At 36.3% G+C, this 576,716-nt stretch overlaps 2 protein-coding genes across 5 annotated transcripts in view; one reads left to right on the top strand and one right to left on the bottom strand.

Annotated features, from left to right (window-relative positions):
• Positions 1-250,727: 250,727 nt before the first annotated feature.
• Stpg2 (sperm tail PG-rich repeat containing 2) lies at positions 250,728-492,870 on the bottom strand. The gene is made up of 16 exons (XM_042701598.1): positions 492,382-492,870; positions 489,245-489,379; positions 487,930-488,080; positions 486,449-486,618; positions 478,331-478,446; positions 477,414-477,525; positions 473,761-473,763; positions 470,117-470,128; positions 449,817-449,924; positions 444,204-444,360; positions 443,691-443,842; positions 438,928-439,041; positions 413,496-413,655; positions 370,761-370,876; positions 250,960-251,116; positions 250,728-250,861 (listed from the first exon to the last, which is right to left on the bottom strand). Exons 1-16 carry the CDS (start codon positions 492,868-492,870, stop codon positions 250,728-250,730), a joined length of 2,286 nt encoding a protein of 761 aa, XP_042557532.1.
• Positions 492,871-562,870: 70,000 nt separating this feature from the next.
• Rap1gds1 (Rap1 GTPase-GDP dissociation stimulator 1) overlaps positions 562,871-576,716 on the top strand; it is a 96,740-nt gene continuing 82,894 nt past the window's right edge. For 2 of the 4 annotated variants that reach the window (XM_042701584.1, XM_042701582.1), the window contains exon 1: positions 562,871-563,091. In XM_042701584.1, coding sequence (XP_042557518.1) covers positions 563,088-563,091 — 4 coding nt within the window. In that variant the 5' untranslated portion in view covers positions 562,871-563,087. The remainder of the gene's footprint in view (positions 563,092-576,716) is intronic. The other 2 variants (XM_042701583.1, XM_042701581.1) reach the window with 1 other exon arrangement.

Here is a 576,716-nt window from a genome sequence, read left to right as displayed (position 1 = left end):
TAAAAGTTGTTAGAACACTCAGCGGCTATTGGGTCAAAACTCTCTTACTGCTGACATAAGACAATGCATTCTAATAGATCATTGGACAGTTTTTTTACTGCATGAAAGTAATGTTACATATACGTTGTTATTCTTATGAAATTCTGCAAAGTCATATGGTTTATGATTTTTCTTGTTTTATGAAAGAACACCGGAGAGTCAGAGACTTTACATATTGTGTCCCTTTAAACTGTGTTACTGAACAGTTTTTATAGATCCAAATGGATCTATAAACAACATTCACGATGTTGTTTATAATGGGGCTTTGTAATAGGAACCTGACAGTACACAATCTGTGTTAGTTTGAGTTCTCAGTTGAAACAAAAACAAACAAGAGATACATATGTCTTCTATATGGAGATTCATTATGAGGAATTGGCTCACACATACATAGAAGTTGAGAAAGTCCTACAATCTTCCAACTGCTAATTGGAGTCTTGGGAACCCCAGGGGATAATTCAGTCCAAATCCAAAGGCCTGAGAACCGGGAGAGCTGATAATATGAACTACAGCCCAAAGTCGGCTTAAGATGACAAGAGATATCCCTGCCCACATTCAGTGAGGGGGAAAGACAAGCAGAGGTGGCAATACTCCCTTTTCCCAATTGTTCTGTTTGAGCTATCAATGCACTGGGCTCTGCCCTTCCACATTGTGGAGCAAGCAAAATCTCCTGAACTCTGAGCCTGGACATCATCCCTGAGCTCTTCAGCTCAAGGCTAGTGCTTTACCACTTTGAGCCACAGTGCCACTTGTGGTTTTCTGGTGATTAATTGGAGTTAAGAGTCTCAAGGACTTTCCTGCCTAGGCTGGCTTTGAACTGCAGTCCTCAAAGCTCAGCCTCCAGAGTAGCTAGAATTACAGGCGTGAGCCACCTGTTCCCAGCTACAGATAATTTCTAATCTCAGCACTCCATAGGCCACGCAGCTTGGCATGTCAGAATTAACCATCATAAACTATAAAGGGATTGTATTAATCCAGTATGTGGCATGACCAGAGATTGGACAGATTTGGTTTAGTTGAGAGTTAAATGTTTTCTATATCATAGATCAACTTTGATTTTTTCTCTGCTCCTGCCTCAGTATGAGGGCTATCAATCTATGTCTCATGTTTTGGGTATACCATTGGGAGGTAAAATCAAACCTCCCAACTAGAAAATAAACATTCTCAATTCCATTCTGGTTGGGTCAACTTAGTCCACAGATTTTGAACAGTCATGGATAGGTGGGTACAGTTAGCAGACAATAACATCTTGAGTGTCTTCCTGGGGGTACCAAGTGGGATCATCATCTCACAACACAATGACTGCTTCCTACTGGCCCTGGAGGGGAATGAATGTTTTACTGGAGAGAAGACGAACTAAGAATCTCTACTCTTAATTTCTGTAATTTTGGACTTCATATATTAATAACATTAATTTAAAAAAATTTTCTCTCTGGATAAAACTTTTTGTTGCAGCTTAATCCATGATAGTTTTAATTTGTTGTCATATTCCTATCATCCTTCAAGGAGTCAGGTACTACCCAATAAATAAATTAATCTAACATTCACATAATGGCAAAAGTTAAAAGATTCTAGCTTAATTTGTATAAAATTAGTGGGAAAGAGGCATTCTAAGTGAATGGAAGGAGAATATGAAAGGCTTAAACATTATAGAAATAGGAAATGTTTGGATGATGCAAGCCTGGAGAGGCAGTTTAAAGCTTAATTGGTGTGCTAAAAATAAATGAATGTTGTTCACACAATGAGCAGAATGAGTTTTGTGGTTAATTGCCTGGTTATAATCTTGTGTGGGGACAACCAGTAATAGAATCATTACTGATGATGTTAACCAGGACAGAGCAGCGTAAAGCAGGCAGCAGTGATACACAAGCAGCCTAGCAATATTTGAAGGTAAAAAGAGAAAGAAAAAATGCTAATATTATGGATTCTATCTCCATTCACAAAATAAAGATGACATGACTTGGAAAGTTCAGAAGAAGCAAGGCATGTTTCTCCCAGGAGCACCAAATGGAACAGTGCAATAAAGAGGTGTTATTGAAGACAAGGATAGAGTTGGCTGAAATAAACTACTTGCCTTGGCCCAATGCTACCTGACAGGACAGAAACACATGCTCCTTGAAGAGCCATTTCTTCTGTGTCCTATAAAGCCCAACTAGACCTTAATATAGTTCCAAGCAGACAGCCAGAGCTCAATAAATATTTGTGAGACTCATAAAGAATGCTGTGATAAACACCACTGAGAGTGTTAAAAATACTCACTGTTCTCAGGCCTTCCTTAGTAACTGGAGTCTTTATTGGTAATCACGTGCTTGCTGTGTCCAAAATATCTGGTATTCTAATTCTGCTGCTCTCTCCCCTCATGCTCCCTATTTACCTGAGAATCTTGATAGTAAGTTACATTAGTTAGTTTGGGGTCATTATTTAAAAAGTGCCTCAGATAGTCAAGTTATAGATTATTTCTTTGTTGCTTTGTATGTCCCTCCCCCACGATATAACCCCCGTTTTCACTGTATTTGATGTTGGTATAATTTGTGGAGGAGAAGGAAAAAAACAAATTGTTTAAATAAGGATACAGGTGGGCCCATTGCAACAACGAGATGTACAAGACGTCATATCGAAAACGAACTTTACAATTTTGGGAGGGGAGAGGTGGAGATAGGATGGCAGGGATGGTAGGGGAAACAAAGGAGGAGGCAACAATGTTTGATAAAAATGTACTCATTAACTTACTCATGTAATTGTAACCCCTCTGTACAGTATTTTCACAATAAAAAACATTAATTAAAAAAGAGGAAGGTCTTATTTTAGCTCACTCTAGTATCAGGTTTAGTTAATGATATTTGGCTTCTCCATTTGGAGGTTGTGGTGATGGTCCAAGTCATGGAAAACGTTCTTGTGGAATCAAAACTACTCATGAGAGAGAAGGAGGAGGGAGGGAAGGAAGGAGGGAGGGACTAAGGGAGGGAAGGAGGGAAAGAAAGAGGGAGAAAGAAGGAGGGAAAGAGTAAGAAGGAAAAAGAAAGAATAAGAGACTCAGACTCAGGTGCTACAATTCCTTCAAAGTTACTCCCCACTAGGTCCAACCTCTTAATGTTTCCAACACCTCTAATGAGCACCATACTGGGACAACCCTTGAATGCATAGACCTTTGAAAGACAGGTAAGAATTCAACTACAGCACCACACAAGCCTACTTTTAGCTTTGGTGCTCAGCAAAACTATCCTGCCCCTCAACATCCTGAATCTCCATCAACTTTTCTCAAATACATTTTGTGGATGTAAATTTTTTCTTGACAGCTACTTCTTTTTTCTTTTTTTTAAACCTTCTTTTCTTTTGCTTTTCTTTTCTTCTTTCTTTCCTTTTGTCAGTCCTAAGGTTGGAAATCTCAGGACTTGATGCTGGCTAGGCAGAAGCTGTATCATCTGGGCTGTATCTACAGCTCTTTCACTTGAGGTAGGGTTCGAATTGGGTCTTCTATTTATCCCCAGGCCAGGACTAGATCTCCATTCTTTTCTCATATGTATACTTTCCTGATGGTTGGGATCGGGTGCATGCCACATTTTCCCTGGGCCAGATGTAAACCACAATTCTCCTGATCTCTACCTCTCACATAGCTACTACACTCAGCTGCTTTCATTAGTTCTTTAAATATGAATATTGTTCAAGTTCTTCTCTTGTAATGCCATTTTCTTTCAATGTTATTTTATACTTCACTGATACTTTCCTTTAGTTAAATTATAAGTATTTACCATATTTTCCTAGAAAATGCTCATTCAAATCCATCCTCCTTATGTGGCTCGCCAGCCTCCTCTCTACGCTTTGCATTGTTGTTTGGTTACATGACAAAATTAGAATCAACATTTATTTCTATTTTCTTTCTACTACAAAGAGCATTGGTGTTTCTACAAAGTCATACATCCCCTAAAGTGGACACAAAATAATGTATTGTTTCTGCAAGAAGGAATGTGAAAAACATGCCCACAGCATGAAGCTATGCTGAGAAAATGTTAAAATATGTGATAATTCCTCTAGCAAAGTATATAGTTGAAACAGTGATACTCTTAATACATTCTTATTTGTACATGTCCTTCAAGCTCTGATTGCAGATATATGTTGCAAAAAAAAGTACAGCATTTAAATTGCAATCTGCTGTGTACTTTCTGTTACACTCTTCTGAATAAATATCTGAAATGCCTTGAGTGTTGAACGCCAAAGCTGACTGAAATCCCTCTGTTCCATAAATCTAAAATGTATTCACTGGGATGATGATTTCTGCATTATATAAAAGATATAGCTAGATATACTCTATCCTGAAAGAAAAGCAGAATATTATAAAAAAAATTCTTTTTTGTCAGTTGTAGGGCTTAAACTCTGGGCTTGGGCGCTGTCCTTGAGCTCTTCAGCTCAAGGTGAGCACTCTACCACTTGAACCACAGCGCCACTTCCGGTTTTCCAGTGGTTTATTGGAAATAAAAGTCTCACAGACTTTCCTGCCTGGGTTGGCTTTGAACCATGATCCTCAGATCTCAGCCTCCTGAGTAGCTAGGATTACAGGTGTAAGCCACCGGTGCCGGGCTATTATAAAATTCTAAATACCCAATTTTTACTTCGAAAAGTAAACATTAATTGTATTATCTGACTTGAAAGTAGAAAACAAAAATATAAAATGATAGAAATCAACATCTATTTTGTATTCTCATATTCAAATATTCACCAAATTAAATACAGAATAACAGCTCAGCTTGTATTATTAATTATTCAGGCAGCTCAATTTTTGTCACTATTGTAGAATGAAGTCTAGCACCTTGTTAAATAAATCAGCATTTTCATGCAGTCTGTTCTGGGAGGCACTAGGTCCTTCAGAAATTTGAGAGGCCCAGAGATTCTGACCCTCTCCTACCTCTGTCAATTTGACCAGAGTCATTTGTCAAAGGAATTTCATAACAAGGTTAGTTAGACAGATGAGTAGAAATCACATTTCTGCTGAAGACCTGTAGTTTCAGGAGGACTGAATAAGCTAACAATTTTCAACACTTTTCCTAAGCAAATTCAACAAAATAAAGATTTTTCAAAGTGATACTCACTCTATAATCCTTTTAGGAGGAAAAAAGTCATGTTTATATAAGAATAATCTGTGTATTCTTCAAATTGCAACTTACTAGACAGCAAATTATTAAGATTTGGTTTGCCCAATTATAATTGTCATCACTTATAGGCAGAATCCTAAAAAGAAGACTAAATCATGTTGTCTGAAAAGAAATTAAATCATTTCCAAGTTCTCTTCCCAGTCAATGTTTGGTGTAATCTCAACTAGAAATCAATGGATTTTCGAAGGATGGAGAGTTGGGTTTGTAGGTTATACATTGTCAGTGTGGGAGCATAGAGTGAGCCAACTGAAAAGTCATTCTTTAACTTCATAGTTCTGCTTGCAGTCAGATCACTCACTGAGTAAAAGTACATGTATTTTTATAAGGATCAGAAAAAAAATCTATTTAAAACCATGCATTTCTGTCAGTCAAAGATGGAAAGATGAATGACATGTTTGTTCCCTTACCACATGGTTGGGATTTTGATTTTGTGAGTGTATAAGCTGTTCAGCTTCGGAATCTACATACTGTTTTTTGAAGGTGACTGAAAAATCTCTGCACCTGCCAAATCTCATATTTAACATTCAACAGTTGGTGGTGCTGCAGAGATGAAATTTGTATTGCTTATGGCATTTCAGGTGGGTAATTATCAACTAGCAAGTAAACAAATGACAACTTAGAGCCATTTGAACTTAAATTCAACGTTCTAACTTTGGCCTTCAAGTCCATAAGACCTTTGCCTAATAATTGTTCCAAATGTAATCAACTTCACAAAAGCATCATGGTAACATGAGTGAATAAACCAAAAAAAAAAAAAAAAAAAAACATTTAAAACATGTCTGGCACTTGCTATATTTTAATTAGCATAATGATGCACAAACACAGAACTACTCTCCCTGATAATCTGGGAATGTCATTATTCCCCAAGTTAAATTTTCTAGTACATTGTAATACAATTTTCTAAGTTTTCACTATCTTAGGTAGAAAATCATTGGATGAAATTTTTTTTAATTGTGAAAATACCATATAGCGGGGTTACAATTACATGGGCAAGATAATGAGTACATTTCTTATCAAGCATTGTTGCCTCCTCCTTTGTTTCCCCTTCCCATACCTTTCCCTTTTTGAGCTTTCCCTTTGTTTTAGGGATTTTAGACTCCATTTTTGAGGGGTGGTGACTAAAAACCTTTAAACAATGTTCAAACTAGAAAAACAACCTTAATCACAGGGCCACATCTCCACTCGGACAGGTCTAGTTCCTGGAATGAAAAAAAATGCATCCGGTCCCCCTCCCCTTAACAACCTAACCCACCCTTGATTGTTCAGTTAAAGACTGACCAATAAAATAGATAGGTTGTAATCTTGCTCAACTAGCAATACCACCAGCTTACTGTAAACCCCACCTTTTTTTTTTTTTTAGAAGTCACTGAATAAATTTTTTTTATTGTGAAAATACTGTACAGAGGGGTTACAATTACATGGGTAAGATAATGAGTACATTTCTTATCAAGCATTGTAGCCTCCTCCTTTGTTTCACCTTCCCATCCCTTCCCATCTCCCCCCCAACCTCCACCAAAGTTGTAAAGATCGTTTTTCTACATAACAACTTGTACATCTCATTATTGCAATGGGTCCACCTGTATCCCTATTTAAACAAGTTGCTTTTTTTCTCCTTCCCTTCCACAAATTATACCAACATCAAATACAGTGAAAGCAGGGGTTATACCGTGGGGGAGGGACATACACAGCAACAAAGAAATCACCTTATAAATATGTTAGAAACAATCACATGGAAGAAAAAATATTTGAATACTTATCTTGGGGTTCATTTCCCCTAACATCAACTTATCTGACCTTTTCTGCTTGTCTCAGACATATACTAGTTATTGCAAATAAGGGAAACCATGGGACCTATGGGACCTATGTTTCTTTGGGCCTGGCTTACTTCACTTAATATAATTTTTCCAAGTCTTTCCATTTCCTAACAAATGGGGAAATGTCACTTTGGAAAGTAGTATGGAGGTCCCTCAAAAGACTCCACATAAAGCGCTCCTATGGCCCAGCAATCCCACTTTGGGGCATTTACCCAAATGACCACAAACAAGACCATACTAAAGCTACCAGCACAACTATTTTTATTGCAGCATTATTTACCATAGCTAAGATATGGAACCAATCCAGATGCCCCTCAGTAGATAAATGGATCAAGAAAATGTGGTATATATACACAATGGAATTCTATGCCTCCATCAGAAAGAATGACATTGCCCTATTTGTTAGGAAATGGATGACATTTATTTTGGAAGAAAATTTTGGAGATACTTATATATTAAATAAAAGTATACTAGTATATCATATGTGGCAAATCAAGGTAATCAATTAAACTGTGAGTGGCTCTTATTTAATGAAAAAACTGGAAAGTCAATCAAAGGAATTATGTGTTTTTACAGAACTGTATCTCATTGCTTTTAATATATAATATTAATATAAAGTGCCATCCATTGATGCTTATCATAAATTTTGATATATACAAGATAATTTTTTACTCTATCTTAATTTTAGATGTAGTTCACTTATGTATCTACTTCTGTGTATGACTTGAAATCAATTTATTGTGTGAGAAACATTTCTAAGTTTAATGCTCAAGGTTAAATGATGAACAGAGACATGATGGATTTCATAATTGCTCTGAGTATTTAAAGGCACACACTATACTTTTTTTCCTTTTGGGCTTGAACTATGATGGCCATATTCAAAGGGACATTTTTATCAGTGAGTTCAAGTAGATCCCAAACTGTCTTATGATGGGATTTTCTTTCACCATCTTTTCCTAGCATCCATTTTTGGATAGAAACATGATAGCGCTTGTTACTCCAGTTCTTCTAAGACTTCACCTTCTTCAACAGAAATACTGGTCAGCTTTCAGCTCACATAAAAACTCAGTGTATGCATCTGTTCTTCATCAATAACTCAAAGTAGTTGCTCCACAAGTATTTGTTGGGGAGCCTAACTACAAATTTACTGCTGTTCGGTACCCATCCAAACTTAACAGAAATAATATCTGTGAAAAATTTCCTGATATGTAATTCACTCGACACAGAGGAACCATTAAAATGGACCCATCGACTAAGGTTGATGAACAGGAAAATACACATGTAGACTACAAAACATTATCCCCACAGAAACACTGCTAATAAATTGTGCTTTCACCTTGGCCTGGTGCCTTAGGCACTGAAGGGTTCTGTATCAAGCTGACTATAAAACTCATTGATGTAATAACAACAACGATTTCTTTTCTGGAAGATTCTTTTTTCCATGCTGTGGTGTCCCTTTTATGAGGACTCAAAGGAGATATTTTTCTTTAGATTCAGTGCCAAGAATAATTGTGCTCCTTCTAAAGCAACAGGTGATCTCCTATTTTATGGACACTATGTACAGCGTTTAATGTTCTCTGCTTCTCTTTGCTTTGAAACTCAAGAGCAAAACACAGGGCCTGCCTCAAGCAAATTCAAAGGAGTTTATGGCACTCTAGAATTCATCTCTCAATCCGTTCATTTGCATTGTTGTCCTCCCCTATCTGTACCTATCAACTTGCTTTTCACTTTAAGATATCTACAAGTATAAAATCTGCCATCATAAATACTTTTCTGAAGTAGAATGTGCTAAATAAAGATTAACAAGATGAAATAATAAACAGCACATGTTTTCTATTTTCCCTTGTGAGCTCCTCTTTACTCCTGAGAGACAACAAGCCAGTAATTGCCACAGGAAAAAAAAAAACAGTCATCAACAGTGCTGAAGAAAGAAAAAATATCAGCCAAACAGAAATAAATCTTAGCATCTAGTTGTAAAAGGATTCATTTGAAATTAAGGAGAAAGGAAGAGAACAAGAAAGGGGAAGCGGGGGAAAGGATGGGAGGGGGTAGACGTAGGACAATCACAGTTCCAGGCAAACTGGACAAAGATTCCTTCTCAAAAGAAAAACGAGTGGATATGGTGGTATGTTTGTCAGTCCAGTTCTAGGACATGAAGTGTAAATTGAAGGACGGCCTTCCAGGCCAGCCCAGGCAACAGAGTACCTACTCATCAAGTACAAAGCCCTCAGTCCAAACCATAGTAATGCCACTCCCCCAAACAAGCACAAAGAAGAAAGGGAAAGGAAGGGGAATGGGGAGAGAGTGGAGGGAAGGGAAGGGAGGGCAGGGGAAGGGAAGGTGAGAGAAAGAGAAAAGGAGAGAAGAAGGAAAAGGAAGTGGGGAAGAAGGGAAGGAGAGGAGAAAGGGGGAGAGGAGAGAAAGAGAAAAGGAGAGGAGAAGAAGGAAGAGGGGCAGGGAAGAGGGGAAGGAGAAGGGGGAAAGGAGGAGGAAAAGGTGGAGAGGGAAGGGGAGGAGAGGAAAGAAAGGGAGGGGGAAAAGGACCTTGGTGAGGAGGAAGAGGAGGAGGAAGAGGAAGAGGAATAGGGGAGGAGGAGGAAGAAGAAGACACAAAGGAAAAGAGAAAGGTAAAAGGAAAGGGAAATAGAGGAAAAGGGGAAGGTTTATCTAGCAAGACAAAGGCTATAAAGATGTCAACACAAAGAAACATCCTGGGGCAGGCTACGTCAGAAGGCAAAAGGAAATAGTCTTCACCATGAATAAAGTAGGTCCCTGCCCCTCCATCCACCCCACCCCCCACCAGCTACATCCCTGGCAGCAAGCAGGTCCCCTAGGATTTAGAGACAGAAGCAAAGCAAAAGGCAATGAGGCTAAGTATGAAAATTGAATATGAATGAAAATGGTTTTGCGGTGACTTAGAAAAGTCCATAAAGTATTCAAGGTAATTTATCTTTATCAGGCACGCTCATTATTTAGTGCAAAGAAATGATGCAGAGTTATATTTTATGTTTTTGCCAATCATGACCAAAAATATGTCTGTTAATAAGTAATATTCATACACAAGTGTCTAACAACCTTAATCTAGATTCTCTCCCTACATCTTTATCAGAAGCTGTTCACTTTGAAAGTGACAGAAAATTACTGATGTATCTAAATCTTTATTCCTGTCTTTTCTTAGACCTTTAAGAACAGTTTCTGAATGTCAAATTTCTTTCTGTTTCTATGGCTTGGCTTCTTGTGGTTTTCCTTGTTCAAATTTGGGTATTCTGGCATAAATTCTAGTATCATTTGAATAGGAATGTACACTTTTTCTGGCCATTTGCTCATTCCTTTTATTCTCTCTTACAATGGAGATTTCATTCTATTTCTCTGTAAAAATGAGATACAAATCTCTCTATACCCAACTGTATCTCTCTGAAATACTTCTATCGATACTCTGACTACTATACTTCATGGATATTTCTAGTTTTGTGTCCCATGATAGCCTCAAACTCAACATATGAAAACTGGGAAACTTTTCCAATTTTTCTGCCCTACTTCTCATTGGTGTCAAATTATTATCATACTCTCAAACTCCTGAACAAAAGTCCTTATATTAGCCATTGTTATCTTCTTTATATAAGGTTTTTTAATTTTTTATTGTGAACATACTGTACAGAGGGGTTACAATTACATGGGCAATAGCTACAGCAATAAGACAAGATGCAGACATAAAGGGGATCCAAATAGGGAAAGAAGAAATAAAACATGATTTTGTATTTAAAGAATCCCATAGACTCAACTCCCAAATTACTCAAGCTGATTCAAAACTTTGGCAAAGTAGCAGGGTATAAAATTAACCCCCCAAAATCAATGGCTTTTCTGTATGCCAACAATGAGAAAAGTATGGCTGAAATTAGGAAAGCAACTCCATTTGTAATAGCCCCACAAAAAATAAAATACCTAGGAATTAACTTAACCAAAGAAGTGAAGGACCTCTATGATGAAAACTTTAAAAACTTGAAAAAGGAAATCAAAACAGAACTTAGAAAATGGCAAAACCTCCCATGCTCCTGGATTGGAAAGATTAACATCGTGAAAATGGCAATACTTCCCAAGGCTATCTACAAATTCAATGTGATACCTATCAAAATTCCAATCTCATTCTTCAAGAAAATAGAAGAGGCAATCCAAAAATTCATATGGAACAATAAAAGACCCCGAATAGCTAAAACACTCCTCAATGGAAAGAACATTGCTGGAGAAATATCAATACCAAATTTCAAACTCTACTATAAAGCCATAGTAATCAAAACAGCTTGGTACTGGCACAAGAACAGACCTCAGGACCAATGGAATAGAATTGAAAACCCAGAAATGAACCTAATGACTTATAGCCATCTAATCTTCGATAAGGGAGCTAAAACAATAGAATGGAAGAAAGAGAGCCTCTTCAGTAAATGGTGCTGGCAAAACTGGTTAAACCCTTGTAGAAAACTAAAACTAGATCCTTATATATCACCTTGCACCAGAATCAACTCCAAATGGATCAAAGACCTCGAAGTCAAAGCAGACACTCTGAAAACATTACAGGATGGAATAGGAGAAACCCTAGGTCTTCTTGGCTCAGGCCAAAATTTTCTTAATAGAGATCCGGAAACACAACAAATCAAAGAAAGGTTGGACAAATGGGATTGCATGAAGTTGCAGAACTTCTGCATGGCAAAGGACATAGCTAGCAAGATCAATAGAAAGCCCACAGATTGGGAGAAGATCTTCACTAGCCATACAACAGACAAGGGTCTCATATCTAAAATATACTTGGAACTCAAAAAATTAAATCCTCCAACAACAAATCCTCAAAGAAACAACTGCCCAATAAATAAGTGGGCTAAAGACTTAAAGAGAAACTTCTCTGAAGAAGAAAGAAGGATGGCCAATAGACACATGAAGAAATGTTCACCCTCCCTAGCCATAAAAAAAATGCAAATCAAAACAACATTGAGATACCACCTCACCCCAGTTAGAATGGCAAAAATCAAGAACTCTAATAACAACAGATGCTGGAGGGGATGTGGACAGAAGGGAACCTTACTCCATTGTTGGTGGGAGTATAAACTTGTTCAACCACTTTGGAAAGCAGTATGGAGGTTCCTCAAAAGACTTCACTTATGACCCAGCAATCCCACTTTTGGGCATTTACCCAAATGTTTACAAACAAGACCACACTAAAGCTACCAGCACAACTATGTTTATTGCAGCATTATTTACCATAGCTAAGATATGGAACCAACCCAGATGCCCCTCAGTAGAGGAATGGATCAAGAAAATGTGGTATATATACACAATGGAATTCTATGCCTCCATCAGAACGAATGACATTGCCCCATTTGTTAGGAAATGGAAAGGCTTGGAAAAAATTATATTAAGTGAAGTAAGCCAGGCCCAAAGAAACATAGGTCCCATGGTTTCCCTTATTTGCAATATCTAGTATATGTATGAGTCAAGCAGAAAAGGTCAGATAATGTGATGTTAGGAAAATGAACCCTTAGATATGTATTTAAATTTTTTTTCTTTCATGCATTTGCTTCTAATGCATTTATAAGATTATTTCTTTGTTGCTTTGTATGTTATTATCTTTTATACAAATTGAGCCAGACAGTTTTTTCCCTCAGTTTCCTGTTTATAGTTTCATTTTCAACACCCACCTTAACTTCCTGTTTCTTCTTCTCCATGCAAGTGCAGATTTGGGTGTTTAAATGAAGCCACAGACACATGTGCAACCCCCTCAACTTATTCACCACTTACATCTTCCCAGTCTGTACAATGGAGATCAAGATAGCTGACTGATAGATTCAATGTAAAGATAACCTGAAATGATTTATTTGAAAACCAAGCACACATTTTTGATTATGTTCAGATACAATCTCCACTGACTCATTAACTCTTCAATCTTAGACTACTTTTGCAACCACGGTACTTGAATTTTCTCTCTGCTGGGTAGAATGTACTTTTTGCCATCTTCACATAGTCTAGGATTGCTTGTACCCATGGATTGGTTAAGATTTCACTTCACCCCATTTTGAATGGCCATTATAAAAAAAAAATAACAATGGACACAGATGCGGGTGAAGATGCAGCCAAAAGGGAACTCTAATACACTGTTGGAAATGTAAACTTGTTCACTGGAAAGCAGTGTGGAGATTCCTCAAAAAATTACAATGCTTAATAAGAAATGTACTCATTACTTTGCTTATGTAATTGTAACCCCTCTGTACAATATTTTCACAATAAAAAACTTATTTAAAAAGAAAAAAGAAGAAAAAAGACAATATAGAGGAAGAAATTTACAAAGCAAATGATGATTTCTAGAACAGAAAAGGTCCTTCTCTAATGGAAAGGAAGTGGAAAGCCAAGCACAATAACAAACAAAAAGATCCACAAGCCATAACCATGCCAAAATACCAAAGGAGGAAGAATTTTCAAAATCTTAGAATTACAAATACCAAAATCACACTCAAAGGCACAGTGCTAAAAACTAGAAAACCACAAGTTACCCTATGGATCCGGGTTGGAGGTTGGGACACTGAGAGCAAGGGAAGGGGTGACATTGCCCCCAAGAAATGCACTCATTGACTTTTGGAATTGCAGCCCCTCTGCACAGCACCTTTATAATAATCATAAAAATAAATATTTTAAACAGTCAAAAAATAAACATGGAAACACCCTATGATACAGCAATTCCACTCCTGGGTATTTACTCAAAAGATTAGAAATGGGCGGAGCACAGGTGGCTCACGCCTATAATCCTAGCTACTCAGGCGGCTGAGATCTGAGGATCACAGTTGAAAGCCAGCCTGGACAGGAAAGTCCATGAGACTGTTATCTCCAATAAACCCCTCAGAAAATAGGAAGTGGCGCTGTGGCTCAAGGGGTAGAGCTCTATCCTTGAGCTGAAGAGCTAAGGGACAGTGCCCAGACACACAGGTCATCACCAACAAATATATGTATATATATGAAAGAGGACACAGTAAAGCTACAGTACATCCATGTCTATTGCAGCATTATTCACCGTATCACAGGTATGGAATCAGCCAAGTATCTTCTCAAGAAAATCAGGTATATATACACAATTGAATTTTACTCAACCATTAGATAATGATATTGTACCATTAAAAAATAAATGGAAAGACCAGGCCCCAAAAGACAAAGGATACATGTTTTCCCTTATATGTAGTTGTATGGTATGCAAGTATATACAAAAGTATTGATTGAAAAATTGTAGTCTCAAGGGATATCTCAAATAATGTCATTCTTTAGAAAGCCAAAATCAAAGTTCAGCAAAATAAAACACCATATATAATTTTATGTAATTATAAATGTAATTTACGCTCACCCAGTAACTTGATTTACAAGTTTAACTTATTTTTCCATGAACGCTGGGAGTACTAAGTTAAAAAAGTCAAAGCTAGATTATTAAGTTAATATTGATAAAAAATACATAGATTCCGAAGATATCTTCAATGAAAGTTCCATTCATTATTATTAAAGAGGGTTTTTTTTGTATCATCAGCATTTTGTAAGTAAACATTGAAGGGCATGCTTCTTCACCTGTCGCTGTATAAGCTTATATTTGCAAGACATTTCAGCTACAAAATTTCTAAATCTTCAATTCAGATTCAGAGGAGGTGAGATTATTTGTCTTAAGCAGTCTTTTGTATTTTAAGTGCCTTTATTTAAGTGATAATGATACCTGAGAGAACAATTTGAAAGGAAGACTCACTTTGGCTCACAGTTTCAGAGGCTTTGGTTCACAAGTTTTGGTTCCATGGACTCTGGGATCCTGGTAAGACAAAACTCACTGGTAGGAGGGGAGCATTGGGTCAGGGAGCTTTTTACTTCACAGAAGAGAGGGAGAAAGAGAGTAGGAGCCAGCTATTACCATCAAAGGCATACCCCCAAATGATTTATAACTTCTAAGCTTTACTTGCTGAAGTGGCCCGAACTTCACAAAATTGTACCACAAAGCAGGGAGCTGTGGGAGATATTGTAAGTGTAAAACCTGGCATAGGCTCAAGAACTTCCTAGTGATGATAATGAAAGCTAATATTTAGGGATTGTTTTTGCACTGTTAACTAAGCTAGTGTTTTATAGAGATGAGCACATTTAATCCTTTCAAACGATGGGAGGTAAGTCCTATCATTGCTCTTTTCTAAAGGAATAAACTCGACTTTCAAAGGATCTATAGCACATAATTATGATGATACACATATAGTCACAGTGGAATTTAAACCTGTGTTCGTCCTATACTATAAGCCTTACATTGCACAAAAGGAAAATCCAGTTTTCTTAGTCCATTTTCATGTGACACTATGCACTTTTCATGTATTTCCTTTAAATTTCTTTTTTTTTTTTTTGGGGGGGGGGGGGGGTCTGGTCATGGGGCCTGAACTCTGGGCCTGGGCGCTGTCCCTCAGCTCTTCAGCTCAAGGCTAACGCTCTACCACTTGAGCCACAGAGCCATTTCCAGCTTTTTTCTTTTTTCTTATGTGGTGCTGAGGAGTCGAACCCAGAGCTTCATGCATGCAAGGCAAGCACTCTAACACTGAGCCACCTTCCCAGCCCCCTTTAAATTTCTGAGAAACTAACTCATCTGCTCCGTAGTGGTGTCTGAAACTACCCCCTCAAGATATAATTTATTCATAAATGACAATGTATTCAAATATATTTAATTTGATTTATAAATATTTTTAGACTTAAGTCCAAAAACATTATGTTCCTTAGTAATATATATCTTCCTGTCTTGCTATGGCCCAACATTTGAATGCCAACAGTTGAAAATATGAATCATCTAAGGTCTTCGTCCTGTGTGTATGTCAGAGCACTGTTGAAATAAAGGAAGAATTTCATAGCTGGGAAAGCTGAGTGTCAAGCTGGTCATTTTTTCAGCTTCCATGCTGATTAGTAACAACAGTTCAACTAGAAAGTCAGGGCCCAGGGCACTGTTCATAGTAGTAGACTCTACCATAGAAACTGGAGAAGGGTTGTTAAAGCAAGTGAGAGATGGGTTTCCTTTTGGGGAGGAGCACATAATAAAACACCAAGGCCTTTGAGTCTCTCAGCATCAATGGGAAGGCCTCCCCAGGAGTCATTTCCGATTGTAACTGAAGAGAGTACCTTACTTGGACATCCGCATCTATTTCGTGTTCCCTTCTGAGGAAGTAATGTGATTTAGCACTGGTGTCTGCAGGATAAAAAGAGTCTGATTAATGCGTGGCACTCCACGTGATAGCATAGGCACCCGCGTAAGTGATGGAAGACCCTCTCATAATTGGATCTGAAATTGAATAAAATGATAAAAAATTTAGCATAGCCTTTGTCTTTATGTGCTATCGTGGGACAGTGGAGAGGTCAGGCTACTTGGAAACGAAGAGGTCCATTTTACAGTCTCTGCTGGTAAAAATTTGTTTAACACCTTCTCATGATTAAAAGGAATGTGTATCCTGCTGTGGCACCAAGGTACAAGAGAGGGAATAATAAATTGGTGCCATTGACAAGATGTCATTTGTTATCTGCTTTAAAATGTCAGGTCGTGTCATGGTGGTGAAATATTTTCTCTCTTGATGTATGTCCTACAATGCAGGTTCAGTGTTTGGCACTATTCTATTTCAATAAAAGAAAACAGCTTTTAATCTGGAAGGCGCTGTCACCAGCAGGAAAATAAGGTCATCTGTGACTCTTATTTGGCCATTTCTCCACAACCTTCCATTAGCAGTATATTTCATTTGCCCAGTTGGTCCAAATTCTTTCTTTAATTTATCTTTTGAGGAGTGTAATTATCCATCTGTTCTCTTGGCCAAAGGCAGGAAAGGAAAAAAAAAAGGCTGTTAGAGGTTTTGAATCTACAAAAAGGCTGAAACCTGGTAACTGCACACATGCTAGTAACTGTTAAGTGCTGTGCTTCTGTGTTTCTTAGCATATTCTCATCTCTCTGAAAATCACAGAACACAAATATAAAAGCAAAGCTTACATAGGTAATCAATTACAAATAAAAAAGATCTAAGAGAAAAGTAGATTAAAACATGTAGTTTTATATATTTCAGAGCTATGGTGCCATTATACCAGTATGGGATTTAAATTACTATGAAACATAAATGAACAAACACAAGATAGTAAAAGTTTCAAATAGTTGGTTTCCAATTCTCATGTGATTATACTTTAAGTGTAAAGTCATGGCAATGACCTTGGACAGCATCTATTTGTCTTTTACACATTGAAGCATCTATGCATCTTGAATGATGGAGTCTGTAATAATCAAGTTGGAAGAACAAAATCTGTTGCAGATGATAGGAAAAAAATGACTTAATATAAGAATATATAGGATGGCATTTTCTTTTTCATTACATATGAGGTAGCTCAATGTTTTACACAAAATTAAAATTGTATATCTAGGCACAGGGGCTCACACCTGTAATCTTAACTATTCAAGAAATGAGGAGGATGGTGATTCGAGGCTAGACTAGGTCAAAAAAGTTCATAAAAAGCTGGGCATCGTAGAATGTATCTGTAATTTTATTATGTATGAAATATACATAAGAGAATCATAATCTCAAGTTACCAGGACAAAAATTAAATAAATAAGTGGGACTCCACTTAAAAACTAGCAGAAGTGTTGTAGGTATGACTCATAATAGGTTACTTGTCTGAAAATTACAAGTCCCTGAGTTCAAACCTGATTACTACCTTTAAATTCGAAGTATGTAAATGATAAAGCCAAACAGAGGGAGAGACCAAGACAGGGAGACAGAGAGACACATTGAGAGAGACAGATAGAGCAAAAATATCTCTGACGTACTACCATGGAATAGAAGAAAGTCACTATAGATATGTCAACACCTCTGGGACACTAGGAGAATTTTTTCACATAACACTGCATGAATCTTTTCTTTAAAGATCCTTACTTTTCCAATCAACCTGTGAAATACTTTTGCCTGACTATCTCCCTATAAGAAGATTTTCACATTACATTCACCCTGCTGAATCCAATATCTCCACGTCTGTTCAGACAAGCAACTGTGTTGATTAAAGTATTTCTTAATGTATACGTACTGAACACATGCAGATCTTTGATTCTTAGCATTATTCCCTGAACAAGGCCTTGGATCAACTATTTCCATAATGTTCACATAGTATTTCATGCAGTGGAGATGACTAAAACTCTTCAGGAACACTTGTGCTGGCTACATACATATATTAGGCTATTTTATGTGATGGATTTGTACATGTATAGACTTTGGTATCTATGGAAGGGTCCAGGGATTCTGAGAGAGGATTCTATACTCTTGACACACAAAGAAGATAGATATCAACTTGATCCCTAGTGTTGATCGGCAACTTTTTGTTGTTTTCTTTTACTAAAGAGGCATTATTTGACTTCTAAAGGTAATTTAGAAATAAGATGCCCCCTCCCTCCTACCCCCTCCCCCCTCCCTTAGCGAGGCCAATAACATTCTGACCAGACAGGATGGAAGTTTTCTGTGTGGATAGACCTGCAATTCACTCCTGTCATGACCAAAACTGTATTTATCATGACACTGTTCCAAATCTTATTTTCCTGGGGTAGCTTAAAATTTCAGATGTTCTAATGCAGTATCTTGTCATTTTAATCCTGACAAATGACTCGATAATAATTACATTAAATAATCTTGTAAACCAAACCAAGTATGTCTGGGAATCATATGTGATTACCCTCTAATTGTGGTGAATTGTTCATTATTTTTGAATTACTAGTAATATGTTTGGAAAAACTTTTTTCTATAGCAAATACATTATATGGACTTGGTTTGCATGATACTATAAACAGGAAGAAATTGAGCAAGATGAACAGAAATACTTGGGAATTTATATAACTTGTTTTGTTTGGAATTCAAAGAGGAAAAAAACTGAATTATTTACATCAGGCACATCACATTTTACAAGCCTACCCAGAGGTGGGAAAGGCAGCATAAGCAAATAAACAAAAAATAATATTAAGTGACATAGGCCAAACCCAAAGAAATATAGGTCCCATGGTTTCCCTTATTTGCAATAACTAGTATATGTCTAGTACAAGCAGAAGAGGTCACAAGATATGTACATAGGACCATATAACTTTATGCTAAGCTGAATGAACCCCAAATAGGGACACATGATATTTTATCTTTCTTGTTGTTCTTTTTTAATGTATTTATAATGCATTATGTGATTTTTTTTTCTTTGTATGTTCTTCCCCCATAGTACAACCCCTGTTGTCACTGTATTTGATTCCGCTGTCCTGCATCTTGTATATACATTTTTTTCTAATTTGGGGAGGGGAAGGGAAATAACAAAATGTTGAAATAAGGATACAGGAGGATGACCCATTGTAACAGTGAGATGTACCAGACACTATGTTGAAAAAGAACTTTACAACTTTGGGGGGGGGGGTTGGAGAAGCTAGGGAGGTGGGGCGGGAAGTGATGGTAGGAGAAAATCAAAGGAGGAGGTAAGAATGCTTGATAGGAAATGGACTCATTACCTTGCTCATGTAACTGTAACCCTCTGTACAGTATCTTTACAATAAAAAAAATTTAAAGAATGTTCATGAGACATGACTGATTTTTAGACCTCTCTACAGCAAGAAAAATCTGTGTGGTAACGAGGATATTTCTAACTTTTACAGAACTTCATTTAAATGAATTCCCTCAGGTGCTGGTAGCTACTCTTTCCATTTCCATAGTTAAAAATGTAAATTCCTTTAGTGCAAAATGTTTACACAATTACCTACTTCAAGCAGAGATAAAATTTGTGCTGAGTCTATGCATTAATTCTTTAAATACATTAATATTTTCTGTGATGGGACCTATGCTTATGTAATTTTAAAAGAAAAAAATGGGGTGATTCCACACAATAAAAGTTGTTACTAAGGAAATTAAACCTTAAAGTATTTGGACTTTAAATATAAAAGGTTGAAGTGGTTGCATGATCTTTAATGTAGTGTAATAAAAATAATAAGCTGTCCTTAAATTCTCCACACAAAGAAAGGTCAACAATGTAAATTGTGCAGAGAACTCACGAAATTAGTACAGTCTGATTAATTCGGTAGGATAATTTGTTAAGATAGTAGGCTGGATTTTGCTTGGGTTGCTATAAATATTTTCCCTTCTGATTCAAAGAAGATGGTCAGCACTATATTTTCTTCACTAAAAAACTGCAGAGTAGCTAGATGAAGCAGATAAGTTGTCTCCTAGGTTTAATACCTAAGCACTTTGGCATTTTATGAAATTGTCTCAGAAAGAAGAGAACAGATAAGGCAAAAAATGTAATAAATAGGAATGGTTGGGAGATCTTACCTTCTAACTATGAAAGAAACAAAGATTATCGGAGTCCTATCATGTGCTAGGAATGACAAGCTTGCAGTATGGCTTGCTGATGGGAAACTCTGAAAGTGACTGGCAAGTGGAAATTAAACATCTCTGCACAACAAATCCTAAGAGTCTGCATTTAGTTATTGCATTCCTAAGACAGGTAATTTGGAGACAAGAGTAGTTTGACCAATGTAGACTGAACACCGGATAGCTCACTTCCACATATTCTGCAACCCAGAGGGACTCAAGCTGTATACTCATTTATTAACAGTATGTTCTTCCCTCCTAAACCATCTTTAGTATCCTACAGGTCAGCTTCTGACTTTGACCTCTCATTACACCTTCACCTAAATGGCTTCAAGCTCCTCATTACTGACACAAAAGGAAATTGAACAGTCAGGGACCTGAAGACAGTTCACAGCTCATTTTCGCTTGCTGTATACTCTACATTTGTGTGAGTGTACAGGTATATCACCTGTACTTTTTCTTTTATCTTTGAGAAAGTCATTTTTCTTTCTTCACTCTTTATCAATTGTCTCAAAGTGATTTTTTCCTTCCTTTTGGTAATTCTCCTTCATGCCGTTACCTCTGATTCCCTGAAAGATAATATGTGTTCAGCAAGCATGTTTTGTAGTATCATCTCGTTTGAAATACTGTTTTCTCCAGAAAATTCATCTTGACTCTGTAAGACTGGGTGTCTTTTCGTGCACTACGATCTGCCCCTATCTACTATTCCTATTTTTCCTTCTCCTGACCATGAGCATATACATGTAAACAAAACTAATCTTCTTCACAATTTCTTGATGAAAGAGTCACACCATGCCAACTATGCAATGGGCATTCAAAATATTTCTTAATTCAAAGAATATGACTGAATAAAACTGGCTAAATCCTCCATAACTCGCTGTATTTCCATGGATCGGAGAGTTAATTTGATCTATTACAATGAAAAATCCCCTCAGATCCAAGCAGATCCAAGGCCCTTCCCTCACTAATCTCCCTATAGTCAAAGCCATTCCAGTCACTTTTCCAATGACAAAGGTCAAGTCTCAGCCTAAGCCAGTTAACAATTGGCAATTGCACAGAGGCATGGGAGCAAGGACAAAATGATGTAAATTGTACTAACCTGACTCTCTGGGTTGGCATCAAATCAGTCTTACAACAGTACTGACTCGTCCTTCTGCTTCAACTTTTAAAAACTTGGCTCCCGCCTATCCCATTCCTAAGGCTGTGTCTTAGCAATGACCTACTGGCCCAATCTCTACAGAATTATTCCTGTCGTTATTCTTGACAGCCTCTTTTCTACAGATTGGAGGCTGCTTAAATATCACATCCTCCGGGAATCTTTCCATAATTCTGTTGACTAGGTTATATTTCCTTGCCATATGGTCTCATGGAAGAATATGGCACTTATTCAAAAATACTCTCACACCGATTAGTTATATAATTATCTATGTAAATCTTTATTTGTTTATCTCTATCACTAACCCACTGGCTCTGAGGAAGGAGCTATCACATCTACCTTGTTCATAGCTCTGTTTTGAATGTACCTACCTCAGCATCTGTCACACTGCACAAACACAGTAGTGGATCAGGGAATAGTGGATCAGGGAGTTCAGTCTGTTGGCTGAGGCCCACTGCCTAAAAGATAGCTTTCTCCTCCTCCTCGTCCTCTTTCTCCTCTATGTCCTCAGTGGTCTCTATCTTTGTTTCTCCCACTCAACTCCTGCTATTTTGGACTAATCCAGAGCACGGACTATATACTCACTGCCTGTCTGGATCACAGTGTTTTAGGGCCACCACTCTGAAGATGGCCGGTCTCTTGTGCCTAACATGAAGTATTTCTCTGCACACACACAATAATCACCTTACTCCCTCAAGTTGCCTGATTTCCATCAGCTATCGAAGTCTCATAGAGTTACAATCTAAGTTAAGACACGCTGATTTTATGAGATATTAGGTACAGTCTGAACAACACGGCTGCTAACCCTTGAGGTCGTATTTTATATTTCTGAACATCAAGAAATATCTGGATGGGAGATAACGGGCAACTCTATTGAAACAAGATTGTTTGTCTTAATTTACTTGATGGTTATTATAGAGGTGGTGTGCAGAGGGATTACAATGACATGAGTCAGGTAATGAGTATATTTCCTTTCAAACAGTGTCTTCTGTTCCTTCATTCTCTCGCAGCCCCTCCCTCCCATCTCCACCCACAAGTGCCATAGTTCACTTTCATCAGTGTCCAGTGCATTCCACTGCTGCATCTTTTCACCTCTTCCCTCGAGTTCTGTACCCTCCCGCAACCCTTCTGAAAAGTTCACTTGAATACATCAAGTAAAAAAGACAAAATCACCAAAAACTAAAAAAAAAAAAGAAGGGGAAAAAAAGAAGTCTCTGGTTTCCATCTCTTTATGTTCATTTCAGTATGTTTCGTTTATTCATAAATATGAAGAGCATTTAGGCATTGCACCTTTGTATGAAATAAGATTCCTAAATAGAAATGGCACCCAATGACAAAACAAAGTCATAATCAACATGCTAATTTCTGCAAAGAGAATTAACTCACTAAGATAATCTGACTATAAGGATTCCCAAAACAGTTCTGTATTAGTTACATATAAATTTAGCTTTTAGAAGTCCATTATCCAAAGGCCAATATTTATGCTGGGCCAAAACCTACATAAGGAAAGTTGGGGAGTGAGAAAAGATATAGTCAATAAGACTGTATCGCGTGTGTAGGCTTGCAAGCTTGTCTGAGAATTAAGACTGGCATTAACTAGAGCCTATCACATTGCATAATAAAATGGTAAACCTAATATCACTTCTATTATTTGTATTTTAGTCACATCTATGCTCTGTCTGATCTGCAGAAAAATAATACCTATGGATGATAAAAACCTATGCCATTCTCAAAGTCTAGTTCATGTCTCTGAATTTAGGATTGCAAAAAAGGATATGCTTTGATTTTATAAACTTAATAAAATTTAATAAAATTTTAATTTAATAAAATTTAATAAATTTAATAAAAAACATTAGCTATTCTAGAATTTAAATTATCACTCTCTATGCTTAGTAGTATAAAGATATATTACTGAATACTTTCTTGACAAAATGAAAGATTTTTATTCATTTAAAAAAAAGAGAATTGCTTCTGGAGCTGTTTGAAAATAATAACTTCAAAGATATATTTGACCTTTAAATTTAAATAAAAACAAATAAAGTAATCATATGTATTTCCTTGTTTCAGAAAGATTTGCCACATCTGCTTCTCTCTGGAACACCTAAGAGTGCATTATTTAATTTATCTCCTCAGCGGTTGGGTGATATTTGCAATCCTAAAGTTTCCAAAGCTGCCTGCACACAGAGGCATTTATAGACAGAAGTATCCTTCCATTAACGTATCATTACATCACTGGAACTTACCTCAATAAGCTTATTTTATCTGTCTCCTTTTTAATGTATACATGTTATATATAACATTATGTATACATTAACATATAGACACAAGTTATCTGATAAAATTGAATATGATTTATAAATAATATTTACCTGCTGCTTGAGGGGATTTTGTAATGAATCTATTTGTTCTTATAAAGATGGATATGTAGTAACTTTGGCCATACATATATATTATTATTTGTAATTTTTCCATAAGAGGACACAACTCTTAAAAGATAGATCCAATATAAATGAATAAGAAATGGCATCGAGGGCATCTTGCTCGGTGAAAGAAACAATGCAGAAAGACTCCACATGTTATGGTTCAAAGTGTATGACCATCAACAAAAGTCAAAATGGTGAAGACAGCAAAAGAATGGTCAGTTATTTCCAAATATTTAGAGGGAAGAGGACAGATGAGCAGGCAAGCAATAGGGAATGTCTGTGACAGCGAAATTACACCTGAACATGCAGTACTATGTGATAGGGAAAACTTACGGCATGTGCAACACAACATGCAAAAACTAATGTGAGCTGTAGACTCCAGTTAATAATGACAAGCTTATCTTTTAGAGCGAATATACTATAGCGAATTTAATATCCCACCCTACATATGATAGTAATATTCAGGAAAATTAGGAAAGAAAAATCATGATGTGAAATTTACACTTTATATTGAGTGCTATAAGGACAGCGCTAAATATTCTACAATGTATAGGGCAGCCTCCCTCATGGGAATTATCTGATCTAAAATGTCACAACTGCTAAGGTGATAAAACTCATTTGATATGAGTAAAACACTTTGGTATGTGTGTGTCCCCACACTGGGTTTGAACTCAGGGCCTCACACTGTTGTTTGGCTTTTTGCACATAGCTGATACTCTACCACTTGAGCTACAGCTTCACTTTGGTCTTTCACTGATTAAATGAAGATAAGAGAGTCACATAAGACTTTTCTGCCTGAGGTATCTTTGAACTTAGATTCTCAGATCTCAGTCTCCTCAGTAGAATTACAAGTGTGAGCCACCCACACCTGTCTATGATCAATGAAAATCACTTTTCAATTATCTACCCAATCAGAAGAAGTAAAAAAGTTTGTTAATATCATTTAGTGTGGCCAATTTAAATAGTAAAGATAATTTTTATACTAGTAAGCCTTTTTAGCCAGCATTTTAATGGCAAAAGTATATATATATGCATATATATAAAGTATATATATGCATATATATGTATACATACTATATATGACCATATATATATCCTTGTTATATATATGTTATATATTAACATATATACTATATATATATTAATGTATATATATGTGTTATCCTTTTTCTACTACTCTCTATTCTGAAGTAGAAGCATTTATTGCAGTGTTTGTGAGAAAACAAATGATCACTCTCAAGTTAATATAACAACACCACTTAAACAGAGTTTTTACAAACTTTTGTTATTAGAAAAATCAACAGCCCTAGCAAGGAATGGCAGAAGCTCAAGGAAATCAGGCATCTCTAATGACTCTATTCCCTCTTAGCTCAGGCCTCGAGTAATTTCTTTGCAAGGGTTTTAGAGCTCAGGCTTTTGGTCTTGATGGGGAAATCTACGAAGGGCACAAATGTAGTCTATTTGCAACACGCTAACAAATGTACCATTCCCAATTGGACCAGACATCTCCCAGCAGGAGGGCTTATTTCAAGCAGAAAAGTTTCAGTTCAAAATAGCTAGGGTGGGCTCCCTTGTTTTCTTTGGGAGGTCTCTTGAGGGCTTAAGACAATTAAAGTGCTAATTGCCTATCCTTTGCCTTTAGGGTGTTGAAGTTAAGACTGCATAGTAGAGTCTGTGTGTTAGCCATGTTTTCTCTTTCAGCGATTAGAGGCATCCCTAAGCTAGAACAAAATTGAAGTCATAACTTTGAAGAGCATTATACATTATTTGACTGGAATTTCTAAAATTTGATTGGAAAGGGGCTAGAGTAGATACACCAGGTGCACTGCTTCTCAGTCAGGGAAAGTTTCTCAGGGGACATTTGTCAATACCCAAGAACACTTTTAATTGTCACATTTTGGTTGAAAAGGAAGCTGATAACATTAACCTGGGAGAAGCAAGATGTACCACAACTCAAATATCTTACAGTGCACAAAGCTGATTCCTCAAAGAATTAGCTGGCCTAAAATGTCAGTATTGATAAGGATGCAAAACTCTTCCCTATGAGTTCATTTATCTTCATAAGCTTTGGGTAGATGGCTTCCAATGTATTCATCTTATACGATCTGTAGACCATCTTTTGGTTGAGTGCTCTTTAGAGCTGGTCTTTCCAAGCATGCATTTGTTATGCAATACCTGCCAAGCCATAAAAGCTTGGGAAAGATTTACTGCCTTAATTGTCTCAACAGGATGAGAAGAAACCTTTTACAGTTTGGTTGGACTCTCCAAGGCAAAGAGTCATCGTACATTTAAGTCTTTCATCTCATAGCTTTAGTTGACAAGTATTTAAAAATAAATGGGTAATTAGATAGAGGTGCTCAGCAAGAGGTACTTGCCTTTTACATGAGTTCAATCCCCAGCACACACATACATGTACACTCACCCATAATGGTTGTTATGATACAAATGCTGGAAATTGTGTATTGGATAAGCAGGGATGGGAGAGAGGAGGGTAATGAAATGGATGACACTGATGGAGAGGAATGGCACCCACAAGCTGCGATGTTGAATTGAAGCTCTTTCGTACAACTAGTGCAAGGTAATACAAATAAAGAAAAGGTCAACTAAAAAATAACAATATAGTTTGTCTATACATCTTATCCTAAAACATATTATTGCATCCTATTGGCTCTTAAGAAAGGTGTACGTAAATCATTGAATTTGATACTGTTATAACTCATGCTAAACTCAAATACTCATGTACAGGCCACAGTGGCCTTTTTTTTTTCAAAGGATTTTATCAAGTGTTTACAAGATGTACACACAAATACTGGTAAGCCCAAATACTCAGGTCAGCGCCATTGGTTTAATTGAGGGATCTCTTTACTGTCTGGCAATTTGCACCCATTTAAGTATAGGTCTTCTTACTGACAGAGTATGTGTCTAAATGGGAAACTGATATTTAACCAACTTACTTTAAGGATCGCATGAGTATTTAAGTATAGGCTACCAATTTCTTCCACTGTAATTAAGTTGTACAGTGAGATTAAACATGAATATTATCTGTAACCAATATGGAAATGTCGATAAAGCAAGGTTCTTCTGCTTCAAGCCCACAAACAAGAAATCAATATTAATGTCTAGTCAAGCTTGAAAAAAATGGAGATGTGAATAATTGTGCAGTTAATTTAATAAATGTAGACGGCCAACTTAGATAAATCAGGTTGTAAAAAAATCTTTTACCTCATTAGCATTTTTGGCCTGAATTATCCAGACAATTGTTCCAATTTTCCACATCATGTTGTTCATATTGACAGAGTGCCTTTCAGTTCTTCATGTATATGTATTTCTTCTGTCCTTTTCTAAGCTCAGCAAGGTGTGCATCCATTGTGATGCTAATCTAGCATTTCTTTGTTTTGTTCCTAAGCTTCTGTTTGTATAACCTTTCACTCAGGATACATAATGTGACTCTGGTGGTTGGCAGAGCTATTTAAGCATTGTTCAATCCCAAATGGAAAACATCTCTTCACTATCCTGCCCCATTTTTCTTCACTTACATATAGTTTATTTGAATTTTCACACAACATGTCTATTCTTTTCCTTCTTTCTTAGGATATTTCTATTCAGACAGTAAAACCAGTTCTCTTGTTCTCCTGCTTTATATAACAGTGTTGTCTTCAGGCATTTCAAGCTTTTCTTTCACAACAAATAAATTAATATGATTCATTCTGTCTATCCCTAATCAAAAGTACTTAGCCAGAATGAATCTGGGATTCCAGAACATATTGTAGCAACCAGAGCCTACCCCTTATTTTCCTATTACTTGAAGACCAGTTGGGGCATGAAGTAAGTGCAGGAAAGTTTTAGGGGGTAGAAAGGGTATAAGGAGGGCTGGGAAGGTGGCTCAGTGGTAGAGCGCTTGCCTTGCATGCCTGAGGCCCTGGGTTCGATTCCTCAGTACCACATAAGCAAAAAGAAAAAAGCCGGAAGTGGCGCTGTGGCTCAAGTGGTAGAGCGCTAGCCTTGAGCTGAAGAGCTGAGGGAGAGTGCCCAGACCTAGAGTTCAGGCCCCACGACTGGACCTAAAAAAAAAAAAAAAAAAGAAAGAAAAAGAAAAAGAAAGGGTATAAGGGTAACATTGATTAATTATTTTATTAAAACATAGCATATATTGCATTTTAATTATAAAATCAAAGAAGATATGCACTATATCTCCTCTCACAGCCTTACAAAAACAAGTTACAAAAGAAGCAGGAAGGCAAATTTTCCCTTGAATTTTTAACTGTCACTACAAGAGAAATAAGGGAGTGTGTGTGTGTATGTGTGTATATGTATGTGTATGCACACACATGTATATGTGTGCATGTGTAGATCTAATACTTTCATCATAAATGCACAGAAATATTGGAATGACGGTTGACACTCCCCTAGAGAACAAAAAGAATCCATGCCTATGTGTTTATCTCCTTCCATATATTATGGGTATCTCAGTAGTGAGGAACTTGTTTTGATTATTTCCCTAAGTGACAAATCTGCTAGGTACTTGTTTTCTTTTTGTTGGTCATGGGACTTGAATTCTGGGCCTGGGCACTGTCCTTCAGCTCTTCAGCTCATGGCAAGCACTCTACCATTTGAGCCACAGCTCCACTTCCAGTTTTCTGGTGGTTTATTGGAGATAAGAGTTTCATGGGCTTTCCTGCCCAGGCTGGCTTTGAACCACAATCCTCAGATATCAACCTCCTGAGTAGCTAGGATTACAGGCGTGAGCCACCAACGCCAGGCCTAAGTACTTTTTTCTTAATCCCCAAATCACTAAAGTTTGCTTTGCTTAAAACTTGAGACAGTATTAGAAATGTGCATCAGAGGAAAATTTGAAAAATAAAGTTCTTATCCCAATGATTCTTTGACACTTTTCAGCTAAATTTAATATTCATGAAGACAAAAAAAAAAAAAAGAGTTCTTCTAAAGACTATCATGTTATGATATTAAGGTCTTGGTATAAAATTCCAGAATAGTTAAATTAATTCTTGCAGCTTGTAAGACACTATCTTACTGGTTTTGAAGACATTTCCAATGACATTTCAAACACACCAGACTACACCATTTAGGATTCAAAGCAATAAGAAAAATTAGATGAATAAGAACCTAAATTTCTCAAAAGTATTTCTCAAAAATTATTTTTCTTGGCAAAATTGTAAATATTTTATCCCTTATATATAAGCACCCTAGTTTAAAACTTGAACTCTGCTTACTGTCACAGCACACATAGTAATGGTAGACACCTCGAGGTAAAGGGAGAAATGTTTACAGAAAACTATAATCAAGTTGAGTGATCCATCCACTCACAGCCCTGCAGCCAACACTGAGAATCTAAATATCTGTATACACGTATTCAGGCTCAGACCTTCTCTCCTAGACTATTATGTCTTTTAGAAAGTGTAAAGAGCCAGGCGCAGGTGGCTCACACCTATAATCCTAGCTATTCAGGAGGCTAAGATCTGAGGATTGTGGTTCAAAGCCAGCCTGGGCAGGAAAGTCCGTGAAACTCTTATCTCCAATAAACCACCAGAAAACTGGAAGTGGTGCTGTGGCTCAAGTGGTACAGCTCTTGCCTTGAGCTGAAGAGTGCAGGGACGGTGCCCAGACCCAGAGTTCAAGCCTGATGACTGACAAAAAAAAAAAAAAGTATAAAGATTCACTGGGCACTGTAATCCTAGCAACTCAGGAGGTTAAATCTAAAGATCTCAGTTCAAGGACAGCCTGGGCAGGAAATTCCATAAGACTTTTTTCCAATTATAACCAGCAAGAAGCTGAAAGTGGAGCTATGGATCAAATGGTAGAGTTTTAGCCTTTAGCAAAAAAGCTCACAGACAGAGGCAGGTTCTGAGTTTAAGACCTAGGATGGACGGACACACAAACAAAAAGCATAAAGACAGAATTCAATCCCCAATACTACCACTATACACACACATACACACACACACACACACACACACACACACACACACGGAGAGAAAGATTAACTTTCCATTTTTATACTAAGACAACAATTGAACAATATATATTGATTCCCCTTTGTCTATGAATCAAAATATGAATCACTGAGTACACAACACTACAAATGTAGTTTTTCCTATTGAATGTATTAAGTTGAGCTTCAGAAAAAGGTGACTTTGTGGCTCTGAATCTGCAGGTGAATTTCAGGCAGTTATCACCAATTTTCACCCTAAGTCAGAGTTACTTTGTGTTTTTATAAACAAATCAGAAAATTTCTCTATAGGATGTCTATAATTCTTAGTTCTTATTACTATCTCTCCATAGGTGAAATACAATTTAAAATGATTGCTTTGAGGCTCAAAAGAAACAATTACTGTGTTTTAAAAAAATGGCACAGTGAAGTGAATCATCTTTGTACAACTATTTAAAGATAATCAAAAACTAAAAAATAGATTTTAAGAAAATATTCTAACCTCTCAAGATTTGCTCATAAATTCTTAGTCTATAATAAGCCCAAATGTCTCATGCTTCATTTTTCTATTTTATTTAGAGCTATACAATAAAGTGAGTGACCTATTTTTTTTCATGCTAATGCAACTTTAAACATGCAGAAAAAGTTGAAAGGACATGATTCTCTTAACGTATTTATAAGGTGATTGTTTTGTTGCTTTGTATGTCCCTCCCCCACAGTATAATATAACCCCTGTTTTCACTGTATTTGATGTTCATATAATTTAGGGAGGGAAAAGGGAAAAAAACACAAACTGTTTATATAGGGAGACTGGTGGACCCATTGCAACGAGATGTACAGCGATGGCAAGGGAAAAACAAAGGAGGAGGCAACAATGCTTGATAAGAAATGTACTTATTACCTTGCTCTTGTAATTGTAACCCCTCTGGATGGTATTTTCACAATAAATAAAATGTATTATGAAAAAAGAGTTAAAATGGATTGTAAAGAAACATAGGATAACTAGCTTCCACTAAAAAATCCTATACTACAACATGAAAGAATGTGACCTGTGTCTATTCTAAGTAGTTGACATAAAGACACCAATGAAATGCAATGAAATGTTTTGAATGTTAAAGTACATAAGCACCCATAATGTAGTTTGTGCAAAATGCAAATCTTCAACTGTCATCCCACAAATTTTGTCATTAGATACCAGTAAAACCCCCAAACTAAGAAGTTTATAATTCCTTTCAATGATTATCATGGAGGGAATTCTGGAGTCTAAGTTCACAGAACATGGTATGAAAAAGAGAAAATGCTTCAAAGTACCTTGAAAATTAGTTTGAATTCTGCCTCTAAAATAACACATGTAAGAGGCTTGCATTGTTATATAAAACAAATAAACTACACCTTGCCAGTTTAAAAATGCATAGATGCTATCCATTTGTGTACAAGACTAGAAGCAAAGGTCAAATTAACCAACATGTATGTGATTCTCATCTGGAGGTTCTTCTGTAGGAAAAAAAAAATCTAGTTTCAAGGATTCTAAGTTCCTTCAAAGAAATCATTGATTTTTGGCTGTCAAATGCAGAGCAACAAGCGTTTGCTGACTGTTCAAGATGACTCTAGTGCTTGCCCATAGTTACTGGAATCACACCCAGACCTCTGTTACATGGGTATTGGATGTAGTAACTCAGTAAGATGGCCCATGACAGATACCATTAACGAGACATTTGCATGATAGTCCTTAAGGGCAGAAATGATTTCTCATTACCATACATATTGTATTCTACTGTGACAGACTGAATCGAACTCTGATCACACAGCCTGTGATACTGGAGCCAATGATCATAGAAATCCATCCCAGCATCGGTTTGCCACTGTACGATCATAGATAGATTGTTAAAACATATATTCATTTCTTTAGCAATGGAATGAATAATAAATACCCTCAAGATATCAAATACATAAAAATCCTGTATTTCTCAGCTAGTTTGTAAGTTCCATTAACCAATACAAACACCTCCGTGGAAAACAAAATGAGACTTCTGATGAGATTGAACACTATATCTATCGGCCAGGTGTTGGTAACTCACACTTATAATCCTAGATATTCATGTGGCTAATATTTAAGGACCATGGTTCAAAGCAATCCCAGATAAGAAAGCCCATGAGACTTTGATCTCCAATGAACCATCAAAAAAGCTGAAAGTTGAGCTGTGGCTCAGGTAATAGCAAAACAGCTCAGGGACAAGACCCAGGTCCTGAGTTCAAGCCCCAAGACTGGCAGTAAAAGAAAGGAATATCTCTACCATATTTTGTGGAACAATGCCCCAAAATTATGTTCACTTTTTTATTGACTCCAACGCCTATATAGCTCCAGAACCTAATAAAGTGTCTACTTCATGGTTTTCATGCAATACATGGTAGCTGAAGCAACAGTACTTTCGTTAAAGAGCTATTTCTTTTATTTTTAAAAATCTATTTTAGGGAGCTGGGAAGGTGGCTCAGTGGTAGAGCGCTTGCCTTGCATGCTTGAAGCCCTGGGTTCGATTCTTCAGCACCACATAAGCAAAAAGAAAAAAGCCAGAAGTGGTGCTGTGGCTCAAGTGGTAGAGCGCTAGCCTTGAGCTGAAGAGCTGAGGGACAGCGCCCAAGCCCAGAATTCAGGCCCCATGACCGGACCCAAAAAAAATCTATTTTAGGATGTTCAAAAACAGTTAAAAATATGAGTTTTCTTATCCATGTTCTATTGAGGAGCAATTTCTATTTGCAATGACAACTGTTGTGTGTATCCAGTGACAACAGAAACAAACACCCCAAAAGTCCATCTAGGAGTGTCCCATAGGGAAAGAACATACCATGTGCACTGTGTTGACCAAAGCAGCAGTCATTTTATAGCTTAGGGCTTAAGTTTTCTGTCTTGAGAACCTGCTACTGAAATCTGCAAACAATTTTGCCACGAGTATTTCCCTTTCTATGCATAGTTAAAGACCTACCATTTTCCCCAGAAGCTATTTTTCTCAATGCATTAATTTCACTTCTATAATATAGTAAAAATAGCATGTAAATATTTGAACAAATATTTGAACGCTTATCTCATAACTGAACAAAAGGCAGCAAAGCAAAAGGTTAAAATAATCCTTTTATATTTATTAAATATACATTCTTTCTATTATTCTTCTTTAAGAGAAACACTTGGTAGGCAACGATACAAGAATCCAAATGTTCAATGTAGTAAATGCTACAGATAAAAATAAACTATTCTATTCTTCTTATCCTGTTAATGGATGGATGACACAATACAGTAAGTTCAGAGCCAAAGAAAGAGCAACAGATTTACTTTTCAAGGAGATAAAGCCTGGGCTCTAAAAGAAATCTTTTTTTTTTCTTAATGTGCCATCATTTAAATTAATCTCTCTGTCCTTTCTATGTTTACATTGTAAATCCTTTCTCTTGGATCCATGATAAAGTCATTAAATTTATGAAGTTTTTCAATGTAGTTATTCCAACTTGTTATGTTAAACAATTGTCTCAATCTGGTGCATTTTGTCATCATGCAATATATTACAGTTCAGAACTATTTGTGTCAACAGTCCAGTCATTTTTAACCATAAATTTCCAAATTACTCAGCACAGTGGGAGATATCAGAAATTTTACTGTTTTGAATTAGCCTTTCTTGAAGATGCAATATACAAAGAAGACAGGTGAGAAGACAGAAACAGATCAGACAGTGTGAGAAAGCTGCCAAGCTTAATCAGAAAGTATTACATCCAAACAGAATATAAAAGATCACTGGCTCAGACTCTAAGATATTAAATGCGTATATAAAAGTACCAAGCTGACTTGTGTAAAAGTTGGCAGAGGGACATCTCATCCTGAGGTCTCCTGATCTTAACGATTCTTCTACTAAGCCAGGCTGCCTCCATAATGGTCTGAAAAATGGGGCTCAGAGAAGTGGGTAATAAAAAATCATAGCTATTTCCCATATCATGCATGCTCTCCATTTTTATGCTTAGCAAACAGGATTTGTCACGCTTTATAAATGTTCTTATAAACGCTTCAGAATAGTCAGAGCAGCTATCAAAGCATGGGTTGTACAAAGAAAAACACCCATTGCATCCAAACTGCTCAGACTTGCGGGGAAAACAACACGAGGGAAGGGGTTACCTGAAAATATATATAATACCCTCAGGAGTTAACTCAAGTAATTACCTGAACTGATGAATGAAGTTACTCTTACACCATTATTTATACTTAACTTTATAATTCCCTTTGTCATACAAACAACTGTCTAGATATAATAGAGTTGTCTAAATGTAGAAAACAATGTGAAGATTTTGACTTTCTAATTTCTTGATTTAGAGGAAAGGATGTTCTTGGCAGTCAATACTTGCATGAATTTGTGTGTTCCACATGAACTTTCTACAGTATTCCAGTAAAATGTCTCCTTGGAGCAATTTGATTTCTCCTAATGAAAATGTACCACTTTATACTCGGGGGCAGGGGGGAATACAAATAGAGGTGCTTTTGGAACTGCAGTTACATTAGCTTCAACCTCAGAGTAAACCATGAAGGCCTCTGGGCCAGATCAGGGCCCAGTCACAGAACAACAGCACATTCAGTTTCAAAGTCCTCGTTTCCAGAGATCATTAGGAGACTTTTCACTGTTTCTGGTACACAAACCCTCAACATTAATTACAGGCATGAATAAGGCAGCAATAGTTCAAACTCCATAGTACTTACATAGCTAGCCAACCCTGTGTTCATTTATTTTCATTTTTCATTTTCAGGATTACAGGAGTGTAGTTAGTTACGCATCTGATATATGACTTCTAATATAATACCAGCTGGTTTAGGCTTTATTGGTTTCATCTGCAGCCAAGTCTGTCATATACTAAAATGGATACACGGTGAGCCTAGCTTTAGGAAATTTTAAGCTTCAGCTCTTTAGGAAAATGTTATCCATGAAGAGCCAATTGCATCAGGGATTTGATGAGTGCTGGTATCTGTTGGTGGAGATGATGCTCTCTGAATCCTATCATCTGCTGTCCTGCAGACCTCTGGGCTACAACGTAATGGGTGACCTACATTCTTTGGCAAGCCCCAAAACCGGAAGCTCATCTCCAGTTGCCCCACTTTAGGTTGTAAAGGAAATGATGATTTGCAAGGTAATACCTTTCTTGCTTTAATTCCAAAGAGTGTAACTCTAAAATATTGTAGCCTACAGGATTCATGTCAATGAGACTAAGCGAGTGCAAGTGGAGCACATTAGTCTTTAATTTGATATACTAAGCATTGATAAGATGTATCTTTTATATGCGAAAAGCCTCCTGAAAGCAGACTATGCATTATATGTTAAATCAAAACTAAAAAAAAAGAAGAAAAAATAACCCTGAATGTTATTTTTCTCAGCTTGTTTTCACCAGAACAATGCCGTTCAATTATTTCTAATCTTCACTACTTCTAAACAAATGTACATAAGTGGCACAAAGAAATGCTTTCAATACCATCATCAGTTCTAGAAGTACTTGTCTGCTCACCAGGAATTTCAAAGATGGAAATGAAACTGGAAATGACACACACTTCAGTGAATTTCTAAGCACCTCCATTTGTGTTAAGAAAACATGTATTTGAAGTAATAACAATTACTTCTCATACACTCCTTCCTAGCAAGAAAAATATTTGACAGGCAAAGGTAAAATAAATTAACTTAGCAATATAACACAAATTGCTTTGCAGTATTGCTCTTTCTCTAGAAATCCACAGTACAGTATCTATAATGTAGCACACAGCGCTTTGTGATGGATGTAATCAATGTTCAAAGAAGATAACAGAACAAAGCTTTGGATAAGACAGTAATGAGTATAAATCTTTTATATCTGATCCTTGAGCAAACTCTTAACCACCCAACAAATTCTTGGTGTCCACTGCAAATAAAAAATGATAATTTTACTTAAACTGTGGGGGTGATTAAGAGGAGCGCAAAAGAAGTGCTAATATCCATGCCAGGATGTAGTAAGGCAACAGGAAATGGTTACATTATTCTATTAGCATTGGTAATGTTTGTAACATTAGTACTATTGATAGTAAGCAGGAACTAATTAATAGTCTTAAGAAAAAAATAAAGAAAAGCGGAAGAAAGTTTCCAGGAAGAACAAAAGTTGGATTTTTCAGAAGCAGAAGTTTGCTAGGTTAGAACATAGAGTGACAATATCATGGGAGGGTGAGAGAAAGAAAGAAAGAGAGAGAGAAAGTTGAAGAAATATGTCTAATATTAGAGATTTGCATATTTATATAAAAGAGAGAAGTTCAGTACGGGTGGCAAATGAGATGCCAAATCATAGGACTCAGAGAAGAGAACTTGGAACATCTTTCTTGTAAGCCAAGATATAAAATATTATTCTGTAAACAGGACTAATACAATTTTTTAAACAAGATTATAATGCAATTTTATTTACCTACCTATCATTGTTTTCTCAGAAAGCAGAGATGGAATACTTTTCCCTCGATCTTTTCTATAATCCTTGAGGAAAATTCAGTTTAGTTGACATTTTTAGAGGACAAAGAGGTTCTAGATTCTTTTCTAGAATGTTGAGAGTGGTAGGGCAAAAAATATTTTCTGCTAGCTGATATAAATTGTGTTTTGGAAATGAAAAGTTAGGTTCTCTATGGAGTTGTGAAGAGTGTTAGGAGAACATTTGGAATGAAGGGTAAAATTCTTCTTTTTTTATTATAGTGCATGCTAAAAATAAAAAAACATAAGGAATCAGTAGGCACATGGCTTCCACAAATGAATTTGGGAAAGGGAGGAACACAATTCAACAACATTGTTCTACAGTCCTAATCACAGTTATGTCATTATACTTGATATTTATATACTTGTTTAGGATTTTAACTATAAGGACAGAGGTACCTTTTTAATAATCTTGCTTCTGCTACAATGCTTACCATGTTTCTTGCATATAATAGATATTTATCACATATATAATTAAATTATCATCATATTGACATTCACTGATTCCAGTGTCTCTATCTAATTTTCTTAAAAGGTAATTATCCACCTAATATTAAGGGCTAATCATCTTTGTACATTTCCATGCATCACTATTTCCATTTAATATCATTCTTCCTCTCTTCATTATAGTGTATAGAGGTTAGTGGATAATGCCATAGATCTTTTCTAAGTCGAATGGATATATATTTATATTTCAATAAGAAAACATATTGATAAGCAAATTCAAATCCATATAATTCCCTATAAGCGTATCATTTAATACATTTAAATTTATTCACATAGTCCTATATAGCCAATGGCATTCAAACAATAAATTTAGCTATGAATGAGATTCAATATCATAATGTTACCAGTCAAGGAGAATATTATATTCTATTTTTCAATTCTTATTAGTGAAAGTGACTGATACATTTTCTATGCATAGTATAGTTGCCTTTACTCATTCACTCATCAAATATACAGGATAGATAAGTGATAGACAAATACATAAGCAGAAATGACAGATTTATTATGTGATGCTGCCATGAACCAGATAGACTCACATTTTAAATATGGAAGTGGTAAAGAAGAACTTTAACAAAATATTTGCATAAATTGTTTGGTTGTTATTACAGAAAGGACCATATGGTGTAGTATGAACTATTATGACATTTCACCTAAGTGGAAATTTTATGGAAATATTTAGCTCAGATGTATGAATTTCCAAGGTGATCATAAGTAATAGTAGGATTCAATAAAGAGAAGGAAGATTGCTTCAGAAATAGATTGTATGTGCAAGGGCCCTGCAGCAAGACAGAACATGGATATTACTGGAGACTATACGAAGTTTAGAAGGAGAAACAGAGGGTTTTTTATTTAACGGTGAAGAATAGGCTGAAGACAGCACATTAAACACATTTGTATACGCCCAACAATAAAATGGACAGTGACAGTTGGGTTGTAAGTAGACAACTGCCATCATTGGAGTAGAGTTTAGTTAACAGTGTGATGCTTGAGCATTGCAAAAGAGTAGAATGGATACAAAAGACCATTTGCAAGACAGGTGTAGTGATCTGTAAGAGAGAAAAGAGCAATGTGAATTAGGAAAGTCCAGCAATGTGGAAGGACTGACACACATTTTCAGAGAGATCAAACGTGGTACTGATGTCACCTGTAAAGGTCATTATTTTATAGATATACTTGAGCAGAGATGTATGCTTATTTCTCAAGTGAAATAGAGGAAGGTAAATATGCACACTTTGCACAGTAGGAGGCCAAAAGAGGGGAAGAAAAGTCAGCGTAGTGTCAGAACAGTGTTGTCACTGTTATTATTGGACTGTTTCAATATTTCATGTAAGTTTTGAAGTGTGGCTTGAAATATTTGCACTTGTTTTAATTGAAATTATTTTATATTCCTTCCCCAAATATTTCAGTAAAATCCTGGCTTCTGGAAGATACATGTCTTATCCTGTGAATTCCTGCCTCTATACAACCACTTTTTCCTTCCTGAGATTCGACACAGTTTTAAGAAATCCAAGTCTCAAAACAGCCATCCATCAAAAGTCATGATTTTAGAGAAGAGAAAATTAAGTCTCAAAGTGACCATGAGACCGTAATTGCTACACTGTCAGAAATAGAACTAGCATTTGGTAACCATTGTAAAACAAATAAAGTGTTTGTTAGATATTAATAGCAAGGCTGAAACACAAACACCAGAGGTTAGTTTATTTATATCATCACAATATTGGGAAAATTAAAATGCAGTAAAACTCAATTGACTTCCAGTGGTAAGTCCATATAGACTCTAAAATATAAATAGGCATTGCCAAGAGAAAGCTGGTATGGTCTATTTCAAAATGTAGCTATTACAAAGAATCAATTGCAATTTTAATAGAAATAATACTTTATCACAGGCAACGTAAGAACTACCTGCATCCAAGTCAAGGTAATGTGGAAATAATAGCATAATAACCACTAAAATAAATGGGTACATCCTTAGGAGTTATCAGAGACCTTGGTAATTCTTCATGCAATATTTTCTGTTTCATTCATTTCAGAAAACTCCAATTAGTATAAATGGTAAGAGAACCATGGCAACTTGATACAGTAATTAGAAATTTTAAAAAATACAATTTTGCAGAAAGAACTGTAGGGGAAAAGGAATGTCTGGCAAAAAAAAAACATTTAAAAGTATTTGTTTGACTTTAAAGAAAAATCAATAGCTGTGATGGTTTGGGTTGCAATGGCTTATTCACATAAAAATAACTGGCATTTTCAGAGCTGTAGATGACTTTGCATAGAATGCAGTTGCCAGTGCTACATAGGGGTTAATAGCTGATGCTAGACATTGAAAAGAAACTACTTCTTTCTTCAAATCCAACCTTTGTGTATAGCCCATTGGCAAGTTCTTCACCCAGCCAGAATAAAGGAACGTAAAATTCAAGTTTTACTAACTCTAAAACCCTTCATAAATGGAGGTAAAAGCCACTTTTTAGAGAGTGGATATATTTTATTCAATTATATGCCTGTAACAAGGAATTAAATAGAAACTACATGAAACTTGGATAAAAATAAAACAGAAAAGAAATAATATGGACAAAATGACACATTTAGTGTGGTCTAGCTTGTGATCATTTGGATAAATGCCCAGGAACGGGATTGCTGGTTCATAGGGGAGCTCTATGTTTAGTCTTCTGAGGAACCTCCATATTCGCCTTCCAGAGTAGTTGAACCGGCTTACATTCCCACCAACAGTGTAGCAATGTTCTCTTTTGGCAACATTCCTGCCAGTATTTGTTGTTATTAGATTTCTTGATTATAGTCATTCTAACGTGGGTGAGGTGGAAGATCAATGTGGTTTTGATTTGCATTTCTTTTATGGCCAGCGATGTTGAACATTTAATCATGTGTCCATTGGCCTTTCTTATTTCCTCTCCAGAGAAGTCTCTTTTTAATTCTTTAGACCATTTATTAATGCTGTTGCTGTTTCTTCAGGGATTTGTTATTGGGGGATAAATTTTTTGAGCTCAAGCTATGTTTATTGCAGCAATATTTATCATAGCTAAGATATGGAACCAACCCAGATGCCCCTCAATAGATTAATTGATCAAGAAAACTTGGTATATATACACAATGGAATTTTATGCTTCTATCAGAAAGAACGACATGGCACCTTTCATAAGAAAATGGAAAGACAAGCCGAGCACCGGTGGCTCACGCCTATAATCCAAGCTACTCAGGAGGCTGAGATCTGAGGATCGCAGTTCAAAGCCAGCCCGGGCGGGAAAGTTCGTGAGACTCTTATCTCCAATAAACTGCTAGAAAACCGGAAGTGGTGCTGTGGCTCAAGCAGTAGAGTGCTCACCTTGAGCTGAAGAGCGCAGGGACAGCACCCAGGCCCAGAGTTCAAGCCCCACCACTGACAAAAAAAAGAAAAGAAAAGAAAATGGAAAGACTTGGAAAAAATCATATTAAGTGAAATAAGCCGGACCCAAAGAAACATAGGCACTAGGTTTCCCTCATTAGTAATAATTAGTAAATGCCTAGGATAGTCCTGGAAGAGAGTCATAATAGCTCAATAGCTATGTACATATGACTATGCAGAATGATGCTAATTGAATGAACTCCAAGACATGGAAACAATTCATTATTTTTGGTGGTTGACCTTGTTGTCACCAATGTATTGTATCTAGTTCTTTCTTCTTATTTTATTTCATTTTTCTTTTTCCATTGGTTTATCCCTGGCAATCACTGTCTTTGATTCTGGTACCCTCCAGCTTGCATATACATTTGTCTGATTTGGGGAAGGGAAAGGGAATAACAAAATGCTGAAACAAGGACACAGGATGGCCCATTGCAACAACAATACTCACAAGACACTATGTTGGAAATGAACTTTACAATTTCAGGGGGTGGGAAGGAGGATTCGGGGAGGGAAGAATTAGTGGGAGGACAACAAAGGGGTGGGTAACAATGTTTGACAAAAACGTACTTATTTCCTTCTTCATGCCACTCTAATCTCTCTCTACAGCACCTCTGCAAGAAAATAAGTTTTTTGAAAAAAAATCCAGTTATACCTATACCCTTAGCTACTCGGGAGGCTGCACTCTGGAAGATCATGATACAAAGCCAGTTTGGTCAGAAAAGTCCCTGAGACTCTATCTCCAATAACAATAACCAGCAAAATGTGCAACTGGAGTCATGAATCAATGAGGAACACCAGCCAGGGGCATAGAAGATGAGTGTGAGGCCCTGAGTTGAAGCCCCAGTACCAGCACGCATGCATGTACACACACACACACACACACACACACACACACAGAACAGGAAAAGAGATAGTCACTACTACATTAAAATAAAATCACTGTATTGCTCTGCAGAACAATTTCTGAAGTGTAATATCCAAATATTCTGGGAACTAGGTTAGCAGAATTCCAATTTAGAGTATATCCCAAAGGAAGAGAACGCATGAGCAGGGAAAATGAACAACCTTACGAAAGCTAAGGCACCTTGCATGCTGATGGAGTTTATAGAGCATCCATCATTTTTGCCATTTTAGTAGAAAAATGGTGACTCTATGTCCCTGCTTGAAAGTTTTCCTACATTTTAAAGCACTGAAGCAGCAGGTAACTACCAGAAATGGAAACTCAGACACTAGGAAAGACTGTAATTTTTTATCTGAAAATTCTCTCAGCATCATTTGAAATAAATATCAGAGACAGATTGTCCTGAGCAAAATCCCGAAGACAGGATGGTTGACTGTGAACTTCAGGGCTGGACTGGCTAGACTCAAATCTCAGCTTTATCTTTTTAATAGCTGTAAAATCTGGAGAAAAAACAATTTTTCAATGACTGGATTTTATTTTTGTCTCTGTGATGTAAAGACAATCATAGTTTCTACCTTCTTTGAATTTTGGACGGAGTAAGTGAGTAAAATACAACTTTAAAAAGGACTTGTTATTATGATATAATAAACAAAAAATTAATTATGAACAAGCAGATCCCTGAGTAAACTGTGTTGTGTCGGGTACTTTGAACTGGAACTCCTTCATCTTACACTGTGAAAATACAGTAACATACATGCACAAGCTCCTCTCACTCCTGGTGGTATGATCATTTGAAATGTCAGAACAGAAAGCAAAAGTAGTGTTAATTCAAGTGTGATATTTTTTAAGCCCATGTACCTAAGAGCACTACTCTGGGTGGACAGCAAGGTAAGACTGAATCTGGCAAGTTTACAGACTAACCTCACTATTATTCATCTTTCACTTATTTTGGGGTGGCCTCATAGTTTCTTTTCTGGCTAATGATGCAGCAGTACACTAACGGATGTTTATTTGTGTGAGCACAAATAGACATCTACTCTATAAATATATATGCTGCCATCTCTCTTACCGTGAATATAAAGTTAACATGAGTTTTAATTTCCTCCTTCACCTAATTAAAACTCCATATTCCAAAAAATTTTAGTGGAACAACTTGTAAATGATCCTTAAGTTATTGCAGTATTCCTCTTTTTTCTTTAAGTGAAATGTGTGAATAAACCTTTTGCTTCTCTGACATTATAACTGTGAGCAAAAGTTGTCACGTGTCACATCCGGTGAGTGAGAGGTCCAAACACAAGCATACTCAAGCCTTGATATAGCTTGACTGCAGAAGCCACAGCAAAGCTGAAGCCTGCAATGCCCAGTGAGAAGAGTGAGCAGAAATTCCTCCCACCGATGGGACAGGAGGCCTGGAATGGAAATAAATGTATCTACTAAGCCACAAAGACGTGGAGATTATATAACACTGAAACATAACTTAATCAAAGGGAATATTTCATAGAAGCCTCTCGAACTAGATCATCGAGGAGAATGAAATGAAGGAAGTACTTTGAAATTCCTGGGCATCAGAGCTGAGAGAGAGGGACGAGAATGATGCTGATATTCTACCACTGAAGAGATCTTCCAGTCATTAGCCCTGAATGGACATGAAGAAGAAGAGTTTATTACCAGACCCCAGATGCATAGTTATGTGAAGAGGGTCTGATAGAAGATACAGTCTTCGGAAGTGTCCAGCCAACCTGTAGTGATCTTTGGATACAAGGAACCTGAACCATAATTGTCTTTCATCCTCTAGTCTTCATTTTGCAATTTTTTTAAATTGATGAACTCTTGGAAGGTAGGAAACAACAATATCTACCAATGCAGATGCTAATATTGAGACCTTCTACTCTGACCTTTGCATAACAAGTTATCAATGGAAGAGCAAAGTGTAGCAACAGAAAGGCAATAAACCTATCCTTACTGATACAGAGAATTGATATGAGATAATGCTATACCATAAATCTGGTATCTTGGCTAGTTCGCAAGTAGGATGAAAGCTGGGAAAGAACAGGATCATTGACAGGTTAGTTGGTGTTATTCAGAATCAAACCTTCGGTAATACAGCCATGTTCTCTGAAGCCAGTTCATGGTAAACGTTGATGGTGATTATTATTAACCACATTCAACAAGTATCAGAGGACCTGGAAAAGCAATGTTTACCATCAATTGGAAGAATCCATAAACTCCAGGAATTGTTGAGTTGGAAACAAAACTGCTTCTGAATTCCAAACAGTGAAAAACAAAATGCTCTTCTGTAAGATAGGCCAATTAAAACTCAGGCACTTGGCAAGCGGCGAACCAAGAAAATGGCCATTGGGTTCATTATGAAATGTTCCCAACAGTTGTGACTGCACATGCAAAATATCCTTTCCATAAGTCAACATCTCTGCAGGAAAATACGTTAAATGTTTAGATTTCCTACTAAAACCCAAGAGAATCACGACACCTGCAGTTAAGTCAAGATATGGATTCATGAGGTTTTAGTCAATAAAATGTAAGCAACATTCATTAATTCTGGGAAGAGTGCAAGGAGCTATTGCACAAGCTGCCAGGTTGTTTTCGCTCAGTCAGGGCAATCTGGAAAACAGGTCCCAGGAAAACACATTGCAGGCCTCAGTGGTTGGGATCTGTATCAAACATGGTAGAATACATAATGCAAAGGGTAGAGACTGCATTAAATAGCCATAGAGTTTTGTGGTCATTTTCATCTAGCCTCTGAAATAAGACAAGTTCATAATCAAGTTGTAGAGCTGAAGGCATGATATAGCAGTAACTATGGAAACACAAACTGAATAAGTAAAATCCGGTGGAAAATAATACACAGTGAGGAGAGGCAAAAACAACCGGAGCCTGGGTATGGAGATGGGCCGTTCTTCTAGTCTTTTATAGCCTTTCAGAATAGACTGTGTAGAACAAGGGAGACATGGTAGAAATCATGAAGAAGTTTACATTTCCATTTTGCAATACGGACATGCATTTTTTTTAATCTAACATTAGTAAGCAGCTTAAGCAGTATTAACTAATTTTCAGAGGCACTCTTTTGGTCTCTCCAGAAAAATAAGGAAGATTCAAGAATAAGTAAGTTTTGTTGAGGGAGCTACAAAGGTGAAGCCTGGCCTATACAACAGGAAATCCTATGATATCATAAGAAATATACCTGTTCTCTGTTCTAGGTCTCTAGGACAGATCTTGTAAATCCTTTGGAATTTTCTGAGTAGCACGGGCATCCAAAGGAGACCCTGTAGACCATGCCTCAGTTTATGATAAATTAATGACTCCTGGGAGGAGCCAATAGAGTTCCAGAGTAGGGACTGATAATTAGAAAAATCAAATTTGAAACTCTCAGCCTGCCACTTATGCTTCAAGAAAACAGAAGTAGAAACAGATCCTTACATATCTTCCACATGGCTTCTCATGAGTTATACCCTTTGCAATAGCATGTAATCAAAAGTAAATCCACCAGGCACTGGCGGCTCTTGCCTGTAATCCTAGCAACTCAGGAGGCTGAGATCTGAAGATCACAGTTCAAAGCCAGCCCAAACAGCAAAGTCTGTTTCTCTTCAATCAACTATTTAGAAAAAGCCAGAAGTGGTGCCATGGCTCAAGTGTTAATGAACTAGCCTTGAGCTTAGAGAGGCTAGGGGACAGAGCCCAGGCCCCGAGTTCAAGCCAGAGGATAAAATTGTAAAATAAATAAATAAAATGGTAAAATAAATAAATAAAATAGTAAAGCCATCTCCTGAGTTCTTGAATCTGAGGAGGAGGGTTCTGATGACAACCTCCAAAATACAGTCCACCAAGAAGTACTGACAGCCTGTGGACTCCATTGGAGGCAGTCATTTAGAGTGAGGACAATAATTTAACCCCCAAACCCCTTCACCCACAGAGTACTGTACTAACTTCAGGTAGTTAGGGTAAAATTGAATTATTGAACATCCCAGCTGGTGTTGGAAAGTCACTAGATATGGTGAAAGAAAAGTTCATGCTGAGTTTTCTCAGGAATGAAGTGCACTAGAGAGTCCCTACAGTTTGGAACTCCAAATGGGACACAGCAGCGTTCAGGAAGTACAGCATGTGTTTCATGGGAGGGCATGAAACCTGGAGCAGATTGGGATGGCGGAAAGCATCCTTTGTCAGAGGCAAGAAGTCCATTTGAGGTGGATAGAATGATCACAGGTAAGATATGGCAGACGAGGAGTAACAGAAGTAGGCAACAGTGTGTTTGCTTTCTGTTTTATTCCTTAACTTGTCAGAGATTCTAGACTAAATCTGCTTGGATGTTTTTAATTTTTATAGGTGTACCCTTGACTTTGGTCATAATTTTCCCCTTGTGTTTTGTAACACTTCCTTTTGTAACTCTGATTTGTTCCAAATCATTTAACCCTGGTTGCTTGGGAGGAAGGGATGGCACTAGAGTTTGAACCCATGGCTTAGTGCTTCTTATACAGGCACTAGAAAGACATTGAGACATACTCAGTTCTCCTGCTTACATTTGTTCATGGTTCATGGCACAAATTCCCTTGCCCACAGCTTGCGCTTAGTCCTGACATTTTTTTTTCCATTTGAATATCTGCTTGCTTCTTTACTCATGTAATTCAGGCACAGACATACCTAACAGTTCTACAAGAAAGCTTTTACTTTTGGAATAATTTAAAAAAAAACATGTTCCAAGGAACAATAGTATCAGGATGATGCAAGGTCAGGAAAGCTTGGGATAATCAGAAATATCAGAAAGTGGAGTCAGTCAAGCACACAACATGGTGAGAGAATCAAAGATGTGCTATGTATTCAGAAAGAAAGTGTTTATCTATAGATATTCCCCAAACCTCCACTTCCATCTCCAGGAATTAAGGGATTATAATCTTTCTTTTTGGCCCAATGTAGCTTAGTTAATCAAGATAGTGTTGCTGGGGCCACAGATGGAGAGCCTGGGTCAGGTGTATCTCATCTATAATGTTAGAAACAATATGACTGGGTAGGCATAATGCACTGAACAGAGAGAACTAAACAGAATTCTCATTCCTTGCTACCGATTTCCCGTCCCTTATACTTCTCAGGACAGTGCCTTGCAGAATATACCACTATTGAGCTAAAATAAAGATCAGTTGCCTAAATGTGTCTGTGACCCAGGGATAAGTTCTTGAACTAGTCATAGAGAACATTCTTCCCTCTCCATCTTACAGTTTGATTCTTCTCCTTACCTGAGTGGGATTAGGCCAACTTGGTTACAATGTTGGGGAAAGAAAAAGTAACTACCTTAATGAATTTAGTAAGATTTTTTTCGTCAGTTTTGGGGCTTGAATTCAGGGCCTGGGTGCTGTCTTTGAATCTCTTTGTGCCAATGTTCTACCACTTGAGCCACATACCACTTCCAGTTTTTGAGTGGTTGAGATAAGAGTGTCATGGAGACATTTCTGCCTGGGATGGTTTCAAACATAATCCTCAGATCTCAGCCTCCTTTGTAGCTAGGATTACAGGCATGAGCCACTGGCACCCAGCCTAGTAAGATAATTTTCCATTGAATTTTACTAAATATGTCTCTATACAAATGTAGCATTTCTACTTTTAGTAAATGAATTTTATAAATGGAATGGAAATGAATTTATTATGTAAGTTATTTTGATCATACAATCTGTTTGGGGAATTTCAAAATGTTGACACCTGTATATTTGGTTTATTCTTTTTATGTATATACTTGTAGCAATACTTGTAATCTATCCCTATCATTTCTATAACTATACATTAGTTTTGTATGTTTTATAACTAATTTCTACATATTTAGTGGCTTAAAATTACACAAATCCATCACTTTACATTTCTGTCATTCAGACATTTAAACTAGATCTTCTTGACCTGAAATCGCCATCTAAGCAATTTCCTCAAACCAAATCTTCTTATAACCAGTATATATACATTAATTACAAATAACATTGTGTGACAAACTATTTTTTTCTCTGATTCCCTTCTATCTAGCTATTTATATACTATGTATCTTAATTTCAAAAAGAGAAAGTAGTAGTTAAATTAATGTAAATTGAACCTACTCATTTAAGTGAAGGAGTATGTTCTTTTTAAAAACCTATTGTCTTTGAAAGGTAAAAATAAGATAAATTTCATTTTTATGATCTTTACTAGACATTTCTCCTCCTAAAGCTAGATAGAAACTATGGAAATGTCTTTAAATTGTCACATAATAAAATTCCCCACTATAAGAGGCAAGTGCAGGAAATAAGTACAGACAAGCTTTCAGGATTTGTCATTATTCTCGGAAGATAACTTTGATGTCATTAGTAAGTGTTAGTTGCCTGGAATCATTAGGGTATGATGGTAAGACAATAGGAATTAACTTGAATTTCTATGTATAAAGCAGAATATTACGTTTTATTAGCAGGTAAAACCTGGTAATGTAATCCATTCAGTTCTCTAAACATGCCAAGATACTTCCTTGCATTTACAAGATTGCAATGAGATTTAATGAGGACGTTTGTCTTTTTTTCATTTGCATTTTTAGCTTCTTCATGTCTAGTTTTCCAGGACAGATGTTATTCTGCCTAACTCTTCTATTTCACCATAAACCACATACATCATGCATAAATATGTATACAAAAACAAGAATAGTTTCTTTTCTCTCTGAACCATTTGACTTCTGTGACAGGCAGCAGACCAGAGCAAAGGAAGGTTAAGAGGCATGAGGAATTCATCACACACAAAGCCACACATTAAGTCTGGGTATTATAAACAAGAATCATATTAACTCTTTGGTCATAAAGCCTGCTTAATTAAATTTAATTGTGTTTTCTCCCACATCATATCAATTGTACACTAACCACACTGCTTTTCCTGTTACAAGAAGGAAAGCCTTATTCAACAACTTAGACTTTCAAAGACAAATGTATCTTTCAGATGAATTGGGTCATTTGAAGCAAATGCAAGAAAATGAGTGTGTTATTTAGACTAACAGTTGATACGTAAGACTGCTATGCTTCTGTAAGCCACTAATTAATCAGTGAATTGTTATGTAAGTGCTTCCTATGATGTTTTTTTGGACAAAGAAAATGATACCCTCAAGGAATGGTTAAGTCAAGCCAGTCAAACAAAAGTATAGATTTAATGGATGGATAACAGAGATGCATGTTTGAGAATGTACTTAACTGCTTGGCATTTCATTAGGGCCTAGTAGACACTATGCACTGAAGAAATAAATGTTAAGACAAATCTGTCCGTGCAGTACGATAGCAAATGCAGACAAACAACTATCATTGTAACATTTTCGTTTGGGGGATGTTGGTAGCATTACTGATGGAAACTCTTGAAATGGCTACACATTTTGTTGAAGAAGAAAAGATGACTTCAGATCTAGGGAACCCCAGGAGCTGTGACAATGGACAGAGAAAGAAGAGTCAGATTCACTTAGACTGAAGTCAAGGTTGTATGATAGGAAATGTTAAGAAAAATAAATTGAGGGCTGGGAAGGTGGCTCAGTGGTAGAGCACTTGCCTTGCATGTATGAGGCCCTGGGTTCTATTCCTCAGCACCACATAAGAAAAAAGGAAAAAGCAAGAAGTGGCGCTGTGGCTCAAGTGGTAGAGCGCTAACCTTGAGCTGAAGAGCTGAGGGACAGCGCCCAGGCCCAGAGTTCAGGCCCCACAACTGGACCCAAACAAAAGAAAAAAGAAAAAGAAACTGAATAACTGATTGGAGTAAAACTATCAAATGACAGGACAATATTAATATTTGATAGTAAATGAAAGAGATTACATTAAGCTGATATTTTTTAACTTTGCTCGTTGTCTAACTTTTTTTCAGGTCTATGTTGATCAGTCATAATTACTTCGATTGTCTTCAAAGCTGAGTCATTGTGGAGATTCAATCTCTTGACCCTTTCTAGTCTGGATATTAAATTTACTACGGAGATGCCATGTGGAGGTTGACAGAATCTTGCAACTACATTCTCAGTTAACATTTCGTGGTGATGTGGGCAAAAGTGAATGTGGGCAGGTGCAGTCAGCAAGGGCTTCCTTGGTAACTTCATGAAGGTAAGGAATGAGCATGCTGTTGAGCCTAGGTGCTTATAGAAACCCTCAGGTGATGACAGCCCTGGCCTTTAATTTGAAGAGCCATCAGCCCTTCACTCCAATGGAGTATTTGTCATCACTCCTGTTTCCTTAAGAAAAGTGCAACTGGTAATTGTATTATTGCTCCTAAGGAGACAGAAGACACAAACATAGCTGTATTTGTGTCCTCACCATTCGGGTTGATGTGCTAGAAACACATCTATTGGTGAGTGATACAATTTGTGGTGCTTCCTTGACGGGACAGGACATAAATGAAACATACCAGCTCTTCACCATGTGCACTGGTTACTGAGAGTTTCATTCGTGGAAAAATGGTACACCTCTCTCTGAGACAACATTGTAGATGTATTCATGAAGCACTTCCCTTTGAGTCTGAGAAGTTATAGACACACCCAACAGATTTTAGGAACTCCCTTGCTCTTGTGTCAGCCAAGATGGAACTTGGCATAATGACTTAGCCTGAGGGGAAGCAGAGCTTGCCAAATATAGAGGAAGGAAAATCTGTCTGCTCAGGTGTTAGGGTAGATGGATATGTAAAACTTTTTTGCCACACATAGGTGTTTTGTTGTCGGCTTCCATTTCACCCCTACTTTTGAAAATACACAAACCTCATGGAGATATGTTTTATTCTTTCAGTTCTGATATAGTTCAAATGAAAATATTACTATGATTCTCTTCAAATAATGAATGAAATACCACTAATTCTACCACAGGAGTCTTAGTAATGTACTTAAGTCAGTGGACCCTAGAAATAATATGCAGAATAATAGTTATACAAATGGTCAGATGTCTTCTGCAAATTGTAGTACATGCCAACCCTTTAGTTATTACTAGTTATGTAATATAGATACTATTAAGACAAGACATATACAGGCTCAATGGCACTGCCTATAAATCCAGCTAGGTAGAGATCAGGACAAGATATATGGATAATTCTGCTGTGTTTTTGAATCAGAAATTTAGCTAGATATTTTTATGTCACTGTTTAGGAAAAAAAGAAAGTCCATCAAACTGTTGGCTAGAGTTGGGGTTTCATCTGCAGTTTGATCGAGAGAAGGATCTACTTCTAAGATCATAAGTGTATTGGCAGCCTTCAGTTCTTAGATCCACTGGACATCAGATCCCTGTTGGCTGGCATCCAGTCCATGGAGGGTGGATGATCAACCCTCCATCAATGTTTTCATCCAATTGTGCTAAGTGAGAATGCAAACCTGAGAGTCTACCAGCAAGGAAGAAGGCACAAGCCTCTGTAATCCAATCGAAGTGCTTCACATCATCACTGTAACATTCTATTAGTATGACACATTACTCCAACAGAGAAGATTATCTAAGGCCACAAACATGAGAAGGTAAGATGGAGTTGGTATGGTCTTAGAGTCTACCTTCCGCAATCAAGATGTCACACCCTGATCACTGACAGATTCCCTGAGTGTTCTGTAATCTTCTGCCTTTTGAAACATTCATAACTCTAGTCTCTACTAACCCCATGCTAAATCAACAGTAATGTATATTCTGTGCAATTAGGATGCCAAGACATCACAAATAACTAACCACTAAGTAAAAGGAGTTGCCAATCAGTAAAATACATCGAAATGATTGTGAGTGGAGGTTGGCCTTCAGGGTGATGAAAAAGGCAGTAGTTGAGACAGGCTTAGCTTCTTTCATCTAGAGTAAAAATGATCATGGAAGAATACAGCTAAGGCAAAAGTGAAGGGTTTTACACGAAATTATCACTTTAAGTCTTTGAGTCCACTCTTTTCTTCAACTAAGGGGAAAAAAAACTTAGCCAGAGTTGCTTAACTTGTATGAATCACAAGTAAGTTTACGTCTCATTCTCTGTGTTTTTCAAGTGTAAGCTTTGTAAAATCACAGTTTATAATAAGAAGCACCCCTCATATCATGGCCCAAAACACACACACACACACATGCATACACACATGCATGCACACATGCATGCATAAATGCATGCATACATATTCACAAGTACAATTTAAGCAAACATCTCACAGTATTTTCCCCATCTAATCTTTTCTGTTTCTATCCTAGTATAGTCTAGCCTTCTATCTGATTCTGTCGTATTCTATTCCCAATTTCATTTTCAAAGATGATGATCAAGTGCTATTCAATCATTACATGCATTCTATTTCCCACTAATTAGTATGGACTGTCTGTCTGGAGATCATTCACTCATTCTGTTCATTGTTTAACTTCTCTCACATAAATAATATCTACCATACTGAGTCAGAGTCTAGAAACAGAGAAGCAATCTCCATTACATGCTTCCTTTATGCAGCTCTGAGCAGGCTTGTTTCATATGCTCAAGTGAGATGAAGCCTTTTGCTTCTAACAAATTACCCTCATTTGTTACATACCATAAGTTAGCCATATGAATGATATGCCTCCCATAGCTAGGATGTCTTTCTTTCACTTTTCAACTTCCGAAGATGCAACAGCATTGCTGTCCTAAATTCTGTTTGCTAATGATCCATACATTTTATAATACCATACACCTCAATATAAAATCCAGCCAGTCCTTCTCTTTTGCCTTTTTTAACAGAATTTTCTGCCGAGACTAGAACCTGACAGCTTTGATGTTTACATAAGAAATCTATGCAATAAGAAAAAAAATGACTGAATCCAATCCATGTTAGTTCAAAATAACAAAACACAGAGAAGATAAATGAGTCCACTGGTTTAAGGGCATCGACATCTTTGTGAGAGAGATCTTTTAAAAAGAGTTTTCCCAAGAGATGCCTAGAATTATTTATTTCTCATTAAATTTTCACACACTACAAGAAGGTGTTCTTCCTGAACATTTAAGTGTTTACGATTTGCAAGCCCAAAAGTCTAAGCCAATACTTCTTGTGAATTTTGTACCAGCCCTTCAACCACCCATGTATTTCAGGTGAACCACAGCCCTACCTAACATGACTCATCACTAAGTTTAGGAAAGTCATTTGTGGGCCAGGAAAGTAGTAATGCTCACTGATCCGTTAAAGGTGTGCACACAAGAACAAGACCTTATGAGCTCCTTGAACACCCTAGTAACCTGTGCAAAGAAAGTGAAGCAGTTAAGCATTTATTTCGTCTCTGGGATTATGTCAAAAGTTAGAACGATTTCTTGATGTTAAGAATTTCTATATAATTGCTTAAGTATAAAAGCATAATTATATAACTACAGCACAATGTCAGACCCAAGAAATTACAAAATACAAGTGTATAGTTCCATGCCATATTATCACGTTATGTAATGTCAATGCCAAAAACAACTGTCTTATAGACATACACACAAATACACACACAAACATATACAACATCTACATATAGACATCTATGCATACATAAAACCTTGCCATCCTTTACTTACTCATGTACAGCTTAAAATATTTAAAATATTTTCTCCATGGTACTTAAATTCAAAGCTTTGATCTCTTACTTAACTTTCCTGCTCACAGCTGGCACTCTACAACTTGAATCATACCTCCATTCAAACCTTTTGCTGGTTGAAGATGAAATCTCTGGGACTTTTCTTCCAGGACTGGCTTAATACTATAATCCCTGAGGTTTCAACTTCTTGAATAGCTAGGATTACAAACGTGCATTACTGGCACCTAGCACGATTTAATGTGGTTTTCTTTGGGTCTGTTGTTCAATGGTTCATTCTACTTCTTCACTCTGTAGGTGTATGTCTTTTGCCAAATATGTGCAATATTTGATCATTTCTTTGTATAACTTTTCAGCCACATTCTTTTCCTTTTCTCTTCTGGAAATCCAGTGGCACAAACACCTTTTGTTTTAAGTAGTCCTGTAGATCAATGACTTTATTTTCATCTTATTTTTTTCTCTCTTCTTTACATAATTTTTGTAGTAATTGTTTCCAGTCCTTTACATTATCCTGTTGAGCTTACTTATTGTTGTATTTTGATGCTTGTAAGTTTTACTCTGAAAGTCCCATTTATTTTTGCTGTATACTTTTTGGTTGACAGAAATTGTCCTATATTTATATTTATATTTTCTATAGTTAGTGTGTTTAAAGTTCATATTACTCTTTAAGTCTTTTCATAATAGTTGCTTTAAAATATTTGGCAGTGGGACTGGGAAAGTGGCTTAGTGGTAGAATATTTGCCTTACATGCATGAAGCCTTCGGTTCAATTCCTCAATACCACAAACAGAAAAAAGCCAGAAGTGGTGCTGTGGCTCAAGTGGTAAAGCACTAGCCTTGAGCCAAAGCAGCTCAGGGACAGCAGCCAGGCCCAGAGTTCAAGCCCTAGAATTGGCAAATATATGTATATGTATATATATTATATTTGTTATTGTCTACATTATTTTGAAGCTGCCATCTTTTATTCTTGACTCCTGGTATGACAAGATCTTGATCATATCCTGACTCTCTGGGGTATTACGATGTTCAACTCTAGATATTTTTTAGACTGTTTTAGCAGGCCTCCCTGTACCCCTAGGAGATGGAAACAATTGTTTCCCACAGGAAGATGAGTCCGTGTTCCATAGTAACCTTACTAACAGCATGGGGCCAGAGTCTTTCCTACTAAGGTAGAATGAAAGTTCTGGCTTCTGTCACCATCTCTGATGGTGGTAAGAGTAGAGCAATAATTACAGACAATCATGCTGCAAGTCTGCACCCTATATTCTCCTTTTGATGAAAGAGGTGGCCATTGGGGTTTTTAGTTATGGTGTTTGGCTTGAATTAGAACAGTTATTAAACATGTTTCCTTTCTTGAAACTTAATCCTTTTGTAATCTGACTTTCACGATGATCAGACTTTCTATTATTAATTTATTGTTATTGTAAAGATGATGTACAGAGGAGTTACAGTTACAAAAGTCAGGTAATGAGTTCATATTTTTTAACACTGTCACCTCTTCCCTAGTTTTCTTCCCTCCCGATCTCCTCCCCCACAAGGTGTAGAGTTCATTTTCAATATAGTGTCTAGTATCACTGCTGCATTTGTTTACCCTTTGTTCTACCACTTCTTTGCTCTCCCCTTACCCTCCTCCAAAATAAACTGATATACAAGGCAAAAAGTATGGAAATCAAAAACAGTACAAAGGATAAAAAAATAAGTGTGGTTGTCTCTCTCCCAGTTGCTGGCTTCTTCTATTCCTCATTCTGGATATATGATGTCAAAAATAAAAATCCTGGAACTTTAAGTCCCAAGGTCTATAGCTGGTCCTTTCTTTACAAAGCTTTTCTACCTTTCAGAATTCTGTTTTATTTGTATAATGACTTCAGGGGTATCAAATATGCTGGTATGGAGCAAGAGGACAAATGAATCTATTGCCAATTTGTTCAGAGTCCGAAGTCCCTGGCTGACTTTAAAAACACGATGCTTTGCTAATAAACACTATTTCATCAACATTTTCCAGTGATGTTTCAATGTAAAATGGTCAGTAGTGGTTAACATAGAGATAATTAAAGTTGTGTAGTTGTGGTGCAAGTACAGACTAATGTCAGCATCCCTTCCAGCATTTAAGGATTGTAGCTAGTGCTCAATACCAAGGGTTTTACTTCTATCATAGTCACCATATCAGAACCTGAGGCTTCTGACACCTTCTTATCATGCTTATCTCTGTTATCAACCATAGGCTGTTTTTCAGTAGTGGATGGCTATCAGCCATTCCTATGATGAAATAGCATCCAGGGATTTCTTCTCATGGCCCTAGGTAAAAATGTTCTAGACTGCTTATACATTATGGCTGATAAGAAATGCACAAATACAAGGTTGTTCAAATGACACAAAAATGAGGGAGAAAAAACCCTCTATAATGAACCTATACTTATAAATGCTCAACTATACACAGAGTATAACTTACATATACATACACACAAACACACACACATACATACATTGGAGTGTACCATACACAAAGGCACACACACAAGCACACGAATTTGCAAGGATAGTTTTTTAACTAATCTTGTTCTGATTACTATATCTTTGCTCCATAAATTTTTAAAATTATTCCTCATACTCATGATTCATAGGACAAGTCTTCATCATGTATGTGCTATAATATGCTCTATAGTATGAAATATACAGAACCCATAGAAGAAAGTACTCTTATATCCATAGTCAATTATTATTATTTCTTTCTAAGTAACAAATATATATTTATATATATATGAGACATCAGAGATATAGGAAATATGAAGCTATTTGAAAAGACAAAGAAACTATTTGTGAAAGCATGTCAAAACATATCCCCAGGAAAATAAGTTACCAACACAGCAATCTATAATTTCCCTCTGACATTTCCTCAAGCCTTTTTCTAGAATCATTCATTCCTTTACTACCCCAGCGCATTCTCTTTCTCAGACACCACTTCATATGCCAAATGTCAAGTCTAAAGGTAACTTTTCTTTCACAGTAGATAAAGTCTTAGAGAGACTTTTACCCACAGAACTTCAATGATCAGAATAATCCAGTTAAAACTATCTTTGAAAAGATACTTGACTTTTCTAGGAAGGAATTCATTACTCAGAGTCATTGAGGATTTTGGGCTTCATCTATATTATGTTACCATATTAAATACTGTAATACCCTGATCATCTTTGTCTAACATATACAGTGGGAGAAATCATGGTAGTTGTTGGCAATGGCTTTGGTAATCCTACCAGAGGGTTGTGTGTGTGTGTGTGTGTGTGTGTGTGTGTGTGTGTGTGTGTGTATTATACATGTATTATATATGTAATATATATATATATATACATCATCACTAGGCATTCATACTGCCACTACATGACACTATGGGATACAGAAATATTTGGCATCAGAAATATGTCCCCAGCACCTGATTCATCATGTTATATTTGTGTGGCTTTGAATTTAACTTTCCTAAGCATCTGCTTTCATTTTTATAATGAGAGTGCAGTGAATGTTAGATTCAGTGAAATATGTAATATTTATCATTATATTGCCACTCTGGTCCCTGCTAGAGGTAACAGACAGGATATTTCCAGGAATGATCCCAGACAAGACTGCAGACAGAGGACTGTCTCACCTCAGACCACAAATGATGATAAAGACAGCAGAGAGAAGAGCATAGTATTTTAGTCATCCTTGTCGTCATGTGATCCAGTACTGAGTACATAAATAAATGTTGGCTGTGGGTTAAGTTTAGACAATAAGCCAGCCTCTTGATTGGAGTCTAATGAGAGAATTGAAAGCACAGCTTTAAAACAAAGCAACTTAAAGAGAACTAGACAGACGACAATTTGGCCCTGAAATATTATTACTCTAAAGCTTATATCAACTATCACCTGTCCCTCTACTGCACCCAGGCCACAGAAGGGACCCATACTTGCATACGTTTTGTTCTCCGTACAAAACCGTGTTTGTGATGCCGAGAAAATTCCAATACTCAGGAAGTCTTTATCAATAACAATTGTGCTTTAAAACAGCCTCTGTTATTTTCCGATAGAAATTCAATTTAACCTAGCTTATTGGATTAGAATAAATGTCTGACTAAACACTAATGACACATCATAGTTTTTTTTTACTATATTCTTAAGGCTATTTAGTGATATAATTTATTTCACAGAGGTATTCTAGACTCAATTGAGAGTTTTAAAAATTCTAAAACCTGGTAATATGTTAAGGAATTCCATGTCTTACCAGTGAATACACAGACATAGAAAAGAAGAACAGTTCACCAATTCAGTCTTACAATTTCCTCATTTCTGGCATTTTTAGGATGAATGTAGGTCAAAATTAGCTCTAGATGTGGCATCACTTTCTAACCCACAGCAGAGATCTCTTTAGATTTGGACAGTTTATGTGTGCTAGTGAACTCTGAAGAACAAAGGCAAATCTAAAGTTCAGAAATGTTTACAATCTACGCATCTCTAAATGATGAAACAAAAGGAGTGGCAGGTTGAGAGTTGCTGACATCATTATGTCATCACCAAATGTCTGCAAGATCATGGAAATAAGTAATCACATTGTTCTCAAGTAGTTTGGGCAAGATTTAAAGGGTACTCAAAAGACAAGCTTACCACTCATTTAAAATCACTCCTAGACACAACCCTCAACCACCTTCATTGTGTTCTTTCTCAACAGTTGTCATGGGAGGTTCTTTATCAAGATCCCTATTCACGTTTCCAAGCTTAACGGGTCATCTGATGTCTTTCACTCAACTAGAGAAGGCTGAATTAAACCCATTCCATATTTAAATCGACAAAATTATAAACATGGTTTATTTCATAATCCTGCCATTTTTAACCAAACTCAGGAAGCTGAGGATAGACAATGGCATCATGTTGAAGAGCAGTTAGCAAATAAGATCATTTTAACTGGAAGAAAATCACAGTTAGAGTACCCTAGTTCTCCCAAAGAGATTCTCCATTAAAGGGTTCACAAGGGCTAGTAATCATCATGGGAAAAAAAACCCTCAATATATTGAAAACAGAAAGGATATTGACAAAAAGAAAATAACATGACTAAGAATTCTACCATTGCAGTTAGCAGTAAAAAACTGTTGTCATCTGAACAGTAAATCAAACTTACTGTAATGATGAAATGCACAAGTACATCCTACCTTCTTTCATTCCCATAACTGATCATTGAGACTAAACAAGCCAACATTTCAGGCATTGATTGAAAAGGCTTGTTTTCAAGTTATTTGTATTATACCTATCAAGAATTATCACATAATTTAGAAACTGGCTACTTAGAACTTAATGAAGCTCATTATTTCTTCCAAACACAGTAATGACTAGCGAAGGCAATAGTAAAAGTTCCATTTCTAAGCCACTCATTAAGCTATTGTAGAGAATGTTTTCTTATGAATTGATTCAGAGCAATCCCTGTAGGTTCTCACTAAGTAGGTATAGTAAAAAGTAATGCCACCCTATGAGTCATTTTGTCTTACTCTAGTTAAATATATACCAGGGGATGGGGAGGGATATCATACAGCATCTAAGAATTTGGGCTTGAAATCAATTTGTGTTGGGAACAAAAATGTCTCCTTTATAAATATTTATAAGAAAGGATTTCAGATGATATCTTCAGCACAGAATGGTGCATATTATTCTTATTAATGTTTCATAAACATTTGTACAAAAGACAATATGTTTTACTTTGCTCCTAAGTATTAAGTAGAATTATTGCAGCATCTGCTTCCAATGGTTGAGTGCACAAGCTATTCATGCCGTGTCGTAAATTCCATGATGCATTAAGATGTCATTAAATGTACCTTCTGCGGTTGTCTCCTAATTTACATACCTTGTAAATCATCAGGTAAAAATCATGTGAACTAGGAGATAATCTCCCATGCTCTCCTTTCTGCCACAAACTAAGTACCATTTATATTCTTCACTCTAAGCTCCAACTATCTCAAATGCCTCTTTTCTGAAACTATAACGACAAACATTTGAAAACGTTGTCACAATGTTTTTCCAAACATTTCCTTTGATAGTATAAAAACAAACTTAGAAAATAGACTAGCACACTATAGATGAGGTTAAAAAAAAAAAGACAACAAAACTTTTTAAATGTACTATCCATTTTTTAAATCAACTTGGTCTGGCCTTTCTAAGACCCAGTAAGTATAGAGAAATTGGAAGAAAATTGGGCTATTAACAGTATCTTTTTTCTCTCAGTCCTATTTGCAATGCCCTCACCATATGGTTCCTAGAACCACAGAATTCCGGCATTAGACAGGGCTTACAGCTCACCTGGTGCAATTTCCAGCCAGTGGCTGATTCCTGTAGATTAGTGTCCATCTGCTGTCTAAGCATTTCCAGGAATGAGGAGCCCACACATTTGTAGGTCTGTCCATCCAATTTGTCATTCTGATTAACTCACCTTACAGTTCTGGAAGGAAAAGCCTCATTTAACTTATAACCCTTTGTCTCCTCTTGTTTCACAATCAACAATGGTATTTTTTTCTTCTTTTACTGTGCTGGATGCCACTTTTTAAAAAGGAATATATCTTTCCTCTGGCTTTCTAGTACCTAAGATACTTAGCTCAGAACCTACTGTGAAAACCGACATAGCTGCCTGGCAAAGACACAACTCCATGGATGTTATTATTCCAAAGCCAACTGAGAAGAGCACATTTCCATTTTTAGTAAACCACACTTAGAACAGTTTTTTTTCTATTGAAGAAAAGGATAGGAATGTTAATATTGACCATTGCATTTTCCATGAAGCTGGATGAGATTAATATCCTCTGGAAACACAATGCTCTAAGAATTTTTAGAGCAATGTCAATGAAAATGGACAGATACATATGGATTTTATATCCAAGACTGAGGAAAGAGAATGATGAGGAATAAGAAAGCAAGCATAAAGTCATTACTGAGGAATACATGAATCCAAAATGAACCGTAATTTTACCAGATTAAATCAATTTGTTTCATTTTGAATTTATGTCTTCCAAATGGAAGGTATCTAATAAATAGAATAACCTTTTCTTTCTGGGCCAGATTTGTTTCTTAATGTCATGTGACTTACAGATTGTAACAATTCTAACCATTAAAACCATACAGATCATTTGTCATAGGGTTTTCCTACAAAATGAACCTCCAGAGTTTTGCCTTAGAGAAAGACATGGTCATCAAATAAATGGGCAATTTTTTAAAATTCTGTGACATGGAAGAGAGCTTTTTCTTTCTCCTCTCTATTTTTGCTCAAAATACACACATCGGTCTTTACAACACTGAATCCTTGAACTTCTATTGAAGGAGACAGTGAGAAATGGGAATTCTCTGCTACATCTAAGTCTCGTTAAAAGCATCAATGCCCCAAGTTTTCTTTTGCTTCTGTCCCTCAGGAAAGCAAGATTCTGTCCTGATGAATTGAGGAGAGGGAAAGATAAGAGAAGGAGAGAAGAGGAAGTTGGATTTTAATTATATTAGCACATTGCAAAATGCTTTAATATGTCATTGTGCAATGCGTTTTCTTGTTGAAGTGAAGCAGGTACCAGGAGGAAAGTGTAAGCATCAGAACTAAATCCAAGTGCATGTGATTCTCTGACATTTTTCTCCCCTTCCATCTGTGAGGTGTCTGTGAGCACAACGGGTCGAGGAAAACCAATTTTAAATGTCACTGTCATCAGAGCACAATCATAGTTTCTATCAAATGTAAAGGCAAACTCAGCCTCAATAATAATACATAAAAAAGATTAAACCTGGGGTTAAGTCAGCTTATCAGATGGAATTAAGATCCTGTTAATGTCAGAGAAAACAAGCCCTATACTTCCCACATGTATGATTTACAAACTGAATTTCTCTTGTTTCCGGATGAGTGAGTGTTATTTGGAAGTTTCTGAAATACATCTACACATGCATTACAAGGCTGGAAATGTGATATGAAAAACAGTTTACATAGAGAAAATTATTCACCACCCCTCTTTATGTCAGAATCATACAATTAAAAACAAGAAGCATTTCTCAAGAAAAAAAAAAAGATTAAGCTAGCTCCACCTAAAACCATAACTTTGAACCAATCCTAGGTTTGTTTAGCTTTCAAGACAGACATCTTGGGGAAACCCCCATCTTCTTTGTACACATCAGAAAAGAAAATTCAGGTTGCCAAGAGCAACTGGCCACTTACTAGTAAAAATGAGGCCACACCTAGGGTGGAGTAATCAGCTGAGACCACTAGATTTCTGACTTATAAAACTAAGAAACAGTAAATGTGTATTCATTTTTAAAAGTTTTGGCTCCCAAATTCCACTGAGTATCTTTTTCATTTTCAGAATATACTGGAAAACACAGCAGCGTTGAAGGTTTTTATTTGTAACTTTAGCCATATGACTCCTGAGTGCCACAAATTACAATGCTTCGAAGTCCTGATGTATCTATCATGTTTTGTTTTCTGTGTGTCCCACTTAAATAATTTGTTATCCATTTATTTAAATTTGCTCAAGAAATGTAATTGAAGAATTGTTTATGCTTGTGTTAAGTGCCATGGTTGAAGCCACTTTAAACAATTAACATGTCCTTTAATAAAAATGAGTGTTAGGAAGGTGAGTCATATTCTATCTGACGTGTGTGCACTAATGGATGGAGAAAGAGAATACAAATGATTGATTAAAAAAAGTAAAAGATAAATATAAAAAATTCCAGTGAGTAAACCCAAGTTTAAAATTGTTTGAAAGTAGACACCTCATTTAGAAAAATGACTCATGAATCTCAAGTATCTAAAATTTCTGAGAACATTGGACAGTTTAATTTCAGGAAAGAGGCATTAGAATATTTTAAGTTCCTAGTTCCATTACTGTACCCCTCCATTTAAATTCTCATTCATATTAAATCTATTTTACATCATGCTATCTATCTTTGTGGACAGGTCATTGGTTTCTTTTCTTTTAGGACTTTGACTAGGACAGTTTGGTCTTCCACCTTTTCAAATACACAAAAAAATCAAATTCCTGAAAAACTTGTTTTTTGTTTCTTTTCTCCCTTCTTACTTTTTTAGTGAGTAGAAAGAAATAAAATTTTCCTCCCTTTTAAATGAGCTTTTGCTGAAATTTCACAAAATTCAAGTAATATCTATTCTAAACAAATCCTTGTGTGATCTGTGTGTGTGCATTTGCATCATCTACAAAACACAACAATCAGTTCCTTGCAGTAGGTTATTGTGTTTCATGCTTTCTCTATATACTCAAGAGTCCAGATACAGGGCATGATGAAAAACAATATTCTAAATGATTTTCTTGAATTTTTGTTTAATCTATTTGCCTCACTTCTTCCTTCAATGCTTACCCATGGCTAATCGTTTTCTGTTTTTGAAGAAATTCAACAGTTTGGGACAAATTCCTTCTCTTTTCAATTGAACATACTCAGTTGGGAAATGGTTTTATAACCAATGTCAGCTGATATTGAAAGTCATTCTCCTTGGGCCAGAGGCATGGCTCCAATGGTAGAGCTCCAGCTGTGAATGAAAAAGTCCCATGAGAATCCATAGCCCTGAGAATGAACATACACACAATGAAAAGGAGACAATAAGCTAGTGGTCTAATTCCACTCCTTTATTCTAATAGTTTTAAACTTGAGGAAATTATTGGATACTATTTTGAGAAATAACCATTCTGGCTTTTCAATGGTAGATCCATAATTTTATGGAATCCAAGGAATCCAAGTCCAAAGTCCTTCCTTGACATATCTTACTTGACAGAAATATTCAAAAACCTGACTATGGATGCATCTCTAGAAACCTATCCCTATTGCAAGTATTTTTATTTTGGTCCCATGACAGATGTGTTACTTGAGAAAAAAATGGCTCATAAATTATATATTTAACATATGCACATATTTACATATATTTATGATAATTACCATATTAGATTACAAAATGATTATTTATACACAAACTCCCCCAATTTAGACATCACTACAACATAGCATCATGAGAAAAATATATCAAACCATTTAAATCTCACCACAAATCCAACAGTTGCATCCACCATTACACTCCTTTAGTATTCTATCAGCCAGAGAGGTACACTAGGTTTTTCATAAGCAAGATCACATCAGCAAAAATAGATGAGTATTCATCACCACATCGCAGACCAAAACTCGCATAAGTATTATGGGGCTGACAGGGCAACTTCGTGTTATCAAGCACTCAGTTCCTTCCATTTTTTTAATGTCTATCCACAAAAGGAGAAGACAAATCCAGAGTTCCAGATATCCACATGCATGTTGGAGCAGGAAGAACCAAGAAGGAAAGCTAAGGTACACAAGCATGACTCCCAGCTAACTTAGCTCCATTCAAGGCTAATTCAAAAGTTTTGTGTGTAAATCTCACTAGTCAGAATTTACTCACATGCCAACAATTAATGGATGAATGAGCTACACATTTAATCTTTTAACTGTTGCACAGGGCCAATTCAATAAAGTTCGGGGGGATACAGTTTTCTCCAAGAAAGAATAAGAGAAAGATATTAAGTAGTAACTAATAAGATTTGCTAAAGTGGCTTATAATTTCCCAGGCATCTATGTAATTATTATTTTATGGTTTCATGTTTTGATGGAATGTAGTACCTGAATTATTCTGCCTAACTATGCAGTCTCATGGATAACATAGTTTGTAGAATGCCAAATATAGGCTCAGTGATGTGCAGAAAGTGAAACTAGATTTTTTAAATGAACAAAGTAAACTTTAATTAATTCATTTGACAACATTCTACCAAAATAATTGAATTTAGAAAAGGAATCATATGAATTCTGGAAACTTCTTTTAGCCAAGTGATAGAGGCAAAAGTTTAACCCTAGAGGAAGTACTAGTGGCTGTGATTATAAAGAGATTAATACCATACCATTAAAGAACTAAAAATCCTATCATGAATCACAGAGAAAATAATTAGGTTTCTATTTGCTTTCTGTGATGACTAACAGGGAAATTAGAGCATTGTGTACCTACATTCATTGCATAAGGAGAAATGACATATTTAATCTCATTTCAATTCAACAACTATAACATATTTTGTGAGTGCTGATATCTCAAATGCCAACCACAAAGCTATAAGCTTTGGCAAAATCTGAGATCATGTGAAAATTAAGAAATATCTATACATTAACCTACAATAATCACAAGGCCCATCTATTGAAGTAACTGTGTATCTTATGAAATAGATTTCTACTTTAGTGGATTAACTACTAATGAAAAAAAGTGTGTTGGTGTTTGTACATTTAATAATTTTTCTTCTTAGCTATTAAGATATAAATGAAGCACAGATTCAGAGGAGAAAGATTGTGCTTCTCCACTGATTTTTTAGAACAGCCTTTAATTTCTTTTTCTTGGTTTATTTGTAAACATTTTGTCAAAGATCATGGTCACAAATCATTTCATAATTAAAAGAGCAAGCATATCTCAAATGTTCACAAAAGTTTTATCATTATGGTACATTTTCCACAACTCTGGAAGTGATATGTACTATTAAAACTAAAACTATATGCATACTTCTATGTAATAGGATATACAATATTTTAAGATGTAGAATAAAACCCAACGATATATATATATAAATAACATATCAAATTCTATTTTATCTCATAAGAGGAGAGTGTGCTTCTATCTAATATTTGTGTGCAAATCATATTCCCTTTTTAACAGGGCATAATCCCAAGAGCAATCAAGTGAATTTTAGATCCCAGCATTGAAGATTCAACTCACTGTTCACTAACTTCGCCTAGGAATGACATGAATCCTCTCAAATCGTGATGATTAACACATTTACACTAGGTTAATATCACTGAAAACAGGTTTCAACTATCTTGAAGCTAAATTAGACAGGGGTTGCCATGAAAACTTAGAACTTCAAGTAAAATTATTTATCCCAAATTTTACCCAATAAATTACCTCTATCATTTCCAATAGATCATCATACAATTTGTGGAAGCCTCCAAAATTCAAAAACATTTTTCCACAATCTTCTTAAAGTATGACCTGCATCAAACATTTGGATCAATAGTTGACCAAATTCCTAACACAAAATATTTTCAACCTCTCATGCTTGAAATATGACATATCCACTTAATGCAGGGTAAAATAATTCATCTGTTTTTACCATAGCTTACTTCTGTCTTACTAAGAGTGTACACTCCATTTAAATCATTTAGTGACTCGTAGTTAATACAGAAGGCATTTCATTTCAAAAGACAACATAGAATAATACCAGAAAGAAAATATATTTTTCCTCACCTTTTAAAAGTTCATAGCTGGCACCTCTCTAAGAAAAGACAGATTAATAAAAGTAACATATACAAATGTATTTAAGTATTATGTGCATTGTATTCTTCAGAAATGAAGATTAAAATGATAGCTGATAGGCAGCTACCTTTAGGGTATTGCTGCATCTGTAGGTGAAGGTGGATATGAGACACCTTAAAAAAATATCTGTTGTTGTTCCTCCAAATTCATTCCTTTGCTTCAGATAAGACTCTCCAGAGAATCTTATAAGAAACTATGCCAATTCATTGAGATATTCTAACCTGTTCTTAGGTAACTTGGAGAAAATGCTGCTTGTTTAAATAAACAATTCAAATTAGTTTGAACTCAATTCCCAGGTCAAGATGTTCTCCTCCAGAGTTGTTTTACATCTTTGTAACATGACCTCAAGTAGTATATTCAAGAAAGTGATGGGGATGTTTCCTGAATAACTATATACAAAAGTCCCCACTAAAGACCCTTTGCTTTCATTGCTGAGAGAGACAATGCTTTAGGACACCTCTCTATGCTCTCTTTCCTTGCTTTAACTAACAAAACTTTCTTCATTCTTATCTCCTGGTTGTACTTTTTGACTGACTCTCCATCCATCAGGGGTAAACTCACTGCATTCTTATTTTACAGAATCTCTTGGAAAATAATGTATTTTTAGATAGAAGAATCATTAAAGAACAGAAAGGTTGATCAGAGAGTAATGAACTAAAGAGACTTAGGATGGCCTTATTATTTGGATTATTCTGGTGTTTGTGTGACATTTGTCCTGAGTATAGGGAAGAATACTTGTCACATGAGACTCTTCACGGGAGAAAGCTTAGAGAATGTCAAAAAGTGACTTTATGTGGACTTATGGCTCATTCAGACAGAGAAATAGTATGCAAAGATCAAGACTTCTCTGCCTCAGGAGTATTCTCAAATTCTTCCAGCATAAGGCCCTCTGTATGTCAATGTGCCCCAATGGGAGAATTGAATCCAGGAGTCCTAACAAAAATAGAGATAGCCATTATTTACTTATTGTTGGTATGAGCTGGCCATTATTGTGAAGTCTACTTCATTGAATTCGAACATCCCATTAAACAGGAAATACAATTGTATTCTATTTAAACTGGAACTAAAACTCGAAGAAGTTAAGCATTTGCATTGAGTCAACACAGCTAGGGATGAAAAAAGATTGTCTTGAACTATTGGTATATACCCAGCCCTTCCAAATGGCTCGCCATATTGCTTGTACATAATGACATACAAGGCTCTGTCATGAAGTCTTTGGGGGGTTATTTATTAAATACAACCAACACTGCTGTTTATTTTTCTTTTTTTGAGACTTTTCTTTTTCTTTCTTTCTTTTTTTTGGGGGGTCCAGTCGTGGGGCCTGAACTCTGGGCCTGGGCGCTATCCCTCAGCTCTTCAGCTCAAGGCTAGCGCTCTACCACTTGAGCCACAGTGCCACTTCTGGCTTTTTTTTTCTGCTTATGTGGTGCTGAGGAATCAAACCCAGGGCCTTGTGCATGCAAGGCAAGCACTCTACCACTAAACCACCTTCCCAGCCCCTGCTGTTTATTTTTCTATTCACTATTTAGGAATAACCTGAGTTTTCACTTCTTTCAGAAGGCAAAGTCCATGTCTTTCAGGAAGGGAATATACTTTTATACACTGAGAATCACCTTAAGGAGTATATTTAATAAAAACAATTCACCAATACCTTTCCACATGTCTCAACTACAAGTTCTAAAAAAGTACTGAGTTTGACTAAGATAAAATGATGTGGTAGCAATAAATAACCATAATCACCATGGGTTGTATATCTTCTTTAGTTTCAGGCATTTGTGTATTCCAGAGAAAATTATAGGCCAGAGAGAGATATCACTTTCATACCAGTTGCCTTTTAGATTTATAAAAATATTTTTCACATCCTCACATGCCTTGTTTGGAGACCCAGGTGTAAAAAAGCATTCTTACTTACTTGAAATTGTCTTAGCATTCAAATTTAATATGGATTAATCTTCAAATATAAACCTGAATCACTGCTAATTTTATGAAGATGCTTCCCATAGGGAAAAGTGACTATTACAGGTGTTCGTCTTCAGAACCAAATACAAATTACAGCTCTAATGTCTTTGAAGATTCATTTTTCATATACCTGAAATGCTTAATTATGCAACATTATTTGTCATAAACATCTCGTTGTTTTGCCTTGCCACCAGATGTGAGGAAGATGTCTCTTTTGCTGAAGGTAAATTACATGAGAAGAGAAGAAAGAATCATTTTATCTTGTGTTTCATATCATGTAAACTACACATCGGCACCTGTAAAATAGATGAAGGTGACTTGAGACTCTTTAAGACAAGTGTATTTGCCTGGAATAACATTGTTTATTTTAAGAGAGATAGAGAGAGAAATTCATTCTTGCTTAGAATGTAATAAGATTCTGGAAATGCACACGGCTAATTATAAGCACACTAGACAGGGTTCTACTGGCCTGAAGGAAGTATTTTGTTTACTTTATAAAGGTTCATTAAACCCATGCTTGCCATGTAAAGCACAAACATTTTGTCAAATAATGTAACAGTTTAATATGATGGGATAGGGGAGTTAGATAACTACATGTAACTAGTAATTGCTGTAAGGGAACAGTTTTCAATGCTGTGGTTTCTCTGTTTGCTTTAAAGATACAATGAGATGGAAACAACTGCTTTTATTTCCCAGTTGTTTTGGTAGAAGTGCTAGGAGCTGAAATTGAGGTCTGGTGCCTGCAGCTTTATTGGGCAAAGGAGACTTACAAACGTCTCAGCCAGAGGCAGGGAATTTGGCAAGACCATAGGTTCTGGACACTGTTTCTATTTGGATCATCAAATCCTTCACTTTAAGGAGCTAAGTGATGCTTATAACAATCATTCCATTAAACAAAAGCTTAGGAGAATGACACAAAGATACATTAAGTTTTGGTAGATGAGCTATAGTAGTGTAAGGGATCAAAATATTACCCCAAATACACTACCCGTGCATAAGATTTTTTTGAGACAGGAAACTGAAGCAACTGGGGGGGGGGGGAAGCGTTGTGCCTTCCTGTACTTGTCTAAAAACAAAACATATTTATGATATTGTACTATTTATTAAGAAATGGAAAGACCTGGAAAAATTATTTCAGTGAGGTAATTGGGGCCCAGAGATGAATTACGTATGCCTTCTCTTACATATGGAAGCTCTATTTAGCTTATAAGCTTATAAGAAAATATGTTGGGTGATATGCAAGTGTATACAAATGTGTTCACTGAAATAAGGTAGATTCAAGGGAGAGTAATTCTCTGGAAAGGCAAAGTCAATGTTCAGTAACATAAAATACCAGAAGGCAGGTACTTGAAAGGGGTAGGGTAGGACCAAAGGGAAAAGGGGGGAGAAATGAAGAGGAAAAGAGGGGAAGAATGCAGTCAAGAATCCAATTTATATTCTACAAAATTAAGGAGAGTGCAGGTAGGGGTAGGTGGGGGAGGGCGAGGTGAGAATGTTGAAAGGTTGACATTGGTAAAGATGCACTTGATTCATAAACTGCTTCATAAACGGAAACTGCTTTACACAACTATCTAATAAAAGAATAACTATTAAGGGGAAAAAAAAGCTCCCCAACCAGTAAGGACAAATGACATCATTATCAGCCTACACATGTAGCTCTTCTCAGGGTGTTTTTTTTTCTCTCAAGATATAATCCTAAGATTTGTCCATTTGTCTTGTTGCTTCTCTAAAAATTTACTACTGAGTTGAAGCTATTCTATAATCCAGATCTTCAAGACATCGTCTTGACAATTACTCACATGCATATGAAATATTTGTGCTTAAAAAAAACCCCACATCTTTGTAATTTGTCATTTGTAACAGAGCTGTTGTCTCAGTGGAGCACAGGGAAAGACACAAAGGAAAACAAAATATATGTCTGAGAATAAATAAAGGTTATTCCAAACTTCTAAATAATGTCTGCAGCAAATTATAGCACCTTTTTGGTTTTTTTGTCAGTCATGACACTTGAACTCTGGGCCTGGACACTGTCCCTGAGCTCTTCAGCTCACGGCTAGCACTCTACCATTTAGGCCACAGTACCACTTCTATTTTGCTGGTGGTTTATTGGAGATAAGAATCTCAAGGCCTTTCCTACTGGGGCTGGCTTTGAACTGCGATCCTCAGATCTCAGCCTCCTGAGTAGCTAGGATTACAGGCATGAGCCACTGGCACCTGGCTTATACCACTTTCTATTGGGGATACTCCGAACTTTACAACTTTGACCAGGGTTGGGTTAGTGGGGGTGAGAGGTGTCTGGGAGATGGGAAGAGATGTGAAGGGGAAACAAAGGAGGAGGCAACAATGATAAGAAATGTACTCATTACCTTGCCCATGTAATTGTAACCCCTCCGTATGGTATTTTCACAATTAAAAAAAAAAAAAAGAATTCTTCACTCTAGCCAAGTGCACCTTGCATGTGTACCATGCAGAGCCAGTAATGAGCAATTTCTTGCAGGTAGCAGAACCAGAAACTATTAGGGCAACAATATTCCTTTAATTACTCATTTAGTTGGAACATTGAAAGTCTTAGATTTCACGTCTCTGAATCCTTTATTCAAATCTTTTTTCATCTAAAATCCTACCACCCTATTCTCGGACCAGGGTGGGGGACACAGATAGCAGCAGATTAAATATACATGAATCCTAACTTAGTTGTAATGACTGACAGCACGGCAATATGAATCTAGGTAGTACTTTCACATCCAAGTTCTTAAAGCTTGAAGCCTCTTCCCAGAAAGGTGTTATGTTTCAAATATTTAAATATTCTCAAACATTCTCCTGAAGGGTAGGTGAATTCACCTACACAAAGTAAGTGAATGTTGAGTGTATTTGGGGTTTCCGTGTATGCTAAACATAGTTGAAGCTATGAAAGGATTCTATTATTTTTTTTATAAAAGTTTATTATAAAAGTGACAAACAGAGGAGTTACAGTTACATAAGTAAGCTAATGAGTACATTTCTTTTTGAAGAGTGTTACCCTCTCCCTCATTTTCTCCCTTCTCCCTCATTTTCTCCCCTCCCCTTATCCCCCACCCCCGAAGTTGTAAAGTTCATTTCCAACATAGTGCCTAGTGAGCATCACTATTGCATTGGAGCCATTGTTTTAAATTAACTGGTCATACTTGGTCCTATCAGACATAATCACAATGGATTGTTCATTCTGGCAAGTACAGTGTAAGCAGACCGAATACCAAACAGACCAGTATTTTTTAATGAAAACAGAAGATTTACAACAGCCAATCAGAAAGACAGCTGAGTAATAAGGAAATGCCCTCTGCTTCACCACTGAAGAGCAAAGTCACCTATAGAAATGTGATGTCATGTGAGTCAATTGTGATAGTATGTGAGTGAATTATTTACTTTCCTATTTTCACCTTGAAAAGACCAATCATTCCTCCCAGCGGAGTACTCATCCTACTTTATTAAATGATGTGTCGGCAAATATTAGAATCACAAATAAAGCCAATTATATCTTCACATTAAATGTGAATGTATTCATTTTGTGTCCTGGCATTTTTTAAATGAGAGAGATAGTTATATGTACTCATCTTTATAAAGACTGTGTGTATAGTGAGGAACTTTATCATACCACAATTAAATTAATCATTTGGTCACACACTTGTGTGATCTTTATGAAAAGAAAAACATTCATTATACAAGAAAATCATTTTCATTATACAACTAGAATTCTTATTTAAGTGTGATTATTATGTGTTGACATGCATTCCAAATGATAGCAGCTGAAGTTCATTAATATCTACATATATGGAATCTAGATTTAGCATAATTAAATAAATCATACAATATAGTATAAATAACTCTGAAAACATTTTTGTATTTATATTGTTTGGAAATCTATATGCATAAATTGACACCTGAACTGAGACCCCTTTGTGCACTTAAAGACAGAATAAAAAATTATATAAAATGAAAACTTTCTTCATTGTGTAAGAAATATATTTTGTTTCACTATAGAATATGAAATTAGCAAGACAAAGTAAAATAAAAATTACCTCATAGATCTGGAGACTAGAATTCATGGCAGCCTTACATACGTGCGTATAAGGCTGTCCATTTATTCCTCAACACTTCAGTAAATAAATAAAATGGAGGCCAAGTGCTGGTGTCTCACACCTGTAGTCTTAGCTACTCAGGAAGCTGAGATAGAGGATCATAGTTCAAATGCAATCCAGGCAGAAAAGTCAGGGAGACTCTTATCTCCAATTACCAACCAAAAGGCCAGAAGTGGAGCTGTAACTCAAGTTGTAGAGTGCTATCCTTGAGTGGATAAAACCTCAAGGACATTGCTTAGGTCCTAAGTTCAAGCTCCAGGACCTACATCAGAAAGTGAGAGAGAGAGACAGAGATGGGGACAGAGACAGAAACAGAGACACAGACAGACAGAGACAAAAACAGAGACAGAAACAGAGAATGGAAAAATTACTATGATTCTAAAACCTAAAAATATCCATAATTTATTATATCTGGTCTCAAAATATATAGTTATTTATATGTTGTATTAATATAAGCCAACATCTTCAAACTTAGTTTAATGGATCCATATTCTAGAAATACAATTTTTGTTAATATAAGGGAAAATGTAATAGATAACGAAGATGAACATTCAATATGCATTCACCCTAATTTCCATCCTGTAAGGTCAGTTAGCCCTGACTGAAGGATTCCAGAACCTAGGGGATGAGTTCTTTAGCTATAATCTCCAGGAAACTTCACTTATTACACAATTTGTTCTAATGTATTTAGGAGAGCTTACATCCATTTGAACTAAATACAGTGAAAGAATTTTTTGTTTACTTGAGATTTCAAGTCCTTTCTTTAAATGATAAATAGTTTTCATAGGATAATATGTTTCACATAAGGTTACCTTCTTCAGCTAACGCTATTTTATTCTAATTTGATCTTAAGTGCATATCCTTATCATATATGTACATGGGGAACCATTTTTAATTCCCTTAGAATGTCTGGATTATTACATGTAAGTAATTATAGAATCAAAGTACAATATTACAGAACTCATATCCACAAGATTTTACAATGAAAATGAGTACTCGAATATTTCAAACTTATCTTCTAGTCATTGAGCAAAAGCATCAAATGGCTGGCAATCACTATAAATCAGAGTTCGTATTTATGAGCAGCTTCTTCCTAAGTTATCCTGGACCTTGTTTGAGTTATTCTAACATGCAACAAAATTCATTTGCTCTTTTAACAAAACCTGGAGTTTGGTGCTGTCATTATCCTCATCATAAAGCAATAAAATTAGTTTCTTTCAGCAGATACAGAATTCACAGTCACCATTCTCTCCAGAGTTCTTTTAACCAATTACTTGTGACTCTGCTTTGAGGCTTTATCTAAAGGGCTTGAGACAACTTGTCAGGTGCATCCACAAGGTGGAACTGCAAAGCCTAGCTAAAGGAATGATGGGAAAATGTGAACTCACCTCACTGTCAAGTCAGATTCAAAATGTTTCCTTGTTCACCCCAGTGACCACTCATTTTCTTGGGAGAGGTCTGCCCTACCATCTACATTGACAGGTTAATACCATTAGGTTGCTACAACCTAATATTTTATTAATAGTTATCATTAGGTTGTTAACTAGCAAAAGAAATAAATAAAATAAAATGCACTAAGAATTACACTCAGAGTTGCTTGACTTAGCAAATTTTACACTACACAATGGCTATTGAGCCCTTTTTTGTTTTACCAGATGTTGTCCATCAGTAGTTAAACATCTGTAATATCCCTGTGATTTAGGAACTGTGATTACCAGTATTACTCTAATTCCCCCATAAGTAAATAGGGGTTCAGAGATACTTAATGACTTTGCTCAATTTCCACATCATAAAACGACATAGCAAAATATGAAGCACAGATTTTCTCATTCGAATTCCAGATGCTCTTATTTCTATAGAAACCTGCATCCTCCAATTACTGCATTGTCTCCAATAATTACCATGTATATACATCATTACTCATTACAAACCAATGCCTTTGTATCTGGTAGAGTGACAACTGAACAACTCAATCCCTCATTTCACTCAAAATTTTGTTTTGATTTCATCTGTTCCAAAACATCTTTTTCTGACCACAGATACCACAGTATACACAGTGTCTAGTAATTTAAACTTATAAAAAGTAACTAAATAATTAAGCTTGCAATCAGATCTCTTCTTCAGTATGGAACTGAGTGTAACGTTTAGATCACATTTATTTTTCTCATATAGGTCACTGGTGTCATGAGAAAATGTCATTATTATATACTAAGCTTGAAAAATCAAGCGGTCATTATTGCATTACATGAGTGTTGGTTGGTATTTTCCATTTCATTTGACTCCATTTGCATTATCTCCCTGTGACAATTACTGATAATTCTGATTGGAGGGTTATAACATTTCTAAAATTTCAAAATGTTTATATGAATTCTATCAACATTTATTATATAATATACATGTAAAATATCAAGAGAAAGCCTTCATTGCAGCGTTCACATACCATCTTAGCATTCTGAAATACACTCCTTTTCGAAAAATATCTTTGTATTATCCCTAGAAAATTTCTCCTTTCTCTTCCTGAGACTGTAAGAAATTTAGGTCAGCTGAGTTGATCTTAGACTCTCACATGTGGCAAGAGGAGAATTTAGGCAAAACTCAAATATAGTAAAAAGGTGATACAAAGATTATTAGAAAAGAAAATATGGGCCAGGCACTGGTTGTCTATGCCTGTCCTAGCTATTCAGGAGGCTGAGATCTGAAGATCATGGTTCAAAGTTTGTGAGACTCATCTCCAATTAAGTACCAGAAAACTGGAAGACCTGATGTGGCTCAAAGTGGTAGTAGATCACTAGCCTTGAGCACAAAAGCTCAGGCACAGAGCCTAGGCCCTGAGTTCAAGCCCAAAGACTGACACAGCCCCCCCCCCCCAAAATGGCAGAGAAAGAGCACATGGCACAGATAAACTACAAGACAACAACACATTTCAACCCATCTCCTCCATCTTGTGCCATCTTTGGGGTTACAAAGATTGACCTTGGGTTGAAAGGGTAATAATGGGGCTCTTGAAGATAGCTCTCTAACTGGTAATTCTACTTTGTGCTCCCTATGAAGTCATGGTACCAAAGATTTAATGCTCACCACTTATTTCTTCATTCTTTTGAACTTCTTATGTCCTCATTCTTTTGTAGATCCTGCCCCTGTTCCTTGTCTGGCAGGATATGACTTACCAGCTTCTCTTAATATTGACAAGTTGTATAGGCCTCAATTCTTTGATTCCCTGTTTTTCTACTAAGTCCTATCAAAACTAAAATAAATGATAATAATAAATGTCTGATATGGAGTGAACTGTGCTAAAGGATGAGCAGCATGCACTACATGAAAGCACTCAAAAAATAAGTAGTATTTTCACTGCTACCCTAAAGTAGAGAAGCACACACCCAACTTTTAAAATTTTTTTATTTTTATTTTTTAATTTTTTTGTTTATTTTATTGTGAAAATACTGTACAGAGGGGTTACAGTTACATCACCAAGGTAATGAGAACATTTCTTATCAAGCATTGTTGCCTCCTCCTTTGTTTTCCCCCTACCATCCCTTCCCCCCACCTCCACAACTACAACCCCCCCCAATGAAGTTCATTTTCAATATAGAGTTTTGTACATCTCATTGTTACAATGGGTCAACTTGTATCCTTACTTAAGCATTTTGTTTTTTTTTTCCTCTCCCCTCCCAGAATTAGGGAAGTGTATATACAAGATTCAGGGTATTGACATCAAATACAGTGAAAACAGCGGTTATACCATAGGGAAGGAACATACAAAGCAACAAAAAAATCTCACAGTACATTATAAATACATTAGAAACAATAGCAAGAAAGCAAAACCCACTTGTATCCCTATCTTGGGGTCATTTTACTTAACATCATCTTATCTGGTCCGATGTACATAGCTTTTGACCTTTTCTGCTTGTCCCAGACATATACTAGTTATTGCACATAAAGGAAACCATGTTTCTTTGGGCCTGGCTTACTTCACTTACCATAATTTTCTCCAAGTCTTTTCATTTTCTAACAAATGTGGCAATGTCATTCTTTATGATGGAGGCATAGAATTCCATTGTCTGTGTATGTGTGTGTGTATATACATATATATATTTATACCACATTTTCTTGATCCATTCATCTACTGAGGGGCATCTGGGTTGGTTCCATATCCTAGATATGGTGAATAATGCTGCAATAAACATAGTTGTGCTCATAGCCTTAGAATGGCCTTGTTTGTGATCATTTGGGTAAATGCCCAAAAGTGAGATTGCTGGGTCATAGGGGAGCTCTATGTGGAGTCTTTTGAGGAACCTCCATACTGCTTTCCAAAGAGGTTATATAAGTTTACCCTCCCAGCAACAATGCACTAGGGTTCCCTTTTGGCCACATCTCCTCCAGCATCTGTTGTTATTAGAGTTCTTGATTATAGCCATTCTAACTGGGGTGAGGTAGAATGTCAATGTTGTTTTGATTTGCATTTCTTTTATGGCTAGACAGGTTGAGCATTTCTTCATGTGTCTATTGGCCATTCTTATTTCCTCTTCAGAGAAGTGTCTCTTTAAGTCTTTAGCCCACTTATTTATTGGGCAGTTGTTCCTTTGAGGATTTGTTGTTGGGGGATTTAATTTTTGAGTTCCAAGTATATTTAGATGTGAGACCCTATCCATTGTATGACTAGTGAAGACCTTCTTCCAACCTGTGGGCTTTCTAATCTTGCTAGCTATGTCCTTTGCCATGCAGAAGCTCTGCAGCTTTAAAGTACACACTTTCTTTATCATATATCTCCCTCAGTGTCTTTGCCATGGGCATCAACACATTGAAGCACTAAGCTATTTGACTCCTTTTAGTGAAAAGATTCAGGCTGACCTAAGTCATTGCAGGTAAAAAGTGCACATGATTTAGAGTCTCTAATGCAATAGTTAATAGCTCTGCTAGAGTAGCACATTTTATGTCCCTAGAGGATGCTTCCTGTTTCACTCACTTTAATTACCCAACATTTTAGGTATAGTTCCTTCCATCCAACTTCTCTGTTGTTTTAAAGTTAATTACTGTTCATAATCATAGTACTGGATCATTGAGAAAGCATAAAGGAACTAGTCTCTCAATTCATGTATTTTCCCTGCGGATAGCAGGATTATTCTCCAAAGGATCTTTCTAACACTTTGCCCATTTCAGTTACAATTGTCCCCAGAGATGTCATTTCCATAATTTTCCCTGAAACATCATTTGACCCATTATTAATTTAATGGATTTTATGATTTTTTCCTTTTATACACAAAACATACATACCATTTCCTTAATTTGATCTCGTTTTTACTCAATACAAGACCTCATAATGGCTTAAGTAATTTCTCTCCATCTTCTAACAACTACATTCTCTACCTAAGAGCATGACATAAAATGATCATGGCATAATTTTATCCATACTATAGAATATTAAATTGGTATTTTTGCTACCAATTTTATTGTGCAAATGGAACTATATCTTAGGTGTTTAATCTTTTAATAAAAGTACTACATAACTCATTTCACAAGTTAAACACCTGAAGGAAAATTAACCAATGTTTTTGTATAATTATGGTCTTATAAAATTTCATATTGAGAAGTTTCTAATATTTGGCATAAAGTTGGAGGTATGATAAGTAATAAAAAGAAAAGTCTTCATGCTCTTAAACCCCAAGAAATCATTGCTCCAATTGATTTCTATACCATTCTTTTAAATGTAAATATATGTCCAAATATATACCTTGAAAACCTAGAAACTAAAAAACACATACAGCATGATAAATTAACTTGCAAGATGACAATTGACAATATATTACTGACATTTTCATATTACTGGTAATAGAACTGCCTCAATATTTTGAAAGCTAACATCAAAACAATAGCTTCAAAAGTGGTTAAAACAGTCTGATTTTTAATGGAGATATAAAAGACAGGATAATCTGGGTGCCAAACATCAGTTCAACTATTCTAGTCCAAAAACCTAAATGGATGCTTTATCCTCCTAAATGGAGAAGATTTTAAATAAAATGGAGTTTGGGAAGATAATCAAGAGCTTACAACATTTATATATGTAAGAACTTAACATCTAATTCTATTTTACTAAGAGTTTCTGCCTAATGAATGTCAAGTTATATCAAATATTGGCCTGAAATCTGTAAAGAGATGTTATATGAGTTTGGTTATTTTAAACACTTTAACAAAATAAAATCTAACAATCAGCTCCAATACCTTCATTATCTAGAAACTAAGTTAGATTGTTTTACTCAGGATTGAGGAATCAATTCCTAGTGAACGGTATGAAAGTGATCTACTACTGAGCTATACTGTCAGCCCTCTAATTAATATATATACTGGAAATCTTGCCTACAAAGGTCCCTTTAAGAAAGAAATCTATGTATTTTATAATTTTCTAACTGTCAGCTAAGACAGTCATATTTGATAACATCATGGTCAACTCCTACATAGTTCCTCATCCAACAAAATATTCAAGAAAGTGAAGTGTCAATATAAAGAATAGGCTACTATACATGAGTTTTGCTCTTTCTAAGAATAGCAAAGAACAGTTACAACTTAAGCAGACAGCCTTGTGCTGACTAGGAACAATTGACAAAATAAATGGGTTCTAGCCTTTTTACTCCAAGCATGGCCTTCTGATTAAGAATGAAAAATGCAAAAGGGGAATACATTATGCTTAAAGGATATCCTCTTCCCTAGACTCTGACTTTTATAAATCACAGTCTTTTGCTGCTGCCAGCATTTTAGCTAGAAGCACAGATAAATATTCTTGCTCAGATAGTGGACTCCAGACCTCTTTATCTTTCAAGACTCAAGGATTCCTCTGAAACTTCAATTCTTTATGGAGCTGAAATTTCCCACCATCTTTTGTGCCCAATTTGGATAAGGAGCTCATCAGTGTCTCTCCTCAGCATTGTACACTTATCTTGGTCATGTCACCCTCTTTGACATTCTCTTCTTCCCTTCTAAATCTTGCCCTATTACACTCTGTATTTCTCAATGTTGAAATCTGGACCCAGCCCTGGAGAGGCTTTCTGTATATGAGTTGCATGAATGACCACAAATATGAATTGTCATTGGCCTGGACACATCTCCCACCCTGTTGGTTAGTTTCTCAACATGATGAGATCCATATCTTCCTTCCTTCCCTCCTTCCTTCCTTGCTTCCTTCCTTCCTTCTGCTGCATTTTTAAAAGAAAAGCTCAGAAGACAAAGGGAAGCATTAGGAAGAAATATTCTTTTCTCACCTATTACTAGTTTCAGGATCTAGAAATTATAACAAAGCACAGACTAACAAGAGAAAATACAAGTATGTATTTAATAAATGTAGAGGGCATAGGAGCATCAGAAATGATGACCCAGGGGAAAAAATGTTCATTTTTATGGTAATTTATGAAGATGTGGCTCAATATGAGGAGTATGATTGGAAAATGAGTTACAGTGGAATTGCAATAAACTGGAAGAAAGACACAGAGCAAGAGCTACTGGTTCAATTTCTTCTGCTACGTCTTTAGGGATTATGTCGTTCTCTTAGTATAGCATAGGGTGGACATCTTTCACATTTGCCACAGACCTGGCAAATGAATGGGGAGAGGAGGGAGAGAGGGAGAGGAAGGCAGGGAAGGCGGGGAAGGTGGGGAAGGAGGGGAGGGAGGGGAGGGGTTACGAGAGGGATCAGGAGGACAGAGCAAATTGACTAGATTTCTCTTCCTCAGTTTCAAGTGGAAGTCCAGGATTCTGAAAGATCTGCTGACCATGCAAAGTAGAACAAATATACCAGACTACCAGTCTAGCTAACCTAACAGAGTATTTCTTCTGCGATGGTCACCAATGATAAACGAACTATGCTTCCCAGGATGAGCTTTAAATCCTCTAAGTTTGCCCTTTTGATTGGCTTGCATATTGTCCTATCTAAGAAAGCTAAAAAAATAAACTAGGCAATTTTTCTGCCCTGGAAAAGAACTCGGTAAACACATTCCACTAAATACCATTTTTCTTAGGATAGTTATATTAAAAAATTTCATTGCATAACATAATGCTGGAGGAAGAATTAGAAGACTTGAGAAGCAAACTTATAATTGCATTTATTAATCTTATTTTCAACATTTGAAAATCAATTGCAAAAAGCTGGCCTGACTTTATAAATGCTTTATTTCCCTAAAGATTATTTAAATTCCAGACAACCATAATCATTTTCCTCCCTAACAAAGTTTCAAATACCCTGCAAGTTCTCTTTCTTCCTAAATCAGATTTCTATTACAAAAGAGAGCGTGGTTGGTGTAGTTATAATTGGACACTGTAGACATTCACCAGGATATTTTTTTTGGTGTTCACCAGAAAGAGGTCCCCAGGAAACATGTGAGGGGAAGGAGACACAGGGCCCCTTCCATGAAACCCAGGGCAAGTGACCACCAGAATGAGGCTTGCTCCAACATTCCAAGATTCCGAACACAGGGTTGCTTCATAAGCTTAGTGATCTCCAAGAGATATTTGTGAGAAAGAGAACCTTACAGGATCCTGACTTCAAAGTGATTCAGAGCTTTTTTACTACTAAGTACCTTTCAGTTAGAACGCTGGAAATAAGACAGCGGGAAGGTGTGAGGTTGGGGGCAGGTGGGCCAGGGAAAGCTCCTCCTACTCCCTGGGACTATTCCTTTCACGTTTAATTCAGCTCCTTGAAGAACCCTGAGGTGCAGCAACTACTGGTTCACTGAATTTCTCCTTTTTTATTTTTTTGCGGTGGGGGGTGGTGGAGAGCACAAAGGATTTGAATGCCTTTCTATAGTCTGTCATTTCTTCAGTCCACTGGCAAACAGGTATTGCTTTTAAAAAGCTTTCCTTTCCAGGAGGTAGCCTTTTACCTCTCCCACAACAAGCAAATAAAATTACTAAACACTACAAGCATGGGCCTGTTTCTAATCATGAAGAGATTAAATGAGTGGATCATTGACAGTCGCAGTACGGTGGAAACATCTACTAATGACCTCTATTACTAACGACCTAAGCCCCTAGGCGACCAACCTAGACAACACTGATTGAGAAGCCTGCTGGGTTTTTTACAGCTACATAAACTAGAAGGAATCTTTATGTTCATGGAGAAATGGTAGAGCTGAGAAAGAAATGTAAGAATGAATGAGCTATAAACAGAAAAGCTCCTCCCTTTTTGTGTGCTGCACGTTGGAAAACTAATTAGCAAATACGACTTACCATTGTGAAAGGGATGTGTGGGACTGTCTTTGGAAAGAACAAATCTTTAAAACAAATATTGACCAAATTGTAATGTTGGCCTCCACACTTCCTCGAAGTAGTTAATCTAACACCATGACATAGTGACTCGCTCACAACTTCCAACCTGATTTCCCAGGAGATTGTAGCCAAACATTATTGTGACAGGGGTCCCCAGGGGTCTCTTCTGTTAAGTGCAAGTGTGCTGTCTCTTCTCCTGAAGTATCACTAAGGCAACTGCTCTATTGCTTCTCTTGGTAGTGAAGTTTTCTTCACAGACACCACCATTGCTTGAAACCCTTCCTGTCCAGGTGTTATTGAACCAATGGTGGTCTACCTGTCCCTGCCAAAGAAGCTTATTCGTTCTCCTTATTTGTTCCCAACCCCTTCTTATTTTAAAAAGATTTCTGCATTTAAATCTGCATTGTTCTCAGCTACTCATTGATTTCATCTATGGGTTGTTTACCCACAATTTTTTTTAGGTGCTTTAAAATAGTCTCCTATTAAAAAGTATTTAAGGGGCCCGGCACCAGTGGCTCATGCCTGTAATCTGAGCTACTCAGGAAGCTGAGAGAATCATGGTTTGAAGCCAGCCCAGGCAGAAAAGTCCCCATGAGACTCTTATCTCCAATTAGCCACTAAAAAACTGGAAGTGATGCTGTGGCTCAAGTGGCAGAGTGCTAGCCTTGAGCACAAAGAGGCTCTGGGATAGTTTCGAGACCCTGAGTTCAAGCCCCACAACCAACAACAATAACAACAAAACATTTGAGGCTAGATGAGAGTTGGCTCATGTCTGTAATTCTAGCTAGTAAGGAAGCGAAATAAGGAGGCTCGAAGGTCAAGGCTAGCTCAGGCAAAAAGTATAGACCCTATCTCACACACTAGTTAGGTATTGTAGTGTTTGCCTATCATACCTGCTATGTGAGAGGCTTAGGTCAGAACAATTTCAGTTCTAGGCCAGCCAGAGCACAAAAGTTCTTGATACTCCATCCTGGTGGGAAACGCTCAACATGGTGACAAGCACCTGTCAATATTGGAAGCAGAATGATTGCGGTACAAGGTTCGCCAAGACAAAAATCACTATTCTGTCTCAAAAATAACCTAGGAATTAGGTTGGAGGTTTGGATCAAAAGGTGGAGCACTTGCCTACAAAATGCAAAGCCCTAAATTCAAACTGTTCTTCCAAAAGTATTACAAGTAAAAAGATTGTGGAGGGGAAAAAAAACATAAAAACATATTGAGTAAAACAGAAGTTACTCCAAATCTAAACCTTCCCTAGATATATTTAAGAGTTGATAATATGACTAAAAATTATTCTAAAATATTGAGTATACTCAGTGTATTGAATTTTTGTATTACTCTGTTTATTTAAGAATATATCGTGAAAACTCCTAAGATGATTTTTTTTCCATTGGCAATACACAGTTAGACATATAAGATGTGATAGCCCAATAAATACTCCAGATGTAAATAAGCACATCAAACATCTAGTTATTTTAGAACCACTCAGCGTATGTTTAATGTTTAATAGCTAATTGTTAATATCAGCCTCCTGTTTAATATGTGAGCTGTTGTGTGAATTGATAAATCATCTCTTAGCACTTGAAGAATATTATTAATTTAACTAATTTAACTAGCTTATCATTTATTAAAATCCTTCTTGCATGAAGAATAAGATACAGCATTAACTTGTTACTAGAGGCAAAAAATGAGCGCTACCTTTATGAGACCATTTGTTAAGAACTGAATTGTGTTTGCAAATCTGCAGAGTTCAAAATGTCTAAAATAGTTTTTCTCCCCCTTTGTAATGAGCTAGTTTGAGTTCGTTCATGCGTTGGTTCATTCAACAAATATTTATAACCAGACACTACTAGGTGTTACCAACACTACTGCAAACAACAGAAAGAAATGTGGCAGTCATGTAGACTACATTCTAATGAACAGAGACAATAATGGAATTAGGAAAGGAAGAGCCATGTGCTAGATAGCTCTCCTGGGAGGTGAAAGTTCATTCTTCCCTCAGCCATCTCCCCCAGGAGGAGGTAACACTGAACCTAAGAGAATATGAGAGTAGTAAGAATGGAGGAACGGAGGTATTTTGGTTGCAAGAAAGAACAGCAGACTCTAGGAAGATCAGAGCTTCTATGAGGAATAAGAAGGTTAATTTCTGGGGAGAACAAACTAAATAGTGTTAGAATGATGCTAGAATGGCCAGAGCCCGCTGGATGCAGTGCCTGCTGGTCATGCCAAATACTGAGGTAATGAGTGAAGGCAACAGGTGATGTTGCTTGCGTGAATGCAGCTTCTCAGAAGGGAAACACCCTGAGCCTGTAATCCTGGCCACTCAGCATGCCGAGATCTGAGACTCACAGTTCAAAGCCAGCCTAGGCAGAAAAGTCTGGGAAACTCCCAAAAGCTGGACCAGAGGCTTGCCTCAAGTAATACAGTTCCATCTATGAACTGAAAGGCTGAATAAGAGGAGAACAAGAGGCACAGAGTTCAAGCCCTGGGAAGAAGGAAGGAGGAAGAAGAAGAGAGAAGAAGGAAGAAGGGAAAAGGAAGAAGGAAAAAGGGAAAAGGTAGAAGGAAGAGAAGGGAAGAAGAGGAAGAGGAGGAGGAGGAGGAGGAGGAGGAGGAGGAAGAGGAGGAGGAGGAAGGGAGAGAGAAAAAAGGAAAGAAAAAGGAAGGAAGGAAGGAAGGAAGGAAGGAAGGAAGGAAGGAAGGAGGGAAGGAAGACAGAACAGCAATGATAGCATTGAGGATCTAGTTAACCTCTCTTGACCTGAATTACAGATTTTTTTGCAAAAGAGGGAAACCATGGGACCTACGTTTCTTTGGGTCTGGCTTACTTCAGTTAATATATTTTTTCAAGTCTTTCCATTTCCTTACAAATGGGGTGATGTCATTCTTTCTGATGGAAGCATAGAATTCCAGTGTGTGTGTGTGTGTGTGTGTGTGTGTGTGTGTGTGTGTGTGTGTGTGTGTGTGTGTGTGTGTGTGTGTGTGTGTGTGTGTGTGTGTGTGTGTGTGTGTGTGTGTGTGTGTGTGTGTGTGTGTGTGTGTGTGTGTCACATTTTCTTGATCCATTTGTAATAATTAGTGTATGTCTAGAATAGTCATAGCAGAAGATCACAATAGCTCAGTAGCTATGCACATATGATCATATAAAATGATGCTAACCAAAATGAACTCCAAGATATGGAAACAAGAGTTTTTTATGTACTGTGTGAAATTATTTATTTTATCTTTCTATTTTCCCTTTAGGTTTAATCCCCTGTTGTCACTGTTTTTTATTTTGGTACCCTGTGTCTTGTATATATGGTCATCTGATTTGGGGAAGGGAGGGAGAGCAACAAAATGTGAAAACAAAGGTTGAACTAATGGAACAGCAATACTCACAAGGTACAACATGGGGGGATGGGAGTCGGGGACAGGGAAATTAGAGAAAACAAGAAATGTGCGCATTACTTTATTTATGTAACTGTAATCCCTCTATCACCCTTATGATAAAAAATTTTTTTAATGAAAAAATATTTTTTTTGCACAACTTCGAACTACCTCAGGAAAAAGAGAGGTCAGTTATACCTTGAATACAATTCTGTGTTTGTCGTTCTAGTAGAAGGTAAATTGAGTTACAGGAAAATCAACGAACTGCTTGTTGAACAAAGATTCCTTCCTGTTACATGAAGCTAGAGACGGAGCATTCTAAGCCAACTGACTGACCTGTTTATAGCAGACACCTCTCCGGCCACTGAAATAATAATCCTCTCCACTGAATTCGAGGCAGCCACTCACACGACCATGACGGACAGGTTTGCAATCAGGTAACTTTTGCCAATTAAATATAAACCTATAAGCTTCACTCCTGGAGACTGTGATGCTTACTGGTTTCAACTTCAATTAATTCTTGGCTTTATTTCAAAGGAGTTTGATGTGTGATTTTTACAAACAAAAATCTACCACCTCCTGTAGCCCATTGGAGAATGACTGATTTCCATTTTTCTCAATATGTAGCTTACTGCTTACTACTTTATATTATAGAGGGTGCGATGATTTTCAGGCCCTGGTCAGAAAACTCAGAGTATCTGTTTATTTTTATATGTTAAACATTTTTCTATTGCCCATAGGGTATAATGAATTTGTCCAGAGCCTAGAGATGATCAGGAAGTATTAATTAAACAAACAAAAAGGATAAGTCAAATTAGGTATATCCTTATTATAGGAATTCAAAATTGCAAATGCCTATTAGAACCAAAATACTTAGAAAGGACTAGTGCCTAGAGCCAAGGAAGATGCTAATATAAAAATAATTTTCTCCCAATTATTTCAAGTCTAAATATATTTATTAATGAAATGGAAGTGAGCCTACATCATGAGTATTTTAAGGTATTTCTATAGCCTTGTTGAAGTTCTATATCACTTTGGCAAATGCTTCAGTTAGATCATTCATGCAGTGAGCTGGAAGTTCTCCCTGAGGGACAATGTTTTCTTGCTGGGTACAGGAGAGAGTCTGAGAAGGTTTTTCTGGAATATTGTCTTATGCCATAAGGTGAAGTCCTGCATTGGGTACCAGCTGCAAACTCCACATGGTTTTCTGCTCTAGCTTCAGAAAAAGCACATTGCACTAGACACATCTCCACATGATAAATGCAGGGATCACCATGGCAGAGGCCGGTGCTCCGTAGGCTAGGATGCAGGCAGGCAGGCAGATGGAGAGTTGAAAAGGGCATCCTGACTGCCTGGGAAATCTGAAAACCATCAAAAATGATAAATCTAGCGATCTCCTCAGGTCATCTTCCAAGTTCCCCGTTTGAGTACACCGAAGTTTAATTTGTGATCCTATTTCTCTCCCACATACAAACCAAGTATGGTTTCCTTCTGGATAGAATCACCTTTGTTAACTGATGATCCATTCACTCAGTCATACAAAACCTTGAACTCTGGCAAAGTTTTATTATTCCTCACTGCCCCCCCCCAAACTGTATTGATGTAGTGTGTAAGCTAAATGTCCAAATATTATGTTCTTATAATTGTGTCTGATTTATCAAATATGTACATGCTCTCTGCCATAGTTGTATATTAATAGTATCTTGTTTGCACAATATCTTCCAGATGTTCCAACTTAATTGATTGCATATGTCCAAATAAAGAATAGGCTTTGTTTTATATCGTGAATAAACTAGCAATAGATTGTTATCAATACCCCTTTAATTTCTTGACATTTTTCATCTATTTTCTGTGCCTACCCTGTCTTGCACTGTGCTAGACATTGAAATTACATCTGATTGACATGCAATGACATGTCCAAATGGTCAAGGACCCACTAATGTCATGTAATGTGAGAAGATTCATAATGGCGAGGAAGGTCTTCTGCATTAAGGAATGAAAGTTCATGGTGCTTGATTGACCCCTGCACACAATCCCAATGACATGCTACACAGATCAAAGTCTCCAATGGATAAAGCACTGAAAAACTCAACTTCTTACAAAGCCTAGCAATTACCAAGAAAATGCTCATGAGCCAAAGTTCTTATCATGCCTTGGAGCATGATAGCAGGGACACACAGAAAAGCATCACGTTAATTCAGTTCTTCCATCATTCCCCCTGGCTCTGGTCCACACCCCCTTCAGATATTTTGGTGACAAAGGGAAATGAGTTACTTTCTTATATACTAGAACTCATATCCAATATTAGCATCCAACGCTGTTTGAATGCTTCTCCTATCTCTTTTGGTACAATAACTCTCTCCTACTTCAATTTCCAGAAACATGTTGTATTTGAAGGAAAAAGATGTAAGTCATGCTTTTTTGTCTGGCAATCGCTGGAAGGGAATGAACCTTGCTGAGAAATAGGAACAATACAATCTGTACACTGTAGTTTGCCACTAGTCATCCTGGGATGAGAAGCATTATGGAGTCTTGCAGTTTATTTAAGACTGGGTAATTTCTGATTCATAATTAGCAGGATCCATTGCTGCTGCTTCTTTGTACAAAACCATGAACACTGAAACAAGTAAAATAACAAAGCAAAATCTTGAGGATTGTAGTGCAGCATATGAATAGCTGCTGTCTGTTACCCCGTGTTTTTCAAATTCTCTGAAAGAAAATTTCCAGTCTTGAAAAAGAAGAATGTTCTTCAAAATAATGCTGAGAACCAATTTAAACTAGGTCAGTCTTGTGTTTTCAACAGGCAGTAGGAGAGCTCCAATCTTGCTCTATTGCATTTGATTCAAAAGTGATGGCAAATTCTGTGCTCTCCACAAGAATTGACATAGGAGTCAACAGATTGTGTGACCTTGCTCAGACATAGCCCAGAGTAGCTGGTATAACAAGACACTGGAAATGTCTGTCTCAGAAAAATAACTTAAAATGAAGCAGAATTAAAATAACTTATAGGACATATAAATCCTTATCTATGACAACCCAGAACAACAGATAGTAAGATAATTTTTGATGATGATTTTGTGGGTATGTATTTAATTTCAAGTTAACTCAGGTTTACATGAACAAAGCAAAATAATTTCAAGATCAAAATGAGTTATTGCTCAAGTTATACAAAGACAGTAGCAGAGAAGAAAAAGATAAAAATATTAAGTAAGAACTTTAACCTAGCTGGGCCCTAGTGGCTCACACCTGTAATCCTAGCTACTCAGGAGTCTGAGATTTTAGGATTTTTTGCATGAAGCCAGCCAAGGAAGGAAAGTCTGTGAGAATCTTACTTCCAATTAACCATTCAAAAACCAAAAGTGGCACTGTGGCTCAGGCCCTAAGTTCAAGCCCCATAACCACCACCAACAAAACATTAAGATATGTATATAGATGGTTAGTAAGAAGAAAACATCATTCTATGTAAGTTTCAAAAGTGTCTATAGCATATTGATTTGGGTAACATTATAAACTGAATAGAAGCCAGATGTGGTGGCATAATCCTGAAATCTCTGTTACTCTTGAGGCTGATCAAGATGCATTGTGCTTAGGTATTGATATATTGCATTGAAATTACTCTGTACAACTACTTAGGGATAAAAAAATAAATGATAATAGTAATACTAGAAGTAATAACAAGATGAATAAGGAGTTTTTACCTTCCAAAGTTTTTTTCTTTGTTAAATGACTTCGCATGGAAGTTCTCAGGTAATTCACAAATTACCCTACCTGTTCATCACTTGCCTCAGTGTATCCTTTTCTTCCTAGGGTTGTAAACTGTCTCATTCACTATGAATCCAGAAGTACTTGATTTTTATAAACTGAAAAAGAGCTTAGGGTTTGCAAATATAGTGAAGCCAGGCTTTGGTATAGAGGAAAAAAACAGCAAACTTAAACTCTGTTTATGCTCAGAATCTGTCAATGAATTATATATCTTTCCCTAGGACCAAATAAGACAGATAGAATCAAAGACATTATTAATTTCCTTGTGGAACCTGGAGTGGGTTCTAAGTATGGTATTTGATATTTCAGAGATTTTTAACTTTGCAAAAACCCTATTTTTTTTTCAAGTCTTACTGACACCTGGTGGCTAAATCTCAACAGACTGCAATAAACAAAGATGTGGGTTTTTCTTTTTCTTTTTTCTTTATTTCCTAAAATATATGCAGGATTTACAACATCCTTGATGCTAGGTGACACTGAACTGTTCACTTCACTCTATGAACTGAAGCAAAACTTTGAATTTTTTCATGTTCAAGAATACTCATGTGTAATTTCCCTCCTAAAAACTTGAAATTGGTGTTTGAAAGAAGTCAGTTCACATTCTATGAGTTACAATGTGGAGAAAATTGAAAGGTAGGAAAGTGACTAGAAGTTTTAGATGATCATGAATAGATCATTGTCCAGCTTAGTCTACATGCAAATGGTTTCTGTCAGGATTATGTAATGGATGTCCACTTTATTATAGTATTTTTGTCTCCAGAATACAAACAATATTCGTATTCTCAGCTAGGTGGGAAGTTGATGTAGGAAGTTCTGTCTGAGGCTGGTACCAGGTTAAAAGTTCAAGCCCTAAAATGTAATTAATGCAAAAGGGACGAGGGACATGGCTCAAGTGGCAGAGTGCTTGCCTTGAAATTATGAAGCCCTGAGTTCAAATCCCCTTATTGTAATACTACCAGATACTTAGACAGAGAGACAGATAAATTCACAGCTCAGAGAATCTATACACATTGAGTTGATGACAACTTCACAGCTTTCCATGGATATAATTCCAGGAATTATATCCATTGGTTATACAAATTCAGGTTTCTAATAAATATTATATTTGATTTTTAAAATGCTTTTTTGAATATACACTCTTCCAGGGCAGATTCAGATCTTATATTGAGATATGAAGCATATTTTTATCCTGTACTTGAACTAGTATTTAGAAATTCCATCTCCTCTCCTTGAGTTTCTTCAGACCCTTAGATTCTGAGAGTACCCTGATTGCCTCTGTCATTTCCTACATCTTTACTAGTCATCCACCATTTGTCTATTTCTGTATTTCCCAATTAAGATCATGTCAATTTGAAAAGTCGGATCTCATGTCTACCTGAAGATCAAACACGTGAGCCATGCCTGAACAACAAGACGCTCTCCTTTTCCTGCTGGAGTGGTTAGTTCAAGGAAGTATAATTTATTTGGGAACATCGGAATCCTTCTCATTGTGAGAATTCTTGAAGAAGCAACATTGTCCTCTTTGGAATCACTTACCTGGAAGGCAGCAAACTTGAAGAACAATATTATCTGTCTCACTCTATGATATACAAGAGTCCCTGAAACATAATGTGGAGAAATTCAAACTTAATTTCGGAAGATATGAGTATTCTGTTGAACTGACAATAGAAAGAGGGACAGGAGAAAGGGAACAAAAAGATTTACTGGCATGTATAGGAGAACCACACAAAGTATGAAACAAACAAACAAAATAAGAGACAAGTGTTTTAGGTTAAAGACTGCCTTCACAGGTGACAGAGTAGTGAATCTGTGGCCTTTTTAGTGAGGAAGTAAATGATTTTTACGGGAGATGAATGGACCCCCCAAAAAACAGACAATAGACCAGGATGAAATTCTCCATGAGCTCTAAGTGTGGTGTTTGATTTTTCAGTCTCTTGTTCTGTGATAAGAGTTCAATCTCTCTTGGTTAATGAAATTTCAGTAAGGAAATTGAAGGCAATTGTATTCCTCTTTGGCAGATCCCGGCTTTGCTAAGATAAGGGAACTTCAGAGAAAGACTTTCCCCAGGTGTTCTCAGTTTGAAGGCCAGAACTGTGCCTTTGGGGTCTCATTTTCTGAGCACCAACAAAGGCTTTCTGCTGCCATTGTCTGAGCATATGTATCCAGCTGTGTCTGGGGCCACAATTGCCATGGAATTTTCTGTTACATGTATTGGAGGAGTACACAACCACAGATTCCCTTCTCTCTATCCAGTGCATGGTGTACATGGTCTTTCTTTCTTGGACTTAGGGGCAAGAGGTAAAATCGACAATCCTGGTTCTAATTGATGATTGAGTTATTTGAGCTTGCAAAAGGAACTAAAAGGAAAAAGTCGGCTGTGTGTATTGTACTACCATAGCCTTAATGTTCTCATTACACTCAGATTATCAGTCTGTTGTTTAATGGAGTAATTGTTCAACCTTTTATCCAAACTGATGGTTTTACATTCTCAGAACACAAGCACTAGCTTCACGGGAGATGATGATGATGATGATGGAAATAGGTACTAAAATTTCTAAAATGATATTAAATATAATAATAAATTTAATGGTATTATATTGTCCTATCGTTATTTTTAATCTATTTAATATCATAAATTATAATATTAGCTTTCCCAACATCAGTTAATTTTTAATATCACAGACTATTTTGTGGGCTATTTTCCTTGTTTTTTGTTTGTTTTCTTTGTTAGATAGGTTCTCACTTCTGCAGCATGGCCTCAAACTCACAATCCTTACTGAGCCTCTTCACTACTGCAATTACAGACATGTGCCACCACAATCAACATCATTTTCTTTTACTATTGTGTTAGTTAGGCACAACTTCCTAATACTTTCATTTGAATCTCCTCTCTACGTTCATATGTGGAATTCTCTGCATTTTTAAAATTTTGCATCATTTTTGTTATTTCTGGTATCAGGTTTTTCTCAGACCAATATTGATAGCTTTAAGATATGCAACCTTTATGGATTATTTTTGTTTCTGTTTCCACTAAATTGTCATATTCTTGCTGCATGCAAAATAGTTCCCCTGTATATTTCCGACAAAAGAGCCTTGTTTCAAGTCAAACAGCATGTCAGCTTATTATACCGAAGTCGATCTATCTGTGTTAGCTCTAGTTTAATCATCACAGCAAAGAAACATCAGTAACTTGGCCAAAATAATGAGGACTAGTCGAACACAGTAGTATTTCGTGCCAAAAAATTTAACAAAGAGAGGTTAAAATGTGCCACCTAAACAACAGCTTTAATGTTCAAGTTCTGGGTGCATCCCTCTTCAATGTGACATTCATTCCATTTTCACAAGTCTCAAATATCACAAGACACAGCCATACATTAAACATTAAAATGTTAATTTTGTCTTTTAAGAAATGACAGGCTTCCCCAAGAAACATGAAGATGGCAAAGATAGACAAAGGTGTGAAATATTTTCAAAGTTCTACAGTCTCTACCTGTGCTCTGTTCTGAGCTTTTATAAATAAAGGGACTGACAAACAGTTAGACTGTAATGAATGCACATATATTGGGACTCATGTTTTGGAGATGAAGTCTTCATGTTTCTCTTGTCTATTATTAGCAATTGAAATATTTAGCATACTCTTGAAAACAAAAATATGAGACAAGTACTTAATATTCAAAACATCTTCCTACCATATGCCACTATGCATTTTTCTTTTCTATTAAGTGCTATTATGGTTTAAATATGAGCTATAACCCCACAGGCTCAATACTGCTGATTCTGTTTGGGAAGCATCTGGAAACTTCATGAGGTGTGGCCTAGTTACAGGAAGTAGGCCACTAGTTATAGGAACTTAAGGGTGCTCTGGTTCTCTCTCTCTCTCTCTCTCTCTCTCTCTCTCTCTCTCTCTCTCTCTCTCTCTCTCTCTCTCTCTCCCTCTCTCTCTCTCCCTCTCCCTCTCTCCCTCTCCCTCTCTCTCCCTCTCTCTTCCTCTCCCTCTTTTCCCCTCTCCCTCTCTCCCTCTCTCCTCTCTCTTCTCTCTCCCCCCTACCAAACAACAGTGACTTGACAGAATTAAGAACTCCCTCCACCATACCCTAGATGTTCTGCCCAAATGTATGGGGTCATACCCTATAAAGCTAAATAAACCTTTCTACCTGTAAGCTGCTCCCTTGGGCTTTTGCTGACAAAAGTACTTTTCTGTTCACAAAAAGTACCTTTTGCTGCACAAAGGTAATTTAATTCAAATATACTTAGCTCATTTCTCCTTACAGAGCGCCTCATTGTTGTTCATATTCTTTAATAAACTTAACACCATGTTATTAATAAATAATAATTTATAGAAATATAGTTGACTTTTCTTTTTAGAATTATCAGACATATGCCATTGTAAAAATGATATTAACAAACCAAGTTAAATGGAAAGGCTAACAGGTGTCAAACAATTGTACAAAGTTTAAATAACATATTATTCCCTATATATCAATGTTTATTATTGGCTTTGCCAAGGAAGACCAAATATCTCATTTATCATTGTTGTATATATTTCCGCTAAATACTTCAATGTTTCTACATTTTTTTTTTTTTTGGTCAGTCGTGGGGCCTGAACTCTGGGCCTGGGCGCTGTCCCTCAGCTCTTCAGCTCAAGGCTAGTGGTCTACCACTTAAGCATCAGCCCCACTTCTGGCTTTTTCTGCTTATGTGGTGCTGAGGAATTGAACCCAGGGCCTCATGTATGCAAGGCAAGCACTCTACCACTGAGCCACCTTCCCAGCCCCTACATTTTTTTCTTTGAGTTTTTGTTAGCCTTCATTATGGATTAAAAGTTTTGACAATTGTAATTACCAATTAGACAAATAGAAAGAGTTCAAGCTTAGTTTTCATAGTTTTCCTAAATGTCAGGAATTTTTAAGGTATGCTAAGATTTAAAAAGCACGGAGCTTCGGTATTTTATTTTTGTAAATTTCTTGTCAAGGTGATGTACAGAGGGGTACAGTTACATAGGTAAGGTAGTGAGTACATTTCTTTTCAAACATGGACATTTTAAATTATATTAACATGACAGAATTGAGGCAAATGGACATAGAAGACGTTTTTCAGAGCTTTATCAACAGTTCCCTCAATGTTTTTCTTTTGTAATGAGATTTATTTAGTAGACATTGAAATATCTGGAATTGTTCACATATGTACATAATAATTTTGAGGCACTGGACTAACTAGTTTTATTACTGTATTTTCCCACATTTTATATTTTTGCTTTTTATTGTGAAAATGCTCTACAGAGGGGTTACAGTTACATGAGCATTCTTATCAAGCATTGTTGCCTCCTCCTTTGTTTTTCCCCTACCATCCCTTCCCTCCCACCTCCTCAACTACACAACTCCACTTCATCCCGCCTAAATTGTAAAGTTCGTTTTTCAACATAGTGTCTTGTACATTGCATTCTTACAATGGGTCTACCTGTATCCCTATTTAAACATTTTGTTTTTTTCCCTTCCCCTCCTCAAATTCTATCGACATCAAATACAGTGAAAACAGGGGTTACCGTGGGGGAGGAACATACAAAGCAACAAAAAAAAGTCACATGGTACCTTATTAATATGTTAGAAACAATAGCAAGCAAACATTTGGGTCCTCATCTTGGGGTTCATTTCGCCTAACATCATCTTATCTGACCTTTTCTGCTTGCCCCAGACATATACTAGTTATTGCAAATAAGGGAAACCATTTGATATAATTTTTTCCAAGTCTTTCCATTTCCTAACAAATGGGGCAATGCCATTCTTTATGATGGAGGCATAGAATTCCATTTTATATATATATATATATATATATATATATATATATATATACACACACACACACACACACACACACACACACACCACATTTTCTTGATCCATTCATCTACTGAGGGGCATCTGGGTTGGTTCCATATCTTAGCTATGGTAAATAATGCTACAATAAACATAGTTGTGCTGGTAGCTTTAGTATGGTCTTGTTTGTGATCATTTGGGTAAATGCCCAAAAGTGGGATTGCTGGGTCTTTTGAGGAACCTCCATACTGCTTTCCAAAATGACTGAACAAGTTTTCACTCCCATCAACAATGCAGTAGGGTTCCCTTCTGGCCAAATCCCCTCCAGCATCTGTTGTTATTAGAGTTCTTGATTATAGCCATTCTAACTGGGGTGAGGTGGTATCTCAATGTTGTTTTGATTTGCATTTCTTTTATGTCTAGGAAGGTTGAGCATTTCTTCATGTGTCTATTGGCCATTCTTCAGAGAAGTTAAGTTTTTAGCCCACTTATTTATTGGGTAGTTGTTTCTTTGAGGATTTGTTATTGGGGGATTTAATTTTTTGAGTTCCAGGTATATTTTAGATATGAGACCCTTGTCCATTGTATGGCTAGTGAAGATCTTCTCCCAATCCATGGGCTTTCTATTGATCTTGCTAGCTATGTCCTTTGCCATGCAGAAGCTCTGCAGCTTCATGCAATCCCATTTGTCCAACCTTTCTCTGTTTTGTTGTGTTTCTGGGTCTCTATTAAGAAAATTTTGGCCTGTGCCAAGGAGACCTAGGGTTTCTCCTATTCCACCCTGTATTGTTTTCAGGGTGTCTTCTTTGACTCCAAGGTCTTTTTTTTTTACTTTTTTTTATTGTAAAAATGTTGTACAGAGGGGTTACAGTTACATGAGTAGCATAATGAGTATATTTTACAGCAAACATTGTTACCTCCTCCTTTATTTTCCCCCTACCATAACTTCTCTCCCCACTTCCCCAACTCATCCTGCCCCCTGACCCCAAAATTATAAAGTTCATTTTCAGTATAGAGACTTGTATATCTCGTCGTCACAATCAGTCAGCCTGCATCCTCATTTCAGCATTCTGCACTATCCCTTACCCTCCCCCATTAGAAAAATACGTATAAAAGGTGCAGAGCACCTGCATCAAATCCAGTGAAAACAGAGGTTATACCAGGGAGGGAGAACATACAATAGAAACAAAAGAATCACATAGTGCATTGTAAGCACACTAAAAACACTGGCAAGAAAGAGGAGGGGAAAAAAGCAAACTCTTGTGTCCCTGTCTTGGAGTATATTTTGCTTAACATTATCTCACGTGGTCATATGTACATAGCCTTTGACCTACTGTGCTTGTCCTAGACATGTTCTAGTCACTACAAACAAGGGAAACCATGGGAACTATGTTTCTTTGGGCCTGGCTTACTTCACTTAATAGAATTTTTTTCCAAGTCTTTCCTTTCCTAACAAAAGAGGCAATGTCATTTTTTCTGATGGCGGCATAGAATTCCATTGTATATTCCGTTTTCCTGATCCATTCATCTACTGAGGGGCATCTGGGTTGGTTCCATATCTTAGCTATGGTAAATAATGCTGCAATAAACATAGTTGTGCTGGTAGCTTTAGAATGGTCTTGCTTGTGATCATTTGGGTAAATGCCCAAAAGTGGGATTCCTGGGTCATAAAGGAGCTCTCTGTAGAGTCTTTTGAGGAACCTCCATACTGCTTTCCAGAGTGGTTGAACAAGTTTACACTCCCGCTAACAATGCAGTAGGGTTTTCTTTTGTCTAGCATCTGTTGTTACTGGATTTCTTGATTATAGCCATTCTAGCAGGGGTGAGGTGGAATCTCAGCATTGTCTTGATTTGCATTTCTTTTATGGCTAGGGAGGCTGAGCATTTCTTCATGTATTTATTGGCCATTCTTATTTTCTCTTCAGAGAAGTCTCTCTTTAAGTTTTTAGCCCATTTGTTAATTGGGCAGTTGTTTGATTGAGGGTTTGTTGTTGGGGATTTAACTTTTTGAGTTCCTGGTATATTTTAGACATGAGACCCTCGTTGTATGGCTAGTGAAGATCTTCTTCCAGTCCGTGGGCTTTCTGTTGATCTTGCTAGCTATGTTGTTTGCCTTGCGGAAGCTCCCAATTGTCTAACCTTTCTTTTATTTGTTGTGCTTCTGAGTCTCTATTAAGAAAATTTTGGCCTGTGCCAAGAAGCCCAAGAGTTTCTCCTATTCCTTCCTGGACTGTTTTCTTGGAGTCAGCACCATTTACTGAAGAGGCTTTCTTTAATTCTATTTTTTTAGCTCCCTTATCAAAGATTAGGTGGCTATAGGTCTATGGGTTCATTTCTGGTTTTTCAATTCTATTCCATTGGTCCTGAGGTCTGTTCTTGTGCCAGTACCAAGCTGTTTTGGTTACTATGGCTTTGTAGTAGAGATTCAAATTCGGTATGGATATTCCTCCAGCACTGTTCTGTTAAGAATCGTTTTTGCTATTTGGGGTCTTTTATTGTTCCATATGAATTTTTGGATTGCCTCTTCTATTTCCTTGAAGAATGAGATTAATATTGATAGGTATCGCACTGAATTTGTAGAGAGGCTTGTTTCCCACATTTCAAAATGTTAAATCTCTATAGTAAAATGCTACCCAGGAGTGTTGTCTTATGTAACTGACTGTTGTGGCTGAGTTATGATTAAGGATTTTTCTCTTGGAAGCTCATGATAAGCTAAGTACCTATTTATTTTTTTAATTCATTGTTCAACCAGGTAAGCTTTGAATGTGACAACTCTTCTTATTTGAAATCTCCTTTGTTGAACCCCAAAAAGTGTTTATCATTTTAGAATGTTTCTACCTGAGAACATAAGTATGAATAACAAATATCTTTCCTTCCCTCATCAAAAAGCCCTTAACAACACACCATAGATTAATAAGAGAAAAGCATACAGATGTGTTTGACATAATTTTATAGGGCATACAAACTTTCAGAAATAAACAATCAAAGAAACAGAGGGGGCTATATGATTAGGGATAGTTACAAAGAAGTAAGTTTGGGAACAAAAGGATGAGATTTATTAAACTGGGTTTATTAAACATGGCAAACTCAATTTAGCATCTTCTCGTGTTGAGGGCCTCTGATAGACTGAAATTCTCCTATCTTACTCTAGAAAAAGATCAGAGAATTCTTTATGGCTTGTTCTGAGGGAAAACTGGGAGACAGGTCAGAAAGAGCTTCTTGTTTCTGCTGTTTTTTCAAGAAAAAAAAATGGGGAGGTGGGGTAACACTCTCTAAACCCCACTAAGAGGAAATAACTGTTACAAGAAAATAAAATTATTCAAATAGAAGCACATGCCAAATAAAATGAATATTTCTGTATATGAATTTGTTTCCAGCTATGCAGATTGCTTACTGGGGAAGGAGGTAATTTCAGTTGATTTCTTGAATGACCACTGAATTTCAGGACAGGCACTGATGATTAAAAAAATCATGGGTTAAGCAATAATTGATTGCTTGCTGAAAGAAATGAAAGAAAAATGTTTTACTAAGGGAGGTAGAGAAAAGAAGAAGAGATGCAGAGATCCAAAATGGACATTCCTATTCGGTTGATCATTTACTCTCTCCCTCAAACAGAAATACACTATGTGAGATTGGAAAATCAAGAGAACCAAAGTATCCATTCTTACAATTACATTTATTACCCACAGGATATGCTTCTGCCAGGAAGGAAGGATTGAGTTAGTTTGTTTGTAAGTTATTCAATGCTCGAAGAGGGAAAATCCACTAAGTAGCAGAAAGGAATAGGACCAGCTTTCAGAAGTTAAAATGCTGGCTCAAGTATTTAAAATTTTATTCCTCTGTGGATTTGGAAAATGGCATTCTGTAGAAAATACTCTCGTTCACCAAAGCCAAACACTGAGAACTCAACTTATGAATACGTGTTTGTTTTCTGAGTTCCTGGATAAATATAATGAAAGAGAAACAGAAATTGCTATGTTTATTTCTTCCTCTAAGCCACAATATCCAGATTCAGTAGAGGCTCAATAAATGCTTGTTGAATTAATGAATAGGTGCATTAAACCCCAGTCTATGTATGAGCTGTATCATTTCCTTGCTTCCATTAAGAAAAGAAAGAGGAAAAGTACTAAGAAAAAAAAAGTTGATGTAAATTGAAAATGAATTTTTAAAAACTCCTTCTTAGCTAGCAAGCTGAATTTCCAGATGGACAAAACTATGTAGTAAAATCAACTGGTGGAAATAGGTTTAGTAATGCAACTGTAGATAGCATAATTGCGTGAATAGCGCCATTATGATCCATTTCCTTCTTTCCTTACTCACATTTAGGCAAACATCAAATAGCATTCTAGCATGCACAAGATAATGGAAGAATGGGGTGGCCAAAGAATATGGCATTCATTACTGAATTTGAACAGTATGCTAAAACCTCATATGCCTTAATAAGTCCCAGAGCTGAGCATGTCTTAATAGTGGACATGAAATAGTAGTTGTATGGTCAGAGACAAGATTTTATGCATCTTTAAATAATGGATATATAAAGAAATAACAGGGTATTGTAGGGAGATGCTTGATTCAGTTATGTATTCTTCATACTAATGACTTACTTTTTGAGAGAGCCACAATACATTTGGAAGATGAAGTGAAATTCATTAGCTCAGTGTCACAGTATGCAGAGATTCTAAAACACTGTAAGTCCAATGTTACCTGAGCAGGGGCCAGGAAATCTGTTTTCTAGACACAGACCTAGATGATAACTGTAATTCATGTCATTTTATGACATTTCATGGAACATTTGGTCATTATGACGTTTATGGCGCAATGAAATAGCCCATAAAATGCTGTGAATTGTTGGGAACAAAAGACATTCATATTTGTGATGGGCATTTTCATTTCAATCAAGATGGTAGCAGGTTAAATCAAAACTTGAAGTTGCATGGGAAAGTTTTTTAAGTTTCTTCTCACTCTGTCATTTGGTCTTTCAATTAAATCAGCTGGAGGGATAAAGATAAAAAATTTTCCTGTTTTATATTTCAGTATTTCTAGAGAATTAAAATTGATGACTAAATGACAGCTGTACATTCAGAAATTGCAAAATCCATGATTTCCAGATCATTTCCATAACCTGTATCTGGGTAAAATGGGAGACAAGAAATATTTCCAATGTAAGAGATGTTCATTGTCTTTTTATATAAGTTTATCTGATTTGAGGAGGGGAAGGGGAAGTACAGAAACAGTGGGAGAAAGGGTGAACCAATTCAGCAGTGAAACCCACTAGACACGATGTTAGAAATGAATTATACAACTTGGAGGGAAGTCTGGAGGGGAGAAACGGAGAGAATGAGGGAGGAAATGTTCCAAAGGAAATGTACTCATTACCTAAATTATGTACCTGTATTCCCTCCGTACCTAACCTTGACAATATTTTATAAAATTTATTTTATAAAAATTATTGATGCTCATTTATCCTAGCTGATAATATAATTTCTGAAAACATTTTTGCAGCTGCTTTCAGATTTTTGAATGTCAGAATTGACCTTGTTAAATTATGAATGTGAATTAACACTAAAGTATTTTTCCAGAAAGTGGATTTCAAAAGCATAGTCATTCATTTAAGAAGAGAAAGACAAATACACTCCAGCGAGCATTTTACTAACAAAATGTATCTATCATTTTTGATACATTGGATATATTTAGATACCTTTCAGTATTTTACTATCAATCTGTTCTAAAAATAGAAACAGTACAGTGCTGAGACGAATGGTAAAAAGCTTCAGTTTCAATAACAATAAGTAAATAAGAATATTGCTATTATTACCAAGAAGATAAATTTACTGTGAGTTTGGAATGTTATCAGTAGGAAGTTCCCTCTAACAACCTGCCAATCACAGCAAAAGTATGTATCACCACTTAGGTGAAAGATTAAATATAGTTATTTTGAAGTATTTTTTTAAGTATAGAAATATCCTTTTTAAATGTTTCTCAAAATTTTTTAGAAAACATATTACTGTATAAATAATTTTAGGAACATGATGACAATATCAGTTGAAAGTTCCAACAAGTTTCTTTCTTCTGAATCTCCATATTACTATTTTTATTAAAATGTGATTTGGTTATGATTTTCTTTCCTTTGTAATTATCCATAAAGTTTAATGACACTGGTAGGTTTATAGTCCTTGCAGTGATGGCTATAGCTAGGAAATACATTAATGTCTACATTCCTAGCACAAGAACTCTGTAAACATTTATTTTATTGTTGGTGGTTCAGCCAAATGGCCCAACGTTCTTAGGGAATTAAGCTCAAGTCATCATCGGGCCAAAAGCTCAAATGAAAGACCATCAGAATTCATATGGCATTTTGTCATGGTGACACACTTCTCTGAGGACCCAAGTATTGCACTCTAAATTATAACCCCTAAATCTGCCAGGGTTAAGGGAGGTAGCTGGAGGGCAGGGAACTGATTTCCAAAGCCTAGCCTCTGGTCATCCCCATAGCCATGATTTTAAAAATATCATCAGTTTGTCATTGCCCAACGAAGGCAATCAATTCAAAGCTCCATTATTCCCTGTGCTTTCTGCCCATGTAGCTCAGCCAGGATTTCCAAGAGGATTGAAAGAGGGCAGAAAAGAATGATACAAGGAGGATGACCCTGAGAATAAGGTGATTTTAAATATTTTTGGTATACACAAGTCAACCAACTGTCAGACTGAAAATAAGAGAAGCATTATCTGGGTCAAGCTTCATTAATTAAATTAAGAGGTACAACTTCATTAGTTATTTTAGACTACGGCATCCTAATAGATTCAATAGGCATTCTTAGCATTTTTATACCTAATTTCTGTTCTTGATAATCTCTGGGTAATTTCCTCCAGATCCTATTATATAGCATAATTTCTATTTTTATTCCAGGCAAATGCTGTGTTAAACAGTGACTTTCAAATCACTAATATGAGACTATCATTCTGGGTACTGATGGCTTACATCTGTTATCCTAGCTATTCAGGAAGCTGAGATCTGAGATCGCAGTTCAAAGCCAGCCCCAGCAGTAAAGTCCATGAGATGCTTATCTCCAATTAACCTCCAGAAAACTGGAAATGGAGTCTTGCTGACCAATCATCTTTGCCTATTCAGATTTATTTGTCTTATTGCTATTACTATATTACTGTAATAAGTTGCCCCTTTCCCTATCATTATTGGTAGCATTTTATACATTGTTAGAGAATATCATCAACTGACTCTCCCTTGAATGATTTTCAGAGTGACCATTGCCTTAACAGATAAATTTTTAATTTTTTAAAAAGATAGCCCTCAAATTTTCTCATAGATTTATCCATAGGATTGTTGTTGGGTTGTTGTTTTTTAATTGGATTCACATATGATATCAGGAAAGCAGGAAGTGTTAGATTTAAACACAATTTTTTTGAAGATGATATCTAGATTTTTTGACTATTCAAGTATATCCCCATCATCTCCAAAATTTAAGATCCAGATGTGATTCTTCAATTCTTGTCAACTTGATTCATAAAATTACTCAGAGTATTTCTCATATTGTTTCACATTTCACAAATGGCTTCCTCTTCTTTAATGTTGTTGCTGGCATACAAAGAAATAAATCCATAAGGATACACAATGACCCACTGTAACAATGAGATGTACAAGACACTATGTTGAAAACGAACTTTACAGCTTGGGGGTGGAGGAGGGAAGAGTTGGGGACCTGGGGAGGAAAGGGATGGTCGGGGAAAAACAAAGGAGGAGGCAACAATGCTCAAAAGGAAATGGACTCATTAACTTGCTCATGTAACTGTAACCCCTCTGTATACTATCTTTATGATACAAATATATAAAAATACAATACAATCCATAAAATACTTAACAACTATACAATCATAAGCCCACAATGCATGTATCATTTCAACTCTTGCCTCTACCCTAACAAATTTAATGACTCAGTCATTATTCTATTTCACATATTCTTTGTGATATGCTTTTCCTAATATATTTCCAAAAGCTGCCCTAATTCCTAGCATGTGTGCCTTCCTGTGCTTCACACTCCCTTTCAGGGTGAACTGAACCTAGGTATTTGCTTCTAGTGAGTACAATACAGACAAAATAATGGAGTGTCATGTCCACCATTAATTATAAAGAGTTGTGCCCACCATCTTTCCAATCCTTTTTGCTTTTATTCACTCATTCTGATGAGGAAAGTTTGTCAATGTTTGGAAATGCTCAGTGGAGAGGTTCAGGAGATGGCCAACCAATTCCACAAATCCAACAACTCAGGACATACTGTACCTTGTCAACAACTATGTGAGAAACCTTTGAGACAAGTACAATTACAGCTGACCCTTGACTGTAGCTGAGTTAGATGGTGCAGAAAAGATGTTTCCACAATCCTGACACATAAGAACTTGAAATAATCATGTTGTAGTTATAAGCACACTAAGTTTCAAGACAATAAGTTGTTTATCTATATATATTATATCTATAATATATGACATACATTATATATACACATACATTATATATATGTGTGTATATACATATATTTAGATATACATGTTTATATACACACATAAAATATTTACTTGTCAAGCGGAATGTGTATGAGAAAGAATGAGAATTGGAACCAAACTAAATTGAGTTAAATTCTATTCCTGTCACATTGTTCACAATGGATTTAGGCAAATTACATTATCAATATCCTTACTGATTAAATGTGATGCCCATTTGCATGACTGTTGTAAGAATCAAACCTCACAAATAATGGATGTTTGATATTGCTGTTTGTGTATTATTTACTAACTGCAGTGGCTTGTCTCATTGAGTATTGATCTTAAAAAGAAAAACTGTCTTATATATCTCTCTGTCTCTGACATGTGATATGTGTTAATAAATGTTGAGTTTAAGTAATGGAAAGTAATTACAATGATTCGTTTTATAAACAAATACTTAAATATATTCAGTGCTTGGAATTCTTGGTTTTTAGTAGGCTTGAGAGAAACAGATTACAGACTATTTCTCTTTAGAAATGTGAAACGTTTTTCTTTTGCAATACAACTATTAATTTTTAAACAAAATGGGTTATATGTTGTCTTTAATGTCAAATATGTGGGTTATATCTTACTCCATGTAATTCCAGGAAGCAGACAACACAAACCCCTCAAAGTCTTCCTAAGCAAGCAAGGAAAGAGAGCAAAGGCAAAGTATTACATATCATTGTTGAAATGAAACCCTGATTGTCTTCTTAATCCCTTCTTCCCTTAGAGTTCATGGTGTTTTCAAATAGATTTTAACACACACTATAACTGTCGAAGAATAAAAAAAAAATCATTGTTTCCCAGCTGAAGACATTTTTCACATAAAAGCTTCAAATTTTTGAGCACTTACCTCCTTTCCATCTCTGACCTCTTCACAATTTTAAAGGGAGAAGCTCAAATTCTTATCCCTTCCTTGCATTTATTTGTACATACCAAAGTGTCCCCCTGTTGATTTGCTTTGTCACAATTAACCCCCTAGGCTTTATATGTTCTGCACGTAAGTGAGCTAATCATGTTCACTGATATCTTCTGCAGACTGAGTAGCAAATCACTCCAGCAGCTGTCCTCCATGGATAGTTATTCTCTCCATAGTAGAACAGGATTAGCATTATATTCCTCCCTTCCTGAAACGAAGTCTCTCATGTTCCCTATGCTGTCCCCTTTAACTATTGTTCTGTTTGAATCTTCCCCTTTACAGTAATACATTTCAAAACAATTTTCCTAAGTTTCCTCCAACCAGTCTCTTTTCTCTAATTCTTTCCTGTAAACATTTCAATTAGGATTTTACTCTATAGTTCCAAAGGAACTACATATTCACCAATACCAATAATCTCCAATGCTGTTCATCCCATACCGCTACACTACAATTCATTTAATTTGAGACATCACAATCAATTAAAGACTTGACATGGCAGGTTCTTCCTGTTGAGGTAATTTACTCATTTGGCTTTATGGATGTAACTGTCTCCTATATTTTCCCACATCACCAGCTGAACCATTTAATTCATTTTTTGCTACCCTCTCTTCTTAACATCTTATTACCTTAACTTCTTAACCCTCTCTTCTTAACTTCTTAAGACCTTAAACTAGAAAAAAAAAGATCTTAAACTAGAAACTTCCCAGGATTGAATGCTTAGATTTCATTATATATTTTTCTTCTCTGAACAATAGGAATATAAGGTAGTACAAAGAATTTTAGTAGCTACATTAAGAAATAAAAATCATCAGGGCTGGGAAGGTGGCTCAGTGGTGGAGCGCTTGCCTTGCATGCATAAGGCCTTGGGTTCGATTCCTCAGCACTACATAAGCAAAAAGAAAAAAGCCAGAAGTGGCACTGTGGCTCAAATGTCAGAGTGCTAGCCTTGAGCTGAAGAGCTGAGGGACAGCGCCCAGGCCTAGAGTTTAGGCCCCACGACCGGACCCAAAAAAAGAGGAAAAAAAGGAATAAAAATCATTAAAAGACCCATTGCAACAATGAGATGTACAAGATGTTATGTCGAAAATGAACTGTACAACTTTGGCACAGGGGTGGGGCGGGAAGGGAGATGGGAAGGGATGTGAAGGGTAAACAAAGGAGGAGGCAACAATGCTTGATAAGAAATGCACTCATTATCTTGCCCGTGTAATTGTAACCTCTATGATATTTTCAACACACACAAAAAAGTAATTGGAGTAACTTATTCCATTCTATCTGTTAGTATCTATGTATCTATTTATCATTTCAACATTTAACAACAGGCACATTTAGTAATATACTAAAATGTTATGGTATATAATCTGGTATGTATTTCATATGTAACAGCACATCTCAATTAGAAGAATCTTTTTTAAGTGCGCGATAGAAACTTGAGGTTTAGGTTACCATATCGGACACTATAGTTTTATATCGTGACTCCCTTAAGGCTCTCTTCCTGTTTTATGCTGTTAAATCTATATGATAATGACTTCCAAACTTATGAAGTCAGGTTTTTCACAGAGGTTTATACTTTCAGACACAGCGAACTACCTGATATTTGCATTCCAGTGCCTACCTCTTCCACACTACCTCCTCATGTTCTCCACTCATAGGTTAAAAAAAACACCCAAACCAACTCTGTGGAACCTATCTTCAAGTTTTCTCCATCTCAGCTTATAGCAAATGTCAAGATTCTAATTATTCAGAACCTATTGCTATTACATCATACATGCATATAATTGACATTTATAATTGTGAAGGGGTAATAATTTTATTCTAAAGATAAAAGACCTCACCTAACCACTCCTTCTACTCAGTGTATAAAGTCTTAAGACAAATATAACAAACATACCCTTCAACTGGTATCCAGATTTCTATATAAAGTACCTTCTCCCATAAAAGCTAGTTGTGCATAATACCTCATGCTACATTTCTTGATGCCTGAAGTATAAATGAATTTGAATTTTATCCAGAGATATGTCTCTTTTTCTGTTTACCTTGCTTACCTTGTCACAGGTGCTTTATTTGTTGTCCTAATAACAGGTCCTAAACAAAATTCCTTTATACTCAAATTATACTGAGACACTATGAAAATGTTTGGAGCTAATATAATCATACAGGAAAAGGACAACATATCATCTTAAGGAGAAAAAGTGGTATTATCAGTACCCTGTGGTTTTCTGTTCTCCCTTTGGGTCCCTAAAATGTCTAAATAAACAAAGATGTTGTGGATGTTCTACAAGATATATAAGATTGAGAAATGTAGTTAAGTGGCAAGAGCACAGACCCTAATCATTACATATCTGAATTCAAATTATGATTCTGGTCCTCACAAAATATGTGACTCCAGACAAGTTTCTTAAGCTCCCAGTGTCTTCTACATGGCATTGCTGTGAAAATTAATATAACCAAAGCATTTGGAACCATGCCTAGAATAAGTGTACAGTAATACATGTTCAGTTGATTATCATCGTTATTACTATTACATAATTTTATCTTATTTTTAATCTATGGTTTAGTATAACTTTTTCCATTTGATAATTTTCCCACAAACTTTGAATTATATACATACAATGTGTTGGAAATTATAGAGGATTTTCTGGGGAACTAGTTAGTAAGTCAATATAATGTAGGATATAAAAGGAAACTTTTATACAAATATTGTCAAGCTTGTCTCTTATCAAGAAAGTCTTTTAGTGGATCCCTGACTGAACATTTTCATGTACTGGAGCATGAAAAATAAATTTGAATTTTCTGTTGCACATCTTAAAATGTCTTTCATTTATTCATCATTGCAATGTTTTTCTTTAAAGAGTGTTTCTTGGGAGTTTTCAATGCTGCATTATAAAGAAGATGACCATTAAAATGACTTCTTCCTTCAAAGAATAAGCAGTCCATGAAGACAAAGCCAAATAAACAAATAATCCTAAGGAAAAAGTAGGAAAGACTGTGTTTGAAACAAGGAGAGGATGCTAAGAAAATCTATACAGATTCAGGCATTGTAGCTAGTATCCATCATGAAGGTTTTAGGAGAGGCTACTGGAGATATAGAGAGTAGACTGATCCTTCAAGGGTGAATAATGAGTAGCCATAAATGAGAAGATAGAAAGAGGAAGTAGAGTTTTGTATTAGAAATCCAGAATTGTACTTGAGATGGTGGAAGTCAATATGAAATATATGACTTGCTGAAAAGCAACTTTTCAGACAGGTGCTGCTTAGCAGTTTCAAATGAGTAACAAATTGTTAAAGTATAAGTCCTATATAGTACCATGAACAGACTTGGATTTTTATGGGCAGTTATTCAAATATTTTCCCTTATTGTTCTCTTAATACAAATCCATCAGAAAAAAAAGCAAGAGGGAGCAAGTTCTTATTAACTGGAATTGCCCGTACAAATCCTAACGTCAAAAAAGAACACATGAGCCTCAAATAGTTAATTCAAACATTAGTACAAGGGACAAAGGTAGAAAGAGACAAGAAACAAGTTTGGGAAAGTTCAAAAAGATCAACTTAAAGGATTTTTCTGGAACTATCAGGAAGAATTTGGACTCCATTCTAAACATAAAGACATAGAAATAAGCCAGGTGCTGGTGGCTTATGCCTGTAATCCTAGCTATGCAGGAGGGTGAGATCTGAGGATCACAATTCAAAGCCAGCCCGGGCAGGAAAGTCTGTGAGACTCTTTATTATTATTAATAAGTTTTTTTATTGTGAAAATACCGTACAGAGGGGTTACAATTACATGGGCAAGGTAATGAGTACATTTCTTATCAAGCATTGTTGCCTCCTTTGTTTCCCCTTCCCATCCCTTCCCATCTGTCCCCTGCCCACCTTCCCCCCCCCTCCCCCCCCCCCCCCCCCCGCCAACTCCCCCGCCCCCCGCCTCCCTCGCCAAAGTTGTAAAGTTCATTTTTCGACATAACGTCTTGTACATCTCATTGTTGCAATGGATCCACCTTATCCCTATTTAAATGATTTGTTTTTTCCCTTCCCCTCCACAAATTATACCAACATCAAATACAGTGAAAACAGGGGTTATACCGTGGGAGAGGGACATACAAAGCAACAAAGAAATCATCTTATAAATATGTTAGAAACAATTGCAAGAAGGCAAAATAAATTGAGTCCTTCTCTTGGGGTTCATCTCTAATAAACCACCAGAAAACTGGAAGTGGTGCTGTGGCTCAAATGGGAGAGAGCTAGCCTTGAGCTGAAGAGCTGAGGGCTAGCGCGCAGGCCCAGAGTTCAAGCCCCAGGACTCCCCCCCCTCCCAAAAAAAAGATAGATATAAATTATACTTCTGGTTCAAAAAGGATATATTTGACCAACATGTGACAGCAAACCTATCAAGGAAGAGTGGGAAAACATAGGAGACCAGCAGCCGCTTGGTAGAGAAATCTGAGAGCTAGTGAAGAAGCTCTGAGCACTGAATAACCCATGCTGACTTCCGCCCAATTATGCAAACTCAAAAGCTTAAATTCATTCTGACACCTTTTCTCATACCTCCCACACCAAATGTAAATCTTTATCAAATCTTGTCACTTTTACTTCCTAAGTCTTCATTAATTCTGTCTGTTTTGCTTCAATCCTCAGTGATATCACTCTTCTCCAAGTTACCATTATTTCTTCTATGGACAACTGGCACAGATGTTTAAGTGGCCTCTGTTGGCCCCATTCTCACCAACTTTTCTCACTACATACAGATTAGTCATTGTGAGAAATAAATGTAATTTTGTCGCATCCATGCTTAAAATGTGTCAACAGCTCTCCATCGCAAAGAATGAAAATACAATTTATGGAACAATATCCATGAGGTCCTGTTCAATCTGACACCATTATATCTCCAAGCCTATCTCATACCACACTATGGGCTTTTAGACCCTGTCCCAATAACATTTCTTCTTGTCGCCACCCTATGCAAAAACTTCCCCTTCTTTCCTTTTTACCTGGGAAGCCCTTATTTCACCTCTCATTTAACTGTCACTTTATTTAAATTAAAGTATATTATTTTAGTGGCAAATTTCTCTCATTCATAACATCACACTTACAAAACATGTAAAGTTATAGGATTAATGCTTATAAGTTTTGTCCAACACCAGAATGGGAGCTCCATTAACTGGAATCATACTTCTTCTTGCGCCTATAGTTGACCAGCATCAACCACAGTGTCTGAGATACGGTAGGTGTTCTGTAAGTATTTTTCAAATAATAAGTAACAAAGGCTGGTGTTTGAAAAAGGAAAGAAGGATAAACATAGTCTTTGTAGCACATGAGAATAGACATTAATGAACTTTGGCTGTGAAGAGATAGTTTGTTTATAGAGACAAGGAAATAATCTGCCAATATCTTGTTTGTGATATACCTTTAAGAAAATGTATCTCTGAAATTTTTTTATTGTGAAAATACTATACAGAGCGGTTACAATTACATGGGCAAAATAATGAGTACATTTCTTATCAAGCATTGTTGCCTCTTCCTCTGTTTCCCCTTACCATCCCTTCCCATCTCCCACCCCTCCACCCCCCACCCCCCAGGCCAAAGTTGTAAAGTTCATTTTTCAACATAAGACTTATACATCTCATTGTTGCAATGGGTCCACCTGTATACCTATTTAAACAATTTGTTTTTTCCCTTCCCCTCCACACATTATACCAACATCAAATACAGTGAAAGCAGGGGTTATACTGTTGGAGAGGGACGTACAAAGCAACAAAGAAACCATCTTGTGAATATGTTAGAAACAATTCCAAGGGAGGGAAAAACATTTGAGTCCTTATCTTGGGGTTCATCTGCCTAACATCAACTTATCTGACCATTTCTGCTTTTCTCAGACACATACTAGTTATTGCAAATAAGGGAAACCATAGGACCTCTGTTTCTTTGGGCCTGGCTTACTTCACTTAATATAATTTTTTCCAAGTCTTTCTATTTCCTAACAAATGGGGCAATGCCATTCTCTCTGATAGAGGCATAGAATTCCACCACATTTTCTTGATCCATTCATCTACCGAGGGGCATCTGGGTTGGTTCCCTATCTTAGCTATGGTAAATAATTTGGGGGGGGGCAGGTCAGTCATATGGGGGCTTGATCTAAGGACCTGGGCACTGTCCCTGTCTCTTTTTGCTTAAAGCTAGCAGTCTACCATTTTGAACCACAGCTCCACTTCCAGGTTTCTTGTGGTGAATTGGAAATAAGAATCTTGCATATTTTTCCCTGCCTGGGCTGGCTTCAAATTGCAATATTCATATCTCAGCCTCCTGAGGAGCTAGGATTATTGGCATGGGCCAGCAGCAGCCAGTGCTTAGATTGTTGATAGGTACCCTTCATATATCCATACATAGTTGGAGGTGAAAAATTCAACACAGAAATTATATTTGAGACTACAGAAGTGAGTACTGTAATAACATCTTGATAGTATGCATGTAGAAAACAAACAGATCTGAATAGATTTAGTAAGAATCTTGAGATTTACCAAATATATAAACCTTACACAGTAACAGCTGAATGGTCCTCAAAAAGAAGCTGAGAAAGAGTGGACACGTTAGATAGAATAACTTCAGCCAAGAGAAAGGGAATTTCTAAAGTGTTGCTAGAGGAACATGTCACCTACTGACTAAAATCCTCATAGAAGATCTGAAACTTACAGGTGAAGAAATTGAGAAAAGTACCAAAATAAATGTCAAGAATACTTGCTTTGGAATACTGAAATTTCAATCAATATCATATGCCAAACTCTTAATAGTATCAATAAAACTGATTCTGTGATAAGGATTGAAAATCCTTGGTCTAGACACCAAAGTAAATAGGTTAAGTCCATCCAAATGTGTGTCAAATGGACAGAAGGCAAAGGAAGGTGGAGATAGGTCATAGAATCTAGAATGGATAGAAGACCAGAAAATGACCTAATGATATATATCGTAGGGATTATATGAACTGGAAACTTAAGAGCATTTGAGATGGGAAAGAAATTATAGAAAGTAGAAGGAAAAAATGCCAAAGTCAGAATATAATGTTTGATTATTTTTTGAAGCTAGTTAGATATTTCTTTTGGTCAGCTTATTTTGTTATAAACTATAAATCTAACGCTGATGTTGGCATGATTGCAATGTTTGTTTTTCATGGCTGAGGTTACTTACAGGCAATTTGGGGATAAAATTATCCCATTTGATCTCATCTAGAAGAGTATCTTTACAGTAAGAAGATAGTTCGTATAGAGGGGTTTTATGATGTGTGTGTGTATGTGTACAGGTTTCTGTGGTTGACACTTTTTGGTACTTGTACATTGACAATAATGATAACAAAAATAGTTTTTACATGGAAAACATACACACTATGAGTTGAGTGTTTTCTAAGTGAGAGAGCTTCAGGCTGTGACAGGGCATAAAGGAAACAGAGTTTGGCTGAGGCTGTACCACACTCTGAACATGACACACAACTCTGACCAACCGAAACATACATGGGAATTCTATATGTTTATTCTGAGCTTTCCACAGAGAGGATTTATTCTTTTCCATTTGGAAGCTCTGCACCATCTCTGGTGCTTAGTATCACTCTCATCTTTCTTTCACTGGTTAGATCTTAACGCTGAGTTACAAATCCTTTCGCTATAAATTGGTGTGCTTTCTAAATTCCTTTTTACATTCAGCCACAGACCAACCAGTCTCCTGAGTTCCTCACCTTCTTGTACCTTGCTAAAGGCAGCCAATAATAGGCAACACACACACACACACACACACACACACACACACACACACACACACACACACACACACACACACACATTCTCATGCTAGCCTTCTGCTTTCTCTATAAAAATACCAGATCTGTAAGAAACATTGTCTGCTTTCCAAGTTATGGCAGAAAGCATGCTAACAGATACATCGATACTGAAATTTCACCACTGCTACTTCCCAGCCTCTGATTTGTTCCTGGCTGCCACTTAACCCAGCACCTGATGCAGAAAAGGTGCCACAATGAATGCATTTGGGGTAAATTTCAGGGTCTATTAAAACAAGACTATGTTTGCAGTGGATGGACACACATTTTTTGCAGCTTAAATTCTTTGTTAATGTTTTTTTTATTGTAAAGATACTGTACAAAGGGGTTACAGTAACATGAGTAAGGTAATGAGCATTGTTACCCCCTCCTTTGTTTTCTCCCTACCATTCCTTCCCTCCCTCAGCTTAAATTCTTTTATGGACCGCTGTCCATAAAAGTAAATCAGTATGAAGATAACTATGAACTCAGAGCTCCACCTTCTTCAGTATCTTCAAGTCATTTACTGCATTACATTTCAACTAGTAGATAGGAAACAGAGAGTATAAACTGCATCTTGTGTGATATATTTTCGTCATCAGGATTTGAAATGGTTTGCATCACTTCCAATTACATATCTTTGGCCAAATCATAATCATTTGAACATCTACCAGCAAGGCTTAACAATTAACAAAAAATTCTAATTAGTTATGTGTCCATAAAGTAAAAAATAGCAGAATTTATAGAGCATATAGCAAGTTTTCCCCAAGTGTTATATCTTGGTACTTATTACCAGTGTGAGTTAGAAATATACTAGATTTTTCTCACTTTCACCATTTTATGAAAGTATTCATATTTCTCACAATCTTGATATGATTTATTTATTTGTTAGCTGGCATTCCTGAGTATAAAATATGCCATATTAGAACTTTCAATATGCAATTAATTTCATTTCTTTTTTGTCAATTATTAAAGAATATTTCCAAAAATTATATTAAGAGAATTAAGCCAGACCCAAAGAAACACAGGCCCCATGATATTCCTCACTGTAATAATTAGTATATGTCTAGGATAGTCCTAGCAGAGGGTCACAATAGCTCAATATCTATGTATACATGACCATATAAAATGATGCTAATCGAAATGATCTCCACGATACAAAAACAGGAGGTTTGCTTTTGCTTTTGTTTTTTTAATATACTGTGTGAAGTTATTTTTTCTTTCATTTTTTTCCTTTGGTTTATGTTTATGCCCTATGGTCACTTTTTTTAAATTTGGGTACCATGTACCTTATATATATGTTTATCTGATTTGAGTAAACGAAGGAAAATAAGAAAATGGTGAAACAAAAGACAAAGTGTAAACCAATTCAACAGTGATACTCACAAGACCTTTGTTGGAGATGGACTTTACAACTTGGGGGGCCTGGGGGGGAAAGTGGGAGAAAATGAGGGAGAGGGTAACAATGTTCGACAAGAAATGTACTACCTTACATATGGAACTGTAACCCCTCTGGACATCACCTTCACAATACAACTAAAAAAAGAAAATCATGTCAAACTGTACATTAAAAATATTTCTATAATTTTATTAGAATACGTTAATCATAGGAGAGGGGTTTCACCATGGCATTTCCATCTATGCACGCAATATATGTCAATCAATCTCACTCTGTTACCTCTCTCCTTTACCTCTTCCCCTCATGAAGACACCTTCAACAAGTTTCATTGCTCCATTTTTATACATGCAGGTAAAAGTATTTGGACCATATTCATTTTCATTATTCCTCTCCATTAGCCTTCTCCCTGCTATTAGTGCCCACTCATCTATAAGAGCATATTCTATTTTCTTATAACCCCAAGGGTCTGGGGGTTCACCATAGTATCTCAGATGCAGGTATATTACATATTGATCAAAATTTTAATATGCGTTTGATTTTATGAGTTTGAAATCTCTAACATTTATTGGTCATCTATATTTGTGATTTTCACTGCTTATTTATGCATTCAGTGTTAAGCAATTTAGCATTTTTAAATTAGTTTAACAAACTCAAAAAGGCACTCTATTGTATATATGCATATATGCATATGGAAATATATGTATATGATAAGACATATATGAATGGGTATATAATACATACATGTATTATGATACATATGACATTATGCAGCAACTGTTGATGCTAGGAAGTTTTCTTTCAGTTCAATATGGCATGTTCAGCCTTTGCCTTACTTCCTATGCAGAGGAATTTTCCATCATCAAGAATGTGTCTCTTAAGAGCCATTTGCTGCAGCTATGACTCAATAGCAGCGAACGTAAAGGTAACTTTATAAAAAAGGATATGGTTATAATTAAAATAGCTTGGCTCTTTTCTCACCAAAATAGCTCTATTCATAAAGTGACAGATCAAATAAATCAGTGCCTAATGGGATGTTACCCTAACTCAACCTAATGGGATTTTCCCTAATGCAGTGGGTTCAACAAATGTTGAAACTCAAACCACCTCAAATATTATTATTCATTGAACCATCTTCTCGTGCAGCTAGAAAAATGTGTGGATTGGATTAATCCACAAAATCCTACATGAATATCTGTATTTCTAGAGGATCTATTAAATGGAATTCAGAGAAAAACAGAGAAAGAGGTTAAAACAGAATGTGCATATACTTTGGGGATGAAAAGAAGGCTGAGAGAGCAATGTTTTAAATTTAATGAGTAAACATAGAAAGCCATCTATAACCAGTAGATTTTAATTGGCGGAGCAAGCTAATGCCAGATGAAGACAATAATCTCAAAAGAGATTTATAACCCAACAAAATAATTGCTTTGAATTGAATAGAAATTAAAGGATCCATTTATTTTAATAAACAGATTATAGGTGAGATTAGATAGCAACTACATAAAGGGAACTGGCAAAATTATAAAAATCTTTTGAAGTGAAAATAATCAACTGTAAAGGTATTTAGAAAATAGGAAAAGTATTTTCACATCTAAAAAAGAAAAATTAGAAATGTTGAAGTAGAAGCAAATGAAGTATATCTAGTGAAAAGACATGGGAAACCAGTTTTATTTAATGTATGTTTTAGGGAAAAGATTCAGTACAATAAAGAATCAGAAACTTTATGACCTATACGACAGTAGCTAATTTTGTTATGGTATGTGACTAGGAAAAGTTCTCAACTTTGTACATAGGCTTTTTGTCTTAACACTGGCACATGGGAAACATTGAATGTGAGGACCTGCAATACTGTGGTGACATTTCACTTATTCAAATCATTCAATTCTCTGGAATATAGCCAAAAACCTAGAAGGAGGCAGCCAAAATAGACAAATGTAAATCTATTGAAGAGTACACTCAGGCATTCAATCAGAGCCAATTCACTGTTATTTCAAATAGCATTCTTTCAAGCTAGATTAGTGCTCTCCAACCACAGTGGAGGTACACTTTTCACCAGGATGAGAGATCACAGAGGGAGAAAAGATTTACCGAATGCTTCCTATGGGTCAGCAATCCTGTTACACAATTGATAGATACTGTTGCTTAATCTGCATGAAAGACATGGAAATGTCTGGATTTATGAGTAAAGATAGTGAACCTCATTTAATCTGAGCAAGTTGGTAACTGGAAGGGATCTTGGTAGCAGGTCAGGTCTGTCCTGCTTGTGGCTTCATTCTGTTTTCACTGTAAATGTACCGTTCCCTTTCCCCTGGGAAGAAAAGAAGTGACTAGTATGGCAGGTGTAATGACCAGAGGATAGTTCCTGACAGCTTGCCACCAAGAGAGAAGCATGCACTGCAGGATAAAACAGAGAAAGCTATGAGAAAATGAGACTATTTTTAATGTGAAACTAACCAAACACAGATCAATGCCTCAACACCACAAAGTAACCAATCAGTTTCCAAAAGAGTATTTGATAAGAATTCAGAAAGATTCTGCTTTGTAGAATATATGTATGCATACATACATGCATGCATGCATATTTGATGTGTCTAGAGCATAAATATGAATTATTTGGAAAATAAGTAATTCAGAAATCAGGTGACCTGGTTGTAGGGCCAGAAAGCCTTTTCTGTTTATCATTGGCCAAGTGTCATCCTCATCCTTCTTTTCTGATGAGCAAGATTTGTTAGTTTTAAAATGCTGAAGTTATTCAGTGTTAGTTTTATCTTAAAACCAGCATCTCATGGGTTAAAGCAACTCTCTGGGGGAGGAAGAGATGGCATTGGTTATGGAGTTTGAACTCAGGGCCTGGGCTCTGTCCTTGAGCTCTTTCACTCATGACTAGTACTCTACCAATTTGAGCACAATGCTACTTTCATTTTTGACTGGTTAATTGGAGATAAGACTTTACTGTCCAGGCTGGCTTCCAACAGTGATCCTCTGATCTCAGCCCCCTGAGTAGCTAGGATTATAGGTGTGAGCTACCAATGCCCAGCTAAAGTAACTTCTATTTATAAGACTATCATTACATTCATTATCCTTAGCAGAAAAACAAAATAAAAGCAAGCTTGGAGTCTCAACTCCAAGGAAACTCCATAGGCAATGTCAGAAAAATATTTCCTCATTGTATACACACACACACAGAGAGAGAGAGAGAGAGAGAGAGAGAGAGAGAGAGAGAGAGAGAGAGAGAGAGAGATGATGCTAGTTAAAATCTTGTTATTTTCAGCAATAAAAGCACTATTAGCAAGCTAGTAAAAGTCATATTTCTGTTATTTTATATATTATTTATACAAATTAAGTCATCCCTAAGGCTTTTTTTCAGTGATAAACCTTCCTACACTTTTCCCAATTGACCCATTTTTGACAAGATATTCACATAAAGACACTTTAAAAGGTGTGATGTTTTATTGACATGAGTAAATAGTTGTTATAGTCTGCAGCTAGAAACCTTCATCATGAATTTCCTATTGGTACTGCTTCCTTCCTAGAAGATTTAATCATATTGAAATCTCTTATTGCCATTTCTATTTCATTTGTGATAATTAGTATACATCTAGGATAATCTTAGCAGATGAGCAAAATAGTTCAATAGCTATGCACATATGAACATATACAATGATACTAAGCAAAATGAACTGCAAGACATGGAAACAAGAGGTTTTTCTTTGTTGTTGTTTTTTATGTGATTTCTTTCTTCTTTTGTGTTTTTCCCCCTGTGGTTTATTCCCTGTTGTTACTGTATTTGATTTTGGTACCCTGTGTCTTGTATATACATTTATCTGAATTAGGGAAAGGAAGGGGAACAACAAAATGGTGAGACAAATGACAAAAGATGAACCAATACAACAGAGATACTCACAAGACAATATGTTAGAAATGAACTGTACAACTTAGGGGAAGTCGGGGGGGAGGGAAAGTGGGAGAAAAATGAGGCAGGGATAACAAGTTAGACAAGAAATGTACTCACTACCTTACATATATAACTGTACATCACCTTGACAACAAAAATGTTTTTAAAGATTTAATCAGAGTAGGCATATGGGGCACATGACTGACTAGACATTAATGATTTGTTCATTAACTTTTTCTAAATGTTAACATCTTGTCCTGTGTTAGATAAACTCCATTCATATGGGTCTGTACATCACATGGTCCTCAGGAGTATGCAAGAACTTTGTGCTTGAAGTCACTGGAAACCATTTTACCAGACTTCACTTTCATTAATATTAGTTGGATCTTGACTGAGGCTGGATTTTCAACTTGAGAGTCGGGAATGTGACAGACAGGAAATTACATCGTAGCTGTAATATCTTGATAGTTCAGCATGCAGGCAATTTGGGTGGCTGGCACTGATAATGGGAGCATGTTTTGTATGTATGTTTCAAAACCAGATTCCAGGTACATGTCCTGAAGAAAGCTTCAGATCTTCCCACACTCTCATTATGATTGTCCCTTTCCCTTTGTATTACACATTCTCTTTTCTATCAGAAGCTGACTTGTAGCAATATTGTTTTACCTGTTGATGTATCACTAGATCATACACATAGTATATCGAAATAGATTTGTCTAATATCCCTGTACCTCTTGCATTCATGAATAGAACAGAAACTCAACAAATGTTGGATGTTCACTGAAATAGCAAAGCAGATGTATGAAGGTAGCCCAACTGTAAAGCTTGAAGTATAATTTGATCCTGTCCATAACATCAAAAGCGCTTCCATGGAAACTCTGATCTCTGCCTTAAGACAGGGATTTCTAAAATTGTTATTGAGATGTGGGGGGGGGGGGGGTTGTTCAGGCGCACATGCAGGTGTGTATATGCTTAAATGTGCCTTGTGCCTTGCTTGAAAATCATATTACTATAATGCAATTTTAAGGATTAAATAAGTTGTCTGTAAAGAGTTGCAGGTATGTTTTTCAGTAAACATCACAGGATGCATCAGGGAAATGTGTGTTTAACTTCAAAGAGTATCCTAGGAGGGAGAAAATTTACTCCATTTTACTGTCTTTGCTCAGAGCATTTTGGAATAAAACTCCTCATGAGAATTTTCCCCTTATAATTCTTGGGGAAAATTGCCAATCTCATTTCTTTATAGTCCCAAGATATACTCTCATCTTGAAACTTTGCTGTCTTATCTTCCTGTAGGCTATCTGTTGATGTTAAATTTGATCATTCCCCCATTATTCTCAATTGATGTTGGGGTGGGGGGGGAAGCTAGCCACCTAGAGGAAAGGCAGTGTGTTTAGGAAAACTTTCCCAACATATGCATAGCGTAGATTAGCAATCAGAAGCGTTAACATCTGTGAGTCATTTATGATGCACCAATCATTTTTGCAGGTGCTTTACATTAATTAATTCAATATTGCCTTCTCCAAAGCATGAATGCCACCATTAATTGCAATAAATGGGAAAAGTTGCTTACCTAAATTCATGGAGCTAAGGAGATGGTAAAACAAAGATGCAAACCTTTCTGGTGATCTCAATCCTGGACTCTCAGTTACTTCTTTAATGAGTTTCAGTGGTTTCAAGATAGAAAGATAAGTTGTCGCTTCTGTCCCTCATCACTGTACAAGCAACACTATTCCAATACTCCAGATGGAAGGCCTTATATGTTTTATTTTGATTATGTTATGCATAGTTGTCTATATTTTGAGCTTTTCTCTTAGTTTACATGTTATATAGATCTATACTATAAGAGGCCATTTGACTTCCAGGTAATTAACTCTGCTGGACACCCAAATTTGCCACCTTACTATATTATCTTGAGCTGAAAGCACTTAAAAAAAAAACAGCAATTGCAGGAGGCAGGGAGACTTTTCCGAAGTCTCTTTAAGAATATACACAGAGAAGTTTCATAGAAGCTTTGCCAATCAGGGAACATTGACTCATCACAGAAGTGGCCATTGGATTCCTCAAAAGACTACATATAGAGCTCCCCTATAACCCAGAAATCCCACTTTTGGGCATTTATCCAAACGATCACAAACAAGGCCATAATGAAGCTACCAGCACAACTATGTCTATCGCAGCATTATTCACCTTAGCTAAGATATGGAACCAACCTAGATGCCTCTCAGTATGAATGATCAAGAAAATGTGAGATATATATATATATATATATATATATATATATAAAACACTATATAATACATATAATATAATATTATATATTATATATAGTATTATGTAATACATAATGGAATTATAGGCCTCCATCAGAAAGAATGAAACCACCTCATTTGTGCAGAAATGGAAAGACTTGGTTAAAATTACATTAAGTGAACTAAGCCAGGCCTAAAGAAACATAGGTCCCATGGTTTCACTTATTTGCAAAAACTAGTATATGTCTAGGACAAGCAGAAAAGGTCAAAAGCTATATACATATGACCATATAAGATGATGCTAAGCGAAATGAACCCCAAGATAGGGACACAAGAGATTTTATCACTGTTGCTGTTGTTTTTAATGTATTTATAATGTACTGTGTGATTTTCTTTTTGTTTCTTTTGTATGTTCTTCCCCCATGGTACAACCCCTGTTTTCACTGTATTTGATTCCGGTTTCCTGCATCTTGTATCTATATTTTTCTAATTTGGGGAGGGGAAGGGAAATAACAAAATGCTTAAATGAGGATAAAGGTTGACCCATTGTAACAATGAGATGTACAAGACACTATGTTGAAAACAAACTTTACAACTTCAGGGGGTGAGGAGGAGTTTAGAAGGTAGGGAGGGAAGAGATGGTAGGGAAAAAACAAAGGAGGGGTAACAATGATCGACAGGAAATGTCCTCATTACCTTACTCATGTAATTGTAACTCCTCTTTACCGTATCTTTACAATAGAAAATATGTATTAAAAAAAGAAGTGGTCACTGGAAGTAACCAGACACACTATGTTAGAAGTTCTCATGTTTAATTTTTTTCCAAAAATGTCCTATGTTCCCTTACTCTGATCTCAGTAAAATGACCTGTGAGCGCTCAACAACATATTTCTCAGATTTACTTTCTTCTTTGTAATGCCCCATAAATGCAATGTTAAAAATAAATGTGTTTGTATACATTCTTATATATTCTTTATCCATTTATTATATTCTTCTTATTCACTTATTTCATAGTCTCAGCAATGCTGAAATAGAGAATAGAGAAAACATCTTTCTTTCTGGAGAATATGGATTAGGAGTTTGAACTATGGACCAAAAGCTACATTATATCCTAAGTTCCTTGGCATCTATACAATGTGCTAAATGATAATCACCCATTTAAAAACAAACAGACACACAAAGGTAATGGCCCCAGGGAAGCCTCTCTTGAAAGTTTTTCCCCATCTCTCAGAAACAGTACAATGATTATGATGGCAAGTTAAGAGGGTTTTGAAATACAGAACTATGTTATTAAGATTTCACGAATTAGAAACCTTCTGCTCTACAAATCCTAGAATGCCACTGAGAGATTTCAAACATGAGAATTTCAGTACACTGAGCAATTTGTTACCTTGATGGGGAAAATAAAGTCTTCAACAGAATTAATTTTTAAATGTAGTAAGTATACACAGTATTGGTGCATAGACATCTGTTAGAATTAGCTTCTATGAAAGCTGTAACTAACCAGCCTCCCTTCCATCGCTCCTCACTGCACTCTCAGTAGAGAATTCAGTTTCCACCCTAGAGTTTCCATCTGACAGCTCAGAAGATAACTTAAGCTCCAGCCTTCACATTCACATGCCAACAAATAGATCCAACATGACAGAGAATGTATCCTGTCTTCTTACAAACATAGTAAATGGAATTTAAGGTGACAAATGCACCTGTTTCTTAAAGGCCAAATATATTATATGGTCACAAATTGTGAATTTAAGTGGATAGGAAAATAACTTTTCCCCCCTCTCCTGGGGCTTGAATTCAGGGCCTGGGCACTGTCCTGAGCTGCTTTTTCTCAAGGTGAGTGTGCAACTAATTAAGGCATAGCACCACTTCCAGCTTTTTCAGAGTAGTTTTTTTAGAGATAAAGAGTCTCAAGACCTTTCCTGCTTGGGTTGGCTTCAAACTCTGATCCTTAAGTCTCAGCCTTCTGAATAGCTAGGATTACAGGCATGAGCCACTGGCACCTGGAGAAAATAACATTTTTGTTCAAGAGTTTTATCTATACAATGTAAAGCCCTGAGGGAAGAAGAAGCAGATATTTCAGAACAGCTAGTATGTTCTGATACAAAGCTACTTAAATATTTATATGTATGTATGTATGTATGTATAGACATATAAAGTACATAGCTTGGTGATGAATAAAGAACATGGAAAGGAGCAGATAATTAGTATTTGGTGCCACAAAACTATGTGAGGTGTGTGTGTGTGTGTGTGTGTGTGTGTGTGTAGTGTGTGTGTGTCTGCACGTATGCACATTTATGTGTGCGCATATATACAATAATTGATTCATTCCTATTTCTGGAAATATTTATATTTTATTTAAACTGAAGGCTTGAAAAATCAAGAACTCATTGAAAATATTGCACGTTGGCTTTGATTTGCTTTAATATTTTTGCTTTTGATTATGATGAATATGTAAATGAATAGATGTAATTTGAATAGACCTCACAGAAGATGATAGATTCTTGTACTTGTTTTTAAACAATGCGCTTAGAAATCATTTTTATTTCCTAGGATGCTGTAACAAAGTGCCATACACGGGGTGGCTCAGCATGATAAGCATGTATTTTCTCATAGTTCTAGAAACTAGAGATTCCAATTTTAGTTGCTTGATAACATTGATTCTTCCTCAGCAACTCTAAGGAAGATTTTTACATATCTGTTTTCTATCTTGGTCTTTCCTTGGCTAGTAGATATGTCACTACATTCTCTACAGTATGATCACGTTTTCTTCCCCATCTAGCTGTGTATCATATTTGTCTGTCATCTTATAAAAATAGCTGTTTGGGCAGGCTTCAGCAGACCAAAAGCCAATGGAATCTCACCTAAACGTGTTTACAACCTTAAACACTCAAATTACAAATGCCCTACATTCTTAAGTGGTGAGAAATTCAGTGAATCTTTCATTGGACACAGTTTAACTGAAATGGAAGTCTTTTTTATGTGGTTAGGAAAATTTTTAGAAAAGAAAATAAAGACATTATTTCCCACTGATGATTTCATCTCTATTTACTGAATTTCTTTCTGGTAGTTACACCACAAGAGAATCTATCAGGTCCTATTTAATAGAAAAATATGAACTCATGTAGATGTAATTACATATCAAGAGCTCCTCTATTACAGATTTTAAGGTACTGGTACTCAATCCTATCTAATAATATAGAATCACCATGAAGAAAAGAAGAAATCAACATTTTGATAATTACAGAGGAAAATATCCTTCTGTCTCTATGTATCTATCAGTACACTACCTCTAATTTGGTTCCTCCCAATATAATCTAAAATATACCTAATAGCATATACAATGTTAGAATTAGATGAATAAATTGTTAGCACTAAATCCAACGTTAGACTGAAGTTGTGAAAACAGTCAAGGCAACTACTATGTCTATCAAGAAAAGCTTATCTTTTAAAAATCTCATCAATATCTAGCCATGAAATTATATTGCTAGTCTTTGAAGCTAACTTTAATCACCAAGTCCAAATAAGCCAGAGTAGATAGCAAAATCCCAATATGTGTTCCTGACATAAATTAACCTAACGATATATATGAGAAGTCAGATAAAATATATGACTGTTGCCTTGGTGTATTCTTAATTTCTTAATGGGATAGCCACCGGCTGTGAGGTGCAAATATGTTATTCAATAATGTTTTGTTGTTGTTCTTAATGATTTAATTAAGGGGCATCTATAGAAGAGATACGATAGAGGAGATTGGAGCTAGAATCCTGCATTGTTTTCTGATTTATGACTTCTTAGGTAATGCACTTACAGGGTAGGATGCTGGCATCGAAAACAAAGCTTGAGTAAGACATACCTTGATCTAGGTGCCAGTGGCAAAGGCCTAGAATCCCAGCCATTTAGAAGGCTAAGATCTAAGGATGGTGATTCAAACCCAGCCTGTGCAGGAAAATGGGTTAAAACTCTTATCTCCAATTAACCACCAAAAACCAGGAAGTAGAACTAAAGCTAAATCACAGAGCATTAGCCATGAGCAAAAAGATTACGTTCAAAACACTGAGTTCAAGTCCAAGTACCAGCACAAAATAGAGAGATGCCTTGAGAGAAAATTTGACAGAATCTGTGACTGAATGAAATCTGAAGAGGGAGGGATGGGAGGAGTGAATTGTCATCTCAAATTTGGAAGAGGAATGACTCATAGTTTGCGGGATTTCTCCATTGAAACTTGAAATAAGTAGGGTAATATCAACTCTGCTTTTCTCCTGTGTGGAGAATGAAGGGACCACAAGAAAAGAGCAAACTATCATGATACTTTCCATCACAAATCCCACTATATTTTCAAATCATGCTTTCTAACAAACGAACTTTAAAGATACTAAAATATCGGTGAAGAAAGATGTGTCAGAGTAATTATGCAATGGTCAGAGATTATCAAACATCAATATAATACATAAGCATAGAAAAGCACACAAATCTACTTTGTTCCCCGGAGCCGAAATGAAACTTCAGAAATTTCACAGATAAAATTTTTCTGTTCATGTTCTCATAATAGGTGAGTGGGACTTAAAACTTTCAGTTATCATCTTTAAAATAGTCCTGTATCTTTATTTTAATTTTATTGTCAAGTTGATGTACAGAGAGGTTACAGTTACATAAGTATTGTAGAGAGTACATTTCTTATCTAACTTGTTAACACCTCAAGAGAATTTATATTTGTTATTTTTCTGACTAGACTTATCTTCAAGCAACATTAACAATTACTAGAGGAAATTTGATTAGTGAACCCCCATATTTATAATAAAATTCAATTTCTAATAAGACATACCAGATGTATCTTACATCTCGCAACATAGTGAGGAGCACCTTAGTAATAGATAATAATTTTATGTTTTTTTCTCTTTATTTGGAAAAAGTATGTAGCTCGCTAGCTAATACATAACCTACTATATTTTAATATTTCTAACCTAAATGGACTGAGGAATTTAGTACTCATTAATCTGAAGTACAAACATATTGTCTTAGTCAATGAACATTTGCTGGGAGCAAAAATCAAGGGATGCTAATGTGTCTGATTGATTATTTGGCCTAGATCCATAGTGTTTTGAAAAACAACTTGATCCCTTTGACTCGTAGCATGGATTATGTACATCACACAATTAGTCATCGGATAGTATTTCACAGAAAATGAAAAAAAAAAGAACAGGAAACCATTTTCTTTGTCAGTAAGCTTATTGGCCCAAATACAATGAATGTTACCCACAATATAAGTATTCTTAGTTGCCTAGATAGTCTTACTATTCAGAGTGTAGGTGACAACCTCAGGATATAAAGCTACAGAGATAGAGACAGACCAGTGATATCTATCTATTTGTCTAGCTAAAAAGCTGGAAGTGTGCAACCTTACTTGAAGAATGACTTTGGGTATATTCTGAATTTCTAATGATAAAGAACAGATGGGATTGATTGCTAACTCAGTGTGAAGCACAAGAAAAAAACTGCCTGCAGTGCAGATATTCAAGCCTGGTAGGAATCAGCCATTCCAACCCCAATAGCTGAAGCTTATCAGGGTGAAAGATCCAAACAGAAAAACAAGGCAAAGTTTGTACAAAAGAAGTTAAATCAGCCTAGTAATTACTTGATTAGTGAAAGGGAAATATCACTTGTGGCACTTATGTAGGGAGGAAGGAGGTTTTCAATGAACCAAAAAAGAGAGATGATACTGGTGTCAGTCGGCTTCAATTAGAAAGTTGTTCGATCTGTTTTACTGGCACTAGGAGATGCCCAGTAGTAATTTATGTCCTGGGATGCCTTTCTACACAAAATGAGCTCATCTTTTAGTTCACAACCCTATCCCAAGCCTGTTAGTAAAATATATATATATATATATATATATATATATATATATATATATATACATACCAGCCAAATAACAAGTCAGAATCATTCAGAAAATCCACAGTGGAAAAATTATGTAAATACCTCGGATGATAATAAAGAGGCTGCTTAGAAATCTCATTTTGGCATACTTAACATCTAAAGAAAATAGATGTAAATTATGATCATGAAATAATGAAGGACAGAAAGATCTTAATTGTCGTCTGAATGGACTGTGGCTTCATTGTGGTGCTCATTTTTACAACACTTCAGGTGCTTAGGAATGCATGGTGTGTGTGAGCCATTATTCAGCTAATGAGATGCTAAACTACAATTTGTGTTGAAATTGTCCAGTGTTGCTTTTCATTAAAAAGATAATGACTCGAAAGATATTTTAGGTGTTGCTACAAGCTGCTGTTTTCATTCCATTTTTATTTGGCAAATTGGGTCACATTGTATTACAAGAGGATAATCTTTCCTCTAATGTGTCCCTGTTACTTGATGTTGCAACACACAAAGGATGAAACTGGATCTGCTCTTCGCACCTGGCACGCCACCTCAGCATAATGCCAGGCTGCAACAAGTCAGCAGACTTTTATACAATAACCCAAATCTCACTTTAAGATGCTTGTGTGTGTATTAAACTGTTAAGATGGCAAAACATCTGCAAGAGTTCAACATGCAAAAACAGATAATGTAACACAGTCTATGTTAGCGCTCTTAGATGGTAGTTCTCCTAGTTTGTTGGCATGGCAAACTGGCTAAGAGTGTGATCTCCACACAACTCATTAGCTAGAGGAAGGAAACACCTGGCAGTAATTGATTGCTGATCATGACTCCAAAAGCAGTACTTTATTTGAAAGTAGCTAACCAAGAGCCAGAGCAGTTTTCTAAGTTTCCAGGCCCCATTACACAGAAAACTCTTCTAAATCTCAGGGCCAAACTTGAGAGAAAACAGAGTAAATTCAGGAAATGTTTTTGCACCATCATAGTTCTCATCACTGATGGCAGTATGAAGAAATTGGTCAATGCTTACTTTCTTGTTGGAATGAAAACCTCATTCCAGAAAGAAGTTAAATCATATCTGCCTATAAAGGAGTTAGCACATTTTTCTAGGAATGACCAGCGAGCAAATATTTTCAGCTTTGCAGGATGAACTGTTAACTCTTCTGTTTGATCAACCATATACATGTCCCCACTGGATGAGTCTGGCTGTTAGTTAATAAAACTTTATTTAAAAGACAGACTGGGCTGGGAATGTGGCTTAGTGGTAGAGTGCTTGCCTAGCATGCATGAATCCCTGGGTTCGATTCCTCAATACCACATAAGCAGAAAAAGCCAGCAGTGGTGCTGTGACTCAAGTGGTAGAGTTCAAGCCCTGAGTTCAAGTCCCAGGAATGGCCAAAAAAACAAAACAAAACAAAAAAACAGGCAGACTTACGGATTATTTGTTGACTCACTTTTACAAAGCCATGTAAAAGAATAAAGTGCTGGTTCACTAAAGCCATTGTTAGGTTGTGTCTTAAGACAGTTATATAAATAATTTTTAGAAGTATTTGTACCCAGTGTACATTGCATAATTACTCATTATGGGATGAGGGAAAATATAATTGTATTTAAAATGTAATTTCCTTAATGTTCAACAACAAAGAAGAAATCAAGCATATTAACTAGAAATAATGCTACACACCTGTCTCCCAAATTAGAAAAATTATAATAATGGTGAAAAATTCTACCTAGACAATTGTGCATATATAAAAACATACATCAGAAGGAGCACACAGAAAAAAATTCAATTTAGAGTAGATGTTTATATTTTCATAATTTGTACATTTAAGACCAATGGGAATTACAAAGTCAAATCCATACATGAATCCAGTATCTCTTATGTGAAATTCCTGTACTAGACCTTAGGGGTCACACAAATAAGTAGCAACCTTTCCCTTGAAAGAATCCTACTGACAGTCAAATATAGTAGCCACCCATTTTCCAGTGCCCAATCAAAGAGACTGTTCCTAGAGAACCAAAAGATGATCGTGTTACTTTAACTTGGCTTGAGCTGTTTAGTTCATACTTGGGATAAATGAGTACAAAAAGGCCAGATCTTGGAGAGTTGGATTTGATATGCTAAGGGATTTATGATCATGGTGGTTAAAAAGATTGATTTTTTTGACAATTGGATCAGGTATGTATTGTCATCTCTTCCCTACTTGGGTGATAAAGACATTTCTGAAGTAAAGGAGACAAAAGAGGGTTCACCAAGTTGGCTTGTTATTACATATTCTCTGCATAAAAATGATGGTATGGTAGTGAAGCTCTAGTTTTAGTCTAAGAAGGAAGGAATGAAAGATTGTTTATGTGTGTATAAAAACAAAAAGGTTAGAAGTGTTCATAAATATGCTTAAGAATAATGGAAGAATATGAAGTACAGACAAATTAAGGAATCCCCAGAAAGGTGAAGGAAAAAAAAGTATAAAAATAACCTCTGGAAGGTACATATATATTATATATAATATATAATCTGATTTATTATACCTAATTATATTGTAAAAATACTATATCAATAATTAATAGTATAAAATATATTAATATATGATTGTTATCATATATTAAAGAATGTGCAACATATTAGATATATATTATATCATATTTTTATATATTATATAGGCACATATGTTATATGTTATGTAGTATATAACATTTAACATGTATTATATATCATACACACATAAATAATCTCTGGAAAATATATATAATATAATCTGGGAGATTATATTCTTTATATAGTTTGGATCACAGGAAAAAGAACTAATCTTAGAGTTATATATTTAATAATTTCATTATGTTGGAAACTTATTGAAATGTTTGAAATAATTGGAATCTGATCTATGACTGATGTGAAAATGTGATTTCATTAGAGTGTGTTGACATGGAATGTACTGCACTACACTGGGCCTATAGTTAGTTGTAGAGAAAATGGATATGAAGTAGAAAGAGGAGAAACATATAGGCATTGTATTGGCATTAGAAAATTACATAAATGTATGCTCTATGAAAAGAGAACTTTAAAAATGTGACCTGGTAATGTTTGTGCATGTCCTTGGACAGGATTTTCTAATTTATTTACTTGTATGAAATCCATTTGGGCCCGAAAGATAGAACAATCATTGATATAACACTCTTCTTTCTTCTGAAGAAGTCAAAGGCTAGGGAACATCAAAGAAATAATTTTCTCTTAACAGATCCAATTTGACCCTAATTTATTTGATGACATGATTGATTGGCAGTTCTAGTTTCCTCATAGATTTCAACTGTGTTTCCTATTCTAGATCTCAGGGTGGAGATGGCATGTGGGCACACTTACACCCCTCTTCCTTTGGAGATCCTTGTCCTCTCAGCTCTAGAATGACCAATGTGTTCATGCTTTCATTTGATGAATAATGTTCTCATACAAGACTTGTTAACTTTATGGTCCTGACTATGATATCATAGCAGGTCAAAGTGGCTTCTAAATCTGTAAACAAATTATGCCTGTTGTTTTATTTCCATCAAGAACTCATTGGCCCTGTTGCCTGATGTTAACTGGTTTGTTAATCCTGACACCCATCAGTCTATTCAATACATGCTACACTTTCCATACCATTCTTTTCTTGCTTGAATGCCCTCATTTGCTTTTCATAATCATGTAATTTAAATCTAATACATTTTTCCTACTAGAGTTATAGTTTCCTCTCATGGGCTTATTATCAACTGAATGTCTGCCTATAAGAATATACTTAGCTGAATTTTGTTCAACTTAATATTAAAATTGTATCACAGCAAATGATTTGACTCCATATTTTTAAAAGTGATGTAATATTGTCTGGCAATACTTGTTAATAATTCTTAATAAATAATTGCTTATTTCCAAGAGCAAAAAAGTCAAAAGAGACTAGGGAAAATACAATTAGATACTTATAAATCTATTTGCAATGGAAGAAAATCAGGAAGTTTCTAGAAAATCCAGTGCAACTTACAGCTGCCTGTAAGCCCTGTAATATACTATTAAATCATGGCTTTGATGGTGACATCATTTATAATCATCCCACAGAATCACTGTCCTTACAATGATCTATTAGGGGACATTGTGCCTTCCAGATATATATATATTATATTAGTTATTTTAAATACAAAAATTACACTTTTTAAGCTCCTATCACTTTTATTAGAATCACATTTTATCTTAGTGAGATAGGATAGAATACATCATTAATCCCCAAACATGACATTATGAAGTGATCAAATGTTGAGAAACTATATTAAGCTTTCTATCTAGTGTGAATTATATCTGTAAAATGATATTGTGGTCATTTAAAACCAGCACACAGACCTAAATCACATAGCATACATAATAAATTATGGCTAAGATGGGAAATTCTTCACAATGGAGTAAAAATGGAACAATAAAATATAAATTTAATTTTAGATTGATAAAAAAATCAATGAAGAATAGACTTGGCCATTTGGCAACATAATGAAGAACTATAAGTTTTGATGGAAAAAATATAATGTTAATTTTATTCACTTTATAAATTTTTAGTTATTTAATCAAATTGATTCAACATCCATTTCCCACAAAATACTGTGCTAGTTATTGAGTTGGAGAAGAAATATTTCCCTACCAATAAAGAGAGCCGTGAATGTGTGTTCAAACAGTAAGAAGTACTGATAAAGGGAAGAAAACAAAAGAACCAAATATCCTTTGAAAGTAGATCCTGAAAATGAATGTGATCAGCTCCACAATTCAAAAACAAGAGCACAAACATTGTGGTATGAAGGGATTGCTTTTAGATCATAATGTCTTAAGAGGCTTTCTAGTATACTGTGTATTCCCAGATCTAGGACCAGAACAGAGCTTTTACTAGTGACCGGATTGTATATTATTTGTAGGACACCAGATTCTGTTATATCTAATTGAAAATTTCAAGACACAAAAAGGCCTGGCGCTGGTGGCTAATTCTTGTAATCCTAGCTACTCAGGAGGCTGAGATCCAAGGACTGCAATTCAAAACCAGCCTGGGCAGGAAAGTCTGTGAGACTCTTTTCTCCAATAAACCACCAGAAAACCAGAAGTGGTGCTGTGGCTCAAGTGGTAGAGCACTAGCCTTGAGCTGAAGAGCTGAGGGACAGTGCCCAGGCCCAGAGTTCAAGCCCCATGATCAACAACAACGACAAAAAAGACACAAAAAGGATACACACATAACACAGCCTTTGTTAATATTCCCTTATTTACAGGAATGTCAGACACACACAGAAATGAAAAGTGATAACCAGCATACATAACTATTTTATAGTGTTTTGTGCATCTTCATAAATTCTATTGACACAAATCAGTCAGGTTAAGGACAGTATTTATATCTTTAAATTCAACCATTATCATTTTTAATAAACCTTTGGAGAATTTGGTTGGGATATTTTATGATTCTTTACCATAGACTAAACTAACAAAGGCTGACTTTTGTATGCTTCTTGTGAAAGAATTTTTCTGGGTGGTGGAGATGCTTACACTGTTAATAATTTAATGGGGGTCATAACAGAGGTATAAACAAATGACAGAATTTGAACTTGAATGGTGGATTGACATAAAGAACGAATGCTGAGTTAACTACATAGGAAAATAGTACCATAAAGGAATTTTTTTTAATACAGAAAAGCAAACATTTGACTAAATCAATTCTAGATGTGTAGAGAGGCTCTAGTGTCAACGGAAGTCATTATCATCTAAATATAGGGAATTGCTAATTTTATTGCTTTCACCCTGACTACAGACCAGTGGAAGAGCATTGTGTTTATTCTATGCTTTGCCATTTAGTAAGGTGTACCTAAGAACAGTTACTCAGGTCAAAACAGAAAAGTGGGTCACCTACTCCATCCATCAGAGTTAATTCTGTTGGTGTTTCCCTTATGTCCTTCTTCAACCAGAAAATGCATCTAATAGGAGAGGGATGGTTGCATAGACTTGAAAATGTCTTTCAGGTCAGATATATGCTCAGATCCCTAACACAGCCCCTCAGGATCAATGCACACACCACACACCCACGCAAGCGCGCATGGGCGCGCGCACACACACACACACACACACACACACACACACACACACACACACACACTGCAACATTGTTCCACTACTGCTTCTTGAGTAGCAGAAAGATGAAAAGCATAAAGAAAAGCAGCCTGGAACATTCCAGTCTCCCAGTATATTGGGATGAGGATCAAGTTGGGGCTTTTCCAAGCCGTAATAAATTAGCATTGCTAGAAAAGATGCCTCATTGTTATATGGAGTTAATTGGGCTGGGCTGACCAGAATCAACAAGGTGATCAGCACATCTTCAGCACTTAAATTCTCAACCCATTTGAATTTACATAGTAATGTAAAACCATAAGCACTTCTTTCAATAGTTCAACATGTGAGTCAATGGCTGTAATATAGCACACAAACAGAATAAAAAAGTGACATAATTCTCTCAGTTGAAGCAGAAAAATTGTAAGATTACACAATAATTATGTAATATACAACAAAATGTATTTATTAGATAGTAAAATAAATTGTTTAATGACAAAATAATATAAGTATAATTATATACTAATATTTTATTTGGTACAAAATTAGAAACGCTTTTATTAAAAGCTCTAAATAACGTAGAATAGAGAGAATAGACCTCAATATAATATAAGCCATAGATGACAAACCTATGCTCAATATAATATTAAACGGGCAAAATGAAAGCATTTCCTGTAAAGCAAGAAATGACAGAAAGGTGTCCGTTTTCTTCACTCTTAGTCAATATAATTCAAAAAATCCTAGCAGAGCAAAAATGTATGGGGGGGGGGAAATAAAAGGAATTCAAATAGCAATGCTTACTCCAATCTCTATTTGAATTCAAATCATACTTCCTTACAGATGATATAATCTTAATTTTTGAAAGATCCTAATATTCCACCATGCAATGTTTCTAGATCTGATAAAAACTTTTAGCAATGTAACAGGTTATAAAATTAGCATATGTGCATATGTGAAATATGGTGACAAACATCGTTGTACAATATAAATTGAAAATGATTTTGAAAATGCATGATAGGAAAGCAAAACAGGCTCTGGTGAGGGGCAGGCATCACTGAGAGGAAGGCAGACAGTACTGCACTTCCATACATCCATTATAAGCATGTACATAGAACAATGTAACCTGCTGAAATCGCCTTAAGAGGTAAAGGGGAATGAGGGAGTGTGAAAGACAGATGAATTTAATGGGGGTATTTTGTATTATATATACAAATATCATAGTGAAACCCCTTTGTACAACGAATAGATACCAATTAAAATTAAAAAATAACAAGAAAGCCAGGCACTGCCTGGTGGCTCACACCTGTAATCTCAGATACTCAGGAGGCTGAGATCTGCAGATCGTAATTCAAAGCCAATCTCAGGCAGGAAAGTCTAGGTGAGGCTCTTATCTCCAATTAACCACCAAAAAACTGGAAGTGGAGCTGTGGCTCACAGTGGTAGAGGGCTGTCCCTGAACAAAAAAGCTCAGAGGCAGTGCCCCGGCCCTTTTAAGTCCTGTGATTGGCAAAAAAAAAAAAAAAAGAAGAAGAAGAAAATGTGTTTCAACTTCTTTAACCTGTCTTTTGAATTCTATCTTCAACTTCTGCCAGGGTGTTCTGATATGTCAAGATGATCTTCTTTTCTCTTTTTCTCTGTCTCTGTTTCTGTCTCTTTATCTCTCTCTCTGTTGTACAGTAACAATTCATATGTCTCAAAGGGCTCTAGATACTTCTCTGTAAATTATGCTTGCAAATTGCAACCTTGTAAATCCTTACAATATAGTACAGAGATTGACTACCACAGAGTGCCTTCTCTTTTGCTTACACACTATCATCTGATGATAATTCTAGTACATTTTGGTTTTATTCCTGTGTTTCTAAAGTTGAAAGCTGAGAAAACTCATGTTATTTTACCGCAAACTATTCTGTCATTGTCACACTTTTCTGGTGTGTCTTTCAAGGAATCATGAAAAGCCTTTTATCTGTTTATCTCTAAACAAGACTGACTAATTTATGCCAGACCAAATGTCAGTATATTCTAAAAATACCTCAAGCAAATTACTCCATCCCAGCCAACTAAACATTATATACTAGAAATGAATAAATATTGGATGATGAAGAGAGCTCACTCATAACCAACAAACTTTGACATCAGGAAATGTTTCCTCTTTGTGACTTTAGTTCCTCCTTATTTTATTTCTTTTCATTATGATCTCAGTGAATGTAGAGAGTACCTAGCCATCAATCTTTGTGTCGTATCTGTTCCTTACACAAAGACTGCTATTACATTTCCTCCATGATCCTCAAAACCACTTAGCCTTTTCTGCAGGCTAAATAATTCATCTCCCTTTCTTACTCCAGTCTTGTCTGAGTTTCTTGCATTAGCCATGAGGAGAAATACTGAAGTCACAGGGGATTTTAACCCAACATTCCTTAAGTACCATAAGAGTAATGAGAAGACAGCACTGGTGTGTGGAGATAGCATTACCAGTGCAGGGTAACTAATGGAAATTGTCTTAAGATGGTCTGACATCTGAATAATTTCACAATTTGATTTCCCTGTAAGACACAGAAAAACATGAAGCTCAGTGAAGGAGAATGAAAGGTTTTTGTGCTTAGTGCATAACATATATATATATATATATATATATATATATATATATATATATATGTCTCATTCCCCAGTTCCTAAAACTTTCCTGTTTAATATTGACTAACTAGATTCACTCTATAAAATGACAAATGTCTGGAGTCTTCTGTACATGTAGATTCTTCTCCGAAGACCAGAGAAAAGAAAAATAGTTCATAAATTCCTAATGACATCAGAGGTGGAAAAAAAATGCCTTGAATTCCACTCAGCAAGTTAAATATAAAGAATGCAAGCTATTTATCAGGCTGACACTCTCGTTCAAAGGAGTAAAACACACAAAGTTTTAAGTTATAAAAAAAAAAAAGGTTTGCTTCCAAAATTTCCCCCATATTTAAGTCCCACGCAATTGAAGAGGGGCCCCTGAGTTGCAGAACCAGGGGAAGTGACATGTCCCTTCTTCCAGGTAACAGAAGGAATGGCAGACACTGCTGAATTGATTCTAAAGTGGGCACAGAAGTCTGGACAGCAGCAAGTTGACATTCCTTGTTTTGTGAACTATTGGCATATTTTTGTGGAAGAGTTCTCACAATAGAACTTCACTAGACGATCCTTCATCTTCTATGTCTTTGACCTAGAATTGTCTCAAGAATTACTTCCATTCTAAGGAGTTTATTTCAATCTTGTGTTGTAGGCATAGCAACCCATCTTTTCCACAAACAAGTTTCTTTTCCTTAAAACTTAGGATAACCCAGAAGGGCTGACATCTCCCTGTGAAATGCATATAAAGGTCTGTCACTTGAAACCTAATTTCTATATAGTGGTCTATTGACCCAACTGTACAGAGGCATCTCAATGTTAATTTTATGTCTTCATTTATACCACTAAGGAATTGAGAGAGTGGATGGCTTCGGGGGTAGAGGGATAGCTCAAGTTCCGCAATACTGTTGTGAGTGAGGCAGAATGGATAACTGGATTTCTGCAGAGCAGGTTTTCCCTGGGGAAAGTACACGCTCTGGTTAATCAACTGGCAAACAAGACACCTAGGGTTATCTCTTTACCACACTATTGCCCCATCAATAATGTACAGGCTGTCATTACGAAGTCATTTCTCCCTTCTGGGCTGAATTTTGAGAGGTGCATCATGTGGGAAAACTAGGAGTTATGGTGGGGAGAGGATGGGTCACACAGTAATCTCAGAAACATGCTGTGCTATCCCACAGACAGTCCATCAAGATATGTTCCAAGCCATGCACCGATGCATCTAAAAATATATAGGCTGAGACCACCAAGCTCATTTCATTAGGACCTTTCAAGGTTAACATTATAACCATGCTTCGGGGCATAAACTGATAGCCAGCTGAGCTCAGGAAGACATTTTGCTGCTGTACAAGGACTGTTCCCAGTGGCTCAGGTACATTGTAGGTGCACCTTGCTGTTCACAAATATGTCTTCACTATATTAATGGTCTCCCTTGTTCTTTTATTCGTCTTGGAAATTACTGATTCTTACTTAATTTCAATTGACCAACATCTCTCTTTTTTTTTAAACAGTGACTTCTCAAATATCCTCTTTTTCATCTTATTTTTCTATTTATATGATTCAGATTCACTATTACTATTGAACAATGGAATATTTGTATAAGACACTCAAACTACTGTCAGTTGCAGTATTGGAATTCGTTTGTTATTGGGTTTTTTTAACCTCAATTGCTAGATCCTGTATTTTGGGGGCGAATTGTTTTCAGATGGTTCTGGTTATTCACCTCTTCAAGAGCATAGAAAAAAAAAACAGGAAAAAATATCTCCCTCACTAGCCTCACCAGTACGCAGTACCTGGATCAGCAAAGAAATCCTCAAAATAGCCTCCTTGTGCCATTGAAACCCACATATTACAACAGTACTAAAACGGAGAGGTGAGAAAATGGAGAAAACATGCAGGAAAGAGAAGACGAAATACAAACGGTAGTCCTGTGTTTTACTATGAGTCTGCTAACGAGATTCGTTTCAAATTTTTTGCTCACTCTTGTTTCTTTTAGATAGTCTCCTTCTCAGATTAAGATTTAGGACTCAGATATACTCAGAGAAAGTAGGAACTCTTCTTAAGCAACAATTTACGATCCTTGTGTAATACGGTCACTGAGAACATATGGCCCTTAAATTTTTATTTCAACCAGTCAGAAGATATCAGCTAATCCTCATCACCTGCCCTTGGGTCTTGACCAGATTGCAAAAATCTCCTAGAGTTGAATTAATGGCAGAGACAATCTTCTGTGCAATAAAGCATTGACCCAGGCTGCCTGGGTTCAAAACCCACCACTACCATGTAATTGGGCAGTTATTTTAACTTCTCCTTGCTTCAGTTCCCGGCTCCATGTCCAGCTGTAAGTCAGGGATGACCCGGATGACCCACAAGGTCAGTGTGAGGATTACAAGTTGATGTACAACAGTGCTTAGCATGTAATGGACAGTCAAGAAGAGCTTATCAAATAAGCAAATTATATACATATATATATATACATATATATGTATATATGTGGTACCAAGACTGGGTTCTGTGGTCTGAAATCCTATTTAAGAGAGTGAGACTTGAGGATTATGGTTCAGAGTCTATGAGACTCCATATCCCAAAGAATCAGCAAAAAGCCAGACTGAAGGCCTGGTTCAAGTGGTAGAATACAACCATAAGCAAGCAAGCTAAGTCAGAGTTCAAGGAACTGAAGTTGTGCCCTGAACTAGCAAAAAGAAAGGTAAAAGAATAGACATATATTCCTGGTCCACAACAGGTGCTTATTTATTTTGTATTGCTGATTTTATCATTACTTTAGATACCTTATAATATCTTATTATATTATATATTATATTATATGTATATACTATCTTCACTGGAAGATAGGACTAAGCAACAGATGTCCCTTCTTTTGGCAAACTCTGTCTTAGGGTCACTACTTTCAAAGTCACTACTTTGTTGTACACATCATGAATCCTAGAATTTCAGAATGGAAAAGCACCTTTAGAGAAAAAGGGTCAAATTGCCTAAAGCTCATTTGCTTAAAAATCAATTGGTATAATTATCAATTTCCTAATGACACACAGTAATCTAAAATGTTCCCATTTATCAAATGTTCTTTTCATCTGTGCTAAAATAATAGTAGCTCAGTGGCATTTTTGTGAACTTTCAGAGTGATCATTTTGCCTATACTTTAGGGTTTTCCAAGGCTTCTCACCAAGTAAGATTAAACATTTAAAGTGTTCTAAAATGTATTTTTAAAAGCAAAAAAAAAAGATCTCTAAAATGCTTAGAGTGGCATCTTATTACATATGAATTGATATATCGATAATGGATTTTAATTAGGGGTATGACTGTTAGGATAATGGGTATTTCAGGGGATTGGACATTAGGAGAATTGGTGTTAGGTAAACTGACCTCAAATCGCTTAACAAATTGGGTGGGAAGCAGCGTGGTCAGTTTGTACTGACGACATTTTGCCGATTTCTCTGTTGCTCCATACAGCTCTGTCACAGCCTGCTGTCACATCTCCTGTGCTGGCATTCACCTTTAGCTCCAGGAAAAAGTCCCCCTGCTCACACACCTTAGTTGGCCTTGACCCAAGGACAGACAGCAAAGAGTCTTGGTTCTGAAAATGCTTGCCAAAGCCCCAGAAATCTATGTTCCCTGTCTATGAGCTTACAATGTTGCACATTATTTATTATATTGACTTCTTGCTAGTTCTTCTCTCCTCTGATGAGAAGTATTTTTTCTCACAAGTTACCCAGAATACAGGAAAGAAGATGAAGAATCAGAGTTTGCCTAAAAAAATACAAAATTCAAGAGGCATCCCCAAAGGGATGACCACATACAATTGCTACAGGAAATAATCCTCCAATATATAAGTAAGTATTTACAGTAGCCAACACACGAAAACTTCCTTTACAACCACTGTTAGCCTCCTTAATTCCCAGCTTTTCTATGGAAGAGCCCATTCCTTCCCATTGCTATTTTATAAAATCCTTCTCCACTTGCACAAGAACAGGAAGTTAAAACATTATTTTTCTTTAAATTTTCTTTGTTATTATAAAGGTGATATCGAAAGAGATTATAATTACATGCGTCAGGGAATGCGTACATTTCCTTCAGCTGCTTCCCTTCCCCACCCACGAGTTATATAGTTCCCGTTCATCATGTCCAGTGAACTCCACGACTGCACTTAACTCTTCCCTCTAGCTCTGGGCCCTCCCCCCAACCTTTCTGAAGGTGTACATTCAAATACACCGTACATAAAGACTGGATCTATCAAAAAATTGAAATTAAAACAGGAGAGATCTTTTGTTTTATATCTTGGCTATGTACGGTATATAAAATATAACATATAATATATAATTCTATATAAATATAAGGAGACACATAGATGGCACCTTTGTGTCTCTCTCCTAAGAGTATCATCTTTCGGTGTTCACTCTATGTGAGTGAAGACTCTGTTGTTTAAATGGGAGTGTCCACCCACCTTTTGCTACCCTCAGAAGAAGGTATAGAACCTGGAGGTGCCTGGAGTTTGTTTAAAGTTCTGCCTGCCTGTGTAATGATCTCAGTGTGTGTGTGTGTGTGTGTGTGTGTGTGTGTGTGTGTGTGTGTGTGTTCCATCCTGGTGTAACCACTAGTGTGGAAATTGACATCTGCCAACCAGTAATGGTGGTCATAGCTCACTGCCACTCCAACTGCTCACAGTCCGGTTCAGCCTGCCACCCCGAGCTCCCGCCAGCTGTCAGGACTGTCACAGCTGCCATCTTATTTACTGCCATAAGCTTTCTTGGCATTGCGGACTCAGATACTGCTGAGATGGCGCCTGTCATTGGCTGTAAAAGGCACAGGGATGGAAGACTCTGAGGAACCCCAGGAAGGTGAAACATGTTCAAACCACCTGACAGTGGAAGCAGACGGTGTTTGAGTCTCAGAGGTTGTTCTTTGTTGACTGATAAGATTGGACAAGGCACAGTAGGCCCTCCAGAACTCCTATTCAGAACTGTATTAATTGAATGTGTCACTGACGAGGGACAATCACTTGGGCTGTGGCATCTATTCCAAACGAAACAATGGTTTTAAAGTAATTGGTCTGACAAGAAGGCTGGCCAGTCACTGAGGATAAGATGCACAGGTTTCTACAAGAAGCGACAGGAAACATGGCTCCTGTAATAGTTCCAGCTAAGATTTTAAATCTTCCCCTTTATTCATCATGAAACAAGCCCTTTAAAATTCTTTGACTTTAATAAACAGTTAACAATTCTAGACATGCTCCTTTGCTTTTGATGTTTTTTTTTTATGAACATAAGAGGCTTTTTTTTTTCTCTCTGCTGGTTTAAATGATCTAGTCACAAAAAATTGCAATGAATTCAACAGGGGAAAGAATAGTGAAAAGGGTTAGTTTGTCTTTGAACTTCTTTGTGGATCTCACTGTTAGCAAATCTTGATAGACGGACTGCAATTATGCAGTGTAGACTGAAGGTCAATTACATCACCTAGTTAGCACATACTGAGCCAAATTCCCACAGCCTGTAAGTGGTTTCTCAGGAGAATGGCTAAATCTGCAAGAGCCAAAAGCATCTAAGCAAATAGTGTTTAGCTAGCCAACACACCTATCCAATAACCTATGTAATGCAGAGGAAAAAAGAAAATAAATGACCTGCTCTAACCCACAATTTGTAGCTAGACAAGATTGTGCCCCTTTGTAATGAAAAAGAAGTACCATTATATGTTACAAGAATATTCTTACAAGTTGTTTTGCAAGTATTATCATTTGATCTCATAATATTTTAATGTAAGAACTGTCCTCATCCATTTTAGTTATAGAAGGAATGAAGTCCAGTTCTATGATGATGGGTTCTAGATTAACAAGAAAGCAACAATTTTATTCAAAAGTCATTTTCCCACATATCACAATGACTAATTCTATCTTCAACTCTCTTGAAGTTTTTCCATTCCCATAAAAATCACATCTAGTGTTGAAGTTGTAACTAAAGAAGGTTACAATAAGTTTCAGAAAATAATCTGACACTAAAATAGGTAAAGAGGAGGAGGAAGGACTTATAGTCCTTTCCCTAATACCTTCTCTTATACACTGGAGTTGTCACTGTGCATTACCAGGTGCACAAAGTCTTAAAATGTGTGTTCTACAGTGATCTGGCCAGATTGGAATGCCAGCTCTCCACATCTACTCTCACTGCATAATCTTAGGACCTTTACATAGTGAATCACGCATCTCCCAATCCACGCTCCATCCCCTGAATAGGTGGTTGAGAGGTACGAGCCACCATGTATATTGGGCATAAATATGACTGGAATTAAAAGTTTCTATACTTTATTTGGTTGGGGCATTACGGATGATCACAGTTCCAAAACCACCTCTGCACCGAGTTAAGAAGACTCAGCTAAAATAAATGAATAAATAAAGCCAAGCTTCCAAGTGTGGTGATTCATGTCTGTAATCCCAACTGTATGGGATGGGCAAGTGAGTGGACTCACAGTCAAGGCCAGCCCAGAAAGCAGAAATCAACATTAGATGGTACCATAAATAAATAAATAAAACCCCACAAAAACTAAAATCAGTAAGAGCTGGGAGACAGCAGCCGATCTCCTGTCTAGCAACCACAAGGTACTGATCTCCCACAAAATAAACATATAGGACCTTGTTTCTTTGGGCCTGGCTTACTTCACTTCGTCCCATGGTTTCCCTTATTTGCAGTAACTAGTATATGTCTGAGACAAGCAGAAAAGGTCAGATAAGTTGATGTTAGGGAAATGAACCCCAAGATAAGGACTCAAATGGTTTTTCTTTCTTGCTATTGTTTCTAACATATTTATAAGATGATTTTTTTTGTTGCTTTGTATGTCCCTCCACCACAGTATAACCCCTGTTTTCACTGTATTTAACGTTGGTATAATTTGTGGAGGGGAAGGGAAAAAACAAATTGTTTAAGTAGAGATAAAGTGAACCCACTGCAACAATGAGATGTATAAGACTTTATGTTGAAAAAAACAAACTTTACAACTTTGGCGGAGGAGGGGCTGGGAGGGCAGGGATGGTAAGGGGAAACTAAGGAGGAGGCAACAATGTTTGGTAAGAAATGTACTCATTACCTTGCTCATGTAATTGTAACCCCTCTGTATGGTATTTTCACGATAAAAAGTTAATAAATAAAAAATAATATATATATATCATATATTGAAAATGAAGGCATTTTGTAAAACTCTGATCTACGATAAGCTTTCAGTGAAGTTTAGGTACTATTATGGCCATTACTATTATAATAATTAATAATTAATTCCCATACATTTCATTTCCTAAACAAATAAAGCTCACATGCACATACTTTCTCTGTCCCTACTACTACCGAACCTAAGCTGAGTTCCTCACATTTCATTTGGATTCTTGCAGTGGCCTCTGAGCTGTTTTCCTGCCTCTCGTCCATACTAATCCATTCTCTAACTCACACAGAATGATCTTTCCAACACATAGATGTGATCCTGTTTTTTCCTAGCCTGGCCATACATCTCAATGGCTCTCTAGGGACTGAAGCTGTAACTCTTTAGTGACCAGGTCGATGGATATTTTTCCATAGGACTTTGATTTTTTTCCCCAAGTTCCAAAATCCAAACACCTGTGGCCTCCCTAACATTGTAAGTATTGTAAGTCTTCATTTCTGTTGCCTAGACTATTCTGTGAAGTAGTGTATCTTAGGAAAGTGTATTCTTTAGTTTAAATTCTAATTGCAACTCACCTCTGCTAGTTTATGAATGCTTCCACTGTTATGTGACTTGTACTTAACTCTTTTATCTAAGTGACACATCTCTTCTTTGCACATGCAGAGAGCTTTACATCTGGATGTTTTGCTCTTAGCACAGTTGAGTCATCCTTGAAGTCTAGGATATGACTTCTTGATCCTTGAATGATAACGTGTATAAAGCTACTGGCATATATCCCTTCTGATTTTGGTAGTCGAAATCTGAATTGTTAATGAATTGTTAATCCTCCTTGGGGATTAGATGTGACAGACAAAACTAGAGCTTTACTGTACATTCTGAGTTATATCACATCAAACTATAGATAACATATATAACATCATATCATCTCTTATTTCTCAGTATGTCATACATCCTGCAACATTGTATATATTATACCATGTATCATATTCATCATATGCATAACATCATATTATCTATCAAATCACATATATGTCATTATCATATATCATTATATCATACGTCACATTCTGCCTGCTAAAGATGGAATTTAAGATAATAACCAAACTTCTTTTACTTATTTTGAATTTTATCCAGTGACATATTTATTCTATTCAGCCTAGCTTTCACATTCCACTATTTTGAATATTCTTTCCTATTTTGTAGGAGTGTAAATCTAACATATGCAACTTCTGAATCACCTCTTCTGTGAAATTTTACCATTAACTGTGCTTTGGATTGACCCTATCCTTCTCTGAGCTTATAAAATTAACTGTGTAATTTGTTTTGATCTCTCATCATTTTCAGTATGATTCCATTTACACATCAGCTATTTCTCTTAAAAAGCTTTTAATCTCCTCATTGGAAAATGCTGTCACAGATCTTTTTTGCATCCCTTAGAGCCATGGCATGGTTCTGACCTCAGTCTAGGTGTTCAATAATAGCATACGGAGTTGAAAAGAAAAACACACATCATGTGATGACTAAGTGCATAATTGCAATCTCTCCGAGTTCACCTTGATGGGTTCCTGTATGATCTCACATGGAATACCTTTTTGTGAGGGCTTCAAGGTAACAGATAATAGATACTTCCTTAACTTTCACTTATAACCATTTCTAGGGGGGAAAAATGAACTAAACTAAAACTTCAGACTGGAGTTTCTGAGGCAGAAGATAATCTGTACTCAGAAAAGCAACACAAAAAACCCTTTTTACCTTGAGTTTTCTAAGGTTAAACTCAAGAGCTGATGTCTTCCTACAACTGAGTTAGGAATAAGAAAGCTGTATTATCAAATCTTCCACTTTCCCTTAATAACATTGTTGCTTAACATTCTATTTTTGAATCCTCCTAGAAACAATATCTTACTGGCCAAACTCAATGGCCCAAACCCTGAAGGGTCTCCTCTTTTCTCTGGGAGCCACCAGAGAAATACATGATTAACATCAGCAATATGAGTGCAGATCCACCGTTTGTTTTATTCAACTAACGACAATCTACCCTTTGTTTGGGGTCCTGAACCAGCAAATCTGGAAAGAGAAGTTTCCATTTATTCCTTCATGTCACACATATTAAAAAGTGAAATGAGAAGACATATGTTTGATTATAAGGGTCATTCCCTTACCCATAGGAAATTTAGTCAAGGGTTTTCTCATTAGACAATTTCATACTGTCTAGACTGACCCCTTCCTCTATGACTTTGTTGTAAAAGAAACTTTTTTAAAGAAGAAAGCCCAGGGCAAAGGTCATTTGAAACAAATTAGAAACTGTCACAACTATTCTAAGCAACTTGGGAAACCATATAACAAGTTTTACAGTCCATCTTGTCATTTTTCCTTAGGATAACTATCAGAAGGTGGTCAGCCTGTCATAACAGAGGCCAATTAAAATTATATATCATTGTATTTTCCTTTCCTCTGGTGTCAATAATGGGGATCCTTCGGATAGCTCTTTGATAACCACTCCTGGGGATGTTAATTTCCTGACAAATCTATCATCTAAAGTTTACCCTAAAGGAGAATCAGTCTCTGAACAGCAATAAAATAGCACAAATCTGGGTACATCCATTAGCAGTGTAATTGACAATCTTATAGCCCTATTGTACCATATTCTCATAACCTTATTTATACCTCTGTATCTGATTCCTACGGGGTTCAGTCAGAGATGTGCTAAACTGATGAAGAAATGTATGAATATGTGATATTTCAGACCAGTATTTCCAAAGCTTCAGGATCTCTGTCATCTCTTAATTCTCAGTATGTTGTTAAAAATTGCTTACACACATTTTGACTACCTAAACAATAAAATTTTATTCACTCGCACAGAGAAACATAATGCCCTACTTCAAGTATATCAAGAACAAATAATCATATTTTATAGTGGAAAAAAAAGGAAGCAGAAGAGGTCAGAGCTACAAATGCAAAGTTGAGGGTTTACTGGCTTTATATTTATCCAACTAATCATTATATTTTCCTCAGGGACTAAGTACTTACGATCGGAGGAGAACAAGAGTTATCTATTTTTGAATTGTGTTTGACAAACCAAAATGAAGGCTAGTAAATGAATCTAATTTCCTTACAAAATTAAACTGGATTAAAAAAAATAGCAGAGCCCTCAAAGCATTGGGAGCAGCTATTTACTTTGTTTTGCACTAGTGATGAGCCCTGTTAGAAGAGGTGAATTGTTGACAGATGTGAATGCTTGAATGTGAGAAATGCTGTAACCCCAGCGAGTCAGAACAAGGTACACACTGCCTGTCAGTTCCATCCCATCCAAAGTCAAAAATCATATTGCCATCATAGAACCCACGACCTCAGAATGTCACAGCATTTGGAAAGATTTTAAAGAGATAACTAGGAAAACAGGATGATTCATAATTCAAATCCTAATCTTAACTCCATGTGCTCTTCAGGAAAGGAGCTTAGGACACTGAGATAGCAGAAATGTCACCAAGGAAAACCTAGTCGTGGAGGACATGGAGATACACACAAAGGGCCACAAGAGGAAGGCCTTAGAAGAAACCAAACCAGCTAAAGCTTTGATCATAGACATCTAATTTCCAGACCTGTGACTAAATAAATTTTTGTTGTTTAAGCCATCCTTTTGTGCCTTGTCATCCCTAGCAAACTAATAAATTAGAGAGAGCCAAGACCATTAGAAGTCAACACAATGACATCCAAAATGAGACTGAAGAAATTGTATTTGTTCCAGAAACTTATTGCACTCCATATTCATATATATATATATATATATATATATATATATATATTCATATACACACATATAACCAGAAGAAAAGAACAGAGAACAGAGTGTGTCGGTATTTGATACCCCGTATAAAAAAAGCACAAATGTAAGCTGTATTTATTGCCTAACTTCTACACTTTCTGTACATGGTGTTCATTTTCATCACAAGCAGGCACAGTGCTTGCTTAGTCAAGTTATTTAGAGGGGATGGAGTGAGGATTGTTTGCTTTTAAGTGCAGGTCTCTTCTTCAAACCAGGGTAATCATACACTCTATGCCTCCATCAGAAAGAAGGACATTGCCCCATTTGTTAGAAAATGGAAAGACTTGGAAAAAACTATATTAAGTGAAGAAACATAGGTCCCATGGTTTCCCTTATCTGCAATAACTAGTATATGTCTGAGAAAAGCAGAAAAGGTCAGATAAGTTGATGTTAAGTGAAATGAACCCCAAGATAAGGACTCAAATGGTTTTTCTTTCTTGCTATTGTTTCTAACATATTTATAAGATGATGTTTTTTGTTGCTTTGTATGTCCCTCCCCCACGGTATAACCCCTGTTTTCGCTGTACTTGATGTTGGTGTAATTTGTGAAGGGGAAGGGAAGAAACAAATTGTTTAAATAGGGATACAGGCGGACCCATTGCAACAATGAGATGTATAAGACATTATGTCGAAAAACAAACTTTACAACTTAATGTACTCATTACCTTTCTCATGTAATTGTAACTGCTCTACGGTATTTTCACAATAAAAAATACTAAAAAATAAAAGTTTTTAAAAGGATCAGAACAACTGCCCAAGAATATTGAGTATTCCATATTTGGATTTCAAGCATGGATGTCCATTCTGTGTCTGGACCCTGATCTCTGCAAGGCTGCCTGGTTGAAGCTCTAGTGGCAATTAGGTTTCAGACATAGTCTAAAGATTTTTCTGTTCCTACACTTAACGAGATGTTTATTTCTAGCAGGATGATTTCTGGTTGCTAACATGTACTTTTGGTGCCAAGTTATTTTTCCTGCCCTTTAATATCTTTTTCAATGTATTGTTTATGCTTTTGCAACAGATGCCCAATTTTATTATCCCATTACTTATTATTTTCCCATGTCACACTGGCACATCAATACAACCTTTTCCAACACTGAATTATCCCAGATAACAATCAGTGAACATCTTAGGAATTAATTGTATTTATTGTCTTACATCAGCAATTACGTGTGTCCTACTCACTGCTCGTGAAAGTTCTTAATACCAGAGAGCACAAAGATGGTGAATTCCAGAATCCCACTAGAATCTACAGTCTCACACATTTTTCAAATGAGCCCAGAGAATCAAGCATGACAGGCTGGTTTCATCTGGAAGGGGACACAGAAGAGAATCTCAATGTCTTAGGAAATAATGTTGCCCAGTGCAAGAAAAGGAAAACAAAATTATGATTGTTCACAGCCCACATAAAATTCAACTGACCCCATGAGAAACTCAAGCTAGAATAAGCCCTTACACTTGAAAAGCTTGTGAGACTCTTTTTTTTTTTTTTTTGTCAGTTGAGGGGCTTGAACTCTGGGCCTGAGCGCTGTCCCTCAGCTCTTCAGCTTAAGGCTAGCGCTCTACCACTTGAGCTACAGCGCCACTTCCACTTGTGATATGGAAGATGGACTTTTATACCTACATCCCATCAGCTCTATTGGGTAGATCCTGACCGGGGCTAAAGTAGCCTCACACTCCAGGGTGACAGTAACTAGAATGAATGTCATAAGCTAGCACTATACCTTGCAACCGGAGAAACGCAAATTTCAGCTAGACAAAAAAGGATGTTACATCAAACTTCTAACCTTAATTTTTAAAATATTTGCTATTTAAAGATGACCATGATGATGAGCAAAACTAGCAAAAGGGCTTTTAAAAAAATCAGAGCACAGGGCTGGGAAGGTGGCTCAGTGGTAGAGCGCTTGCCTTACAATGCTTGAGGCCCTGGGTTCGATTCCTCAGCACCACATAAGCAAAAAAAAAAAAGGTGGAAGTGGCACTGTGGCTCAAGTGGTAGAGTGCTAGCCTTGAGCTGAAGAGCTGAGGGACAGTGCCCAGGCCCAGAGTTCAGGCCCCACGACCAGAACACCCCCCACCAAAAAAAAATCAGAGCACAGCAGGATTGAATTCAATGATTCAGAAATGTTTCAGAAGCGTATCTGGCAAAGAAACATGTCAATATGTTTATGACAGAATAATCAGTGGTTGAATTGTTCACCACAGAGGCTTTGACCAGAATAAAGCTCTTATTATAAAATGGCATTTGTCTTGTGGGGGTTACTACTCCTATCTTACAACAAGAAACGTACAGTGTGATTTTTATTTGACTTAGATACCTTATCCTAACCTAAACCTATAGGATCAGATTCTCTTGATTTTGCTTATCTAGAAGAAAATTCTTGAGAAAATTAACTGTTACCATGAATATAACTGGGAGTTGTTCATAGAAAACAGAGGCAAGGGTTACAAAAAAATAGGACAGGGAGAGTAAGGAAGGCAAAAAGTTGTACATTATTGAACAGGTGACCATTACGAATAGGTGAGCCTCAATATCATTAGATAACACGGAAACTCAGAGTTATCCTACATGAAGAAACAAGGAAAATAGTCTTCTGACTGGTTGCAGCAAGAATTGTTCCTAGAATCATTGCTGTCTCTAGCACTTCTGGTTTGACTGAATGTAACAAACTACACATACACACACACACATACACACACGTATATATATATGTATATTTAAAGTACTTACATGGAGAATTGCAAGTGTCTATGATGTAGTAAACACAGACTACAACAGTGTGAGTTCTGAGTGGCTACAAATTTAGTCATGATATCTGCTCAACAGAAGTTCCAGAAAAGAAACCAGAAATTTGACTTTATACTATGTTCCTTAAAGAACATTTATGAGAAGTTCAGAAAACAACACTGTATTGCATGCCAATGAAAAGCTTCACAAATATTAGAAATGGCCAACAGAAAGATATTTCCCCTGTTGGGAACCAGGTTGTCACAGAGCTTAAGAGAGACATGTGATATAAGAAAATGACCCCAACAAAACCACCCCAAAGAATTACATAACCATTCAAAAAGCTAACAATTTGAGGACAAATTTCAAGGTAACTTTGAAACGGTATTCTGAGAAATCTGAAAACATTATGATTTAAAGGATACTATCATTGTTATTGACATACTCCATGAGCTTACAAAGATACTAGAATTCTTCTGGGCACTTGTGAGTCACGCCTGTAATCCTAGCTACTCAGGAGGCTGAGATCTGAGGACTGAGGTTCCAAGCCAGCCCAGCCCAAAAGTCTGAGACTCTTCTCTCCAATTAATCACCAGAAAACCAGAAACAATACTGTGGCTCAGAAAACAACTCAGCAACAATACCTGGACCAGAATTCAGGCTGCAGGACTGACACACTGACACACACTGACACACACACACACACACACACACACACACACACACACACACACACACACACACACACACACACACACACACACACACACACACACACACACACACACACACACACACACACACACACACACACACACACACACACACACACACACACACACACTAGAATTCTAAACCTCGTATCTATTAGGTGTTTCTAGGTTTGGCATTTTTTCAATACACTTTGAATAAAAAGATACTTTAGAGAAAGGATAATTACACTGAAGATTGCCTGAAGTAATGAAGCCAGACTCTTTCAGATGTTGACTGTGTTATCTTTCAGTGCTCACGATGGAATTAATAGCCAAATGTGCGAGATCACAGTGAGTACTTTTCAGGCCTTCATGAACGGGCTCATCAACAATGGGGCTATAAACACTGTCTCAGAAACATTACAATTGTGTCCAGTCTTAGGCCTAAATTATGATACTGCTATTCCTAATGATCTATCTTAAAATCAAGTTTGAAACAAAAGAGTAGGGAGAAATCAGATTGTCGACTGTACACAAGGTTGAAATGTAATCATTACTATTGATTTTTTCTTATAGTTGTGCTTTCTTAGGATCTTTCTACCACTCTCTAGTTTTCCCTTTGAAAGTGACAATGATATTCTGAACTTGCTGAGCAAGGAAAAAATTAGGCAGGACCTTAGAAATCAGTGTAAATCACTGGGTTTGGTTCTAAGTATACTTTATGTATAGATTATTTGTACCAAAGTATGACACATCTTAGAACAAAAAGGTCACTCTCGAGAATTAGAGAGTGCTTGTCCTTCAATCCGAAGACAAACTAGCAAGAGCAAAACAACCAAATTTATTCATTACATTAGCATCCTAGTTATAAAACAGGGAATACTCAAAAAAAAGAAAAACAAAAAACTAGATAATGTAAAACTCAGGCTAATACACACCACCTTCAATGTAGAACTGTAATTTTGTTAAGAAATGACAGGACAGGGAAAAGTAATTTTACATCTTCAACGATAACATGCTGTAAGAAAGTAAATTTATGAAAGGAGGTTAATGGGGTAAAAGTTTGTTTGGGTTCCATGTCTGGGTTAATAAGAGTCTAAAATCATCACCAGTAAAGGAGAATTTATCTCCTGTCTTTAGGCAGAAAAGGAATTTTCCTCCGTTTCCTGCTTCTTAATGTCCTTCAGCATAATTCTTTTTCCAGAAAGGTTTATTTTGAGATGGTATGACACTGGTGTCCTACAGTGATACTTTTGGGTGTCTGGTTTCTAATACAAGCATGAACTGGACCACTCTGTCATAATCCAGGCAATGCAAGGCAGGCTTTAATTACGGAATAAAATTTCATGAAGTTAGATAGGAAGATTGACAGATCTCACCGGTGAGTTGATAAAGGGACAATACTTTTAATAGCTCTGTCGTAGCTATTACTCAAGAATGAAAGCAAAGATTATATTTTTTGAAAAATCAAAATTAAAAGGAAACTTAGGCGCTTATGTGATATTTTTTACCTAACACTCATGAAATGTGACTGATCTATAGAATCAGAATCAAATTAAAACACAGAAATTAAGTCACATAAAAATGTCATGGAATGAGCAAAAATCAAATATTCTAAGCTTCTAGTATTGCTCAACAGAAGGATAATAATATGGGTTCCTTTCAGTTTTTGTTATAAATGCAACCTAAAATGCATTAATTTTTTTAAAATAATGTATAATTTTCTAAACTGAAAAAAAATCAAACTGAAAAATAGCAAGGATTAACTAGATAAGAATAGTGGGAAATAAAATATAATAAAAATGTGTTGGTAATTATAATAAGTGTTAATTGACTAAATTTAATTAGAATGCAAAAATTGATTCTATTCAGATTAAACACGCTGGACATTGTAAAACATGACTATGAGCTCAGCACTCAGGATTCTGAGGTGAAAGAATCACAAATTCCAAGCCAGCCTGTATTACACAGCAAGCCCTCATTTTATAATATAGATAAATGAATACAGTGACACCATTTTTTTTAAAAAAAAAAGCTCTCCAGCAACACTTTACAAGAAATACAATTCATAATTACAAAAAGGGCTTGAAAGAAAACAGAATGTGCAAAAGTATTATAAAAATTTATGATCCAGAATATCACTAGTGTATAAAATCAAATAATGCTCTAAAATTATACATGCATATATATATTTATGTTAAGTATTTTTAAAATTAAATCTTAATTGGATCTCCAAGACTATGGTTCTCCACATGCATGTGCTTGGCATGTAAAATTGCCAAGTGTAGAAAATAAAAGTGAAAAGTATTAGGAGAAATCAACAAATTAATGTTATAAAATTTGAGAAATAAAGCTAGCCACCAGTGGCTCACACAAGATCTGAGGCTCATACTTTGAAGCCAGCCCAGGCAGAAAAGTCCCCATGAGATTCTTATCTCCAATTAACCACTCAAAAAACAAAAAAGGAACAGCGGCTCAAAGTGGTAGAGCACTAACCTACCACTAGTAATGGAGCTCAGGGACGGCACCCAGGCCCCGGAGGTCAAGCCCTATCACTGACAAGGGGAAAAAAAAATGACTGGAGAAATAGTGAAGAGTTTATAGCTTTAGTTCTTGAAACTCAACTCATTTCTTTCTAGTATTTTCCTGTATTTTCTTTATGTCTTTTTTCTAGTCATTTAAGATCAGGTCAAATCTTAGCAGCTAACAAAACATTTTGCTCTAGAATAGGTGATTCCACAGGGCTCTAACTTGTATTGCTCATCTCAGCATCATACGGAGTGGCCCGAAGGATGGATGCTGTCATCACCTGATGGCTTGACAATTTCCATATTGGAAAACTGATGTTGTTGTTCACTAGAAACCTGTAGTTTGTGATTGTGGTCACAAAGTTCAGATGAGGCCTGAAATTCTTCAGGCCATGTGGCTGCGTACCAGAGGTCAGAGAAGGAGATGGAAAGTGAGAAGCAAGGGTACAACATCATTTTGTAGCCTCGCCTGAACATGCATTATCATTTTTCTGTTGCCTTCTATTTGATATAGTAGTTACAAAAGTCCTGGCCAATTTAAAGTGAAGGACAAATCATTGCTAATCTCTGCCTTCTGAGTAGGAAGGAACATGTCCAGAATATAGGAATGGAAATATTTCTATGTTTTCTATTCACAAAATAGAATGTGCTGTGCTATTATAAAAGAAATACAGGCAAAAGAGGAATTTTATCATGTTGACAATTACTGAAACTTAACTCTGCTTACTTATCTTACTTTGCCCTGGCTATCTTGAATAACAGAGGACTCCTGTTTTAAAAGGTAAACCATTTTTTAAACCACCAGGCCTGTTCAGCTGCCTAAAACTTATTATCCAAAGCAATTAACTACTATCAGAAGCAGTGCTTTATATATTGATAGGTGGAAGAAATTGAAAAAAATGCAATTGGAATGGGAAATTAACATAGCCCTTTTGGTAATTGCTTTCTATGGGGCTTTTCTCTGACAGCTAAGACCCGAGACTAGTCAAGAGCTTAGGTAAGATTGTAAGATGCTCTGTAAAACTCATACACTTAAGTTCAAATGTGGCATAAAGTTAATATTTCATTTCAAAACAAAGTTTTGAAATAAGAAAACACCAGTGTAAAATTACATTGTTTCTATTAGCAATGTACTAGAAAAAAATTGTCTGTTCATTTTCCTGCCTTGCTTTCTTCCTCTAAGTGACAGTATATTTTAATTCATCTTAAGTCACAATCCTAGTGACAATGACACCACGTTTATGTTTCATCCACAGCATGCATTGACTATATTATGGCTGCTTAAAAATGAGTATAATTGCTTAGTGAAGAGTTCTTGTAGTAAATGATATATATTGCAAAAAGAGCTGGGCTATCAAAGTGTAGCACAGTAATAATTAAGTTTATACAAGCAGAAATAAAATAGATTTGTCCATTTTGTTTGATGCGTATATTCAGTTACAATCTTAGCCATTTTATTTAAAATAACTTTTGCTATTGTAATATAAGTTGCATTTGACAACATATCAGCATATAGAAAATAATCATCATACACGGAGGAAATTCACTGAAGTCTAATTCTCAACTTGGGCTTTAGTTTTTTTTCTGGTTCTGTATACCAGATCTATACCAACCTATGAAGCAGAAAGTAGGAATGTGAGACATATGGAAACCATCTCTGTCTTCTTTGGTGTATTGCTGGTATTTTGTTCTCAAGATCCCCATCCAAATGCTCACTTGGCTGATGCACCTGTCAGGCCACTTCGCTCACCTACCTGACTGCAGCTACAGCATCAATTCAAGTTCTCATTAATTTCCACCATTACTCTGCACCCAGTCAACCTGAGAGAAAACTAAGAGTAGATGACAGAATCACATAAACCAGACCAAAATCCTCTTCTCCAGCAAAAGAATTGCCTATCATCCACCTAGGCAATTACCATTAATAGAGTATGTTTTAATTAATCCCTCCAGGATATAACGAAAGTAATAATTCAGTAGAGACGTTGTTGAACATGTCTGTGTTGCTGCTTATACTTGTGTTCTAAATAACTGTGGTGGTTAATTCCATTTCTATCTTAAGTAAATGAGTGGATCAAGAAAATGTGGTACATATATACAGTGGAATTCTATGCTTCCATCAGAAAGAACGACACCACCCCATTTGTTAGGAAATGGAAAGACTTGGAAAAAATCATATTAAGTGAAGTCACCCAGTCCCAAAGAAATTCAGGTCCCATGGTTTTCCTTATTTGCAATAATTAGTATACATATAGGATAATCTTATCAGATGAGCTGAAAACCTCAAAAGCCATGTATATATGACCATATAAGATGATGCTAAGTGAAATGAACCACAAGATATGGACACAGAGGTCTGTCTTTATTGTTATTGTTTGATTTTATTTTTGGTGGTTGTTGTTGTTGTTTCCTTTGTATGTTCTTTCCCCTATGGCATATCCTCTGTTGTCACTACTTGATTTTGGTACCCTGCATCTTGTATAGACATATGTCTAATCTGGGGAGGGGAAGGAGAATAACAAAATGCTGAAACAAGGACACAGGATGACCCTTTGCAACAAAGATACCCACAGGACAGTATATTGGAAACAATCTTTACAACTTTGGGCTGGGGGTGGGGGGATGGGGTGGGGAGGAGTGTGGGAGGTGTGGGAAGAAAGGGGCAGTGGAACAACAAGGAAGGGAAGACAAGTAATGTCCTCATTGCCTTACTCATGGAACTGTAACCCCTCTGTACAGCGTCTTTACAACAACAAAAATTAAATTAAATTAATAAAGATACACTTTCTAGTGCAAAAATCATGTTTCATAACTCAAATCAATGGTATGTGTTACACTAATTATAATCAAGTATGAGTTTTACATATAAATTATCTGAAATAGTTAAGAGTTGAGTCTGCTCTAATAGTCTCAGAATTAAATATGCCTTCTGACTAAGTCATTCGCAGAGGTATCAAAGAAAATATCTCATAATAGATTTCAATGTTAGCTTAGAAAATAAGTTAACCCTGGGTGACTATGTTATACTGTTTTTGTTTGTATCTATGGGAGCCTTAGAGCCCCACAAGAACTATGCCTACGTAAGGAATATGAGTAATACTTCATTTTTATCAAGGTAGCTGATGGACAGAGCCAGCAAGCGGTGCCCCACGTGAGAAAATCAGGAATCTACAGCAGCAAACAGTACATCAGAGTGTGTGCAAACGAATCCAAATGAAAACTGTTCATCGCCAGGTAAGCGGCAGCAGTGCCATGTGTTTTATATGGAATTTGATCATTTTGTAACTCAAGCACAATGAGCTTTGGAACTGGGATGGTAAATATGCATAAATATCGCTTTGCTGAGATGATGAGAGCCTATGAACTCACTAGAAACATGTTTACAGATGCCCAGGTAAAAGGGGCACTACAGGAATGCCACAGGGAAAGCTTACTTTGTCTGAGAATATATTTTGATTTACATATTCTTCACAAATTAAAACTTTAAGCTCAATTCCACAGTCACCAAACTCTCCTAAGCAATTTCAATAGATTTTAGTGAGTTTGCAGAGTGACTGGGAAATGTAAGTTCTCATTGTTATCAGAGATGATAAAGTTTCACAAGTCATTTTTAATTTAAAGTGGTTAAGCCCAAAAGGGCATATTCAGTGATGAAGTTTTTGTTTAGAATCTCATCATCTAGTAAGAGCAAACAGACAAACATATCATATACCACAAAGCAACAGTGTTAAGGGAAAATTAAATTCCTGTGGACTGGGGTTACAGCCTATTAATGATAGTCAAAATGTCTTCTTTGACAAGGAACTAGCTTTGTAGTGGTTTGAAGGAAGCAAGATAGTAATTGAGGGGATTACCTAAATGTTACCAGAATGTTCCAAGCCAAGGAAGATGTTGGGCTAGTGTTCTGAAGTAGAAAGAAAAGTGACCTGTGTAAAATCAGTAAAGCGGGTCAGTAGAGCTAAACGAAGTAAGCTGCAAGGTGGAAAGAGAGTTAATTGGGTCCAGAACACAAAAGATTTTACTCCAAATGACACTGGCAGCCATGTGGGATTTTGTAAAAGCACAGTGAGTGTCATGTATAAACGTTAGCAGGATCGCCCAGGCTGTCTGTGGAGGAATGACTTCAGGTGACAACCAGTAAGACATTGTCTTGCGGCACTAGCCTTAAAGGTACCTGAATGGGACTGGTGGTAAAGATGATAGAAAGTGGTCACATTTGCTGTATATCAAGGAGAGAACTCAATCTTCAAAAATATAACATACTAGCTGGGCATGGTGGTTCATGCTTGTAATCCTAGCTAGTGAAGAGGTAAAGACTGTAGGTGTAATAGTTCAAGACCAGTCAAGCCCAGTCAACCAATAAAAAGGCAGGTGAGTGTATAATGCTCTTACTATTTGCATGCACACAGAAAGAGACACTTAATGGCCCAATGGAACACCAGGCAAGTATTTTCTGCTTTGTTACAGGTCTCCTCTTGTTTCCCATTGTGCTCTTCTTATTCTCCCAGCAGAGGAAATGGTACCACTCACTGAAACCCTGCCATGCCTTCACCTCCTCTAATGAGGCAACAATGATCATTCTAGACATGGTAAAACAGAGAAGGGACAGCACTCTGTATTTGGGTCATCCCAACTGCGGCTGATTTAGGAATGACTCTGGCAAGCCCCAGACTCTCGGGGCTTGTACCCAGTTCATTTTCACACAGCCAGCAGCGTGCGTGTGGCTGAGATGTTATGAGATGCAGTGGAGTGATGGAGAAAGGGGAAAGAAAGGAATTCGAGGGGAAAAATGTAAATGAAGTAAAGGTAATGGCCAGCATTACCAAGCTCTGTTGCTTTCAATAACACAAATGCTTTCAAGAAGATGAATATCTGGGACAAGAGAAAGACAGCCCAGATACAAAGTAATAGACAGACTGTATGGACAACTGATTCTATTATTTCCAATAGGCTGAATCAGAGAATCTGTTCAAACACAGTCATACCTTGTGATAATACTCAAAAGGAAGGAATATATAAGACAAAACTGAATTTAACTTTTTCAAATTTAATACATTTTCATATTCTTTCACATAAACTCCTAAAGATGCAGACTTTCACAGGTAAAGTTATGCACCTGATAAATAGCATTTATGTCATGTTTTTTTAAAAGACATTGAATTAGCATGATTGAAACCTAAAGGCAAAGATATAAAATTCTTTCAATCTGACAATTACCTTTTATTAAAAGAAAATCTGTCACTGAAATTCTTTTCATTATCTGTATCTACAGAATTATGAAAAGAACCAATAATTACTAAGATCTATTACAATGAACTACTCATGACTAATAACTCATGCTCTATTTTACTTTATATGATGATGGGTACTTACAAGATTTTATTTAACTTGCTTTTCTAAGATATCAGACATATAATAATAGTTTTATTTTATTATAAAACCATTTCCCTTACGTAAAATGTTTCTTATATGTAAAATGTTTCTTAAGATTAAATCCAGAAAGAGAAATATATTTTAGAGGATATTTTCAAATGTAGTCTTAAAAGTTATTAATATATTTTGAGATACCTCTCTATACTTATCACCATAGAAGCAAACACTGAGAGGCCTAAGTATCCAGAAAAAAAAAAAAAAACCACTGAGAAATATCTGCACTTTAGTTTTCATACTTGCTAAATGAGGAGAATAAAAGTTGTTTTTTAATAAGTTCTTTATTGTGAAAATACCTTACAGAGGGGTTACAATTACATGAGCAAGGTAATGAGTACATTTCTTATCAAGCATTGTTGTCTCCTTTGTTTTTCCTCTACCATCCCTTCCCTCCCATCTCTACAACTACACTCCCCACCAGAAAACCAGAAGTGGCTGTGGCTCCAAGTTGGTAGAGAGGTAGCCTTCAGCAAAAAAGAGCTCAGGAACAGTATCCAGGCCCTGAATTCAAGCCCCAGGACTAGCAGAAAAAATAAGGAAATAAATAAATTTGTAGAATTGTGCCTCATAAGTGTAAGGCAACTAATGTTTTTAAAACAATTAAGTCTGACAGCACAGTGATTCAGACACATACTATACTTGGAAATTGCCAAAAATAGAACTTGCCTACTCTGTTCTCAACAATAGTGAGAATGCATATTCTTCTGAATTTTGCTATTCTTTCCAAAGTGGAAGCACTGTTCAACACTGGAAAGAGTTTATAGAGAATACAAGTTGTGGTACTATTATTGAAAGTGGTAGATTAGGGATGATAGGTTCTGTCTCTAGGGGAAAAAAAAACCATTCATCGATTTTAGTGTACGTTCTCATAAGATCAAGGAAAGTCTACCATGTTCCTGAAATCTCCTATCAAAGTGTAACTTGAGAGTTGAAAAAAGAAAATATTTATACTATCGGCTCAATAAATATTTTCTTTATTTACTAAATGCTTATTTACTTATCATGAAAACAACAGTTTCACCTGGTTCACAGATTCACTTGAGAAATCCAATGGAAACCAACAATTATCAGTACCTTCACTTCTGTGCATGTATACAAAATTGTACTTGGAATTTTCAGAGGGATTTAATCCATTTGAACTTCAAAGAAGGTTGATTTTTCTTCAGCAATCACTGAGAGTTTCCATCATATTCAATAATGCTCCAAATAATGAGGACATACAAAGAAAGAGGCCCTGCCTGGCATCCCTTGTCACAATACCATGCAATACACACAGGGAGGGAAAAGAAAATGTCCCCACATCGAAGAATGTTAATTGTTCATTCTTTGACAAGGAGTGACTTCGAATGAATAGGAAGATTGAATGGAGCAAGTGAATTGAAAAAGGAGATGCAAGGTTTATCTTTCCCCTTCTGTTTTTTGTTTCTTCTTGCTTCTCCCCCCTTGCATAAAATGTTAGGTACGTGTGAAATCTAGCTTTTGCTTTAGAAGAGTATGTTATAGAGTATAGTCAAGCCAATAAGCATTTTTGAGTGCCTACCATTTGTAAAGCACTACACGAGCTTCTACAAAAACACAAATCTAAGTATTTCAAAGCCATCTTTTATTTCCATCCTTTTCTATGCTTTTATAATCACATGTTCCCTCTCACTGAACGCTTGCCTTTGAAAAATGATATTTTAACACTTGACTGTCTCCTCAGCAAAAGGCATCTTATTGAAATAATAAAGCCGACTGGATCCTGCTGAGCCTGATATTCTGAGAGGAAAGAGAGAAAACAAAGACTTGCCTAATGTTGATGAGACAAACAAACAAAATGTCAAGAAATAAATAGCCCAAACTCTAGTGTGTGTGTGTGTGGGGGGGGGGGGGGGGAGGGTTCTCTTCACTGGGTCTCTGAACAAAAGATGAGATGGTGATGTTCAGATAAGGAACTTCCACCAGCAAATCGTTCCTGCATTTGAGTTTCACCATTTCTCATTGGGGACCTGATTTTGCTTTGTCACTAGAAGGTAGAGGAGTAGACTGAAGGAGACAATACAACAACAGAGGCAAAACAGAGAAGGAGTCTCATCTTGGGACTTGTTTAGGATTGGGTGTGTTTCTATTACAAAGAGAGAGCGCTAAAGCAGACCCAGTAAATCCCTTACATATCTCCAACGGTTCTTTACCAGGAAAGGAAAGGGAGAAGCCCAGATAATAATATAATCATAATAAAAAGGAAAGGCCAGCAGAATAACAAATAACCACACACCATAACCACACACCATCACTTCGGACTTACTCCGCCACAGCAGAATACACTTTAAAAAGCAGTAAAAAACAATAAAAAGCCAGGCGTGGTGAAAAAAGAGAGAGAGAGAAAGAGAGAATCTTCTCTGCAATAAAGGCAGTCAATAAAGAAGCTCTCTCATTTAAACATCAAATGCGCATTGTTTTGCAACACCTGTTATTCAGCCATAATAGCTTTCTTAACCTGTCAAAGTGTTTAAGCTGAGGAAAAGAAATGGGCCTCCAGCTGTGCAGCTCTGTGGAGAAAGCCTGTGCGCAGCGATATTAGTTTAATGAAATGTGTACAGATTGTAATTGTGGTAATAAGAGGGCAATTCCCTGAGGTGCCTGAGGAAGGCGGTGAGCTCAGCCAGGCAGAAAACAGAAGCTTGCGGGCGGAGGAGAGCAAAATATGGCCTAGTGAAGGGAGAGACAAGAGAGCGACTGGAAACCTCAGGCAAAGAGAATCCTTCCAAGTCTGCAAGGGGTTAAAAATCCTCGCCTGGCAGCACTGCTGACCCACAACTAATCCAAATCAGTGTTTGCTCACTGCTGCCCAGGAAAGGAGGGAATCAGCTCCTGGGTTGGTGACAAGATGACCACGACCTCTGGGAAACTCATATTCAGAGGGAGAGACAATGAATAATCCAAAGGAAGGGAGGGGTAAAGGAAGGGAGAAAATGGGGGGGGGAATACATTGCAAATCAAACGGGGCATCTGCTTTTTTTGTTTCTTTGTATATACTGAGGCATCATCCAGAAAAGAACATTGTTCAGAGGCAGTTCACAGAGAAGGAGCCATTCCTGTCACTTACTGATAGAAGACGTGTCACTATTTTAAACTTCCCTAATGCGTTCCAAGCTGCAAGAGCTGAAGCTGAGACCTCACGGGGAACCAGTGCCATGTTAGGAAATCTCAGGCATTGATTACACATCCCTGGAGGCCCAAGGTAAAGTCTGGGAGTTCAGACCTCCTGAGGTTTCAATGGGTGACCACCTCCCACACTTTTGTGAGGTTTCACCTCTTGGCATTCTACCAGGTTCTTACAGTGAATAGCAGAGAGGAGTTTTCTTGCTTTTCATCAGGAAAGAGGCACAGTGACCATTTTGAAATAAACCAGAACATTTTTCTTTAAACAAACTTACATGGTGAAGTGATGTTCCCTGTGCTTTGTGTTTCTGACCAATCAGAAACAGCCCCTCTGAGGTGAACTACCTAACCTCCACACCAGCCTCCTACAACATTGTTGTTCTTAACAGCATCTACCTTCTGGGAAAATGGTTTCATAAAAGCCTAATCTGATTGGGGTTTTGTCACAATGTTACGTACTTGAGGGCAGGAAATATCTAACTACAGAACCATTAACTACCAAAGGAGGGACAACAATAATAAAAGACACTTGTGAAGTTCAGCATCCTGAGGCCCCACCCCCAGATCTAGTCCTAAGATTACAGAATACTTCCCTTGCCCCCTCCTCCCCTTTAGCAGTGCTGTGGTTTGAACGCAGGGCTTGAGCTTGCTAGACAGGCCCTCTACAAGGCACTTGAGATACATCTCCAGAGTTCCACATCCCTAGAGTTCCTCCTGCATCTTAACAGTAACTAAAACTTACTTACTATGCTTTCTTTTACTCAGTCCTGTGTGTCTGGCCATCAGGAAATTATTACAACAAAGTATATTAAAAGCTAAAGATAGTGTGAAAAGATTGATCCAGCATCAGAATCAGACTCAGATATAACAGTGGAAAAAAAATGCCCTGATAAAAAGAGCAAAATATGTTTTAAAAAATAGTACACCTACAAAATAAGAGAGGTATCAGAAAAGATCTAACGTACACATAATGATAATACTAGATGTAAAAAAGTGAAACAGAAAAAATATTTGTATCAATTATGATTGAGAATTTAGGATGTTAGATACCAAATCATAGATCAAAAAAAAATAATTGAAAACAACCCAAGTAGAAGAAATGCTTATTTACACAAAGTTATACCTAAGCATATCATTTTTAAACTAGAGAAAATGAAAATAAAGGGAAAACTCCTGAAAGAAATAATGGGGAAATAAACTGCTTACTTAGGAACAAAGTTAAGAAGTCTCTCTAACTTCTCAGATACTATAGATGCCTTCTCATTATAGGGGAGAAAAAATGAGATAATCATTTAAAAGGAGTAAAAAAGTATTTGGGTCCACAGTTTCGGAGATTTTCATACCTAGTCAACTGTATTCCCCAACATTACCCTTCAACACAGATGGAGAAACAAAAACTTCCTCAACCAAAAGTAAGTACATTCATCATCAGTCAAGTTACTTTATGAGAAATGTTTAAATAAGCTCTTCAGAGAAAAAAGAAGAAGTTCCAAACTCACAGAAGGAAGGTAGCTCAGAGGCAGAGCACTTGCCTAGTATGCACAAGGCTCTGGGTCTGATTCCAGCACAATAAGGAAAAAAAAAGGAAAATCCAAGTCACAGCCACATAAAGACTGGCAGAATATTGGGGATGCAGAAATTGAAAGCGAATAAAAATATTCATTGCTCTTAGGTTTAATTGAACTGATAATTAAGAATTTATTTAGGGCTGGGAAGGTGGCTTAGTGGTAGAGTGCTTACCTAGCATGCATGAAGCCCTAGGTACCACATACACAGAAAAAGCCAGAAGTGGCGCTGTGGCTCAAGTGGTAGAGTGTTAGCCTTGAGCTTAAGAAGCTCAGAGACAATGCCAAAACCCTGATTTCAAGCCCCAGGACTGACAAAAAAAAAAAAAAGGAAAAAGAATTTATTTAATAAGCAAGCTATATATATGTGTGCGTGCATATAGATGTGCTTAGGTATGTTTTTGTATACAAACGAGGCAACACATTAAAAATAAGCTTAAAATGATATTTGGTTTATAAATAAAAGAGAGAAACAAAAGTAAAAGAGAAAAAGTCAAATACTCAATTTAAACAAGAATGGGAAGGAAATTTTTTGCAGATGACAAGATGTCAGTGTAAAAACTAGGAAAAAAATAATCAACAATATTCTCCTATAACTAGTAAGTAACTTATAGAAAGGTTTCAGGATAAAAGATTAATAATTCCTATATACCAGGAATTAACATGTACACATTTAAATTAAGGACACATATACAAACTGTGGAAGTAGCTCCCTTGCCTAGAATGTGAGAGACCCTTGATTTTATCACCACCACCATGTGCACAAAAAAATTCCATTTCTATTAGTATCCTGAAACATGAAATTATTTTATCTAAATCTAACAAAATATGTATAAAATCTACATGCGGGAAATTATAAAGTTGAAACAAAAGTAACCAAAGAACTATATAAGTTGCAAGATGGATGTGTTTATGATCAGATTTCATAACTGGCAAAAATGTCAATGTTTTCAAACAACCCACAGATTCAATGTAATCTCAAATAACATACCAGCAAGCCAATGTGTGGCTATTCAAAAGCTGATTGTAAAGGTTATACAGAGAGACAAAACTCTCACAGCATCTGAAACAAATTAAGTTGGAGAAAAAACAGTACCTGACTTCAACTCGATACATTTTCTAAAGAGTTGGTAAGTGGGGTGTCCTGATGTCATTTTCTCATCTAATCCTCTGTCTAACACTGCATCATGAATAATATTACCACGTTGTTTTTCTTTTAAGGGATCATTGATGAGAAAATCAGAGTTTTGAGGGGACAAGTTGATTTGCAGGTAAAGACAGTGACTGAGCAGTAACTGATTTGAGCTGTCACCACACTATTGTACTCTGGAAAATCAGTCATAAAATGGTTTGCAAAGCTTTGTTAGATGTTGTTAAGTAATTTTGAGGTTCTTAATATATTCACAAATCAAGCTTTTTCAGCTAAGTATATTAAATGCATGATTTCTCCTATTGCTATAATAGTGAAACTATTTTTTTCAGACTACCTTATAGAATTTGTCTGTAACTTTAGAAACTATATGATTTCTCAAAAAAATCTTCCAATTCAAGAATTCTATAGTTTTATTTATAGTTGCTCACTCGCTCGGTGTGTGTGTGTGTGTGTGTGTGTGTGTGTGTGTGTGTGTGTGTGTGTGTGTGTGTGTGTGTGTGTGTGTGTGTGTGTGTGTGTGTGTGTGTGTGTGTGTGTGTGTGTGTGTGTGTGTGTGTGTGTGTGTGTGTGTGTGTGTGTCCGTGTGTCAAAGTACAGGCTACTACTCGGGCTTGAACTCAGGACCTGGGGTCTGCTGTTTTTTTATTCAAGCTCAGCACTTGAGCCAGAGCTCCACTTCTGGCTTTTTGCTGATTATTTGGAGATAAGAATCTCACAGACTTTCCTGCTCTGGCTGGCTTCAAACCAGGATCCTCAGATCTTAGCCTCCTGAGCAGTTAGGATTACAGGCATGAACCACTGGCACCCAGCGTCTCCTCTCTTTGACCACCTCTTAAGCAAGCTAGTTCTGTTCCCTCTATATGAAATAAAAACAGAGCTATGAGGAAGATCTTGATGGATATTTTGCACCAATAACAAGAAAAGAACAATGCAAAATCAAAGTGCTTGTTTCAGAAAGATAGTAGTAGGTTAATTTAAGTAATCAGATCAGATTACATGATCAGTTGGAAAACCATGAACAATTTCCCTCACTTGAGATATACTTTTAAATCATGATCAAATAAGTCAAAGAATTTAGCCAGTATGCCACAAAATGTAACCGGAGCTCAGTGAGAGAATTCTATCATTGACTTTTCCAAACTAACCCAAGTTCTCTGGACCCAACTTTGTAAACTTTGTAGATGCTACATTCTCTCGCTTTGTGAAATAAATTTTAAACCAATTAAGTTCAAAGCAGCTAGGCATAAGCAGACTAAAAACATTTTATTTCTGAATTGTGTTATTTCAGTATTAGATGGGAAGGTTTCTGAGAGTCGCCCAGCAGAGAATTCCTACTGTGGGATGACATGGCAGCCTTTCATCATCTGTGCCTTCTCTGATCCATGATGCCATGTGGAGCCTCCTGACTGATTGGACGTGACACTCCGTCACCAAGCCAGATGGACCAGCTGCAAGCCTCCACCGCAAAGTCACCCATCATACGGCAACCCAGAGGTTAAAAATGCTTCATAAGAAATGTACTCATTACCTTGCTCGTGTGATTGTAACCCCTCTGTATGGTATTTTCACAATAAAAAAGGTATTTATAAAAATAAAATAATAAAAACACCGTATTCCGCCCCCCCCCCCAAAAAAAATGTCCACTGTTTTTTAGGACAAATGTATTTGAATTATCCAGATCACCTTTTCCAAATGTAAGCCAGTGACCTTGAATTTGATCAATGTTTTGAATGTTAATACCATTCTAGGTCCTTCTTACATGTGTGCCTTTTGGGGGTTGCTGTTAACATTAAAAAGGTCTTCTACCTCTTTACTAGTAAAGCCAAAAAGATAAAAATTCCAAACTGGGTGGGATCAATTTTGAGTATTAGTAAGTAGATTATTCGGGGTTTTTTGTTTGTTTAAGTAGAATAGAATCATAGCTTTCTGTTTTATCCTAATTAAATTTGTAAGGAAAAGGCAATTTTCCTCAATAACCTGCGTAGTGGCTTGTATTTTGGTGTGCCTCTGCTCGCTTGTATGGTTGTTAACATTTGCTCCTTGCTTCCAGGGAGTCCTACCTCTTCATATTGCCACAGGAAAAAGTCTGCCTAGGGATTAAGCAGATACAACCTTATTTCTATGGTTTAGTAGACATTATTCAAATAGGTCAATCATTCTGAGAAGAAATCCTGACCTTTGTGCTTATCGGGTAAAACGAATTTGAATGTTGGCTCTCCTATCAGCGCATACATTCAGTGGCCTCCAGCTCAGCACAGAGAGAGGATACACCATGTTCAATGGTCATGCAAGGCCTGGAGGAACAGAAATGACCTCATGCTGAGGAGCTGAAGGTTTCTATCTACATGCCTTTGCCTCCTTCCTTCTTATCGTCATTCTCATTTGGTATCTAAACCCCAAGATGGTGAAACTCTTATCTTACCTCATCCTCTTCAATTAAAAAAGCAAAAGGGATCAACTTTGGGTTAATATATTTGAGGTGCGCTTTCTCAAATATCTAAGCCATTCATCTAACAAAAGTAACCAGGATTTCTGGTACTTTTTATTAGAAAGAACATAAAACTGAATTGAATAGCATGATGGCAGAAGATCTTAAGTTTCATGTAAGCAAAATCTCCTAAAAAAAAATACCTCTACAAAAGATCAAGTCTAACCAAGCTTATCTTGAAAAGGATTTAGTCTTTGCTCTATTTTTCAACATGTCCTTTGTCAACACGAATACTACTGAGGAGTAAAAGGCTTAGCTCCTGATCGTTTGCAGAATGAGTTCCGCTCATAATATCATATTTTGCTGTCAGTAAATGTTATTAAGGTAAGTATTCTCTATTTTTTTAATTCGACTCTGGCCTTCAGCTTCTGCTGAGAACTTAGGGGGAAAAAAACAAACATATGAACTACCTATATTAAAAGAACCTCCTCTATGAGATCCCTGCTTCTTAGAGCTCTGCAGTTTCATTCAAGCTGTTCAAGGTTAAGCATCTATTCATGCTACTTTGAATTGAAACAGTCATAGCTTTTGGAACACAACTTGCCTATTAGGTCTAAGTCTTTTTAGCTTCTGTCTCAGGAAAACATAATGATAATAGCTTCTTTCTCTCTTTGGGGGGGCTTTGTTATATATTGCTAAGTTGGATAAAAGAAAATATAGGATCAATGATTTTCTTTTAAAATATGACATTGCCACTGAAGAGAGACACCATTGAATTTTCTGTGGGTACTGGTTATGATACTAGATGAGGTTGGGTTTAATAAGCCTGTTTGGGGCAGATGGATTTCTCTGCTCCTCAGAAGAATCATCCGCTCACTCTTTATGTATGTGGCCCTGCATGTAAACACAGTACCAAAAATAAAAGTGTGTCAATCTCAGTAGCAGCTTTATTCACCCAGACAGAGACAGTATTTCAAAAACTGAAAATGAATTTTAAAGATCTCTCATATGACATAAAGTATTAACTCTGGCTTTGTCTAGAATGCTCAACTAGAAGGATGTTAACTACTCATTATTACCATTGCTGGAGCACTGGCATTGCGTGACCTAGAAGTAAGAGTCTTTGTATTAAATTATCAGTCATCTGAAATACTACGTCTTCTACATAGGCAATTCCGCTGACCAAATTTCAATTTCTTCCCTTATGATTGCACCCACCGCTAATTCTCTGTCTCTCTTGGCTCTCACTGTTTGCTTTACATTGTTTTGTTTAACAGTCCTTTGAGAAAATGGGCTCATTTGATGACTTTAGACAATACACAGATCACATTTACTTGCTAACAAACAAACATTAAGAAAGCATCTATGGTTGGCAAAGAAATGTGTGAAGAATGGTAAGGGAAAGTTGCTGTTCTCAAGGATCTCATACTTAGCAGAAAAAGTAGGGAAATACACTGAATAATATAAGACATATTCTACATGTTTCAAGGAGTTATTATCTTATAGCATTATCTTATGGCTTAGGTGAATTGATATACTGTCCAGTCCTGCCTTGCTCTGATTAATACCTGATTTCTGGAGTTAAAATGGCCTTGAAATGCTTATCAGATTATTGTTTACTTTTAAGTCATTCACTGCCTCACATTTGCTATCAAGGAAGATCTCGAACACCACAGAAACACAATCAGTGCTTTTCATGATTTCTACTTGTCTAAGCTCTCCAGTTTCCAGCACTCATCTCGTTTTCTTCGCCAGCGAAACAATGTTGAGTTGACGGCATTGCCTTAAGAGCCACCTAGGCCCGGCCTTACTGAAAATTACTGATAAATATTTTTCACTAAAGGGAAAATGACAAACTTTTCTCTGAACATATCAAAGTTCCGTTCTAAGATTCAGACCAGTATATCCAACAGGCAAAGGTTGAACTGATGCTTGAGTTAGAGACTAAATCTGCTGCATTGATCACGGAGTCATTCATAAACATGTGATTCTTAGAAGCAGAGCAAGAAGCAAGGAAAGAAGGTTTCAAATAGTAGTAGATGTTGATTTAAGAAGACTGAATTGTTTTAGGACCTTTGAAAGAATCTAATACATTATGATGAATCTTCAAGAAGTTTGAATTTACAGCATTTTCGAAAGTCATTGACCAAAGAAAATTTATTTTCCCAAGTCATTATTTAAAAAGGAAAAAAGAGAAAAACAGAACAAGAAATGATCAGCAGGTTAAATACAACAGGCAAGTCAATCAAATCAATCCTTTTCCATCTTGAAAGGGATTAAAATGCAGCAGTGTTCAATACCTTGAATAACTTTAGAAGATCAAGAAGGATTTGATGAACATAATTATTTCTATCACAACAAAATAGAACCAAACAGAATGGAAAAAAGGAGAGTGAATCAGAGATGTATGTATACAGTGCACCCAGTGTCAGCAAGGACAAAAGAGTTGTACAACATCAAACAGTCACCTGAATCGTGCTCATGATGCTACAGGTGAGGTGAAATGACCAACATGCCATCTCCCACCACGTGAACCGCACCAGACGGGGCCAGGAATGCAGCATCTTAATTCAGTTCATTCAGCACATGTACAACACGCCCCACACAGAACCAGGACAATGTTTTTGCCACTTGCAATTATATAATTAATGGACCCCAGTGTCCAAAGTGAACTTATTTATTTTTGACAGCCTAATTCACTGGAGCAAGCAGGTTGACTGTTGAACATTCCAGAGTCATTTGCTTGGGCAGACAGAACAAATGTGACCCCAGAGACACTGCTGACTGCCCATGCACCTGTACTGCCTTCCCCTCCCCCATGCCCTTCCCCACTTCCCTTCCATTTTATGTGCCATTTATCTGCTTAGCTTCCCTTTCTCCCCTTGGAATCGCTTTCATGGAGTCTCATTTTCTGCTTATTTTCCACCTTCCATTTTTCCTCCTTTCTGCCTGACCAACAAATGCCACATAGCAGACAGACTCATTCATCTCTAGAGCCTTATCTGGGGGTGCACATGTTTCTTTTCTTTGAGGTCAGATTAACTATTCCTTATATACAACACAAAGAAGAAATATGCATTGGCAGCAAAATTCTCCTATGGTAAACCATCCTTTCTGTCCACTATGTTAAGCCAATTTAACATGCTTAAACATGCCTTTTGTCATCCACCACAAAAGCAAAAGGCAGCTGAACTCTGGTTAATAAATCATTTTCTGAGGCAGAAAGACTGCCTAGGAAATATGATGCCAGACATTTAAGACTATTCTCTAAAGGGTTTTAGTCACGAGTTCACCTAATTTCCTCATGACTAAAACTGTTTTAGGAAAAGACATCTGAGCGAGCAAGAAGGAGTGGCTAAATTTAAAAGCAAATTCACTAAGTAGTGGGAGCAAACTTTGCACTTGCTGCAGGGTTTATTGGATAATTTTTTTCCTTCAGTGGAGAATATATAATGGTTATATGTGTGTGTGTGTATGTGTTAATGAAGATTTGAATTTTAAGTAATATTAGAATGGATACTTTTAAAATCCTCAACGTGTTGACTACTTCCACTTCTGCTTCAGTTTTTATTAATCTAAGTAAAGTCATTTGCTATTAACAGGGTATCCAGAAATAGATTGTAAAGAGTTTACTATAAAAGATAGAAAAATGAACCCCAAAACAAATAAACTTGAAATGCTGGCCACAAAATGAAGGTAAACAGACCTCTGAAATGACATACTTAGGGAAAATGATTATGCATTTGATCTCGTATTCATGCATATACAGAGATATATAGATAGAACAAGAGAATGAGAGCAAGAGAGAGAGAGAGAGAGAGAGAGCTAATAAACTCCCCAAATGCCAGTTTCTAGTTAGGCTAATTACAAGTATCATTGCCAAATATTTGAGATAGTAGCTTAAGCAGGATGAACTACTCACATTCTCACACTTAATTTTGTTACACTGTGAACCAAAATGTGTTCTGTCACCCATTCGTTCGTGTTAGGTGGTACATGCATTCATTTTAGGTAGAATATTTTTGGGTCAACTGATACATTTAGACATCCATCTTCAGGTGGTCGGAGGTGAGCTCTTTTGGCCTGACTTTCATCTTCTCCTCCTCCCCAGCTGTTATGTGACTTTTAGAGCTTGGACAGACTCCCAAGTTCTGAGAAAGGAGAGTAAAAGCTTTTGAATGCACAGGTGTCACTGTGCCCCAAACTGCCTCTTGCCCTGTTCACTGATGAACATTGGGAAGCAACAGACAACCTTGGCAAGACAGCATAGTCCTTTTCAATTTCAGAAAATGACATGGTTTTCTGATCAGATGAGGAACCTGGCAACATATCGTCATCCATATAGACATGTAGAGAAAAACGGAGTTGAATGGCTTTGGTGAGACACTGAAAGCTGTACTTTATACAGATCTGTCCATAGACAGTAGAGTTGCTCACGAGTAAACAATTTTCCATTGTCTCCCCAACAATCTACTGTCTGAACATAAATAATTTAGCCTTAAAATAATTGGTTCCTTAATCTAGCTACATTCACTAATAATAATCATAGCACGCATGTGCCTGTTACTGTACAAAGAGCTACATATTCATTATCTCTTTTACAGGAGAACTTAGAGCTGATAGAGCAAATTATTTAGTAGGCCTTTGTGATTGTAATTTCATTAGCTTCCTACATTGAGAGAATGTTATTGTGAGAAGACAGTTCTAAGTCTGAAGCTAATTCTACTCCAAACATGTAACACTACTCCTACAATCTTTATATGCTAATCTTTATTGAGCATATACTTTATGACAGAATTATTAGAACTACTTTATCTCATTAATGTGTATAATAAAACCATGACTTTTTGTATAACTTCAGAAATCACCAGAGATGTTCTGATGATTTTGCCTGCATTCCAAAATACAGCTCCATTACAAATAGGTACTAGCCCAAACAATCTCCCGTAATGAATTTACAAAACTCTCCTGTAATACAAAGGAAAATACAGCTGTACATTGATTAACACAGACAAGCAAAGAGCATTCCACACTCACAGATTATAGGAACATTAATTTTAAAAAGATACTGATAAAACCAGAACCCCAATTTTGGTAAATTTACCAATACAATTTGCCTCTGTTGAGTTCTACCCATTTCTGTGTGCACACTCAAAACAGAAAGCACAGAAGCATTTTCCAAGCACAACTTACGGTTGTGATTTCAGAATCCACAGGCATTTCAGAGAACAGTTGGCAGGGGACCCCTCCCCCTAGACTTTTTGGTAGGAGGGTCTATCAATGTCACAGTTAATTGCTCTCTGTTTCTCACGATTGATAGAGTTGAAGCCAACAAGTCTAAAACATATCTCATCATTATAGCTTCCTTGCTGTGGGCTTGATTGGTGCACCTGCCCATGGATGACCAAGGGTCATTCAGATTTGTTTTTGTCTCTCTACTGCTCTTACAGACTAGAGCCGCCTCCAGCCCTGCCTGTGTGTTCACCTATCGTATAGATGAAATGTGAGTTCATTAGAAAATCTGTGAAAGAATCTACAGAATCACTTTAAATATAAAACCAGCAAAAGGAAAACTTCAATGTATGAACTATCATTTGAGCATACATCTAAGCTGTGAAGTGGGAATAGACTTACACTATAAAAACGAGTGTAAGTATAAACTAACCCTGAACTATAAGATGAATATAGACAGAGAACACCAGTAGCTCACAGAGAGATGTGAAGGAACATCCTGAAAGACTGAAGCTCTGGTAGCCACAGAATCCAGTGTAATCAAATTGTATCTTGAGATATTCACATAGCTCATTGTATTAATATCCAATAAAAATGAACACCACAAAGCTCCTTCTGTTTTCTGGAGCTATTTGAGTGCTAACATGACAATTTATTTATGAAAAGCTATTTTTAAGGAGCACACTGGGGTGATTTAATGGCCATAGCTAAGAGGTCATTTTCTCTCAGCAGTGGGATAGATAACTGTCAGGCTGACATCTCTGAATGTTCATGTTAATCCAGTGCATGTTCATGGGCTTGTGTCTGCATATAGGTGTAGGAAGCAGAAAACTTAAAAGTTAGTATGGTACGCCCATATCTGGCAATGTATACTCAGTGATTTCCTAAGCTTGATCTATTGCTTGGTAGTGACAGGCACTTGATTGCAGCTATGGTTTTTAAAACACAGCGGCTTCACTGGCAACCAGAAATAATTTCCAATGTAAAAATCCAAAGTGGAAAAAAGAAGTTTCAGAATAAACAAAAGACTTCTACAATCATTTCTATTTTTCTTGTTTCTTTTTTGCTTTTTCTGGCTTGCAAGCTTGAGTTTCACATCAACAACTACTCAGCCTAACTGATCGAGGTCAATTGGCTTTCCATCCCAAAGGCCATTCTATAGCATGGCAGTGTGCTTCCTTGTAGAGTCCATGCGTGCCAGTTCCTATGTGGAGCAGATGGCAAGTCCACCGGGTTTAGGCGGGTAGTCCAGATAATGTCGTGTTAAGTGAGATCTTCCCGTAGGAAGTCAATCTCATTGGATACTGTGGCCACAGCGACACACCAGTGGGCTGTCTGCTGTTTTCCATCATACCTGTTGCCACCTGTGGACACCGAGCCCAAGAATGGCACTGAGTGATTGAAAATGTCAAACCGTGAAGTCCTGGAGATTTATTACAAAACACCCTGCCTTCCAGAACTATCCCTGCCCTTTAAGTGGTCCGACAGAAAAGAGCATATAGTCCCATTCCATGCTCTGGAGGAAATAGTCTCTTTAAAAAAATCAAATTTATCAAATTTATCTTCTCTACAGCCTCAGATGCAGAACGCACAACTTCTCATGAGGGATGGAGAATCAGCCTCTTTTCACTGTTACTCTATCAAAGTATAGAGTTGCTTAAGAGAAATGAATACCAGTTGAATACCATTTTCACAGGAAAATAGTATGAAAATGATAATAATTGATAAATTCCTCATCAACACAGATCAAACACTAATCAAATTCAACACAGGCTAAGTGTGACATGAATTTGTACATCCTCACCATTAACTGGAAGCAGAAATGATTTCCTCTTTTACTTTTCCTGAAGCTCCAACTTCTATTTCAGTTTAGCTCAGCAATCTCATTTTTACACCAGAATGGGAACCTTCTCTGGTATTTAAAGCCTTTGAATTGAAACAATATCTTAGCCAACGATTCCAATTGGTATCATGTAACGGGCATGGCCAAGGAAGAATCAATGCCACGCTCTGCCAACCTTCAGCTGAGTCTTTCCCAGGCAGCTTTATTATTGTGCATATGTTTATGAGCATGAATTTTCTTGTCTGAGCAATGCAATATAAAGGAAGTTGTTTTGTGCCTTTGAAGGAAAACTAAAGCTTTAGAATGTGGTGACTTTGATAGCAAAATTTGTAGCTGGGCAATTTATATCCTAGACAAGAGTTCTTACCTTTTTGCCAATTTGTAATTAATTTTAGAACACTCAAAATTTTGTTAACAGATAGAAACATGCAGGTGGTTTTTCATCAGCAGCTTTTAAAGTTATTTTAATGCTGATCTACTATTTCTTTATTAATTCTTTTTGCCCTTCTGGGGCTAGAACTCTGGGTCTGGGCACTGTCCCTGAGCTCTTTTACTCAAAGCTAGCACTCTATCACTTGAACAATATTGCCAATGATGACTGACTCTGTGATTAATTGGAGATCAGAGTTTTATGGACATTCCTACCCAGGCTGGTTTCGAACCACAATCCTCAGATCTAAGCCTCCTGAATCGCTAGAATTACAGGCATGAACCACCGATGCCCTCGGTAGTTTATGAAAATGAACGGAACTTTATATCCTTACTTATTTGTTATGTCACTAAGAAATATTTAATGACCTTTCAGTCCAAGGTACCCATTCATATCATGAATTATCAAAACTTTCAGATAGAAAAGAAGCAAACTTTCCTAATTGGCATCTTTGTCATTGGGCTAAGCTTTCAAACCTGTTGCCTGTGTCTTCCATGCCAGGAGGAGCAACAGAGCATTGGGAGCTTGTGTTTGTGGCTCAGGTAGATACCAGAAATGGGAGACAGAGGTATATCATCTATGGGTGAGGATTGTGAGGCGAGTCCATACACTGATCATTACATACACACTTTGAAAGAGCAATGCTCATACATTTTATTGTATTTTCCAACAAGCCTCCATATTCCCCAATCAAAGGCTCAAACTAGATGTATTTCTCTTGATTCTAAGGAAAGAACTCAAGGGAATCAAAGCAGGCACTGGATCATGTACTCTATGTGGTCTTTCTTATTTCAATCACACACTGTCATGTGAAGTAGGCTGTATTAGGTAACCCTAAAAACCTAGAGGCAATACTGAGGTTTGAATCTAGGGCTTCTCACTTGCTAGGCAGGTGATCTACTTGAGCCAAGCCTTCACTCCTTTATGCTCTGATTTTTTTGAGATTGCATCTTGCATTTTACCCAGGATACCCTGGAACACAATACGCCTATTTTATACTTCCACTAATCTCCTCCTCCCACGTAGCTATGATGATAGACATATATTGGTTATGACAGAGTCTCAGGAACTTTTTGTCAGGCTGTCCTAAACCATGATCATCTTAATCTCTGCCACTTAAGTCGTTTATTACCAGCATGTCAGATATTTTCACACTCACTTTTAGAGCAGTTCAACTCTCTAAGGCTTATTTAAATTAAAAAAAAACTCTGTGCTTAAATAGATTGAAAATAAACACATCGTTTTATTCAGTTAGTTAGATTAGATATGAAGAAATGTAAGCCTGGTGGTTAGAAAGACAAAGAAACAGAAACTAGTTATTTCCTTTCTGAAGAAACCCAGAGTTAATCCCCACGATTTCCTGAGTTCATCCATGTGAGATTTTAGAGTTTCTCTTTATGTTACAAGGTAAGTAATGAAACAAAAAGCAAGTTATAAAGCATAATACTTTTTACTTGAATGAAACACAGAATAATGGCATACATTCCTCCACCACCCTACTGTATGTCTGTAGCTGTATATCCCAGCACTTTTGAAGATGTCAACTTTTCCATGAAAAAAATGTATTTTGAAGGTGTGTTACCAGTTTTGAGATGGGGAGGGTATCATGAATCCTTCATATGGGCCCAGTGAAATTACAGGTAGCTTAATAGATGAAAGGAACTCAAGAAAGTGAGTAGAGAAGGAACAAAGAAGAGGTTGGGGCCTTGGGATTTTTAGCTTCAGAAGGAAGATCAGCCTCTAGAATCAGGGAACAGTGAGGAAAGGAACTTGCCTATTAGGCTCCAGAAAGAGCTCCAACAGTTCTATATCAGGGCCAAAGATAATAAATTGGTGGAGGAGGAGAGGCTACTGTTGATTTTTGTCCTGGGGCTTAAATTCTAGGCCTGGTGATGCTCCCTGAGCTTTTGAAGGCTAGCACTCTACCACTTGAGCCAGAGCCACTTCTGGCTTTTTTTGTGGTGAATAGGGCAGGGATGGGAAGGGGAAACAAAGGAGGAGGCAACAATGCTGGATAAGAAATGTACTCATTACCTTGCTCATGTAACTGTAACCCCTCTGTCCAGTATTTTCACAATAAAAAAACTTATTAATAAAAAAAGAGTCACATGGACTTTCCTGCCTGGTGGACTGGCTTTGAAACACAATCCTCAGATTTCAACCTCCTGAGTAGCTAGGATTACAGGTGTGCGCCACTGGCTCCCTGCTTAACTTTGTCTAAGCAGATGTCTGTGGAGATTTTGTAGCAGGGCTACAGAAAATTTACACAACGGGAAAACTCTTGTTTTCTTGGCTTAGCTACCGAATGGAAAAGTAATTCTCTTTTTAAACAATTGCTTTATTAGTAAACAATCAATAAGGCGATTGTTATTAAAAACAATATAATTACTATTCAAAGTCCATATTTTTGTCATACACAGGGATGTGAATCAAAAATAGGTCACATTTGTTCGGTCTCTCATAGCACCAAGGTTCAAGTTCAATCGTTCTATGAGTCAAACAAGCACACACTGGGGTCTTTCCTAGTTCATCACCGGTGCCATCTTCTCTGATTTATTAATTACCTACCTCTGTTCCCTCTCTACAATATTTTCTCCATTTATAACCTTCAGTGACTGAGTTAAACACAGGGTTTTTTTTTATCTTGTGTCAAGGTATTTATATTATAAGAGGAAAAGAGGAAGAGACAAATTGCTTTCATAATAAGGGCAGTCACCATTATTTCTCTGAGGGCAGAAGCTATGCCTTATTTATCCTCCCTCAACAATCAATGAAGTGTGATTCATAAATATAATGCTATAGTTTTCAGTGCTCCTGATAACCAGTTACGCTCTGTGCAACTCATGGAGATCGTCTCCCACTCTACTTCAAAGCTAGATATTCTACCAACGTTTTTTTTCTAGGTACCTTCTTCCCAGAACAATGTTCTGGCCTATATTCTCATGGCCAATTTGCACCACGACAAAACCCTCTGACAGCGTGCCACAGGAAAACTCATTCTATGTGATTTCATTCCCTCTGCTGAAGTGTATGATTTTAATGGGTAAGGACATGTTTTATTCAAACACTGTGTCCACCACAGAACCGTTCAGATACTTTCCATGCATTGTATAAGGAATAATTGCTCCTTGTAAGTTGAAATCGATGTATCATTACCAACATGAATTCTGTAAAATCATGATCACAAAGGTCTAAACATCTTTCCATCTGCTTTCATACCAATACAGGGAAGATAAAATCATAACTTTCCTCAATACCTTTGCCTATATTATACCCAAGTACCTAATTTTTTTCCTTGAGATTTCAATATGTATTCCATGTACTGACCTATTGTTCTGGATATAAATAAACTTCTTTTATACTTTCCCTATCAAGCTGAATAGCTGACAATATATCTCTTTGATACAATATGTTGTAATGCACTTGCAGAATATTTCCTATCCTTCTTTTTAAGCTCAAAATCTTCCTTTTACCCATGCCCATGTGACAGGATGTCAGGTCATGTTCTTTTTTCTCCATATAAATGGCCAATTTATGGACAATAAGCTAACAAACCTTAATAAAGCCTTGATATGAAACTGGTATCATAATTTAAATAAATGGTTCTCCCATAATCTCTCCTGGAAACTAAAATAATCCGAGCGGCAACCTATTTCTCCATGTACACAGGAGGTAGACAGCTAGCAGAGATGCAGCAGTCACACTGTCTACATTTCCTCCTGCTTTCAACATGCCACTAGCTCAAAACCAACGACACTTCCACTTACTTGTGGTACTAACATAGTCATGTCTAAGGCCCCCAGAGAACTGGCAGTTTTCTGAAGCCTGATGAAAACACATCCACATAACAACTGTCACAAACAATGGTATCCTGCTGCAACTCTAACATCCTCAAAACATGCAAACAAACAAACAGAAACATCCACTACAGCATTTACTGTAAAACAAACTCCAGTCCACTTCAAGACGTTTTATAACTAAATACCTCCTTTTGGGAAACACTGAAGTTGGTGGTAATTTCTTTGTTTGAGACAAAAATCTGGTTCTACCTTCCCAGGGCTGGGATTACAAGTGTGTGTCACCATGCGCAGTTACTGAAAGCAATTTTAAAGTTAATGTAAGCAAAGAAAAGTATGTTCGGCTAAAGGACACTGAGGAGGGAAAAAATCCCCTTGCAGATGAGACTATTTATCCATAATAGCGTCAGTGAGATGCAGAAAATAGATGATTGCAAGTAGAAAGCCTATAAGTGTCATGAAATTTACAATTTGTGTTAAATATAAACAGTCCTGGAGGGGATGGTTTCACACGTTGTAAGGTTTCAAATAACCCAGATGACATTTGCAGAATTTATTTTTCATGACCAAATAGATGAAAAATAGATACTCTTGCCACTTTCACTGTCCAGAAAAAGCAAACCTCCCTAGTAACCAGAGGGGGAAAGGATATGGCAAGTAACTCTAAGAGGAACGTATAGGCTTGGTGGGGGGGACTGTGGGAGAAAAACAAGGTAGGGGGTAACAATGTTTGACAAGAAATGTACTCACTACCTTACCAGACAGAGTCGCTTTATGAGAACAGTACTGAGACAAGGAAACAGCATCACCATTCCTGGTTTTGCCGGTTCATTAAATGAAGGTGAAATGAAAGAATATTTTAACAAAGATCATGATACAACACATCTTTAAAAAAACTATTATTCTAAATTCAGAAGTTCTACTTACTACTCAGTTTTGACAACCTCAAAAGTGTTTTAACTAGAAGGATGGTTTTTTTTTCTTAGTAGCACAACTACTGCAGGAATAAAAATGCATACAAACAAGGAAAGGATAGTCTTTGAGGCTAGTTTGTCTTCGAGGAGTCAACATTAAAACCACTTCATTCCTATCAAGATGAGTGTTTGAAAATCTAACCACAGTCCTAAAATACGGTTTGGCAATTTGGAGCATACATCCACATGTGTGTCTTAATGCTTTGAAATACAATCATTCTTTGTAATTATTTAGCATACTTAAATTTATGGTACATTATTTAGCCTAGTACGAGTTACTGTATACGCTCAAAAGAATGAAAGCACATGCCTACATAATTTATATGGGATTACTCCTGCTTAGCTCTCATCATAGCAGCAGTAAGTCCTAGCAATAACAATAGGGTGATTGTTGTTTTGTAATTTCTATCACTTCATTTTATATGACTGCTGTGTTTAGTTCCTCTGTGTCATAATCAAGAATCTTTTTTTGTATGTGTGTCGGTCTGGGCCTGGGTGCTATCCCTCAGCTCTTCAGCTCAAGGCTAGCCCTTTACCACTTGAGCCACAGCACTACTTCTGGTTTTCTGTGGTTTATTGGAGATAAAAGTTTCATGGACTTTCCTGCTTGAGCTGGCTTTGAACAGTGATCGTCAGATCTCAGCCTTGTGATAGCTAGGAAAGAATCCTATGTTCTATTTCCTGTCTAACAGATCTACACAGACTACTTGCTGTAAATTACAACGAAAGCTTAATAGAGGGCAGATAATGGGGTGTTAGCCAGGGTGGGTGGGGGGGAGTAGTTGTAGAGGTGGGAGGGAAGGGATGGTAGGGAAAAAACAAAGGAGGAGAAAACAGTGCTTGATAGGAAATGTACTCATTACCTTGCTCATGTAACTGTTACCCCTCTGTACAGTATTTTTACAATAAAAAACATACTAAATATGTGCACTATTTTTATATACATGTAAGTAAAAAAAATCTTACTTCTTTGGTGTATATGGTCCCCATTTTTACAAGACTATTTCCTTGAAACAAGGCTGAGATTTTCTTTTTTGATAGCTTTGTGCATTAAAAACCTAGGATGGTGCTTTCTGGTATTTGTCTGTCAATAAATGTTCATTAAATGTCATATTGGTTGTATCCTTATAGACACAGTCAAAACAGGAGACCACCTAGCTAAGTTCCTATCAAACAAGTTCTGTGTTGTCATTTTTGTTTTCTATTGTTCATGGCTACAATGGAAAATTGCAAGTAATATTTATGAATTCACAGGATATTCTGATTGTTCACTGATAGAATAGGAAAAGGCAAAATATATTGTCTTGTATTTAGGATTTTAGTTTTAATAACTTTCTTTTATTGTAATTTCTATGTAACAATACCATTTGAACAAAGGAAATATAAGTAACTGCATACATCTGTATGACTATCGATCTATCTATCTACCTCCATGTACTTATTTACCTACCTGTATTATTGCCAGGATTTCTAAAATGTACAGCTGCAGAGATAGAGTATATCTTTATGCACGGGGGAAATGCTTGGGTAAATATTCAATCAGATAAAATGTCTTTTGTTCATAATCTAATAATTTTTATTATGAAATTCATTTTGGACATTTTAGCCCACGTGATTTCAACAATTTAGACCACTTATATGATGAATTACATTAATACATTTTCTGCTAGTGAACTGTTTATGCCTGCCTAAAATAAATTCTACTTGGTGATAACTGATTTTTATATAATATTGTAATCATTTTTGTTTTGAAGGATAATTGTCTGATATGCATTTTTCATATTTACAAAGTCTGAATATTCAATTTTAGTCTATGGACAGTGTCTGATGTAAAAACTATTAGTTGACCAAAAATGACAAAAAGCACTTTATTTTAATATTTTGTTTATTTATATATATTTCTTATCAAGCATTGCCTCCTCCTTTGTTTTTCCCCTACCATCTCTGCCCTCCCAGCTACACGACTACACTCCCTGCTCCGTACCCCCGCCAAAGTTGTAAAGTTCGTTTTTCGTTTTTGTACATCTCATTGTTGCAATGGGTCCACCTGTATCCCTATTTAAACAATTTGTTTTTTCCCTTCCCCTCCACAAAGTATACCAACATCAAATACAGTGAAAGCAGGGGTTATACCATGGGAGAGGGACATACAAAGCAACAAAGAAATCATCTTATAAATATGTTAGAAACAATCCCAAGAAAGAAAAACCATTTGAGTCCTTATCTTGGGATGCATTTCGCCTAACATCAAATTATCTGACCGTTTCTACTTGTCTCAGACATATACTAGTTATTGCAAATAAGGGAAACCATGGGACCTATGTTTCTTTGGGCCTGGCTTACTTCACTTAATAGAATTTTTTCCAAGTCTTTCCATTTCCTAACAAATGGGGCAATGTCATTCTTTCTGATGGAGGCATAGAATTCCATTGTGTATATATACCACATTTTCTTGATCCATTCATCTACTGAGGGGCATCTGGGTTGGTTCCATAGCTTAGCTATGGTAAATAATGCTGCAATAAACATAGTTGTGCTGGTTGTTTTACTATGGTCTTGTACAATTTTACCAAAGAAGACAAGTAGCCAAATCTGAAAATGAATACTTGAGGCTAAAATCAAATATAATAATCAAACAACTGTGTCAATCTGATAGTTGATCTAAACCTTAGGATTTGATTGAAACTTTATTCAATGGTCAAATTGTAAATGCCTGACATTTTAGTGCAGAAATCTTTTCTCAGCACTGTTCACTGCTCGGCTGTTCCTGTATCCAGGATGCTCTTGGATGACGGAGAGGCCCGGTTCCCATGAAGTGGGCTATGGAAGCAAATGTTTGATGGCTGCCCTCTTTAGCTGTTGATGTAGCGTTGCCAGCAAGTTATTTTAGCAGATTAAAATTGTATCATGTTTTCAAATTCAGAAAATTGGTGGTGCAATCACATTGATGCAATTCCAATGAGGCTTGGCACATTTTTGAACACAATTTCTAAGCATTTTCCTATTTATTTAAGATTGCTGCATATAAAATGCACTAATATCTGTAGGTGATCGATAACTGAATCTGAATCTTTTTCTGACAAAAACACCTGTGTAATTGGAATCTCAAAGAACCATCTCTAGCTACCAAGATAGAGATATTTCAGCAGGTATCAATATCAAGAATACTTGTAAATGCAAGCCACACTTCATTGGTAATAAATTCTGTTAAGTTGGTATTAAAGAATGTATTTCCCTCAAGCGGTCTTTTAGATATGTAAAACCTGATATTTCATCTTGTTTGAAAATCTTATATGAATATAAATCAACTTGAGATGGCAGAATGATATTGAAGTGAGCAGTCAGCTATTTGTCCTTCCAATGTCTGAGACAAAACGCAATATCAAAGAGTAGATTTTGAAAGGAACAGTGGGAATTAAAGCTAGATAAACTCATCCTTCATTTCCAAACCCCAGGCCTCTGTAATCCTAAACCTATCTTTCTTAATATGTATATGGCTGGATCATGGGGTTTTTTGTTTATTAAATTTAACACTTAATCTCTGAGATTTTTATTGCTGAGTCTAATCTACATTTATTCATAGTAATGATTGTTTTGTTGGGATTTATTTTTACATCATGTTTTCACATTTCCTATTCCCTTTTGGTTTCTATTTTTCTTTTTCTTTACTTTAGATATCTTCCTGATAGATTCAATTTGATTTCCACGCTTATGATTGTTAATGATAACTTAATATTTATATTGGTATTTATTGTCTCCTTGTTTTTCATCTTTGTCTTCATGAGAAACATACATTTTTCAGACTATCTTAAGTTGGAAGATCCTAACTTCCCTTGGGTGCTCATCTACCTTATAAATTGTTACTCTGTTCTCCAAGAAGTCTTCTTCCTGGATGTTGACCCAATCAAATCTATTCTCCATGTGTTTTGTTTGTGTGTGTGTGTGTGTGTGTGTCTGTGTGTGTATTTTTGCCAGTTGTGGGGCTTGAACTCTGGGGCTAGCTCTTCAGCTCAAGGCTAGTGCTCTACCATTTGAGCTACAGAACTACTTCCAGTTTTCTGATGGTTTATTGGAGATAAGAGTTTCACAGACTTTCCTGTATTCTCTATGTTTTTATACTCTCTATATTTTTATCTGTTTGTAATATTTCCAAGGTCTTCTGTGATAATTCCTCACCTAACCACTCAAGTCTCTAACTTACTCTATTACTTTACTTGTTTTCATGGTAGTTTATTTTTTAAATACCTGCATGGAGGGGAAATACACAAATTCCATAAAGATAGGATTATTTGCATGTATATAATACACATACTGCATTATGCAAATGTGTGCACCTCAGTTTATGGTGTATTTGCAGTTGTACAAACATTACCCATTTCTGATTTTAGGACACTTTCACTCTACCAAACAGAAGCCTTTTATAGATTTTTTTCCCCTCAACTCTGGATAATTTTTATGCATTTTCTGCCTTCATAATTTCATTATTCTAACATTTCAAATAAATAATCATTCAACAATCCTTTATGCCTGGCTTCTGAAGCATAAGGTTTTTAAGGGTCAGACACATATCTTATTTGGTTTTGTATCTATCAATTTATCAATTGTCAATATTCCAGATATATAAATATACATTATCTACATTATATTATGTATTAATATTATATGACATATATATATAGATAGATAGATAGATCAGGCTGTCCTGTGGGTAAGATAACAGATTCAGTCACTGAATCCAGATCTTCATCAAGAAAGGGTCTCAGGATGGACTAGAACAGAGATCCCAAGAAGCACAGCCTCTCAAGTAGCTAGGTTTGAAGGCATGAACCACTGGCACCAAGTTCTGCTGTATCCTTTTTGATCCTTTTTGATTTCTGACACTGTTCTTTGCCCTGAACTGCTCCCCCCGCCCATTTCTTAGACAAGGAGTGAGGAAAAGAAAAATCTCAGGGCATTTCCTGGCTCCACATGTTAACTTTTCCCAGGTTCACAGGGTCCCAACACAGTCATCTCGCACTGTTAGCCTCTGATTTTCTGGTGTAGTAACTGGTTTTTGTGTTGACAATAGACCAGAATCAAGCAAGTATCTGCCTGCTACCATGACCACCATGGTATATAAGAAACAGAAGAAAAAAGTACCCTGCTAGTCAAGTTCTCACACTGTTTGTAACTTTGATTTTTCTGGAACTTCAACTTACAGGATCTGCATTGCAAATCCCCCAAAGTCCTCTCTCCCTGGAGGCTCCTTACTACTTAAGTGTAAATTTTATCAGGGTCATTTTCTTTTCTATTCTAAGTTTTGCATTTCAGAAGTAAGCCAGCAGCCAGGCTAGTTCTTGTCAGAAACTGGAAACATTTCACCCTGGTCACTGTTACTGGAAATTTCACTATATTTTAAAAAATTCCTAGTCTGTATTTATCACTGAATAGCCTTGTCATTTTCCCTAAAGGCTTAATAACATTTAATGATGATCTAGATATAACCTTTAACATACTGTTTACAAAGATGACACCAGGGAATCATGGCAGACTTACTACTTAAAATACTTCTACTAATAATGTAAGGAGGGATGTGAGATGAGAGGAATTTGGAGAAATGCACAGTGACAAAGAACAGTTTTTATCCACATTGTAGATAGAATCATACAAAGATTTTATCCGCTGGTCATTCAGGAGGAAAGCAAAACAGAAAATAAAACACGGAGATGGGGCCAATACTTTAGAAAGGTTTGGGGGCAGGTTGTCCTACTGATGTGCTGTCCTTCGAGTGTGGAGTGTGGCCTGCATGGGTTGTGTAGGTCAGTACTATTACTGGCTTCGGATCAAGGTGGAGACATTTTCAGATGCCTCTTTCCTAAGGGTCATAATGGATTCAGTAGTCTTACCACTCCTGACCTTCCGTCTTTCTGTCCCAGGGTCTTACCAGTCCATCAGAATGAAGGGAAATTTGACAGGGTTTCTCAATCATGAGATGATTCCCTCCGTTTTGGCTGTATCCTCCTGATTTTCACCCTGTGGTGAAAACTGGAAGAGCAGGGATCAGGGCCTCTCTTCATTTTTCTATTTGTCTTCATGAACAATTACAACTACATTTATGGGGTACATACATCTATATCCTTCGAGTTTTTTGTTTGCACTGTTGTAATAAGCATCACTTCCTTGAAGATCATTGTCCTGTCTGACTATGAAGGCAACTTATTGCATGGCAGCCACAAAATAAGACATTCCAACACTACAATTATCCTGAACGTTGTACGTGAACTTACAAGCCGGGCGCCAGTGGCTCATGACTATAATCCTAGCTACTCAGGAGGCTGAGATCTGAGGATCTTGGTTCAAAGCCAACCCCAGGCAAGAAAGTTCATGAGACTCTTATCTCCAATTAGTCACCAGAAAACCAGAAGTGGTGCTGTGGCTCAAGTGATAGAGCACTAGCCTTGAGCTGAAGAGCTGAGGGACAGCGCCCAGGCCCAGAATTCAAGCACCATGACCAAAAAAAAAGAACCTACAACATCCTCTCTCCAACCATCACCAACCAATCACATGTTACCATTGCTTTAAATAAAAAATGAAAGCTTCAACCATTGTGAGAATTTCAGCACCATCCAGATTTTCTTTTAGCATCCATTATTATTAGCCAAGAAGATGCAAAAATAGTTGTGCAATTAGTTAAGGAAATCTTTCCTTTCTAAATCTTCACAGATAAAGCCATCCCCTCCCCTCCACTAGGAATTCATGGGACATTTGTAAGCCATAATTGTAGCTTATCCATGCCTTGCACACACCTACTCTATTCTCTTGGATTTCAACCATTATGTGTGTTATTAGCTGCCTCACAATACACTTGTGGATATAGGTCTTTATCTCTCTTCACAGATTGCTAGCTCCAAGAATACAACTTGATGCTTGTGTATTCCCCATCAAAGTGCTATAACTAGCTGATTAAGTTCAGTCATTCATTTTGACTGGAAAGTTACAAGAAAAACCCATCAGTAGATCACTTCAAAAACAAATTTTGTCCAAGGGTAATTTTTTTTCTGGTAGTATAACCAGAAAAGGCCTTGGTTAAACTAATACTTATGCATATATCTATAAGAAATAGGACAAAACAAGTCCCCTTCATCTACTCTCCTTCAAAGATACCACCTGCACAGTCGTATTCCATTACAACCATGATCTTAATATCGATACCACATAATCCCGTTCTCCTCAGGAATTCTTCCTGTTGCTCTTTTTATCCATTATTGCTCAGGAAGCTACTAATCTGTATCATTTCTGTAAGACTGCCATTTCAAAAGAGGATATATATATATATATATATGTATATATACATCACACATTACACAACCTCCTGTGATTGGCTTTTGTCACTAAGAATAATTTTCCAGAGATTTGTCCTTATCATCGCATGTTTTTGTAGTTTCTTCTTTCCTGTTGACTAATACACTAGGTATGCATTTTGCCTCAGAGTCCTAATTATTCTTTTGTTGAAGTAAGCTGGGTAGTTTCTGATTTGGAGATATTATAAATAAAATGGTTATAAATATTGTCGTATAGATTTTATCTGTACACAAGTCTTCATTTCTCTGGGATTACTACTTCCTACTACAGTTGTTTAGACTTATCATACTTGTATTATTTGTTTCCTAAGAAATTGCCAATTTGTTTAGAGAGAGGCAACAATACCATTTTATATTCCCGTCAGGAAGCCTGAGTAATCTAGTTTCTCCATACCCTTGCCAGTATTTAATATTTTCACTTTCCAAAGGTATTATTATTTTAACTTTTCTGGCATGTATTAGTATGTGTCACTGTGGTTCTAATTTGCCTAATTGTCTTGGAATGTCTTTTCCTGTCCTTGATTACCCTTTGTATAGCCTCTTTGATAAAACAGCTCTTTGTGATTTTCTATTTGTAGTGTTTGGGAATGTTCCTTGAATTTTGTTTTTGAGATTTGGAATTTTTTAGGTATTCTAGGTACAAGTTATTTTACAATAAGTAGCTTACAATTATTTTGACTAAATAGGTAGCTTGTCCTTCATGGCTCAGTTTGCTAATGGTGGTAAGTGTATTTGCTGGCTGCTGGTCTTTGAGCCAAGAGTTCACTATCCACTCTCTGGTCTTTCAATAAAGACTCCAAAATTTGACTCTTAAAGTATGTCTTCTCTGTTTTCTCAACTTACAACATAGCACATTTCCTTACATATAGTAATCTCTTTAAAACTAATGTTCAAAGTATGCTTATTGTTTTATCATTTATTATTAAATATTTATTTATCGGGCAGATAACAGAAAAGTATGTGTTTAAGTTATCTTAATACCCTTACAATAGAGTCACTATCTGTGCCTTGGAACAGCCTGTTTTAATTATGATAAGTATACTTATAAACAACGTACGCTTACCAGGGACATACCCATAATATTTCCCTCAAAATTCTCCAGTCATTAAGATGACACAGGCACAAATGAACATTCTGAAATTGCCATTTGAATGATGCAGAGTCTAAATTCATGTCACTACGACTGTCATCAGGAGCCTCTAGTCTCTTTGTTCTGGGGGGGGGGGGGGGAGCTATGTGGCTATGTGGCTAAATCATGTATACTCAAGTAATTAAATTAAAATGTAGTGAAGTAAACTGCTATGAAGCATGAGAGAAGCTGGTGACATCACAGTCTCCAAACATCTCCTAAAAGTCAAAAATGTTGTTTTCCTCTTTATCTGTCACCAGGGAGCATTGACTCTCCTAATGACATCTGGATTTCTCTCAGGCCAGTGGATTTTGGATAGGGTTAAGAGTATTGCCTTTGAATGGTTCACAGCCCCAATTAGGAACAAAATTAGCCACTACCACAGGATGAATGGTTCTTTTCACAGAAGGCTTCTACTGAGTAGATTTGAATTGCAAATGTCAAAACCTCTAAAGAAAATAAACACAAATAATAAATCGGACAAGTTTGCTTAAGAGCAGCAGTAATTTATTATCAAGCAATTAACCTTGTAATAAGCTTCCATTTTTTTAATTTAGATTATTTCATTCAATATTGGAAATATAATTACAATAAAGGTTGGGGGCAGTGTGCAACACTCCAACGTTAACCATTTACAAACAATTTGTCTTTAATGACAGACAGGAGGGCCATCTAATTACACTCTGCATTTTAAGAAAGATGACTATTTGCCAAATGGCACTCCATTTGATTGCTTTAAAAACACAACCTCAGATTATTAAGGGGAAAACAGGATTTGGGGCGCCAGGTAATTAAATTTCCTATCATTCCTATTGAAAGCCTTTTGAAGTCTTTATTATAAAGTCCGTCCTCCAAAAATATAATCATCATGCAGAGACCCAAATCCTCCAAATAACTATTTCCTGTATCATTCCAGGTCAACTCTTCTAGAAGACTTATCCTAAGCAATGCAAAGGACAAAGAGCATTGACTGGCCCAAGGAAGTGATCTAGGGGGCTGGAAGAGGAGAACCAAGAAGGAAAGACATCACTGGTTGGAGAAGGAAAGGTAAATTGCTTGAAATCTAGATTATTCCAACAAGGACTTATTCTTTAAAGTTTTATGGAGAAACATTTTTAAATGAATGTAAAAAGGGGCCAAGAAAATGAAAAGAAAGCCTATTTTCAAATGCATGAGGGACATGATGGGCTCATGGCTTATTGAGAGTCGGTACACATTTAGTGACATCTACCCTGAAACAGAAACAGCACTGGTCAGCAGCATTTCTCTCAGAGATCACTTGATATATTTCTAGCGCTTCTTTTCCTCTGAAGAGCCTCGCATTTATACTATCTGAAGAGAACTCTCAAGTGTAGCATCTCATCAAGTCTCAAAAGCTGTCTGAATCGTGTGCCATTGTACCCTGGATTTCCTCAAACCTTTGCTCTTATTCAGGTGCAGAAGCAGACTATGACTCATTGATTGCCTTTGTTACATCCTCTCTGATCCACTTCTACAGTGTCCTATTTGAGACAGTGTGCCTGGACCTGATAATGAGCGCTCTAATTTTCAGACATTTTGGCATCTTCGAGTCCTTTATCTATTTCTGGATATTCAGAAAAGAACTAGCATTCGTGGAGTACATTCTATGTGCCACAAAGGTTTTCTTGCCTGACTTTTTCCTCCCAGCATTTGTGAGAAAAGAAAGAGAATTTTAATTAGTGAGCCCCTTACTGGTTTCAATCCTACTTGTCGAAACCTGGTATTCCATCACCTAAAAACTTTAGTGCTTGCGTCTCTCCTTAACACTCCATGCAGATACCCTTTCACTAACATCATTAGGGGAAATTCAAACCTCAAAGCCATGTCACCATCCACACTGTTCTGCATCTACCCCATCAGCCTCATTCCAACCCTGCTTCTTAACACTTGCTCTGTCAACAAAGAAACATTCTGCAGCCTCTGTCATCTTTAATAAGTCCTTGAGCTCCTAGCAGCATCCCCAGATCTCTCTCTTTCTCTTAAAAGTCTATACCGCAGAAATGGTTCTACAGTTCTTGCCCTGTGTCTAATGAGCTCCCTGAAATTTGATTTTCGTATCTCACTTTCAAAGTGCTTACAGATCTATTCTCTAGGTCCTCCAGGTGCTAACCTTAGTAGAACCTTATACACTTCCCCCCCTCCCCCCCCCCCCCCCCCCGCCCCGGCCCCAGGGCACTATGATGCATTCTCTACTTGCTTTCCTACCTTGATGGCAGTTCCAACTGTCTCTTTTTCTAGAATGTTCTTCAGCACTTGACTTCTGCTGTGACCTAAATGTAATATTGAATTGTTTCTCTCCTTACATTGCCCTCTTCTTAGTGGTTCTCCTGTGTTCCTAAAATGGCATCTAATCATGGGTGAAGCCATGTCTCAGGAGCTTTAAACTTGAATTACAGACCTAGGATATATCTTGGTATCATTTCCTCCTCTCCCACACACAAACCTCATTAAAAAAACTTTATCCACTCACAAGCAAAACAAAAAATAAGAAACAAACAAACAAACAAAAAACCTAGAGGGCAAGGTACTAATGGCTCAGTTCTTTAATCCTAGCTATCAGGAGGCTGAGATCTAAGGATTGTGGTGTGTGAAGCCAGCCCAGGCAGAAAAGTCTGTGAGACTCTTATCTCCAACAAGCTACCCAGAAAAAGCCAGAAGTGGTGTTGTGGCTCAAGTAGTAGAGCAAAAGAAGCTCAAGGACAGAGCCTAGGCTCAGAATTTAATGCTCAATAGGAAATGGACTCATTACCTTGCTCATGTAACTGTAATCCCTCTGTACGGTATCTTTACAATAAAAATGTATTAATAAAAAAGGATTCAAACCTCAGGACTGGCAAAAAAAATAAAAAATAAAAACAAAAATCTAGAGGTAGTAATGGATGACCTTGGCTCAAATGTACTTTGTCTGGTGTATTTGTGAAGGGACAATAGAAATACAAACGATACCAGAGGTGGGTACGGCCCTTTCTCTCCCCTTTCCTTGTGGAAAGAGTGACACATATTTGCTCTTTAAGCTATCAAAGGAGAGATATCTTCAATTTTATCTGATAATCAGAGAATAACAGAGCTCTGGGCTTGCTATTCTTTGCGCACTGCTTCATTTGCCCTCTCAAATAAACTGCCATAGAAGACTACGCTGATACATACATCTGCACCCAGACCCTGATAGTCTCAGTGTGCCAACACTTCAACCAACCCCTTTGATCTGTGTCTCCCTCTGCTACCACTTAGGTGCTCCTAGGAGCTATTTGTGGGCAAGCCTAGACATGGTCTAACCAAGTCAGAAAATCTAGAGTTTTCTCTACTTTCTTCATCTCTATCACAAGCCACACTCAACAAATGATTAAGTCTTTGCCACTTCTGCACACAAAATGTCCCCTACCTATTTATTCTCTGGTTTCAAAGCTTTTGCCACTTACTTCAAAAAATGTCTAACCCAACCTCAAACTTCAAACCCTATGTTCTCTGCAGTTCATTCTACTTTTTAATGCCACTATGAGCATCCTAAGATATAAACTCTACATAAACTAAAAATACATGAACTGTGAAACCTGCTGTCTTACTCCTGAAAAATTCATCAAAGACTCCTCCCGACTTTGAGGATGCACTCCAATCTCCATAACACTGCAACATGTTTAAGATAAGCAGGTCCCACTAAACTCCATAATCTCCTCGAGTATTTATTGTTTCTCCTTCCTAATTCCTAAAGGATTTCTAATTCTTCAAGTACATGGTAAGTATAGGTCATCCCTAAACCTTTATGCTTTCTAAACTGTGTAGAATCTACTTTCCACTTTCAACATCATCTGTATTGCCATCACATTCACTAATGCATTAAAAACTCTGTACCCAATCTGCAAACCTCACAGATTCCTTTTTTAAAGTACAGCCAGACTTAACCATTTCCTTACCAACCTTGCTCCTTCCAACCAAATTCAAGTCACCATGATGTTTCAAATAGATTACATCAATAGCCATCTACCTATTCTGTTGATTTCTGCCCTCGCTCAAGACAAGGTATTTTTCCTGTCATAAACAGCATCCAGAAAGACCTTTGAAATCCCTCATTGTATCAGAGTATATAGCCACCCCCTTGTCCCTCCAGGAGACATTCTGAGCATTCTCATTGGATCTGGACATAGCCAATAGTGAGTGCCATACTTTTTTCATGTATATACCCTAGTACGACAATGTACAAATAAACCACACAATTGTTTTAATGCCTGAGTGAAATAGAGCAATTATAAAAAGGTATTATAATAAAGGCTATATGAAAGACTTCTCATTCTCACATATCTCATTATAATTTTACTTTTCCAATTTAAAAATGAAGCATTTTCGTTGTAATATATACAAATTGCCAGGATCACTAATCTTATGCATTAGGGCCATTGTGAAGTAGAAGAAAAGTTACTCGAACACAAGCACAATACCATGGTGGCTGATCTGATCAAGACTGCTACCCTAATGACTAGCAGTTCCACACAGTGTGGAAATTCCAGGCATGGGCCCTCAACATGGTAGGTACATGCTCTACCTCTTCAGGTACACTCTAGGCCTTTCCTTTCATTTTTCAGTGCTTGATGGTTGATTCAGATGGAGTCTGGCTAACTTTGCCTGTGCTTGTCTCAAACTCATTACCCTTCTGCCTCAGCCTCCCAAACACTGGGATTGCCATTGTGCCCTTCCCTTCTTGGCTCATTTAAAATGTTCAAATCACAGTTCACGGCGTGTACCTAAAGCATGAGCTGTGAAATGGAGAGATTTCTCTGCCTATACTTCATCAATAAGGTCAGTTAAGAAAAAGTCTTACAATGATCTATGTGGTCCATGTGATCTGGTCCCAGTTTCCTCTCTGCTGTCCTGTTTCTCCCTCTCGCTCACATTACATCAACAATATATATCCTTTCCTGTTCTTGGAATACACACCTACTTTAGCATTTCTTTTCCTCTGCCCAATCATTCTAAGTCTACACTCAACATATGCACACACACACACACACACACACACACACACAGATACATATACTATATATCTTGTAGGAAAGATAGTTTCTTCTCTGCAGATTAACAAGAGAAACACACACGCATTTTATTTACACATACATGATGTTTACATGTACATAAAATGTCCTGAAAGGGAGAGAAAGAGAAAGGGGGAAGGAGAGAGCGCAACAAAGTTTCAGGAAAAAGCTTACGTAGTAGGTTGAGCAGAGTAATATACTTTGAAAATGTGAAAAGACAAAAGGTCTTTGGCTTGGGCCAGTGCAATTACTTGTGGAAGAGTGACAGGAAAGATAAATGTCCATTTGACAAGGTTTCTTCATACAGAATTTTCTCAGCCTCTGTTCCCCATCTCTGGTGTTAAGAATGTCTTCTTTCATCCTAGTGTACATTGGAGACTTTAATTAAGGAGTTTTAATCTCCTGCTTTGACAGGTCAAACTGAACACAGGGCATTTGCTGTTTTTAAGTATCTTTATCTCAAAATACAATAACCACACATCAAAGTGTTATGTTGGGATTGTTTGATCTGAACCCTTACTAGACAAGCAAATAGATGGACATGGTTCATGATCAGTCACTATGTCATTTCACTATAATACGTGTGACAATCCCAGGTGACACCTCTCCAAATTTTCTCCATCTTCTTTTCATTTTAATTAGGAGCTGTACGTAGTTATACAAAGGAGTTACCATTTAACAAAGCAGTTTATGAATAAATTATATCTTGACCAATGTCACCTCTTTCAACATTCTTGCCCATCCCTCCCTATCTACTCTCCATTTTCTCATTCTATTTCATTTTTCCACAGCTTCATAAAAATCTGATCTAAATTTTGATTTTTCTGCTCTACTCCAATAGAATGGAATCTCTATGAAAAGTGATATGAAATCTTTTGTTCATTGCTATATCCATAAAAAAATAAGTGAGACTAACAAAGAATAAATGGGTAATTGAGTGCACCGGTGAATAAATTATTCTCCCGTTTGTTTCTCCCTCCACTACAAATCCAAGAAAAAGGCAACTAAAATGTCATCATGTTTTTTGTGATTCTGAAGAGAGTTTTCTCCCAATTTTAAGACATTTGGGAACAAGTCATCCATTCCACAAGCTGTACACAGATCAGCTCATTCATTTGAGCTGACACTCCAGTGGAAAGCTATGTTGGAAAACCACTTACATCATATAGTTGTAGACTTAATGGTCTGGGGCAATCCTCAAATACCATATTTGTTTTTATTTTCCTGCTTAAATCAATTTCCATTTAGAAATAATCTGGAGTGGAGCCAGAAAAAGAAGATGGTTTAACTATACCTAATATAGTTAAACCTAACCTATAACTAACCTATACTAGGTTCGTTTCTTAGTACCACCCTAACAGAGAAACGTAAACCAGATGGCTATACACAGCAAAACTTAAGATAGTTCTGGAGACTCAAAAGTCCAAAGTCAAAATCCTGGTGGGGTATTGAGTTTCCAAAGACTCCCAGATCTTCTTTTCCTGTCACTTCCAGCTTCTCTCAAACCCAAGTGTTCCTTGATCCAATCTCTGGCCTTGTTTTTACATGGCCATCATCTCTCTGTGTCTGTCTGCCACTTCTTATAAAGACACCTGTCAAGTAGAATTATGAACTCAACCTCCTTGATGATGACCACATTTTAAACGACCACAATTTAACAACTGTATTTCCAAATAACATCACATCCTGAGGACCTGGGACTCAGGACTTCAGCATATTCTTTCGGGGGACAAGCTTTCCACTCTACACTTGGGAAACAAAACCTTATAAATTTGCTGTCACAGAGCTTGATCTTTTATTCATTGCAAAGCCACTCATCTGGCAATTCTATTTTTGAATTATAATGCTCTATTCTGAGTAATATAACTGAAGTAGATCTATTTCTTCTCTAAAAGGAGATAGGAAAAAAAACAAATACTGAAAATACCACATTTATGTGTGATAATAGTGGTATCAGCAGACAGGTATTCAGCACAGCGAAAGGTGTGATTAATTCAGCCCAGGAGATGAAACAAGACAAAACAAGATAATTTCTGACTTAATAGGGATGGAATATCAGAGCTAGGGAGGTGGAAGGATCAGAGGACCTATGTCAAATGTAAGTCTGTTCAGTATGCATATATTGGGCACCTGCTGTGTACGAAACTTAAAAGAATTGGAAGCTGGCATACATGCAAATACAATTTCTGTTAGTGTCTGGGGGTACAGACATTAAATGTTCCTGTCTTGAGGAAATATTCATTTAGAAAAATAATTTTTACAGAATGAGAGGGACGCAAAGATGGAACTAAAGAATAGCAGAGGGAGAGAAATAATTAGCTTCCAATAGCATAGGAAGCAACATGCCAAAGTTAGAAAGACAATTATGTAGCGAAAGGAACTGATCAGGCATTCTGCTGAAAATATTTTAAAGGAGTCCGTACAGAGCACTCAGTTGCAGAACGCAACTTATCTCAGAGAATGCAAAATGCCAATCATTTTCTCACGGCAAGTCCAGATTTTCATCCATCCATACCCCTGTGCCCTTTACTAGATGCTGCTGGCATGTTGTTATTTTTATCATCCTCCATATATCAACCACCGAGGGTCTAAAACAAATGGCTGATAAGAAGGAAAGAGGGCAAGCTTCTATCTTTCCTATGAGCATGTAGCTACACAAAAACAGGCAGGAGAAATGTCAACTCAGAAATCCTTTGTTAAGATGAATTGGAACTTAAAGTTTTTCTATGCATTTGAAATGTAATAATCTTCTTTTGAATCACTGGGTTTCTTGGGTTTAAAAAAAATTGAGACATTCTCATTTTCAAGAAAGCACAGGTTTTTTAATAAACACATTGTTCTCATCCGACTCCTTTTGTTTCAAAAGTGCCTCAACAATAGTTTTAAATGAATAGATTGATATGAAATACAATGGCTGCATATGTTTCATATACTATAACTTCATTTATGTCTGTACACAAATTTGTATATATATATATACATATATATATATATATATATATGTATATATATATATATATATATAATCTTGGTAGCCAATTAAAAACGTGACAAAAATTTTGCTAAAATTGTTAAGCTTGAGCATAAAGCCCCGTAAGAGAGGAAACCATTTTCTTCTGAACTCTTAAGTTTTTCACTGGTGTCGTGAACTGAACTGACAAAAAGAGATGATGAGTAAGAGACAAGACACAGTTTATTCATCTCAGTAGAAAGTCCACAGATTGGGAGAAGAGCTTCACTAGCCATACAATGGACAAGGGTCTCATATCTAAAATATACCTGGAACTCAAAATATTAAATCCCCCAACAACAAATCCTCAAAGAAAAAACTTCCCAATAAATAAGTGGGCTAAAGACTTAAAGAGAAACTCTGAAGAGGAAATAAGAATGGCCAATAGACACATGAAGAAATGCTCAACTTTCTAGCCATAAAAGAAATGCTAATCAAAACAACATTGAGATATCACCTCACTCCAGTTAGAACAGCAAAAATCAAGAACTCTAACAACAACAGATGCTGGAGGGGATGTGGACAGAAGGGAGCCCTACTGCATTGTTGGTAAACTTGTTCAACCACTTTGGAAAGCAGAATGGAGGTTCCTCAAAAGACTCCACACAGAGCTCCTCTATGACCCAGGAATCCCACTTTGCGGCATTTACCCGAATGATCACAAACAGGACCACACTAAAGCTACCAGTACAACTATATTTATTGCAGCATTATTTCCCATAGCTAAGATATGGAACCAACCTAGATGGCCCTCAGTAGATGAATGGATCAAGAAAATGTATATAAAATATATAAGGCATTCTATGCCTCCATCAGAAAGAATAACATTGTCCCATTTGTCAGGAAATGGAAAGACTTGGAAAAAATTATATTAAGTGAAGTAAGCCAGGCCAAAGAAACATAGGTCCCATGGTTTTCCTTTTTCAATAACTAGTATATGTCTGGGACAAGCAGAAAAGGTCAAAAGCTATGTGCATATGACCAGATAAGATGATGCTAAGCAAAATGAACCCCAAGATAGGGATACAAGTGGTTTTTTCTTTCTTGTTATAGTTTCTAACATATTTATAATGTACCATGTGATTTTTCTGTTTCTTTGTATGCTCCTTCCCCACGGTATAACCCTGTTTGTACAACCCCTGTTTTCACTGTATTTGATGTCAGTATAATTTGGGGAGGAAAAGGGAAAAAAACAAAATGTTGAAATAGGGATACAGGTTGACCCATTGCAACAATGATATGTACAAGATGCTATGTTGAAAAATGAACTTTACAATATAGGCGGGGGAGGAGGGGTAGTTGTGGGGGGTGGGAGGGAAGGGATGGTAGGGGAAAAACAAAGGAGGAGGTAACAATGCTTGATAGGAAATGTACTCATTACCTTGTTCGTGCAACTGTAACCCCTCTGTGCAGTGTTTTTACAATAAAAAACGTACAAAAATAAGAGATGATGAGTAAGACACACACATTTTGTTCATCTTTGCACATAAGCAATTTCACAAAGCAAGGAGACAGAAAAGGAATGGCTAGAGATTGTGCATTATAAAATTTCTCAATGGGGGAGGGAAGGGGGAGAAGGATACTTGGGAAAGCAATGGACAACATAGACTGTGAGTGGCAGGGAGAAAAGACACATTTATGGGAAAACAGATCTCTTCTTTGGAAAGATAAATGGGCCTTGAGGAGAAAGACAAAGACGGAAGGTTGGACCGCATGTGAGGGTCTGTTTGGGTGCGGTGCTGCATTGGGGGTGCGGGGGAGGTGTCTCTGTGGATGAAGGGAAGGCTCCAGGTGGATCTCCAGGGGAGGATTAATGCAAGTGAATCTCTGTTACTTCTTTGTGGAGGTTCTATAACTCAAATCTCTTCTACTCAAAGTAATTCTCTAATAGCCTATATTAATTGTGTGGAGGGTTTTGTTTCATTGTGTTATTTCCATACAGGTCTAGAGTACTCTTTGAGCATATTCACCTCCTTATTAGTCTTTCTTATCTCTGCTTTTAAAAAAACAATTTTAATATGCTTTGTTACTCTATTTTCCTATAGGCAAATAACGTACCATAATGTACGTCAGTCATATTCCCCCTCCATCCTTCTGTCCTAGGGTAATAGAACCTTCTTGTGTCGAGCACCCACAGCTACAAGCTTTGTGCTTCCCACGTGGTATTTTCAGGATTGCCACATCTGGTGGGGTGCTTAAAGACACAAGCGTCCTCACCTCCCAGTTTTAGTGGGGGATCGTGGGCTATCAGGTTCTGTCTTTGTGCCTCTCCTCCCCTATTTCTCATTGTTCTCCGGGGAAGAGGCTAACAATGGCTTCGATTAGCCAAGTTCTCTTTCCCTTGGTTACTTCTTAATGAGTTTTGTGTTCATAAGTAAGTAAATAACAAAACCTGCAGTCAAGTGGACAGATCATAATTGTTCAATAGTATAGCCCAAGAACTACATATATAGGACTTAGCATGCACAATGCCTTGGATTTGATCTCAACAGAGAGAGAGAGAAATAGAAACAGGAAGGAAGGAAGGGAGGCAGGGAGGGAGGGAGGGAGGGAGGGAGGAAGGGAGGATCAGCAGTGGATAAAATGTAAGGAACTTTAGGACCCTGAAATCTAAGCACAGACATCCATGCGGTGTAGTAGGTAAGGAGAGCGTCTGGTTGTCACCGTGAGCCTTAAGGCCAGGCAGAGGACTCAGTATGGAAACTCTTGTGCACAGAGACACTATCCTTTGGGAACAGGAGGAAGATGAGGCTCCAGCAATGGCTCAAGGGCCTGAGTGGAGCTGTGGGAAAGGGCACCTTCAGGATCGGCTCGTTCCCTTCACTCAGGCTGGCCATGCAATCACCACCATCACATGCTTGTTCCGTGGAGATCTCTGTACTAACCATGTGGCACACATGTAGAAATCAGGAGGGGTTTTTCTTTGAAAATATTTGAAATGTGTTTCTGGTTCTTTCGTGGACTAACGCTCTCTATATTTCTATCACAAATTGTGCAGCCGTAGCTCCTATTCTCTTCTATGTTTTACTCACTTTTATATACAGATGAGAGGGTTTAAATGCATTCTCATTTGCTGAATGTAAAAACTGAAGTGCAACAGAAATGCTTAAGAGTGCAAACTACGTCTATCACACTCCATTACTTCCTACATTGTCTGTGATTACTGGGCTTGAACTTAACAAAATGCTTCCTTAGAAACCAAGCGCAAGATCCTACCTTTTTGCAAGAATCTATTAAACAAAACCAAACCCAGGAGATTTGGAGGAAAAAAGAAAAACCATAAAAGCAAAAACAAAGAAATATCTGACCCTTGTACAGTAACACAAAACAAAGCACCTGCATCATCTATCAGATTTCAAATAATTGCAGGAGAACAAAGGCCTTAAGTGTGAGAGCACTAAACAGTTGATAGTCTTTGTAGTCTTTAATTAATTAAATGCTTAGCAATTATTGTCCAGTTTAATTGTAAAAGACATTTCTAGCATGCAAGAAATACAAAATGCATGTGCATGCAAATGTGTCTGGTTGTGTGTAGGTATATGAGCGGTGAAGGGCAAATATACACACACACACACAATAAAGACTTAGGTAAGTCTAAAAGATACATTGCAAAGACTTTCTCAGATAATAAATGTGAGATCTGATTGCTAGGGTCACATGGCCCAAAATTTATAAACCTGTATCAATCAAAGTATTATCTCAATTTTGAACAAACAAAATGACCTTTTAGAGCCTATATATAACTAATCAGATTGTACTCTGAGTATATCACTTCACATAGCCAGCAACTAAGGTACTGGGTCATAAAAGAACTAGGAACAAACTGATTACTTAAGAGCTGCTTGAGTGTGGACGAGGGTACCCAGGGTTTCAATCACAATTTTCACAGTTCTTATGACTGCTATCTGTGTGTGACTGGTTTTTCAGAGGATAGTATTTTATAAAAAGAGAATATGTAATAAATAAATATAATCATGGGATTTATAATCTGGAATAAAATTACTTTTTTTTTGCACTTGTGACAAGTAAAACTTTTTGGTATTATTTGCAATAATCTTTCTTTTTCAGCACTTACATGTCTAAATGATTCTTATCAAGCCCAAAGCTCACAATATTAATGACTTTATGTAATATGGTATTTAGTCCAGTCCCTTATGCATCCTGGGCCAAGTTGGTGTTTTGAATGTGTGATTTTAGGTGGGGAGACACAAATGGAAATTCTGCAACCCAAAGATAAAACCTTCTTCTCACTGTATGCATGACCTCTTTCTTATTAAAATAACCCTCTCAGCATTTGGGAAAGAGGTGTAAATTAAGAGTCTAATTCACAGAGTTCTACTATGAGTATAAATAATCTTCTAACTGCTGCAACATCTGTTGTTCGAGCTAGTTAAAATCAGCACTGTTAGGTTTAGGGAAAACTCAAAGCACAGTCTTTATTGTCTTGCTATCGTTCTATATTTAAAAGGAGGTGTTTTACTCAGCAATATTCCATCTAGTCATGACACAATGGGACTCATGATGGGTGATGGACAGGTGGATGATTGAGTTGTTTTTGAGGTAAGAACTGCTTAGCAGAAGAGTTATGAAGCAAAGCAGCCAATAAAACCATCTACAAAGACTAATGGACAGTGATGGCAGAGCTATAAGCACAGCAGGGGACATTTTTAGCTCCCTCTCCTGTTGCGGGGATGCCCTTTCCTCTGCATTAGCGAGGGTTGGGTCAACACCTGCAATGCGATGCATTTTAAATCTCAAAGTCAAGATCAACCCTGCACAAGTGCAAGAGAAAATGCTGTGTTAGATTTCACCTTCAGCTGGTGGAGACCTTGTGCTTGTGTAACTCTCTAAGAAAACACATGAGGCCAGGTATCACAGGAAGAAAACAGGCAACGACAAGTTCTGAACACATGGTGATCTCCATTTGTCTACATACAAAGCTCTGACAAAGTTACCTAATCGAAATGATAGAGCCCCATCTCAGCCAAAGTAAAAGGGCCGACTGAGCACTTCTTATCCCTAACCCCTAATGTCAGTCTGCTTTTCACTATTATTGAAAAGTGGTGGAGGATAACAGGAGGTCTGGCTTGAACCTAAACTGCTAGAATGTTTGCTCATTACTGGGATACTTGAAGGAAGCTGAATTTTACTCGACTAAATTTGCCTGGGAATGAATTCAGATTTAGAGCCCACTGTTATTATTTGAATACCAAGAACAAAGAGATACAGCCACTGAGATTACAACTTGCTTTATAAGCAAGTGAAATGTTCCTCCAGATCATCATATTGTATATATATGAGATATATATGATATATATATATATATGATATATATATATATATATGCTTGCCTAAAAACAGGATATACTACAGAAGGACATAAGCATTCCCTGAAGTAGTTTTATCTGTTGCTTCTTCAAACAGATTGAAATCTTTTTATTTATTCCATTCAGCGTCTGTATACACATATACATACATACAGGCATATGCATATACATATAACTATACATATGAATATGTGGATACATATGTGAATATACAGGAATATATACATGCGCACATGTGTGGATGTGTGTGTGTATATAAAATGAGGACAAAGTGAAATAGATGGTCTTCTGTTTGTTTTGTAAATGTGCTTCCTTTGCTACTGAGCTTATAATTGGGACACATGTCTGAGTCAGACACAGGATTCTGAAAATAGTTTGTAAACGATCGCACTTCGTCTAAGCACGTCGTCGGCATGGTTGTTGTGGTTTTCCAAATCTTAAGAGACACATTAAACAACTTGTTATTTAAAAAATCAAAAATAGAAACCGTACTCCCAGTCAACAAAACTCTACCAGATATGATTGAATTCAAGTTCCCAGCGAACTGGGACCACGGAAATGAACTGGGCTATGTAGCCTTCTCCAGGTATTCAGCACAACAGATGATAGTTTGCAAAAGTTACTGTTGTTCATATCTGTGGTGCTATTTGGCCCAACCTGGTCCATTGTGCAGAATAAACCTCACCGAGGGTTCTTCCATTATAAATGGACAGCAGATCTAGGCCCTGCCTGACACATTCTTCTTAGACTACCACAGAAGTCACACCATAGTCCTCAGAGCCTAACTCCTTCTAGCTTTCAGGAACCAAATAAGGAAAAGTAATTAGTCTCCACCTTTGCCTTATAGTGTTTAGAGTATTAGGAGATATGCTATTCCATGTCTATATTGTATCTGTCCTTTTAGTTCCTCTTCCCCAGTTACAATGAATTAGCTCATTTAATTGGTGGGTTTGGGTTATCTTTCTTTGTGCCAGTCTAAGGCTTGAACTCAGGGCATGGGTGCTATCCCTGAATCTTTGTTAAACTAGCACTCTATCCCCTAAGCCACAGCTCTACTTGTGCTTTATTTAGTACTTAATTGGATCTAGAGTCTCACCAACTTTTCTATCTGAGCTGGCTTTGAACTTTGACCCCCAAATCTCAGCCTCCTGAGTATCTAGGGTTACAGGAGTAAGCCACTGGTGCCCAGCTCTGATCTAATTGATAATATAAGGAATGAAGTTAAGGCCTATACATCATTTCTCTCTTTACCTCCGGTCAGAACTCACTGAGTAGGAGAATGATTTCCTTTTGTGACTTACCTATGTAAACAATCTCCATATCATGTGTATATTCCATTCCTGAAAAGAGTGTCCCAAGACTCTAACTCAGGAAATGGCTGTTAGGAAGTTCATGTAGTCATAAGCTTAGCTTAATTCACTTGCATGACAATACAGATCAATAAGTATACATCAAGGCCCTGTGTCTATTTCCTCATTAGTTTTAATTTTGAGGCCAGGGGAGAAAAAAAAATGTTGGCCCAATTACAACTTTAACTCATGGTTCTGCTATTTTCAAAGCTCCAGGCCCTTGCTTCCAGGGAAGGCAGGGAGCCCAACAGGTGTCCAGGACTCCAGGAGAGAGATTGAAGTGAGAGAAAACCTAAATGTTGCGAATGGCATTTTGCAACTGACTGCAAATGCATGTGAGAATGTGAGAGATGGAAGCTCACCAGAAAATTCTCCCAGGGAAATTTTCAGGAGAGGAGGTGGTAAATGTGCAAACTGTCAATTAAAACACTTCAAGACATTCTTCTACCTGAGATCTCAGGCCTGAGAAATGCAGGAAGCCTGTGGATACATTGCTGTTATAAGCAACTTAGTTGCTGAAGGCACTTCTTATACTATGTAAGTATAAAGATGTATCTGAGGGGTAGACATAATTTCATTATTCTTCATATAGGAAACTTGAGCGTAAAGGCTTAGAATTAATGATCCAAGTTATATAGCTAGAAAGAGGTATAAAAAGGATTAAAAATATATTTGTTTGCTGATTTAGTAATGTGTTACTTAGTATTCCTCAGGCCTACGAAGTCTCTTTCACAGGAGTTAGTTACAGACTCAGAATGTGAAGCTATTTACATCCATAACTGGACCCAAAAATTGAGCAATACTCCAAGGCTCAGTAATTATGAAGGGCACATCTAAAATGTTCTAAGATGCTCTCTGCCTCCAGGTGTTCACACCCTTGTGTAAGCCTTTTCAGATGAGTTTTAGACAAACCCAGGACTTATTTTTCCCACAACAGAATGCAATCAAGATGCTATATGCCAAGTCCACTATTATTATTACATGCTCTTGTAATTTCCCTTTTCTGGCTGATGCTTGCACTAACTCTCGATCTTGATGTTAATTTTTTTAAATGGTATATGAGAAGGCTACAAGGCAAAAAACTGAAGGAGTCCATTAGCCAACATCCAGAGAGGAAGCAAGTCCTGCCCATTGTCATATGAACTTGGTTCTTTCCTCAGTAAACTGAAAATCCCATTCAATGTAAGCACCCTGACTGCAGCCTGGCGAGAGAGCCCAGTGCAGAACTCCTTGGCTCTCATTCCTGACCACAGAAAGTGTTAAGCCATGATGTAAGCCTATGAAAAATTACTAGTCTATGCAAGATAACTGAACAATAATTCATATGCCTTCTTTTCAATAAAACAGGTGCAATTTTGTGGACACAGAAGCAACAACCATCCGGTTTCACAATGATGACCCTCCTCATCCTCTTGTTCCAATTGCACCCTGAAACTTGGGTTCTGTAGCCATCGCTTGCATCTGGTGGGTCTGCTGTGGCAGACAGCAACTGCAAACGTGTTCTCTCTTACCTTCCTGGGAAAATATGATGCTCCATTGTCTGTTACCACGTATTGCAAGGCCCAAATCATTTATTTCCGAGTGGTTAAGAATATTTCTGTATTAACAAGTCCTTGTGACATAAGCATTAATGGAAAGTATAATTCAATCTCAAGGTAACTTATGGAACATTTATCCTGAATTGCTTTACCAAGGCCTGAAAACAGATGATCAACATTTCCCTCGATGATACATGCGGCCGAGGACTATTGTGACAGGAGAAGGAAAGGGGGTAGGGGGAGATAACAACTTCCTTATGTTACCAAGCAGGTTTTCACTCAGAGGCTCTATTTGACTAATATCTCCTTTATCTGTCATATTCCTTTGCAAGTTCTGAAAGTGAGGAAGAAATTGTTGTAATCATTTTTTTTCCTGAAAAAAAAAAAATCAGCTAAATTCTAATGTGGTTTGATTATACCCAGTCGCAAAAATGTCAAGTGGATTTCCATTTAGAGTGCTTGCTTAAACAGCCGTGCAAATGGCGAACACCCGAAAATCAGCATATATCACTAGTGTCCCGAAATGTTTTTTTTCAACATACAGTTACATTAATCCACTCTCTTCCTCTTGAAAATAATGCATTTTTTTTCCACCACATCATTTCTTAAATGAGGGTGATCCATCACCACTGGAGATCCACCAGAGAGGCCCATTAATAAAAGCAGACAGCTTCAGTTGTGTTTCCTTTGCGAAGGCTTGGTCCTCATGAGTGCAATGTATGGTTGCTTGTGCCAAAAAGAAAAAAAAAAGAAAGAATCCAACCCAGATGTTTTTATAACTTCTATTTTCCTTGCTAAGGCATTTCCCCAGAGGATAATGTATGACAACTTTCATTCCAGTCTTCATTAAGAAGCTGTTCATCTCAAAATATTTAATTTAATGTAGAAGCATGGGGGTTGCCCCCTCTTTTCTCAAAATTGAGAAATTAAAAACAGTAATCACAGCTATCTCAGACATCCTACCCTCTGATTAGCTCAAGAGTCGAATGTGGTTAAAATCCACACATACATTCAAATGTCCATTTCAATAGTAATTAGGGACTCATCATCTGGAATGCTGCAAAATTTCAACTTTTTAGCAAATGTCTTTCACATCTTTTCTGTGTGTAAGAGGGTATGTAGGTGTGTATGTGTTCAAATGTATAATAAGGAGATCCATGAAAGAACTGAAAATTTGAATTTCAGTATTTAGATTAAGAATTAAGATGCATTTGACTCAAACGAACAAGTATAAGAAAAGAATTTGCTAAATGGCATTTTATTGAGAAAAATTAAATGGGAATTTTTCTCCTGACCAACCTCAGTTTATTTTGACTCTAATATATAAGCATATCACATGTTTAGGTAGCACTAATGACCATATTTAGTTTAATCTCCAAATCCTGCTACTGGATTTTAAAAATCTGGATTTTTCATATGTGATAGTAAATGCTGCAACATAACATTTTAACTTTAATGAATAACAGAATTCATCTTCTCATATTTAGTTTGACAGCTCGACACTTTAAAGTATACTGTGAATAAAATGAAGATCTCTGTAGTGTTCAATCAAATATTGAATTGCCTCAATAATATTGAAAATGAATATGTGCTAGTGTATAAGCCATCAAATAATCAAAACTTAACCATGTAATAAATTTACAAAATTTAGGACAATATAAAACATACTACTTAGCCATTAAGAAACTTCCTAATTGCTGTAATTCTTGTCAGACAGATGCAAGGGAAAATGATCAAGTAAAAACAATTGAGAGACTCCAAGTCAATTAATTATAGCAACATTCTTAAGTGATAGATCATTGGGGCCATGAAGTATAAAATATAGAAAAAATTCTGAGTAGAAACTGTGCTGGGAATCAAATTGCCTGAAGTTGCCAAAAGATGGGAAGCAGTTTACAAGAGAAGAAAATATGATAAGACCCAGATTTAAGATCAAAATTACACATCACTATGTTGAAAATAAAAAGGCTATCCTAAAGAAAGTTAATTCAAGTCAATTGAGCAAGTCAACATGAGGACTTAAATCGAAGCACACTGAATATGGAAAAGGAGCACAGTAAGATCTGGAATGGCAAATACATTTGCTGTAGTATTTTTCTTGCAATTTCCTGAATTTATTTTCCTGTGAATTTTATAATGTCTCAGGACACCCGAGTTCATGTTAATACTGATTGGTTCCACCCAAGAAAATCACCAACTGGAGTTAGTATTTTAAAAGTCCTAAGTAAATACCCCTCCAGCTAAATAAATAGAATGACCCCAGGAAGTTGAAAAATCACTGTTTAAGAGAAAAACGAGAGAACTGAGCATGCTAGTAAAGCCACATGATGAGATGATTCAGGAAGCACTGTTGAGCAGTTAGTTTCAACCCCAAAGAGGGATGAGACAAGAAGGAAGTTTCCAGAGACAAAGGCAAAGCCTATGGACCCTTGACCAATCTTGAGTGAACTTCACAGCAATGTGCCAACTGGGATGACATGAGAATCAGATGGAGTTTTCACCATGGTCTCTCTGTACTCAGTTACCAAGTCTTTGCCCAGGCATTCACCATCAGGTAGACCTAAGCCTGGGAAACAGCGATATTCACAAGACAGTGTGTTGGAAATGATCTGTACAACTTGGCTGGGAGGAGAGAAAGTAGGAGAAAATTGAGGGAAAGGGTAACAAGTTTGACAAGAAAATATAAATGTAAATGTAACCCCTCTGTACATCACTTTGACAATAAAAAAAAGAAAAGAAAGCTAACAGAGATATTTACCAAGGATCATGGGACTATTTCCAAGACCAAAGTGGCTAGCCCTAAAATTAGGTTACAGGAGGAGAAATAATAAATTCATGGAGAGAATCTGGGCTTTTTGCTACAGTATAGTCTGCTAAAGGTTGGAGACATGGGCCACAGAAAACAGAAAAGGCCATCTGAAAAACTCTGGTCCTAACCCATGTGTGTAGTAGCAGTCCTCCAAAGCTCAAAGGCCATACTACAGGACAAAGAGATCTTTGTTACTCCAGTGTTATAGCGGGGAGACATGTTAGTTTTCAAAGCATTTGAAGTCAGTGATGAAATGAATTTAACTAAAGCTGTAAGAATGCCCCGATGGAGGTCAAATACAGATTAGGCTCATTTAGCTCTCTCTCATCACTCAGAGCTGAAAAAAGGGCAGCTCTGTTCTGGAGACAAATATCATTTACTTTCGTCTCCTACCTACAATGTCTGTCATTTAAAAAGTAATGATGAGAGAAAGAAACAAGCAATGTGACCTTTGGTGAAGAAAGGATATAATCAATGGAAATGGGACTAGAATTGGCTGTGAGACTGGAATTATCAGACGAGGATTTAACAAAAACTAGCAGAATGTGCCTAGAAGCCGAAACTTGCACTCACAGATGGAGAATTTCAGCACAGAGGCAAACACTACAAAAACCAAAAAAAAAATCTATATCAAAAATACAATACTGGAACTGCGTTTTGTAAAATTAACACCTGACAAGTCACAACAGAAGAATCTATGGATGTGATTGAAGTAATAAGGGCATAAGATTCTATGTATATATGTGAAAATGCAAATAGGAAAATTGAGGGAATAATGGGGGTTGGGAGAGATGAAGGAGAATGAAGAAAAGGGTGACATTGTACTCATAACCAGCCATGTTGAACTGAAACTTCTTTGTACAATTAAAGATAACAAAAGAAATTATACCAAAAACATACAAAAGGAAAGAAAGAAAGAGAGGGAGGAAGGAGGGAGGGAGAGAGAGAGAGAGAGAGGGATAGAAAGAGAGAGAGAGAGAGAGAGAGAGAGAGAGGGAGGGAGACAGGGAGGGAGGGAGGGAGGGAGGGAGGGAGGGAGGAAGGAAGGAAAGAAAGAAAGAAAGAAAGAAAGAAAGAAAGAAAGAAAGAAAGAAAGAAAGAAAGAAAGAAAGAAAGAAAGAAAGAAAGAAAGAAAGAAAGAAAGAAAGGAAGGAAGGAAGGAAGGAAGGAAGGAAGATGAAAACACCTAAGATTTGTGGGACAATATCATACTTAGGTCATTGAAATTCTAGAAGGAACAGAAAATAGAAAATAGTTCTAAAGAAATATTTGAAGAAATTATGGCTGAGATTTTTTTCTCCAAAATAGTAAACTATCCCAACGTATAATCTGAGATGTCTCAATAAACCACAAACAGCATAAAAGCAAAACAAAAGAAAAAAATCAATTTTCATGACAAACTGGTTAAAAAAAAAAACTAAAGAAAGATAAATGTTACGAGCAGTTTGAAAAAAAAGAATGCTTATGTAGAGCTTTTGTAGCCGGCTTCTCACCAGAAACAAGGGCTAGTCTAATTGAGTGACATCTCTAAAGGGCTGAAAGAAAACAAAAATAAGAACTGTCAAATGTTTTCACATCCAGTGAAAATATTCCTCAAAAACAAAGGTGAAAGAAAGACAACTCTGGACCAACAGTGGCTGAGAAAATTTATATCTAGCAGAACTGTGCTACATGCAATGCTGAGACATTCTTCAGGAATTGACAATATATGGAAGAAATCAAAACAGATGAGGTGAAAGCGAGTGAACGAGAGAGTTATCAGATGAGGTAAAGAATGAATACATGCAAATACCTTTTTTAGTTATATACACATACAAATTTATATTTTTAAAAGAATCTTGCCACACAGAAGTATATGACAATAAGAGCATATTATACTGTTGTACATTTTTATATTGTTAATGAAATAGAATAGGATCGTCACATTGTAAATGAAACAATATATTAAAAATATGCATTATCCAGGTGCTGGTGGCTCACACCTGTAATCCTAGCTATTCATCAGGCTGAGTCTGAGGATCAAAGTTCAAAGCTAGCCTGAGCAGTACAGTATATGAGATTCTTACCTCCAATTAACTGCCAAAAAAAGCCAGAAGTGGAGTTATAGCAGAGCACTAGACTTGAGCAGAAAACGAAACAAAACTTTGGGACAGCACCCAAGCCTTGAGTTCATGATTCAGGACTAGCAACAAAACTATATGAATATATGTACTATAACACAGAGTTGTAGCTTTAGTGTTGATGGATTTGATAAAATAGGATATCAAAAAAGCTTAATTATATTAAACAAGAGAAAAAAAAACAGAGGTGATTTACAAAAAGCCAAAGGGATAAATAGAAAATAAATATGAAGATGACAGGAAACCCAACTATATGAATATACCAAATTATAACCAACTAATCAGAAAAGTCATAGATATAAAATAGTCATATACATAAAATACTTTACTTTGATTTCTTAAGAATACGTTATGGAATTAGTAAGCTATATGCAAATCAAAACATTTTATAACAGGGTAAGACTTCTGCATCTGTAAACTATTACCTGATAACAAATATTTTCTCCTAAAATTTTAGTATTAGGTCAATTTTTTTGTGTAATTTAATTGCCTCCTCTATTTGTACAATGATTTATTTTCCAGACTATTTCTATAATCAAAGAACCTTGTTGTTTGATTTATGAAATGTAATGTTTAGAGGTTATTAAACGTATTATATGTAAAAAAATCTAAATAAAGTATTAAGGAGAAAAGAAGCTGCTCACCAAATTACCCTAGACCACCACATTCCACAGTCAGTAGCTATCTATTCAGATTATTTTAGGTATATAAATAAAATCTCATAGATATATGTGTATGTCAAAATTCATTATGCATTCATGTAAGTAAAATGTACATATTATTTTGTAATTTGATTTAGTCACATTTCCAACTATATAATGCAGCAATATTTTCACTATCAATAACAGCTATCACTATCTATAACAGCAATATGATGGGCATTTTTCTCAGCACCTGAGAAATTAACTTGTTTTATTCTTTGTGATACTCAGTATGTTAGTTATAATTATTATCTTCACTTCCAGATGAGAAAAAAATGATGGGCAATAAGGTCAGATAACTCATTCTAGGTCATATCACTAGAACAGAATAACAGAGGCCCTCATCTTCCCTAACAGTTGCTTAGTAGTCTATTCTGTACCAATGTGCCCTGCCTTATTTAATAAGTCCCATATGGATAATTATTTAAGCTTCTTCTATTATAATCAGTATTGCAATAATTTTTTTTCATTGTCTGGTATTTGGGAGCTTTCTAGTCCCAGGAATGGCTGGTCAGTCCTTCTCAGGAAAAGCTAATCCTAAACTTGGTAAAGAATTTCCAGGCCCAAACACCCTCTGATCCAATTCTAATTCACTCACTCACTCTTATTTTCCCTTCCCTATGTCACCCTAGGGCTAGATATCAGGGAGGGAACCAAAAAGACCACAACCATAGCCACAGTGTGTCATCAATTAGCCAAGAGTCCATCCTAAACTGCTGACCTTACCCTGCCTTATCTTCTCATGGAAATCCAAAAAGAGGTCTATTCCTTTCTCTGGCACTTGCCTGAATCCTGCCCTCCGCAGAGTCCTCTAGGAAGAGCTTTATGTGCCCTTTTCTCTTGAACATTTGTAATTCTTTCTTCAGTGGTATAACTTTTTTTGGTGAGGTCACTCAGTCACCTTTATACATTTAAAATCCTGAATATCACACAAGAAGATTTCTTCTGATATCCCTTTACCAATATTTTTTTTGGGGGGGGGGGAATCTAGTCCAAAGCTTCCATGCACTTTTTTATTATTCATGCTTTTATGCATCTTTCATAGAGTTTATCAGCTATCCATATTTTCCCTTTGCAAAGGAATGCTTCAATTTTACTTCTGGGGTAGGGAGAGGCAGGCTAGCATTCCTCATTTGTGGTTGAAGCTGGGTAACTATACATGCAGGCTACTCTGGACTCTCAGAAGGAGAGCACATGTTCCTCATAACTCATCAACAGTTAAAATTAAAGTGCCTGGGAGTTGGCCTCTGTGGGAAGAACACCTGCCTGGAATAGGAGAAAAATAGACTCATAAGCCCCCAAGAGTGATCTGCTTGCCTGTTTTTGTAATGCAAAGTTTGTTAATAAGAGCCAGCTGTCTCTTACAAGAGGCAGAGTTCCTGCACAGAACATGTTTACTACAGGGCCGTCTCAAAACAACCAACTGGGCAAGTATCCTCAAGCTGTTTTTAGATGAACTAAAAAAAAAAGAAAAGAAAAGAAGATACATTTAATAGAACTCCTGCTCCACAACTTCAGAAAGCTTTCCAATAAATTTAAGATGGAACTCGGTAAAGGAAAAAGATAATTCTGCCTGGAAATTGCATTCAAGAGTTTAGAAGAAGGCTGAGCGGTTCTTAAGACTCTTACTGTTTTCCACCTTCATTTGGATCAATTTATTGATGCAATTTTTGACCTGGTAATCATTCAGATCTCTTTACTTGCTCAAATACACATCGATAATCTATGTTTTCAATCTCATACAAACAAATTTAAAGACAGAGATGATTCCTAGATCTAAAACTGGATATCTTTTTTTTTTTTTATTGTAAAGATACTTTACAGAGGGTTACAGTTACATGAGTGAGGTAATGAGTACACTTCCTCTTGAACATTGTTACCCCCTCCATTGTTTTCCCCCTACCATCCCCTCCCTCCCTCCCTTCCCCGAGGTTCTTTTTTTTTTTTTTTTTTGATTGTGATTAAGTGATTACATAATTTCCGGAAATTCGCAGTACTGTGGAATAATGATGCTCATTTAAAGTCACAAGTTCATTCTAACTTTCCTGGAGCAAATTGTCTATCACAGTCTGTAATATATAACGGTGCTCACATGTTATATACCATATATGTGATCAGCAGCATGGGGATATTTAGTAGTGGTTCAACCAGATGAGCGGGAGTTCTTTGTTTCTTAAGTCCTGTTAGTTTTGTCATATCACCTAACATTTTGGATTTAGCATCCACTTATCAGGGAGACCACGTACCGTTTGTCTCTTCGTTCTTGGCTTACCTCGCTCAACATGATTCCTTCTAGCTCCATCCATTTCCCTGCAAATGCCATTATTTTGTCATTTCTAATGGCTGCATAATATTCCATTGTGTATAGATACCACAATTTTTGGATCCATTCATCTGTGGTGGGGCATCTGGGTTGTTTCCATATCCTAGCTATTGCGAACAGTGCTGTAATAAGCATGGAGGTGCACGTGTCCTTGTGTATTGGTTAAAACTGGATATCTTTAAAGGAGTTTCTCAAAACAAAGTGTCACTCTTCTCTAGTAAATGTGATATTTGTCCTAGCACTTAAAAGAACAGCATACAAATTTTCTCCCACATTTTTACTACCATCAATCAGTTGTACAAAGAGATTCCATTTTGGTACGTCTATACATGCATACAATGACCTTCATCAAGTTCATCCCTCACCAACCTCCCTGATCCTTCCCCTTTCCCCACACCAGTTCTAAACATGTATTTTTCCTGGAAAGATTTAAGAGCTTTCCATGAGATTTATTATTGAGGGAAGGAACATTATGGAAAAGAAACTGAGTTATCTAACGCATGGGCTGTGATTGGGAATATCCTTAAAAGTAGATCCTAGTTAAAAGAGATTGTTCACAAGGAATTTACATACTAAATCACGTCCACTCGGTAGTACAGGAGTCCATGTTCTGAGCAGTGATTTCCATTACAAGAAAATCTCATTGAATCCTGTGGATATACTGAGTTATTACCCACAGTGGACGAAAACCAACATGCAAACTAAACTGTAGTAAGACAGAATTACTGATGCCATTCTAGGGGAATGGATTTGTCTGTACCCATTAAGGAATTAAAAGGTAGGAAAGTGTTTAAAGCAGACATTCACAGAGAAGCCCCAAAGAGGCGTCTAATGGAGTCCTCTTGAGGGATGGTGTTTAAAGTACAGGGCTTTTTCCATATCTTCTCCCCTTGCTTGATGGCTTGTGCATGAGCTCTCTTGGCTTCTTGTTGCTTATGGGAAGTAGAGCATTTGAGCCTGAGGTATTTATTATGGGAACATAAAGCCCCATGATGGGCTACATGTTGTATCTACCACTTTTTAATCTCTATTTACCTAACAGTTGCCCTTTCTTCCCCTCACTATTAAAAGATTTCCCTCACTATTAAAAGATTTCTTTCAAATCTGCTAAAAAATAAAAGGCAGTCAAAGGAAAAATAAAAGATAGAAGAAAGGTGTTAGAGAAAACCAGCATTAATGACATGAAACTTATAAATGTTTATGTTCAGTAGGAAGAGCCAATGGCATAGGGCTAAGAATGAATGCTCAGGACTGAGAATCCCCCACAGCAAGAGAGTTAAGGCATTCTGAATCTCATTGTCTTTTTTTTTCTTTTTCATAAAAGGAAAACAGTGCTAACCTCCCAGAGTTCTGTGAGAATTATGAGATGAATACATTAGTGGCTGACATATGGCAAAAATACAAAAAGTGCTAGCTAGCATAAAAAAATACTAAAATGACAATGATAGCTTTATTTATTATTAAATCAAAGACTTAAATGACGCCAGCATGATTTTAAGAAATAAGCACGCCACATGATCTAGGTAGTCCTCAATGACAAAAGCAATATACAGTCTGTGAAAACCAGCCGACCAGCTTTGAATTTTGACCCGTTCCCAGGCTACTTCCTCCACAGACTGGAAAACTCTGGTGGTGCTGAAACCCAGCTACCAAAGAATTTATGGAACACTGTTGGTCAAACTAGGTCTGGTGTTTGGCAGGTTCTGTGAATTGCTCTGTGCAGTTGGGCAGGGTGCTGCCATCCTTAGTATGTGAAAATCTTGTTCATTCTTCAAGAAATGAAACAAAGAGAAATCACAGCTTTTTCTACTCATCATGACTATTTCTTCTGTAACAACTGATTTGTTAGAAAATTGTACGCCGAAACAAAATATGAAAAATTCATACATGACAGCAAATGCAAATGGGAATCAAGTTTACAAATTATTTTGAGTTTTAAAAAAAAATCTGACAAATCAACATCTGCTCCTAGAAAGTTACTCAGACATGCTAATAAATGAAGAAAGATGAAGTTATACATAAAACCATGAGGTTAAATGAGATTTCAGGGTAAGTATCTTTATTTTTTTGTCTTCTTGGGAAGAAATATATGAATTTTTCACATAAGATTTGGCTATTCCATTCTTGCTAACCTCCAAAAGAAGATCGAAATTTTTTGACAAGTGATTGTATTACTAAGACAATACTTGTTGATTTCTATGACAAGCCATTTTAATAACTATTTATATGATCAAATCCAATAGTGCCTACCATTTAGCTGCCCATTTCCATATTTATTTCTAAATTTCCTTTCCACTTCCCACAGATTACTCTAACATTTTCACACTTCTGAGTCTCTTTTGCCCTACTACTTTTAAAATTATCCCACAGTTTTCTATGTACAAAGTCTAAGCATCTGGAATTTAACCGGTATAGACTTTCAACAACTCTATAGTTGAAGTTTTATAAATTGATATTAGAAAGTACACATGCCCACACAACCTACTCAGGATTCCAAGATTGCAATATATTCAGTTTTGTCCTGCCAGTGGTTGATCTGAATTCTTGTCATCCATAAAGGACTCCAGTGGCATGCCAAACCCTTAGATGGTTCAGATCTGGGACATGACTTCTGTTAATGAGGCACCTGTGAGTGGTACCGCAAAAAGGAGCTTACAGAATCAGATACTGACCACTCAATTGCATCCTGCTCCTTTGCTTCCCACATGCTGATGTGGTGTAGAAAAGAAGATTGTTATGATGGAACATTGTGTAGGAAATACCAATCATCACCCAAAAGCTGTGCTTCATTTTGAAAAGGAGGTGTGAAAGGAGGAATAGAGGGAGGTGGGGGAAAGGACTAAAGGGAGGGAATAAGAGGAAGGAGGGAAGGAGGAAATGAGGGTAAAAGGGAGGAAGAGAGAGAGAGAGGGAGGGAGGGAAGAAGAGAGGGAGAAAGGTTGTATAAGAACATCCCAGAAAAAGGGATACAATTCCCATGAAAGAGCTTAGAGAAAGTGAAAATAAATTTAGAAAGTGAAAATAAATCACTATCGGTCAATTTTGATGCACTTTCTGTACTTACTAGCCTCACAGTCAAACTACCATCAGAGACCAAGATGCGTTGTCATTTCTGGCAATCTTGCCACAACCCAGCTGCTGCCACAGCATCCTATTCCTATCTAATGCTACAAAGTACAAAGGGGGCTGGCTAGCAATATCTGGGGCTCATTTTTCAATGAGAAGATCTACTTAATAAGGACTTAATTTCCTGAAGAGAGTAAGTACAATCATTGAGCCCTTTACATTTGCAGTTACTTTTACTGGGTTAGAAATGCTTTTGGCAAAGGTAGTCTATATTCAGGCTTGAGGTAATAACATGGGAGCAAATAATTAGAAAATGAAATCATAAAAGGTATGATTAATTTATGTTTTATCAAGATCACCTGTTAGGATTTTTACTTATGTTTTACACAAGTCTTTTTGACATAAGAAACTCAAAAGAAAACATATAAATGACCTACTATTTCTACTTTTCAGTGCAAGTGACAATGATTCAGAAGTGCCATATTCAGTGTATAATTTACAGACAATTATGTCCCATATTTGTAAGGAATCTGGTCATAAATCTTTAAATGGAACAGTTTAACCAACTTTAAACAAATGAACAGCTGACTGTAGTTGTAATGATATAATATAGAAGCATAAAAACTGAAGGAGTATAGTCACCTTGTAAATTTTCTCCATTTCATCTTTATACTCTCTCTCCTATTTATTGTGTCATATATCAAATGATTCTGCTTCCCAGAAAACCCATTTTTAGAAGAACAGCACCAGCGACACAGCCATGCAACACGAGAGAACATGACCTCATCTATGCTCCACATGGCCTTGTGTGATTTCTTTCATCACTGTTGAAATGCAAAGGAGCCTTATGAAATCAGTCAAATGGTGACATTTCAATGTTCACTAACCTAAGGTTTTCTTGGGTGAAGAACAACTCTGGACAAATGTGTCCATTTGGAAAGCAATGGAGTCCTGGCTACTTAACAGGGCTGCTTCTGGGAGTCATGAATAATGGGGTAGACTACCAATCGCAAGGAAGTCACACTGTACCTGAGCCAATCCTTCATCTTGAGGGGTGAATTAAGTTGGTTAATATACCCACTGGTCTTAGAAACAGCCTTGATAACTGTTGATAAGATTGAATTATTTAAATTGCCACTAAATTGCCTCCTACAACTACTTTGTCACGATCAGTAAAAGATTCAGTGCACTGCGTAGGGTGGTGACTAGCACTATTCCACAAAGAGACACAGGGAGCATTAAGTGTACCTGGCTTAAAACATCGTTATCGAGAAGGCTTGATTTATTGTTTTTGAGTTATCTTTCTGTTGGTTTCTAATAACTCCAGGAGGTTACTCTGAGTAACCATTACAGAATATTCTTATCCTTCTATCACAGATTTCTGGCCTTTCAACATTTTATCCATGCATATCTCCCCTTTTATTAGAGAAATAGAAAGTATCATTTGTTGACTTCTCAGAGAAAGTCCTACTATTGTCATTTATTTATGATGGCCATTCAGATGTGGAAAATATTTATCATTTGTAAATTAGTTGTATATCCCAAGCAGCTACCTACCATAAAATCCTTGAAGACAACACACATGATTGCATGATGTCTGTTTTACTCAGAAGAGCATATGAAGTACTGTTCTTAAAGCTAATGCAATGTGTGGGATGAATTTAAAAGTTATACATTCTTCACATAAAAGTTAGTAAAGAAGTTTTTTTTTTTTGGGGGGGGGGGGGGAGTGTCTGGTCGTGGGGCCTGAACTCTGGGCCTGGGCGCTGTCCCTCAGCTCTTCAGCTCAAGGCTAGCACTCTACCACTTGAGCCACAGGGGCACTTCCAGCTTTTTTTTCTTTTTGCTTATGTGGTGCTGAGGCATCGAACCCAGGGCCTCAGGCATACAAGGCAAGCACTCTACCACTGAGCCTCCTTCCCAGCCCCAGTAAAGAAGTTTTGTGTGTAAATTCAGACTTAATCACCCCATCTCAGAATTATATAGACTCTTAAGACATATTAAGGTAAGAACTGTAAGATAAATTAATTATTTGTATCATTTTAATTACCCCAACAATTTTGTTTGGTAGTTAGGGCAGAAAATTAGTCCCTCACTTTTTTTTTTTTTTAGCAGCACTGTGGTTTAAACTCAGCCTCTCTCTTGCTCAGATACTTCCTGGGTTGTGTGTGTGCTTGAACTATGTCTCCAGTCCTGTTTTTGTTGGATATTTTAGAGACATATCTCATAGACTATTAATTTACTTTATTGTTACTACACAGGTGATGTACAGAGGGATTATAATTACACAAGTCACGTAATGAATATATTTTCTTTCACACAGTGTCTTCTGTTCCCCTACTCTCTCGCAGTCCTTCCCTCCCATCTCCACCCACAAGTTGTATAGTTCAGCTTTAATCAGTGTCCAGTGAGCTCCACTGCTGCACGTTTTCACCCATCCTCCCTCTAGTCCTGTGACCTCCTCCAACCTTTCCAAAGATGTACACTTGAATACACCATACATGAGAGAAAGAAGCCAGAATGATCAAAAACTGAAAAAAGAAAGAAAAAATAGAGAAGTCTCTTGCTCCCGTATCTTAGAGTTGTTCCAATATGTATATTATTTTATATAAATATGAAGATGCACTTAGGCAATGCACCTTTATGTTTCTCTCCGAAGAGTATCTTCTTTTGGTCTCACTGTGTGTGAGCATCTAGAATCCTGTATACTTTATCATATCCCAGTGTATTTTCATGGTTACAATAAAATGAGAGATTACTATAAAATCCAGACCCTGGTCTTAGAAATATTAGACTAAATCTCTTTCCTGAATTGTATACTAGTTTCAGTAGTGGCCAGAGAGGACAGAGACCATCAAAGACAAATACAGTGACAAATTTCTTTCCTAATTCTAATATATACTTTAGCTGACTTACAAAAACTAATTTTCATAAATTTCATCACTAGGTAATTTTTTAGTATTTGCTTCATTACCAAAAACATCCAGCATGAATATCTTACAAGAAATATCTGTCAGTCTGTCTACCTACCTATATACATATCTCATTATTTATGTATCTAACATGAATGAAGTACAAGAAAAGCTGAAAGTATTTCTTAAGCATAATCATGTCTATAATAAAAATTGATGATAGTCATGGCATGCTAGGATATGGATCAGATGTCCTAATATAAATTAAATTCAGCATACTAGCAAAGGATCTGGGCATTATGTACAACTGTTCATTGGAAAAAATTCCATATATATATATATATATATATATATATATATATAGTCATACCATAGGCCAAGACTTATACTTATGCAATTTATGTGAAACTAAATGGGGCCTACATGGTCTAAGGAGACCATAGTTGTCAGAAAAATTAAACCCCTCCCATCACTCCATATATAAGCTTAAGGACTGATGTCATGCATCATGAACACAAAGTCTCTAAAGAAAAAAAGTATAATTGTTCAGTTTGTTAATTTGTATATATTGAATGAGTAGTAAATCAGGTTCAAATAGATTTTAGAGGATAGAGAATTATTTAAAATGTGAGCTATGACTTGAATGATTCTTAAAAACAGAAATTTATGAAACTCAATTTTTCAAAAACTTTGTTAAAGAACTAATAAAAATGACAAAATGAGATGTATAATTACTAAAAAGGAAAAAAAAAATCTCTCAACACAGTAAATATGGCATCCAGTTGAGCAGACTTGGTTATGCTACAGATACCAGAGAAAGCAGGTATGGTTTTGCCCAGAATGTAATTTTGACTCTTGTATGAGAGTCAGAAAAATCACACTATTAAAACAAAGATTATATGAAATCTTCATTTTCTCTATTGTTTTACTTCACTAAATATATTATTTATTATACTATCATTTCATTCCCATAGAAAATATTAGTCAATAGGTTTCAAGTTGTTAAACAATTAGTTTAAAATCTCGCATGAGAACAAGTACTGGATTCCAGTCTCGTGGAAGGAGCCCACGCCAGGGATCCTAACCAACATTTGCTTTTATGGTCTCCAAATGTATATAGGCACCTTTTTAAAAAAAAGCAACCCACAGGTGGCTTTTCTTTTGGAAGCATAGAGAAGAATATTAGCATCTCAGATTCTAACAGTGACCATACAATTCCCAGCTGCTGGCACTCCTGTCTGCATAACCCACCCCCACTCCACCAGCTCCTGTGTGAGTCAGACTATGACTTGTTTCTGACAGTATATGAACATGAGTGGAGGACATGTTTTTTCCATACTCGCTCACGTTATGAAAACCAGCCCACATGCTTTAAGTCTTTGTCTAGCTACCTTGGTGGAGAAAGTGGGTGGCCATGTTGAGAACCACACACTTGGCTAGGAGCTGCTGATGTTGCTTCTGTAGGCCACAAGTCCTGCTCCATCAGACCTGCCTGTAGCCTTCCACTGAATGATGACAGCCAGGCCTTCAGCCATTCAACCACGAGGAAATGAATCCTGTAACAACCTGATTGAGGTTGAAAGGAGATACTTTCTCAGTTGAGCTTCCAAATGAGAAGGCAAGCATAACCCATACCATGGTTGAAAAGTGAGGAGAACGTGAACAGAGAAGCCATTCAAGCTGTGTCTGCTCTTCCGCTGATGTGTTATAAACTAATACTCTGGATTGGAACAGGACTGCCAGGAGTGTTTCCGAAGGAAGTGAAGGCATTTCGGTTTCAGTTTATTTCCATCTAAATCATCTTTGTATCCCTTCCCCGTTCTTGACAGGTCTGCTCTAGACTTCTGGGGTTACTTCAATTATTTTGGACTTGAGGTTTGGAGCAAATCCAAACATCAGTAGTGTGCAGAGTACTTGTGTGAAGTAGATAAAAGTTCTCTTGTTACTCACGTTGTTCAAGTACTTTTATTCTGAAAGCTAAAAAAAATCATCTCCAGAGTCATTGTTATTCAACATCAACTGCACAGTGCTTGAATGGAGACTTTCTAATTTACTTGAAAAAAATAACAGTATTTAGAAAAAAATTTCTTGTTATCCATTGATTTGCTCGAATGACCTTTATAAAAAGTCAAAATATATCCAGGGGGGAAAAAACTAATGAATTTCAGAGACTTGAGTCACTTATTTTCAGAGACTATAACTGAAGGAGAACAATCTTAAAGATTTACAAATGTTTGCAAATGATATTCTGTTCTTGTTATTTTTGTTGGCCAGTCCTGGGGCTTGAACTGAGAGCCTGGACACTGTCCCTGGTGTTTTGTGCTCAAGACTAGCACTCGCTTCCTTGAGCCACAGCTCTCTTCCTGGGATTTTGGTAATTAATGAGAGAGAAAATTCTCACGGATTTATCTTCCCAGACTGGCTCTGAACTGCAGTCCTCAAAGGCAGAGGCCTCCTGCATAGCTGGGATTACAGGCATGAACCACTGGGGCCCTGCTGTTGATGTCTGTTAAAATGGGAATCATGTCTGAAAGAAATTTTGACAGATGTATTGACAAGCACTTCAGTTTCCTTATTTATTACTTATTACTTATTATTTGCATTTTGGTAAGTGCTGAAAAACAAAACATGAACCTAACACCTTGACACAGCACACTTTACTCCCTAAGAATCCAGTAGGTTGGGCCGGACTGAAACCAAGATGTCAGAGGTCTATTTTTCTCAATAGCTAGTGAGGAATGCAGACTCATGCACTCTTACTCATAAGCACACACTTGCACACTTCTACAAATAAGCACAAACACATACAATTGCACATTCTTTTTCTTTTTTTTTGTCAGTCATGTGGCTTGGACTCTAGGCCTGAGTGCTGTTCTTCAGCTGTTCGGCTCAAGGTCAGCACTCTACCACTTGAGCCACAGCGCCACTTCCGGTTTTCTGGTGGTTTATTGGAAATAAGTTTCACAGCCTTTCCTTCCCAGGCTGGCTTTGAACCGCTATCCTCAGATCTCAGTCTCCTGAGTAGTTAGGATTACAGGTATGAGCCACCAGTGCCCAGCATGATTGCACATTCTTACATATGAATACACACAGGTACGCACTCTTGTACAGTTATGCACAAGCACACACTCATGAAAACTCTTGAAAACAAGAGCAGACTTACACAGACACAGGGAAAAAAAGCACACATTTGCACCGTCGTGCAAGCCATGCATATTCTTGCACATTTTTGTATGTGGTATACACACTCTTGCACACTTGGACAGGATCTTGCACATGTAAACTTGAACATACCAAAGCACACATGCATATACTCTTACATGCTCTAACATACAGAAACCCACTCTCACGCTGACGTACTGCTAGTGTGTGCCTGCTCACATGCCACTGCATGCTCTTGCACTGTGTCACTTCTTGGATAATGTGCGTGTGTGTGTGTGTGTGTGTGTGTGTGTGTGTGTGTGTGTGTGTGTGTGTGTCTCTCTCTCTCTATATATATATATACATATATATTCAAGGTGGATGTAGTCCATATATATAATATATAAACATTTTATATATATATACATATATATATATATGGACTACATCCACCTTGAATATTTCAGGAAATCTTACTTAATTATCTCTATTTTATCAGACTTACATTCCTTCTGATATATGCCCAGAAGTAGAATTTGATCAAATTACTTCAACCTTATGTACAAAAAATGGAACAACAGAAACTTACAAAGTTTTTAAAGGATTTAAAGTAAGAAATGGTAACAGTTGAGGTAGAATTGATCAAATACTGTATTCATGAATACAAATTTTATAGTGAAGCCCTCTGTCCCATTAATGCACACTAATTAAAAAAAGACTATGAGCTGGTTGCTGGTGGTTCACACCTATAATCCTAGCTACTCAGGAGGCTGAGGACCACAATTCAAAGCCACCCTGGGCAGGAAAGACTTATCTCCAATTATCTACCAGAAAACTAGAAATGGAGCTGTAGTAGAGTGCTAGCCTTGAGCAAAAGAGGTCAGGGATCATGCCCAGGCCCTGAGTTCAAGCCCCATGACCAGTCAAAAATAAAAAAGAGAAGACTGGGCTGTCAACCATTTGATTCAAATCACTGTTAATGCAAACCTTAAGTGTAAGCTATATCAGTGTCACAATTTCCTGCCATCCAATGCCTTCCCAGAGTTTTATCCAATTAAATCTTAACAGTAATTCTGTTAAAACATAAAGCAGAACAATCATCCACTCAAATGTGGCCATTTCTTTCACTCAAGTTCAAAGCCTTATAATGGACTAGCCATCCTTGTTAGATGTAGATCTTTGTTCTGATCAGTTGCTTATTTCTGTGTAACAAATCATCCCTCAAAACTAATAGATGATGACAGACCCAATCCATTTGTTTTATACCACATGGTTCTGGGGTTCATATGGCCCATCAAGTTGCTCTTGCTCAAGTTATCTTGAATATTAAAGACTCTGATGGTTGCTGGAAAAACTTTCTTGATTATAAATCTGACAATGGTGGCTTCCCACCATGCTGTGGGTGGGAAGGTGTTTAGGTACATGGCCTCTTTATACAGAGTGTACTTCCCACTGTCTGACAGCCCAAGAGCCAGCAGTTTGAGGCACAGAAGTTAGGAGGCACCATTTTCTACAACACTGCACACTGCCATAGACCCACTCCAAACACATTACCCTGGACCAGCAGTCACCAGCAGACTCAAGGGATGAGACCTAGGTCTTCTTCCTTCATGGGGAGAGGATCACAGGACTTAGAAGTCTTGTTTTAAAAACAGTAGAACTGGTTACTGCTCAGATTCTTACCCCCTTTACATCTTCTCACCAGTTCATCTCCAGTCCTACTTAAGTCCCTGTTCTCCTGGGAACATATCAGGAAGGGCGGGTCCCATGAAGGAACACATTCCTTCCTTTGGCCATTGCTCTACCATGCATCCAAGGTGTCTTCAAAGCTCAGTCTTCAAATGCCCCCTGGAAACCATGTTATTTTATAAAGTATGTCATTAGCAGCTCCAGGGAATTTGGCCTTACTCTTCCATTGATATGCTTAATGGACCAAGTCATTACTGAATATAAACTGAGTTGAAGGATAATTAATCATTGATATTTACAATAATGACTTTAAGGGTATAAAAATATCTTTGACTTACGAAAATTGAATTATATTTGGTATAGCATAATTAGTAAAGCCAAGGATTAACCCTTTCATGTTAACAAAGTTTTTAGTTGCAGATATTAATATAAAGAGAGAGTTGGGATAATTTAGGGGTAATAAGGAAAACACTTTGAACTATCTCTTTCTTTATATCTCCTTTAGTTCAAGATCCATGGAGACCAACATGTTAAGCTAACTCACAACAGATGAAAATTGTTTCTTGTATTTATCTTGTGTATGTCTGAACATTATGTTTAGGACTTTCTGCTGGGAAGGAATGTAATTGTGAGTTCAAAGATTCATTTTATCTTTGCTACCTTAGGAACTGACAATGAAAAAGAAAACATTATAAATGGATGAACATATCCAACCTTTTAACAAGGTAATTGAAAACCACATGCTTTCATGAAGAAGTATAAAACCTAGAGGGTAATACACAGTGTTACAAAAATGGCCTTTGATGTATGATGGAGGATAGGCTAAAATATAATTATCCTATGTCAAGGCTCATGTCCAATGAACCAATAAGTGCTATCTGTTCAGGGTCTTCAATCTGTCCTTCTCCCTCCACCCCAGCACCTTGAATTATGCCATCATCATTCTGCGGCCCACCATGCTAACAATTTCCTAAATGGTTTCCAAGACTCTCATCTTGCCCCTTTAAGTTCACTTTTGACATTGTCACTGCAGTAATATTTCTTAGAATGAAAGTGAATCATGCAGCGAAACCATTCCCAGCTTAAAACCCTTAATAGCTTTGTATTGGCCTAAGGGAAATAAAAGTATCAGCCCCTGAGTCTGACATGCAGGCCTCTGGATGATCAGTCTTCTCCTTCCCTCTCCACCCACCATGTCATTTCCAGTTCTGAAGCATGCACAGTCCCCCGCTCCCCTGGGGAGGAGAGGAGGGGAGGGGAGTCCATTCACTTTCTTAACTGCTGAAATTTTGATTGAAATTCTTTCTGTCAACACACCTCTTTACTCTCCTTTCTTCTGTGGGAACCTACAAAGATACTGGCATTTGGTTACTATCTAGTGATCTCTCTATGCATAAATTGAGAATAGTATATAAGAGAAATTATGAGTAAATCAGATGGTTCCAGACAAAGTGAGATGAGAAGAACTGGCAAGCTGGGTTGGGAGAAAGCCCAATGGTATGTTTTTCTGTACAGTTGAACTTCGGCTATGTTTAGGCTGGATATTTATACCCTTACTTTCAAGCATTAATCAGTGAATAGATTTGACAGTAGTTTTCTTCCCTAGAAGTCAGAGATAAAATAAGTGCACAGAATCGTCCCTGGGAAATTCTTGTGCTTGCAATCAATTTGGTGTTGGTAATTTGGGACTACATGGCAAAAAAAAAAACTATCGACCTTGGACATGGTGACAAACACCCAGCAGCCAAACTACTAAGGAGGAAGAAGTAGAAGGCTTGTTATCTAGGGCTGACCCACAAGTGTGAGATCCTAGCTGAAAAACAAATTAGACTCAAAAAATGTGGAGGCATGGCTCAAGTGGTAGAGCACCTGCCTTGCCAGCCCAAGGCCCACATTCATCCCCCAAGACCACATAACCCATACAAAAAAAGCCTGAGAAATGTGCAATAGTGTATGCATCTTCAAATTTGAGGGGGAGGAGTCAAGCAGGGGACAAGATGTACCAAGATAAGAATACCTCTGTTTATCTGTAAGAACGGGTGCTCCCATTATATACATTATTTCATAACACTGCCACCTGGACTGACATCGTTGCATTATGTCAAGCCTCCAAGGAAGAAAATGATTGATGTTTTATCATTAGGTCGTATGTTGGCTGTAAATGTTTCATAAATGCTCCAAGTCAGGCTGCAGTTTCTTTTTATTTCTCATTTTCTGAAAAGTTCTCAAAATGGATTCTGAATTTTATCAAATGTCGGCACTGATTCCTTTTGAGATTCTTTCTTATTTTCTTCTTAGTGCAGGGAATTCAACTGACACACAAAAAAAAATAGTGCTCAACAAATTTTATCCATTACAGGGATAAAATATGGATCAGAATGTATTATTCTTCTGTGTCTATGGCTTAATTTGATTTGCTGGTATTTTGTTGAGCACTTCCCTGTCTATAATCAAAAGTTTTCAAATTTGACAAATACTGTGGGTATCAGTTCACTGTCACAGAGTCTTTCCTTGTCTATACCCAGATTATATTAGTTTACTAAATAGCTTATTCAAATTTTGTATCATTTCTTGTATCCTTAGGAATTCTGCTCATTTACTTTCTATATTTTCCATCTTTTTTCCTAACATTCCTTTATGTTGCTAACCTTTTCTCTAAAACACATACCATATGTCTCATAATTATTCTAAAGTCTTTGTCTTTAAATTCTAACATCTGGATGATCTCTGAATCTGGTTTTGTTGACTCCTCCTTTTTTGAACCCCATAATGTTCATTTCCTTTGTAACAGGTCTTAATTTTTTCAACATCTTATCTTTTTTTAATCCTGTAGTGGGGATGGGACCAAGGTCCTCAGACATGCTAGGCAAGCTGAACTACATCCCATCCCTTATTAAAATGTATAATCATGTGACAGCTATTTTATAAGAAAACTCTCCAAAAGTGTATTGGACTTTGGTCTGAGTTTTGTTGTACTTTCAGTTGAATTTGACTAATGACTGGCTTCAGATTATTTAGCAGTAGGCTGATGACCCTTCCTTCAGAAGTGGAGTAGTGAGAAATGTATGGCACTATTTCTGCAAAGAGCATTATGATTTGGGAATCATTCTTGTAGATTCAATACAAATTTAAGACTTCTTTGAATGTAATTTTAGTGTTCAAAAACAGAGTAAACTCTGTTTAAGTTAATGTATACAAAGGGTAAAATCATTAGATGATTACAGTGTGGCCACAAAAGGAAAGCATCACTTTCATAGTGCATCGTGATCTGGTCCAAAGCAAAGGTCACAGATTTTAAGGACCATGTTTTTGAATTAAGTATGTAACCCAAGGCAATTATTTTTCCTAGTGCTTCTTAAAATACAGTCTACATAAAAGCTAGACACTGCATGCTCTCAAGGATCAAAGTTCTAAGCCAGTTCAGGCAGAAAAATACAAGAGATTCCCTTTCCAAGATAAACAGCCAGAAGACAGGATGGAAATAGGGATCACAAGATAGAAATCTAGCATGAGCGAAAATGCCAAACAAGAATGGTGCAAGGCCTTCTGTTCAAGCCTCAGTACCAGCATGCGTGTGCATGCACATACACGCATACGCACATACACACACACACACACACACACAAGATTATATATTCAGATGGGCGTGACTGCCATGTCAGGAACATTTCTATGAAGAGAAACTGAGACCTGCAGCCAACCAACAGTAAGCGAAAATACAAGATTAGAAATGGACATTCCAACAGTCTCAACAGAAGCCTGGGACTCCAGATGACCTCTAAAATATCAGAGGCTACACCCACCCAACTAAGGCAATTCTTGATTCTTGTCCCTTAGGCTTATTGTTTTAACTTGAGGGAAACTTTCTTATGGATAGAGAACCAGTGCAAGTTGATTAACTTCTACATTTTAAGCTTAATACCACCTGAAATTTAGAGTCTAGTCTCTACTTTGCATTTACAGTGCTAGAAAGGGCCAAATAGTGGGACAGGCCTATTCAACTCTGAGCGGTTGGTGAATGTGGCCTTCTTTGGAAAGAAGGCTTCTGGAGATGAAGTTTAGAGGAGAACATTCTGGTTTAAGATCATCTCTTAGTCTAATGTATACTGTACTCATCAGGTGAAAGGCACACAGATGCATGGGGAAAAAAACATATGCACCAAGGAATGCAAAGAACATGGAGCAATGCAGCTGCATGCAAGAGATGTCAAGGATTGTTAGCAAGTACCAGAAGCTAGGAAGAATGAAGAAAATATTCTTCCCAGTTTCCAGAGAGAATATTGTTCTTTCAGCACCTTGGTTTTGGACATCTAAACTGTAAGAGAATAGTTTGTCATCATATTAACCCACCCAACTTGTAGTAATTTGTTATGACAGCTCTAGGAAATGATTACAAGTTCAATGAGAATCATCTGTAGAACATGCAAAACTATTCAACCAAGTTCCCATGGCAAAAGCATAATAAATAAGAGACTCACATATGAGATATATATTATATTATGTATTTCTCCAAAGCTATTAACACACAGTCAAGCTGAAAAATTATTGAAACTAGATGATTTTGAAGTCCTGATTCTGAAATGCAATGGCTTCAAGTCCTGGTGACATTTTTCAGTGTATGAATTTCTAGCTTTACGACGGTTATTTATACAAGCATGTTAAAAAAAAAACTACATTTGCAATTGTTCACATAAACACATGCATAAACCTAATTAGCTATTTTGTACATTGGTATACTAGGTGTTGAGTTGTTCGTATTACGTTGGTTGTTTGGAGGAGTTAATACCAATGTTAAAGACAACTGCATGTAGATGTTAAGATATTGATAGTTTTTCTAACGATTGGCATATGGGTTTTCCTGTAAGTGCTCCATGAAGGATATCTGCCTCAATCTTCTCGCATTTTTGAATCACATGATACAGAGGAAAATAATCAGGATCTTCCTCTCCAGCTTTTACTAGAATAATTACTGCAAGAATTGAACAGATGCCTAATACAAAAAAACTCATAAATTCAGATATTCGTGGCTCTCCTGTGGATACCAAGCACCACTTACGGAGGTACACTTGCACAGGGCTCAGTACAACAATCAAGCTGTACTTCCTCAGATCGAAGCAGTAAGGTGAATCCTTTCTCCAAAACACCATGGCAACATAAGACCTGTAATGCCATCGTTTCTATCTGGCACTCAAAGGGCAAAAAAGCTATTATTCCTGTACAACCAGAGAGCCGGCAGTCTTAAATTACTTTCGAAATAATGCTGCTCTTATTTTTCTGTTCTCTATCATCAGAACCCAAAGCAGAGAAAATTTTCCTACTGAAAACTAGGGATTCTCAAATACGGCCCCATTACTTTTGAAGGCAGAATTGATACAGCAGGGTAAGACACCATCCTCAACACACATAAAGCGGCAAGGAAGATTCCATCACCGAATTAACCAAAAATAAACTCACTAAAGTATGGTATACACAGGGATGGATTCGCATGGTGCGACTCCTTTAACCAATTAACTGACAGTTTAACAAAGGAAGGAGAAACATGTTTTGCCTGAAGGGTTAGGACACAGAGAGAGGCAGGAAAGATAAAGACTGAGAAATGGTGATAATGGTCACAATACTCTGTGTACATTTGTGACAGGTAATTTGAGGGAATGGGTAGAGTTGGGATGGACTGAGGGGAGAATGACGATCAAGATGCATGGTGCTCATAAATTGCCATGTTGAATTGAAACCCTTTTGTACAATTACTTAAGTGATAATGAAAAAAAAATACCAAAGAGAGAAATGGGCCACTTGACAAATACCATTCCTGGGAATTGTATGTAGAACTGTTGTCAGCACCATACAGAGTAATCCAAGTAACCACAGGAAAGGCACCAAGTCTGAGATCTGTATATTTAAACATCACTGCTTAGAGAGCAACTCTGATGATGGTGATTTCTGCAGATCCAGACAGGAGTCAGCAAAAAACAGAATCCGTGAGTCACACGCAGGCTTCGATTAAAGCCATCAAAGAGCAGCAAGGGAACCAGATACAGGGCTAGGAAGGTAATTAGAACTAGTTCTTAACATCACTTAATTGACAAATCTTTATTAGTAGCAGATGGTAGTTGAGCAGGAATTTTGGGGAATAGCCACCTTTTTGACATTACCTCTAATTAAGAAAGCTATCCTAGCTATCAGGATATGTTTTGAAATCATCATATTTTTCCCAGGTCAATATTAACTCAGAAGGTATAATGAAGTCTGTTCTCCTTCTGTCTATCATTTACTCCAGCTGCTCCCATCTGTTCTAAGGAGGAAAGATGAACTATTCAATGATTCTAATCCAGGCAGCGCACTCAGGGGCCCCCAGTGACTCATGAACATTCCTATTCATCGGATAAATTTTAGGGAGGAACCAGTCTAACAATGCCATAGAGACAGACCTGGAAGATGGACAGTTGGGTTCAAGTGTGACAAATGACCATTATTTTATAAGAAAACTTGCTAGAAAAAAAAAGGAACAAAATGCTACTGCCTAACATTCATCTTGAGTCATAGGTCTTCAGGAAAAAGGAAGCCAACCAAGGCCAGTACAAAAACCAGTGATGACTATTGAATACTTCTGTACACTTCTGCAGAAATCATAAGCTCAACAGGTTCTAGGTAAGATAATAACAGCCCAAGCTCTCTTAAATGTCTCTGATATATGCAGGTGATGAAATCCATGGAAAAACTTCTTCACAATATGCCTTGATTCCTTTGTAGAGAACCATTTTGTTGTTATTCTATTGAAGAGATTTTTCAAAGGGTGGTCTTCAAGACAGCAGCTTCGTCCTAACTTGAGAAGTTACTAGAAAAGCAAATTCTCTAGCCTCGTCCCAGATCTACTAACTCAGAACGTCTGAGGATAGTTCCCAGAAATCTGTTTTTAACAGATTTAATAGCATTTCTTATACCAGCCAAAGTTTCAGGTTATGACATGAGGAATGAGTATCGGCCTCTGTCACATACCATTCTCCATACCTGACAAGCAACGTGTCAGCCCATCATTACTGTTGACCACACAGTTAATCATGAATCTGTGGCTTGTCATTATAAAGTTTCTTGGACAAATCCACACAGCTGAAAAATGGGGAACTATGTTTCCAAACACCTTCTCACCAGTATAATGCTTAGACTTTTAACCAATTAATACCACCTAAGGACAAAAGAAAATTGCAGTATTTTGTGTAGAGACATTTTAGGGAGTATAGAAAAGGCAATTATAGGTCCAAACTTTAAAAAAAAATGCTATATGAGACTTTTCAAAAAATATAAATATCTGAGGTTCAGCAACTGGCCTAGTGCTGAAATGAGAAAAAAAAAAGATCTCCATTAACAAAATAAAAACTCATGTCTAGTGAAATTAAAAAGTGTCCTACTTTAAAGCATGTTTTCAAGCTCTGAGAATAAATAAGCATTTCCCACAATCTTAGATAGTAGGCAACGAGCCTAACACATAAATTTATTCAGCTATAATTTTAGAAATTGCAGAAGGTGAATCCATTCCATCTCCCCTCTCTACTAACCACAAGAAGGTTATACGTGGTCCATGTATCCAGTGTTAGACACTCAGCTAAGGAGACTGTGAAATCTGACTGTGCAAAAAAAATTTTTTTTAATTGCAGTGAGACACTTGTTTTTGGAACTTTGTAACAGAAACGCTGAATATACCATTCAGTGCCCTTGTATGAACCACAGTAAACAAAGCTTTAACATGACTTGTCCATAAGGCAATTCACCATGCCACACTATTTCTGCATGAGTTTAGTGAGTCTTCTAGAAAACACTGCTGTCCTGTTGAAGAGGTGTGTAAATACCAGATTTCTCTGGGTCATATTTACATCTTCATTGTACGTCTTCTCACAGGCATTAACGTGCAATGTGAATTTTCAAGGGAGTAGTAACAGGAAAAAGTTTCCCTAAATTCATCAAAGCCTTTATGGACATTCAGTGTGAGAAACTAGGTATATTTGTTCATTCTTTTTTTTATTATTATTATGAATAAGTTTTTTTAATTGTGAAAATACCGTACAGAGGGGTTACAATTACATGAGCATGGTAATGAGTACATTTCTTATCAAGCATTGTTACCTCCTCCTTTGTTTCCCCTTCCCATCCCTGCCCTCCCACCCACCCACCCACCCCCCAAAGTTGTAAAGTTCGTTTTTCGACATAACGTCTTGTACATCTTATTATTGCGATGGGTCCACCTGTATCCCTATTTAAACAATTTGTTTCTTCCTTCCCCTCCACAAATTATACCGACATCAAATACAGTGAAAGCAGGGGTCATACCTTGGAGGAGGGACATACAAAGCAACAAGGAAATCATAAATATGTTAGAAACAATCGCAAGAGAGAAAAACCATTTGAGTCCTTATCTTGGGGTTCATTGCGCCTAACATCATTTTGTCTGCCCGTTTCTGCTTGTCTCCCTATCACGCTCACACTGGTCCTTCGCAGGTTTTCAATCTTTTCATTCACCATGTTTACCAGTAGAGCTTTTTGGGTATTTGTTTATTCTTAAGTGCTATAACTTAAAAACACGAGGCAAACGAATATATACATCTTTAATAAAGCTTATTTTTACTCACAGTTCTGAAGACTCAAGAGCAGGAATGAAACATCCACGCAAGACCAGTGAGAACCTTCTCAGCTGTACCCCATCATGGGCGATGGGGACGGGGCGCACGGGGCGCACGGGGCCATGTTACCGAGAGACTGGGAAAAGCCAGGGCGGGGCTTTTATAACCATCCTCTCATAAGGCATAACCAGGGCCCCAAGAGAAATACTTGGAGTCTTTCTTAAAGACACATTCCCAAGGCCTGCTTGCTAGGCTCTGCCAAACACCACCCACCTGGGGACCCTGCCTCGAACACAAGAATCCTTAGATACAATGTCCAAACCATAGGACTGTGCTTGTCCTGAGCGCAAATCTGTATAACCGAGGAGGCATCAGTTCACTACTTTTTGTCCTTTGAGTTTTTTTGTCACATGTGGTTTAGGGGGGAAAAGCATGAACTACAAACTTTCTATCTGGCTTCACATTCTAGTTCTGACAGGTGTCAGCCATATGATTCTACCCCTTCATAAGAGCATTGGACTTTTTAAGGAGACTTGAAGCGGGACTTTTAATGAGAACTACCTCTTGAGTCGGTTTTGAACATAACGTTTGTGGTTTGTTTAGAAGACTATTTGAGTAAATGCTGAGTAAATATTACTTAAACATGAGCTAATTTAATTCTCATGGATGATATTGTTTCTTCCTATTTTGATCCCTTTTCTGTTTGTGACTGTTTTATTAATTCATGCAACTAAATCATTGGGAGGTGGCATACTTTTTGAGGTTATATAAGTCTTGTAAAATGAAGCAGGCAGGATAACAAGAAATGTTCAAAATGTGTCATCTGTGTTGCTGAGGACAGTTGAGAGGGGTAAACATTGTCAGTGTAATATAAATGTTGTAATATAAATGTTGTTCTAATAATACCTACTTATTGGGACAAAGACCTATTCTAGAAATATGCTAAGTGTTGTAACAGTGCCTTGGTGTATCTATTGTTCTTTCCTAAACTGGGTTAGCATATGAGTTTACCAAGGTGAAATGAGAGAATGTTTTTATGCTGGAAAATGCTGGTAGAAAGGTCACCGAGATAGCAGAAGCAGGAGTTGCAAGACCTACAGGCAGGTGACACCTATTTTGCTTGCTGTTCTGAAGATTCCAAGCAGAACACAAACATCTACCCAGCCAGGTGATGAACTTCTCAGCGGCATCCCATCCTGGCAGATGGCAATGGGAGGGGCTTATGTGAGAGTGATCACGTGACCAGACACCTGATGTCCTCAGATCATGGCTATGACCAGGACCTGCTTGAAAAGCAACCCTCTGTCAAGAACTAACCAGGGACCACTCAACTCCACTTCACTTTTATTCCTAGGCCAGTACAGTCTTGCGGGCAGGGATTTGGTGATGAAGGCATCATTGGAAGAAACATTGTAAGAGGTGTTTTGCGATTTAATAAGAGTACCGTTGTAAGACAGTAATTAACTCGAGATGGGGACCAGGTTTGGAACTTGCCAATGGTAATGAAGATTTATTCACTGGTGACATTTGATCAGATCATCTGGGTGGACTCCTGGTTTCATTAGTTAAAGACATAAAGCAGTTTGCCTGATTAAAGAGAGAAAATCAGTACAGAACGCCCATAAATTACCATACCTCAATTAGGTGCAGACAGTTTAGTGAGTGTTTATTACTAGTACGGAGGAAGATTTTCCAATTAGACTAAAAGGTTTTGAAAACAACAGTTATAGGCCCACTGATTTAGACCAATCATGAGAATAAAACATCATGAGAAACTTTACTGATGAAAAAGTAAGCCAGTACGTTATTTGTAGTGTTCATTGTTTACCAGTAGAACTCCTGCTATGAAGTTCAATCTTCCTCACAAGATCAATGAGAGAGGATTGGGCTAATTTCTTCTCACCCTGAAAATTGGTAAGAATATAAAGGGCAGCTACATCACTGCTGAAAATACCAGCATGATTTATTCAGGTTAATCATTAAGAAAGTGGCATTGCATAAATCACTAGGGATGTACCTTGCCGGGCTGACCTCTTCAGGCTGGCTTCACTGTCATAAGTTGGGCCCAAAGAAGACAAAACAGAAGCTGAGGATTTGTCAGTAACTAGCACAAGCTGTCATCAGCTACTGTATAGCCTAGCAATGGTAAGAAATCAAAAGAAGTTGCATAGATGATTTCTCTGATAGTGACTGCCAGAATTTATGCGATTTGTTTGGTGGAAGGAAGTGTATGATACAGGCTGGTAGTTTCTGTATTTCTTTGTCTTGAAGAGTCCAAATGAATTCCAAAGATTTTTTTTTTTAAGTAGGCATTGGCTGTCATTGGCAGCAAACTACTGCTTTCTCGCTAGGTGAGAATAAATCTGAAAAGAAGGAAATAGAAACAACTGACAGCTAAGAATCCTTGGAATTTGCATACGCAAATAATGTTAATGTTTGTTCGACATAGATATAGCTTATTACAAAACTTTAGGTAAAGTTAGATTTTTTTCCTTAATGCTCTTGCTGTTGAAAGGGCCATTTATAGATAAGCAGGATCCATTTTTTCACTTGCTTATTGAAGTGTATCTTAGATGTGTTTTTCTGATAGATAGTCCTCTTACAATTTCTATTCTTTCTCATCATTGTTTCCCAACTTTGACTTTCTTCATGGAAATTTAGAAGCAGAAAATAGTTTGAAACATCCAAAGGGCAGAATAAAACAACAAACTAGCAGTCCATCTGTTGTGACATTAAGTACTTGCTTGTGGTTTTTCTGAGAAACTGCTTAGTGAATTCCACTCATTGACATCAATGCTTGACTAGAAATGTACTCATTACCTTACTCATGTAACTGTAACCCCTCTGGACAGCAGCTTTACAATAACATAAAATTTTTAAAAAACAAATTAAGATCTTAGTTTACAACTCTCTTTCTCCCTCTCCTCTCTCCCCCTTCCTCCTCTCTCTCTCTCCCTCCCTCTCTCTCTCTTTCTCTCTCTCTCTCGCGCTCTCTCTCTGTCTCTCTCTCTCTCTCTCTCTCTCTCTCTCTCTCTCTCACACACACACACACACACACTCATATATACAATATCATCTATGAATCTGGAATCTGGCTACATGATTTGAATTTCATTTTATTTTTTTATTGTGAAAATTCCGTACAGAGGGGTTACAATTACATGAGCAAGGTAATGAGTACATTTCTTATCAAGCATTGTTGCCTCCTCCTTTGTTTCCCCTTACCAATCCTTCCCATCTCCCCTCCACCCTACCCCTGACTCTCCCCAGTGCCAAAATTGTGAAGTTCATTTTTTGACATAACATCTTGTACTTCTCATTGTTGCAATGGGTCCACCTGTATCCCTATTTAAACAATTTGTTTTTTCCTTCCCCTCCCCAACATCAAATACAGTGAAAACAAGGGTTATATCATGGAGGAGGGACATACAAAGTAACAAAGAAATCATCTTATAAATATGTTAGAAACAATAGCAAGAAAGAAAAACCATTTGAGTCATTTCACCTAACATCAACTTATCTGACCTTTTCTGCTTGACTCAGACATATACTAGTTATTGCAAATAAGGGAAACCATGGCACCTATGTTTCTTTGGGCCTGGCTTACTTCACTTAATATAATTTTTTCCAAGTCTTTCCATTTCCTAACAAATGGGGCAATGTCATTCTTTCTGATGGAGGCATAGAATTCCATTTTGTATATATACCACATTTTCTTGATCCATTCATCTACTGAGGAGCATCTGGGTTGGTTCCATATCTTAGCTATGGTAAATAATGCTGCAATAAACATAGTTGTATTGGTAGCTTTAGTATGGTCTTGTTTGTGATCATTTGGGTAAATGCCCAAAAGTGGGATTTCTGGGTCATTGGAGAGCTCTATGTGGAGTCTTTTGAGGAACCTCCATACTACTTTCCAAGATCAATAGAAAGCCCACAGATTGGGAGAAGATCTTCACTAGCCATACAACGGACAAGGGACTCATATCTAAAATATACCTAGAACTCAAAAAATTAAATCCCCCAACAACAAATCCTCAAAGAAACAACTGCCCGATAAATAAGTGGGCTAAAGACTTAAAGAGAAACTTCTGTGAAGAGGAAAGAAGGATGGCCAATAGACACATGAAGAAATGCTCAACCTCCCTAGCCGTAAAAGAAATGCAAACCAAAACAACATTGAGATACCACCTCACCCCAGTTAGAATGGCTATAATCAAGAACTCTAATAACAACAGATGCTGGAGGGGATGTGACCAGAAGGGGAACCCTCCTGCATTGTTGGTGGGAGTGTAAAGTTGTTCAACCACTGCTTTTCTAAATGCATAGGTATGACATTAGATTAGGTTCTTGATCTCTCTAAGGTTCAATTTGCTAGTCTGTAAAATGAAGATAGTCATCTTTAATACATGATTGTTATAATCACTGAATTATATATATCTATATATGCATAGACAAATAGATAAATAGATGTATACAAATATAGATACATAGTATTCCTTACAATTCTCAGTTCCCAGGGAGTGTTCAATACCTATAATTATTTATTTGTATTATACTTTTATATTTTCCATAGCTATATTGAATAGGAATCTATTGATGCAATATAAATATATTCAACCCTTTCGTATCTCTAAAATTCTCACCATCAGTATCATTCTTATGTCTTTTCCTGTGTGTAAGAGAAAATCATGTGCAGGAATAGGAATTAACCTCTTATATATTCTGAAATGATGCATTACAGTCCCAATCTGAGCCCCATACAGGAGGTTAGAGGTTAGAAAAACAACAAACAAGTCTTGATGCACTGCCAGAAGAGCTTCTCTGCTTCAGAGGGTACATTGGGGACCTAAAATGCCCTGTGTCACCTTGTACCAGCCAAACAAACCCTTGAAGCAGACAGAAATCAATGACCAGTAAAAGACATTAGTTAAGCTAACTATCCTCCTTTGTTTGAATGTAAGCCAAAGAATGAAAAGGAAATAAAGCTATGAACACAAGCCAGTAAGATTGAGAGCCAAAAACCCCAACTAGAGATCGGAGAAAGGGGCCATTATTCATTTGCTAAGTACAGGAAAGTACTAAGTGAATGATTACTTCCCCTTTGCAAACTGTAAGGAAACACTGAGAACTCCGCCACTTGTTTCATGGCTCAGCTGGACATCCTACTGAGCGTTTGGTTTCAATAAATCCTTTGGCCTTGCTTCCCTGTAAATTTTCAGAAAAATAAACATATTACAGCTTAAAATAGGCTGCATGTACTTTCCACTGCTACTTTAAATATTTTTAATTAATGAAATAAAAAAACAACAACATATTGATTCCTTTTCTGGTCCAGGTGAACAATCTTTTGGTTCCTAATACTTCTAGCTGTGTGTTCTTTCCATTCATTCCTGCAAAATGTATACCAGAACTGGATAAAGCTGAAAGAGATACAGAAGATACAGAAGATACAGAAGATACAGAAAGAGATACATTTTTCTGTAGTGATAGACATAGTAGTGAGGTGTAAACCTTCCTCAAAGGTTTCCAAGGTGGCTCAGATCTGCAATGTGGTTTTGGGATATATGTGTGCAGTGTGTGTGTGTGTGTGTGTGTGTGTGTGTGTGTGTGTGTGTGTATTCTAATCCTTCCAAAATTTCTTAAGATCCTATAATTAGTCTCTCCATTTGTAAGCTAGATAGCACAGATAACATGAATTGCTGAAGGCTAGTTTAGATACATAAATATATCTTATACAGATAAGAATAAGTAATGGTTTGGGACCCAAAGCCAGACAGAACTACCTAAAACCATGCTTTAACTTCTATTGTATGAAATTCTGCATTGTCAATATTCTGTCCTGCCCTACCTTTCACATTTCTTAAATCGCTTTGCTGCCAGAAACAAATCATTTTTCATTTAGCTCAAGATCTTGTCTTGCCCCCCAGGTTTGCTGAGCTGACTCACGCAGGGTTGAGTCACACTTTCCGTCTCTGGGACCAATACGTGAGGGCAGCAGTTTAAAGAAGCACAGTTCCAGAGATTTCTGTCCACAGTCAGTTGGCCCCATCCCATGGGCCTGCATAGCATCATGGCAGGGAACAGGTGGTGGGGCAGAGCTGCTCACCTCACAGTGTCTAAGAGCAGAGGGGTAGAGAGAAGGGGCCGAGGGTCTTTCAAGACCACATCTCCAGTGGCTCTTTCCTCCAGTGAAGCCCCACCTTCCCATCGCCTACTCAGATTTTTGATCCTAGTCAGAACTCTCTTGATGCCATTATCTCTGGAAATGCGCTGCATTCACAAATAGCAGTGCGCCTCACTAATCTCTTAGGTTCCTTTCCATCCAATCAAGTTGACAGCATTAACCAATACATTTCCCAAATTCTATTCATGATTTGGCAAAGTATTCTCAATGATTCCTTGGAAAAACAGGTATTGAAATTTCTCCTTAATTTTCTGTTACTTATATACCATTCCATTGACAGCTAGCTATATACTGTCTATATCTTCCTTGCAATTAGCTTATTGAATTGTAATACGTATCCATTTTCCTTAGTGGGGAGGTTCACAGATTGTTGGAACTTGACTATCTAATAGATTACTAGCTCCTTCACATCCACATGGACAGATATCCAGAAAGTTGCTTCTTTTATTCATACTCATGATTGATATTCTTCTTCCTTTTTTTGCTTCTTGTATGTTTTGTATGATTACCTCCTCTCTCTCTGCTGTATCTACCTAGAAACTCTGTCTTCCATGTCATCTATTCTGCTGCAGGAGCTTTTTACTTTTGTTATTTCTCTGCTTCAGTGGATGGAAATGAGTACTCAAAAGTGAGATGGGCTCTGGGGAAGGATGTAGACAAAGGAAGAGAGGAAGTGGGGGTGCAGCCGTAAAGTTCAATGCATATCCTTAACGCTGAGGGGGAGAAAATGGGAGGTGAGTTGGGTTGGCAGGGATGAGGGAGAATGATGAAATGGATGACACTGATCAACACACATTGCCTTGGAACACTCATCTGTTAACTGGTACTCCTTCGTAGGCCACTTCAAGATAATAAAAGTATCGTTTTTAAAAAGGTTGAACAATGAGGTGTATTAGACACTATGTTTAAAACGAACTTTACAACTTAGGGGGGGAGGGAGGAGTTGGGGAGGTGGGGAGGAAAGGATGGTAGGGGAAAAACAAAGAAGGGGGTAACAATGCTCGATAGGAAATGTACTCATTACCTTACTCATGTAACTGTGACCCCTCTGTATAGTATCTTTACAGTAAATATATATACATATATATAAAAGATTGATGCTTTTAAACATAGCTACCACAATTATTCTCTGGATAGATTTTTTAAAATAAATTCCTCATCTTACTCTCAAAAATTTTTACCAAGAAAGCTAGTAGTCCATTATTGGTTTGCTTCTGACAGACACAAATACTGGCAGTGAGAATGATTTCTGTATCATTTCACTTTTTGTTTTACAAACACCACTCACTTCCTTTGACTTCCACAATAGCTCTGTCAGAATTCTACACTCATCTCCATATGAAGATGAGTTATGACATGTGAAAATTAAATGATTCTCCCTGGTCCATTTGGGACAGTGAATTAGGCTAGATGAAGGACATGAGTAACAAGACAGAAGGCCAACAGAGAGGGTGATTGAGCTGAGTGGGTCAAAGTACTTCATGTAGGTAAGTATCAGAACAGCACAAGGAAACTTGTTGGGATTGTTCAAAGAAGGGAGAAGGAAGTGTGAGCCAGAGAGATGGAAGTGGTGAGTTTGATCTGATTGCTTTGTATCCACGTATAGAAATGTCACAGCAACACCCCCCCCACACACACACAACAAATACTTGCTAATAAAAAATCACTTAAGAAGCGAAAACCAAAAGTACGTTGCTCTTGAGTATGGAATAGGTATCTGGTACAACCACCTAATGTAACAAAACACTGGCATAAACTTAGCAAATTTTGTTGAAAATTTGGATAAAGCACTCCATAGATTTTTTTTCTATAGTATACAGATAACACTAAGCCAGTCTGAGTAATCAAATAAAAACAGGTCAATTGCCTAAGCACTGCTAAGTCATGAGCATTCTGTAAAATGGTTTCCTACATTATTTTCAGTGTCTCTAAAACTCTACTTAATCCCTTTACAGGTAAATAAACACGCTTTGCTGAGGTTATATATGAACCACCAAAGATTAAAGTCTTGTCTTCAAGTGTGTGGCTTTCAAGCTTTAGATCTGGAGTGAATGCACAATACTTAACACGTGTATTTCAGAGGTAATCCACCAAGAGTAAAGCTGCAGAAGTTATTCTACAAAGGCTAGGAGAGAGCATCTGTAGGACACTTGAATAAAATCAACTGAAATGTTATAAACTCAAGAAGCAAAAGCCAACAGTTAAAAGGAAATATGAGCAAAATCTGAATAGCTATGAAGACTGTGGGAAAAAACAGACTCAAATATAGTAAGTTTTTCTTGTTTAACCACATTTAATTCAGTAAGATTTTGTTATATCTCCCCTTTCTCCAATTTTCTAGTAAGTACCTGAGAACATGGCTTTCTTATTTTGAAAATAAGATTAAAATGGGGATCTTTCCAAAAAGAACATGTAGACAGACTTTTACACAGGAACACGGCATGTAAAAATTAAGGCAGAGATCAAGTGATGCAACTTAAGCCTGGGAACGCAAAAGACTAGATGCGAATCAGCAGAAGCAAGGAGAGAAGTGTGGGATGGATTTACCTAAACAGAGCTCAGAGGGGTGAATCCTGTCAACAACATTGTGCTCAGTTTTCTAGTCTCCACAACCTGGAGAAAATAGTTTCCTATAGTTTAAGCCATCCAGTTTGTGATACTTCATTACAGTAGGCCTAGCAAATGAATACACATTGATTGTTAACTTAGGTTACAACTTAGGTTATAAACTTAAAAGAATATATCTTACTACAAAGCAATAAATGTGTGTGTCTGTGTGTCTGTGTGTGCATGCAAGTGTGTAGTTGTATTGGAGATTAAACTGATGGCCTGAGCACTGTCCCTTAGCTTTTTCACTCAAGGCTAGTGCTCTACCAGTGGAGCCACAGCTCCACTTCTGGCTTTTTACTTATTAATTGAAGATAAGAGTTTGTATACCTGGGCTGGCTTCTGACTATGAGCCCCACATCTCACCCTCTTGAGTAGCTATGATTAAAGGCCTACTAGCAGCACCCAGCTAATAACTTCTTACCAAAATGAAGGTTGTATAAATTTATACAACCAAAGGCAATAATGAGCTGAAGGAAAGTCACAATATTGTTTATGCTTCTAGTCTTTGCTGCAGATTTCAGAGGACTTGATAGGAAGCAGGCAAATATGTTACTGGATAAACTAGATAAACACTGGACATTTGTTATTTTGATAATGATTTATAAGAATTGGATGATTTCCCAGATTTAATTTTTTAAGGATTTCCTAGAAGTATCCAATACCTCCCTGTACATTTTTATTTACTTTTAAAAGGCAGGCATCGTATCTTAGCATCCTGTGAAAATAGTATATCCATCCATGCCTTCTAGCACTCAACTGAAAATGGTGCCCCAATGGCCAGAGAGTTAATTCATATCCCAGATGCCTAACTCACTCCCTAGGACTGGATTGCTCATTGGCAAGACAAGGTCATTCTTCATTTTCCCCATTACTGTAACATTTTATATTGTCAAGCGCTATGTGGTTTTGCAATCCATGAAATTCCCCAGTGAAGGAAAGGGGATGACAAACACAATTACGTCTGATTTACAGACTAGGGACCTGGGACTCGGGCTAGAGACAAAGCCATCATTGGTAAGGGCCATCCCAGAAGGCAGGAGCTCTGGCTCAGGTCTCTGTTTATTACGTGAAGTGCAGGAATAAACCTGGGGGATATTAGCTATGCATACAAATTCTTATGTTTCTTGGAACTTTAGCTCCCACCCAAGCTGATTCTTGGCAGCAGCCATCTGTCAAAGACTGAAGGTTCAAAGAAAGTTAAGAACAAATTATGTACAGTATGTTAAATTTTTATTCAGAATTACAGAAACCTGCAAAACTAAAATGAAATATATAAGAACTCTGAAGAGACTCTCTAAGCCTATACAGGAAGACTTAGGACAAAAATTATGCTATTTTGACAAATCCAGTTAAAAGCATCAGAACAAGAATGGAATTGCTTAGAAACAACTCTAAGGACAAAATTTTCCATTTCTTAAATTTCATCCAAAACTCCACATGAATTTGAAAAGAAAGTCACAGTTTCTATTTTTTCACTTAATTACAAGATCTAACGTTGATTTGGAATTTTTTCCAATAAATATACTGCACTACTTTTCCAGCACATGAACTCAGCATTTGTCAAGATAATGCTTATAAAACAACACTGGGCCTTTCGTTACGTGTGAGTGGTTTTTGGAGAGTACTTTCAAATTCGAGCCTATATGGAAAGATCCAGCTCTTGAAAACTGATAAAAATTTCAAATGAAATATCTGCAAGAGCTCTTCAGAGTAAATCAACATTTGATTCTCTACTGGAATCTTAGGCATGAAGCTCTAAGGTCAGATTGGCTGGCTGAATTTCAAATTTCTGGAGTTGAATGTTTAATATATCAAGCTAAATCCAAAGATACGAGCAGCCAGAGGAGAAGTAAACTTTTGTGTAACTTAATGTTTACTTGCCCTTATTTCCAAAAGTTGGAAATGTTCTAATCCATGTTCTTCTTTGCCACACAGGGACTTGATATTGCTCCAAAACTGAAAATCAATGAAGGCAGTACCTGGGCTTATAGAACATGATGCACTATCAAAGCAGACTGCTGGGTAAAGGTAGTCCTTTGGAAGTTGAACAGTTTTGACCACAACAAGGCAGAAGGGTTAGGAGTCAATGTGATGACTCCGTTATAAGGACGGCACTCGGCTGTATGTCATAAAGATTGACAGACTGAATTTATAGCTCTATTAGTGACAAGTTTGTTAACCACAAATCTATGAACAGAATACACCACACTTATTTCAATAAGCTTACAATTAATAAGATGAATGCTTAGCTAGACTTAAGTGTATAATCCAAATCATTCTCTTTAATAAAATTATAGAACTTCTGTTTTGGTGGTGATGCTAGTATCCAGTAAGCAAAATAACTTCCTGATAGAACTAGCAAATGCATTATCCATTATATGATACCATTTCCAAGAAAAGCAGAACCTATAGATACATTTTCACTTGAATGTTAAGATAAAATTCTAGCCATTACATATATATTCAGAAAGAGATTTTTCTTCTTATTTTATGCTGGTACTGGGGCTTGAACTCAGGGTCTGGTTCTCTCCCTTAGCTTTTTTCTCTCTAGGCTGGTGCGGGACCACATGAGGCCCAGCTCCACTTCTGACTTTTTGCTGACTAGTTAGAGGTTAAGAGTCTCACAAACTTTCCTGCCCATGCAGGCTTCAAACGGAGATGCCCAGATCTCAGCCTCCTGAGTAGCTGGGGTTACAGGCGTGAGCCATCAGCATCCAGCAAGAAGTTTGTTTAAGGAGAAAGTGAACTTCAAAATAACCTAAATGATCCATTTATTTGGTTGAGTTTTTAAAACAACAAAGATTTAGCATTTAACAAAAAGCAAAGGGTTTTTTTTTTTAATCTTCATAGCATTGTAGTAAAATTTGCACCAGCCAGCCCCCTTGACATTGTAGTGCGATTATCATCACCCTTAGGGATGAGTTTCATTGCCTTAAGTAAAAGCAATAGCTTCAGGCATAGAATCTGGGGAAGTAATCTCTTCTCTGCTAAAAATGCATTCTGTGACTCCTTAGTAAACAATATGCAATGTATTATCTTAGTACAAATATAAAAATGCTGTCTTTGATTTACATGTCTATTGGCTTAAAAAAAAAGATTAAGAATTAGGCAAGTAAGAATCACTCTTTAATAAAATGGGTTTAAATGTCACATTCCTCCCAATCCTGGAGATGACACAAATTCTCTATTTGTTTCTGACTCAACTTAGCAGATTAAAGTTTAAGTGAGACAACTTATATTTTTGGAATACAGTCTTTCTTTATCATCGTTGTGCTACAAGATTTAAGACATATTTAAACCCTGGAAGGAGAAGATGATCTTCAGCAATGAACTTACTCTCCCCTATGATATCATCCACCAAGATAATTTTATATTTTTTATTATTGGGCTCTAGAGAAAACTATGTATAGACTCCACAGTGATATAAAGATAGTTGCTCAGTAAGATCTACCTCACATGATGATAAAAAAAAATGATAGTCCTCAAAGTGCCTATCATCTGGATATCTGAATTGCTTTAAATAGATGCACTGTAACTGCTATCAATTAAAATGTTTCATTGTTTATTAGGATGTTCATCTTAAATCCCTCACATTCTATACTGTCAAGTTAAGTAGAAGTCTAATAAAACTTCCTTCATGTTATTATGTAAAGTGAAGTAATGATTATATTACTCTGACCTAGATATAGATCCTGAATTGGGTTATTTAGGTTTCAATTCATTTTCCAATTACCTGTTGTCTCATTAGAGAAGCTGCCTTGTGCAAAGCATGGGTTTATATTGGCACAGCAAGGATGATGGTATTTATCATCTTGTGGTTTTGATACTGTCCACAAGAACTTATGCTTTAGTATACTCATGGCCATCATTCAAAGTTGTGAACATCTCCAACTGAGAATTCCGGGAGAAAAAAAAAAAATCACCTTTTCTCCCTTGTTAATTAACTTGCTTTCGACAGAATATATACACCCCACCTCGAGCTCAGCCAATCCTACCTGCACTGTCCTTAGAACACTTATATTAGCCTAGGGAGACAAAAATCCCCTATGTAGAGGTGTTCAATTTGTGAGAATTTACTATGAATTCCTAGGCACACTGCTCAGTGCACTGTCTCCATGTTTAGAATTGATTGTGAAGACATCTGACTTAAAACAATAGAAAAATATACTTTCAACAACTCTGGAGACATCTTGGAACATTATTTCCCCCAATAACTCATGCCTTCTCTGTGCTTCCGAAAACCAGCATCATGTGGATGAGGCCATGGTGGGCCCTAGGTATGCACAGAACGTGGAGCTGCTTGGGGAGACTGTGCAGCCGCGGGATGCTTTGGCAGCTGAACACATACAGTGAATTCTGAGGCAGATTAGGGGTGCGGGGCGTTCCTGGGCTCTTCTCAAGGGAATGTATTGGAAACAACTCAGCATTTTAGTTGAGTATCAGATTGTTCAGATGCCCCAAAGGTATCCTTCCCATTGTCCTAACACAAAGCACTTGACTGCTTTTGGGGGTACTAATAACCATAGCAGCTATATTTTATTATTACTTCTTTCATCATTACTTTCACTTTGTGTGTGGGGGGGGGGGGTGTGGGTGTGTTTGCTGGTACTGAAGCTTAAACTAAGGGCCTGGGTGCTGTCCCTTTACCTTTTTCCTCAAGGCTGATGCTCTACAACTTGAGCCATAGCTCCGCTTCTAGCTTTTTAGTGGTTAATGAATGAAAAAGAATTGCACCAACTTTTCTGCTGAGACTTTTGAGGAGCTAGAATGTACAGGCATGAGCCACTGGCGCTCGGATAACAATCGTTAATGGTTAATTTTAGGAATATTAATGGAAATGTTTTGGATTGAGTTTTCTAAAATCAGAGCACATTGAAAAGTTTCCTGGAGTACTTGAATCTTTTGAAGTTATGTTAATTTCATACTATTTGCATAAGTCCATTCCCATCAATAAAGTTTCTACAGCTTTAATCAAGATTTCAGAGGTTCTTCCTAAACATGAACCACTAATCCTAGTTCTTCTCTGTGACTGATTTGTTTTTCAAAACAACGTCAGAAGTAGAACATAAGCCGTGAAGTTTGGGAATTCAGCATTTAAATGTACAATGGCTAAGATGTCTGACTAGCGGTGCCTTGAGCATGGCTAGGTCGCAGGAAGTTTGGAACAAGGGTAACAAAGGACAAGCTGTAGGACAGCGACTGAAGAAGAATTGTGGAAGTCACAGAAATCCTCAACATTGAAGACAGTTAGAAAGGTGACAGGCAAAGGAACAGTAGCAAAGGGCAGCTTCAATCCTGCCTCCCTGTTGGGGTCACCCCACATTGGGGAGGGGAGGAGGGAGAACCCCATGATCCTCAAATGCTTTAAGCCCAGCCTCCAGTTTCCCTGGCTGGTTTCTTTCTTTCTCTCCTCAGGAGAGGAAGGAAGGAAGGAAGGAAGGAAGGAAGGAAGGAAGGAAGGAAGGAAGGAAGGAAGGAAGGAAGGAAGGAAGGAAGGAAGGAAGGAAGGAAGGAAGGAAGGAAAGAAGGAAGGAAGGAAGGAAGGAAGGAAGGAAGGAAGGAGAGAGAAAGAAAGAAAGAAAGAAAAAGAAAGAAAGGAAGGAAGGAAGGAAGGAAGGAAGAAAGAAAGAAAGAAAGAAAGAAAGAAAGAAAGAAAGAAAGAAAGAAAGAAAGAAAGAAAGAAAGGAAGAAAGAAAGAGAAAGAAAGAAAGAGGGTGGGAGGAGGTGGGGGGAGTATGGGAAGGGATGGGAAGGGGAAACAAAGATGAGGCAACAATGCTTGATAAGAAATGTACTCATTATCTTGCCCATGTAATTGTAACTCCTCTGTACGGTATTCTCACAATAAAAAAAAAGAATACAGAAAAAAAAAAAGAAAGAAGGAAAGAGAGAGAGAGAAGGAGAGAGGGAAAGAGAGAGAGAGAGAAGGAGGGAAGGAAGGAGGGAGGGAATGGAAGGAAGGAAGGAAGGAAGGAAGGAAGGAAGGAAGGAAGGAAGGAAGGAAGGAAGGAAGGAAGGAAGGAAGGAAGAAAACTCATTTGCTAATCCCCCAGAACCCAAGTGGCTACAAAAGCCACCAACCACTAAGTATCATCTTGTTTTAGGGACTAGCAGCTGCCCCTGTTGCCAGAAGAGAAAATGCAATTATTTTCAATAAATGGTGGTAGTGAAATTTGATATTCACATGCACAAGGCTGATACTAAGTATCCTTATCACATTGTATGCACAAATTAATAAGGAACTCAATAATAATCAATCAAGTTGGAACAAAAACCTAAATGTAAACCCTGGCCTTATGAGATTGCCACAAGAGAACACAGGTGGAATCTTCAAGACAGTGACATAAGCACTGACTTTTTATTAGTTAAAACTTTAAAAGTGTAGACAACCAAGTCTTGTCATCTGCAGCAGCCTGGATAGAACTAAGAATTATTATATTAAGCAAAATAAACCAAACACTGGTTTCACTAGTTTGTAGAACTTAAATCAACAATGTCTTTTTTATTTTTTTCTGTAGGTCATGGGGGTTATACTCTGGGTCTGGGCGCTGTCCCTCAGCTCCTCAGCTCAAGGCTAGCACCCTACCACTTGAGCCACAGCGCCACTTCCAGCTTTCTTTTCTGCTTATGTGGTACTGAGGAATCAAAACCAGGGCCTAGGGCCTCATGCATTCAAGGCAAGCTCTCTACCTCTGAGCCACCTTCCCAGCCGCTCAACAATGTCTTAAATGAAGGAAAATGTAGTCATGATCACTAGAGAGTGGGAAATGCAAAGTAGATCCTTGGGATTATATAGCTAATCAGCTTCTTTGAGGAAGAGGAAATAATTGGTAGACTTAAGAGAAAATTTATAGAATGGAAGAAAATATTTTCAAATTATTCATCCAATGAAGGATTGATATCCAGAATAATGAGTTCAAAAAACTGAATTAAATAATCTGATTTTTAAATGAGTTAAAAATAATTACTTAGCTTCTTAAAGAAGACATACAAATGACTGACAAGTGTATGGAAATAATTCTGAATCTCTCTAATCACCAGGGAAATGCAAATCAAAACCACAATGAATATCATTTTATGTCAGTTAGCCTACCTATCACCAAAAAGACAAAAAATAACAAATGTTGTAGAGGATGTAGAAAAAGGCGAAACTCACATACTGTTGATGAGGATGCAAATGAGTATATCCACTATGGAAAGTTTCATGGTGATTGCTTAAAAAACTGAAAATAGAACTACCATGTGACTTAGCGATTGCACTTCTGGGTATATGTCCAGATGAAATCTTTATAACAGAAAAGATGATGGCAAATTCGTATTTTCTGCAGGACTATTAACAATAGCTATAACACAGACTCAATCTGGACATCTAAGAGAGGATGAACAGGCAAAGCAAATGTGCTAATAGACTCTACTGAATATTACCCAGCCATTAATAAGAGTGAAATCTTGTCATCTTGTCTTTTGCAGCAGCCTAGATAGAACTGGGAATCATTATATTAAGCAAAATAGCCAAACACAGATATAGAAAAGCTACTAGTGTTTACTAATTTGTGGAAGTTAAAAAGTCAATGTCTTAGATCAAGGAAAATGTAGTTGTGATTACTAGAGTGGGAAAGGCAAGAGGGGATGGAAACACATGAGTGAGGGAAATCAACACATGGAGAAGAGAAGAATTCATTGTGTTTGCTCTATAGCAAAGAAGGGAACTAATGATTCAAACAACCTGTGATACATTTCAAAATTACTAGGAGGGAATAAAGTCACAGAACATAAAAACAATCACTATTTGAAGAGACAAAGCTGCTTATTGGCCTGAATGGATTGTTTCATGTTCCAATATGTTTCAAGTTACCATAATGTAACCTTAGAAAGATAGACAAATACTCTGTCTCAAGAAATTATGAAAATAGGGGTAGGGGCATATCACATGTAGCAGAACACTTGTGTAGCATGCATGAGGCCCTGAGTTTGATCCATTGTACCCCCCCAAAAAATTGAGAAAATAAATAACCGTATCTATCTCCACCAAATAAGTAGCTGTAGGACAGAATGTGTTCTGCTACCACAATTTAATCACTTTTTACTTGTTCTCTTATTTGTACAAAAACTTGATCCAACATCAAAATACTGAGCCCATTCCTATGACATTTATTCTGCAGTTTTAGAATTTCAAAGAAACAGAACATAACGTAATAAAGAGGAGGACAGAATACGCACATAGATCATTTACTTAGTTTTAGCATGCCCAGGTTAGAATGTAACTGCTGTCTCTGGTGAGAGAATGAGATTCTAAAACAAATAAATAAATATATAAAATAAAGCAAGGCTTTTCATCAGGCATCTTTATTCAGCACCGTATCTTATATGGAAGCATGAAGATGCAGTGAACATATATAATCTTGTATAACAGGGAAAAGGAATGGGGAAAAGAATTAAATGTTAAGACCAGTTTTCTGTTTCTTAGAAGAATTATGTTCCCTTGGACAGCTGGTGCAGGGTATCACTATACTGGAAGTGCTTCTGCTTACCTTTATAAGCAGGCATTACCTTCAGCATGGATCTGCGGAGGAAGAAAGACTTTTAGTAAATGGTATCTTTAATGCACTTTTCTACTTGAGCTAATCTATTCTTTCAGATGGCTTCCTGTTTGCCCCAAATGAAAAGACACATTTTTTTTTTTTTACAAAATTCTGGATCTTTTTTCTTAACAAATTAGCTAAGTAACATCAAATAGCTCACATAGTACCATAATTCTGGCTTTTGGATTGTCCTAATGACTTGTAGATCTGAGCTGGTGAAAAGTAAATCCTACACTATACATTATGCCTGCAGTTGTGTGGACATAGTATCACGACAGAAGTGCATTGAATAAAATTAAATGTTAACTGAGTGCAACAAACAGCAATCATATGAGCTATTAAAAGCTTCACAGAATAATTTAATGCACTGATTCCATTCCTCATGAATGTTTTAGGAACAAAGCTTTTTCATAATAATTAAATAGCAACATGCTTTCTAACACAAAAGAGACTCTCAACCTTATATGTGGAGAAATATCAGTTTTTAACAAGCTTCATTATGTGAAACTACACATGACAAAAATAAGTGTAGTCCATTTCTGCTACAATAAGGAACAGCTGAACAAAAAGATGACATCGCTCTTGCTATGGAGCATGATGCTCTTATTTAGGGAATGACTCTTCCCATTTTCAAACATGCAACACTCTTAGGTGGTAGAGCTTGTTCCCCCATTGCTCAAACACAAGCTGAGTTGGTACCAGTCACTGAAACATGTCAACTCACCCATTTTTGTAGAGGAATTCAGCCAAGAATTAAAGAAAAGAGTTTCAAAAAAAATCACACCATGCGTACGGGAAGGCAGAATAATTGTGAATTCAAATCTAGTTGCCTTTTGAAAGCCTTTAATGGCAAAGATAGCAATGTTGACCCATTGTAACAACGAGATGTGCAAGATACTATGTTGAAAATGAACTTTACAACTTCCTCGGGGAGGCGGGGGGGGGGGGGGGGGGGGGGGGGTTATTGTGGAGGTGGGAGGGAAGGGATTAGAGGGGAAAAACAAAGGAGGAGGCAACAATGCTCATAGGAAATGCACTCATTACCTTGCTCATGTAACTGTAACCTCTCTGTACAGTATTCTTTTATTTAAGGTACCAAAATAATTTTACTTTTGCTATTATTATTCTTACAATAAAAATGTACAAAAAAAGAGAAATGAGTAGAAACAGAAAAGACAGAAGGGAGTCTTTCAGTCCATCTGATATGGCAAAGTTAAATAGATATATTTGCCTTCTACCTTTTTTCACAAAATCTAAAAAGCAGGTTTAGAATGTAGGTGGCACAAGTTTGGCACACAAAAGCATCTTTGAAGTTAGATTTGTACACCCCTATAATAAAATAGTGTATTAACCGTATAACCTTAACATATTCTTTTAGCTGCAATATACAATACACTCCTCAAAACTAATAAATCCACAGGTGAACTACATAAATCTGTTTCCTTAAAGAGAATATGTACTTTTAGTAGAAAGGTAAAGTTATATGTCAGGAAGAATTATAGCTAGAAGATACTCATTTTTAGGTGTAAATGTTCATTGAGGATACGGGGTTTCAAGAACAGTTGAAACATCAAAGGATCATAGCTCATCAAACAGTGGTAAAGAAAAAGTTTCAGGGGCTTAAGGTATGGCTTATGTGATAGAGTGCTCACCTACGAAGCATATAGCCTTGAGTTGAAACCCCAGTACCACTCAAAAAAATATTAAAAAAGAATAAAGGATTTCAGATATGACAGAGAGTAACTTATGACAATGTTACTGACAAGAATGGGAAATTTATTTCTGTCTAAATCTGTTTCAGCACACGGTGGAGCACACAGACATGCAGGGCCCTCCCCAGGCCAGGCACCTAGGAAAGAGAGGAGGAGACAAGGAAGTGAGCCACACTCTCCCCCCAAGGACTCCATTCCCAAACTGCACAAAACCAGCAGACCCAGAGTGGACAGGAGTCTAAGCTGACATCCTGGCCTTCTCTTGCTCAACAGAAACAAACACTGAGCTCAAGAAAACAGAAAGTGAGAGGCCAGATTACAACATGGAACAAAGGAACAACACAGGGACTTGACATGGTGTGTGTGTGTGTGTGTGTGTGTGTGTGTGTGTGTGTGTGTGTGTGTGTGTGTGTGTGTGTGTGTGTGTATTTTCTCCTTAAGGTATCTGCCAAATTGTTTTTGATGCAGGCCAAGGGTTTAAGAAGTGACACTATAAGTCCAGTTTAAGATCTGAGCAAAGGAAGATAAAATGAAGCAGTGTCAAGTTATTGCTATAAGATTTTATAAACAAAATTCAACATTTGATCAAACTTACTAGGCATATTAGTAGATATAGATGAAAGACAGAAAATGAAGAAAACAGATAATATAAACAGATCCAAAGAAGAACCACAGTTGGGAATTATCTAATCATGAACTAACTATGGATATTACCACACACAATTCAGAATATTAGCAAAAATCAAGGAATATTGGTAGGAAGAGAACAGGAAAATCTAGGAGCATTATAGTACACTGATTTTTAATGTAAAAAGAGCCATTGTCAAAGGAATTATATAAAGACCTTATATTCAAAAGAAAAACAATTGATCACAGAGCAATGAAGTCGGAACAAAATGCAATGATGTCTAAAAATCTAGCCTGGCACCCGTGAATCCTGGCTACTTGGGAGGGTGAGATCTGAGAATCATATTTCTAAGACAGAGCAGACTCTTATTTCTCTTTCTTTCTTTTTAATTTAATTTAATTTTCAAGGGGTTACAGTTACATACGTAAAGTAGTGAGAACATTTCTTGTTACCCCCTCCCTCATTTTTCTCCCACTTTCCCTCCCCGCAAGGCCTCCTCCAGCATGTTGTCTTGTGAGCACCACTGTTTCATTGGTTTTTATCTACCATTAACCAGCCAAATGCTGGGCTAGAAGAGTGGTAGAAAGCCAAATATGAGTGAGAAAGCTAAATGGGAGCTCGAGGCTCTGAGTTCAAATTCTAATACTAGCACAAAAATAAATAAAAAGAAACTATATTTTTTGAAATATTTTCTGAATGACGAATACCCTTAAAAAAAGAAAATGGCAAAAGGCATTGTTTTTCCATAGAAAATATTGATAAATTCATCATTCCGAAAAAAGCGTAGTCTAGATAATCAGTACTAGAAATGAATCTTCTTTTTTCTTTTTGTTTTTATTTATTTCTTTTTTAAATTTTTTTATTGTGAAAATACTGTACAGAGGAGTTACAATTACATGGGAAAGATAATGAGTACATTTCTTATCAAGCATTGCTGCCTCCTCCTTTGTTTTCCCTGCCCACCCCTTCCCATCTCCCCACCCCAAAGAAGTTGTAAAGTTCGTTTTTCGACATAATGTCTTGCAATGGGTTCACCTGTATCCCTATTTAAACGATTTATTTTTTCTCTTCCCCACCACAAATTATACCAACATCTTCTCTGAAGAAGAAAGAAGGATGGTCAATAGACACATGAAGAAATGCTCAACCTCCCTAGCCATAAAAGAAATGCAAACCAAAACAACATTGAGATTCCACCTCACCCCAGTTTGATTGGCTATAATCAAGAACTCTAATAACAACAGATGCTGGAGGGGATGTGGACAGAAGGGAACCTTACTGCATTGTTGGTGGGAGTTGAAACTTGTTCAACCACTTTGGAAAGTAGTATGGAGGTGCCTCAAAAGACTCCACATAGAGCTCCCCTATGACCCAGCAATCCCACTTTGGGGCATTTACCCAAATGTTCACAAACAAGACCATACTAAAGCTACCAGCACAACTATGTTTATTGAAGCATTATTTATCATAGTTAAGCTATGGAACCAACCCAGATGCCCCTCAGTAGATGACTGGATCAGGAAAATGTGGTATATATGAACAATGGAATTCTATGTCTCCATCAGAAAGAATGGCATTACCCCATTTGTTAGGAAACGGAAAGACTTGGAAAAAATTATATTAAGTGAAGTAAGCCAGGCCCAAAGAAACATAGGTCCCATGGTTTCCCTTATTTGCAATATCTAGTATATGTCTGAGTCAAGCAGAAAAGGTCAGATAGGTGATGTTAGGGAAATGAACCCTAAGAAATGTATTCAAATGTTTTTTTTTTCTTTCATGCGATTGTTTCTAACACATTTATAAGATTATTTCTTGGTTGCTTTGTATGTCCCTCCCCCACAGTATAACCCCTGCTTTCACTGTATTTGATGTTGGTATAATTTGAGGAGGGCAAGAGGAAAAACAAATCGTTTAAATAGGGATACAGGTGGACCCATTGCAACAATGAGATGTACAAGTTGTTATGTAGAAAATGACCTTTACAACTTTGGTGGGGGGCGGGCAGAGAGGATGGGGGAGGAGGATGGGAAGGGATGGGAAGGGGAAACAAAGGAGGAGGCTACAATGCTTGATAAGAAATGTACTCATTACCTTGCCCGTGTAATTGTAACCCCTCTGTACAGTATTTTCACAATAAAAAAAGAAAAAAAGAAAATGTGGTATATATACACAATGGAATTCTGTGCCTCCATCAGAAAGAATGACATTGCCCATTTGTTAGAAGTGAATCTTGATCCCTCAAAAAGATAAAAATGAATACAATCTTACTTGGATATTATAGTTAACCAAGTATATCTGAAAGGTTATTTCAACATTTAATTAAAAAATACTGAAATATTTTCCACTTTCTTTGTATAAAAATATTTTAAATATCTTCTGGGCATATTAGACTTACAGTACAATCAACTTAAAACTCTCACATTTCAACTACTCAATAGTCTCTATTGGCCTCCATTGTAGACAAAGAGATTCTTGTTTGTAGCAAGAATCGACTTCTACAGTTTACAAATTTTATTACTACTCAATTAGTTTAGTAGTAGATTACATATTGAATGTCACATTTAATTACTTCAATAAATGTTTTAGAATCTACTTCTCTGTAATTAATATAGCCACAGTATATTCCTCAATTAATACAATGTGATTTAATGACATGCATTCTGATGTGAAAAGGAATATTTTTCTGAGGTATACTATTATCAAGCTGCATAGAGACCCAGCTTACAAAACAAAGACTAACAATAAAGCTAATTACCAGTAGCTCATATCTGAAATCCTGGATACTCAGGAGACTGAAATTGGAGGACTCTGGTTCAAAGCCAACCTATGCAGGAAAGTCCATGAGACTCTTTCCTATAACTAGCCAACAGAAAACTGGAAGTGTGCTGTGGTTCAAAGGTATAGAGTGCTAGCCTTGAGCATAAAGAATTCTGGGACAGCATCCACAACAGGACCCATAACAACAACAATAACAAAAACCCACCACCAACAATAACAACAAAAACCACAATATATTCGTGTTTTTCTTGTGTATTAGCTCTTATATGAGAATGTCTATGTTAATCTAAACTTGCTTGATTCAGGAAAAATAAAAAAATCCTTACTTTTGCAATGAGACCTGATCCCCCAATAACTGATAGAATCATTATATTTTGATTTCTTTGTATTAAGAAAGATAGGTCAATTAAAAAGCTGTCATTTTTACCTTACTTAAGTAGCTCTTTTTTGGGTATCAAAAGAAAATGAAAAACTGAATTTATAAAACCCCTATTATCACAATGGTTAACATGAAGAGGCATGCAATGTATCTGCTACCATGATCTCCTAATTCCTCATCGGGGCCAGAAAGATAACAAAACCAGTCACTAGAAGAGCAAGGAACATGTATAGCTTTGCAAAAAAAGAAAAATCTGAGCAAGAGATTGTGTTTAACAGTTAATGTATACATCATAATATATACAGGACCCAGTGAAGATGGAGACACTCACCGTATTGTAGCTTCTGATTTGTCTCCTGGGCTTTTGTACTTGTCTTTTCTTTGGCATTTTCTTTGATATTAGTATTTTTACTCTTCATCAGGGGAAAATTTGGCAGAGTGACATTAAATGTTTTCTTCAGGACAGAATGTCTTAAAAACGTACTGAGCTGTGGAGAATGAAACAGTAGCATGCTTTAATTATGTCATTCACAAACTGAAAAATTGCTGCTTATAAATAATGAATTCACTAATTGAATTAAGCAATATCTTTCATTAATATCTTACATGTTTGGATTCCTGGGGTTAGGATCTCTAAATATACTTTATACTGCAAAAAGTTTATTAGTCATGAACTTAACTAAAGTGCTCTTAATATTCTTGACAAATGTCACACTGTTAGAAATATGTTGCGGTGTCACGTAGGAATAAGGACACAAACTCAAAAAGAACTCCACAAGGCAAAGTTGATTTCTGCAGAAGGGTGCACAAGCAGACCCCGCCGCTCTTCTCAGATTGGCTGAGTTTAGGGTCACAATCTGCAAAACAATCGCAAAAGGATGTGGCTAACTAAAATTCAAGGAGCTTTTAAAAAGAATGTCTGTAAATAAATGTAATTAACAAGGGCCAAGTCTCTTGGCCAAAGCAAAAAGTTTTCAGAAAAATAATTTGGTCAAGATTAATAGAAAGTAAAGAAACTACTTTGATTTTAAAAAAAAAAGATTCTTTCTCACAACATATATTTGAAACAGAATTAGAGGGTGAAAACTGTAACTTTAAAAAAAAGATGCTGGGTTATAGGGGAGCTCTATGTGGAATCTTTTGAGGAACCTCCATACTACTTCCAAAGTGGTTGAACAAGTTTACCCAAATGATCACAAACAAGCTACCAGCACAACTATGTTTATTGCAGCAAGATATGGAACCAACCCAGATGCCCCTCAGTAGATGAATGTATCAAGAACATGTGGTATTTATACACAATGGAATTCTATGCCTCCATCAGAATAACATTGCCCCATTTGTTAGGAAATGGAAAGGCTTGGAAAAAATTGTATTAAGTGAAGAAAGCCAGGCCCAAAGAAACATAGGTCCCATGGTTTCCCTTATTTGCAATAACTAGTATATGTCTGAGACAAGTAGAAATGGTCAGATAAGTTGATGTTAAGCAAAATGAGCCCTAAGATAAGGACTCAAATGGTTTTTCTTGCTTGCTATTGTTTCTAACATATTTATAAGATATTTCTTTGTTGCTTTGTATGTCCCTCCCCACAGTATAACTCCTGTTTTCGCTGAATTTGATGTTGGCATAATTTGTGGAAGGGAAAGGAATAAACAAATTGTTTAAATAGGGATAAAAGGTGAGCCCATTGCAACAGTGAGATGTACAAGACGTTATATCGAAAAACGAACTTTAACAACTTTGGCAGTGCGGGAGGGAGGGGGGAAGGGGATGGGAAGGGGAAACAAAGGAGGAGGCTACAATGCTTGATAAGAAATGTACTCATTATCTTGCCCATGTAATTGTAACTCCTCTGTACAGTATTTTCACAATAAAAAAAGATGTGTATAAAGTTCAACATGTGCATATAAAATGTATATTGATAACTTTTACGATAACTTTTAGTATAAAAATAAATTTTGCTTTCAAGGAGGGAAGATACTAATTTTTTACATGTCTTCTAATCAATATTTATCCCTCCACCAAATAATTATGTTATGCGTATCATCTGCCCAAGACCATTCTAGAACTAAGACAGAATCTACCTGCTCTCTTCAGTCAACCTACCAACCTACCAAGGAAACCATTAGGAACAACAAGAATTTGAAACAACTTCTAAACATATATATAAATGCCCTGTGACTTTCAACTAGTGTGAGGGATATCTGCTAAATCTCTTGTGAAAAGATTATTGAAAAGAAAAATTAGTATTCATCCGATTAGCATTTGAGTGCATCCTTTGTAACACTCTTTTTTTTTTTGCCAGCCCTGGGGCTTGAACTCATGGCCTGGGCTCTGTCCCTGAGCTTCTTTTGCTCAAGGCTCGCACTCTACCACTTGAGCCACAGCACCACTTTCGGCTCTTTCTGTTTATGTGGTATTAAGGAATGGAACCCAAGGTTTCATGCATACAGGCAAGCACTCTATCACTAAGCCACCTGCCCAGCACAGACCTCTCATTTTTATTCTTACTTCCCTCTCTGACAACAGGATACACGCAAGAAGTTAGGAAATAAGGTGAGTGGTTTCTGAACACAAGCTGAGAATGCCAGGATACTACGTGCTCAGGTTACTGCTTGTCTCTGGCTTGTCAGTAAGAGACACCATAGGTGTAAGAGTGTAAAATCACCTTCTTGTGGAAGGAGAGTACCACGGACTTTGACTTGGACACTTCCAATGTCTGTGATCTTCAGAAGCCTACCTCCAATTTCTGAGCTTTTTCAGTGCAGACTGCTAAACTGCCTTCTGGATATATTAACTGAAGTAGACTTGATAAAATAGTCCTAGTTTATGGAACATCCTATTGCTCAGTAATTGAAGCATGGACTTTTCAGTGGTTGCCCCTCGGCCCTCTGATTTCTGTGTGTTCTTAAATAACTTCATCACACTGAAATTGACTTTTCACCTTAGAACATAGGGACAATAAAATTTCCTGTTGTAAAAGCCATGTACATAGGTCCATATAAGAGGATGCTAAGTGTAATGAAGCTCAAGACACGTGGCTGTTGTTTTTAATGTACTGTGTAATTTTTTGTGTTTCTTTTGTATGTTCTTTCCCCATGGTACAACCTCTGTAGTCACTGTATTTGATTCCAGTGCCCTGAATCTTGTATATACATTTTTCTAATTTGGGGAGGGGAAGGGAAATAACAAAATGCTGAAACAAGGATATGGGTTGACCCATTGTAACAATGTACAAGACACTATGGTGAAAACGAACTTTACAACTTGGAGTGGGAGGGAGGAGTTGGGAGGTGAGGAGGGAAGAGATGGTAGGGGGAAAACAAAGGAGGGAGTAATAATGCTCAATAGGAAATGTAGTCATTACCTTACTCATGTAACTGTAACCCCACTGTACAGTATCTTTACAATAAAAAAATTAAAAATCTTGTTGTATAGTATTGTTATATATGGAGTAAAATGAATCCATATGTGTAAGGTTTATCAATCATAAGATATAAAAAAAAAGCTACTGCCAGGCGCAGGGGCTCACCCCTATAATCCTGGCTACTTTGGAGGCAGAGAGCAGGGAACTGCTGCTTGAGGCCAGCTTGGGTAAAAGAAATCTGCAAGATTCTGATTCAACCAATGGCCAGGTGCAGTGTTATACACCTGTCATGCTTAATGACACAGGCAAGTACAAGGATGATCACAGCCCAGACTGGCCTGAGCAGAAAGTAAGAATTTACTCTTAAAATAAGCAATCTCAATAGATGCAGAAAAGCATTCGACAAGATCCAACACCCCTTCATGATGAAGGTTTTGGAAAAATTAGGAATCCATGGAACATTCCTCAATACAATAAAGGCTGTATATGAAAAAACTTACAGCCAGCATTATACTTAATGGTGAAAAACTAAAGCCATTTCCTCTTAACTCAGGAACAAGACAAGGATGTCCACTCTCTCCACTTCTCTTCAATCTAGTATTAGAATGCCTAGCTACAGCAATAAGACAAGATGCAGACATAAAGGGGATCCAAATAGGGAAAGAAGAAATAAAACTCTCCCTCTTTGCAGATGACATGATCTTATATTTAAAGAATCCCATAAACTCTACTCCCAAATTACTCAAGCTGATTCAAAACTTTGGCAAAGTAGCAGGGTATAAAATTAACTCCCAAAAATCAATGGCTTTTCTGTATGCCAACAATGAGAAAAGTGTGGCTGAAATTAGGAAAGCAACTCCATTTGTAATAGCCCCACAAAAAATAAAATACCTAGGAATTAACTTAACCAAAGAAGTGAAGGACCTCTATGATGAAAACTTTAAAATCTTGAAAAAGGAAATCAACACAGAACTTAGAAAATGGCAAAACCTCCCATGCTCCTGGATTGGAAAGATTAACATTGTGAAAATGGCAATACTTCCCAAGGCTATCTACAAATTCAACACGATACCTATCAAAATTCCAACCTCATTCTTCAAGGAAATAGAAGAGGCAATCCAAAAATTCATATGGAAAAATAAAAGACCCTGAAGAGCAAAAACGATCCTCAACGGAAAGAACACTGCTGGAGGAATATCAATACCAAATTTCAAACTCTACTATAAAGCCATAGTAATCAAAACAGCTTGGTATTGGCATAAGAACAGACCTCAGGACCAATGGAATAGAATTGAAAATCCAGAAATGAACCCACAGACCTATAGCCATCTAATCTTCGATAAGGGAGCTAAAACAATAGAATGGAAGAAAGACAGCCTCTTCAGTAAATGGTGCTGGCAAAATTGGTTAACTACTTATAGAAAACTAAAGCTAGATCCTTATATATCACCCTGCACCAGAATCAACTCCAAATGGATCAAAGACCTCGAAGTCAAAGCAGACACTCTGAAAACATTACAGGATGGAATAGGAGAAACCCTAGGTCTCCTTGGCACAGGCCGAAATTTTCTGAATAGAGACCCGGAAACACAACAAATCAAAGAAAGGTTAGACAAATGGGATTGCATGAAGTTGCAGAGCTTCTGCATGGCAAAGGACATAGCTAGCAAGATCAATAGAAAGCCCACAGATTGGGAGAAGATCTTCACTAGCCATACAACGGACAAGGGTCTCATATCTAAAATATACTTGGAACTCAAAAAATTAAATTCCCCAACAACAAATCCTCAAAGAAACAACTGCCCAATAAATAAGTGGGCTAAAGACTTGAAGAGAAACTTCTCTGAAGAGGAAAGAAGGATGGCCAATAGACACAAGAAGAAATGCTCAACCTCCCTAGCCATAAAAGAAATGCAAACCAAAACAACATTGAGATACCACCTCACTCCAGTTAGAATGGCAAAAATCAAGAACTCTAACAACAACAGATGATGGAGGGGATGTGGACAGAAGGGAACCTTACTGCATTGTTGGTGGGAGTGTAAACTTGTTCAACCACTTTGGAAAGCAGTATGGAGGTTCCTGAAAAGACTTCACATAGAGCTCCCCTTATGACCCAGCAATCCCACTTTTGGGCATTTACCCAAATGTTTACAAACAAGACCACACTAAAGCTACCAGCACAACTATGTTTATTGCAGCATTATTTACCATACCTAAGATATGGAACCAACCCAGATGCCCCTCAGTAGATGAATGGATCAAGAAAATGTGGTATATATACACAATGGAATTCTATGCCTCCATCAGAAAGAATGACACTGCCTCATTTGTTAGGAAATGGAAAAACTTGGAAAAAATTATATTAAGTGAAGTAAGCCAGGCCCAAAGAAACATAGGTCCCATGGTTTCCCTTATTTGCAATATCTAGTATATGTATGAGTCAAGGGCAAAAGGTCAGATAATGTGATGTTAGGAAAATGAACCCTTAGATATGTATCTTAATGCTTTTTTCTTTCATGCATTTATTTCTAATGCATTTATAAGATTATCTCTTTGTTGCTTTGTATGTCCCTCCCCCACAGTATAACCCCTGCTTTCACTATATTTGATGTCAGTATAACTTGTGGAGGAGATGGGGAAAAACAAGTCGTTTAAGGATACAGGTGGACCTGTTGCAACAATGAGAAGTACAAGGTCATGTCAAAAACGAGCTTTACAACGTTGGTGCCAGGGTGGGGGGGGGGGGGTGGCGGGGGGATTGGGTGGGGGGGGAGGGGAGAGGTAGGGAAGGGATGTGAAGGGTAAACAAAGGAGGAGGTTGCAATGCTTGGTAAGAAATGTACGCATTATCTTGCCCATGTAATTGTAACCCCTCTGTACAGTATGTTCACAAAAAAATTAAATTAAAAAAATTAAAATAATTAAATAAGCAATGCAAAAGGGGCTGGAGATGTCATGCAAGTGGTAGAGCACCTGCGTAGTGATTGTGAGGCAGAGTTCAAATCTGAGTACCATAAATAAAGAAAAAAGTGGAGTATTACAAAGCTTCTAGGAAAAATATGAATATCTTCAAAATTACCATTGGCATAGACAAACACTACCTGTTATTCTACACCATTCACATATTTGATTCCCAAACATGGAGACTGTTTAATATCGATAATGTGTGTGCTATAGGACTTCAAGGCTTACTAGGACACTAAGCAATGAAGACAGCGAGTGCAGTACAGGTTCAAGAACAATCAAGTCAGTAGGTCAGAATCAGAACCCAGAAATACACCCAGGCAAATACCATCCTGCTACTTGATAAGGAAGCAAAGACAATTCAAGGGAGCACCAAAGGCAAACTTTGAGATAACAGCAGGAATCCGGAAATAAACAAAGTTTATTGGCTGATTAAAAAAAACAAACATGATGAAGATAGGGTAATGACTGAAAAGCTAAACCTCAGTCATCAGTACCTAGTGGAAAACCAGGAGTGATCCTTGTGACAGCACATCATCCTGAATTCCATGCAAAATCACCTAATTAACAATTTGTTGCTCTTTAAAACATATACAAGTAGGGGGGGACATAAATCCTGGTATCCTTACTAGAGAGATGAAAGCAGTTATTTTGTATTCAAAGCATTTTCCACCTGAAAATAGGAATGAATACAAGATGGGTCTTCTGTTACTTGATCCACATTGAAATCATGTTCAGATTGCAGCTTTCAGAATATGTAATATCTGAAAGAACTTGTCTGCAGCAAACAGCAGCCTAATGTCCACTTAGGCTTTTTATATTCTGGGTTCTATGGTTTGCAAAATTGATTTAAAAGTAATCTGAACTAAAGGACAATTTATATAAACCATTTCATTGAAATTATGATGAATGTGTTTGAAATATGAATTACCACTGAGGAATAATCAATACAATGTGATGTTTCTGGCTTAAATTTGTAATGAAATAAATTAGAATATATATGTCATTGTTTATAGTTTTCACTGAAATATATTGAGGTTGAATATATAGCATGCTGAATATATATAATGTTGACTATATATGACTGCTGAATATAGTATGCTTCACTATATTTCTTATGTGCAGTAAAATATAATGCTTAAACTATTTCAGTCACCAGAGGTTATTTTTATTCATTGGTTTGGTAGTATATAAACTATATACATATTTTTTTCCTTTGAATACCTTTTCAAAGTGTAGTAAGAATTACTTTCTAATATATTATAGTCAGGTGCTGGTGACTAAAACCTATAATCATAGATACTCAAAATACTAGGATCAGAAGATCCTAGTATTTTGAAGCCACCCCAGGCAGGAAAGTTCCAGAGACTCTTACCTTCAATTATCCAGCAAACAGCTGGAAGTAGAGATGTAACTCAAATCCTGAGCACAAAAACTAAAGGACAGCACCTAGGACCAGAATTCAAGTTCTCATTTCCCCCTTTCTCTCCTCTCTCTCTCTCTCTCCCTCTCTCTCTCTCTCTCTCTCTCTCTCTCTCTCTCTCTCTTTCTCTCTCTCTCTCTCTCTCTCTCTCACACACACACACACACACACACACACAGATGCATTACATTGCTCTGGGTGAATGTGAGAGAAGAATAATATGATATTTGCATACTACTAACCAAAAAGAATAAATAAATATTTCACAAAGCTTTTCAAACAGGTTCAAAAAAGTCACTGTCCTGAAAGACAAAAACTGAAAACATGTATGATGATTAAATGCGTTTGTGTGTGTCAAATATTATTAGGTCAATTAAAAATATTTGAATGATGCTTATATTATAGGTAATAGTATTGTAGCAATGTAAGATTTCCTGAATTTGATCACTGCTGTGAAGTTTTGCAAGCATGCCTTCATTATTAGGAACTAAATGCTGAAGTATTATAAGTATAGTTGAAAATTATGACCGATGCTAGATTCAGATGGTTACATGAAATACAATTCCACAGTAACGCATTCCCTAATCATGTATGTGTTAGTATATCAAGGAGACAGAGAGTAAAAGAAAAAGAAGAATAGCAAATTGCATATAGATATAGAGATGTAGATATGCAACAGTTGGTACATCATCCACATACGTAGTATCAAAATAAGTGTTGAAGCTGGGTATAATGAGAACGCTCGACCTCTACAAGAGGTACAGGCAGGAAGATTGAAAATTCCAGACTGGCTTGGGTTATGATGCAAGATCAAAGCGAGCTGCTTAAGCCACACAGCAAGATCCTATCTAAAGAAGTAAGGGCTAGGAGTGTAACTCAGTGTTAGAGCCACCAGCCTAGCATGTGCCGGGGCTCAATTCCATGAAAAACTTGAAGCAAAATAGAAGCTCAAAGCAAAGTCTTTTCTCTGGATTTCGTGCAGTTCAACTGTTCTTTAGTTTCTATGGTTACAATTCACCTTCACCTAAAGAAACAGAAATCCTGTTTCAAGTGTCAGCTTTTTGTTGTGGCTATTGTTTTGATGCTCAGTCTTGAACCCGCAGCCTCATACACGCTAGGCACAGGATGTACCACTAAGCTATATTGCCAATCTAATTAGGACAGGGTTTTTTGGTCAATACTTTGGTGTTTGTTTTTTTTTTATTATCTTTAAGTTGTTGCACAAGGGGCTGCCATTTAACAAAGTGCTATAGCTGATCAACATCATCCCTTTCAATACTCCACACCCAGCCTTCCCCTACCGACCCCTTCCCTCACTCTTCTTAATTCCATAGTCTATACATTGAATTCTTATCTGACTTCTCCCCCTTTACCCTTCATTCTTCTACTCCATTTTCCTCCATCAACCCTTCCACCACTTACCCATCTGTATAGTATATACCTATAACTGTATAGTCTATCATTTTATATTCAGTCAGGTTTTCTCTGGAAACCTCTTATGATTTCAGTATTGCTTCTGAAGCCCAAAATAAGACAGCTTTTTTCTGCTTCATTTCTATGTATTACAAACTTGCATTTCACATATGGTATTTGTTTTTTTTTTTTTTTGGGGGGGGGGGCGGTCGTGGGGCCTGAACTCTGTGCCTGGGTGCTGTCCCTCAGCTCTTCAGCTCAAGGCTAGTACTCTACCACTTGAGCCACAGCGCCACTTCCGGCTTTTTTCTTTTTGCTTATGGGGTGCTAAGGAATTGAACCCAGGGCCTCATGCATGCAAGGCAAGCGCTCTACCACTGAGCCACCTTCCCAGCCCTGATATTTGTATATGGTATTCCTTACCTAATCTACCAGAAGCTGTCTTTGACCTTTTGTTTTAAAACCCTTTGAACTATGCTGGACATGACACCTGCAATTTTGTTTGTTTAATTATGAGACATTTAGGTCTTCACTCATTTCTAGAAAATTCTCAGTTAAGATTATTTTATGATTCACTTCTGCGTCTTCTTTCTTTCTGGTTTTGGAACTGCTACTACCAAAGTTTTAACCTCTTTACAGTATTTGTCATATGAGTTTTAGGTAAACATTTATTAAAAGTTTAGCTTACATATAGCAAAGTATGCAAATAAATAGGAAATTATGAATTCTTAAAAAGTGAACAATGTGCCAGGCACTGGTGGCTCCCACCTGTAATCCTAGCTACTCAGGAGGCTGAGATCTGAGGATCAGAGTTCAAAACCAGCCTGGAAAGGAAAGTCCGTGAGACCCTTATCTCCAATAAACCACTAGAAAACCGGAAGTGGCACTGTGGCTCATGTGGTAGAGTGCTCACCTAGAGCTGAAGAGCTGAGGGATAGCGCCCAGGCCCAGAGTTCAAGCCCCATAGCCCCATGACCAAAAAAAAAAAAAAAAAAAAAAAGTGTACAATGCTATATCATCAGCACTCAGGTCCAGAAATGTTACCAGCATTCCACAAGGTTCCTTTGTCCCTGTCAGAGGCATAACTCAACAGAAAACTCAAGCCTAGGAGAATCCAAGTATCTTCTAACTTTATTAGAAGAGCTTTGCCTGACTTTGAACTTTACATAATGGAATCAATTAGACCATTTCCTTTTGTGCCTGGATCACTTGCTTGACATCATGCTTATGGTATGGATCTGCGTGGTTTGTGTGTAAAATTAATCCTCAGTTCTCTTTTGCATTCCATTTTATAAGTGCATTACAACACAAGTTGTCCATTCTATTTCTGGGGACCATTTATGGATAGTTTCCAATTTCGGCTGCTAAAATAGTGCTGCTCTCCACATTTGTATGTGTCTTTTGGCACACATATGCTGACATTTCTGTGGGTTATAAAACTAGGAAAGTAACTACTGGGTCATAAACAATCTGTACAGTTAGTTTTACACAATCTACCAAGCAGTTTCCAAGAGTATATGTGAGCTTCACTTTTCTCCACATCTTTTCCAATACTTGGCTTCTTTTTCTATCCCTTTCTAATGATATACCAAATATGTACTCATGCACACTATAATACACTTAGCTATACTAATGTATAAATTGCATATTATATAGGAGATATACTATATTGTATATTATGTTACATATCTGATATATAGCTTATAGTATGTGTATTATAAACTATATTGTATAGTATATATTATAGACTATAGTATACTATACATTAGAAATCATATAGTACATATTATAGTGTTTATATAGTATATAGAGTACATAGTATATAGAGTATATGTACCATTGTATGTAATATGGATACTATATAGAGTATATACTATAATACTGTATGCTATATAATATGCATGCTATATATTCAGTATGGCTCAAATATATTATTCGGGAATGCATACTGCCTTGTCTAGAGCATAAGGTATACTGCATATACACAGAGTAAAATATTGCTATGGACAGCATATTTTTGTTCCCCTAAAATTTGCTAAAATTCTAACCTCTATAATGTTGGTATTAGCATGTGGAACCACTGAAGTTAATTAGGTTATAACTGAAGTTTACTAGGTTATAAAGCTATAGCCTTCATAAATAGGATTCATCCTATTACAGAATGAAGCCAGACTAGTAACTAGCTCTCTGTCACCTTATGAAAATAGAAGTAAGTAGCTTTCACCAGAATCTAACCATGCTAAAGCCTCGGGTGATCACTCTTCTAACTTCCAGAACTGTGTGACCAATCCCCTCTATGTATGAGTCATTCAGTCTATTCTGACTACTACTATCTACTCTGTGACAACTGTGTGAAAGAACGTAAACACTATCATCTAAATTTGGCTATCACTTATAGTAAAGTGGAGTTCTTTTTGCCTGTCTGTTTATTCTTTATCTTCTTTGCTTTGAATGCACTCGCCCAAGTCTTTGATTCATTTTCTTTTGTCTATCTGCTCCTTTTCAATTAGTTTGGCTCACTTCTAGGCACATTTATTGCAGGTACAAATCTACTTATTTCACAGCAAAGAGAGAACAAGAGGTTCCCTGATACCCTTTTCTAGCACAGGAGTCCACTGACATAACTTCTTTAAACAGTTACTAACAGCAACCAAGACATAAGCTAGGGCCTAAATTGTCAGGATACTTACTCAAACTCTAGTATTACTACTACCTATGTCTATTCATATTTTCCTTAGTTTTTAACTAATTTCCTTTCTCCCTTTCAGTATTCCATTGTGATACCATGTTACATGTAGTGTATTCAGTACAGGAATGTGCTACAATTTGTTTTATCCATTTACCTTTTGAATCACATCATGTTTCCTAGTCTTTGGAAATTGTGTATTTAGCTGAGTAAATATTCAGAAATACAATTGCTAGATTACATGGCAAGATAAAACTTAGATTTGCAAGGAAAGTGACAAACTGTCTCCTAAAGTAGACTGGATTGCTGTTCTGCATACTTACCAACAAGTCATTGTTTGGATTTTGTCATTTTCATAGGTACTGGAATGTATCATATTGCTGTTTACATTTTAATTTCTTAATAGTATTTTATTTATTTATTTATAATTTAATTTAATTTTATTTGTGAACATACTGTACAGAGGAGTTACAGTTACATGGGCAGGATAATGCGTACATTTCTTACCAAGCATTGCAGCCTCCTCCTTTGTTTACCCTTCACATCCCTTCCCAGCCTCCCCCCTCCCCCCCTAATCCCAATCCTTCTCCTTCCTCCCCCCCCTTCCCCCCCCCCCCCCCCCCCCCGGCACCAACGTTGTAATGCTCGTTTTGGACATGACAACTTGTACTTCTCATTGTTGCAACAGGTCCACCTGTATCCTTAAACAACTGGTTTTTCCCCATCTCCTCCACAAGTTATACTGACATCAAATATAGTGAAAGCAGGGGTTATATTGTGGGGGAGGGACATACAAAGCAACAAAGAGATAATCTTATAAATGTGTTAGAAACACATGCATGAAAGAAAAAAACATTAAAATACACATCTAAGGGTTCATTTTCCTGACATCACATTATCTGACCTTTTCCGCTTGACTCATACATATACTAGATATTACAAATAAGGGAAACCATGGGACCTATGTTTCTTTGGGCCTGGCTTACTTCACTTAATATAATTTTTTCCAAGTTTTTCCATTTCCTAACAAATGGGGCAATGTTCTTAATAGTATTTTAAAGTATGTATTTGCCCTGTGTTTGGTACATGTCACCATGGAATAATAGTAATAAGCACTGGTGAACTGGTGCATTTAACATCATGTTTGTGCATAGTGCTTAGGTATGTAATCATAGTCACAAAGGATAAATCTATGTCCAATCAAATGACTCCATCGCTTTTAACATATACCCTTAGAAGCTCACTTAATCTGGGGGACCTCACATATCTCCAGCTGAGGTAAATTTTCAGAATTTACACAGTAATCCTTTACTATGGAGAAAGATGCAAGCATTGCAATGATTGTTCCTTTAAGGATCCTTATAAGATTCTCCCAAAGGAGACACTGGTCGTGGCTACGTTGATGCTGGCAGCTCACTAAGCCTGTAGTCTCCAGGAAATTCTCATTTTTAAGCCACACTTAACCACCAGCCATTTGTCAACATTCTCAGGAAAGTATGGCTATCCACTTAGGGCTCCAATGGCTTTATCTCCAGATTTCTCATGTCACGTTCTATTAAATAATTAATGTAATAGAATTAATCATACCTATTTATGGTTACTTAATTTTGCTTTATTTTTTAAGACAGAGTCTTGTTTTGGGGGGGAGGGAGGAAGAACTCTAGAGTCCTGTGGGAACTATGACTGCCTGCAAGACATGTGACAGGAGTCTGAATGACAGCAGTTGGTAAACCGTGTTTGTGTGGCTGTTTACACAGGACTATGCAAGCTTGACCTTCTTCAGTAATCCTGTCAAAAGACAGGAGTAGCTCTGAATATACTTATCTCAATAAGTGCTGGTATGCTGGATGTGTTCTTGAAACTGCCTACCACAGTACTTTGGGATTTTTTTTGGTTAGCTACCTCTTGGAATGTACACTTTTATTTTCCCTGAAACTGTCTTAACATAGGTATGAGCCAATGATCTTCAGTTTAACTATCTCTGTAGTTAGACTTATTCCTCAACTTGTCTGTGAAATAAAGGGATCATCTCTGAATCTGCATCTCTTCATCCATCACCATGAAATCTGCTGGTCGGAACCAGGAATTTTTGTCTTCTGTGAGATTGGAATTCTCAGAATCTCTGCCTCTGGAGAAATTCTCCTACTGTTTACATATGTCTCATTCTCACAGTGCTTTGTGAAGTTATTTCTATTACTAACTCACTTTTATTATAGCTCCTTTTCAGTGGTTAGGTAAAAAATCTGATCAAAACAAAATAATAGTCATAATAATAAGCTTGTGGAAAAATTTGGTATGGGCGTCTATAGATCCAAAGATTCTTAATTATTATATCCACTTATTATTCCAAAGGTAATAAAAATGATATCCATATGTATGACTTATTAGGCCTATCACTTCAACTCCCCCTGCTAAATTCTCAAACACTTCTGAACTCCAACAACTCACCATTATAGCCTATATCTGAGAAAAAAAACTTTTGTATATATATATCTGAGAATAAAACTTTTGTATATATGTCTGAGAATAAAACTTCTGAGTATGTAGTTGATACAAGCTGGTATTCAATTAATTTAGTTCATTAATATCTAAATATTTCCTAATACTTGTTCTGTATATTCTTCATGGATTTATTATTGCTGCTGTTTATTTTTGTGCAATATAGCAATGATTTCACTGTGATTACACAATGATTAACACAAACCTTTCCCCCATGCTATTCCAGTCCTTTCAAAACAACATTTTAGGGCTGCATAATAATCCAATGTATGTTATTTCATGTTTTACTTGAACATTTTGGTAATACAACATATCAGTTTCAAATTTTCACTTTTAAGATAGATATAGTCATTGGGAGTAGAATTAGTGAGTCATAGAGAATCCTGTCAGGATGGCTGATTCACACTGTTGTCTTTTATCCTACATTACTTAAAACTGATTCTAAAGAACAATTTTGGATAATTTGACTAAAGCAAAGTTTTACCTAGTTCTTTTAATGAACTTGCTTTGATTACTAGTAGTGGAAACTTTTATGTGTTTCAACTCGGAAGAAGACTTATCTGGTTATAACTAAGAAGAGTATGTCACCTGGGGCTATCCTCTGCGGATTTAAAATCAAGCACTGCCTGGGATCAAATTTGTGCTCAGTTTCCTGTTCCAAGAATAAGCAGGAGCAGTTCTTAGAAGAGTGTTTGGTGCATTCTTACTGACCTACATCTGTTACTTGTTTGTAGTATGTGCTAATGATATTTTTCTACTTCTTTCTGAGATTTAAGTGTGTTTAATTTTTTCAACAAAAGTTTTAACTTGTGAGATAAATGTAATTTTTATGGACATTTTCCATTTGCACTAATGGCTATATTATTCATTCTCCCCCAGAGTTTTACAAAATCATCCAAAAAGTATGTAAGCAGCGAAAATGTAGAATGAAAAATGAGCTACTTAAAATAAATAAAGGGGTTAAATTAGTGAATATAGAAAAGGAAACCTGTAACCTTTCTCTATGTCCTATCAGAGGGCTACATCAAAGATTACTTTGTGTCATAAATCATGCATTCAAGTATGAAATGGGATCAGCTACCTGGTTAAGTTCAGAAACAGCTGCAGAGTTTGTTAAAAATATTTGTAATAGACTTTCTGGTGCCCATGCTAGTATAGTCAAAACCCACAAATGTGTGAAGAAAAAAAATAGTTAACATTTTAGTGACATTTTTTAAAAGTTCACAACATTCAACAGAAACACTATAGCTGAGAAATGGAAAATGACTAAGTTACCTCCAGTATCTAAAAAAGGTCATGGGAATCACACAGCCACTGCACTAACCTCAGGTCTCAGGGAAGCCTTACTTCACCATGAAGGAGTCTGACATTATTTCAGGGGACATAAGTCAGATTCACTGATTATGATCCGGGTCTCACACAAGGAGTATGACTTGATTTTCATGGCAACTATTAAAGAAAATTCCCATTTCCTAAATTAAGATGTTGAAATATAAGATTTTACTCTAATGATTTTAAGATTTTAAATTGGATAAAAGCGCATACATTCTTAATTATATATTCCCACAATCAAATACTCTTCTTCCTTTATTCATATTAAAAATCCAAAAGCAGAAGGGAGGTGAAGGGTAAACAAAGGAGGAGGCTGCAATGCTTGGTAAGAAATGTATGCATTATCCTGCCCATGTAATTGTAACCCCTCTGTACAGTATGTTCTCAAATAAAATAAAATAAAATTAAAAAAAAAATCCAAAAGCATCACAACTCAATATTAATAGCAACAGTAAAACAGAACCACCAGAGAATGATACACCAAGAGAAGTTTTCAACTTAAAAATAAAATCCATTACATGTGTAATGAGTTCATCAATTTCACATTCATACAGTATTCATGTTATATGAACCACAAAGCATATTAATAATAAAGTGATTCTTAAAACTTACTCAAAGGAGACGAGTCTTTGAAGAGATTATACTACAAATGGAATTGGAAAAAATTGAAAATGCAGGCAAATAGGTTAAAAAAATTTAAACTGCTTTGTTGACTTGGTCAAGAGATAAATGCAAACTCAGAGTAGGCTAATGTAAAATAATCAGATTGTGAGCAGGAAACACTACCAGGAAATCTAGTATAAATCAAAGTCATCTTGTAGTTTGAATAAGAATTTGGCTGATGGAGTTATTGAAACTGCTGTATGATATTTTAAGGATGGGTCTTGATACACTGCTCTTAAAAATAGATTCTCTACAAAGCATCTCTGTAAAATACTATGGAATATAGAGAGTAAACACTGGACTATCTAAAAAAATACTAAGACAATGGAAGAAAGAGGTATTGCCATTTTTTAAATCATTTTTCTAAATTTTTTCTTAAAAATTAATCCTATGATCCAATAATATTTTAACAGGCTGCCATTTCTTCCTTACATTATCAAGGAAGAATAAAAGAAAAACTTCGACCTCTAGCTAAATGTTTGAAAGATTCAAAGAAAATATCTAGTGTACAAACAATTTCTGGCAAATATTATTTTTACATTTTTTCTTTAAAAACTAGTGATAGTGACAAACTTGTATATTAAGGTGGAATAATATTTGAAAGTGAAACAAGGAAGCTATTTCTTTTGGCTTGAAGAATTCATATTTATATGAAATATGTCTTTTTGTGTGTTTTTTTTAAATTAAGAATAAGCACACTCTTTTCTTTCCTGATTGACTGTAAGGAAGAAAGAAAAGTTCAGACACTGTGGGTCGTCTGGAAAGGAATTTAATTGGGGAGGTTGCTACTGTGGATGTCACCTAGAATGGAAATTCACCGGAGCATGTCTTCTTTAGTGCTACACTATTTTCCTCTCTCCAATTTCTAAACCTATAGCATGCACTACTATATAAAATTTCTATTTCTGGCACTTCATAGAAGAGAAGATCTCTCAAAGTAGTAATAAATAGTTCGAACAGTTTCTCTGGAGGTGGTCATTATACACAGGATCCCGAGTCTGCGAAGTTTTTCTTTCCCTTCCCTATAAATACTACAGAGCAGCAAATCACCTCTTCCTAGTTCAACTGCATCCCATTTGCTTTCCCTTAGGCAGACAAAGTTCTTCCATATATTGAATAGCCTCGAGGTAATTTGGCCTATTGAATGAAGCTGGGGATTGAAGAAAAAGATATTTGAGAAAAGTATTTTATTTAGTCAAGTTACTTTCAGGTTTCTCACAGAGAAATAAAAACCCTTCACTCTACTGTCTAGTTTCTCCTCCCAGAGAGAAATTAAAACTCTAACAGAACCAAAGTAAAAACCATATATGAACAAAAGTTACAGTATTTAAACTAGGATAGTACACCAATCAAGAAACTGAATTCGATGCTAATTTTCTAGAAATATGTATCAGAAATACAAAATTTTAGAAACAAAAGTTTCCACACATCTAGAAACACTCTTTAACTTAGGAAAACAAAGTATCATGATATTCAAACCATCTATTAAAAATATACCTCTTTACTGGCTTAAAATAGTGCTTGATTTTCTATCATAAAAACCTAATAGTATAAAATGTTTTAAAGTACAATTGTGTATTGAGAGCCTGAGATGATGCTAAAGAGTTTTGATTGGAAACAGCTGTGCTCATTTCCCATGTCTATTGGAATCAAATGAACGAAAACCTGGAATGAAGATGTATTGATCCAGACAATTCGTAAGAGCTGAGCGATTGTTGGGGACAGCCTTGAGAGGAGCGCAGGACTGTCCAATTAGACATGACCATGTCATAAACGAAGCACAAAGTACCTTACAAGATGTTTCTGCAATTCACTAACAGAGAGGAAGAGACCAGGCTGGCTTCTAGACATGCGCAATGTTATGATTTGAGAACCTCCTTGCATATTGAGAGTGCTTTGGTAAGCTGTAAGTACTTTAGAGGCTGCTGTTCCATCCTAACAACAGTTAGAACGCTGACAACAAGTCATCATTGGCTAAGCATGATAAACATAGATGATACTCTGACGGAAGCAAACTTATACAGAGAGTTAAAGGACCAGAATCTGCCAGAGATTCGGCAGGAGAGATGGACGAATAGGTACAGCACACAGGGATTTGGGGCCAGTGAATAGATTCTACATGATACTGTACGGGTGGATATATGTCACATAATTTGTCAAAATTCATGCATGTACATCAAAAGCAAACGCAATGTGAACAATGGGCTTGAGAAGTGACATCATTTCACTAATTACACTCAATGTAGCATTAGGGTACAGGATGTTTACAGGGAGACGTGTGTCTGTGAGGATTTTCAACTCAGTTTTTCTGAGAGCCTAAAATTGCTTTAGAAAACAAAGTTGATTAATTTTTTTTTTTAAACTAACAAGACAGGGTATGATGATCTTTCTCCCATTTTATTTCACCTTTAAAAGCAATGGTCAAGACTTGGCCAAGAACATCATGGAAAAGGGAAGGTTGGGAGTGTATAGTAAACATTCTGATTATTTATCATATTTCTCCTCTGATCACATCTCTCGTCTTTTTTCCCCTCAATATAGTCCTCTTTACAGTTTCAGATCTTATAAAAAACAGTCTAGATTTCTCTATGTGAGGAAAAATGTAATATCGATCTTTATGAGATTGACATGTTTCACTTAAAATGATTATCTGAAGTTCCATCTATCTCCCTCTAAGCGTCATAGTTTCATACTTTATGAAAGCTTAATACCCTGTTGTGTCTGTATACCACATTTTTTTTGGTCGGTCTTGGGGCTTGAACTCTGGGCCTGGGTGCTGTCCCTGAGCTCTTCAGCTCACAGCAACTGCTCTACCAATTGAGCCACAGCACCACTTCCAGTTTTCTGGTGGTTAGTTAGAGATAAGAGTCTCACGGACTTTCCTGCCCAGGCTGGCTTTGAACCATGATGCTCAGATCTCAGCCTCCTGAGTAGCTAGGATTACAGGCATAAGGAACCTGCCTGGCTCACATTTTCTTTATATGCACATCAGGTGATGGGCACATGGAATCCATATGTTGGCTCTTGTAAATAGTGTGACAATAAACATAATATTCAGGTACTTCTCAAGTAGTGACTTTGATTCCTGTGATACCGAGAGCAATATAGCAGGATCTTATAGTAGCTGTATTTCTAGGTTTTAAAGGAACCTCCAAAAGCTGATTTCCACAGTAGGTAGACTAATGTATATTCCCACCAACAACATTTAAAGGTTTTTCCCCCTGCGGTATTTGTTGTTTTCTTGATGCCAGCCATTCTGGTTGTAGAATCTCAATGTAACTTGAATTTGCATTTTCTTGATAGATAAGAATGTTGCTATTTTTCCCTCATGCATTTATTGCCAATTTGTCATTATTTGCCTTATTTGCTATTGCTATTCTATATCATTTATGTTACTCCAACACATATGTGTAAGTAATCTGATATGTAAACTGAAGGTACCTTGGATAAACATAAATGAAGTAAACACCAGTATGGCTTTTAAAAAATGTACAGTCTCATTATAAGATGAAGTTGTCACATAAATAATTTTTAAATGGTAGAAAGTATTATATTTATAATATAGAGGGCTTCATCTGGTTAAATAGAGACAATAGAGGTCAGTATTTCTGCTCAAACTATTACACAAGTTAAAAATTAAAATGGACTCTGAAACATTAATTGATTTTAAAAATAGAAACAAAATTGATACAGAAAGAGTGAATGGAATGAATGAAGTAAACAAAGAATTATATATAGCATATATATGACCCAGTATATATATATATATATATATATATATAGCAAATAATTTTGTTAACACAATATTATGAATATGGGCTGGGAAGGTGGCTCAGTGGTAGAGTGCTTGCCTTGCATGCCTGAGGCCCTGGGGTCAATTGCTCAGCACCACATAAGCAGAAAAAGCCGGGAGTAGCACTGTGGCTCTAGAGCTCTAGCCTTGAGCTGAAGAGCTGAGGGACAGCACCCAGGCCCAGAGTTCAGGCCCATGACTGACAAAAAAAAGACTATGAATATGAAATGATTTAATAAGTACTGTACAAAAATATACTAAAATGAGTGTAGGAGCCATAGAAAGAGAAAAAAATCAGAGAACAAACATGCTATAATAAAACTTTTTATATAAGTAAAAGGAAATTTTCTTTAGTGGCATCATTGTTAGTTTTATTTATTATCCTAAACTAGAGAAAAATCTCTTTAAAGGACCTCTTTATGCATCCCTACAAAAGAGAAAGTATTTTCAAGAGCTCTATTATAGCAAGAGTATCAAAAGTAATTTGCAACTTTTCATCAGATTTTCACCACTGTAAGTTCTGGCCTAGATGAATATGGAGTTTTCACAGCTAAACAGAATGTCTTTTGTATCTCAAGGCAAACAAAAATATAGCTACCTGGGGGAACAAAATTATTAAACACGCCCCCAAGACACACGCTGAACTCAGAATTACACAGCATGCATTTAGTTTCAAAGATTGTGATTTGCTTTTCAGTCAAATGTTTCCTGCTGCTAGAACAAATGTACCCTTTGTTTCACGAAAAGCTTTAACCTGAGAATTACACTGCACCGCCATGGTTCCCCAGTGAAATAGACTGCATAATCTAGAAGGGAGAGAGAAAAGGGGTTTGGAAAAGAAAATGGTCTTCTGGTGGAAAGTCATCAGCTAGCCCCTATGCCCATGTAGATGCGGGCACAGTTAGCACACTCTCTCAATAGCAGCTTTAGTTGAAGGAAGCTCCCACAGAGCAGCTGCACGTGGTGGCTCGCAGCAGTGAGTGCATCATTTCTCTTATCTAATAATCTACTGCAAATACACCTTTGCTTGCTGCTTCACTTCCCTGAAAGGTGAGACCCACCATGGGGCATTCATTTTGTCTGCCAAATATTTCTTCAGAAGTTGTTTGTTTTGCTGCTGTTACACTCTAGGTAGAAGTTCCTGAATCCATGATAGGAGACAAAGCAACACTCTTATGAAAATGCCAGGAAAAAAAAAATAATTAAACAGAATTTTCAGGTTTTATAACCCCCTAAAAGCAGAAGTTCTTGTGACTTTTATGTAAGCATTATTTAAAATAAAGAATGAGGAACTAATTTTGAAATGTTTCCTGTTTTGTTTTGTTTTGTTTTTCTTCTTCTCAGGTACCAAGGAGAATCAAAAGAGAAAATATGTGTAGGCAGGCAATGTACACAATTAACTGCTGGTTAATGCAAACTCAGAAATGATAGATGTTATTTACACAAAATTGACAATAGACATTGTCTTTACCACATTTCTCTATAGTATTTAGGGAAACTAGAAAGTTAATAATGGTCAGTCATTCCAAACTGTGGAATGTTCTGTCTGAAATATGAATATAAATGTTCCAATTCTATCCTGGTCTGTCATATAGTTTTCAAATTATTTTTTTAATTTGAAGGATGACCTGCTAATAAAAATATTCTAAATGAGTAAGTATACTTCTTAATGGAATGATCTGGATATAGAGGTTACTGATATAAAGTAGGTAGAACTGCAAGTACAATACTGCGTAACATTATATCATTGTAAGCACCTTGACTTTAATGTGGGATAAGAAGTGAAGACATGGAGAAATTTAGACTTGATTTAGCTTACATGCTTAATCAATGTATTTAATGGAGCCAGGACTTGTTGACGCAAGCTTGTAATCCTAGCTATTCAAGAAGCTGAGATGTGAAGATCACAGTTCCAAACGAACCCAGGCAGAACAGTCCCCCTAAGACACTTAGGTTCAATTAACCCCTCAAAGCCACAATGCTTGATAAGAAATGTACTCATTGTCTTGCCCATGTAATTGTAACCCCTCTATATAATAGTTTCACAATAAAAAAAAAAAGAAATTCCTACAAAAAAAACCAAAACAAAACAGAAGTGGTACTGTGGTTCAAGTAATAAGAGCACTAGCCTTGAGCACAAAGAAGCTCAGGGACAGAGCCCAGGCCTTGATTTCAAGACCCATGACTGACAAAACAAAGATGTATATTTAATATGCAGTGTGTGTGTGTGTGTGTGTGTGTGTGTGTGTGTGTGTGTGTGTGTGTGTAAGAGAGTATGATATATTCCCACACATGCTTTATTTAGCAGAACTGAAGTTTGACTTCAGGGCCTTACATTTGAGCCCACCCCTCCACCCCAGCCCATTTTGTTTTACTTTTTATCAAATAGGGTCCTGAGATTCTACATGGAAGCCATCCTCATATCAAGATCTTGCTCCCTGCACCTCACAGGGAGCTCAGATTATATATGTGAGTTACAGAAGCTGTAATGCTTAGTTGGGATACCTGTCAGACTATGGCCATAGAAGATTTAATAGCACAAACAAGTTATAGAGGCAAGGATAACAATTTACCAAACTGAATTAACAATTCAGAGAAAAGATGGCAATGGAAACAGTGGAGGTTATGAACACTGAAATTGAGATACATTTAGAAAGAAGAGCTAATAGACCTGTTTGATTGTTGGGATGAGGATATGAAAGAGAAGAGTTATATTGTATGGGACACACTGTTACGGAAAGAGAAAGAATACTGGAAAACCTGTCATGTGACCCTCAGAAGTTAGGCTTTGGACATCTAAGTTTTGACATTAGAGATTCCAGCGGAGACTGGTATTTAGAGTTTGGTGAAGAGATCTGGTCTAGAGATGGAACACGGAACCTTGTTATCACAGCATTTTAAGCTGCCACCAAAGTAAAAGAAAAGATGGTGAAAGGCAGAACCAAAGAGCACTTCCGTTTAAAAAAATTAAATCATCAGTAGTAATCTGATAAGAAAATTGAAAATGGGTATTCTGTGAGGTATCTTGGTGTCCTGAACGACAAGCCCAGAAGTTACAAGTGAGATTGGTATCAAAGGCTGAACATTGTAAATCATGAGATACCATGAGGACTGTGAACTGAATGTAGGATTTAGCCATGTGGCAATTTAGAGTTGGCTAGGACCAAAATGCTTTTATTTGAAACACAGAAAATGGAAACGTACAAGGATCCAGGGAGAATAAGTTGGGGAAAGTGAATATATATGAAGTTTGTGCAGTGAACAAGATACACACTGCAAGAGCATAAACCAAGCACTTTAAAAATGTGACCTATAGCTGGGTGCTGGTGGTTCACTCCTGTAATCCTAGCTACTTGGTGGCTGAGATCTGAGGATCGTGGTTCTAAGCCAGCTCAGGCAGGAAAGTCCCATGACACTCTCATCTCCAATTAACCACTCAAAAACCGGAAGTGGCGCTATGGCTCAAGTGGTAGAGTGCTTCCCTTGAGCTCAAAACTGAAAGAAAAAAACGATCTGTAAAAATCTGATTGTGTGCTGGTGGAATCATGTAGAAGAGAAAGAAAATGCTGAGGATGAAAGGGAAAAGTGTTTCTGAAAAGATGTCCTCGAGTGCACTTCTAGAGAGAAGCCCCTGAGTGTGCACAAATGCTCGTGAGTGCTATTAACAAACTGTACTGATCACCTTATTTAGTTAATCTAGAGAAAATTACCTTACTCTGTGAAAAATATGTCAAGGATGTTCAATGGCATGAAAAAAGATCATATGCAAAGACTGAGCAAAACAGTGCATTTGAAACAATAAAAGGAAATATTGTATGTTAACTATATAAACGTACTCTACAGTAAGGAAAATGAAAAGAAAACAAGTTAGGTATAGGGAGATGCCAAAGCAGATGGGGAGTGAACATATAGAAAATCAAGACAAAGAACATAAATCAAATAGAATCTAGAAAATAAAGAATGCCATAATTAGAAAATAGAAGAGAAAAATAAATAACTTAAAATTTAAAATAAGGGCATCTTTTCATACATAGTTAAAATATTTCACTCATTAATTTTTATTCATTATTCTTTTTTATTTTATTTTTTATAGTGAAAATACTGTACAGAAGGGTTGCAATTACGTGAGCAAGGTAATGAGTACATTTCTTATCAAGCACTGTTTCCTCCTCCTTTGTTTGTCCCCTACCATCCCTGCCTTCCCATCTCCATAACTACACTGCCCCCACACACACAGTTGTAAAGTTCGTTTTTCGACATAACGTCTTGTACATCTCATTGTTGTAATGGGTCCACATGTATCGCTATTTAAACAATTTGTTTTTTCCCTTCCCCTCCCCAAATTATACTAACATCAAATACAGTGAAAAAGGGGTTATACCGTGGGGGAGGGACATACACAGCAATAAAAAAAAATCACCTTATAAATACATTAGAAACAATAGCAAGCAAGAAAAAAACCACATGTCCTTATCTTAGGGTTCATTCTGCCTAACATCATCTTATCTTATTCTTTTGATAGTGGTTTCCTTCTTCATATTAAGTGATGCTCAAAGCCTATAACCATTAATGAACTAAGAACAGAAAAGTGTTATATATATCTCATTATAATGGTATTCATTTATAACTGATGCAATAATTTACAAAGAGATATTTCTTAGACACTATTCAAGTGTATTGAGCATATAAATACTTATTATCTCCTTTTATTTATCTCCTTTTCAGAGGATCCCTTGGATCCCTAAAATAGTGAGCTCCCATGTCTCATACCAGCTCACATACCAATTACCAAATGGTCAGTATCCACCAGCTGATTGCTTAAGCTTACATATTAGTCATAACAGATATTTTGGCACCAGGGAACTAATGCTAGGAGCAAAACTTATAAATATTACATTTGATAATAATTTAGATTTGTTTCCACTTATTAAAAAAATCTTACTTGAAAACAATGAGAAAACCAGTAGAAAACAAAACATACTTCAAAGTATATGTAACTGCGAACATTTGCTGCAAATATTCTGCTACATTTTTAGGACTCTAATACACATATTTATAAAAATTAAAATGAAAAACTTGTAATTCTGTCTTTCACAATGTAACCTAAGTGTGTTCCTATGTTTATACTAAGTAACATTTTAATAAGCTACTCCACCATATGGGATAACGGTGTGTACAATTTTCCTGAGTTGGTGGAATATTTAAGCATTTTCAAAATATTCACAATTACACTTGTTCCCTTTTGGTTTTTAGTTATTTCCTTAAAATGGATCCTAAAATTCAAATTATATGGGAAACAAATATTAAGTTCAAAATTACTGCAACATATAACTAAAACTGGTCTATAGTTTACATTCCACTCAAGGATTCTAGTTTTAACACTAAAATTATACTTTTGCATATATATATATATATATATATATATATATATATGGATGGATAGAGAAAGACTGCGGTGAGAGGCATTGGAAAAAGATTTAGATTATACCCATGGGAAACTGTGAGAAAAATTAAATCCCTTATATTTTAAAATGTGTAAGCTACATTTTGTAACCAATTTTTACATTTTGTAGAAGAATATATAATTTTAATAAAGTGTTTACTCAGTAAAATCTTAATGCTTGAGTGTTCTATTTTACTCATACAGGCTGATATTTGAAAAATAAGTAAATAAAAGCCAAAATCTTACATAATGCTGTAGACTAATAATGTAAGCACTTCAATGGAGCTTCCTATGAGATTTTTTTTAAAAAGTCACACGCCATAAAAAGCAATACTCTCAGAATTGTAATAAGAAAGAATTCTTGGTCTTATAAGCAATTAAATACCAAAAAAACCCTATAATGTCCCCAAAACTATTCAGTGGTAACTATGATGTGGTTGTTTGCACATGTTATAACAAGGCAAGCCCAGAATTTATAGGAATTAGGCTTGACCAAACACCTAGAAAGTAGAAGACTAAAGTCTAAGCTTAAACTACATTAAAAATGAACTATACAACTTGTGTGTGGGGGGGAATCAAGGAGGGAGAGTGTGAGGGAAGGGGTGACAAAAAGGAATGTACTCGTTACCTGACTTATGCAATCATAACTCTTCTGCACATCACCCTTACAGTAACAAGTTACAAAAAGGGTAGTCAACATAGTGGTCTGTTCCAGAGGTACTTCTTCATTTTTTTATTGTGAAAATACTGTACAGAAGGCTTACAATTACATGAGCAAAGTAATGAGTACATTTCTTATCAAGCATTGTTGCCTCCTCCTTTGTTTCCCCTTCCCATCCCTTCCCATCTTCCCCACTCTGTTCCTCCCCCCCCCCACTAAAATTGTAAAGTTAGTTTTTCAACATAACGTCATTGTTGCAATGGGTCCATCTATATCCCTATTTAAACAATTTGTTTTTTCCCGTCCCCTTCACAAATTATACCAACATCAAACACAGTGAAAACAGGGATTATACCATAGGGGAAGGACATACAAAGCAACAAAGAAATCATCTTATAAATATGTTAAAAATAGCAAGAAAGAAAAAACACTTGAGTCCTTGTCTTGGGATTCATTTTGCCTAAGATCAACTTATCTAATCGTTTCTACTTGTCTCAGACATATACTAGTTATTGCAAATAAGGGAAACCATGGGACCTATGTTTCTTTGGGCCTGGCTTACTTCACTTAATAGAATTTTTTCCAAGTCTTCCCATTTCCTAACAAATGGGGCAAGGTCATTCTTTCTGATGGAGGCATAAATTCCATTGTGTAAAGATACCACATTTTCTTGATCCATTCATCTACTGAGGGGCATCTGGGTTGGTTCCATATCTTAGCTATGGTAAATAATGCTGCAATAAACATAGTTGTGCTAGTAGCTTTAGTATGGTCTTGTTTGTGATTATTTGAATAAATGCCCAAAAGTGGGATTGCTGGGTCATAGGGAGCTCTATGTGGAGTCTTTTGAGGAACTTCCATACTACTTTCCAAAGTGATTGAACAAGTTTACACTCCCACCAACAATGAAGTAAGGTTCCCTTCTGTCCACATCCCCTCCAGCATCTGTTGTTATTAGAGTTCTTGATTATAGCCAATCTAACTGGGGTGAGGTAGAATTTCAATATTGTTTTGATCTGCGTTTCTTTTATAGCTAGGAAGGTTGAGCATTTCTTCATATGTCTATTGGGCATTCTTCTTCAGAGAAGTTTCTCTTTAAGTCTTTAGCCCACTTATTTATTGGGTAATTGTTTCTTTGAGGATTTGTTGTTGGGGGGTTTAATTTTTTGAGGTCCATGTATATTTTAGATATGAGACCCTTGTCTGTTGTATGGCTAGTGAAGATCTTCTCCCAATCTGTGGGCTTTCTATTGATCTTGCTAGCTATGTCCTTTGCCATGCAGAAGCTCTGCAATTTCATGCAACCCCATTTGTCCAACCTTTCTTTGATTTGTTGTGTTTCTGGGTCTCTATTAAGAAAATTTCGGCCTGTGCCAAGGAGACCTAGGGTTTCTCCTATTCCATCCTGTATTTATTCATTTAGATAATCTCAGAAGCCACTTTGGTTTTGCAATAGCTAATAAAATAAGACCACACCAATCTAATGAGAGGTCAAAGCAAAACATTTATTCAAGATGAGCCCACAAATATGTGAAAGGTCTGGGGGTTTTTTTCTTGTGGTTTTCCATATTTTGCGACTTGCTGGTAAATATCTTAAATGATTCAACTCTCCCCAAGCAGTGACTTTTATATGACTGCCTTAGATGCTCTTCGATCACTGTCACCCCTACAATAGACATCAGCAATATGTAATCTTGTCAAGTAACTTGATTCATCTTAGCCCAGAAAGGGAAGATAGAAGTTGACAGCCCTTGATCTTGGTTACTGAAATTACAATAGTTATGGAAAGAAAGGGCAAATAACAAAAAGGCAAAGAAGCCAGACACTGGTGGCTCATGCCTGTAGCTACTCAGAAAGCTGAGATTTGAGGATCACAGTTTAAAGCCAGCCCAGGCAGGAAAAGCCATAAGACTCTTCCCTCCCACCCCCATCCCCAAGCTGAGGACCACACTCAAAGCTCTTCCACTGAGCTAAATCCCCAAACCAGCTTGAGACTCTTCTCTCCAATAAACTACTCAGAAAAAAAGCCAGAACTGGGCTGTACCTCAAGTGATAGAACTCTAGCATGGAGTAAAAGTTCAGAGACAGTGCCCAAGCCCTGAGTTTCAAGCCCCAGGACCAGAAAAAAAAAAGGCAAAGAAGAATTCAGGTACAAAAAGATGTATAAAAAGGAAGATCTGAAAAGAGGAACAGCTTACAGCTTACACTAAGCAAAAGGAATGAAATGTACATATCACTTGTGATATGTAGTGTCAAAATTTGTAGAGACTGTAAGCTTTACAGACCACGATAATGCCAATGTGCCTCGTGAAGGTTATAATGCATTTCTGGCTTTAACTAAGTATCACTATTCCACAATACCATGAATTTTGTGAAATTGATGTAATCTCTTAATCACAATAAAGAAAATAAAAAAGAGAGGAAGATCCTATTACTACAGAATGTAAACGCCCTGGATTCTCCTTTGACTACTGTGTTTTGAAATTAAAATCACCCACTGATAAATGCCTTCATGAATTCTCTTGTGTGAACAAGTAATTTCATATTCTGATGTGTAACTGTTGCACATATCTTAAACAATCCATTTTAAATTTCTTATTCTTCTCTCAGAATATAACATTTACCTTACTATAGGTGAGTACCACTACAATTTTATTTATTTATTTATTTACTTACTTATTTATTTATTTTTGTTGGTCATGGGGCTTGAACTCTGGGCCTGGGTGCTGTCCCTCAGCTCTTCAGCTCAAAGCTATCGCTCTACCTCTTGAGCAACAGCACCACTTTTGGCCTTTTCTGTTTATGTGGTGCTGAGGAATCGAACCCAGGCCTTATGCATGCAAGGCAAGCACTCTACCACTGAGCCACCTTCCAAGCCTACCACTACAATTGGATATTTATGTTTATTTCAAAAAGATTTTTATTTAAAATTGGTCAGCTACTGTTTTATAGATTTTTTTCCTTGCTATAATCATTTTAATGGTAATATATTTTAAAGGAAATATGCTCAATGCATATATGTAACTAACTCTCTACCACCTGAGATATTCATTTGAATATACCTATGCATGTGCATACACATATGTATTCTTTCTACAGAATGTATATATTCTCTCTACAGAATGTACATTTACTTGATGGCATTGTGTTTAACCCCTGGCCCACCTGATGCCATCAGAATAAGGAATGTGGATTCCTACCATCCTTAAAAGCACTTTAACTTCAGTCTATCAAAGTTCAAATCACTTAACTAATTTGAGCTACTGTGATTAATGTGCTCAGAAAGCCAAATTTCAATTAGAATGTAGTTTCTTTCATTGTACTTAAGGAGAAAATGTGCTCATTAGGATACTCAAGTATTTGCTCCCTTCATATTTGTATTTCTCATTTGTAAATTTATAAACCAGCACCTTGATTGTGATTCCTCTTATCTGCCTTTTTTGTAACTTTTAGTAATGGTTAAAATGAAACTTTAAATTTTTTAATGAAATTGCTTTTACCATTACGAGCTTTGAATTCTCAATCCATAAAAATGAGGAAAAAAATGGGAACTGGTGTCCAAAATTTTAATTAGCTTCAGAAAAATCTTACAAGAAATTGTAATAGTATCTTATCTTGAAGTAAATTGTAAAGAACCATGAGGTTTCATTAGCACATTGTTCAGGGTATCATGGAAAATTACAAATAGGAAAGAAAAATGTGATAACGAATAGCTTAATGAGGACATGTGGTATGTAATATGAAAAAAATTAAATCAAAGCTTTTTTAGGAGTTAACACTAGAAAGTTACTTATAAAATTTTAAGCTGAATGAATGAAAATTTTTGTAAAACCAAAGAGATAATAACTCACTACCATTGTTTTCTATGTATTCGTTTTGTTGGTGCTGTTTCAACTCAGACCTCATGCATGCATCAAGAACTCTACCACTTCATCTACACACTCCTGGCTCTCTTACGTTAGTTTATTTTTCAGGTAGGATGTCATGTCTTGTCTGGGCTGGCTTCTGTCTGCAAGCCTACCATTTCTGCCTCTACCCAGTAGTGCTATCTTCCCTGTGGATCCACACTTTAAAGTGATGAGAGGTTACACACTTTGAGGGGAGGAAAATTACAATCAGAAGTGTATAAGTTGAAGCTATCATAAACATCTGTTACTCCAGGTAACAAATATTGTTTGCCTGGATACTGGAATTACTTTTTGAAAACTGAAGAACACTGAAGTACATATATCATCAAATGCCCAATGAGAACAGAGTACTATGCTGAGCACTGAAGAAGGTACAAAAAGTGGAAGCTCTATAAACTTCTGTTAAAGCCAAAATTCTATCTCTGGGGCTTAAATATATATTAATGTGGAGAAGTAGTATTCCCTGACAAGCTTGCAACAGCCACTTCAAGTATTTCCAGTAATAATTGATAAAGCTTATATTGGAAGGAGTAAAATGATGGAGACCAAGATACCAAATTCTGACCATCTATGAGCCAGGAAATAATGGCTGCCATGTCTTAGTTCACTTCCAGTGCATCCTTCATATTCCATGCACCACAGCCACTGTGCTAGCAACACTAACTCTAGAATTCCACAATCTAGAGGCAGCACCCATAACCAAAACCCCAAGCCCCAGCTAGTGTGTGCGCATGTGTGTGCACACGCACACACACACACACACACACACACACACAGAGGATCATAAGCAAATGGGAAAAGTCCTATGACAAAGAGGAGCACAGACGATCACAGTGTTACAAGTACCTTAGGAAACCAGAACACAAGAATTTAGAAAAGTGTGGATGGGGAGCTTTGGTTTTCTCACAAGATTAAGTAAATCACAGATGATAATATTCATACTCTCACAACTCAAAAAGTGGATAATTTGAAAAGCTCTCTCTTTTTGAAGAAACTAAACTTCCCAAGTGATCTGATCATCACTGTCTGATTTATTTCCCTAAAGGCATTTGATGATGGGTATGATCTGAGAATCAGAGCACAATCCCACAAGACATTACTAAAATAAAGAAGAAGCAGAAGCATTTTGGTGTCATTGTGCAGATAGTAGATGAGCCACTGAAAAGTGAACAAAATTATCTATTTGTAAAATTTATGTACCTAAGTGGACAAAGATGAAACTGGTCTTGAAAGAATGAAATGTATTATGAAATGTATTCTTTCTTGTTTTGCTCATGAAGCAAAGTACTATTAAATAAAGGGTCCTACTACATATACAAATTTGACATGTTTTGAAACTTAGTGATGCCAACAGCCAAAGATAAATCTTCTAGTCTTTCAGTAAAAAAAGAGACAACTATCCATCATGCCATAAAGCTTAGGCCCAGGGACACAATGAAGATGAGTGAAGGCTTATCTATAATGGTAGAACCAATACTCCTGATAGAATGGTAGAACCTGACATGCTTCTGTCCTGAACTAGGACAAAATACCTAGCCTCCCATGGGAAAATCCTCCATCAGCCAGATGAATTATAGAGCTGGAGCTTTTATAATTGTTTTATACACAAGGTCTGACACACAATCAAAAGTTACTAGTCATGCAAAGAGGCAGGAAAATGTGACCATCAATCAACACAGGAAGTGAACAATGAAAGCACAGGAACAAATTACCCAGATACCAGAGCTATCCAAGAAGAACATGAAAGGAGCTAAGTTCAATATGTCATTTGATGGTAAAGACTAGAAAAACTGATACAGGAATTAAAATTTTCTATGAGGAATTTGAATCTACAGAGTAAGTGAACATTTAGAAATTTAAAGTGCAATAGATAATATAAATATAATGTAAAACTCACTGGGTGAAGAAAACAGTTAACTGGATCCAGAAAGCAAACAGTATTAAATTAGTAGAACTAAAACCTAGGGTGAATTAAAAATGCACCATAAAACATACGAAGAAGATATGAACAGAACAAACTGGACTGCAAGAGAAATTATGGGGAACAGTGAAATGCTAATTTGTTTGTAATTAAGACTACCCAAAGGAGACAACCCTGAGAGAGCCTGTGTCAAAGTTAATCTTTGAACAGATAGTGATCAAGAATTATCTGAAACTTTGAGGTAACAGCTCTCATGTTCTACAAGATCAATGAACTACAAGCAGGTTAAATAAAATGAAGTCTACAACTAATCCTGGGAAGGTTAAGCTCTTGAAAGGAAGAGACTACAATAATCGCCACAGTAAGAGCAAAATGATGGCTGACTCATCAGCAGAAGCATTAAGTTAGTATAAAATGTGATAAGTTATGAAAGCTTTTCAAGAGCTTTTAAACAAGACCAACAATACATATTTTTAAACAAACGAAAACATTTTTCAAAGGTAAGTGAGTAACAAAAATATTCTCAGGCAAAAAAAAAGCATTAGTCAGCAGCTGAGATAACTGCTACATAAGAAATACTATAGGAGGTTTTCAGTCCAAAGAAAAATTCTTCCAGATAGAAAACACAAAGCTGCAAAAAGGTTTGAAGAATGCAGTAACTAGTCATCTGTTTAAAACATGGTATTATTTCTGTCTTCTTCTACCATACAATATGGTAGAAAAAATTATAGCAATAACGTAAAAACAGAAAGAGAACTAAAGAACCTAAAATGTTATACAGTTTTAGCACTGTTGAGAAAATTAAACTAACCTAGGTTGATACTAACAGATCAGGAGTATATATTGAGATCCCACGTGAGCAAAATCTGGAGAAAAAAAAAAGCTACCATGAAGAAATAAGAAACTACACTATAAAATTAAAGCTAACAGAGGAACAGGAACAAGGAATGAAAATACTAAAATCCATTTAAAAAGGTAGAAAGATGTACACTGAAGACATGGAAAATATGCAAAAACATGGTTTAAACACAACTGTGCTCACAAAATTCTAAAAGTACTAATCACTAAAATTAAAAGATAAAGATATTTAGAATAGATTTCAAAAGGCAAAACTACCTACTAGTTATAAGAAATATGCTTAAATTATGAGGAAAATAAAAACAAAAAAGATTGGAAAAAGAGGATAAAGACTGTACCACAAAGTACCAAGTAAAGGCAAGATATTTAGCGAAGAAAAAAAGTAAGGTAAGAAAATTCATAATGAGAATAGTTTTAATAAGGAAATAAAACTTTAGTTTCTATGCAATTTACAAGTCCCTAAATATATAGACAGAAAATGTGACAGAGGAGTAAGGAGAAATATATATATCTTTAATCCAAGTAAATGTAGTGCACCTCTCTCAGAGACTGATAGATTAGAAAGACAAAAACTTAATGACATTATAGATATGGGGATGAACCAGCTCGAATTCATTGGCATCAATACAACATTGTGCATAATATCTGCAGATATAATTATTATCAAGCTCATACAGAACATTAACAACACATATGACTAGATGATTACTTGCTGCAAGAATACAGTGGTTATCAAAATAAGTGCAGAGAGAAAACCAAGCCCTTGAAAAGGTGATTAATATCCAACACGAAGAAAACAATGTTTAGTAGTCGGTAGGACTTAGCAGAGCAGGGAAACAAGGGCGTGCTGATATGGAGTGGAGCCTGTGAAAAGCGTGCTGTGGGACTCACGTAATTGCTGTCTATTCTTGAATCGCACATTATGAAAGGCTTTACCTTCCCTGCTAGGTTCCTTCGTAATTATCAAACTGTATTGGTATGTATATTAATTACCAAGTTACTGAGGTATATGAGAAAATCAGCTTTGCATTAAAAGTTTCAAACAGAAAACAGTTCTGAAGTTGGATCAAAAGTATGCAAGACCATATGGGCCATGGAGTAAGTCATTGTATAATCTAGGGGAAAAATTGAAATTTTTCTTATGAGAGAAGAAAGAATGTGTTTGGAAAAGTGCTACATATGACATAGTAAAATGAAAGACTCACCAGACTAAATAATTTGCACCAATTATAAAAAAAAATTATTCCTGGCCAGGCACTGGTGGCTTATGCCTGCAATCCTACCTACTCAGGAGGCTGAGATCACAGTTCAAAGCCAACCTGGGCAGGTAAGTCTGTAAGACACTTATCTCCAACCAGAAAACCTAAAGTGGTGCTGTGCTCAAAGTGGTAGTGTGCTCGCCTTGAGCAAAAATCTCAGGGACAGTACTCAGGCCCTGAGTTCAAGCCCCACATCAGACAAAAACAAAAAACAAACAAAAAACAAACACAGAGAAAGATGTAAGAGATATTCATGGAAATCTCTAGCCCAAAATTCAATATAATTCAATATGTAGTCTGGAAGCAATTCAATATGTAGTCTGGAGAAATGTCGAATAGATTTTGAATTGTCGTTAGATAAAGCCATGATTATAATTTAAAGATATGAGGGTGCTTTCGAGAGGCAAAACCGAGTAGACATGAGGAGAAAGGTTAAAAGGAAATGAAACAGAGGAGAGATAAGAAGAGAAAGGGAAAAGGAAAAAGAAGGGAATGATAGGGAAATGAAGAAGAGTTTCTTCATGGTCAGATAAAAATAATAACAATAGTCAACACCTATTAAGGTCTCAGCATGCAACAGAGGTTAGAAAGAAAGAATCTTTTTCTCTTACTATTCTCTCATACCACAGAACACTGCAAATGAATTTCCACAGATACCAGCTGGCTGCCCTCTAATCCAGATCCCCCGGGTTAATGGCTCAATCTCACAAGATCGCATCTTCCCCATCCCAACTATTTCAAGTCAACATTGTGCAAGTGACCCCTCTCCAGACGTTGAGAGGTGGGGCTAAAGGTCACAAGCTTATAAGCATGTTCGGTCTTTCCAAGTGACAGACATCTATCCTGAAGCTATCTAGAAACTCCTCTCATATCATCAGTCCCGAGATGCCAGTGGTTTCAGAAATTATAGGCCAAGATGCAGGACAAACACCATACTGTAACGTAACAGAATATTGCAATGCATTTCAACATTTCCTATAAAAATGTAATACTATCAAGTCTAGGAGGTATGATGTGGCTGATAACCATTTCTTCTTCAAATAAAAGAAACTAAATTTGGAGAAATGAGATTTAAGCCCAATGTATAAGCCAAGTGCAAAATAAACCTTTGTGAGGGAGAAACAGGAAATGTATTTAGAGCATGATCTCCCTAAAAGGAACTGAGATGTGACTAATAAGTGCTCTAAAGATATACAGTTATAATTAAGTGGACTACAAATCTGTTTTGTTGTGGTGTGGAGCACTTTGGGAGATGAAAGCCTTACTTATAGGAATTTGCACATCTGTAAATCATGACCTTAGTAACTCCATAAGGTTGCATTATTACAAGTAGTTATGGATATTATAAACAAGTCATTTTTCCTTCTAGCTTTTCAGATTTAGGGTCTTGTGTTCAGCCATGCATACCCATTTGGGACAGAACATTCTAAGATTTTTAACAAGATATAAAATTTCATTTTCCCAGAAAGACAATCTCACTGGAAAGATCACATATCAAGTAAATGAGAAAAGAGACATGCATGTGTTTGTAGGTGCTTAGAAGGGAAAAGCAGAAAAGGGAATTGAAAGAAAAAAAGGACTGGAAAATTATCACCCTATAAAAAGTCAGCCACTATCTCCTGAGTAGTAAATTGTAAGTACAGGAAACAATTTCAAGCAGGAAGTTGAGGTAGAATGCACAGTTTTATAGGTAAAATATTATAAATTTAGGATAAGGAATTTTACAGTGAATTTAAGTTAAAACTTTTGGAACAGTGCCATACTGGTTGATTTTTTCCACTTACTTTCCTAAGTTCTGTAACAGAGTGTCAGCTTCCCTATGAATTCAGCCTGTTAGGGGCTGGGAAGGTGGCTCAGTGGTAGAGCGCCTGTCTTGCATTCATGAGGCCCTGGGTTCGATTCCTCAGCACCACATAAGCTGAAAAAGCCAGAAGTTACGCTGTGGCTCAAGTGATAGAGTGTTAGCCTTGAGCTGAACCGCTGGGGGACAGTGCCCAGGCCCAGAGTTCAGGCCCCGTGACCAGCAAAGAAAAAAAAAAGTAGAGAAAGAATTCAGCCTGTTAGGATAAATAGGTCAGAAAAATATTTTTATTTCTTAATATGTATATGTTATTTGTTGCTGACACCTAAGTTTAAAAGTTAAATGTTTCATTTTTTTATTATATTGGGATACTTCCTGGGATACTTTCTTATTATATTGGGCTACTTTTTTTATTATATTGGGATACTTTCCTAGAATACTTTCTTATTATATTGGGGAACTTCCAGCCTAGGATACTTACAAGCTGATTAAATACAATGCTTCAGAAAGGCTGTATTTTCAACCCTTAATGAAAAAAAATGATAAAAGTGAAGAACAAAATAAAATTTAAAAAGCAAGTCACGTTTTTGTCTAATATCATCCACGTGTACCGCGTGTATTCCAGAAAGTTTTGTTCTTTATCTTTGAAATCCACCTTCCTTTCCTTTCACTTATAATGAAATAAAATCCTTATACCACACACTCACAAATGCTACAGTCTGAGCTTTGTATATTTTTCCACCTAAGAGACTCAAAATATCAATTTTTTGCAGGAACATTGTATGTGTCTACATTAACTCTGACCATAAACTCAGATGATTAGTCACAAAATAGTGTCTCATTCATTTTAGGTGCAAATTTGAATGTCAATAGCAGTATACAATATCCAAGCTGCATTGTTCATTTTGTTTTAAATAGCTATCCATTTCACAAGTTTTGAGACATCTGAGACAATATTCCTGTACTTAGCGTTGGCTTTCTATGCTATTCTTGCAACACTTATTTTTCTTATATTAAAATTACTAAAATTCTTTTATTTTTAATAATTTTTTTTATTTTTATTTATTTTTATTTTTTTTATTGTGAGAATACCGTACAGAGGAGTTACAATTACATGGGCAAGATAATGAGTACATTTCTGATACTTGATAGAACATGCATGTATTTGGTGAAAAATATGGAGTTCCTAATTTGTTCTAGACATGAAATAGTCCTGGGTAAAATGAGGAACATAAGAGATGCATCTGGCCTAGTGGGCTCCCTAAGAAACAAGGAATGAGGCCTTAACAGCAGCAACTTAGGTTAACAAGTGTGTCGGACTGTCCTATACATATATATGCCAATACATATAATTATGTTTATTAAAGTATTTACTCCAAGTTTTTTCTCTGTATTTCTATGTGTCAAAAAGCTGTTAGTTTGACAAGCTGCATTACCAAATCTATTTCTATTAACCACAGAAGGATATTTTAAAAGGTTGGATCCATGATTAGATTGCAGCTTAAATGTTAACAACTGATTTAACTTTAATATGCTACTACCTTGTTAGTTTTTCTATTTGAAACTTTCTATTACTGCTTTAACAAAAAGAACATCAGCTATGTTGTCTTTTATAGTTGTTCACTTATTCAAATAGCTATTACTCATATACTAAAAATAAGGTGAATAATAGAACAAGGCTTTCTGAAACTATATATCAAATAGAGAGGTTTATAGCTTTGGTATTGCTTACAAATCAATTCCTTAGAGTTGGTGTGCCATTAGGAGCTTTTAAGACTGCCTAAGAGCTGTGTCATTCACTGCTATTTTGACACATTAATGCACTAATGGCATGTGCAGTCTGACATAACTTCTCCCAAGTTCTATTACAATAATTATCAGGACCCTTCTATGAGACATGCCACGTTAAGCAAGGTGACAAAGAGTATGTAAATACTCAAGTATTCCTGAAGCCTCCATTTAAAATGACAGTGAATAATTAAGAAACTATAAAAACATCATGATAAAAACTATCTGCTAAAAACCTCATCAGAGGAAACAATCATGAATAACAGACATTCACTTAGAAATGAGGAAGGAACCTTCAATTACTCATTTTCATTTTATAAAGCAGGGCTAAAAGTTCTAATATGATCACATCTACTAAAACTCTGAGCTATTGACAGCTTTAAATTAATTGAGTATACATTTAAGGTCTACAAATATAGTGAAAATGGAATTGCCCTTTAAAAATAATTTACCTTTCACTGAAAGTTAGATTCTTCTGAGAAAAGGTGATCCAAATATGATCCATTCATGTGGAAATATTGGCTGTCAATAAAGTACTTAGCAACCTTTTCTGCTTTAACATAGATTAGCTTAAATGAACAAAATTTCTCTAAATCCAAAGGAAGTTTAATTGGAGACTTCTGGAAAAAATATTAAAAGCTGTCCTATAATCATATTAAAACAACCTTTTGAATGTTTAAATAGGGATACAGGTTGACCCATTGTAACAATGAGATGTACAAGACACTATGTTAACAAAAAAAAGAACTTTACAATTTAGGTAGGGTGGGGGGGTGGGGAATGGGGGTGGGAGTGGGGTGGGAGGGGAGTGTAGCTGAGGAGGTGGGAGGGAAGAGATGGTAGGGGAAAAACAAAGGAGGCAACAATGCTGGATAAGAAATGTACTCATTACCTGGCTCATGTAACTGGAACCCCTCTGTACAGTATTTTCACAATTAAAAAAAAGCATTTAAAAAGACTTTTGTAAACCCCAGATCTCTACCAGCTCAGTCTCAGTAATTTAGTTTTTGCTTCTAAGGTAGTGATGTGAGGCAGGTAACATCATTAACTTTCCACAGAAGGCCTTTTCATCACAACTTTCTTCAGATGCCCCATGCATGGTCCAACTCCTGTGAGTCTGTGGTACTCCAAGAAACAGTGGTTTAGAACCAATAAACTAATACAGTAGTTTAGGTTTGAATCTATAATTTTAGTTTTTTGTGTTTTATCTATGACTTTATCAATATACTAGTTCTAAGACACAGATATAAATAGAGATATAGATATATAGATATATATGTATAATTTATATATAAATATCCATGTATATAAACATATACATATATCATAGAGTATATATGTATATATAGAGAGTATATATATTTGTATATATATGTAGGTATATATACATAGGTATGTGTGTGTGTGTGTGTGTGTGTATATAAACGTCACAGCTTTTGCGAACCTAGCAATGGCCAAAGGAAAAGCAGGGATAGTAAGATCTAATAATTATAAATATCTAATGAATTGGATAAATTTGTTAAAATTGGATAAATTGGTTTGTGACATTGGATTATTATTTAATAACTTGATACTATTACTAAGATAGGAAAAGTGTATCAATGTTCAAGCACACACAACAAAATGTGTAGTAATATAATGATATTTGCTTTATTTTTTCCACTGAGAAATAAAAAATAAATATTACTATTTTGGCATAGCCATTACTAGTATTTTTTTAGCATGGAATTTGGGAAGTATAGGCTTTTCAATTGTATTTTTTTCTGTGTTTTATAATGGAATCTGGTAGTAAAAGGAATTTTCTGTACCATAAATTCTGCTAGAATTAATTTTTAAGCTGTGCACGTAATATTCAGTTAGCTACTTGAAGTTAATATGTTATCATATATTGTTGAGACTTGGATCATTTAAATTATTAGACACATCTGGCAACCCATCCTGTGGAGGATGTGCTCTAATCTGGTTAGTCATAGCTCAAAAACAAGACTTTTTTACACATACACACACACACACACACACACACACACACACACATATGCACACATACACATTAGGAAGTTTTCCTACATATAGACAATGCAAAGCAGAAGTTTTGGATGGACACATGAAGAACAAATGAAATCTTGATATAACCTAGAGGGTCATAACACTGAAGGACAATGGTTTGCCATGAATAATGAACAACAAAGCAGTCTAACATATCAAGGCAGAGGAGTAGAAAGAATAATCAATCATCTATAAAAACTCTCAGCTAGGTTATTACAATTTTAATTTGTTTAAATATCATGTACATTTGTACCTCATAAGATCTCTGTTGCATGAGAATGGATGAGTTTCCTCTACCACAGTAAAGAGCTCCTGAGAGAAGCCAGGTAATCAAACAATTTAAAATGTCATGCTCCTTTAAAGTTACAACTTTAATGTAATTCAAAGCATTTTCATCCACAGTACAAATAGCACATGGTACTTGACATTTCCCTTCTATTTTATGGCTTCGGGCCACAAAACCTGAAATTCTCTACAAAATTTTAGTTTGCTATGCTGGAAGACTGGACAGAGCAGTCAGTCAGGAACTTTGATGTCAAACAGATTTGGATTCTAACATAGGTCTCTTCTCTTTATCAGAAGTACAAGAATTTTAAATATTCAGTCTCATGTAATCGTTTATTAAAGTAGAAACCAGGTATGCATCCTAGGATGGTTGTAGTGATTATATGAAATATACTACCTAAAACCCTAAGTAAGAATAATATAGATGTTCAATAAATAGGATTTATTTTACTGCAATTCATGGCTACTGGAAATGCAATTTGTGACTCAACAAGTTCCTCCCAGTAAAGAAAAGGTAATCAAAACTTGTTTATTAGATTTGAAATAACTTCAAAGAAATGCTAACCAGAGAAAATACTTATTAAATAATAAAATATTTGGCTGTGTAATTATTTTAGTTCCCCCAAATTCTACTGTAAAACTAGAGCTTAGAAAATAGCCACTCAATAATATTATTTAATATTTAGAAGAAAATGGGCAGTGAGTCTGTCTACTTTAGGATGAAATATTTCCTTTATTTCACCCAAATCAAATTACCTTATTTATTTACTACTTATTTATATCTTGTCCTACTGTCTGGAAGAAACTATACTCCATACTGGCAAAACTGAGATAAGCACTGATACAGGTCCTGAGGTCACAGAGCTTACAGTTAAGTAAGGGGCATAATCTAGATTATAAATAATCACAATCATGAATAGGCAATTAACACATCAGGTAAGAAATCAGTGAGGAATAAAACCTGGGTACTGGATACTTTACAAATAGGGGCTGGGAGGGTGGCTCAGTGGTAGAGTGTTTGCCTTGCAAGCATGAGGCCCTGGGTTCGATTCCTCAGTACCACATAAGCAGAAAAAGCTGGAAGTGGCGCTGTGGCTCAAGTGGTACAGTGCTAGCCTTGAGTTGAAGAGCTGAGAGACAGTACCCAGGCCCAGTGTTCAGGCCCCATGACCAACAAAAAAGAACAACAAAAAAATGGATACGTTTGTGAGTCAGGGATACAGCAAAGTCATAAAATTTAATAACTGCAATCCTAGCCACTTAGGAAATGGAGATTGGGAGGATCACAATTTGCAGCCAACCTTGGCAAAACGTTCATGAGACCATACCTCTCACCTCAACCAATAAGAAGGTGGGTACAGAGGCATGCTTCTGCCACCCCAACTATGTGGAAGCATAAATAGGAGGATCATAGTCCATGCTAGCCCAAGTATAAATGCAAGACCCTATAAGAAAAATAATGCAAAGAGCTCTGAAGACATGGTTCAAGAAGCATTGCAAGGCTGAGTTCAAACTTCAGTACTACACAAAAAAATAGTTACTAGAATAGGAGATAGGTAAATATCACAGCATACTAGAAAAGTTGAACCATGGTCTATTATTTCTCAAGAGAAAAGCTAGAAAAATATGAAGCAAAGAAATTTAAAATAAACCTACTATTTAAAATAAACCTACCTACTATTTCATATGCCTAGTTTATAACAGTATTATCTCTCTTTGGTAACACTGTTTTAATGAATCCTAAATTTGGCCAGACTTCAGTTAGGATAAAGTTGTTCCTTTTTTGTTGGTGATCTGAACCTTATAACACAAAATATTTTTTTAATTTACAAAATTTTGCAGTATCAATTTTCTTGACAGAAAAAATTAAAAATCTCTTTAATGACCAAGATCCATTTAGTGTTATGATTATTTTCCCTATGCTCAAGTAACTCATTTTATCTTTTTAAAATTTCTTATTGCTTCTTGTTCAGATGAATGATACTTTTCTAATTTTTTTTTTGGGGGGGGGGTCTGGTTGTGGAGCCTGAACTCTGGGCCTGGGCGCTGTCTCTCAGCTCTTCAGCTCAAGGCTAGCACTCTACCACTTGAGCCAGAGTGCCACTTTCGGCTTTTTTCTTTTTTGCTTATATGGTGCTGAGGAATCGAACCCAGGGTCTCATGCATGCAAGGCAAGCGCTCTACCACTGAGCCACCTTCCCAGCCCTGAATGACACTATTCAATTAACTATTTTGTTGAAATGTAAACATTCAACAATGCTCTTATCCTAGGCATCATATTCATATGGGATCAAAGTGGGCAGATTATTATTGTTGGTGTTGTGGGTGTTGTTATTTAAATGGAAGGCCTAACATACTCCGCATCCTAAAGCAACTGAGGTTTCTCTTTCTTTTTTTTAAATAAGTTTTTTTTTGTGAAAATACTGTACAGAGGGGTTACAGTTACATGATCAAGGTAATAAGTACATTTCTTATCAAGCATTGTTGCCTCCTCCTTTGTTTTTCCCCTGCTATTCCTTCCCTCCCACCTCCACAACTACACTTCCACCCCCCACCGCCTAAACTGTAAAGTTCATTTTTCGAAATAGTGTCTTATACATCTCATTGTTACAATGGGTCAACCTGTATCCCTATTAAACATTTTGTTTTTTCCCTTCCCCTCCCCAAATTATATTGACATCAAATATAGTGAAAACAGGGGTTATACCATGGGGGAGGGACATACAAAGCAACAAAAAATCACGTGGTACCTTATAAATATACTAGAAACAATAGCAAGAAAGAAAATGAACCCCAAGATAAGAACACAAGTGGTTTTTTCTTTCTTGCAACTGAGATTTTTCTTAGTGAGAGCTCCCTATTATATCTCTAAGTTTCTCTTCTGAAAAACTTTTGTATGGCCAGTCACTGGGCTTCTGAGCTGAAGCAATCTATTCTTCTGAGACTGATTCTTCATGCAGAATTTTGTGTGTGTGTGTGTGTGTGAGGGGGAAATTCTGGGGATTGAACTCAGTGTCTTATGTTTGCTGGGCAAGTAAGTAATTTACCACTTGAGCACTTGCTTTTCTTAAATAGTAGCCTGTGATGATGTTTTTCTTTTTCCTTAGACACCTCAAGAAGAGTACAATAACAAATTGACTTTCAATTATAAAACTGTCTTAATATAGAACTTACACACTTAATGAACAAAAACAATGTAACAACTAGACACAAAGTACATTTCATCATTGATCTTCCCATATTCCTAAAACAATATTATTGAAAGGATCTCCTTCTCTTTAAATTATGACAGTGATTCCTTGAAGGCATTAATTACAGAAAGATAAATGTTTTGACCACACTAGTATTTTGTTCTAGTTGCACTGAGATTTTTTTTGGACAATCCAACCAGAAATACTAAATCCATCTGTGCCTTATATGACTATTTTTAAATTTAGTGTAATTTGCTCTCACTTGAAAATATCCAAAAAACTGCAATTGCTATAGGATTAAACATTGAAAATACTTGGAGTTAAGAATCATCATTATAGTCTATTTCACAAGGTAGAATAAATTACAATGATGGCATTTTTAATAGCCAATATACCTATACATCTTTTTTTCCCCTGTAATACAATCATTATAGTAAAACTCATGTCAGTCTAAGGTCAATATATAAATTCTAGTACCTGTGATTCAGGTATATGTAATGGAAGGAGAAAATGAATTATAACCTTGAGATTTTATTTAGCAAAGAGAAAAAGTATAAAATGTAATGTAACTTCTCAATTTTTCTGTATAGACATACTTGGATAAAAATAAAATGATAGCTAACTCGGATACCAGACTAGTTCTACTGATATAAATAATTAAAATTGAGGGAGGAAATACAAAATTACTCTTTGTAAACAATGACAAACAGGGAAAAGAGAAATGAAACTTTTTCTGAGAGGAGAGAAGCAGCAAATTGAGCCAGTACTTACCTAGATGTCTGTCTAGAGATGCATCTATTGGACTGGACACACAGGGCATAGAAAGACACCTAGAGCATAGGCTCATTGGGCTGGGAATGCTGGCAGTCCAACTAGAGAGTCAACTGCAACTAGAAAGTGAATATTGGAGAACAGAACATGTGACAGCTATGGAGAGAAAGAACTCTGGACGTTAGAAGGGGTCCTCTGAGCCTGTCTAAATTGGAAGATGTACATGTATATGGTAAGACTGTGTAAGTAGGAATTATGCTGCAAGAAAAGTTACAAACAGCTATCACTTGATAAGTACTATGTACTCATACCCAGTCAGGAGCAGTTTAAAGTTGGACAAGGCCAAGTATGGACACTTTATGGAGCCACTGGGCCTTTTACAGAAGAGCTATGTCTAAGTAGAAGACATAGTAACTTTAAAGTAAAAACTCTTCTGATCTAGAAAGGTCTTCAAAAATCTTTAAAAAAACCCAGGCTGATACATAAATAAACTAGCTGCTCACCAGAATTAATCTAGATTTTGAAGAGAATAGAAATATCAATTTATTAAACTAATAAATAATAGCCTTACTTTTGAATATCCGATATTACTGTTGATGTATCTAAACAAGAACAGCGTAATTCTATAGTCAGTGTAAGAGGGGGGATGGAAAGGGTCCATAGAAATGAACCCATGAAGCTGGGTGGGTTGGCAGAGAGCAGTCAGGAGACTGAGAGAGGTCTGAACTATACAATGAGACTCCGCCTCAAAGGAAAAGGACATTAAACCAGTAAGTAACTTCCAAGCTGACAAGGGGAAGTTGTCATAAAGGATATTTAAACATCTATTAAAGTTATATGCAAGGATTTAAAGAAATAAAGTAACAAGAAATCCTAAAATGAAGAAAGTTTTAAAATATTTTTAACAATTAATTTTTTTCAATTATTTTTCTAATTTGGATTTAAGATAAAAAGATCAAATCACAGATCAACAAATCTAAGACCTCCTTTGTTAAGCACAAAGGTACCATAGAAGAAAAGATCAGTAACCTTGAACACAGATCGATTATATATGAATATTATTCAACTAAATCCCAGGGAGAAAAAAAAATAGATGCTGAAAAATAACAGAGCAATATTTGGATATATATATATATATATATATGTATATGTATATATACATATACATATATATTACAAAAATTTCAGAAGAAAAAGCAGCTGGGAGACAGAAATATTATAGTAAATAAAATAAACACAAATTCATGAATAGAAGGTAATTCTGAAGCAAGATAAACAAAATATACCACAGTTCTTAATACTAATTATGTTATTTAAAAGAAAATAACTGCAATCATTCAGGGTAAAAAGTGCAGATACTGTACATCAGGAAAAGGAAGAATTAGGTATCAACTGCAGAAGAGACACAATCTAGAACTCAATCTTCTGATGTCTGCCTCCCAAGTAGCTAAAATTAAGGCCTGAGCCACCTAAACTGGCTTAAAATTAGTATTTCTAAACAACTACCAATATATGTCAAGCATGCACTTTTTAGCATTATGAGTGTTTAAATGTTTATATTCTCTATAGAAAACTGAATTCAGTCTTACCCATTGTTTTAGTCTCTATGCATATTCAATCACATCTAACTCAGCACAAAAACATTTTCTCGAAAGATTCTATCATTCTCCAAGGCGCGTTCCATTCCCTCCTCACCCCCGCATTGTAATGACTATAATTAATCTATATTACATTTCAACATGTCTTTCAAGAAGTACTCTTTCCTCTGGGTTTTCTTAATTTAAGAAAAGCACATTTTTAGTGTGGATGTGTGGCTGGTGATGGAGCCGTTCACTTCTGTTTCTTATGTATGCTGCTTTGTATCTTCAAGCAGAGCATAGCTACTTTCTGCTTTTTGTTGAAAGGATATGGTCATATTTTAAAACACTAGGTAAACAAATTTATTTAAAACTAAAATGAATGTAATATGAATTAAGCCAAATAAACTAGTATATTTCAATTCTTTTGTAGGTTATACAAGCAGTTTAATTACAAACAGATACACTGAAATTTAACAAATATATTATATATATTATATACAATCTCTCTATATTTAAGCCATGTAATTTTATTCACTGAAACCACTAAATAGACTTCCAAACTGATTGGTTTATTTCTACTTGATTAAAATGTTATGAAAGTCTGTTTAACTTTTAAGAGTAAGATTTCTATGCCAAAACTATCTGTGAAATGATGAGGAAATACGAAAATATTTCCTAATAAATCTAAATTCTATAAAGTAGCTATCTTTTGCTATTTCTTTCTTCTCCAAATATTGATGGTGTAAAATCATGTTTTCTGCATGTACCACTATTAGAGTTTGAACTCGGGGCCTTACTTTCTCACTTGGCTTTTTCACTCAAGCATGGCACTCTACCACTTGAACCATACATCAACTTTCAACTTCATGCTGCTTAATTAGAGATAAAAGTCTCACAGAATTTTCTGCCTGAAAGTATCAGGGTATAAAATTAACCCTCAACAATGTATGCCAACAATGAGAGCACAGCTAAAATCAGGAAAGCAAATCCTTTTGTAATAGTTCCACAAAAAGTAAATACCTAGGAGTTAACTCAAGAAGTGAAGGACTTATATGATGAAAACTTTCAAAACCTGAAAAAGGAAATTAAAACAGAACTTAGGAAGTAGAAAACCTCCCATACTTCTGGATTGGGAGGATCAACAATGTGAAAATGGCAATATTTCCAAAGGCTATCTACAAATTCATTGTGAAACCTATCAATATTCCAACCTCATTCTTCAAAGAAATAGGAGAAGCAATCCAAAAATTCATATGGAACAATAAAAGACCCAAAATAGCAAAAAAGATCCTTAACAGAAAGAACAGTGCTGGAGGAATATCAATACCAAATTTCAAACTCTACTACAAAGCCATATTAATCAATACAACTTGGTACTGGCGCAAGAACAGACCTGAGGACCAATAGAATAGAACTGAAACCCCAGAAATAAACCCACAGACCCATAGCCACCTAATCTTAGATGAGAGAGCTAAAAAAATAGAATGGAAGAAAGACAGCCTCTTCAGTAAATGGTGCTGGCAAAATTGGTTAACTACTTGTAGAAAACTAAAGCTAGATCCTTATATATCATCCTGCAACAGAATCAACTCCAAATGGATCAAAGACCTCAGAGTCAAAGCAGACACTCTGAAAACATTACAGGATGGAAGAGGAGAAACCCTCGGTCTCCTTGGCACAAGACTACATTTTCTTAATAGAGACCCAGAAACACAACAAATCAAAGAAAGGTTGGATAAATGGGATTGTGTGAAATTGCAGAGCTTCTGCATGGCAAAGGACATAGCTAGAAAGATCAATAGAAAGCCCACAGATTGGGAGATCTTCACTAGCCATACAACGGACAAGGGTCTCATATCTAAAATATACCTGGAACTCAAAAAATTAAATCCCCAACAACAAATCTTCAAGGAAACAACTGCCCAATAAATAAGTGGGCTAAAGACTTAAAGAGAAACTTCTCTGAAGAGGAAATAAGGATGGACAATAGACACATGAAGAAATGCTCAACCTCTCTAGCCATAAAAGAAATGCAAATCAAACAACATTGAGATTCCACCTCACCCCAGTTAGAATGACTATAATCAAGAACTCTATTAACAACAGATGCTGGAGGGGATGTGCACAGAAGGGAACCTTACTACATTGTTGGTGGGAGTGTAAACTTGTTCAACCACTTTGGAAAGCAGTATGGAGGTTCCTCAAAAGACTCCACATAGAGCTCTCCAATGACCCAGAAATCCCATTTTTGGGCATTTACTCAAATGATCACAAGCAAGACCATAGTAAAGGTGCCAGCACAATATGTTTATTGCAGCATTATTTACCATAGCTAAGATATGGAACCAACCCAGATGCCCCTCAGTAGATGAATGGATCAAGAACATGTGGTATATATTCACAATGGAATTCTATGCCTCCATCAGAAAGAATGGCATTGCCCCATTTGTTAGGAAATGGAAAGACTTGGAAAAAATTTATATTAAGGGAAGTAAGCCAAGCCCCAAAAAACATAGGTCCCATGGTTTCCCTTATTTGCAATAACTAGTATATGTCTGAGTCAAGCAGAAAAGGTCAGATAAGTTGATGTTAGGGGAATGAAACCCAAGATAAGTATTCAAAATTTTTTTTCATTCATGCAATTGTTTCTAACATATTTATAAGATGATTTCTATGTTGCTTTGTATGTCCAGCCCCCACGGTATAACCCCTGCTTTCACTGTATTTGATGTTGGTATAATTTGTGGAGGGGAAGGGAAAAAACAAATCGTTTAAATAGGGATACAGGTGGACCCATTGCAACAATGAGATGTACAAGTCATTATGTCGAAAAACGAACTTTACAACTTTGGTGGGGGGTGGGGAGGACCGGGTAGGGGGAAGTGGGGAGCGTATGGGAACGGATAGGAAGGGGAAACAAAGGAGGAGGCAACAATGCTTGATAAGAAATGTGCTCGTTATCTTGCCCATGTAATTGTAACTCCTCTGTACGGTATTCTCACAATGAAAAAATGTGTTTTTTCATTTTTGAGACATTACACTATGAATTTGTTTTATAAAATTTCATTAATAGATGGTGCTGGTGGCTCATGCCTGTCATCTTAACTACTTAGGAGCCTGAGATCTAAAGATTGTGGTTCAAAAGCCAGCCTGGGCAAGAATGTTCATGAAAGTGTTATCTCCAATTAATCACCAAAAGCCAAAAATGAAGTAGTGGTTCAAGTAGTAGAGTGCTAGCCTTGAGCAAAAAAAGCTTAGGGATAACATCAAGGCCCTGAGTTTAAGCTCTGGGAGAGAGAGAGAAGAGAGAGACAGAGAGACAAAGACAGAGACAGAGAGAGAAAGAGAGATTCATTGGTAACTGTGCTGGCATGTATATTATGTAGACATAAATAAATAAATAAATAAATAAATGGAAGATATAAGCAAATTAATAAAGTCAATATCATGCATATAATACTAGAGGGTGGCATAGTAGCTACTTTAGGCTTAAAGTCTTAAAGAAATAATAGTTCAGAAGACACACTAAAGACATGAAGAAACCAGCAAAGTTCCTAGGAAGAGACTAATGGTGGGTAAAAGTAGCTCTGCCCAATGCTTCAAAGTCATTGTAACTGGAGCACAATGAGCAAGGGAGAGAGTAGTCCAAAATTTGTTATGGACCACAGACAGCTTTCTATCACAGCTGGCAACTTCACCTTTTCCCCTAAGGCATTGGCTTGGCAGTTTCCTTGCACATATTGACTGAAGGGTCCCACCACAGCAATCATTTTGTTGTTGTTGTTAATTGTGAAAATACTGTACAGAGGGGTTACAATCACATGGGCAAGGTAATGAGTACATGTCTTATCAAGCATTGTTGACTCCTCCTTTGTTTCCCCTTCCCATCCCTTCCCATCTCCCCTGCCCCCCCCTCCACCCAGGCCCTCCATAGCAATCTTATATCTTAAATATCTCCTCACTTGGTAGGAACTATGCCCACTTGAAACAACTTTGGGAAGATTGAGGCTGCCCTTTTCCACCTTCTCTTCTGAGAATATTTGTTCCAGAGTGTTCCATTCATAACCATCAGTTACTGGTTTCTGCTTTCCTAGAAGGCCCCCTGAGAGTTCATGCAAATGTATTTCCTAGAAGTTCATTCTGGAAAAACAACTTGTCAGATTTAGTACTCTTCATTAACAAAAATTGATAAATCTCACATCAGTGGCTTGGGGATTTGGTATAACCACTTGAGATGTAGTTGTCTGGAAAAGAAATTAGATGTATAAAGAAGAAATTTCCTTTGGCAGAAACGTGAAAAAAAAATAAATCAAGGTTTCTGAATTGCTATTAGCGGGAGGGATTGATTGCTTATAGCTTAGAGATGGATGTCTGAAGAGAGAAAAGCATAGAAATCCACAAAGGCAACTTTCCTACCTAAAGTATCTCCAGATCAAAGCATAACTTTAATATGCCAATAAACATATAATTTAAAGGAACTTTAGATTAGAAAGTCATATAATCCCAATGATTAATAAAGAAAAATACCAAGCAATTATACAAACCATCATTTTGCCTATTATTTGTGTTATTTAGGCTTATAAAATATAGCAAATTTCTGACAAGAGAAAATTTCATGCTTAGATTTACATTGATTATATATGACTTCCCAAAGATACCATAATCTCAGATGTACATGATTACCTAATTTTATTCTGTAACATCATAAACTGCTCATATTACCTTCTATCTTAATACAGACTTCCTGAAAGCAGAAGTTAGGGCTTTCAAAATGTACTACACTTTAATAAGAAGAGCCTAGAATCAATGCATGATACATATTTGCATGATTGGCAACCCTGGGGTGTATGTATGTGATCGATTGTTTATACATTAGTATAGGGAGGTGAGAAACACAGAAATGTTTAGAAATTGAAAGCGTTCCTACTAATCATAATATAATTTAACATAAAAGAAACTGCAAAGAGGTCATAGGAAGTTTAACCCAAAATTAAATATATTTGTAAAATAGCTTCCTAATAAATTTAACTAAGCAAGTATATTTCATCAAGAAATAAACTGCAAAAGAGAGCTCTGGGAATACAAAATCAGACAGGGACAATTCCAATTAATTACATTTCAAATCATATCTCAGAATGCATAATCGCAAAGTCAATAGCACCTACCTATGTGCTATAAAAGCACAAAATTCAAGTTCAAGTAACAGTTCCACTGGGTAGCTTAGCTTTGCAGATTATATCTACAAATATATGGTGATTATGGGATTCTTATCGAGAAAGAATATCAGGATAGATGAGATAATTTTAAAAATGGACAATAGACATAGCATTGAATGTGTAAATATTCAAAGCATATTGATGAGGGAAGTACAGAAATCATTTACACTACTCCAGAAAACTAGACAAACCAAAATTTGTGAGACAGGAAGTGATATGAAATAAATGGCTTGAAGCAATTAGAACTGTCCAATAAAAATTCATCATATGAAAGTATTTTTAAGGAAGAGGAAGAGAGCACTGGCAAGATGATGGATTAGAAACCCCCACCACATTTCTTCCTAATGTACGTTCCTCATAAGGAGAGGCCCATGGTTTACAAAGCTAGAGGAAACACCAGTAAAGTAGAAACAGACCAACGAAGAGCAAGTGATATAAAGAAATGAAAGATCCTAACATAGAGCCCTAAACAAAATGGCATCTGACACGCTGTATTTCTACAAACTCCAAGCTCATAACAGATTCTTCTAACATTTGGACTACACTGTAAAAAAAAAAAATGTTTGGACAGTTGTGCAAGTGTTTTTAAGGGTAAATTGAGTCAACCAATGTTAGATTCTGATTCATGGTGTCCAAAGAGAGGCATATGAATCTACATTTCTAACAGTGCTTCCCCTAGGTAATTTTTGTGAATTCTAAATTTGGAAGATGCTGGTTTATAAAAACAAGACTGGAAGAGAGCTTGGGAAGGGATTCACTACCTGTGAACAATAGCCTTCTCTACGCATAGCTCCAAGGAGCTGAACACTTTAAGGTTGTCCTTGATGTTAACTTTCACAGGATTTCATATGAATTAAAATGCTAAGCAAAGAGGCTGCAAAATGATTTGCTCAGGGCCCTCTACCCCCCTGAGAATGGCCCTAAGCCATTAAAAACAAGTTAAGTGGTAGAAATGGAGTGGAAATAAGTTTCAAATCCTCAGGAAGCAAAGAGGTTAATTAGAAGGGCTAGTCTAGGATCCAGAACCCTGTTGTCTTTTATTCAATACTTTTGTTAATGATCTGGAAAAGAAGGTGAAGTTTCAAAATTTGCATGAAATTTTTATTTTAATTTTCTTGAGATTAGGCAAATTGGTTGAATTCCAAAAGGACCTAACAATCTAAGGTAATTAAGAAACACAAAGGTTGATAAAATCCATTTAAAATATGTAAAGGCAAAGCACATTGCACATTTGAAAAATAAATTCAAATTACTCATCCACGTTGATGAGCTCTGAACTAAATGTAATTTTCTCAGGAATAAGATTTATGTATCTCTGTGTGCAATTCAATGAAGACATTTTTTCACTACCTAGAGGCAATAAAAGTGGAATGAGGTATTAAGCCATATTAAAAGAGGCCAGAAATAGGACACATATAGTATAATGCCTCAATTTTTAAATTGACAATATCTCTTTATCTTAACTATAGTAATATAGTGGTCATCTTAGTCTTCTTATCTTGTTGAGACCATATAAAATAACAGAGAACTAGGAAAGCAATGAGAAACTATTACACTCATGAGGAAAATGAGCCACTCTTTATGATAAAAGATTGAAACACATTTAGTTGACAAAAGGAAAAATTAAAAGGAAATGTAATAGTATATAAGTAATGAATACTAATGTCCAAATCAATTGAGCACTCCAATTTACCCATATTTCTAGACCATTTTCTACTAATAGAAAAAGCATAATCCAATTATATTAGAATACAGACAAATATTACAGACAAAGGGACACATTGGTTATTAACAATGCCTTTCTATGAAAAGTCCATTTAAAGTGCTCTGTATTATCCAGGTAAATAAAATGACAGAATAAGATTAGCAGACATTGTTTAATAATAATGGCCTATAGCTAAATCTGAAGATGATATGAAGTATATTAAGTAATATGATCATTTAGAAGTGGGAAGATCATTTTTCTTTGTTCCTGCACATTGCGTTATAGAGTAGGAAAGGAATGGAGAGGAAATGCGGTTGCTGTGTTCAGCCTGACAAGCGAGGTGGGTCTAATTCTTTGTTTCTAAATAAATATGCACAAAAACGCATTTACCAAGTTGTATAAAGGATATATGCATATCCTTTATATATATATATATCCTTTAAATATATATATATGTGTATATATATATATATATTTAAAACTAAGTAGCTATCATTTAAAAAGTCTAAGTCAAAAGACTCAAATTACGCATTGGCTACCACATGTGCCTGGTAGTTGTACTAGATATAGAAACGCTTTAATGAATAGGGAAGACAATATCTCAATTCACTGAGCCAATCTGATAAGCAACAATACTAAATTGTGTGAAACAGGAAAACAAAGAAAGCATATGACAATATGAGAGTAAAAGAGCATATATAAGAGACACATACCCCAAATTTAGGGAATCACAGAAAGCTTTCTGGAACATGATTCCTAGTATGATGAATCTTGAAAGGTATTGCACAAGCTAAGAGTAATAAGGCAACTTGTTCTACAGAAGTGATTGTAAACTGAATTCTTGTAAAATGATGCTTATGGAAATGAGCTCCAAGAAATGGAAGCAAGAGATTTGTATTGCACTCTTTGTGGTTCTTTTTCTTCTTCTTTCCTTTTTTCTTTGGTTTATTCCCTTCTGCCCTTGTTTTTGATTTCTGTACCCTTTGTCTTGTATGTAAGTTTGATTTGGTGAGGGGAAGGGAAAGCACAGAAACTGTGGGACAAAGGGTGAACCAATTTAGCAGTAAAACCCACTAGAGGCTTATTGAAAATGAACTAAACAACTTTGAGGGGAGGGAAAAAAAGAGGGGGAAATCTGTGAGAGAATGAGGGAGAAGTGACACTGTTCAAAAGGAAATGTACTCATTACCTGACTGATGTAACTGTAACCCCTCTGTTTATCACCTTTATGATGAATTTTTTTGGGGGGTCCGGTTGTGGGGCCTGAACTCTGGGCCTGGGCGCTGTCCCTCAGCTCTTCAGCTCAAGGCTAGTGCCCTACCACTTGAGCCACAGCACCACTTCTGGCTTTTTTCTTTTTGCTTATGTGGTGCTGAGGAATCGAACCCAGGGCCTCAGGCATGCAAGGCAAGTGCTCTACCACTGAGCCAACTTCCCAGCCCCTATGAAGAAATTTTTTAAATCTAAAAAAAATAAGTAAATAAATAAAAATAAGTAAGTAAATAAAAAAGTAAGTGAAGAAATGGAACAAGAGATGTTTTTGTCTTTAAAACAAAAAGAAAAACTTCATTATGCCCAAACTAAAACTGAGAAGTAAAAAGGGACTAGGGAGATAAACCAAAGCCTGGTCATAAGGAGTTGGGTTATATCCTGAAAAGATGAGAAGCTTTCATCATTATTGGGGGTGATGAATTTTAATTGTACAAAGTACTCTATCTGTAATGTGGGACATAGACTGAGGGTAGGCATAGGTAAAAAGACTGAAGTTCTGGAGTTTATAGTTTCTGTGGGATAAATGATCCTGGATAGAATTGATTCTTTGCATTGATAGGCAAAAATAAATTAAGGAAATATTTTGAAGATAGAATTGGCTACTTTCTGACCAATTGAAAAGGAAATCTGTTAAGGAGACCAAAGCACAAATAATTGTCTTAAGTCTTGTCCCATTTGCTTAAATAGAAACTCAAAATGGAGGATAAACTGGGAGAGGGAAAGGCATAAAGGTATTTTAGTAAGGGTCACCTACAAGTGATCCAAGAGAGAGATTTAATAAAGTAGCACTAAAAGCCAAAGAAAGGCACTCCTTTAGGGACAGTCAGCTCTACAATAAAATGTGAACAGCCTTGCTATTTCCTCCCCCTCAGAAAAAAAAAATCTGTTTAATGAGACAAGAGAGCCTTCTGAGAATCATCAACCTTTTAAAGTATGGAGTGAAAACAACAGACTAAGAAAAAATGTCTAGATTGGAGAAAAATTGACAGAACATGATGCTGATATAATAGAATTAAAAGGTTAAAAAATGAAAGAGAGCATCAGTGTGACCATGATAAGAGAAATGAGAATGTCTTTCCACCACCATGTCAGCTCCAGTGGGCAGATACGTAATCCACTTCATTCACTATTACATTCCATATTCCAAATAGTTTAAACCAAACTGACATATTCTTACAGAATGAACACCACAAAGTTATGAGTCTTCCACTCATTTGTGATCCAAACCTGACTCTGAAAGATGATTCAGACCTTAAACTTTTATTATGGTAGTAATATGACTTTTGTAAAGAAAAAAAAAGTGATTAATGAATTTGCTGAGAATTTGAAGACAGTATTATTTCCCAACAGAAAAAAAAATCCCAAGTTCTATCACTACTAAAAGAAACATAGTATGTTAACATTTTGTAGTCTTAATTTTATTATATCTGAGATTGTGCTGTAGTTGAGAACAATTTTATTAAAAAAACATTCATGAAATGAAGTTGTCTATCTTCTATTATAGCAGAAACATCAGTTTAACACTTGAAAACTTATACATTTAGTTTGTGATACTCTACATTAGTCATAATATATCTACCATAATAATGTTGACTAAAATGCTACTATTTTCCCCTTCTATTGTCAGAGTGTAAGAAACTTCTGCTCTACAAAAGAATGGGCAGTGAAAATGGATTGTTGTAAGAGAAGTAAGTGCACAAAGAAATTAAAAGAGAACTTCTATAGATGTAGTATAAAAAACATGAGACTAGATGAACCAAGAGAGAACTAGAAACCACTAAAAAAAACTTTCAGTTGATTTAAAAGAATTACTTCAGCCAAGTTGACTTTGAGAGGTTTAGAAAAATCTAGCATGACTATTCTCAGGATAGGAAATGAAATAAAGTTCAGAAATGGGACCATGAATGACTTTTGCAGTGAACATTCCAGACTCAAATTGGATCACTACTGTTTACCAACTGGTAGCTTTCTTATGTCATTCAGCCAAGTTGAATCTCCATATATTTATCAGCAAAGCTAGAATTCAGTGTACCTTACTTCACTGTTATGAGAATTAAATGTTTCTTTTACAAAAACATATAAATGATTAGATTTAGAACTAAATAAAGTCAAGAATAACACTATGAATTTTCTCTGACTAGATCAAAATTACTTCTACCATATCAATAGATTCAATCAGTTAGAAATCAAATATCCTATTTGATGTGATAAATACTTTCCAGATCCTAGAATTGATAAAATAGCATTAGATTGGAATATGAATACACATTTTCAATGTTTCCTCTATAACAAAAATGTCATCTAAAGTATAAATGTAATAATTGCCTTGCTTCCTCCCCCTCCCCCTGCCCCATTCCAAAAGATAGGTCCATGAAGAAGCTTTAAATTGACTTTATTTGGGAAAAGGTCCTTACAAATATAAGGATCTCAAGATGGAACAATCTTAGATTAAGATGGCTTGTAAAACAAATAAGTGACCTAATAGAAATGAAGGCTATTTAAAGACAGACAGACATAGAGGGAAATGCTGGAATTAAGCTTCCGTAAGTCAAAGATACTACCCCAAGCTGAGGAGGTAGGGAAGTAGGAAGAGAAAGAAAGAGCTCCCTGTTCTCAGGACAGAGCCTTCCTGACCCCTTGATCTCAGACTTCTGGCTTGCCAAAGTGAAAGAATATATTTCTGTTGTTCTAAGCCACCAAGTTTGTGGTAATTTATTATGGCAACTCTAAAACACTAATATGTTATATTTATGACTTTGACCAAACAATTTAACCTATATGAGCTTTAATTTTCTTCTCCATAAAATAGTAAAATTACATTCTGTCACATAAAGTTGTTGTGTTGATATACAAAAATTCTTTGGGCAATACTCAGTCCTAAAGATTTATAATGTTGTCTTATCTGTGGTATCAGGTCTTTAAGAAACGATTGGGATAAAAGGATATGAGTAAAACAAAGAAAAATAGTGTTTTAGCACTTATAAAATAGTGGGAAAAGGATATGCATACCTAAGAAACAATTAAAGGATAAAGAACAAGGAAACCTATTTAGGACAATACACTATTGATTTTACAAATAGATTCAGTGGCATATGTGGAGTAGGTAGTACACAGGTAATAGCTGTGTTTAGGAATAGCCTAGTGGAATAGCTAGTTTAGAAAAACTTTATGCTAATTATCTATTTATTTACTATCCTGTATGGAATGTTGTTACACTAATGTTTGTAATCACTAAGGTTAAGGCTACTCACTACAAAGAATAATGTTTCCCTAGAAATCTCTTAAAAAAAATAGGTTCATTTCAATATTAATAAAAATTCAAGCACTTAACTGACAAAAGTACCAAAATGCCTATTTCAAAATACTCAAAACAAGTTCTTTCAATGAGATGTGGGTTTTAATATGTCTAGACCAATTACTACAGGTAAATACACTATGTTTAAATGCCACTTCTGAGAGTTTTCCACCTACAAATTTCTTCTTAGAATGTGGCTTCATAATCACTTTTGATCAACATCTGTTGATTTCTTCTATTTGTATCAGAATAAAACAAATTTCAATCTCTACTGAATATCCCCATGGGAGACCTAAATTCTTGTCTCTGCTCCCTCATAACAGCTTTGCAACTATTGTTCTATTATTCAGATTGTATTATCAAAATGAGGACCTTCTAATGTGTATCTAGACGAGATAAAATGTATTATTGCTGAAATTTTTTTCTAGATATTCTTGGTAACTCTCAAGCACATATATATGGATTTAAGGAAGCATCTGAACAAGTGCCTGAGATTAATAATCTTTCATCCTAGTATTTGCTTGTGGGCACTTTAACGATCAGAGATCAAGGTACCTCTTATAATGCCCATTAAATGAGTTTAAGAGATGACCAAGGGGCTAGGAAGGTGGTTCAGTGATAAGAGTGCTTGCCTTGCATGCGTGAGGCCCTGGGTTTGATTCCTCAGCACCACATAAGCAGAAAAAGCCAGAAGTGGCACTGTGACTCAAGTGGTAGAGTGCTAGCCTTGAGCTAAAGAGCTGAGGGACAGTGCCCGGGCCCAGAGTTCAGGCCCCATGACCGACAAAAAAAAAAAAAGACATGACCAAGAGCTTAGACTTAATCAATGTTAAATAAAATCATTGAGATGCTACTATTTTATGTTGTTTTGTTTTGTTTTGTTGAAACAGGATTTCCCCTAGGTAATCTAGGTTGGCCTTAAACTTGTAAGCCTCCTGACTCAGTTTCCCAAGTACTGGTATTACAGGCACGATCCACATGATCTGGTTTCATATTTCAGTAAAGTGGGTTGGGCAACATGATAGAAACATTCTGAAATCTAATGGGGATAAATTTAAATGTACATGCTTAAAAACTACAAATAAGCCTAAATCTTTAAATTCTGGTCATGTTGAAAATAGTTCAGTCTAGGTTGTCTACAAACCCTACTGATGTTTAAAGTAGCTGGTTCCTAATCAGGTAACTGAATCTTATTCTAGATAAATAGAAGAAGCATTGTGTAGTAAACATGATATGCATTCTATCCTATTGTATTTTGTGTAGCTAAGACCATATACGATGAACTTAACCATGTATAGTAAAAATCATTTATACATATGATGAACTTAATCATGTATAGTAAAATCATTTACTGTATGAAGTTTTGGAGCTGAGAAAACGAGAAGCACATAGACTAGTTCTTACATAGGATAATCACTAAAGACAAATGTTTATGATAGAGAACTACATTAGCAATTAGAACCAAGATGGATCTAGAAATTCATGAGTTACTGAATTACGATCCTAGCTAATTGGTACTTCCTTCCATCTCTTGCCACATTTTTGCTAGGTCCTTATGTTTATTTCTAAGTATCCCACTTTTTTGTGTGTGATTAAACATCTTACCAACCTTGGCACTGGTGGCTTGTGCCTTTAATCCTAGCTACTCAGGAGGCTGAGATCTGAGGGTGGTGGTTTAAAGCCAGCCCAGGCAGGAGAGTCCATGAAATTCTTATCTCCAATAAACTACTCAATAAAACTGGAATTGGTCCTATAGCTCAAGTGGGAGAGTGCTAGCCTTGAACACAGAGACAGTCAGGAATATCACCAAGGCCCTGTGTCCAAGCCCCAAGAAGGAGAAAAAAATTCTTACCAAAGGAAAAGTTAGTAATCAAAATGTGGAATGTTTTTCTGCTATTGAACCTATAAAACAAATTTAATTGTAGCGTAAAAGAAACTAAATAAATCTGTAGAAATCTAGAGTATTTTCAGAATTTGGATATTTTTGAGTTCATGAAAATACATTAAATCTTCATACTTGTGAAGACAAACCTAATATAAAGAATGAAAGATTGTGACCTTTCCAATATGACGACAAGAAATAGTGAACATATAGAAAACATATTTTATAAATTCTAAAAAGCATAAAAACAGTTGCTTTTCATAATAGCAGTTTGGTTAAAACTATTTTGATACTTAATATCTGGACCTTAAGTCTTAAGAGTGATTAGGCCACGCTCTGAGTTATGTTCTAAAGCAAATCAAAGCAGACTGATGGTCTTATCCCTTAGCCACTTCTGCTATGGTAGTAAGTTGAAATCTCAGGACTCTTTTCCAGGAACCCTTTTTTTCTGAAAAATCTAGCTCCATTATGGAAGTGGATAGCAAGGCTCCACTTTACTGTTCTCAAGTACATCTCCAATTTTCTCTTTTATGGAGAAGTCAATGGCTTGCATTCCATTTCTTTGTGACATGACTGTTAATGGCCAGAGTCTTGGGGGTAAGTGATGACATGTGAAATGAGTGGCTTTGTTGCTAACCTTCCTCGTCATGGCAGAACATGAAAGGGTTCTGTTTTCTTCTGCTTTCGACCGTATCAATGTATCATGGGCATATCATTTGTTAGATGCAATTGTGTTGCTACAAGTGTTCAGGAAAATAAAGAGACTGTAGTAGATGTATTAGGTCACGTTATCCTTTTTTAAAATCATTCTCAAACAGTGTTACATTTCTTCATGAGAAACTGTGCTATGGGTATGCACATGGTTTTAGAATGTTTTCTCTAACTCCTCAGTTAAACATTCTCATTAATTATGATTTAGTAATAAAATAACTATGATTCTGGACACTTAGGAAATAAAACTGGACTTAGTGTTTAATAGTTGTATTCAACTTTGCTATTCAAGATCTGCAATATCTTTTTTTAAAATTCCTCCTTGTTTCTTGACGATCTCTCATAGATCGTTTTGTCTTAGCACTACATCTTTCTGCAAAAGAACAGGCGGCTCTGACCAACTAAGTGTATAACATCTTTGATTTACTTTTGCCTCTTCTATCCTGACCCCATCTGTTTGACAGCATTTGCTACACAAAATTACAAGAGTAATAATAATGGGCTATTTTTATTACTGTCTCTGTTTCAACTTTATGGCTTGGGTCGCTGAGAAACTAGTGGTAGGACTTATTTTTACATAATCAACTTCCAATTTGAACTCCCTAGGTCCTAATAGTTCTACTGTCTTGTGTTTAATCTGCTATAGTCTTTATCTCTTCTGAAATGTCATTATAAGTAATTTCTATTACACATGGTTTCATTTTTTTAAATTCTATAGGCATCCCTGCAGGAGTCAAAGTGTTAAAGACACAGATCAACTCTTTCTCCAGGAAGACGCTGGGAGTGGAATATTTTAAATTGATTATTATGTGCTAATGGCTAGGGAGGAAGTATGTTGTTTCTTTGTCCAAAACTGTTGCATCTTTCCATCAGAGTTCCATAAATGGCAAAACAAAAGCCAAGACTGCACAGTATCCTTAGGAAAGATGGGATGCTGGACTTAGAAACCAAAGCCTTCCTTCCTCTGAAAAAGTATTAGAGTAACTCCTCTGTACAATCTGTACAATAAAATTTTTTAAAGGATTAGAAGTTGGGATTTATCTAATTTTACAATGTTGTGCCATGCATAGGAATTCTGGTAAAAAGGTGTTCCAAATGTCATTACAAGCTTCAATGAGTCTGATTTTGTGTTTCCGGAAGTGTAAGAACTCTTATGTTAGTTTAGAGGTTTCTCCGAAATGGACTGTAGTCATGAATTATTCACCATGTTTTTGGTAGATCAGGAAGAACAGGGCTTCTTGTCAATATCACTCTCAGTTTTCTGTCATGATACCTAAGTTTTTATTTTTAGTTGCCACTCAACAAAATGATGGATAAACAAAAATTTCTCAGATTTGGATAATAGTCACATGTAGGGATATTGGTCCTGGTTCTTCAGGAAAGGCAAAGAAAGTTCAAAACTCCAGGAGTAACAGTACTACTATAACTAGGCATAATACACACCTGAAGAATTGAAAGAAGACCTTTTTGTTAAGGATTCTGTCACTTTTTCCTCAAACACTGGCTAGGGTAGAGTAGCAGAATATGGCACCCCAATTAGCCTCTCTGACTTATTTTCAGAAACAATGGATACAAGAGAAGCTATGAAAAGCTAACCTGTTATAAGATAAGTATTCATCTATAAAGGAAATATCCATTTGTTCTTGGGTCTCTCTGTATCAGAAAGAGAAGGGATGACTTCATTAGTAGAGAGACTACTGAATGGAGAAATGAACCACTTAAACTTTAAAATAATCTTTATTCTAGGTTATCACCCTTCTAATCCTAACCAGGTCTTTCCCCATACTCTTCTTTCTTTGTCTCAGATGACTACGGCAATTAGGCCTAAAGTTGAAGGCCAATTTTTGAGATTTATTCATCTGTCTGAGCGATTTCACCTAATATATAGGAAGTACACATATTATTAAACTTGTGCTTGACTTATTATAGTTAATCTGCCTTTCCCACAACAATGTCAAAAGGTAAAGAAGCTGGGTACTGGTGGCTCATATGTGTAATCCTCGCTACTCAGGAGGCTGAGATCTCAGGATCTCAGTTAAAAGCAAGTCTGGTTGGAAAACCTCTTATCTCCAGTACACCCCCAGTAAATCAGAAGTAGCACTGTGGCTCAAAGTGGTAGAGCACAAGCCTTGAGCATAAAGAGCTCAAGGACAGCACAGTGGCCCTGAGTCCAAGCCCTACTACTGACAAAAAAATAAAAATAAAAGGTTGAGGAGAAAGTCATTTTCCTCCTTCACTCTAAGTAATGTGATCCTGACATATTAGCAGTCTGCCTAAGTAAATGATATTTTGATAAGTTTAATTATATATGTGGAGTTTTCTTCCTTGTAAAAGCAAAAGTTACTGTAGAAAGAATAATAGTGAGCTGGGTGCAGGTGGCTCACACCTGTAATCCTAGCTACTCAGGAGGCTGAGATCTGAGGATCATGGTTCAAAGCCAGACCAGGCAGTCCATGAGACTCTTATCTCCAATTAAGCACCAGAAAACTGGAAGTGGCGCTGTAGCTCAAGTGATAGAGCTCTCACCTTGAGCTATAGAGCTGAGGGACAGCGCCCAGACATCAGAGTTCAAGCCCCACCACCCACCAAAAAAAAAAAAAGAACAGTGAGAATGGAGGTAATAACACATTATCTGCACTAATACTTTTTTTTTAATTTTTTTATTGTAAAGATACTATACAGAGGGTTACAGTTACATGAGTGAGGTAATGAGTACACTTCCTCTTGAACATTGTTACCCCCTCCATTGTTTTCCCCCTACCATCCCCTCCCTCCCTCCCTTCCCCCAGGTTCTTTTTTTTTTTTTTTTTTTTTTGATTGTGATTAAGTGATTACATAATTTCCGGAAATTCACAGTATTGTGGAATAATGATGCTCATTTAAAGTCACAAGTTCATTCTAACTTTCCTGGAGCAAATTGTCTATCACAGTCTGTAATATATAATGGTGCTCACATGTTATATACCATATATGTGATCAGCAGCATGGGGATATTTAGTAGTGGTTCAACCAGATGAGTGGGAGTTCTTTGTTTCTTAAGTCCTGTTAGTTTTGTCATATCACCTAACATTTTGGATTTAGCATCCACTTATCAGGGAGACCATGTACCGTTTGTCTCTTCGTTCTTGGCTTACCTCGCTCAACATGATTCCTTCTAGCTCCATCCATTTCCCTGCAAATGCCATTATTTTGTCATTTCTAATGGCTCTGCACTAATACTTTAATGTTACCTATCTTAGTCTAAAAGGTGTCTAAAAAAAATTGCTTGTGGTATATTCTAATAAAAAAAGAAAATTATAATTTTATAAAATTCATTTGTAAAATCAACATTCATTAATTGAATGTTCACTTATGCCCAACACACATTCAACATATGCTAGGCCACACCTAAGTAAATCTCAAAATAGGTAGCATAAAATTGTTTGGATACAGCATGCAAAAGTAGGGTCCTAGAAATCCATGGATAAACAGAGTACTTTTCCTCATAAATAAAAGACAACAAAGACAAACTCTGGCTCTGTGTAAGCCATTCGTTTCTGCCAATTCACTTCACCGGCTCCACACATTCATCACTCAACAAAGGTCTTTATCATTCCACAGACTGTTTAACAAAACTCCCATTCTTTTCCTTACCATTTTAAATCATAGTAGTTTTATCTTGCTTCAGGTTCAAGTATAATGTTCTTTTAAAAATGTAAAGACATGCAGTCATTATTATATATCTTTAAGAAGAGCGACTTTGATTGATAAAAAACGTTTTATGAAGAACACTGGGAATATCTCCTACATACATGTGCAGAAATAAAAAGACATTATTGCATAAATATTAGACAAAGTACTCTTAATTTACTAATAGATAAACAAGAAAGTGGTCATTAGAGTAAATGGTGAATTTACTTAGGTTTACATCAGTAATGCATGGAATTAACCATAGTTAATGAAGTTGAATATGAATAAGCCCTGTTCTTAATCATAATCATCTTGATCTAGTTCTATCATTCAGAAATTTTAATTTATCTGACTTAAAAGAATATGTGTTAACAAAAGCACTTCACAATATTAGCGCAATTTGCATCAAATGCACTAGAGAAAATTACCTAATACAATTTTCTAAGCCATTTAGTATCATGAACTTGGCACTAAAAGGAGAAAATTACATTTTATGATTTGTAGGCTGTTGAAAACATCACACACCTGAATTCACACAATCTGCATATTTTATGTAGTTCTCTCAATGAAAAACCAAGTTTTTACTAAGCTAGAACATTATAGATTTTACTGCATTTAACTAAAATAGAAAATAGGAAATCTAGCTGCATTTAAAAAGCAAACTATTAAAAACATTCTGTCACTTCTCTCTTACTTTTAAAATAAAAGCACAAGTATTTCCCCCTCTATAGCTATTTTTTAAAAATAGAAGGAATAAGAGGACATTGACTTAAAAATTATATATATATATTTATTGTTATATATATTTATTGTTATTTATTGTAAATCCATATCCTTTTGAATTAAATATTACTAAATAACAGAACTAAAGAGAAAAGATTTATATAACTATAGAGCATACTTTATTAACTAAATATACAGCTAAATTATATTAACTGGATAACATTATTCATTTAGAACACTAAACTTGAAGGCTTTTAGATTTATAATTTTCTAGTTGACTATCAGAGAAATAAATGGAATCAAAATTAATGAAAGATTTGCTATAATATAGTTTTCTGAAATATGTAAAATATGAACACAATAGTTATTTTTCTCTTATCATTATAATATTGTTGAATAAACAAATTATGAAATACCATAGAAAGGGTTACTCTAGAGATTTTTCTTGTGCTGTGGTACTGAAAACACAGCAGCATCACATTTCAACTCTACCTCCCCAAAACTGACTCATCTTGCCAAAGGCAACAGAATGTAAAACATTTTCTTAACCTCAGCCGGAGAGAGAGAAATATGATGGCAGAAAAGACACAAGGGAAGACACACAGATTTTTCAGGCAAGAGGAGGAGCTCAAGGGCCAACCAAACAGACAAAAGTCATTCCTGCAGTTAACACTCATACTGGCACAATCATTTTGCAGGGTGTGTTGCAGCAAGGGAAGCAAAACTCTGCAGAAATCAATTGATAACGACTGTATTTTTAGTGACATTTGAGCAATCACATTAGCAGAGACTGAGAATTTCTATCAAACAAGGGCCCTATATAGAGACATCCACACCAAAGAAGAAATGTACAGAAGAAAAAGACAAAAATGTGAAATCTGCATAAGAGTAGAACGGAGAATATTTCCTAAACCAAACTAGCCTTTCTTGCATGTTCTAAATGAGGCGTAATCATCATTGTGTCTATGTACATCTGGGCCTGGTAAATCCATATTCCATCATAGATATATTGATAATATATATATATACATACACACAAGTCCATATTATCAAACTGTCATGTAGTATATGTGTCATATAGTATTATCTTTGTGTCATAATGTCATTTCTTAGTGGGGCTTCAGATTTTCTTAGTAAATATTTATGTTTTATTAATTCATAAAGTAGAAGATTAACACGCTAGTCTGGAAGATTTATAGTTCATGGAAATCCTACCATGTACATAGTAAACTAGCAGAGTATAACTAAATAATGTGAGGTAAAGTATCAGATGTCAAAAGTTGGCGGGAGCATGTCATCTCATGCTAGAATAAAGACATTAATTTCAGCATAGAGACCGTACTTATGTGGCCACCTGTAATCCCAAAGGCCTAAATTCCATCTTCATATTAATATGGGGTTTAAGTTTCAGCTCATGAACTTCGGGAGGAACATATTCAAACCACCACACAGCACACAGTTCTATAACAAAAGGTAGATTTACCAGTGAAAAACATACACATGTTTAATATAAACATTCTGTAACACAAATGTCTTCAGAAATGAAGACCCCCAAAAGCCAGGGCCAGGGTGACTTTCTGGACAGCTGGAAAGCATGGTGATGTGTAGAAGCAAGAAAACATGCTCTATTGGTAACAATCCAGGAGATTTAACAGCACCTGTTTGCCTACTCTATGTGACGTTCCTTCTTTTTCTCTTTGCAGGTGAAGGCATGTGTTAATGAGGTTCTTCAGAGGAGAAAGTCAGGTAAAGGTCGGGAAGCAACCCTCCTAAGATTCATGACCTGCTTTCCAAAGTCAGAGAGTTATAGTTGCCATGGCCCACTTCGGGAGAAAGGACATAAGAAGATCAACTCTTGCTACCTTTTTTTTTAATTGTGAAAATACCATACAGAGGGGTTACAATTACATGGGCAAGGTAATGAGTACATTTCTTATCAAGGATTGTTGCCTCTTCCTTTGTTTCCCCTTCCCATCCCTTCCCAAAAGTTGTAAAGTTCGTTTTTCGACATGTCTTGTACATCTCATTGTTGCAATGGGTCCACCTGTATCCCTATTTAAAGGATTTGTTTTTTCCCTCCACCCCAGTTAGAATGGCTATAATAACAACAGATGCTGGAGGGCACGTGGACAGAAGGAAACCCTACCACATTGCTGGTGGGAGTGTAAACTTGTTCAACCACTTTGGAAAGTAGCATGGAGGTTCCTCAAAAGACTCCACATAGAGCTCCCCTATGACCCAGCAATCCCACTTCTGGGCATTGACACAAATGATCACAAACAAGACCATACTAAAGCTACCAGTACAACTATATTTGTTGAAGCATTATTTACCATAGCTAAGATATGGAACCAACCCAGATGCCCCTCAGTAGATGAATGGATCAAGAATGTGGTATATATACACAATGGAATTCTATGCCTCCATCAGAAAGAATGGCATTGCCCCATTTGTTAGGAAATGGAATGACTTGGAAAAAAATTCCATTAAGTGAAGTAAGCCAGGCCCAAAGAAACATAGGTCCCATGGTTTCCCTTATTGGCAATAACTAGTATATGTCTGAGTCAAGCAGAAAAGGTCAGATAAGTTGATGTTAGGTGAAATGAACCCCAAAATAAGTATTCAAATGTTTTTTTCTTGCTTGCTATTGTTTTTAACATACTTACAAGATGATTTCTTTGTTGTTTTGTATGTCTCTCCCCCACGGTATAATCCCTGCTTTCATTGGATTTGATGTTGGTACTTTTTTGCTTTTGTAATAATTTTTCTTCAACTTACAATTCTCTGAAGGTCATGTTACCATATTTTGTATTAGTCTCTCTGTATCACCATCTTAAGAACTCAAAAAGGTTTCCAAAATACTTCAATTTTTTGTTTAAAAGTTAGTATTCTCTTTCTTTTTAAGCCAATTAACTTGGAAAGCTTTTCTCTAAATCCTAATTTTAAGTACCTGATTAGACTATATACTTGCCTGTTTCAAAACTCCAATTGGTAATATGTAATCAGTGACAACAATGTATATTCAAAATTACAATCCACAAGATATTAAAGGTCCTCAATAAAGGTACACCTAGCATATAAACATACCACTTTAGAAACGTGCCATTTTCAAAAACAGAATTATAAACTAGGCAGAGTGACTGATAGTTGTAATCAGATACTCTGGAGGCCGAGAGATGAGAGCTTCAGGATGTGGTCTGAGACCAGCCCCAGGTAAAAAATGGAAAAATCTAATCCAAAAAAAACTGACCTAAAGCTAAATGGGTAAGAGGTAGGACTCCACTGGTAATGCCTTTGCCTAGAAAGCACATGGTCCTAAGTTCAAATCAAGTACCACTAAAAAATAATAATTTCTAGAGTTATGTTGATAAGAAGTCGCCTTGGTCACATCATAACTCTATTACAGTAGATCAGTACCTCTATTTATCAGAAAAAGGAAATGTAATTTGGTCAACCAGACACACACAGGAGTAGATCTTGTATTACCTGCAAGGCATTTCCTCTGCTCCTATTTCCTTAATGCCCAATATGTGTTTTCTGATCCCATCAGCTAGAGTCACTCTTCACTTTGGCTTTTCTTTGTTTGGTTTTTGCTTTGTATTTTACAGGAGATTTGAGAAAGGGTCTCACAATGTAGTCAGGTTATTCTAGAACTCCCTGTGTAGACAAGATGGGCCTGGAATTCCAGTTCTTCTGTCTCAGATGCCCAAGTACAGAGAGTACAGGCATACATCCCAACCTGACACACACAGACCGTTCTTTAGTTGTGCTTTCAATTATGCCTCTAGTCATTAAGTTTATGCCTGGATCTTCAGATACGAAGCTTGCCTTTCCCTCATTTAATCAGATTTGCACAAATTTTGCTCAGTAACTACAGTAAACTGTGCAATTAAAAAATAATTATGCTGGATGTGGCAGTGTATTACGTGTCATCCCAGCACTTTGGAAGCTAAGGTTAGAGGGTCTTGAGTTGGAGGCTAACTTATACCACAAATCAAGACATGGTCTCAAAAGAAAAATAAAAAGAAATGAAAACAAAAATTGTTTCATTATTGACCAAACCTTTTATTGAAGCTACTATTCCCCATAGATTGTTGGTTTATACATATGCAGCCATTAAAATAGCTTATATATGAATAGTTTATAAGCAATTATAAATGTCAAGTCAGTCGCACTGGGCGAGTAGATATGATGAAAGCAGCTATGGGTTGGGGCCCACTCATTATCTTCATTTTCTCTGTTCAGTATGCTTTTCCCCCATGCCTGTCTTATACTCTAGGGCACAATATGCTACACTAAGTAACTGAAGAACTTAAAATCAAATTAATTGCTATCTGGATCCTGGAATACAAACACACCACATTGGAGAAAGAGTATGAGCTTCTTTAAAAGAGAAAACACAGCTGAATACCTAAGTGAAGGAGTACAACTCTGGGAACAAAAACTTGACCTTCCAATTTCTCTAATATGAATTCGTCTTCATAAGAACCCATGCCAGGATACCTCAGATAGCCCTATGCAGGTCAACCCATCGCTGACTCACGGGACTTTTGAAACAATAGGAAAGAAAGTTTTAGCCATTTGGAAAACTCTTGTAGCTATAAATACATGGTGTACTTTGGATAACCCAATTCTTCCACAGATCATCACCCTTGAAGATGAAAACTGATGGGAAGTGAGAGATAAGGAGGATAAAGTTCTGAACAATGCACCTTTTATTTCTTTGAAGCACATGTGGAGCCCCTGTCTGCCATGGTTCACTGCAACCAAATTGGTTTTCTCTTCTTGTATCAATATCCAAATCATGGTTTTCTCAGAAGGCCTACGCTAACCTTCTCATTAATCCTGTGAATGTCATCAGTCAGGATGCTGGTAGCTATCCATGCTGCCTTCACACGGGTGGGCATGAGTATTTCCACAGTGTAAGTCTTAAGAAATGCTTGAAAATATCAGTTTAAGCAGATGATATCAGCCTATGCACTAAAATATTCCCAAAGCATACACCTCAGAGCCTGAAAGTTATATAACTTAAACAAACTCTAGAGAAGTGACCAGGAGAAAAAGAAAATATATTAGAACAGGTTCTTTAAGTAAGCTAATTACATTAAATACAAGTTCAGAGGAAATAACTGAAAAACAACAATAAAGGAACAACAAAGTGGTGAGACAAGGATAAAGAGTGAACCAACCCTTCTGTATGTCACCTTTAATATAAAGTTAAATTTAAAAGCAACAATAATTCTAATAAATGTAATTAATTCTTAAATTATATAAAATTGACAACAAAATTTAAGTAAATATACTGGGAACTTGAACATATAGATTCATGTTATCATTATTTTATTATCTCTGATATGGATATCCTATATGAAATATAATACGTAGAAAACAAGTATGAATGCATACTTAGAAAGCTTTACTTATTGACATCAGTAAACTCTGGAAATGGTTATATATTTATCTTTTTTACACATAGGTCCATGTCTGTGACATGTGAATTCAGATACTCAAACAGTTGCAAATACTGTCATTACAATAATAAAAACCATTTTTATCCTACATCTTATATGCTTATAAATATATTTTAAAATAAAAATTTAAAACTTTTAGCACTTAAAGTCATGAACATTTTGAAGTTTTTAATTAAGAAGCAAGGGACTCATATCCTTGACTAAAGTTTAAAGGAAGGGTAAATAGCTAAGATATGGAACCAACCCAGCTACCCCTCAGTAGATGAATGGATCAAGAAAATGAATGGAATTCTATGCCTCCATCAGAAAGAATGGCATTGCCCCATTTGTTAGGAAATGGAAAGACTTGGAAAAAATTATATTAAGTGAAGTAAGCCAGGCCCAAAGAAACATAGGTCCCATGGTTTCCTTTATTTGCAAGAACTAGTATATATCTGAGACAAGCAGCAAAGGTCAGATAAGATGATGTTACGCGAAATGAACCCCAAGATAGGGACACAAGTGTTTTTTTTTCTTTCTTGCTATTGTTTCTAATGTATTTATAAGGTACCATGTGATTTTTTTTGTTGCTTTGTATCTCCCTCCCCCCACAGTATAATCCCTGTTTGCACTGTATTTGATGTTGGTATAATTTGAGGAGGGGAAGGGAAAAAACAAATTGTTTACATAGGGATACAAGTTGGCCCATTGCAACAACAATGAGATGTACTGGACGCTATGTCAAAAAACAAACTTTACAATTTAGGGCAGGGGTGGGGGGAATGTACTTGTAGAGATGGGAGGGAAGGGATAGTAGGGAAAAACAAAGGAGGAGGCAACAGTGCTCGATAAGAAATGTACTCATTACCTTGATCATGTGATTGTAACCCCTCTGCATAGTATTTTCACAATAAAAAACATTTAAAAAATAGTTACACAGTCATAATATGAATGTATATGTACAAAAAGTGGAATACAGTAACGAAGCAGGGAGTGGGGATGGGAGAGATCAGGGATATTCATGGAATGGTTGACATTGATCAAGTTGCATTCTACATATAATCTGACTTGTTGGACCAAGATTCCTTGGTATACCTACTCAAAGATAATAAAGAGTCCTGTACTTTAAAACCCAAAAAAATAAAATAAAATAAAGGAAAGGTAAGAGACAAAACCTATACATTTGTGCTCATTTAAACTACTGAGTATTGTAATTCATCTATCATGGTAATGAAAATAATTTCCTTTCTATACTAGAAAGTTCCCACTGCAGTCCCTAACTGGATCTTTCCAAGTCTTTTTGTCATCTTCAGATCATCACTCTGGGTCAACCAAAAGATGACCAAGAATGGATCTGTTTCCTGATTATTCACGAAAAGAAGTGCAAATGCCAGCAAAAAGATGAAAGAGATGAATGATAGGCAGAAACAGCAAATGACCACTAGGATAAATATCATAATTTTTGGGGTGCATTACTGAGTATCATCATTAGGCTAACAATGCCTAAATTTGTATGAAAAAATAACAGTATGATCCCCAGCTCCTATGGGCATACTTTTCATGCATTTGTTCAAGATATGTTTCTAAAGCCTTAAAAAGTGCATTTGGGGCTGGGATGTAGCCCAGTGGCAAAGTGGCTGCCTACCAAGTACAAAATCCTGGGTTCGAATTCCAGTACCAAAAAGAAAAGACAGAAAAAATACAGCTTACAACCAAACTGAGGGAGGGGTAATAATGTTCGACAATAAATGTACTCATTACCTTACTTATGTAAATGTAACAACTCTGTACATCACCTATACAGCAAAATAAGCTAAAATTTTTAAAGTGCATTTGGAGTGATCAGAGCACAGTGGGACAGATTGGAATAAATTGCAAGTATGTGTAGAAACGCAACAATGAATCCCTTCCTGTATAACTAAGTTAATATTTTAAAGCACATTTAATTTCCATATATTCCTAAATTAAAAATCAATTTTTCTCAATAATCAATTGATTACTAAAATCTAGAGAATTAAAAATATAATTCAAATTAGGTCACACTACAATTTATAATTAACTTTATTTATATCTTGAACTAATTTTATAGCCAAAATGTCTATCTTCGTTATATTAAGGATCATAAATAAAATTTCCCCATCCTGATTTACCGTCACTGCAAAATGAAAAGAAATATATAAAATGTTTATTTTTCTAATTAAATACATGTGCACATATACAATAGGGCTACTTATGATTCCCTAAGAAAACATTCTCAGCTGAAAAAAAATTTTCCTCAAGTTTAAAAGAGTTAAGAAGTCCCAATTCTTACCCAGTTATCCTACAGACAAACATTAAAACCAATGAAGGAAATGAAGCTACCAAAGCAATGGGATCAGGATGAATGGGCAGGCATCTTCCTGGCTTCAAAGGGAATTCATAATAACTAAAGGGTAGATGGAGCCATTAAGTGGAATCACTTAGGAAGGGGAAAATAAATTATGTCCATCAAATCGTAATGTCTATTCTTACCTCAGAGACATGGTACCATCAGAGAGTACGGGGGAAAAAATTACTGTTAATGAGTAGACACTGTGTTCTAAGCAACTCAAAGACATATTCTTTTGCCCTCCATTGCTACAACTGAGACTACAAATAATCAACAGAATCCACAATAGAATTGGACTGAAAATAAAAAATTATTCCCAAGAAAAAAGGCAGTGGCAGAGAAATGAGATGAGAATAATTATGAGAATAGTGTATACTCTCAGGGCTATGGGCTCATAACTGGTTCAAATTATCCTAAATTAATTCCTATCTATACGATCACATAGATGATCAGTTAGTGAAAGCAACATTCAACACAGTCCAGCAAAGCTCATTAGATTAATGGCTAAACAGAAAAGGCTTTTAGTGCTTGATCTGGAAGGAAGGCTCAAACAGTGTTTGGTATTAATTAGTGAGGTAGAATAAGTAAGATAAATGTTATCTGTTGATTGGCAAATAGAATTGTTTTCATGTAATTTTGAGAACAAAAATAACATGCCAATTCAGATACAGAAGAAGAGGAACTATCTGCAGCTACATTGCAGGAATTAAAATACTCTTCTTAATTTAAAGGAATTGTAAATAAAGGTAAAACAGGAATTGTATAAATTTTCTGTAAGTGCAAGGTAATAATATTTATACATACACACCAAATTTTTTTTGTCAGTCATGGGGCTTGAACTCTGGGCCTGAACCGTGTCCCTCAGCTCTTCAGCTCAAGGCTAGTGCTCTGCCACTTGAGCCACAGTCACAGTGCCACTTCTGGTTTTCTGGTGGTTAATTGGAGATAAGAGTCTCACAGACTTTCCTGCCTGGGCTGGCTTTGAACCGCAATCCTCATATCTCAGCCTCCTAAGTAGCTAGGATTACAGGAGTGAGCCACCGGCACCCAGCTTCAAAACATTTTAAAACAAAGTAAACAATGTGTTATAGGAAAATAAGTTGCCAGCTAAAACTTAAAAATTCATGATACATTTTTAATGTCATACAATTCCTGCTTTCACAAGGGCTCTGGATGAGAAGAATATTAACCATGAATGCTTTTAATTTGTCAAATAAGTAAAGCACAAAATGCTGAATTCAGGCTCCAACACAGCCCTCAAAAATGCATCCAGAAACGAACATCTGTGTCTCAGCCTGTCTTCATTTATACCTACAATTAACAAAGGCTTTCTGCTGATGTTTATGCCTGACAGGAAATGCGACATTGACGGTGATTCATTAGCTTGAAATTAATGTACACTAAATGTGTATATTTCTAAAGGTAAAGGATTAGTCCTTGACATCACAATATGATATAAATTCCTTTGATAATAAAGTTCCATTTCATGTTATTTCTTGTTCATTGTTGTAACCATAGCTTTAAAATCCCCAGATATTTCACAGAATATGTGATAATGAGTTTATTTTTACTGGTATGTAGTGATTGTGGGCACATATTAAGGAAGAGTATATTATATTGTATTAATTTATTGTGTCAGTATGGAGCTTGAACTCAGGGCCTCTCAATCTTACTTGGCTTTCTTACTCAATGCTGGTGCTCTACCATTTGAGTCATACTCCCACATATGGCTTTTTGTTTGGTTAACTGAGAAAAAAAAGTCAGCCCAGGCTGACTTTGAACTGTGATCCTCAGATCTCAGCCTCCTGAGTAATTAGGATTATAAGCATGAGCCACGAGCTCATGGGTTTTAACATCAATTTAGTTACACAGTGGCATATTTATACCACTGAGTTGGCAAAAGGGGAGACTGAACATCATTCTCATAGCAAAATGAAATCAATCTGTTCATTGTTAAGCTTTAGTGGAGAATAATAAAAAGATGAGATCATTTGGAAAACTACAGATACATGAAGTTTCCTTTAAAAGTTATAGCAATTAAAATATCTAGTTAATGTTTTGCTTCTCAAAATATGCCCTGTTATTTCTATATCCTTTTAAGTGAGATCTAGAAGAACAAATATTGAGCAATACAACCCTAATTAGTAAGGTACAAATGGGATCAATAACACCTTGTCTAACTTTCTATTTTTTTTCTTACTAAGATTTTGATTTTTATAGTCTTATTTTCATAGGCGAAGTAGCAGTAGAACTACCCATAACAAATTTTGAAAAATAACATTTTTCTACCTATCTAGAAAGAGAAAACTTTAGAGTCATACTTATGAGTTTTCTTTCCATTATTTGTAACATTCTCTTAGAGACTAGGAAATAATTTTTATTTTATTATTGCCTTTGTCTTTTTCTATTTGGCATTATTGATTTGTTTCTACTCCATTTATTCCTGAACACAGAACTTCATGAGGACTGATTGCTTAATTTGTTGTTGGTCAAAAATATACCCATATGGCTTACGGAATAACATTCATTAACTATACTCAACACTGGGTTACCGCCAAATTCTCTTCCCTTTCAAATAATTTAAATTTATGTAATAAGAGACTATGTTTTAGATTAGAAAAATTGTTATATGCATGCAAATTTGTATGTGCTATCCAAAAATTTTAATTAGGTTATAAGATCATCATCAAGAGGTACAAATTATTTTGTTTATAAGAAAGAGAAACATATCACTTTAAATGTATAATGTACAAAACATAAGCATAAGTAATAAATACTACTGAACTTTCTAAGATATGAAAACATTTTGAATATTATATTATTATGTTATAATAGTTGATGTAATTTACTAAGCAAATTAATCCATCTCCATTCCCACTAAAGCAGAAAGTACAGGAGAAATGTGATTATTTAGATAAAATGTATCATACATATTAACTTAAACATTCAATATATCATATTATTTTATACACTAAAGTTGACAATATTTAATTGTCTTGTGTTTAAATCAAGGCTAGCTTTACTGCCTTGCTTTGTTAACATCTTATACTTCCATAGCTGGGTACTAATTCTACAGCTTTATCTGGGTCTTTTAGAACACTTCTTTTTTAAATTTTTATTTTATTGTAAAGGTGCTGTACAGATGGGATACAATTACAGGAATAAGGTAATGAGTACATTTCTTGTCAAGCCCTGTTACCCTCACCTTTGTTTTACTCTTACTAAAGCTACCAGAAAAACTATGTTTGTTGTAGCATTATTCACCATAGTTAAGATATAGAACCAACCCAGATTCCCCTTAGTAGACGAATGAACCAAGAAAATGTGATATTGATATGTGTGTGCATCACACATGCACACACATACACACACACACATACACACGCACAATGAAATTCTATGCTTCCATCAGAATGATACCACCCCATTTCTGAGGAAATGGAAAGACTTGGAAAAAAATCATATTAAGTGAAGTTAGCCAGACCCAACGAAATATAGGTCCCATAGTCTCCTTTATTTGCAATAATTAGTACACATCTAGGATAATCTTATCAGAGGAACAGAAAAGCTATGTATATATGATCATATAAGATGATACTAGTGAAATGAATCCCAAGATATGGACACAAGAGGTTTTTCTTTGTTGTTGTTATTTTTAATGTACTATGTAAAAATCTGTTTCTTTTGTATGTTCTTCCCCCTGTGGTATATCCCCTGTTGTCACTGTATTTGAATTTGTTACCCTTCATCTTGTATATACATTTATCTAATTTGGGGAGGAGAAAAGGAATAACAAAATGCGGAACACTTCCTTTTAGGCAACTTCTGCTAACCCAGTTCCCAGCTATGAGAAGCCAATGTCAACTTCCAGTCATGAGAAAATCCCTCCTGGAACTCTAGCTCCTTTGAGTTCTTATAGATTATAGCTGTAGCTCACACCATGTTACAGCTCAAGAGGAGAACTCAACTGAACACTTCCCAACTCAAGACAGTCAACTCATAGAATCATAAGACATTATAAATTTGTTGTAAAGCCACTACATATCTGGATAGCACAATAAATAGCAAAAGATAATACATATGGGAACAAGTGCTTTTAACTCATTAAGAATGTGAAGTATTTCAGGGTATGAGGAAGGCTTGAATAAATGAGAACATTCATGGTTCCAGCTCATTCAGATAACAGCTCACCCATAAAATGCTAATGCCATCTGGGTGGGTGACCTGAATGTAAATGCATGGCGCACTGGGTTATTCGATAGAAGGCTGTTTCCCTGTTAATCAATTGGTTCTCATTCACCACAAGGAGTTTACTTGCTAGAATCAATTTGAGGACTCATGCTGTGGTGGCTGTTTTACTGTGCACTTTATATTCTCATTTGTCGTCAAGTAAGTGGAAAAGAGCAATGGCATTCGTTAATAACAAAGTCTTTTATTATTGCCAGTTGCTACTTGACAGCCATCAACAAAGTGGAATTAGATATGAACAATACATAAAACTGACTCCTACCCATGAGATACCACATGTAGGAAAATGATTCACTGCTACTGTATGCATAATTCTAATGACGTATAAGTTGAGACAGGATAAACTTTTCCTATTTTTTTCCTGATCACAAATTGCATATATCTCTTCAATTGAAGATGAAAAAAACAAATGCTAATGATGACCTAAGAAGCTAATTTTACATAAAGAACAGAAGCATCTCACTGCTATCTCTTAAATACCAAATAATCGATGAAATTTAGCAGGAAGAAAGTGTGTGTGTGTGTGTGTGTGTGTGTGTGTGTGTGCATTTGATGTACAGTATGGTTTAAATGTATCCTTTTTTGAATTCCGTTGCCTATGTGAGAGTATGGACTTAGAGCTCCATGATGAGGCCTTCTTCCTCATGATGGGACTAGGGGCCTTTTGAAAACCGTCACACAGTGTCTCATCAGCTTACTGTCCTCTTCCTTGGGACCGCATATACCTTCCCTCTAAAGCAGGCAGACTTCACCAGCCAACAGAAGCTGATCTTTGACTTCCTGGCTCCCAGAACTGTGAAAAATAAATTTCTGATCTTTATAAGTGTTCAGTCTTAGATATTTGTTAATGCAACACAATGATTACTATCTGATTATCCGAAGATCAATCTTATTATTATGAAAACTCAAATGGAAAAATCCTTTCATTTCGTCCAAGAGGAATTATATAAACATATTATCTGGTGAACACTTTGAAGACTTGGATAAACACACACATGACACATACACATACATACACACACACACACACACACACACACACACATGCTATAGGAAGTTTGATAGCAATAAAACAAGATAAATAGGAAGGAATGGCTTTGTTTCCACAATTACTCGTTGTTAGTCTTAAACATAGAGTTTTAATAATGCATTACTCATAACCAATGACAGAGACAAATCTAAGAATAATCTAAGCATGTGCAATGTATTAATCAGAAACAGAATTTACAAAAGCACCCAAACTAAAGAAAGCTATGTGAACCTAATGTGTTTATTAATCAATAGATAAGATCAAACTGTTAATCAGACAGCAAATCTATCTTCCCAACACTGAGTTGTGAATTAATCGTTTTCTACATATTAAGCATGGTTGTTTTATCTATAGTCCAATAAATCTGTAACCTTTCCCAGACAAAATTAATTCAGTTTAATCAATATAAAAGAAAGAGAATTTAATGAGTAACAAATTAATTTGTAATTTTCAGAGGATTATGCAACAGAATATACAATTTTGTTTCAGAACTACAAATTTATATTTAGACTCATCTAAAATATGATAGCACAAGAACTCTATTTGATTGATTTGTTAAGTTCTTATAGTAAAAATAAAATAAAATTATGAATACTTTTACCATATAAAAATGTGTATCAAGTGTAGAAACAATTTTAGCTACTGACTTACTATTTTCTTCATGTTAAAAAGCACTATTGTCTACAATTTAGTAATGAAGAAATCCATTTAGTTTCTCAAATTCTTTAAAAATGTTCAAATCTGATTATACTTCTTAGTCTAAAATTTTGAACTACAGATGTGTGTGTGTATGTGTGTGCCTGTGCATGTGCATGCTAGATATGGGGCTTGAACTCAGGGCTTGAGCAATGTCCCTGAGTTTTTGTGTTCAAGGCTAGCTCTACACTAGTTGAGCTACAGCTTCACTTCCGACTTTGTGGTGATTAAGTCGAGATAAAAGTCTCATGTAGTATCCTAACCACACTGACTTTGAACTGCAATCTTCAGATCTCAGCCTCCTGAATAGCTAGGAATACAAGTGTAAGCCACCAATTCCTGGCTTCATTGTTAATGATAAGAAAAAAATCTATCTAGTATCTGTTATTATTTATGTATTTATTTATAACACATTGAATTTTTGTGTATCATACTACATGAGCCTGAAATTCACATAAGAAAGAACTAAAAGAATATTTCCTTTAGCAAGAATAAATATTTGCTTTCTCCATAACATTAGTGGAATAAAAGCAGGAATATTGACATAATTAAGTATATTATAAAATAATGTAGCTTTGAGAGAGTGATCTATGAAAGTGTACATTCAAACTCAAATGCAGGTTGCTTCTTTGCAATCTACATTTATATTTATTTTCCTAAAATATATTTTCCTATTTGTATTCCTAAAATTATCATAAAAGATATGAAAAATAACATGATATTAAAAAATGCAACTTTTGTAGTGTTGATGAAATTTTAAAAATCAACACATTTGTAAAACTGACACAAAGCAACAGAATCTTATTGAATGCATTCTCTGATCAGACAAGAGATAAATACTTTTGGACTATAATTTTAATTTATTTTAAAATAAAAAAACCATTCTGAATATGATAGCAAGTATACATATATATATATTAATGTAAATATTTTTCCTAAAACAAAAACATTGCTTATCCTTTTAAACAGGAAAAATATATCTCACTAAATCTGGGCAATAAGAAACAGAGAAGAAAATATTGCAGTTACTATTTTAATATGATTTCTTCCTTGAGAGAGAAAGTAAAAAATGCAGGATCAAATTCAGAGCAAAAAAAAGTATGTTTATAAGTTATTCAAATGTCATTGCTTATTTAAATTTCCATCAGCACAATAAGGAAATAAAAATCAGATACTCAAACTCACTTATCAAATGGTCTGGACAAATGATTACAAGACCTCATATCAGTTCTGATGCTAAAATAGTTTTGAGGGCATGAAAAATAAGTTAATAAAATTTAATAGTTTACTCAATCAAAAACATAGAGATGTAAAATGCATTGCATAATTTTCAATCTGCCAAATGTTAAAAATGTTTCTACAATTTTGATAATCATCAGGTAACAGAAAGCCAAAACGTACTCTGTTAATTTACAATTCTGAGATGCCTTTCTCTTAATGGATCCTAAAGAAATCTGAAGCAAAAAGTTGCCATACAAAGTTACTGCACACTAAATGTTCTTCTAGCCACCATACTAAAGGAACAAAGGCCGAGAATGTCACCTGGTCTAGGAAGAATGTTTTTGTTAGATTGTGCTAGGTTGGTTGACTTGTCAGAATAAGATAAATGGAACTGAGCCGTACCATTAACCTGTGACATTTTTGACAGTGCAAGGCTATGTGCTGTGAGAAAAGTCGACTTTTTTCTTTGCTATCTTCCAATTTATAATAGAAATAAGAAAATAGAGATGTAATGTTTTCATGAAGAAAGAAATAGATTAGACCAAGTCTATCTTGAATAATAGATGCTTTTCTATTGCATTCAAAAATATATTCTCAATCAGAAAACATTCACAAAGAATATCATATAAATTTAGCCTATATTTAAAAGATAAGCATTAAAATTTTTCTTTTTGGAACACATTTAAGAACATCAAAATCTGCCTTTTCATGGACAAGATGATGTGTGCTTCTATCTAAAATCATTTAAAATAATAAAATTAAGTTATCCATTTTAGGAAAGTCCCATTACATTCTTAAAATCACTATTATGTTTCAAATAAGTGGGTAATAATAGCATTTTCTTGTATTTTATTAAGTTTACCAAAATGTCATAGAAGTTTTATCAGGGCTATTTTGGATTTCCTACTTACATGAAAATAGAAAAATACTTACACGAAAGGCAATTTTGAAAAGATAAATAGCAAGATTGTTTAAGAACTAATTACCAGTTAATGTTCATAATAATAGTAAAAAAAACTTAAGTCATGAATTATTTGATATTTAATGTTTATTTGGCAAAGAATTCTAATTACCAGATGTTATTTTTGCATGATATGTCAAAATCATATTTTTATAATCATAAGTCCTTTCTCTAAAATGCAATGTGCATATCCACAAAATTCAGCTTTCAACAGCAAGGATGTAACACATTTATTGAGTCACAGCAACCAGTATCTAATATAAACCAACAAACTACGCTGTATCAATCAATCACTGTGCTCAGAAAGACAATATAAGGAGACTGTAAGTCATACAGTCATATATCAGTCATGGGCTGAATATGCCCATGTCTAGGAAAGAACATAAAAGTAGAATCAATTCTTCCAATCAATAATGTAGTGCTAACATGCTTGAGCAAACAGAAGAGGGCAAAAACTTTTATATTCTCTAATTATATGTGCTATGAAACATGACCACAGGTATTACCAACTACTAATTCATTGATACTGATGTATGGAATATGAGCTATTTATATATCAAGCATTGTTCTGATTGTATTTATAAGGGAGATGGCTAAAAGATGGGGCTACATAGTTAAGCAGATGAGCAGAGATAAACATTTCTCTCAAATATTTAGGAAAATAGTATCAACAATACTATTGTATATGTTTACACATCAATTTGCATTAGTACCTCCACCATTTAGGTTCTTACAATTATACAATAATTGAAAAAAATTGAAAGAATATAGAAAGACATTACACTGGATACACAGGTTCTGCTGCTTCTAAGTTTGGTATAACAAGGGTTGCATGCTCTACTAGCTTAACTTTTATTATTCAGCTAATTCCAAATAGAACCCAAAAGTTGAAATATTGTTTCATAGAATAATCTCCTTAAGGAGTAACCCCTCTATATGGTATTTTCACAATAAAATTAATTAATTAAATTAAATAAGAATAATCTCCAAAAGGAAAATTTTATTTTTGTTATCATGCAGCAATATATGTGAAAGATTTTTACTAGGATCAAAATATTATGCAAATGATATAGACTTATTTGTATGTATTGCTGATAAAAAAATAATATAATTCTACATATAATTGGCATTATTAAAATGAATTAACACTACAGAATGCATGAGGAGCCACAAATGAGTGTTTGCATATACACAGAGATATATACAACATGCATGTGTGTGCACAGAGTCTACCAGTTCCACACTAAGCATTGTTGCTGGGAATCTGTGATTAGGTATACTGGAGAGAACATAAAGGCAGATATACAAAATCAATGCAGCTAATGCCCTAGCTCATCATGGATTTTACTATTATTCCTTTCACCTTTTTGGAGACCAGGACAGAAGAAGAGTTATTAGAGAATCTAAAAATGTCTTTTTTTTTTTTTGACTGTAACAAGGTTCATTTTCTTTATTCCAACTTTGTCTTATAGAGTTTCCATACATGAAAGTTAAAATCAGTGCTTTACTATTTTAATTGCTATGTATGCATCATACAAAATGGTGGGTTTCATTCTGGCATCCACAGATGGCTACGAAGCACTTGGGAGCGAGTATGTGGGCACCTGTGCTGTAAGTGATGTCCCTCATCACAGAAGACCGACCAGAGCACTCCCTCCCCCCGCCCCCAGCACCGATGCACTATTAGTACCCTGGAAGCAACTTCCCACCACTCATCATCTCATCGTTTCTGTTGTATTTTGCTGTTGTTGTGTATTGATCCTGGGGCTTGAACTTAGGGCCTGAGTATTGTCCCTGGGCTTTTTTTGTTCAAGGCTAGCACTGTACCACTGAGCTACAGCTCCACTTCCAACTTTTTTGGGAGTTCATTGGAGAAGAGTCTCATGGACTTTCCTGTCTGAGCTGGTGTCAAACTAGGATCCTCAGATATCAGCTTCCTGAGTTATTAGGATTACCAGATCCTGGCTTAGTCTGGTTTTTGTTTTTCTTTTTGACAGTACTGGGGATTGAACTCAGGGCCTCACATTTGTTAGACAGGAGCTCTACCACTAATTCATACCTCCAGCCCCTCATTTTCTCTAAGACAAAGAAAACACCATTACCATACCATCACTTATTCTGTATAAACAGCCCTTCCACAACCAATAGTCTGGAGTTATTTTGTCTGTAGAATTTGTTTTCTGTTGCTTTGCTTTGTTTCTGCTGTAAGACAAGAGCCACATCCCCAGGAGATCAGGAAAATTAAGTCAATACAAGATCCCATGTTTGCTATTACTGACAGTATCCAACGCTTTGGCACCAGTATCTCAAGCCTGTAAGACTAGCTACTCAGGAGACCGGGATCTGAGAGTCATGGTTCTGAGTTAGCCTGGGCAAACAAACTGAGGAGATCCTTATCATCAGTAACCTGCAGAAAGTCAGAATGGGCATTTGGTTCAAGCAGTAGAGTACTAGTTGTGAGCAAAAAGTCCCATTACCAATACATATAAACACACAGACGCGCGTGTGTGCGCACAAACACACACACACAAACTCCACGGGTAAAATACACACACACACACACACACACACACACACACACACACACACACACACACTCCATGGGTAACTTGTTCAACTAGGTGAAATGAAAAAATCAAAACACATACAAATACATAGTACTATAATACAAAGGAAATTTACTGGTTTTAAAATTATTAATCATATTGTTTTATTTCTAATTTTCTCTAATAGAAGCAATATTTGCTAAAAGATGAGTTGCTTACTAAAACAAATCTCTTTATCTTATTTAACAATTCACTTAGGACCTATTATGACCTTAAAAAGTACAAGCATCGTCTTTTTTGAACAAACACAATTACATTGCTAAGATACTAAGATACATTAGATACATAATATAAATAAGATCTTTATTTTCTTTCATATATTTGGCATTTTACTTATTTATTCTTTAACCAATAAACGATAACCTCATATTCTCTCCCAAATTGTTTTTGGTGATTTTTTTAAGCTTCATAATTTTCTATTTTATTGTAATGGTGATGTACAGAGGTTATAGTAACCTAAGTGAAGAAATAAGCACATTTCTTGTCAAACAGTGTTACCCTTTCCCTCTTTTTCTTCTGCTTTCCTCACCCCGACTCCCCTCCCCGTCAAGTTGTAAAGTTCATTTCTACATAATGTCTTATTTTATTGGCAATAATGTCCAATGGAAAGTGACTTGTCAATGACTTTTACTGCTCAGCATGAACAGAGTCACAGAAAATACATTAGTACCTTCTTGTTTGGGGGTTTAGAGAAATGCAAAGGGCAACTAGGGGAAATAAAATTTGATCTCATATGAGGAGTGCCATCTCAATAATCCTCACTAGCATTCAACATCTAGGTGATGCCATTCAAAATGCTTATGTAAATATATTAATATTTTAATATCCAATAATTTGTGATCATCTGTATTTAACATTAAGAAAATGCCACTGGTAGCATTTATTATTAGTATTTGACAAGAAATATAAATATACCTCATGACAAACTTTGACCTGTAAGTACTACAACTACAATGTAAAGAAATATTTTGTTATTCTATCAATTTCTCAGAAGAAAAGAAGTAATTTTTTTAAAAATCATTTGTTATCATTTTATATATATATATATATTAGGATAGTTCTAGCAGAGGATCACAATAGCTCAATAGCTATGTACATATAATCTTATAAAATGATGCTAAATGAAATGAAGTACAAGATACGGAAACGAGGTTTGGGGATGTTGTTTGGTTTTTCTTGATGTATTGTATGCAGTTATTTCTTTTTTCTTTTATTCCCCCCCTTTGATTTACCCCCTGTCATCACTGTTTTTTTTATTTTGGAACCCTTTTTATTGTATATAAGGTTCTCTGATTTGGGGATGGGAAAGGGAATCACAGAAATGATAGAAAGGAAGAGGCAAAGGACAAAAGGGGAACCAATGCAGCAGCAATACGCACAAGACATTATGTTGGAAATGAACTTTAAAACCTGGGTGGGGTGTGGGGGGAGGGGAGAGAGGGGAGTCAGAGAGGGAGGGAAAGCCAAGGTAAAGAAGGGAGAGGGTAACACTGTTCAAAAAGAAATGTACTCAGTACCTTATGTATGTACTGTAACTCCTCTGTACATCTCTTTTTTTGGGGGTGAGGGGGGGTGTCAGGTCATGGGGCCTGAACTCTGGGCCTGGGTGCTGTCCCTCAGCTCTTCAGCTCAAGGCTAGCGCTCTACCACTTGAGCCACAGCACCACTTCCGGCTTTTTTTTTCTGCTTATGTGGTGCTGAGGAATCGAACCCAGGGCCTCAGGCATGCAAGGCAAGCGCTCTACCACTGAGCCACCTTCCCAGCCCCTGTACATCTCTTTTACAATAAAAAAAAATCAAAATGACATGACTTGTTGTCATGAAAATTATGGTAAAATTGAAATTTTTTACTGAATATAATAAAATTATTTTACTGAGTTCAGTTATTACAGTGAATGTACATACAATTCAATTCTCGATTTCTCAATGTGGAATTCAAAATATCATATAGTCAATTAAAAAATGAGTCACATTCTATATAAGCTTTCTTTGAAATATAGTAGTTTTATATCTTAGGATATAGTGAAATATAGTCATTAAAAGTTTAGTGAAAAATAAAATAATCAAAACAGGAAGATAAAAGTAAACTTTAGAGAGTAACTTTAAAATAAACTTACAAGCTGAACAACAGAACTTTTCAAATTAAGACAACATTAACCATCACTTTAAAAATACCTGAATCTGAGTGGTACAAAATTATCTGATAAATGAGTGAATCAATCAATACCCGAAATTTCGCCCCTTCATTGGAACTGATAAAAGAAAATCCACCTTATTATTTGTTGAATGCATATTATGTGTTCGAAATACTAGAATGTGACCTTATAAAGTTTATAGTCAGTAGAAATTTTAATGACACAATTTTAGTTAAATATGTAACTTTTTCAAGATAATGCCAAATTTCTCAATTCTCTACCCAGGCTTCTAAAATTTTTAAAGGGAATTTTTGGTTCTGCTTTTACACTAAATGACATGGTTTAATTAAGACTCTTTCCATGCATTTTAGGCATTAATAGCTTTCATTGTACAGCCACAGTTTTAAATCACACCAGGGTTTCCATCTAAGCAGTTAAAAGTACAGTACTTCTTGAAACAAATATTTACACTGGGAAGACAATTTGGGGGTGGAGGAGGAGGGATGGGAAGGCAAATTTTAACCCAAGCCACATTTACATTACAATTCAACAATACTTAAACCTGTATTCATTATGTTCTTATCCATAAGTAATCTTCACAGTGTAATTATTTAGCTGTTTAGATTTTTTTAAGGATTTTGTTTTGTTTGCTTGTTTGTTTGTCTGTTTTAGAAATGAGGATTTTATCTAGGCTGTGAGCTTTCTAGGCAAGTGGCCTTATCTCTTGAGCCACACTTCCCAGTCCTTTTGCTTTGAGGGCTTTTCCAATAGAATCTCTGGATAACTTTGTCCTGGCTGGTTTACAACTGTAATCCTCCTGTCTCTTAGACTTATTCCTATGTCCAGCCTGAAGTTACTTTAAATGGCTTGTTTACAAGCAACATTAAACATATGTATGTGAGATTATATTCTCAGACTTTTTATATTAAATGTATTTACCTCATCAGTCTTTTCCAAACACAACTTTATGTGTCTGATAATATTAAAAACAATTTGAGGTAACTGTATTACAAAGATAATTTTGGTAAAAACTTGTCCTGTCTTCATGAAGAGTAACTTTTCTATAATACCTATGAGCTGATAACCGGGACTCACAAAATGGGAATGAGCAGAAAGTGAGAGAAATGAATTTAACTCACACAATACAGTGGCTTTATGGAGTGTATTCAATCTTTCCAATCTCAAAGATTTATAATTCTGAAAATCTAGGTTTTGCTACCCTGTGATTTAAAGAAGTGAACTGAAAGTGTGCAAAGTATATATAACACTGCAACCTTTGCTCTCTTCTTTCCAATAATGTATGGAATGTAAATAGAGCTTTTGTAAAATGCTGTCATTTTAATATGAGCACACTTATACATTATTTAAAAGCAGCACCTGCCTCACTTCTCTGTTTTGACAATAAAATGAGGAAATGTTCGTAAAGCATCTCAAATACCTACAGCATCTCGATGCATTAGATTCTATTCATTCCCAAGAAAATAAAAGTCAAATTGTCACAGAACTCATGGAGAAAATAAGCATTCTGTCTCTCCAGTGTCACTACCTTTGACAAATGAGTTACCCGGCCAAACAAATAAGCACCTTAAAAGGAACAAATGAACACTCTTCAAAATGGACCACTTTTCTGGAACAACCTACATAGTCAATGTGCTGTGGGAATGTGTAGTATCTGATCAAAGACCAGCTGTATCCTATCATTTAATACAAATCGAGAGAATAAGAGCAGGCAAACATCACATGGCTGCAAACACGCAGGATATTCCAGGATAAATCTGACACTTAGCAGTATGGAAACCCTGAACATAACAAGATTTCTTTTCTTTTATGCTTTTTGTGCCCGTCCTAGAGCTTAAACTCAGGGCCTGGGTGCTATTCCTGAGTTTCTTTTGCTAGCCCTAGCACTACCTCCTTTTTTTTTTTTTTTTTTTTTTTTGGTCAGTCGTGGGGCCTGAACTCTGGGCCTGGGCGCTATCCCTCAACTCTTCACCTCAAGGCTAGTGCTCTACCACTTGAGCCACAGTGCCACTTCCGGCTTTTTCTGCTTATGTGGTACTGAGGAATAGAACCCAGAGCCTCATGCATGTGAGGCAAGCGCTCTAACACTGAGCCACCTTCTTAGCCCTGCCAGCACTTCTTTAGCCTAGCATTTTACCACTTGAGCCACAGCCTCACTTCTGCGTTTTGTTCTTCCTTTCTTTCCTTTTCTTTCCTCCTCTCTTTCCTTCCTTCCTTCCTTCCTTCTTTCCTTTCTTTCTTTCTTCCTTTCTTTTCTTTTCTTTCCTTTCTTTCTTTCTTTTGGTAGTTATTTGGAGACAAGAGTCTCATGGACTTTCCTTCCCTGAAACTCAATCCTCAGATCTTAGCCTTCTAAGTAGCTAGGATTACAGGCTTGAGCCACCAGCTTCTGTCAACGTGATTACTTTTCAACTAAGCAGATCTCACTTGGGAAGTGTGCAATGATGTGCCACTCTCTCAAACTTTAGGAGCCACCAATGTGATGCTCCAGAGCACAATCAATAAATCTGTGCATCATTAGTATTCTATGTTCTTTAAAGCATCTGTATTTTAAAATTTTTAGCCAAGAAGGTTAAGTTCATTCTGTTTCCCTCTTCTCAGGCACAAAGTTATGAGACAGTAAGTTCTCCTCGGTGACAACAGTAGATTTTGGATGAAGAACTGTCATCTTCTGTTTCCCACAATGTCCCATTCAAAATTGGATCAAGTCTACAAGCAAATCTCATGGCTCAGCAATATTTTGAAACTCCCTGGGTACTGAAATGTGTTTTCTCTCGTATCTTGAAGGCACAATTATGTAATCTCTGAGATAACTTTAAAAATTAGTCTTTGTCAAATACTATTTAGAGTACAATTTGGAGGTAATAAGTAAACGGCTCTTTAAGCAATCCAGAGGGACATAGAAGACAGATGGAGAAGTGAGTGTAGTCTATTTTTTATAGCCATTATTTAAAAAAAAAAAAACAAAACTTCTCATAAGGCAAAGCCTCTGCTACATGATGGCTGTTGAACAGACTGGAAAGAAAGCATCTTGTTGGAAACAAAAGAAGTAAAACTACAACCATATGACAGCTAAGCTCTACAGTCTTGCCTGGGCTTATCATGATTATCAAAAAAATCAAATGAAGGTGTTTTCTTAATTTAGTTATTGGTATCAATCATGCTGCTCCTATCAGACTGTCAAATATTCTAAAATGCTTACTCACTAGCTGCAAATTAAATATGGCAAGTGAATGGGGCTTGGTTAGTGAGTTTTATGACATAATTAATAGCCATTGTCAGAAACTCTCAGTATGATCATGGGGGGTTGGCAACCCTTTGTTAGTTTCATTCCAGACTCTGAGAAATTGGCCAGATGGCATGTCCTACCACCAAACTACACAGTTGTAGAAGACAGCCTTTTCTCAGGATTATTTCAAATCCTTTTTTGCCAACTTCAAGGTTCCTGCATTACTTCAATTTCGTATAGTTTAACCTTAGTTGCTAAAGCCACATAGACTTTCTAGGCAAATACTATACCACTTACTCTGTTCATTTTGTAGATAGGATCTTGTGCTTTTGCCCAGAGTTATACTTGTATCTTGATTCCCCTACATCTGCCTCCTGTGCATCTATGATTCCAGTCCTATGTCACCACACCTTGCTTATTCTTTGAAATAGGCCTCATTAATCTTTTGCCCAGGATGGTCATAAGCCACTATTCTCTTACCACTTCCTCCTGAGAATCTGAGCTGACAGGCACTATTATCCCTACAAAAACACTTTTGGAACCATTGGGATCACTCGTATGATTTTAGTCTCTGCTTCAAAGTCTTAGTGCTTTATACAGAAAGGAAGGATAGAGGATGAAACTCAGAAGTGAAGTACATGCTTTGCATACAAGAACCTAAATAAAGCCGGGCGCTGGTGGCTCACGCCTGTAATCCTAGCTACTAAGGAGGCTGAGATCTGAGGATCGCGGTTCAAAGCCAGCCCGGGCAGGAGAGACCGTGAGACTCCAATCTCCAATAAACCACCAGAAAACCGGAAGTGGCGCTGTAGCTCAAGTGGTAGAGCGCTCGCCTTGAGCTGAAGAGCTGAGGGACAGCGCCCAGGCCAAGAGTTCAAGCCCCACGACCGACCAAAAAAAAAAAAAAAAGAAAAAGAACCTAAATAAACAAAACCCCAAATAAGTAAATAAAAAGAATGGAAAAATAAAAGATTTGGAGCTGAATGATCTGGTATTTTCTAATTGCAAAATGCACATTGCATGAATCTTCCTGTGTGCAATCATTTATAAGCTTTATGGTTTTCCAAGCAGACCCTCGCTGAGCTTTCACAATTAAAATATGTGGCTTTAAAAACTTACTAGAGTCCTTGAGGTACTATGAGAGTAATATTTTTTAATTTCGCTGAAGAACAAGTTTTATTTGCACACACTGAAAGAATATATGGGAGAAAAGACGCAGATTTATTATAAGAAAATCTAGCCCTCTGTCTCGCATATGTATATCAATGAATTCATGTTATACTCAGCCACACTAGTGGGCCCACTTATTTTTCCCCTCATTTCAATAATGCAATATATTTGATTTGAAATGCCATATTTGAAAAATATGGCATTTTATATAAGCCTGAATTATGCTAGATATTAACTAAATGTGACTACATAATAAAGACTAGAAACATAGAAGCTATAGAGATGTCCTATGTGCTTTTAATTCATATAAGCATCTCCTACTTACTCCTCTTAATCACTCACCCAAAAATGTGATACGCAAAGTAAACCAATATATGCATATACTATTGAAAATAAAGTTACTTTCCTTCTCTAAATTAATATGTATAGCACAAAACATAAGTAACAGAAATAATCATGCAACTTCTTAAAAAATTATTTTAATAATTTCACTCATTCATTTAATTTGTGGCATGTTTGGCACAATCTGCTGTTTCCCAAAGCTAGATCTAAGCAATGTTCCTGTTCAGAAAATAATCTGAGATAGAGAAATTTTCTAGACATTTATACCACGAAATTGATGGTCATTTCTGTCATTAGGACAATCATCAGGTGTCTCAATGAACAGAGAATTTCTCAAGAATAGTTGTTCATGGTAATAACTATTATTAGTGCTGACTCCTTTTTAAGCTTCCACTAAATTAACATATCCGCCATTTAAGTATTTCCTACTTCAAGTGTGAGATGCTTTTATATGTTTAAATTGCTGCAACCAGTTAAAATACAATGACAGTTCCTATAAAATATAAAACACTTCATAGGATTAAACTAATTCTGATCAGATGAGAAGCAGTTACTAACTGGTGGGTGGATGGTTAAGCGTGTTGACCAAATAAAGTCCTGAGTCTGCCATCCAACTTATATTTATATGTTTAAGTTTTCTTATTGAATAAGAAAGAATAAACAATCCTGAAATGATATCTGACCATCAATGACTGCTGGATTGAGACAGGGTCCTGCCAGGTAGCCCGGGATGGCTTTGAACTTCTGATCCCTCCTAAATACCAGGATTTCAGATGCACACCCATGTCCATCCTGCAGTAACAGGTTAAATCACTACTCTAAAAATATCAATCTTAATTGCAAAACATTTCCAAATTTAAAATTATAACAAAAATTCTAAGTAAATTGTGTCAATAATTAAGTCATCTAGGATATTTAAAATTAATATAATCAGGGAATTTGAATTGAACATAAAACCTAGATGATGCTGATCCAATCATTTAAAAAGTACATTTTGACTTTGGTACACATTCTTATTTTCCAACCAACAAAAAACACATTCCTCTCTCACTTACCATTTTATAAATAACAGATAAAAGTAAAGAAAATAGAAGACAGAATAGTGAAAGAGGAGAAACAATTAGAGATAATCTGATAAAAGTTGTATACACTATGAAAGTTGTTTGAATATAAAAAGTAAATTATTAATTGTTTAAATAGAAAAAGAAAATTATTAATTCCATAGTACTTGTAGTCAGCTACGTGGGAAATCAAATTGACTCTGGAGAAGACTGTCAAGGATAGAGATGGATACTGGAAATTAGAAGTTATCTAGAAATACTGAAATATACATCAAGAAAAATGATAGGGTACCTATACTATCTGCTACACAGAGCCAATATTAACTGGTAATTTACATTCAATACACAAGAATGTTTGTTAGGCATAAAAAATAAAGATTGCCATCACCAATAATTAAGAAATGCAAGTTTTAAATTTGGTGGGGGGGTTGCATATGCATGAGGTTATATTCTTAAAAAACTATTTTTATAATGTAAGAAAAAATATAGTATTATATATTGTGAGAGAATGTAGCTGATAAAGGTTGTCTGAGAATTAATTGCCAATGTGTTTCATAATATCTGACAAATATTGATCCACCATCTCCAATGTCTGACCATTCTGTTCAAAAGTGAAACTCTACTCTATCAAGTGATACTTCAGCTGCCTTTCCACAGTTTCTGTTTCTCTATATTACATATCACTGGAATATTGATGCATTTTGTTACTTATTTTATTTTGTCTATTTTATTATCTTTGATATGTTGGATAACACATGAGGGCCAGGACATTTGTTCCTTTTATTTACTATTACATAAAGCCATTCCCCTCAGTAGCTGAATGAATCAAGAAAATGTAGTATATATACACCATGGAATTCTATGCCTCAATCAGAAAGAATGACATTGCCCCATTTGTTAGGAAATGGAAAGATTTGGAAAAAATTATATTAAGTGAAGTAAGCCAGGCCCATGGTTTCCCTTATTTGCAATAACTAGTATATGTCTGAGACAAGCAGAAAAGGTCAGATAAGTTGATATTAGGCGAAATGAACCCCAAGATATGGACGTTTTTTTCTTTCTTGCTAATGTTTCTAACACATTTATAAGATGATTTCTTTGTTGCTTTGTATGCCCCTCCCCCACGGTATAACCCCTGTTTTCACTGTATTTGATGTTGGTATAATTTGTGGAGGGGAAGGGAAGAAACAAATCGTTTAAATAGGGATACAGGTAGACCCATTGCAACAATGAGATGTACAAGTCGTTATTTCGAAAAACGAACTTTACAACTTTGGCGCTGGGGGAGGGGATACTGGGGCAGGGGGGAAGGGCAGATGGGAAGGAATGGGAAGGGGAAACAAAGGAGGAGGCTACAATGCTTGATAAGAAATGTACTTATTACTTTGCTCATGTAATTGTATTTTCACACAAAAAAGCCAAGAGAGTGGCCCCAAAATAGCACATAGTTGATTCCCATAATTATATCATTAATTAGTTTTTAAAACTGATCAAAGTATATTTAAATTATATGTTAATTTTGTTTATAATATTGTTTAATCAAAAGTAACATACTAAAAGCTCATGAGTGTATAATGTACATATGTTTTAAAAATTAAAGTGACATGAGTGTATTGTTGAACATAAAAATATCATGTACAGTGAATTATCATGTCATCAAGGCAGTTTAACACATAGCATATTCAGTATAACTCAATTTTTGGTTACAAATGTAATCTCAGTATAAATCTACACCTGGAAAAATATATACATTTAAATATCATGGTTATCTCTAACTAATAAAGTTATAGGTAATTTACACTATTTTCTACTATGAATTCATGCATTATATGTATTTTATTCATAATGAATAATAAAGCTATTTTCATAGTGAAAACATGGAGAATCCAAAGAAAAACACTGTAATAGCTAAAGGGCCCAATCTTTAATTACTAGGATGTAGTGAATTACCAAAAATCAAGCAAACCTTTGAAAACTGGTCAAAAATTGTATATATTACCTGGTGAATACTAACTTATGAATTCTCATGTTATCTAGACCTTTACAAAAGAGGGACAGAATTGGCACCATTTCTCTTGGTACCAATGTACTTTTACCAAATAAAGATTGCTAATAGGAACAATTTTTTGTATGTGTAGGGTGGGGGGGAAGTAAAATCAGTTATTTGTTTTTACCCTTTTAGAGATCTAACCAAATCAACTACTAAACCAAAGCACAACTTTTCTCTTTAGCGTCTTGATTCATATTAATGTCAGCTTTTTATATTACTATTTTAGATAAAGAAAGAAAATCAAATCCCCAAAGTAGGAAACATTTCTTTTGTTTGTGTAAGAAATATCAACAACATATAGAACCAACTCTAACTGTATTTCAACAATGCCTAGGGCACTAAACTTTAAAATTCACTTGGAGTAGCTAGAATTGCTTTCATTTCCAACTTCAGTTTTAGCCACATATCCACCACTGATCTGCAGTGTTGCAAACTATTCCATTAAAAAAAAAGCAGAAATTATGTTATTCTTCACATCAAGGTGGTCTTCTAATCCGTTGTCATTTTAACACACACACACACACATATACACACACACACACACACACAGTTTTAGAACCATGTAGTGGTTCAAAGCACAATTTACTTAAAGGCACATCCTTTTTCTCTACTCATTCAGCAGTACCTATTGTTATTACATATATTTAAAATGCTATCTAACTATTAATCTGAAAACATATTGTGAGATCAGTTGTCTATAAGTGGTGATTAAAGAATGATGAAGTACAAAGTTTTAGGACTTCTATATCATGTGCAAGAGGCCCTGTGCCAGGAGACCCTGCATATTCCAAGCTCACAAAGATATATGCATTAGTGAAGACATGGGTGTCTCAGTCATTTGTGATGCAGTGTTCAGTACAGTCTACGAATATTACAAATATAATTGTCCCAAAAACTCTTCACTATGTCCTTAAAATGAAAGGTGGTTCTCTTCCAATGTCACATAAGATTGTGACAAGTACTATTGCCAACATTGGGCCAAAATTGCACAGCGAGGGGAGGTTTAGGGCAGTGACTTGCTTAAGTAAGAGAGAAGACGCATTAACTGCCAGCACCTTCCTCTCAGATCGGATGAATGCACTGGGTGTCCCTTTTCATGCTTCTCTTTGTGTACTACAAATTAGCATCACCTTCCTAATAGTTGCACATCATGCAGTGACTCACAACATTAAAGCACTGACAACTCATATTACCTTTAAATATGAAGCTGTACATCATAACGTGCACATAGTCTGAAGTGATTTCATTACATTGGCAAGTAGATGCACATTGATGATATGGGTGTTTCATTTTAGTGAAAACATTTGATAAGATTTCACCAAAATTTTGAAATGTTAAATAAGATTTTCAGCTCTATATATTTCATTTTCTGTATTTATTACTCATGAATTATATTTGTGCTTTGATTTTAATAAATTAAATTATTTATGAAAAGCAGCATTTTTCAAATGCACATGAAAAGTAATTTTAATAAATTTTCATACTTAATTTAAAATTGTAAATGTGTATTCATTTTGGTATGTTTTGAGTATATCTTTAGCTTATTTTGTCAGCAGGATAAAATTGTATACATTTTTATTATAACATAATTATTGGTTTGGTTGAAATGAAAACAAGAAAAATATGCTAGTAGAGGTGTAAACAATGTGATAATTTTTATACAGCTACTTCATTATTCAGGCAAAACACTAAATACCAATCCTCAGGTTACTCCCTATTCCTATTATACCATGCCTATCATATACTGGTTAAGTACCATCATCGTTGAGATTCTGCCAACTCTAAAATAAAAATCACTCTATACATATTTTTTCTTAGTTGAAAGAGATTAACAAATGTTACCACAAAATACACCACTATGCTAATTACTTTTGTGGACCAAAAGAAACTTGAGTTCTTCCTGTTTTCTCTGAGGTCAAATCTCTAAAGACTCAACTGTCATGAATCCCCTACCCAAAGGCCTATTAACCAGGAATTAGGTGAGATCATGGTGGGAGGGAGAGGTAGGCAAGATGTTGACACCATAGGCAGGCTGCCAGTGATTCTCCTTAGATCCCATTCATCATTCCGCACAACATTAATTCTCCGCTAATTTACATATATGCCTTCTTGTACTCTCCACTGTACAAGAGCATATAAATATTTAGATGTCAGCTGGGGGGGTTGATCATGTGATGCCTTCATGAATGAAATAAATGTATATTCTGTTGTTAATTTGGGTAGTATATTACATAGACCCAATTATAAAATTCTTATAACAGCTGAGCACGGGTGGTTCATGCCTATAATCCTAGCTACTCAGGGGGCTATCTGTGAGACTTTTTTTGGGGGGGGGGGGGCGGTGGTGGGGCCTGAATTCTGGGCCTGGGTGCTGTCCCTCAGCTCTTCCACTTGAGCCACAGTGTCACTTCCGGCTTTTTTCTTTTTGCTTATGTGGTGCTGAGGAATCGAACCCAGGGCCTCATGCATGCAAAGCAAGCACTCTACCACTGAGCCATCTTCCCAGCCCTCTGTGAGACTTTTATCTCCAAGTAATCACCAGAAAAGAAGAGTGGTGCTGTGGCTCAAACTGATAGAGTGTTAGCGAAAAAGCTCAGGGACAGTGCCCAGACCCTAAGTTCAAGCCCCATGAACAACAACAACAACAAATTCATACAAGACAGGCAGGTATAAAGTTTTTCCTCCTCTATGCAGTTCAAGGCATTTGTTTACATGGCATTCCATGAATGCTAAACTATACTTAAAACCAGTCCACTGGTTTTATTTTATTCATTTTTTATTTTATTCATTTTTATATAGAGTACTGTGTAAAGGCACAATTTCAGAACCAGCCAACAAAAATAACGAAATCCACATGTAACATGGCTATGAACACCCATTAGTTTTCACTTTTAACTGTGGTCCAATCCTCAGATTACTCACTATACCTATTACACTATACCTATAGTAAAGTATTGAATTATTATCATGTTTTTTATTCCATTAGTTTATTTTTCTTATTTTTATTTCAATAAAATCAATAATTATACACAATTATACACTATTTTTCTAACAAGAAAATAAACAGAAACATTCAAAATATAGCAAAATGTGAGAACATTTATTGGGCATTTCTGGAACCTATTCATTACATCTGAATACTGTTAGCCTTGTAACTGTAGGCCTGCTGTTTCTTGGAACTTATCATTTGAAGCTACTTCAAACAACAGCCAAATTGAAACAGTAAGAGATCCCCTTATAACACACACAATTAATTTTGAAAAGCTGACACTAATCTCACAATAATCAAAATATCCCAGTAATACTTAAATTCTTGATATAATGTATACTACATCAATTTTTTTCTATTGTTATCAAAACAGTGCACTATGAATAATATAAACTTATCAATGTGAGTGTACATAACCTGGTAACATCATATGCATATAGATAGCTTAGTATATTCACATAGGAAAGCTGTAAATAATAGTAATTTTATTGTTCTTACATATAATTAGGTGCTATTATACAGTACATTTTTCAAGTGTTTTTGTATCCTCGATTTACCCTTCAAATATTATAAAATGTTGCTCTATTATTTGCATCCCATTAAAAAAACTAAAAAAAAACCCTGTATACAGCTAACTTAGCTATTTCTTTGTCACTGAGTTTAGCAATGATTGAACCAGTCTTAAAATAAGTCTGACGCCAATAAGCACATTGCCTTCCTTCCATAGACAAATGTAATTAATGATATTCTACTATGAGTCGGGAACCTCACATATTCTCCCATTCCACAGAAAAAGCCATTCGCAGAGGTTATTACCTGTACATACTAAAGTTTCATAATTTTTGCTCTCCTAGTTTTCTCAATGTATGGTTTATGGACCAACCTCTAATGTCACCATAGATGCTATTTCAGAAGTCAGATCCTTGAGCACTCGCTCCGTGAAGAGTCAAGACAAGATGCTTTCATCAGGTTTTTTTCTGAGGTGTTACACAGGATACAACAGCATGTGTGTGTGCGCACGCATGTGTGCACGTGCATGCGTGCATATGTGTCTGTTTTCACAGAGATATTTTCTAGCATTTCATCTTTCTAGCATTTTTCCTATAAGAAAGTAGGATATTCCTAGACTGACAGGAGACGGTAAGGTTAGTCTCAAGCAGCGTGTTATGGTAACACTGACCTCTTTTACTGGTTCACATTCAGGAAAATCAATAGATAGTTTAAATTTTCTGAAGTTAAAGTATAAGTAAGCAATAAGAAAATAAAGATCTCAAATATTTCTTGATTTTCATTTAAGATAAGAGTAGAGTTTCACACTTGTATTAAGAATCCACATTCAAATTGGCATTTAATAAAAATCAAGAGGCATTAAATATATTTTAGGAATATAAACAAACTATATGTGCTATGTACTAAATAGGGTAGGCATTGTCAATTAGGTAAAATGATGTCCCTTTTATAGATGATAATCCTGAAGTTTACCCTAAGATCTATTATATCATACTACACCTACGATTCAAATTCAGGATTGTTTGATTGCAAAGAGCTGAACCATACAAGCTCTATTCCGTCACCATTGTCAAAATCACGAGTTCCAAAGTCAGTACCATCACCATCAGCTAAAACATCTCTACTGCCACATCACTACCACTCAGCTACTACCAATGTCTTTCTACCATCACCACCATCAGAACTCCCAAGCATCACCATCACCACCAGTATCAATATCCCAACAATGCTCTCAAATTAGGTTTCTCAAGCAGTCACTTTCTAGAGCACAACAGTAGTGGTTATAAGTATATGGTGATAAATTTTATAATCAATACCCCCAAACTACTGCAACAGAGTTATCCACAGTGGAAATGAGAAATAAATATTGAACACATTTCCTAGATCATTCTCACAGGAAGTGAAAGGGGCATTATAATGGGCAGTGGTATTATACTTTATAGGAAGTTCTTCAATTATTAAAGTTGTTTATAATTATTACAAATATATAAGGAAAAAGGATTAAATTGGACAATATTTTAAGTATACATGCAATTGTTATCTTTTTGTATTCTGTGGCATTAGAGACAGTATTATTTAGTGCACTTTTCAGACAAATATACAGTAAGTTTCAAAGAAAAATTGAATAATTTATTTCCATAATTTAGAATAAAGGAAACAATACAATACAAATTGGCTTTTCAAATTCTACACTTATATTTGCAGGTAAGGCATGTTAATGAGAACCATATTAAATGCAATAATAATCACATTTTCATCAAGCTCAGAAGAAAAGTTCTATGAAGAGATTTTTTCAAACTTTCCATTTCTTATTTTTGCATTATACAACTACATGCCAAACCAAGCATATCATATGTATGATGACACTATCATACTTCATACAAGGACATTTCAAGTGAAGAAACTTTGGAAAATGATGGCAGGTGTCTACATTTAAGAACCCTCTCATTACTCTCCACAGGTCCCCAGATTAGCCATTTCAAACTAATTCATTAATTACTTAATGAATTGTGCACATATGTTCAAAGATACAATGGCAATATTCCTCACCGATTCATTCTTTATACAAAAAAGAAAAAAGTAATAACAACCTTTTTGTCCTGCAGTAGAAGAAAAGAAAGCAATGATTTATTTATACAACAGAATATTACCAGTAATTAAAACTGAAAACCAAAATCTTCATGTTTTGATATAAATACAGCTCAAAAATAAGTGGGGTCAAAGCCTCAGCAGCAAAAGACTTTAAATGGTATGAGACAATTCATGTAAATAAATATATACATTTATATACAGACACACATATAAAGGAACAATGCATAATGAGTATTTGGGAAATGGATTTAAGAATGAGAGATTGTGTAACAGCCCAAAAAACAAAAACAAACAACAAAAAAAAACTGTGTAAAGCATCAAGATAGTAATCAAACCAAAGTAAAAGAGAAGAAACAGAGCTCTAACTATGCAGCAACCACCCACAGGAAATGGTTGGAAAATGTAGGCAGAAAGGTAGACAATAAGCAGACTGGGAAACATCATCATGGTGTGCTGAGCAGACATTATGTAGGCCAGAAAAAAACTTTTAGCATATTGAAACTGGAGAGCCAGGAAAATGATTCAGTGGAAGGATGGAGTGATCAGATCTATGGAGTAGGAAGGTAACTGTGACTGTCAGGGGGTTTGGTCACAGGATTAGAAACTGGCTGTGATAATCCAGGTAAGAGAGGGTAAGTCTTCTAACCCATTGAGAGAAAAGAAAAAACAGCATGATTTCAAGAACAGCTGTAAAGATCAAATCCACTTTTCGAGCGAATTAAAAAATGTGAAAGAAAATAAAAATGATTGCTGAGTGTTGATAGCTCAGCTTCCTCACTACTTGGAAGGCTGATATTGGGAGAACTTCAATTCAGGGCCAGTCCAGGCTGGTAAGTCCCTGAGACCCCTTCTCAATGAAGAGCAGGATGCATGGCATATGCAGTTATCCTACCCACCCAGGAAGCCTAACATAGGTGGGCCAAGAAAGGAGGTCCTCTCTCAAAAATAACCAGAAAAAATCAGTGTGGAAGCAGGAAGAACATCAGCCTGGCAAATGAGAGAACCAGAGTTCAAAATCCAATGTTGTGCACCAACAAAAGAGGAGGAGGAGGAGAAGGAGAAAAACCAAGAGCAGGACATTGAAGATAACATCAAAATTGCTTATTTGAAAGAATAGCTGAGACTTTGAGCAAAATTGATGAGCAAATTAGAGATTGTATTATTGTATGGTATTTTGGAGCAGATCTTAGTGGGAAAACAAACACACATTTAATGATCACAACTCCAAATGATCAAAGACCTCAAAGTCAAAGGAGACACCCTGAAAACATTACAGGAAGGACAGCAGAAACCCTAGGTTTCCTTGGCACAGGCCGAAATTTTCTTAATAGAGACCCAGAAACGCAGCAAATCAAAGAAGGTTGGACAAATGGGATTGCATGAAGCTGCAGAGCTTCTGCATGGCAAAGGACATAGCTAGCAAGATCAAGAGAAAGCCCACAGATTGGGAGAAGATCTTCACCAGCCATACAACAGACAAGGGTCTCATATCTAAAATATACCTGGAACTCAAAAAATTAAATCCCCAACAACAAATCCCCAAAGAAACAACTGCCAGATTAATAAGTGGGCTAAAGACTTAAAGAATGTCAAGGAAGACACAATCTTTTGGAATCAAATATGAGAATACAGTTGAGAGAATAAGGATATCAGAAATACACTGTAAAATGTAATTTTGATTTCCATCAATACTCATGTCTTATTCTGTTTTTATTGACACTTTTTCTTTAGAAACATTGCATCAAACTTCAACATGAAGTCATTATAATGTTAATGAAGCTATACATATTAAAAGTTATACTAAAGCAACTGTACATGTGCAATACCCAAATTTAACATATAACAAATTGGATTTTTCCCCCAACGTAGAGAGCTTCTCATTACAGATAATTACTCTGAAAAGTACATTATTTGTGATGGCTATATTCCTAACAACCATAATGGAAAAAAGTATATCGATAAAACATTTTTAAAAGTCTATTCAAGAAAAACAAAGTTCATTAAATTGTAACATGTTTGAACGATTAGCCCAGTTCTCAGGATTAATATTCAAATTTTGAATATGCATTTAATTATACGTAAGTTGTACCTCTGTTACATATAGTGATTCTCCTTTAAAAATTCCCAGATGTAAAATACTGATTAATTAATAAGCAATTATAAAATAAACCTAAATGTATAATTAAAATCAAATGCATTCTAGTGATTCATGAAAGATTCAATAATTTTGAAACCATTGTTTTTAAGACTTTTTATTTTAAAAATACTGTACAGAGGTGTTACAGTTACATGAGCAAGGTAATGAATACATTTCCTATCAAGCATTGTTACCTCCTCCTTTGTTTTTCCCCTACCATCCCTTCCCTCTCACCTCCACAGCTACACTCCCCACCCCTTACCCCCAGCTTAATTGTAAGTTCATTTTTCAACATAGTGTCTTGTGCATCTCATTGTTACAATGGGTCAACTTGTATCCCTATTTAAGCATTTTGTTTTTTCCCTTCCCCTCCCCAAATTAGAGACGTGTATATACAAGATGTAGGGCACCAACATCAAATACAGTGAAAACAGGGGTTATACCAAGGGGGAGGAACATACAAAGAAACAAAAAAATCACATGGTACATTATAAATATATTAGCAACAATAGCAAGAAAGAAAAAAATCACTTGTGTCCTATTTTGGGGTTCATTTCGCTTAAGATCATCTTATCTGGTCATATGTACATAGCTTTTGACCTTCTGCTTGTCCCAGACATACACTGGTTACTGCAAAAAGTGGTTAGTCATGATCACAACATTCACTTAATTTATTCTATAATTTAAATAATCCACTCAAATGATCTACGTAATTTACTTCTTGAAAAAGAACTTTGAAACATGATCTAAACAGCGCAACTAAAGAGAGCACGTAAGTAAAGAGGATGAGCATTAGACTACAAAGCATTCTTCTGCCACAGATTGAGAGCTCAAATTATGCTATTTTCTCATGCTCATAAATTTATTCTTGACCTTGCCTATTATTACATAAGAAACCACTGCTGAGAATTGAGGTTAACACAGCTATGAAACTTTAATATCATCTTCCCTTTTTACAAGTGCTGTGATTTTCTGTCATTACTGAGATAGCTTAGATTGAGATATGAAAGCAGATGTACTGACACATTAGATAACCAGACACTGTTTAAAGGACAGAGAACTAGCTTCAAAGGAAGGGAAAGAAGCTTCACAACAGGTCCCATGTCATGTCATCAATTACAGACCTGTCACACTAATGACTAAGGAAATGCAGGGAGCGGTGACAATGGGAACATTCATCTTGTTCTTCTCTGGAAAAGATGCACCTGTATCCCACTGCACTCTGTCTTTGGCTACCTCCCGCTTTCCTGACTTTTGTTCTCCATGACAGTGAATGTGATCATGAGACCACAGCCTATCCATCATCCTTTCTTCCTGAAAGGCACCTTGGCTGAGGTTAATGACTGTAATAAGACCAAACAATAGATACCAAACTTCAACCTCTCCTATTCAGCCTTTCTTTAAGAAAGGGGGAAGGGGCTCAAGTGATACAAAAAAAGGGAGGGGATCAAAGGATTCCATCAGAAAGGCAAATAATATTTTTGCACTAACTCACATATTTTACTGTTCTAGTTCATGTCATTAATATCTACCAGTATTTTGAGAGGAGATGTGATGGAAAAGTAAAGGGACTGATTTTCTTGTGCAAATTAGACAAATAGCAGAAACACGTGGTAAGTACACAGATTCTTACAGACTTACACATGCAACTCTTGTGTTTACCAACATGTTCTTCATTTTGAATTGCATATTACTGATTTCCCAACAATAAAACAAGAATGCTTTTTAGCTGTCAACTGTGCATCTAGCATTGACCTTGTCTTCTCCACAACTAAACTTACATAAGATGGCAAACATATTCATAGGCAGAAAAAATTAAATAAAACAGATAATTTGACAAAACATATAAAGATCAACCACTTAACAAATATTTATTGGATACCTAGAATGTGACAGATGGCCTCCATGCAAATTGAGCTGCATGAAGCTAGATTCTTGTTTTCTCACGTACCACCTATGTGGACTTAGAAAAATTTCTTAAACTCTCTGCACTTTATATTCACCATATTTTAAGAAAGTAGAATGATGGATCTCAGAAATGAGATTTTTTAAGATTTCTAAAGTCTAAAGTGAGAAAAATACATTTTTATAACACTAAAAATAAAACCCCTATGCAGGATCTATTGCTATTTGCCTCTGCTAGTACTGTTTGTATGATGACTACCATTACTACTGATTTTTTTTAATCAAAGCTGCCTCTCCCTCTGCCTGCTATGATTATATGCCAAGCACTGGAAAGAACTTTCAATAATTTTGATTGCCATAAAAAATTCAGAAGGAGATTGTGTTAATTTCTATTTTCCATAGTAAATCTGAACGAGTAAATTACTTAACAGCTGGGACTTCTAAAGCCTTTTTCTTACTCAGTACTCAGAACTCCAAAGGATAAGAAAATTAATACAATCTGTTTTCTAACAACTAAGACCTTTAAAATATAATAATAAGAGCAAGCCTTATAAAATATATCCACCAATATGTCTGATATAAAGTGGTAATATAACATTTGGAGATCACTTTTCCAAAGTGCTTGGGACTAGAAGTGTTTTATTTTTTTTTTATTTGGGAATGTTTGCATGTGCATATTGAGGTATCTTGAGGATGAAGTTCAGATTCATTTATGATTAATATATACCTTATACCAATAATCTGAAGGTAAATTTACACAGTATTTTTAGTGAACCTTAATTTTTACTGGGACTAGTATTGTGAGGTCAGGTATAAAATGTTGTACTTGTAGAATCATGAAGACACAAAAAATTTCAGATTTGGGAGCATTTTGTATTAGGGATGTTCACAGCATAAAAATTCTGTGAGCTCTGCCCTGAATCTTATATATACATTTTTTTAATTTGGGGAGATAAGGATATAGGTTGACCCATTGTAACAATGAGATGTACAAGACACTGTTGAAAACAAATTTTACAACTTGTAGGGGGGAGGAGTTGGAGAGGAGGGAGGGAAGGTATGGTAGGGGAAAAACAAAGGAGGAGGTAACAACTCTCAATAGGAAATGTACTCATTACCTTACTCATGTATCTGTAACCCCACGAAACAATATTTTTATAATAAAAAACATAAACAAAAAAATTCTGCGAGCTCACTACTCATGACCTGATTCATGGAACTGTAACCCCTAGATATAAACTCAACAATAACAATTGAAAAAATTCTGCGGTGAGTATAATGGCATGTAGAAGGAAAGAAAAGGAATACTAGGAGCAGATCTCAGGTCCTCCTAAGGAAGTCAGAGTCTGTTTGACTGCCTGGAAGAGAGAAAACAGTCATCTATTCTACTCACAGGAAGGTATGAGCTAACAGTTTACACTAGATAATAATGTTCTATAAAATTCATGTTAAAATCTACTGAGGGTAAGAAGGAATGAGAGTTGGGGGCTTGCTCTTATTAATGTTTTGTGTGCTGGTTTTTAAATCCTGGAAATGGATGCCTTTTTAATTTTTTCCAGTTACCCTTACATTAGCAGCAGTTTCAGAATCTGAACTTGAGTAAAGATCTACATTGTGACAACAGTGTAATAATTGAGAAATTTTTACTTGTGATGTGTTCCAGAAATTAATGTATTTGAATCATTACTTCTATTTTGAGTGAGCCTTTGGAAGTCCACCCTGGCAAATTAATCAACCAACTTGAACCACTCACTGAAAATTACAGGAAAAATATTATTGATTATACGATTGATATTATAGGTGTGATGGACAAAATCAGCATCTAATAAAGGAATATCCAATGAAAGGACAGGTATTCTACAACAATCATTCCAGAGTCTTCTATTATGCCTCTTTATAGTTTCACAAGTCAACTGTGATTGGGATTTTTAAAGTAAATGTTTCAATATTACTGGTAAGATCATTCACTTGTATACCAGATTAAAGAAAAATTCAAATCCATGATAAACAAATTTTTTTTAAATGAAACTATAATTTAACTTAAATATTTTGACAACTGACACATAAATATTCACTAACCTTTTCTTTGACTAAAAAGATGTAATGGCTAACAGGGTCTATCTTCTCAAAACATCTACAGTCTCCATTGGTTCAAGTCTTCATTAAATTGTCTGGGAGGCTTGTAGCCTTTGGCTTCAGTTATATTTTCCATTAGAATTACATTTAAGGATATGAGAGTTTATATTGTTTTTCTTTCTACATAGACAAAATCCCATAATTAAGTACAAAAAGAACAAAGACGCAGGAATGCAAGATTCTTGTCACATCCTGTCTCTTTACTGCATAAAATATTTCTGGCATTTTATAATAAATACACACATACTTCAGATATATCTTTTTGTAATTGGTTTATATCATATATATCATTTAAATGAAATTACTCATTTTATGTTTTAAATTTGCATTAAAGATGATTTATTTCATAAAACTGTCAAGTAGGTTACCACAAATTTATTCAAAATACCTATCAGGATCTAACACTAGCCCAGGGGATTTAACAAAATTTTATGCACATTATAATATACCCTGATTAAATCTTTCAAATCTAGGATAAAATAGGTATTTATCTCTGAAAAGTAGTGAGCTCGCTACTTGTTATTATTTGGAATAATTTTTTATTAACTTTCCTAAACAAAGATAGATCCTGTCCTTCAATCAGACACAAAGTTCATTTATTAATTTACAGGGATGTGAGTTTGTGAGGAAGGCACTCCATTACTAAGCAGTACCTCCAGTTCCTCAGACCAGTAGTATTTTGAGGACAAGAGTGCTTTATTTTTTAAAAATCCACAGGTTGTAAATAAATATAGGTCATTAACACAACAAAAGTCCATACTTTTTTTTTCTTGTGTATGCCAGTCCTAAGTCTTTTTTTGGGGGGTGTGGGGTCCAGTCTGGTGGTGGGGCCTGAACTCTGGGCCTGGGCGCCGTCCCTCAGCTCTTCAGCTCAAGGCTAGAGCTCTACCACTTGAGCCACAGTGCCACTTCCGGCTTTTTTCTTTTTGCTTATGTGGTGCTGAGGAATCGAACCCAGGGCCTCAGGCATGCAAGGCAAGCGCTCTACCACTGAGCCACCTTCCCAGCCCCAGTCCTAAATCTTGAACTCAGGACCTGGACTTGTCCCTGAGCTTTTTCCACTAAAGGTTAGCATTCTATCATTTGAACCACAGCTCCACTTCCGGTTTTCTGGTGGTTAACTGGAGATAGGAGTCTCACAGACTTTCCTGACTGAGATGTCTCTAAACCATTATCATCAGATCTCAGCCTCCTGAACAGCTAGGATTACAGGCGTGAGTCACTGGTGCTTAGCTCAATACAATTTTTGTTAGCTGTTGTAATGAAAAGAAGAGGAAAAGGCAGGTAAGTGGCAAAACTAGCAATTTAGGAAATACATGATTCCAGGATTCAATGATGATATGAGAAAGCAGGATTTCTATAGATTATTTAAAAATCTGGTATGACAGAAAAATGAATTTGTTGAAAATAGCCCATACATAAATAAATATTATATATCCCATATACAGTTTTCTGGAACCCACAATGAGTTCTTCTCATTGTTAAACAGAATACTATATATTTTTTTAAAGTCCTGAATCCTTTGCTGTCAATCCTTTAAGTAGATCTATGGTTTCTCATAGACACATGATAAACACATGTGGTGAAAACACAAATTTCTCTTATTTCAAATAATCAATTTTGTCCTGGTAACATGATTTGCCTTAAACCATGAAGCATTGATGACTTCATTTACAGTTTAAAAAGAGATGAACCAAGCAATAATTCATCCTCAGTATGAACACATATTTCCCAATGCTTTTGATCTGAATTCTGAGCTGAAATATAACATAAAATATCCAGCATATCAATGATGGTAAGGCATGTGGCGGGGAGAGACTATAATAGAAAGGTATTAAAGAGAAGAAATAGTTAGCTTTCCCATCAGCACTGCCACAAACCATTACCACCTATGGTAAAGGCATTCAACCTATTCTGGCCTCAGCCATCCCAAGAATAAACTGAAAATACTGAGGCATAATCTCTCTAAAGTTTCTACAAGGTAGATTTCCTGCGTTTTATGACTTCATTGTATTTGCGAGCCTGAAAGTAGCTACAGCCCTCTCAACCATATTATAGGCATCTTCGTCTTTGTATTAAATTATTTTTGCCAAAATGACTGACTTGCTGTTTTCTGAATATGAGTTTTGTATGATAAAAAAATATTTTTAATGCTAATGCATTAAAATACATACAACAGTTAGAAAAGAGAAGGAGCACAGTAGAACACAATGGAGAGAAGGAAGAAAGAATGCACAGAAACGCCATCCTGACTTCGGCACTTCTGCTAAGTTATTAATGGAACTCATCCAACTCACTTATACTTTCTAGACCTCATGATAATAAAATAATAATAATAATAACAACAACAACAACAGGAGGACAGGCATTGGTGGCTCACACCTCTAATTCTAGCTCCGCAGAAGACTGAAACCTGAGGATCACAGTTTGATGCCGAAACAGGCAGGGAAGTATATGAGACTTTTATCTTCAATTAACTACTGATAAAAGGCAGAAATGGAGCTGTGGCTCAAGTAGGAGAGTACCAGCTTTGAGCAAAAAAGCTCAGAGACAGTATCCAGACCCTAAGTTCAAGCTCCAAGACCAGAACCAAAATTAAATAAGTAAATAACAACATGGCAGATGTTTTCTCAAAGACTGCCACAAATTTTTAAATATACCTTGGAAAATTAATTAGATCTAAATCTTTAGCTATACTGCCAAAGTTCTTGATTTCTGAGGCTTGTTTCCTTTAACCAGCGACGACAAAACTTGCATTTGAAAATCTTCTAATGATCTCTCTCTAATCTTAACACATTCATCACAAACTAGGGGCAGGCAGGCTATTACTCACACAAACAACTTTCTGAATTAGATATCTATTTCAAATTAAATCCTAAACAAATATAGATTAATAGTGTTTTCATTTTTGCATTCTTTTCAAGATTAAAAGTATAAACTCAACTTTTTCCTTTACAGTCAATTACTGAAGTATTTTACTCACTCTGAATATTGTTCTTTTTCTTTTTTCTATTTTTAATACATTTTAATTGTAAAAATACTGTACAGAGGGGCTGGGAAGGTGGCTCAGTGGTAAAGCACTTGCTTTGCATGCCAGAGGCCCTGGGTTCAATTCCTCAGCACCACATAAGCAAAAATAAAAAAGCCAGAAGTGGTGCTGTGGCTCAAGTGGTAGAGCACTAGCCTTGAGCTGAAGAGCTGACGGACAGTGCCCAGGCCCAGAGTTCAGGCCCCACGACCGGACCCCCCCCCAAAAAAATAATAAATAAAAAATAAAAATACTGTACAGAGGGGTTACAGTTACATGAGCAAGGTAATGAGTACATTTCCTACCAAGCATTGTTACCTCCCCCTACCATACCTGCCCTCCCACCTCCACAACTACACCCCCCACCCCTGTTTAAATTGTAAAGTTCATTTTTCAACATAGTGTCTTGTGCATCTCATTGTTACAATGGGTCAACCTGTATCCCTATTTATACATTTTGTTTTTTCCCTTCCCCTCCCCAAATTAGAGAAGTGTATATACAAGATGCAGGGCACTGACATCAAATACAGTGAAGACATGAGTTATACCATGGGGGAGGGACATACAAAGAAACAAAAAAAAATCACATAGTACATTATAAATACGTTAGAAACAATAGCAAGAAAGAAAAAAAACACTTGTGTCCCTATCTTGGGGTTCATTTCACTTAATATCATCTTATATGGTCATATGTACATAACATTTGACCTTTTCTGCTTGTCCCAGACATATACTAGCTATTGCAAATAAGGGAAACCATGGGACCTATGTTTCTTTGGGCCTGACTTACTTCACTTAATATGATTTTTCCAAGTCTTTCCATTTTCTAACAAATAGGGCGATGTCATTCTTTCTGATGGAAGCATAGAACTCATATATATATATTTTTTTTCTTGATCCATTCAACTACTGAGGGGCATCTGGGATAGTTCCATATTGTTCTAAAGCAATATTCTTAATGGAGAGTCAGGTACTAACTGTGCATAATCCATTCAATGTTTTCGCAACCCAAGATTGTTAGCTCCTCAGTGAAAATGCTTTCAAGGAACTCTAAAAGGTTTGCTGGATTGAACACTTGAGTTGTATGACAGAGCATATTTTGTTTTTTAATAGCTCTAACATTTTCTTAGTAGATGATGCAGAACCAATTATAGCCATTATAATAATTTAATGGTAAAGAAACAAATGACAAGTCAGTTGTAATAGCCTGGCCAATTTTCTATAGTTTATAAAGCCAGATTTAATGGTTGTCCTTACATTTTCAAGTGTATATCCTTATTTTTTCAAAAGGTGGCCTAGACTGCAAAGTGGTTTTAATATCTCAGTGTTTCACTAGCTCTTTAACTGCTAGTGGTATCACTTAATTAAAAATATGGAAAACTATTATCAGTTTCAAAAGTAAGATTTTGCTATCAAATTTAAGCTCATTTCCTTCAAAAAGAAAAAGGATATTCTTTCTTCTCATTTCTTACTAATATTTAGAACTACTACTATATATTCTTAATTTTACAATAAAAATAGTATATGAAATTATAAAATGTTATCTGGAGCTGGATATAGATATGGGAACCATGGCAAACTGGAGATTCAAAAACTCAGTGAAAAGGAAAAGTGCTACGCAGCTCCATCCTTCTGCAACATGCAGAGATGTGCTGAGTCAGGGTTTCACTTCACTGTACTTACAAGCTACTAAGTTTACCAATTATTAGTTCATGACACCGGCCAAAGACATGAGGTTCCAAGATGGGCCACAAAGAACTTATTTTTTTTTTAAGAAAATATCAAAATAAAATTTATTTTTATTCTTATACATTATAATCTTGTCCTATGTGTCAGAATCCTCATGACATTTACTATACAGATATAAAGCAACAATTTCCAAAGAAGATTTTATGAGATATTAGTTTATATGAACAGAAAATTCTTAGGTGAATTTAGTTTGGGAAACACTGAATTAAGCCATACTAAGAGAGAACACAACCACACACACACACACTCACACACACACACATTTCACCACCACCACCACCACCATTACCACACTTATAGGATTTTTTTTGCTTATGTGCAAAATAAATCTATTTTATGTAGATTTATGTAGGCCTACATTGGGAAACTGTCTTCAGAGATGTTTTTCCAACAGCATCTTCTGAAACACAGTTCTCTAAAGAAACGTAAACAATGTAAATTATCCTTTGTTATTTCACATACATTTTCATTTATAAAATCTCCTTTCATTTTAGCAGTATTTTTCATATAGGAAAACTTTACATCATTAAAACACCAAACTAATGCTCCACATGATCAATACATTTTAAAAGATCCGTAGTGTTAATGTAGTTTTCCCCTGTAGGAATCATTCAGAAAAAAACTGAGTCAAGTTAACATTTGGAAAGTCATTCTATAAAGATCGTCAAAATACATTACAACTTAAAATCCATATTGACCTAATTTTAGTTTGACTGCTATATTTATTTCTCTTTTTACATTGGCAAATAATCCATTCAATGCAAAATGAACAAAACTGGATATACCAGCTGTTTAAAACAAACACTACAAATATTACTTTCCCTACCCAACTCCAACCAGAAACAATGCAAAACTTAGCAGATTCTTAGGTATATTTTGACATTTATATGTCATTCCTAGTTTAAAAAATGTCCTTTGCAGTACTGAGGATTGAACCTTGGGATTACATGTTTGCCAGGAAAGTGCTTTACCCGTTGGGCTATGCCTTCAGCACTCCACAAAGAACTTATTTACTCAAAGAACAACATGAGTTCAGTCTTGAGTATATGTATATCCATTCTCTTCCCTTGTCACCTTTTGAGGAGCCCTGACCCATATTTAATATATGTGGTTTCTAAATGACTAGGCACACACAGCCTTACACACACTTACACACACACACACACACACACACATGCACAAACATACACAAAGCATTGAAGATCTGCATTTTATACTCCTATAATTGCATTAAGTGTAATTTCCAGAGTCATTCTTCACAAATCAGTAAATAATGGATTGATTTACAACGAGCAACACTAAAAAAAACAGGTAGATCATGTGTGAAAGTATTGGACAGATGAGGACTCGATCTATCCATTAGTAAATGCCACAGTGTGGTTGCCATGTACTCTACTACGTGCATGATTATGAGATCTATCCAGAAAAACATTAATGCAATCATTTCCATAATGAAAAAACAGCACTGAAAAATTCAACTACCACTCAGTTTCTGCAAAATAAGATGAATGGGAAGTTCCTAAATTTAATAAAGAATACCTACAAAATTTCTATAGCTCACAGCCCAGAAGGAATGGTAATAAAACTAAATACTTTTTCTTTAAGGAACACAAGACTTATGTTCTCATTCAAGAGTCTTCTTCGAAATTATAGTGGAAATTCTATTTAATGCAGTAAAAAGATAAGCAAGTAAAAGTATACAACTGAGAAGGAAGAAATATGGCTCTGTCTGCTGAAAGATGCTATGATTGCTTATTTAAAAACATCCAATAGGGGCTGGGAAGGTGGCTCAGTGGTAGAGCACTTGCCTTGCATGTATGAGGCCCTGGGTTCGATTCCTCAGCATCACATAAGCAAAAAGAAAATAGCTAGAAATGGCGCTGTGGCTCAAGTGGTAGAGCGCTAGCCTTGAGCTGAAGAGCTGAGGGATAGCTCCAGGCTCAAAGTTCAAGCCCCATGCCCGGATCCAAAAAAAAAACCCACATCCAATAGATCAATAAAAGCCTTCTGGAAATAATGTACAACTAAAGCATGGCTGAAAGATATAAAATTTATATGCTCAGGTCAGTTGCTTTCCTATATACTGGGAGTGAACAATTAAATTTACAAATTAACACTATTAGATTTACAAATTAAAACACAATGTCACTCTCAAATTGGAAATCTTAGTAAACTTGATAAAATATGTACAAGATAAGAGGGAAACTCTAAAACTTTTATGAAAGAAAATTTTTTTCACTTTTTGTATTGTGAAAATACCGTACAGAGGGGTTACAATACATGGGCAAGGTAATGAGTTCATTTCTTATCAAGCATTGTTGCCATCTGCTGTGTTTCCCCTTCCCATCCCTTCCCATCCCCCCCAAACACCCTCCCACCCCGTACCAAAGTTGTACAGTTTGTTTTTCAACATAACATCTTGTACATCCATGGTTTCTCTTATTTGCAATAACTAGTGTATGTCGGAGACAAGCAGAAATGGTCAGATAAGTTGATGTTAGGCAAAATGAACCCAAAGATAAGGATTCAAATAGTTTTTCTTTCTTGCTATTGTTTCTAACATATTTATAAGATGATGTATGAAAGAAAATTTTAAAGGATACGTAACAATAAGCAACTGTTCCAAGTTCATAGATAGATGGCATTTATTTTAAATAAGTATTATTTCTCAACTTGTTCTATCATTTAAAACATTTCCAATCAAAATCTCAGATTTACACCATATATATATTATATATATATATATATATATATATATATATATATAAACAAACTGATTCTAAATTTAGATGGAAAGTTAAAAATTCAGAGGAGTCAACACAAAATGTACTAACAAAGAACAAAGACAGATGATTAACACTACCTAACTTTGAAGATAATTATAAGGCTAAAGTAACCAAGATAGTGTGAGATTGGCTAAAAGAGACATAAATACATCAATTCAATAGAATAGAGTTCCAAGTTAAACTAACACAACTGATTTTTAGCAAGGAAGCCAATAAAGTGAGAACTAACTTGTCAATAAATGGTACCTTAACAAATAGAAATCCATGTTCTAAACATAGAAAAAAAAATTTAGAGAACTTACCTATTTTACAAATATAAATCTAAAATGCATTATGGACATAAATATAAAATGCAAAATTAAATGACTTCTATAAATAATATGAAAGAAAATCCAGGAGACTTTGTATTTATAATAAATTTTAAGACAACCATAAAAGCAAGACCAGAAAAAAATGGCAGGTTGTATTTCATTGACATAAAAACCATGAAGCTAATAAGAGACTAAAACAAAAAATATATACTCAATAATTTTATTTAAAAATTGTAAATGGGCAAAAACTAAACATACGTCGCACCAAGTAAGATATATAGATGGCAAATAAATATACAAAAATGCTCAGAATCATATTTGTCATCAGAAAAGTACTAAGTCAAAAATCAATATGAATGAAATCTCAAACACAATAAAAAATGCCATTGAGAACATGAGGCAACAGGAATTCTTTTATTGCTGGAGGAAATGCCGAACAACAGCCACTTTGAAAGCAATCACCAGTTTCTTACAAAAACATACATTTCACTATATGATCCAGTAATCTATTTCTGCAAAGAGTATTCTTTTAATCTGAAAAGTCTACATATGAAGACTTATGGAAACTGCATTCATCATGACTAAGAATTGGAGGCCCCACACTGTCTAGGCAAGGTAGATAGTCATAGTATAGAACACCAGACAATGGAATATTATTCAAAGAAAGAAATGTGTTAATCGAGCTATCAGAAAATATGAAGGAAAATTATATGACTATTAAGTAAAATAATCTATTCTGAAAAGCTATATACTGTGTGAGTCAAAGTATACAATATTTACAAGAAAATAAAGTAGGAAAATAGAAAAATAAAGATCAGAGATTTTAACAATTACAATTCTGCCAATCCATGAATGTGTTTTTTCCATATTCTGATAGCTTCTACAATTTCTTCATTGCTTTATAGTTTCATTATAGAGGTCTTTAATATATTTAGTTAAGTAATGCCTGAGTACCAAAAGCATATAGATTAAATTTTACTAAGATTTCATTGACATTCTTCAAAGGAATAGGAAAGAAATCCTGAAATTCACTTAGATACACAAAAGATCCCAAATAACCAAGACAATCCCAAGTGAAAAGTATCATTGCTGAAGTATCATAATTACAAATTTCAAATACTAGATATCTACAAGTAACAAACCACCATATTACTTGAACAAAATTAGACACATAGATCAATGAAGGAAAATAGAAAACTCCAAAATAACATACAATTTCTCTTTCTGTAAGTTTATGTTGTCTAATATTGTACTTAAATATGAATTTGTCCTTTATCATATAACTGGAGATAATTTCTCTATAATCCAAATCACCACTAATATTCTCGAGTTTAGGACACTTACAGCTAATTTTGTATGTAAAGATGTTTAAATCAATAAAGTAGTTACTGAAGCAATATCATGGCCAGCACTTTTTAAATGTAAGTTCCAATAATTAGGAACACAAAGTAGCACTTTGCTTTTACAAGGTGAATATTATCTTCTCCATTTTCCTCAGTAAATTAGAGAAATTGATTTTTTTTTACATTTTACTGACAATGGCTACTCAAAATGAGATGTATTTCAGACTCATGATAATTAAGTTTGAATTATTATATTAGTCAATTATCATGAAATTAATGTTTTTTAGTACAGAAAATGGAGTTACAAGATACTAATTCAGGAGATAGCTGGTTGATGTATGCTAGTCCTCAAGCAAAAACTTCAATTGCCTTGAGAAATTCAGGACTAATCTAGAGTAAATGATAGTATACTTTTATCCCTAAAAACCAAGGATCGTAGAGCTGGGAAGGTGGCTCAGTGGTAGAGTGTTTGCCTTGCTTACATGAGGCCTTGGGTTCAATTCCTTACCATTACATAAGCAGAAAAAGCCAGAAGTGGCACTGTGGCTCAAGTGGTAGAGCAGTAGCCTTGAGCTGAAAAGTTGAGGGACAGTGCACACAGCCAGAGTTCAGGCCCAAGGACTGAACAAAACAAACAAAACAAGATCATTTCTGAAACATAATGATTTCACAAGCTGAAAGAGAATTTCTGCTCTGACACCCAATATCCTAAACTGTTGAGGAAAACAGTCACCTAATACTATTCTCTATCTCATACGTGGTAAGTAGACAGATCACTAGTGGTAAAGAAGAGAGTTCAGATCCTCCCAGGAGTTTAAACAACCAAAGTTGCCATAGGTTTTATCCACTTCTATTTGTGGCTATTGAATTTCAGGATCCCACTAGTATCTCTTAATTCCAACATGCTCTAGAGTTAAGAAAGAAATGTACAAAATAGGACAAAGAAAGCTCAAACTTCATCAACTGAGAGTCAGAAAAAATTGTGAATTCAGACACATTCTTCTTCAAGAGTAGAATCATTGAATGTGGACATTAACAGGTCAATATCAATTGCCCCAGAAACGACTAGGTCAGCATCACTGACAGCATCAGTGAGATGAAGCATTGCTACACTCAGTGCCACTATCCAATCAGAATGTCAGCAGTTCAACAAAGGCAAAGGTAGGACCACATTAATCTGGGGGGAAGTGGAGGGCATCATGTGTCCAACTGAGTAGTGTCAGGAGAGAGGGCCAAAGATGTGCTTTGGTATTTTTCAGAAAATTAGTTTTTGACTAGGAGAATCATTTCTAACTTTTTGAAGAAGAAAATCTAAACAGTGAAACTGTTTAGAATTCACAGCAAAGCTTATTTTCCTTCCAACAGTTATTAGCTCTTAGCTTCTAATGATGATTCTAATCCAACTATAAGGAAGACATGTGAGCTAATAAATTTTATTTTTTATTTTATATTTTAGGAGAATATAAACATAAAAGTATGGATTATTAGTTAAAAAGTGGTGACAAAAATTGCATTATATACACAAGACATTAAAGTGGGAATGCTAGAAATAATGAAACTGATGCACTGCAGCTAGAACAAGAGAAAGAAAATAGCATTTTCATTGGACACAATTTTTTGTTTGTGACCTTTATTGATTAAGCTGACTGCTTCTGATGAAAAAGTTTGTTTTGGTAATAAAAACAGTGATGCCTTAGATAACATTTTTTAGTATACTGAAACACAAAAGAAAATATGTGTGCATATAATGTATTGCATTAAAATTACACTATAACAACGCAAAAGTCAGTTAGAGGCAGATAACTGCTATCTTTCCACTATCTCTGTGTTGGGCATAGTTATATTCAAATCATCACCAATGACATTGGAAAACACCACAATTTTTTTACATTGTATCTTTCCTAGTTTTAAAATTATTTCAGATAGATTATTGTTCAATCAAATGGACATACACAGGATAGCATTGTTAGTACTTAAAAAGGCTTCTAGTCAGGACAGTGGACAGCCCAGGGTGCTTTTCTGCATCATGTGGGATAGGGACTGTGAGCCTGAGAAGTAATATTTTGTTAAGAGCAGTGACTTGTAAATAGCTTTTCTCTGAAGGGACTGCTTACACTTTTCCTTGAGAATGGTATGAAAACCATGCCCGAATAGATATACATTTATGTAAACATACAAATTTTGCATCCTTGAAAGCATTTCACTGATTCTGTGAATATGATGTATAATATATAATCACCCTATAGCCACTTTCTAAGTTGAGTCTGTTCTCAAGGTACAAATCTCCATCTCAGTTCTAACAATAACTATTTGCATTATTAACCAGGAATCTTGTCAACACAACTTGGAGCCTATCTTAACTCAGACAGAAATCCCAAGGCTTATTTCCTCTTAACTCAGGAACGAGACAAGGATGTCCACTCTCTTCACTTCTCTTCAATTTAGTATTAGAATGCCTAGCTACAGCAATAAGACAAGCTGCAAACATAAAAGGGATTCAAATAGGGAAAGATGAAGTAAAACTCTCCCTCTTTGTAGATGACATGATCTTGTATTTAAAAAATCCCACGGCCTCCACTTCCAAATTTCTCGAGCTGATTCGAAACTTTGGCAAACTTGGTTGGGGGTGGGGGGGCGCTGGTAGATGAGAAGATGGGAAGGGATGGGAAGGGGAAACTAAGGAGGAGGCAACAATGCTTGATAAGAAATGTACTCATTATCTTGCCCATGTAATTGTAACCCCTCTGTACGGTATTTTCACAATAAAAAAGAAAGAAAGAAAGAAATCCCAAGGCTTGATACGGTAGGTTAAAAATAGAATTTTCCAAATTAAATTAAGTGAAGTAAGCCAGGCCCAAAGAAACATAGGTCCCATGGTTTCCCTTATTTGCAATAACTAGTATATGTCTGGGACAAGCAGGAAAGGTCAAAAGCTATGTACATATGACCAGATAAGATGATCTTAAGCGAAATGAACCCCAAGATAGGGACACAGGTGGTTTTTTTCTTTCTTGCTATTGTTGCTAACGTATTTATAGCATACTATGTGATTTTTTTTTTGTTTCTTTGTTTGTCCCTCCCCCATGGTATAACCCCTGTTTTCACTGTATTTGATGTCAGTGCCCTGCATCTTGTATATACACTTCCTTAATTCGGGGAGGGGAAGGAAAAAACAAAACGCTTAAATAGGGATACAGGTTGACCCATTGTAACAATGAGATGTACAAGACACTATGTTGAAAAACGAACTTTACAATTTACAGGGGAGGGTGTGGGGGGCGGAGTGTACTTTAGGAGGTGGGAGGGAAGGGATGGTAGGGAAAAAACAAAGGAGAAAATGTACTCATTACCTTGTTCATGTAACTGTAACCCCTCTGTACAGTATTTTTACAATCAAAAAGTATTAAAAATGAATTTTCCAGGAACAAAATTTAACACATCTCTCAAAACTTAGTAACTTAAGAAGTTTAAGAGAGTATAATGATCTCAGTAAGGAAGACTATGTCCTTGGAGAGTCAAATACCTTCTTTTAAGAATGGCAAATGACAGGTATCCTTTAAGCACTCACTTTGGGGTATTTTTATAACCTTCACAATTGAAGTGCAAAACCAATTTCTTAAAGCAAAAGTTTAAACCATGTTTCTAGAGTTTATAAATGCAGTCTGACAAACTTTATTTTCTTCATTATCTGTATCATTTCAAATTAGTACTTATTTTAAACATGTTTTCAGTTACAAATATCATTAACATCCTTTTGTGCAATGAAATATTTTACAAATGTAATTTTATAGTAATACAGTAATGAATTATAGCAAGAATAAAGATATAAAGTTTTACTTTTAAAACAGAATTTTAAGTAATATTGTGGGTTTTGGGTTTTTTTGTTGCTGTTTTGTTGGTCTTGGGGCTTGAACTCTGGGCCTGGGCACAGTCCTGAGCTCTTCATCTCAAGGCAAGTACTCTACCACCAGAGCCACAATGCCACTTCCAGTTTTCTAGTTGTTAATTGGAGATAAGAGCCTCATGGACTTGCCTACCCAGGCTGGCTTTGAACTGTGATCCTTAGATCTCAGCCTCCTGAGTAGCTAGGATTACAATCTTGAGCCACTGGCACCCAGCTATTTTTAAATCAATATAAAATAAACCAAAAATTTGTGCAAATAATCCAACATTTAGAAACAAACTTGAGTTACCTCTAACACATATCAATATATATTTACCATACTTTATTAGAAATTTATCAAAAACTATGAAAAATCAGTATTTGAAAATGAAAGTTTGAGTTTTATTTGATTCATATTAATATAGAACATTATAAGTCTACTAAGATATCTTCAATTCTAACTAAAATCTTTCACAGAAACTTTTAATATTAACCTGTGACTCAATATAAAATTAAAACTTGTATTTTAGCCGGGCCTCAGTGTCTAATGCCTGTAATCCTAGATAATAGGGAGGCTGAGAGCTGAGGATCACAGTTCAAAACCAGCCTGGGCAGTAAAGTCCATAATAATCTTATCATCAATGAACTACCAAAAAGCCAGAAATGGCACTGTGCCTCAAAATGATAGAGCACTAGCCTTGAGCACAAAATTTCAGGGAGAGTACTCAGGCCCTGAGTTCAAATCCAATTAAAAATTGGATATGTTATGATTTAGTATTTACACATGACTAATACCATCTCTTCAATTTTACATTTTAGTATTACTAATAGTGAAAGCTGATCAATGATATTCTAGTCTCCAGTGCCGCTATGCGTTTGCATATATTGCTTTCTTTGTCAAGACTAGGTTCTTTTGACTAAACTAAGGAAAAAATGTCTTTACTTTTTCATATTTTATATGAAACATTAAATGAAAACTTTAACTCCTTTTGACTGACTTTTTAAATTTTTTATGCATGTTAATACTTTTCATGTATTCACAAGCTGATCATTATTATAATTTAAATGTTTATTTTTTCTCCTTAACAGACTTCTACATACTTGAAAATACTTTCCATTTTTGTTTCTCAGAGCCTAGACAAAATTGAACCAATATTTGTAAGCTAGAAATAAATGAATATAACTAAAACATAAAAGTAATATTAACAATAACCAAAGAGGAGAATGTAGTCCAGTGGTAGAATGAAGTCCTAGGTTCAATTCCCAACACTGAACACAAAAAGCAAAGGAAAGAGAGAAAAGATAGACAGGAAAAAAGGAGGAGAAAGAGAAAGTGCAAAAAATAAAGAGAGGAAGGAAGAGAGAAAGGTCCTAAAGTCTTGTAAATATCTTTCTTTGACTTCCACCGTTTTGAACACTAGTAATATCCTAATATCCTCCTTCTCTGAAGTTTAGTCTAATAATAAAATTAGCTCTGCTTAATCAGTAAACATTAGTCATCATTATATAACAAAAACAATAACCAATAACTAAAATGTCAATAATCAATAAAACATGAACTACATTTTCTTTTCTTTATTTTCCTGATATTAGACTACAAGTCTACCTTTTGCTGAATACTTAATAATTATGTAGGTATATTTTAAACTATACATTCAATAAAGTTTTGCTACTTTCCAAAAGAAACATTTCTTTTGAACTCAAAATTAACTCCTAAAGTAATTGCTACACACATTTCAAATATTTTATTTTCAATATTTTTATGAATAAGAGACTTCTTTCATTCTAATTTTCAGATTGCCAATAAAAAGCTATAAAAAATAATGTATAAAACCCTGAAGTTCACTCTTGCGCTCTGAAGTCTCAGAACTTAGGAGAAATGTATTTATTGTAAATCAACACTGTAATACCTGTATTTGGAAATATAAAACATAAATATTCAAGTCCATTAGGTCCACAAACTGTCTTGAGTCACTCTAAAAAGTTCAAAATTGCCATAAATACTCAATTTTAGTATACGTATATAAATTTAAAATGTTTTCAGGAATGTAAGCAAAATTTGTGTAAATAAATGCTATACAAAATTTTCATAAAAATGAACTATTGAAATTAACTAAGTTTTCAATCTTTTTTTTTGAGGGGGGGCAGGCTGTTGTAGGGTTTGAACTCATGGCTTAGGAGCTGTCTCTCAGCTCTTTTGACTCAAGACTAGTGCTCTACCACTTGGAGTCACAACCCCACTTCTGGTTTTTGAGTGGCTAATTGGACATAAAGAGTGACATGGGGCCTTTTCTTCCTAGCTGGCTTTGAACTGCGATTCTCAGATCTCAGCCTCCTGAGTAGCTAGGATTACAGGCGTGAGTCACCAGCGCCCAGCTTAAAAATTCTTTTTAAATATCAGACTATATCTTCAAAATATCTTTCTTACATAAAAGATTTTAATTAGTAAGAGTAAGACACGTTGAAAGAAGTTAGTGGGCACACCGTCACTGCCTTCTACAAATCATTCTTCTCTTTGTCATTGGTCTAAGAGTTACATTATTGACAAACCTCGTATGTTGTTGGGCCAGGAGAGTCCTCTTCGACATCTTGGAAACGCTTTGGTACTTTAACAAATAAGGGAATGGGACAAGATTTCTTCAAAACAGGATCGTATTCTCCAGGCCCTAAGAGGGGAAAAAATACAGAAAACATAATTTAAGTATGTTTTCAAAATTATTGATTTTGGTCAATGAATTTTTCTCTTACATTATATATATATATATATATATATATATATATATATATATATATACATATATATATGTAATACTAGCAATAGTCTCAGGCCCATTTTCTCTGAATGTTTTTTAAATCATTCCATTCAGGGATTTGAAATATAAGCAGAACATGATGATAGCTATTTTCTTGATCATGAAATGTACTATAGCAATGATTTCTAAAACTGAGAAAATGATACTTCTCAAGATACATTCCTATAGATGATGGGTTCATATGAATGATTTTAGTGCCTCTGCTCCATTATTATAGGATGTCTTAAAAGCTTTAAATAGATGACACATTCTAGGCCAATTATTCCAATATCAATTAAATTGATGCTACAGATATCCCATTACAAAGCACTTGGAGGAAGTTAATGTGTTTTGATTTACCAAGTGACAAGTAAAAGTATTTTAGCTAATGTAATCTTTCTATAAAATAGTAGCACACATGATATTAGAATCATATAGTTTATAATTAGAATATAGAGGGATGATGCATATACATATATATAATATATTAACAAAGTTTCACACACAAACTGCATTCATTACTGCAATATCCCAAAAAAGAGAACACAGACTATCATTATCAATAAGTTATTCCAGTCAGTTAATTGAACACTGCAACTTCATCCAGGTGCCAGTAGTTCACACCTGTAAACATAGCTACTCAAGAGACCTGAGATCTGAAGGATTGAGGTACAGAGCCAACATGAACACAAAAGTCTACAAATCTCCATCTCCAATTAACTAGCAAAAAGTTGTGTGGCTCCAGTAGTAAAGTACTAGCTGAGCAAGCAAGCGAAGAAGAGTATGTTCCTCTGAGTTCAAGCCATATTATTCAAACACACACACACACACACACACACACACACACACACACACACACACACACACATCACATATATGACTTTAACCTTAAAGATTTACAAAGGTTGCTACAATAGGTAAGGTTATTATCTATTATGATTGTGATGGTAAATTCCACTTTTAACTATGAAGAAATAGTCTATCATCTGCCGCTTACTATCATGCTATAGCAACTGATATGCATATTCCTCATTATAACTTATTAACAACAAATTATTTCATGTAGTAGACTTCTTTATATTAGAATTCCCTTTGAAGGGTATTAGGTGAGGCAAAACTTCTTGCTACAATTTAGAACTTAGTATACTTTTTTATTGTGAAAATACTGTACAGAGGGGTTACAATTACATGGGCAAGGTAATGAGTACATTTCTTATCAAGCATTGTAGCCTCCTCCTTTGTTTCCCATTCCTATCCCTTCCCATCCTCCCCCTCCCCCGACCCAACCCTCCTCTGCCCCCCACCAAAGTTGTAAAGTTCGTTTTTGACATAATGACTTGTACATCTCATTGTTGCAATGGGTCCACCTGTACACCTTCCCTTGCACAAATTTTACAGACATCAAATACAGTGAAAGCAGGGGTTATACCATGGGGGAGGGACACACAAAGCAACAAAGAAATGATCTTATAAATGTGAGAACTTAGTCTATTTTATGAGTATTTTTTAAATAAATTTTTATTGTGAAAATACTGGACAGAGGGGTTACAGTTACATGAGCAAGGTAATCAGTACATTTCTTATCAAGCATTACTGCCTCCTCCTTTGTTTTTACTCTACCATCCCATCCCTCTCACATCTTCAACTACACTTGCCCACCCTCTGCCTAAATTGTAAAGTTCATTTTTCAACATAGTGTCTTGTACATCTCATTTTTGCAATGGTCAACCTGTATCCCTATATAAACAATTTGTTTTATCTCTTCCCCTCCCCAAATTATACCAACATCAAATACAGTGAAAACAGGGGTTATACCTTGGGGGAAAAACATACAAAGCAACAAAAAAAATCAAATGGTACCTGATAAATATGTTAGAAACAATAACAAGAAAGAAAAAACCACTTGTGTCCCTTTCTTGGGGTTCATTTCATTTAACATTGTCTTACCTAACCTTTTCTGCTTGTCCCAGACATATACTAGTTATTGCAAATAAAGGAAACCATGGGACCTATGTTTCTTTGGGCCTGGCTTACTTCACTTAATACAATTTTTCCAAGTCTTTCCATTTCCTAACAAATGGGGCAATGTCATTCTTTCTGATGGAGGCATAGAATTCCATTGTGTATATATACCACATTTTCTTGATCCATTCATCTACTCAGGGCATCTGAGTTGGTTCCATATCTTAGCTATGGTAAATAATGCTGCAATAAACATAGTTGTGCTGGTAGCTTTAGTGTAGTCTTGTTTGTGATCATTTGGGTAAATGCCCAAAAGTGGGATGGCTGGGTCATAGGGGAGCTCTATGTGAAGTCTTTTGAGGAACCTCCATACTACTTTCCAAAGTGGTTGAACAAGTTTACACTCCCACCAACAATGCAGTAAGGTTCACTTCTGTCTACATCCCCTCCAGCATCTGTTGTTATTAGAGTTCTTGATTATAGCCATTCTAACTGGGGTGAGGTGGTATCTCAATGTTGTTTTGATTTGCATTTCTTTTATGGCTAGGGAGGTTGAGCATTACTTCATGTGTCTATTGGCCATCCTTCTTTCCTCTTCAGAGAAGTTTCTCTTTAAGTCTTTAGCCCACTTATTTATTGGGCAGTTGTTTCTTTGAGAATTTGTTGTTGAGGGATTTAATTTTTTGAGTTCCAAGTATATTTTAGATATGAGACCCTTGTCCGTTGTATGGCTAGTGAAGATCTTCTCCTAATCCGTGGGCTTTCTATTGATCTGCTAGCTATGTCCTTTTCCATACAGAAGATCTGCAGCTTCGTGCAATCCCTTTTACGAGCATTTTCAAAGCTTTATTTCACTTAATCTTAAAAAGCATTTTCAATTATGCACACTACTGTTTCTGTGATGCAGGTCGGAGACTTACATTGCTTCATCAGCTTTGATTCACAGCTGGATTACTCAGAACCTATCTCCTCCTTATACACCAAAATGCCACATTTTAATCATGGGTTATGAGAGAACAACTTCTCCTTCCAAATCAAACACCTATGAAAAGTCTGGCTGAATCATGAATGGTATATAATGGGAAATTCAAGAGCAGGTGATTCTTATAATTACATATTTTCCAGCCCTATGCCAACTTAGTCTCCATGAAATGTCACCTAATGCTACAGGGCAAAAACAGATGGGAACAAGAACAATGAGTAATTTAAAATAAAAATCTTTGCTTCTCTTCCTCCAACATGATCACTCTGTTACATTAGAGTGGACTCAGAAATGGCTATTTCTATAAATGAAGCTGAAAACTCTCAGACTAAAAAAAATGACTGTCTTCACAACGAACTAATATTCATAGGTCACGTGAACATTCTTCCTTAGCAATACTGAACTCTGTTTTCAAGTAGACAGAAATCTACTGAAAAGTACATATCTCATATGCAAGCATATCTTTAGTGATTAAAAAGCATTTAGGAAATTGTTTTTTAATAGCATGACTTTAAAATGTTTTTATAGAACACATTCACACTGATTTTATTCTTCAGCTTTACAAATGAAGTGATAATAAAGACAAAAGATCAGTACACAAAGACATATCATCAAGGTCAGGACCACATGTGTAGGTTTAAGGCTCTTCTATTGTTTCTAAGACTATATTTGGTTGAATGACAATTCATGATCACCATAGAATTAGTCTATGAGATTGAACCTATAGATAATGAGGGAAAAAATGAAGTGGAAAACCACATTATTTTAACCAAACTTCCATATATTATTTTATGTCCCATTAACTTTTCTCCAAAAACAAAATGGCATGATGTATCTTGAGAAATAAAGGAATTTTTCCTTACATACTTCTTTGAATATTTAATTGTTTAAGTCTGAAAGTTTGTATCTTAGTTACTACAGTATATCCAAGAATTGTTACCAATACAGCCCACCAAAAATGTACTATTTCAATATACCCCAAAGTAAGTAGATTGAGAAACATCTACATAAACCATGCACTTGCTGCAATATGTGCTCCTAGCACTGATTAAGCTATAGAGCTGTCATTACTATGACATAGCAATACAAAAATCACGTGAATTTGGCTTGAAATGAAATATCGCTTCTGGCGGCAATGTCCATCTGCACATACATTTTCTCAACTTCTACTATAAGACACTTTAAGTGTATAACTAGGTTTGAACTCCTCTGCCAAAGGCTTTCAGTTCCATTTTAAAATTACAAAGCTTGGAGGTGGGTGAGCTGAACACAGAGAGCAGGTTTAAGGCACTGAAAGTTATCTGTATGATACGATAGTGGTCAACAATTGCTGAAAAAACTAGCACCATTCTACCAAATTCTACCAAACTCTACCAAACAGCAGCAAGAGTAACCCTAAACTTGAGCAGTACTAAAATGAAAAGATAAAGGGAAATTGAAAATGTTGATCAACTTTTTGTTAATTATACATCTTTATCTGGAATAATACTATTAAAAAAAAAAAAAGGTGAAGACCATCACTTAGGACTCCTACTGTCAAAAATCTCAGGTCTAAAAAAGTCAGGCCCTGGTGGCTCCTGCCTGTAATCTTGTTACTCAAGAGGCTTAGATATATGGATTGTGGTTGGGATCCGGCCTGGGCAGGAAAGTCCATGATACCCTTATCTCCAATTAACCAACAAAAAACTGGAAGTGTAGCTATGGCTCAAGTGGTAGAATACTAGTCTTGAGCAGAAAGCCTAAGGACAGTGCTCAGGCCCTGAGTTCAAATCCCAGCATTGGTATAAAAACTAAAAAAAATCTCAGGTTTGGGGGAAAAAATGGCAGATTTCTAAAGAAATTTTCAAAAGTTCCAATCTTCACTTTTCCTGGCTCCTTAGGAATAGCTGATGAGTATTTGATGGAAATGGACATAGAAAGACCAAGGCCTGAGATTCTGACGATCTAATACTTGTCTTTGGCTTTCTTTTTTGTTAGCCTAAGGAATGTAACATTTTGCAGTTTTCCTAAAATGTAATTGGGTCTGGGTTGTAGAAGTGGATCACTTTTTTTTCAACTTACTCATTTACTTAATGTAGTCACCCCCCAAAAGTAATAAAAAATCAAACTTTCAAGGGGTGTAGGGGGCACAGAAGGGGAGGAAGGAAGGGTGAACAAATGCAATCATGGTATTCAGTATATACTATGTGGGAAATGAATTCTGTAACTTCTGGGCAGCGATGGGAAGGGGAAACTGGAGGAAAGCAAAGGAAGAGATGATGTTGTCCGAAAAAAGAAAGGTACTCATTACCTGACTTATGAAATGGTAACCCCTCTGTACAACACCTAAATAACAATAAAATTATACTTTGGGCAAGTACAATGTGTATTGGATTGATCAGTGACAGCCAAGACCCTACTCTGTGGGGGGTAGAGATGGTGAGAGGATGTGGGGTGCATGGAAAAACCCTGTGAATCTAACACTTCTCAGAGAAAAACTCAATTTTGGAGTGGTACCAGGTATGCATAAGTGTCCTAACTGAAATATGGTAGATTCGGGGGAGAATTCAAAGGGTATAAACCCTTAGGAAGGCTAACTCCAAGTCCAAAAACAAAAACAAAACAGGAAATAGAGTCTTGAATATGGGGGTGGAGAAGTCAAGGAGAAGGAGTAGATGAATGAAGAGAGGACGAGGAGGAGAATATAGTCATAAAATTCAATGCATATCCTACAAAACTAAGAAAAGTTCGAGGAAGGGTGGGTTGGGAGGGATGGGTGACAATGGTAGGGGGTGGCATCCACCTAGATACACTGCATTCATTAACTGCTTTGTTGAATGGCAACCCCTGGGCACAATTATTTAAAGATGATACTTTCTTAATTTAAGGACAACTGACTGGAATTGCAAAGATTTGACTTGGCTCTATTATTTTAGCAAATGTTCACAATACTTCACGTTGCCTCCTTCATCTCTAGGGCCCTCCAAAACATCAAATTTGCTTAAGAAATGTTAGATTTATTAAATGAAAATTTTGTGTTTCTAGCTGAACATGACATGTCTTTAAGAGGTGAGTTGGGATCTAGGAGATGGAATGAAGCATGACAGATAAATATAGAGATCTTTTTTTACTTAGATTATTAATGCATTAGTGCGGCAAAGTGAATTTTATTTTTGTTTTACATCTATGTTTTTAAAAGTTGTACGAACAAATGCCTTGAGGTCACAGAAACCTAAACACCAAGCCTCTTTCACGTCTCCGCCACACTTCTAGGCATCAGGTCAAGATTGCCACACTACTGCTCTCTGCTTATGTTCCAATAACAATGAAAGTCATCTAGTGCTGAGTGCTGTTTTCCTAGAATCCAGCAGTCCTCTGTCCCATCTTTTGGGGAAGGCTGCCTCTCAGTGGCAGAACATGGCATTTCATGGTCTCTGAAGGGCAATTTTATGTCATTTTAAAAAAAAAGAAAAAAAAGAAAAAGCTGGTAGGATAGATCAGCCTAACACTTAAAAATACAGGTTTAAGAACCATTTTTAGTCCCTTCTTTTCAGAATCTCATGTTGGGCTTCAAAGGAAGAGTCTCCATCACCTAGGTATGTAAATATAACAAGAGGTAAAAACATAACAAATAACAGAAATCAAGTAAAAGAGAATTACTCAAATCAAATGGTCATGTTTGCTGTCCCTTTTGAAAGCTGAAGTGATTATTCACTTTACAGTGAGTGACCTCTGCTGGTCAGAAAGACACATTAATAGATAATATACCTACCAGACAACAGCTGTTATCTTAATTTCCTCAAGGAATTACTCATACACACTGTATGTTATAAAATGATGCAGGGTATTTATTCACATACAGAACAGGAATAAAGGGACATACCATATATATTTCAAACAGTGAAAATCAAGAAGCAAATATCAAATGGATATCTTTAAATATATTGAATTCTCTTCATTAATGGCCATTCTTATTTGAAAATCAGCTCAAAAAGTCATCTTATTACAAGAACTTATTTAGGAAGAAAATATACCCTGTATACTTTTTTAAAAATATTTTATTATGAACCATATGTCAAGTGGAAGTTAGCCTTTATACACTTTTAACTGAATGAATAATATTTCTCTCCATCATAAGTATGACTTGATTTTAAAAGCATCTTCATAAAGGATTTATGTAATTAAAGAATATCATCACATAAATGGCATTTGACTTCTCTAAAAGAGCACATGCTACCTTATCAGAAATAATAACTAATTAGAAGACTATAACTAGAGCATTATAGTAAAGCTTTTAATAGCCAAAGTCATAATGTGTTTTTAACCACTGATATACTAAAAAACATCAGTGGGAAATATGTAGATTTTCTTCCTTTATAATTTTAATAAAGGTCAAGACATATGACTTGTAATATACCAATAAAACACAAAATAAGTTGCCTACAAAAAATTTGATGGAAAAAATTATTATAAACCATGATTGCTTATTATTATAAAATCTCCTCTTCTTAATCTTTTTCTTTTTAACAATGTCCAGAGGGAAAAAAGAGAAACATATTTGGTCTTGCTTCAGCAAATGCTGAAATCTATTTATATGCAAATAAGCTATCCATTATTAGTATGAGAAGAGACTTGTGCATAAAGGGAGAAATAAATTATCACTAGAAGCCATTAATGAAATCTATTTCAAAACATAACATTTTACAAGAGCCCTCACTCATGTAATATTTGTTTAAGCCTCAAGGGGAAATGGTGAATTCTACACTAGATAAAACCTGATACTACATTATTTCCCATGCCAATTTGTTTTATAAAACACATTTATCCTTTCCTTAGAAATGACGAGTGGATCTCCAGTGAGTCTTTCTAGAGAACTTCATCTTTGAAATCAAAATCCCATGTGCTTATCACATAATTGCCAGAATTGAGAAAGGAAGGTAATTTTACTCTGTTATAATAAGTATTATTCCTTTAAGTTTAAAACACCAACATTCTTTTTATAAGCTCTAATAGTAATAATGTACAAATACATAACTTTTAAGAAAAAACATGACTCAGGGATAAGGTGAACTTTCATAGAGGAAAAATAAGCCATAATCAATAAACCTATACAATAATTTCATGTTTTACCCTTTTTCCTTTGGTTTTTTTCTTGTTATCCAGTTCACATATTCCATGTATGGTCCAGATTTGAGTTTCTGGTCCACTTTAGACATAGATATATTTTCATCCTGCCATGTACTTACCTTTGCTTAGGATACTCAATGAATTTAAATAGTTCACTTTTGTCCTCTGTTTTAAATTTTTGAAATTTAGTAGTATTCCTATACTCTTTGAATTGCATGGCATTCCGTAATATTTTCTTCTAATAACTTTCTTCTAATAACTAATAACTTCTAAGCACTTTTATCTCTTGGTATTTTTACACTATTGGAGTTTGAGTTCAGGGCCTCATACTAGGCCCAGAATTGTATTACTTGAACCATAACTTCCACACTTATATTTTATGCCTCGCCCACGATCCTCCTATTTATACTACCCACATACCTAAAATGACAGGCACACACCACCACTAACTATTGGTTGAAATGAGGAAGGGTCTCACACACTAAAACTTGAATTTATAAGCACTAAAAACCCTTAGGTTTTGCATGAAGAATGAACATTTTTCCCAATATGGTAGTTAATATCATACACAGAAAGTACTGTATGGCCAAATAAATTTAGGGAAAACATATTAAATGATACTGAAACAAGTTTTATTATTGTAGATAATATTGAGACCCTGGTATACTAATTTATGAAGCGAGCAAGTACAGTGTGCGAATTTTTTATTTTCTTTTATTTTTATTTTTTATTGTGAAAATACTGTACAGAGGGGTTACAATTACATAGGCAAGATAATGAGTACATTTCTTATCAAGCATTGTTACCTCCTCCTTTGTTTCCCCTTCCCATCCCTTCCCATCCTCCCCCCACCCCACCCCCACCCAATTCTCCCCTCCACCCCTCCCCCAGACACCCCCACCAATATTGTAAAGTTCGTTTTCGACATAACGACTTGTACATCTCATTGTTGCAATGGGTCCACCTGTATCCCTATTTAAACGATTTGTTTATCCCCTTCCCCTCCACAAATTATACCAACATCAAATACAGTGAAAGCAGGGGTTATGCTGTGGGGGAGGGACCTACAAAGCAACAAAGAAATAATCTTATAAATGTGTTAGAAACAACTGCATGAAAGAAATAAAAACATTTGAATATATCTTAGGGTTCATTTCCCTAATATCACTTTATCTGACCTTTTCTGCTTGACTCAGACATATACTAGATATTGCAAATAAGGGAAACCATGGGACCTATGTTTCTTTGGGCCTGGCTTACTTCACTTAATACAATTTTTTCCAAGTCTTTCCATTTCCTAACAAATAGGGCAATGTCATTCTTTCTGATGGAGGCATAGAATTCCATTGTGTATATATACCACATTTTCTTGATCCATTCATCTACTGAGGGGCATCTGGGTTGGTTCCATATCTTAGCTATAGTAAATAATGCTGCAATAAACATAGTTGTGCTGGTAGCTATAGTGTGGTCTTGTTTGTGATCATTTGGGTAAATGCCCAAAAGTGGGATTGCTGGGTCATAGGGGAGCTCTATGTGGAGTCTTTTGAGGAACCTCCATACTACTTTCCAAAGTGGTTGAACAAGTATTACACTCCCACCAACAATGCAGTAAGGTTCCCTTCTGTCCATATCTCCTCCAGCATCTGTTGTTATTAGTGTTCTCAGTGTGTGAATTTCTAAAACATATTTGATCACAGACTTCCTTTTTTAACTCAAACAACTGGGGTTCATGTATGACACTTACTAAATCTTTCATTTCTAAGATAGCCATATTTGTCACTCAAGTTTCCCTTGTGATTTCTAACTCTAAAATTGTAATTTTAGTCAGCCATAGTAATAGTTAAAAGTGACAAACAGAAGAATCAGAGATATAAATACAACAAAGACACTTTCTATTGTTATGAAATTCAAAAAGTAAATTAAAGCTAAAGAGTTCACATCAAAAAGCCATTTATATAATCGTCGAGTTTGCATATTTTGAAACTGAGCTCTCCTCGTTTGCATAATCAGTCATCTTTAGCAAATGCATACTGTTATCTAGTCAAAAAATAGCTTCATCATTTCAACCAGTAATGTCTTCAGATGACCATAAAGATGAAGCAAAAGAGTTTATCACTAGTGAATGGCATTGTCTATAATTGGCTCAGCTGCAAGAAACTTATTCAGCATGTGTATATATATATATATATATATATATATATATATATATATATATAAAATGAATATAAAAGTATATTATATAGCTGGGTTCCAATGGCTTGCACCTGTAATCCTATCTACTCAGGAGGCTGAGATCTAAGGATCAGGGTTCAAAGCCAGCTCAGGCAAGAAAATCTATGAGACTATTGTGTCCAATAAACCACTAGAAAACCAGAAGTGACACGTGGCTCAAGTAGTAGGGCTCTAGCCTTCAGCTGAAGAGCTGAGGGACAGTGCCCAGGCCCAGAGTTCAAGCCCCACAACTGACAAAAAGAAGTATAATATTTATATATATATATATATATATATATATACTTTTCAATCAATCTCTCTTCTAACCAAAAACAGAAAAAAAAGAATAAAGAAGCACAATGGCTATGATATGTCTTAAAGTGCTTGATAGAATTAAATACCTTAAAAGAATATATGAATAATCAGATAAATTAGAGATTTTTAATTTCTAGAAATTCATTTATAAATGATGGTAAATATTTTAATTCCATTGTTATTGTTATTAATTTTATTTACTGTTAATTCATATGAGGCAAAAAATCACCTAAATAGGTACAAATCATTTGGTTTTAGTCTGAATAAAATCTACACATAAAAGTATTTTCCAATAAGCAATTTTCTTGAGAATTTAATTGCTCCTCTTTTGTATGGCCAGGTCAACTTATATAACATCCTTAACAGATATAATCTTGGTAAAAGCCATGTCTGGCCCAGGAAATAGTAACTTTCAAATCTCAACATAACTGTTGAAACAACTAACTCAAGCTGAGCTATGTAACTCAAAACCTCATTTTGAGTTATAAAAGCCTATGTGATAAACTTAAATAAAACTCTCAGCAACAAGCTATGGAAAGTATCATATTTTGTGATTCACATACGCTTTTGTTGTTACTATAAATAGCTAGAGAATACATTTAATATTTTTATTGTGAATATATCGTATAGAGGGGTTACAATTACATGGGCAAGGTAATGAGTACATTTTTTATTAAGCATTGTTGCCTCCTCCTTTGTTTCCCCTTACTGTCATTCTTTCTGATGGAGGCCTAGAATTCCACTGTGTATACAAACCACATTTTCTTGATCCATTCATCTACTGAGGGGCATTTGGGTTGGTTCCATATCTTAGCTATAGTAAATAATGCTGCAATAAGCATAGTTGTGCTGGAGAATACATTTAATAGCAAAAAGCTAATTAAAAATGGATAAAGGACCTGAATACATAACTGCTCAACTGAGGCCATACAATCAATAGGTACATGAAAAATGTTCATGATCATTATTTAAATACAAACATAATGTAATACTCCCATACATGTTAGAATAGCTATTATCAAGGAAATTAAAATTGGATGTCTAATTTGGGGAGGGGAAGGGAAAAAACAAAATGTTTAAATAGGGATGTAGGTTGACTCATTGTAACAATGAGATGTACAAAAACAAACTTTACAATTGGGGGAGGAGTGTAGTTGTGGAGGTGGGAGGAGGCAACAATGCTTGATAGGAAATGTACTTATTACCTTACTCATGTATCTGTAACCCCTCTATACAGTATTTTTACAATAAAAAACATTTAAAAATTAAAGACACGCCTTCTGAGGAGAAAGGAGGATTTATGTATACTGTTGGTAGGATGTATACTGGTGTACTCGTTATTGAGAATGACATAGGGATTCCTCAAAATTTTTAAGGTAAAACTACCGTAAAACCAAACAATTTCTGTTCTGATTTATTTATAAAGAAAACAAAATCAGCATCTCATGGAAATGTCTGAACATACTTGTTCAATTTGGAATTATTTACAGAGGCCAAAATATGACAACAATCTAAGCGTCTGAGCTCAACAGGAACAGGGGACAAATACAGCCAGAATACTCAATGTATATTTGACAAAGGAAGTGGAAAATGTGAAATGGGTCTTGGGAGGGGGGACAAACAGATTGGATGAGGGCCAATGATAGAAAGGGTGACTCTGAAAGGAAGTATTAGACGCTTAGATGGACACACTGAATTGCAACCTCCTTGGTACATTCTTTTGAAGAAAATAATTACCTTTTCAAAAGTGGTAAGAGTTGTTGAGTATTAATATACATATATATATATATATATATATATTAGGATTTCAAACCAAATAAGCAAGGCCAAATACTGCTTAATCTTTCTTCTACTCATAATATTTTTAAAATCCTTCAGGGAGTAGGGAGGGAGGAGTTGGGAGATAGGGATGGAAGGGATGGTAGGGGAAAAACAAAGGAGGAGGTAATAATGCTGGATAGGAAATGTACTCATTACCTTATTCATGTAACTGTAACCCCTCTGCACACTGTTTTTACAATAAAAATATATACAAAAAATCCAAAAAAGTCAAATTTATAGGAAACGAACTCAGAATGATGAATAGCAGAGTAGGGATAAAGGAAGAGGAAGAGGGGAGTGAGCCCAGGGGAGATGTACATCAAAGGCAAAATGCTGCAACAATGCAGGATCAATCAGCCTAGAAATCTAAGGTACCATGTTAAGACTACAGTTAATAATATCACATTGCATACTGAAATTTTAATGATAGATTTTGTAAGTGGTCTTATCATAAAAATGTGTAACTATATAAAATGGGGATATGCTAACTGGATTGACTGTAGTAATGATCAAAGTCATTGTGTATGTGTGTGTGTGAAAGCTTCATGTTGTATACTTAAATATCAAATATTATTTCCTGTAAACTTGAGCCATATTACTAAGAATATACAATATGTGGTAGTATAAATAATGTAAAATCAGCTGTGACAAGAATAAGTGTAAGAGTGTTATTGTAGGGTCTTCATTTGATGTCAGATGTCTCTAATTGTTGGGAAGAAGTAAAGTAAAGTAGGGCAGAGGATTGAAAGACTTTTATCCATGTACATTAAATTTCCACAAATATTTAAATAGGGATATTTCAATTATATTAAACATTACCAAAATAGCTAGTCTTATTTTTAATAATAGTGATGAATGAGACACCTACTCCTGTTAAGTTTCTATTTACTATATTCAGAAAATTAAATCAAATTATAGGGTTCAAATGGAAGGATCAATAAACTACTTTTTTTGCTTTATTATCTATCTTTGATATTAAAACATTATCAATGAGATTTCCCTTATTCCTGGATATGCCCAGCAGAATTTCTCAAAATGGTTAATTATAAAATTACCTATTCTGTCAACTTAGAAAGAGGCTATCAATAGTTTAAGAAGAGATCCAAGAAAAGTGCCTGCAGCATGGTATAATTTATCATGTATTGACACTGAATGGGTCTAAGCCAGAACTACTTAAAGCCAAATTTAAGTCATCCTTACATTCTCTTTCAGAGATCATTCCTCAAAACTGAAAGTAAAACTTACAGAAACACATCCTTAATTAGTCCAATAAATCAACTTCACATCAGTAAAAAGCAATTATGGAATATTTGGTTTTATTCCATTTTAAATCAATCTATAAAATCTTGTGTTAATCTCTGTGCAAAAGATATTTTTAAAACTAAAGGTTTTTTCCTACTTCATTTTCCTCCTTAGTCTATTGATTTTTTGAAAAATCTCATACTAATTCATGAGTAAACCCTATTACAATTATAAAATATCATAATCAGATGTCATTAAAATAAACATATTAGTCACATAAGATCTGTAGTTATACTAACAGAATCATAAACAAAATGTCAAAACAGATGCTATCTTAACATCTGTGGGAAAACAAGCTTAGAATTTAGTGAAACAGTAGTTAGTTAAGATAGCTTAATTATTTTCCTTTTCTTTAACTGTACAAAGGAACCACCATTCAGCAAAGTAGTTTATGAATCCAGTGCATCTTGGTCAATGTCACCCCTTTCAACATTCCACCTATCCCTCCTCTACCCAACTTGCTCTTAATTTTCAAGGATATACACTGGGTTCTCTCTCTCTCTCTCTCTCTACTGTGAAAATGCCATACAGAGGGGTTACAATTACATGGGCAAGATAATGAGTACATTTCTTATCAAGCATTGTTGCCTCCTCCTTTGTTTCCCCTTCCCATCCCTTCCCATACTCCTCCCCTCCCACCACCCTATCCTTTCCCACCCCCCACCAAAGTTGTTAAGTTCGTTTTTCAACATAATGACTTGTACATCTCATTGTTGCAATGGGTCCACCTGTATCCCTGGTTAAACGATTTATTTTTTTCCCTTCCCCTCCACAAATTATACCAACATCAAATACAGTGAAAGTATGGGTTATACTGTGAGGGAGGGACATACAAAGCAATATAGAAATCATCTTATAAATATGATAGAAACACAAGAAATCAAAGAAAAGTTGGACAAATGGGATTGCATTAAATTGCAGAGCTTCTGCATGGCAAAGAACATAGCTGGCAAGATCAATAGAAAGCCCATGGATGGGAGATCTTCACTAGCCATACAACAGACAAGGGTCTCATATCTAAAATATACCTGGAACTCAAAAAATTAAATCCCCAAAAACAAATCTTCAAAGAAACAACTGTCCAATAAATAAATGGGCTAAAGACTTAAAGAGAAACTTCTCTGAAGAGGAAAGAGAATGGCCAATAGACACATGAAGTAATGCTCAACCTCCCTAGCCATAAAAGAAATGCAAATCAAAACAACATTGAGATAACACCTCACCCCAGTTAGAATGGCTATAATCAAGAACTCTAATAACAACAGATGCTGGAAGGGGATGTGGACAGAAGGGAACCTTACTGCATTGTTGGTGGGAGTGTAAACTTGTTCAACCACTTTGGAAAGTAGTATGGAGGTTCCTCAAAAGACTTCACATAGAGCTCCCCTATGACCCAGCAATCCCACTTTTGGGCATTTACCCAAATGTTTACAAACAAGACCATACTAAAGCTACCAGCACAACTATGTTTATTGCAGCATTATTTACTATAGCTAAGATATGGAACCAACCCAGATGCCCCTCAGTAGATGAATGGATCAAGAAAATGTGGCATGTATACACAATAGAATTCTATGCCTCCATCAGAAAGAATGACATTGCCCCATTTGTTAGGAAATGGAAAGACTTGGAAAAAAATTATATTAAGTGAAGTAAGCCAGGCCCAAAGAAACATAGGTGCCATAGTTTCCCTTATTTGCAATAACTAGTATAGTTATTGCAATATAAATAAATAACTAGTATAGTCTGAGTCAAGCAGAAAAGGTCAGATAAGTTGATGTTAGTGGAATGAGCCCCAAGATAAACAGTCAAATGAGTACATTTCTTATCAAGCATTGTTGCCTCCTCCTGTTTCCCCTTCCCATCCCTTCCAAACTCCACCCCCCTCCCCGTGCACACCCTCCCCCCTCCCCACACGCCAAGGTTGTAAAGTTCGTTTTCCACATAAGGACTTGTACATCTCATTGTTGCAATGGGTCCACCTGTATCCCTATTTAAACAATTTGTTTTTTCCCTTCCCCTCCACAAATTATACCAACATCAAATACAGTGAAAGCAGGGGTTATACCGTTGGGGAGAGACATACAATGCAACAAAGAAATATCTTATAAATATGTTAGAAACAATCGCAAGAAAGAAAAAACAGTTGAATCCTTATCTTGGGGTTCATTTCAGATTCTTGAGTGCATTCTTCCCCTCTTCTCTGAATTTGTCCACCTATTTCCTTTTGACCCTACCCATTTCAAGAACCTACTTCCTACTTCCTTTATTAGTCTTATACTGATAGATACAAAACTATATTGCATAATGAATCTAGATTAAAATTCAGTTGACAAAATCAGAAGAGAGCTCATACCGTATGGTCCAGTCCAAGACTGGAACCCACACTTGGTATTTGATTTGCTCACTGGCTGACATTTTAACTTTCACAAAAAAAACATTTATCTATTATTTATAAAACAATTAAAAAGAGCAACAAAATTATGGTTCTCAAAATCTCACTGCAATTTAATACTTTTTGAGAAATAAAGGGTTAATCTTCACATCTGGATTGCTAATCTTCTATTTGAGATGTAGTAAGAGGACAGTTCTGTGAGCTCATTCATCTTTTGAGCTTAAGTTCCTCATCCATTATCACTGGATATTCCAATAACTTGTTTCTGTGTAATCATATAACCTTTATATTTGGTTCAGTTTTCACTACACACTTGGTCACTTAATGATAATGAAGTGTGGCTGAAGAAGAGATCATAAAACAGACAAACCAATAAAAGTTACAGGAAGTATTATTACTTTATTCTTAATTCATATATATATATATATGGTTTCCTTGGAACTACATATACCCAAATCAATTTGAATTGTTAGCATTCTAAATTAATGGGCATCATTTAAAAGCTTTTAAAGATACATATTACTTAGCTGTACACTGCTCACATTCAATATGCTCACATGTTTCAAAGCAAAACATTCTAAAAAAATTTGGTCCCAAGTTTTGTTCAATGGGACCAAATAATTCTCCTGCTGGCAGAACACAAAAAGATAAATTTTTTCCATAAAGAAAAATATTCAGAAGTAACTCTAAGTCAGCCACAAAGTATTTGCAAAATAACAATTTCTTGGATGTGATCATGTTAGGATTTAATAGAAACTGGATAATGTGTAAAATAAGCATAAAATCTAGTCAGTTAAATCTTAAGTATCAATGACTAGCAGTAGATTAAAAATGAGTTTAAAGGGGCTTATTTTATCTAACTGTTCTTCCTCTAATTATGGCATATTATACTGAACATGCAATTCTTTGTGCAGTTTTTAGGCATCCTACCAACTATCATAAGAATAAGGAACTCAATTACTAAAATACCCATTGCATGTTTGAATTCTTGTGTCCATTATATAGGACAGAGTCTGTCTCATAGTAGGTTCTCAACAAATATTTGCAAAATACATGAAACTATGGATGAGTATTCTGGTCTAAGAAACATGAGAAATGGCATGTTATAGTAAATTCAGTTAAAGAGCAGGATTCAGGAAGTAAGGGTTGAATGGATCTGGCACTTAGTTTAGAACAAACTTCTCTTTCTTTTTGCATGTGTTTTGACTAGTTTTTGAGAGGAGAGGAATAGTATCACTCACGAAAGTGTTTAAAAAGGGGGTTGGGAAGGTGGCTCAGTGGTAGAATGCTTGCCTTGCATGCAAGAGGCCCTGAATTCGATTCCTCAGTACCACATAGGCAGAAAAAGCCAGAAGTGGTAAAGTGTTGGCTTTGAGCTGAAGAGATCAGGAACAGCACCCACGCCCAGAGTTCATGCCCCATGACCGGAGGGGGGGAAAAAATGTTTACAGGGCACATAGATACAGAAGTCTGGAGTTTAGGAAACAAATGAAAGTTGAATATATAAATTTGAACTTGAAAGCTAATAGTAGGAATGCCTTATAGTTCTGGCTCAGCTTTAGTAGTGAGGTCAGTGCTGCAGCCATTTGACTTTGAAGAAGTGAGTACACTGAATGCTGGTCATTCATAGTACCATAGCATCTGGCATTATGAACATGCATGCTGCCATCATTTCCCATCAGCAGCACTACAGAGAAAACAAAGCATCATATAACCATGTTGGATTAATCAGCAGTTGATTATTAATTTCCATGACCATTGTAATTTGGAATGTTTATTGAACAAGCTTTATAATATTAAATACAACCATTCTGTAGTCACCTAATTTTATTCAGGAAAAAGTTCTATTTGGGAAATATAACAATTATAACTATGAGATAAAACCAAAACGTTAACTCAAAACTAACCAAAAAGAAAATGTCCAAAAATAAGTACATTTTGAACTTCCTTCTACTGAATATACTAAGGGATAAAACCACATAAAAATAAGAACATATTAGAGACTCAGTGATAATTTTGTACTTAGGAAGGTCTATTTCCTTGTCACATTTTTGGATCCAACAGTGAAAAGATTAAAGACAATTTCCTCTCAAGTGACTGTGTGAAGTAACTGGTGTATTCATTAAGGGCAACAACTTTAAGTTGTCCTTGAAAATATTCAGAAAGATGTATGAGTCGTGCATTAATAAAATTCTATCCTCATTATGGCTTTTATATAAAGTCAACAAACATTTCTTTTATATGCCTTTTGTTTTATGCTTCCTTGGTTTCAAGATCTGTTTGATTTTCCTTTCAGAAATTCTTTCTTACTTTCTATTTTAGAACACAGATTCTCATGATAGAGATAATGTACTTTAACACATACATTTGACAATAAAACTGCAGTTGATGCCATTTCTAACAATGACATTGAACAAACTGTATTTCAAGTATAAGCCTGCATAGAAGTCGATTTCATAAATAATTGTCCACATGACTACAGAAACTTAAACCTGAGAGATGACATTATTCAATTACAAGCAAAATCTTTAGTACATGTGCCATTTCATTCATACAGATCAAATATACCAAGGCAAAGCAAAACTTCTTACACTTTTATTTTGGCACTTAACATAGTTTCCTTTAGAAAGAAAATCATCCTTAAATTTACTCATTCATATCACAACTCTCAAAATTTTTTGAAGAATACATTTCATTTCAGAATCAAGACTTAATCAATAAATACTAGACATGAAAAATCCTTATCTCACTTTTAAATTATCCTTTTAAATAAAGAATTATATTAAATTATAAGTAGATATTAGAAAAAATAATTTTAGACCTTCAATGGTCTTATCCTTCTCCTTAAAGCAATTTAGTCTTATGTTTACACAAATTAATATATTTTTAAAAACAGATTTACCATTTTATCAGTTGTCCAGGCTGGCCTCAAACTGATATTACAGTCATGTCAGTACATTAAGCTGGGAATTGTTTATTCTCCCACTATTTACCTAGTACTACACTAAGTTACTGAACATACAGTGGCAAACAAGAGTGATATAATCTTTGCCTTCACAGAATTCATGCTCTAGCACCAACCAAGTTATAAACTCACAATGGCTCTAAATGGTTGGCTGGAAGACCGGCCACACAATAGTAAAATGCCTTTCAAAATATTTATTGCTTAAAACAAAACTAAAGGAATCTTCAATATCACTAAAACTTTAGCACACAAAGATACTTTAAAATTATTAGTGAATATAATACAGTAAAGGAACCAAAACTATTACTCTAAAGTATAAATTATACACATATATAATTTTGGAATGTTGTTCTATTTTTAAAATAATTAAAATCGTATTATATCTGTGTGTGATTCAAAATTACGTGTGTTTGTACTATGAATATTTTCTAAATTAATTATATAAAGTAGGTAATAATATTATTATCCCATTTTACAAACAAGAAACTTGAGTAACAATTTATTGTGCAATAGATCATGCGACTAACCAAGTAGCAGAGCTGATATTCCATTCTGGGATCCTACTTCCGAAATCTGGGAACTTAGTTCATTAAGTTTCTTCTGCATTTTTAATTCAGTCTCCTTAACCTTATTCTCCACTCTCATTAATCTTAACTTGTTACTATTAAATTTTCTTTTACCACAGCAACTGTAAAGTGGCCAATCTCTAAGCAAAGTATTAAAAAGAACTGATTGTTTAGATAGGAGAAGGAGAATGACCTTCTATTTGTCAAGTATTTGGAGGAAGCAGAAATTAATATTTTTAATAAAAATAATAGATGATATTTCAGTAGGAAATGTGGGTTATAGGAAAGAACAGTTTTTAAATTATGGAATCCATTAATATATACTACTTTAATAAAATTAAATCGATTAATCAAACATAAAAAGAGCATCTCTGAAATATCTCCAAGAGATAAATATTATCATTATTATCGGTGCTATTTTTCAATATAACGGAATTTATGAAGCACTACTGTGAAACCAAAAGTATTTCAGAGCAGGGCCTTCTAAGAGTAAGAGTAATAGAATAATATCAACCTATTCTGCCCACCTGACAAGTTTGTTATAAGAATTGAAAAAAAAAATAAAGTTGGAAACTATTAATTATAATTCCAGATAAATGCAGCAATATATACTCCTATTAAAGTGAGGAGTAACTGTTGGCCCTCTGCTTGTAGTTAAATTGTACCAATAACAAATTGTATGGGTTTGTCAATTTTCCCCAACAGATCCAATCAAAATAATATCATAAGATATTCCCACTTAACGGGGAAAAAAATCTTCCTTTTAGATCAACCTTAATGATCCTATTTAAAGATTACTTTTAAAAATAATCTGAGGAATAATTTAATCATTCTTATCAGGCAGCATAAACTTGACCCAGAAAGTTCCGGTTTCTATCAGGATGTTGCAACATACATCCTGCAGTAAGAAAAAGAGTGCACTTTTCTGGTCCACACTAAGATCTTCATACTCATGTTGCTATACCTTGTGCTTTAAGTAGGAAAAATTATCTCTTAAATTGTTGAACTCAAAGTGGACAAACCATTCCCCTTATTTCCCATAGTATGTTTAGAACAGCAACCGAAGATATCAAAGTACTGGTTCTCAGATTTATGCTTTTAGAAGCTATCAGCTGACAATGAAGATTACAATCTCTACCTGTAACCTATTCCGATTGTAAAAAATTAAAATTTAACTGCGCAAAATTAGGACTAACTGGCTAACTCTATAATTTGAAGTTTTCTGTATGCTAGGAGTTTTATTTTGACTGACGGACTACATGACACATTTTTTAAACAAATTTTCTTGATTCACTTTTAATCTGCCAGTTACAGATGGTAATAATGTTTTACTGTTAGATATTTAAATAATGGTATTTATCTTCTGATTGTAAGGTTGTGGTAATGTATGTGAAAATAATCACTGGTCAGAACACCAATATACACTGGCAATAAAATGCTGTATTCCTCACCTCTAAATATTTTTGTCTCAAATGAAATAGCTATAAATGAAGGAAGTAAAGAAAGAAGGAAAAGAAGAAATGGAGGGAGGGAGGAAAGAAGGAAGGGAAGGAAAGGTGAATAATTGGAATACATTGATGCAGCAGGACTATAGCAAAATCTCCTCTGGAAACTCCTTCTTCATTATTCAATGATTCATGTTGTTATTGTAATGAAAATCCATGAAAAATTATAAAGAAATATGTTCTAATTCAAATAAATTCGGACTTACGTAATTAATTGACAATGATTAAATTATACAGGAATTAATAAATAATCTAGGAACAAATTAGGAATTAATAAATAATCTAGGAACAAATTCTTTTTTTCAAATGTTTACCTTTTTATTAATAAGTTTCTTTATTGTGAAAACACCGTACAGAGGGGTTACAATTACATGAGGAAAGTAATAAGTATATTTCTTATCAAGCATTGTTGCCTCCTCCTTTGTTTTTCCCCTACCGACCCTTCCCTCCTACCTCCTCAGCTACATCCCCCCCACACCGCCCCCGCCAAAGTTGTAAAGTTTGTCCCCGTGGGGAGGGACATATAAAGCAACAAAAAAATGCACCTTATAAATCTGTTAGAAGCAATAGCAAGAAAGAAAAACCACTTGTGTCCTTATCTTGGGTTTCAGTTTCAGATAAGATGATGTCTGGGAACAAATTCTTTTTTTTTTTTTTTAAATTTAATTTAATTTTATTTGTGAACATACTGTACAGAGGAGTTACAGTTACATGGGCAGGATAATGCGTACATTTCTTACCAAGCATTGCAGCCTCCTCCTTTGTTTATCCTTCACATCCCTTCCCAGCCTCCCCCCTCCCCCCCTAATCCCAATCCTTCTCCCCCCCCAACCCCCCACCAACGTTGTAAAGCTCGTTTTGGACATGACAACTTGTACTTCTCATTGTTGCAACAGGTCCACCTGTATCCTGAAACATTCTTTTTTTTTTTTGCAGGGGGGGGGGATCCGGTCATGGGACCTGAACTCTGGGCCTGGGCGCTGTCCCTCAGCTCTTCAGCTCAAGGCTAGCGCTCTACCACTTGAGCCACAGCGCCACTTCTGGCTTTTTTCTTTTTGCTTATGTGGTGCTGAGGAATCGAACCCAGGGCCTCAGGCATGCAAAGCAAGTGCTCTACCACTGAGCCACCTTCCTAGCCCCTTGGGAACAAATTCTTACTACTTGCTTTACAAAAATATTTCCTTAGCCAGGCGCTGGTGGTTCATCACGCCTGTAATCCTAGCTACTTAAGAGGCTGAGATCTGAGGATTGTTGTTGAGAACCAGCCCAGGCAAGAAAGTCCATAAGACTCTTATCTCCAATAAACCAGGGGAGAAGAGTCATTAGACTGAACACTAGAACACCTACCATTCAGTTTGAGTCTTCTCAAAACATATGAAATAGTAGTTTAAACACCCCTTAACCCTAATCTCTCACACTCCCAAATAAGAGGAGATTCAATCAAGTGATAGTCCTGTTGGCCTACAGGAATCTACAATTTCATAAAATATAATTTGAAGATGGCCAAATCCTTTATATTGCTTGGATAAAATTCACATGACTCATCACATTTTATTTCATTTTGATCAAAGATGACTAAGACTGATAGAAGCATAAAAGCAATTTGTTCAATTCTTCATCATGACAAGGCATTCCATCAACTTTGACCTGGATGCCTATCAAATACAACTTGTGATTTAACAGTCCACCAGTTTCACTCTTAGCCATCAGAAAGGGACCATGAATGAAAAATTTATTTCCATTCATTCCACTTCATCTGTGCTTAGAACTTTAATCTCAGCAATAAATATAGCCTTAACGGGATTCTATTGCAACTTTAGAACAAATTGTATAAATATTTTCAATAATAACATTTGGAGTAATCCATATGACCAACATTTCTATGTTTCTTTGTAAGCTATTTTCCAAATTTGAACAATTAACTTTTGCCCCTACATTCTTATAGTTGACCTTTACTATGGAGTACGGGAAAAAAAATGAGATACCTCAGCGGTAGCATTCATAATATTAATCTCAATAAGTATCAGAGAAAGATTGATTGAAACAATAGTGAAATCAGACCACTTATCGCACATTTTATGCAATCTGTTACAAGAGCTACTAAAGCATAAGACAACGTTATACTACAGAAAAATGTTATTTTTCAAAGTTATAAATAGCACTGTTAAACAACAAAGGGAAGCAAAATATATGAGAAGTCATGAGGATTACATCTATAAGCTCTGACATTTATTCTAATTTAATCTTTCTGTATTTCTTCAATGGTAAACTCAACTATAAAAATGGTTTTTGTATTTTAAAAAATCTCCCTAAGATGCTTTAGAGCTTTCTGATCATAAATAAGAGAAGAGGTCTGCATAAGAAAGTCTTACAATTTGCTGTAACTTGCCCAGATTAACAAATGTGTATATGTGTATGTGCTTAAACATTATATATAAATTTTTATACTTATACATTATATATTTATATATAAGTTGCTTATTATATGCGTAGCATAATTTTACTAGCCTTTCAAGTAGATAATTACATAAATCATATAACACTTTTGTAATAGGAAACTTTCTAATTAGTAGAAATTGATGTAAACAAAATCTGGCATATATTTTAAATTGCTCATAAAGAAATACAGAATAGCACAAAGGCAATTTGTTCATTATGATACAAGATGTAGCTGGGTACCAGTGGCTCATACCAGTAGCTACTCAGGAGGCTGAGATTTGAGAATACAGTTGGAAGCCAGCCCAGGCAGGAAAGTTCTTAGGACTCCTATCTCCAATTAACTACCAAAAAGCTAAAAGTGGAGCTATGGCTCAAGTAGTGTAATAGAGTATCAGCCTTGAGCAAAAAGCACAGGTACTGCGCCCAGGCCCCAAATTCAAGCCACAGCACACACACACACACACACACACACACACACACACACACACACACACACACACTGTAATGAACTAGGGCACAGGAGTAACTACTCCTCTGTTTCCATGAGAGGGATTTCCTTAAAGATTCACAGATTATGCTATCATAGATTACTCTTACCATATGAAAAGGGAGATTTTTACGTCATGGATAGAGTTTTCTATTTCAAGTATACTACAATACATAGTTTCACAAAGTTTTTATAGATGTGTTCATACAAGTGGAGAAGCTGATGCCTGGGAAAAGAGAATATCTTCAAAATTGTTGTGTTTAAATGTTATCATGGTTATGACCCCAAGTAAGGAGTCGCAATTCCTGGCCTGAATAATGAATGAGGTACAGCAATCCGTTACAGCACTCAAAATATGCTAAACATATGAATTACTCAAATTTGACTAAAGTTTTAAATGTTCTCTACATAACCCTAGAAGTACATTTTCAACATCGGCCCTGAAAAGGCAAAATAGACATTTGAAGGTATATTTTCATTATTTCTTGCTGACATAGGTTCACTCCAATTTATGTTTAATAAAACCTTATGGCTGTGGTAGAAGAACTGTTCTGAAAAGGTGCAATGAGATGGAAAACTGTCTTTCTCAACTTCTTCCCACACTATAAAATAAGGGGAAAAGACGTTGTACAGTTCAAACAAAAGGAATTGTTACAATTTCTAAAAGCAGTACTCTGCAATGAATTTAATTTAATCTTTACAAAATAACTTGACTGGAAAACAGTTCAGGAGGCCACGCTGAACGATGAATTTCATTTATAGCAAAATAAAATGGCTAAGAGAACAACTATAATCTCTCCTTCATACACTATGCGAGTGCTATGATTTAATGGAATACCATTTTTCTGACTAGCACTGGATGCAATTTTAAAGTTGTCAAAGCCCAAAACACTTTAGACAAATACTTTACAATGCAAATAATCTCTGTGAAATAGTTTAGATCATATTAACATCTCAAGCTGATAGCTTTCCTTCAAATTTGTCCAATATGCAATCTCATTGTTTCTTACTATATTCAATTTCAATTAGTAACCATTAGTCAAACTTTGAAATGTCTCATGTATCCAGGATAGTAAATCATATAGACAGAAATGTTGTAAAAATACTGAGGAGAATAATTATACAAAAACTATTTTGCAGATGATCTCAATATTCAACAGCCTAGTTTTCATTGCAAAAAGATAGAGATAGTTATTTAAGAGATATAAAGACAGAGAGACAGAATAAGATGAAATGTGAGAGATATAGATGTATTTGTTTACATGTATTAGTATAATTTATGGGTTTTAAATAAATAGACGTATACAAAATCTACAATTCGTTTACCATACTGATCTCTTTTTTAAAAAAAAACAAACTAAATCCATAGTATTGACTATCTGACAAAGAGGACTACTTTGCTAATGGGGTAAAATTCACCTAGTCTACAAACATTATGGCAGAAATAAATAGTTCCCAGGTTTATCACAACAAACAGGACCATGAAGATAATGTCAGAGTTTCCAAGTATCTAGAAATATCTTCTAAACAATAGTAATTATATAGCTAATTTTGGGTATAAGTTCTAAAAACTGAAATAAATATGTACGCATGTGTATATATATGTGTATATTTTTATGCTTTTAATATGTTTATTGTAAAGATACTGTAGAGAGGAGTTACAGTTACATGAATAAGATAATGAGTACATTTCCTATCGAGCACTGTTACTCCCTCCTTTGTCCCCTACTATCCCTTCTCCCTCCACCTCCCCAACTCCTCCCTCCCTGCCAAGTTTAAAGTTCATTTTCAACATAGTGTTTTATATACCTCATTATTACAATGGGTCAACCTGTATCCTTGTTTCAGCATTTTATTTCCCTTCCCCTCCCCAAATTAGAAAAATGTATATACAAGATGCAGGGCACCGGAATCAAATACAGTGACAACAGGGGTTACACCATGGGGGGAAGAACATAAAAAAGAAACAAGAAAATCACATAGTACATTTAAAACAAACAGCCACAAAGAAAAAAAAAAAACTCTTGTGTCTGTATCTTGGGATTCATTTTGCTTAGCATCATGTGTGCATATTTTTAAATAATTGAATACTCCTAAAAAAAAAAATAAAGCAGAGGCTACAAAATAGGTTAGCATTCATGAAAAATTCCTGAGAGACGAAACTGAGTTTGAAAAATAATACCCCACTGTTGCACTGAAAGAGGAATAAGTGTGAAAGACAGAAGTGAGGGAGGACTGGCAGAATCCTTATCTGGGGAGACGGAGCAAAACTAAAAACAAAGAGACACTACTGCTTTCCTCTGTCAAGAAGAGTTCTTTCTGGGTGGGGGTGGATGAGAGGTGGGGACAAAAAAAAAAAAAAAAAAAAAAAACCAAAGTGGAGAAACCATAGGCCAAGATAAGGAGCAGCCGGTAAGTAAAACAAAGTATGTGAAGACAAAGTGTCAAAGAATGATAGAGGCAGGTATGAGCTAAGTTTGTGTCTTGTTGAAAAAACTACCGTGAGCAGGCTCAAACACAATTCAGCTCGTTCTCCTGGCTCAGGTAAATTATACCAGCCAAGTCTGACCAGCTAAGACCAAAGACTAGGTGTGGCCCACTTGGCCTGGATTGTATGGGGAGTTCTGGTGTTAATTCAATCTGTCATTTATCTTTAACAACAGGTGGACCCATTGCAACAATGACATGTACAAGTGTACAAGTCATTCTGTCAAAAAACAAACGTTACAACTTTACAACAAAGGAGGAGGCAACAAGGATTGATAAGAAATGTACTCATTATCTTGCCCATGTAATTATAACCCCTCTGTATGGTATTTTCACAATAAAAAAAAAAACAGTGTCCATGTTTGAAGGATAAATCACAAGTGCACTAGCAATCTCATTTCTAGAGATGAGCACAAAGTTAAGTACAGCCAAGCATTTGAAGAAAGGTAACACAATTAAATTGATACACTTAATAAATAAATAACCTATAAACAAAGAAACAAAGTGAAACATTTAGAATCCTCGTTTCAATCAAAATATTTAATATCTTAAGGGAGATATATTACATATAAGGACTAAGAAATTTGAGATTAAATTAAGAAATTTAGGGAGAATATCAACAGAGATAGATTGTATAACAAAAGCATAAATGAACAAAACAGACACATAAAAGCATAATTACATAGTCAGATTAATATCATTTGCAAATGAGTGAGCTTGAAAATGGGACACGATTATACTCCAAAAATTTACAAAGGAAAGACAATGTAGAAGTTTGAAGGCTGGAAAGACAATATGGAAACAAAATATTGCTGAGAATTTTCAAGAATAAATTTATTTCTGAGGTTTATATCTTAAAACTAGCAATCACTTAGTTGTTACTATTCTCTAGGTTTCCTGCTGTTTAGTGCTCTATTAATTTTAGAATTGCAATTTCTTATGCTCTTATTCATTACATTCCTCCTATAATGTAAAATTCACTTGAATTTTAAGATATATAAACTTTACACAATTAGCAAAACTAACCCTTTATAGGATTACGAACTACTACTATCCAAATCTAGTTATACTTTTAATAATCACTGCTAATAATTTTCTGAGAGAAAGGCATATGTACTCAGATCAAGAGCCAAACAGGACAAATAAACAAAAGTGCATACAAATAAACCCTCATATCTACTCAAGCATTATACGTAATAAGAAATATGAATATCAAAAACAGTGACATAGCCAACAAAAGTACATTGCAAGAAAAGCAATGAAGTTAAAACATTATATAGAGATTTATTTTGGCCAGTTGTGAGGCCCAAACTCTGGGCCTGGGCACTGTCCCTCAGCTTTTCAGCTCAAGGCTAGTGTTTTACCAGTTGAGCCACAGTGCCACTTCCAGCTTTTTCTGTTTATGTGTTGCTGAGGAATCGAACCCAGGGCCTCATGCCTGCAAAGCAAGCACTGTACCACTGAGCCACCTTCCCAGCCCTGATAACACAGATTTTGGAAGCAACCCAGATGCCCCTCACTAGATGAATGAATCAAGAAAATGTGATACACACCCAGACACACACAGACACAGACATACACACACACACACACACACACACACACACACACACACACACAATGGAATTCTATGCCTCCATCAGAAAGAATGACATTGTCCCATTTGTTAGGAAATGGAAAGACTTGGAAAAAATCATACTGAGTGAAGTAAGCCAGGCCAAAGAAATTTAGGTCCCATGGTTTCCCTTATTTGCAATAACTAGTATAAGTCAAGGACAAGCAGAAAAGATCAAAAGCTATGTACATATGACCATATAAGATGATGCTAAGCGAAATGAACCCCAAGATAGGGACACAAGAGGTTTTATCTTTCTTGCTATTGTTTTTAATGTACTCATAATGTACTGTGTGATTTTTTTGTTTCTTTTGTATGTGCTGAACAAGGATCCAGGTTGACCCATTGTAACAATGAGAGGTACAAGACACTCTGTTGAAAGCGAACATTATAACTTGGTGGGGGGGAGGGAGGAATTGGGGAAGGGGAGAGGGAAAGGATGGTAGGGGAAAAACAAAGGAGAAGGTAACCATGCTCGATAGGAAATGTACTCATTACCTTACTGATGTAACTGTAACCCCTCTGTATAATATCGTTACAATAAAAAATATATTTAAAAAACAACCATGTCGAAAAACAAACTTTACATTGTGGGGGGGAGGTGGAGTGTAGTTGAGGAGGTGGGAGGGCAGGGATGGAAGGGGAAAACAAAGGAGGAGGCTACAATGCTTGATAAGAAATGTACTTAGCCGGGCGCTGGTGGCTCACGCCTGTAATCCTAGCTACTCAGGAGGCTGAGATCTGAGGATCGCGGTTCAAAGCCAGCCCGGGCAGGAGAGACCGTGAGACTCCTATCTCCAATAAACCACCAGAAAACCGGAAGTGGCGCTGTAGCTCAAGTGGTAGAGCGCTCACCTTGAGCTGAAGAGCTGAGGGACAGCGCCCAGGCCCAGAGTTCAAGCCCCACGACTGACAAAAAAAAAAAAAGAAATGTACTTATTACCTTGCTCACATAATTGTAACCCCTCTGTACAGTATTATCACAATAAAAAACAAAAAATAAAAAGAATAAAGAACACAATATATCTTCATCCATGTCACCCTTTCAACTGTTCTCGTCCATCTCTTTTCTTACCCACCTCTTCACTCACTCTTCTTTATTTTGTAGGATGTACATTTATGACTGCATTCTCTATCTTCTCATTTGTCCACTCTAGGCCCTTGACTCCACTCCAACCCTTCCAGTACCAGCTTCCTGGTGTTTTGTTTTCCTGAACTTTTTTTTTTTTGTAAACAAACTGTACAGAGGGGTTACAATGACATGGGCAGGATAATGCGTACATTTCTTATCAAGCATTGCAGCCTCCTCCTTTGTTTCCCCTTCACATCCCTTCCCAGCCTCCCCACCCAATCCTCTCCCCTCCCTCCGCACCAAAGTTGTAAAGTTCGTTTTCAATATGACAACTTATTGTCTCATTGTTGCAACGGGTCCACCTGTATCCTTAAACGACTTTGCCTTTCCAAGGATTTGCGATCTCCCTTGAATCTACCATATTTTGGTTAATAAATTTGTATGTACTTCTATACCAACCAATGTATTTACACACAAGTTTATAAGCTAAATCTGGCTTCCACATATAGGGGGAAACACACACTTTGTCTGTCTGGCCTGACTTAGTTCACTGAACATAATTTTATCCAGGTCTTTCCATTTCTTCACAAATGGCTTGGGACAGTTTACTTTCTGCTCTTGATAGTGGTTATATGGGTGCTTCACTTAGATACACTGAGATGTACACTAAAATTCACCATACTTTCCTGAATATAGGTTAAATTTTTATTTTAAAACATGTATGATGTGGTGGCTGATAGTTATAATTAATAAATATAGACATGGGGCTTTATAGTTAGTAATATAATATTTTGTTTTCTGTTTGTTTTGTAAAGTATTTAATAATAAAATTTACATATACAACATCATTCCCAAAATGATATACACTGATGTTATGTTCACATAATTTAGCTTTTATGCACTTCACAAAAGGTTTTTCAAATACATTTTCAGTACCTTAACATTTCTTAGAATTCTACATTCATTGTTTCCTCTAAATTCAAATCTCCCTCAGTGAACAATAAACTGCCCACAAAAATCTCAAATTCAGACAATGAATGCTTCTAACAACATAGTATGATGTTTTAAGTGATAGGATGTAGAATGTATTCAGGTAACCAATGCTGACTCTACAAAGTGGGTGAGTAAAATCAATTTTTATCACTTGAAATCTATTGCAAGTAGAGAGCAATGCCAAGTCACTGACACACTAATGGATGTCAAAATATTTCAAAAAGAACAAGAAAATTACCAAGTGTTTTAATTGAAATGCAGTTCCAATAAGTTTAACAAATTTCATGTGTGAAGCTAACTTATAAAACCATCATCAAGACACAGTGATGAGTTTTAATAAATGTTGTGTAGCTACATCTTAATACAATTTTATTATACTGAACTATTCGGTGCATCGTGTGTGTGTGTGTGTGTGTGTGTGTGTGTGTGTGTGTGTGTGTGTGTGTGTGTGTGTGTGTGTGTGTGTATGCACGCACACATGCCATCCTGGGGTTTGAAGTTAGAGCCTGGGTGCTGTCCCTGAGGGTTTTTGTTTATGGTTAATGTTCTACCACTTGAGTACCACTTCCAGTTTTTTCTGTGTGGTTTGTTGGAGTCTCACCACCTTCCCTGCTGGGATGGCTTAGAACCACGATCCTCAGATCTCAACCTCCTGTATAGGCAGGATTACAGGAATGAGCCACCAGTACTCAGCAACACTGAATTATTTGGAAATCTTTATTATGTCTTCCAAACATAAATGTTTGTGTTCTAAGAGATTGATTTTTAATTCACTTTAGAGCAAGACTGTAGAATTTCCAGAAAAAGATCTGCTCTACAAAATTATACAACAGGGCTTACTTTGAAAAGGCCATTATAGCTGACTGGAATATATTTTTCATGTATTCAACTACAATAGTACACACTACATGGAAATGATTAAACAAATTACAAACTAAGTTTTCTAATTCCTGGAGTGTTAAATTAATGGTTATAAAAATGATCTTTCCTGGGTGCAAATGTTGTAATAATTATACATGGTAAGTATGACAAGGTCAAGAATTCCTGGGTGCAATTGTTGTAATAATTACACATGGTAAGTATGACTAGGTCAAGAATATCATAATCTTCAGCTTTCCTATCATCCTTACTTTCATTCTTAATTCTCCCAATTTCTATGAAGGAATAGAAGGAATATTCCTCTCTCCATCAAATACATACCTTTCTACATTTTTTGTTAATCAATCAACTAAAAAAACATGGAACTTAATACAGACAACAGCATGAATTAGTGTGAAAGCAAACTTTCCCTGGAACTTCCACAGAAGAGCACAGAATGGCCAGCCTTGATTGTATCCTTGGGATGGAAGTATTAAGTTTCTAGGCATATGATTTTTCCATTCTCGGAATGGAAGTTTTTAGTTTCCTAGACATTTGATTTACAGAACTATTAGCAGCTATATACTTATATATAGGTATTTATTTAAGAGACTGAATTTGTGCCAATCTGTTAAGAAAAAATTTTTTAATGTGCTTGACTAGTTATTATGAACTATATGTTATAAACAATAGTATATTTTAAGACTGACTGAATGCATAGCACATTTAATGTATAGCATTGTTTTGTCAATTACAAACTAATTTTTAAAATTCAAAAATAAAATCAACACTTGAATTACAGATTCTGTGTCTTATTCTGGGAAATAACCAAAATGTTCTTGTTATCACAAAAACGGACTATATTGTCACATAAAGAGTTAAATCAACAATCACATTAAACAAACAGGAAAAATTATCTAAGTGCGTGAATATATGATATTTTCTATCTCCTAAGGCCCATATCCCCATCAACCAGGCTCTGGAATACACATATGAACAGCCATAGATCTTACTGTCAAGTTACAAGCTATTCAATAAGCCTATGTTGACTTGATAGATCTAAATAAAATATAACATTAAAGCACACATGCATCTCACAATAAAACATGGTGAGAAATGCACTAATTTAAATATTATGCCATTATTCCATGTTTAAATGTAATGATCCAGAAAGCTATTTTTATATTTAAAATTATGACAGAACTCATCTCAAAAACAAAATAAAAATAAAAGAGCTGGGGGAGTGTTAACTCAAGTGGCACAGTACCTTCCTCCTATGAGCAAGGGCCTAGGTTCAATCTCCATTTAGTGAAAAAAAATTTATTATACAAGAAAACCAAAATACTTTTATTTCTTTTTTAATAATTTTTTTATTCTGAAAATACTGTACAGAGGAGTTACAGTTACATAAGAAAGGTAATGAGTATATTTCTTATCAAGCATTGTTGCCTCCTCCTTTGTTTTTCCCCAACCATCCCTTCCCTCACACCGTTAACTACATTTCTCCTATCCAAGCTCCCCCCCACTCTGGTCTTAATTGTAAAGTTCATTTTTCAACATAGCATCTTCTACATCTCATTGTTGCAATAGGTCAACCCGTATCCCTATTTAAACAATTTGTTTTTTCCCTACTCCTCCCCAAATTATACCAAGATCAAACTCAATGAAAACAGGGTTATACCATGGGGGAGGGACATACAGAGCAACAAAGAAATCATGTGGCACCATAAATATGTTAGAAACAATAGCAAGAAAGAAGAAAAACACCTGTGTCCCTATCTTGGGGTTCATTTTGCTTAACATCATCTTATCTGACCTTTTCTGCTTGTCCCAGACATATACTAGTTATTGCAAATAAGGGAAACCATGGGACCTATGTTTCTTTGGGCCTGGCTTACTTTACTTAATTTTTTTCAAGTCTTTCCATTTCCTAACAAATGGGGCAATGTTACTCTTTTTAATGGAGGCGTAGAATTCCATTGTGTATATATAACACATTTTCTTGATCAATTCATCTACTGAGGGGCATCTGCGTTGGTTCCATATCTTAGCTATGGTAAATAATGCTGCAGTAAACATAGTTGTGCTAGTAGATTTAGTACGATTGTGATCATTCAGGTAAATGCCTCAAAGTGGGATTGATTGCTGGGTCATAGGGGAGCTGTATGTGAAGTCTTTTGAGGAACCTCCATACTACTTTCCAAAGTGGTTGAACAAGTTTACACTCCAACCAACAATCCAGTTCTTGATTATAACCATTCTAACTGGGGTGAGGTGGAATCTCAATGTTGTTTTGATTTGCATTTCTTTTTTTTTTAATTTTATTTTATTTGTGAACATACTGTACAGAGGGGTTACAATTACATGGGCAGGATAATGCGTACATTTCTTACCAAGCATTGCAGCCTCCTCCTTTGGTTTACCCTTCACATCCCTTCCCAGCCTGCCCCCTCCCCCCCAATCCCAATCCTTCTCCTTCCCCCCCACCCCTCCACCCCCGCACCGACGTTGTAAAGCTCGTTTTGGACATGAGAACTTGTACTTCTCATTGTTGCAACAGGTCCACCTGTATCCTTAAACAACTGGTTTTCCCCCTTCTCCTCCACAAATTATACTGACATCAAATATAGTGAAAGCAGGGGTTATACTGTGGGGGAGGGACATACAAAGCAACAAAGAGATAATCTTATAAATGCGTTAGAAACACATGCATGAAAGAAAAAAACATTAAAATACATATCTAAGGGTTCATTTTCCTGACATCACATTATCTGACCTTTTCCGCTTGACTCATACATATACTAGATATTGCAAATAAGGGAAACCATGGGACCTATGTTTCTTTGGGCCTGGCTTACTTCACTTAATATAATTTTTTCCAAGTTTTTCCATTTCCTAACAAATGGGGCAATGTCATTCTTTCTGATGGAGGCATAGAATTCCATTTTGTATATATACCACATTTTCTTGATCCATTCATCTACTGAGGGGCATCTGGGTTGGTTTCATATCCTAGCTATGGTAAATAATGCTGCAATAAACATTGTTGTGCTGGTAGCTTTAGTGTGGTCTTGTTTGTGATCATTTGGGTAAATGCCCAAAAGTGGGATTGCTGGGTCATAGGGGAGTTCTATGTGAAGTCTTTTGAGGAACCTCCATACTGCTTTCCAAAGTGGTTGAACAAGTTTACATTCCCACCAACAATGAAGTAAGGTTCCTTTCTGTCCACATCCCCTCCAGCATCTGTTGTTGTTAGAGTTCTTGATTTTTGCCGTTCTAACTGGGGTGAGGTGATATCTCAATGTTGTTTTGATTTGCATTTCTTTTATGGCTAGGGATGTTGAACATTTCTTCATGTGTCTATTGGCCATCCTTCTTTCTTCTTCAGAGAAGTTTCTCTTTAAGTCTTTCGCCCATTTATTTATTGGGCAGTTGTTTCTTTGAGGATTTGTTGTTGGGGGGTTTAATTTTTTGAGTTCCAAGTATATTTTAGACATGAGACCCTTGTCCGTTGTATGGCTAGTGAAGATCTTCTCCCAATCCGTGGGTTTTCTATTGATCTTGTTAGCTATGTCCATTGCCATGTAGAAGCTCTGCAACTTCATACAATTCCATTTGTTCAACCTTTCTTTGATTTGTTGTGTTGTTTAAACTTGGCCCAGTGCTGGTGGCTCATGCATGTACTCCTCGCTATTCAAGAGGCTGAGATCTGAGGACTGTTGTTCGAAGCCAGCCCAGGCAGAAAAGTCCAATAAACAACTCAGAAAAAGCCAGAAGTGGTGCTATGGCTCAAGTGGTAGAGCACTAGCCTGGAGCACAAAGAGGTTCATGGACAGCGCCCAGTCCCTGAGTTCAAGCCCCAGGACTGGCAAAAAGAAAAACAACCAAAAGCTTAAAATTATTTTTTTTTAAAATCTTACAACTTCCATAAAAAAGTGCTGCAACAACACTTATTTTTCCGCACAAATAATTATTACAAACAAGTACCAACTTATGTATTCATCTATTCTCTCTTTAAAATAGCATGCCTCTTTTAGGACCAAAAAAGGTAAATGAAAGTTACTAAACTGGAAAATTTGAATCAAACATTGAAAAAATATTACCAAGAAATGTCACAGTCCTACATAGTTAAATGCAGTGTGAAAACACAAAAATAAATACTAATTTATCTTGCTAACCATTAGATATTGGCAATTACTAAGAATATAAATATGAATCTTAAATCATCTTTTGTGTATATGCATTTTTACTTCCTTATATATTACCAACTCTTTATTTGTAATGGTCTGAAGTTCAAATGAAGTGCAAATTTGTTATGCTGAATCATGGGATTCAGCCATTTATTCCTACTTGGATATTTTATATTAGCTGACAAAGATACTAACACTCTTAAGACAAATATTTACATTAAACTTAGAGAAACATTTCTGTAAGTAATGTTTATAACTTATTCCACATACAACTGAAGACTTGGAAGTTATTTTAAATCAGTGTATCTAAGAGGTTGCTTGTGATTATTTTATATAATGAACTAAAGTTATTTGAACAATATTTTTTCTAGATCACTAAAACAAGGATTTGGATTTGACCATGAGACCTAAAAAAGAAAAACCACACACAAATATATGTCTAAGCTGTGGGGGTTCCTTTTCCCTTTGCAAACATCTGAAAGATGTACTGCTCTCAGACACCAGTCTTAATGAAAACATCTCTTTCCTATTGATCAATATGTTCTCCTTAGAAGCTTCAATACAATCATGAATTTAATGACATCTGTATTTAATGGAATAATTCTCTATTTTAATATTCAACCCAGATAATTCTCTGAACTGTGCATTAATCAATCCACATAGCAATTTAAAATTTGAATACAGTCTCACATGTAGCATGTCTAAAACAACATATATCACACTCAAGCTCAATCCCAAAAATTAGCAAAGAAATGGATGAACCTGGAAAAAAAAAAAAACTGTTAAGTGAGTTAAGTCTGGCCCTAAGAGACAAAGGACACATGTTTTCTCCAACTAAAGCTAGAACTAATTAATAAATGTATAAGTAAACACATCAGAGTTGAATGCAAATGTGCAAAGTATATTAAATCAAAATATGGTATTTGTAGGGTAGAATTCAAATAGTACAATTCCTTAGAAAGACTAACTCACAATCCAACAGATAAAAACCAGGAAACTGGTACTTGAAAGATGGAGCTAGGGCCAAAAGGAGGAAGGTAGATAAATGAAGAGAAGGGGAAGAACGCAGCTATAAAATACAATGCGTATCCTATGAAATTAAAAAATGGAGGGGAAGGGTTGGGTTGGGTGGGATAGGGGAAGAATGATGAAAGGGATGGCCTGCGTCATTGTAACTCAGAATACTAGCAATCTCCATAGAATGTTTGGTACATATTCATTAATAATGCAAGCTTATTAACCAATACAAACATTCTCTAATTGTGCACAAGGAAATTTTACTTGAGATGTATTTAAAGGTACCCTAACACATTTAAATAGGGATTGTCATTTTCCAGGACAAAATTTCTGTCATTTTTAACGAAGATTTTTAAACAACGAACTAAATTCCCCAAATTAAACTGATTGATTCTGATCTACACTGGCATTTTACTAGCTCAGAAATATTTCTGGATGGTATAGAAAAACAACTTTTAAAATTATACATTTATTGCAAACAAACAAGAGCACACCAGAAGAATGAAAAGCATTTTGATAAGCTTTATGGTACTGCAGAAGCAAGAATAATACAAGTCACTGAGAAAATAGAAGAAATAATTAGTTTTCACACTACAATGATTTTATATCAAAGGTATAACTTATGTTTATGGAAGAAGTGAACAAAACAGTCTTCATGGGATATGTTCAATTAGCTTCTAAGGTAAATTATATTTGTTTCCTAAAATAATTTCTTACGGGAATCTGATGCAGAAATCACAATATTATTTTCATTAGAAATGATCTATACTCTCACAGCGAAATGAGTCTCAGTACCTGATGGATTTACCCTAAGATTGTTGTCTACATGCAGTGCATTGATGAAACTATCAATCATCTTTTGTATCTAATAGAAATGTGCTCTAAACTTCGTTTATCTTCATTCAAAAATTTAAAAATACTATTACTTAACTAATCCCTCTGCCCACCCTCAAAATTGCTGTTAATCTTTAGAGGTCAATTTAACAATATCTGTCAAAATAAAACTACAGTAACTGTTTGCCATAGCAATTCCATTTCTAGAAATGTTTCTGAGTTCATCCTTACCAGTGGTATAGTAATAGATTGGTAAGCTCCATCTGAAATAGCATGGCATTTTAGTAAATCTAGCAAAACAGAAAAATAATTCAATCTTTTAAAATGTATATATTTTATTTTGAAATTAACATTATTTAAACACATTTTATTTACTGTAAGACAACGTGTGTTCATATAGAGCAAATAAATTTAAAATAGGAAAGCAAAATAAAAATGAAGTACTAATAAGCCTTACATAGCTGCTCAGGTGTTATTTTCTCAGTGAGCCCTTCTCTAATAACTGATAACTCAATCCAATTTTTCTACTTTTCTCCATGGCAGTTTTTGAATGTTTTATTACCTTTAAGTACATGTACAAAGGAGTTGCCATTCACCAACGCAGTTTATGAAGACAGTACATCTAGATCAATGTCACCCTTTTCAACCTTCTCACCCACTCTTCCCAATCCACTCCCTTTCCCTCACATTTCTAAATTTTAGGTTATGCACTGAATTTCTGCCATTTGACAAAGGAGTTTATGTATACACTACATCTTGATCTGTATCATCACTTCAACATCTTCACCCACTCACTCCCATGGATTTCTCAATTCGGTGATACATACAATTAATTCTCTCCTCCCACCTTACCCTCTCTTTCTTCTACCCAGCTCCTTATGGCCACATCCTCCCTTCTTGCAAGTACCCATTTCTGGTACTTATTGTGCTGGGCTTTGACTCCAAGGCATTTTTTAATTAGTTTTTATTGTAAAAATACTGTACAGAGGGGTTACAGTTACATGAGCAAGGTAATGAATACATTTCCTATCAAGCATTGTTGTCCATGGCACTTTTAAACTCCTAACTTCCTGCCTGCCTTCCTCTTTCTTCTGTTAATCTCTTCATGTAGTTCTTCAGCTATTTACTGAATATCTCTGATACCTAAACGCTAAGGAATAGGAATATTTGTTTTGTTCACTGTTGAATTACATATCATTAAATGAGTACTTGATATGAAGAGGCTCTCTAATTTGTCAATCAGTTAAATAGATGAATCCTATCTTTTTACCAAGATTTCACAGATTTATAAAATATACAATATTACTAATAATAATTGATGTATCAAAATGAACTACATTTTTTTTCTTTCCATTAAGGATTCTTTAAAGTTTCATTATTAATGTTTTTTGAGATATCATTGATGCTTAAATGTGGATAATCCCAAAAAGTAGAATGTTGAGGTCAAGTAACATGTATATTTGAAACATTCTGTAAAGTTAGCCTCAAGAAACCTTGACAGAAATTTGTACTTTAACCTTGATTGAATGAAGGCCCCCAATTTTCCTCTGTATTTGCTTTTGAAATTTACTGAACATTTTCTCTCTAAATGTCTAAAAAAGAACAATATAGGGGATGTGTGAGTACTTTTCCACTTAATAATTTCACTTTACCTGAGTTGGATCATTCACAATATCATTTACATATCCATGAATAAAAGTTGGTGTAATAAAAGGAGATTGCTTTATAATGTGATACACTTCATTTAATCATTTCTTCATTAAATGATTCTAATGTGTTCTTATTGGTTACACAACATTTAATAGTATACAGCATACTGATTGCAAATACACTATTTCCCTCTTTAATTTAGACTAATGAAAATGAGTTTTATTTTGGTCCTTTTTACATACTTGCAGTCAAAGAAAAATTTTCTTTTGTTAAAGTTCTAAAGTAATTTGAAATAAATCCAAGGCTATAAAATGTTGTCATAAACAAAAAATAATGAGATAAATAAAATGTTGAACAAGTGAATAAATATCCTATTATAAGATGTTCTTATATTTACCAACTTCTGTTCTTAAACAATTTTATCTACAAATCTATCTAGTAATCCATTTAATTTACTAATTATTCTATATCTGGATACAAAGATAATAACATGCATTTTTTAAAATTCTATTAAGTAAGGGACTCAAATAACAAGTATGCATATCATAATGCATAAATTAAGTCTCACGATTTCATTTATCTGTACATGTATATGTACACAAAGTACTAAAAATCATTTTATTTTATAAATAAGGAAATTTACATTTAACAGGAAAGGTGTTTTAATTTATATTAAAATGAAATAAAATTACAATGGTAAAATGACAAATAGGGTAGATTCTTCCTACTTTATTTGTAAAAATGTAGGATACTAAAGGATAACTTTCATAAGCACTACACAGAAAATACCCAAATCAGCCAGGTACCAGTGGCACACCTGTAATCCTAGCTACTCAGGAGGCTAAGATCTGAGGATCACAGTTCAAAGCCAGCCCAGGCAGGAAAGTCCATGAGACTCTCTAACCACCAGAAAACCTGAAGTAGCACTATGGTTCAAGTGGTACAGCACTCGCCTTGAACTGAAGAGCTCAGGGACAATGCCCAGGCCCAGAGTTCAAGCCCTGTGACCAACAACAACAACAAAAAAAGAATAAAAATAAAATACCACAAATCACCTCATTATTAATGATGATTTTAATCAAAGTATTTGACTATTAACAAATTAGATATTAACAACTGAAAATATTTTCACTTTATAGAGAAAAACCTGTATTCATGCATGTACATTAAAAAGAATAAAAATCTATCATACTGATCAATAACAAAATCTAATAACCTAAGTAAAAAAATCAATTAAAAATTAGGAATTAATTTAGACAGTTGATAATATTACATTTCAATATTCTCCTTCCTTTACTGAATTGACTTCACAGAGTTAGTACAAATGAAAGTTAATTTTCACTTACTAAAATGAAACCTAGATATAATTAAATTTCCTTAGGAACTTATATTAAGTCTATGTGAGATGTATATTTTGGACTGAATAGCTTAAGACAGTAGATTAAATTTAAAACAATGAGCAATTTTATAATTACTGTAATAACTACATATGTCAGAAGAAATCAAATTTCATACATCATGGTATCAGGTAATAGCATAAGAAGTCCCTATTGTTTTTTCTAAAGTATTGATTATAGAGGAATGTGGGATCTGTGTTATCATTCCTTTGAAGTTTAGATGGTTTTAAGATTCAGGATGACAAATTTGATAAATTTCTGATATTAACAATAACCATTGGTTAATAAATGTTAATAACCTCTTTCTTTAGCAAGCCATTTCTTCTGTATTTGAATAGTGACTTTGACTACCACATGTCTTTAATTTCAAATAATCACTGTCTATAATGAAAACATGCTTATCATCTCCCCAAGTCTTCTCTAATGTAGCACTGGCTTAGCATAAAGAGACATGTTTCACTTATAAGATTTTGTACTTCTAAGGAGGTTTAGGGACTCTGAAAATGTTGAAAATATAGTGTTAGTCAATTTTTATATCCTTATGAGAGTCAAAAAATAAATATTACCTCATCTCTGAAAAGTAGAAATTAATGAAACAGCAAATTTGCTTGCCATGGACTAAATACTGAAGTAAGGATGTGTTAGAACACCAATTACACACATATTCTGTCTACCCAACTTTTTACAGAGAGATTAGAGGCAGAGAAAGAAAACTTCAGGAAACAACTACAAAACTCCATCTATTTCAAGAGCCTCTGATATGGACATTCACTTATATAATTGGCTGTGCGTGGTGCTACGACTTCAAAGAGATAATTTCCCTATACCATTTCTGAGTGACCATATACTTAGGTATAACCACAAGCACAAGCTTTATACAGCTCCACCCAGATAAATCAATAATGGTAGACTAATACAAGAGAAGAAAATGAAAATAAGCAGAATCAAATTTCAACTGAAAATGAATTTTGTAGCTGAAAATTCTAATCTATTCTTAAAAGATAAAAAATAAAGCAAGTCTTTATGGGTCTCAGGCTCTCCAAAGAGTAGTATTTGCTCTTTACAGGTGTATTCTCTCTTTTGTTTTGATTTTCGTTTGTCATTTAAAACTCTGGGGAAAAGATTGTTTTTATCATGTTTTTCTTCAGATTCTCTTAAGATTCATTTTAGCAATTTGGTTTTTTAGTAGTAATACTTCTGCAAATGGTTGTTGCAAACTATTTTGTCCCTCTTCTCTATCTAGTTTCCTTGTACTATACTAATTGATTTATCTTCATTATCATAGAAAATTGTTACATTCATTTTTAGACCAAGAATACTAATAATTGAATTAATCTTAATTTGAAAAATCAAAATTACTTGCAGAATTTTAGATCCCTCTCAGTGTATGTGTGCCAGTCCTAGGGCTCGAACTCAAGGCCTGGGCACTGTCCCTGAGTTGTTTCTATTTGTTGTTTGTTGTTTTGCTCTGTGCTAGTATATTACTACTTGAGCCACAGCTCTACTTTCAGCTCTTTTGGTGGTAACAGGGATAAGATTCTCATGGATTTTCATGCCCAGGCTGGCTTCAAACCACAATCCTCAAATCACAGCCTCCTGAGTAGCTTGGATTACAGGTGTGAGCCCCCAGTGTCAGGACTCAAGTAAACATTTACCTTCTTCAATTACTTGCTTTTTTAATATCTGAGAAAATAAAAATTATTCTATGTAAGGGTCATAATTTTCTTGTATGGTACTGATTTGGCCAAGTCAGGACAAAGTGTCTCTCTTACAAATTTTGCATGTTTACACTTCTGGCTTAAACCAGGCACTGGTGGCTCACACCTATAACCCTAGCTATTCAGGAGGCTGAGATCTGAGGATCATGGTTCAAAGCCAGCCTGGACAGGAAAGTCCATGAAACTCTTATCTCTAATTAGCCACCAGAAAACCAGAAGTGGCATTGTGGCTCAAGTGGTAGAGCACATACCTTGAGTTGAAGAGCTCAGGGACAGCACCCAGGCCCAGAGTTCAAGCCCCACAACTGGCAAAAGATAAAAATAATTAATTAATTAAAAACTTCTAGGTTTTTGTTTAATAGGATGAATCCCAAATATCTTCAGTATTTTTAGTATTACTAGTAAAACTTCCTTTTGGTAAAAGTAAGAAAGAATATATTAAATCTTTTCATAAAATACTTTGTTTCACAGGTTTGGGGCTTTTGTTTTGCTTGTCCTATTCTCTTAGAGAGGTGTGGTCAATGTAACTGTTTCTAAGTATGTATTTTAATATGGAAACTCTGGATTGTTCCCTATAAACTTTAAAGAATAATCTACACTTACCTGGTCCCTCCGTTGTTTTTTCTTGGTATCGAGGAGTTCCACTAAGAAAGGAGGACTGATTTTTTTCAGCTATACTGCTTCGAGGTGGCATGTATTTACGCTTAATTTGTGACATCTCATATGATTTATGAACTTCATAACTGCCAGGGGCTGGTAAAACCTAGAAAAAATGTTAGCAGATAAGTATAAATATACTATACTTGAAAAATATCCAAGTAGATATTGCATAGACATTCACACTCAACAACATTATAAGTAGAAAAAACAAAAGCCTTTCATTATCATAATAAAAATTTTAATGAAGCCTTTCATTAATTATCATAATAAAAATTTTAATGAAGATCACCCAAATCTACATTCTTGTGAGGAAAAACATAACTTCACTTGTCAAAAGTCAAAAATTAACAGAATTATGAAATTCAGGACCAAATTCTTTATTTTAAAAAAATTTTACTATGCTAAGCACTGGTGAATGACCGCTCATGCCTATAACCCCAGCTACTCAGGAGGCTGAGATCTGAGGATCAAGATTCCAAGCCACCCCAGGCAGATAAATATATGAGACTCTTATCTCCAATTGACTAACAAAAAGCTGGAAATGGAAGTATTGTTCACATAGAAGAGCATCTGCTATAAGAAAAACACAATGCAAGTTCTTGAGTTAAGCCCCACTACAAGCATTTAAAGAAAACAGATTTCATAATATAGAGAGCAAATATTTCATATTCAAGTTAAATAATGAAAATGGCATTTCTTACAGTAATGAGAACAGCAATTATTTTCTTCATCATAAGCAACAAACTACTCTTGCTTTTCTGTATTAGGATAGCATTATTTATTCCTCAAAATGGTTATTTCATTTTTAATAAGTTCCAATTAAATTAAAAGACTTCTCTTTTCATCACTTACAGTCATTATATGGTCTCCAATTATTTATATTTTAATCAACAAGAATCAGTATGGATATTAAGTATAATAAAAATTCTCAATTAAATACTATGCTATATATTTATTACACAGTTAATGTCTTCAACCATTAGCTACTTATCTCAACCATTAGCCAATTATCTCAATGAAAATTTTAAGTTTTTTTCTCATTATTTTGAAATTTGTTCACCTTTATTATGTATAATGGCCAAACTGTATAAATTTTAATGATTTCATTGTAGACTGGAGAATTTTATGGTTTACTATGCATTACAAATATCTGCTGTAAACTAGCAAACCTTAGGCAAACCACTTAACTTTTGTAACCCTAAGTTTCTTTTGGGGGAGTAAAATCATAGTTATTATATGATAGGGTTATTATAATGATTAAAAGACTTAAAATAAGTGCCTTATTTAACTGTGCCTAATTCTACAGAACTATTAAGCAAATCTTACTATTCTAGAAAAGCTAATTTCCTTTCTTAAACTTTTCACCTTTTATTACCTATAAGTACTTGTACAAAGAAGTTCCAATTCAAAAAAAAAAGAAGTTCCAATTCAATGGATCATTTTATGAATACAATGTATCTTGACTAATGTCACCCCTTCCCTTATTCTCTCATTGAGATTCCATCTCACTCTAGTAAGAATGGCCAACAAGAATCCAAACAATAACGAATGCTTGTGGGAATGTAAGAGGAAAGTAACCTTATTATACTACTTATGAGACTGTAAACTAGTGCAACCACTATGAAAGGATGTTTGGAGATTCCTCAAAAACCTGTATAGAACTACCCTGTGTCCTTAGTTATTTTTTTCTTTTCTTTCCTTTTCTTTTTTAGAAAATAGTAAGAGATGGGAAAGACTTCATGCTGGCACAACAGAGAGGGAAATGGAGTTCTCAAGGGACAAATTCAATTTAAAAGATGGGTTCTGGTCACAAAGGGAAGTCTTGATTCCTGAAGTACAGAACTATGGAAGGAACTCAGAACTTTGATCCTTCAATGAATGCTGAGAGACAAATAGGAAATATTTCCTTTTATGAAACCACCCTCTCACCCATTGTCCTACTCTATTTTCTGTTGTTATACCTGAACACTGAAGACATGGTGGTTTGTAAGGACAGGGGAAGAAGGCTAGAGAAAATAAGAACATTGGGATGGCAGCTGATAATCATTTGGTGAAGGCCTTCTTACAATGTCAGATGCAATGTCAGAGCAAGTGCATCAGAGAGAGCTGCCTCTATTAGAAAAAATGTGCTATGAGGAGACATTGACTAATTAATCCATCAATCCATTCAGTGTCTTTCCAAAACACACACTTCCAAACAATTTTCTTCAAGAGATTTTTTAAGTCATCAAACAAGAAAAAAAAATGTAAATGTTACCTTATAATGGTAAATTCTTTAAAAAGAATATGTAAACTACCTGAGTACTTCCTATGTCCTCCAAGACATCAAAACATTGTAATCTTCTATTAACTAATCTTCCATGTGAATTTTGCCTTATTAAACATTGTGCCTTATTTCATTAAAAAAGAAAGAAAGAACGAACTACCCTATGATCCATCAATACCACTCTCGGGCACTTCTCCAGAAAATGCAAGTTAGATTATAGTAAAGATACTTTCACATACATGTACAATGTTGCACTATTCACCATAGATAATTTGTGGAAACAACTCAGATGCCTTAAAATGGATAAATGGATTAAGAAACTATGATAGATATGGAGAGAGAGAAAGAGAGAGATTTGAATTCTACTCAAATCATCAGAAAAAATAATTTATCGCTTATAGGGAGATGGATGGGCTTGGGAAAAACATGCTAAGTGAAGTAAGTCAGACTCAAAGGCAAATGGAGTATGGGCTCTCATATGTGGAAGTTAGATCTAAATTATAAAAACACATGAACATACATAGGGCTACACACACCTATTCACAAATTGACTAAAGTTTCTTATACACAAGGGAGGACTTCAATGTTGTAACTCCTGTGAAAAACTTAACAAGTAAACAGTGTCTTAATTTAACAAAATGAATGCCAGGAGCTGAAACACGCTTGAGAGGAGGGCCAGATGAATGGAGAGAGGAAGGGTACACAAATACAGTCATAATATTCAAGGTACAAATGTGAAAAACAGAACCAGGTAACTTGATGAGATGGGTGGGGTTGGGATAGAATTAGCTGAATTTATTTTATTTTATTTGAATGCAAATAAAAACTAGGACTAAACAATCAGTATTGGAATTAATAGGGCAGTAACTTCGAAGTTTCGATCAGAGCCAGGTGCTGGTGACTCAGACCTATAATCCCAGCTGCTCAAGTTGAGATACTCTTAACAGTTCAAAGCCAGCCTGGGCACAAAGTCCTGGAGACTATATCAAATTAACCAGCAAAATTACAGAAGTGAAGAGAACAAGCTGTGAGCAAAAAGACTGAGCAAGAGGAAAAGGCCCTGAATTTAAGCTTTGGTATCAACACACAAAGAAGAATATGAGAGAGAGAGAGGGAGGGAAACCAAATGTCATAGTGGATAAGGCGACTCAGAAAGCCCAGCAGCTGCTTTTTTCTTACCTATATTGAGTGTATTTAGTGAGGGGAAGCTAAGGATAAACAATAGTGGCAGTATTTCCTGTAGATGACTTCTCTATCTTTTGGAGCTGCTTTTGTCAAAAATGTGAAAAGAAAATTGAACAGAGTACAATATTCCAAATAAATCATGAGTGGCCCCTGCCTAGGCTTTCTTTCAGACTTCATCCAATTAATATGTTTGGCAATGGTCACATGGGTTTTAAAATGCTTTGCAACAAAAACAAGATTATATCAGTATTTACTTTTCTTCAATAATAATTTGTTCCTATCTAGAAAAGTTTATTAACACCTTGAATTCAAATACATTAGCTAGCTCTCCCGTCTTTTTGTAAACACTACCATTGTTCATGAACATCTCTTTCTATAATGTGCTTCTGCTACCCTTAAAATTCACTGCTTGTCTACTTGATATTACTGGCCTCTGCTTACTTATCTTCAGTTTATATTTTATCTGGCTAAGAGATTAATATTTTAAGTAATAATCCTGGGTTAATGATTAATAAGATTAAGATTAAACTTCTAGTAAGAAATTCAAATGATATTTATATATCATATATATATCATATGTAGGCATCTGTATATTTATATAGTACATTTATATCTATGTACTCATGTAACTATAAATAGATAAATATTATATAAATACCTATATGCATTATCTAAATGAGCTGAAGACCATGCCAGGAAAATATACTATGTGTAGGTAAGAACAACTCTTGCCATCCCTTTATACATCACAGAAGATAAGAGGCATGAAGTGTAAATATAATAGATATTTCTCATGTCTTCTTTTTTTCTTATAACCAGTAATTTAATCCTGTTATTATGATGGGAAGTTCTACATACTATACTGCAGAATCTGGGTCTCAACACAAAAACCAAAAATATCTGATTCTCATCTTCTTGATCTCATTTTTCTTAACTAGGACACAAATCTAGGTCATGGGCTTAAATGCTAGTAGCCTTTAAGTTGGCAACTCATTACTCAAAGAAACATAGAACACTTAAAATTGCATACCACTGAGAGAACCAGCAGTGTGAGCGGGCGTGTTTCCCTCTCAGAGGTAACAGTGGGGGAAAAAACAGAACAAAGAATTATTAACTCAAGGAAAACAATGACAGCAAATGTCTATTCAAATAAAATACATGCCTCAGTGCAAAGTAAAAGTAAATCTAAGGCATCCTAACATTCTTATCAGGATTTGGGATAATAGGGAAGTTCGAGTACGTTATTGCACAAATTTCTGCCCTCCATTGTTTCCACAGCTGTTTTTTGTTGCTGCTTTCGGGATGTTCTCTTTGTCTTTCACCAGTTTTGAAATGATATGTCTTAAGTGTGAATTCAATTTACAATTATCCTTGAACTTTATTAAGCTTCCTTGATCCGTAGATTAATGTTATTTATTAAATTTGTTAAGTTTTCCCAAATAATATTTTTCTACCATTCCATCTTCATACCATCTTCTGGAATTCCCATTACACCTTTGCTAGAATACATGACACTAGACCACAGCACTGAAAAACTACTCAGAAGTTCAATCCTGTTCTGTTTTCCAGATTCAATTATCTCTGTTGATCATGTAGTTCACTATACCTATCTTGTGTCATCTCAAATCTACTAAGGAAAGATAAAGAATGTTTCATCTGTTATTGTAACTTATGAATTTTTATTCATTAGTTGTGAAGGTGGGAGGGAAAGGATGGTAGGGGGAAAACAAAGGAGGAGGCAACAATGCTCTATAGGAAATGTACTCATTATCTTGCTCATGTAACTGTAACCTCTCCATAAAGTATTTTTATATATCTACTGTATTTTTTATATCTACTGGAATTTTTTGTGTATTGCCTACATACTTTACATTTCTAACATATAAGTTATCCTAATTCTTTGAAATAATTGCAATATTGCATAAATACTTGCTCTTCATTCCCTGCATTTGGATCATATTTCCTTGATATTTAAATATGCAATCACTTTTAGTAGAAAGCCAGACATTTAAAATAATATAGAAATTATAGATGCTTTTCTTCAGTAAAGGCTGTCCATTTCACCAAAGTTCAAATTTCAAGTTTATTAAGAAAATTAGCTATTTGTTTATTGCTTCTAGAACCTGTGCCTGTGTTCTTTTCATTCCTGATATTTGTTATTAATATCATTAATCACTTTTTCTTGATGTATAACATCACAAGGTGACCTATTCTATTTCAACTCCTAAAGATAAAAATATACCTCCCTTAATTAGATGAGTAAAATAGGTTCATCTTTACTTTTGAATTTGTCTCTTTCCCCTTGAAGTTATGTCAATATTTGCTTTTCATATATGTAGAGCTGAATATACAAAATTTTTTACAAGAGCACAGATTTACTTCATTTAACTTCCATTGGTTTAAGTTCTGGAGGGGTTACAGCATCACACAGATGCTGTGTCCAATGGTCTTAGCAAGAAGGTTGCTTTCAGAATTTGGCACAAACCATGCCACTGTTTGCAGGGGCATGAGTTTATCTTCCCCCAAATTACTCTGGTTTTGCTGCCAGGAGTCACTGTGGTGTTTTTGCTTTGTATACATAAACCTATCTTATCTCTTGGCCAAGTAGAAACTGGTATCACTTCAGGCATAAACACCTTCAATGTTAAGGGGAGCCTTGTGTTCCCTTTGGTTACGGAGACACTGCTTTTTTTTTTTTTGTACTTTTTTTTATTGTACAAATACTGTATAGAGGGGTTACAGTCACATGAGCACCAAAATGAGTACATTTCCTATAGAGCATTGTTGCCTCCTCCTTTGTTTTTCCCCTACCATCCCTTCCCTCCCACTTCCACAACTACTTCCTCTCCCCTGATCACCCCCTCCTCCGCCAAGATCATTTCAACATTTCAACATAGTGTCTTGTACATCTCATTGTTACAATGGGGGAGACACTGCTTATAGCCAACAAAAATGGCCTTGTACCACAGCCTTCCAGACATTTTGCCTTTTGGAAGTCCTGTTCCAAGCAGGCCTTCACAGGTTTCAAGTGACATGCAAATTTTAAATTACATTATTCTAGTACGTTTAACCTGTGAGAAATATTGACAGAAAGTGACTTTTTGCTTCCAACTTCGTTTTTCCTTAACATTGCTATCTATGCATTAGCTTGCAGAAATGGTTTTTTAAAAAAAGCACAGTTTTCAGAATATCTTAGATTTGTAGAAGTGAATTGTATGCAGTAAGTTTCAAAAAGAAAGCAAAAATTGTAAGGTGTTTTTTTTCCTGTGCACATTTATGAAGTCAAAGCAAGATCCAAAGAATGGGTTTGCACTACCAAACAACAACAAATACTGAGGACGCTGTCAAAAAGGAACTGTAATATACTGTTGGTGGGAAGGTAAGCTTGTTCAACCACTCTGGCAAACAATATGGTGGTTCCCCAAAAAATAAACATAGAACTACCTTATGACCCAATAATCCCACTCATGGGCATTTACCCAATAGAACATAAACAAGGTTATAGTAAAGCCATCAGCACAATCATGTTCATTGCAGCACTATTCACCATAGCCAAGAAATGGAATCAGCCCAGATGCCCCTCAATGAATTAACAGAATAAGAAAATGTGGTATATATGCAACGGAATTTTACTTACCTATTAGAAAGAATGATACTGTAACATTCATAAGGAAATTGGAAAAATTATATTAAATAATCCAGACCCAGAGAAACAAAGGTTACATTTGTGGTGGAAAGAATATACCTATAAATTTATAAGTAAACATGTTGGGCAGTATGCAAGTGGTTACAAATGAATTAACTGAAGTATAATAGACTCTATGGAGAGCTCATATAGTATAATCTTTTAGAAAGACTAGATCAAAACCCCAAAAAAATCAACTCTAGGAAATGGGTACATCCAAGAGGGGGTGGGGCCAAGGGGAGAGAGGTAAGTGAATGAAGAGGGGAGGGAAGATTACAGTCAATAATTTATTGTATATACCACAAAATTAAGAAAAGTAAGGGAAAGAGTGGGTCAAAGGGGAGTTGGAATGTTGAAGTGGGTGACACGATCAAAATACATTGTACTCATAAATGGCTTTGTTATATGGCACCTCCTTTGTACAACTACTTCAAGATCATTTTTAATTTTTAAAAAAGGATAGAACTTTACAACTTTGTTGGGGGGGTAGATGTAGGGGGGGGGGGATGGGAAGGAATAGGAAAGGGAACAAAGGAGGAGGCAACAATGCTTGATAAGAAATGTACTCATTATCTTGCCCATGTAATTGTAACTCCTTTGTATGGTATTTTCACAATTAAAAAAAGAATAGGTTTGTCATGAGTTAATTTTAAAAGAAAAAGAATTTAGCAGAACTTTTTAAGGTCACATAGACTAGCAGGAAAGAACAAAGCCCAAGAGAGTTAAACTTCATCATAGGTGCATTATGATGCGTGTATTTGCTAAATACTGAAGCAGGCAAAAGGATCTATCCTTTTGGACTGGGCACAGAAGAGAAAATTCTCCCACAGGGGAGTAATGTTTAGAAGCCACACTAGAACAAGGGCTGGCACAAATAAGTTTCTCCTTCAAGTATTTCTCTACATTTTTTCTATAAGATTATAATTGAAGTAAAATAATGGATATGCACAAACTGAGATAGCAAAAAGGAACTAAAAGGTTCTGTCAATTTCTCTTGCAGAAATTTAGACCAGAAACAAATAAAAGTAAGCTGCATTCTCTCATCAATCAAAATAAAAGGATAACTAAAAACATTTGAGCATCTGACATAAAAATTAGTTATCCAAAATTCTACTGGAAACATATTATGGCCTCCACCATTTCCTGGGGTTATAAATTCATGTCTATGACTCTCTTACTGACTTCTGTATTTTTTTTTAAATCATTGAAGAAGTTTTCTGGTGTTTTTTTTTATAACACATACTCATTTCTCTTACCTCCCTGACTACTTTGTTGAAACTTTATATATGAATGACTTCCTGTAAGCTTTATTTAAAGATACAATCTGACATATTTTCATATATGTATTACACACAAAACAATGTTATTTAGATATTTCTCACTCTCCGTCTATCATGTAAAGATATATCAAAGACTCCTTAACCTCAGACATCCCATTGTCTAGACTGTGGAGGAATGAATTCCTGTTGGACATCCAGTCTATGACATTTTGTTATAGAACCTGCCTACCTAGGGCAATGTATTTTATTCATGTTAACTGCTGAGAAATATTCCATCCTACGGATGTTCTAGTCTGCTGATCATTCACTACTTAATGAACATTTGCGAATTTTCCAGTTTAGAGTAAATAAGAGGGCTTTGGTTAATAATATGGCCCATAAATGTTCATATACATTTTTCTGTGCAGATATTTGTTTATATTCCTCTTGAGTAAAACTGAATGCTTAGGTCTAAAATAGATGAATTTTTAATTATCCGAATTTTGAATGCAAGTATCCTTCTAAAATGTGGTGTGTTATTTTTCTGATATGTTAATTTACATCACAGCTTCATATTTTTGTATACATTTTCCCCTAAAGACCAAAGGCCTCTAAAATGCTGGGCTAAGAAAAAGAAAAAAGATCAGAGCCTAATATGTTTTATGGAATAAATGCAAATACACTGGCAATTATTGGTTATAATATAAAATAATGGTATAATATATTATAAATGGAAAAAAAATCATTCTAGGTTCTGCCACAGCACCTGGAAAGACTAAACTCATCTCTTAGTCCTATATGTTATCACAGCAATTAGGCTACAGCCAGATTACAGGAGTATTTTTTCAAGAACTTTGTGTTCAGGTAAGTGAGTATAGGAGAAAAATGCACAGAAACTATAACTATTATGTAAAATATTCAAAATTTATACAGCAAACAGTTGTAGTTACAATGGAGCTTCCATATAAGTTTTACTGCTATTTCCCAACAGTCTAATCAACATTGTTGCATCTTTCTTTTGTTTCATAAACATTCAACGAAATGTTAAAGAAATGACATATTAGGACAGATAGTGATAATTGGGGGGAAAGGGTGCTTTGAGAAACAATCTTATAGCAACAGAATTTATTTACATAGGAATTCAAAGGTGAAAAGTTAACCTGATTAAAAATTTAGTTGGTACACAGTTCATCTATTTCACTGTGGCAAGCCATCAAAATAATTATGATTCCGTAAAGCAATCTAATCTCAAGTGAATGGTAAAAAGTCTGTCTTCCAATTAGCACATTAGTGGGACTTGCCTAATTAAATCAATTGAATACTAAAAGAAGAAAAGCCCCCTAAGTGTGCACCCTGAGACTCATATGAAGAAACAGATGGAATCATGTAATACATTGCACATTAAGAAATTGTTGGCAAGTGTTTCATATGTGAATATTTTTGTATATAGCAAATCAAAGGTCTAGAAAAGGTCTTAAACCCTAGTGGAAATGCTCAAATGTGAAAATTCAGGTTTTCAAATCTATTCTGTTGATGCTATCTTACAATTAAGCAATGTTGTCTCCAATGTTGTTATAGAATGAATGTTGGACCATAAAATGGGTGAATTAATCTTCTAAATATAAATGCCTTATTAGAATGTAATTAGAAAGTCTTTGGAGATATTTGTCAGGAAATTACATGCTGCTTCCTTTGTTTGCCTGTGTTGAGGGAACTGGTATACAATTCCTTCAACAATCTTTTCCTTATTAGTCACAATATACGTTTAAAAGTGAAGAATATTCTACTGTATACATGTTGTAAAAGATTTTTAAAAACTATTTTTGAAGCTGGACATAATAGTGCCACATACCAGCACTTGGAAGGCTGGTGCAGGAGGATTTGAAGTTTGAGGCCACCTGGGCTAGGACAAACCTGCATCAAAAAAGAACGACCTGATTTTTGCATATTTTTAAGAGACGATAGAGTCTATAAAGTCTCCATTTAAGTAGTATCTCACACAAACTTGTATTTTTAAAGAGAATTCTAAATATTTCTCTTGTAAACAGACATCAACATTCTTTTAGCTTGGAAATAAACAAGGACAGAAAAATTTTGAACAAGGCTATACAGCAAAATTGTAATACAAGCACAGAACTAAAAGATCATTTTGAAATGAGATTTGGAGGATCTAATCACTATGATAAATGAGATAAGCCAGATTCAGAAAAATAAATACTGCATGATTTCATTTTATATGTGTAATATCATAAAAATATTTTACATTTTAAGCCAATGGTATAGGCTCTTTGAGAGCCTCTTTTTCTCTTTTAAATGGGAAGAAAAAGGCATTTACGTAAAAGACCAGCTAATATAAGTCAGATGAAATGTAGCCAAACAAACAGGAATTAGCACAGGATTAAAGAAGATTGTCTTCACATATCAGAAAAAAAAAAAGGTGAGATTTATTTCATTTGGAAATAGAATAGTACAAAAAATAGGCCTTGAAAAGAAAAGCAGGATACCTAGTTTCTAGTTCGGGGTCTCTTATACTGTAACACTACAAAAAGTCCAAAAATTAGAGATGACCTCAGTGGTGAAGATGACAAATCCCTTTAAAATGGATCTCCTGTGATGCAGATAAGGAGTGGCCACGCCCGGATACAGGGGCAGTAAGAAATGCAACCTTCCCACCACTACTCAATGTTTTCCTTTCCTAAATAGTTTTACAATTTTGTATTGCTAGAAAGAAAAATCTTTGGGGAGAAAAGCAATGTGCTAAAGTTGAAGAGCAGGAGTGAGTGCAGGATACTTTACGAGTAAAAGTATTTCTGTGAAAACTTCTAATACACGTTTAGAGAATGCTAAGTATCTTTCCATTGCTGACAGATTAAAATGTCCTTTTTGTTGCAGCTACTTTCTAATTCTTTTTTAAGTATTTTAATATGTTTTTTATTTTAAAAATACTGTACAGAGGGCTTACAGTTACATGAATAAGGTAATGAGTACATTTCCTATCGAGCATTGCTACCTCCTCCTTACTCTTAATAAGGAAAAAAGGCTAATTTAAAATTTGAAAAACAAGAAAAGCAAAACTGAGAACAACAAACACCGTAAATACCAGCTGGGCCTGTGGCTCTACAGGTAGAACACCATAAATAAGCAGAAAAAACCCAAGTGAGAGCACAAGGTTCTGAATGCAAGTCCTAATACAATCTTGATTCATCAAGTAATTAATTAATTAATTAAAGTTGCTAAAAATAAACTTTTAAACTGTATTATTTTTTAACTATTTCACTTTAAAAAGAGCTAAAATTATAGCAACAAAGAACATGCCATTATGATTTTTTCTGAATACTACCGAGTTCTGTGGCAATAAATGTTGTTTGGCATTTTGGTTATTATGAGGAAACCCAAAATTGGAGAGATAAAATTAGCTTAAAAGGTGAGAGATTTTTACAGAAAGATACAAAAGCATAATTTACAGTTACTTTATCTTAATTATGTCCATTGAGATACTCAACCACAACATTGCCAGACCCATAGCTTATTCATGCACTCATTGCAGAAGGCTGCCGGTCACATCGCTTGCTCTGAGACAGTCAGTGTGCATGCATCAACATCCATGTTAAGTTGGCAAGAAGACAATCAGTGTACTATCGCGGAGAAAACAGGGTACTCCCAAGGAAGAGAACTTTCACTGTGATCTACGCCTGTGTCTGATTCAGGTGAGGGGAGTAATGTAGATATTAGTTTACTAGCTATTACTTGAAGCTCTCTCATGAAGATAATAGCACCATTCACATGCTAGCTGCTACAACATCATGCTGATTTTCATTAAATTTGGCACAGGGTGGTCAGCATAGAAACTACTTTCAAGCCATATAACTGAAAATTTTCCTCTGTTTATGACTATTATATTTGCTCTTAATAGTGGCACTCACTAAAAATTTGACAAGTTCACTGATCATTCCCCTGCAAAACAACATATTCCTTTTCAAATGTTAATACATAAGTAATAAAAATATCCTCTAATATAGTTTAAGTTTATGTTCATATAGTGTAAACATATAAAATTAGTTGCACAAATGAATCTGACTAATAAAAACAATTTTAAAATATATTAACTACATAAGCAAAAGAGGATATTAACATTCAAAAATAATCATCTAAGCCAGTCATTGATGAATCAAACCTGTGATTCTAAGTACTCGGGAAGTTGAGATCTGAGGATCAGTTTGAAGTCAACAAAGGTAGAAAAGTTCACAAGATTCTATAGCTAATTAACCAGCAATACCAAGACCAGAGGCATGGCTCCTGTGGTACAGTACCAACCTAACAATTGTTAGGTCCTGAGTACAAACCACATACTAGAAAAACAATAGTAATGATCTGTAGAAGTCAAATCCTTAATTTGTATTATGCAGAAAGCCTCTGAGCCTTCCCAAATCCCCATCATTTTCTGATTTATTTTTCGTTTTGCTTTTACCGTGTTTAAAGACACTGGTTTGTTTAAAGAACTAGAAAACTAAGGGACTGGGAAGGTGGCTCAGTGGTAGAGTGCTTGCTAGAGGGCTAGTGTCCCCACATCCACATATAGCACATGAATTAGAGTTCCCACCTACCAATATAGAGGAGATGCCAGCAATGCTGAGTACTGTGAGTTAGAGTGCTGTAATACCAGCCTGGGGAGAAAAGCCCATACGACTCCATCTCCAAATAACTGACAAAAAGCCAGAGGGAAGGCATGATTTAAGAGGCAGAGCACCAGCCAAGCAAGTCAGCCAATCAAGTGCAAGATCCTAAGTTCAAAACCAAGTAGTGGAGGGTGGCGAGGGGGGGAGGGGGAGTGAAATAGAGTTTCTAGAAATCTAGGTGTATATTAAGAAGCCTAAAATTATTAAAGTAAAATCTTCTATGTAAGTATTTAGTTATAACCACCATGATTTGAAGTTTTTCTCTGGATTTCAGCCTCCTGAATAGCTAGGATTACAAATGTGAGCCATTGGTGACAGATTCCCTTTTATTTTAAAATAATGATTTAAAATTTAGAAGTTCAGCAGGTACTAGTGGCTCATGCTGGTAACCTTAGCTACCTACAATGATGAGATCTAAGGATCGCTGTTCAAAGCCAGCCCAGGCAGGAAAAAAATCCCTGTGAGACTAGCTCAATTAACTACTAAAAAATTGAAAGTGCAGCTATGGCTCAAAGTGGTAGAGTGCTAGCCTTGAACAAAAGGGCTCAGGCCCTGTGTTCAAGCAGCAGAGAGAGAGAGAGAGATAGAAAGAGAAAGAGAGCGAGCTAGAGAGAGAGATACAAGCTCAAACGTGTGTGTGTGTGTGTGTATGTGTATGTGTGTGTGTGTGTGTGCGTGTGTCTGTAATATGGTCCATGAGATCTTTAATTATGAGAAAGCTGAATAGTGCCATATATAAAGCAAATGCAAAGATATAATACTAAGAGCTTGGTTTTTTAAAAGTTATCTAGATTCACTCAAACAATTGAAGTTATTTTTATGTGGTCTGGTGACAAGGAAGGAACTTTGCAAAGATGCAAGGTCTAACAAAAGCTAGCTCTAAAGAGCTACAAAGTGCCCACAGAATTCTAACTGTGAAACTTATAAAGGGGTTTTCTGAAGTTTTAAGACATTGCTAAAGTAACCAATTTCCCCTAGAGACATAGAAACACTGCAAAATGCAAAATACTACTACTGTAATACAAATAGAATACAAATAGTTTTCAATTGCATACATCAAGTGTCAGTGTTATGAGACAATCTTACAGAAAATGCTGTATTTTAAAGTAACTATAAACGCTGTTTTCTAGTATATATTTTTTAAAAGACATGCACCATCTTTTTGAGGTTAGGTTCCCTAGGCACCAAATGGAAATTGAAAGTAAACTGATGTAATTCCTATTTTAAAAGAAATAATCTTCCTTTCACAGGTTAAAAAGCTATGCAATGTGAGCTAAAACTATATTAAAATGATGTTTAACACTTTATAAATCAAGAATGAAACAATTTATGGGTAATGTCATTAATCATCCAACTATTGAGTTTTAAGTTGATTACTTAATCTCACTTTATGATCATTGCAGGTTTATCTACATGGGAATATAAGTTCTCACTGGTGAAGGGAGTTCATGCTTGTACTCCTCGCTACTCAGAGCCTGAGATCTGAGGATGAAGATTCAAGACCAGAAGAAAAATGAAGGAGGGGGTAACAAGTTCAACAAGAAATGTACTCACTACCTTATATAACCCTTCTGTATATCACCCAGACAATAAAATTGTTTCTCTTGTATGTTCTTCCCCCACAGCAAAATATTTTTTTTAAAAAAAAGAGTAAAAAAAGATTCAAGAATAGTTCCCTGAAATATCCTTTTACATAAGACAAATTTCACTAACATTAGATTGAGTAAAAAGAAAAAGAATTCAACATGGCACAATGTGCATGATAAACTAATGCTCCTTATCCAACTTCCAGGTGTAAGGAGCCATTAAAAGAATGCTCAAAACCAACAAACAATTTTCACACTCTATTTTAAGAAATCTATTTAGAGTATCTAACATAATGACCCATTGAAATTTTAATTTTTAGAGAATCTATGAATCATTGTATCAAGAATCAGATCTATGAATCATTGTATCAAGAATCAGATTGGAATGACAATTGAGCCACTACATTAAAAGTGCATATTGCTTACTGCCTTCAATACCAGTATAACATAAATGCATGTTCCAGAAATGTCACGAAAATTATATGACAACTCTTGTAGCTAAGAAAGTAATTTTGAGGTGTACACTTGTCTTGCCTTTTTAAATTTGTAAACCAGCCCTAAAAAGAAGTGCATTATCTGGGAAACTGAACTGTCTTTTTGCAGTTTAGCCTTCATGTACATAAAATATGTCATTAATTTTATTGGGGGAAAAGATTCCATCCAAACATGTTGCCTACAGCTATGAGTTAAGACTGTCTGTACTATACAGCATGTAGCTTTTATTTTCTAAAATCATAGATAGGACATGTATATGAATTATAAATATATAAATACAATTTTGTATTAAAAGTTTTATAGTTTATGGCAAAATCTGGTAGGCTAGTAAGTACAGTTCCTGTGAAAGGAATGTTTGTGGCTCATGTCAGTGTGTGAATGCATAGACAATTTAAAGTTTTGATATATTTGTGATATTTATCTTCTTTGAGCACTGCAATCTCACCCCCCCACCAAGGGAATTCGATGGGAATGTTCATTGTGACTTGTCCTCTGTTGCATTTTAAAGTTATTTCTTGCAACTTATTTTCAGTACATAATTAAAAATTTGTTGTATATATTAAAAAAAGATTCAAGACCAGGGCAATCAGAAAAGTTTATAAGACTTCTAATCTCTAATTAACCAGCAAAAAGACAGCAGTAGATGTGTGGCTCAAGTGGTAGAGTACCACCATTGAGCAAAAAAGCAAAGGGACAGTACCTTGGCTTTGAGTTCATTACAGAAAAAAAGTACATAAAGTCACAAAAATAAATAAATAAATAAATATTTTCATGGGAAAAAATGTGAGAAACTCAAATATCTGGAAGCTAAAAACACATGCCAAAAATGTCTCAAGCTATAAAAGTTTAGAGAGATTTTTTTCATAAAATCATGCACTTTAAGAACAGTGACACTGATTAAGATGCATTGTACATATTCATATACTTCTGTGTAAAACAGCAACTCTTTTACAACTACTTAAAGACAAAATATTTTAAAAGGAACAGTGCTAGCTCTTTCACTTTGTAGTTCACATATTCTCTTGAGATCAACAGTGTATTTAAAATAAACAAAGCTTTATTTATCAAAGTAGGAGAGTGAAGAAAAGAGGTATGTAACTGTCAAAAACAACTGATATATGACTTCAAGTGTATTATTTTATGATAATTAGAAACCTTGTTTAGCGTTAAATTTGCTTTAGGTATTGCTTCTAGTACTGTCTGAAAAGCAGAAAATATATCTTGATCTTACTCATATTTATACTCAAAAAAAATACCTTCCAAGATAGAACATAAGATTTGCATGAGCTCCAGTCCTTTTATTTATTTGAAGAGAATGAATTTTGTGAGTTAAAGGTTAACTAACTCTCTGATGGAAGAATAAACTTAAGAATCTAATAATGTTTCATTCAAATAGAAAGAACAATAAATTTAATTGTAGACCCAGAGAACTGCTAAGTTCTATAAGCCAGAGACTGTAAGATCTGTGTTTTCACTAGATCAGCCACTCCCCATGGCTGGCTACTGGGTAAGTGATGGAGGCTTCCTCTGTCCAAGCTATATTCCCATCTCCATGGCAACCAGTGTTCCTCACTGCCAGAAAACATCTAAATAACTCTTACTCAGGTATATTCTTCCTTCAAAAATGTTCTGTGCCAATAAACTTACACACTCTGTCATAATCTTTCTGTTATAAAATATGGAGCTAAAACCATGGATTATGGAATCTGATAGGTGCAAGTTTAACCTTCAACTCAGCTATTGATTAGCTATAAAAACTACGGAACAACCCTGAGCCTCCATGTGCTTCCAAAACAAAACGTAAAAGTGCGTTTAGGATAACTAAATAAGGAAATACAATAGGTAGCAAGATAAATTATTCATGTTTGGATGTTCCCAGCTCTATTCTACACATACAGAAGATGAGATGCCTTGGAGGTGGGATTCAAGTCTAAAAACAAAACGTATGCCACTGATATACTTTGCATACAACTTCATGCAGTAATTTTAAGGATCTGCATTCTGTGATCCCATCAGGTAACCCATCCAGTCAGCTATAGGAGTTGCCACTTGTGGCACTAACTAGCTCAGCAATCAAAAGTTGTGAGTTTTTACAACACTTTGGCTTTAGGATTTTCATGTTCGGAATTAAGCAAGAAGCTCAAACTTCATTTAAAACATTCTCTGCCTCGAATGTAGATTTACATTTCAGCTGTATTTAAAAATAATTAGATTTTTTTCTGGAATTAGAGCAGATGAAGAATATATAAGCACTCAAATTTGAAACTTCTGGTTTGGATGCATTAAAGTTAGAAATAACAAATACAAAACAGGGAGAGAGGTCAAAAAGCAGTTGGTAATAGATGTGAAATCACATTGGTAATAGATGTGAAATCACATTGTAGACATAAATGACCTACTGGGTCCTCCCAAACAAAAGAGCCTCACCCTTAGAAGTATAATCATGGAAGTACAGCATTAAATTCTCTGACTTGGCAAAGTAGTACATTCCTATCATCACAGAAGTCAGAAAGCTGAGGAAAGAATATTAACAGTTCAAAACCAGCTGGCGCTAAATAAGGAGACACTGTCTCAAAAAACACATAAATAAAAATAAGCTGTCACCATGTAATCTTATATAAATAAGATAATTTATCATTATACAAATAAAAATGATCACCATGTAATCTCATTTTAACTTTATTTGAGATCTGTCTCAAAAAAAATACAAATAAAAATAAAATTACCTGATGACACTTAATACCTAGTTTGGCAATATTCCCGAGAGTCATTAATACTGGACCACATACTTAATTACAGAATAGGGGCTTCATCATGTTACTAAATATAACAAATACCAGACAGAATCAATAGGCTTCAATTTTATGACTTTCTAGTGCATAAGTGCCAAAACATTCTATACAACCTGAAGCTAAATTTGAAATTTAAGTGTGAATATTTTAAATTTAGTAAGGAAATTTTTTAAGATGAAGAAAAAGTTTAACATTTACAATAATATTATTTTTAGGTTACTTCCTGATTTTGAGTGTTTATTTTAATCAGAAATAACAAAAATTATCATTGCAAATCCTGAAAATGCTAAAGCTCAAATCAAAGCTGTACTTTTAGAGTAAGGCACTAAAAATAAAATTTCCAAAACATAACAGTTAAGAAATGTAGATATTTACATGTCAGATAATCAACTGTTTGAGATGACTTATCTGAATTGCATAAGTTTGAAAAAATCTCCCTCTCTAGAGCTGTTTCCAGAATAACATTTATCTGAGGGAAAATTCTTATTCAGGTTAGGTGTGTTCACCAAACACACCTAGAAATTCCTCTGAAAGCAAACACAACCAATCTGAGGAGTCTCGGTCACCCAAGTAGAAACATCAAATAATGGATTTCCCTCACTATGCTATCTCTCATAAATTAAATTAGAAAAGTAGAAAAAATAAAAAATAAAATTCTGAGGGCACAGAGCCTATCATTTTAAAAATTCCAATAAAGAAAATCTAAATCCTAGAAGCCTTACAAGTAAATTTTTACAAGCATTTCAGGAAAAACAACGCAATCTTAAATAAATAAACAAATAATTCTCTCTCCCTGAATGAGAAAGATACTTCATTTTTTCTTAAGAATTCAACTTAATTTTGACTCAAACCTCTTAACAAATGGTCATAAGTAAGGACACCTGCTTTCTTTACCCACATAATTTGGCCAACATTCTTGGACTTACAAAATAACTTCCTATCACCGTGCTTTTCTAGACGTTATTTCTGATCAGGAACTCATTTCACAGCAAAAGAAGTGTAGTAACGGGCTTGTGTCCACACAATACGGAAGACAGTTTCACATATGCACCATGTTCAGACACCACCATATAAAAGAAATCTCTCGAAACAGACTAGCTCAATAACTATGTACATATGACCATTTAAGATGATGCTAAGCGAAATGAACTCCAAGATATGGACACAAGAGTTTTTCTTTGTGGTTGTTGTTGTTGTTAATGTACTATGTGATTTTTTGTTTCTTTTGTATGTTCTTTCCCCTATGGCATATCCCCTGTTGTCACTGTATTCGATTTTGGTACCCTGGTATCGTATATATCTTTATCTGAATTAGGGAAGGGAAGGGGAACAACAGAATGGTGAGACAAAAGACAAGGGGGGAACCATTGCAACATCAGTACGGACAAGACAGTATGTTAGAAGTGATCTGTACAACTGTGGGGTGGGAGGGAGAGTGAGGGAGAAGGGACAGTAGGAGAAAAAATGAGGGAAGGGATAACAAGTTTGACAAGAAACGTACTCATCACTTTCCTTATGTAACTATAACCCCTATGCACATCACCTTGACAATTAAAAAAACTATAAGAAATTAAAACTTAGAAAAATAAGAAGGAAAGAGAACTGAGCATGTAACTGCCACATATAGCTGAATGATGCAACCAACCATAGCCTAATGTACCTGGCCTCCCCTACAGGAAAGCCTGCCCGGCAATTCTGAGCTCCAAGAAGTCCTTGTGGGCTCAGTATCCAGGCTTGGTCCAGTGTCAAAACATGGTATGACAAAGAATTCAAAATGACATCTTAAAGAAATACAGTCAGCGACATGAGAACATTGACAGCTAAACAAAGAAAACCATATTCAATATGGAAAAACATATTCAAACAAAAGTAGAAGTTCAACAAAAAGCTTGCTTATTTGGTTTTTGGAGACAAGGCCTTACTATAAGAGTCAAGCAGGCTTGTAACTCACTGTGTAGTCCAGGCTGGCCTTGAACTTGTGATTCTCCTCCCAAGCCCTGGGATATAGCTGTGTGCCACCATATCAAGCTTAAGTGTCTGTTCTTTATAAATTACCCGGTGTCAGGTATGGTGTTATAATTTATAAAGCAGTGTGATCTGGCATTTAGGTAAAGAGAACTATAAATTTTAAAACTGCAATTTAATATGGAAGTAACAAAATATTTAGATGGTCTCAGACTATGCCCAGAAATTAAGAAAATGATTTCTGAAAACATATCTCCTCATTTGGGAGAGCATTTGTACAAGCATTCCTTGTAAAAAAATGATTGCTGTGTCTCATTAGACATGGGAATCATTTATTTGCAGTGTTTTATACAAATTTAAATGTGTGTGAAAAGATGCAAATGTATGGTAGCTATCTAAAGGGGTGAAATATAGTAGCTTTAAATTACTATCATTCAGCTCTAAACCTCAGAATCTACAAACAGTTCTACTTTTCTACATACTAAGAAAGTGTATTAATAAGAGAGTATATCTTAAATATTCTCACTACAAAATATATATATAAAGTGTCCTTGTTGGGTACGGCCTTGGGGGGGGGGGGGGAGCACACAGGATATGCCACAGAATACACTCAAGGCTGGTGGGACTTCCCCCTTTCCATCTGCTTCTTCAGCCCAGAAGCAACAGCTCTATCCCATACTTAGAATATTCTCAAACCATCGCAGTTTCCTCAATATGTTTCTGCTTCATTTTTCTTATGCAATTATATATCCTATCAAACTTTTTAATATAATACATTCTCTCAGTATTTCTCTTTTATAAAACTTCATATCTTTGCCTTTGTGCTTTCCTCTGAATTCTCTACCTGTATCACTTTATTTTTTTCTACCAATCTTATTTTAGTTATATGAACCTGTGACTGACATAGTATTAGTAAAAAAAATTAAAATTTTAAATATTCTTGAGTAAAATTTTTCATGATACAGTGGAATATTTGTTTCTAAAAACATCTGAGTGGAAGAGCCATTAGCATGTACTTTTATTCAATGATGAGCAGAAGCTCACAATTTAATATTCCAGATTGGCCAAAGGATGACTGTTAGCCTCATCAGTGATATCAGATTTCCTCACATGAATGCAGCACTGAAACTTTCTTAACAATTAGAGGACATTTTGAAAAGATATAAATTCCCAAATACTTAAATATACTGAAAAAAACTGACTCCTCATGAATACATTCATCTTAAATTAAGGTAATTAGACACTTGAACATTTCAAAATGCCATGTTTCATTAGTTGTGATTTTTTTATAAAGAAGGCTTAATGGTATTAATAACCATCTTATGCCATATGGAGAGGTGACATATATAGTTGCATTGGTATCAAGGACCTTAAATGGTGAAGTTAAAAGGTCTTGGCTAAAGATTTTTAAATCACTTGAACAGACTTTCCTCCTCTTAACTCCCACAGGTTTGACTAAATAATGACTGGTTAAGACAAGATGCAGGATTTGGATGGACTCCATAAGTGACAAGTCTCCAATATTATTTAGAACACAAATCATTTTATGGTGTTCATTTTAAGTTACTATAGCATTTATAAAACTGGAACAAGATTTCTCAAAGTACACTAAAGTATAAAAAAAAATTTTGTCAACCAAAGAGTAATATAAAATCATTTCTCCATAAACCTATAATTTGCTGCTGAGGTGTATGAGAAAGGAAGAAAGGAAGGAAAGAAGGAAGGAAGAAAGGGAGGAAGGAAGGAAGGAACGAAGGAACGAAGGAAGGAAGGAAGGAACGAAGGAACGAAGGAAGGAAGGAAGAAAAGAAAGAAGGAACACAATTTAGAACAGTAATCTAGAACCAGAGACTTCCATTGTCTTTACAATACCTATAAACGTACTGAGTGCCACCAGCAGCCAGTCAGGAAGCAGCTGTGTGAATCTGGATCACAAAAGTGCATCCTGCCGGGCAGCTGCCTTCATTCCTCCTTCCCACCATGACGCAGGTAGCACCCACTCAATAATGCTTAGTCTTATTGTTTGCTTATGAAAACCATTTTATGAACTAATAAAGTTAGTAAAAATAAAAGCTTGACAGACTTTAAAACATAGTGGAAGTACAGGATGTCTACAAGTACATTTTGACCAGTTCTCTCATCAGAGTGTCAGAAAGCAATTCTTTAAAATCTTTACCTTATATTATTGTGCCTATGGTATGAAATGCATCATAATATTAGGTGTGTGCTACACCAATGGTTAGGTGCATAATGAGATACCAACCACCAAGTAACCAACCCACAGAGCAAATGAAAACTCTGCTAGAATCTAATCATTTCTACGAATATTCCAATGGCATAGGGCTTGGGATATGGCGCAAGTAATACAACCAAATATTCTATTGGGAAAGTAAAAGGAAAGAAAGGGGGAGAGTAGTAGAACAATTTTTAGAGCAATGTTGATTCTTAGAGCACAGTGCAGCTGAAATCTATTTCTAACATATTTGTCCTATCCTCAGGGCCCTGATGATCTATGCCACAGACCCAAAGGATCTTTATTTTGTGCTCCTAAAATGCTATAACCAATGTACCCCTGGCCCCTCTTCAAAGCTCCACAGGTCACTCTAAGCTTTCCCAGTTTTAAAGTTTCATTTCTAGCCCGTTTTTGTTGTTGTTCCTCAGCCTAGAGGTGATAGCATTCTTGTGTTACCATTTCCATAACCGCTCAGTGCTCCCTCTGCCTTTTCAGTTCTCTAAGATCCACTTTCCCTCATATTCCTTTCCCTCAAAAATAACTCATTATCTTCTGAGTACATACGACATTCTGTTGTGAGTTTTGACTTTGTTTTGACTTTGCTCACTGTTTAACAGGAGCTAATCAAATAAGAAGTTGGCACCCTTGGCCAACCTCTGGTTCAACAATATTTAAAAGTAAGCATTCAGAATTAACAAACTGTTTTCACTCTAAGTACAAAGCCCTATGATAAAGCCTTCTGACACATATCTCTTGTCTCAGAAATGAGCTAACTGTGTTATTTATCCATCCTTTGACAATCTTATCCTGTGAGACAGAGTGGCCTCAGGTTGGAGTCTAAACTAAACAGAACTGACCTGCTCCAACTTCTCTCTGGTTCCATTCTGACAGTAATTCCTTCAACAGGAATTGTGTCCGTGGGGGTTTTTGTTGGGAGGGGGGATTGTTTTGTTCTTCATATTCACCACTACATGTTTAATACAAGGGTTAATACTAAAAGCTCAAGGGAATCTTTTTTGTTTTGTCTTTTTGTTTTTTTATTTGGGGGATGTGTGTGTGTGTGTGTGTGTGTGTGTGTGTGTGTGTGTGTGTGTGTGTGTGTGTGTGTGTGTGTGTGTATGCTTGCACATGAACACAATGCACATAAATGTGCCAATCCTAGGGCTTGAACTCAGGGCCTGGGCACTGTGTCTTAGCTTTAATTGTCAAGGCTAAGTAACCTTCTACCAGGTGAGCCACAGCTCAACTCAGGCTGGTTTTGGTTTTTGGTTTTTGGTTTTTTTGGGGTTTTTTTGTTTGTTTGTTTTGTGGGTTTTTCAAAAAGTTTATTGGCGATAAGAGTCTCGCAGACTTTCTTGCCCACACTGGTTCAACCAAGATCTTAAGATCTCAGCCTCCTAAATTTCTAGTCATTATTACCCCACACAAAAAATCCTAGACCAAGATTTTACATCTTAAATTCTGTACTATAAAATGAGAACTTTGGCACATGCACTACCATTCAACATCTTGACTTATCATTTTGTTGAGCTCCGCAAATTAATGACTCATGTGTTTACTCAGCCTGGGAAAACTATCTATTTTTGACATCAACTACTCCTATTATTCCTTTGCATTCTGTTTCTAGACTGCCTAATAAACATACCTGGTTTGCATCCATCCTCCATTTATCCTATTCGCAATACTTTTATCTTTTTATATTCAACTAATGCTGATGCTACAAATTTTTAAAAAGAAAAATACTTCTTAGGGACCTTATAAAATAAAAAGAGGTGTACATCTAATTTCTTTCTGTGGAACCAGCTGTTTTTAGTGTGAAAATATTTGGAAAATTAAAGTGCATACTCTTTAGGATGTCATGCATATCCATGTACATAATATCGAGGAGGCAAACTTCCTAATACTCTTATTTGAAGGGTAAATTATAAAACTACTACATTATTTCATATATTTGAGGACTTATTCAAATTTTAATTTGAGAGTAAAAATTGTTTTCATTAAATACATATTACACACCCAACTCTTCCAAGGATCTATGATTTGCAAAAGGATTAAACCACAAATGTTTCTGTGACTAAATTTTTCCCCCTTGGGGAGCCAGAGTCTCACCTAATACTTTTAATTATCAGAATTGTAAAAAGGATAACACTAGAATAAAAGCGTTTAGATCCAAAAAGAAACTAAGTTAGAAGATTAAAAATAAAAATTAGGACAAAGCAATTGGAACAACTCTTTCTCTTTAGAACAGACCTGCATTCTCATTTCCAACTACAGACAAAGTATATATACACACTTCTACCAGGTGCCTTCAGAAACTTCTACTGTTCTTTCTCACCCCATAGTACTTCTTAATCTACTCTGATCTAAAAATATGCATACTAGAAAAACAGTACTTTTAATATATTTCATCTAAAATGAATTAGGATGTATGTATAGCAATGAAGTACTGAAGAAATAAAATCCAGCCCTAAAATATCCTAAGATAAAGACATGACCTATTAGAAGGCAAACTTACTTAAAATTACTGAAAATATATTACGTATCAAGCACATGCCTAGGTAATTTTAAGCTAATGTTTTTTGTTTATTTTGTGGTACTAGGGTCTGAACTCAAGTCTTCAATCTTGCTAGGAAGGTGCCCTACTGCTGAGCTATACTTCCAACCCTGTTTTCACTGGTTATCTTTCAGATAGGGTCTCTTTTAATGTCAAGGTACACATCTTGGCACCAGCAATTAATTTTGAAATTCAATCTGCTTTACGTTTTCAATGTACTCAATAGGAGCTAATCATAAAATGGTATTTTAGTTTAAAAACAGGCATCAATATAGGTTAAAATACAGGTTTACAGCACTGAAACACATCACTGAAGAATCTTGAGTTTCAAAACAGACACATATTAAAAAGAAAAAAATTATACTATGAGTAAATTGCATTGGACTTAAACCTTCTATTCCCGATTCAATACAGTAAGTTCAGCTTTCATGTGTGTCCCAAGAATGAATGCTTTCTGACAAAATGGGAAACTCCATGTAATCCCTCTTCTTGGGCAATCATGGACTTTTGCTTAGTTTTAAGAATTTTGTTCAATTTTTAAAATATGGAAGTATCAGGTTAACTAAAGACAGTACACAGGCTACTCAAGTACCTCTCTCAGATCCTAATATAATATTTTTACTACACAGTTTCCTTCAGGTTATCTAGATTATGAATTGGTTTGGTGAAGTCTTCTTACCGGATGTACCACAGTATACTTTTTTTTTTTTGTTCTTGACAAGAAAATAGCATAGTTGTTTTTCAAGTTAGGTAATTCTTCTGCAGTTGTAGAGACCGATGAATTCCAAGCTTTCTGTTGAAAGGAAGGGTTTAAAAGAAGGGTTAAAAACTTTATTTTTGACTGGGCACCAGTAGCTCACACCAGTAATCTTAGTTACTTAGGAGGCTGAGATCTGAGGATCACGGTTCAAAGCCAGACTGGGCAGAAAAGGCCCTGTGAGACTATTACCTCCAAATAACCACTGAACAAAAACCAAAAGTGGTGCTATGGTTCAAGTGGTAGAGCAATAGCCTTGAGCACAAAGAGGCTCAGGGACAGCACCCAGGCCCTGAATTCAAGCCCCACAACCAACAACAAAACAAAGCAAAAAACTATTTCATAAGTGCATGTAGGGCTATAAATAAATTCACAATCACACACCAATATTGCTTCTTCATTAGAAATAGACACATACTCAGATTTTAAAATTTACATCAAATATTGATGTATAAAGCCTAATACAGTAGAAACAGTTGGCTAAATTAACACCTAAGTAAGGTTGGTGAATCTTATAAACTTGTTAGGCACACTAGGGGTGCAGTGCTGCCATAAAACTCACACATCAGAGGCTGGGAAGGTGGCTCAGTGGTAGAGCGCTTGTCTTGCATGCCTGAGGCCCTGGGTTCGATTCCTCAGCACCACATAAGCAAAAAAGAAAAAAGCCGGAAGTGGCACTGTGGCTCAAGTGGTAGCACGCTAGCCTTGAGCTGAAGAGCTGAGGGACAGCGCCCAGGACCAGAGTTCAGGCCCCATGACTGGACCCAAAAAAACGAAACAAAACAAAACAAAAACCTCACACATCAATTCTGCTTATATTTTACAACCAATAGGTTGTAATCTCAATATATATAAGGTATGTGTTCAATTATATATTATTTTGAATCATTATTAATACATAAAATAAAATCCCCAGGCACTGGTAGCTCACCCCTGTAATCCAAGATATGCAGGAGGCTGAGGTCTAAGGATCATGGTTCAAAGCCAACCCAGGCAAGAAAGTCCATAAGACTCTGATTTCCAGTGCTAATATACAGCTAACTACTAAAACAACTGGAAATGGAGCTGTGGCTCAAGTGGTAGAGTGGTAGCCTTGAGCAGAAAGCTCAGAGACAGTGCCTAGGCCCTGAGTTTAAGCACCAGGACCAGAAACAAAAATATAAACATACATACATAAAATCTATTAACCATAACTTAGAAATGTGGAAATTCTTCACTAATATATTTTTCTAAGCAAAATGAACAACACTCTCAGACATAATTTCACTGAAGACATAATAAACAGAGGCTAATAATCTAAAATTTTAATTTGCAATTAATTAATCCTTATGATATTGTACTGTTTCTGATTTACAATTTATTTATTTGCATGCATTTAATAATTTAAACTGTGTAAGCAGCAGCAACATTCTTTGCTGATACAAGGGGTAAGGGTTTTTGTTCCCATTTTTATATACTTCACTGTGTTATTTCATGATTTTATTAATAGCTACTGTCTCAAAAATCTGACACATACTAGAAAATTGTTAAAGAGATTTCTTACTTTGGTCTTTCTTGGTAATTTTAATTAACTTAAAAAAAAAGATAATGCCCCACATGCTGTAGCGGCTTCATGAAACTACCTGGTTCTCTACCCCTAGTGCTGAAGTTGGCATTCTCCAGCCTTTCCTCGGGATGGTGTTTCTACCTAGTCATTCAAAAGAAAGCGCATAGATTCAATCTGCTTCCAAACAAAACTATCACAATTACATCTTTTGAAAATGAAAGAGCCTTCAAATACAGAACATATGAGCCAGCATTATTATTGTATAGTTTTCAGATTCTGAAGCTAAGAAATAAGTTACTTTTGTGATTTTCATTTTCTTGTACATGGCACTAGAAATTTGATGGAAGGAAGTTCCAATATGGTTTCAGTTTTCACTCCTTAGGAAATAGAAGTCACCAACTTTCAGTAAAATTATCAAGGAATGTGTTACCTTTTAAGCAATTTTTGGATTTCAAAGGGGTGAACAGTTTGCAACAGACCATATTTATACTATAAAAAATTAAAAGTAAATCCAGATAACATATAACAAAATCCTACTTTCTGAAGGCCTCGGGGACTTGTGGAAATTGCTTAGAACTGCACGTGTCAACCAGCTGACTTATGAAATGGTAACCCCTATGTACAAGACCTTAACAATGACAATACAATATTTTTATGAAAAAAATCTGTCAACCTATGTTGCTTTTTCCCTGGGGGCATATCTACTAATAGACAATACAGCAAGAATCTGGTGTCACACCTCACACAGCAGTGATGCTTAGGAATTGTGAACTTATCATACTGCCTTTTTGATGCGTCAGAATGACAAAACCAAAATTTAAATATTTGCAAGAGTTAAAGGCAGGGCAAAGCCATAAAACATAAGCCACAAAATTAGGATGCAGAAGCCTCAAAGACTAGAGATCATAACCTGGCACAAAGAAGGACACTGAATACATCAAGTTCACTATGGATCTTCCCAAAGAACTACCTTTAAGGAAGTGCGACAACCAGAAGTAAGCTAAAAACTGCCAAAAATGTAAACAGCACATAGGGCTAGAGGTAGAATGCCTTCCTAGCATGTTGATGCCTTTGGTTTGAGCATCAGCACCACAAAATTGGATAGATAGATAGATAGATAGATAGATAGATAGATAGATAGATAGATAGATAGATAGATAGATAATAGATAGACAGACAATAGATAGATGGATAGACAGATAGATAGGCAGATAAATATAAAAAATGTGGTCAGCATAGTACAGGACTTGATCTGTTTCAAAAAGAAAAATATAAGCCAGGCGCTGGTGGCTTACACCTGTAATCCTAGCTACTCAGGAGGCTGAGATCTGAGGATCGTGGTTCAAAGCCAGCCCAGGCAGGAAAGTCCATGAGATTCTTATCTCCAATAAACCACTAGAAAACCAGAAGTGGCACTGTAGCTCAAGTGGTAGAGTGCTAGCCTTGAGCTGAAGAGCACAAGGATAGCACCCAAGCCCAGAGTTCAAGCCCCACAACTGACCAAAAAAAAAAAAAAAAGAAAGAAAAATATAAAATTTTTCCAGTTTAAAAAAAAAACACTATTTAGAAACTCTACAAACATTTTAGACACAATATATGTCATCTTATTAAAACTATAAGGCATTTCAAAAGACACAATATGTATATGATTAAATATCAAGTGAACAGGTATCAGGCACCAACAGGAAGTCATTGATTCAAGGCCATCCAAGGCAAAGTTAGCAAGACTCTTGTCAAAACCAATCCAGGTGTGGTGACACACACTTGTAATCCCACTACTCAAAAAGCAGAAGTGAAAGGATCACTATCTGAGACTGGCCCAGGAAAAAGTACAAGACTCTATCTGAAAAACAAAACTAAAAGCAAAAACTGGAAATACAGTTCAATTGTAGAGCACTTTGCCAACAAGCAAAAGGTCCTGAATTCAAATCTACAGTACCAATAAATATGTAAGTATGTAAATATAAATAAGGAAAATTAAGAGCGATAGATGACACAGATATTAGGGCTAGCAAATAAGTACTTTAAAATAACTGTGATTAATGTACTCAACAAAATAGAAACAAATTAAAAGAACAGTGGGAAACATGAAAAATGAATCTTTCAGGCCCGGTGCTGATGGCTCATGCCTGTGATCCTAGCTACTCAGGAGGCTGAGATCTGAGGATCGTGGTTCAAAGCCAGCCCACGCAGGAAAGTCCGTGAGACTCTTATCTCCAATTAAACACTCAGAAAATCGGAAGTGGCACTGTGGCTCAAGTGGTAGAGCGCTGGCCTTGAGCTGAGCGCTGAGGGACAGTGCTCAGGCCTAGAGTTAAAGCCCCACAAGCGACAAAAACAAAAAAGAAAGAAAGAAATGAATCTTTTCGAAATAATTCAAAGTTGTGTACCAGTGGTTCATGTCTGTAATCCTGGATACTTGGGAGGTTGAGACTGGGGACACTCAAGGGCAACCAGGAAAATATGAGACTCCTTTCTCAACCAGTTTGTAGGAGTATGTGTATGATATGTGCAATAAAACAGAAGATAGCCCATGAATCATTATTATATAGCAATTTCCTTTAACTTATTAAGCATTTTATTTACTGGCATGTAAATAAAATATTCTTTCTTTTGTCTTTATTGTTGCTACCATTGGTCACATCTGAAAAATCATATGCATCTGAAAACTGTACTAAAACACTGAACTGAATTCTGAAACTATCACTCAGCTATGGGCTTTATTATTTGCCTCCTGTCATACAGAATGCTTCCATATTAGAAAACTTGCCATTTTAAACCTAGCTGTATGGTTCATTCTCCTTAACCTTCATTTGTCTCCAAATATGTTCGTTTGTTGGGTCAAATCTGCAGGCTTTTACCATTCTGCTTACCCTGTGTGAACAAATGTGGGCATGTGCACATTTTTTTCAAGTGTTATATTTTTCATCTCTAGAACTTCAATTTGTACCTTTTATCATTCGTGCTATTTCTCTATTTAATATGCTCGATCTTTCTCCTGCTTTTCCTAAGCTATTAAATACAGTCACAACAATAACACATCTTTGTCTACTACTTCTGTTTGCAGATGTAATTTTAAAAGAACCCTATGAAGCTGGTATTGTGTAGAAAGAATATTTTGTTGTTATTGGCATATTACCTGGTAGTGTGAAGGTCCAGGAGATTCTTTCGAGATCTGAAAAAAACTTCGAGGAGTAGAAGAACCAAATGCACATTTATTATTTTTCTTTGAGCAGATATTTTTAATATTGTCAATTATAGTGTTGTGTAGGATATTATAAAATCCTGGACCTAAAATTGTAAAGAATATTATATATTAGAATAAACTTGGTCTTAATTCCTTTTTTTTTTAAACTAAGTAATTTGTTGCTTTTTTTTTTTAAGAAAAAGCACTCATATATTTAGCAAGCCCCACATGGGGCTGTGGCCAAGGGGTAGAGCATGAGCCTTCAGCAAAAGAGCTCAGAGACAGACTCAAGTCTAGAGTTCAAGTCCCATTACCAGCACACACACACACACACACACACACACACACACACACACACACACACACACACACACACACACAACATTATCTCTGGCATGTACAGCTTGTTAAGAACGTTAAGGTACATTAAAACAAACACTAGAAATGTGTATATGAATTGTATACCTGGTAATTGCTCTTTCTTGCAGATCTGTTTGAATCGAGCAGCACCTTGACCAAATGGGGTATTTTTCACTGGTGCTTTCTTTGAGCACTTGACAGGAGTTTGGATTGCATTATATGCACCAGGAGCTGGAGTGACTGATTTGGTAGGTATAAATCTCTACAGAAGAACAAGAAAATGTGTAGTGAGAATGACAGTACATAGTAAGAATCTAAATGTTATTCTGGGAGCTGTGGGGCACTCGTGGCTCAGAAGACTGAGATATGAGGATCGTGGTTCCAAACCAGCCCAGGAAGAAAATCTGAAATATTTTATCTCCAATTAAGGCTGGTACTGAACCTGTGGCTTAAGTGATAAACTGTCATCCTTGAGCAGAAAAGCACAGGGACAGTGCCAAGGCTCTGAGATCAAGCCCCAGGACCAGTGCACACATGTACACACACACACACACACACACACACACACACACACACAAGTCTGCAAGTTAAAAGAAAGAACTACATGATTATAATTTCTTTAATGAATGAAGTTATATTGAATTAGCAATGATCCTCAACATAAATATTCAATTCACTCAATAACTTCATTAAATGCTTTAAGAAAACTAATTTTTTTTTTTTTTGTCAGTCCTGGGGTTTGGACTCTGGGCTTGGGTGCTATCCCTGCGCTCTTCAGCTCAAGGCAAGCGCTCTACTGCTTGAGCCACAGTGCCACTTCCAGTTTTCTAGTGGTTTATTCTCCAATAAAGAGTCTCACAGACTTTCCTGCCCGGGCTGGCTTTGAACCACCATCCTCAGATCTCAGCCTCCTGAGTAGCTAGGATTACAGGAGTGAGCCACTGGCGCCCGGCAAAACTAAAATCTTATATTCAAGTAGTTTATAAGTGAAGTTTAACTTACAAATATATTAACATTAAATATAAACGTGTTTTATATGTACAACTATGAACTATGAAATATAATATTGTATAATTTTACTTTTGAACTTCATATTTGAAAATAATTTTAAATTTACAGAAAAGATGTATAGCACTGAAAACACCTGTCAATCTTTACCCCAATTCACTTTTATTAATATTACCATTAACTTTTTATTTGTCCTTTCTGATTGCTTCTCTTTCTCTACTCACACCAATGTGTGTGTATGCAAATATATGTGTCTATATGTATGCACATATATAGATATATATGTGTATTTCATGGAAGGTAACAAATGTAATGATTCTATACCTCTACGTACTTCCACACGTATTTTTTTTAAACAGGAATTTTTTCTTATATACCCACAATATAGTTTTCAAATTCTGTAACTATATCAGTGGCACAATACTTTCTCCCATTCATATCCACACTAATAAGTCTCATAATGCCTCTACAGTCTGTGATCGAGTATAAGTTTATATATTGCTTTTAGTCATCATGTCTGCTTAGCCTCTTTTTATGCAGGAATATTTCTACAGGCTTTCTTTGTTTGCTGACTTCTACAGTTTGGAGGAATCATATATCTTCTTTGTAGATAATAGAATCTTTCTATTTGAGGTTTATCTGATAGTTCCTTATATTTACATCTTGATTACGAACTTCTGGGAGAACACTAATAGACAATGTTTAACTTTCTCAGGGTACCACATTTGCAGATACATGGTAGCTTCTGGCCCTCGGTATTTAACCTTGATCTAATCCCACAATCCCTGCATCCTTGTCATTAAATGCTCAACATTCTACTATAAGCAAGAGCCCACTCTTCCCTTTCAATTATTTATTTCATTGTCTTTCTATCTACTTATTTAACTGCCAATTTCATATCCTTGTGGGTTCATGAATGCCAGTTTTAATGGTTTATACTTTATTTTTTTATTGTGAAAATACTGTACAGAGGGGTTACAATTGCATGGGCAAGATAATGAGTACATTTCTTATCAAGCATTGTAGCCTCCTCCTTTGTTTCCCCTCCCCATCCCTTCCCATCTTCCCCTCGCCCCCCCCCCACCCAATCCTAATGGTTTATACTTTATTGCCAAACTTTATGCCAGTGATGTGAGAGGAGAGGGCTCACATTGCTTCCTATGTCCCTTAGATAGATGGTCATTTTTTGTCTCTTTTTTTTTAGGATCAACTCTCTCATAGAAGAAGATATTACAGTTCATATTCTACCTATAATGAAACTTGTCATGTCTCAATGGAAGTCTAAGAGGCAACAAAATTACTACCATGATCTAGGTACTAGAAATGCTCCTTTGCTTCATGACTCCTTTAGCAAAAGAAAACTCCACATAAGCACACATGCAGATTCACATACATACACATTTACACAAACATGCGTACATTTACATATGCACACACACACACACACACACACACACACACACACACACACACACATACACACACATATGCAGGCTAACAATGAATTCTTCAATTCGGAGTCATATCCCAAGACTCTTTCTTATAGCTCCAATCTGTACTGATACATACCATCTTCCTCACTGAAAATCCTAGCACTCAATAACAATTTTGTGCTTAAGATAGTAACACATCTAAAGTATTTTCGTAATTGTGTCACTCATACCATTCCAATAAACCAATTAATTACTAAAAGTAATTCAGAAATGTTTACAGTTCCTACATTTTCTACCCACTTCTTAATCCTATCCAAGACTATGGTAGTCAAATACTGTGAATGTCTGGATTATTCCGTTCTTTGTTAAAGATATTATTTGGTTAAAGATATTCATTTGCAATACAATTACCCAGTCATTTACAGTCGCATTCAGTTTTAGAGGGTTTCTGGCTCTTTCCACTCTAATTTGTTTTCAATTTTTAATGTATAAAAGATGGACATGCTTCCAAAAGGCAAATATATATTGTTAAAAGTATTATCAAAGAAGTATTACTTTTTCCCATTTCCCTTCCACCCTATGCATTGCTGTGCATCCTATCCATGTGTAACATTTTGTGATTTCAGAGCAGTAACTAATTTCACACTTCTAACATAATCAACGTAATTTCAACCAACTGCAAAACTTCTACAAACAACTGACATTTCAAGGCCAGCACAGGTGTGTTTTCCCACTCCTAACCTCTTCACCACCTTCTCAGGTAACAACATTATCCTAGCTGTATTTTCTTAAAGACAGTTATGTGTATGTTTCCTATTTTCCATTCTTTTACACATAAAAGGCAGTACACTCTTCTGCACTTTGTACAATAGGTAAATATTAACATTACCCAAAAGCATGATTTATTACTAGAAGCACTAAAAACAACTCCCTAAATTTTTGCCTAGATACCATCTTATTGAGATGCCAAGGATGATGTTGAAAATGATCATTCTGAACCCCACCTAAATTATTTGAGGAGTTAAATCATTTACTGATACCTAGGGGCTTGATCCCAGACCAACTGAACCAATCTCTGAGAAGAAAAAGCAGCAGGGAAAATTGGAATCTGGGTGTACAAAGAAGTTAAGAAATTCACCCAGATAATTCTAATGTGTATCTAGTGCTGACAAGCACTGTCATATACAAAATATTATGTTTTGAACTTTCTAAATAGTTCAAGATATAAAGCAAGTCAATACATTTAGATTAACACCAAAAACAAAACAGACAACTCCTGAAATCAATGACTAAATTGTCTTTATTTCACTAAACCAGAAAGTCTGTGTCCTAAGTTTATCTCATTAATTGTATTATTCCTTTTTCTATCACAATTATTAATATATGTGTTCATATGCAACTGAACACTAATACCCTGATCAGTGCCTATGCTTGTTTTAAGTCCTCCATGTCTTTGACTTCAGAACCATTACTTGCTCACTTCATCAAAGCTTTAAACAAAACCAACATCATCTTTTCTCTCAAATTTTTATTAAGGTATATTAATTATACAATGGAGTTTTATTATGCTATTGCCATACATGCATAAAATGTACTATAATCATATTCACCACTACATTGCCATTTCTTACCCCTTCTTGTTTTCTCATTTTTTTCAATATTAATTGGTGTTATGTGATATAAAATTAGGGCTATATATCAGATGAGCAGAAATAGCATAAAATATGAGTTAGTTGTGAAACTGTATTTAAAACTCTCAAGGGGCACCACAGATGAATGGATCCAAAAATTGTGGTATCTATACACAATGGAATATTATGCAGCCATTAGAAATGACAAAATAATGGCATTTACAGGGAAATGGATGGAACTAGAAGGAATCATGTTGAGCGAGGTAAGCCAAGAACGAAGAGACAAACGGTACATGGTCTCCCTGATAAGTGGATGCTAAATCCAAAAGGTTAGGTGATACGACAAAACTAACAGGACTTAAGAAACAAAGAACTCCCGCTCATCTGGTTGAACCACTACTAAATATCCCCATGCTGCTGATCACAAACATGGTATATAACATGTGAACACTGTTATATATTACAGACTGTGGTAGACAATTTGCTCCAGGGAAGTTAGAATGAACTTGTGACTTTGAAATTATGTAATCATTTAATCACAATCAAAAAAAAAAGAACCTCGGGGAAGGGAGGGAGGGAGGGGATGGTAGGGGGAAAACAATGGAGGGGGTAACAATGTTCAAGAGGAAGTGTACTCATTACCTCACTCATGTAACTGTAACCCTCTGTATAGTAGCTTTACAATAAAATAAAATTAAAAAAAAATAAATAAAAAAAAAACTCTCAAGGGGCACACGCGCATGCACACACACACACACACACACACACACACATCCTAGCCCCTACACATCCATCTTGTGCACTGCTTTAAGTACCATTAAGTTGCTCTAAGCAGAAACCTAGTATTCATTTCTGGTTCTTCCTAGTCCCTCATGTCAGCATCTAGCCCATTAAAAAGTAATCTTAATTATATCTACAAAGTATAAGTGCCGAACTTGTCTCCAAGGAGGCCTCTTAGGTATAATGAAACCGAAGTAGTCATCTGTAGTCACCTGAAGGTTAATAACTTTCCCAAGTTAAATAAAATAACCAGAGATGTACTTAACACTGGTAGATAAATATCACAACTATCTGGAGATTGCAGCATTATAAACATTGGCCAGTACTTAAAATTGTCTTGCTTTAGAAATATGTAAACACCTTTAAGTCCCCTTAATATACTCCATGGAGATACTTCCATAATCTCCATGAACTCCAGCATCCCTGATGAAGGTCCCAGTGACAGCTGTAGATCTGACCTATTGCAACCTCCGTGGGCAACCTTGAGAACTTCTCTAAAAGATATGTGTGTCCACAGTGGTTACACTTAACCCTCTGCACAGGGCAGAGTGAAATTTAAAATTTTCTGTATTTGACACTCCCTCTCAGGTGAACTAAACTTTCACATATTCCAATTTGCTTAAATGAAAATGTTTAATAGATAGTTCAAATGCAAATATTCACCTGTATGTTATTGCTAATATTCTAACCTTATTTCATTTTACCCCCACTTTTGGCAGTATGTTTTTCCCAGGCCATCTTAATTCTAATTTCCACCTCCATTTCTAATTTTCCTTTTACAATCCTCTTAAACATCATTTACTTTGTGGCTGGCCTCATATTATGCCTATTAGATTCTCTATATGAAAATAGCTATAGACCATTACCTGTGATTGAGAAAGAAAAGCAGGGGATGCATCATTTACATTCAGTGTTGTACTTTCAGTCTTCTGAAATTGACTTTTAATTTCATATTTTCCAGGCCCTGGTATTCCCTAAATTACAGAGAGAAAGAAGTACATGTTCTCATTAGGAAACGATCTATAGCACCTAAGGGAAGAGATAGCTAAACATCTGAACCAAATCTACAGGGCTTTCAGAAAAGTCCTATAAGATATTATGAAAGCACTTCATTAAAAGACAAGCCAGAGTAAACTTAAAAGAAAATTTTATTTTCCTTAGCAAACATCTCTTGAATCTGAAAACATACTACTTGAAACTCTGCTGCCCTCTATCGGTGAGCTCAGAAATAAATTACCTAATTCTTCACATGATGAAGAAACAAATTTTGTAGTTCTTCTATTTAAAAGAATACATCTAGCTTTTCTCTTTAAAAAAAAAAAATGACTGTCTGGCCAGGAATGCAGGTATATTTCCCTAGAAACCACAAAAAAATAAACATACTGTCCTTTCAAATTTCCATTAATCAACTAACTGCCTGATGTTTTCCAAAAAATTAAGTCTCAGAAAATATTTTTATTAACTACAAATCCTAAATGTAAGACACTAGGCCTCGCTAGGTTACGTTTCACAGGCATAAGCCACTGATGCCAGTCCATATTAATTTTTTACAGCTACATTTAGAATTACCTAATGTGTCAGACATGTTAGGTTATTCAATAGGTATTTGATAGAATTCTGCCCTTATGAAAAGTTTTGCAGGTGAAAAGACCAATAACTAATCAGATTAGCTAATCACAAACTTGAAGGATACAAAGTGCTAAACAGAAAATAATAGTAGAAGACAGGGAAAGAAAAACACTGATGTTGAAATCTAAACACAAGAAGGAGCTTAACTTGTAAGGAAGGATGGAATAGCATTCCTTCTTTGGAAGTGTATGCAAAGGCCATGTGTGCTGGCTTTTCTGGTACAGTTGCCAGCACATATCAAGTCCCTAAGGAAATGTTCTATCTAGGATTAGAATGGCCAGGTTATATAATAGTTCTATATTTAACTATTTTTCAAGAGATCCACTTACTCTTTTTTTTTTTTTTTTTTTTGGTCAGTCATGGGGCTTGAACTCTGGGCCTGGGTGCTGTTCCTTAGCTCTTCAGCTCAAGACTAGTGCTCTACCTCTAGAGCCACAGCTCAAGTCCTTTCCTGCCCGGACTGGCTTTGAACTGCACTCCTCAGATCTCAGCCTCCTGAGTAGCTAGGATTTACATACATGAGTCACCAGTGCCCACCTTCATCCACTTACTCTTGATAGAGGTATGATATTTTAGATCCATCAGTTATGCAAATTGAAATGATATTTCCCATATCTCACCTTTGTTTTTAATTGTCATAGCTATCTGGTACAATTTAGGTCTTATATGTCTCCCCAAAACTCATTTGTTAAAGACTTAGTCACCCAAATCAACCCATAGGCTGCACAAGGTACTATTATATGTACTAATGTGTACTGATAAAACTAAACCATTCTTCTTGGAGGAAATCAGATCATGGGGACATGTTCACTTCTATGCTTTGGATACCACAAGTTCATATGTTAAGAGCTGGATTCCAAGCTGGTGGCTCTACTAAATCCCTGAAAGAAGTCATAGCTGAAGGGACCGTGTTTTCGTTATACCAGAACACCAGGCCACTTCAAAGTTCAAACACATTACAGTGGGAATTACAAAGGACTTCAGTGGGAATTACAAAGGACTTCTGAGTTTAGGCATTTTTAAGCATAAGTTTCACATTTCCATTCTCCAAGTTCTGAAATCCTAGTTGGACTGTAAAGGGAAATTAGATACAGTCATGAAAACATGTAAATATGGAGACATGTAAATATCTTAGATATTTACTCAAACCCCAAGTGAATAACAGCCAAGAGATCAACCTTCAGTGTTCCCATATCATTAGAAAACTATCTGAACCCAGTGGACTCAGAGAATCATTATGTTGTGACAGCTCATTTCAGTAGGCTTGAAATCATCGTGAATGATTTTGCTAAAGCACACAAAATGTACTAATCACTGGTTGAAGGATTAACAATCTTGCTTGTAATTACAGGCCCAGTGAGTTTTGGAGTAGTTTGTGATCATTGTTAATGGATAACAGAGAAACTGATCATTTGTAAATGGTCTTTGGGAGACCCAATAAGGGTTCTACTGTCAGTGCTGGTTTTGTAACACTATGCCTGTATGGACAACAGAATGCAAGGAACCTTGGCAAGAGTCCATTTGGAGCTCTGTGGTTCTGAGGTATTCATGCACATGCCAGCTTCCCTTTCAGCCTTTCACCATGAAGAATATCCTTTACTTTAAGGCTGTTATTTCTATTCTTCTTCTTCAATGAACTTCAGGAATTGTCATTTTGCTTTAGTACCTGAACCCTGTCTACCACTATTAGTACAATCATGAAAAATAACGAATTGTTGTTCTAATGCACTACATTTTGGGGTCATTGGCTAAGCAGCAACAGGTAACTAAAACTATCAGCCAAAATTTACTAAGCACCTATTTGCCAGGCAGAAATTTCAGTTCGTGAGTAAGAAAACTACGACATGAAAAAGTTGAATTATTTCCCAAAGCAACATAGCTAGCTTTTAAGTGACTAGGCCAGGTAGTATTGGTCAGTAGCCCAATCCCAACTGCCAATTTTGCTTTTCCATCCATGGAGGCTGTACTAATCAGTCCTTGTAAACAAATGTCAGAGAAATTAGAAGCCAGAGCATGGCTGGATGGAGTACTTCAATTTTGAAATGTGAACTTTGTAGGCCCTATAAAATGTCAAAGTTGTGCTATCATGGGGCTGGGAAGGTGGCTCAGTGGTAGAGCGCTTGCCTTACATGCATGAGGCCCTGGGTTCGATTCCTCAGCACCACATAAGCAAAAAGAAAAAAGTCGGAAGTGGCGCTGTGGCTCAAGTGTTAGAGCGCTAGTCTTGAGTTGAAGAGCTGAGGGACAGCGCCCGGGCCCCATGACTGGACCCAAAAGAACAAATAAGCAAACAAACAAAGTTGTGCTATCATATACACAATAAAGCACAGAGACCTGGTGCTCAGAAGTCAGGGCTGAGACTCACTTTGAAAGTGATGGGTGAATCTGGAAGGAGTAGGGACCCCCTGAAACCATGAAACTAAATGGGGTTTCTAGGAAAATTACATGGAGAAAGAAAAGGGCTAATATTATATAATATTTGTCTGATTCTGTTATCATTTTTGTAATAAAAGTTTTCATTTCAAATGAAATGTATTTTAAATGCACATCTCAGACTCAGTTCCTGCTGTAAGTGACTATCCTCATGACTGATTGAACAGAATAACGCATGATTTGGAACTATTGAAAAGAACATGTGTCTGTCACATCTGCTTGCATCATTACAATATTAATTTTGGTTCACTCGGATGCATGATGCATTCTTTGTGCTTGATATCAGGAAAAAAACCTTTTTCCATGTAGTTTTAAAAGCTTTAAACAGAACTGGATCAAATAAGCATGTTCTCTTAAGAGAACAAACTATTTGAAAAATAACTATATTAATCAACAGTTATATTGCACATGTTATTGCATAGCAGAGGCCACACTTTAGCTACATGTCACCCAAATGCGAAAACTTAATTAGCAACAGGAAGTGGTTGGTATCAAGGATAAATCATATACTAGTTAGCCAACCATATGTTCAGTGACAGAAACAGAAAACAAAAATAGTCTTTAATGTAAGTCTAGGCAAGTAAATCAGGAAAAACAACAATTAAGTGTATGCTACTAAGTCTGGTTATATATTATTTGTCTAAAGTAGAGTTGTCATGTATAGTATGAAATAGACAAACATGAAATTGAGTAAAGCTGATAAAGAATTCCATGCTTTGTTGAAAAGTAATTCATATCAACATTGGTATTGGTGATTCCATTAAGTCAAAAATTGAAAACAGCAACCCTGAAGCCACTCCACACTGCCCAATTCTTTTTTTTTTTTTTTTTTTGGTCGTCGGACTTGAACTCAGGGCCTGGGTGCTGTCCCTCAGCTCTTCAGCTCAAGGCTAGCGCTCTACCACTTGAGCTACAGCACCACTTCCCACACTGCCCAATTCTAAGGTAAAGTAAGTGCGATTAAATATGGCCAGCATGGAAATCTCACTAACACAATCAGGAATTACAAAAGCGTTTTTATTGAAAGAGGAAACATACACAAAGATAATGTATGATTTCCCTATAATTGCTATATGCTATCTGTGAATTATCTAGTAGCAGTCAAGATTTATTATGCCCATTTTGGCAAATTAGTGCTATGTAAATGTTCAGAGTTCATTAACATTTATTACTGTGCAATGCAACATGAAGTTCCACACAGAGTTAGTTAATGTGAGGATATTCTTCCTTCTCTTTACAACCTAAATTCCCTTTTTGGAGGAAAAAGAAATGTTATCATTTAATTAATAATATGAAGACAGTTAAGCACATCCAAATGAAATAATGTTAAGGGTTATAAATCTTAAATGAAGTTAAAGAACCAGCATAAGATTAATTAATATCATACTCACAAAGACAGAGAATTCAAATGCAAGCAAATAAGTGTTAAACACAAAATGGGATACTGGAAATCATTCACCTTTATCCCTAGGGGGCAGCTTTTAATCAGCTCCAATTGATTGACTGATGGTTGTTGTTTTTCTTTTTTTTTTTTTTTTGCCAGTCATGGGGCCTGAACTCTGGGCCTGGGCACTGTCCCTCAGCTCTTCAGCTCAAGGCTAGTGCTCTACCACTTGATCCATAGCTCCACTTGTGGCTTTTTCTGCTTATGTGGTGCTGAGGAATCGAACCCAGGGCCTCATGCATGCAAGGCAAGCACTCTACCACTGAGCCACCTTCCCAGCCCTTGTTTTTCTTTTTTTTGAAAAAAAAAAAAAGAGAATGAAAATCTGGATTTGTATATAAAATCTTATAAGCTATAAATGCATGTAATTAACTTACTTTTAATCAATTAATTCAATTTTTAATAAAAATACACCCATAGATCCAGGTACCAGCCCATACCTATAATCCTAGCTACTCAGGAGACTAAGATCTGAGGATCCCAGCTCACAGCCAGCCTTGGCAGACAAATCTATGAGACTCTTATCTCCAATTAACATAAAAAAGCTGGATGTGGAGATGTGGCTCAAAAAGTAGAGTGCCAGCCATAAAGAGAAATAAAAAGCTGAGCATAGCACAAGGCTCTTGAGTTCAAATTCTGGTTATCAGCAAATATATATATATATATATATATATATATATGGATTTAATTCAAATTCAGACCATAGGCTACTAGATTCCATATTCTAGTCTTTAATATCTTAGTCTAACTATATTTAAAATAAACTTCCACTTATAAATTTCTGCATATACCAGAGATTTTATGAAAAAATCAAAGTCTGAAAGGTATGATTTACAGTATCTATACTCAGTTATAGTCTTACCATGGTGAAATGATAATATTCATAATTGTAAGTGGACAGCAGAGACTCACGATCTTCACAGTCACTGATAGTTCTTTTTTTTTGGCCAGTCCTGAGGCTTGAACTCAGGGCCTGGGCACTGTCTCTGAGCTTCTTTTGCTCTAGGCTAGTACTTTATCACTTGAGCCACAGCGTAACTTTCACATTTGTTTTTGTTGTTGTTGTTTATGTGGTACTGAAGAATCGAACCCAGGGCTTCATGCATGCTAGGCAAGCGCTCTACCACTAAGCTATATTTCCAGCCCCCTCACTGACAGTTCTATGACTAGGGTTGTCTATATCTGAAGTAATCACTAAAATGTTGTGTACTGACCAGATCCAAATACTAATATTTTTCCATGAAATTAATTATATAGGACAATAGAGTCATATCAAACACTATGGATACTATGAAGAGATTGTTGTCTTCACAATACTTGTGCTATGAGACAGAATATTTACCATCCTTGTATAATCACAAATTCATGAGCAGGATAAATTAGAATTTCCTATACTTCACTCACTCCTCTAAGATGTGTATGAGAGACATGTTAGTGACAATCAGAAAATATGTCCTACTGGACAGATTTATAGACCTCTGGGCAGATCAAGTCATCAAATAATGAAAGTACCAGAATAAGAACTTTTTCCTGATTTTATAGTATAATATGGATGAGTAGAGTTATAAATTGATAAATTATGGATCACATATTACATAGGCCCAAGACAATGGGGAAATTATGAGTTCATAAGTTGAGACTACTTATAATTAAGGTAAGATCACTGGAACAAAGTATTTACTGTGGTTTGCATATATCCCTCAAAAAGCTCATGTGTTGGGACCTTAAATCTCAATGCAGTAATCTTGAGAAATACAGACAATTGGAGATACTTTGATCATTAGTTAGAGCCCTCATTAATAGATTAATACCTTTCTCACTAGAATTGGCTAACTTTCATAGGTATATGATTCCTTTACTCTCATAAGCCCTTCAGTATGAGGCCTTAACCAAATGTGGTTGTTCAACCTTACATTTTCCAGTCACTAGAACTCTGAGCCCAAATAAACCTGTTTTATTTATAAGTGACTTAGTCTCAGTGTGCCTTTATAGCAACACAAAGGGAGCTAACAGAACTTTAAGTATTTGAGATTGAAGAAAATGCAATGTCTATATTACACTAATACTTTTTCATGAAATCAAACATCTGTACACTTTTTAATAAGTAATCAGTGAACATTAAGATCATTCATATTAAAGCCTACAGATTGGGAGAAGATCTTCACTAGCCATACAACAGACAAGGGCCTCATATCTAAAATATACCTGGAACTCAAAAAATTAAATCCCTCAACAACAAATCCTCAAAGAAACAACTGCGTAATAAATAAGTGGGCTAAAGACTTAAAGAGAAACTTCTCTGAAGAGGAAAGAAGGATGACCAATAGACACATGAAGAAGGGCTCAACCTCTTTAGCCATAAAAGAAATGCAAATCAAAACACTGAGGGGGGGCGGGGAGGATTGGGTGAGGGGGTAGGGGCGGGGGGGGGGGGGGGGGGGGGCGGGGAGGATGAGAAGGAATGGGAAGGGGAAATAAGGGAGGAGGCTATAATGCTTGATAAGAAATGTACTCATTATCTTGCCCATGTAATTGTAACCCCTCTGTACAGTATTTTCACAAAAAAAAAAAAAAAACAACAACAACACTGAGATTCCACTTCACCCCAGTTAGAATGGCTATAATCAAGAACTCTAATAACAACAGATGCTGGAGGAGATGTGGCCAAAAGGGAACCCTACTGTATTGTTGGTGGGAGTGTAAACTTGTTCAACCACTTTGTAAAGCAGCATGGAGATTCCTCAAAAGACTCCACATAGACTCCCCTTTGACCCAGCAATCCCACTTTTGGGCATTTACCCGAATGATCACAAACAAGACCATACTAAAGCTACCAGCACAAGTATGTTTATCACAGCATTATTCATCATAGCTAAGATATGGAACCAACCCAGATGTCCCTCAGTAGATGAATGGATCAAGAAAATGTGATATATATATATATATATATATATATATATATTACTATATGTATGCTGTATATATATATATATATATATACATATATATAATGGAATTCTATGCCTCTATCAGAAAGAATGGCACTGCCCCATTTGTTAGGAAATGGATAAACTTATATTAAGTGAAGTAAGCCAGGCACAAAGAAACATAGGTCCCATGGTTTCCCTTATTTGCAATAACTAGTACATGTGTAGGACAAGCAGGAAAGGTCGAAAGCTATGTACATATGACCATATAAGATAATACTAAATGAAATGAACCCTGAGATAGGGACACAAGAGATTTATTTTTGTTGCTGTTGTTTTTAATGTACTTCCGATGTACTGTGTGATTTTTTTTTGTTTCTTTTGTATGATCTTCCCCCATGGTATAACCCCTGTTTTCACCATATTTGATTCCGGTGCCCTGCATCTTGTCTATACAATTTTCTAATTTGGGGAGGGGAAGGGAAATAACAAAATGCTGAAAGGATGCAGATTGACCCATTGCAACAATGAGATGTACAAGACACTATGTTGAAAACCAACTTCACAGATTGGTGGGGTGGCCGGGAGGGAAGAATGGTAGGGGAAAATCAAAGGAGGGGGTAACAATGCTTGATAGGAAATGTACTCATTACCTTACTCATATAACTGTAAGCCCTTTGTACAGTATCTTTACAATAAAAATATATCTTAAAAAGATCATTCATATTAGGTAATTTTTATATAGTTCTTAATTTTCAATAAAAATCAATCATACATTTTAATTAGTAATGAAGTAAGTTTTATTTCATGTGAAAGATAATACTATTCATAATCTTTCACTAAGGTCACTATATACAACTCCACAATGGGTAACTTAATTTATCATTTATATTTCCCATTGATTTTTCACAATGGTTTCTATTATTGAAATTTGAAATTCACAGTCATAGATCATTGTAAATAGCACCAGGAGCATAATGGCTATCAGGTATGTCTATTCGTATTAAACACAAATGGCCCAGAAATTATGGAGAGATGGCTCAGTGAAGGTGACTATCAGCACTCTAACAGATGATGAGTTGTAATTATAGGTAGAAGCTGGTAGGTTGGGTATTTCAACTTGGAAAACAACATTTGAATGCATTTATAATTCACTTTAAAGTGGTATTCAATTCTGGAAATTATTTTCTCAAGCTCTGTTGCAGCATTTGGAAATGGTTTATGTATTCGCTAAATAATTTATCATTGGTTTCTTTCCCTAAAGATAAAAAAAGATATTAAGCTGGGAAAAAGTCCAAATCTCAGACTCAAGCTATGTGTACTTTCATTTGATTATCTTCAAAAATTCCTGAGAAAACAACTTCTGCATAAAAAGCATAATGGAAAGGAAGAGTTGAGGCCAGTGTGGATACTAAGATAGAAAGGTCATGTGAAATCATTATGGCCTTAACCATCATTAGCTTTATAATTCATTTCAACCAATTCATGGAGTATGTGTTCCCCCAACAACATTATTTTAGTGTGGTCCAATGGCTGTATCAATCACTTACATCTTCATTATCTATAACTGATGATACTTTCTTTTTTTTAATTTAATTTAATTTTATTTGTGAACATACTGTACAGAGGGGTTACAATTACATGGGCAGGATAATGCGTACATTTCTTACCAAGCATTGCAGCCTCCTCCTTTGGTTTACTCTTCACATCCCTTCCCAGCCTCCCCCCTCCCCCCCAATCCCAATCCTTCTCCTTTCCCCCCCTTTCCTCCCCCCCGCACCGACGTTGTAAAGCAACTGATGATAATTTCAACAGATGCATACTTTCACTTTTTACTTCCAATCCAATTTAAAACGGAAGATATGCATATTTGAAATTTTTATTCTTAAATTTTTCTCACTTTACAAAAGTGTAATTGACAAATGAAAATTCTATTAATCGAAGGTATTACAAGTGTGATGTTTTAGTATACACACACATTGTGATCTGACTGCAACAATCAACCTAATATATCTATCACCTCACAAAGGGAGGTGTGTTAAAAACATTTAAGATCTACTCCCTTAGTAACCTGAAAGTATAAAACAATTTAAATTATTAACCATAGATAAGTATGCTGAATAAACTCCCTTACCAAAATTCTAACTAACAGAGAACACGTATGTTCTAACTAATATCTGTCTTCCCATCCCCAGCCACATCTGGTAATCAGCACTAAATCCTTCTAAGCAACATTTTAGATTCCTTATATACTAAAATACTAAAAGCATACAGTGTTTGTGTTGTGTTTGTGTGTTTGTGTACATCTAATTTATTGCACTTAACACAATATCCTCCAGGTTTATCCATGTTATTGTAAATAACAGCATTTCCTTCTTTTGCGGCTAAATAATATTCCCCAGTGAATAAATAACCCCAAATAATTTTCTTTGCTTATTTGTCCACGGTTGGGTATAGATTACATGAAATTCTCTTTTAGACTTTCTGAGGAACTTCCATACTGTTTTCACAATGACTTATAGAATACACGGGTTACCTTTTATCTACAGCCTTACCAACACCTACTCTTTGGAGTTTACTTTTTATCTACAGCCTTACCAACACCTACTCTTTGGAGTTTACTTTTTGAGAACACCATTTCTAACTGGAGTGAAATATATTTCATTGTGATTTTCATTTCCATGTCCCTGAAAAATTAGTAATCTTAAGCATCTTTTTTGTTTACAGTAACTGTTTACAATTTACTGTCTTCTTTTCAGAAATATTTACTCATGTCGTTTGCCAGCTTTTAAACAAGATTTTTTTTCTTGCTAGTAAGTTTTATATGCTTTCTACATTTTGTGTATTAACTTCTCCAGAACCAGAAGCCAAATAAACTTCTACTGTTTCTGATTTTCCCATTCTGAGATAGTCTATTATCACAGAGAACACAGTCCTCTCAGTAACACATGTATCATAACGGGAACACTTGTTCACAAGTCAGGCCAATGGTTTGCAACATGTGTCAAGAAGTTTAATGCAAGCCATGAGCTGGTGGCTCACATCTATAATCCTAGCTACTCAGGAGATTGAGATCTCAGGATTGCAGTTCAAAGTCAGTCCAGGCAGGAAAGTCCGTGAGACTCTTATCTCCAATAAACCACTCACTGTGGTTTATTGGCACTGTGGCTCAAGTGGTAGAGCGCTAGCCTTGAGCTAAGGGCCAGCGCCCAGCCCAGAGTTCAAGCCCCACAACCAACAATAAAAGAAAAGAAAAAGGAGGAGGAAGGAGGAAGGAGGAGGAGGAAGGAGGAGGAGGAGGAGGAGGAGGAGGAGGAGGCGGAGGAGGCGGAGGAGGCGGAGGAGGCGGAGGAGGCGGAGAAGAGACGGAGGAGGCGGAGAAGAGACGGAGGAGACGGAGACGGAGAAGATTGTTTAATGCAAAATCATTGCCACATAGATTTGAAGTTGGCAAAAATTTTCTCTGTCCACAGCCAAAATGTAAATATCTCAGGCTTTGTAGATCATAATGTAGACACACAAAAGCTGTAAAAACACACTGCTAGTTCACACACCTGAACAAAAAGAAACACAGATACATGAGCCATGGTTTGGTCCATGGACCAAAGTCTGTCATTTGCTGAAGACTGTCTTGTGAAATACTCAGGTTTAAAGATGATATATTGTACTGTGCAAGGTAACTGATAATTGTAAATGTGTCACACAGGCACTGCTTTAACAGGATTTCATCAAGGATACAGATGCAATAGCCATGACTTAACAGAAGGTGGGGGAAAAGGCTTTCCTGTCAGTGCCTAGTCCACAGAGTGCTGTTCTTCAAGGTAATAGAACATGTATCATTACAAACCAAAAATCACTAGCCCGTTTGGATATGTAAAATGGCAGTCCTGGGTCCTCCTTGTGCAAGCCTACTGCAGTTCTCTCGAAATTTGGAGAACAGAATAATCAATGTACAAGTGAGTCCAGTTCAAATCTTTGCCTGATTAATGAAAGACCCCACTTTAATTAGATACCTGAGAAAGTTAGTTTGCTGCCCTATCAAAGCTGAAATTGATTCTATCAAATGTGGAGATGAATTTATCAAAATAGGTTATCTAATTGGTCTATACTGATGTTATAAAATTAAATATACTCACTGAACTGAAAAAGTTGACTAATAATTCAAAATTTATTCAGATCAGAAAATTCTGTCACCAAGATATTTCAAAAAATTACCTTGTTTATTTTATGCAGTAATTTTAATATCATAAGCTGACATATCCATTATCAGTAAAGATTCAATGTAGCAAGTACAAAAATCCAAGTAAAACATAGATTAAAATAAATTAAAACATCATTAATCCTTTCCCTAAAATTACTTACTTTGTGCTAACTTTCAACAACATAATAGTATCCTTTACTATAACTCAGTGCACTTTACAATTCATCTAGAACTGATAAGGTCCCAAAACTAAATGCAGAATATGACTACAGACTTTGTACTGTGTTGCATTTAGAGAATGTGAACTTTGTGACATTAATTTTTCCATAAGCAATAAGCATTCTCTACTGTGAAAACATTAACCTGAGATAGACACATATTTACAAAACTGATTCAGCACTACATTGAGAACATTGTCTAAGGTTTTTCAGAAATTCAAGAATGGCTTAATACTGATTTTTGTTTCAATTAGCCACAGTCAAGGTCACTCTCTTCTCTCTACATTTGAACAAAAAGAGACTCTAAGCTTATCACAAGAACATCTTGCCACTGTTAGAATTAAGTTTTATCTGTGAACAAAACAAGTCTAGGAGAAAGGATTTCCAGATGTACATGTAAGAAGCCAGCCAGGCCCTGATGACTTAATTGAAGCTGAAACAATGGCAGAGCCACACTTATTCCAGGCTTTGCCAATAAATGCCCTTTCTATGTAAGACGGATACTTCATCCATCCACCAAGAAAGATATGCATTTAGAAGGAACACCTGAAGTAAAAATCCATGTTTGCAGAATTTCAGACAGCAATAAATATAAATCAATGTTCCCCTACCACCAATACTTCCTTTCAATAGCAAAGAACCACTTTCCCCAAAGAACTGTCCCAGTCTATGGAGCCTATTTCTGCTGTTCAATCACTAGGTGATACAGGGTGTAAACAATAATACAACCAGAAGAGTACTGCTGTTTATTATACTGACTTAGACCATTTAAGTGTCTACATGTTATGTGTTTATGAGATGCAACTATCTTGTGTACATGTTCCTGTCCCAGCATGATTACTTATCCTCAGTATACCAAAGTATTGTATTATAATTTGTAAACAAAGAAATCAAAACTGATAAATCTGCCATTTTATTTAGTATTTTCTATTGGATTACACCATGACTTGAATATAACTCAATAATCTGATGCCTCACAGTCTCTGGTCTTTTAGATGTAAAATAATATGAATTCAAACATGCCTATCAAAGCTGAAGGAAGTTTGATTCATATCAAAAAACATATTGCTTATATTTAAAAGTGTAATCGAACCTAAATATGGAGCTTTCTGTAGTGGATAAGAATTTTCCAAAATTGCACATTTGGTGGGACATTAAACTCGACCTGACTCAGAAAAGACAAAAATGGTATGAGATATAGTATACATTAATGCAAAAATTATTTGTCAAAATCTATAGAAAACTCACTTTAATATTTACTCTAATAGGAAAAGAGCTTATGTCACATTCCGTTACCCATATCTAAAAAAGAAAAATATATCTCCATCTGTAGTAACACCAACAAAAGCCAGTAGAAATGGTAGCAAATTCATATTCATCTCCACTAGGGAGGGCAACCATTAGTGTTAAGATTCGTGAAGTTCAGAAGATGCAATATCCATGAATCATTTTCATTCTTCTGTGTATCACAAATAACGCAAATTACCTAATTCATTCCCTCTACCTTCAGGTATATACATGACTGCTTTATTTATTCATAAGTTTATTGCTTCTGTCAATCAGTATCAGTTATGGTTCTTTTTATTAAATGTATAATATGTATTCAGAAACATGACAAAATCCAATTCCTTTCTTGGAGGTTAGCATTTATAGTTGTCAAAAGACCCAAGATTCAAACATGGTACTATCAATGTATCAACACACTGAGGAAATGTTCCCTCCTGACTTCTCTCTTCAGGATTCTAAACAATCTGTCCAGGATTCTATGATCATCATTCTCCTCAAATGAAAACAATTATATAATGGAAAACTAGTTTTCCATTATATAGATGGGGTGGGCTTTTCACAGAAGGAAATTCCAGAATTGTATTTCAAATGATTGTTTTGCTTAAAATTTCATGATGCAAATATTATAGAATATGAACTTAGAATGAACATTCTGCAGAAGTACTAATATAGCCCTTATAATAATACCCAATTCTAAAGAATATTTCAATCCAATGAGCCAATTAGGCTTACTTAGCAGATAAAAACAAATAACTAAATGACATAACCTTTTCCATGTTATATATCTGGAAGCCAGTATGCCTGTACTTTTGATAATATTCTAGCCAAAAATATCAGAAATGGTTTAGAGAAGAAAAGGAAGGCAATATCAGCCTGAAAGAATATACATAACATCTTATATTATACCTTTAAACAACCCACATGAAGGTCATCTAAATTAGCAGATATAGAGTTTTTAAACAATGAAAAATAAAACTAATACACTTTATTTTTTCACATTTTTTAATTGTAAAAATACCATACAGAGGGGTTACAATTAGATGAACAAGATAATGAGTACATTTCTTATCAAGCCTCCTTCTTTGTTTTCCCTTCCCATCCTTTCCCATCTGCCCCCCCCACCCCCCTCCCGCGCCAAAGTTGTAAAGTTCCTTTTTCGACATAAAGTATTGTACATCTCATTGTTGCAATGGCCCCACCTAATCCCTATTTAAACAATTTGTTTTTTCCTTCGCCTCCACAAATTATACCAACATCAAACACAGTGAAAACAGGGGTTATACTGTAGGGGAGGGACATACAAAGCAACAAAGAAATAATCTTATAAATATGTTAAAAATAGCAAGAAAGAAAAAACATTTCAGTCCTTACCTTGGGGTTCATTTCACCTAACATCAACTTATCTGACCTTTTCTGCTTGTCTCAGACATATACTAGTTATTGCAAATAAGGGAAACCATGGGACCTATGTTTCTTTGGGCCTGGCTTACTTCACTTAATATATTTTTTTCCAAGTCTTTCCATTTCCTAACAAATGGGGCAAGGTCATTCTTTCTGATGGAGGCATAGAATTCCATTGTGTATATATACCACATTTTCTTGATCCATTCATCTACTGAGGGGCATCTGGGTTGGTTCCATATCTTAGCTGTGGTAAATAATGCTGTGATAAACATAGTTGTGCTGGTAGCTTTAGTATGGTCTTGTTTGTGATCATTTGGGTAAATGCCCAAAATTGGGATTGCTGGGTCATAGGGGAGCTCTATGTGGAGTCTTTTGAGGAACCTCCATACTGCTTTCCAAAGTGGTTGAACAAGTTTACACTCCCATCAACAATATAGTAGTCCCTTTTGGCCACATCCCCTCCAGCATCTGTTATTATTAGAGTTCTTGATTATAGCCATTCTAACTGGGATGAGGTGGTATCTCAATGTTGTTTTGATTTGCATTTCTTTTATGGCTAAAGCAGTTGAGCATTTCTTCATGTGTCTATGGGCCATTCTTATTTCCTCTTCAGAGAAGTTTCTCTTTAAGTCTTTAGCCCACTTATTATTGGGTAGTTGTTTCTTTGAGGATTTGTTGTTGGGGGATTTAATTTTTTGAGTTCCAAGTATATTTTAGATATGAGACCATTGTCCGTTGTATGGCTAGTGAAGATCTTCTCCCAATCTCTGGGCTTTCTATTGATCTTGCTAGCTATGTCCTTTGCTATGCAGAAGCTCTGCACTTTCATGCAATCCCATTTGTCAAACCTTTCTTTGATTTGTTGTGTTTCTGGGTCTCTTTTAAGAGACCAAGGAGACCTAAGTTTTCTCTTATTCTATCCTGTAATGTTTTCAGGGTGTCTGCTTTAACTCCATTTGATCCATTTGGAATTGATTCTGGTGCAGAGTGATATATAAGAATCTAGCCTTAGTTTTCTACAAGTGATTAACCAATTTTGCCAGCACCATTTGCTGAAGAGGCTGCCTTTCTTCCATTCTATTTTTTTAGCTTCCTTATCGAAGATTAGATGGCTATAGGTCTGTGGGTTCACTTCTGGGTTTTCAATTCTATTCTATTTGTCCTGAGGTCTGTTCTTGTGCCAGTACCAAGCTGTTTTGATTACTATGGCTTTGTAGCAGAGTTTAAATTTGGTACTGATATTCCTCCAGCACTGTTCTGTTAAGGATTGATTTTGCTATTCAGGGTCTTTTATTGTTCCATATGAATTTTTGGATTGGCCCTTCTATTTCCTTGAAGAATGAGGTTAGAATATTGATAGGTATTGCATTGAATTTGTAGATAGCCTTGGGAAGTATTGCCATTTTCATGATGTTGATCCTTCCAATCCAGAGCATGGGAGTTTTTGCCACTTACTAAGTTCTGTTTTGATTTCCTTTTTCAGGTTTTTAAAGTTTTCATCATAAAGATCCTTCACTTCTTTGGTTAATTCCTAGGTATTTTATTTTTTGTGGGGCTATTATAAATGGAGTTGCTTTCCTGATTTTAGCCACGCTTTTCTCATTGTTGGCATACAGGAAAGCCATTGATTTTTGAGGGTTAATTTTATACCCTAATACTTTGCCAAAGTTTTGAATCAGCTTGAGTAATTTGGGAGTGGAGTTTGTGGGATTCATTAAATACAAGATCAAGTCATCTGCAAAGAGAGAGAGTTTTACTTCATCTTCCCCTATTTGGATCCCTTTTATGTTTGCATCTTATTGCTGTAGCTAGGCATTCTAATACTAAATTGACGAGTAGTGGAGAGAGTGGACATCCTTGTCTCATTCCTGAGTTAAGAGGAAATGGCTTTAGTTTTTCACCATTAAGTATAATGCTGGCTGGAGGTTTGTCATATACAGTCTTTATTGTATTGAGTAATGTTCCCTTCATCATAAAGGGGATCTTGTCAAATGCTTTTTCTGCATCTACTGAGATAACCATGTGGTTCTTATCCTTGCTCTTGTTGATGTGCTGAATTATATTAATTGATTTGCCTATATTGAACCAGCTTTGCATCCCTGAAATAAATCCTGTTTGATCATGGTGTATGATTTTTTTGGATGAATTGTTGAAGTCGACTGGCCAAGATTTTGTTGAGTTTTGCATCAATGTTCATCACTAAAACACTTTAGAAAGTTTATTGACAATGAGAACATCCAGTTCAGTTTTGATGGTTGAAATCATGCTGAAAGTAACTTTATTGATTATTTCTTTAAATCTTTTTATTGCCAAGCACCAGTGGTTCACACCTGTAATCCTAGCTCCTCAGGAGACTGAGATCTGAGGATCATAGTTCAAGGCCAGCCCAGGCAGGAAAATCCATGAGACTCTTATCTCCAATTAACCACCAGAAAACCAGAAGTAGTACTGTGGCTCACCTTGAGCTGAAGAGCTGAAGGCCAGTGCCCAGGCCCAAAGTTCAAGCTCCATGACCAAATAAAAAAAAAATCTTGTTATTTTAAATGTATTTATTTTTTGTCATAACCAATCAATCATTTATCTTGATTTATGTGAACAAAAATGGGGGGGAGTCACTTCTTTCCTAAATCTTTTCATGGCTGTAAGCTTTAGAAGATCCAGGCTGTCTAAGCATAATCATTATTATGAGTTGTTGGTTTTACAAAGTAATTTATACTCTATTATATTTCCTTAAGTGTGTATGTATCAACAAACATCCAGAAGGCTGGGTGTGGTGGTTTATGTCTGTAATCCCAACTAGGAAGGAGGTTGAGATCACAGAAATCCATACCAGTCAGAGTGGTGGATTAAAGATTCAAATCTAAGACCTAAAGCTATGAAACTACCAGTAGAAAACATAGAGGGGAAAAATCCCAAATAATCCAATTTTGAAATGAACAAAGGCTAAACATACATTTTTTTTTTTTTGGTCGGTTGTGGGGCTTGAACTCTGGGCCTAGGCGCTGTCCCTCAGCTCTTCAGCTCAAGGTAAGCACTCTACCACTTGAGCTACAGCGCCACTTTCGGTTTTCTGGTGGTTTATTGGAGATAGGAGTCTCACGGTCTCTCCTGCCCGGTCTCTCCTGCCCGGGCTGGCTTTGAACCACGATCCTCAGATCTCAGCCTCCTGAGTAGCTAGGATTACAGGCGTGAGCCACCAGAGCCCGGCTTTAAACATACATTTTTTAAATACATACAAATGGATCACAAATATTTGCCAAAACACACAACTTCACTAATCGTCAAAGAAATAGAAATTAAAACCATTACACAGTATCACCTCCTATTAGAATGTCTAGTGTCAAACACACAAACAAGAACAAGTGTAGATAAGGATACAGAGAAAGAAAACCCTGATGGAGGACAGAAATATAAATTGATAGAGCCATTGTGGAGAGCCATAGTGATGATGTTTCTATTTAAAATAGAACTATCTTCTAAGCCAGAAATCTCATTAAGGAGAACAAAGGGAAATTAAATCAGTATGCTTTAAAAAAAAATCTGCATTCCCATGACTATTGCAGCACTATTCACAAGAGCTCACATATAAATAACCTACATGTCTACTAATGGATGAATAGATAACTAAAATACTTCAGTTGTCTAGTATTCAGTAATAAAAAATAATGAAATCCTGTCATTTAAAAAATATAGATAAACCTAAAGGGCATGATAGTAAATGAAATAAGCCAGGCATATGAAGAAAAATACTGTACGTTTTCACTTCTAAGTAGGATGTAGAAGGGTGATAGAAAGAGAGTAGAATGTTAGTTACAGGTGTACTACAGGGGGTCAGGGAGCAGGGAGGAAATGCTAGTCAAAGGGTACATATTTTTATTTAAGTAAGAAGAATGTCTTCATGAGATCTTTTGTAAAGCATGATGGTTATAACTGATGTTATGTTTTATTCTTAGGAAATGTCAGGAGAGTGGACTCTACGTGCTTTCACTACGATAATGGTAACTATTAGGTAATACATTTGTTAATTACCTAGATTTTACCATTCAGCAATATACATATGCTTCAAAACATCACTTTACACAGTAAATAAATATAATTTTATATGTCAATTTTAAATAAATTAGAAAGAGATAAAAGATGTTCCTGAAAACAACAATTTTGAAATTTTGGAGTGATGATAAAAATAAATTTAAAATAAATGAGAATAGCCATGTGTGACTTTTTTGACATTAAAAGTAGTTATGGATATTTCAAAGTTTATGTCTTTTCCTAAGACTGCCATTTCAAACTAGTCAATTCTCATGTTCCCTGCTGACAGTAAAATGTTAGAAGACATTTGATATAAGAGTTGCAAATGCCAGCATATCTCTAAAGGTCACTGTAACTCTAACAGGTATAGTTAGAAAACCTATTCTCATTCCCAATTACAACACCACTGTGTGTTCACAACACAATTTTACTTTTAAAATTTTTTAAATGATCCTATTCAAAGCTATAACTTTATACTATGTAGATGAGAATCTTTGCTATAAGTTAATAGCTAACATATTTAATTGCCTGGTCTAAACATTTAATAAACAAACAAAATATTGCTACTTCTAAGTTCAAAAGCACTGCAGTCATGGTTCCTGAAGTTTGTTTCAGTGACCCCTGGGATTCCCTGTGTTCTTTCAGAAAACCCTCAAGATAAAAATTATTTTCACAATATTAAGGTTTTGCTTGCCTCTTTGACTCTTGTCCTTTTATATATACTTGATATGCCTGAACTTTAAACATTCTCTGATTCAAAGTCTAATACAGTACGTATCAATAAATACCTCCAAAATAAAATTATCTGGAGTTTTTTTAATAGTTTTAGCAGTACAATGAGATGCTGAAGCCAAAACGTCTTATAATCAGTGACCCATAATAAAAGAAAGATATGTTGAAGCTTAAACACAGAGCTTTGAAGCTCATGCTTGACTTTTTCTCCCAAGGTTGGCATTGTACCACTTGTGTTACATCTCCATTTCTGGACTTTTGCTGGCACAGAACTGTTTTGCAGAAAGATTGTTATATGTCATTTTGATCAACTCTATATGCCTAAAACCAACAAGCAAGTGTAATAAAAGTTAAATCAGAAAGCAAACTTCTAGGACAAAGAATTATTATGCTACTAATAGGTGTTATGTCACTTTCAACTGTTTCTGTGAGAATTATGTTGGTATAAAGAAATGTATTGTGCAAGGTACTGGTGGCTCACACCCGTAATCTTAACTAGTCATGAGGCTGAGATCTGAGGATAGAGATTTGAAGCCAGCCCAGGCAGGAAAGTCTGTAAGACTCTTATCTCCTAATAATTAACTACCAAAAGACCAGAAGTAAAGCTATGGCTCAAATGGTAGAGCACTAGTCTTGAGAAAAAAAATACTCAGGAACACCACCCAGGCCCTGAGATCAAACCTCAGGATTGGCTCCCCAAAAAAGTATTGTACAAGTGCTTTATAGCCTGTTCTTTGACCCCTGGGTATATGAAGACCATTGGGTGTATGAAGGCTCAATAAAGGACACCTTTCCCAAAAGAAAATAATCCTTACCTCAGAGAGAGAACTTGAATTTCTTCTCAGATATGATCCTTAAATACCCTGTTTTGCTCCTCAATTGGAAAGAGAGTTGATAGCTCCAAAAAGAAATACCTTCTATTAAAAAATATTCCCATAGTTTCTCATTAGATTCTTTAGGCAAAAATATCTTTGCTTAAGAATAACACTATTCCTTTAATGTTATTATACAATCTGTTAACTTTTATATTTCTTTATGAAAATTACATGAAAAAATAAATTCCCGACTAGTTGTATTTAAGGGGGGAAAAAGTAACTCTTAGGATTGCTAAATACTCTCATTCTCGGGACTCTAGACTCCAAATTTCTAAATATAGAATGACAGCTTTAAAATAATGTTTTATAGTATTATGTGAAGAATAACCACTTCCAAAAGTATTTTTCATGATTCAGTGTTCTAAGTATATACAGGTAACCTGCCCTTGTGGTAACCCTCCACATTAATAAACACAAAAGCTTCTCTGTAGATTAAAGAGATGGGGGGGAGGATACAATTAGGTGTGTAAAGATAAATGTACACTCAATATCATGTCATCATTTACACTCAGTATTTACACTGAATATAATTAATCTCCTCTTACAAAGTGCTGGCTACCATTGGGGAAAATAGTCTATTTAAAGACACAATTCAACAGTAAAAGTGTACAAGCATGATTTTTCTTTTATTTAAATCAGACTGAAAAAAAGATGATGATTAGACAGACAGACAGACAGACAGAATGATAGGTAGAGATAGAGAGATGTGTAATTTAGTCATGCTAGCTACAAGGTACAGTCCTTGTTAAAGTCCAAGAAATCTTTCAAAGGAAACATTGAAATACATAAAATTTTTATTGTAAAAGCATCATCAGTAATAATCATACTTATTAAACATTATGCCTCTTTTAAAGTCTTTAAGTATACTATTCAATTCAAATGATTTGAATAAAGTTTATACCAACCTACAACAAATTTATAATTCAAGTATAATCTAGTTTTCCCATTTAAAATATGCATTAAAATAATTTCCTTCTCCAAATATTATTTTTGTATAAACTGTTCATAAACATGAATCTCCTTGGCCACCTCTTGGATAAGACTATCTCAATCCCCACTACTCCAAAAACTTTTCTCCCATGGAAGGAGGTAAATGTGGCTATGTGTTGTGCGAGACGACTTTGTGTGTCCTCCAGGTAAGCCCAGAGGGCAGTGTTGTAATAATGACCCATCTGTTCACTACTGGCAACCAGGAAACTTCTAATGAAGACAGATGTGAGTCACTCTGTACAAGCAGGCTGCAGAGTGTTAATGAGTCCACCTAATGGTCACTACCTGCCTCTCTTGACTGACGGATGACCTAATAGGTTCAGCTTGAAAAGCAAAGATGAGTGTTTCACACATTCATTAGGCCTACCCTGGTATTGCTCTCACTTCCTCTTACACACTTACTCTTTATGACTTGTCTTCATCAACTCTCAGATAATAATACTGTTACTGATTAGATCCAGCCTTTTAAAATAACCTTGCCAGTGGTTTTCAGAATTTAGCGCCCTCAATTTCTCTACTGAGTCACAAGTTATCAAGTCCACCTTCTGACACACCAACACAATGTATGTGAAACACAGAAGGTAATCTTTCCTGCCATAAAACTGCTTTGCCACATTCACAGATGATTTTATCATCAAAATTAATCTCCCCAAACAGTTACTTTTAAAGTATTATTAAATGTCATTAGCTCCTTTAAATTGAAGTTCACTCTAGATTCTGAAACAGGATGTTTACTTACAGAGATCAATTTATAAAATCCAAATATAGCTATAAAAACATATAGAGATCATTTTACTTTCTGAAATATGCAAAAGACATAAATAACTCAAGAATCATAACTTACATTGTTGTCCTTTCAGAATAAAATCAGTATTACATTATACTAAACTCTTAAAGAAAACCTAGTAACCATAGAAACTGATACTTAGAAAAATTAGCATATATGAGATTGGGAACCCATACAACCTTTGTAAAACCATAAATGTTTTATTTACATTCTTCATGAATAAATAAAACTTAGAAATACTGTCCAATGTAAATAATCTTAATTGAGTTTGAAGAAGCTTCTATAGCTTATAAAATATATTATTAATTTTACTTTAAGATTAAAGATAACATATTGCTTCATTTGTGAAATGATGAGTTATTATCATAGAAAATCAGATGGCTGGATTGGACCATCTGAATAGAAATTTTGATATTAACAGGCAATCCCCCAAAATCACAATTCAAAGGAGCACATTCACACATTGTACACACATATGCACACGCTTACTATCTCAATAACTATTTTTAGAGAAAATCGTTTTTAAAAAGGAAAAGAGAATAGAGCCACTCCAAGTTTAGCAAATTCAAAAGTAACTGCACGATGAAATACAGTAAATGGTAGTTCTGTTCATATAAAGGTTGTTGTAATCGTTTAAATAGGGATACAGATGGACTCATTGCAACAATGAGATGTACAAGTCGTTATGTCGAAAAACGAACTTTACAACTTTGGTGGCGGGAGGGCGGGGCGGGGAAGAGGGGTATGGAAGGGGCGGGAAGGGATGGGAAGGGATAGGAAGGGGAAACAAAGGAGGAAGCATCAATGCTGGATAAGAAATGTACTCATTATCTTGCCCATGTAATTGTAACCCCTCTGTATGGTATTTTCACAATAAAAAATTAAAAAAAAAAAAAAAAGGTTGTTGTATCACTCTCGCTACTCCTTGCTTCAAAAACAATGCACCAAAATAAATGAAAAATGTCTGCTTTGGTCACTCAAATAATCTTTATGTAACACTTTAAATGCAATAAGTTCTTTCATCTTCATTATTGTATTTCATTAACAGTCTTGTGAAGTAGAAATCCCCATAGTTTCTACTTCGTAAACTTAAAAAACAGAGTAGTCTTCCAAGCCATTCTTTCTGCTAGGGTGTTCCCTGTCTCATCGGATGGCTGACTCCATTCATGCTCTGAGATGCCACTGCTGGTAATCCATATCTAGACTATTTAGCAAATAAAACTTAAAATAATCTGATTCTCCACAAATGTGGGGGGGGGGGGTGCACGCATGCTTGCACGTACGTGCACGCGCGCGCACACACACACACACACAATGGAATATGCTGTCTATATTTTCTCTCTAACTTCCCAAAACACTACTCACACAGAATTTTAAATGAGAAACCTGGGAGTCATCATCGATACTTGTTTCTGACTGATCCTCCCACATCTAATTAATCACTAGATAAAAACCAATCCTGCCTGGGGCTGGTGGCTCACATCTATAACCTTAGCTACTCAAGAGGCTGAGATCTGAAATTACAGTTCAAAGCCAGCCCGAGCTGGTTTATCTCCAATTAACCACTCAGAAGATGGAAGTAGAGCTGTGGCTCAAAGTGGAAGAGCACTAGCACTGAGCAAAAGAACTCAGGGACAGCATCCAGGCACTGAGTTCAACCCCACAAGTGCCAAGAAAAAATTTTAAAAAAATCAATGCTAATTGATTGTTCTTTTCTTATGTTTTTAAATTCTTTTATATCTGTAACTGTGTAAATTGGATATTTTGTAATATCTAATCGATATATCTACTAATTAAAGTTCTTGGGAGCCTAAAAATAAAAATCAATGCTGAGCCAGCAACGGTGGCTCACACCTGTAATGTTAGCTACACAGGAGGTTGATATGAGACTGAAAGCCATACTTGGTAGGATAGCCTGGGATATTCTTATCTCCAATTAACCATTCAAAATCCAAAATGGCGCTACAGCTCAAGCCGTAGAGTGCCAGCCTTGTGCAAAAACACTAAGGGAGAGAGCCCAGGCCCTGAGTTCAAGCCCCAGTACTAGCACAGAAAGAAAACACACCAATGCTAAGAACTATCTGTCGCTTTTCTCTCATTTCCAGTTCCATTTCCCTAGTAATACAGGCATTCATTTGAGAAGCAATAACCCTCATCTCTTTCGCTCTCATTTCTTCGGTTCCCATTTGACTCACTGCTGACTTTCTGAGCTTTTTGAAGTTGCAAAGCTGTTCATGAAGCACATGCTTAAAATATTTACTAACTCATCATCATCTGCAAATAGTAAAAATGCTTTCTCACACATTAATGGCTTCATACATCTTCATCACCTACAGTGTTCTATTCCATTTGATAAACATCCACTCAGTCGTCCAAATGACAAACATGTACTGGAATCCTTCACTGACTTCACTGAGTCAACGGGGATCTCCTCTGATGTCCTACTTCAATATATTTGGGTCTAAATGGATACTTATTTAAAAACTTGCATCTTCCAGCAAAGAGTATGAAAGAGTTCCTTAATTTAAGAAACTTTTCTCTATTATCATTTCTATACACAGCATATAGCAAGTGTTCAACTGTTCATTAAATGAGAAGTAATAAGAAATATCACTTACTAAGTATTCATACACATCATACACCATTTTAGGCAGTGTATGAATGTGTCTATTCACATCTGATGGAAGAACCTTTTATTGATATTACTTACATCGTAGAGGACTGGAATGGAAAAATAACTCAATGTCACAGAGTTAATATGTGACAGAGCAAGAAACTAAATGCAATATGATCCTAAAACTTTAATTCTTCATCACTAAACCATAAAGAAATCCAACAAGGCTTTCTTCTTTTTATAGTTTTTTTTTTTTAAATCATGAATGAATGTGACTTCTGAATGAAAAATTTTCTGATAATAGTCAGGATGCTCTTCCGAACTCTTCCAAAAGAAACTGAATCACCATACAATAGTTAATGATATTGAAGCAATCACTATTTCAACTTCTTCATTCTTCTCACACATAATTTTACCCAATTACTTTTTTTAATAATTCAATCATTTTCTCCTATTTCATTTGAAATCTTTTATCTTCTCTTTGAAAACTAACTTAAATGCACTCAGACTTTTGGATGCAGTAACTCTTCCAGGAATAATTATTTTATGTTGGGGAAATGTATACAATTGTGAATAAGTCTTAATTAATTCTTTGGCCATCCTCGAGCCACGCTCTTTCAAGATCATCATCATATATTAGTAGCTTCAAGAAATTGTCTGGTGCCTATTATAAACCTAAGCATTCAGGTAACTTAGTAACTATTAAATACTAGCAACAATACATGAAAATGCTAATGTTTGCATCAGAAATAATAAAATAATTTACCCATAAGTGAAAACTGAAAATGTCAAAAAGACTTGTCTTTTCTGTCCTTGTAAATTCTCTCTCTCTCTCTCTCTCTCACACACACACACACACACACACACACACACCTTTTTTTTTTAAACTCATTGCTTTATACTTGGTAGGCAAGTACTCTACCACTAAAGCATGTCTCAAGCCTTTATTTTCTTTTATTGTTATGTTTTTATTGTAAAAATACTGTACAGAGGGGTTACAGTTACATGAGTAATGAGTACATTTCCTATCGAGCATTGTTACCTCCTCCTTTGGTTTTCCCCTACCATCCTTTCCCTCCCCACCTCCTCAACTCCTCCCTCCCACTCCCCCCCCCCTGCAAGTTGTAACGTTCATTTTCAACATAGTGTCTTGTACATCTCATTGTTACAATGGGTCAACCTGCATCCTTATTTAAGCATTTTGTTATAACCCTTCCTCTCCCCAAATGCTTTTTTAAGGCATAATTTTAATTACATGAAGCTAACACTTTCTATTTAGTATCTATTTGATATTAGTAAATTATTCTTATGTTATCTTATGCTGACCCAGATAATAATTTCTTCTCTAAAATCACATTTTAAAATGCAACATTTAAGATACTAACAAATTTACTGGATTTATATAGATAAATTAGTAGAAAAAAACAATGTAAAACTAAGCACTTGAATAAAATTTTTAAACACATAGTTCCATACTACCTACATCAGGAAGAACTTTGAAACTAAAATTTCTCACTTGTATCTGTTCAAATAGACTACAGGGTAAAATTTTCTATATTGTCACATCAAAAGATTTGTTTTTTGGTTCTATTTTGGAGTTATTTTTGGTTAAGCAATAGCTTTATTTGGTTTAATTTGCAATGTATTCTTTTTAATTTAATTTTATTGTCAAGGTGATGTGCAGAGGGGTTACAGTTATATGCATAAGGTAGTGAATACATTTCTTGTCGAACATTGTTTTATTTTTTATTGTGAACATACTGTACAGAGGGGTTACAATTACATGGGCAAGATAATGAGTACATTTCTTATCAAGCATTGTAGCCTCCTCCTTTGGAACATTATTTTAATGTGAAAGGACGTTATATCAGAAAAGAGCCAATGAATTGGCGCCACCTAGTGGAATTTTACTGTTTTCTTAATGACACAAAATAAATTGCAAATATTTTATATTACCAATCTAAACGTTGCAAGAGCAACAAGTGTCAGTCATGAGTCCTCTTATAGAGTTCATTAACATTATAAAAGATACTATAATAATTTTATCAGAAGTGTTTGTCTTTAAGTTCTAAGGAATAAACTGAAATGTAGCTACATTTTTAAGAATGGAATGTGTCTGTGTGTGTGTGTGTGTGTATATATATATATATATATATATATATAGGCTTATTCTATTTATTTTTTTTTTATTTTTGGTCCGGTTGTGGGGCCTGAACTCTGGGCCTGGGCGCTGTCCTTCAGCTCTTCAGCTCAAGGCTAGCGTTCTATCACTTGAGCCACAGCGCCACTTCCAGCTTTTTTCTTTTTGCTTATATGGTGCTGAGGAATCGAACTCAGGGCCTCATGCATGCAAGGCAAGCGCTCTACCACTGAGCCACCTTCCCAGCCATATAGGCTTATTCTAATAACCTATTGAAGATGAAAATTCTATCACACTACAAAATTCCACCATCGAAATTCTACAGTCAGGCTACACTCAGAATACTATTCTTAGTTTTAGATACCCTATGTAAAAACAAGAAAGATTCACAAATTGAAGAAGGCTTTATGTGACTTCAAAAGAAAATGCATGATCTTGAATGTACATAAAAAGATATTGAAATGAATTACAGGGAAGGGAGAACAAAAGGGAGGCAGAGGAAGAGAAATTTAGGTGAGATTAAGAAGAGCATCTTAAGAAAGAAGAGTGGTTTACTACTGAAACAACAAAACTTCAGAGGGCTGTTGTGAGTTCCTTATGATAGGAAGTGTTCAAAATGACACAAGGATCACTTCTGCAATACTTGCTGAGTGGCCCAGCTACCAGACTAAGTAAATCTTAAGGAACTTTATTGTAATCAACTCAATGATATTAGAATCTGGAAAAATTAAAAATAGCTACTTTTCAACTTACCCTTTTTTTCTCCTGCAATGGTATTAAGTCAAAAAATCGTGGGAGAAATGAGGCACAACTTTCTTGGTGATCTTTCTTCACATTAACATTTTCATAATGGAGTGTCTTTTCCCTTTGGAAAATTCAGACAGAAATGGAAAGTTCTGAATTTTGCATATGTCAATATTTGCTTAAGCAAGAACATTTATAGCAACATTTCCTGCTTTAGAAGTATGTAATAGTAATCTAATGGTAGACTAATATATTCAAATTTTATAAAAATGCATTTCTTATTTTAACTAGTTGTTCTTTTTCCAGTTCACAGCATTATTATGAGACTGTTTGAACAATGATTCCAAAACCAAAACAAAATGTGACACATCATGAATTGACCCTAAAAGCTAACAGAAGTTTTCTGTGTACTCTACTCACCAAAGGAAGTCTATATAGGCTATTGTAACTCTGATGATTTCCCCTTTGGACATTTTTTAATTGTTATAAAGGTAATATACAGAGGGGTTACAGTTACATAAGAGCCTTTTTTAAAAAGAAAATGTCATTCCTTCCTTTGCATTCTCTCAGTGGGTGACAGGATTTTTTAGTATTTACTCCTACCATTGTATTATTCTGAACATGCTATTTATCCTTTCTGATCCTAGAATTTTTCACTGATATTATAGCTAAAACAATATAATTACACAAAGACTTATTGTAAGCATTAACTGAGGAATACATATACAATGGGTGGCACAGTATCTGGCTCATAAAGACAACAATATCAGTCAAAAGGGTTGCTCTAGAACATAATACATCTTGGAGGTTTTCATACTAATCTTCCTTTCCTAACTGAATAGTCTAAGCTGTATTAATAAAATGCTATACTATATAGTAAGAATTACCTTAAAGCTACGCATTTTTTTATTGTTATCATTACTTACTGGACTATATCATACTGTCCAGGTCCAGGACCTGGCTGTATAGGTAAAAACTGTCTACTTCTTGAAGAAGTCCCAAAATGTATACCTTTGTATTTTAGAGACGCTCTGGGTGCATCCTTAAACAAAAAAGGAAAGATGAAGCGTAAGTTCATTAAGTTATAAAAACAATGTCTTAAGTCTAAAGCTAAAGGATGGATAAATATGGATTCATGGGTACCACTAGTGAATGCTTTGTTCATTGACAGATCACCAAATAAATATAAGAACCCTAAAATGTTATAGCACTTTGTTAAGCTAAAATAGTGAAGAGTAACACTATAAAAACAATAGTTTCTCTTGAAAGAATTGTCTTAACCCAAATCTTTCTTAATTAAGCAATTATTTAAAAACTCTTTTATTGAAAAAATAGTTTTAATTAATGGTAGAAAATAAACTATATAGTAATTTTAATTCATTTGAAAGACTATGTTTATAAATTATATTGCAAAATAAGTTTTATTAAAACATTTACTATACATTGAATAAAATCCCCCTAACATAAACATATACAGTTTAACTATATTAAAAAAAATGTAGCAAGTGTTCTTTGGAGCTATTACTATTTAAGAGCTGTGTAACTGAACATCATTCCAATCAAATGAATGCAATAAATAGCAATGTTAGTTACAAAAGTATTTCAGTTCAAACCCATACCTGCCACTGCCTCACCCAAACATTTCAAAGGAAAGATATAAAATAACCACAATTATCAGTGTCAGAAACTAGAAGGAATCATTTACGTGCCAAAGACTAACAAATTTAATAAGACATAGCACAGCAGACTAGAAGTGGAAAAGGCTCCTGTACCAGGAGAAAAGAGCTATCATTGGAAGTTTTTAACATCCCGGGGAAGACAATAATACCTGGAGATAAGTATGATTCTTCAGTGCTGAGGAGGCAGTGATTTCTACTCAGATAGGAACCCCTCCTAAATGTGTTGAGATGCCATAATAAAATCCAAAAAGAAGCTAGTAAAGCCAGATATTAGAGTTGAGCACAGAGAAGTCATCACAGGTAGGACTGTTCGGGGATGCTTTGGAATAAAGCAAAACAATCAGAAGATAGATGTGAAAACTACTTCTATGGGAAGTAGCTGATTATGACAACCCTTATTTGGTGTCACAAGAGGGCAATAACAAACACTGTGCATTTTCTGTGGCACAAACTTTCCTAGTAGATTGTTCCCACTGGATTTATACTTCTATCTAGTGATATGCAAAGCAGCTATCATGAAGAGTCTAAAAGAACTGTTTGGTTGAAAGCATGGATAAAAGCTGGTAATGCTTTCAGTGCCTTGTAATAGAGCATAATGGTTTGCTGTGCGGTAGAGAACACTGGTGGAAATACATGCCCAGCAGAACACACCATCTGGCAAGCGGTGCCAGGCCCAGTGGCAGCCGTACTCCAAGGAAACAGACTTGTCCAGAGCATGGATGACACAGGCCCTCGGGACTTCTAGAAATACCTGGCAAAGAAAATTCTGGAGAAGATGTGAGGTCTTCTACCTGAATAAGCAAAGACAAGTGATACTGATATTTCAGCTTCTCACATCATCATTTATTGTTATAATCACCTTTCGTGCCTGTAATGTAATTAAAGCCCAGGCAACGTTGTGTTATACAAATAGAAAGGATTGATCTTCATTATCTTCTAGATATTTTTCCAGCATTGGACATGGTTTCAATGCATCTGGGTTGTTGATCTCTATTGATCCCTTCTAATGAATTAACACAAAGAACAGACTATTATGTCCCTCTCCTCGTTATAAACATTCAGCTTGTTTCAGTCTTACAAAGCAATGTATCAAAGGCATTACTGTTACATGTTTTCACATAGGAAGGCTAGTGATACATGATTCTGAAGTCCAGCACATTATCAGACTAAGAATAAAAACTAAAATAAGCTTTCTGAAATTAAAATAAGCTGTTCTGTAACATGTAAGGAGAGCAATACACACACACACACACACACACACACACACACACACACACACACACAAACTCTTTGGGACTCCTAAGTATAACACAAAAGAAAATAACACAGACCCTCCAAAAGTTTTGTGTCTGGGAGTTGGGAGACAAAAGCTATAACACCAATACCATAGACAAGTGGCACTGCCCAACATGTCCAGCAGAGCAGCAGATGCTATTAGAGGAGTACTGGAACAAACCCAAGCCACCATTAGCATGACTGAAAAGTAGCTTGTTCTTAAAAAGTCAGTGTAACTCCATATACCGCATCCAACAGGGCTTAGGACAAGAGACGGCCCCTCACCAACAATCCCTCCTTTTGCTAAGTGTCATGGGTTTTAAAATACATGGACAATTTCAATGGTAGAAAGAACAAATATTCCTATGAATGCTGTACTTTACTTTTGCTTAAAAATAAAGCTAAATTCGGCAACTTTGCAGATTTTTTTTACTATATATTGTTCTACAATATAGCCTTGCTGAATATGTTAGATAGTTTATATACTGCAAACAAGAACATATCTAATATAATTACCATAACATGTCACAAATCAATATTTTAAAAGAGTACCTTATGATAGATGGGGAGAAAATGGTGGAAGGAGTAACACTGATCAGGATGCACTGTACTTTTAAATTGAAATGTTGAATTAAAATCCCTTTGTACAACTACTTAAAGATAATCACAGAAAGTGAACCTCAATAGAGTATATCTTGTGTCACTTTTTTTTGAGGGGGGGGAGCTTGAACTCTTGAGCCTGGGCACTGTCCCTCAGCTCTTCAGCTCTAGGCAAGTGCTCTACCACTTGAGCCACAGTGCCACTTCCAGTTTTCTGGTGGCTAATTGGAGATAAGAGTCTCACAGACTTTCCTGCCTGGGCTGGCTTCGAATTGGGATCCTGAGATTTCAACCTTCTGAGTAGCTAGGATTATAGGCATGAGCCACTGGTGCCCAACTTTGTGTCACAGTTTTGGGACTTAAAAAATGTCATGCCCAGCTTGTTTCAATGGTAGGGATTGAGCCTAGGCTCTTGTGGATACTAGGCAACTGCTCTGTCACTCAGCTATCCCCTTAAATACATGTGAAGCTTTTATTCTAGAGTGTGCATGTGTGTGTCCCCTCGTGTGGCCTACGTGCTAGCACTGGGGCTTGAATTCAGGATCTAGAGTTCTCACTCCACTTTTTCTGCTCATAGTTAGAGCTCTACCACTTGAGTCATATCTCATGTGGGCTGCTCGCTAGTTAAGTGGACACCAGAGAGTCTTGGATTTGTCTTCCTAGACTGGCTTCAAACCATATCTCATCTTCCTGAGTAGCTAGGATTATTGGTGCAAGATTGCTGCCTAACTATAATAACTATGTTAACACAGAGATTCAGGATCTTGCTTTCCTCAGATGAATTCACATTACGGAGATTTTTATGGTTAAACTATTAAACGATTCAAAAATGTAATCAAGTAAAAGTAAAAAGTGCACATGTGTGCATGAACACAAAAAAATTCAAAACCTTAACAAAACTCTTTTCCAGATTATACAATAAAATTTATTTCATTTATTTAATATGTGAGCAACAATTGCTTGATGACTTCTGTAGCATTCAGATGAATGTCCAATATGAAATTAAATTTATCTCTTAAATGAATAGAAAGAAAACAGAGAATAAATTAATGCACTCAACTTTAGATCACATTTGCTTTTACCTCAAAAGTATTGACAGTACCAACTTCAAGGTCACTGTCAACTTGGAAAGTTATTAGCAAATAAAATATGACTTAATTGAAGCATAACCAGCATGAAGCTACCTCATTTTAAGTGAATGCTGTAATAAAATGTAAAGAAGAATTATGAACTGCCACTCTCATTGACACTTAAATGAATGAAGAAGAGACTAGGCAACTTTTACCCCACATTGTTCCATAATTAAATATGGAAATGGAATTTGTGAAGAATTAACAGCCCACGGTGCATCCATTTCAACAGTAATGGGCTGCTTTCCAGTGTGGCGGTGCACAGGTAGCTTCCCACATGTCATCAAAGAGCATAGTGTCATCATTCCAATCCAAATTTTAATGTGAAGCCCATTTTTGAAAATACATGTATTTCTGACAGTTACTTGGGCTCTTGTAAAGCATGGAGAAGGTAAGTTTTGTCTTTCAAAGTGTTATACAAATTAATTTATATAGTGAATTTCTCTTTGCAGATTAAATTAGCTAATGTATATCAGTTGCTGGTCTCAATCCTATATAGCTCGAGTCTATGTGTGAACTTTTTCAGATATCTTCAGTAGATGTGACTTGACAGTTTAAGAAGAACCCCAATAACTACCCATCTGTTGCTTTCCTAATTTTCTACTGATATTCACACCAAAAAGTTGAGCCTACACACAGTATTGTCTTACTAAGCAGCTAAAGAGCTACAAAGAATTACCTGAGCCAGGCACCAATGTCTCACACCTATAATTCTAGCTACTCAGGAGGTTAAGATCTGTGGATTGTGGTTCCAAGCCAGCCCAGGCAGGAAAGTCCATGAGACTCTTATCTCCAATTAATCACAGAAAAAGCCTGAAGTGGTGCTGTGGCTCAAGTGGTAGAGAGCTAGCCTTGAGCAAAAAGGAGCTCAGGGAAAACACCCAGGCCCAGACAGAGTTCAAGCCCCAGGACTGGTGTAAAAAAAAAATTATCTGAAATTTGAGTAGTATTAGATTGAATGTTATTACAGAATGAGTATAGTAGCCTGTGAAGAATCCACCCTTCTTTGGGAGAAACAGAAGAAAATAATGCCTTCAGTTACTAAGCTTTGCCACTCAATCTCAAGCTCTCAATTTCAAGATGAGAATTTCACAAAAAGAAAATAAAAGGAAAAGAAAAGAAAAATCACAACTCAATTCCAATTAAACTTCACTGAATCTTTTTGAATACTAAGAACTATGCCTTTAATTTATATGTAAATCTGTGTTTTTACATAACTTGTTTTCATAAATTACATTTAGATTTTTATTCTACTGAGTACAAGCTGAACTGACTCAGTAATTACTAAGACAGGTTATCAAATAAATTGAACCTATTGTGAAATGAATTTTCTTCCTTTTCTCTATCTTCTATGAATAATTTATCCAGAAAGAAATAAACTTCACATGTCAAAGTAATGCTTATTCATGTGAGAAAAAGACTTCATACATCGAGGAAAGCTTGGAGGCATTATTCTAGACTTAAGATAGATGATACATTTTTCCAAAACAAAAAAAGAGTCCACATTAAAAAGACTATTTTAAATCAAGAATTATACTTTGAGATTTAAGAATCAAGAAATTACTTATATTAATACCAAGGATCTATAACTATTGTGAAAAAATAAATATTAATTCCACTATTTTAGAGTGTAGCTTTTCCCCAGGGTATTTTCAGATAAGACTCTAAGCACCAAAAGGTTAAATAATTTGAAAGTAACTATTAAGTAATAGAATCAGAAAACAAACCTAGGCACTCTAGCTGCATATACTGAACCTCATATTTTGTTTTTCACCTTGCAGAGAATATACTGGTATCAGACCATACACAGTTCATCATAATTTTTTACAAAATTGACCTCTGCTCTTATGTTAAGGTATCTTAAATGCCTAAGTAATGTGCCTCTGTTGATGAAGACTAATTATTAACTGGCTATTAAGATATGTTAGGATAAACATGTCATGAAAACCAGGCATGGAATAGAGAAGAGCAAAATCCTCTTGAGACAGAAATCTCCCTGGCCAGACAAAAATAGAGATTTTCAGAGAGAAAACCGAATACACATACTCTTTGAAGAGACAACAGAAAACGTAATATTTTTATCAAAGTTATTGACATTTTTAGACATTATTTCTTGAAATGTTCTCCACTACCCCGTCCCTCTTGCCTCTCCTTCTGGGTTTGTCATTATGCATGGGTTGGTAAGTTTGACAGTCTCTCTCAGGTCTCTGAAACTATGTAAAGACTAGAAATGAAACCCAACCCTCTGGGTGCTAAAAAAAAATGTGGGGAAGAAAAACTAAAATAATTTACAATAACAGAAATGAAAATATTACTAGAGGAATCCAATAATACATTTGAATTGCAGAAGAAAGTATCAGTGAACTTGAAGACAAGTCAATTATTATTTCAATCTGATGAAACTGGGTATCCATTTTGTCTTAAAAATAACCCTCCAAAAATATTTATAAATTAAAAAGATAGAAAATTTAAAAGAACTTAAAACTGAAAATACCATTCATAATAACCATCACCAACTATGGGACAGACAGACACTATCAGTTCTCCTATCAAAATATATAGGTTGTATCTATTCATAAGAAAACAGACACAAGTGTGTCTTGCAAGTGTCTAGGTTGAAAAAGCATAGGACAAATGAAGAAAAGTTCCAAAGTAAAGGAATCTAAAGACATGACAACCAAACATGACTGGTAATACTAGATTGGACTCCAAAACCTTTTTTCTATATAATATATAATTGACATAATTAAGAGAAATATTCTAAGAGATCTGTTGACTCAATAATGACATCACATGTATGGAATTTCCTATAATAATTGCATTGTGGTCATAAAAGAGAAAGTCTTACACTGAAGTTGATAGGGGATAACGAGGCTTCGTATCCAAAATGTATTTTGAAATGGTTTAGCAAATAATATAAGTATATAGGAAGAAAAATTATTAAGAAAATAATAAAATGTTAACAATTATAGTAAAATAGTGTGACTGACACATAGATATTATTTTTATTATTACAACTTTTCCATGAATCTTATGCAATTTCAAAACTTGATATTTTACTTTATGTATACAAGTGAAAATGGAACCATGGGGTCTGTTGAAATTGGTTTGGGAAGAGGGGAGACAGGATGACTGAGAGTGACAGAAAGCTGACTAGAGGAACACTGTATGTATACAGAGACATCAAAATGAAATCCATCTCCCTTGGTGCTAATAAAATACAAGAGGGGAGGGAACTAAAATGAAATAATTTTTTAAAGAAACATGTAAGTGGAGAAAATATACAAATTTGGTCTAATACATTCATGAGGTTAAATCTGGAAAATTAAACTCTAAATGAAAAAGAAATCATCATATATAGATAACATTTATTTAAATGTTTTTAAAAAACAGGAATTAGCCGGGCACCAGTGGCTCATACCTGTAATCATCAGGAGGTCTAAGATCTGAGAATCACGATTTGGAGCAAGCCCAGACAGAAAAGTCCATGAGGCTCTTACCTCCAATAAACTATCCCCCAAAAAGCTGTGGCTCAAGTGGTAGAGAGATAGCCTTGAGCAAAAAAGCTCAGGGGTGGGGGCATCCAGTCCCTGAGTTCAAGCCCCAGGACTGACAAAGAAAAAAGAAAAACAGAGCAGATGTTAATATTTGTAAGAGAATAGTAATAAAACCAGCATAATAAAAATTTAGAGAAGTTGAAGTAATAACTAGTAACATATTTAAAACATTTTAAAATACAGCTATGAATTGTTGCATAGGTTTTATATGTACATTCATATATGCATATGTATGTATATGTATGTATGCTTTGTATATGTGTGTGTATGTGTGTGTATATATATATATATATATATATATATATGGGTGATGGGTCCATGCATATCCATTATATTTTACACTATGTATTCAATTAATTATATATATATATATATATAAAACAGTAAAAATATTTTAGAAAAAATATGCTATTAATTCAATTTTAGATGAAAAGATCTAAAAACTCCCCATGTTACCAATTACCACAAACCAAATGGCTTCTAATGGCTTGCGTTTAAGTCCAAAGACAAGGATTCCTATGAATAAATAACTAAAGTTGCACTAGCAATGACGATCAAGCTAAATCCTGACAATGTACTTACCATAGGTGTCTCCTTAGAATTTCCTCAACTCTACGCTTAATTGTTGCCATTTGTTTTTACCAGGATTGCTTCTTCCAGATCTCATAAACGTATTTTAAAAGTCTACTGCATGAAGCCACTGAAATTTGGAAGTCTATTTGTTATTGCCGTTAGTATTACATGAATTAAAACACAGTCGTAAGTAACCTTCCACCTGTCATCATAAAATGCACTATACTTACAAATTGAGGTTTGTAGTAGGCAGGACCTAGTGTGCTATCATTATAGGGTGCAGAGAGCCTCTTGACAATGCCATCATCATTAATTTCATAGCCATGTGACTGTCTATAGGAAGGAATTGAAGGGATGTCGAGACTTCTGTTAACTGCAGAGGGTCTTGAACTTTTCTTCAAAGATAAAATATTTTACAAAGATGAAAAAATATTTTGTTATTTATTCAAAGGTAAAAGGAAAGAACACAACAATAAAATATCAAATTTTACAACTAATTTTACAACTAAAAGGCAACTACTAAATATTGGCTTAGTAGATTTCATAATATGAACTGAAAATGTATTTTTGTAAATGTAGCTTGAAAGAATGAAATCACTTTATTTGAATGCTGAAACCAAGAGCACAGGATGACCCATTGCAACAATGATACTCACAAGACACTATGCTGGAAGAACATAAATATCAAAAAGCAACAGTTGTTTTCTATGTGTCACCACTAATTTCAACTGTATTGTTCCATATTTCATTCATTATTTCTCAGTTAAAAAACATAAACCTCAAGAAGCAATCATTGTCTTCTATGTCTTCAGCATCTAGCATTATGTCCAGCATACATATTTGCTCAGCATATGCTTGATAAACCTTTCACCTGAGTAAGTGAATATTTACTTTATCCCTACACACAAAACAACTGATGTTTAAATACAGGTTATTAAACTTAACTTCAATGTCACCATACGGAGATTATCCAACTAAGGGCTTAGCACTAAAATATGAATTTCTAAACAGTAAACTGATTAAAATACTTTAATATGGGCTCTGTTATTATAACAAAAGGGAACCACTATAAATAAATATGACCATGCCCATTAAGTAATATTATTTATTTTGAAGGAGTATGTCAACCATTTTGATAAATTATGCCTTTCCATAAAACAGTAGTCCTCTCTAAAATTCTTACAGCATTTAATTACATGCTCATTAATTTATCACCTTTCACATTTTGTCTTGAATAATAAGCTACCGATATGTATCTCCCATCTAAATTTCTGACTTCCTTATTTCAGCTGTCTTATTTCATGGTATTTTGGTCTTATGGTTTGGTTCGATATGGGGGGGCGGGGAGGTTATGTCGTTGTTTTTTGTGGTGCAAGGGTCAACTTCAGAACATCATATATGCTAGGCAAGTGCTCTACTACCTACACCCATAGCCCAGGGAATCACATTTTTAACTTCTCTCTTTTATTACCTATACTTTGAACAGTCTCTAAACTTACGTAGACTATCCTCTATATAGGAAAACCAGTAGTTTTTGAAATCATCCTTATATCTTTACATCCTATACACTGTGGATACAGGAAGCGATTATAGATTTATCAAAAACAAAAAGGGAACCTAGGAATACAGCTAAGTCCAACAATTTCTCTATTTGATTTTATCTAAGGAACATGTCATTATAAGCATAATTTAAAATGTCAACATACAAACTGAAGATGCTCTTTAGCTTCTAGTAATTTCTGGTTCATATCTAATGAACCAGGATAACACTGATCATAGCTTGCAGGTCCTGGATTGTCTGAAATAATCTTCTTAAAACGTATTTCTCGGTTTTTCAGACTGTTGCCTCCTTTTATAGTACTCTAAGTTAAACAGAAAAAAATTACAAAATAATTAAAAGAAGTGTTTTATAACTAATTCTAATTTCATAAGTATTCAATATTAATAAAAGTTTTAAACCCTAATCTAAGGAAGGTAAGACCATGAACAGAAAACTGTTCTAGCAAGAGGATGATGAGATGACAACTACAACTTTCCATTTTAGCTTTAAAATTGAACTAAAATTTACTGTAAGTATACGAAAATACCATAAACAGTTTTAAAACAGGAATCTAAGACTGAGGTTCCCAAAGCTATAAAACAAAGTGGTAACTTGCATGTTCTGCAAGCCATTGAAAAGTTTATACTTCTAAGGAGATTTTGAAATGCTGGAACTCACATATTCAATGAAAAGGCAAATTTTCCAGCTTGTTTGGTTATTTTCATAAGTAACTCATTACATATTTCCAGGGAAGTTTATGTGTGCTTAACAGAAAAACTTGATTTTTTTGCTGAGATTATTTTTAAGCATTGTTTATTGGGTAGATAGCACACATTGGAAGGAATCTCCCATGGCTCATCATACCACATATCTCAATTCTAAAGAATCCAAAAACTGTCAAGTTACTGAAAATCACTTAAGTCAATAAAATTCCAAAAGGATAAAATACAATATGCATTATTATGAAGATATTGACATTGCTTATCTACTATTTCTTCAGCCTAATGCTCTTCCAATTGAGCTATTTTGGCTCAGCTATACCTACCATTTCTGAGCATCATGTATAGTACCATGGAAAATACTCTGGCCACAGACTCATGAGACTATGCAAAACAGGGCAGAGATTAAACTATGGCCTGAACACTGGCACCAAACCCAACTCCTTCACTCCAGTGCCATTCCTTTTGTACATACCTGGACCATTTGCACAACTCTGAGGAGCTCTAATTTATCCAAGAATGCCATTTTCCATTCTCATGGACTACTCACTACCTAGGAATATTTTATCTCTTATAGAGTATAGAGAATAATCAGGCAAGCAAAACCAAATGCACTTAATTTCTGTTCATTTTAGTCTACAAAATGTAGACTGAAAAGAGTAGGAAGATGACACAAACAAAACTTACATATGACAAATAGTATTTCAGAGCATGAAAGGAAAATATGGTTTCTATTAACTGAGATGATCATAACTTTATAAATGTACCTGTGCTTTTGAAATATTATAGTGTCCTGGACCTGGAAGAGCTTTTTCAGTGTTGGAGGCAACAGTAAAAGAACTTTCTCTGGCACTCCATGAGAGAAATGGGGCATAGCCACCTGGTATAATAAAATCATACCACTGTCAGTTAAGATAGGATTCCAAAGATATCTGAGAAAAGAGACTTGAAACACGTGTAATCACATAGTTATCTCAACGTTAAGACTATGGTTTTAGAATTAGTCGATAGTCACAGAAGTTAATGCATTAAAATTTTCTAATGTAAACTCACAAATATATAGAGAGATATAGATATATAATGGGCATAAGAACCTGTAGAAGAACTAACCTTATTGCATAACAGAAAAAGATACCTAGAGGAAATGAAAGACAAAATAATATCTTTTTATTCTAAGCAAATTTGCTTGGGATAAAAATGACATTTATATTTTGCTAATGAAAAATATTTCTTCCTCAGAAGGCCTATGCTTTTAAAACAGCATATGTTATTTTGAAAGTAATAAATATGAACTTACAGAGACAGCCTAGATAGAAAGAAGTTGAAGTAGGTGTACAGAAAATAATTGCCTCAACAATATAAAAAGTTAATGTGACTTTTCTATGGAAGTATTATTACATCTCCACAGGAAAATTTAAATGATAGTTCCACAAAAGGAAGCTGTATGCCAAATGTTTAAAGTTAAGATGACCAACTATTCAAGCTTCCCAGGACATGGAACTTCAGTGTTTAAACTAGGGTAGTCCTAGATAATTCAGTATGGTTGGTCATCTTAGCATTGTGCTCTACATAGTAAATAACAAAGAATATCTGATACTCTAAATTACACCTACAGGCATTCATTCAACAATATTGAGTGCTTTGTTACATATATGTATGATAGTGAGGGTACAATAATGAGTAAAAAAAAAACTGGCTTCAAATAGTGGATGAGGCAAATAAAAATGCTATAAATGCCACCAATAATTAAGATAGAAACACCAATGAAGGTTCTGGAGAATTGGGGCTAGTGGAGTTTGAGTTGGAACATCTAGATAAATTGACATGTGAGGTGACAAATACAAACAATAAATCAAAATGACAGATAAAAAAAATTTAAGAATTTAAGAGGAAAAAAAGAGGAAAGAAATGAATTCAGTTTGGGAGATATTGAGTTTGAGGTGCTGACAGCAAAAGATAAATCAAACTGGCATGAAGCAATAAAAGTCAGACTGTTGTGAGAAAGAGGGAATGGGCTTAAAAGGTCAGTTTCACAGCCACAGTGATAGACACACAACACAGAGCATTATTCACAAAGAAGATAGAAAGAAGTAGGACTTTAAAACAGGTAGTCATCTTCAGTGGCAGTATCTACACAACAATCACATACACATATTAATCACTTTAACTTAAATAAGAATAAGCTACATTTCTTGATATGGTCTCCCAGGATTTTAATTAGCAAATAAAGTCATCATTGTTAACCTAAGCTCATAAACTAATGTATAGGCTCATGTACCCTTAATGTTTTTGAGACAGATAAAGCTCCCCCATGAAAGAAGGAATCTGTGAAAGATAATGTCACTCTACTTAGAATGAATATAGAGAAATAATATCCAGCTAATAGGGAGTGCGATTTATTTTATAAATAAACTTAAGCAATGAAATACTTAGCACAATAGTATCAAGAGCAGTCACATCAGTAGAGGAATATGTTTTGTCATAGTATGCTAGGTCAGTTGTCTCTGGGGAATTTTTACTTTGATAATTGTGAGAAAATCAAATACAATCTTCAATAGTGCTGAATCCAACATCACTTCCAGTCATGAAAGCAAAGCAGCTCAGACCTGTCCCTTCTGAGTTGCAAATCATAGATAGAAGAGATTCTCCCGGCCAAGTGGCCTTAAGCCAAGGTAAAGGAGCTACATACTAAAGTAGAGAGAGTAAGAGGATTGGCCAAGTAGCTAAGAGAAAAAGTTAAGAGAGAAAGGTTGGGAACAAATATCTGTATTTAAAGCTCCAAGGACCTTAGCTCTTGTAAAGTTCAACGTAATGTGTAAATGATATAAAGTCCCAACATTAGTTCTTGCCACGTCATACTCTGCAAAATCTACCTGCCACTTAGTTGAAATAACAGTCTAGTGTATCAGAGATCTAAAAGACAGGTGATGTAGATATACTTAGAGATGGTAGCTTCTTGTAAACTAACATAGGTTAACAAAGTATGATCCTTTAAAAGTTTTAAGAAGGGCCTGTTTACATGTTACTGTCTTCTAAGCAGAGTGAGCAATGAGGTATATTTAATTGTGCTATTTTGGTTCATAAATCTTCATTTTATTTAACTTTTTTAAATTGAGATCTTTATGTTATATAACTGGATAATGGAGTAAATAATGATTTCTGTCTGGAAGCAGTTCACATTATAGTGCGGCTTCACTTGTTTTTACAGTAATTACAACATATAATCAAAGTGTTTTTAAAAAGAGTCATTAAAAAAAAAACAAAACAGAAAAAAACCTGAAAACAAGTTGAGTCAGAGAACTTCATTTGCATTGATTCTCAACGAATGAATAGGAAATAACCAGAAGGAGGAGGAAGACAGGGCCTCCTGGGCAAATGTATCAACAGGTGGAAAGGCACAGAAATGAGAGAGCATGAACTTATAAACATTACAAAGCTGGAATTGCTGAAATAGAAGTCAAGGAGAAAGTATGGGTCCCTAGAAATAATTAGTTAAGTGGGAGACCAAGTCAGAGATGAGAACAAGAACTTTATTAACATGGCAAGGCCTTCACATGTTTGATCTTGGTTTTACAAGTTTCTTTTGTGTTTCTTACGAATACTATTATCTTACAACGATCGTTCTAGCCACAAGGAGATGTGCACACTGAAACTGAAGAAATGAGGACTTGAACTAATTCAGGGGCACCTGAATGGACAGAGAGAACCAATCTGAGGATGCCTGTCAAGTTCACTGGGTCTTCAGGATCAACTGGAATGGTCTGGCCAGGAAGTAGGCTAACATAGTTCCTTAGCTGAAATCATCCAAGTGGCATCACCCAAAATGATAACAACAGTAAGTGGCGAGGCTGAAGACCTTCAGGTCAGGAGAGGAATCACCTTGGGGGGGGGGGGGGTGGATCACATCTCCAAAGCTGATTTTCATCTGAGAGTGATCAGAACAGGAATGAGTAACAGTGGAGGACGGAGATGAATGATGATGTGTGATGCGCAGTAAGCGAAATGGAAAACGCAGCGTGTGGCTGGTTTTCAAATACTGCAAAAGTGACACATGTCTGATGTGAATGGATGTGTCTGATGGACAGGAGGGTGAAGCGGATGGGTACCCACAAAACAGCAGGGCCCACAGACACACGGGCTCGGGTGTGGCGAAGCCAACCGAGGCAGGGATGGAAGCCCTGCACCTGAGTCCCTTCCCCGCCTGCTCCGTGTGCTGTGCCTGGGCTGTGACCGCGACCACTTGGCCGTGCGCAGGCGGCGCGGGGAGGCGCCCGGGCATCTTACCTGCGTCCCGCTCCTTGGGGAAAGGCACCTGGTAGGACCCAGGGCCCACATGCGCCTCGGTGCTGCCCCCCTCGGCCAACCTGAGCAAGCGCGGCGCGCGGTCGTACATCGCGGCGGTGGGCGGGGCCGCGAGGCTAGCACCCGGCCGCTAGGGGCGCTGCGGCGCCACCGCGGGCCGACGCCGCTCCGAGGCCTGGGGAGGATCCGCGGGCGCCCGGGGGCCGGCCTAGGCTCCAGCTGCCTCCCACCATCCTGGTGTCACATGGTCCCAAGGGCGACTTCTAGCCCTAGCGTACAGTGGGTGGGGCAGGGGGAGTAGGGACACACACCCAGAGACCACGAGACCTCCGGCCCACCACCCGACAGCGCAGGCGCCTCCCCCGGGAGGGACTTGTAGGAAGCCGGCGCTCCCGACCGGCTGCTTCCGGCCTTGGCTCCGCCCATTCCCCCGCCCCGGAAGTCCGAGGACTCCTCCTTCTTCCCCCCCCCCCCCACTCCCGGGGCCGAGCTGCGGGAGGTTGTCCCTGACGCATGCGCGCCGAGGGCGGGCCTTCCCAGCTCCCCCTCCCGCAGCGCTTCCCGGAGCTGGAGCGCAGGTGTGCGGGGCTCCGGGGCTGCAGGGGAGGTGTGCGGGGCTCCGGGGCTGACTGCTTTACCATGCCAGAACAGCCCTACACAACACCGGTGAGGGAAGAGGCCCTGTGACCCAAAGTGGCAGAGTTCTAGCTTTGAGCACCCAGGGACAGCACCCAGGCCCTAGGTTCGAGTCCCACGCCCAACAAAAATAAAATTAAATACAGAATAAATCCAGATGTTGACCTTATTTCAGCACCTAGCAAAGACAGCTTGTCTATGTACTCTACCTAGAATTTATTCCTATTTTTAAAACAAAAACTGTAAGATGAGGTTGAAGGTTAACTTGACCTTGATCAGCTTCCCCTGTCACTCTGAGTGACATGGAAGAAGCTCTGAACCAAGCATGGTTGAGCCCTGGGCTGTGGTTCGATCCCAACACTGGCAAAATAAAAACAATTGAGAGGAAAGGGGAAAGATCAGGACTCACAGCTGTGAAAGAGAAGGGCGGAGGCTCAAATCAGAGCCTAGGTTAGGCTAGTCAGGCTGGCCCACCACTGGAAGCTGTGAAGCCTGAGCAAAATACAGCAATTTTAGGTTTGGATTCCATTTTGTCGGGGAAATGTGTCAGCAACTCCCCTTGATCCCCTTGAATCCAAATTCCAAGAATAACCCTCTACAGTAAATTCCACTACAGCAAATCAGCAGATAACAGGAAAAACCCAAAGTTCCAGATGTCCTGCAAGTTAAAGACGCTAGGTCGCAGTTCAGACCATCTGCTTGAACCAGCCAATCCCCAGTACCTGGTCGGTCCCGCCACTGGTTAATCATCTTTTAGAATTATTTTATGATTTTCCCGCGGTGTGATATGATTTGTTAAGTGTTGCAATGACGCATAGAAGTCCCTAAAGATCCCCTACTAGAGGAAGGGTCAGGCCCACAATTTCTGACCTGCTGCATCAGAGAAGGTTTGTGAGTCTGGCTCAACAGCTCCCTGGTGGTCTTTGGGAGGTCTACGGCCTGGTACATCAGAAGCAACTTCAGGTGCTGCTGTTATTACATGCCAGGCTACATGGATCTATCTCTGTTTAGAAACATGGATGAGTATTGACAACATTGTGCTAAATGAAATAAATAAGCCAGTCACAAAAGGACAGATAGATGCATGATTCCACCATACATAGTAGCTAAAGAAATCAAAGACATAGAAACAGAAAGTAGAATGGTAGTTACCAAGAACTGAAGAGGTGGGAAGTGGGAATTGTTTAAGGGCTAAAAATTTTTAGTTTTAAAAAATAAAATCATCTGGAAACTCATTACACAACAATGTGAATACAGTATTTAAGTGTATACTTAAGAATAGGTGCTGCATGTGAGTGGCTAATGCCTGTAATACTGTCTCCTAAAGAAGCTGAGAGCAGAAGGATCATGGTTCAAGGTCAGCCTGGGCAGAAAATTTAGTGAGACGCTGTCTCAAAATATGTAGCAAAAGACAGGGTTGGAAGCATGGCTCAAATATGAGTGTGTCAATCTAGCAAGGTAAGTTCTTGAGTTCTTACTCCAGGGATGTCAAAATAACTGCTTAAGAAGTTACACTTTAAACTTCAAGAAGTTGCATACTTTTTACTGTGAGTAAAAATAACTAACTTGAAGTTAATTGTGTGTTTTGTGAATTCAAAGGAATTTTATAGCTCTGTAGACATGGATATACAGTAACTAAACACAAAGTTAAATAGTAATTTGGGAAAAAACAATACAAGTCACAAGGTGTTAGGTGCATGTTTATATATGTTACTAGTTAAATAGGACTAACAAACCCCGCCAGACAACTTAAACAAATGATGTTGATATGTCCCATATATAACATTAATAAAAAGGTTCAGAAATGTTTAACACACTTGTGGTTGCAAAGAATTCATGTTTCTGCACAATATATTACAAAAGCATTCAAGGGTTTGCCCCTTTTTTTGTTTCCACCTACACATTTTTTTAATCCAAAAATTAAGAGCCAGAACAATTAACTCACACCTAAACAATTAACTCACACCTGAAATTCTAGCTACTCAGGAGACTGAGCTCTGAAAATTGAGGTTTGAAGCAAGTCTAAACAAAAAAGTTCATAGGACTCCATCTTAAAATTAGCCTGCAAAATGCTGGACTGGAGGCATAGGTAGAGGACCAACCATGAAAAAAAAAAAAGCCAATCGAAACCGTGAGACCCTGAATTCAAGCCCCAGTATCTGCAAAGGGAGGGTTCAAGGAGAGAAAAACAGGAAGAGCGAGTATGAAAGACAATTAATTACCTCTCCAAAAGTAATCAGACAATTCATACAAACACAAACATGGACATTGAATAGAGTTTTATATCAATCAAATATAGCTACTAGCGAGCGCGCGCACACACACACACACACACACACACACACACACACATACACACACACAAATGTTTTCTCTTTTTCCTTATATTTCCTGTTCATCCTAATGAAACTAGGTTCATATTTTCTTCATCTGATTGAAACACATGCAAAACTCTGCCCCCTGGAGGTCAGAATAGAACTTGTGGAGGCAATAAAGTTGACCTTAAGAAAGGCAGGGAAGAGAAGAAACTTCAGTCTCCAGGATATCATCCCTTCCTACCATCACCAACCAAGGACAGCATTCAGTATCATCCCTACTCCTCTCCCCACTAAAACACACACTCCACACAGAATGAGATGCTTCACGTATTAAATCTTAGAAAGTCTGGGGCTGGGAAGGTGGCTCAGTAGTAGAGCGCTTGCCTTGCATGCATGAGGCCCTGGGTTCGATTCCCCAGCACCACATAAGCAAAAAGAAAAGAAGTTGGAAGTGGTGCTGTGGTTCCAGTGGTAGAGCGCTAGCCTTGAGCTGGAGAGCTGAGGGACAACACCCAGGCCCTGAGTTCAGGTCCCACAACCAGACCCCCCAAAAAAGAAATGCCATACCAATTCCTAGAGAATGACTAGGAAATTTTGATTTTGCTCTTAGAATATTCTTTCACTCGTTATATTCTTTTTCTCTAATATTAGGCCTCTGCAAATAGATTTCTAAATGTATTTTAATTAGTTACATTTAATATTCTAGAAACTGAAAAGTCTATCTTAAAGAAAGTACAAGTTGTTTTTTTGTAAAGGACACTAGATGGCACAATTTCACCAATTTATGCTAATAAATTACTTAATCTCACATTAATTCTCATCTAAAATGTAGATGTAGCTTGGGAAACCTACATAACAAGTAATAGAAAAGTTCTTGAGAATATAATATTTCTAATACATTATATTTTATGACTTTATTCATGAGCCCAGTAATGACAGTTTTAAAACTAGACAAGTAATTTTAATAATCCAAAGAAAATAATGGTTTCTCAATAATAAAAGTTTTAAACATATATATAATAAACTTTAATTTGTATTAAGAGTATATTTTATAATATGATTAACATATAGTAAGACTATAATGAAATTTAATGACCTGATTTCATTGGCAATGAATGCTTCAAAATCTGGTATTAGAACAGGTGCTTACTGTTGGCTCACACCTGTAATCCTAGTTACTTAGTAGTCTGAGATCTGAGGATCACAGTTCAAAGCCAGCCTGGGCAGGAAAGTCTGTGAGACTCTAATCTCGAATAAACCACCAGAAAACTGGGAGTGGCACTGTGGCTCAAGTAGTAGAGCGCTACCCTTGAGCTGAAGAGCCCTGGGACAGCGCCTAGAACCAGAGTTCAAGCCCCATGACCAAAAAGAAAAAGAAAAAAAAAAGTAGGCTTACAGCAGTCTCAGATCTAATACATTCACGAATGTTAAATCTCTGGGAATTATTTATAGTTCAGAATTTATTTTTTTTTGTGGGGGAGGGGGGTTGGATCCGGTCGTGGGGCCTGAACTCTGGGCCTGGGCGCTGTCCCTCAGCTCTTCAGCTCAAGGCTAGCGCTCTACCACTTGAGCCACAGCGCCACTTCCGGCTTTTTTATTTTTTCTGCTTATATGGTGCTGAGAAATCAAACCCAGGGCCTCATGCATGCAAGGCAAGCGCTCCAGCACTGAGCCACCTTCCCAGCCCATAATTCAGAAATTTTTATACACTCTGAAGCTACATTTGAGCATGTAAGATAGTCAGCACATCAACCAAACTAGGAGAATGTATACCTCACCTGGACCAGAGTCTGCCTCTGATTCAGACTCTTAATGGAATCCTGCCTTGTCAATTTGGTGAGATCTTCTTGTAGCTGGTACAATCCACAGTCAGTGCTAAATCCTTACTTCAGAGGACCTAAGAGGAAAGGGCACTTATGTAGATTCTCATACCCAATTTAAAAAAATTCTCTTTAGAATAAACTCATCATCTTGGATCAAGATAAAGTTCACATAGCGGGTCACCGGTGGCTCACGCCTGTAATCCTAGCTACTCAGGAGGCTGAGATCTGAGGATCACAGGTTCAAAGCCAGCACAGACAGGAACAGCTGTGAAACTCTTATCTCCAATAAACCACTAGAAAACCGGAAGTGGTGCTGTGGCTCAAGTGGTAGAGTGCTAGCCTTGAGCTGAAGAGCTGAGGGACAGAACCCAGGCCCAGAGTTCAAGCCCCATGACCCACCAAAAAAAAAAAAAAAGATAAAGTTCACATGTAAAAAGGACTGGCATGGATCTTGTAACTAGACTTCCCAAACTCTAGATATTAAATGAATGATTTCCCTTCCATCCCAACAACTAGACAGAGCAGAGTGGCAGGTGAGGAAAGGGACAGGAAGGGGAGAAACTACCTGACTGATGCAGAGGAAGTACTACAGTATTGCTAGACATCATTGAAAGGAGTTGATGCCAGAAGTGGCTTCTCAATGGAATGTGAAGTGGACAGTGATTTCTTATAGAAAATCATTCACAGACATCTAAGATGACTACCGGTGACCACTGAATCAATGTCCTCTATATCTACCCTAATTCACGTACAGATTTCACATAGAGACCTGCCAGGAAACCCAGATTGCAGCCATCATTCCTTTATCACCTTAACAAGTTAAATAGCTCTGTCTTTAAAATAATTTACTGTGACAGTATGGGAAAGATTTGTGTGTTTGTTTCTTCTAAATGCTAAACTTAACATAAAAGTCTATCTTTTTTGTCTCCTCTAAAATAAGTTCAGCCAACACACACAATTATACATTATGAAAAACATGCAGGAAAATAGACTACTATCTGACATTGGCATTCCTTAGGAGAAACATCATAATGTGGGTACATAATGAACATTGTGGTTCATTCCCAGTGTTTCCATTCCAACTCAGGAGGGTTATCTGAGCAAAGTACAGCACTTCATTTCCCTTGATTATTGGTTCAGAAGAGAGCTGTGGTCAGCAGATATTCCCCTCCCCCCTCCCACAAAGATGTTCCACTCAGATCCCTTAAAACTCTAGATATAATAGGTTGTCATTTCCATGATTAGGTTGTTATAGGCTTCATCTTCAAATAGGGAGGATATCTGGATGGGCCAAGTACAAGAAAACAGAGGTATTCCTACAAGACGGGAAGGAAGTGGAAGCCAGAGAGATTTGAAGCACTAAAAGGATGAAAGACTTGATCAGTAATGTGGGCAGCTCTATTTCTTCTTTCTTTTTCTTTTTCTTCTTTATTTCGTTTTGTTGTTGTTGGTGGTGGTGGTGCCAGTACTAGGGCTTGAATTCAGGCCTAGGCAATGCCCTTCATCTTTTTCACTCAACGATTGCTCTCTACCACTTGAGCCACATCTTCATTTCTGGACTTTGGGGTGGTTAATTGGAGATAAAAGCCTCATGAATTTTCTTGCCCAAGCTGGCTTTGAACCACGATCCTCAGATCCCAGCTTCCTAAGGAGCTAGGATTACAGGTATGAGCCACCAGTGCCCAGCAATTTCTTTTTCTTTTTTTTTAGGGTCCGGTTGTGGGGTCTGAACTCTGGGCCTGGGCGCTGTCCCTCAGCTCTTCAGCTCAAGGCTAGCGCTCTACCACTTGAGCCACAGCGCCACGTCTGGCTTTTTTTTTTTCTGTTAATGTGGTGCTGAGGAATCGAACCCAGGTCCTCAGGCATGCAAAGCAAGCGCTCTACCACTGAGCCACCTTCCCAGCCCCAGCAATTTCTTATTTAATAAACTCTTAAAAGAAATTTGCTTTTGTAATAATGATAGTGTTAAATATTCACATTTCACCAATTATATTCTCAAATGTGTTTGGTACAATATTAAATTGGTATTTTCCAAAATTAGTAAGTTTTGTTGTAAGTGTCAATATTTGTTTAAATTAAAATGCATTATTTTTATCTTAGAAATTTTTATCAATCAAAATATATCCAGCTATAGTTTTATATATACATATATATAATATTCACAAAATTAAAGTGTTTAATTTTCTTCTTTTCATTCTCATATTTAGTTACCTTGAACAAATTCAAAGAGATTATAGAAAATATCTTTATGGTCACTTGAAAATTTTCTTTCTAATCCTCCTAGGGCATGTGGTTGAAATATTTAAACTTTATTCAATAAAAGAAAGGCAGTTGTTTTAGTATAGAGAATATAAAAATATTGACAACAATCAGGAATTTGCATATGGACAGTTATATAAATGTGAGTACATGGAAAAATCAGAATGAAAATGGAGATTTAAAAGCAAACATAAAAGAGGCATTCAAACCTTGTTAGCGGTCAGTCCATCAAAATTACAAAGTAATGAGAGAAAAGCTGTGCCTGAAGACAAAAATAAATCAAGATCGAAGATTTATAGGCAAAAGAGGATGAACCAGTGAAGGCAAATACTAGAATTAGTTAGGCGTACGGGCATTTGTGATTAGAATTAGAATAAATAACGTCAGGGAAACCATGAGTAGAGAGGATAGCATTTTGAGAAGTGCTTATCCACACATTAGAAGTAGAAGGCTCTACTGAATTTGGTGAGTTGAATGAACCATTTTACCTCAGGAAAGACATTTGGGGTTTGAGCTAAGGATATTGGGAAATGGGCAGAAGCCAAATTGCAGTGCATTGAGCAGTAGGAGGGACACTATGTCTTCTGAGACAGGAGGAGGGAAGGAAGAATGAGTGCAGATGTTTATCACAATGAAAAGATGCAAATGTAGACACACAGATATAATACAACAGCGGGGTACCTAGGCTCCAGTGAAGTAATTATAGAGAGGAACAATGCTTGGGAGATTTCCAAAAACAGAATCTTACACACTCAGAATTGTTGTTGTGTCCAGGAAATGGTTGATAGACAGAAGTCAGATGCAGCTATAAGTAAAAATATTAACGTACTTTGTACAATTGTTAGGACAGTGTTTTCTAGTGGATGATTTCCTAATATTGGGTAAATAAGATTATCCCTAAAGAGTTAAACTATATATTTTCATATGATTCATTTACAGGCAAAGTCACATGGCAGAATTTGTGTCAACAAGATTTGATTGTACATTAATAAGTATATTCATATAGGTAATGGTCAAATGTCTCCATAAAAAGAAAAGAAAGGTGCTGATCAGATATACAAGTAAATTACCCGGGAAAGTCCACCTAAACAAAAGGATAATAAATATGTTTGTCCTGTTGGCAGCCTTGCATTAGAATTCTCTGGAGAAAGAGTCAAGATGATGTGTCTAGAGAGGATTTTGTTTTAAGGAATTGTAAAGTTTGGTATATCTACACTCTGTAGAGTTGGCCAGAGGCATAGAAAAGAATTAAGTCCAAAGTTTGAACTAGCTGACAGAATCTGTGCTTGTGTTTTGTCTTCCCAACTGTGTTACCAAATCCTCCTGGTAAGATCCCAAGGTAGCATTATAATGAAAGAGAATGTATCAACATTGTTGCTCTAGTTATAGCTGAACATACACAAACTTTATTTTTTTAGTAAAAAAGAGGAATGTACCCTTTCTCATTCCATATGAGTATTTCCATCACTTTGTCCTTCACACGAGTAGTATACTTCTTTCAGCAAGCTTAAAGATAGGCACAACCAATGTCATACTATTATTTCAGAGTAAGTGACCATGGAAAGAAGTAATAAGTACATTGGTTAAGTTTACACTACCTGTGAGAATCAAGATCCAAAACTAAGATGTAGAGCACTCACCTTCATGTAAATGACAGATATTTGTGGAGAACTACCTGGGAAGTAGATCTGGTCCTGGGTTCTGAAGAAACAGAAAAACCAGAGGATGATATTCACAGTGTCAAATTTTGACCATCTAGTGCAGGGGTAGACAAATGACAATCCCGGCATCAAACCCACTTTACCACTTACCAATAGAGTCTTACCCTAATACAGCCACACTTACTCATTTTATTCTCAATGACTGCTTTTCAGCTATGTCAGCAGAGAGTTGCAGAGGTCACACAGGCTGCAAAACCTATTTGGTTCTTCACAGCATTAACAAAATGTCTGTTGTATCTATATTAATGACTTCCTGCTGTTCTGTTTACTTCATGGAAATTATGTCTGTCTGATTGAATATAAAATGTTCTCCCATAAACCCATGTGTTAAAGCCTAGGTCCTCAGCTGATGGTGATATTTTAGGAGATGCCAAACACTTTAGAAGGTGAGCCCTAGCTGGAGGAAGTAGGTCACTTGGAGAGGGACCTTGGAGATATCTCATCCTTGGTCCCTTGTCATCTCTGTCTGCTTCCTGGCTGCCATGATGTGAGCAGCTTTCCTACACCACATGTTCCTGCTCCCAAAGTTCTCACTGCCATGATGTTCTGTCCATGGAGCCAAGTGATCTTGTTCTGACCCCTCTAAAACTGTGAGCCACAATAAATATCTTCTCTTGTAAGTTGTTAATGCCAGAGATTTCAGTATGGCATGGCAAAAGTAACAGTCCACTTATTTTATTTTGTACACAGGAAAGTTATATCAACAGTACAAAAATCTCCCTTATATGTTTTATTCACAGATATGAATACTTGCCACAGTTACTTTCTCTGATTATAGATAGAAAGATATATACACTTACAAATACATATGTGAGCTGGGCGCCAGTGTTTTACACCTGTAATCCTAGCTACTCAGGAGGCTGATATCTGAGGATCGTGGTTCAAAGACAGCCTGGGCTGGAAAGCTCATCAGACTTTTATCTCCAATTAACTACCAGAAAACCAGAAGTGGAGCTGTGGCTCAAGTGATAGAGCACTCTCCTTGAGCTGAAGAGTCCAGGGACAGTGCCCACGCCCAGAGTTCAAGCTCCACAACAGACAAAAAAATAAAAAAGAGATGTATTATACATATGTTATGTATAATACTGTTTTTCTCACAAATGTGTGTGTGTGGTGTGTGTGCGTGTGTGTGTGTGTGTGTGTGTGTGTGTGTGTGTGTGTGTTTGATCCTGAGGATTGAACCAATGCCTCATACATTCTAGGGAATATTCAACCACTGAGCTATATCCTTAGTCCTTAGTATATTTTTGTGTATATGTGACAGTGACAGTACTGAGGCTCAGGGCCAGGACACACTCCATGCATCTTTTTCACTGAAGGCTAGTATTCTACCACTTGATCCACAACTCCACTTCTGTCTTTTGTTTTTCCTGGTTAATTGGAAACAAGAGTCTCATGGCCTTTCCTGTCCTGTCTAGAAAACCATGATCCTCAGGTCTCATCCTCATGAGTAGCTAAGATTACAGGCATGAACAATCAGTTGAGGACCTAATTTTTATGTCTAATTTTTTCTCTCCTAATCTACAACAATACATTAGCCTTTCATGACACTGCTTCTTTGAAATGTGTAGGTCAGTTATTCTGTAGTATATTCCTCACTATATATTTATCTGATGTTTCCTTATGATTTAATCCCACAGATTACATCTCTGGGGCAGATATGCTTGTAAGTGTTCACATCAGTATTTCTAATCAGGACCCACGATGCCTACTTGTCTCATTACAGGTGATATTAATTTTGATCACTTAATGAAAGTGGTGTCTACCATGTTCTTCACTTAAAGTTACTGGCTTTCTTTACATAATTAGTTAGTGAGTTATAGTATATTTTTGAGGCTATGTAAATATTCTGTTCTTTATCAGTGGAAAGGTTTTAGCATCCAGTTGATTACTTAAATGAAGTGTCAGATTTTCCACTGAGAAATGACTCAAAGATCAACAGTCGAGAACTCCATGGACTCAAGAAGTCCTATTTCTGACAGACACCTGAGCTGAGAATCACCGTAACCCTGAAGATTGAAAAATGAGAATTCTACTAGAAACTTTAGCATGGATGGGGAACATGCAGCCTTTGGTATATATAGGGCTAGGGAAGTCATTTGGCACATCATGGAACAGGCATAGATGCTTCTCAGCTGCCAGTGGCTATCTGCCTCTTTATAATTTGATATGGCCTAGGAATTATTCTATAAATATACAAATGATCCTTGGAAGAAAATAAAAGCTCCCCATCCTTGGAAGAAAGGCCATTGGTTAGAAGAGACCCACACAGTAAGTTACAACTTCATCTGAAAGAAGAATTCACTTATACTACTGAGTATATGTGAATATACTGCTGCATATTGTATATATGCTATACACCCAGTAACTATATATATATGCACTATATATATAGTTAGGTATAACTATACATATATATACACACACACACACATATATATATATAGGGTGTGATATATATATAGTTACTGGGTGTGTATATATAGGCATATTCATAACTATATAGTGTTTTATATATAATATATAATAATAATATATAATTCTTTACCAGCAAATTGAAAAGAATAGAAGATATTTTAGGACCAACTGTTTCCCTTACTGTGTTTTGAGCCTTAAATTATATCAAAAAAAACAAAGGGGCTCAGGTTTGACCAGTTTCATACAGAAAGACCCAGCATCTATCCCAGCTTGTCAGAACCTAGTTTGGCAAATAATGTTGCTTGTTCTTTCCAAGAACACATCCTATAAAGGTAAGGATGCAAAGAACGCATGAGTGGGGGGACTTCAAGTTATAGCAGTGTATTAGGTAGAGCAGGAAGCTTGAAAATAACAAAGAGATAAAAATACAAAGCCAGGACATCAATGGTTCACAACTGTAATCCTAGCTACTCAGGAGTCTGAGATCTGAGGATCACCATTTTAAGCCAGCCTGGGCAGGAAAGTCTGTGAGACTCTTACCTCTAACTACCAAAAAGTCAGAAGTAGAGCTGTGGCTCAAGTGGTAGAGTGCCAGCCTTAAGCAAAAAAAGCTAAGGGACAGTGCCTTGGTTCTGAGTTTGATCCTCAGAACTGCACCAAAAAGAGGGAAGAGGATTATACAAATGAGAAAATTTTAAGGACATTTAGAGACAACTTAGCTGTGTACTTTGAATTTAAAAGAATGATTATAACTGGGTGCTGGTGATTCATGCCTGTAATTCTAGCTTCTCGAGAAGCTGAGATATGAGGATCAAGGTTATGAGCCTCCCTCTCCAATTAACCAGTGAAAAGCTAGAAGTGGAGCTATAACTCAAGTAGTAGTAGAGTATCAAAACTCAGGTACAGTGCCTGGGCCCTGAGTTCAAACCCTCTGCCCCTTTGTTTGTTATCAAGTTTTGATTCTTCTGTCTTGATTTATCTGATTTTTTTAGGCTTTGATTGCTTGATCAAGCTCTATCTTGGGTTAGAGTTAGTACTGGAGAAACAAGATAAAATATTTCCAATATTGACCATAGACATTGATCAAAGAGCAGTCGCATGTGCTCAGGAAAGCTGCAAAATGCATGGATTTGTCTGTATCTTTTTTTTTAACCACACTCAAAAAGTCAATTCGTAAGTCAGTATAAAGGATCACCATATTTTAAGACAACTCAAAGGTTAAGAGCAAATTAACATTTACTGAATACATCATCTATGACTTCGCACATCTCATCCGTAGAAGAATCAGGCAATTTTTTAATTTACCAAAGAGAGAACTAATGTTGAAAACTATTTCTGTAAATATGTAATTTACAAAGTATAGGGCTAAGATAAAAGCCCATATCTAACTTCAAGAATCCTTTTCATAATGCTACACTGCACACACCATTGCTTTCAGACAAACAAATATTTGAGAGGAAGGGAGGAAAAGGAAATGACTAAGGACAAAATGATTTGTAATGTGATTAAAAGATGTTATTTGCACATCTTTCAAATTTAAATATAGGCTGTAAAAATCTCTAATCCATGGAAAGAAAAGGGCATGTTCATCGCCGCAGTAGTAATAGAATAGGGGTCTCACTGCTTCTGAAAACCAGAACAACTTCTGTAGAGGTAGATATTTGAGATGAGAGAAATATATTTGTGTAAATTCCCAAATACTGAGACACAAACACAAAAACTGAAATTTAAGGAAATTAAAATACAGTTTTTGTAATGGTGATGGAACTGTGGCTGATTCAGCTTCTTTTAAAAAACAGTAAGTCCAGGGCTGGAGAGGTGGATCAGTGGTAGATTACTTGCCTTGCATGCTTGAGGCCCAGGGTATGATTCCTTAGCACCACATAAGCAGTAAAAGCTGGAAGTGGTAGAGCGCTAGCCTTGAGCTAGAGAGCTGAGGGACAGCAACCAGGCAGAGTTCAGGCCCCACAGCCGACAAGAAGCAACAACAACTAAGTCCTTTAGTACTATTACCTTTGTTTATTAACAATAAACAAACACGAGGAAGAAAAATATTACAGTGGAGTTTTTCTTATGGATTGTTGTTCTAGTCTCACTTAATTTTCTTTGTCTTGAGATTTACATTGATTAAATTCTGAAAGAATTTATTCCATTCCTTTGAATTAATTTTGGTCTATACTGAGTCAGTAAGTTCTGTCTCCCAGGCAACTTTCTATAAGTCACACTGAAGGTCAGCCTGAAGTTAACACATTACATTAAAGTAAAATAGGATCGCTTTACATTTCCACTTCTTTACTGGGTTTTGCATGTTTAAGTGTCCTCATTGACACTATTGATTATTCTTGAGAGTTTGAATCTCTCACAAATTTCAGATTTTTAAAAAAGAATTATGAAAGAAAACTTAAATCCCAAAAGTTAAACGGAGCTAGGGAGATAGCTCAGTTGGAAAGGATGTGCTTAGCATGTGTGAGGCCCTGAGTTCAAACCCTAGCACCACAAATACAAAACAAAATAAAATAAATAATCATTAAGCAAAAAAAAAAAAACTAACCCAATAAATGATTTTCCAACTTCATTAGTAATGAGGGACATTAAAATCTAAACAATGACATAGCTAATGAGCAGATTTAGAAAACTATACTCATGACTGAGAAGGGTTCAGGCAAATGTGTTGTCTTTCTCATTCCACATTTCTACAGCCCTAAACAATCTTAATTATCACCTACCTAGAAAAATCTCAACTTGCTTCAGACTTGTTTGCCTGATCCCAGTCTTGTATTTCTTAAATTCTGTCTCACCAGATATGTGTCTCATTAGATATATTTCTAAATACAATTCTAGCTAAATTGCTGCTTAGTTTGTTTTTTAGTCTCAGTTTCTAGGATAGAAGAGTTCATGGCCTATCTGTGAAGAAATAGCTAAATGCCTGGTTGGTTTCAGCTCAGTTTCACCATGGTTCGTACAGACAAGGCAATTCTGGCTATCTCTAAGGAAGCCAAAGGAGAATTACAATATTGCTTAATAGGCATGGAACTACTACAGGAACTTCAGTTACACAGTTCAAATGATTAATGGAATCAGGTTAAGGCTGGGAGTCCTCACTTCTCTAGGCTATTTTCATCCATTTGAACATTTCCTTCCCTGACAATGCTTAGGGTGATGTCAGCCACTTTTCCCTTTGCGGTTTCCATTTGCTCTGCTCCAAGTGGAACTTACTTTTTGTTTACATAGTCTCTCTCTAAGTAGGACATCATACCACTGTTTAAAGTTTTACTTAACTTTTAGTCATGTTCAGACCTGCCTCTTGAAATTGCATCAATTTTCTTTTAGTCCTATAATTCTATACAGTCTTTAAGTTTGTTCCTACAGTCACTAGCGAAGCAAATCATTGGCTACCTCTCTATGTGATGCACTATTTGAAATTCAGGGATTACCTGGGATCTAGTTTAAACCCAGATCCTATTTTTTTCTGTTTTAAAGATAAGCTTTGGTTCCATTAGACCATTTTCCTTCAACTTGGTGGAGCTCCATTTCCATCCATTGGCCAGGCCCCCTGAAGAATCTACTTTGGATTTGTTGGGGTTTTTTAAATATGTATTATTGTTATTGTAAAGGTGGTATACAGAGGAGTTACAGTTACATAAGTCAGGTAATGAGTACATTTCTTTTTGGACAATGTCACCCTTTCCCTCACTCTCTCTCACATGTTTTTCCTTCTTTTCCCCACCACAAGTTGTATAGCTCATTTTCAACATAGTGTCTAGTGAGTCTCACTGCTGCATTTGCTCATCCTTTATCCCTCCATTTGTGTCCCTCAGCATCTAGTTTGATCTTTTTACCCTAGTGACCCATCCTCAGAACTTATAAGTCAAAAATTCTTATTTTATCAGAAAGTCTTTTTTTTACTGCCACATATCCTACTGTTAGCTCACATAAACGAGTATGCTTGTTACCGCCTTCTTGTCGGCTGCCTGCAGCATCTGCATCATTTTTATGACCCACGAATTATGTGATAAAGCTCCAAATGTCCCTTCACAGAAAAAAAAGGTTCCTTACCCAAGTTAGATTGTTCAGGTTGGCCTTGTATTCACTAGTTATCCCAGGTTGTCTTTGAACTCTCAATCATCCTATCTCAGCTCCATAAGTAACTGGATTGGGAACAGTTTCCACAGCATTGGGCCCTATGGCTACTTTGGGGATTGACCTCAGGACCTTGAGCCCTTGCTTAGCTTTTTCTCTCAATGTTGGTGCTCTACCACTTGATCCACGCCTCTTCCTCTTCCAGCTTGTTGCTGGATAATTGGAGATAAGACTCTCATGGGCTTTTCTGCTGGAAGTAGCCTTGACATCCTGACTAGCTAGGATGACAGGCTTCAGCCACCAGCAAATGGCTTAAAAGAACAATGTTTAATTTACAGCCATCTTTAGTGGATCAAAACCCTAGACTTTCCTAATCATGCAATGGATCTATGACATACACTCAACCCTGAATCTTCCCCAGTGCTTGCTTTCAGACTCCTTTTGTTTTATTCTCTTTAAGTAATTGTGCCAAGAAGTTTCCATTTAACAAAGCAGTTTATGAATATAATACTTTTGATCAATGTCACCACTTTAAATATTCTCACTGATCCTTCCCCTACACATCCCTTCCCTCTTCTTAATTTTGTAAGGTATACATTGGATTATTGACTGCATTCTCTGCTTCTTCTCCTCTTCATTTGTCTAACCCTTTCCTCTTTATACCACCCTGCCCCTTTCAATTATCAGTTTCCTAATGTCTTATTTTACTGAACTTTGCTTAGCCTTTCTAAAGAATTACAGAGTTTGAATCTATCATATTTCACATCTGTATTTCTTACAAATTTATCTAGCTTCCTTGTATAAGAGAAAAGATGAGGAAGTGGTGCTGTGGCTCAAGTGGTAGAGCATTTGCCTTGAACTGAAGAGCTGATGTACAGTGCCCATGCCCAGAGTTCAAGCCCCACAACCAACAAAAAAAAAAGAAAGAAAGAAAAGAAAAGATGAGTCTTTAATGTCTCTGGGCCTGACTTATTTGACTTAGATAATTTTTCCAAGTCTTTCCAATTTTTTACAAATGGTATAATATCTTTCTTTCCATTGGATGATTAAAATTCCATTTTGTATATATACCACAGTTTCTTGATCCTGTTGTCCACTGAGGGGCATCTTAGATGATTCCACACCTTGGCTGTGGTGAATAGTGTTGCAATAAACATGGTTGTGTTAGCAGCTTTACTCCCTGGTTTGTAATCTTTTGGGTATATGCCCAGGAGTAGAACTGATGTATCATGTGTTTATTTCTTTGAGGAATCTCATGCTGCTTTCCAGACTTGTTGAACAAGTTTACATTCCCCCCAATAGTGTAATAGCATTCCCTCTTGGCTGCATCTTTGCCAATATCTGTTATGTCTGTTCTCTTGAGAATGGCCAGTCTAACTGTGGTGAGGTGGAATCTCAAGGTTGTTTTGATTTGCCAGCGATATTGGTCATTTCTTCATGTATCTATTGGCCATATTTACTTCATCTAAGAAGACTCTCTTTAGCTCATTAACTGGGTTGTTGGTTTTTTGAGGATTTAATTGTTTAAATTCTTCATATATTCTGGATATTAGGTCAATGTTCAAACTTCTTTTGAATAAAGGGTAATTTTACAAGAAAACAGAGCCAATTCTTACTCTCTAATTGCAATTTGACCATTTTTACAGCTAAGCTTGACTTCGAGTGACATTCCAACAGTCTAATTGTAGTCATCATTATGGATCTTCCCTTTCATCATAGAAAGAAGCTGATATTAAAATTAAAACTATCTTGTATCATATATCATGCCCTCTAGTAGGCCTAAAGCCCCTTGATGCTATAAGTACAAAGCAAAAGCAGAAAGAGCAATAGATTCAATCAAGATTAATAGATTCAAATTCAGTAGCAAAAGTTTTCAGCTTAAAGAGAGAGTGATTTTGAGAGCTTAAGTTGAAAAGGGCTGATGAAGATGGAGACTGCAGATGCTATTTGGCAACTTTGTGAAGTAGTGGGACAAGGATTCAGGAGAGCTAGAAGTACCACTAAGTAGGACTATGTAGATTGCATCATGATCTAACCTAGTCTATTGTGGAGGCTCTGGCCCTACACCCAGGAATATTGCATAGTTGTTCTTAAAGTCACACTTGTCTGAACCTACTGAATGACAGATGAATTCAACTTTATTTCTAATTGAATAGAAATAGAAATTTCTATTTATTTTCAGGTCATTTCACTATGTGTTAGCCTTACATTTCTTACAACTCACAGAATAATGCCACTCATATATTTATGGTGTTCACAGAAACAAGCTACTAATAACTGAATGACAATGGAAAATCATTTTCCCAGTTAGTGCTGGGAGCTCCTGTCCATTCATAGGGGAGAAGCTAATGACTATGAGGAGAGGGAAAGATACTAGGTTCCTGGGGCAGTAACCTGCTCTGAATCTTCGTGGCAGGTTTAGAAAAGTAGTTCAACAGGAAATGTACTCACTACCTTATGTATGGAACTGTAACCCCTCTATACATCACCTTGACAATAAACTTAAATTTTGAAAAACTAAGGACAAAATAGTCATTTTAAAGCTACCAACTCCCTCTCCAACCCACCCCCACCCCCGCCAGACATACACATGGAAAAAAAGACTCAGGACAAATAATTTGTTTTGATTAAATCTCTTGAATGTTTTATGCAAATATATAGCAAAGACTACAATTATGAAAGAGGAGGTTATTAAATCATAAAAGATTGTTTACTTGGTAGACAAGAGTTGCACTTCCACAGATTTGGTCCTCTTGAGAAAGTCTCACCAGAGATGAGAGTTCTCCTCTGTACCTGGATGTGGTTGCTTTTCTCAGGAGATGTGAGTTGAGGACATTTCTGGTACCGGATCAGGAGCTGTGCCTAGAGGCTGAAAGAATTTTCTAGAAGATGCATTCTAAGCTAGAGGCAGGAACAGCATTACTCTGAGGTACAGATGGTGAAGTGTCACACAGAGATGAGGAGCAGTCTTCTCTGCCCAGAATCTTTTATTGGCTAACACTCTTGAGGAGTGTTGTCAGATTTTAAAACTTCATACCTGTAAACAGCATTATTTGACAACAATGACTCCTCCTCCACCACCATTTACTCCTCCTCTTTCTCCTCGTCCTTCTTTTTCTCTTCTTCCTCTTCCTCCTCCTCCTCCGCTAATATCTGATGGTTTTATTACTTCCTACTGCAAACAATCATTCTTCACAAGACCAAGAAGTAAAATCACAATATCTCTTTTCACAGAGTTCTAATTCTGGCATTCAAAAGCAAGGCCTTAATCTGGCACTGGTGACTTACACCTGTAATCCTAACTACTCAGGAGGCTGAGATCTGAGGATTAAAGTTTGAAGCTAGCACCAGACATGAAAGTCTGAGGGATTGTTATCTCCAACTAACCAACAAAAATCCAGAAGTAGAGCAATTGCTCAAGTGGTAGAATGCCAACCTTGAGCAAAAAAAAAGCTAAGAGACAGCTAAGAGACTCTGAGTTTAAGCCCAAGTACTGGCACTAAATAAATAAGTAAATAAGTAAGTTAATGAATAAATAGCGAGGTAAGTTTCATATGTGACAATATTGGTGAAATAGTATACCTAGAATCACATGAAAGAACTATCCTCATGAACCTGCCACGCACGCGCGCGCGCGCGCGCACACACACACACACACACACACACACACAGAGGCAGGGATATGATATGACCTTTCTCAGCAGAGAAAGGGGTAGGAGCTGGCCAATACTATGGCCAGTGTTCTTGACAGCTAAAAACAAAAGCAAACACTTGCATTATATGCGAAGCTGAGTAGGATTTATATCCTAGCACTGGGCATAGATCCACAGTTTAAGAATCCCATCTGTACTCTCAGACAAGCCTTTAAGGGAAGAAAGAACAGATGTATAGTCCAAACTTGAACACTAGCACTAAGAAGGACCCAGCAATCTGTGTGAATGATGGAATGAAAGTAAATCCTGGTGCAGTATTTACCCATCCCTGGTCTTCCCCAGGAGCGCTTTTCCCAGTCCCTTCCCTTCCTGTGAGGACTTCGCTTGTGTTAACAGATAAAGGAAAGAGAAAGGTGCTCTCATCTACACACAGACTTAGGAAACTTAGGAAAAAGTTCAAGGGACACAATTCATCTTCAACAACACAAACATGGCTGTGTGATCCTCTAGAAGAGGAATCTACACTCGAGTTTTGTAATATGTTAAGAGTGATTGACTTTTAACTGCCTTGTAAGCTCTTTTCATCTTCTATCATCTTAATTCAAAAATATCAGGAACATGAACTTTTATCTTTTTTTAAGTGGCTTAGGTCAGTTATAGGGGTGAGAAGAAAATTAATTTTTAGAAAGGAGGAAACCAACCTTGGGATCCATGGCTGTGGTGTATAATTCGCGTCCGGGATACAGGGGAAGATGGAAGCCAAACCTTGCACATGCGCTCTGTTGAGTTGGGTTCGGTGTGCCTGCTGACAGGATTCTAGAAGGTCAAACCCCAGACTCTCCACAGTGAGGAGGCAGTAGGAAGCTGAGTGATTCAAAACAAGAACGTTTCCAGCTTTCTTCTGCCTTTGATGCAGAATTTGGTCGGATATTTAGTGGACTGTGCTATATATGATGAGTTTCCATTTTAAAAGACGTTTCTTGAAGTATTACCAAGAGTTCGAAGCCACAAAGAGGAAAAAAAACACTTCTAACTGTTCTGGGGCTCCAACCCAAGACCTCCAAAATATTAAGCATATGCTCTAACCGATGAGATGCATCTCCAAGCCTGCATGCTGACTTTGTTCTTTGTTTGATTTTTGATGTTTGCTGTTGTTTGTGTTTTTAGCTGGAATCTCGTAACCCAACCTGGCCAGAAACTCTCAATCCTCCTACTGCAGCTTTCCAAGTGCTGGAATTATAGGTTTTATGTATATGTCTTGGTCCTACATGCTTTTTTATTTCTTTTTCCAGTTCTGGGGCTTGAACTCAGCCTGGGCACTGTCCCTGAGTATCTCTTGCTCAAGACTAATGCTCTACCACTTGAGCCACAGCTCCATGTCCAGTTTTTTCCGTGATTTACTGGAGCAAAGAGTTTCACTGGCTTCCTGCTCAAGACTGGCTTCCAATCCTTATTCTCAGATCTCTGCCTCCCGAGTAGCTACAATTACAGGTGTGAGCCACCAGTGCCCAGCTCTACAAGCTTATTTTTAACAAATGTATTTCACTGTTAGAAAAGAATGTTGAAGAATAGTGGCTGGCGTGGATTCCTTGATTTAACATGGCTGCTTTCAGCCCCAGAAAGTGAAGTAGATGCTCGTGTCCACAGATTTTCTGGATTTTAAAGACAAGTTTCCTGATGACAGAGAAGAAAAAAGAAAGGTCTAGACTTTGGTGTTGTTTAAATGGAGATTTAGTTACGTGAATCATCTCACATGTTGATCTCCCAGAACCATCTGTGGGATTCCATTCCATCTCTAGGTAATGACCTGGAACATTCTCCATGTCACTGGCTTAAACTCAGCTGGTGACAGAATATATCTTGAGAAGATGTATTGCTTTGGTTTAGTTTGATGTTTGGTTAAATATTCCAGGTCAGAAAACAGATACCTCTCTAGAAAGAAGACAAACATATAGTACTTTCTTTGCAACGTGTACATTTTTATTTTTTAATAAAAACAAATGATTGACTTTTACTTGATTATTCTTGCTTTAAAGAATGAACGTATAAATTGTGTGTTTTTTGTTCTGATATATCTTTTTTCAAATACTTTTGTACCATGACCAAAATAAAAGGGAGAAAACAGTTTGACTCTGTAGCAGTAATATAATTACAGTCATCAAAAAATTGCTAAGTGCAGATCCCTAATTATTATTCCAGTGCAATAATAATTATACATTATGATTAAACCTGTGTCAGATTTGAATTTTGAAAGTTCACTGTGCTTGGTTCTGCTATATTAGTTGTCACAAATTATTTTTTTCATATTGCATAGTCATCTGCCCACAATCATAAAAATAAAAACTTGGAGAAAGCACTGGTCCATATCCCCTAATGAGGACCTCATTGTCTGCTGAAGCTGTATGTATTTCTTTTACCTACCCAACTGGATTGTGAATTTCTTATGATAGTTTATATTTGTGATGGTATCATTCTAAATGTAGGACTGAAAATGGACTATTAAGACTATTTAGAACTCTTAGTGGAAATAAAAGGAACAGCTTTTTACACCAATGATTCATGAAGCTTTTAAAGCCAAAACTCTTTCTTTTAAAACAACACTCTTTCTTTTAAAGTGAAAGAGATGCTTTGAAATAAACACTTTACAATCTTCATGAATGTGATTGATAGGTGGTATAATAAACAAACACACAACCTTGCTCATGTAACTGTAACCCCTCTGTACAGTATTTTTACAATGAAAAACGTATTAAAAATAATAAACAAACACACAATTGCACCTAAAAAAGGCCAGTTAATGTTGCCTAACTATATATAGAAGAAAAATAAAAGATATTTAGTTTAAAATGAAACATACTTTACTGATATAAACATGTAAGCACAAGTAAACCCAAAATGTATAAAGTAGGCTGATATTCACACCTACTTATACTGAATAGACTGAGGATAGACGGCATCAGCTGATTATTATTGACTCTTTCTATTTGCTTGCCATTTGAAGTCATTTTGAAAAGAATAACAAATAAACACCAATCAGAGTAAGCTACACTAGCAGTTTAAATGCTGTGAATAATAATTTTCTACAGTAGTAACTCCTGGTAAGGTTTACAAGGAAAAGCAAGCCATTTTCTCCCAAATTTGCCTAGTAATTACATTCTTGAAAAACCATGAGCATAGATACACTTTGTTTTCTATGTAAAATGACATCAGATTCCAGCCTCAAAAAATTATAAACAAATTTTCCAATGCATGACTATGCATTGACACATCTAAATGTAGTACAGGACTAACAGAAGCTCTTTGTTGAATGAGACTGTCTTTCATAGCACTGGATATCTAACATGGCCCCTTCCCAATCACTGAATGACAATGATACCCAGTCATGACAGAAAACAGAAACTTTACAAATTCAACTTACTCACTAGGAGATTGCCCCTTGAAATTACTGCAGTGAAATCTACAAGTGACTACCTAGAAGAAGGTAGAGAGTTAAACCTCTAGGATTTGGAAAATAAGATTCTGCTTGTAATGTAAGTGGGGTGTGTATTTTGTCAAACCTATGTCTACAGCAGATTAAACTTCAAGGATAAATTTATACACTATGTAATTGCTAGGGTATGTGTGTGTGTATGTGGAGGGTGGGGGGTTGAGGGTGGGTGTGCATTTATATTACTCAGACAAATCAAGAGAGCAAAGCTCAAACCAAAAGTTTGTTTGGCTTTGTTTCTACTTCACCAAGAGACAATGAAGCAGCTAGAGTGTGCTTGACTTCTATTTGAGTCATAGAGTATAAGGTCACACACATGAAATTCTTCAAGACCAAATAAGAATTTACATCTGGGAAATGCTGATGCCTCATAGAACAGCGAGATTTTAGAGAAGCCCAAGGATGAGGTCATTATGGGGCCTTGTGTGGTGTGGTTGACGTTTGAATCACAGAATATATAAGTAGCAGGACAGTGGTCCAAGACTGGCTCGGGCATAAAGAATGACTCTACCTTAAATATAATATATAACATACATACATACATTTATATAACTTCCATTTGTAAATACTAAGCTATCATCTATCTCTATCTATCTACCTACCTATCTACCTATCTTCCAGTAACTAGCTATCCATCCATCCATCTAGCTAGTCTGCCTCCCTATCCAGCCTCAAATTCACACTTTTTAATTTTTTTATTTTTATAATAATAATAGTAATATTACTATGTAATATTACTATTATTATTATTGCCAGTCCTAGGGCGAGGCTAGTACTCTGCCACTTGAGCCATGGTACCACTTCTGGATTTTTTCTGTTCACATGGTACTGAAGAATCAAACCCAGGGCTTCATGCATGCTCGCAAGGACTCTACCACTAAGCTACATTCCCAGCCCTCAAACTCAGATTTTAAAGTACACAATGGCTTCTGACTTCTTTTCTCAGACATCAAAGGAAAAATTGGGCCTTAATAGCTCTTTTGAATAGGACATGTCATGTGACATACTGCTAACTAGAGAAGCTTGGTAAGCTCTTGTGCAGCAGTAATCACATTGTTAGCCTCTGCTTAGCATATACCAAAGTTTCACATCACAGTGGGTCACAAATCAGAAATCTGTTAAAGAATTAGAAGTGGGGGTTGGGCAGGTAGCCAATCATCCTACCTGAACCATATATAGTTAAATAAAAAATTGGTGCAAAATTATAATCATATTATATTTAAGATTATAATGAAGTTCCGTTTCAGAATTTAATGCAATTGAATTAACAATTCTAGAATGGTAGTGTAAGAGTTAAGGTTGAATCTAGTTGCATGTAACAAATAAGATTAGAATTGACTGATCAAAAATCTTCCCCTCACTTATAATAGGAAGTTGTAAAGTAGGTGTTTCAGGATTGACAGAATGGTTCCAAGAGGCCACCAGGGTGTCAGGGCTCATTCTGTCTGACTGTATGCAACTTTCTTCCTTTGAGACACACAATGACCTCATGCAGAGGAGATTGTAAAAGGTGACTGCCAGACAAATCAGCTGTCTTCCCAACAGTTCTTATCCAGCCAATCTCTGCTTGGAGCTCTTTTGCCAAAATTGGTTCTAGAAGCCACTACTGACCCGGGTAGTTTAGCTGGATCCAAAGGAAAAATAGATCTGTTATTGAGAAACAGGGAGACGTTTATGTTGCTTGGTTTTTGCAAAATACGTTAACAATGAGTATCTTTGAATCATGAAATTATGGGTGATTCTTCTCGTTTTTGTTTTTGTTTTTATTTTTTTAATACCATAGCAGAACTTTTTTTATTTGGCCATATAAGACACATCTAGGTAGAGTGACAATAAAATATTTGAGAGACACCAAGTTTATCAATTTCTCTAAGAATTGCTCATTTCTTTTATTTTTATTTTTTATTATCTTTAAGTAGTCGTACAAAGAAGTTCCCATTCTACAAAGTGTCTGACAACATTGTCACCCATCAATCCTCATTTTTTGAGTCATAGTTTTACCATGTATTTCAGACTATCCTTGAACTCACAATCCTCCTGCTTCAATCTCCCAGAGCCCTCCACCCCCACCATGGCCCAGCCATTGCTGATTTTTACAATATCTTAAACTGCTTGAACTCTTTTCAATGTGTTGTCTTTTATTTGAAAAGTTCATAATAAAGCTATTTTCATTTTTCAGAGAGAAAAAGAGAAAGTCTAAAGATTTGCTTTTATAGACTTCACCAAAATATCCTTGACATTAAAATGTCTGCTTCAAATGATCATGTCAAAATAGTCTCACTGAATATATAACTTCAGGCATAAATTTTTTGGGTCTCAGTTAACTCATCTGTAAAATAAGGACATATTTCACTTTCAAAGTTACTCAAAATGAGATAAAATTCAAATAAGATAATGTCCATAAAATATTGAGCATAATGCTCACTAAATGGTAGGTTATATGGTTGATGTAAATAATGGGATAGGTAAAAATAACTCTTTTAATTACTTATCTGATTTAGAGAGTGGCTCTTATCTCTTAAAACCGTTTTCTCCAAGCACTTACTGTATAACAGAAACCATAGAATGTATCTTTTAAACCTCCAAATAACCTATGAAATAGGTAATATTGTTATAAGATTTTACAAGCGATAAAAACAGGGTTTAGGGAAGCTAAGGGAACTGCCCAGAATTATATGTAGGAAGGATATAGCAAAGCTTGAATTCAGATCTAGGCAGCATGACCCAAAGTTTCATTCTTAACCAGTCTATTATAATACAAATATGAAATTCCTCTACTTAGAAATTATGAAAACATTATAATCCTGGCTACAAATCAGTCTAAGAAACTACTGTGAGCATTTTTAGTTTTCAAGTCTAGCAAATAACTGCAGAATCAGCAGGATCCCTTTTGAAATACATCCAGACATTCAACCCTTTCCACTGTAGCTTTTCCTAATAATACCAGCCCTGCACTGAATAATTTCTGAGAATTCTACTCCAAATTCTCAAAGAAGTATGGGTTTAAACTTCTTAAAAGAATGCATCAGAAGCTGGGAGCCAGTGGCTCATGCCTGTAATCCTAGCTACTCAGGAGGCTGAGATCTGAGGATCGCAGTTCAAAGCCAGCCCAGGCAGGAAAAGTCATGAAACTCTTATCTACAATAAGCCACCAGAAAACTGGACGTGCCACTGTGGCTCAAGTGGTAGAGCGCTATCCTTGAGCTAAAGAGCTGAGGGACAGTGCCCAGGCTCAGAGTTTAAGCCCCATGACCGACCAAAAAAAAAAAAAAAAAGCATCAGAAAACAAAAATTTCAAGTTTATTCATGTACAGATTACAATTTAGTGAAGTCAACCCAGAAAACAAACAAAGCCATGAAAACAAATCAAACAATCTGCATCACCGGAGCAATATAAATACTGTTTTTCAAATGTTGTGCTGATAAAACTAATAGTATTGTCTGTTCCCACATCTCCATTCTTACGTATAAAATGATAGGATTGAGAAAATAGTGAGCTTTTAGGTTTGGTGTGTGTGTGTGTGTGTGTGTGTGTGTGTGTGCGCGCGCGCGCGCGTGCGCGTGCATGCGAGCATGCACGCACCATGGCATACTGGTACTAGGACTTGAACTCAGGGCCTCAGCACTATCTATTAGCCTTTATGCTCAAGGCCTTTACCACTTGAGCCACAGTTCCACTTTGGGCTTTTTTTCTGGTTACTTGGAGGTAAGAGTCAAACAGAATTTCCTGCCTCAGCTAGTTTGAAACCTTGAGATCCTCAGATCTCAGCCTCCTGAATTCTCAGCTAAAATTACAGGTGTGAGCCACTGGTGCCCAGCTAGAGATTTTAATTTTTAAAAGACTAATTAAAACTTTATGAATGATTTATAAGTTAGTTGAATGTGAAAGGACTATATTGGGGAATAGCACTGACTGTACCATTTTCTTTTTCCCATCACTAATGTGTCAGAGCTCTAGTTTCTCACAAGCTAATTCTGCAGATAGTTTTATTGCTTAATTTTCACATATAGGTTCATGTTCTTTTGATGTTTTGGTAGCAATAAGTTTTGAACTCAGAGTCTTACAGTTACTAGGCAAATATTCTACCACTTAAGCCATCAATCTATCCATTTTTTACTTTTAGTTATTTTTTTTAGATAAGATGGTACGTTTTTACCTGTATCATCCTTTGATTGGAACCCTCCTTCCTACCTATAACTCTTGTGCAGCTGTAATGACAGGCTGGAATCACTACACCCTGCTTATTTAGGGAGATTGTGTCTCACTTTTTACCTGAGCTAGCTTCCAACTGTGATCCTCCCCATCTCTGCTTTCTTAATAGCTGTGATTACAACTGCATGCATCCTTTATCTTGGAGGTACTGTATGCATCCTTTTTCTTGGAGGTTTCTTCAAGGAACTGATTTTGAACAAGTTCATTCCTACCTCTTGAACTGGACTTAATAATGTTCCCTCAAATTTATGTCTATATGCAAGAACACATTGTTATTTGAAGGCAGTCTTGGAAGATGTTTTCAAGTTATAAGTGATCCAACCATAGAAGGCAGTTCCAATATGCTGACAGCTTCTCATCTGAAATACTTGATTCTCTCCTCTCTGTCTGAGGATTTTCACTGAAACTATGAAAATTTGTTCTACTCAAGTCATTCAAAACAATTGCAATGGGGATTGGACAGGTTAAGGGTTCTTCAGGTTAACAGACTCCAACAAGATAATTCTATATCATGTAAGTAACTATATAGAACATGACTGTCGTGTGTGTGTGAGTGTGTAAATCTTTAACCTGTCACCTACAGCAAACAGCCCAGGAAACGAATCCATTATCTCCCAAAAGACAGTCCACTCAGATTGCGGGGAAGTCAAACTGCTATCTCCATCAAACTATCTGTGATGTCAACTGACGAGCCTTCTAACTGTTCTGACTAGCCAGAATTACTGCTTCCCAGTTTTTACTTCCAACTTACAGCCAATCAAGGAGAGCCAAATATATAGACCTCACCAACTGCATAGGATATTTCAGTTGCAGTTACTCTGCCAACAGCTTCCCCACTTCCACAACCTTAAGTGTGGAGCATAGCTCTAGCTCTCTCTGTTTCCCACCCTGAAGCTTTCCTACTGCTCTGTAAGTCTCCTCCAAGTGCAGGCAATGAGTCTCTCACAAAACAAAGTGATGGTGCCTGAATTTATTGTTGTGGCCAACTCTCCTCAAAACCGTTTCCCCTACTACCCTCTGTTGCTCTTCATATTTCTATTCATGGCATTCAGAGATTCTCTGAGGGTTTCAACACAATTTATTAAGAACCTGCCGCCACACTTAGCTCATGAATGCTCTTTATTTTCTTTTTCCCCTTTCCTAATTGGCCTCCTCCATTTGTCTACCATGCATTTCCTCAATGCACTAATTGCTTCGAAGCTCTTGTTTCAGTCTACTTTTGAGAAAATTCAGTGAAGACAGGCCATCTTGATCAGAGAATTATGCACATGAATGATAAACATTTCACAGAACGCGATGCATTTAAGACTAAACTCTAGAGGGGGATGGTGGTACACACTTATAATGCTGAGGCGGGAGGATCACAGGTTTGAGGCCAGCTTGGACTACATAGCAAGACCCTGTCTCAAAAATCAAAGAAGCAATATTCCCATGTAATGTCCCAACCACTGATTTCTTCAAGTCTAAATGCTAAAATACTAAATACTATTTTTTTATTTGTGAGATTGTCCTCAAGCCTTCCTATGCCACTAATGTGCTTAGCATACATTATTTATTTCCAAAAACATAAAACTAAAATTTGGCAGAGTTTCCTAAAGGGACTAGTCTTTTTAACACATCAAATTACCTTTTCAGTTTATCCCAGAGATAAAGATTTAATGTGTCATTGCACCACACTGAAATAAAGGAAGGCTCTTACAGGAGACAGAAGAGCAATATTCAGTACTATTCTGTGGCATGGAAAGCAGTTTGCAAGAAAAGCTCATTGCTGTTAGGGAGTGGATGCAAACCTTACGCCTTGACTCTGTGAATGATTTTCATTTGAGCAAATTAAGACAATTGAGTCATCTTTACTTCAGTGTGACCCAGTTACATTTAGTCAGGGAACATTTGAGACATTTGGGAAACAACAAAAAAAAAAATAACACTAGAGCACATTTTCCCTTCAGGCTCTTACTTGAAAATTCAATTAAGCTTTATTGATAAAAGACTGCACCAACTAAAATATATTATCCTAATTTGGTCATCAATAAGCATTTCTGGGATTTTTATGCGCCATACATTATTTACTTTTTATGTCTATTTGATGTCCAAATGTGCTGGTAAATGAAATGCCTATAGCATCCTGTACGATAGAATGTAATTTTTGGTCATGAGGAAAAAAAGGTGGCATTTGTATGCTACTCAGAGCAGAGCTTATGTGGACTGTTTTAACAACTTGCAAATTCCACTCAATTTATACAGTGTCCCTTCTGACTGTGGCCTTTTACACGTGGCTAATCTACCCTTCCATTCACCATAAAAATAGAGAATGCACTGACAGGTTGGAAGTTTTTGATGATTCTCGCTGTACTTTCCCATTTATTCTTCCCTAAACTTTCCCACCTCCTTCCAGCCTGCTTTGGATTTTAATGGCCTACATGTGAAACAGAATGCTCCAGGAGAGGCTGAATTTAGAACACGGAGTGACAAGTTGGCAGCATGACTGGTTTAGGTATACCTGTCACCCATCACCTTGGAGATGGGTTTTGCTCTTAGGGGAAACCATCTAATAATCTGATTTTTTCCTTAGGTCTTCTTGGTGAACAGAGCGTGCCTCTAGGGGCTAGTGAGGGCAAATTTGCATCCTAATGAAGGAGCCACTTGGAGAAAAAAAAATGAACCAGGTTCTGAGGAAACAGCAAAAGCAAAGCCCCTAAACCAGAGTATGTGGAGCATCTTTGAGGACTGGAACAGGAGAAAGAAGGGGATTGATAAATTAGGTCAGAGAAGACACCAAGGAGCAAGATCTTTTCATGTCTTGTAGGCCACAGTAAAAACTCTGAACATTTCTTTTAGGTAAAAGTAAAAACCACAGGGAAGTTTTGAGACAAGACTGGAGGGGAAAAAAAAGAATAAAAATAGCTAAGAATCTTATGAAAAAATAATCAACTCCAGTTGTAATTAATTCAAAAGACCTTTTTAAAATGCCTTTTTTTCCCTCACTTGAGCCGTTAGCACATATTAAAAAGCTGAAAATCAGAGACAGTGAGTCTGAGGGAATCAGGCACATTCCTTGACTTTTAGTGGTGCAACTCCTGTGGAGGGAAGTTAGTCAATATCTGTTCAAATTCGAAATCAGATGTAGTGGTTGCATTTAAAAGGAAGTTAGCATATAGATCTAGTCACACATTGTACAAAACATCACAAAATTATTTATTGAACCACTGTCTGAAATAATAAAGTGTTTTGCTCAGTATGTACAAGACTGAACTGTTTTTTTAATGCTTGTATGCTGTAACTCTTTAGAACAATTACTTAAAGATAATTTTTAAATAGATAAACACAGCAACTATATAGCAACCTAAAAGCTTAAGGTAAATCCACACATGACAACATGCAAAGATCTCTAAAAATATTGATATCTTAAGGATCTTTAAAGCTAGGTGCAAATGCAGATGATTGTATAAGCCCAGTGGTATTTAAAAGGCTTATGTATGTTTGCTTTAAAGATATTCTTTTTTGGGCTGGGAAGGTGGCTCAGTGGTAGAGCGCTTGCCTTGCATGCCTGAGGCCCTGGGTTCGATTCCCCAGCACCACATAAGCAAAAAGAAAAAAAGCCAAAGTGGCACTGTGGCTCAAGTGGTAGAGCGCTAGCCTTGAGCTGAAGAGCTGAGGGACAGCGCCCAGGCCCAGAGTTCAGGCCCCATGACCGGACCAAAAAAAAAAAACAAAAAAACCCAAAAAAGATATTCTTTTTTGTATGTGGTTTCAATTAACTGGTTTGCTACCTATAATTTTCACTGAGGATAAGAAAAAAAAAATGTTTCCTAATGAATAGTTCTTTTTGCTTGGATGTAGGGTTGTTTTTTTGTTTTTTTTTTACATCTTTGCTTATTTTTTTTTAAGTGTGATAATACTGTACAGAGGGGTTACAATTACATGGGCAAGATAATGAGTACATTTCTTATCAAGCATTGTAGACTCCTCCTGTGTTTCTCCTTCCCATCCCTTCCCATCCTCCCCTCGCCCCCCCACCCAATCCTCCCCGCACCCCCCACCACCACCAAAGTTGTAAAGTTTGTTTTCGACATAACGACTTGTACATCTCATTGTTGCAATGGATCCACCTGTATCCCTATTTAAACGATTTTTTTTTCCCCTTCCCCTCCACAAATTATGCCGACATCAAATATAGTGAAAGCAGGGGTTATACTGTGGGGGAGGGACATACAAAGCAACAAAGAAATAATATTATAAATGTGTTAGAAACAATCCCATGAAAGAAAGAAAACATTTGAATACATATCTTAGGGTTCATTTCCCTAACATCACTTTATCTGACCTTTTCTGCTTGACTCAGACATATACTAGATATTGCAAGTAAGGGAAACCATGGGACCTATGTTTCTTTGGGCCTGGCTTACTTCACTTAATATAATTTTTTCCAAGCCTTTCCATTTCCTAACAAATGGGGCAATGTCATTCTTTCTGATGGAGGCATAGAATTCCATTGTGTATATATACCACATTTTCTTGATCCATTCATCTACTGAGGGGCATCTGGGTTGGTTCCATATCTTACCTATGGTAAATAATGCTGCAATAAACGTAATCGTGCTGGTAGCTTTAGTGTGGTCTTGTTTGTAAACATTTGGGTAAATGCCCAAAAGTGGGATTGCTGGGCCATAGGGAAGCTCTATGTGGATTCTTTTGAGCAACCTCCATACTGCTTTCCAAAGTGGTTGAACAAGTTTACACTCACCAACAATGCAGTAAGATTCCCTTCTGTCCACATCCCCTCCAGCATCTGTTGTTATTAGAGTTCTTGATTTTAGCAATTCTAACTGGAGTGAGGTGGTATCTCAATGTTGTTTTGATTTTCTTTGCTTATTTTGTACATATACATTGGGAAAATCTGGTATTATTTTCTGTCTAACATTTTATTACAATTTTATAGTAAGCATAATAAGGATTGTAAAAGTTAAAACTCTATGTTTCTGTATAAACAGGAAATTCTTGGATGAGTACATTAGATTTTATTAATTATCTTTAAGTAGTTATTCACAGGTGTTTCAACTCAACATAACCATTTCAATATCATGCATCTTGATCAACGTGGTCCCTCTGGGTGGGTGTATTGGAAACTTAACAATGGTTGTCTCCAGAAGCAAAAGTAGGAGAGGAATCAGGAGATTTTACATTTTATTTTATACATCTATGCCACTGTGTAACTTTTATCATGTGTGTAGTCTCCATGGCATTAATAACTCCAATTAAAACCAGGAAATCTTCTGGAACATCTGCATTCCTAGTGCTTCAGGTGACCATGTCATGTGATCAGGTCTGCTGTTCTACCTCACCAAAGGAGTTGAGGGTAACATTGCATCAAACTGGTCACATTCAATATATCAATATGAAAATGCAGCGAGGTAGACTGAAGGGAGAGGTGAGGTTGGGAGAGGTGGGAGAATGATGCATTGCTCGAGATGCACGGTACTCATAAACTCCCATTTGAATTGAAGCCCCTTTCTACCACTATTAAGGATAGTAAAACTACATTTAAAGTATAAGAAACTATCATGTAGGGCTGGGAAGTGGCTCAGTGGTAGAGCGCTTGCCTTGCATGCATGAGGTCCTGAGTTTGATTCCTCAGCACCACATAAGCAAAAAGAAAAAAGCTGAAAGTGGCGCTGTGGCTCAAGTGATAGAGCGTTAGCCTTGAGTTGAAGAGCCGAGGGACAGCACCCAGGCCCAGAGTTCAGGCCCCACAACCAGACCCCCCCTCCCCAAAAAAAGAAACTATCATGTAGCAGGTGTTGTTGTAATATTTAAAAGAAACAGACTTTATTAAGATGCTCCATAACAGCCCTGCATCCTTTTGGGATTGAAAGCCAAGTAGTAGTTCTGTTTTATTACGAAGTTGTAAGATGATGTTAAGCAGTGGCTCACAGCAGTGTGAGCAGATGCATGCTTCGCTCAGATTTCCTTATATTATAAAACAAAACAGAACTATGAACTAGCTCACGAACAAACTTATTTTTTGTTACTGGCCTTCAGTAGGCAGAGACATTGAGAACATTGTTTCAGATTGACTTGGGGCCATGTGTAGTTTGAAAGGGAGAATTTCTCATCCATTTGCTGTCCTCTAATCCTCTCAAGCACCCATTTTCCTCACCAAGACTCCACCTGCCTATTCCACTAAATATGTTTTGTTTCTGCTACTATGATCAGTGACTCTTGAGTTGTTAACAAGTAGCTAATAATAAAGAATGGCATTGCCAACATTTTCATAAGGAACAAAACAATGCTTCTGGCTGTACCTGTCAATTCTTTGATGCCCGAACTCATTACATGCCTTTTCTAACCTTTACTCTTTTTTTTTTTGCCTTTTGTCTAACATCTATTTCTGAGCAATTTTCTCAAAAAAAAAAAAAAAAAAAAGTCCTGATTTGTTGACATCTTCCGGCTGGATAACTGTCAGATTCCCATTTGGCTTTTCTACTTCCTTCAGCTCCAAGTGGATAAACACAAAAGAGGAAAAAATAGATACTCCACACCAGCCTAAATAACATATGTGTTGCTTTCCTACTCTGCCAAATGTCAGGAGAGCGATTTCAGCGCCAGTAAGTGTGGATGACTTGTGCCAAAATACAGCTATTACTTTCTCAGTAATTACATTAGGACAACATCAAAATGATGCCTCAGGCACCTACTCTGTAAGGACTGATGGGATCCTTATAAAAACTGTCTGGAAAGCTAATTTGTTGAAATCAAAATCCGATTCCATCGTTTAATTATGGAGCAGAAGAGATATTATCATGGAAATCCAATTCTTCAATTGGCTGAGTGAAATCTTTCAAGGACAGAAAGATTGCTATGGTGACCACTCTTGTGCACGTTGTACACTGTCAGAGATGCACTACTCATCGTCATGGCCTCTAGTGACCAGAAGATTCTGGATTCAGGTTTTATATATCAAACAGATCTTAAGCAATGGTCTTCCTCAACCCCATGATCTATCTGCCTTTCATTATTTTCTTCCAATGTGAAGACCCATGGATTTCTGTGTTTTGCCTGAGTTATGCTTCTGTTTTATGTAGAATTCTCTTCCTGTCTCCTATACATTTAAAATATGATAATGCACACAAACAGATTGGAGATTGATACATGTGTATTGCTCAGGAAAAACCCTTAACCTCGTATGATGGGCTACTCTACTACTTTATCAACTTTGTGAATTGGGAATTTCATATATCAAAGAAGGAATGACATCTGCTGGAAACAACATTGTAATATAACAATCCCCTTACTGTACAAAATATGAAATATTTGCAACAGAACTTTAATGAACACTAAAGTAGCTTACAAGGACTGTTACCAGGACACAGAAAACTTACTTGTTAGTATAGTATCATTAGGAGAATGCTGTCATTTATGAATGCTGCCCTTGTTATCTTTTTTTATTATTGTGAAAATACTACATAGAGGGGTTACAATTACATGGGCAAGATAATGAGTACATTTCTTATCAAGCATTGTAGCCTCCTTCTTTGTTTCCCCTTCCCATCCTTCCCATACTCCCCCCCCCCCACCAAAACCTCCCCCCCACACCAAAGTTGTAAAGTTCGTTTTCGACATAACGACTGTAAATCTCATTGTTGCAATTGGTCCATCTGTATCCCTATTTAAACGATTTATTTTTTCCTTTCCTCTCCACAAATTATACCAACATCAAATACAGTGAAAGCAGGGGTTATACTGTGGGGGAGGGACATACAAAGCAACAAAGAAATAATCTTATAAATGTGTTAGAAACAATCGCATGAAAGAAAACAACATTTGAATACATATCTTAGGCTTCATTTACCTAACATCAACTTATCTGACCTTTTCTGCTTGACTCAGACATATACTAGTTATTGCAAATAAGGGAAACCATGGGACCTATGTTTCTTTGGGCCTGGCTTACTTCACTTATAATTTTTTCCAAGCCTTTCCATTTCCTAACAAATGGGGCAATGTCATTCTTTCTGATGGAGGCATAGAATTCCATTGTGTATATATACCACATTTTCTTGATCCATTCATCTACTGAGGGGCATCTGGGTTGGTTCTATATCTTAGCTGTGGTAAATAATGCAGCAATAAACATAGTTGTGCCTGTAGCTTTAGTATGGTCTTGTTTGTGATCATTTGGGTAAATGCACAAAAGTGGGATTGCTGGGTCACAGGGGAGCTCTATGTGGAGTCTTTTGAGGAAACTCCATACTGCTTTCCAAAGTGGTTGAACAAGTTTACACTCCCACCAACAATGTAGTAAGGTTCCCTTCTGTCCACATCCCCACCAACAATGTAGTAAGGTTCCCTTCTGTCCACATCCCCTCCAGCATCTGTTGTTATTAGAGTTTTTGATTTTAGCCATTCTAACTGGGGTGAGGTAGTATCTCAATGTTGTTTTGATTTGCATTTCTTTTATGGCTAGGGAGGTTGAGCATTTGCCGTTGTTATCTTTAAATGATATGATTATTTGAGAAATAAAATGCTTCTAATATTTTTAAACAGGTTCTTTAAGATACATGCATTTCCTAATGCATGAAATATTCATGATATCTAATTTTAACCTACAACTTTGTAACCTACATTTTGTGATCAAATATAATTGATAATAACTAATGAATATGTAATTCATCATCAGCTTTTTGCTTCTTTTATAGTTTTATCGTATTATCAGCTCTTGGAAAAAAATATTTCTACTGGGCACTGGTGGCTCACTCTTTTTTTTTGGGGGGGGTCCAGTCATGGGGCCTGAACTCTGGGCCTGGGTGCTATCCCTCAGCTCTTCAGCTCAAAGCTAGCACTCTACCACTTGAGCCACAGCGCCACTTCCAGCTTTTTTCTTTTTTGCTTATGTGGTGCTAAGGAATCAAACCCAGGGCCTCATGCATGCAAAGCAAGTGCTCTACCACTGAGCCACCTTCCCAGCCCCTGGTGGCTCACTCTTGTAATCCTAGCTACTCAAGATCTGAGGATCGAGCTTCAAAGTCATCCAGGGCAGAAAAATCTATAAAACTCTTATTTCCAATTAGCCCACAATAGGGCTGAAGTAGAGATGTGGCTCAAATAGTAGAACATCAGCTCTCAGTGAAAATGCCAAGTGAGAATGTGCGACCCTCAGTTCAAGCTCCAGTGTATGCACAAAACAAAACAACTCCAACAGTTTCTTGCATTTGTTTTTTTCTAGGCAACTCTGGTCAATGTACATACATTGTACAATGTACATACATATATGGACAAGTGAAACTCCTTTGTTCAACTAACTGGTTTTAATTTTTTTTAATGGCAGCAAAAAATCTTGGTCTTCTCATTTCAAATGCCTTCACAAGGCAAGCTCTCCAAAGCTATAAATGAGTACATAATTTGAGGCTGGATCTCCTTTATATCCCTCTTGCATGTTCTCTTCCTAGAACTCCCTTTGATGCAGTGACAGCCTGAAAGGTGGAAGAGGGAAGCAAGAGGGGGAAATCAAAATTGTGCTGCTACTGTTTAACATTCCTGTAGAGTCAATTTGCCAACTTCAAAAGAAGTGGAAAGAAAAGAGGTTGGATAGAATGTGTAAACAGAGCTTGGAATGAAAGGTTGAGCAACTTGAATTTAATGCTAAAAGTAAAAGGAAGTCACTGAAAGTTCCTGATTCAAGGGATTCATGTAGGAAACAGTTAACATTGCAAAAATTAGTCTGTAGCTCTGTCACATATAAACAACAGTTAAGGAAGAAGAAGCCAAATGGAATAAAAATCCAGGTCCTGAGTGCCTGGAATCAAGAAGACCGATTGCATTGAAGATTTTTTTTTTTTTGGATTGGTTGTGGGGCTTGAACTCTGGGTCTGGGCGCTGTCCCTGATCTTTTCAGTTCAAGGCAAGCGTTCTACCACTTGAGCCACAGCATCACTTTTGATTTTCTGGTGGTTAATTGGAGATAAGAGTCTCACAGACTTTCCTGCCCAGGCTGGCTTTAACCATGATCCTCAGATCTCAGTCTCCTGAGCAGCAAGGATGAAGAAATATTATAAAGAAGGAATAGGAAAGCTTTGGGACCGACTAGCCTGGGTAATAAAAAGAGAAAAGAGAGTCCCAGTCTATTAAATTAAGATGTTTACAGACATCTTTTTGAGAAAGTCATTAGGCTCAGTTTTGTAGGGCATGCCTGTAATCCTAACACTTGAGAGATCTCAGAAAGAAAAGAAAATGTCCTGCCACCTAGAAGATAATACTTACAATTTTAAAAATCCAATGATAGCAAAAAATTGTAATAAATAACTATCATTAATACAATAATGCTTAGACATAAAACTGTTATGAATCACATCTGTAACTCTGGCCATATGGTACCTTGTTGGATTCCCATGAGTGTATATACTGATATGAATGCTACCCCTGTATTTGTTGTTTGTTTTTTTTTGGATCTGGTCGTGGGGCCTGAACTCTGTTCAGCTCAAGGCTAGCACTCTACCACTTGAGCCACAGTGCCACTTCCGGCTTTTTTCTTTTTGCTTATGTGGTGCTGAGGAATCGAACCCAGGGCCTCAGGCATGCAAGACAAGCGCTCTACCACTGTGCCATCTTCCCAGCACCATACCCTTGTATTTGTGCAGTGCAAAATCCACTGCACATATAATATTGTGCATTGTACACTGTGGCTCTGACTATAGTGTATATATGTCTTTGGAAATAATTGAGAAAAACCCAAGGAAACCCCAACTTATTCAGTGCTCAGATAGCGTCTTACTCAAAATGTCTTCAGGGATGATTTGCGAGAAATCTTTAAATTCCCAAGAGACTGTCATCCATATTCATATGTATATATACACATACGTATGTATACATTTATGAATAGGTAATATTCATAATATGCATAAATATAGGATATGTTATGAAAAGATAATATTCATAAATATATACATATACACATATACCTGTGTGTACATATATATATATATATGGCTATTTGTAAGAGGAAGGAAAACAGGATGGTTATTACGTTGCAGTGAGCAAGTTCATACAGAGATTCTTCCCTCCACTAAGTCTCCCAGCTCCCCAGATTTCTAAGATAGAATGAGGATAAGAATGACCTGCTCAGCTCCAGGTGTATATGTAGGCTACTATCACAGATTGCCACATCAGATATTGATTTTCTCAGAGCTCTTGAGGCTGGAAGGCTGAAATCAAAATGTCAAAGGGTGGCCATGTCTTCTCTGCTGGCCTGAGGGAAGAGGCAGAGCTCTCCTAGCTTCTGATGGCTTCCATCAATCCACGGGAGCCCTTGGTTTATAACTAATCTCTAATCTCTAATCTCTGCCTCCAACTTCACAAAGTGTTCTGTGTGTCCACGCCCAGCTTCATTTATGTTATGGTTTTTGTTTGTTTGAAGTTAAGGCTTAATAGGCAAGTATTCTACCTCTTGAGCCTGGACTGGCCTTATCCTCACAATCTCAGGTCTCTCCTCCCAAGAAATGGGGATTAAGGCACGTACCACCCCATCATCATACCCAGTTATCTTCCATCTTCATTTATTTAAACAAAAGAGAAAATGAGGGAGGGGGGTAACATTGTTTAAAAAGAAACATACTCATTACCTTACTCATGTCTCTGTAAACCCCCTGTTCATCACCTATACAATATTCTTTTAAATCTTGATAAATCTTTTAAAAAAAAAAAAAAAAACACCTACATTGGATTTATGTCCTGTTCTAATCCAGTATGATCTATTTCATGATTCTTTACTATAAAACACTTTATTTCTAAACAAGATTCCAGGTGTACATGAATTTTTAGGAGAACCATCCACACCACAACCCATAGTTATAAAAAAAAGAAGAAGAAACTATCTCACCGGCAAGTTACCGTGTTTTGTTTTGTTTTTAATGATATGACACAATTTCACAGTTTCTGGGTTTTCAAAAAGTGCAGAAACAACATGTGCTGCTTGTGAAGCTCAAAAAGAAAATTTACCACCAAGAGGCAATAATGGGGGTGGGTTAGAGACAGGACAAGGTCTCTAAGCTCTCCTGTGCTAGCCTGAGAATAAGGCTTTCCCTTGAGTAATGACTTGACATGTGTTCTACTTGCAAACTTTCCCTACTGTTCACAGACAAGTCCTGCTTTTATTCACCATGAAAGAAGAAAAGAAAGGAAGATAGGCTCCGACTAGCTCCCTAGACACTTATCTGACCTTGCGTTTTATAAAACAAAAACCTTTTGTTTTGTTGTTAATTGATGTTTAAACTGTACAATTGGTTATTATTTTGATCTTGCTTTTCCTTTTCTAGTTCAGCCTATTTAAGCCTGCTCAAAATATTTTATTTGATCTGAGCCATTCTGATTGTTTATTAATGGAGAATAGACTGTGCAGGACTGGGAAAATATTCGTTTCTAATTCTTTTTGAAGTTTATGTAAAATGATGGGTTTTAAAAAATTTATCATGACTTTTTCCCCTAATGTGAATTCTTTATCATTGCATTAAAAGGGGCAGTTAACATGAGAAAGGATTTTAGATTTCCAGAACTGTCTTTTTCTTACTCTTTACTGCTTTCACATTTTCAAAGTAGCAAACTAAGGAAAGAATTGTTGCAGGAATTCAGTAACTTTTCTTAAGCAAGGCCAAATATGTTCTTCTGTCTAAATTAAGTAAATGCTAAGAACATGTTTAGTTAGAGAACTGGAGGTTAATAGTAAAGAAAGGGGTGAAACTCTTGCTCCTACTCCTGAAGAACTGAACACAACTAGTGATAAACAATAATTATCAAGAGTCCAACTGCGATGTTTACACACTGCTATGACATTGTGGGAGCCCAGGCTAAGGGAGGCTTCACTGGGACGTGGCATTTGAGTTAAATCTGAAAGAATAAAGAATGAGATTGCCAAGCAAAGGGGGATGATATTCTAGACAAAGCACACAGCTGTTCTAATTCATAGACTGTGCTAGCCTCCAAAAATGGTAAGAAATTTATTGTGCCCAAAGAATGGGCTTGTGTGGCAGCTGAAGCTCAGAATGGAATGAGGGCAAGATGCAAAAGCAGATTGGAACCAGTTTATCCATGTAGTAGGGATGGGTATTTTATAAGTACAACTAATGCATTATAATGTCTCCATTCAAGTGTGTGTCTGCATTTTTCCACTTACAGTGTCAAGCCATTGGGTTTATCAATCAAGGAAAAAATAATAAAGTGGCCTTTGGTTAGCTTTGCTTCTCAAAGCCGACTTTTTTGGACCTTTTTTGGAAAAGTATTGAGAGAGGCCAGATTTTGTAAGAGAGATGGGAGGACTTGCTAAATTCTTTGATCTCTCCCTTTAATATTTCAAAAGCTAGCCTTCATAGTTTGCTTATGGGGAGATTCAATTCAAGCAGGAAGGCTAAATTGCAAGAGCCTACTCCTTTTGTGGGTTATAGAAGAAAATAAAGTAATGGGGAAATGGAGAAGGACATTACAAAGTTTGTGCTTTGAGGCAGCAGATTGGAGGTGGTTACGTTGGGAAAGGGAATAAGAAGGAAGAACACTTAGAAAAATCAAAACAGGGGCTGGGAATGGGGCTTAGCAGTAGAATGCTTGCCTAGCATGCATGAAGGCCTGGGTTCGATTCCTCAGTACCACATAAGAAAAAGCTGGAAGTGGTGGTAAAAGAAGCTCAGGGACAGTGCCTCGGCCCTGAGTTCAAGCTCCAGGACAAGAAAGGAAAGGAAGGAAGGAAGGAAGGAAGGAAGGAAGGAAGGAAGGAAGGAAGGAAGGAAGGAAGGAAGGAAGGAAGGAAGGAAGGGAGAGAGAGAGAAGGGAGGGGAGGGAGGGAGGAAGGAAGGAAGGAAGGAAGGAAGGAAGGAAGGAAGGAAGGAAGGAAGGAAGGAAGGAAGGGAAGGAGGGAGGGAGGGAGGGAGGGAGGGAGGGAGGGAGGGAAGGAGGGAGGAGAAAGAAAGATGAAAACAAAAATGGCCAAGGACATTGGATTTAGGGTTTCACTCCTTACTCCTACGCTTTTACTCAATGCAAAGTCCAACACAAAGTAGGGAAGAAGGCTCAGAAGAGGGAATATATAAATATACCTGGTTCCTCATGGGTAACATGATGAATGTCCAAAAGATATCCCAGGAGTGCCTGAGTCTTTTAGGGTAGGGGCCTGAGTGCAAATGTTAGCATGTTAACACAGCCTGCAGATATGAAAGGCACACTGTTGGAAAGGAAATTAAGGTTCTAGGCAAGTGACCAGGCTCTAGCTGTGAGTACCACAGTATCATCACCAACGGGGTAATAGGAAGTAGTGAAAACTGAGAGGCAGAAAGGTGTGTACACACCAGTGTTTTAGAAGATATCACCAAGTACATTTTCTACATTGAAATGGGTAGAAATTGGTTCCTAACAGTCCCATTTAGTGGCTGTTTCAATATTTCAGATAATAGATAAGAACTGGAAGAAGACCTTGTCATTACAAAGGGAGAAAATAATCAAAATATAGAAACAGTCTAAATCAAAATGAAAAATGTTGCAGGCTATTAGACGTAGATTAAGAAGGAGAAAGGAATTCAAGATGCCTCTGAGTTTTCTAATTTGAGAGATATCAGATAAATGATAACACCATTAATCATATCGATGAACAGCAGACTTGAAGGACAGGGAGTGCAAGATAAGTGAAGTTTAATTTCATGCCTATCTAGCTTGTATTTACTGCTGGGCAGTTCTGCTTTCCCTCAATTTACTACCAATAATTCATTGAATAAGTATGTATTCTCAACTGTTTTGTCTGAATTTAAAGCAATCATAGTTCCAGCCCTCAGAGACAGTGCCACATAATGATAAAGAAAGAGTCCCCCCATAATGGTATTCATCATTATCTAATCGTATTTATGCTTAGTGAAGTTGAGGTAGGCACAATCAGGGTTTGGCCTCTGTTGAAAGGTTGAGCAGTAAAGATCTGCCTGGGTGGTGCCTGAGATTTGTACAGTGTCTGAACAAGGTATTTTTGTCCCTCTGCATTGGTAGGTGTGATATTGGTTGAGATGACCTATATAATTCAATATCTTAAGCCATTTTCTTATGGTATCTGAGCCCAAACTACAAACTTTATTGGTCATCACAGCTTAGGTAAGAAGGGAGTTACTACGTCTTTCATACTACAATGCCCACAATGAAACAGAACATTTTCCCTATTAAATCCAGACACTTTATTACAAATCACTATTCACTTTTTGGGGGCTGGAGGGGGGGTGAGGGTACCAGTACTAGCGCTTCAACTCAGAACCTCTCTCCATTACTTGGCTTTTTTACTCAAGAATAGAGCTGTACCACTTGAGCCACAGCTCCTCTTCTGACTTTTTACAGGTTAATTGAAAATAAGAGTCTTACGGACTTTTCTACCAGGTTGGCTTTGAACCAAGATTCTCAGATCTCAGCCTCCTGAATAGCTAGGATTACAGGCATGAGCCATCAGTGCCAAGCTTAAACACTCCTTACTCTTGGTGAAGCCATGAGGAAAACTGACCTTTGAAAGTCTCATGTACAACACGGGAGCTGGTTCCTCACACCTGCAGGCCTATGTTGGAGAATCATTAGGTGCATCTGGAGATGTCTAATTTCATCTTGATATCACATCTTCCATTGTCCTCATACTCCAAGACCTCTCCTTTTCTGATTCATATGGACGGTTCTATAAGAAGGCTGATATAATATTAGATACATTCAAATGACTACAAAACCATCCATGAATGTCAGCACACATCCATAATCATAGCTATTTGAGAGACATAGATTGAAAGGATCATGGTTCAAGGCCAGCCTGGTCAAAAAGTTAAGGAGATCCCCACCTCAGCCAATGAACCTAGCAATGGTGATTAATGCCTGTGATTCCAACTATACAGAAGACATAGCTCAGGAAAGAGGATTAGAGACCACGCTTGGCCTGGAGCAAAAAAATACAACTTTGTATTTAGATAGTAACTAAAGCTGGGCACCAGTGTCTCGTCTATAATCCTAGCTACTCAGAAAGCTAAGGTCTTAGGGCTGGGAATATGGCTTAGTGGTAGAGTGCTTGCCTAACATGCATGAAGCCCTAGGTTCAATTCCTCAGTAGTACATAAATGGAAAAAGCTGGAAGTGGTGCTGTGGCTCAAGTGGTTGAGTGCTAGCCTTGAGCAAAAGAAGCTCGGGGAAAGTGGCCATGCCCTTAGTTCAAGTCCCAGGACTGAAAAAAAAAAAGGTCAGAAAGCTGAGATCTAAGATTGTGTTTTGAAGCCAGCCCAGAAATAAAGTCTGTAAGATTCCTATAGCCAATTAACCATCAAAAGACCAAACATAAAACTGTAGCTCAAGTAGTAGAACACTAGCCTTGAGCAAAAAGCTCAAGGACAGCACCTAGACCTGAGTTCAAGATCTGGTACCAACACACACACACACACACACACACACACACACACACACAAACAATAATAATAACAATAACAATAATAATAATAATAATAAATACCTGGGAGGTGATTTAAATTGTAGATATCCACCTAGAAAGTATGAAACCCTGACATCTATACCACCAAAAAAAAGGGCAGGAGAATCAAATGGATATTCTAACAAAACTGCAAAGTAGTCTGAGCCAAATCAGCAAGTATTCAGCCAGAATTCTTTTGCTTACCCAATTCTTTCCATACTACAAAGGAAACCACCCCCAGGGAATTCCTCACCTCCTCATTTGTACTTTGTGAAGAAAAGCAACTGCAGCAACTTCTCAAATGCAATAAGGTCTCAAATATTTTCGAAGGAGGAAGAAGGGAATTGGTTGGGTAAACTGGATAAACAAACCTCCTCTTGCTACACTTAGACCCAAGTGGTTGTTAGATGATCTGTCTTCAATCTATTCTAGAAGCTGAGAACTGAGGGTTGTAATTCTAAGCCAGTCAGGGCAAAAATGTTTGTGAGACTGTTATCTCCAATTAGCCATCAAAAAGTCAGTGTGGAGGTGTGGCTCAAGTGGGAGAGCTCCAGCCTTGAGTGAAAAAGCTTAGAGGCAGAATCCAGGACCTGAGTTTAAATCCCAGTACAGGTATACATACACAAAAATAGTATCATTCTGTTTTTAAAAACAATGACTGGAAAACATTGAACTACCTTGATATTTGAGATCAGGATAATAAAACAAGTCAAAGCCAGGAGTATATAGTCAAAACCAAATGTATTTAAACAATAAGGTTTGACTTTGGGGTAATCTCTCTGGGAGGTTTTACTCAAATTCTCAGGTACAGCAACCTAGGAGACATAAGGTGATGCAATGTTCTGAAAAATCTCCCAGGGAAAAGGGACATCAAAAAAACAAACATAGCAAATAAATTCACTTGCATTCAAGAATTTAAGTCAAATGTTAAAAGCTAAAAGTAATTCTGCATCATCAACGTAACTGCTTCATAGGCTAGGCACCGGTGGCTCACACCTGTAATCCTAGTTACTCAGGAGACTGAGATCTGAGGATTGCAGTTCAAAGCCAGCCTAGGCAGGAAAGGCCGTGAGACTCTTATCTCCAATAAACCTAGAAAACCAGAAGTGGCTCTGTGGCTCAAGAGGTAGAGCACCAGCTTTCAGCTGAAGAGTTCAGGGAGAGTACCCAGGCCCAGAATTCAAGGCTCCCCCATCCCCCAAAAAGAAACTGCTTCATATTTTTAAGTTCTATTTCCTCTCTGTTCAGAGATAATGGTAACTTCCAGGCAAAAGCCTTTCTCTGGAATCCTAAAAGCTATAGTAATTTTGTCTATCTTGGTCCAAAAAAAAAAATTAGACTGATGCATATGATAGCCTTTGGGTTAACAAACTACTAAAAAGAAAGACTCCTCCAAAAGCATTCTACTACTTCAATGGCCCCTGCTTTGGCAATGCCCACCTATAAATGTTATGGCAAGATAATGTTCATAATAAATCTCATAAGATTTAAGAACATTTTTATGGTATGCAGCATTAACATTCCTATGAGAAACATTTGCATTTTTTACCACCACATAATAAACAAAGCAAAATTATATCCAATATACAGATAATTTAAGACATTTCACTGAATTGTAATTCTTAAACACCTACCAAACCATTATGATAATGCTTACTGAACATGGCAAAAAGCTTCTTAATTTTTAATTTGAAAGAATTTTCTAAAAGTGTGAAGAATCTGCACCCTAATTTTGGTTTCCAGTTTAAAATGTTAATGTATGATAATAAGGCTGCCTTCTGAATTACTGGGATATTTATTGCTTTATTTTAATGCATTCAATAAAAAAATTAGTTCTATGAATTTAGCAAAATGTGAATACTTATAATTATTTCTGTGGTCAACAACCCTAATGTATGTATACCTTGTCAGTAGTAAGATACTACCTTCTTTTTTTTTTTTTTTTTGTACTGCAACACTTTACTTCTCCTTACACAATGACGTGTTGCTGGGGCCTAATAAGATACTACCTTCTTATACATATATACAAATAGCAGTCTTGCAGAGAAGTTACTCCACTAAGAAGTTTTATCCAGATGTGGTGCTATTCCCAGCTACTCAGGAAGCTGAAGATCAGGAGAATCATCAGTCAGACTGGCTTTTAGCAAGAACATTGAGATCCTTTCTGAAAAATAACTAAGCAAAATGGGGCTGGGGCAATGGCTCAAATGGTCAAGCACCTGCCTAGCAAAGGAGAGGCCCTGAATTCAAACCCCAGTACTGAAAGAGAGTGGAAGATTGATAGAACAGGAAGGACTCAAAAAAGCTATTTACTCTAAAACTGGCATTCAAAATCATGAAATCAAAAATGCTAAAAGGAAAAGGAAAATATGGCTGGTATCAACAACATCTATTTTCTATTGGGTTAGGGGCCTTTTTTTCCAATTAATTCTCAGAGCTTTTACCTCACCATAAGTATATGTTACTTATTTAGCAGATATGGGGCAAATTTTTCTAGTTTATGGTTTATTTGACTGCTATTCACTATACTTCCGATGGCTTTCCATATAACTGTACAGTAACTTTAACATTATTTAGTTACTTCTAATTTTCACAATGTTCTTTAACATGTTTATTTTATTTACCCACTTTACTACTTTCATTGTCCACATTCAATTTACAGTCAGGGCGAAGAATGAAAAGTTAGAGCATATACTTCTTTAAGGAAGTTACCGGGCAGTTACATCATTACTTCAACTTACTTGTAATTGTCCCTGAGTTAGTCAGGCCTTGCTGCAAGGGAAGCTGGGAAATGTGTTTAAGGCCACTTGTTCAAGTACAATGAACTAAAGGTGTAAAAGAGGTACTGAGGCCCCACCCACTGTTTCTGCCACAGGAGTTAAAGAAGGATAAGAGATATGGAAAGACATACCAGAAGCTTTAAATGGGATGTTCAAAAATGTCTAATCCAGATCTGTCAAAAGTAAAATCCAGGTGGTGACTATGAGGCTATTCATTATATTGTTTTATGTACTTTTCTGTAGGTTTGCAATGTGTCGTAATACAAGTAAACAAATACTTTTGTAAATGAATAATAATAATAATATGCAAATGGACTTCAACAAGTATTTGCAAGATTGGCACTTGTCACTGCTTGAAAGTATAGTTTCCGTCTAGATTCAGTAAAATTATGTTCAATATTTTTATAATATTTGAGTTCAGCTAAACGCTGATGAGCCTTTTCAATAAATCTGAGTAAACAAATGCATAACTAGATATAGTGTATTTTTTTAATTGTTGATAAGTTAACTATGTATCTGGTACATATATACTCCCACAGTTTATTAATTTAATATTTCTTTATTTTTTACAGAGGTACATAGGTCTCTACTCCAAATAAATACAAATAAACCAGTAAGACTCTGGGACTCACTTATATTTAAGCATATACAAAGACCTGGACAAAAAAAAAATTGAACTCAACAAAAGTTGATTTTAAAGAGCAAAAATTCTTAACTCATATGTAAGCCTTACTTTAATTTTTTTTTTGGATATTGGTCATGGGGCTTGAACTCAGGGCCTGGGCATTGTCCCTGAGCTTTTTTACTCAAGGCTAGCACTCTACCTCTTTGAGCCACAGCTCCACTTCTGGTTTTGGCTTTGAAAGGTGATCCACAAATCTCAGCCTCCTAAGTAGCTAGAATTACAGGTGTGAGCTACCAGCACCTTTACTTTTGAACTAAGTAATTAATGATACCTTACCTGTAATAGATAAAATAATGCAACAAATTTTAAGTAATATGTTACCTCTTTGACCTGGATTACTTAGAACAGTGTTACTCTAAAGGCATTTAAAGGGTGGTACTGACCCCAAAACTACAAGTGCAGCAATCAAGCTTATAACTGGAAATCTTTATCCCAATATGCCAATAATTTTATGTGTTTTTTTTTTTTTTTTTTGGTCGGTCATAGGGCTTGAACTCAGGCCTGGGCACTGTCCCTCAGCTCTTCAGCTCAAGGCTAGCACTGTACCACTTGAGCCACAGCGCCACTTCCGGCTTTTTCTGTTTATGTGGTGCTCAAGAATCCAACCCAGGGCCTCATGCATGGGAGGCAAGCGCTCTACCACTAAGCCACCTTCCCAGACCCAATTTTATGCATTTTTAATCTAAAATAATTTTCTGTTTATTATTTTTCCTAATATATCATTTTCTGTGAACTAAACCCCAACTGTTTGATATTTGAAAAACCTTGTTGTTTTCATACACAGTTTGAAAATTAATCAAGAAAATCCAGTAGTTGTGAACTACGAACCTTAAAGCTCTTAGACGGATTTATTATAAATGATAACTAGAAACATGATGGTAAGGCTGGTCTCTCATATTTCTATTGCATTTCATAGTTCAGCAGGCTTCTAATTCTTGTGGGACCAAGGTCAACCCTATGCTGTTGTTAAGCAAGATGAAGCGGAGGCCGGTGGTTGGCCAGAGTTACCCACTTACCCATGGCAGAACTGCACATGGAACAGGAACCTTATAAAGCTAAACCAGTATGCTTCCCAATGCAGCATGCACAATTGTGAAATAGATGCTGGTCTGGTACAGACATTGAAACTGGGATTCTATTCCTCGGCTCTCAAATGAAGTTACTTGTGGTTTTAAATTTAATCAGAGCAGAATGTTCCCAGGGACACAGAGAAACAAAAGAACCTGTTCAGATCTGAACTTTCTCTTTTACACTATATTTTTTAAGATCAGTGAATGTTATGTTTTTGTTTTCATTGCCTAAACAAGTTTAGAAGTCATAAAATGGTAATATTTTGTTGACTTATCAAATTTGAAATATGAAAGAGTGAAGTAGAAGGCAGATAATATGTTCTAGTCTGTGCTATCCAATAAGTCAGTATTGCATAGGACTATTTAAATTCATTTAAATTAAATTAAAATTCTAGTTCTTTCATTGCACTGATCAAAACCCAAATGTTCAGTAGCCATACATGCAATGTGATTATCCTATTGGATAGTACAGGTAGAAAATATTTCTATCAGTGTGGAAAATTTGATTGGACAGTACTATGATAGTTTTTTTTTTGTTTAAGCCCAAGGCAGATTTATCTTTTGAGCTCAAGGCTGGCACTTTACCACTTGAGCCATGCCTCTACTTCCCACAGGGATCATATGTTTGAAGAATTTAAGGGGGAAAAATACACAAGTTAAAGTATGATTTCCCAAACTATATACAACAACTGGTCAGGTCAGGTAGTAAAAAGCAAAGCCCTATTCAAAATTTACTAGAGGTGTTACCAGCACCTCTAAATTCTAAAGTCGAGTTTTTGGAGAAAAATTTAGCACGAAGGTAAAAACTATTCAATAGTGTGCCTCACCTTTATAATTTAAAAAAGGGAGGAAAGGTAGGTAATGGTAATTAGAGGAAAGAAAAGGGAACATTCTACTCCTCTCTGAACATTTTACAGCAATACCAGCATAGCAAGTCAGAAAATTATACTCAGTAACCAAGTTAGCACACTATTGGAATTATGGTAAAGTTGCCTTATCATTTGCTAGTAGAAATTAGAAATGCAGACTCGAAAGTGGAAAATAGTAGGACAAAATGTGTCTTTCAGAAACTAGCAAATCAACCAGGAAACGGAATGTGTTTTTAGATGCATTGCCGAGGGAAGACATATGGCAGCATGCTAAGCTCCATTTCCTAGCCAGCTGCCAAGCACAAATCCCAAAGCGCACTTCGGGCAAAAGCTTCCTCTCTCCTGTGCACTGCTTTCTTCCTGCTCAGATGAAATAGTCTGGACCTGGGGAAAGCCTAGAGGACTCTTTCCTGGCCTTCACTGTACAGGCCTCCTCAAGGTAAGTCAGCACTTCGCTCCACATAGCTTTAAGGTAAAAGCCTGAAAACCCATCCTGCTTCTAGAACTTACTATTGCAGTGACATGACCGAAAGAAGAGAGCACAGAAGAGGGGCCCCAAGGGGAAAAAGATGCAGAAGAAGGATGAAAGGGCTCCAGGCTATAACTGTTTACTAATTTCGACCCATGTTTGGGATCTCGTCTTTTAGGACAGAGGGAGACAGAATCAAATCATTAATTTAAAAAAAACTCATTAGTAAAGACAAAATATACTTACTTCCAAAACAATTCCTCTGAAATCCAGCAAGCTAAACCGTAGACCATCCATATTTTTAGAAGGTTTTGTGAACAGCTCATCTTATTCTTGCCAACAGGAAGGAATTCGTCGGAAATCTAAAGATAGGTGCAAAGCTGGCAGATGTGATCACAAGTGCTCACAAGATGCCTTCAGGAAGTAGAGAGGTGTGGCAGGAGAAACACGGGCTCCAGAGACAGGTGGACCTGTGTCCAAATTGAGTGATTCACCTCCAGTCAACAGCATCCAATCTGATATATTACATTACCTGCAATGTATCTAGGGATAAAGATACCGATCTTACAGGAAAAAGAGAGTAATTCAATGACAAAAAGTAAAAAAAATACAATCAGCTACAGACAAACATAGAAAGGCCATCCAGCCTCGCTGCAAACATGTGGAAGGAAGAGTTAATCACGACAGATTAGCATTAGCAGGGGGCTCTATGTAACACGTTCCAGATCTGGATGGAAGTCATTGAAGTGTAAAGCAGCAAAGGCTGGTACAGCTAGCAAAGCACTGAGGAGTTCACACTGGCTGAAAAGTAGTCACATTTTAAAATATTTAAAAACTGTGTGGGCTGTGGGAGACAAAGCTATAGACAGAGAATTTGATCTGAAGGATGCCAGTTTGGAGCCTTCTGTAGGAAGCAACAATGAACTCCCATCTATGACTCCTTATGTGCAATAGGAAATGATAACAGATCATAACAATCCAGTCTAATTCATTTTGTTCCCCCAAGGCAATAAGGATCTGAGAAAAACAAATACAGCCTACCTGTTAAATCGGTGTTAGTAAAAACTCATGGTCACATTTTTTTTTTATCCCACATTCTGTCTTTCCCCCTTTAACCTCAGAGGAAGATAAAAGGTGGAGAGATTAAAAACACACTAGAAGGTGGGGCACCAGTGGCTCACGCCTGTAATCCCAGCTACTCAGGAGGCTGAGATCTGAGGATCACAGTTCAAAGCTAGCCCAAGCAGGAAAGTCCATGAGACTCTTACCTCCAGTTAAAAAAACCACCAGAAAACTGGAAGTGGTGCTGTGGCTCAAGTGGTAGAGTGCTAGCCTTGGGCCTTGAGCAGAGGGACAGCACCCAGGCCCAGCATTCAAGCCCTACAACCGAGCCACCGCCCCCCCCCAAATATATATATATACATATATTAGAGGAAGGAGTAAAGGGAATAATATGTATCTATCACAAAATATCTCAAACCCAGAACAATGTTAAAGGTAAACCTTTCAAAAAGACACCAATAGCAGCCAGGCACCAGTGGCTGACACCTGTAATCTAGCTACTTAGAGGCTGAGATCTGAGGATCACAGTTCAAAGCCAGCCAGGGCAGAAAAGTCATGAAACTCTTATCTCCAATAAACTACTCAAAAAGCCAGATGTGGAGCTGTGGCTCAACTGGTAGCGTGCTAGCCTTTAACAAAATGAAGCTCAGGGACAGCACCCAGGCCCCGAGTTCAAGCCCCTATATTGGCAAAAAACAAACAAACAAAAAGCACGCTATATCATGAGGGGGATAAATGCATTGCTTAGATCACAGAGAAGAAAATTGTTTCCTTTCTTCTTTCTTTAGCTATTTAGGTTTTTTTTAAAAAAGGACAATCTTCATTAGTATATGTCTAGGACAAGCAGAAAAGGTCAAAAGCTATGTACATATGACCATATAAGATGATGCTAAGCAAAATGAATCTCAAGATAGGGACACAAGAGATTTTATCTTTGTTGCTGTTGTTTTTAATGTACTTATAATGTACTATGTGATTTTTTTTGTTTCTTTTGTATGTTCTTTCTCCGTGGTACAACCTCTGTTTTCACTGTATTTGACTCCAGTACCCTGCATCTTGTATATACATTTTTCTAATTTGGGGAAAGGAAGGGAAATAACAAAATGCTGAAATAAGGATACGGGTTGACCCATTGTCACAATGAGATACAAGACACTATGTTGAAAATGAACTTTACAACTTCTAGGGGGTGGGGTGGGAGGAGTTGCAGAGATGGGGAGGGGGAAAAAAGGAAGGGATAACAATGTACTCATTACCTTACTCATGTAACTGTAACCCCTCTGGACAGTATCATTACAATAAAATATATATTAAAAATTAATCAGCTTTCCATTATGGGACATAATACCAGAGACAGTCTATTTAAATAGGGAAAGGTTTACCATGGCTCACCGCTTCAGAGGTTGCAGTTATTTGGTCCTGCTTAGGGGGCGGTGCCTGTGGTCTGTTATAGTAGCATATGGCAGAGCAGGCAAGTTCACTTCAGTGTAGCTGAGAACCAAAAAGGGGAAGAAAAGAAGGGGTCAGAGTCTCAACACCCTTCCAGGAAACAACCTTAATGGAAGAATTTCCTCCTACCTGACCACTTCTAAAACATTTTCACTATCTCCTGATTGCACCAAGGCTGGATGCCAAGCCTTCAACACACAAACTTTTGGGACACACTCCAGATCCAAAACTATAGCACTTTTTCCTTTTTTTATGCTGGGACTGGGACTTGAAATAAGTCCACACACTTTTAATTAGCTTTTTCTGCCCAGGGCTGGCGCTCTACTGTTTGAACCACATCTCCACTTCCTGCTTTTCACTAGTTAATTAGAGATAAGACTCTCAGATTTGTCTGCCTGGGATGGCGGACTTAGCCTCCTGAATAGCTAGGATTGTAGGTGTGAGCCGCTAGGGCCTGGTAGAACTGGTGTACTTTTCTAGAACAATTAAAAGAAACGGATGGAGCCGTGGATTGGGGGATTTTGTACTTTGGTGGCTTTAAATATTCTAATTTGTGGATTTTGCCTTTTGAGGATGAGGACTTTGGGGCTTGGAAGCTTCCAGGCTGAAGAATGCAATTTTCTTTAAAGTTGCAAGAATGAACACAGTAGAGAAGTAGTGGTTTAGAGTTGGTTCTAAGCCTTAAGTTTAAGCCAGAGAAGTGAAGGACATCTCTATATATGTCCGGAATTTTGTGTGTGTGTGTGTGTGTGTGTGTGTGTGTGTGTGTGTGTGTGTGTGTGTGTGTGTGTGTGTGTGTGTGTGTGTATGCAGGTACTTGGGCTTCAACTCATGGTTTGGTTGCTATCTTTGAGCTTTTATGCTCAAAGCTAGCACTCTACCATTTGAGCTACAGCTCCATTCTTGCTTTTTGATGGGTAAATGGAGATAACAGTCTCACAGACATGCTTGCCCAAGCTGGTTTCAAACTTCTATCCTCAGATCTCAGCCTCCTGAGTAGCTGGGATTACAGGTGTGAGCTACTAGTACCTAGCATGTCCTTCTGAATTCTTGTAGCAGTTGTTTGCCATTATTTTGGGTGGCTGAGCATCATAGCTTCTATGATGCCAATTGTCTTCCTCCTTCTTGTGGTCAACCTGTGTCTCTGCTTTTCTTTGCCCACAAATTTCTTGCCTGTAACAATGACTATGTTCTAAGCACCATTTTCTTCCAGGTCCACACCTGCTTGTACATTACTTACCTGTTTTCACCATCATTCTGTACAACCAATTCACATTCAGTTTAACCTTTAAAAAAAAACCCACAGCTTCATTTTCAAATACAGTACATCTTCCCATGAGTGTGTTGTTCCTACTCACACTTGTCTGGTGTGACATCTAAATCATCTCTTCCAGCAAGAGCCAGCTCATGGAACAGCACAGCTGTTCATTGTTTACATTCCTGACCCAGTTAATTATCTCAACCTCCAATTGGTTGGTCAAACCAGAAACAGGGGAACCTCTCACCATCTACATCCAGTCAATCTTAACATTCTGAATATTCTTGAATATTGAATACACTTTAAGTATGCTGTTTCATATCCTCATTATCAAATACTTACCTTTTTACTCACTCAGCCATTTCTATACTTGTTATTTCCAGACTCATATGACTCTGATGTAAAATTGATCATGAAATAGTATCTCTCTCTTCAAAATTCTCCAAGATTTCTCACTAGCTTACAAAGCAAGAATGTTTAGAGTTGTATTCAAAGTATCAGGAAACTTAGACACTAGTAACAATGGATTATGTTCCTTTTTCTGAACATATCTGTGGCAGAGCAGAGCCCTTCTGCTCACCCTGGTCCCTCTGCTGAAGACCTTACAACACACAGCAGGCCGTCACTGTATGGCTGGCAGTAAGTCTTTGCTCTGCTGAAAAACACATAAGCACGTGCAATCTAACTGTGTTTAGAAAAGAAGATCTGAGCACATCCTTAGAAAGACTTCTGGAGATATTCTGAGCAAGAACCAGAAGGAATGGAGGCAATCGCAAGAGAAAAACTTTACAGAAAGGATAGTTTCAGACTGTTTTTCTATATGACTCCTTCCTCCGTTTTCCAATTATAGCTTTATTAAGTCTATATTTCTTTGTGATGCTCGCATAGTTGGATTTATTTAAGGACTAATATGGAATGCTTCGGCTCAAAGTTGTGCTTGAAGAACTTAGATTCCCCTGTACTTTTGTGTTGTAAATTTCCTTGAAGCATTAGTCATATTTTCTTGTCACTCATCGCTATCTATGCAGCGGGTTCAGATTCCATGTAGCTTTATCCTGTATTTCTCCTATAATTGCTTCTTAATGCTATCTCTCATAATGTGATCGGCTGGACAAATAATTTGGCTCCCTTCCACAATCTTATCTCCTATGTAATCCTGTCTCTGTCTACGGCACAGCACATGCTCAGAAGCACTCTTCCAGCCTATTCTTTAGTCCCCTGATCAGAAGTTTAAAGCCATTAAGACTCTTTAGAAAACATTTGTTCCATCTCTCCGGCTGCAAGCAACTCTTCTTAGATGTGATTTCTTCTCCCATTAAACACTATTAGATACTTCCCATGAGCTCATGATCTTCTGTCTTTAAAGTTTTCCCCTACAGTCAGTTAGGACACACAATTGATGTTTAAAACCATGTCAGGTATGATCCTCACAGCACTGGTTAGCAGGAAAGACAAAATCCTTATTCCCATTGTTGCTTCTTTCCAGTTCAAGAAGAAAACAAGTAAGTCAAACAAGAAAAAAGCAGGTGACAATAAGGCCATGGAAAGTTAAGACAGATTCATGTGATAGAGTGATTGGTATAGATTTGCTTGAGTAATGAGTTAACTAAGTTCTTCTGAGATTCTTTCTTGATAAGGGGTATGAATGACAAGGAGGGAGTTATGGCAATGTCTGAGTTGAGTGAGCAGCTATTTTAACAGCTCTAAGGCAGCAGTGGGAAATGGTTTAAACATGTCATAAATGCAAGTATGGGACAATCTCGTGAGATCTTATTTGTAGGGTAAGGAATTTGCATTTTCTTATAAGTGAAATGGGAAACACTTGGAAGATTTTATAAGAGGGATGAGTCCAATTTATATTTTATAATGATGACTAGCTGCTGTGTAGAGATTAGGTTATAAGAAGTCAAGAGACAAATTAGAAAGAACAACTAGGTAGCTCTTGAAGAAGTTTTTTTCCATCTTCTTTATGGAAGATGTTGGCTTGAGACAAGGTAGACAGATATGAGATGTGATTGAGATTTTGTTTGTTTCATTTTCTGGGGTTTAAACTGGGGCTTGGTGCTTGTTAGGCTGGTGCAATACTATTGAGCAATGCCTCTAGCCCTGTTTTTTGTAGAGAGTAAGATAAGGTCTCACTTTCTGGCTGTGGTAAGGGGCCCCTGAGTCACGATCCTCCTACTTCAAATTTCCCATTGTAGGATCACAGTCAAGTGTCACCAAATTCAACTTTCCTCCATGAAGATTGAGTCTCGTGGTCCTTTCTGCTCAGACTCGCCTGAGAAGGGCCTACCCAGAGTGTGGGCGGCTCACACCTGTAATTATAGGTACTTAGGAGGCTGAGATCTGAGAATTGCAGTTCAAGGCCAGCCTGGGCAGAAGAGTCTGTGACACTCTTATCTCCAATGAACTACCAAGAAGAGCCAGAAGCAGAGCTGTGCCTCAAGCAGTAAAGCCCTAGCCTTGAGTAAAAAACAACAAAAAAGAAAAGGACAGTACCCAGGCCCTGAGTTCAAGCTCCAGAACTAGCACAAAAATAAAAGAAAGGGTCTCATGAACTTTCCTGACAAGGCTGGACTTGAATTGTGCCCTTCCAATTAGCTAGGATTACATATATGAGCCATCAGCATTCCTGGCCTTGAAATACGTTTTGAAAAAAAAAAAAAAAGATGTAGGTGTGGTGGAGACAACAAAGAGAAGAATCAACAATGATTCCCAGGGGTTTAGTTTAAATAAAATGAGATGGTAAATATTGGGAGAGGAACAGATTGGAGGTAGAAACACAATCAAAATGTATGTTTTAGTTATATAAGGTCTGAATTGTTCATGGAGGAAATAAAATATTATTGTAGGTAGATGATATACATGGCTACAGCCCTATCAGTGTCAGAAATGACTGATAGCCTTGGGACTAAATAAAGACATTCAGGGACCGGAAGGGGAGAGGAAGGAAGGGGAGGAAGGAAGAAGGGGGGAGGGAAGGGAGATAAAAGGGCCCAGCAATATTTAGAGGTCCACAGAGCATGAACTCTTGCTTACTGAGCTCCGGACTCCAATGTCCATTGCTCACATTATAACCAATCCAAGACAGCCAGTAAAATCTTTTTCCTGTTATGATTTGTAGAAATTCTCAGATTTGTCTGTGAGCCACTGGACCAACGTACTTATTCATTCCCAGAAGGCAAATGTTTCCAATGACTTCCCTCTTTTGACTAATGGTTCACGTGCTGCAAACCACATAGTAGTCATCTCTGAACTCAGCACACTGCTATCAGACTTCAGCGTCTGGATGTTCACACTGCTCTCTGATGGCATCAGGGCTGTTCTTACTTGTGGGAGCTGTTTTCTTTTGGTTTCTAGCATTTCATGCCTGATTTAATCCCATCTCAGTAACTGAAGTGCTTCTTAACTGGAGTGTTTCTGATAGAAACCCTGGGTGCTTCGCTTAGCACTCACTGCTCACTGTGAGTGTAAAATTTGGTAAAACCTTGAAGCTCATTTGCCTCACTTCTAACATGTATACTGCCAAAAGGTCTGGAAAAGGTATTAGGTGAATGGATAAATTCATAAATGCCTATAATATCTACTTGAAGACTAACAGTTGTCTCAGACCTTTTTGTGTCTAGAGTCTGGTTTACATTAATCAGTTTTATTTCCCCTTGATCCATTATGTAACACTTTTGTGTGAAAGCTATTATTATCAATCTATTCACTCTTCTCTTTGTCAAAGTCTTTGTCTACTTTGTCTACATAATATTGGCACCTAATAATCAGGAGGCCCTGAGATTTTCTGGTACAATTCCTCTACTATTGTAGATATGTCCATAAGGAATAGCCACGTCGAAGAGGCTGCTCAGGTGTTTTGTTTAGGGCCATATTGCTAGAACCAAGCAATCACTGTCCTTTCTTATGTCTCCTCAGCGAATATGGCTTCCAAAGTGATGTTGACAAAATGAAACAAGGAGAACTTGAGGAAAATATCAAATGTTACACTTTTATTTATTTCCTGTCAAAAATATGGAAGGACTTATGTTTTTCCAATAGTCTCATGTACTGATAAACATTTCTGTCCCTGATTGCTCTGTGACTCAAACACAGAAGAAGGAGGATGTAAGGGTGGTTACAGCAGGACCTGGAAGTTAAACACCCTCCTAAATTCATTCCATGTGTGATACAGAAATGCAGTTTATATGCTATAGGATGATGTCAAGGTATTGTGGTAAGACAAGGGCCAACCATGAAAGTGTAACCAGTAACTGGTAACCAGTTCACTGGTTGTCTTAGAGTTTAGATCATTAACCTAATGCCAAATAATACTGATCGTTTAAAGTTAAGCAGAATTCATAATATGTTGACCTGTGTCTGTATTGTGTCTGTGTGCGCGTGCGTGCGCACGATCTTACTAGGACTTAAACTCGGTCTACTCTTGCTTGGCTTTTTTATTCTCTTTCTTGTTCTCTACCCCTTACTTGAGCTACATATCTACATACAGCTTTTTCACAGCTTAATTGGAAATAGAATCTTGTTGACTTTGCTGCCTGGCCTATCCTAAGTAGTTAAGTTTACCTTTCTATCAACGTAAGTGACAGCCAGATTTTTTAAATCGGTTCTTTGAGGTAAAGACAATATTTTTAACACTGAAGGAAATAGTGAGTGCTCTTCAGGACTTTGTATAGAGAGAGATCATTTTTAAAACATATACTTGGAAATGCTCCATCTTTTTATAATATGTTGCTGAGTGTCATTTAAATAAAAAAAACTCAATATTTGAACATTTTAAAACTTAAGGATAGAATTTAATGCTGTTTTGAAAAAAATCTTCCCAATGAGTACTTTCAGTGAGTTCTGAACTCATTTAAGATAAAAAACAAAAAGCAATCATTTCGATTATTTGCAAGAATAGCTGATATTGGGGATGATACTTATTTTGCTGAGTTTCAACAAAGTCCTTTGCCTATTTGGGAATGGGACTGAAAGTGAGTGTCATGGTTTAGCACTATCAATAGAATCCTCATTCAGTCTCATTGTTTTTATTTTTCTGCGATCTCTCAGCTAAAATAGCCATTAAAACAATCATAGAAATTCTACTGAACTTAGATCCCACCCTCTGGCAACCTTAACTCAATTGCTTTCCCTAGACAAGGCAGAAGCATTGATAAAATGATCTGAAGATTATTATCCAGTTTAGTTCATCATTTTATGTTTGTTTTAAAAAGTGCATTTTATTAAATATATAATTAATCATAATGCAATTATTAAACTTGAGCAGAATTAAGAAAATATTTGGGTGCTGGTGGCTCACACCTGTAATCCTAGATACTCAGAAAGCTGAGATCTGAGGATTGTGGTTTGAAGCCAGCCTGGGCAGGAAAGTCCATGAGACTCTTCAGTTAACTATCAGAAAACCAGAAGTGGAACTGTGGCTCAAAGTGGTAGAATGCTAACCTTGATTGAAAAAGCTCAGGGACTGTGCCTAGGCCCTGAGTTCAAGTCCCACAACGGAAAAAGAAAATATTTTTTGGTTAGGTGTGAATTATCAGAAAGCGATTTGGAGACCATTGCTTTAGTAGAATCAACCCTATCATGCCTCAAATCTCCACTCAGATCAGTCTTCTTTGGAAATGCAAGTCTCTCTCTCTCTCTCTCATCCTCTGTACCTGCATCTCCTTCCAATCTCCTAAACTGACTGAGTCCCTGTTCCACCCAACCTTTTGACTCTATTGTCAAAATCTTCTGGCTCTGAGATCAACAAACTAAGTTGCAGAGATATTTCCTATGGATTACACTTCTGGTATTGCCAGCATTGTGAGCTCCCTTTCTTAGAATCTAGACTGGCCCTGTGATTCATTATAAGAAAATGCAACAGAAGTGATACTGTGCCAACTCTAGATCTAAGCCTCAAGAAAATCTGGCAACTGCTATTTCAAGGTTTTTAGGAACCCTAGACTGCCATGTAGAAAGTTCCTATGAGACAGAGAGAGACTAACAAGGAAGAGATGAGAGAGAGACCTGGCCATCCTAGCCATTACCATTCAAGCCATCACCATTCAGAGACCTCCTATGCAAATAGACCTTCTTGAATGTTCCAGTTCATTCAAAGCCCCTGATGGTTTCAGCCTCATCTAATACCATGAGAATGAGAAGAATCACCCATTTGGGCCTAGTCCACCAATGGTACTTTGAGATATAGTAAAATAATTATTTAAGCTATTAAGTTCTGGTGTGGTTACTTAAGCAGCTAGAAAACCCTTCTCCTATATATTCAATCTTTAGGGATCATCCCCTCCTGTCTTTTAACTGTAAAGTAAAAGTAAAACCTTTCATTCTATCACCCTATCAGGTGACATCTGCCTTTCCCTTCACAGTGGACCTATTTCAGGCCAATGGAGAGCGCAGATGTTTTCCTGCCTCCCTGTGGTCTTCTCCCAGAGACCTCTGCTCTCTTACGTCCATGCCATCTGGCTCTAAGTCTTGTTGCTGCCATTTGCTGCTCTCTTGGCCATTCCTCTTTACTCACAGATGACCTGGTTTCTGGCTCACATTCCACTCCTATTTTTTCCATTACGCTCTACAATTTCAATATTCAGGTGAGTGAGTTCACCTGTAACTTTCCTCTCAGTTCTTTGCCTTCTTGATGTTTCCTTTATTCCTCTTCAACCACAGATCTTATCACGATATACTAGAATTTATAAGTGGAATCTCTTCTGAAATACGTGTGAAACATCTATGATCCTTTCAGCTCATATGTGTTATTACCTGCACCACATCAGGAGCTCCAAAAAGTGATGAAATGGTATTAAAGAAAAAACAAACAACCAGGCTGACATACTACACTTTTCATCAATAATTACAAACCTCACATGGACATTCAACATTACACAATGAGAGTAGTACTTTGTTTATGCTTTAGGTTCATACTCATATTTTTTTTAACACAACTACCTTATGCTTTCTTTTCTACCTAAAAATATTTTCTCCTCCAGGCTCACACCTGTATCCTAGCTACTCTGGAGGACGAGATGGGAAGATCATGGTCAGTCCAGGCAAGAACGCCTGTAAGACTTGTATCTACCATTAATTAGCAAAAAGCAGAAACAGATGTGCAGCTCAAATGATGGCATGCTAGTCTTAATTGAAAAAGCTAAAAGACAGCCCCCAGCCCCAGTACCAACACAAAAAGGAAAATCTTTTGTCCCATAATTTTTCTTTCCCTCTGTTAATAATGTTCCTTTGTGCTTCAGGAATAAAAAATGCAATTTATCAGTGGGCACTTCCCTTTTGTTCTACCCTCAATCTAGTAATCCATCTGTGTCCGTATCATCATTCATATTATAAAAGTTCAAGTGTTCTTCTCTCAAGCCCATCGCCTGAGAAGAGCTTTATCATTGCTTCCCTTTTGGAATATTCCAAAAGTTCTCCAGTTATTCTCTCTACTTTGTTTTACCAACATATCGTTTCTCTTGGTGTAAGAACTTTTTTTAAAAAAAAGGTTTGTCATATAATCTTCCTTATTATGCTAGTTCTCTATGTATTTCCACAGCTAAACCTCTTTTTAAAATGTATACAAGCAGGCTGGGAATAATGGTACATATTGGCAACCTCAGCTAGTAAGGAGGCAGAAGTAGGAGGATCATAGTCCAAGATCAGCAAGGCAAGTTAGTACAAAACTCTACCCTAAAAACAAACTAAAAGCAAAATGTCTGGGAGTATGGTCAAATGGTACAGTGTGTGTTTAGCAAATGCAAAGCCCTGGGTTCAAGCCCAAGTGCTACCAAAAGAGAAAGAAAATACAAGCCATCATCTACCAGCATCTACTACCTCTTATTCAAAGTTGAAATCTGGCTTCTGCTTTTCAGTATTCACAAAACTAATTCTTGCCACATCATCAACAATCTTCACACTGTCAAATCCAAGAAGCACAATTCTGTTACTATTTTAGTTCTCTCATAATTTTTTCTCATTTCAATACATCCACTGTATCCCCTAAGAAATTTCATACTTAGTCTGAAGTCGCCACTAAATCCAGCTTTTTAGGAACCGCCAGTCTCTCTGCCTCGAGGCCTCTCTGCTTCTGATATTCTTAGTCTAGAATATAAGCAGCATCACAGCCTATCTTCCCCCAGCCACTGCAACAGCTCCTAGTCATTGCCTTTTCCCCTGACTCCAGAGCAACCAGAGTGATCTTTCCAAATGGTACATCAGCCTGTCAGTCCACCGCGGAACCTCTCAGTGCTTCCTGTTGCTACTTAAGTGAGATTCATATTGCCTTGTGTTTATAAACACAAGGATGGAGGTGTCAGGGTCATGTTTATCCACCCACACACACTCTCTACACATTTCATATAGACTCCTCTCTCTATGGAAAGGAAAGCACAGAAACCTACCTGGCCTGTCTCAGCAGCTGCCTCCTCTCCTCCAACAGCTTAGTACCTCTGACTTCTTGCATTGGTGAGAAGGGGAACAGAAGCGGTATGTGTGGCTCAGAGACTTTATTCATTCTCTCAGAGGGCCTTATTCTTCTTATCCTTGTCTTTGGGTGGGGAAGCCTGGCCTTCAGCTAAGGAAAACCTGTCCTCACAGGAGGGTTGAAGGAATGGTAAACTGATTCAGGGTTAGAAAGCCCATCTGGCTGCAATGCTCCAATCAGCAAACTCAGCAATGAAGATACTGTTTCCATCTCTATCTAAATTCTCCATCCCATAAACCCCAGTCTCAGCTCCCACTTGGTTCTAAATTCTGGGGTAACACAGAGAGCTTTTAATTATTGGTACTCATTAGAGCCCCAACTTTTTACATCTTTTCATTTTTTTATTACCTCTACAACTTCATTTTTGTCTTTTTGTTATTCTGTTTACCAGGCTTGATTATATGGCCTTCACCCAGTTCCTAAACTATAGCCACACATTTCCTCCTGCTCCTGGTAGTGGCAGCCCCTCTGCCTATAAAGTTGATTTGTGTGTGTATGTGTGTGTGTGTGTGTGTGTGTGTGTGTGTGAATGTGTGTGTGAGTGTGTGTGTGTGTGTTTTAACATGTTTGGGTACTTCTCATCTCCAAGTCTCAGTCTATTTATCATGTTCCAAGGTAGGCCTTCCCACTGGCTGGTATATAGGACTGTTTTGCCCTGTCATTTTGGTCTGCATATTTCATTTGTCATACTTCTATGTGCTACTTGTTTAAATGTTGGCTCTCCTAACTTGGATGTATCAGATTTATCTTGTTCACTATTGTATTCCTGAGGCTTGATTAGCATAGGCTAGTAATAAGTAGTTGTTGAATAAATAAATGATTCCACGAAGCTCACAACTCAGACTTATTGTCTGGCAGGGCGACTTGATAGTTTTGAAATGTTTACTTCAATTCATTCCATGTGAAAATTCCACATTCTTCTACTTGTTTTGTTGCCACTAAAACAGTATTTTTTTCTACCATAAAACTGAGTTCCAACAACGCAAGTGCTTTAGAGAGATATTCACCTCAAGAATGCTTAATCAATGATGTTCATTGAAAATTTATATAGAACTTCTGTTTGTAGAACTATTCTTGAAGGAAAAATAGACATGAAAAAAATATGTGGTAGATTTGAAAATATGGAAATGTATGTCCATGAAATAACCAAAGCTCACACAAAAAATAAAAAGTAAAAGTCTCTTTTCCAGCATGACTAAAGAAGCTATCAGGTAACTTTACATAACCATCTCCCATATGTATACTTATAAGTTTTTACTAATATTGAAAAGCTTAATAAAAGGAAGTTAATATTACCTCTTGAGGTAGGTATAATAGTGCCACTCAACCTGCCCTTGGCAGTGTCCTGATGCTTGGAACCTATATGGTACCTAACAAGCAAAAAAGATTTTGCAGATGTGGTCTAATTAAGAATCATGCAATGGGAAAACAATCCTCGGTGATGTGGATAGGTTCAACACAATCACAGAGTCTTTATGAGGTACTTAAGAGGCATGATAAAGAGTGTGATAACTGGGTCTGGGAAGGTGGCTCAGTGGTAGAGCGCTTGCCTTGCATGCCAGAAGCCCTGGGTTCGATTCCTCAGCACCACATAAGCAAAAAGAAAGAAGCCGGAAGTGGCGCTGTGGCTCAAGTGGTAGAGTGCTAGCCTTGAGCTGAAGAGCTGAGGGAGAGCGCCCAGGCCCAGAGTTCAGGCTCCACGACCGGACCAAAAACAAACAAACAAAAAAAGCGTGATAACTGATGCAGAGTCTGAGTGATAGGATTGCTAGCCAGAAGGCAGACACAAGCCAAAAAATGTGGGCAGTCTCAGAAGCTGGAAAATAAAACAGATTTTCCCTGTGAGTCTTCAGAAAGAAATGCAGCTTTGCCCACACATGATGTTAGTGCAATGAGATTCATTTTGGATTTTTGGTCATCAGAATTGTAAGATAATAAGTCTAGTGTTTTAAGCCACTGAAATTTGAGTACTTTGTTATAGCAGCCACAGGAAACTAATACAAGTACATTAAGTAAACGTTATTCAGCCTTGATTACTGGGGATTCTTGCAGCCCCTCAGAGTCATTATTATGAGAATCAATTATTAGGGAACTGTAAGTAAAGAGGCATGCTGGTTAATGAAGCTTTTCTATTAAGAAGGCTAAATAAACCAGCTTTTATTAAAGAAGACTTATAACTACTAAAAATTGTCTAATCAGGGCTGGAGGAGATTAAATTAAAAAATATCTCCTAAAGAAAGTAAGTCTGAGTCATTAGGTAAATTTTCAAGAAGCTAAAACTAGCACTTGTAAAGGAGATATTGGAGACTTTAATAGTTTTCTGGAAAAATCCTAAAACATGTATCTGGAGAAGTCCTAAGAAACAGGGAGAATGACAAATTAATGGTGACTTGACCTATGGATAAGGAAGCAAAACAATCTCATCTGGATCATATTTCATATTTTTTTTTCAAATCTAAAGACTTAAGATGCTTAAGTGAAGTAAGCCAGGCCCAAAGAAACATAGGTCCCATGGTTTCCCTTATTTGTAATATCTAGTATATGTATGAGTCAAGCGGAAAAGGTCAGATAATGTGATGTCAGAAAAATGAACCCTTAGATATGTATTTTAATGTTTTTTTCTTTCATGCATGTATTTCTAACGAATTTATAAGATTATCTCTTTGTTGCTTTGTATGTTCCTCCCCCACAGTATAACCCCTGTTTTCACTATATTTGATGTCAGTATAACTTGTGGGGGAGATGGGGAAAAACCATTTGTTTAAGGATACAGGTGGACCTGTTGCCACAATGAGAAGTACAAGTTGTCATGTCCAAAATGAGCTTTACAACGTTGGTGCGACGGGGGGGGGGGGGGGGGGGGGGGGGGGGGGGGGGGGGGGAAGGAGAAGGGTTGGGATTGGGGGGGAGGGGGAGGCTGGGAAGGGATGTGAAGGGTAAACAAAGGAGGAGGCTGCAATGCTTGGTAAGAAATGTACGCATTATCCTGCCCATGTAATTGTAACCCCTCTGTACAGTATGTTCACAAAATAAAATAAAATAAAAAGAAAAGAAAAAAAAATAAAGACTTAAGATGCTTAAATAAATACATTCCACAAATTTTGGTTAAGACAATTATGAGTCTGTTGGAATAAAGTACTTGATTAGCTTCCTATTGATCTGAAAGGGAAAGCATTTGTTTTGGCTTAGATATGCCATGGACCCCACAAGCTCATGTATTGAACACAGGAGTTGGTGGTGCTATTTTGCACCCAGGAAACTTTAAGAAATGGGACCTCATTAGAGGTAGTAGGTTTTGGGAGCCTTGCCTTTGAAGATTATGTCTGGTTCTTTCTGCTTCCTGTCCACCATGAGATGAACAGCCTCCTCCTAGACATGCTCCTGCTGCCTTGTTTTCTGTCCGAAAGCCTGGGACCAAGCAACCACAGACTAAACTCTCTGTGAAGCAATGAGCAAAAATAAATCTTTTCTCCCTTAAGTTGTTCTTGCCAGGTATTTGGTCACAGTGATGTAGAATATACAGCATTCTAGATAGAAACCAAACCAGACAAGTAAACTTGCCAGTGTAGGTAAAATAAAATACAGGGGTCTCTTTCTCTTGGGATATTACAGCAAAGGTGAGCTCAGAAACAAATTTACATAAGGCAGTTTGAGGAAATGGAATGAACATGGATTTTGAAACTAAATAGACCCAGTTCAAATTTCAACTGTGTATGTTACTGGTCATGATTTACAATATTTTGATTTTCCAATTCCTTATCTGTAAAACACATAATTTATTACCATTACATGAGTTTCTCACCCTTAAATAATTCCAAGAGCAATTATTATTATCTAGCTTTTCTTTAGGCCAGCCCAGGTTAAGAAAAAATGGAATATTTTAAGACTTAAAGGATTTCTTTAGTGAGTCTGGAGGACCTGACTGTGGGTTACACAGTAGAATGGAGACAATTTTAAGTGGTAGAGCTAAATGTTTCTACCAGAATAAAACTTCTTAAGAAAAGCACTCCTAGCTGGGTGCAGATGGCTCACACATATTCTTAGCTATTTAGGAGGCTGAGATCTGAGAACTGTGGTTCAAAGTAAGCTGGGAAGAAAGTCCTTGAGACTCTTTATCCCCAATTAACTACCAAAAGTCAGGAACTGGAGCTGTGGTTCAAATTGATAAAGTGCTAGCTTTGAGCACAAATGCTCAGGGATGACACCCATCCCTGAGTTCAAGATATTCATGACAATAAAAAAAAATAATCTTAGATTTTCACTACTGCTTCTTTTACTTATTATTTACAGACCCTACCCTAAATCACTTCACCTTTAAGCATGTTTGGCTATTTGCTTAGCTGAGATAATAACTCACACATTGTAATGTGTTGTTATTTAAAATGCAAATATCGTGCAACCTTTGAAAAATCACCTAGTTATACTTTAGTATTTCTGTCTGTATCTCTTTTACCTCACTGCTTTTCTGTTCGTTTAGCTCATATCAGTGATGTTACAAGAGTTTCTGACCAATCTCCTAGCCAATCTACACTCCATTCTTACCCATTTTCTACTTTACAACGACTAAAATAGAAATGTAACAGCATCATTTTAAAACTCATGCTCGCTAATGGCTCCCAACTGCCCTCAGGAAAAGACCTAATAACTTTGCTCAGCCATCACAGCCTTACAAGGTTTGAACCTCTTGTCCTCTTATCCCATGGCCTATATCCATAGGAACAGAGTTCTTGAAGGTGAAGATTCTTGCTTCCAAGCAAGTACTATGCCACATGGTCTTCTGTCTAATTGATCTCTAATCATTCTCCAGCTCTCTGCTTTGATGGTATCCTCTCTGCAGGAGGTTTTCTCTTTGTCTTTCCACACTACCCTCCAGCAGTAGTCATAGCCATCTATTTTCCCTGCTGTACTGACTTGTCTTCCTCTTCTTCTCTATTCTTCAAGGGTCAAAACTGCCTTGTTAGCCCTATATATCTAATTTCTAGATAGAATGACATGGATCTCATTATTTAATGTGACTTACATTATAATACCAAATTCCCAATTTTCTTTCCCAATATGCCACAAAGGTAATCCTTTTGATAATCTCCAAATTATGACATATTTTTGATATAGCTCATGATGTTTCTTTCTTTTGGAATTGATTCCTCTTTTCCCCAATCATCTAAGAAGTCAGTCCTTTCCTTAAATACTTTCTCCTACCAAAGCCATCTTTGGTTTCTTTGACTACTTTTTTTTTTTTTAAAGTATGCTTTGCATTCACAGGCTTAAGAGATTTTAAAAATAGACTGGTCTTGCTCTCTTGTTTTGCATGATACATAAAGTCATTTCTAGCACAGTACCGAGCTTATAAGAAATGAATTTTAAGTGTTATATTTCATGTAAAAATGTATGAAATTTGGATCTATAGTTGTTTGAAAAGCACACACATTAAAGAGGATAGAATATGAAAAAGAAGAAAATTAGATTTCACAAGATTTAGAAAGTGGTTAATATAATAAGGTGAAGACATTTCAGTTGTTCAACCCGGACTAATCTAACTTTGCCAAGGAGGCTTTTAAACAATAAAGGCTTTAGGTAGACAATGTTCACTGTCAAATCATTTTTTATCACTGCAGTATTCAGTTAACTACTCCAGTGAGATCTTCTTGAATGATATTCAGAACATCATGGCAAAGAAAAGAGGCAATCAGCTCCCATTATTCTTTCAAAGACATCCTCTCTCCTCTTCCTATTTCTTCTTGTACTGCCCCTCCCTGAATATTGCCTTTAAAGAATTTGAATCACCTTCTAACCTCTTTGAGGTTAAATGCATCAATGAAGTAAGCTATGTTACAAGTCTGCCAAAATGTACTGCTTTTGATCTTCCTAATAGACATTTTCTTTAATACATTTTTCTTTTCAAATAAGAGCCATTTGTTGAATCATAAACCAATTTTCAATAGAGCTTATTACTCAAATAAATATGATACATTATGAATATATTTCATGAGTGGAATTTGAAAATCTCAGCATTGGACCAGAATTTCTTTATTTTATAGTAGTCCTTAATCAAACCTTCAGTATTGCCTCGTATGTAGCATGAGTGTTAATAAACTGGCTTTAAAAAAAATCTTGAAATTTAGAGAATATTTTTCTGATATTTCTGTCACTAATGGCCAGAAATAAAATAATTGTTGATAGTTGTTTGAGAGCAGGGCCCATAGTTCATTTGATTTTATATCCCCATGCTTATCACATTTCTTGGCACATAGAAACACTTAGCAAACCTTTAAAACAGAAACAACACAGAGAAGAGTTATCTTTATTGAATAACTGCTTTTGCTTGGTGAGGCACTCAACTTTATAAAGAGAATCTTAACACCATTTTTGTCCTCTTTTAGGGTAAAATAATTCTGGAAAAATAATGAAGATTTCATCTTATATAGCTAATTTTAATTAAGCATATGCTATGTGCTAACCCTGTTCTTGGCACTGGGGATATAATGGACATAAGGCAAAGACAAGAATTTCTGCCCTTGAACAACTTTCATATAAATGTGAGGGAGAGCCAAAAAACAAAATGTATCTATCATCCTATGGGAATTATTTAGTAAAAAAATAAAGCATGAAAGTTTTGGGTATGAAGTGGAAGTGTTGAAGTTTTAGATAAGATGCCTAGTGAAGGTCTTATGGAGGTAACTTTTGAATAAAAGAATGATATATTCTATTCCTTAAAAGGACAAAAATAAAAGGTGAAGAGAGTAGAGGCAGAATTGTGTTTTCAAGTAGACTTTGAACCAGTCTGTAAGTGGTCCACTTCTGCATGCAAGTCAATATGGGAGCTCATTGTGGTTTTGCAGCAAGGCACTGTGCATGAACAGCACTGTGACTTTAATTGATAAGAAGGCTGAAGGGATGGATTTTGGACTTACCTTATTCAAGCTAATGTTGGGTGGGAGGTCCCAGAAACACTTTAACTGAATTTCTATTTCAACTCATACATTCCAATGAAAAGTAGAAAATGGAGTGTAAAATTGTTGTAAAATATAATCAGAAAAGGAAGTAGCAGAATTAAAGCAAGTAAAATTGAGAATCTGGAAAAAAAAGTTAAGGAGGAGTTAAAAAGAATACTAAGGCCCAGGACAGTCTTCTGGAGACATTAAAAAACTAAATGTGAAAAATGGTAGGGGCCTCTGTGTGTGTGTGTGTGTGTATTTGCACATGTGTGCACAAGTAAAATTTACAGTGGTGCCTTATGGATTTGCGCTTTCCCTAGCATCTCAGCATGTGGCCTTCCTTAGAAATAGGGTCATTGCAGATATAATTAAAATGACTGTGGCCATACTAGAGTACGTGGGGTTCCCCTATCAGCTATGACCACTGTCCTTACAATATAAAGAAGAAATGAGAACACAAAACACAAAGAAAGGGAGAACACTATGTGACGGTTGGAGTTCTGTTGCCACAGCCAAAGAACTGTGTACCAGAAACTATAATAAGCACGTGGTCCTTCCCGGTGGAGAGGGCAGGGCCCTGCCCACACCCTGACCCTCTGCCGTCGGAACCAGTCATTCCCATTGTTCTACACCACTCAGCCCATAGCAGTTGTGACCGCAGCTCTGGGACACATCATTCTGCAAGACGATTTGGAGGTAAACAGGAAGACCTTTCTTACAGTAGAGAAAAGGGAGGTGTGCAAGTGACGGATGCATGGGCGGAGTCTAATTCTCTAACTGGGGTAAACTTCATTTTCCTGTCTTTACCAAACCCCTTTCTTCCTAATTAGCATGTTGCACTTTTTTTTTTTCTGGTAGAAAATAAAATCAGGTAAAACCTCCCGGCTTGACAAATGATGCCATTATAGAAACAGATAATTGTGCGATTCTAGAAATGCATGAGACTGTGTGAAAGCCAGAGATGCAGACCCCCCACCCCCTTCCAACATCTGGAGGGAAAAGTTGAAACCAGGGGAAAGAAGCCCGGGAGGTGTATTTTGTGTCCTCCCCCTCTCACCTGACCCCTCCCAAGGCTGGACGGCTTGACAGCCTGAGCTCTCGGTGGCTGGCAGTCCCCCGGACACTGGTCCAGGTTGTCATCCCAACCACACCCGGGCCAGGGCGTCCCCTGCTCCAGCCGCCGCCGCCGCCGCCGCCGCCGCGGGGCCCCGTGCGCATGCCCAGGCGAGAGGGCGCTCAGGAAAGGCAGCGCCGCGCCCCGCCCCGACTCAGGTCGCCCAGCGGCGGCCGGGGAGGCGGCGCCCCGTGATCGTGCAGCCTCCACCCGGGAACCCCCGGTTTAACCGGGAGGAGCTGCAGCCATTCTGGCCGGGACTTTGATTTGGGGGGCGCTAGGACGTCGTTGCTCCCGCGCGCAGAGGGCGGGGCCCGACGGCACCCCAGTTACAGGGTTACCCCCAAAGCGCCTGCCGGCCACAGCCAGGACCGCCTCCGGTGTCCAGGGGACGCGCCGAGCTTGTGGTCCACAGTGCGCCCCAGATTCGCATTGCTCCCCATCATCTCTCCGCGGCCCGAGACAGCCGAGGGTCGTGGGGGTGGGGGATCCGAGCTGTCGGTGGGAAAGCAAGCCTGTGCAGGGCGGCGTCTGTCGTCGGAGGGCCCACCTATCGCCCCTCAGACGGGCGCCATCAGGCAGCTCCGCAGCCCGTCCGCAAACACACGCCTACCCCGAGCACGCCCGGCCCCGCTCGGCCGGGGAGGGGTCGGGGGGGGGGGGGTGGAGGAGGAGAGCCGCACTGAGCATGCGCGGCGGGAGGGCGGGGCGCGGGCGGGGCGGCGCGTGGGGGCCGGCGCGCCTCCAGATCCGCTCGGCGTCTCCGCCCGCCCGCCGACTCGCAGCCGCGCCCGCCCGCCCGCCGCAGGCTGCGCCCGCCCGCCCCGCCCCGCCCCACCCCGCCCCCCGCCGCTCGTCCCCGCCGCGGCCGCGCCGCCTGCAGCAGCAGCAGCAGCAGCAGCAGCAGCAGCAGCCACAGCCACAGCAGCGGCCCCGGCAGCAGCAGCTGCTCCTCCCCGGCGGCCGACCCCCTGCGGGTCCCTCCCTGGCTGCGGGAGACACCGGAGGGAGAGCGCGCACCGCCCGCCGCGCCGCCCCGCACCGCGCCGGAGACCGTCGCCGGGCCCGGCCGGGTCCTCACGCTCCGGGAGGAACATGGGTAAGTCAGCATCTTCCCTCCCCCGGCGTCGCCTGACATGTTTCTTTCTTTCCCCCCCGACTCTGTCTCCGCGTGCGGCAGGGTGGCCGGCGTTTCTCCCGCAAACTTGCCGGATGATGTTTCCCCGGCTCCCCGGGCGGGCGCGGGGTGGGGTGGCTCCCCAGCCCTCCCCCGGGGCAGCCGCGGCGCACGCGGAACGCACGCCGGGTCGCCGGGCTGGGCAGGGTCCCGAACCCGGGTGGAGCCGTGGTGCGCGCGGACCCGATCGCCGGGGCACCCCGGTCCTCGCCGCCCTTCCTCCATGCTTCCTGCCGGGGCCGGGTGTCCCCCGGAGCTGCCTGCTTTCCTGGGGGAGGAGGGGGAGCCCTCGCCTCCGGAGCCCGCTGTTCCCCAGGCCGCCCTCCGGCTGCGTCTCCCGGCGGAGGCCGGGTTCGAGGCCGGGGCTCGCCGAGACCACTGGGTGCAACTTCCCTTCCCCACGGGGCGACCTCTCCGCGGCGTGGGGACGTCCGTCGGCTCCCGGGGCGGGGAAGTAGCCAGCAAGTAGTTTTGCCTGGGCGGCGTTTTCTTTTCCTTTCTTCTTTCTTTTTCATTTTTAACCACCTGCCCGGGAGTTCTCTTCCAGCCTCCGTCCTCCTCGCTGGACACGATGACTTGTCAGAGGCCGAGAGCGAAACGCCCAGCGGGATCGAGCCGCCGGCCGGCGGGCTGGCTGGCTGTTGAATTCCGGGGTTGGGGGACTGCCGTGTCCCCCCCCCCCCATTCCCGTCCTGCACCCCTCTTCTTGGTGTCCTTCTCGGATCTGTGGGCTGGGTGCCGGGACGGCCCCCGGCTGGCTACCTGATTGTTAGGGAATTCACAGGCTCCTTCTCCCTTCCCGGCGTCCCCTGCCTTCAGTCTGCATAATCAGATTTTAGTTCCATTGTGTTTCTAGTTTCCTGAAGCCGGTTGGAGAATGAGACATTAGATCAAATGTTTCCAGGAATTATCATTTTACGTTCAAAGAACGATTTTTATTCTCCCTGGTGCAGGTGCTCCCCCGGTTCCGCACCGACAACAGTGCTGTCATGGAATTAGAGCCCAAAGTTTCTTTTTGATCCGCAGCGGCGTGGAATCCCCTGCTCCGCTCACACGTCCCCCGGTTCGCCTCCACGGCTCTCCTCCCTTTCTCCCCCTCTGATCTGGCTCCGCTGGCGTCTGTCCACGCCGACTTTCCCCACTCCTTCTGTGGGAGTGATTGGAAGCTTTGAGATGAGCTGTCAGTACTGCGCTCAGCACTTCCAGAGTTGGGTTGTGGCAACTCAGAACCTCCAAGGAAGCCATCTAGAGCATCTAGAGCTTCCTGGGAAAGGAAATGCTCCAAGCTCTGATTCAGACCCTTTGGTTGCTTAGGAGGGGTTTGCAGGAGGAGGTGGTAGAAAAGCAAAAAATGTTAAAAAATAATAATAATAAAAATCCAGGGCCCTGAATTTTGTTTTCAATATTTCTCTTTTCATGTGAGTATTTACTGATAGGCAAACAGATTTCTGTACAGACAGGATGGCCCCTTTGTATGTGCCCCCACCCTTCCCCTAGGACTGGGGTTTCCTAATGAATTATTAAATTAGATTATTGAGCATGCTGTGGCTTTGAACATGCACAGATTTCCTAATTACAGGTCACCAATTGGGCTTGTAAGATACATTATTTTTTCGAGGTGAGCTTAAAAATCCATTTAAATTTTTACCTTAATGTTGAATCAATATTTAAGAGAAAAACTCTTTAACTATTGTTACAAAACTAGTGAATAAAATACCTAAAATAAATGAAATTACTATTTAAAACTCATGCTGAATAGTTTGATTTTTTTTTTAAAGGTCAAAATAGAAACTCATCTAATTTTCAAGTTCTCAGAAACTGCTTAGAATAATCTCTCTTTCCTTATAGTACTCTGTGTACCTTCTTAGAAACCTTTTGGCACTTACATAATATACCTCTTAATGGAATTATTTATGTGTTGTGCATTTCATCTGAATTTTAGAAGATTAAGTTTAAGCCTTGAGTTTTGTATTTCTCCCAGTGCTTTTCGCATAGCAGGTATTTATAAGTCTTTAATTCTTTAAAGTAGCTATTTTGAACCTCTGAAGAAATATTTGGGTTGGTAAATGTTATAAGGATGTAGAGACAGGGAAAAGGGAAGAGTGATTAGAATATGGCCTTTCTTCCCCCCCCCCCCCCCCTTCCCCAAGCCCTTCAGAATATGGCCTTTCTTGAAAACACACACATGCACACACACACACACACACACACACACACACACACATTGAGGGTTTGGGGTCAATCTCAGCAAGCCATTTCTTTTTGAACTTCACCTACTATTTCAAAGGTGGTTTGGGGTAATGACAAGCACATACATACCATAATGTAAAAGTGAAACCTTGTAGATAATTTTATATGTGGGTCAAGGAAGTTGTTAAGACAATTTATAGGATGTACTCATTGATAATGGTAGGGAAAATCCCTCTTAAATCTGCTATCAAACTAAATACTTTAAAAATATATATCCTTATAGCAATAATTTTCTCCACAAGAAAATGAAGGCAAATTCCTTTATATCCACAGCTATTATTTATATATATTTAATCATAAGTTCAATGTTTATTATTTATTGTCATCTATGTATAGTGTACTATGGGAAGACAAAGATGAATATAACATTGATGTTTCAAGTTTCTTATAGTCTTTTTTTCTTTTTGCCAGTACTAGGACTTAAACTCAAGCCCTGAGCTGTGTTCTTTAGCTTTTTCATTCAAGGATGGAACTCTACCACTTGAGCTACACGACACCTTCTGGCCTTGTGGTGATTAGTTGAAGATACAAGTTTTAGGGACTTTCCTGCTTGAGGTATCTTCAAACTTTGATCTTCAGATCTCAGTCTCCTAAGTAACTAACTAGGAGTACAGGCAAAAACTAGCAATATTGGCTTGTTCCTTATCATCTTAAATAGAAACAATGTGTCACACATAACTAATGTGGAAATAGATACATAAATTATGTAAAAGACCTTTATGTGTGTTACAGATTCTGGTGCTAGAAAGAAGATTTTAGAGAATTGTTGCTAGTTGAGCCAAAGGTCAGTTAAGCTTCTGAAAGATGAGACTGTTGAATAGAATTGGGGGTAGGCAGAGCCAAATTATGAAAATAGCCCAGATGCCCTTCAGTGGATGTATGGGTCAAGAAAATGTGGTTTGTGTATATGTATGTGTGTGTATGTGTGTGTATATATATATATATATATATATATATATATATACATACACACACACACACAGATATGTGTGTATGTATATATTCTTATTCATCAGGAAAAAAAGTGATACATCATTTGCAAGGAAATGTATGTACCTGGGGAAAAATGATGCTATGTAAAGTAAAGTAAGTCAGGCTCATACGTGGAAGTTAGATCTGAATTATAAGTATATATGTAAAGATATACAGGGTTATATGCATATATGCAGAAACATATTAACTAGAGCATGGTATGTGTAGGGGAGGATTCCAGTGGTGTAACTCTCTTCAGTAACTATCTTACAGTTTAACAAAATAAATACCTGGAAGCTGGAATTCATGGTAAGGAAGTGAAGTCAAAGGGAGAGAGGGAAATGACTGGAGAGAGGAAGAGTGGACAAACACAATCATGACGTTCAAGCTATATATGTGAAAATTGAGGGGATGGATGGGATTGGGAAAGATGGGGACAATTATGAAAAGGGGTGACAATGATCAAGATGTGTTGTCCTCATGAACGGATATGTTGAATTGAATCTCCTCTGTTTGACTACTTGAAAATCATATTCTTTTTTCAAAGAATTGGGGTAGGGTGGAGTGGGAGGAAGACATGACATACATGAAGATAGGAAACCTTTGAGTTTCTCAGATAGCCATGTTTGGCTAGAGCAAATAATAGGTAACATGAAAAACTTTGAATAGATAATTATCAGAAAATGGAAGTTAGAAGAAGGATTTGGACTTGACTTGTTGTGGAGGGACCATTAGATATTTCTATGTAGTAAAATGTTACATTTCATAGGGAATGACAGGCTCTTTTCTGGCTTGAGAATAATTTGTAGTTTCATCATAGTGTTTCACATTTCTTTGACATTCTACTTTCTTATATCCTTATGACTTCAGATAGTGCAGTTTTTATTTTTGTAATATCTGTCATTGGGGATTATGTTTCAACATGAGTTTTGAAGGAAGCAGTCAAGCCATGGCAGCTGTAGAGTCTTTTGATTCTAAAATTATGTGATTGTTTGAAATTGAAGTTTGAACTACTTGGTATGACTAATGTCTCATGGCCATTTTCTTTAGTTTTGAATGATAATTTCTACTTGAGGGAACAACGTATGGGCTTGGAACAATTTGTTAGCTTTGTTGAAACAAGAGGCCTAAGAAAGCCAGTTCTTACATTGGCTTCCACAGGGATGCTAGAGGAATATAATTCTTTCACTACATCTATTTAGACAATTGTTACTAGAAGCATTCCAGAAGTAAAAAGCAAGTACTAGGGTGGTGATAAACGAGAGTGATTACATTAAGCTAGTAGCTATGATTCCAAAGTGGTTTTCTTCACAGAATGATTTTAAACATATATCACATATGTGTGCGTGTTCATACATGTATGCGTACTACACTTTTGTATTTAGCATATTATTAGACATCTGTACTTGTGTAATTAATTCAAACCTATTGAGTTCAAACTGAATTTATTGTACATTTTTTATAATGTTAACTAGAAGAAGCTGCCAATGTTTAGCCAAAAGTCCTTTTCCATATAAGCCTTGATTTGTGGTGGTTGTCAGCTTCCTGAGACACAGCAATCTATTGTAGTATAACCACTATACAAACATAATCATCTCATGAGCACAAATGATAGTAAAATGTAGTAATGAAGTAATGATGGTTTGAATGTGAATACTGCTCTTAACTAACAAAATATATACCATGTATTTTTCAATAATATCTGTTTTAATAACTCACATTAATATCTCCAAAAGTTTAATAATTCTGGTTAGTAGGCCAGTATAGAAGTCTCCAATACCCCACTGAGTTAATTGCCATTTATTAAGAATTGTTGGTGTTAACCAACACTATATACATTGTTTAGAATAATTTAATCATTTCAACGGTTCTATGAATTGGTCGACACTTCTTGGTTTACTGATTTAAAGAATTTAAATCTGTCCAAGAGAACAGAACAGTCTAAAGCCCTGATTTAAAATAGTGTTTTTTAAGGGTTTTAGCTTGATTAAGAACTTCTGGAGAGTTTGTTTTTAAAAACATCACTGGGCTACCTTCACATTCTGATTTAGTAGTGTGGGGTGGGTTGTGGATGTTAGAGACATTTCTGGTGATATGGCACTGGGAATACACCCATCAAGCAGAGGCTGGCAGACTTGTTCCCTAAAGGGCCAGATGGGAAGTATTTAGGCTTTGTGGGCTAAGAGGCAGAATCAAGGGTATGACAGTGGCAAGAAAATATATATATATATATATATGATGAAAACAGATACCTACAATTTTTGAGCAGAATTTAAAATGTGGCAACATTAATTGAACACAGATTATTATAATACAGAGTGAAAAGATTGAAATTCTGTTGGGATAATACTTCACTTGATGGTGGTTCAATGGTACCCTGCCATAGGAATGGATTTAGGTGTTTATCTGTTCATGCAGGTCTCTAATGCAGTTTTATGAGTTTCATTTTTGAAATACTTTTTCCCACATAGATAGTTAGTGTCAATTGTGTGTGTACGTATGTGTTTTTGGTGATGTTGAATGGGTTCAATAACCCAGGGCCTCGTGTAAACTAGATAAGCACTGTACTACTGAGCTATAGCCATAGGCCTGCACATGGGTTTAATGAGCCTATTTTCTGTATAAAAGCATTTGTAGAATCCTTTTATAGTCTTCTGGTATTTGCCATTTTGCCTGCAGATTAACCACTTCGTGAAGTGACATTTAAGATCTTCCATTGTCTGGTGGTTATCTATTAATACTTTTGAAGGCTCTGTGGGAGTGCCTCAGTTGGATAATTAAATGAATTTTGAAATATGGAAATTTCCTTTGTACTTGTAGGGAGATCTGAAAAGCAACTATTGCAACTCTAGTTGCAACTTGCAAACCATATCTGTTAAAATTTTGTTATGTGCATGGATAAGAATATTTAACTTTTGATGATGCAGGCAGCATGTAGATCAGTTGTAGCATCTGATTTGGACAGTTATCAAAGTGTGTTTATTGCAGTATTGTACACATTTCTGGAATTTCTCATATAAAGGCTGATTTTGCTTTGGCTTTTAAGCCAGATCCATTAGGAAACATCAAATGTACAGCAAAGGCTAATTTTGAAAGATATTTATTGTTGATCATACTGTTTGAAGGAAATTTTTTTTTCCAGAAATTTCATTTATGCCCTGAGCCTTCAGGCATCTGTGTGATAAGGCAAGTCAGGATATTGTTTTTATTTCTGGTGGAGATGCTCTGGGAGAGCGGATGGAGTTCACTGGTGATAGGACGGGTTCAATGACACACGATAGATTAAAATATGGTCCCCATAGAAAAAACCTGTTGATGAAGAACCCTAGGCTTTTTACAAACCTTAGATGTGAAACACCTTCCTTTTTCACACACTTTGTTCTTCCAGACTTCTACTCCTCCTTATAGACTTTTGCCACTTCAGTTTTAACACATTTTAGCAGAGTTTACTTCAGGTTATATATAATTAGTACTTTCTGAACTTTGAAGATATTTTTGCTGTTATTGCCTGTGTGGACTCCCTGCATAGAGGCAGACTCTTCAGGCATTTGGAATTGACTTCTTGAAAAAGCAATGGCACTATCTCACTAGTATCTGTCAATGAACCAAGAGCTAAGGAAGGTCAGATAGGGTGCTGCATACCTGCAGTTGAAATTCCCAGTGGGCAGCAATCTGCAGATTCACAGGTTAGTGAGATTCCATCTGAATAAATAAGCTGGATATACTGGCCTAGGTCTCTATTTCCAGCCATGCAGAAGGAATGGGTAGGAGGACCAAGGCTAGCCCCTTCTGGCAAACAGTATCTGAAAAATAACTCAAGGAAAACAGTTGGGGATATGGCTCAAGGTGATGAGACGTAGCAAGTACTTAGCAAGTCTGAGGTCCTGATTTCCAATCTCTGATTAGCCTTTAAAAACCTTGAAAGAATCTTTAAAAATCTTTGCCTTCTCTTTAAATTTTAATCTGTACCTCAATTAGTTAGTGTCATTGAAGACAATTCCTTTTTTTTTTTTTTTAATTTTAACTTAGTTTATTGATGTGGCACTAAGGAATCAAACCCCAGGGCCTCATGCATACTAGGCAAGCACTACCTCTAAGCCAAATTCCTAGCCTCCTTGTGAGGTTTGTTGTTTTGTTTTTGACATGAGATTTTGCTCTGTAGCTCGGGCAATCCTCCTATCTCAAGTGCTGGGATTATAGGTATGTGTGATCATCCTCAGCTGAAAGGCCTTTGTAAGTGTATATTTGTAGTCAGTACAATTTAATTCACCATGGATGATAGCTTTTTGTGTGTGCTTGGATAATAAATGAACCATTCAGAAACCTAGTTTTCAGGTTTGTTTTCACTTTGTGAAGACATTCTGTGGGGTGAGATAATTTTTAAAAATTACAATATTTCTCTGATGACTGCTTTCCTATGAGTAAAACATTGATGAATGTTTAGTCTGGTAATAACTATGTACATTGTATTTTTCTAATATGTAGTGGTCATTGTATAATGAAATAACTTTCCATCCAACCCAGTAACAAAATAGTCCACACATACTTCAAATGACTTGAAAACATGACATTTGAAGTCAAGACAGTCCTTAATTTATACTGGAGTTATAAATTAAATGTAAGTTGAAAACGTCACAAGTCAAAAATGCATATAAATAACTTCCTGACTATGGTAACAACACAGTACATTGTAGGTGATCTCTTGACATTTGCAATCTTTTGGCTGATTAAAAGTGACTGCTCACTGCCCAGCTTGAAGAGTATTACTGTATTATACTAACATTTACTAGATACAGTTTTGGAAGATGAATTCAACTGAATGAATGCCTATTGGTTTTGTACTATGATAAAGCTGAAAGATCATAAGTTGGGACCATGCATACACTTTTCTTGCTTTGACCTGCTAGTCACAATGAAACACTCACTTCTGAGTAGTCCCAAGATTGGGTTTCCTTGGGCCCAGCTTCCTACATGGCAGAATTGGTGGAAGTAGAGTAGGGATACTTTCTTTCAGACTGGGCAAGTGCACACATTTGCCATAGGCAAGCTCATGGCAAGAATTCATTCAAGTAAGTGGATGGCTGGAAAAATTCTATACCTTTTCTGCCTTCTCTTATGTCTTACAAAGTTGACTTAGCAATACTATACTAATATTCACTAATACTCTGTGTCTGAATTATGGAGGTATCTGAATTTGTAGTTCATGGGAGATTTCTGTTACTGTTGCTGAAACAGTATGTGCTAATTATATTGCCAGTGGTTTTGTAGTCAAGTTGTATTGTTGCTTTTGAAAAAGTGATTTTTTTTGTTTGTTTTGTGCCAGTCCTAGGTCTTGAACTAGCACTGTACCACTTGAGCCATAGCTCCATCATTTCCAGCTTTTTGGTAGTTAATTGGAGATAAGTCTCGCAGACTTTCCTGCTGGGGCTGGCTTTGAATCATGATCCTCCATATAGCAGACTCCTGAGTAGCTAGGATTGTTTTTAAAATTAAGAAGAAAAAATTACCACATGCAACTAGTCTTCTCAGCTAACTACCTATGATGGTTAACTAATCATGGTTAACCTGAATTTTCAGTTGTCCAGAATGATACAAGAATTTTGAGGCAATGAGAAGAGGAGGGAAGGAGAGGAAAAGGAAGGAGAGATAAATCTTCTGCTTTTCCATAACTTGTATATTATATATTATCACCTTTGACAAGTTACTTAATTTTTTAATAGTACCATTTCATACGGATACTGTGAAGATAGTATCACTAGGATTGTGAAACAAAGTTAAAAACAGATTTCTAATAGGGGGGAGAAGCTTATTTCAGGAAGAACTAATACTAATTATAATTTGAAAAATTTGAAGCCCCGTTATTTGGTAAGAACTATATTGTTTCAAACTAAGATCTGCTGTGTTTTTCCTTTCCTTATTTTTTGACCTTTGAGCATTAAGTACATTTTCTAGGGAAAATAGTGGTATGGCATTTTAGAAGGTCATCAGAGTGCAACTGGACTGATAAATTATTTCTAAGGAGTACTTCTTATATTCTAGGAAGTATTTTTACTAACATGAGAATTACATAGAATTCTTCAAAATTATATATGAAGGGATTGTACAGAATGATGGTATAAAACATTAAGTTTGTCATTTAAATTCTAAATTTTTATGATTACATAAACATTACATAAAATTATTTTGAGCAGTTCAACTAACTAGTAATTTCCCTTAATTTGTGATGCGATTACTTTTTTCCATAGGACAAAACAAACCTGGAATTGTACTTTTATTTTAAAAGATTCCTTTCAAAGCTGTGAGAAACACAATTCCCCTTCTGAGAATTTGTCCGGTTTTAAAAGATATTTCTTTTAATGCTTCTTTTTTAAAGAAGGAATATTAAATTGTCCTTTTATTTTTAAGAAATTTTGTTCACATACATTAGTTGTATAACAGGTGTGTGATTGTGATGTTTCTGTACATGCTTATAGTGTGCCCCACAATCTCGCTCTTTCTGTCATTTCCCCTTTTGAAAAATACTCCCATTTGAAGATTCCTCCAATAATTCCATTTTAAAAGATGTAACTGAGCCGGGTGCTGGTGGCTCACGCCTGTAATCCTAGCTACACTGGCAGCTGAGATCTGTGGATCACAGTTCAAAGCCAGCCCAGGCAGGAAAGTTCATGAGACTCATCTCCAATTAACCACCAGAAAACCCGAAGTGACACTCTAGCTCAAGTGGTAAAACGCTAGCCTTGAGTTGAAGAGCTGAGGGACAGCACCCAGGCCCAGAGTTCAAGCCCCAGGACCAAAAAAAAAAAAAAAGATGTAACTGATCATTATTTAAAAATCAAACATTAATGAGATATAAATGTTTATTTGCACTCATAAAATTATGAGCTACATCCAGTCAAAATACAAAATCGGAACAAAGAAAAAATTTGCATGGCTGGATTGAATTCCTTTTCGTTGCAGAAATGCATTGTAGGGTAAGGCTAGTGTGATAGTAAGCAGAAATGAAAGAATAACAGCTGCCCACTGTGCCACATTTCTGGCTTTTATTATGGTTTATATAAGCACTGTGAGTCAAATGAGGAACTCTAGACAAGATTAACCATACTAGGCATTTCTGCAAGTGACAGAATAAGTAGAGCAGGTTGTCACGTTTTCCACTTTTGAGAAGCTCAAATTCTACTGTAGGTAAGAAATAATATGAAAGAAATGAGTAGTAGAAACAGAAAAGGCTGTAATTTTAATTCCCCAAAGAGAAAACACAGACTTAAGAATTTGAATGAGAGTATAGGTTGTTATTTAATCTTTCCGCACCTACTACAGCTTCTTCGGCACGAATAAGCGCTTATTACATGCAAGGATCTTCAGGCTTTCTCTAGAATTTGTCTACTTGCTGAATTAAACAGCCAAAGCTAGAGAAGCTGTTCAGCACTGTATTATCCTTGTGATAGTATGGTGGAGACTGCTATATTTTATTGTTTTGTTTTTGTTTCTTTTTTAGTTCACATATTCAGGCATATAGGTAGTTGTTACCTAGTACAACTAGAGAGTGTGATTGGATCAATTCATTCTTAAGAGCAAAACACAGTTTTTGCTTTGTAATCTGCACAAGCTATGTGTCTTTGAAAACATATGTTTGGCTCTACCTCAGTTCAGGTGCTTGTTTCCAGGCTACCTATGCAGTTTCTGATTTCATTAGTTAAAATGCAGAGAATAATAACACTTACTTCACAGGAAAGTTAAAGACATTACACAAAGCAATGTCCATGAAGGTACTAATTTATATTTCCAAAGCTGAAAATATAATCAGCTTTGAAAAACTTTATCTTGTACTCCGAAATAAAGGCGAAGAATATAATACTTTGTATTGTACAACTTTTATCAAGCCAAGAAGTGAATATTGTTATGTAGCAGATTTTCCAAAGATACAACATTCACAGTCTTCTTGTACCAGTTTATCTTCTAGAACTTGTGTGTCCCCTCTTTCTCCCTCTTCCCCCCCCCCCCCCCCACCATGATCAGGTCAATACTTGTAGTCTTTAAATCTTCCCAAGACAGTCTCTAGGTTAAGTGAGTTAAGGAACCTTCAGGAATTAAGATGATGCCCCAGCCCCAACTATTGAATCATCCCAAGAATCATTCCTAACCTTTGAGACTGTATCCAGGGCCACACCGTATAGAAAAGAGATAAACCATCAGCCATCCTCAATTTCTGTTGTGAAAAATTCCTGGTTAACAGAATCTATGAGCATAGCAAAATGGCCTTTGGCTCCTGGGAATAAGTTTGAGGTGATATGTTATATAATAACAATAATTGGAACAGTTACCTAAATGTTAACATATTCTCAGTAAGAAACAGATTGCCATTAAAATTCATCAAAGCGAAGAACTACCTGCTGAATAAATGTTTACTGAGTTTTTCTGTAGCTTCAAATGAAGGGAGTCTAAGTAGCTTAGGCTAGCCTTCTTTTGCCTAGTACATAGCATTCATTATTTTGGTTTTGTTTTTTTTAAACTTGTTTTTTTTTTAATTTTTTATTATTATGACAACAATTCCCTTGAGGAGCAATTAGTTGACTTTCTTAACAGCCAGGGCAGAAATAGGCATGTTGAAACATTACTGCAAGTTTCACCATAGCTTTATGATGCTGCTAGTTTGGCTAAGGAAAAAGTGTCACTCGATACTCTTAGATGTATAAATTAAAGTTTATATGTTTTTATTGGGCTAGTAAAACTTTTTAGGAACAAAAAGGTATCTATGTTGGTCCCCCCCCCCAAACCGAAAATCTTACTGTTTGCAATAATCTTAGGGCTATAGCCTTAAGTCAATATATGGGAAAATTTGCTTTTGAAGCATATCTTTCCTGTTGCTTTCTGGAAGCTGGTGGGATTTTTTTCTGTGTTGATTGCTACTGAGTGAAATACTCTGTCACAAATGTACCAAGGGATTTCAGTTATATGCTGAGATTTTTTTTTTTCAAATAACAATTCTAATCATTTTTTTAAAATTAAGATCATTACCATGATAAAAGTAATCAAGGCTGTAATCACATTTAGGTTGCTTATGCCTTGAGGCTTTTTTGGTGTGTGTGTATGTGAATTATAAATGTAATTATATGTATAATTGTGTACACATGGGCTGTTGGTGGGAGGACACATGAGAAACTGCTAACACTGCTTCTAGGAGTTAGATAGGGAAAAGTAATTCTTACCAAAATAAAATGAAAACTAAAAAGAAAAATTATTGGTATATATTGTGAGCAAGGGAGGCTTGAGGTATGCTATATCCATCTTGGTTTCTTTAGCATTGGCTAGCGTGGTTGGTGATTGGTAGGCACTTCATTCATATTGGGAAAAAATAGAAATGTGAGTAAATTTTAAGTTACTATAATTTATCAGTTATTTTATGCATAGCATACCTTATTTTTTCTGGGAGGTCTGTTTATACTTGTGTATCAGTTTAGGTCTAAGCATAAGACTATTGATACAATATGTTTATATATATTGACTGAGGGAGTGGTGATTTTGACAGGAAATATGCCTTCTGTTTGCTGCTCACACAGCGTTTTAGTGCTCTTTTCCCAGGCCCAAATCTCAATTTGGCAATGCTGTATGCAGCCTGATGTTACCTTACATATGTACAGGGTTGTACCCTAGGGAAGGACTCTAAAATTATAACACTGGAAGCATATATAGGTTGCTGCCACATCTGCCCAGCCAATATTGCCCTTAAACCCCACCCCACCCCACCCAATACATCATATGCTAGAATTAAACAAATCCTCCTTAGGAAGAAATAGGCATCTCAGAGCTTATTACCTTGAAAATAAGCCAAAAGCAAATCTCTAAGAAGAAAAGGGGGACTTTTTTTTTTTTGACACTGGAATATCTCCAGGGCGAGAGGCTTATCTTTATTATAACTTATCAATTTCCTTTGCTCAGAAAAATCCCAACTTTATAGGAATGCCAAGAAGTCTAGGGAAAATTGTCTTCCCACACAGTAATTTAAACAGGGGACATTTATGGTAAAGCGTTTAAGCAATAATAGAACGAATATGAAAAGCGAACAGCAAACTATAAAGGGTAATCTAGGCCTGAGGGAATGTGTCCAAGGAAGGAGAAATTCCTTGGAAAGGCAGGTTTTGACTGAAATAGTTCCAACTCAAGATAGCAGAGAAGTCCATTGGGTTGCCCAGGCTAGAGATGAACTACTGGCGTTGGATCTACATGAACATTGCTTTGGAGAGCAAGTTGGCAGACAGCGCTGGAAGGGCACACAGAGTTGGACATACAGAGGAAGTTGAGGCACTCGGGAAGAGACTGCTAGAACT

This window comes from Dipodomys spectabilis, unplaced genomic scaffold, assembly GCF_019054845.1.
Source record: "Dipodomys spectabilis isolate Male_0828 unplaced genomic scaffold, ASM1905484v1 ptg000297l, whole genome shotgun sequence".
Classification (NCBI taxonomy): domain Eukaryota; kingdom Metazoa; phylum Chordata; class Mammalia; order Rodentia; family Heteromyidae; genus Dipodomys; species Dipodomys spectabilis.
The sequence above is the reverse complement of the archived record's forward strand: the minus strand, read 5'-3'. Positions and strand labels throughout refer to the sequence as shown.

Coding starts and splice junctions, on each gene's coding strand:
- Stpg2 (XM_042701598.1), bottom strand. CDS start 492,870: ATGTACGACCGCGCGCCGCGCTTGCTCAGGTTGGCCGAGGGGGGCAGC. Junction 444,361..449,816: donor CTTTTCTTTCTCAATCACAG/GTAATGGTCTAT, acceptor GTTCTTCTGTAG/AGATTTATACCTACCAAATC. Junction 413,656..438,927: donor AGTATACTGTGGTACATCCG/GTAAGAAGACTT, acceptor CATTTTTTCTAG/GTTTTACCAGCCCCTGGCAG.